Source organism: Rhinolophus sinicus, chromosome 1, assembly GCF_057876585.1.
Source record: "Rhinolophus sinicus isolate RSI-liver-muscle chromosome 1, RSI-T2T, whole genome shotgun sequence".
NCBI classification, from domain to species: Eukaryota; Metazoa; Chordata; class Mammalia; order Chiroptera; family Rhinolophidae; genus Rhinolophus; species Rhinolophus sinicus.
This window is the reverse complement of record NC_142501.1, coordinates 125,847,248-126,315,333: the sequence shown is the minus strand read 5'-3', so window position 1 is coordinate 126,315,333 and position 468,086 is coordinate 125,847,248. Positions and strand designations below refer to the sequence as shown.

General features: G+C 38.1%; 2 protein-coding genes, 2 long non-coding RNA genes and 1 pseudogene across 9 annotated transcripts; 3 read left to right on the top strand and 2 right to left on the bottom strand.

Moving 5' to 3' along the window:
• The first annotated feature begins 26,790 nt into the window (after nt 1-26,790).
• LOC141570035 (uncharacterized) lies at nt 26,791-76,539 on the top strand. Of its 2 annotated transcripts, XR_012493776.2 has the most exons (5): nt 26,791-26,993; nt 70,373-70,570; nt 70,663-70,819; nt 72,592-72,742; nt 75,077-76,539. It is a non-coding gene; the product is annotated as an uncharacterized LOC141570035 (long non-coding RNA). The 2 variants fall into 2 exon arrangements; XR_012493777.2 differs by lacking the exon at nt 70,373-70,570.
• LOC109456691 (nucleosome assembly protein 1-like 1 pseudogene) lies at nt 68,258-69,944 on the top strand (annotated as a pseudogene).
• Nucleotides 76,540-76,838: 299 nt separating the features above from the next.
• Nucleotides 76,839-148,195, bottom strand: GAD2 (glutamate decarboxylase 2). Of its 2 annotated transcripts, XM_019749131.3 has the most exons (17): nt 147,876-148,195; nt 147,167-147,363; nt 146,497-146,556; nt 146,157-146,306; nt 144,953-145,186; nt 140,195-140,285; nt 139,531-139,643; nt 135,346-135,461; nt 123,834-123,913; nt 105,924-105,978; nt 104,368-104,484; nt 102,088-102,152; nt 96,002-96,080; nt 93,132-93,281; nt 87,004-87,111; nt 86,579-86,668; nt 76,839-79,864 (listed from the first exon to the last, which is right to left on the bottom strand). In XM_019749131.3, exons 2-17 carry the CDS (start codon nt 147,240-147,242, stop codon nt 79,691-79,693), a joined length of 1,758 nt encoding a protein of 585 aa, XP_019604690.1. In that variant the 5' UTR covers nt 147,243-147,363; nt 147,876-148,195; the 3' UTR covers nt 76,839-79,690. The 2 variants fall into 2 exon arrangements, with proteins under 2 accessions (XP_019604690.1, XP_074181057.1); XM_074324956.2 differs by lacking the exon at nt 147,876-148,195 and having other exon boundaries at nt 147,167-147,835.
• LOC148759253 (uncharacterized) lies at nt 90,140-101,081 on the top strand. 2 transcript variants are annotated; one of them, XR_016018234.1, is made up of 4 exons: nt 90,140-90,875; nt 95,480-95,587; nt 96,258-96,349; nt 100,794-101,081. It is a non-coding gene; the product is annotated as an uncharacterized LOC148759253 (long non-coding RNA). The 2 variants fall into 2 exon arrangements; XR_016018233.1 differs by having other exon boundaries at nt 96,258-96,353.
• Nucleotides 148,196-151,495: 3,300 nt separating the features above from the next.
• MYO3A (myosin IIIA) lies at nt 151,496-370,808 on the bottom strand. 3 transcript variants are annotated; one of them, XM_074324949.2, is made up of 35 exons: nt 370,316-370,808; nt 369,606-369,687; nt 352,229-352,413; nt 349,569-349,703; nt 335,638-335,742; nt 334,981-335,080; nt 323,058-323,134; nt 318,070-318,215; nt 315,386-315,451; nt 312,951-313,106; nt 280,779-280,878; nt 278,670-278,786; nt 269,003-269,107; nt 268,815-268,898; nt 265,061-265,263; nt 258,647-258,745; nt 258,443-258,557; nt 236,537-236,663; nt 232,225-232,435; nt 229,894-230,041; nt 218,550-218,703; nt 216,957-217,045; nt 214,949-215,078; nt 208,573-208,652; nt 208,044-208,121; nt 205,260-205,465; nt 198,011-198,122; nt 195,507-195,669; nt 193,793-193,916; nt 189,222-190,128; nt 187,346-187,490; nt 168,583-168,689; nt 163,195-163,235; nt 161,484-161,627; nt 151,496-152,191 (listed from the first exon to the last, which is right to left on the bottom strand). In XM_074324949.2, exons 3-35 carry the CDS (start codon nt 352,394-352,396, stop codon nt 152,074-152,076), a joined length of 4,860 nt encoding a protein of 1,619 aa, XP_074181050.1. In that variant the 5' UTR covers nt 352,397-352,413; nt 369,606-369,687; nt 370,316-370,808; the 3' UTR covers nt 151,496-152,073. The 3 variants fall into 3 exon arrangements, with proteins under 3 accessions (XP_074181050.1, XP_074181051.1, XP_074181052.1); XM_074324950.2 differs by having other exon boundaries at nt 370,335-370,808; XM_074324951.2 differs by lacking the exon at nt 278,670-278,786.
• Nucleotides 370,809-468,086: the final 97,278 nt, after the last annotated feature.

Sequence of the window (468,086 nt, the reverse complement as noted above, 5' to 3'; positions counted from 1 at the left end):
GGAAAAGCTTTCCAAGAGAAGGAAGAGCAAGAAACGGTCTTGAGATGGAAAGGTAGAAGGTTAGAAAGAAGGCCAGTGTTATTGGAATGTAGTGCAAGAGTAGGGCAGAGAGGTAGGCAGGGGTCAGATCAAGTAGGGCCTTACAGTGAGCTTTGAGGACACTGGGTTTTATTTTAATTGCAATGGGGAACTATTGGAAGGTTTTCAGCATCATTGAAAACATGATTTAACTTCTGCTATATACCATCATGCTGGTTGGTGACTGGAAAATCGATTGAATGGGGCAAGAGAAAATGCACTGAGAGATCACTCAGACTGAGACAATAGTACAGGTGAAAGACGATGGTAGCTTTCATCAGGATTTTTACAGTACAGATGGGTGAGAAGAGTTTGGTTTCAAAATATAGTTTCAAAGAAGAACCAACACCATTTGCTGATGGGCTGGCACAGGGTTGGGGGAATGGCGGAAGGGATTAGAATTGAATGGAAACCAGTGTGACTGGAGTCCTGGGTACCCTCCTGTGAGACAAAGCCAGTTAAAGGTCAGTAGGGACAAACTGTGTAGACCATTTGCACCGTGTCAAGGTGTGGGGGCAGAGCCCCAGAAAGTAGTTTCCAGGCTCTCGGCCTCACATAGACAGGTGCCTGGCTCAGGTAGTAAATGGCCATCAACTGTGATTGCATGGCCATCAGCTGTGGCTAGTTGGCCGTCAGCTGTAACCAGTGAGCCATTGGCCACTAATATAACTGCTGTGGCTACGCTAGCAGAGAGAGAAAGAATGGGGGCTAGCAAGAAGATGGTGGCTGGGCTGGCAAGTGTGGATGGCGGTTTGCGGACAGTGTGAATCCAGCTCCATTGAGAGTATAGTGCCGCCAGAGAGAATATAGTGGTATGACTCCCCTACCTATGGCTCCGTGGGTGTTCCTTTTTGGCCTCACCATATCCTGCGTTCTTGTGTGGGGAGCGGGAGCAGAGACCCCGCAGGCCTCCCTGCACGACAAATGGCGCAGCGAGCAGGGTCTCCCGCATGACACAAGGATTGTTTTCTCATCCTAGATGCAAAGAGATTGTGTTAAATAATATTTTAGGCTGGCAGTTGGTGGTATTTGTGTTTTGGAAACGTCACTCTGGCTATAGTTTGGGGAATTGATCGGGTGAGGAAAAGAATGGGTATAGGAAGATTTCGGAGCTAGGCTGGGAAAAAGATTATGTTGGGTGGGGCTAGGTTGCTGGCAGTGGAAATGGAAAGAAGCGGATGGACCTGAGAGATATTTAGAAGGTGGTGACAGGAGATTGTGATGACTGGATATGGGTAGAGTGAGAAAGAGGGAGGAGCCCAGGATAACTCCCAAATCAGACTTGGATAATTGTGGATGACACTGTCTTTCATTGAGATGAGGAACCTTGGAAGAGGACTATTTGGGGAGGGGAAGATAATGAGTTTTCTTTTGAGCAAGTTGAGTTTGATAAGCCGCTGAGACATCCAGTTGGAGACTTCAAGGAGAGGGCTGTTGTGGGGACAGAGCCAGGAGTGCAGTTTGCAGGCTTTTGGCCTCACGTGGAAAGGTGCTGGCTCAGGAAGTAAATGGCCATCAACTGTGATTGGATGGCCATCAGCTGGGGCTAGTTGGCCGTCAACTGTAACCAGTGAGCCATTGGCCACTAATATAACTGCCGTGGCTACGCTAGCAAGAAAAATGGGTGCTAGCAAGAAGATGGTGGCTGAGTTGGCAAGCACGGATTACAATTAGGGTGGTGGGTGGCAGACAGTGTGGATCCAGCCTCCAGTGAGACTATAGTGCCACCAGCAAGAATATACTAGTATGACTCCCCTATCTATGGCTCCGTGGGTGTTCCTTTTTGGCCTCACCATACCCTGCATTCTTATGTGGTGAGTGGGATCAGAGACCCTACAGGCCGCTCTGTGGCGCAGCGAGCAGGGTCCACCGCATGACAGCTGTGTATGAGAGTCTGATGCTCAGAGGAGAGTGCGTTTAGAGTTAGAGATACATAGTTTGAGTAATCTACCTATAGGTGACCATTGAAGAGATTGCTTGGAGAGAAATGAGTGGGATGAGAAAACAGCTTAAGGTTAAGTGTTAAGAAATGCCCTCAGTCAAAGCAGAGGAAGCTGACCCTGCAAAGGAATTAGAGGTAGAGCTCTAAAGGGGTAGGAGGCAAACCCAGAGAAGATAATGTTGTGGAAGTCACAAGAATGGGAAAGAGTAATCAGTTATGTCCATGTCTGGAGATGTTGAAAGGAATGTAAGATGAAGACTGAGCCCTGCCCACTGGCTTTAGCAAAGTTAGTGACCTCAGAGACCTTTTTTCAATAGCATGATGTGGCTGGAGTCCAGACTGGGTTGAGGAGTGAATAGGGTGTAAAGAAATGAAGGCTTTATTTCTTGGCTTCTATTCTGTTCCACGGATATATGTGTCTGTGTTTATGCCAATACCACACTATTTTGATTACTATAGCTTTGTAATATAGTTTAAAACCAGGAAGTGTGATGTCTCACAAGAAAACGTTTTTCTTTTTTCTTTTTCTTTTTTTAAATAAAAAGATGAGCCACTAATGGTCTGCAAGTAACAACAAGGACCATGGAGAACAGCAAACTTCTTCTGAATGCTACTTCATGGAGTATGAAAGAATAAAACTACTCTCTGTTTGAGAGAGCTGCTGTGGAAATGGTGTCCTTGGTTAAAGCTCCAGGATACAAGACACTCCAGAGATAGCTTCAAGATTCAGGAGTGACAGTGAAAGAGTTTGGGAGGTGGTGAAGGCAATGGTAGAATGACTCACAGGCAAGGAAGAACACAATATCATGGAATGATGGTGTGGGAGAAAATTCCCCAGTGGCTTCCTCTTTGCGGAGGGACTTCATGAAGCAGACTTCCTGGAACTTATCTACAGAGGATGGTTTGTGGCTAGAGAATGTGGGTTATGGGACTGTAGAGGAACTCGGTTTAAATTGAGTTTGATTTTAACTGTCTTACTACTTCACTCTTTTGGCATGTCCACCAAATCCAACATGTGTTTTGGTCCATCTCTTCCTGGCAAGAGATCTGGGTTAACCTGTTTCAAGAATCCTGCTACCATCTCTATATTTATTAAGAAATACTATACATGTAATAAAATTGTAATAAAGACAAAAAAAAAGAATCCTGCTACCTTTTTTTGGGGGGGAGGAGGGGTATTTTTTTCTTTCATTTAGCATTTTTATAAAGTTTTGCCAGTGTATTTGATTTGGCTTATGCTTAATTGTAGGGACTATTTGTTTCTGATTTAAATATATTGCTTTAATGCCATCTGTCATCTGTAGCAGACTGCTTTCCAAAGATGGTAGCAACCATCTCTCCCTTTCCCATCAAGAAGTGGAGTCCATTTCTCTCCTTCCCCCATGAATCTGGGCAGACTCTGTGACTACTCTGACCGAATGAAGACAGCGAATGTGGTGGTGGACTTAGCACTTAGCTGGCTCTTTTAGCCTCAGACAGTCATCAAGCAGAGTACTCCTGCACACGGAAAGACCATATGGAGCACTGAGGCATCAGACATGAGATGAAGATGCCATCTTGGACACGCAGCCCTGCTAAGGCTCCAAAGGACTCTAGCCCCAGCTCTTATCTCAATAAAACTGCAGGAGTGGCTGGGGAGAACCACCCAGCCAAGCCGAATCTACCCAAGAGCCCTGAGAGATAATGATAAATAGCTGTATTAAGCCTCTACATTTTGGTTTGTTCACAGCAACAGATACTCAAAACACCATCTTAGGTACCTCTGCTTCTCATTTTTCTGTTCTGGTAAAGCTTCTGTGCTTTCATTTTTAAAACATAAACTGTGAATAAAAAATAACTCTGCTCATGAATGTCCCATTGAATCATAACACACATATGTAATTAGTGTACTATTAATTATATGTTTTATATCTAGTGTATATAGTTCCTCTTGCCTGCTAACAAAATTCTCCCTGGCCTTTGTTCTCAGCCATCTCCTTCCTGCTCCACACCCCAGTGATAGTCAGCAGGTGGAGTTCTAGAAAGGCAGGGATGGAAGAATAGCGGCAGGAGAAGGGAGGGAATAAAGAGAGCTCAACAAGACTTGCAAGAGGATTTTTGGTGGGCAATTGAGAGCAAATAAAGGGGAAAGATGATTTGGAGACACTGCAGAATATAAGAGAGGTAGACAGTGAGAAGAAAGGGAGGAAGAGGGTTTTAAGAAATTTCGACTTGGTTTAAAATTGAACTAGGCTGATGGTTTCTTTGCACTGAGACTGAGCAGAAGCTATGCCCATGGGAGCCCAGTGTTAGGTTACTTAATTAGCATTAACATCTATGAAATACTAGGATACATACGTTGTGATTGCTACCTATTATCATTGGCTAAAAGAACAAAACAAACAGGGAGTGTTTGATTTGCAAGAAACAAAATCCACTCAAACTGACTCAAGCCAAAAGAAGTTCTTGGGAGTGAAGCTCTGACAGTTCACTGAACTCACACAAGAAGTATAGCTGGGCCTCTTAAGGGATTACGCTAAGAACTACAGGACCACCGGAAGTCTGTCCATTTGTTTTCCTTTTCTTTTTTCAAAATTTTTTATTCTGGTAAAATACACATGACATAAAATTGATCATCTTAACCATTTTTATGTGTACAGTGCAGTAGTAATAAATACATCTATAATGTATAACTATCATCACCACCCATCTCCATCGCTCTTTTCATCTTGTAAAACTGACACTCTATACCCATTGAAAACTAACTCCCTATTCTTCCTTTCCCCAGGCCCTGGTAACCACCATTCTGTTTTCTGTCTCTATGATTTTGACTGAGTAGCTCATATAAGTGGAATCATACAATGTTTGCCTTTTAAACCGGCTTTTAAAATTTTTTTCACTTAGCACAATGTCTTTAAGTTTCATTCAGGTTGTAGCTTAAGTCAGAATTTCCTTTCTTTTTAAAGCTGAATAATATTGCATTGTATGTATAGACACATTTTGCTTATCCATTCTTTCGTTAATGGACACTTGGATTGCTTCCCTGTTTTAGCTATTGTGAATAATGCTATAAACATGGGTGTAAAATATCTCTTTGCATTCCTGCTTTCAATTCTTTTGGGTGTATATCCAGAAATGGAATTGCTGGATCATATGGTAATGCTATTTTTAATTTTTTGAGGACCTGCCATACTGTTTTCCACAGTGTCTATACCATTTTACATTCCTATCAACAGTGCACAAGAGGTTCAATTTCTCCACACCCTCACCCATACTTGTTTTCTGTCTTTGTTTTATGATAGTAGCCACCTTAATGGGTGTGAGGTGGTATCTCACTGTGGTTTTGATTTATAGTTCTCTGATGATAAATATAATGTGCTTATTGGCCATCTATATATCTTCTTTGGAGAAATGTCTATTGAAGTTCTTTGCCCACTTTTAAAATTGGTTTGTTTGGTTTTCTTATTGTTGAATTTTAGGAGTTAGTTCTCTATATGCTGAAAATCAATCCCTTATCTGATATATCATTTGAAAATGTTTTGTGCGTTGTCTTTTCACTCCGTGGATGTTATCTTTTGATGCACAGCATTTGAAATTTTTCATGAAGTCCAATGTATCTATTTTTTCTTTGATTGCCTGTGCCTTTGGTGTCATAGCTAAGAAATCATTGCCAAATCCAATGTCGTGAAGCTTCTGCTCTATGCTTTCTTCTAAAAATTTATAATTTAGGTCTTACATTTACATCTTTAATCCATCTTAAGTTAATTTTTGTTGAAAAGAGTGTCCTTTCCCTATTGAATGGTCTTGGCACCCTTGTCCAAAATCATTTGACCATATACCTGAGGGCTGTCTAGTCTATTCCATTGGTCTATATGTTTGTCTTTATGCCAGTACGATACTGTTTTGATTACTGTAGCTTGGTAGTATGTTTTGAAGTCAGGAAGTGAGGGCCCTCCAACATTGTTCTTCTTTTTCAAGATTGTTTTGGCTATTCAGAGTCCCTTGGGGTTCCATATGAATTTTAGGATGGGGTTTTCTATTTCTGTAGAAAACAACATTGGAATTTTGATAGGGATTGCATTGTCTGTAGATTGCTTTGGATAGTATTGACATCTTAACAATATTAAGTCTTCCAAGCCATGAACATGGGATGTGTTTTCATTTATTTATCTCTTTTTTAATTCCTTTCAGCAGTGTTTTGTAGTTTTCACTGTACAAGCCTTTAACCTCCTTGGTTAAATTAATTCCTAAATGCTTTATTCTTTTTGTTGCTATTGTAAATGGAATTGTTTTCATAATTTCCTTTGCAGATTGCTCATTGTTAGTGTATAGAAATGCAACTTATTTTTTCATGTTGACTTTGTATCCTGCTACTTTGCTGAATTTATTAATTCTAACCATTTCTTTTTTGTGATGAATCTTCAGGGTTTTCTACATATAAGATTGTATCATTTGCAAACAGAGATAATTTTACTTCTTCATTTCCAATTTGGATGCCTTATATTTCTGCTCTTTGCCTAATTGTTTTGACCAGAACTTCCAGTATTATGTTGAATTAAAGTGGTGAGAGTGCCCATCTTGTCTTATTCTTGATCTTAGACGAAAAGCTTTCAGCCTTTCATCATTGAGCATTATGTTTGCTGTGGATTTTTCATATATGGCTTTTACTATGATGAGTTAATTTCCTTTTATTCCTAATTTCTTGAGAGTTTTTATCATGATAGGATATTGAATTTTGTCAAATGCCATTTCTGCATCAATTGAGGTGATCATGTGATATTTTTCCTTCATTCTGTTAATATAATATATTTCTTTGACTGATTTTCGTGTGTTGAATCACCCTTGCATTCCAGGAATAAATCCCACTTGGTCATGGTGTTTAATCCTTTTAATATGCTGCTGAATTTGGTTTGCCAGTATTTTGATGACAATTTCATCTCTCTTTTTGTGCCAGTATGATTTTTATCCAATATTCTCTGCCCAACTGCTTCTTTCTTTTTCTTCAAATCAGCTTTCTTTGCTCTACTTCCAACACAGCCACTTCCTTGGATTAGCTCTCCTGGAATCTGTATTTTGAGATGGAGATTTCCATGCACAAAGTTCATTGGGAATGACCTCAGGAACAATGCCTGTAAAGGAGTGAAGGACGAAGGATCGGGAGGAAGAAGTTTAACTATGGTGTATTGACAACAGAGGCCTTAGCCAATTCTACAGAAAGCTCTAGGCAAGACCCCTGAATTCCTCATATTGAGCAGTTATTGGATGCTCATGTCCCTGGGGAGGAAGGCAAACTCTTAGACAAAGTGGTTCCCTTTAGTCAAGGAAAACTCTTGAAGAGGGACTCAGCTACTGAGCAGTTAGCAGCTGCCATTCCTGCAGAGGGGACATTGAGCTTTGGGCATCTACTTTAGGTACCCAGTTCAGATTGACCTCATGTCCCATCTGAAACACCAACTGAGTTCCTATGTTCCACTTCCAAATTCCTAGGAGTGAGAATCTGGCAGGCCATATTTGATGAGGTATATTTCTCCTGTTTTGATCAATTCTGGCTCTGGAAGTGAGGTCCTGGGGCATATTATCTCCTGGATATTAACTCATATGTTTGCTAATATCCAATTATCAAAAAGTTATAATTTATCTTTGATTGTAAGTGCAAATCAGTAAAGATTTGGTAATCAGTCTCTAAGGTAGACATTACTTAACTAACATTTTTTGTTGAAGAGTAGTTATGTTTTGTTGAAATAGTAGCAAACATTCAGATAAATATGATTCCAAAAGTCAAAATGTTTATGCATGTAGGGATGTTTCAGTGTGTAGAAGGGTTATGTAAAAATGAAAAATCAAGCCCACATTTATAGAAGACAGAATGAATAGTTACCTTTTAACAGCATTTTTGTTTATCATCTCTACAGTTTTGCCTTTTCCTGCATGTCATATAAATGGAATCACACAGTAGGTAGCCTTTTTGGATTGGCTTTATTCACTTACCAACATACATTGAAGATTTATTCATGTCTTTGTGTAGCTTCATAGCTCTTCCCTTTTTATTAATGAATAGTATTCTATTGGGTAAATGCACTGCAGTTGGTTATCCATTCACCAAAGAAATCTTTATTGCTCCCAGTTTTCAATGATTATGAGTAAAGCTGCTATAAACATTCACAGGCAGGATTTTATGTGGACATAAATTTTCAAATTAGTTGGGTAAATTCCTAGGAGCATGATTGTTGGATTATGTAAGATTGTGTTTAGTTTAGTATGAAATTGCCAAACTGCCCTCCAAAGCAACCATACCATTTTGTGTACCAACGAACAATAAATGCTCCTGTTGCTCTGCATCCTCACCAGCGATTGGCATTGTCAATTTTTGGGACTTTAGCCATTTTAATAGGTATGTAGTTACATCTCATTGTAATTTTGATTTGCATTTCCCAAATAACAAATGATGTTGAGCATCTCTTAATATGCTTATTTATGATCTGTAGATCTTCTTTTGTGAGATAGACACTCAGATCTTTCCCCCATTTTTGTTTGGTTTTATTGGTATTATTGTTGAGCTGTAAGAGTTCTTTATTTATTTTGAGAATACTAAATTTTTAATATCCAATTTCTGTTCACTCAGTATTAACCTTACCAAGGCCTGAAAAACCTCTTCTTTCATCCCCATTTTCTTTCACACAGTGGTGGCCAATGGCAGCTACCACCAGTCAGCTTTTGTATGAAAGACCAAATTTGGTGAAAGGTGATATAGAGCTGTCGATGTAAAATGCGTGAAAATGCAGTCTATAAAATCTATATTTAAAATATTTTCTCTATTAAAAAAGGTCATGTGTTTCATCCAGTGTGACTTTCAAGGTGCACAATAGAACCACAGAGGGGGCCATAAAAATACTGCTGTCTTAGCCAAAATCTTTTTTTAAAATTAATTAATTATTTAAAAATATTTTTATTAAAATATAGCTAACATACAATATTATATTAGTTTCAGTTGTACACCATAGTTATTAAACATTTATATACCTAAAGAATTGATCACCATGATAAGTCCAGCACCCATCTGACTCCATACAATGCTGTCACAATATTATTGACTATATTCCTTATGCTGTGCATTACATCCCTATAACATTTGTTTTATACCTGGAAATTTGAACCTTTTATTCCGCTTCACCTTCATCCCTTTTAAATTTTTCAATTACAGTTGACATTCAATATTATTTTCTATTAATTTCATGTGTACAGCAGAGTGGTTAGACATTTGTATAATTTAAGAAGTGATCCCCCATGACGGGTCTAGTACACATCCGGTACTATGCATAGTTATTAGCATATTATTGACTCTATTCCCTAAGTTGCTTTACATCCCCATGACTATTTTGTAACTACCAATTTGTACTTCATAATCCCTTCACCTTTTTCACTTTGCCCCCAGCACCCTCCACAAATCTAGTACCCATCTGACACCTTACATAGTTATTACAATATTATTGACGATATTCCTTATGGTATACCCTACATGTTCATGATTACTTGTAACAACCGATTTGTATTTCTTAATTCTTTTCCGTTTTCTACCCACCCCTAACTCCCCTCACATCTGACAACCATCAAAATGTTCTCTGTATCTATGAGTTTGTTTCTATTTTGTTTGTTTGTTTACTCTGTTCTTTAGGTTCCACATATAAGTGAAATCACATTGCATCTGTTTTTCTCTGTCTGATATACTCCATTCAGCACAGTACCTTTCAGGTCTATCCATGCTGTCGCAGATAGCGAGAACCCATTCTCTTCCATAGCCAAGCAATATTCTGTTTTATATATGTATGTACCACCTACTCTTTATCCATTCATCCATTGACAGACACCCAGGCTCCCTCCACATCTGGGCCATTGTAAACAATGCTGCAATGAACATATGGATGTATATGTCCCCTCGAAGTAGTGTTTTGGGTTTCTTCAGATAAATACCCAGAAGTGGGATTACTGGGTCCTTCTTTGTCTCTTGTTATAGTTTTGGTTTTAAAGTCAATTTTGTCTGTTATAGGTATTGCTACTTCAGCTTTGTTTTGTTTTGTTTTGTTTTTCCATTTTCATGAAATATCTTTTTCCTATCTCTTTACTTTCAATCTGTGTGTGTCTTTTGGTCTGATATGAGTCTCTTGTAGGCAGTTTAGGCAAGAGTCTTGTTTTATTATAGATTCAGCCACTCTATTTTTTGATTGGAATATTTCATCTATTTACGTTGAAAGTGTTTGTTGATAGATATGCAACTATTGTCTTTTATTATTTATATTTTTGATTTTTTTTTTTTTTTGGCTTAAAGAATTCCCTCTAATATTTCTTGTAATACTGGTTTGATGATGACGAAGTCCTTTAGCTTTTTCTTGACTGGGAAACTCTTTATCTGTCCTTCGATTCTAAATGTTAACTTTGCTGGGTAGAGTAATCTTGGTTGTTGCTTCTCGATTTTCATCGCTTTGAATATTTCATGTCAATCCCTTCTGGCCTGCAAAGTTCAGAAATCAATTGACAATGTTATGGGAGCTCCCTTGTAGGTAATAAACTGCCTTTGTCTTGCCGCTTTTAAGATTTTCTCTGTCTTTAACCTTTGGCGTTTTGTTATGATGTGTCTTGGTGTGGGCCTGTTTGGATTCATCTTGTTTGGGACTCTGCACTTCCTGGGCTTATATGTCTATTTTCTTCACCAGGTTAGGAAAGTTTTCAGTCATTATTCCTTCCAACAGGTTCTCAATTCCTTGGTTTCTCTCTTCTTCTGGTACCCCTATGATGTCAATGTTGTTACACTTGGTGTTTTTCCAGAGGTCTTTTAAATTATCCTAACTTTTTTGGATTCCTTTTTCTTTTTGCTGTTCTGACTGGGTGTTTTCTGCTACCTTGTCTTCCAAATCGCTGATTCAGTCCTCTGCTTCATCTAATCTGCTGGTGATTCCTTCTAATGTATTCTTCATTTCAGTTATTGTATTCTTTGTTTCTGACTGGTTAATTTTTATGTTTTCTATCTCATTTTTATGTTTCCTATATCTTTGTTGAAGTTCTTTCTGATATAATTGAGCATCCTTGTACCCAGTATTTTGTACTCTGTATGTCGTAGATTGCTTGCCTCCATTTTGTTTAGTTCTTTTTCTGGAGCTTTGGTCTGTTCTTTCATTTATGACATGTTTCTTTGTCTACCCATTTTGGTTGCCTCCCTGTGTTTGTTTCTATGTATTAGGTAGGTGCTATGTCTCTCAGTCTTAGTGGAGTGGCCTTATGTAGTGGGTGCCCTGTGGGGCCCAGTGCACAGTCTTCCTGGTCACCTGAGCTGGGTGCTTCAGCTGTGTTTCTTGTGTGGGTTGTGTGTGCCCTCCTGTTGTAGTTGAGCCTTGGTTGCTGTTTGCATGTTAATGGGAGGGATTGACCTTCAGACTGATTGATTGTGAGAACTGACCATGAATCCAGTGGAGGAGTTGTTGTGCAGGGGTTGACTCTATGGAACAAGGTTCACTTTAGCAGTGCTTCCTCAGACTTTCCTTTGGGTGTGTCATTCATAGTGATGGTTGAGTGGTGCTCTGGTGTGATCTGATGCTGGCCATTGGGTGTGTTGGTTCTGTGGTCTCTTGGGAGAGACTCTGTTTCAGGCCAAGTTCAGCTGCTGCCTGTGCCTTGACCAGACCCTCTTGGTATGAGCTACAAAGTGATCTGCAGATGGTTGCCACTTGTGCTGGGCTTGGAGGTGCCTCAGAGAGGTTAAACTGTGAACCAAGGCTGGCTGCCACTAGTGCCAGGCTTGGGGGTGCTTAGCAAGATTTGCTGGGCATCTCAAGGCCAGATGCTGCTAGTTTGGTGTTTGTGGAACTTTGAGAGATTTAGGAAAGTTCTCAGCATGAACCAAGATAGGTCATTTGTATGGAAAAGCCACTGGAAGTGGCTTGGGTAGGTCTGCAAGTTGGGTGAGGTGGGGTCTCAGGGAATCACCAGGGAGGTGAGAATGAATGGTGTTAAGTCAGGTTGATGGAGACTCAGATATGGCACCTGTCTGCATTTGCATGCTGGGTGGGGCAAGGGTTCAACAAAGGAACAGTGGCTTCTGCCAGCACTTTGGTCTGGGAGGAAGCTGTACCTTCAGTCCTTGCCCATAAGCCAGACAATTCAATCCCTCACCATAAGTCCCTGGCACCTTTTGAGCTGCTGCCCCAGAGCTGGAGCTCAGAGCAAGTGAGTCCATCAGCAAGTAAGTCCATGTGTGGGCCCTATAAGAGCCTGGGACTGCAGCTGCTCTCTGTCTAATTCAGCCACAATCTCCCCTGGTTTTCACAGTCAGAAGTTGTGGGGACTTCTCTCCCTGGCACAGCAACCCTGGACCAAAGAGCTTGCTGTGGGGCTGGGGCCCTTGACTCCTTAGGGGGTAACTCCACAGCTGATATATCCTACCAAATTTTTAACCACCACACTTGGGTGTGAGACCAGCCTGTTCTGATTCTCTGTTCACTCTATCAATCTCGATGTGGCTTCTGTATGTCCATGTGGCTTCTGTATGTCCTTAGTTATAGCGCTTCTGTTAAGGTAGACTTCAAGCAGTTCTTAACGATGGTTGTTCTGTAGTTTAGTTGTAATTTTTATGTGGTCATGAGAGGAGGTCATGAGTGTTTATCTACTCTGCCATCTTGATCAGAAGCCCCTAGTTAAAATCTTATTCATCAACAATAAGGGAAATTTTAAAGATCTGTAATATTAATAATTATAACAAATATTGAAAATAGGGAAGAATCACTGCTTAGATTTTTCATAACTGAACATTTTGTTATTGGAAGCCTGGATCTAAAATAAAAATGAGAGAGAGAGAAAATGCAAAATTGTATGGGAAGAAATATGAAATCAAATACTACAAATTTCCCAGAAGCTCTTTCTAATGTCATAGGCCACAATTAGCTATTGGATGTTGCAGAGCCTTACTGTACTGTAGGAAAGTAATGAATTAATAGCTGTGTTTCTACACTACAGAGGGTTTTGTACCAGGACTGAACACACTGAACAAAAGCATAGGATTTAAGAATGCTAATGGTACATATTTTAAAAATTTAAAACACAGATTTTACTATAGGTTTTTTTTTAATCCAAATTAAGTTCTTTTATCTTCCTTTTTGCTCAAGCCATATGAGTACTGGCAGTAGAGGCCAAACCATAAACTCTTCAGCCTATCTACTCCATTTAGAGGAATGGAAGAATTCTGACTGCTTACAATTTAAATAGTTAATTTTTTGTTTGTGTGTCTTCATGGAAAGATGATAATAGCTGGATTGATTAAAGTGAGAAAAAAATGTGCATGAGAATTTATTGTAATAGACCTTGTTCAGTGTTTTAGAACCTCAAATTAAGATTTGGCAGATTTTATTGGGCACAGAGTCATATTTAAATGCTGGCCATAAACATTGCCCAGCTGGATACAAGATCAATACAAATGATTTCCCTAAGGCATTTGGATTGCAAAAAAAGTCTTATTCAATAGAAGCATTTAAATTATGGTTTGCATTACATTAAACAATTTTATTTATCCTTTTTAGAAATGAAAGAAAGTTATTTTGACAGAATTCCTGCACTTTAAAATAAACCTCAATTTCAATGACAGATAGTATTGGAAACTCGTGATATGATAGTTTGGGCTCTGCATATAATAGTAGTAACTACTGTTTAGTTTTAGTCTTCTGTGAACATTAGCTGATATGCTCTATGATTACTTTTTTCACTTTTAAACAAGATGAACAAACAAAGAAAAGCGAAACAGATTCATAAATACAGAGAATGAACTTGTTACCAGATGGGAGGGGAGTTGGAGGGCTGGGTGGAAAAGATAAATAGATGAAGAAGTACAAATTAGCAGTTACGAAATAGTCATAGGGATGTAAAGTAGAGCATAAGGAATATAGTCAATAATTTTGTAATAACTATGTATGGTGACAGGTGGGTACTAGACTTATTGAGGGGGAATCACTTCATAAATTATATAAATGTCTAACAACTTTGCTGAAATTAATATAATATTGAATGTCAATTGTAATAGAAAAATTTTTTTTCACTTTTACAACAAATCTCTTTCTTAATTGAGGTATAATTTACATACAGAGAAATGCACAGATTTTAAGTGTACAACTTAATGAGGTTTTCTTCCCCTTGATGATGTTAGTTTTGATGGTTTAAAGTATCATTATTTTCTTTCATGATGTCATTTTTTGTGTCCTATCTAAAAATCTTTGCCTACCCCATGATCATAAATATTTTCTTTCACGTTTTCTTCTCAAAGTTTTATAGTTTTAGCTTATTCATATGATCAATCTTGAATTAATTTTTATGAGTGGTGTGAGGTAAGGGTTGAGAGTCATTTTATTTCCATGCATTTATCCAAGCATCATTTGTTGAAAAGATTTTCCCGGTTCAGCTGTGCCATGACTTGGGTGATTGACCTAATTCTTGGGTTTGGTGAAAGAAAGTCCATTTGGCTCTCATACTAAGTTACATCCCCTAATCTATTCTATATCATTATGAAATGACATTTTGCTCTCCAGTAATTATTCACTTGTGTCATGTTCAATATTTTCAGAACTCAGGGGTTGAAGAGAGCTGTTATTTATAAGCTCTTTCCACTGGGAGCACCTTCCAAGCTCTCAAGGAAGGGATCCAGGTTCAAAGCCAGGGAGTGGCTTGTCTCAGGTCTGGGCTGCATGAATATTTCTACTTCCTTTTTCTTTTATAGATATTGATTTACATGTAGGCCATAGCCATAGGCAGTGGTTGGTTGAGGCATATTTTCCCCCCTCATTTTCTTTTTATTGGACAGTGTCATGGCTCCTCTTATAGGATAATATTTTTTAAAAGATAAAAACCATGATTCTCATACAAATATAAAATCAACACTTGTCAAGGATTTTATTTAATTCATTAATTAGGGACACTGTAAGATGTTACAATTGTTTCCAAGGAGAATTTAAAGAAGCACATGTTTATATGCAATAGAGGAAAGCTGAAATGAATTTACAAGTAGATAAAAAAGACTAGTCTATCCCCAAAGAAATTGTCAACTACATTTCACCAGATACAAGTAATTTGCATTTCTGTGGCCAAGAATTATTTGTATTAATACTGGTAGTCTACAGTTTCAAAGAGTTGCAGAACAACTCACTGATAATGAAAGATGGCGGTAACCAAGATTACTAAACTAGATAGGACACCTGCTAATCTTTTTGCCCATTTCAAAGTCCTTCACAGTTTTCCTGACACTTTCCACTTTCTCCCTGTTTCATGAGGTGAGCCTGGTTCTGTTGTCTGCCACAAGATTCTAACCAGCTTTAGCGACACTTCCTGGTTTTATGTAACTATCTTCTTGACCTTTCCACTTCGGTATCCAACAGGTACCTTAAACTTAATATGAATAAAACAGAATTTTCGATTTTTCCCTTAATCCAATTCTCCTCCCAGTCTTTCTCATCTCCGTAAAGGGGATCTCTTCTTTCTAATACCTCAATACAAAACCCAGGAGCCATGATTAATTCTATTTTTTATTTCTTCCCTCGTCTAATACATTATCATGCCCTTTTGGCTCTACTTCCCAAATATATACCCTTATCTTTATCTCTATCTTCACCTACTTAGTTCAAGCCCCATGAACTATTCCTTGGGTCACTTCAGCAACTTCCTAACTGGACTTGTTGCCTATCCCCTTGCACTCAATCAATTATCCACACGGAAGTAAGAATTATTTTTTAAATAAAACAGCAACATTTACCGATGCTTACTATACAGCAGGGGCCATTCTGTGTTTTACAATGAATTATTTCAATACAGCCCTATGTTGTGCTATCGTTATCTTTCTTTTATAAATAAGGAAATTAACATATATGGGTATTAAATAACATATCTTCATTTATACATTTAATAAATGGTAGAAATGCTATTTGAATCTAGGTGGACTGATTCTGGAGTTTAAACTATTAACCACCATATGATAAGTCTCCCTGAACTATCAGATTTGTCATTTTTTGTTTACATACAATTTGAATTTGCCTTTGTACTTAGGCTAAAATCTGAACTTTTTGCCGTGACCTCCAAGGCTTTACAAGATCTAATGTCAACCCCACCTCTTCAACCTCATCTCATAGCTGTCTCTCCCCACAGCAAACTAAGTTCAAGACATACTGGTGTCTTCCTCTTTCTTCCTTTACTGGGGAGCTCTTTACTGCCTAGAATGCACTTCTCCTTGCTCTTTGCTTGAATGGCATCTTCTCATCCTTTCAGTCTCATGTTAAAGATGACCTCTTGACCTTGTTAGGTAAGCTCCATGAAGACATGGAGACGTAGCTACAGTAGGAGCATAAAGGCAGGTGGGAGTTAGGGGATTGAGGGAACTCAGATAGTCTTCATTTTTCTCCAAGCACAATGTCCTAAATTATACCTTTTCTAAGAGAAGTTGTGTGAAATATTCAGTGTAAACGGCCATCATAAGACTGTGAAACATTGGAGTTCAGAAGGTGGCATTTTTTATGTTCTCACCCCACCCTGAACTGTAAAATGAGGCCAATAATAATGTCTTCCTGCCCAAACCACAGGGTTGTGGTGCAAATAACAGATGCAGGATCAATTTGAAAACTGCAAACAGAAACAGATGTTAGTAACTTAAGGCTAATGTGGTCTTTACACTAGAGAGCTGCCTTCCCTTGCGAATTCTGCCAACGATGAAATGAGCTCAGCGTGCTCAGGGGAGAACCTTGGTAGGCATTTCAGTGTCTGCTCTGGGGACGCCAAGTGTTTCCACACTCCACTGCTGCTCACGCAGCAATCTTCAGAAACTCAGTTAGTAATAGTAATTGTATTTTATTCTTTCAATGAACACAGCGAAGAAATACATTTTAAGTGGGAAACTTTTCTCTAGCTTATTTTCATCCAGAATTCCCTCCTTCCTTCCCTTTCTCTCTCCTTTACCTTCTTTTTCCCTTATCCTTCCTTCCTTTTTTCCTTCCTTTCTTCCTTCCTTCCTTCCTTCCTTCCTTCCTTCCTTCCTTCCTTCCTTCCTTCCTTCCTTCCTCAATTCTTTCCTTCCTTCCCCTCTTGGCCAAAGTTGAAGAAGGAATCTGGTCAACGTGGAAAACTCCATATGAACCAATGAATTTCAAGCATAATAAAATATGTTGGCAGTAGATATTTTCAGCGTTAACCATTAATATTATAATATTAGAGGAGGCTGGTGTAATCACATGACCAAGCAGAGTTCCTAAGACACCACAAAAGCTACCTCAACTCCTTTACTTTTCTTTCCTTTATTCAGTTTAATATCCTGTAATCTGAGGTAAAAATATAAAATAATTCATTGCTGGAAATTTAAATTTCTAATTAGAGTCATGTGTGTGTGTGTGTGTGTGTGTGTGTGTGTATGTGTGTGTGTGTATCACATTTTCTTTATCCATTCATCCATCAGTGAACACTTAGGTTGTTTCCATGTCTTGACTATTATGAATAATATAGCCATGAGTATGGGAGTGTAGATGTGTAGATATCTCTTCGAGGTAGTGATTTTATTTCGTTCAAATATATACTCAGAAGTGGAATTGCTGGATAATAAAGTAGTTCTATTTTTAATTTTTTGAGAGACCTCCATACTGGTTTTCCATAGTGGCTGCACCAATTTATAATCCCACCCGCAGTGCACAAGGGTTCCCTTTTCTCCACATCCTCACCAGCACTTGTTATCTCTTGTCTTTTTAATAGTAGCCATTATAATAGATGTGAGGTAATATCTCATTGTGGTTTTGATTTGCATTTCCCTGATGATTAGTGATGCTGACCTTTTCATGTACTTGTTGGCCACTTGTATGTCTTCTTGCAAAAAAATGTCTATTCAAGGTCTCTGTCCATTTTTAAATTGGATTGTTTGTTATTTTGCTGTTGAGTTTTCTAAGTTCCTTATATATTTTTTATATTAACCCACATCAGATATGTGGTTTGCAAACATTTTCTCCAATTTCTTAGGTTGCCTTTTCATTTTGTTGATGGTTTCTTTTGCTGTGAGGAAGCTTTTCAGTTTGATGTAGTCCCTCTTGTTGATTTTTGTTTTTGTTGCTTGTGCTTTTTGTGTTCATATCCAAAAATGTATTGCCAACACTGATGCCAAGGAGCTTTCCCCCTACGTTTTCTTCTAGGAGTTTTATGGTTTAAGCTCTTACATTTAAGTGCTTAATGCATTAATTTTTGTGAGTGGTGTAACAGAGAGGTCCAATTTCATTCTTTTGCATGTAAATATCCAGTTTTCCCAACACTGTTTATTAAAAAGACTGTCCTTTTCCCATTGAGTATTCTTGGCTCCCTTGTCATATATTAGTTGATCATGTATGCAGGGGTTTATTTCTGGGTTTTCTATTCTGTTCCTTGATCTATGTGTCTGTTTTTATGCTAGTGTCATATTGTTTTGAATACTATAGCTTTGTCATATAGTTTGCAAGCAGGTAGTGTGACGCCTCCAGCTTTATTCTGTCTCAGAATTGCTTTGGCTACTCAGGATCTTTTGTGGTTACATAGGATTGTTCATTTCTGTATCTGGAAAAAAGTCATTGGAATTTCTATAGGGATTGCACTGAATCTATAGATGTCATTGTGTAGTACAGCTATTTAAACAATATTAATTCTTCCTATCCATTAATACATGATATCTTTCTATTTATTTGTGTCTTCAGTTTCTTTCATCAAAGTCTTATAGTTTTCACAGAACAAATCTTTCATTTCCTTGGTTAAATTTATTCCTACATTTTTTATTGTTTTTGATACTATTGTATAGCATCAATACAAATACAATATCAAAAAATTATATTTTATTGCCTTTGATGTATTGTTTTGTATGCATTGAATCTGTAACTTAATTTAGGGAGTATGGACATTTTATTTTATTTTATTAATTCTTCCAATCCATGAGCATAGACTATCTTTCCATTTATTTGTGTCTTCCTCAATTATTTTCATTAATGTCTATAGATATTTTGTATATAGATATTTAACTCCCTTGGTTAAATTTTTTTCTTAGTATTTTATTGGTCTTGATACTATTATAAATGGGGATTGTTTTTCTTATTTCTTTTTCAGATAGTTTTCAGATAGTTGTTGTATAACAATGTAACTGATTTTAATATGTTGATTTTGTATTCTAAAACTGTAGTGAATTCTCTAATTATATCTAACAGTTTTTGTTTTTCTTGGAGTTATTAGGATTTTCTATATACAATACCATATCATCAGCAGAGACAATTTTACTGATTTGGATGCCTTTTACTTCTTTTCTTGGACTTCCAGTACTACGTTGAATAGGAGTGGTGAGAGTGGACACATTTGTCTTGTCCCTGATATTAAAGGGAAAGCTTTCAACCTTTCACTATTGAGTATGATGTTAGCTGCAGACTTGTCTTTTATGGCCTTTATTATATTGAGATATTTTCCTTCTGTACCCAATTTGTTGAGAGTTTTTATCATGAAAGGATATGTTGAATTTTGTTAAATGCTTTCTCTGCATCTTTTGAGATGATCATATGACTTTTGTCTTTCATTCTATTACTGTGATGTATCACATTGATTGACTTCATATGTTAAAAAATCCTTGCATCCCAGGAATAAATTCCACTTGATCATGGTGTATGATCTATTTAGTATGCTGTTGAATTTAGTTTGCTAATATTTTGTTGAGAATTTTTGCATCTATGTTCATCAGGAATATTAACCTGTAATTTTTTTTCTCTCGTAGTGTCTATATCTGACTTTGGTATGACAGTAATTCTGGTCTCATAAAATGAGTTTGGGAGTGTTGCCTCATTTTCAATTTTTTGTAGAGCTTGAGAAGAATTAGCATTAATTTTTTTCAATGTTTGGTGGAATTTGTTTATGAAGCCATCTGACTGTGGGTTTTTCTTTCTTAAGATATTTTTAATTACTGTTTAATCTCCTTCCTTGTTATTAGTCTGTTCAACTTTTTTATTTCTTTATGATTCAGTCTTGCTGAATTGTATATTTCCAGGAATTTATCCATTTTATTCTTGGTTGTCCAATTTGTGGGCATATAATTGTTCATTGTAGTCTCTTATGATCCTTTGTATTTCTGTGGTATCAGTTGCAATGTCTCCTTTTTCATTTACAATTTTAATTATTTGAGTTCTCTCTCTGTCTCTGTCTCTCTCTCTCTCTTTCTCTCGTAAATCTAGCTAAAGGTTTGTCAATTTTGTTTATCTTTTCAAAAACCTAAGTCTTAGTTTCACTGATCTTTTTATTGTTTTTCTATTTCCTATTTAATTTATTTTTGTTCTGATCTTTGTTATCTCTTCCCTTCTGCTAACTTTGGACTTAGTTTGTCTTGTTTTTCTAATGCCTTGAGGTGTAAAGTTAGATATTTTATTTGAGATATTTCTTTTTTCTTAATGTAGACATTTATTGCTATAAACTTCCCTCTGAGAACTGCTTTTTCTGCATCCCATAAGTTTTGATATGTTATATTAATATTTCCATTTTCATTGTCTCAATAAATATTTTGGTTTCCCTTTTGATTTCTTCTTTTACCTATTGGTTGTTCATGAGCATGTTGCTTAATTTCCACACGTTTGTGAATTTTCCAGTTTTCTTCCTGTTACTGATTTTCAGTTCCATACCATTGTAGTCAGAAAAGATACTTGGTATAATTACAATCTCTTTAGTAAGGGAATACTTTCACTTGTGGTTGAGGGGACACTGGAACATGCTGTGACCCTAGGTCTAGTGGTGCAGGTCACCAATTGCAGGGTTGTGTGGTGGCACTGGATCTAGGGCTGTGTGGCAGCCTGTTGCAGCAGGCTGTTGGGTTGCACAGCATTGACAACTGTGTAGTGCTTGGTGGGCACTGTGGAGGGAGCAAGAGGAGGCTCACAAAAACTTCGAGGGCTGTTGGGGTCCTTAGCAGAGCCTCCAGGTCCAGTGGCTAGGGACCAGGGCAAGTAATAGTAATAGGTGGAGTGGTAGTATGCATATGCTTGGCTGCAGAGGCCAACTGCTGGTGCCTATGGGGTGACATCTGTAAGAGGTCTGTGGTGTATGTGCAAGCTCTTGGTTTCTTCAGTGATGAAAGCTGCTGGGTTTGTCTCAGTGCAGGTCACTGGGAAACCGTGATCACTCCTGCTGTGTGGCAACCCTGTTTTGCTTTCTTTTTCCTGGCCACATCTATACATCTCAGCTGTGCTGGTCTCTAGGTGGGGTGAAACTGAAGTGGGACCTTTGTGCAGTGCCTCAAAAGGCTGGGGAAGCTGGTCACCACCCCCTTCTTCTCCCTTCAAGGGAAACTCTTTCTAACTGGGGAGTTTCCTCTTGGTGCTCAGCAGTGCCAGCTTGGGGGATGGGATGATGCATGCAAATGAAGCTGCATTCCTTCCCTTTTTGTGTGGTTAGTCTGAAGATTTTTCTTCCACTGTGTTACTAACGTTTCTGAAGTGGACTCCAGAGCTCTCCCAGAGCTGTTTTTACTTCTGGATAGCTATATAATCATTGATCTTTGTTGGGGAACAGGCTAGAGTCCCCTACTCTGTCATATTGGTTATATCACTGTCTCTGATAGACATTAAAATATATGTAATATACTGTGGGTGCCAAAAAAAATGTATAAAGTGGACACTTCTGTCAATGTTGCTCAAGCAGCAGTTCTCCATAATCAGAAGTGTCTGGATGCTGATGGTAACCACTTTGAGAAGCTCTTGTAATTGCGGAAGTCAACCGTGACTTGTATTTATCTTTCATTATCGGTATACAAGTATATTGAATATTACAATTTTAATACAGTTTTTTCCTTTCTTAAAATGTGTATACATTTTTTGGCACCCTCTGTATACAGTCATGTGCCACTTAACTACAGGGATACGTTCTGATAAATGCATAGTTAGGCAATTTCATCTTTGTGTGAAATTGTAGCGTGCACTTACACAAACCTAGATGGTCTAGCCTACTATACATCTACGCTATACGGTATAGTCTATTGCTCCTAGACTACAAGTCTATACAGTATGTTATTGTATAAAACAACATGAAATTAAATCAAGTACAAGAGAAAGTGATGCGATCAAGAGACGCGGTTAACACAAAATATATGCGGCTGCTGCTGGTGTAACACAGCATAACTGTTTTTAATAAATAGAAAAGCACACTAAAATAATGATAAAAAGTATAGCATAGTAAATACATAAATCACTAGCGTAGTCATTTATTACCATTATCAGGTGTTATGTACTATACCTAATTGCATGTGCTATACTTTTATATGACAGGCAGCCCAGTGGGTTGGTTTACACCAGCGTCACCACAAAAATGTAAGTAATGCATTGCACTACAGTGTTACAATGGCTATGATGTCCCTGGGTGATAAGAATTTTCGGCTCCATTATAATCTTATGAAACCACCATTGTATGTGTGATTCATAGTTGACTAAAACGTTGTTATGCAGTGCGTGACCGTATGCACACGCACACATTATATATACATTATATATATAATATATATATAATATATATTATATATATATATATATATGGAAATAACAATAAGAGGAACAAAAAACACAAAGCTAGGCCCCTTTCTCGTACTATATACAGAAATAGTAAAGATTTAATATTAGAAAACAATAAACAACTAAAATAAAATTTTGGAGAGCAAATTTTGGAATAGGGGAATCCTCCAAACAGTCCAAGAAGAAACCTAGTATTTAGAAAGAGAGGCCTGTCTTTCTACATACAAGTATATATTTTATAAGTTCATGGCAAAAATAATTATACATTAACTAAAAAGGTAGACTGGAAAATATATTTCCAATGGATATGACAGACAAAACTATTAAAATTCATAATAATAGTTTCTCTGAATTAATAAGAAATAAAAAACACATAAGGAAATAAAGGGCAAAGGTGATTCATAGAACATAAAATTTAAATGACCAGTAAATATACGAAAAGATACCCAAACTTGCTAGAAGTCAAGTTGCTGAAAGTTAAGCAGGGAGTTTAACTTTGGTATGAGGACAGTGCTTGTATTATTTGAGTGCACGCCATGCTTTTGGCATGCTATCAAAATGGAAGATTTAAAGATGGAGATTTGTTATCCCAAGTGTTACTACATAATTTCTCTGAACATCTCAGTGTTGGCTAAGTGCTTTCGAACATCTCAGTGTTTGCTTTCATAAAATGATTTGTAGAAAACTTATGTACTCCTCAAGTGGACTTTATTTTTAAAAAAATTTGTGTGGGATAATGAGACTTTTATTAGGAAAATATTTAGCAGGAACCCATATCACTTTTTCTCCTCCCCTAAAAAAACCATTTAAAACTATAAAATTACTTCAGTTGTTAGGCCCACTTAGTTACTGATTTTTCTGTAGAATTGGATAGTAATTGTAATTAAGTTTTTTTACATCTCTAATCATTAGATAAAATCTCTCCTTTCTGAAATTGTGTGATTTCTTTCGGCTTGAACTGTCTGAATGTTAGGAGTCAACTGTCCAACCATGTAGTTACACAAACAAATTTTGTGACTGTGAGTAGAAAAAGGGTAGGAATGTTAGTATATTATGGTTATCATATTAAATTAGTCTTCCTAATGTATCTTCCTAACTCCTTTCTAAGTTGTTTTTGGCATCCACTAGCTGTGTGTCTCCCTCCCTCCCTCTCTCCCTCCCTCTCTCCCTTCTTCTCACTCTCTCTCTTCTTGATTCCATGAACAAACCATTCATTTATGAATAAAAAACACACAGAGCCTGTATCTCAACAGATTGGTCATTCTCTGTCATTCACTTAGTAGAAGACACTAAGTGAAAACACACACACACACACTTCACACACCCTCACAGGCACACAAATAAACACATAAAAACGTTATGATCCCATTATCCTTCTCCTCTAAACGCCATGATTAACCACCAAGTTAGCATTGTCTGTGTAATGATATTCTCTCTTATGGTTAATTCACTTTTGTGGATTGAGTTGCATAACCACAGGCCAAGTGGTGTTGTGTTTTGAGCTACACTTATATGTGGAAGTGAAAAAAACACAGTTTTTATATCAAGGTCTAGTATTTTTAATTCCAGAAGCATCTTTTAAATTTTGGTGTTCTAAATTCGTAAGTGATTTAAGATTTTTGTACATGCAAATAAGTGAAGAGCCTAAGATGTCACGGTGGTGTATAGGTAGAATGTTTGGGAGACTTAGCATTTCTTTAAGCTTCTGAAATAAGAAGTCATATCATTAAAATTGCCGTTTTAAATTCAACATATAACCTTTTCGTAGTGCTTAAGCTGGAGTGAAAAAGGCAAGCGGTTATGCAGGAGACATCATTGTTGTTCCTACTGTTATAGGAAAAAACGAAGTCCCATCTATGGATGCACTAGTGTTACAACTAGAGCTCGCAAAGAGACAAAAAAATGTGTTGAGATGCTAAAAGCCAGCACACGGCAGCAGAAATTCACAGAACCACAGCAAATATTGATTAGCCAGTAATGAGCTGCTCTAGACCAGCCAAAGAATATGGAGGAGCAAACGAGTCTGGTCAGTGTAGTGTAGTGTTTAATACTGGGAAGCAGATGTCATTCTATAGCTTGCAGGAGGACATCCAGCATTATTTTGAAACTCATCTTCAAGGACTACAGAATCAAGGCAGAAATCATCTCCAGAAGTCAGAATCTCTGCAGAAAGTTGATGCAAAAGTGATTAATGTTGAGGAAAGCTCCCTTGACTGCGGCCTTTGTGAAAGTGATAAATTTTGCAATTTTTCAAGAGATCATCACAGTGTGAAAAATGCACTCTCTGCCCTGCTGATTTTTCCCCAATGCCTGAATGTTCCACAAATATGGATCAGATTTGTTAGGTGAAATATTATAATGAGTGATTTTAAAAAAAACACTATAAGGCAGTGTGATGAATTCCCTAAAGTTATTGAAGTAATTATGACTTTTAAGTTCAGTTTTACTTGGGTAAATGTAAACATGTTACTGTAAAATATTTTAAATTAAATTTTTAAGGGGGGAGGGGGTGGTATAAGAGGGTAAAGGGGGTCAAATGAATATAAAAAATCAAATTTATTCTTAAATGGTACATAATGAGCAACCTGAGAATTTTTATTTGTCAAAATTATACTGGTAAAAATAGTGTAACCTAAATAACCTCTTATGTGAAGATTTGCAAACAATGTATCTAAACTCAGTATTAACAGTTCCAAGTTTCTTTATCCTTCTATAATTTAATGAGAAAGGTACATAATTTCTGCAAAGTAAGATGACCAAATCAACACTACAGTGCCCTTATATTATTTCTGTTTTTGTAGTTCACAATGTGATTATTATACTTTTTAGGATAGAGATGAATGCATTGATTTTATAGATATACGAGGTTGGACAATTAAATTTGCAAACTCGTTGCTAACATTTTTTTATATCAGAGGGATCATTCATTACGAATTTGTACCCACTGGACAAACAGTTAGGCAAGTTTACAATTTGGAAGTGCTGAAAAGGCTTAGTGAAAAAGTTAGACGACCTGAACTTTTTGCCAACAATTGCATCATGACAATGCACCAGCTCACATGGCACTGTCTGTGAGGAGTTTTGAGCCAGTAAATAAATAACGGTATTGGAACACCCTCCCTACTCACCCGATCTGGCCCCCAGTGACTTCTTTCTTTCCCCGAAGATAAAGGAAATATGAAACGAAGACATTGTGATGACATTCAGGGCATCAAAGTTAATACAATGACAGCTCTGATAGCCATTCTAGAAAAAGAGTTCCAAAATTGCTTTGAAGGGTGGACTAGGTGCATGCGTCAGTGCATAGCTTCCCAAGGGGAGTACTTTGAAGGTGACCCTAGTGATATTCAGCAATGAGGTATATAGCACTTTCTCTGGGATGAGTTCGTGAACTTAATTGTCCGACCTAGTATGTGGCGGAATGATAAAGTATCTGAATACTCCAGATAATCTATTTATGAAGTGTCTGTTTTTCATAACAGTGTAAGAAGGATAACGGCAGGCCCAGATTTGATTACTTGAGGCTTTTCCAAACATGTACATGTTCTCACAAACTCAAACACGCAGGCTGTTAATTCTCGCTCACCTGCATATGAAGTAGTAAATTTCTGGACTTTTTGGGTGGTGGGAAATTCTGGATCTAAATCGCTTCTTTTTACCTTTCAGCATTCTTTTGGGAATTCTTCAATAGCTGCCTGTGAGGCTTAGGACACACAAAGGTATTCTAATAGTTACCAAGGCAGGATGTACTTTCGAAGGTAAATTGGATGTAAAAGAATTGAACAATGCATTTGAAAGCCAGATTGACTTGAGTTAGATTGTTGGGGTTTCCTGAATGTTTCTTTAATTAATACAAATAACTGACCTTGTTTTAAAAAGGTAGGACTAGTTCTCTGATTAAACGGGAACTCCCTTATGGGAGATGGTAAGAATTCATTATTCGGGTTAAATTCGATTTCATTTTCTCCCTGGGGCAGAGTCCATTTTTTCAGCGACAGAAAAGAGGAGTGAAAGAGTGTGGTCTGAGAGCACGTCCCTTTGTGCGATGAGCTCACTGAGCTGATGGAAGAGAGCCCGGGAGCTTCTGCTTTCTCCTTCTACTATATGGTCAAGAGCAAGGACCTCTGATTTTTCATCATTCTTTTCTATCATTAGTTGCTAGGAAGAAAGAAGATGTTTCAGGGTGGAAAACTGCAAATGAGAGGGAGGAGTGTGTTTTGATTAGAGATGAGAAAGCTGAGAGGGGACTTGATTACCGTCTTTAAGTTTATGAGAATTTTTATCGAGCTATGTATTGGAAAAGCTATTGATTAAAGATAGAAGCCTGAGAACTTGAGTCTAGACTGATTGATGTCCTGAGGTTCCTGTGGTACGTGTCCCATTTATCAACAAATGACCTGGAAGTTACCTGACTGTACAAGTCCTTTCTGAAAGTGGGCAGCTATTACTGGGTAAGCCTGTTGCCTGATTAGGTTAGGTTGTCCTGTGGGCCATGTCTACAATTTTTGGAGTTCTGCCTGAACTTGGAAATGTACTTAGTTTGAATTATGATATATTTAGGGGAGTTCATTGGAATTTATACTATGGTTAGCTCACAAAAAATTTTTTGCATTAAAAAGATCGGTGTTTGTGGTTCAGCAAGTTTGTTGGTTTTGATTTTGCTTTTGGTTGTGTGTGTGTGTGTGTGTGTGTGTGTGTGTGTGTGTGTGTGTATGTGTTCCCTCCCCTTGGGCTAGTTATATTTTGGATTAGTTAATAGTTTTAGAATATTTTGGTAAAAAAAAACTATAAAAGCAAATGAAAAAGAGTGAAGATGGTTTAAGGGACTTCTGAGACACCAATCAAGGACAAAAGAGAGAGAAAGAGACAAAAAGCTTATTCAAAGAAATAAGGGCTAAAAACTTCCCTAACCTTGCAAAAGAAACAGATATCAGATCCTGGAAACCCGATGTGTACCAAATAAGATAAATCTAAAGAGACCCATATTGAGACACATAATTAAATTGTCAGAAGTTAAAGACAAGGAGGTAATCTGAAAGCAGCAAGAGAAAAATCAACCTGTTATATACAAGGGATCCCCAGAAGAATATTAGGGGATTTTTCAAACAGACACCTTGCAGGCCAGAAGGGCGTAGGATGACATATACTAAATGTGGAAAGAATAAAACTGCCAATCAAAAATACTCTATTCATTAAGTTGTCCTTCAGAATTGGAGAGATGAAGAGTTTTCCAGAGAAACAAAAGTTGAAGATGTTCGTCACCAGTAGAGCAGCCTTACAAGAAATGTTAAAGGGACTTCTTTATGCTGAAACCAAATGGAATATTATTTGTTTAATTGAAACTCATTTAAAAGTATAGATGCTATGCAGACTATTTTATTTCTAAAACAGTGGGTTCAGGTTTCTGGGCATTGCTGAGAAAGACACTATTCTGGATTGCGTGGTGGCAGTTATTTCTTCAATCAAGAAGTGCAAGAATGTCAGTCTTGTTGGACACGTGAGGGGGTTCCTCCTGCTCTGCTGTCAGTGACATGGCTTGTTCAGAACCTGGTGGAAACCAGCTTGCCATGATCTGGCCTGCAGACATTGAGTTACCCTCAGCCAAGTCTTGTGTTGGAGTCTACCCTGGGCTGAACCTCAAGAATAAAGGAAAGGCACCTCATCCCATAGCATCGCCTGAGGCAGCAGACTGGTATTTTGGCAAAACGGGTTACGATGAATTGACTTCAATTTTGCTGTGCAAGGACTGCAGAGATGTTCTGCAGCTCTCTGTGAAGTTAAATAACAGTGAGGAGGAGTCTGAGCTTAGTGGAGTTGGGATGGAGCAGCCTGATAAGAACCATTTCTGGAGTATGGATGTCAGGAGGTGGGACCCAAAAGGAGCTGGCCAGGTGCTTGAATTGTGCTTCCAGGGTACTAATCAGTTTCTAAGCCTAAACAAAGGACATCCACGGGTATGATCTTCACACACCGCTCAGCTTGTTTTAATTCATGGCTGTGGCCATGAATGCACAGGTGTTGACAGTGATACACTTCCAAAGTAACTATTGTCCTATGTTGAAAGGGAACTCTGTGTCTGACCCACATGACATCAGCTTATTCCAGGATGGGAGGCTGGAGAATTTACCAAAACTGGTATCATCACGTTTGTTCTCCACAAGGCCTTGCGTTCCATGGGTCCCATTGGTGTCCATGAAGGCTTTTCCTTGATCTCTTATATCAGCAAGAGTGGTACTAATGTGAGACTGATGAACATACGCAAATCTGATGTAAGTTACCCAGACGCACTGTCTCTGGAGCAGCCAGGGTCAAGGCTGGAGCGCTGATCAACTTTGAGATTTTCTCCCCTGCTCAGTGCCATGAGTGGTATTTTTGGAGACAGCTCTCATGCAGTGTGTTTAGCTTCATCTTGACGGCATCAGCAATTCCTATGGCTCTTTCAGCCTCCTTTTCTAAGACAAGATTGCCTACTGGAGCTGTCGGGAACAAATTGTTGTTTCAACTCTCTTAAATCTGATGGGAAACAGGTACAGATGGTTTCTTCTGGACGGTTTATTCAGAAGTGTTTTAGATTTACTACTAAGGGCATTGCTAACTGTACCTTTAATCTAAAGCTGTTCCACTCACGTAATATAATTTAAATTACTTTAAATCAGCTGGTTCGTGATGATAAGCAACCCGCCACAATTGCTTGGCAAATTGGTAGTCATATGCCTGAGTGAAGCCGTGTGGGCCGGTGTAAATTTCTGTTCTTCTTTGGGGTTTACAAGGGCGCCACGATCTCTGTTTCTCCTGAAATGTGTGTGGAAGGACCAATCAGATGGCTCAGGAACATGGTACCAATGTATTTCTTTTATGGATCACCTCCTAACTTGCTTGGAGAACGGAAAAGCCTGATTGACAGCTCTTGGATTGTTTACATGTTGTGAAACATGTAGAAGAACTGTTCAACATGTAGAAGAACTGCTCTGTAAGAGTATCTGAGACTTGAGCTGGCTCAGTACCATAACAAGGAGAACCAGTCTCTTTAATCTGTGCAGAAGTTAGTCTTATTTATCGTCGCGTCCAGCATGACAAGAGCAGTGGGAAGCGAGGAGGGCGGCACAAGGCTAAGAAAGACAATAGACAAGAGTAGAGTGCAAGCAAGGCCAAGGGACTGCAGCCTCAAGGACTGAGATCGGCCAACGCATGGCTTTTATTAGTTAGGTGTGGAAGTGCAAGAAGTAAAGCATGTCAATCTCAAGATCTGTGAATTAAATACATTACAATAGGAAATGGATTTAAGATAATCACCCTTGCCTGCAGGCAGCAGGACCTTAAGTCTCAGGATAAGTACTTCCCCAAGGGACAAAACCTGTATGCATATGAATAGATGGAGAGCACATCACTGAGTCACTTCCCCTGCAGGTTGTGGGAAGGAATGCAGCCACAGAGGCTCTCCTTAGCCGGGGGGAAGGTGGGGGGTGCCCACCTCTATCGACCCCGTGAGTTCCCCAGATGGTCCCCACATGGCTGTGTCTGGCTTGGGTTGCCCCTTCCCACCCCCCCATGGGGAGTCATACCCATCTTTGACTAGCCAGCCATCTTTATGGGGCCAAACAGGGAGACATAAGGTGTAAGCACAAAGGTGAAGCAAAGTCTCTGAAAGGATCCGTCTCACAGACTCTTCTTTCTTTAGGGGCAGGTACGAGGAGACAGATGGGTAGGCTGCTGCCTGGCAAAAATTTATAGTCTTATTTCTTGTGGGTTGGAGTTAGCATTGGATTAAACATAAACTCAAATTTTAGCTAGTTACTGTAGTAAATTCAGGACTTTCTTATATTTGTTGGACAACAAAGCACATTACTGAATCAATGCCACAGAAATTTTGTAGATCTAACTTCAGCTTCAGTGAACATGTGCCTGTTTTGATTTACACAAAGCTCCTAAGAACACATTAAGACACTGTGAGGCAAATGGTTTGATACTTCTCGCTTATGTTGACTAAGTAACAATAAGAAGGCTTTTCATGAATTAAATTTGGATTTAACGATGATGTTCAACATCTAAACGGTGAAACTATCGATCATATTAGTTATGTTGAGTTTTACTGATTTTTTTCATCACATTTATACTTTTGCTCTTTATATTTTGCTTTTTAAGACTAATTTGGGCTTTCTTTCACACATTTGGTTACACTTTACTTACTTACTTGTTCTTAGAACCTTCACAAATTCTTGCCATTTGTCAGTTGCATTTATCTCTACTTTGTTCCTTTGCATTTTGTCCTTCTTACAAGGCACCCTTCAGCAGCTAGAGTATAAAGATGATCATAATTGCCATGCTTTTTACTTTCTATTGACTCTGCCCTGTGAAATTGCACTGCTTCTTTTAAAAAATTGTAAATTCGTCATAAGGGAAGGACTGGGGAGAAAATGCATATCCAGCTTAGCCATGTACAGGATCAGATGGTGGTGACTGTTACTGATGTCTTCTGTAGTTGCCAGGGAGCTTTCTTATTGGCACCTACATAATCTGATGTGTTTACTGTTGTCTTGATACTTAGGAGATCAGCAAAGTGCCTTGTTTCTAGCCTCTCACTCAGCTCATGAACAAAGAAAGGCAGACTTCATGTCCAGAGAATAATCAAAGAAGCTTTATGTGACGGATTGAAATGTTCAGTACCAAAGCCAAGTTAGAAAATTCTTCATTGTTTCAGCTTGAATAACCAAAATCTCAATCTACTCAGTGACACTGGGTTGAATAACTGGGACGTATAAGAGGGAGCCTTGTGTCTTCCATGTGGCTATGAAATAAAGCCTTGAGACTGAGTTGAAGGGCTGATAAATAAAAGTTTCTAATCTATGAGCCTGTGATTCTTAAACCTGAGGCAGACGTGCGCTTGGCTCTGTGTGGCTTATCTTCCCCACATTAAGTGGCAATGTGCCTTCCAGTCACAGTTGACATCAGCTAGGAACACATTCAATGCGTGAACATGAAAGCCACCAAAACTATAATTTATTAAAAATATTATTAAAGATAGTAATCTAGGATATGTCTGAGTTCGCCTACCCTCAGGGAATTTTTATTCAAAAGACATGCTCATTACTTTATACTGGTTATTTAAATTCTGACATGCGGAAATTCTTAGTCCTTTACTGCAATATTTCCTATTCATATATTTAATCCTGTAAAAGCTAGATTGAGATCAAGTGGTTTCTGATTGAATATATTTCAATATCCCTAGCCTTTTAGTATTGGCAGGCATTTATTAGGGGTACAAACTATAACTACTTATACAGTAAATTATTTGTTGAAACATCAGGGATGCTAAGTTACGCATGTTACACATTTAAGTGAGCTCAACTGCGACATAAGAATTAAGATTACTCAAGGAATAAGTCATTTTTTTTCTGAGGCTTATCGTTCTTTCAGGTACATTTTGGTAGTTGATTGGTGTCTTAGCTTAGGCTGCCATAACGAAGTATCACAGACTGTGTGACTTAAACAACATGAGTTTGTTTTCTCATATTTCTAGAGGATGGAAGTCTGAGATCAAGGTCTCAGCTGATCTGGTTTCTGGTGAGAGCTCTTTTCCCAGCCTTGTTTCTATGTCCTTGTTTCTTTGGTGTCTGTAATTAGCGGGTGGGGTGTGGGACAGTGGGAGGTTGGTAGCGGGGAGCCAGAGAGTTCTCTGGTATCTCTACTTCTAAGGACACTAATCCTATCAGATCAGGGCCCCACCCTTATGACTTCATTTAACCTTAATTATTTCCTTAAACGCCCCATCTCCAAATACAGCCTCACTGAAGGTTAGGGTTTCAGCATATGAATTGGGGGGTGGGTGGGGACATAGACAGAAGGCAAGCTACTCTTACTTTATGGCAGCTGGATGAAACTTTCACATATCTTTGGGAGAAGTAGCTTATGAGATACTGTTGTAATTGATATTTCAATGATAAACATAAACATATCACAGATTAATATGAAGTTGCTTTCATGATTTTTAGCCATTTACACCTAATGGAGTAATATTAATATGATTCTTTCATTGTATGTGAGCTAATCAACTTTAAAAAACATTACTGTGTGATTTATTCCCACCACACTCCTAATAACCATTTGTTAAGCACTTAGCATGTGCCATGTGCTGGTTAAAAATTTTATATTTATTAATCTGGACTGTATTGGGTAGGTAGTATTTTACCCTTTATAGTGTGTTGTGCGGGAGACCCTGCTCGCTGTGCCATTTGTTGTGCGGGGCGGCCTGCGGGGTCTCTGCTCCCGCTCCCCACATAACGCAGGATATGGTGAGGCCAAAAAGGAACACCCACGGAGCCATAGGTAGGGGAGTCATACCACTATATTCTCTCTGGCGGCACTATACTCTCACTGGAGGCTGGATCCACACTGTCCGCAAACCGCCATCCACACTTGCCAGCCCAGCCGCCACCTTCTTGCTAGCCCCCATTCTTCCTCTCCTCTCTCTCTCCCTCTCTCTGCTAGCGTAGCCACAGCAGTTATATTAGTGGCCAATGGCTCACTGGTTACAGCTGACGGCCAACTAGCCACAGCTGATGGCCATGCAATCACAGTTGGCCATTTACTACCTGAGCCAGCACCTGTCTATGTGAGGCTGAGAGCCTGGAAATTGCTTTTTGGGGTTCTATCCCCACATAGTGATCTAGAGAAGTGAATGACTCACCAAGTTCATGAGGTTTGTTCTGGCAGAGGCCTCATTTTATCTCTCTTTGGCTATCTCAGAGGTTGTGCCCTTTTCTTACATCACCTCATCTCATAATATAGTGTTATATGTCCACGGATGTAACGGAACCAAAAGAGGTACTGCCTTGGGTTTCCTCTATCTTGGGATTCTGGCTTATATCATCTTGTTATTAACTTATAAAAATAAGAACATTCTATTCAACACATGACCAATACTGAAACCCCTACCTATTGAAATTCAAGAATAATGAAAAAAAAAACCCATATAAATATATATTTCAAGGAACCACCTTGAGAGCAGTAGCCTGCATGCAACTTAAATGATAACGTGTCAAAGTAACTCAGGTCAGGCTTATTTTTGCAGGGCAAGCTGGAGCTTGGCCTGAATGCCTTGACAGTCCTATTCAAGTAGACCTGATCGTAAAATTTCAGTGCTTTATGTTTTACTTGCGTTAGTGTGGACTAATGACTTCTTAAAATTTAAGTCAGTTCCCTCTGGTATCTGGTGATGTTTCAGGGCCAAAACGCTGTATGTAGTAGGGGAATTCACATCAGGATTTACCAGCAGTTATGTGTCAAGCAAGAAGTGTCAAATGAACTTCATAAAAGCATGGAGTCAGCAGATGCCAGAGCAAATGCTGGCCCCTGGGCATGAATGTGGACTTCTGAAATGTAGGGCAGCTTTAAGGAAGTGGGAAGATAAAAATAAATTAGAGAAGGACTGGCTCCCATGCCTGCCCCAGGCTGGCTCTCTGTAGCCTTGGCTGTATTAACTGATGACAGTGCAGTGCCACCTCCTTGGTTTCCATTAATATCAACTTGGTCAAGATCTTATTAGTCCATTTTCTTTTGTTTCATAATCTAGTACTTTCTACAGAAAAGCTTGATCTTGTGCCAGCTGACAAAGAAAAATGTTTACAAGGTCTATCTCCATTATTACAAAGAACTGCAAAGGAAGGGTGAATTCCACAGTAAGATATCACTTCACACACATTAGGACGGCTACAAGTGTAAAAAAAGATGTAAAAAAGACAAATTATAACAAGTGTTGGCAAAGGTGTAGAGCAATTGGAACTCTCATAGACTCTTGGTAGGAATGGAAAATGGTGCAGCTGCTTTGGAACAGTCTGGAAGTTCCTTAAATGGTTAAACATGGACTTACCATATGATCCAGCAGTTCTACTTGGAGGTGTATACCCCAGAGAAATGGAATCACATGTCCTCACAAACATGTGTACATAAATATTCTAGCAGCATTATTTCTTTTTTTTCAAGTTTATTGGGGTGACAATTGTGAGTAAAATTACATAGATTTCAGATGTACAATTCTGTATTACATCATCTATAAATCCCATTGTGTGTTCACCACCCAGAGTCAGTTCTCCTTCCATCACCATATATTTGATCCCCTTTACCCTCATCTCCCACCCCTTTCCCCCTTTACCCTCTGGTAACCACTACACTATTGTCTGTGTCTATGAGTTTCTGTTTCTCATTTGTTTGTCTTGTTCTTTTGTTCTTTTTGGTTTATATACCACATATCAGTGAAATCACATGGTTCTCTGTTTTTTCTGTCTGACTTATTTCGCTCAGCATCATACTCTTAAGATCCATCCATGTTGTCACAAATGTTCCTATATCATCTTTTCTTACCGCCGAATAGTATTCCATTGTGTACATATACCACAACTTCTTTATCCATTCATTTATCGAAGGACACTTTGGTTGTTTCCATGTCTTGGCCACCGTAAACAAAGCTGCAATGAACATTGGAACACACGTGTCTTTATGTATAAATGTTTTCAGATTTTTTGGGTAGATACCCAGGAGAGGGATTGCTGGGTCATATGGTAATTCTATTGGTAATTTTTTGAGGAACCTCCACACTGCCTTCCATAACGGCTGCACCAGTCTGCATTCCCACCAACAGTGTATGAGGGTTCCTTTTTCTCCACAGCCTCTCCAACACTTGTTACTATTTGTCTTGTTGATGATAGCCATTCTGACTGGGGTGAGGTGATATCTCATTGTGGTTTTTATTTGCATTTCTCTGATGATTAGTGATGTTGAGCATTTTTTCATATGTCTATTTGCCGTTTGTAAGTCCTCTTTGGAGAAATGTCTCTTCAGGTCCTCTGCCCATTTTTCAATTGGGTTGTTTGTTTTTTTGTTGTTGAGTTTCATGAGTTCCTTGTATATTTTGGATATTAGCCCCTTATCGGAGGCACTGTTTGCAAAAACCTTCTCCCATTCAGATGGTTGCCTCTTTATTTTGTCGATTGTTTCTTTTGCTGTGCAGAAGCTTTTAAGTTTCATATAGTCCCATTCATTTATTTTAGCTTTTACTTCCCTTGCCTTTGGAGTCAAATTCATATTTTCATTGTCATTTGTTTCTATGTATCTTTTGATCACTCCTCTAATTTCTTCTTTGACCCGGTCATTCTTTAAAAGTATGTTGTTTAATCTCCATGTATTTGTGTTTTCTCCTGCTTTCTTTTTGCAGTTGATATCCAATTTCAAAGCCTTGTGATCAGAGAATATGCTTGGTATGATTTCAATCTTAAATTTGCTGAGGCTGATTTTATGTCCCAATATATGGTCTATCCTTGAGAATGTTCTATGCACACTAGAAAAAAATGTGTAGTCTGATGTCTTAGGATGAAGTGCTCTATATATATCAATTATGTCCATTTCATCTAATGTGTCATTTAGGGCTGCTATTTCGTTTATTTTCTGTTTGGATGATCTATCCATAAATGTCAATGATGTATTTCACTCCCCTAGTATAATTGTGTTTTGGTCAATTTCTCCCTTAAGTCTGTTAGTAGTTGTTTGGTATATTTCAGTGCTCCCTGATTGGGGGCATAAATATTGACGACTGTTATGTCTTCTTGTTGTATAGTCCCCTTTACCATTATGAAATGTCCATCTTTGTCTCTTGTTACCTTTTTCACACTGAAGTCTGTTTCATCTGATATCATTATGGCTACGCCTGATTTTCCCTGGATACCATTTGCTTGGAGTGTCAATTTCCACCCTTTCACTTTGAGTCTGTGCTTGTCCTTGTAGCTGAGATGTGTCTCTTGGAGACAGCGTATGGTTGGGTTTAGTTTTTTGATCCAATCTGCTACTCTGTGCCTTTTTATTGGTGAGTTCAGTTCATTTACATTTAGGGTGATTATTTATATGTGAAGATTTCCTGTCATTCTATCTTTAGTTTTCTGGTAAGGCTGTGTCTCCATTGTTTCTTTGCCTTTTTGTTGTTGTCTATTATTTCTGTGTGGTGGTATTCTCTGATATTTCCCTCTGTTTCTTCTTTTATTACAGTATATATTTCAATTCTGGATTTTTTTTGAGTGGTTACCCTTAAGTTTATGTAAAAGAAAGTTTGATATTTATAGTATTCCATTTTCTTCAGCACGCTTACTTTCTCCATTCCTATATTCTGGTTCAGGCCTTTACTCTCCCCCTTCTTATGTTTTGGTTGCCACAAATTGTCCCTGTTGATGGTGGTTTCAGAACAGCAAATATTCTGTTCTTTTGATCTGACACCGCTACTGTTCCGCTTCTAGCACTAGGCAGGTGGGGGCGGGGCGAGCTCTGGGAGGGGAGGGAGGGGGCGGCTAGTCTCAGTGCCTCAGGATTCCATTCTCTGCTCAGCAGTGAGGGCTTAAACCACCATTTTCAGCCTTCTTCCCTCAGTCTTTTCTCCGAGGTCTTTGCCGTGAGCATTGGGTTCAGCGGTGTTATATGCTGTCCCCTCAGCCCTGTGGGCCATAAATGGAGCCCTAGCAGTCCGAGTTCCTTCCTCTCCCGCAGCTGCGGTAGTTCCGGGAAGCAGCGAGCTCGGAGCACTGAGCTAGGTCTGCGTCCTGCGCCCGCGCGGCTCCGTCTCCACACTTCTCCCTTCCCTCCTCCTTCGCTCTCGCGATTCACCCACCTTTAGGTGAGTTCATTAGTGGGCCTCTTCATCTTGCCTGTCTGCTGTGCAGGGAGTCTTTGTGGAATTATAGTTGTTAGAGTTGTTGTAAATTCCAGGGGAGCTTTACAGAGGCTCACCTCACGCTGCCATTTTGATGATGTCTCAGCAGCATTATTTATAATAGCCAAATAGGGGAAACAACTGAAATGCCCAACTGATAAAAGGATAAATAAAATGTGGTCCATCCATACAATGGAATGTTGTTCTGTATTTAAAAAGAACGAAGTGCTGATACATACCACAACATGGATAAAAGCTGAAAAAAATTATGCTAAGTGAAAGAATCCAGTTTGAAAAGATGACATATTACATGATTCCATTTATATGAAACATCCAGAATAGGCACAATGTAGAGACAGAAAGTAGATTAGCTGTTGCCAAGGGCAGGTGGGATGGAGGAGTGGGAGGTGGTGGCTAAAATGTATGAGGTTTTTTTTAGGAGGCGAAAATATTCTGAAATTGATTATGATGATGGTTGTCAAACTGTGAATATTCTAAAAACTATTGAATTGCACACATTGAATTGCACATTAAGTAGGTGAATTGTATGGTATGTGAATTATATCTCAATAAAACATTATATTTTTTTTAATTAAAAAGGTGGATTTGGAACTGACAGTCAATAAATTGATAATTGACACAAATCTCAAAACACTTTGGATGAAAATGTAGCCATTTTACTATGTTAAATTTGACAGGTTTTTTTTTTTTTTTTTTTTTTTTTTTGCAAGAAGCTGGTAAAAATATCTGAAGGCCAGAGAGGTTAGGTGAGTTGTTCAGAACATGGTTTTCGTGAATCCCAATTTATTGTTTGTTGTACAAGACAACATTATTTCAAGAGAGTCTTTAGGAAAGGATTCTAACAACTCCTGTCTTTCTAGAGAGAGGTGCTCTCTGAGAAGTGTGTAGCAGAACTTATTTATCTCTGACTTGGAGGTGTCAGAGGGGCAATGTATCAAACAGTTTATTAAGGTGAAAAACGCAGGTCTGAGAGTGAACGTGGCTTCAAGTCCAGCTATGAAAAACAGCTGGTTGGAAAATACATTACCAGTCTGAAGATGAGAGGACTGTTGATGGAACGTAGGTAGCATTTTGAATGAAATTACCAAGTTGTTGAGTTTTGATAAATATAGACTCCTTTCTTAATACAAGAGAAAAATCATTTCTTAGACGCACTACTATTGTAGTGCCTTACGTTTTAAACTTCTAAGACATAAATCAGTACAGACACAGTCTGGATCATGCTTCAAATAGCTTTTCTCTGTGATAATTCAAATCCAAGCGTGTTTAGTTGTAAAGTTTATGTTCATCTGTAGATGATTTGTAATGTTTTTCTCATTTCCATTGTATTTTAACACAGTCTCTTTCTTCTATCACTTCTATTTTGATAAACCATATGGCATATACTGTAGTAATGTTGTTCTAAATACATTGATTGTAGTTGTATTTAAAGAGAGCACTTCTTTTCTTGAACAACAGAAATATCATAACTAACAAAGTTTTTATTATATTTTGGAGGTTAACTTTTCTGAAAAGATCAGGAATGTAGAAATTTTATTTTTACCTTCAAAGGAAGAAAATATATACATTTCATATTAATGGAAAGAGATATCTATTTTAAAACAATTTTTACATTTTTAAATGGTTTCAAATATACTGAAGGTTTCAGTGTATCCTCTAATGTTATCTTTTTAACTGATTATAATTTTTAGAGTTTGAATATTCCTCTGCAATGGAACAAGTCTTATGCCCTATTAATAAAAGATTCAGAAATATTAAAATAAAAATTTTGGGTTCTATCATAGCTAATACACCAAAAAATTTTAAAATTCAATAAAAATATTAGGCTGCCTTGTACTCTTGTCATGTGAGCTGTTGTTTGATCAGGAGAGTAATGTTATAAAAGGTGGGAGCTCCTAGGTCTGTCAGAAGAGTGATGGAGAGGCTAGCCAGGGTTTTCATTCCCATTATTTGAGGCCAGCTCTGCCTCCTTTATCCAGCCCATAGGCTCCTGAATAAGGACTGCGTCAACTGCTAGACTGGTGACTGTACTGAGAGACCAAGGAATGATTTTTCTGAATCAAATTGAATAACAAAGTCCAGTTAATAAATGCTTCCAGATCTTTGGAAAGCTGGCAGAAAGCCCTCTACATAGGTGTTTAAAATTTAAATTACCTGTTTCTGAACAAAAGGGGGGGGGGACCATGAAATCACATCAATGTATGTGCCTGGCAGTTCAAGTTACTTATAAATGTAGGAGCTTTCAAGTTTTAATGAAACACACTTAGTGCGTATGCTTTGATGAGAAAATTTTGCAGCTAGTTCTACAAAGATAACCTGAAAGGTGAAGTTTGCTAAAAGAAAGGACATCAAAAGCTGAAACAGATTTTCTCTCGTGTCCACTTTGCTGTTATTGGCATTTTCTTGCTCTCCTAGCTGAAGCAGAGTGGATTTGTCCTGTGCTGGTGGCACCACCTGGGAAGTGAAATGGCTCTGAGGACACTTTGCTTGTAGGCTGCAGACAGGAAGGGGAGCACATGAAAGAATAAGTTCACCTGCACTATTACCCCAGCAATGGGAGACCAGCAGATGTCAGCATAAAGATACAGTGCCTGCTGATTTCCATCTCACCTTGCTGAAAAGACTGGGTCCTGTTGCTCATAGAAAGCAGAGCAACTGGAGCTTCCTCCCCCTCCCAAAGGCCTAATTCCCCCCCTAGGGACGTAGCAGCACTTACAGCTACTGATGGAGGAATTATTTCATGCCCTTGGAAACCCCGTGTCCCCACTCCCATATATAGGCCACATCCCCACTCTCAGGATTCTATTCTACACTTCTGGAGTAGCATCTTGGATTTTGCACTTTCATTATAATAACATCTTTGAATCATTCTCATGAGCAGCCAGGGTTGAGAACTGATGTCTGAAAGGAGTAATAACAAATATATGACTTTTGCTTCCTTGCATACTTGTTTTATCTAAGTGTGTCCTTAGATTCTACTCTTTTTCCTGAAATCTATTTGTTCATTTATTGAGTCAGTGATTCGTCTATTAATTCACCTATAATTTACTGAGTCTACTATGCCCCAGGAATTGTGCTAAGGAGGGTACCCTTAGCTGGTAGGGAAGATAAATAAGAAACAAGTATTTCGTAAAAGGTGGCAGCTGTGATAGAGATAAACTCAGCAATGAGGAGGAGCTCTTAAGCTAAGGAACACAGTTATGGCGTGACTGAAACATCGATGGGGAGAAGAGGGCAGGGAGAGAAAGCTTGGACCCGCACGGATGCTCCTGTCTTTGGTGCTGAACCATCTCTCCACCTGTGAGGGTCAGGAGTTTTTCCCAACACCTAGCTTCTGATGTTTTCTCTACCACGTCTGCCACTAATTCTGAACCAGATGAGGAGAGAGGGTAGATAAATTGGAGGAACACAGATATAAGCAGATTAAAGAGTTTGTTGAAGGGCCAGCCACTGAGTTGCTGACTCAGTGATGTGGCAATTTGGGGAAGTAGGGAGTAGAAATTTCAAATAATTAATTCCCAAGAAGAAAGTTTCTCTTTTGGAAAAGTAAGCTCTCCAATACTTTCTGCAATACTATACTTATGAAAGCAGAGGCTTTCCAGAAGTGTTAACAATCTGAAATTAGTCCTGAAATACACCTCTAGGGGTAGAGGGTGTGAGAGGCATTCAGGGAGAGAAAGCATTATTAATTTTTTTTTAAATGAACTTGTTCACCGACCTACATATGAAGGTCCGACAATTAAGTTCGTGAACCCATCCTAGAAAAAGTGCTACAGTGATCTCTGCTGAATATCACTAGTCACCTTCAAAGTACTCCCCTTGGGAAGCTATGCACCAATGCCAGTGCCTAGTCCACCCTTCAAAGCAATTTTGGAACTCTTTTTCTGGAATGGCCATCAGAGCTGTCGTCGTATTACCCTTGATGTCCTAAATGTCATCAAAATGTCTTCCTTTCAATAGTTCCTTTATCTTCAGGTAAAGAATGAAGTCATTGGGGGCCAGATCGGGTGAGTAGGGAGGGTGTTCCAATACAGTTATTTGTTTACTGGCTCAAAACTCCCTCACAGACAGTGCCATGTGAGCTGGTGCATTGTCATGATGCAAGAGCCATGAATTGTTGGTGAAAAGTTCAGGTTGTCTAACTTTTTCATGCAGCCTTTTCAGCACTTCCAAATAGTAAACTTGGTTAACAGTTTGTCCAGTTAGTTGGTACAAATTAATAATGAATAATCCCTCTGATATCAAAACAGGTTAGCAACATCATTGCAACAAGTTCACAAACTTAATTGTCAGACCTCATATAATTTAATATAGTGGAAACATACAGTGTGATGATACACTATAATGGTGAAGGTGTAGCTAGGAGTTATATCATTATATAAATGTCCCAAAGGTGACGGTTGTAGTAATCACTTAGATACAGGCTGATCAGAAGCCGGACCTTCAGGTAGCAGCTGAGAAAGTGTATAGTTAAGACCCTCGCAGGAAGAAACTGGGAGTTGGGCATTTTTCTCTTCTCCATCTGTGTCTGGAAACATAGCTGCAAGGGGGTGCTCCTGCACCCATGAAGGGCAGTTTCTTTGTTTGCTACAGTCCTATGGGACTCATAAATGCAGCCTTATTGATCTACATTTATTTAGGTGATCTGGGGGCTTGTCCCAACTTGGGTGGCCACTGAAAACACTGAGGTTCCAGTTATAGAAACTTCTTCTAAGTGGATACTGGTGACTTGGAGTGGGTTAGAGGGAGAAGGTGAGAGAAGTATCCCCTGGCTTTCCTGGTCCCTAGGGGCTGCTGAATTAAAAGCCTGATCCTCAGCAGCAGCTTTGAAAGTATGCAAACACACGTTTTTCAGAGAAGGCCCTGGGAGATGGGTGACTCACCTGTTCCTTCCGGGTGAGGCTGGGGGTAGCTTCAGTCAATGAGTGCTCCTGCAACATTAAGAATTGCTGTATGCTTGTGGGTCTCATGGACATGCACCTCATTGGCTTTCAAGCATAGATGTTTGGGGGCTCATCTCTCAGGTGCAGGTTTTAAAAGCTAGGGTGCCAAATACAGGGTCCAAACCCTTCACTCCTCAGGGTGAAGCTAGGAGTTGGGAGTTTCTTCCCAATTGTATGGTGCTGTGCTGGAGGTAGGGTTTATGGTGAGACAGCATGTCAGCTTTTCCTCTCTGTTTCGATGTGCGTATTTTCTCATTTGTCTCGTGTAGGAGTCACTCAGTTTCTGGATTTCTTATAGAGGGAGTTGCTCCCTTGTACCTCCCACAGTGCTTTGTGGGAGGAAGGGAGCCCAGGAGCCTCCTATGTCACATTTTGGGTGACTCTTCAGTCCCAATTGTCTCTCAAATGTTTTGTTAAGTTCACTTGTTAGTTTAGGTTGGTTATTTTAGTATCATGAATAAATGGGTTTTTAATGTGGTTTATATGTTATTATTTTTATTGTTGCTCATATTGCCCCATATTTGGACAGTGGGAGCCTCTTCAAGTTGACTTGATGTGTTGTCAAATTACTGCATTTTAAAATCATTTAAAGTAATTTGTGTGGTTAAGTCACCAATTTGATACACAGATGACTTCATTTGTTTCACTTTGCTTTTGATATTTAGGGATTGCTTTATTTTTACTTTGATTTGTTTTAAAATTATGTAAAATATTTATGTGAGTCCAAAGTCAAGTTTATAACACATGTTATATTCAAGAAAATTTAGTTCCTATCTCTGGCCCTTCCCTCACCCTACAGATAATCCTTTAATGTATTTTATAGCTTATTCTGTAACAGTGTGTATATGAATGAGAGTATATATATATATATATATATATATATATATGTATTTATTTTTATATTGTCCCTTTTTTAGATAGATACTATATTGTACTCTTCCCTGTCTTGCTTTTAGTCAGTTAAGATTATATTTTGATGATCACTTCATAGTTGTGTAATGAAGTAATTCACATTCTTTTTTTTATAGCTGTGTGAGCTGTAATAGGACATTTAACTTATAATCTGTTTCATAGTTTGTAACAAATACTTTTACATTTATATAGAATAGATTCTGTTCTCTGCAACTGTACCCAAACCAATAAAATACCCTTGAAAAATCTCTCAAATGTACACTAAGAGACATAAAAAAAAATGTTCATAGAAGCATTGTTTGTAATGGCAAAACCTGGAAACAACCAAAATATCCATCAGTGGTAGAAAGGATAAATGTAGGCTGGTATAGTCATATAATAGAATACTGCAATAGTGAAAATTAGTGAACCTTAGTAGTGTGCATTTAGCATGGATGAATCTCACAAATATAATATCAAGCCAAAAAAGCAAGTTGCAAAACATGTATGATATAATTTATAAAGAGATAAAAATATGCAAAATTAAACCATATATTGCACAGAGATACAGTGCTAAAGCCCTAACTAAAAGGAAGGGAATGTAAACAGAGTCTTTAAAATGGTGAAATACCAAAGGAAATGGAATGGGTAAGCGGGGGGGGGTGGGGGGGTGGGTGGGGGGGGTGGGGGGTGGGTGGGGGGGGGGGTGAGTGAGGTTAGGGAGGAGCCCACAGAGCGCTCCAAAAGGCAGGCAATGTTCATTTCTTAAGACAAATGTGGGATGCATCAGTTTTTTTCTTTTGGCTTATGAGTCCTTTTAACTCATACCCGTGTTATAACTATTTTGTATTTATTCAATATTTATTATATTTTCTAAAGAATTATACATCTAGTGGGAGTGTATAGAGACCAAGAATAAGCATCTGTAAGATGAATGAAAAAGTTAACTGACAGGATTCTGTGAATGGTTATTCATGGCTTGGGATAAAGATTTCAGAGCCAGAATCATGCATATAAAATGGTAGCAACAATGTGCTCTGGAAAACTGTACTCGATGACGGTAAAAGTGACTCAAGTATTGGAGAAGATGATGATGTCAAAGGTACAGATGAATAATTTGAATACATTTTCAATGGAATGTGAGAGTGGAAAATATCAATATTGCTAAATTAGAAGACATTTCAATAATATGTGACTTAAGTATATACATATGCATATGTATATATGCAGTTAGGTTAGAAATGAAATATTATCAGCAGGTAGACATTTGACGATTTCCTATACATCTGTCATGTTTGTGTATCCAAGTTGACCAAAAATCTCAGTAGGGTACCTCCTTCCCCTGATGTAAGCGTAGAGTGGTGTTGCGTTCATGAGAGGAATCAGTCCTTCTCTCATCCCTCTTCCCCTCCTCTTACAATCAGCCAAAGCTTACTTTCGTGGTAGTTGTCATTATTTTTAAATGATGCGTCTTGTTTTGTCACTTAACTGTTTGTCCTCTGAAGCTAACTGAAGAACATAGGCGCCTGGAACTGGCTGAACCCAAGGGCCAGGATATGGATTTGAGTAGTGGAAAAGGAACCTCAAAGTCCACATGCTTTTGGGGGGCTGCGGAGGCTCTTGGAGGTCCTGCATGCACGGCTTTTGAAAGGGCTACTTTTACTTCCACAATGTGAGAAGGCACTGGAAGGTCTTCTGAGCGCTGCTCAAAATCATCTAGGTCACTCTAGTCCTTAGTTTTGTGTTCCCAAACTCTTGGCTGCCTTCCCGTCCTAGTGCTATGCATTTTCACAGGATATATTTTTAGACTACTAATTTTCTTTGCTCATTTTTTATTTACGCTTTATTTCAGCATTTCTATTTTTTACTCTTGTTAAAATTTATTGGGGTGACAATGGTTAGTAAAATTTGGGACCAAAATGGGTGGATCTTGAGATTATTATACTAAGGGAAATACGGTTATTTCAATATTTCTATGTTTACTTCTTTTTCTTTGTCTCTTATCCACTTTACAGATTTATCAACTTCCTTTTTCTTTCTATCATTTTCTGTGGGGCTCAACTGATTTTTTTTTTACCTTCTCAGATATTATTGTGAAGCCTCTGGATTACTTAGACAGGTCCTCATGGAGTGTCATAGATTCTTGATAAATATCTGGTGACAAAAAAGATATGTTACTAAAACCACCATCCTAACTACATATTATAACTGTGTTATTCAGACACTGTATTACTAGGCACCTCCTGCTAAGTAGGAAACTCTTGTTTGGTCATTTAACTTACAATTTTAAATTGTACAATTCTAATTTTTTAAGTTTGAGAAGCAAGACTCTCCCAATTTCCACTTGCCCAAAAGGAAATTGGGAGAGCCTTGCTTCTTAATGTGAGAAAAAGGCATGTTAAAAATACATGCAATACAAAATATTGATGTAGCTAAGCTCTTGGATTCATTGTTCCATGGATTTCTAAAACTAGAGCTGATAGTAGTAGTAGGTGTGTACCAATGGGACATCTGTTCTGGTTGGTTGGGCTTCTAGTCTAAGTGATCAGGACCCACTCCCTACCAAATGTTAAAGATTTTGATTTCATATCTGCCAAAGATGCTATAAACTCGTGACACACAGGGTTTGATATAGAAACTGGAATAGAATATAAAACAGTTTAAACAAATTTCAGTGGCAGGTAATTTCCAGGATGAAACACCAATCCTTCTAAAGAGCTAAAGCTACCCCAACAGAAGGAAGGGTCATGACCACTTACTGCTTCTTGAGTTTTTCCTCTCAGGTCACTTCTCATGACTGGCCAAATTTAAAGCACTCATAAATACAGAAAACAGATGGGAGTTTGCCAGGGGGAAAGAGGACTGAAGGGTGGGTGAGAGAGGTGAAGAGGGTCAATTGTACGGTGATAGATAGTAACTAGGCTTTTGGGGGTGATCACTCTGCAATGTATACAGATGGTGAATTATAATGTGGTATACCTGGCATTATCTATATATTAAAAAAATATTCAGAATGTGATGCAATAAGTACAGAATCATTTCTGCATATTTAAGGACACTCATGTATACATTATATACCTTAGACTAGCCCTGCTGCATTGCAAATACAACTTTCCAACAGAAAAATTATATACTGAGTTATATACCTTAAAATGTTTCCATTTTAGAATGCTACCTTTTTTTTTTCTGATTAAGCTTGGACCTTTCATTTAAAAAAACTCTACAATGTTTGGAAATATAGACTTTCTAAGGGTAGCACTCTTACAAATAATAAATGTATAAAGAGCAAATTGTCTGCATAACAGAGGAGGTGCAATTCCTCTGGCTGGTAGATGTTACTACTGTGAATTCAGAACTCTGAGGCAGGATCTCCCGACCAGCCTCGAGGGTTAGTGAGGTTCTCAGGGAGAATGAGAGCAGAGGTGTGTAGAGGCCCAGAGGGTGACTTAGGACACCAGTGCAATCTCATTTCATGATAGGGTGACTTAATGTAAAACCATTGTGAATATCTGATATTTTCTCAATTGGTTTCCTGGACAGAAAGCTCACATTTGGAGGCCATCTGATTCAGAACCACATATTTGGCAATGCTTGCTGCTTGGCAAGTATTGTAGTTAAAACTTAGATTGTGGCAGAAAGGTAAATGAAGAGAAAAGAGGAAGAAAAACTGGAAAAGAAATATGAACATAAAATGAAAAGAGGAGACATAGAAACTGACAAGGTAAGAGGAAGAAGGATCAGAAGATTGAGATGGTAGAGAAGTGCTGAGAGAAGGGAACAACCACCAAGGACGTTATTTTTAAGAAATAATATGAAAGACTAATGGGTTAGTGTGGGGACAGAGCCAGGAGTGCAGTTTCCAGGCTCTCGGCCTCACGTGCAAAGGTGCTGGCTCAGGTAGTAAATGGCCATAAACTGTGATTGGATGGCCATCAGCTGTAACCCTTGAGCCACTGGTCACTAATATAACTGCCACAGCTGCGTTGGGGAGTCGAGTCGAGGAGAGTCATCGGTCGGTTGGCAGAAAAGTGGACAGCAGGTCGCAGCCTCCAGGGAGACTATAGTGGTATGACTCCCCTACCTATGGCTTCGCGGGTGTTCCTTTTTGGCCTCACCACATCCTGCGTTCTTGTATGGGGAGCGGGAGCTGACACTCCACAGGCTGCCCCATGTGACAGTTGGAAAGAAAACAAGGGACTAAACAGTGATAGGTGCACTGTGAGGTCAGTGGAGCATTTGGGCAGATGTGAGGTACAGGGAATGAAGAATATGGATGGGATTTCCCAAGGATGATGTTCCTAATATTTACTGTCTTAGCAGGGAGGCTGATTCTGAGATTCCACAGAAGCAGAAACAGAAGCTGGGTCCAAGGAGAGCCAAGTCAAAGTTGAAAGGACAGAGGCCACATAGGAAATGGGTTAGTCTCAGAAAACGACTTAGAGGCAGTGAGTAAAGGAGGGTCCTGGAACAAGATGCACAGTTGGATGGTGAGAAAAGACACACAGAGAGCCTGCCCCAGCTAGAGAGCCTCTTGTGTACTCCCATGGGGTCAGAAATGAAATTCAAGCGTAGAGCTGAGCCTGCATTTGAAAGCAGCTAACTAGGTGGGAAATGTGGGGCCTGATGTCAGAGTATTGTCAGATGGTCTTCCATCATTGCTGTTCTTCCTGGAAATTGGGTGTTGATCCCAACTGAAATAAGTCCACTGGAAACGTCTCAACACTAAAATGAAATTTAAAAATCGTTGGCTTGACCATGTAAGTGTAGTATTAGTTAAGAGTAAATGACTCTAGTGATTTAATTATATAATTAAGAATCTGTATTTTAAGAAATTTAGGACCAACTAAGGCAGTAAATGAACATGAACCTTTAAAATTGTGTGAAATTCTGAGCAACTCTACACTCTACCGAACTCTTGTCTTAAGGAAAAACGGGTAATATTTAGAGTGCAGGCTGAAGGTACAAATTTCAATGAGCAAGTTTTAAATCAGACCAACAGCCATGTGTCAGGGGAGGCTATGCTAGTGTAATTTGGAGTTTTAAAGGACGCAGAAACTGATGACTATCTTCAAAGATGTTGGATACACATTGAACCAGCGGTTCATCTCTTATAAATGTTTACAGGTGTTTCAAAAGGCAAGATAGATGGTGGAGGATTTTTTATGACCCTTTTATCTCAGAAGTTCTCTGAGAAATATTGTTCACGGATAGGTCTGTCACAGAGAGCTCAGAAAAAATATAGACTGGTAAAGAACATTTATTGTTTTTATGATTTTCAACATTGATTGGGGTGAGATTAACCATTTTTTGTTCATTTTTAGAAAATTTCTTGCTTCCTCATACAAAATCGTTTTGTCTTATACATAGTAGATACTTGTTATTAACCAAGGTCTTCCAAAAAGAGAGAATTGATGTTTGTTGCTTTTGAGCAACTCCCATATAAAGACAGGTTAAATTTTTGGGAGAAGATTTTGTGAACCAGAAAAGTAGAGATAAGAAAAGCATTCCTTACTGTTTCTTAAAATTTCTTAAGAAATTTTTCTTGAAAATTCCTCATCACAGAACACTTTCCCCAAAGCCACCTTGCCTAAGGACACTTAGCACTTCCTCTCTCAAAGCTGTTGACTCAAACTTGTTCTCCAGTCACTTGAAAATCTCTCATTTTCCCCATCTTCCATTATCCTAAGCATAGACCTCTAGATGTTCTCCCTCCTGAACCCCATCCCTTGAAAGAGACATTTACACATAACAGAGCTCTTGATTTAGGGCATCCCCCTTCCCTCCAAAAAATAGAACAATATATCCAAGAGAAACCAATGATGATATGATTAGGTTTTTGTTTTTGCTTGAGAGAAAGGACCCCTTTTCTTTCCCAGTTAGACATCTGCTCAGTCTCTGGATGCCTTAGACTCATCTGTAGGATTCTAACACTCATTTATCACTCCACAAATATTCACCTGGGGATACTGTGCTTCTTTCTAAATATGTATAGACTCCTGTTAAAGCTGAGAGAAATCATAGAATCACTCTATATAAGAATGCTCCAAATAGATTTTTCTCTGAAGAAAATTAAGTCTTAAGTCAACGAAATATACTTTCTTCAAATGAGAAGAATGGGGATGTGGTATCCATACAACCCAATCGCTGACAAATCACTGTGTCCCCACATGCCCATTTTCTGCCCCTTCCTCACCTTCCTGTTAGCCCACTCTCTGTACAACTATTTGGTAAACCCTCTCGGGTGAAAATGTTATTGGTGTTCTATATTACCTCTCTCAGGAACATCTGCAGTCTTAAAGAGGATACTTGAAAAGAGCAATGGTTAACCAAAAGGAATAGCAAGCAGGTAACAGTAAATTTACCTCCTCTGTCAAAGGACAAGCAGAGACCAAAATAGTTTGGAGTGAGGTAAGCAGCAAAGTCCATCCTAGTTTTTCCCCCCTAAATTTTCCAAATTTCTTGAAGAAGACTATGTACGGGCATTCCAATGGTTATAGGAGAATTTCTATATATCTAACTAGAAATTAGAAGATATCCTTTCAAGGTGAAGCTTAGGTTTGGCAAAGTTTCAAGTTCAGGTTCTCTGTACTGTCCACATTCAATTTGAGGAACTATTTACATACTTTCCACCTCACACTCTTTTAATGTTATATTTTATTTTAAATTTTCAGCTGTATCTTTCACCAAACTGGCATGGGTGGAAGGAGCTACTTACCTTCAAACTATTTTGAAAATCTCATATACACTAAAGGAGCCCGTGAATCAGGGAGTGAGTTCTGGAGTCTTCTCAAATTGTGAGAAATTTTCTTCTTAAGTTGCAGAACTTTTTCATCATGCTGACTTGCAATGAAAGTTTGATAGTCAAGTCTCTGAATATTACTGGAAGCAGAATACTCATTATATTGAAATGAATAGAAATAGCATATCATTCACATGCAAATATACAACTGAATTTCCAGTGAGTTTTTCTAAGTTGTGATATTTTTTGATACGTTCTAAAAATGTTTCTCCTTAAGAAAGGGTCACATTCTTTCCAAAAAAAGGAAGATACGTTTTATTAAGAGAGTCACATAATTTGCAGAACTCATTTGGTGAGTGTAGAAAGGGAATATCAAAAATCTGTGTGTGTCTACTTTTATACTTTACCCTTGAGAAAATTAAAACGATATGCAACTTCTGAACAACAGTGAGTATTACCATCTGTTATTACAGACAGATGTAGTCAATAAACTTGTGCTTTTGGCTGACTGATTTTTAAAAACATTTGTCTTCTAAACCCACATTGTTTTTTGAAGAGCCTTCTGTGGTATTACACTAGAAAGCCAAATTTCTATTTAAAATATTTTCATATGTGATCTGGATAAAGGAAAACAAGAACATGTGTATCAGAATTGCATATAATACTGAACTGGTTGAGTGTGAAAAACTATGTTAATTGTACTGATACTTTGTGATATTAGAACAAAATTTAAATAAAAATTGAGAAATTAGAAAAGTAGTCACACACAAAAAAGGATAGAATTTGACACAAGAAGTTCATCACTTCTTTGATGCCCACACCTTGTTCTTTATGAGCCCAACTGTCCCCACAGCCCCGAGAGGGCTTCTTACTCTTATGTGACAGTGACCCTTGTCCACAGCTGATTGGAATGAAAGTTGAACACTTTCCAGGACTGCCTAGAAGGGGAGCAGTTGGACTTCTGGTACCATCAGCAGCTGAGCATCCCCTGGGGAGGACTTTTGGAGTCCAAAGACTTGCACTTTTGGCTGTTCTGGATGATGTTGCTAATCTCTTTGCTGTGTGTCTTGGCTGTGCTCTGTGTCCTGCCTATGGATAACATTTTTATTTTCTTTTTTTTTTTTAGAGAGATCATTTCATAATTATTTGAGACAACTGAATTGGAATAACTGTGAGGATAACTTAATAATGGGTCATCCAGATGGGGGCCTGGAACATAACACATTTAAGTCAGTTGTTCAGCAATGAGGAAACACTGATAGCTTCTAATCATGGTGTTATGTCACTGAATTTGAATGTTTAGCAAAATAATACAAGATATTTCCTGGTAAGGGCACTATTTTCAAAGTTGGACTGTGGTAACTTCTCTATTGTGAAATTCATTATTTCTTTTTAATCTAATATTTTTTATTAGTTTCCAGTGGACAAAACAATGTAATAGTTAGACATTTATCATTTATTATGAATAACTTCTTTGATATACTTAAATCCAGTCTGTTCCTAAACTACGGAAATCTGAGACAACTATTGACATTTGTCAAAATGGTATCAATTTTATTCATATTTTTATTTCTGTTCTGTTCAGGTTTTCTGAAAGCTATGCCATAAAGTAGTACGGGGATTCAATATTTTCAAATTGTCTTTCGAATATTCAAGAAATAGATAATTCTTTTTTTAGGTTTTATTATTATTATTATTATTATCATTATTATTATTATTTAACTAAATTTATGGGATGATATTTGTTAATAAAATTACATAGGTTTCAATTGTACAATTCTATAATATATCGTCTATATATTGTATTGTGTGTTCACCACCCAAAGTCAAATCTCCTTTCATCACCAGATATTTGACTCCCTTTACCCTCTTCTACCTCTTCCTCTTCCCCCTTCCCTCTGGTAACCACTAAACTGTTATCTGTGTCTATGAGTTCTTGTTTGTTTGTTTATTGCTTTGCATTTTATATCCCACATATGAGTAAAATCATATGGTTCTCAACTTTTTCTGTCTGACTTATTTTTCTTAGCCTAATAATCTCAAGATCCATTATGTTGTTGAAAATGGCATAATTTCATTTTTTCTTATGACTAATATTCCATTGTATACATGTACCACATCTTCTTTATCCAATCATCTATTGAAGAAATAGGTAATTTTGATGCCTTTATAGCTGTACCAGAACATAGAAAAAAAAAGTTTTTATAAAATCAGCATATAAATTTTGATAAAAATAGCACAAAAAAGAAAATTATAGGCCAATCTCACATGTGAATATCTATGCAAAAATCCTAAATAACAAGGCAAATAAAATCTAGCAATAAACTAAAAAATCTAGTAGAATTTATTCTAGAAGTTTAAGGAAGGGCTATTATTAGGATATTTATTAACACAATTCACCAGATTACTAGGTTGAAAGATAAAAAGATATAATTATGTTGATAGGTATAGAAGAAGCATTTGATAAAAAGCCAATGTCTGTATCTGACATTAAAGAAATCATAGTAAAATAGAATAGAGGAGTACTTCTTTAATATGAAAAAAATACATCTGTCAAACCAAAATGTAGGAATATACTTATGGCAAAATACTGGAAGCATTCATATTAAAATCACAAATAAGACTCGGATGCCATTATTCCTATTATTACCTGACATTAATATTAAAAAGTTAATAGTTTTCTTACATAAGCAATAATCAGTTAGGAAATAGAATGGACACACCAAGTCTTGTCACCAAAAAGATGTTTTCAGACATCTCTAAAGAGGGGTTTGAAAGAAAACAAATAAATAGAGACACATACCCTACTCATGGATAGGAAGGCACCTTACACTTATCAATTCTTTCTAAATCGATGTTTAGATCCCCATGCAAAAGACCAAGATTTTGGGGAAAATTGTCAAAAATAATTTTGAAGTTCACCTAGAAAAATAAACATGAAAGTATATTCAGGAAAATTGAGAAAGAGAAGAGTCAAAGAGTAGAATAGCTTTATGATATCAAGTTGTGTTATGAAGCAGTTGAGAGTAATAGCTAAGAGATTATCTCTAGAGCCAATCTAAGATGAAATCTTGGCTCTTCCACTTAATATCCTTGTGAACTTGGTAAGTTACTGAACTTCTCTATGCCTTATGTTAGGCTTGTAAAACACTTATAATAGTACCAGCACATAATATATATTTAATAAATCTTTGCTGTTGTCATTATGAAGTCACCTTAATTAATACAGTAGGGTACTCATACTGGAATAGATGGGCTAATCAGTGGAAAGGAACAGACAATTCAGAAATAAATGCAAAAACTAATAGGATTTAACTTATAAATAAAAAAGGCATTTCAAATCAGTGAATAGGGTAAATTAATAAAGAATGTTGGAAAAACTGGTTAGCCATTAAAAAGTAGATTCCTACATTATTTCCTAAATACACGTATAATCCAGAAAAAAATTCAGATAAAGATTTAAATGTAAGAAATAAAATCACAGAAGTTTTAAAAGAAAACAAGAAAAATTGTTTTTATAATCTTGGGGATTAGGGAAGGCCTTTATGAATAGGCATAAGCCAGAATCCATAAAGAAAATGTTAATAAATTTGTTTCTGTGAAAAATTAAAACTTCATAATCAAAAGAAAACCAACAATCAATACAAAAATAAGAGCCAAACCAAAGTTTTCTATCCACCCATAAAAAAATACATTGACAAAAGTCAACACAAAGATTTACTAAGTTTCCATACCTGAAAAAAATTAGCAGAATTTGTTTCTGCTCTGGAGAAGGAGGTGTAGAAAAAAGAGATGTGGAACAGATAAAAATGGGGCTCACTACATGGGGCCTCCACATTGTCTTTGCACCTTAGTATTCAGTTGGGCAGTCTCCCTCTCCCCACCATTTTCTGCCACTCTCTCTCCTCTCCTCCCCCCATCTGTGTGGTAAAAGCAAATTTTGCTGATGTACTTCTGTGGAATTATTTAGTCATCTTAAAATAGCACCTGAGGTTTTTTTCCCAGTCAAGATGGGGGAGTAGGTAAATGCTGTGCTTACATCGTCTCAAGACCACATCAAAATTACAACTAAACTACAGAACAACCATCATTGAAAATCGCCTGAACTCTAGCTGAACTGAAGCCCTACAACTAAGGACATACAGAAGAAGCCACCTCAAGACTGCTAGGAGGAGCAGAGACATGGAACGGGCTGGTCCCACACCCATGTGTGACCATTAAAAATAGGGAGGGATATCTTGGTTGTGGAAGTCCGCCTGGAGGAGCAACGGGTCCCAGCCCCACACCAGGCTCCCCAGCCCAGGGTTTGAGTGCTGAGGGAGAAGTCCCCATAACTTCTGGAGATTGTGGAGATTCTGGAAATTCAGTGGAGATTGGGGCTGAGTGAGACAAGGGTGGCTGGAGTCCTTGGCTCTTCTCTTAAAGGGCCTGCAAATGGACTTACTTGCTGATGAACTCACTTGCTCTGAGCTCCAATGCTGGGGCTGTAGCTCAAAAGGCAACAGGGACATAAAAGGAGGACTGAATTGTTTGACTTCAGTGCAAGGGCTGGAGGGGCAGCTTTTTCCATGATGGAGGAGCTGCCAGAAGCCACTGTTTCTTTGTTGAAACCTCCCCTGTCCTGGTGTGCAGACCCAGACAGGCACCATATTTGAGTCTTCATCAACCTGGATAGCATTATTAGTTTTCCCTGCCCTGGTGATTCCCTGAGACCCTGGCCCACCCAACTTTCGGGCACACTCAGGCTGCTTCTAGTGGCTTTTCTGTGCAAATGGCCTGTCTTTTTTTTCACATTTATCATTATTGTTATTCTTATTATTACTAATTTCAGGGGTACAAAATGACATAATGGTTAGACATTTACACACCTCACAGAGTGACAACCCCAACAAATTCACTACCCATCTGACACCATACATAGCTATTACAGTATCATTGACTATATTCCCTCAGCTGTACTTTACATCCCATGACTATATACTTTTTAAATTATAGTTGGCAATCAATATTATTTAATATTAGTTGAAGGTGTATAGTGCAGTGGTTAGGCATTTATATAATATATGATGTGATCCTCCTAATAAGTCTAGTGCCCATCTGACAACATACATAGTTTTTACATTATTGATTATATTCCCCATACTGTATTTCACATCCCTATGACTATTTTCTAACCAATTTACACTTCCTAATCTCTTCACCTTTCTCACCCATCTCTCCAACCCTCCTCCCATCTAGCAACCATCAATTTGTTCTCTGTTGTCTATAAGTCTATTTCTGTTTTGTTTGTTCATTTATTCTGTTCTTTAGATTCCCCATATAAGTGAGATCATATAGTATTTGTCTTTCTTAGTCTCACTTATTTTACTTATGTCCATCCATATGGTTGCAAATGGTGAGATTTCTGCTGTTCATTCCTTCTAGTATATTTTTCATTTATTGTATTCTTTATTTCTGACGGGTTCTTTTTTATGGTTTCTATGTCCTTCTTTATGCTTACTATCTCTTTGTTGACATTCTCACTAAGTTCCTTAAGCATTCTTATAGCCAGTGTTTTAAACTCTGTCTCTGGTAGGTTGGTTGACTCCATTTCATTTAGTTCTATTTCTGGAGGTTTCTCCTGTTATTTTATTTGAGACTTTTGTTTGTTTGTTTCCTCATTCTGGCTTCCTCTCTGTGTTTATTTCTATGTATTAAGTAGACATCTTATGTCTCTCAGACTTGCCAATGATCAAGTAGATCTCTTATGTAACATGTGTCCTGTGTGGTCAAATGGTGCAATCTCCCTGATCTGTGTATGTTCCAGGAGTGTCACTTGAGTGTGTTGTATGTGTTCTTCTGTTGTAGTTTGACCCTTGATTGCTTTTGTTGTGTCAGTGGGTTGGATTGACTCCCAAGTTGACTGACTGTGAGAATTGGCTACATACACAGTGTGTGAGCTGCTGTGTGGGGGCTGACCCCTCTGAGTGGGTTTTGCCCCTATAGGCTCTGGTGCCTGTGGAGTCCACCTTTTGGGTGTGCCACTTGTGAGGCTAACTAGTTAGTGCTCTGGTGGGGTCTGGAGCTGGCCTCTGGGTGAGTTGTTTCTGGTGTCTCTTGGGAGGGGCTCCCGTGCAGGTCAATCTCAGCCTTGTCGGTGACTGGCCCATAGATACCGGATAGGAACTAAAAAGTGTTATGTGGTTGACTGCTGCCTGTGCTGGACCTTGAGGCACATGGAGATGGCTTTGCTGTGAACCGAGGCCAGCTACTACGAGCAGTGGGCCCGAGGCAGCTTAGCACAAAGCCCAGGGCTTCCTAGGCCTATTGCCATCTGCCAGCTGTTCATAAGGCTCAGCCATTGAAAGAGTCTCCTTAGGTACTTGGGTTGGGCTGGTTGACCTGGTGCTGAGAGTGTCTTCAGCAGTGCAGCATTACCTGGGTGGGGCAGGGTCCCACGGAGTCATGAGGTATGGCCAGTGCTTTTTACAAGGTTAATGCTGATTCAATTCTTGCGACAGTGTCTGGCCTGTGACCACTTCACAAAAACGCCCTGAGAACACTGCAGCCAGACACTGCTCACTTTAGGTCCTCAGGTCCCCAAGAGCTACATAAGAGAGGCTGTGGCACAGGTTGTGGCTCAATGCCCAACACCCAAAGTTCTCCCGGCCACTGTGGGCCTCCTGCTACTGTAAATGGCTTCTGCACCTTGTGGGGCAGGGCCAGCCATGCAATAGCTGAGAGTGCCCTGGTCGATGCAGTATTAGCTATGTGGGGTAGGGACCCAGGGCATCACCAAGATAGTGTGCATATGTGGATTTTACCAGACCAATGCAGATTTGGTCCTTTGGAGGAGGGTTCAACATAGAAAAGATGGCGCCTTCCTGTAGGCTACACGTAAGGCAGGCTCCACACAAGGGTAATGGCTGCTGTCCCTCCAGCACTTACCTCGGAGCCATACAACTCAGTCTTGCCCTTTATAACTCTGGTACCTCTTGAGTTGCTACCCCTCCAACAGACACCAAGAGAGTTAGCAAGTGAGTGACTCTGTGTGAGGGTCCTTTAAGAGGGCATCTGTGTTTCCAGCTGTCTTCCATCTCACCAGATGGACAGACAGAGTCCTCACTGATTTCACTGCCAGATGTTGTGGGAAATCCTCTTTTTGGTACAGGATCTTTGGGCTGTGGAGCCCAGTGTGGGGCTGGGACCCCTCCCTTTTCTGGGTGGACCCCCACCACTAAGGTGTGCCTCATGGTGTTCAACCATTATCTGGGGGTTTGGGGTCAGCCTGTTTCATGTCTCTGCCCCTTCTACCAGTCTCGATGCAGCCTCTTCTTTAGATCCTTAGTTTTATGAGTTCTGTTCAGCTAGTCTTCAGATGACTCTGGAAGTTGATTGTTCTATAATTTATTTGCAATTTTGGTGCGATCCTGGGATGCAGTTGACATAGCATTTACCTAATCCACGATCCACAAATGGCTTGTCTTAGCTCATGCTACAGACTTTCCGAAAATCTCTCAAAGGTTCACAAAACTCAAACAAGCAGCATCTGGCTTTGAGTGTGCCATACCTCTTGTTGAGTCCTAAGCTCGGCACTAGTGACAGCTGTCCTTGGTTTGTAGCTTGACCCATCAAGGCACCTCCAAGTCCAGTGCAGGTGGTGACTATCTGTGGCTTGCTTTGTTGCTCATACCAGGTGGTCCCAGGGATGGCATGCTTGGTGGCTAGCTTTGAACTGAACCAGAGCATCATCCAGCTGCCTCCAAGGATGACACACCCAAAGGGCAAACTGGGCAGGCACCAGAGCTTCTCTAAAGCAAATCTTGGTCTGTAGGGTCAGCTCCTGCACTACAGCTCCTCCACTGTAATCACAGCCAGTCTTCACAACCAATTAGCCCAAGGGTCAATCCCTTCCACTGATTTGCAAACAGCAACAAAGGCTGGCACACACAACCCACACAAGCAGCACCCCATTCAGGTGACGAGGGAGACTGCATGATTGGGCCCCACAGGGCACCTATTACATAATGCCACTCTATTAAGACCAGCAGTCATAGCAGCCTTACCTAATACATAGAAACAAACACATGGAGACAGCCAAAATGGGGAGGCAAAGAAACATATCCCAAACAAAAGAACAGAACAAAGCTCCAGAAAGAGAACTAAACATAGTGGAGACAAGTAATCTACCAGATACAGAGTTCCAACCACTGGTTATAAGCATGCTCAGTGATGTCAGGGAGAACTTCAACAAAGAGATAAGAAACATAAAAGTGGAGGTAGAAAACATGAAAAAGAAGCAGTCAGGAATGAAGAATACAATAACTGAAATAAAGAATACATTAGAGGGAATCAACAGTAGATTTGATGAAGCAGAGAATTGAATCAGTGATTTAGAAGATTACAGCAGAAAACACCCAATCAAAACAGAAAAAAAAAGAATCCAGAAAATGAGGATAGTTTAAGAGGCTTCTGGGACAACATCAAGCATACCAATATTTGTATCATAGGACTACCAGAAGGAGAAGAGAGATAACAAGGAACTGAAAACCTATTTGAAGAAATAATGACCAACAACTTCCCTAACCTAATGAAGGAAATAGATATACAAGCCCAGGAAGAGCAGAGAGTCCCAAACAAGATGAACCCAAAGAGGCCCTGTGGCGACAGAGCCAGGAGTGCAATTTCCAGGCTCTCAGCCTCCCGTGGAAAGGACCTGGCTCAGGTAGTAAATGGCCATCAACTGTGATTGGATGGTCATCAGCTGTGGCTAGTTGGCTGTCAGCTATAACCAGTGAGCCATTGGCCATTAATACAACTGCTGTGGCTACGCTAGTAGCAAATGGGAGCTAACAAGAAGATGGTGGTTGAGCTAGCAAGAGCGGATTGCAGTTAGCACAGCAGATTACAGCTATCAAATGAGGTTGGATTCCAGAGAGAAGTGGACGGCAGGTTGCAGATCGTGTGGCTCCTGCTTCCTGTGTCTCCAACCCAGCCGCCAGCGAGAATATAGTGGTATGACTCCCCTATCTATGGCTCCATGGGTGTTCCTTTTTGGCCTCACCATGTCCTGTGTTCTTATGTGGGGAGCGGGACCAGAGACCCCACCTGACATTCTGCATGACAGGCCCACGCCAAGACACATCATAATTAAAATGCCAAAGTTAAAGTCAAATAGAGAATCGTAAAAGCAGCAAGAAAAAAGCAGTTAGTTACCTACAAGGGAGCTCCCATAAAACTATCAGCTGATATCTCAACAGAAAATTTGCAGGCTAGAAGAGATTGGCAGGAAATATTCAAAGTGATGAAAAACATGGACCTACAACCAAGATTACCCAGCAAAGCTATCATTTAGAATCGAGGACAGATAAAGATCTTCCCAGAGAAGAAAAAGCTAAAGGAATTTCTTACCACCAAACCAGTATTACAAGGAATGTTAGAGGGAATTCTTTAAGACGAAAAAAATAAAAGTAAAAAATATGAATAATAAAATGTAAATAACTGCATGTCAACAATTATTTCAATGTAAATGGATTAAATGCTTCAATCAAAAAATAGTGTGGCTGAATTGATAAGAAAACAAGACCTTTACATATGTTACCTACAAGAGACTCACTTCATATCAAAAGACACACACAGACTGATAGTAAAGGGATGGAAAAAGATATTTCTTGCTACCTGTGGTTCATCTGGAAAAGTTATGAAAAATCAGTTTGAGGTATTGGTTTTGTTTATCTGAAGGTTAAATATTTCAAATTTGAATATAAAAACAGAACATACCTGTTGTAGCTTTATGAAATTATAACCCAATGCCTAATATTTTCTTCAGATTATTTTATTAAAAATAAACAATTTTGAATCATTATTGATTAAAAAATAACACCTAAAATGTAGTAGATATTCAATAATAATGATTTTTAAAATTAATTCATTTCTTGTGTTACTTTATCTCCTGCAGATATACATATCTTCAATGTCTCACCTCCTATGTCAACTGACTTTGCAAAAGATTTTTCTTAAACAAATGCAGCTGTAATTCTCAGAGAAATTATGATGCTAGAGATGACAAATAAATATGTAAAAAATTATACAAATATTATACATTATGTATACACACACACATTCACACAAGCACAAATATGCCTACAAATATAGCCTCACACATCTATGTGTTTCCCAAATTTTGCCCTGTATATATTTTTTTCTATGTTCAGTATAAATACAGAAAAACACCCATAGACCTATTCTGTTTATATATGTGTATGTATATACATATGTATATATGTATATACATATATATTTGATTCTATATCTCTATAAATCTATACATTGCAAATGTATAAAAAATCTTGTATGATACAGACAAATCTCACCACAAATATATTCTCTAGTGTTTGTGAAAGGGCTTTTAGCTTCCATTTTTTAAATTTTGTGTATTTGTTGGATTTTCCATGTTTTATTATTTTGATGAAAAACTAAACTTAAAAATTAAACAGAGTGTTTGGAAGGACTGAAAAAGGTAAAACAAAGATAGAAAATATTCCCAGATTTCAAATTTTCAAATTTTCAACAAAATACTTGAAGTCATTTTATCACCATCATATTCTAAGTGACTACAGGATAGCTTGTTGAATCTTGAACTCTCTACTAAAAAACAAACAAACAAACAAACAAAACTAAAAAAAATGTTTATAGTAAATTTGAAAACAACAAAAAGGTAACAATGAACCAACAACTGAGAAGGGGCCAGTAACACTCTCTGCTCAGCAACCTGAGCCCTGCAATGGGGTTTTGTGCCATATGGAGAAGCATGCAGCCAATTAATTCTTCCATCCCTCAGAAGCTCATTCTGGTTTATCCAGTATTATGACCACTCCCCTGTTCTTACTATTTCTTATCATCATTTGGAGGGCAGGAAAGAAAAATGTAAGAAGAAAAAATATAGAGCCCAATATATTAATTCATTCTCTCCCCACCCATTGTATGTGTGTGTGATTGTGTGTGTATGTGTGTGAGTGTGTGTATGTACTTTTTCCTAATTGTTAGCTACTGTTAAGTGTTTTTATAGTAGACTCTCACAGAAGCAATGGGTTGCCCATTGCAGACTTGAACACAGGGAGTAATATAATGACTCGTATGCAGCATTTAGAGATTACAGACTATTTTGCTTTTTAAAGGAACTATTAATTATGATTTGCTAACCTCAGTGATAGCACTCATCAGTATGCTGGAAATGTAACTCAGAATACAGTTTCTCTTGATTTAAATGCACTCAGTTCCACTCTCTGCTTGTGAAAGGAAATTGAGGGGTCTAATTATATATGAAGAATAGATAAATGGCAAAAGAAAAGATTTGGCTTCCAAGAACCACAATAGAGAATTAGAAATGGAAGATGAGGAACTGTCAAGAATACCAAATAATGTTTTCTGCATGTCCTTAGAAAACGAGGTGAAAGATGTGTACAAGCCAGAAATTTAAAAAGATGTGAGAGCTCACAGAAACTGCTGGTTATTGAGGGAAGACTCCCTGCTCTCAAAACAATGATTTCTGAAACAGCTGAGTCCGTTCTTTTTAAGTGAACACTGGAAGGAAATAGTACAAATATAGCTGCTGTCTGAATTAAAATGTACATGCAAAACAGGGGACAAAACAATAAGAATTCCTTGAGGAAGAGTCTACTACTGCGTGGCACTGCCATTTTAACAGGTTGTGACTATAGAAGTGATAGTAGGAAACTAGATTCCAGAACGTGCTCCCTGAAATAGTAATAATATTAGTACCAGTTTCTAAGCATCAACTTGGTGCCAGACATGAGCCATAAAGATGCTGATGAAAGAGTCAGTTTCAGGTGTCTTCATCACACAGTGAAGGGTGAATGCTTGGGGGAAATACTGGGACCACTGCATGTGGATGTGGAATTTCTATAGGCTGATTATGGGGGTGGAGGAAAGGATAAGGGTGAAAAGAATTGAGAAGACATTTAGGCGTCAAGTTCAATGTGAATAATATGAATAATATCATGCATCTCCTGCAGATTTCTACTGGTTGTATGTGCAGTCCAAATATTTGATAGTTTTTCACTTTGTGTTACACTGTTCACTAAGGGAAAGTAGTAAGTTCACTGGGAGGGTTGAGTGATTAAAGTCCAACTCTGTCAATGTATTTGTATCTTCCCTCTTTAATTTCTAAGAAAATATAGTTATGTATTCCAAGAGCAGCATTATTATATGAAGTCTTGGTAGCACATAAGAGGCTCTAGGGAATAATTGAGTTATAGTTGAGAACTTCAAAGCCCTGGTGAGAAGTTTTCTGTGAGAAAAAGATGGTGTTTTTCTTAAATACTGTATTCTGGAAAAAGTTAATAGGGCTATTTGAAAGTTTCTTATAGGATTTCAGGAAGATGTCATAGAATTTTCTGCATGAGATCAGAGGCTTCAATACAATTTTAGATGATGCAAATCTCAAGTTATTAATGATAATTAAAATGTTTCAGGAACATCTCTAATACTTGAGGTTTGCTTCACATACAGTAATCATGTTTTCCCAATGTTAAGTCTCTTGGTGTCACTCTTAGACACATAAACTTGGGAAAAATCAGGTGGCAATTCTTGCTTCGGTCAATACGCACTATAGTTTCTTCATGGTTCTGAATCCATCTAGTGTATAACAAGCCAGATTTAGCAAAACTAGGGTCACAACAGGGCAGAGTTAGGCAGGGATGAAAGAGATGACAGGGAGGGGTCAGAAAGGAAACGAGTCGCCATTACTGCAAATTGCTTTATACATTGGTAGAGCTAATTGTTCATTGTCATAAACTGAGGCATTTTTGGAGATACAGATTCCTGGCTGAGATTACCTTGGAAGCCAGAAAAGAATTCTAAGTGGCATCAGAAAATTTGTGAAGAATTCACACTGAACAAGTGAGGCTTGGAATAGGGGTCCTGGGTTCTCTTTTCCTTTTCTTGAAAGTTACTTCTCATTCCTGTGTCAGGTGATCCAACCTTAGAGCTATACATCCTCTATTCCTTTTTCCTTTGTGCTTGTTTGGAATTCGATGAGCTACATTGTAGCAGTAAAGGCAGCTGGTAACTGTTGGCCATAGTTTGGTAATATGCATTAATCAGGTAAGACAGCAATTAGAGGGGAAAAAAATCATGTGAATAATATTTCAGAATCCATTAAAATTCAGAATGTCTCAAGCTTGCTTAAGTAAACAATTGAAGCTATTTAGGGCAAAATAATATGCTTTAAGAATAAAAAAAGTCTTTTCAAAGAAGGAAGTGGCTAACTTGAGAGAATGCTTGCTGAACGGTGCCAAATATATTTTTGTGCGAGGACACCTGGGCCACCAGTTCTCTGAGACAGTAACTGCAAGGAAAGGAAATTTAGGGAGACTGCTAAGGTATTCAGTATTCCCAGCATTTCCCACACGAGAGCATTGTAGATATAGGGCTATATCCTCCACCCGGGGAGTTTTTCGTCTGGTTTTTCTACCACAGGGATACTGTTGTCCAAGTTCTTTCTCCAAGTGTTTGATCCTAAAATAGGAGTGCTATGCTTAGTTTCATCCCTAATTTTGACAGGTTCTAAAATAAATTTTTTCAGGTAAGAGTGACCTGTGAGATGAAATATATTTTAGTATAGATTTTGAGTGTAACCAAACCCCTTTTAACCCAGAAGTTTTGAGAAATGGCATGACCAGTAGGATATTTCAGTTAACTGGGTTCCTATAAAGGCAGAATAAGTATCAACACATTTTTTTAGTCAGTAAAATGGATTTGCCACTAATGCTTTATTTTGTTTAAGATGTGGCTTAAAGACGGATTCACCTTTTTTGGATTATTCATAAGCATCTGAAAAACCAATTGTGCTGTGTTGTCTTTGTTATCAATAATGTACAGCAGCAAATAAAATCCCTGGCCCTTGTGACTTTCTGAACGATTCTATTCTGTGTAACTAGTTCGTACACATTGGTTGGTTATTCTCATTGCTTTCAATTATTTATAAAATATTTATTGAGTACCTACCACATGTCAGCCACAATGTTGAGTGTTGGTACACAGATATGAACAGAACAGAATCACTGGCTTCAGAGAGGTCACAGTCTGGGGAGGAAAACAGCTAAGTAAACAAGTAAATTGCTCACAAGTTTAGGTGATGGCAGCCATCCACAGCTAGGCAGGAACAGAGCTAGCAAAAGGGGAAGACAGACATTTCATCTCCTTCCTCCCGTGAAGTCATGAAACCAAAGTTCAAATTCACAAAGTTTGACAAGTATACTCAAAGGGAAATGGTTTAGCGTTATGCTTACCTCTCTGGATTTCTACCTCTGCTAAGCTCCTGACCTGAGTATTTTTTTATTTATTGCCAGATTATTGATATTTTTAAGATGTTTTAAATATAGTATCCAATAATTTTAGCTGTGTTCATTTAGAAAGTAGGTAGGGGAATCTAACCCCATCCTTCTCCCCCCCCCATACTACTGTAAAGGTTTCATTATATCCTTGATTATTTTCCTACCTCCAGTTTTCTCTGTTCTATTTTCCTGGACTCTTGGCTTGAGTATAATTCTCTTGCTCGTCTCTTGCATTTTCCATCTATTTTTCTATTGTTTCCTACTCTTAGAGATCTCAAATTTATAATGTCTACTGATTTTTTGTTTTAAATATATATTTGTTTTTATTTATTTTAAAACTTATTTATTTATTTTAAGATTTTTATTTAAAAATATAGCTAACATACATTATACCAGTTTCAGGAGTACACTATAGTTGTTCAACATTTATATACCTAAAGAAGTGATCACCATGATAAGTTCAGCAACCATCTGACACCGTACCACGCTATCACCATATTAATGACTATATTCCTCATGCTGTACGTTACATCCTCATGACTTATTTGTTTATACATGGAAATTTGAACCTCTTATTCCCCTTCACCTTTTTAAAATTTTCAGTTACAATTGACCTTCAATATTATATTAATTTCAGGTGTATAGCATACTGGTTAGACATTTATATAATTTAAGAAGTGATCCCCCTGACTAGTGTAGTACTCACCTGACACTATACATAGTTATTACCATATTATTGACTATATTCCCTATGGTTTACTTTACATCCCTATGACTAATTTATAACTACCAATTTGTACTTCTTAACCCCTTCACCTTTTTTACCCTGTCCCCCAACTCCCTTCACATCTATCACCGTGATAAATCTAGTACTCATCTGACACCATACATAGTTATTACAGTATTATTGACTATATTCCTTATGCTACAACCTACATCCCCATGACCACTGTGTAAACCAATTTGTACTTCCTAATCCCTTCCCATTTTTACCCACCCCCTCAATTCCCTTCCCATCTGGCAACCATCAAAATGTTCTCTGTATCTGTGTGTTTCTGTTCATTTGTTTATTTTGTTCTTTAGATTCCACATATAAGTGAAATTACATTGCATCTGTCTTTCTCTGTCTGACATACTCCACTCAGCACAATACCATCCAGGCTACTGAGGATGGAAAGAACCCATTCCTTTCCATGGCTGAGCAATACTCCATTATATATATGTACAACTTCCTCTTTATCCATTCATCCATCAATGGACACCCAGTTTGCCTCCATATCTTGGCCGTTATAAACAATGCTGCAATGAACATATGGATGCAAATGTCCCTTGAAGTAGCGTTTTGGGTTTCTTTGGATAAATATTCAGAAGTAGCACTACTGGGTCCTTCTTTGTTTCTTGTTATAGCCTTTGTTTTAAAATCTTTTTTTTTTTTTTTTTTTCTGGTATAAGTATTGCTGCCACACCTTCCCCCCCATTGTCATGAAATTACATTTGCCATCCCTTTACTTTCTATCTGTGTATGTCTTTGAAATCTGAAAGTCTCTTGTAGGCAGCATATGTAAGGTTCTTGTTTTCTTATCCATTCAGTCACCCTATGCTTTTGATTGTACCATTTAACCCATTTACATTTAAAGTAATTATTGATAAGATACATAGTTATTGCCATTTTATTACACAAATTTTTGATCTTTTTTTTTTTTTTTTCATCTTAAAGAAGTCCCTCTAACATTCCTTGTAATACTGGTTTGGTGATGATGAACTCCTTTAGTTTTTCTTGTCTGGGAAGCTCTTTATCTGTCCTTTGATTCTAAATGACAACTTTGCTGAGTAATCTTGGTTGTAGATCCTTGCCTTTCATCACTTTGAATATTTTGTGCCAATTCCTTCTGGCCTGTAGAGTTTTTGTTGAGAAATCAGCTCACAATTTTGTGGGAGCTCCCTTATAAGTTACTAGTTGCCTTTCTCTTGTTCCTTTTAGGATTCTTTCTTTGTCTTTAACCTTTGCAATTCTAATTGTAATGTGTTTTTGTGTGGGCTCGTTTGGGTTTATTTTGTTTGGGACTCTCTGCAATTCCTGGGCTTGTATGTCAATTTCCTTCACTAGGTTAAGAAAGTTTTCAGTCATTATTTTTTCAAATATATTCTCAATCTCTTGTTTCTTCTCTTCTCTTTCTGGTACCCTTATGATGTGAGTGTTGTTACACTTGACGTTGTCCCCCAAATCTTCACTTTTTGGATTTTTTCTTTTTGCTGTTCCAATTGGGTATTTTATGCTACTGGGTCTTCCAATTTGCTGATTCTATCTTCTGCTTTATCTAATCTGCTGGTAATTCCTTCTAGTGCATTCTTCATTTTAGTTATTATATTTTTCACTTCTGACTGGTTCTTTTTTAAGGTTTCTATGTCTTTTTATTTTTTATGATTGCTATCTCTTTGTTGAAGTTCTAAGTTCCTTGAGCATCCTAGTAACCAGTATTTTGAACACTGCATGTGGTGGATTTCTTGCCTTCATTTCACTTAGTTCTTTTTTTGGAGTTTTCTCCTGATTCTTCGTTTGGGACGTCTTTCTTTGTCTCCTCATTTTGGCTGCCTCTCTGTGTTTGTTTCTATGTGTTAGGTAGATTTGTTACATTTCTCAGTTTTGCCAGGTGGTCTTATGTAGTAGGTGCCCTATGGGGCCCAGTAGCACAGTCTCCCTGGTCACCTGCGCTAGGTGCTTCAGGAGTTTTCCTTGTGTGGGTTGTGTGTACCCTCCTGTTATAGTTGAGCCTTTATTGCTATTGGCATGTCAGTAGGTGGAATTGACCTTCAGGCTGACTGGCTGTGGGGTTTGGCCACATCCGCTGCTTATGGGCTACTGTACAGGGTGCTTACCACACAGATTGGGATTTTCCTCAGTAGGCTCTGGTGCCTATTGAGACCTCCCTTTGGATGTGTGTCTTGTAGGACTAATTGGGTGGTGCTGTGCTGTGGTCTAAAGCCAACCTCCAAGTATGTTGGTTCTGGGGCCTTTTGGGAAGGGCTTTGGCACACGTCTAGGTAAACCACTGTCTGTGACCAGCCAGGGGCTACTTGTTAGGAGCTATAAAGCGACCCACCATTTGTCACAACCTGTGCTGGACCTGGAAGCAAGTGGGAGAGGCCATGCTGTGAACTAAGGACAGCTGCCACCAGTACCAGGTCTGGGGCAGCTCCACAAAAAGCCAGGACACTCCAAGGCCTACTGCCACCTGCTTGCTCCTGTAAGGTTTGGATGCTGATAAAGCTTCTGCAGTACAGAGTTGGGTGCGATGGGGTCTCAGTGAGTCACCAAGGTGGAGCATGCAGAACTCACCAGACCAATCCAGATTCAGATTTGGCCATGGGCATGGAGGAGAGCTAAACACGGGTAAGATGGCACTTGCCTACCAGTTGCACAGGAAAAAGACCCCACACAGGGAAACTGGCAGCTGTCCCTCCAGTCCTCACTATGAAGCCATACAATTCAGTATTTTCCTGTATGTCTCTGATGCCCCCCAAGTCCCTGTCTCTCCATTGGAGGGCAGGATGAGTGCCTGTTGGCTTTTTAAGAGGATGTCTGGGTTTTGCAGTCTTTCATCCCACCCAGACGGTTGGAATCACCACTGTTTTTCACAGCCAGATGTTGTGGGGGCTCCGCTTCCTTGTACCAGTATTATGGCTGGGGAGCCTGGTGTGAAGCTGGGATCCCTGACCATGGCTGAGATATCCCTCCCAATTTTCATCCTCCACATGGAGGTTTGGGGCTAGCCCATTTCATGTCTCTGCCACTCCTACCAGTCTCAATGTGGCTTCTTTATATCCTTAGTTATGAAATTTCTGTTCAGCTAGACTTCAGATGATTCTTCAGGTTGATTGTTCTATAAGTTAGTTGTAATTTTGATGTGTTCACAGGATAAGGAAAGCACAGCGTTTAGCTGCTCCACCATCTTGGACCCCTTCTCTATTGATTTATTTTTCAGCACACATAATTATTTTCATATTGGTTAGTTTTTATTTTATAAATGAGATAGAGCCTTGGCTCTTTCTGGCCCAGGGGTGATCATAGATTATTTAATTTCATTAAAGGCCAGACTATCAACTTTAGTTAACTTACTAGGAAGGTATATGTGGGCCAATGAGTGTAAAGGTTACCTGTATAGCTGTTTTGATGACATGCCCTCTTTAATCATCCTGATTACTGACCCCTCACTTCTGCTGTCCATATACCCACTAAGGTGGAGTTTAGACCTTGATGGTATTCTGCTAGCTCCCTCCTTTGTTGTAGTTTCTCCAAGGCCATTTTGGGACTGCTGCTTTCTCTTCACTGTTTCAGTCCCTCTGCTCTTTTTTCAGAAATATATAAATTCTGGTCCATTAATGATATCCTTCTCCTGTTAAAACTATTGTGGATTAGTTTTTTTAGTGCCATCTGCTCGCCGCGCCACCTCCTGTTCCTCCCACCGCTTCCCTGAGTCACTGCCTGCACAGCTCTGGCTGCCTGGTTCCCAGTGCTGGCCACCAATATTTGGTGTTCTTAAAACATGGCAAACATTGACAACAAAGAACAGTCTGAACTTGATCAAGATTTGGATGATGTTGAAAAAGTAGAAGAAGAAGAAACTGGTGAAGAAACAAAAATCAAAGCACGTCAGCTGACTGTTCAGATGATGCAAAATCCTCAGATTCTTGCAGCCCTCTAAGAAAGACTGGATGGTCTGGTAGAAACACCAACAGGGTACATTGAAAGCTTGCTTAGGGTAGTTAAAAGACAAGTGAGTGCTCTCAAACCCTTCAAGTTAGATGTGCACACACAGAAGCCAAGCTGTATGAGGAAGTTCACGCTCTTGAAAGAAAGTGCGCTGTTCTCTATCAGCCTTTGTTTTATTTGATAAGCAATTTGAGATCATTCATGCAGTTTATGAACCTACAGGATAAGAATGTCAATGGAAACTAGATGAGGAAGATGAAATTTCAGAGCTGAAAGAAAAGGCCAAGATTGAAGATGAGAAAAAAGATGAAGAAAAAAGAAGACCCCAAAGGAATTCCTGAATTTTGGTTGCCTGTGTTTAAGAATGTTGACTTGCTCAGTGATATGGTTCAGGAACATCACAAACCTATTCTGAAGCACTTGGAAGATATTAAAGTGAAGTTCTCAAACACTGGCTAGCCTATGAGTTTTGTCTTAGAATTTCACTTTGAACCCAATGAGTATTTCACACATGAAGTGTAGATGAAGACATACAGGATGAGGTCAGAACCAGATGTTTCTGATCCCTTTTCTTTTGCTGGACCAGAAATTATGGCTTGTACAGGGTGCCAGATAGATTGGAAAAAAGGGAAAAATGTCACTTTGAAAATTATTAAAAAGAAGCAGAAACACAAGGGATATGGGACAGTTTCCGTTGATTCTTTCTCTGATTTTTTTGCCCCTCATGAAGTTCCTGAGAGTGGAGATCTGGATGACACTGTTGAAGCTATTCTTGCTGCAGACTTTGAAATGGGTCACTTTTTACGTGAGCGTATAATCCCAAGATCAGTGTTATACTTACTGGAGAAGCTATTGAGGAGGATGATGATGATTATGATGAAGAAGGTGAAGAGGTGGATGAGGAAGGGAAAGAAGATGAGGAAAATGATCCAGACTATGAGTCAAAGAAGGATCAAACCCCAGCAGAGTGCAAGCAGCAGTGAAGCAGGATGTATGTGTCCTTGAGAATAACCTTCACTGTAATATGAGTTTAAAAACAACTATTATATACTTACAGCCTTATGTTTTTGTATTTTCTTGGTAGACTCAGTAATTAATTTTTTTAAAGGAAAGGAACTGATATTTTAAAGACCAATTTGTTCTACCTAGCATTTTAACTTTAGTTTTTCTGCCAGATAGGTTGAATGTAGAAATTTGCACATTTTCATTAATTGCTACATAGTTTGGTTCTTCTGGAGTATTTTTATCCTGTAACTATTAGATTACAGCTATGAAAATGAACAGAACTGTTAAATGAAAAAAATAAAACTATTGTGGATTAATTCCTCTTTCCCCTCCTTTTTTCTTTCAATGGAAGTGGGCTTAAATAAAGTAAGAAATGCATGTGTTCAGTCTACTATCTCATACAAGAATTTGAATAAGAAAGCCTTTTTCCATTTTAGAAAAAGACTTACATTATTTTTTCCCCTGTCTTCTTCATATCTTTCCCCTAATTGATAAAAGTGTGTGGGTGGTGGTTAAATGTATAGGCCATAGACCACAAAATTGTGAGCGGGGAGCATGAGGCCTAGAGAAGAAAGGTCATTCCATGGAGATCAAAGCCTCTAGGAACAGAGGACCCAGCCCGTCCATGTCTGCCATCACCACCCTAGTCTGAGATACTGCCATTCTCTTCTGGACATTGGAATAGCTTCCCATCAGGTATAGCTTCTACTCTCCTATCATCACTCTCCACACTTTACACAGTTCTCCTTTCAAATGCAAATCTTCCAACCTACTCTTCTTTCTTTTAGGACAAAGATACAACTGCTTGAGGCTCTACAGGGCCTGGCCCCTGCTTCTCTCTCCAGCCTCACCTCGACACAAGCTCCTCCTTGCTCTCTACTCCTTTAAGAGCCCAGGTGCTGGTTTTTCTTCTTGATGTTGGGGCGACAGCAGTAGACAATACAGGTAAGACTGCTGCTCTCGAGTTGATAGCGATCAACAAAAACCAAACATTTGAAAAATCTCTTTTGTTAGCCATGCTCCTGCCCCCCACAGGTTGCTCTCGCGTGCAGTTCCCTTTTCCTGGAACACCAGTCTTTCCATTTTAGTCAGGTTACTCTCATTCATCTTTCAGCTCTCAGCTTATAAATTAATTTCTCAGGAAAGTGATGGCTTCATCATAGGTTCTCATTATATCAGGTACCACTCCTTTCTGAAGTTGTAATTTTATATTTGTTTGTTTTATTGTCTTCTTTCCACCTAGATGTATCCCCATGGCAACAGGAACCATGCCTGTTTTTTATTCCCATTGTATTTCCAGGGCCAGACCTCATGGGCACTGAATAGATATTTGTTGGCTGATTGAATGATTGAATGAGTGGACAACATTTCCTGTGGATAGAGACACTGAGTGTGTGTGTGTGTGTGTGTGTGTGTGTGTGTGTGTGTGTATACATGTGTGTATGCACATTAAGTAACCAACAGTGTCTATCAGGATGACTGCCATGACTGCAAAGCCCTTGACCTACCCTCCTTCCCCTGACCTCAGTCCCTGACCCGTAGGGGTGGGCCCTGAGAGCCATATTTGTGCTAATGATTCCATCATCTTAGACCTGACCACTTTGATCAAAGTGAACATTTGACCCAAAGCTCACCCAGTCAGAATCTTCCTTAATAATAAGAACAAAAGACAGACACTGGGAATTCTGAGCTAACTCAGGTCATCAATGGCAGGTCTCTAGAGGGAGCAGGCATAAATTCATGCAGCTAAGGTCTTGGAGTACTTTGATTGTTACCCTTCCCAAATCCTAAGTGTTCCTGGGATTTCTTGGACTCTGAGCTTTTCCAGTATTATACCATTTTTTTTTTCTAAGCTAGTTCAAGTTGGTTTTCATTACTGGCAACCAAAAGAGTAACATAGAAGGTAATCAGTTTTATAACACTCCAAGTTAGAAATTAAGGCCAGAACTGAGAAGAGTATAGTAATAGAGAAGAAGTGATGGATTTGAAGAAGTAGAACTAATATCAATAGAGCTTAATGACAATTAGGTATAATTCAGGATAGTTCTGTCTGAAGTGGAAATGGATGATTTTTAATATGCTCTGTGGGAGAGGGACCCCGGAGGTAGTTCTTGTGCTTAAACATTTCATTGCCTCTAAATTTAATAGATTTAACCAGATGAAAACCATTTCACTGGACTTTTACTTCCTTGGAGCACAGTAAATTGGTAAGGTTTTCTTCTCCTCTATTAAACATGGCTGAACATCTCTTAGGTTTATGGCACTGAAGGATTACTGAGCCCATGGCTGCTTCTAAAACTGTATTTGTTCTAATATCATCTGTCGGTAGGAAAACATAGTTTCTAAAGAAGCAAAATTTTCCACTGAAAACTTCTCTTTATGAAGTATTCTGCAAAGGACCAGTGTTCCAGCCTTCAAAGCAGGGATTGGAGTGGACGTGCTGGAAATGTCTCTCACAGGACTGGCCTGGGGACTCTGCTCTGGTCCCAGGAGCTTCACTCAGGAAGCTACCACCCTAAATAAATGCATATTTGTCTCCCACCCTCCAGACCACTCCCATTTCTCATAGATGTTTCCAGAACATTGATTATTTTAGGTTTAATTTTTCATGCCTGTTAGCCAACAACGTGCATTTAGTTCTCTTTATGAGCAGAGCACCTTAGTAGGCAGAGCTCTCCTAAATGATGTGCTGGATTGTCAGCTGCACTCTCCCTTAGAGTGCTGCTCCTGGGGATGGCCTCCCATGCCTTTCTCATGCTGTCCATGAGACAGACTCAGAGTGCCTCGCTCCCTCCTGACCTTTGGGAAAGCGTCCTTCAAGATCGAGCCTTCTCTGCGCCCCCACGGAGTCATCCTCGCTGAATTCAGGTAATTATGACAACGTCATGTATTGACTTACCTCTTTATCTCTCCTGCCACACTGTAAGCTCCTTGAAGCCTGGGACTATGATATTTCATCCCTCTCTCCTAGCAGCTAACACATCACGGATATTTATTGTTTACACTGACTTCCTCTTGACTTACTCTTTCGGTAGCTTTACCATGACTCCTGGAAGGCATGTGGCTGGAGAAGAAAAGTGGAGCTGTGGGCATAGGAAGTTTAGATATATGCAGAGCTTGTAGATATATCTTTAACATGGCAGTTTTATATATGTGTGTATATATATGTATATATATGCATATACACATATATACATATACACACACACATATATATACACACATATATATATATATACTCTCACACAGACATATATACGTTATCTCTTATAATATATTTACAAGCATAGTGGGAAAGCACAATGGTCCCTAAATATAAATATATTCCTGAAGCAAACTGTGTGTTATGCAACCTCAGAAGGGGCACAGGGAGGATGAGGTAATTATGGTTCCCATATCAGAAGAACCTAGGGTGTTCTTAGTTGACAGGGATTCTTGTGTATGTGCCTGTTAAGGGTCCTGGGGTGAGTGGCTTCCTCTAGCCTGTATGTGTGGCAAATGAAAGCAGAATGAGAATCTTCCTCAGCACCAGTGTCATCATGGTGTAGAATGTGGGACACGCAGCCTAGTTGATCCTGTTCCTTGCTTGCTGAGGCTTTGCATGGCTCCCATGAGTCATCTCTGTAACAAAGGCTGCTGCAGTAGCATTTGTCAACCTGGGGTCCTCTGTCTCAGGTGGCTGCTGCTCAGCAGCTAATAGGTGATTATCTCCTCTGCCCCTTGTGGGGCCCTGTCTAAACAGAATCCAATAAAGTCCTTATAAATGAGCTGACCAAATACAGCCTGCTCCCAGTGTGTTCAAGCCCATGGCTCTTTGCAGAAGTGCATGGTCGCCATTGATGTTTTGTTTAAGCAAACAAGCAAACAAACAAAACCCTTTTAATTTCTATGAAAAGCTACCCAGGGAAGCAATCAGATTCCTAGTAAATGTTGATCCAGTGGACTCCCCAGCAGCCATTCCGTCAGGAGGCCATTCTAATACCAGAAGGCAGGGCAGGTACAGGATGGAGCTGGGGACAGAAGGGAACAGTCACTGGCAGGTGATTATTGCCAAGGGCCTTACAGATGTTTTTTCATTGAATCCTTACAACCCTCTGCAATAAGTATCACTAACCTAATTTTACAGATGAAGAAAAGACATTCAGAATTTATAAAAAGAAGGGACAGTATATTACTGAGGATTAGCAGATTTTGCCATTAGTCCAGGAAGTATTGAAGGGGCTTCTGGAATTTTAGAATAGCTGCCTCAGATTGAGGTAGAGTAAGGCAGAAGAATTAGGTCAGGCCTTCGCCCGTTCTTCCATTTCTCGTTTCCTTCATTAAATATTGCTATAATTATTAGATTAATGATGTCAGTTGTCTGGGATCCTTCATGCATTGAATTTACTCCTAGATTACATTATCTCTTATAATAAATTATTATGGCTCATTATGACAGCAGCAGAGAGAATCACTCAATGTCAGAATTTAATTTCCCACCCAGGCCTAACTATCAATGGTTAATTCTTGATACATATTTTACCTGAAATTCCATCCACCCTTTCAAAAAAGGGAAGTGAGTGGATGTTTTGCATTTGCCACGTTAACAAGTGCATATAGAGAAAGAAGGAAACTCATTTTTTATCTCTTGGCTGCTAAGTAAGAATTGGAACCATATGCTCTTTCCTACGTATAGTTCAGCCTGGGCCCAGCCAGCTGTGGAGACGCATAGCGAGAAATGGCTTCTCCCTCTAGAGTATGTCTCAATAGGACAGAGGAAATGTATGCAATCTTAGGCAACAATTTAAATAAAAATAAACACTAAAGAAAATTCCTATGCCTTACTTTCTTGATCTCCACAATCCCAAAACAGACATAAAAGGAAATAAAGAGAAGGCAAAAGATTTCACAGCAAGATTTCCTTTTGACTGACTAAAATCTGAATTGGAAGAAAACTCTTTGAATCTTTCCTTTCTCAAGTTTGTATAATTGAATTTCCCTGGAATTTACAATGTTACCATGTTTAAATAAATTGAAATTTCCCTGGCAAGTCCTTTTCTTGCGAGCTGTAATAAGCTTTTTATTACTTTTCTTCAACCAGACGCCTCAGTTCTGACACTTTCATAGAGACCACAAACATTTTTTCCAAAAGTGGGAAGCAGGGTTTCAAGTAGAGAAGTGTCTGTGCATCTGCTTGAGTGTGTACTTTGTGTGTTTATCCAGGTGCACGCTCCAAGGCCAGGGCCAATGACCGCAGGTCCTGGGCAGTGACGACCTTCAATTCAGAACTTTTAGTGTTTCTTTGCTACTCGTTTTTCGAGGCGTTGGAAACTCTTTAATGGCTTGAGGAAGACTAAGTTACTCTTCTTTCTGGTATGCCCCCAACGATGCCCCCAACGATTGAGCCTCACTATAAATGAAAGCTGGAAGCCTTAGTTGGGTAAGTGACCATATTGGCAATTCCAATGAAGCTGAACCTGATGTCCTATGTCATTTCGCTCTAACTCTGATGGCCGCCTGTCTGAGGCAAGGATGTGCCCTGGGGAAAGGGGTTCGGAACACATACTGGATAATTTGTCCCAACTAAAGTAGCTTACTTCCTCTTGCTCTTCCTTTTTGCTCAGCTTTCCTGCCCAGGCTTTCTGGGTCTCTTCCCATACTCTATTAAAGCTAGGGCTAAGGCTGTGACGGAGGCTGCCTCAGCCACCAGCCTGCTGCCCTTAGGGAGAATTCCTAACATGGCTTTCTACAGGGAGATGCTGCTGTAGCCTCCTCTATGTGTTTAGGACGATCTCCTCTAGATGAGTTAAGGAGCTCGAAGGGCTTGTGTCTGAAGCCTGGTTCTTATAGGCAGCAACTCAGAATAAAAATAAAATGAACACATACCGTAAACATTCATCATGTTGCAAGCATTGAGTTTTCTTCTCATTTGAATCTTGATTATCACCCTTGAGAAAACTGCTATTTTTGTCCTCACTTAACAGATGAGCGAACTGAGAGTTGGAGAGGTTAAGTGATTTGCGCAGGGTCACAGAGCTAATGAACAGCAGAGCTGGCATCTGAGGCCTAGCAGTCTGAGGCCAGCAGCTGCTCCAGGAGATGCCTCATTGAAGGAATGAAAACGTGAGCGCATGGATCCAACCTCTCCTAGCAGGATCCTAGGTTTCCAGGCCACCCTAACCCAGTCCTTTAGGATGATACCTCCTCCCATGACATTATAGCACTCATAAACATTCGTAGCATATACTAACTCTGATTTGTATTTATTTGGCCACAGAATACCCTGGCAAGGCATATCAGGATATAGTCCACTGATTAAATTCCCCTGGCTTTTCATCTGCCCGCGCTGCAATAGCTCACGTGCATACAGTGTCGTTTTGTGCACCTGAATTGCATGTGCCCCAGCTGTCCTGAAAGGTGTGTGGGGCCTTCCTGGGTTTCTTGCTATAGAATTGAGAATCAAAGGAATGAGAACTCTAACTGGGTATTTCATATCATTATCGCAGTATCACTGTTACAGTTTTAGTTGGGATAATTGCATTGAGGACTTATTTTTTTAGGAGTCCTTCTTTTTCACAGATTCATATAAAAATAATTTGGTGTTGGGGAGGATATGGAGTGGGGCATGGATGAAACGAGACTTAGGCTCTGAATCAGCAAATGTTGAAGCCGGATGAAGCCTTCATGGGACTTTATTGTACTATTTTGTCTACTTGTGTATGTACATGCAATTTTACATAATAAAAAATATACATATTTTTTAAAAAGCTTCCATCTGATTAAAGGAGAAAACAGGGTGGTAAACAATATTCTTCAGAAACTACAGTAGGGGGCGACTGCAGATGTAAGGGCCTTTTTTCCCCAACAGAGACCCAAAGGCCCATGATGCGCTCTGTGGCAAATGAAGGGCCTTTTACTCAGGCAGTTCATCAAAAATTAGCTCCACAACATGGCAAGGTCAGAAATAAGCATTCTAAGCCTGAGATGTGTCCACACTTACACATTTATTTGGGTTTAGAGAGGTGACACAGATAAAATACTTTGATCACACACAAGTTTATATTTGGTAAGAAGAACAGGTTGCCACATGTTTGTATTTTTTTTTTCTGTCTTTAGTCATGGAATAATGTTGGGGAGAGGGTGACGTCTTTCAGAAACATCAATTGGGAACAGTATTTTGGCACAGGTAACTAATAAATACACAGTGCTTGAACTTAGCATTTGAAAACAGGAGAGCACGTGCAAGATGATCTCCACTGTTAGGTTCCTTTCTTCCTTGTCCTGCACTATATTTACACTTGTGCTTTCTTTGTCCATATTTCAAGGAGTGGCACCTACTCCAAACCCCAGCAGGGACAATACCTGCAATTTTAGCAGTCCGTGACATTCCATAATGGGTTTCTTCCGTCTTCAGAGACGAAGTAGCGTTCACCTTGCGTTTTGTGAAACTACACAAGTCTCAAAGGAGATTTCTCAGTGGGAAGCTTAGCCGAGGGCATATTCTGTATTAGAGCTGATGTGGAGGGCATACAGTTTAGCAGAGAGAGGGAGGGAGAGAGCACAGGAACAGATGCGAATGCAGTTCTCAGAATATCAATACAGCTACCACACAGAAAAAGACATATCAATAATATATTGTACAAGCTTTTACAGCAACACATGTTGATTTGCAACACTGTACAGTTCAGATCTAAAGTGCACAACCCCAATCTGAGGTGACAAGATGGTACTATCAATATAATAAAGGCAATATAGTTACACACACGATTGGTTTCCTTTTCTTTCCTCACAGCCTCGTGACAGTACATGAAGTCCATACCATTTCGGTGTCTCAGATTAAGACATACCACACTTTTCTTCAAGTATTTTAAAATAATAAACACAATATTGCTGTATAAATGAAAATGATCATGTCACTCCTGATTAAAGCTAAAACCAAACTTATCTAAAACTTGTAAGGAATGGTCCCACACAAAGGCCTTTTGCATTGGGAATTTTGGCTAATGTTCAAAACAATCTTCCTCCCTCACTCCTTCCCTCCTGGGTCGATTACAGACTACTTTAAAGAGTATTTGTTAAAATACTGGGACCTATTTGGCTTTATTTACCTTCTTCCCTGGGCTATAATTGGTAGGGATTTCACAGCATACGGTTTTGCACAAGTCTCCCAGCAAACTTGGGGAAGGGCCTGGAAGAAGCAGGGATGGGGAAAGTAACCTATTGGTAAAAACTATTTCTGGTCCATACAGAAAGGACGAATGTTTTTAAATTTGTGTCTGCAATCTGATACATGAATCCACAGTCTCCTCTACTAGCAGTCAGCATCTGAGAATCTGTGGCTCCACAAATATCTGTGGGAGTGCTTGTTAGCTCCTGTCTTTCCATCAGGTTTGCAGGGGCAGAGGATGCTTTTAAAATACTATTTTGAATTCTAAGTATCTTATTATTTGTATATTCTGGTCACTTTGGATCTTGATGGGAGATAGAGAAAAGGTTTTAAGATGCTGTCTTAACATCCTGGGTGAGGAGATCATTTCTCCAGGGCATAAAAAAACCACCCATGGAGTAGAAATTAAGTATTTGGGATTCCAGTGATAGGGAAGCTAGTGGGAAAGACTTTTGTTGGTAGGAATGGGGAGGGAATGGGACCAAGCAATTACCCGGGAGATAAATGACTCCTTGGACAGTGTCAATATGGCGTCCAGGATGACGTCATTATTCTCACACAGAGCTCTCTTCTCCCAAAGTTGACTTTAATTTTCAGGGCTTACCACATGGAATGTGCTTGGTTCCTCTTTGCTCAGGCTGATTAGATTTTATTTTTACTTCCCCTAATTAATTCAAATGACCGAATAAAAGAATACTGTTTGGGAAGATGCCTCAGGAACCAGCATCCACATTCTGTTCAAAACAGATTGAAGTGGAAAGCAAAAGAGAAACGATTCCCTTAATTTAGTCTAAGATGAGCCTTGGCTTGTCATGCTTATTTAGCGTGTCTGCAAGGGGTCCACTGGGTGGAAAACTGATATGGGAAGAGAATCTTATTGTCGATCTGATCAATCATATTAAGGAACTTTTTGTGTTTGTTTTATAATACTGATTTTAAAGATGTGGTAAGCCATAACATGAACAGAAAGAAAGCATCCTACCTTTTAAGAATTTTGTGGGCCTATGTTTCAATATAACTTTGCTAAGTGTTTTATTGTGCCTCCATTAAAAGAAAGAGAAAAAAAAATCTGGCTTATTTTTTATATCTGCCCCTGCAGTTTGTATAACCCATATAAAATAAAAATCTATATGTTACAAAATAGGATTTCTTTTAATATATATATTTTCCTTTTGTAAAATTATATGTATTTAAATACATTTGACATGTTGCTATAGGTAAATTAGAAACTTTTTCTAATACTATGAAAAAGGCAAGAGTTTTTATTGTCAACATATATTTTATATTTACTTTATCCTTTTCACTGCACCCCAAAGAACCTTTTATGATTCAGGGGCAATTTGGCACTATTCAATCCTACTATTCTGAAGTGAAAAGAAAATTTGATTTGCACACTATATTAAAAGTAAGAGAAGAATTTATAACAATTTTAAGCTTTTCCTTAGTGATTAGAACACAGCCTCTTGTCGCTAATTATTAGAGAGGTATTCTAAACTTAAGAAAGGAATTTTAAAAGGAGCAATGTTTTTTTGATTTTTAAACTGTACTCTACTTTGACACCACAATATAGAAATAGATTTACTTTGGAACGAACTACAAATACATTCACACAGTTTGTGACAACTTAATTGTCTACCTAGAGAACTGAAACAGCTTAGTGAGCTAGGTTATTATAAATCTTGTCCAAGGCGTTCTATTTCTTCAATCAGGAAGTCAATGTCTTGGTGAGTTGCTGCGGGATTTGAGATGACCATGCGGAAGAAATTGACCTTATCTCCCAAGGGCTGGTAGCTGACCATTGTGGTCCCGTACTCCATCATTCTGGCTTTAATCACTGGAGCCACCTGTGGGAGAGAACAGTTCAAAACGGCAACTGTTTCTCCTGGGGACTCTTTCCTTAGAACAAGAACCTGTTATCAAGCAGCATTTTTCATTTTTAACTAAACAATTAGAATCACATTTGTTTTTCCTCGAAAGAATTGCTTCCAAGTTTTCCTGGGATTGGAGGACTGGAGCAATTCAATACCAAGATCTTAAATGTGACACGAGGAATAGTAAATGGTAGGCTATCAGGTGCTTGCCACTTTTTTGTTGACTTTCTAGTTAATATTTTGGGAGAATGGGAAGAATCTGATGTTGGTCCAAGGCTAAAAGAGTTTAGCAGTACAACATTTAAGGCAGAGTATTCTTTTTCCCTCAGTAAATGTGAAAACATTGGAAATAAAACATAGTTCAGAAAATGGCTACCAACAGGTAAGCCTCAATATCAAGTGAAGTATAAAAATAAGCAGACTTTTGAGACCCTAAAGCAATTTTTTGAGACCCTAAAGCTTTCTAGTTTCTTTTCATTCTCCTTTTGCATTACCTCAATTTATAAGGTATTTTGAAATATGTTTCTTAATAATGGTGAAGACTCAGCTGAGAAAAATGCTGAACCCACTGGACTTACATACGTGGATCACAGACAAGATTTTACCACATGTATGCCAGACTGAATGACTACAGCACTAGCCATCCTCTGTTGTCTATGAAATCAAGGTCAAACTCTTTCACTCAACTCTTTGTCACCCAGCTCTGAGGACTCATCTTTCAGTGTTTACTGAAATAAACCTTCCAGTCGGACAAGACCAATTTATTTAATATCCCTTGAATGTACCACCCATACTTTTATCCCTTCACACTTGCCTTCCATCTTACCACATCACACTTGTTCTCTTTGCTTACAATCCCTTTTCTCTTCCAGTTCACATCCAACACACACACTCCAAACCTCTACCACAGTTCTACAGCTGCTACGCAGCCCTTCCTGATTTCTCTAGTCCACTAGCCTCTTTTTTCTCTTTTAAGTTGTAAATAGATGATACTTACCTCTTACTTATGACAAAATACAGTTTATCTCTGTATTTCAACCCTAAGCTCTTGGAGAGCAGGCACAGAGTCTTTCACTTCTTTCGTTTGCCGGTGGTGCTGGGTGCCTATTGAGGGGTCCCTGCATCCTTATTAACTATAAAGGCATACATTTAAATTATGTCTAGCTGTATGTATGAGCTGTCCATATATTTTACCATTGGAATTTGTAAATATAACGCTTGACCTTTTAAGTTCATTGTTGCAAATATGTGATGAGGAATGGTAGACATCAGGAATGTTTCAGACTCAGTTTGGACATACATAGTCAGCAACTCAGTTCAAAATGGGGACCAGGCCTTACATCACAGTTGGATCCATCTTAAATGAAGGATAGTTAGATTCCAACAGAATGCTGTTATGAACATGTCACTGTTTAACACCAACACTTAAATAATCATTGGTTTACAATGAGGTTTTCATCTTCAAAGTACTCACACAGCATCAACACAGTTTCCATCAGGCTCAGTGATTTGTTAGAAACTATGGGGGCACAAAAAATAATTTTCCTCCCACCTTCTAAGTTCTTCTAGCTGGGCTAATAATCAAATTTAACAGAGACAGGTTAACAGGAGGAAATGTCCAAAGTTTATTTTACAGATGCACATTCGGGGGTGCTATAGTGAGATCCAAGGAGGTATCGGGCAGCTGAGGTTTATATGCCATTCAGGAGCTGAGGAGAAGGGAAGGTTGCGGTTTGGGACTTCACAGGGCAGGAAGGTAATTCACATAGAGATGGAAAAGCAAATGTTTGGTAAATAAATGTTCTTGGGCCTTCTTTAACAATGGGACACAGAGAGGACTTAGAACAGATACGCCTTGCTTGGTTTCTCTCTGTTTATCACACCTCGTTCATATCAAACTATCGCCATCTGTGATGGTAACTGCCTTCCTGTAGCAGGTCCTCTATCTAAAGTTCATTTAAACAGATAAAGGGGAAGGGTCAGAGATTGTTTCTGAGTCTTTTGTTCCTTAACAACTAGCTTAAAATAATCTATATCCCAAAAAGCCTATTTTGGGGTGGCAGACTCTGCTATCCTTCATTACCAAAGCCAAAGCCAAGGACAGACTTTGCCTTCACCTTCATTTCACCTTGGCTTCACATCCTGAGCCTAATTTCTTTGTCTGAAAATGTGGACAGTGGTTCCAGCACTGAGATTTTCTGATTCTAGATTAACAAATTCTCCAGTCCCTTCTCTATTCCATGGAGAGATAATATAGAGGGATGTTTCTGCTAGGCTGGCCCTTCTTTCACCCAAAGGATTAAGGATGTAGGCAGAACATCAGACTCATCCCAGGGAATAAATATGAAAAAGAAGTTAAAGATCTCACGTCTGGGATTAAGTTCTGAAATGGATCTACTAGAATATTCTATCCTAAGGACATGAAATTTATCACTTTGAGGTGGGAGCCATGGCAAGTCAATGTGTTCCTGGGAAGACAAATTTCAAGTTAGAAAATGAATTCAAAATTCATGTGTCTGCAGGAATTTAAGGGGGAAAAAATCATATAACAGTTCCTTAGTTTTATTTGTGCAATAAATCATGGTTCCTCTTTAGAACCGATAAAACAATGATATGTTTTTATGCAGTGAATTAAACTCTGATTTAGTTTTCATGGGTAATAGGAGCAAAAACACATATGAATGTCCCTAATTATTAAGGACTACTCCCTCTAACTTTCCAGATAAATGCAAAACAAATGTCAAGAGATTAATGGTAATAACCATTGTCCCAAACAGATTTTGGTAGAAAGCAAGATTGAATCCCCACAGTTTCTGAAACTGACTGGGTCAGCAGAAATCATAGCTGTCTAAATACATATGACCTTTGGCTTCCAGAAAATGCTGATGAACTAAAATTAGCAGGAACGTGGAACATCTACTTTATTACATAATCGCTAATGGCAAGTTAAGAAGGAAAATAAAATTCTGACTAGTCTGATGAATATATAGAGTTTTCACTTATTTCTAGACTTTTTTTTTGATGTTGTTGTCACATTCTTGGTTTTGCTGAATAAACAAAGTCAAGGAACAGAGAGAAAAGCTCCATGATGAAGAATTCACCAAGGGCCTAATCAGTAAGAGCTCTTTGGGGCGGCCTTAGGAGTTCTAGGGTATCATTTTCTCCCTTGTGCCATCAGTTTCTTTTCAGTCCTTAAGAAAACAATAACCAGGGAACTCTTTCATAATTTGAATCCACATTTATTTCCCCTCCAAAGAGAGCTCAGATTGAAGCATCATGAAATAATCTTATAAGCTATCGCAGAAATGTATTTTTCACTATGTATTACACAAACTTTTTGTTTTTAAATCTTGGAGGCATAAGTTAAATCTTAAAAAATAAATAAGAATAACCATAAATAAGACATTTTATAATGTTAAAATCTTACCTATTAAATTTCCCATTACATGTAACAAAATGAATCACCTTAAATATAAGGCCAAGCTACTTCCTTACCAACTTACTTTTAAATCTGTAGTTGACCTTTTGAAAGTCCATCCATCACTATAGGACTACAAAAGCTGATAGAAGAGATGCAGATAATGATCAAATATAATGAAAATTAAAATATAAGGAGATGATGATAAAGGAGAATCAAAAACACAAGAGGTGCTCAATATACTGCCTGTGGATTCTTGTCTGATAAACACCTGTCTTGAGTCTGCCTGCTGTCCCTTGCTTGTATCTAAGGCACGTGCTCATGTCCCCACAGCATGCCAGGCCCTCAGGTCCACTTTGCCTCAGTGACAATGTGCCATCAGCACACTCACAGCCCTCACTGGGCAGCAGGGAATGCACAAAGCAGATTCTCATCTTTACCTTCCTCATGAAGCTGTGACTATGCTTGTTTTAGTAAAAACCAGTTATTACCTAGATATCCATCACCAAGCCAGCATGTGCACTGGGGAAAAAGCCTAAATTCACTAGTAGTTTTCCTGAATGTTGTTTTCTTTCCCTATTCTGGAAGATGCAAAAGTCACTTTAGCTCAACAAACACTTTTGAGAGCCTATTGTATGCTAAGCCAAGTAATTTAACTCAATTCTCTTGTTTGCCACACACCACACAGAAGACTCCACATTTCCCGGAATTTGGGGTCTATATCAGCACTGCCTAAGAGAACTTTATGTAACGATGGAGATACTCTCTATCTGCTCTATCTAAGATATTAATAATAACCACTAGTCACAAGTTGAGCACCTTGACATGTGGCTAGTGTGACTGAAGAAGTGAATTTCTAGTTGAAGTTATTTTAATTGATTTAAATTTAAATAGCCACATGTGGCTATTACTACCATATTTGACAGTATAGATGATTTATTTCACCTCAGTTCTTTTCTCTTCAAGATTGTGTGTGTGTGTATGTGTGTGTGTGTGTGTGTGTGTATGTGTGTGTGTGTAGATTTTACTGGTCCCTGGACATATATTCCAAGGGCTTCATACTTAATAAGAAACTTTCCTGAAACTCTAAAAAATTATTGACATAAATAAACAAAAGTTAACCGTGATATTTTATGTGGTTCTATTTTGATTTCCAATTCTGAATCAATGAATTCTCTCTATTACAGTCAGGAAAATGGAGTCACAGGAGGGGGAAAAATTAAGAGAATTCATTTTGCAATCCCCAGAGACTTTCAAATTTTAACTACCAAAAGTATAAAAACAGTTTACTAACATTCTAATGGCTGTCCCCAAGAAATAACCTCCATCCCCATCACAATATATGTGATGTGCTAAAACCTAAGACATTTGAGACAGTTGTATTCGAATGGGGAAAACTCAGAGATAACTTTTGCTCAGAAAATGATGAAAAACGAAAACGTTTCTGTTCTGTGTTCATATCTTGCTCCATCTCTCAGTCCAGCTATAATGAATCAATTCAACAAATGAAAACAGCCAAAGTACTCTATGTATTCTTTGTGTGGTCAGTGGGTTCATTAAAGAAGTGAAAGCCAGTAAGAATGGAAACATCTAATTTCCAACTAACTTGTTAAATCAGATTAGTCACCGTTAAGGTAATATACACCATGGAGAAGCCACCGTAAAACTTCCAGGAAAAAAAAAAGAATTCTTTCCTCTCAAATGACAGCAGGCCCTTTTTGTGCCTACACCTATCAAGTTCTCCAATGTGACTCCCATCTTTACCCCCTTTCCGTCCATGGGCTCGATTTCCTGGAATGAACCAACTTTCCTAAAATTGCAAACATGACCGTGATCTCTCCATCCCAGCCCCATTCACCCATGGATACCTGTTCTAGAAGCTTTTTTCCATTGTTCCTCTGGGTCACTGGCTCTCAAACTGGGTGACACATTGGAATCACCTGGAGAACTTTTAGAACCATTCCCAAACCCATCCAAAAACAATTGGCTCAGAATCTTGGGATAAGATCTGGTCACCAGTATTTTTTATAAAGCTTTGGGACAATTTTGATGGGTAGCCAGGAATGTGCATCAATTCTCTAATTAGAAGACTTGATTTAAATATCTGAACTACGTAGAAATTTGATTCTGAGTCTTTAAGGGCAGGTTAAAATTTATAAGCTTTTTTGGAGGTTTTAAACCCACACAAACTCCTATTCTTCATTTATCCTTGAAGGAAATAAAGTATTCCGGAAGGTCAGTGAGGCCACCGAGGCTCCTTAGCAGTGGAGGAGAGGGCCTTCCCTACTTCGGGCAGTGACTGGAGGTGGTCCCCTCCTTTGTGGAAAATAGAAAACCAGCCAGCCAATCAACCAACCAGCCAACCAGCCAACCAACCAGTCCTCTGAGATCCAATACACACGATCATCCCTAGTTTCCCGTTCCTCCAACACTGTACTGTGGGAAATGGGCCCCTGCATTTACCTCCCTACAAGGCTCTCTTTGGTGTGCATTGTAAACCAAATTTCACTTGTGTGTAAGAATGGGAGCAGGAGAGAATAAAAGAAAGGGGGTCTTACTGGCCATGGTAGAATTTACTGTGCATGATCTCGGGCTCTGGGGTCAGACTTTAAGTGTGATTTTGAGGTGACTTTTTTTTTTTTCTGTGCTTCAGTTTTCTTATCAGCAGAATGGAGACAACAGGGCTTCCCACAGTAGGTGGCTGTGAGAGTTCAGCGATGTAATGCTACATCAAAGTTGAGCCTGGGACACAACACACTCTAAACAGTGGCTGTTATTACTACTGCTCCCGGCCCTGTTTCCTTCTGGGAGTCACCACAGCTCTAAAGACCCCATAGGGCAGCCTTGACCTTGACCCCTCAAGAGGGTCAGCAGCAGCTTTATTTTCTACTCATTCCTGGTGCCCAAAGTCGCTTCCGTGCATGTAACTGAGCATCAGTTTGCTTGGCAGTTCAGTCAATGCCAGCAAGGGTTCTTGCTGTGTTGTGAATGACAGTACAGGTTATCACCTAATTGTTTATTGTAAGACATCATAAACTCACTCTCAGAAAACAGGAGCAAGTACAGTTGTTAAAAGTCTGGCTATACCAATTTTCTATGTCCTGTCTTTGCAGGAGTCCACAGAGGGGAGTGTGTTCATGCACCAAGGTCTATGACAAACTTCTCCTAAAAATCTACAAATCTCCTAAAAATACATTATAAAGATGATATGCCTGTAAAGGCCCAATGTACTCACCAACATTCATATCAGAGGAGCTCGTGTCACTTACCTTTGAGAGGCGGCTCATTCTCTCTTCATTGTCCTCCAGGACACGCAAACTCGGAGGAACGTACCAGAAGCAGACATTTGTGTGCTGAGGCTACAAAGAGGAAAAGTAAGATTCACAGTCAGCCCAAACTAGCAAGTTTGAAAATTTCAAGGACATTTCGAATCCATTTATTCTGCAGCTTCTGAATGCAATTCGTATTTTAAAATCCATAATCACCTTTGGAGGGCCTGACTTTCACAACATTATATAGTCGTTTTTTGTTTTTCTGATTTTTACTTTGGCTCAGAATAACTACCCGGGCATCCCTGCTTCTCCTTTGTAATGGTCCCACTTACAAGGACAGTATGTTATTGACATCAAAAATATCAGGGATAAGAATTGCAATTGACTAAACATTTTGGGATCATAGAAATCAGAAAACATACCTTTCCATCAAACACCATTTCATAGCCTTCTCGGTTTTTTATGATATTGTATAAATACTCTGCCAGTTCCAAACACTTGTCAATATGTGCTTCAAACCCAGTAGTCCCCTACGTAAGAGAAAAAGAAAGACTATCAGGCAAGCTGAGAAAGGTGGGTGAGCACTGAGGCTGAGACATGAGAGCCCTCCGGACAAATGGTTTTTCTGCCACTTCTCAGTTCTGCTCCAGCACTTTCCATACATAAGACAGTGTTTCTAGAGGCTTTTCTGGCAATTATTTCTCCTTTGATGCTCTCGCCCTCAGGTGTTTTTGTCCCCTTTCAAGTCTGTCATTACTGCCCTCCACAGTGACTTCTTTTCTTCTGAGCCGCCATTCTCCAGGCAATTATTTTGATTACTCCCGGGGAAAATTGAAAATTGGTGTCTGCCATTTATAGGGGCTAATTATGGAAGTCATTAATGACAAGAAGCCTGGGCTATTCTCTTCCTGTGTATAAGCAGCAGCATCAGGGACCCGCCAGGATGCCTGCTTAGCCCCTGCCCATCATATACATTTGCCATTTCCAGACTCGACTTTTGTTCACCAATGTATCCGCATTATAGAATATACAGGGTAGGTGCTCAGTGAGTATTTGTTGAACACCTGGATAAATGAATGACTCTTAAGGGGCACACAAATGTTTTGTTAGCCTGTAGTTCTACAAAGCTCATTAGATTTCTCCTCTGGGGAATAAATGACTCATGTGTGTGTACTGGGCAAATCATCACAGAGGTCTTTTAGCTTCCAGCTCTGGAAGCCCAGGGTCTGGACTTAGGAAAAACAACACAAGAGACTTGGACTGGAGCTCTTTAACTGACATCAGGACACATCAGAGATTTACTTTTCAAAATTGCTTTCCTCCTAACTCCTTCAGTGTTTGTGAAATGCTAACGGAAAACTTGGGAAAATAGCTAATGCTCATCCCAGGAGCTCTTAGAACTGGACTGCCACTGACTAATCCAACTTGGAAACTAGAGGGAGCCATTGTAATGGAGATAAGATGGGCCCACTTTCCTGTTTATACACAGTCTGGTCATCTCAGCTAAAAGAAGGATCCAGTTTGGCCAGTGATATTTAACACCTGATGCATGCTTAAGGACACGCAGCATTACAGAAATCTGATGGGTCCAGAAACCTATTTCTTTGGAGAGTACTGCCCTATCTGATTGGTTCAAGGAGGCTGGCTTGTTCCTGATGAAACTAAGGAAGGACTTAAGCTGAGGCCTAAATGCTCAGGCCAGCACCTACGCCATGTGCTCCATGAGTCTGTGTGTGCCCAGGAAATTAGCATTGGTTTGGACTGATTTGGAAGTTTAGGTCCACTTGGGATGGATGCTAGGTAGGAGGCAGGGAGGTCAACTGCTCTCCAAACTGGATTCTTTGGGCCAGTCTACAGCTGGATTTAAGCTTGCACATATCTGATGCGGGATATGGCCTGGATCAGCATGAGTCTGACCCTATCCAGTGTAAGACCTTGGCGAATCTCTCTGGTCACATGGGAATAATGGCACGTATTTGATTTCCCATACAGAGAAATCGTAAAGTAAAATGAATGCTCTGAAAACGAGTTTGAGTGTATTGCAAAGGGAGTGGGATTGCCAGAGACAAAAGTGGCAGTCGACTGGCCTTTGCTCGTCCAGGACTTCACTCTGAAGATGACTGGGGGGAATCTGACCACCCGTGAGGCTAAAGAGGTATGAGGGGAGTGACTTCGGAAAATCCAGTGTGCCCTTTGAAGCCTGGGGCCCTTCCGTTCATGTTGGATATCGATGGAAATAAGATCTATATTTTATTTTCAAGATTTTGAAGCCTTTCAGGAGATTGTCTAAAACTCATTTATTCACCAAATTCTTGTTGAGTAACTATAAAATGTCAAACTGCTCTTATTGTGAGAATGACTAAGGCACGTGTCATTCTTTCTTAGACGTCCCATCACTGTGACTCAAGTTGCTGGGAAGGACGCTGAAGGCTCAGATGGGTGTTTCTAAGGCAAAGACTGGACCCCAGCATCAGGGTTATGCTGAAGGAACTTGGGGTGGCGGGGGTGGCAAAATATGGCTTTATTTCTCTGGCATCACCCACACACTTAGGGTTTGGGTGAACTGACTGAAATGACTATTCCACAAGGGAGTTCACTGTTATTTCTTTTATTCACAGCTGTATCACTCATACCTGCAGTGCCAGGCACATATTAGGTGCTCATGAATGGATGAATGAATGGAAGTACAACTTTTAATCACTGGGGCAGTGTTTTGACAAAGAATGTTCTGAGGGGCCATCTGTATCAGACCCCGATTACTTGTGTTAAAAAACGTCGATTCTCAGGCCCACCCCAGACTCCTAAATCAGAGTTTCAGGAAGATGAACACTGTTTGTGTTATCTTCTTCAGTGATCTCACGGTTTCCCATTGTTCAGCTATGGCCTCTGTGTTTTCTCAGGGCCTGATATCTTAAATGCTGCCCATGGTTCTTCTCTGCTTCTTAAAACCCTCATCTAGTGCTGTCAGGTCTCAGAGATGCCACTTCTGAAATAATGACTGAACCCTTGGCTGCTAGCTCCATTTTTGACTGCCGTCATCTGGACAATAGCTCCCTGATTACCCTCCTGTCAACTTAAACTCTTCACTAGACTCAGAACATGCACGTTAGCCTCTGCTAAACCTTCTTTCTGGGATGTCCTTCTCCCAGCTCTGCTGGGTCATATCCTACTATTCTACCTGTCTTGTCCAAGATCCATCTTGAAGGTCACCTCTCGATAAATCATTCCTGACTCTCACACTGGGAATGAACTCTCCTTCCTTTAACTTCTCGAGGTATGTCTGTGTTTCTCTTATGACCATTCATATTCTGTCTCATGTGATGGTTATCTGTGCATTTAGCTTATCCTGTCTGGAAAATTATAGACTCTTTATCTCATTCAGCTGCTCCATATCTACTTATTAAAATTAGTATTTTAGAGAGAAAGTGAACATTTAGTCACTCAGCAAAGGGTTCCAGACGTCAATTTATCTTTAATAGTTTTCTCCTATTATTTTTTTCCCCTCTCCCAGTCCCTCTGTTATCTATGTTTAAAGTAGGGAAGCTAATCACAGAAAACTAAAAGGAACGCTGCCAGTTTGTAAGATAAAAACACAGAGATTTACTGTGAAAATTCCTTAGGTACATATTAAGCCATCCCTGCAGTCCTGAAGAAGGGGGACTACTTTTAAGGTTTTTTTTCTTTCTACCACCAAGTTTTTACCATTGAGGAAACCTGTCAAGATGGAAAATAATCATCAAGCTCTAGGATGCGCTAATAAAATGCAGACAAAATGAAAGTTCTACCCAATAAGAATGGAGCTGAGGGCAGACACAGTCAGTACTGGTGCCGAGGACAGGATTGCATATTGTAAAACCATCTAGAACGCCTCCCATCAGGAGGCTCATTTTTTTGTTTTTTTTTTGTGTTTGTTTTTGCATAAATTTGCTATAATGAAGCTATCCTGGATTTAATATGATGGTCATCATCAGTGCATTTAGTTCCATTAGTCATTACAGACTAAGGAATAGTAACTCATATTTAGGTTACTGTTTTATATGTGGTTTATCTTACTAAGGAGAAAATGTGGATTCCCTCGAACATTGTATTCTCCAGGCAGGTGAGGGAACAGAGGGTTTACTGATTAATGCTAGGCTCTTCCTCCTCCTCATTACCAATTTTTCACCTGGTTTGTTCATTCCTGAGGGCATGAGGACATGCAAGAGCGCACGCACATCACGGCCAACTCTTTCATGGTTCTTCTTGGACAGGTGACTTCTCCTTCCCTGGCTGGCATTACTAGAGAGCTTTTGAGGTGAGAAGTTAATTATCCTCACTTCTGATCCAGAGTGTAGGACAGAGCTTATTGCTTTAACAATTATTATCATCTCATTTTGCAAAAAATGCAGCTTTAAGTTGAAAGCCATATGGGAGTTTTTGCTGTGTAGAGGTCTAGCTACTTAAGGTTTTGCATAAAGAATTAAGAGAACATGTGTCCACAGGTCATGCAGCTGTTGTGATGGTTCTTTTTTCTCTTTTTATCCCCTCTCCTGGTGCTTTTATTTCAAATATTTTAGAAACCGGATCCTTTGCCTTTATTTCAGACCTCATTTGGTCCTGCTGTTTAATTCACACCTGATATCCTCTAAGTTATTTCTCTAAGAACCAACCAGCTGCACCATGCTGGTGAGGAGCCTGCAGACAGAGAAGGAGCAGCAGGAACTGATAAAACATGAGAGGAACATTTTTGTGTAAACATAGCTAAAGGAACATCACCTTAATAAAAACACCACAGGAAAAAGAGACAAAAAGGATGATACTGAACAGTATTTAGAGATCAAGTTTTCCGCAACTTACTAGCTGACATTTTGTAATTCTTACCAAGTAATGAAATAAAAATCTACTTCTTTTAAAACTGCTTGAGAGTACACCAATAATTCATATTCTTGATTTATTTATTTTTTTCCAAATGAAAGTATCACTGCCAACAGAATGAGTCTCATCTTGGATGGTGGGGACCAGGTATGTGTCCTTGTCATGCTTTCAACTTTTAAAGGAGGAAGAGGTCCCTTGCCCAGCTCAAGGGATGGGAGCCCACACACCACACCACTTTTAAGGGGAACAACTTACCTGAGGCCTCACTCCAGGTAGCTGTTCAATACTTAGCAACACTTAGAGAAAATTCAGCTAGGGTAAATAATAGTATGGAGGCTTGCCATCCCCAGAGATCATCTGAGATTTATTTCTGCATGAAGCAAGATCATCTTTTCTATTTAGCCTGCCTGTTTTCCAGGATGGATTTAAAGAAGATTCCATAAAATCATTGTGGACGGCATGGGTCACTCCCAAGGCCCCTTCTTTTCTTGTTAGCCAATCCCCTCTCTAAACTGCTTACGGCAATTCTGCTTACTTTGAAAAATTTTATAAACAACAACAGCATCTGGAGCTTGTGGCTGTGGATGTGGTCCATACCTCTTTACACAGACGTAAGAAAGAACCCATTCTGTGGTCTCATCCTGGCATGTCTCACTCTTGCTGATTAAGTTATTTGCTTGTTCCTATGGGATTGAATCTGTCACCTCTTTGTGTAAGATACTTAGAAAGCTTGGAGCCAAATTTGGGGGACACTCCCCCCCCCCACAGGACGTTGGGGCATGACAACTTCCTTCTAAACTCTCCCTTTCTCATTTCCTGTGCTTTTAGCAGTTGGGTTTTTTTCTGGCAGTTGGGTTTTTCTAGCATGTCCAGCTGGCTCTGGCCATTGCCTCCTACGGAAGATAAATGAAACCTGGTGGGGATTTGTGACATTTAAGTTAGCAATCTGGTCAAAATTAAAAATAAAATCTTCAACCTTTCCAGCCTGTTTACATTGAAATATACACTTATGCTCTTTGAAGGCTACAGATAGGTCCAGCCAGTACTGCACACCATTACTTACAGAGTTTTCATTTCTGAGAGAGGAATGTCATCTATAGTTCAATCCTGAGGCCCGTAGAGAAACTGTACAAAAGAAGGTCACTAGGTACTGATGGAGTTTTTTTTGTTTTTGTTTTTTGTTTTTAAGCTTTAGAACTACAGGTTACCCCTTTAAAATGTCAAAAAAGCTATCCTGAGGAGTTCTCCACTTTTTATTTTTGTTCTCCAAACATATGCTTTTAGATTGCATTAACCTGCCCAAGTTATCAATCACTGGGTAAAAACAATACAACACCATGGAAACACCAGATGTTCTGCCGTATAAAGCAACGTGAATTTGTTTGCTAGATGAGTGAGCATTCAGAGCCGCTTGGCTTAAAAGGCAAAAAACAAAACAAAACATGGGTTTTATTATATAAGTAAATCAATCAAAAATACGAATTATTGTTGTGCTCTCAAACGGTTTTAAAAATATACCATGAGTTTGATTATATTCTTATCATGGGTAGAATGCAGGTATCTAGATATAGGATTAAAGAAACTTAACTTGGGGGGAATTTTCAATTTGGAAATCAATTTTTCACATGTCACACTAAGGTTCACCAGATACAGTTTGTGTTTTTAGTTGACAGTCAGCTGATATACATGTGCTCACCTTTGCTCTCCACATTAGCCATAACTTGAAAACATCAACATGGCGTCCACACTGTAAGGCCTTGTCTCCAGTGTCATAGGACAAGTCGTAGTGTTTATCTTGCTGGAAGAGGTAGGAGGCATGCATCTGGTTGCAACTCTGCATCAATCCCTAGAAGAGAAGAGAAAACTTAGGAAATCACTGACTTTCTCAGATGTCCTATTAGAGTTACATTGTGATAGAAATTATTAAGAAATAATAAGAGAAAGAGACATTGAATATTCTGGAGAAAGAAAACAGTAAGAATCAAATGAAAAAAAATGGGGCCAACATCTGGACAGGATGGGCTGCTATGATAGGTCAACTCTGTGGGATAAACGAATCAGAGAAGGCATTTATTTTAAAAAACACACACAATCAGAGTGTAATGTTCATTCTTTGGGAAAACATCCTGATGTTCTGGCTTTTGTTGCAATTAAAATATTTTGGAAACTTTTCGTTCTGTAAAATATTATTAGTATGATTCTTATAGTGCTTCATTGATATTTAGTCCAAGTACTTTGTCACTTAGCTGCTAAGATTTGAGTTCTCTTTGGAACTCATAGCTTTTAAGACAGTTCATTACTATCATTTTTATATGCTGACATCTAAAAAAATAAAGACATTGTTACTCTGAGATATCTTAAATAAACAATCTTTCAAATGTCATGTTCCTCTCTCAAGAGCGGTTAGAGTGTCAGTACCATGTTATGTTTTCACACTCAGTAGTTTATGGTAGTTACAGTGGATAGTTTTATTGTCAATGACCATTAATTTTCCGGGGCACCGTAAGCTTGCTATGGAAAATGGGTGGCAAAGTGATTGAACTATTCTCAAGGACAGTGAATGAATCATGCTCTCTGACTAAAACAGCACTGCCAGTCTCCTCCCTGGAAACCCCACCATGTTTCAATTTGTCACGAACCACAGGGATCCTTTGACTCTTTCATTATCTACAGTGTAATTGTGATTTGACAGAAGCTTTGCCATTTTTTTCTCTTGTGACTCACGACAAGAAAAGACTCACATGTGATCATTTAGTTAAAGTTAGCAGTAATAACCTTTAAAAAAAAAGTATCCAAACCAAAACAAAATTCAATGCCACTAAAATTTTCACTAGGTCCTGAAAGATGGAGTACCCAGATGGGTAAACAACAGAACTGGGCTCAACTTTGTAGTTTAGGCTTCACAGTCAGTGGAATTCATTAAGTTATTTTTTGAGAGCAAGAGAAATTATACAATATAATTGTAATAGGGCAATAGAAAGACATAGAATTTGAAAAAGAAAATTTACTTGAAGACCAATAAAGTTGAACATTGTAATAGGTGCTTTTATATTGTTTCATGGTCACAGAAACTTGGCGCCAGTCTTCCCCCAGACATGCCAGCTTGCAAACAGGTGCCATCAATCCTAAGGGTGGCCACCCCAGAGAGTGTGGAATAGTGACAGATTGGACCAGTTCCTATTGGGATAGGAAAAACCACTCAAAGCACATGACCTCTAAAAGGTTGGCTGTACCAGTCTCAATGTACAAAAGGATAAGAAAAAGTGATAATGTTTTCCACATAAAGGGCCTGGATGAGATAATATTTTGGTTCTGAGTCATAAAAAAGTTATAAACCATTATGTCCCAAACTATTTTAAACACATGAATAGTTGCTGTGCTGTAAAATAGTTGCTGTGAAAGAGATTTCAATGGTCAAATAAATTTACCAAATTCTGTGTTATAAATCCCTTCTTTTTAGATATTTGCAATATGTATTAGCATATTAAAGGCTCTGATATGTTCTACAATAATGAAACTTGTTTTTAACTCTTTAATTCAATGTATCCAAAGCTTTTTATAAACTGAATACTCTTTTATCATAAAATACATAGTACAATCTTATAGAATAGCATTATTCCTTGGATCCCACTCAGGGAAATGCTGTCAGCGCATCATACACTCTAGGATTTCGAAGAGATCCTAGAACTATTAATCTATTCCTTCCCAATGAAGGAATCCTTTCTATCCTCTTACTAACAAGTTATTGTGCAATCTCCATCCAATCACCTCCCCTGGTGATAAACGTATCCCCACAAAAAGCATGCATTACCTGTTGGGCAGCTTAATTTTTAGAAAAGTGTTCCTTTTATTGACCTCAAGTCAGACCTAAAACCATGGGGTATTCTAATTTTGCCATCAAATCTGTACCACCCAGTGTTACTAACCCAGTTTCCTGAAGCCTCAAGAAAAAAATGAATCTCTTCCACTTGAGAATTATTTAAACTGTGAAGGCTGCTATCCTCTCAGCCCTTTGTTTCTTTGTTTATTTTGTTTTTCTTTTAGATTAAACATCCTTTGTTCTTTCAACCACCTGTCTTAACATGTTTTTCAAGTGCTCTCAACTGCTGGAGCTCTAGCTCAATGGAGTCTCGTACACCATTTGGTGCCAAGGTAAGCAAACCACTCCAGGTGTGGTTTAACCAGAGGACAGTGGAGAAAGAACCACCATCTCCATCATCATGAAACTCCGCTCTTTTATCTCATTAATGTTTCGTGAACGGTAATTTTCTCCTCACCCATTGCTGACCCCACAGTGTCTGACCTAACATCCTATGCTTTTGCTCACATGTACAACAACTGAGCCATGTGTGAAGCACGCCGGTCTCATCTAGTCCAACGAGAGCGATCCTCTCCCAGTACGTAAGAGCAGGACCTTACAATTATCTTCATTAACATTTTCTCCTTGTCGGATGTGGCCCACTGGTCCAGCCTGTAAAATCACCTCGTATTCTGATTCTGTCACTACACACATTCACTCTATCTAATCCCACGGATGGACTGGGCCACCAGCCAGGAAAGACGTACCTCTTCCCTAACCAGGAGAGCAGAGCACTGCAAAGGGACGCCCATCATCTTGTGTGGATTCCATGTCACAGAGTTGGCCCTAAAGGAAACAAATCGTGTTAAGGGTGGCACCAATGACAGACTCAGACTACAGAGGCCCTGTGCATGGGTGACAGAGCTCCAGGCTTCTCGGTGCTGCTTTTCAGACTGCGGGAGGACACACATTTGCAAAACGATAAGTGGACTCTTAAGTCTACAACCTTTTCTTTGTCTACAGAAACAGCAGGTGAAACTCAGCTTCCAAGGTGGCGACAGCCCCTTCGAGTGACTGGGATCATCCAGGCCAGAGTCCGAGGCACAGAGCACCAAGTAGGTGAAGGAGCTGCCCTGGCGTGTGTCCCCACCGTCCCTGCTGCTGACACTACCGTAGTGGCCCAGAGCTCAGAGCTCATTCCACTGATGTATTCTGTTCTTTTCCTGACCCAGTTGCTTCTTCTTCCAATTCAACTGATTACCAGACTTTTCAAATATGTCCCTTTCATAATGGCTTCTAGCTTGTCCATCTCCTTTAATCCAGAGTTATCCTTCTAGACTGCAGGTGAGATACCTATGGCTCCTATCGATTGGGGTTTAACACACTTGAGAAATATAATGCTCTCCCAAAAATATTAGTGATTCTTAACTCAGGGTTTCATTGTATTTGAAAAGTTTAAACCATAGTTTTGATTCGGATTCCTTTAACAATAATAACTATTACTTTAATCTGGATACAGCAATCGTGTCTTAACTGACTCTTGGTTGCCATTTCATCCTCCACGCAGCACCATAGCTACCTTCTGTTCTATTTATGGCCCTCTCCTCTTTATGAATTGTTACCAATTTCCTTTTGCCTCCAGTCAAAATTCCAAACTGTAGGGCATGATACCCACAGGGGTGGACCACAGGCTATGTCTTCAGTCCTGTGTCCTTTCACTTTCTTGTACCCATTTCCATCACACCAGACTATTTTGCTCTCAGAAAATTCTATTTTCACACTCCTGGGTCTCTTAATGTGATTTCCTTGATCTGGGATGTCACCTCCCTTTTCTTCACTTGGCTAAATCTTACTTATTCATTAAGACCCAAATCGAGTCTTTTCCTGTAGTTTTCTTGGACTTCATTTGTCTCTCCCTCACTCCGGATATACTGCTCCAACTCTGTCCGCCTCCAGTTCCCAGGGAAAGCAGCTGTCCCTCTGTGAGTCCCACTGTTCACTTTCCGTGCATATCAGGCAGGTGAGACTCTGTTCATGCTTCTCAGAGACCGAGGGATGAGAATCAGCAATGTGACCTTGGTATAAACAGACCCCCAGGAGGAGGAGGGTAGGAGTGCCGTCCATGGCAGCTGCTGTGGACTGCTGCCTCTTCTCTGGCTGAACAACACACTTGGGTTCACCCTGCTCCCAGCACCTGAGGTGTGAGAACCTCGGCAAGAAATGAAAAGCTGGTAAAGATCCCGTTCATCTGCTTGATAAATAGTGGGCTCAGGCGCCAGTCAGAGGACACTTACTGGCCTGGGGATCTTATCTGAATCAATGAATATTCTGGCTCTTCTTCTGGTCTTTCTTTGGCTCTGACATTGGCTGTCAGATACCTTAGGACTGGAATTGAGGAAAGAAGCAAAGGCACTTTATGGCCAGATGGCTACTACCCTGCAAAAAGGACGAAATGACTTTACGAATAATAGTAGAACTGTGGTACTGAAACGCTCCTTCCAAGAAAATATCTCCTTGCTCTGTAGAATGACTCTGTAGAATGACCAGAATCAAGAAATTTGGGCTCTTAGCAGTACGTAATGGTGGTTAAGGGAAGAGAGCGCAATAGCTAGACAGTCTGTGCTTACACCCAGGTTCTATCACTTCCCAGCGGTGTGACCTTGAATAAGTTACTTAACCTCTCTGTGCCTAGATTTCCTTGTCTGCAAACAGAATAATGGTAAATAGTTTGGGTAAAGTGCTTATAAGTATATCTGACAGACCATAAGATTGGCTCTAGCCATTGATTTCAACTATGTCATTTATGAGCTTTGTGACATTGGGCACACAGACACTGCCATGCTATAATATTCTACAGCTATATACCTAATCCTGACAAAACTGAGCTTTGCCAGTAACGACACGGATGGAGAAGAAAACAGCTGTTCTCCATTTCTCTGACTGGATGTGTTTATTTCTATGCAGTGGCCATTGTGTCTTTTTAGACCAGAAAGTGCCAGGGCCCACAACTACCTGTCACTGTCTCACCTCTCTGTCTCAGAAGGGCTGTCTCACAAAGATGGCAAAATGCTGTGCAGAGTGATTCAGTGACATGGCCTTAATTTATTTGAGAAATGTCGGCAGTTTATGCAACACAGCTTCGGGTTCATTTCAAAATGTTTTGCTCTGGTGTTCGGTCATGTGGCGTCTGTGATTTTCCTGAAGTCAGAGAGAACTGAGTCCCCTAGGGCTGTTTTCAGACACAGCCTTGTGCCTTCATTTGCACCTTAGCCTTAGCAGACCCCACATGAACTCATTCACTTGCCCCTCCTCATCCTTCCAGATCTGTTCTTTCTCCTCTGTCTTCTGTGCCTCAATTCCCTGCCCCATTTTCTCCCCACGCGTCAAGTTCCCAAACGTGTGTTGCTTTGGTTTCATTCTCTTATTCTCCCTCTCCTGACGGTGCCTGCCCTTGTAGTTCTGTATCCTCACCTCCATGGGTTCACCCACTCCCCTCTCTCCCAGCTCACCCCAGCCTCTCTCACCTCTGCTGCCTCCCACACCTGGACCTTTGCCCAACAGCTTCTGCTCAGTCCGGGCTTCTACCTCCTCTTGAACCCTGACTTATCTTTCCAAAGCGGTGGTGGGATAACACGTATCACTCCTCTCCTCAAACCCCTTGCTTGGCTGCTATACAAGGGCCTTTCTAGCTTGTTCCCCACCCCAAGAAACACAATGCTCTCTGTGCATGCGTAACAATGGCTCAAATGGCAGTGATGGTCCGCTCAGGGGTGACGCTAATCCTGACCCCGCTCTGCGGGCAGGCCCTCCACTGACACCCACTGGGCAGGACTGTGAATACTCCACTGGCTTCCTAGTCCCTGACGTGACTCCATCTCTGCCTCCAAGCTAACTCATCTAGACTTTCTCCAAGGACCGTGTCAAACCTCTGCATCCCTGCTCATCACCTGATGTCTTCCACTTCCTCCTGCGAAAGCTGCAATGCCCACCCCCGTGAAGGCCTCCGTGAGCAGCCCTACCAAGGAAGAAGCACTCCTGCCCCGTGTCCTCCAGTCAGCCTGCTTGCCTGTCTCTTGGGCCTCTACTTCCTCTGCCTTGAATTTTAACCCAGTGTTGATCATCAGTCTTCCCTGCTAGATTCTAAGCCCCTTGAAGACAGGTTTCGTATTACATTTGTCTTTGAGCCCTCGCGGTGCCTTGTGCTGCGGCTTGCATATGGCAGAGGTTTAGTAACTACTGGCTTGGATTTCTGAACCTCTGGCTCTCAGGGTGGGAGTGAGGGCAGTAACTGGTCATGTGGCAGAGGCTTCAGTGGGCCAGGAAGCCTTGCGAGTGGACTGCAGCAAAGGATTACTGTAGGTGAGCAGCAGCCTGCCGCAGGCAGGGTTAAAGAGTCAGCTTGGCAAAACGGGAAGGGATTAAGAAGTACAAATCGGCAGTTATAAAACAGCCGCGGGGATGTAAAGGGAATATGGTCGATAATGTTGTAAAAACTATGTATGGTGCTGGGGATAATAAGTTATGGGGGGCGGGGATTACTTCAAAAGTTATATAAATGTCTAACCACTATGCTGTACACCTGAAACTAATATAATATTGAATGTCAACGGTAATTGAAAAAATAAATAAATAAAAAAGAAGAGTCAGTTTACAACGCACAGAAACAGGCTTTGCAGCATCACGGCTCGTGGCATGCTCTGTCAGCAACACCATATCTAGACACTTTGACTGTTTTTGCAAGGCACTTTCTGAGAATTTGGTTGGTTCTCGAAGAAGATGCCAGGCAGGGCTCTGGCTACTTATGCCATTTTGTTATGAGGATGTGACACTGGGATCCCTGGGATCCCTGGGGAATCTCTGGATTTGGAGACAAGAATCAACTATGGATTTCTTCCACTTTAGTGTGAGTCCTAATGCTTGGGGAAAACAGGATACCCCAAATAAGACAATTTCTTTCCTAAACTTGTGCCCGAGCACATTGTGCCCAGGGGTTTCCACTGGCCCTAAAACCATATTCACCAATGAAAGTGTGCCTTTGGCTGATAAGTCAGCAAGAGGGATGGATACTCTCAGGTAAGTGGGTAGCTATGGGGGTTCTGCTCCACGCAGAACACCAGCAGTCCCTGGATTTTAGGACTTTGTATCTGGCTATTCCAGTTAGTAGATTTAATTACAGTACAGTTGCAAGGATTGTGGCAATTACAGAGGACTCTATGTTCCATGGTGAATGTTCTAAGCTGTGCTCTCAAATAATAGTCTTTAGCACAAAGGCATGTGGGTGTGTATTTCTCCAAGGCTCTGGGGAGGTAATTTAGGGAGCTTTCACATAATCATCAGTATAGGATGCTGCATGGCTTTCAGCACTTGGAGTCCCAGGTGGCATTAAAGGTAGAATAACAGGCGCTCACTTTTGTGTCAGTCAAAAAGCAACTCAAAGAAGAGAAGGTACTGTGTACAGGACACCTCTCTCAAAACGACGTGAATTAAATTCCTGTTCTGATCACCTGAATAGGCACCTTCTAAATTGTTCTCTTTTGTTCATTGTCTCTCCCTGTTTAGCTCATCGGCTCCTCCTTAAGCTTCTGGTTGCATGTATATTGTCATGACAAAAAGGAATTCAGCCTGTGAGAAGCCCGAAGGACCAGAAGCAGAGACTCCAACTGGCTCAGTCTGGGAAGGGGATAGACTTGTCCTCATCTCCTCACACCTGCATGGGTACCTGCAATTAGAGCAATGGGCAGCTGACTCTGGGACAGCAATCCTGCCGGCAGGGCCCTCAGCTGGTCTGTCTCCAGCCTCCTTTTCACTAATTAGGCAAGGCGCCCCTGACGGCCTCAGTAACCCTGCACCCTCTCTCTACCCTCACAGGTTCTCTGTGTGTGAGTGGGCCTGGGCATCACAGGGCACACCCTGTGCGTTCCTTCTGGCCTGGCTGCTCCGCATGACCAGTGCTGACAGATGCTCCCCAGCGCCATCAGCCTCTATCCTCATCCTGAAATTGTGCCAAGCTGTCCAGGGGCAGAGTCAGTGGGAAGCTTTTCCTGGGCAGCAGCTGGCTGCTTGGCAGGGCATGGTGGGCATTTGTCAGCCTCGGATGAATTCCGGCTTTCTCAGCTGCCTGGGGTGTCAGAGCTCACAACAGCAGTTGACCTGCCATGTTGTGATGGGAGAACGGGGAACCCTGAGCTCCCTCTGCACATGGTCCAGAACCAAATCCGGAGGCTAATTCTGCATTCTGTAATTCTTTTTTCCTTTGGACTTGAATATGCTTTATGCTAATCAGATGTTACCTCCTTTGTGGTTTGCAGCTTTTCTCAATGATGGACTGCTTAGTCTCTGAATAAAGGGTGCTTTGCAGCATCCGTCAGAGCTATGGTAGAAAAAAGTCATGGGAATGAAAGCATGTTTCACTTTATGTAAACTGGTCACATTAAACCCCAAACCTAAACTTTCAACACTGATAAATTACAAGTGCTTATTTGATTTGTCAAATTATTTATTGGTTTCTTTAAAGCACTGGATATTATCCTTTATGGACCATGAAAGCTATAGATCTTCTCCCTACAAAACTGTGGACTGCCTGCAATTTTAAACAATTTGGGTGGTTGGGTCAGAATCCCCAGTTAGGAATCTCTGCTTGAGAGACAGTCCACTTGGGTCACTTGATATGGGCTTTGATTTCTTTTTGTTGTTTACACACAATAGTCACACATGTATGACCACACAAAGCAAGGCACACAGCACCGCACAGAATGGTTCACCCATGCACCAATAGTTCTTGGAAATTGGGTGTAATTTGCTTTTCACATTTAGCTTTCACACTTTATGTTGTGAACAAGAAAAATGTGTGTACCTCTCCACGCCGCTCAGTTTCCACTTGTGTTTCCGGGACATCAGCAATCCTCCTCCCCAAGCTGCCTGAAAAAGGAAGATCATACAAGGAAAAAGGTAGCCATGGTTCATTGCCTAGATGTCTACAGTTTGGTGTTTTTCAGAACAGTCAGAGTCTCCTAGAGCCCAGACAATTTAGGGTGTTGGCCACCTTCTTTTGGCACTAGATTTTCAAAGTTTAAATTGGGGGACTATTCAAGGTCTCAGGCTCCCTCCCATATTTATATGGTGTAAGGAGCCAAACTGGATACATATTTCCTTAGTCTGCATGAGAAGGAGACAAATTCTCCCTGCAACCCATCACCAGCTCTCAGTCGTAGTGAAACTCATCATCTCACAATGAGAAACCCTATTATCTCCACAGTTTACAGTTGAAAAGATGGGTTAGGGACCCTTTAAACAGCTGCTGAGTTGTGAGGATAACTCTTTTGACAAATCTGGATGGTTCCAGAAGGAGAAATCAGCTTCATAAGCCTATATTACTGCTGTGTAATTTTGGATAAGATAATTTCTCTGTCCAAAAAAAAAAAAAAAAAAAAGGCAGGAAAGATTTGTACCAGTCCATTAGTTGAACAATGAGAACATGTCCTTTAAAAATTTGTTCTCAAGTTTGCAAATTTGAATTGATGTAGTAATCTTTAAAAACAGGATGTCAAGAAGATGGAGATTCATTGTAAAATGTTAACATTCTTTGTGGGTAAAAGTAATCCTGGGATAATTTTAAAGGAAAAAAAAAAACTATTACGGTATAATTACATTTTACCCCCCTTTGTTGTAATTCCACTTCTTTCATATTTTGAAAAATTATCCAATTTTCCAAATGTGTAGTATTTTAAGATTTTTTTCTAGTTTAATTATAGAATGTATAAACATGAAAAATAATAAGAGTAAGTGGTAAATTTGATATGGTTCAAAGAAAGGTAACACAATTAGTTAAAAGATCTCCCAGCTCCACTTTCAGTAGTAATCTTGAAGGAGAGACCACAGCCTCTACTGGCTGAAGACACACACACACATTGTTATTTTAAAGTTGGGGTAATCCTCTTCCTGAATCAGCTAGCAAGGTTCATTAGGCTGCCCAGTTCTGAGACCCAGGTCACTGATGGTACTTGAGTTGTTCGACCTTTTCTCAGTGTCTTCAGGTGTAAAATGAAGGGATGGATCTCAGGTAGCCTCATGAATAATTCACATTGTGAATTAGACAAGGAAAAGAAAATTGGTGATTGCTATGCAGGACACCTCTGAAATAATAGATATTTAGTTAGCTTAGTCTGTGGACATATTCTGCTCCTAAAGAAAGGGGAATTAATTTGGTTTGAATACTTATGAAGCCAACATGATATAAAGCCAGTGCTACTCAACAACATTCTTGTATCAGAATGTAAATCGACATATACTTCCTTCACTGAGAAAGTCTCACAATCAAAAAACATGTCAGCTGTACCAAACATTGAGCTTGGAGATAATTTGGCACCAACTCCTTATCTCATCATGGATCATTAACAGTTTGCAGATAGCAGCTAATCTTTGAGTCATGCTTTGAATAATACTGGCTTAAATTTAAATCTCTTCAATTTCTCCTTCTAAAAATTGATATTTTTTCATTTGAAAATGTTTTGGTGGGCACATCTCCATTATTTATTAGTGTGACTGAGCCTGGCGTCAAAACATCTCACGTATAATTTATCTTCTTAGCTGACCAAGCTAAGAAATTGGAAATTTGGTGGTAGATATTTCTTAGCAAGTTGTCAAGTCTGCTTTCCTCTCCATATATACAAATACCTGACTTGAGTTTTTTTTCACTCTCTGGGTTTCCTATATAAATTCAAATCCTATTTGCCTTTTTGATCATGTTTACAGGGAAGTAAGCTCTGCATGTGTGTGACTATGTGTGTATGTACATGGGACATTGGTTCAATGAATTGAGAACTAAGTGCTCAGCTCAGGAAAATAAGAATATTGTCATGTTGGGAACTAATGCACTAAGACATAATCAGCCTCAGACTGCTTGCAGCGAATGTTGTATACTATGTGAGTTCTGTGCTATTTTGTCTTTGCAGTCCTTAAAAGCTGAAGAGAAATACCACCATTTACAAATAAGCTTCCAGAGAGAGAGAGAGATAGAGAGAGAGAGAGAGAGAGAGAGAGAGAGAGAGAGAGAGAGAGAGAGAGAATCATTCTACAATCCCCAGATGGAAAATGTGCAAGAACATTTTGGTGGCAGGCCCTATGGGATACTTACATCCACGTGCATCCAGATCTTATACTTTTTGCAAATGTCAGCGACAGCTATGAGAGGATCAAATGCTCCGTACACGGTGGTCCCAGCTGTGGCACTCACAAGGAAAGGAACAAATCCCTGTACAAACAAGAAAGCCCCAAATAATGTAAAACAGGGGTTCAAGGATTCTTTTAAAAAGCTGACAAAGACAGTGGAAATTGACTCCGTCACACACATCTGCATTTTTGGAGCTTTCAGAAGGGCTGTTGACACCTTGGAACCTGGCAGGAACGATGATCACACTCCAGGCCTTTCTGTTGGAACTGCCAGTTTCATTATGAGGACAGACCTTCAGGTTCTCAGAAGAGGCTGCCCTCGACCCAGAGGTGAGTAAGCTTTGTGGTGCCCATAAACCATTTATATATTCCAGGGAGAATTTTCTGGCCTTTCCCCCTCCTTTGCTGACTTTCTAGTCTTCATTTTTCATAACAGGGACTCTGAACTTAATAAATCCCCTGAGAGTGAGCAGAAAAGGGAATGCAGAGAAGGAACTCCGATCAGCCCATTGCTCCTATTTGGAAAATCCTCAGATAATGTACTTGGCGTCTTAGAGAAGAGGATTCGCATAAACAATAAGCTATGGCTTTTACCTGTCTTAGTAGTTCTCAGTCTGTCTGGCCCTGGTTAAACCAAAATTGACCGAAATAATAGGTGCTGCTGAAAGTAGGCAGAAGGATGCCTCAAATAGGACGACCATAGCTTTTCATGAAGTTACAGAGTCAGCCTGCAGGTGGCAGCAAAGGTTTAATCCGTGGCTTACGTTACAAGACGTAGTTCTGGCACAAGAAGGAGGGGAACCTCGGGCCAATTTGTGTGTGTGTGTATGGGGGGGCGGTGCGAGGGGTGGGGGGGGCGATGAAAATAAATAATTATTCCTGAGTTCATAATAACCAAATGCATGTGTTATATCGTTGAACTAAGAACTGTAGGTTACATGTAGTGAAAGTTAAACAGAGATTTCTAAAGACAAGCTTTCCGGCTTGTGAATGTAAATGACTTTCCAGAGCTTTGTGGGACTCTTGAGCAGGTCTTCAGAACTGGTTACTTCTACAAAGAGTTCTAAATTGTTTCCTGAAAAACAAGATGTTTGGAGGGCCAGTCATACCAGTGTGTGTCCAGGCAGGAAAAACTGGCTGCTGTCAAATAAGGGTACAGCGGGAACTTCCGGGCTGCATTAGCATTCTGATGTTTTCCACTTGGGAAAATGATCTTTTGAATGTGCATTTGCTTAATGCCAATCTTTGTCACGTAGGAAGACAGAAGCTTTGGAAACTCTATACAATATCACTGTGTTTATTATTTATTCAGCAAGTTAGACCTTTCCAAGGCAGAGCCCGCAACTCATAGAAATAAATATTGACTGGATGCGAAATTTTCATATTCTCATTAAAGCTGCGAGGTTGCGGCTTGGGTCCTCTGTTTAAAAGAAAACCAAAGTGTGTTCTCCACTGGATAGAAATAGAAATATGTAACCTTAGCTTGTTACGGGCTGGACAAAGCTCCCTACAAAAACTTACTTTCTGTTTGGCTTCAAGGATCCTTCTTTCAAGATCAGATGGGATCATTTTTCCCCTGAAAGGAAAAATAAATATATTATAGTTTTACTTTGAATAATTTACTTTGTTGTCTGTCACAAGTGGTTAAAGTCCAGCTGTAAACCATTGATAATAATGATCAGTTTAAACAACTCTTTAGCTCTTTTCAGGAAGAAATGCATTTACTCCCCGAATGAGGCATGAGTATAATTTCTGGCGACTTCAGCAGATTCCCGACCACACCGTGCTGGTGTTTCAACAGCCTTGTGTCCCTCCAATCTGAGCAGAGCCTGCTTTTTAGGCCATCCTCTTAATTCAGTTAAAACAAACCTACTTTGGAGCAAGACATTTGGCAATGCAAGGAGAGTGCAGAAAAAGGTTTGTGTTCTAAATTTTCTAGTGACTGGACCTGCAATTTCACATAGAGATGAAATGCCAAGAAGAGAAAAATCCACTCTGAAGCGTTTGAATGAAATATTAAGCCAACACATTACCTAACTACATTCTAAGTGCTAAAGGCACAAAAGCAGGCAAAGAACTCCTGGGCTCAAATTTCAAAAAGCTAGATAAATAGGAATTGGAGAAAGAAACATCTTTTCCATCCCCAAAATGTTTCTTTCCTAAAATAAAAACACAGATAGTGCTTTGCTTACTATAAAACCCCATTATTATAATAACCAGAGGAGCTGATTTCTTCAAGAAGCTAGATGTGGCTAGATGTGTGATCTTAGTCAAGTTTCTTACTTTCCCTGTGCCTATTATTATTATTATTATTATCCCTAGAACATAGTGATAAAAATATTACGTATGGAGTTATAAGGATTAAATGAGTTAATGCAAAATTATTTTAAAAGTGCTTGCCATATGGGAAGCGTTCAATAAATGCTACCTTTTATTGTTGAGATTGTTATTTTGTATTGTGACATTCCTATCCTAAGACTTTGGGAAAAAGACAAAGGACAGAGTAGGTCCATGGTACTGGAGGTTGTTACAATAAATGGTTGAGAGATGCTACTGACATTTAGTGAGCAGCGAGTGGGGTTTTGGTATTTCTTGCTAACTCAATCATCCATCTGTGGCGTCTTTGAGATTCTAGATACAGAGCAAGCACTGGGCTACTTCCTTACACCATACCATCTCGTGTGGTCTTACTTAAGCTTTTGCATATCGAAATGTTAGTGTATTATAAATTACTTTGCTAACTGTTCTCCATTTAAAAACAAAATTTGGGCATTATATAGTGAGTAGGCAAGTTATGTTTTCTACAGTTTCAACTCAGGCTAATAAAGACGGTGTTACAAACTCATTGGAATATAAAGCAGATATTGGGCCCGAAGGCACTGAGAACTGCTGATTTATGTGAAGCTGTTTTCCAAAGAAAGGCAGTGAAAAATGCAATTACCTGGTGATGGTAATGGACACGGTAGCCGTGATTAGTCAGTGAGGCTGGACTGGAACAAAGGGCATTAACTATACATTTGGTGCAAAGGGTACCCGCTAATTCTGAGAAGCCCACCTTTGGGGAACTTCTGTGAGATAGGGACAGGAGGAGGGAGAGAGGGAACACAGAGGGACAGTGGTGAGGGCATTTCACTCCCTACATCTCTCCCTTCACATCACAGCTTGGCCTGGGAGCAACCCTAAAGCAGTGATTTTTTCACTTCTCTAGATCAGGCTCTGAGAAACCCTTTTCTTCAGTCCTGACATAAATAAAATGTTCCAATTTCAGAGGAAATTCAGATATTTATCGTTTACCTAAAGTTTTAATTAAGCACATTAAAATTGCCATAGTATTTGTATAGGTAAACATGGAAATTGAGAAAGAGAATTCCCAGGCATTGCTTGCAAATTCCAAATTTTTACCTAGTCTACCACAGGCTGACCACCTCTGCCTTGGAGAGTTTGGGATGGAGTAGTTTGCTCATCTAATCACATCTGGATGTTTTGTTCAGCATAAGGCAGGAAGGTGCCACTGGAAGTCACAGATTAGGATACATTAGAATTGGAAGGGGCTCAAGACCTACTTCTAGTCTAACGGTCTCATTTTTGAAATGAGGAAACAGGCCAAGAGAGATGAAGTGATTACTCAAGATCAAAGGCTGGTGAAAGGCTGGTTGTCTCTAAAATGCCAAGCGTCCAGCACAAACGCAAAAGGCCAAACATATAGAAAACCTGTTTGGAAAGATTGGAGTCTTTTAGGATAAGATAAGTCCTTTAAGATAATATCTGGCTTTCATGGAGCAGAAGTGTCATTCAAGCCTTCCAGGAAAGTAGCAATGAACACATAGTCTGTTCCATTTCCATATTGGGCAGCAGGAAGGGGCAGGTTTGTCAAATAGAGTATACTGTGTATACTGTTTTTACCTATATATACATACCTATGATAAAGTTTAATTTATAAGTTAGGCACAGTAAGAGATGAACAACAATAACTAATAATAAAATAGAACACTTATAGCAATATACTGTCATAAAAGTTACGTGAATGTGGTTTCTCTCTCCCACAAGATCTTATTGTCCTGTCCTCACCTTTTCATTGTACGGCTTCTCTTTGGCATCCATATTGTCAGCCTCCCTACTCTTGCTCTTTGGGGCTGGATTAAGTAAAATAAGGGTGACTGGAACATAAACACTGTGATGCTGTGACAGTTGATCTCATAACTGAGGTAGCTACTAAGTGACTAGTGGGAGGGAAGCCTCTATGGTGTGGATACCCTGGTCAAGGGACGATCCATCTTCTGGGCAGGATGGAGCAGAACATCACAAGATTTTATCATATGATGCAGCATGGCGCGCAATTTAAAACTTAGGAATTACTTCTGGAATTTTCCATTTAATATTTTGGGGCCATGGGTGACCATGGAAAGCGAAACCGTGGGTAAGGGGAGACTACTGTAATGAAGCCCACGTGTTTGCTTCTTGCAGAGTGGAAAGTGGTGGGTGTGGCTCCTGACAGAGGGCAGGCTCCAGTCTCCCCTGGGCAATCTTCTTCCATGCCCATGTTTGTTTTGTCCACTTAGGAACCCGGAGCCTGGCACTGCACTGCAGGGGTCAGATCAACATCTGTTGGAGGTATGTGACTAGAAGGCAAAATCTTCACCCAAGGATGATATTAATATGTTTACTGTACCTTACCATCTGACCAAACAGCTAGTGTGGGGGCCTTTGGAGACAAAACTTTTCATCTTTCCATTTATTTTAGAGTTGGCTGAATTACTTTAGAACAATGGTTCTTAAAATTTAGTGTGAATAAAAATCACCTGTGTATGTCTTTAACATGCCAATTCCTTGGTTCTGCTCTTAGGGATTTTGATTCAGCAGGTCAGTTATAGGGCCCAGGAATTAATTCATCCCACTAATACGTATTGAGCACTTAATACGTGCCAAACACTGTTAGGGGTGCTGGGGTACCAGGGTAAACAGACCAGTTTCTACTCCCCAGGGCCGACATGCCAAAAAGGGAGACAAATAATAAATAATAACATGGTAAACAGACAAACATGCACAGGAATTTGCATTCTAAGAAGCACCCCAGGTGATTCTGAAGTGGGTGGACCTATGTCCATATGTTGAAAACCACTACTTTAGAAATGGAAGTTTTAGCCTGGTAGGCATTTAAGTAATTATGTAACATACTAGCTAAGCACTTGACATGTGACACATAGTTCTAAGCCCTCACAGTTGTAGAGCAGTGAGCAGGAGGAGCTCCAGATGTGGCACTGTGTGTCTCCTGCCTGCCCATGTGCTGTGGGGTGACAGAGCATTGGCGACAACTAGTGGGCTCCTTTGAGGATTAGGAGCTGTCTGGCTTTTCCAGACAAGCGTCTCGGGGCACAGGGTAGTTTTGGATGGCAGCTGTTGCATCCTGTATGTCTGGTCTAAAAGTATTTCCATAGCAAGAAGTGTATGGTTAATGTTTACACATGCAGCCTTTAGGCTCACCATGAAGTCGTGACTGATGCATTGTAACGCTGCTCTGTTAGCTGTTCATCTTTAAGACAGGAATGCCATGAAAGTGATGACTGTCGAGATTTTAATAAAATATATTATCAGTATTAAAAAGAAATACAGTGATGACTGTTGAACCAGACTGCTGCTTTGAGTGTGGCTGTTTTGCATTAAAACTCCCGATTAGCAATAGCCTTTCAAAATTCATAGGATGCTATAGGGTCAGATAACTTCATAATGTTGCCTGGGGAAAATCCTACAGTAGCAGATAGCGCTGACAGCAGGAAAAAAAATCTTCTCTTTGTGGGAAGAAGCAGAAGACACCGATTTCACCGTGTGTGGACTTTTGACCCAGATTCCTGGCTATCTTCCATGGCTCTGAAAGAGAAAACTATCTATCTCACCAAAAGGAGCACATTACTGTTACTGGAGTGTATACCTCTAGGCAGGCATCCAAATGGTCACGTATGGGGTGTTTGAGTCATCGGTGACCCTGCTCATTGACCCTGCTGAACTGTAGTAATTCTACCAGCCTTTCGTAAATGAGTAGAGGTTGGCTCTGTTCAAATGGATATGTGTGCAAAGAAGAAAGGATGCGTGAATCCTTCCTGTTAGAAATTGACTAATGTTACCATCACTGTTAATAGCAACTATTGGCAGCAATACTGAATGGAGGGTTTTAAAAGCAGTCACTGCACTAGTCCAGCATCTGTGCTCCTCATGCCAATCCTACATAGAGCTATTATTGTTCTTACTTTGTAAATAAGAAAACTGAGGCTCAGAGAGAGACACCGGAATGTGGCTGAAAGAGCTGCCTGTGTCTCCACATGGCCACTGTTGATCTGGGTAACCTACCCTAGGAAAGGCCCATAAGTTAAACTAACAAAAGTTAAAAACAGACCATTCAGGAAGCACTTGTATTATAAAATCAAGCCCTGTGCAAAACATTTTACCATAATTATAAACAGTGAACTTCCTTTAATATATAGTTTGATTTGGATAAATAATGTTAACTGTAACAATTAATCATATTTTTCTCTTTTAAGATTTGTTTTCCAATATGCACACTGGGATACCTTAGCTGGTCAGGATATCGGAACAGGTTATTTGAGTGATTTTTGTGTATAATTCTAGTAATCTATGTATATATTTTATTTTTTATCTTCTCCGAAAGCATTTACTTAACACACACACACACACACACTCACTACACAGCAATCCAAGTGATATGCAACTGGGGACTCGAACTATGATGTGGTGAGGAGTTATTTTCTTTTTCATATGAAACCTTCTTATTGCTGCAATGGGGGCTAGTTTAACACAGACAGGGAAGTATGGAGTGAAGGAAAGTGTTTGTGTGGGCAAGAAGGTGTGCTGGCAATCTCTCATCACTCCTCCTACTCTCCAAACTACCATCCTTCTTCCCTAAACTTGTTAGAAAGAAGAAAAGGATTATGACAAGAAGTTCAATTTATCATGTGAGAAACCCTGCTTGACTATTGTAAATAACTTTTGTGACAAGGAGGATATCAAAACTGCCATTATAGAATGTTTTTATAAATAAAATTAAAAAGCAAATAATACATTTTGGAAAACATTGACAACATGCATATTTTTCAACTATGAATAACTGATAAGCATAAAATGTTTGACTTTGCTAATAATAAAAAATGAAAACATCAATAACAAAAAAAAGGTTTCATTTGTCAAATTGACATAGGTCACTTAAAATTTTAATTCCTAGGATTAGAGAGGAAATGGTGAGCAGTCACCCCTGTATATAGCTTGGGGATAGTTAGTGTAAATTGCCTGGTTCCTTTCTGAAGGACAACATGCCAGCAGGTATCATAACTGTTAGTGTAGGCACAATCCTGGGCTTAGAAGTTCTATTTCTAGGAATATATCCTAGGAAAACAATATAAGTATGCTTGTAAATATTTAGTCACAATGTTTATATTAGCATTTTTTAAATAATGAAATTTCCAGTAACTTAAAGGCCTAGCAACAGGAGATTTGTTAAGTAATATAAATTCTAAACAAGAGATCATTAGTGATCGAGTATTATGTTGGAGAATTTCTAATGATGTAAAAGTTGCCCATAGTACTTTATTATATAAAGAACACATTTCTAATCAGTAAGTTTTATTTAAATATAAAAATATATTTGGAATTATATGCACCAAAGTGTTATGCAGATTATGTCTAGGTCTTATGTTTTGATTTTTCTACAATGAATATGTGCTGCTTCTGGAATAAAAAAAAATAATAATGTTTGTTTGTTTGTTTAAAAAAGGAGCTATACCTTACCTAACATCATATATAAAAATTAACTCAAAGTGGATCAGAGACTGGAATGTAAGAGCTAAAACTATAAAACTCTTAGAAGAAAGCATAAGGCAAAAGTTCCATCACATTGGATTTTGCAATGGATATTTTCATGGTTATGACACCAAAGGCACCAACCACAAAAGGAAAAATAGAAAAACTGGAGCTCATGAAAATTAAGAACTTTTGTGCATCAAAAGACACCATCAATAGAATAAAAAGGCAACCCAAAGAATGGGAGAAAATATTTGCTAATCAAATATCTGATAAGAGATTAATATCCAGAACATATAGAGAACTCCTTAAACTTAACAACTATAAAAACAACAAACAACCCAATTAAAAAAATGATCAAATGGACCTAAGAGACAGATATATAACATTCCATCCAATAGCAGTAGAATGCACATTCTTCTGTGCATATGGACATTCTCCAGAATAGATAATATGTTAGGCCACAAAATATGTCAACGAATTTAAGAAGACTGAAATTATATCAAGTATGTTTTCTGACCACAATGGTATAAAACTAGAAATCAATAACAGGAGAAAAATTGGAAAAATCATAAATATGTGGAACTTGAACAACACACTCCTGAACAATCAATGGGTCAAAGGATAAATCAAATGAGAAGTAAAAAAATATCTTCAGACAGAGGAAAATGGAAATGCTACACACCAAAATTTAAGGTATGAAGCAAAGCAGTTCTAAGAGGAAAGTTTATTGTGATAAATGTCTACAGTAAGAAAAAAGATCTAAAATAAAGAATCCAACTTTACATCTCAAGAAATGAAGAAAAAAACAAATGAAGCCCAAAGTTAGCATAAGGAAAGAAATAATAAAGAATAGAACAGAAATAAATGAAATAGAGACTAGAGAGACAATAGAAAAGACCTACAAAACTAAGAGATGGTTTTTAAAAAGATAAATAAAATAGACAAACTTTTAGCTAGAATCACCAAAGGAAAAAAAGAGAGAACTCATAAATAAAATTATAAATGAAAAAGGAGACATTACAATTGACACCACACAAAAGCTAATGGTCATCAGAGACTACTGTGAAAACTTATACATCAAAAAAATTGGATAATTTAAAAAAATTGGATGAGTCCTAGAAACATACAACTTACCAGGACTGACTCATAAAAAAAAAAAAGAAAAAAAAAAAAAGAGAATTTCTGAACAGACCAATAATGAATAAAGAGATTTAAACGTAATCAACAAACTCCAACAAAGAAAAGCCCAGATGGCTTCACAGGTAAATTCTAGCAAACATTTAAAGAAGAATTAATGCCAATCCTTCTCAAACTCTTTCAGAAAATTGAAGAGGGAACACTTCCTAACTCACTTCCTGAGGCCAGCATTACCCTTATACCAAAGCCAGATAAACACATCACAAGAAAAGGAAATGACAGGCCAATATACCTGATGAACATAGATGCAAAAATCCTTGACAAAATATTAGCAAACCAAATTCAACAATACATTGAAAGGATCATATACATGATCAAGTGGGATTTATCTCTGGGATGCAAGGATGGTTCAACATCTGCAAATCAAAAGTGTGATACACCACAATAACACAATGAAGGATTAAAATCATATGATCATCTCAATAAAAACAGGAAAACAAGGATATTTGACCAATTTCAATATCCTTTCATGATAAAAACTCTCAGAAAACTGGGTATAGAGGGAACATACCTCAACATAATAAAGACCATATATTACAAGCCCAAACTAACATCATATTTACTAGTGAAAAGCTGAAAAATCAGAAACAAGGCAAGAGTGCTACTCTCACCACTTCTATCACATAGTACTGGAAGTCCTAGCCAGAGCAATTAGGCAAGGAAAAGGAAAAACAAGACTTCCAAATTGGAAAGGAAGAAGTTTAATTGTCTATGGTTACAGATGGCATTATTGAATATATAGAAAATCCTAAAGACTCTACCAGAAAACCTTTAGAATAAATGGATTCAGTAAAGTTGCAGGACAAAAAGAAATCAGCATACAAAAATTAATCCCATTTACAATAGCATCAAAAAGAATAAAATATTTAGGAATAAATTTAACCAAGGAGATGAAAGGTCTGCACACAGAAACTGTAAGATATCAATGAAAGAGGAGACAAATAAATGGAAAGATGTCCCATGTTCATGGATTTGAAGAATTAATATTGTTACAATGTCCATACTACTTAAAGCAATCTACAGATTCAATGCAATCCCTTTCAAAATTCCAACGACATTTTTCACAGAAATAGAAAAAACTATCCTAGAATTTGTATGGAACCACAAAAGAATGCAAATAGCCAAAGCAATCTTGAAAAAGAACAAAACCAGAGGCACTGCATTTCCTAATTTCAAACTATATTACAAAGCTATAGTAATCAAAACAGTATGGTACTGGCATAAAAACAGACACTTAGACCAATAGAACAGAATAGAGAGCCCAGAAATAAACCCATGCATGTACAGTCAACTAATTTTTGACAAAGTTGCCAAGAATACACAATGGAGGGAAAGAGAGTCTCTTTGATAAATGATGTTGGGAGAACTGGACAGCCATATGCATAAGAATAAAACTGGACCACTCTCTTATAGCATGTACAAAAATAAACACAAAATGGACAAAAGACTTGAAACTATAAAACTCCTAGAAGAAAACATAGGGATATTGGTTTTGGTCTAGGGGGTAAACTACTTGACATGTGTCTTGATGTCAAGGATTCTTTTGATTTGACACAAAAAAAAAAAAAAAAAAAAAAAGGCATCAAATGCACATTAAACAAGTGGGACTACATCAAACTAAAAAGCTTCTTCACAGCAAAAGAAACAGTCAAAAAAATGAAAAGGCAGCCTATGGCATTGGGAGAAATGTTTTTATTCGTATCTGATAATGGTTTAATCTTCAAAGTATATAAAAAACTTCTACAGCTTAATAGCAAAAACCAAATAATCCAATTGAAAAATGGGCAAAGGACCTAAACAGATATTTTCCCAAAGAAGATATACAAATGACTAACAGGTATATGAAAATGCGCTCAACATCGCTAATTATCAGGGAAATGAAAACAAAACCATAATGAGATATTACCTCACACCTGTTAGGATGGCTGTTATCAAAAATAGAAGAAATAAGTGTTGGTAAGGGTGTTGAGAAAAGGGAACCCTCATACATTATTGGTAAGAATGTAATTTGGTACAGCTATTGTGGAAAACAGTATAGCAGTTCCTTAAAAATTAAATATAGAACTAGGAGATGATCCATGAATCTCACTCCTTGATATATATCCAAAGGAAATGAATCAGTATTTTGAAGAGATATCTGCATACCCATGATCACTGCAGCATTATTCACAATAGCCAAGACATGGAAACAACCTAAGTGTCCATCAACGGATGATGAAGAAAATGTGAATATTTATATCTATATCCATATATAATCTATCTATAGTATATACATATATATGTATATATATATACATATATATATAAAAAGAACATATATCTAAATCTGTATACATACATACATATGTACATACATACATACAATGGAATATTATTCGGCCACGAGAGAGAAGGGAATCCTCCCATTTGTGACAACGTGAATGAACCTGGAGGACATCATACTAAGTGAAATAAGCCAGACACAGAAAGACAAATACTGTATGATTTCACTTATATGTGGAATCTAAACAACCTGAACTCATAGAAACAGAGTAGAATGGTGATTGCCCGGAGCTAGTGGGTAAGGGAAATGGAAAGATGTTGGTCAAAGAGTACAAACTTTCTGTTATAACATGAATAAGTTCTAGAGATCTAATGTATAGCATGCATGGTGACTAGTTAATACTACTGTTTTGTATACTTGAAATTTGCTAAGAGAGTAGATCTTAAGTGTTCTGTATACACACACACACACACACACACACACACACACACAATGGTAACTATGAGGTGATAGATATGTTAATTACTCAGTTGTGATAATCATACGAGGTCCGACAATTAAGTTCGCGAACTTGTTGCACCGATGTTGCTAACCTTTTTTGATATCAGAGGGATTATTCATTATGAATTTGTACCAACCAACCAAACAGTTAGCCAAGTTTACTATTTGGAAGTGCTGAAAAGGCTGCATGAAAAAGTTAGATGACCTGAACTTTTCACCAACAATTCATGGCGCTTGCATCATGACAATGCACCAGCTCACACAGCACTCTCTGTGACAGAGTTTTGAGCCAGTAAACAAATAACTGTATTGCAACACTCTCCCTACTCACCTAATTTGGCCCCCAACGACTTCTTTCTTTACCCAAACATAAAGAAAATATTGAAAGGAAGACATTTTGATGACATTCAGGACATCAAGGGCAATACGGCAACAGCTCTGATGGCCATTCCAGAAAAAAAGTTCCAAAAATTGTTTTAAAGGGTAGACTAGGCACTGGCATCAGTGCATAGCTTCCCAAGGGGAGTACTTTGAAGGTGACCTTAGTGATATTCAGCAATGAGGTATGTAGCAGTTTTTCACAAACTTAATTGTCTGACCTCATATTCAATGTATACATATATCAAATCATCACATTTTACACTTTAAATATATACAATTTTTATTTGTCAATTATACCTCAATAAATCTGGAAAACTATTTCTTAAAAAAAGTAAAAATAAATAGGTTATTTTAATTTTAAAAATGGGCAAAGGACATAAACAGACATCGGGGAAGGGACTGACATAAATAGCTCTAAAGTACATTATTGGGACCAATTAATGAAATTTGAATAAAGTACGTAGATTAAATAATACTCTTGTGTCAATGTCAAATTTCCTGATTTTGATAATTGTACTGTGATTATATAAGTGAATATCCTTGTTCTGAGAAAATACACATTGAAGTATTAAGGGGTAAAGAGATATTATGTACATCTTTCAGAGAAGATATACGAATGGCCAATCAGCATATGAGATGTTGCTCAACATCACTAAGCATTCGGGATTGCAAATCAAAACCACAGTCAACACAATCTCACATGAATTAAGATGGCTACTATAAAAAGAAATAAAACAGAAAATATGTAACAACTGTTGGTAAAAATGTGGAGAAATTGGCACCCTTGTGCACTGTTGGTGGGATTGCCAGTTGGTACAGCTACTATGGAAAACAGTATGGCAGGTCCTCAAAAAATCAAAAATAGAATTACCATATTGTCCAGTAATTCCACTTCTGAGTCTACACCCAAAAACCTTAATAGCAGGGCTCAACAAGATATTTATATGCCCATGTTCAAAGCAGCATTATTCACAGTAGCTAAAATGTGGAAGCAACCCAAGTGGTATATACATACAATGAAATATCAGTCAGCCTTAAAAAGGAAGAAAATTCTGACATACGGTATGCTACGACATGGGTGAACCTTGAAAACATTAGGCCAAATGAAATAAATCAATCATGAAAAGACAAAAAACAATGAGGTACCCAGAGTAGTGAAATTCATAGACAGAAAGCAGGATGGTAGTCACAGGGCTGGAAGGGAAGGGAAATGGGGACTTGTTTAATGGGGACAGAGTTCCATTTTGTAAGATGAAAAGAGTTTTGGAGATGGATAGTGATGATGATTGCACTACAAGTTGAATGTACTGCCTACCACAGAACTGTACACTTACAAATGGTTAGGATGGTAAATTGTATGTGTATTTTACCGCAATCAGATAATTGGAAAAAAATAAAGAAGGGACAGTTAACTGTTGAACACTAGGAGTTTTCTTCTGAGTCAAAGCCCTGATTCTTCACTTACCAGCTATGGGACCTTGGACATGTTGCACCTCTCCAGGGTTGATTCAAATGGATAAAGGAGAATTTACCATACTGTAGGGTTGTCGTGTATACAGAAACACTTCACAAACTATGTCAGCACCAGGTAAATGTGAGGCGATGTACTCTTTTGTGTCTCCATCGAAATGAATTAACTAGATTGATTTTGTAAAGTGCTTAAGACTGTGCCTGACACATAATAAACACTAAATAAGTGTCACCTATTATTACTTTACAATTCTTCCCAATATAGGACATAATGAAGCAGATACACCCTGAGCACCTTTGAGTTCTCTGAACCCAAACTCATAGGAAATGGGACACTCAGAGGTCCACAGCACTGCTCAGTAATAATTGATTTGGGGTCTCTTGGAGTCTATCTTATTACAGTGCACTCAACAGTTCCCCAAGGACTGGAAAGAGTTAATTAGCTTCCCTGGCCACAATTCAGCTAATTTAATAAAAGAGTATAATGACCTCAGATTATTTATACTTTCAGCTATTTATATCAATTGGATAATAAAGTGCAGTACTTAAGCACAGGGGAATGCACTCTAACTGCAATTTATAAAGCTAAGTAATATGTTAAAAGAAAAAACTAAAATATATACTAAAGCATAATTAGTTAATTTTGTGGTATGAAAGTATTAATCAATATACCTAACAGAATTCCTGTGTTACATGGGAGCTAAGAAGGCCAGTGACTTTTCTACTACTGTGCCAACCGGGAATCGTCTATCTTGGTCAGATTTATTTTCTATAAGGTTTTACAGCAATGTAATAATAATTTAAAGGAAAGTCCAAAGGGAGGAATAAGAAATGGAGAAATGGAAGGGTGGGGGAGTGCTAGAGAGAATGAATTTCAAAAAGTACATGTGAGTTCGTACTGATAATAGATGACAGAGAGAGAGGGAAAGAGAGAGAGAGAGAGAGAGAGAGAGAGAGAGAGAGAGAGAGAGAGAGAGAGAGAGAGAGAGAGAGAGAGAGAACTATCTTATAGTAGAATGAAAGAAACTAATAAATGTAAAAAGAATGGTGGAATTAGAAAATCACTATTTTGCAACCATCATAATAAAAATTCAGGCAAGAACTGTCAGTGGATGCTAAACTAGTGAATGAACATTTCAGAAGGAACAGAATATTTATACCATCTCAAAGCATCCCCTACAAGACACTTATTAACTACTAAGGAGAGAATAGTCATTTTTAGAGTGAAAAAGCCTGCCAGACACCGCCTTTACCAAATGGTCAAAGTTGACATTACTGGTAATGTGACAAACCTCCTGATGAAGTGCACTTGAAAAAAACAAGCATCACCTCCTTGGAATTCTTGCCCAAAATGCATTGCCTGAATCTAATCATGAAGAAATACCAGACAAACCCAAATTAAGAAATGTTCTACAAAGCAAATGGTCTATAGTCTTCAAAAAACATCAACATCATGAAAGACAAAGGAAGGCTGAGGAAATGTTCCAGATTAAAGGAGAATAAAGAGATATGATGACTAAATGCAATGTGTGATCTTGGAGTGGGAAAAACTAGTCTAAAAAACATTATGGGGACAATGAGTAAAATTTGAATAAAGTGTATAGATTTGTATCCGTGTCAAATTTCCCAATTTTGCTCATTGTATTGTGATCACGTAAGTGAATATCCTTGTTTTTAGGAAATACACATTGAAGTATCAAGGGGTAGAGCTGCATGATGTCTGCAAGGAATTCTCAAATAGTTCAGAAAAATTATATTGATAATATACATATAATTTACATATGTAATATCGTAATATTCATTAATATTGAATTATATGAAGAGAAAATGATAAAGCAAATGTGTCAGAAGGTTAACAATTGGTGAATTTGGGCGTAGGAAATATGGGAATTATTGTTACTATTCTTGTAATTTTTCTTTACGTTTGAAATTATTCACAAAAATATAAAGTTAAAAAAAAAAAGATTAGATGAGTTAATATCCAAGAACCTTTCCAAACCTAAGGGTTTCTGAATTGAAATCCATTAGCAGCTGGTCAACACAGTGCAAGCCCAGGGCTTTCCTCCTCCCCGCTTCCAGTACTCGCTAAACCTTTACCCCTATTCTTCCATCACCACTCCTGTTGTGTTCTCCTCCTTTTCCTCGAATTTTATAATGTAAGATAATTTCAGAGTTCTTGGGTGCTCCTCAGAGAAAGATCCTACATAAGTTTAACCAAAAAGAAGAAGGAACTCACAAGAGCAATGAAACTTCTGCTATAGATTTCATCCCTTCTTTTTTTCATGTAATTCACATTTCCTTTCTGGCTGGTCCTTCACTTCACAGTTAAATAGGCCTTAAGCCCCTCTGCTAACACCCCCCCCCCCACCTTCTGCCCTACCTCCTCCCCTTCTTGCTCAAGCTCTGGAAATGCTGCCTTGTATTTGCTTTCCCTTTCCCCCTCTCCCACTCACCCTTCAACCCACTGCAAACTGCCTTCTGTCCTTGCCCCTCCATTGAAGCTGCTTTTGTCAAACTCACCAGCCACCTCCTTACAAGCAAAGCCAATGGGCAGTTGTTGATCCCCATTTCATCTGTTGGTAACCGCCGATACTATTAACCACTCTTCCTAGAAGCAATCTCATGGCCCTCGTGGCCCCAGTTCCTGATTCTCCTCCAACAACTCTGGCTGGTCTCTCTCCATCTCCGTGGTAGGCTCCTCTGACTCTGCCTGTTTCTGCAACGTGGATGCTCCTCAGAGTTCTTTCCTAGGCCCACTCTACATGGCTTCCATTGTATATCTTCATATTTCTAGTTGCCTCCCTGACACCCTCCCTAGAAGTCTCATAAGCTCTTCAAACTCAGCATCTCCAAATCTGAACTTTCCACTTCGCCCAGAGTGCCTTATCTCAGAATAGCACCACATGGACTTAGCTGGCAAGCCAGAAGGCTGGCATTCATCCTTGACTTCTCTCTCAACCTGCACACCAGTCAGTCAATAATTCCTATTAATTCCAGCACTCCATCTCCTCTGCTCTACATCGGGTCAGCCCACAATGCATCATCTCCTATTCCAATCACTACCACAGCCATCAACTGCCAGCTTCTAACCCACACTTCATTTTGCATTTAAAACGATCTTTCTAACAGAAATATGTGATCTCACTCCCCGGCTCAGAATCCTTCAGTGATGTTCCATGTCTTCAGCTCACAGGACTCCCACTTCCACCATACGGGAACTTCATATTCTTTCAAATTATCAACCATAGAATAGAAGTTTTCTTTCATCCTCCCCCGTCTGAACCTCTGGGCAATATCTTTTTGGTCAATAGCTTAATCCAGTTCTGAAATATCACACAGTTTTCTTTCACAAATATTTATTTTCCTCTACATAGTAACTCACACTTTTCTTCTCTATCCTTAGACACATCAACACATCATTAATTTAGATTCCACTAATTCAAATTTTGCAAATATTAGACCCAATGGCACTTGAGTAAAAATTCATTAATCCCATCACTGTGAATACTCTTCCCTTCCCCATCGCACAAGGCTTGTGAGCAGGAGACAAAGCCCCCCTCACCATGCTGCCTGATAGCCCCCTTATGTCTGTATCCTCCCAATAGGTGCATGTGGAGGGGAGAGGGGACAGCAGATAGTGAGGTCTTTTCTGAAACAACAATAATTTTTAGCATTGTGTTTTAGTTTTTCTAATGAATGGCTTCTAAAATGGTTGAAATAAAATCCTGTGACCTTAAAATCTGAGGCCACCTAGTCAGTCACTTATTCTAGACCCCACTGGTTTTCTAGCATTCCCTGCTTTCTGCTCCTTTCTCTGATGTTGGTGAATGAAGGACAAGTTTGGGGCTCTATCCTGGCAGTCCTGTCTGTGGTTCCTTTCCCAGCAACACTTTTGTGTTTCCTTCTTGCTCCTCCTTCTTCCAGGACTGCACTTCCCTTTGGGGCATGACACTGCCTCCAGACTGTCAGACGCCCTCAGGCCAGCCTTTTGCTTCCACGCGTACCTGGCCGCTAGGCTAGGTGGACTCGGCCCAAGGCCATTTCATTGTCACAACTTGCTTTTCACAGGAATAGAAGCAGCGTTACAGATGCCATAAGGAGTGGAGTTGAGAGCCTCCTCTGTTCTCCAAGGTCATTGCTCAGCCCTTGAGATTCCACTCAAGAACAATTACTAATTAAACTAATAAGGAAGACTGACTAGATTGGAAACCCAGGCAATCCTCTGAATTCTAGGCTCATACTTACAACTGTTTATAACTGGCTATAGATTAAGAAAAATTTGAAGTCATTTAAACCTTTATCCCCAGTTAGCATTGTGTGTGTATGCCAGTTTTCTCCCTGAATCTTAATTCTTAAGTACCTGATAGTGAGGGGCACTGGGAGCCTTAAAAATATAACGCAATTCATTTGTCAAAATGTGTTTGCTTTGCTCCAGTCTGTTATCATTCACGCCCATTTTACTGCTAGAGCCTCTCGCCTGGCCTCACTGACTGAAGTCTCTCTAATTCCTGGCTTCTTGCTCTTCTTGGATAAAAATGTTTGCAAGTTACTTTATTTCTAGACCCATCAAGCTCAATTGCTGAGCTTCCCTCCACCTCCCACAAAAGAAAGAATGAAACATCACGATGTTTTCCTACATTGCTAATGGGTGTTCATTGCAAACAATGGAATAAAACCAGACAATACATAAAGGTGTGAAAAAGAAAGTGGCAATCTCTTGTAACATTATCTCTCAGAAGGAGATATGGTTATTAATCAGTGTGGCTTTTGGAACTTTCAAAATCCCACATGGTCCAGCATATCTTCCATGGCTGTCCCCTGCCCCTCACCCCCAGTCAGGCTCAGCTCCTTGAGTCGCACAAGCTCATTCATTTACTATTTCTGAGGCTTTGCTCATGGTACTCAGTCTTCTGCAATTGCCCCCACCTTCCCCTCCACCCATCCAACTTAGCTCCAGTTTTGAAAATCCAGCTCAAGTCCTTCCTGTTGCATGAAGCCTTCCAAGCTTCAGTAACGTATAAAACTTGAACTCGGGGCCACACAGTACAACCATATAAATATCTCCTTCTGGCGCTACTCCATCTCCCCACCTAGATCACATACTGCCAGGAAACTGGATTATATGCCTTATGCTTTCTAGAGCTTAGTGACACAGTAAGCAGTCATAAATATCTGTCCAATAAATTCATATGAATAGGTCTCCCTTTTAATTTAGTGAAACCTCTTAGTCAATACATTTCATTTTTTATAGGTTCCAGGCCTATAGGCCAGTGATAATTTACAAGGATATCCTCAAAATGCATTTAAATCTCCCCTACGCCTATTCCCAGAGTACATATGCGGGCTGGGTGTCAATGAAGACAGGGATTCCCCCTCAGTTCCAACACAAAGTTGATGAGTGGCAGGGGCATTATTTACTTCCCGCCCACTAGACTGTCCCCCTTCTGTAATCACTCCATCAAGTTCACCCATTCTATGGTGCCTAGAATGATGACATCGCCATAAATTAGTGCTTAGATGCTTAAGTGTCCAGCTCTTGAATGACCTGGTGCACTGTCTTGGTGCAGAATATTTTGATTGATTTAACAAAGGTCCTGATTCAGTCAAGGGCCGTGGAAGGTTCCATGACATTGAGGAACAACGTCCTAAGACTCCACACCAGAGCCCATGTGAAAAGGGAAGTGAACTGCAGTGGCCCGGAGGGAGGCAGGTTTGCAGCCCCCCACAGTCATTGCCTGGTTCCGGACTAAGAGGTGTATGTGTGGAATTTGCAAATTTCTAACCAACAAGGGTTGCATATTTATGCTCACCTCTCATCACATTTAATCAGGATCACGCTGTCTGTTCCAATGCCCAAAGCTGCAGCTCCCTTCTTGAGAGAAAAATGACTCTGTGAAAAAAGCATATTTATAATTAGTTGCATATAATGTCAAGATCCACTCCCTCAGCAGATATTTTTTTCTTTTCTTTTCTCATTTTTTTGGCTAATTTTTTTATTAGTTTCAGGTGTACAAAACAATGTACTAGTTAGACACCCCTCACAATGTGATAATCCCAATCTACTACCCCTCTGACACCGTATATAGCTGTTACAATTCCATTGACTCTATTCCCTATGCTGTACTCCACATCCCGTGACTATATATATATATTTATATATATATATATATATTTTTATATAAATATATATATAAATATATATATATATTAAATTATAGTTGACATTCAATATTATTCAGCTTCAGCTTCAAGTGTACAGCACAGTGAGGAGGAGGGAGAAGGTGAGGGGATTAGAAAGCACAAATTGGTATTCACAATATTGCCACAGGGACATGAAAGACAGTTTTGGAAATATAATCTCCTTTTATTTCTAATCTGTCCCTCTAAAGCCTGGAATGCTGAGAGGAAATGGCATCCTTCACTGAAGCTTTTTTTATTTTTAAAGAAATTGTGCTGAAATACACATAGTATAGAATTTACCATCTTAACCATTTTTAAGTGTACAGGTCAGTGGTCTTAATTTAAGTACATTCACATTGTTCTGCAACCATCACCACCATCCATCTCCAGAACGCTTTTCATCTTGCAGAACTAAAACTCTGTACCCATTAAACAACAACTCCGAATTCCTCCTTTCCCCCAGCCTCTGGGGACCACAACTTTCTATCTCTCTGAATTTGACTACTCTAGCTTACCTCATATAAATGGAATTATATGGTGTTTGTCCTTTTGTGACTGGCTTTTACACTTTGCATAATGTCTTCAAGGTTCATCTATGTTGTAGCATGTATCCGAATGTCTTTTCTTTTTAATGTTGAATCATATTCATTATATGTACACACCTCATTTTGTTTTTCCATTCATCCATCAAAGCGTACTCGGGTTGCTTCTGCCTTTTGGCCATTGTGGATAATAGTGCTATGAACATGGGTGTACAAGTATCTTTTTGAGCTCCACTTTTAATCCTTTTGGGTATATACCCAGAAATGGAATTGCTGAATCACATGGTAATTTTATTTTTGAGGAACTAACATACTGTTTTCCACAGTAGCTGCACCATTTTACATTTCTACCACCAATGCACAGTGGTTCCAGTTTCTCCACATCCTATCAACAGTTGTTATTCTCTGTTTAGTTTTGTTTTGTTTGGTAAGTCATTCTAACGGTTATGAGGTGATACCTGTCCATGGTTTTGCTTTGTATTTCCCTAATGATCACTGATGTTAAGAATCTTGTCATGTGCTTATTGGTCAGTTGTAAATGTTTTTTATTTTTTTTTGAGAAATGTCTATTCAAGTCCTTTGTCAATGTTTGAATGGTGTTTTGTTTTTGGTTTTTGTTGTTGAATTTATTTGGGTTTTTGAATGAAGATAATAAGACCCTGGAAACTGTAAAAGGACCTGCTATCCCAACACACAGTAATTCAAGCCAATTTTATATACAAGGAGTAAGAATATATCTATTGCCTCCAGCAGCTGTGTATGGTACCATGTTTCCCCGAACATAAGACCTAGCTGGACCATCAGCTCTAATGTGTCTTTTGGAGCAACAATTAATATAAGACCCGGTATTATATTATATTAGACTGGGTCTTATATTAAAATAAGACCAAGTCTTATATTAATGTTTGCTCCAAAAGACACATTAGAGCTGATGGTCCAGCTAGGTCTTATTTTCGGGGAAACACAGTATATGGCTTCCAGACTTATATTTTGCTACCAAGAGAATACACTCAGTTTCTCTCAAGTTGAATCAAATTGTGTGCACTCAAGTAAGAGGAGAAATTGGCCTTAAACCCAGCACTCTTCATCCCAGACTTACTAGTGGGCTATTTGTAGTGCAGGTGACAGCCCAGCCTGGGGTGGGCTCAGGAAGGCGCATGGGGACAAAGGCCACACTGACACATCCTTGAGCTCTGGGTTACTGATTCCGGGTAGGAATCTGAATCTCAATGGCTGTAATCACGGTGCAATTTGGAGAGCTGAGCGAGGCTAACCTAAGCCCAGCTGTACTGCATCTGCCCAGCAGCCTCTTACTATTAACTACAGATCATTAAGCTGTCCAAACGGAGAGCTGCTGCCTCAATTTACATCTCCAAAGGGCTGCTGACTGGAATTTTAAGTAACGGTTCCAGAGTGTACTCTCTCTTCCAATAACCACTTTTGACTCATCTGAATTCTTAAATATGCTGTATAGGAACTGCTAACACACATATTTTGGGGGGAGGAGGGGTGTGCCTCATAAGCAAGAAGAAATCACATTTATACCAGCAGCAAATAATGTGAACCAATAAACGAGCCATTGAATAGAGGTTTTTTTAAAAAGCCCCATGCAGCTAAGAAGTGATGAGAAAGGGCCATTAACCTCATTTTACAACTTCAGAAAGACAAAGTGGACATTTGTTACCAACATACCTGGGAACTAGGAAAGAAAGCTTTTATAAAATGCATGTCTCCCCCACCAAAAAAAAAGAAAAAAAAAAGTGCTCTTTCTTGCCCATTTAGCAGATCCCTGGGCGACCTCAAAGGGAAGCTCAGGAGAAACAGCGCTAAGTCTTTCACTGCCAGGAGGGCACGGAACGCAGGAGCCAGCTGCCCCACTGAGCCAGCACAAGCTATTCACATTAGGTCCCTCAGTGAATGAGCTTGTAAGCACTCAACTGCCAAATGGCAAATTGGGGATAAGTAAGAGATCTGGTGCACCTGGTCAATGAGAGGACGTTGTCTTGTGTGGTCTTTAATGAGAAAGAATAGGGATCTCAAATGAGGGGCAATTAACCAGGATAATTGATCACCATACCAAATGCCACACACTTAAGGAAAAACACAGGCCCAAATAGGAAGCTTAAAGATGGAGAACAAAGGTGATATGAGGCATGAAAAAAGAAAATTAGCTACCCAACACTATTTATAGTTTCAGGAAAGGGAGCAGGGAAGTAGCTAAATGTTATCCACTTAAAAGCAAGGGACCCATAAAGAAGGAGCTTGAGAGAAAGAAAAAAGACACTGCCTAATGAGGAAGAAACAGTCACAGTGGCAGCTTAAATGGCCCGTCTTCCAGTGCTGATGACAGAAGACATGGAGAATCATTTTTAATCCCTGGCCCCACGTTTCATGGACTCACTTGTTGATGACCCAGAGCACAGCAACATCCTGGATGCTGAGGAGCCGGGAAAGCAGGTGTCTAGAGAGAGCTCAGAGGATGCTTTGTCATGAATAGAGGGTATGAGGGACACATTGCATGGGTGACTTTCATATCTGAAGGGTTGTGCCAAGGCAGGAGGAGAGGGACAGACTACTCTGTGGGGCTTCAGAAGGCAAAAATAGAAACAAAAACTGGAAACCACAAGGATTCAAATGTGGACTCAAGACAGTTGTGATAATCAGTTCATCAATGGAATAGCTGGGGAATGAGCTAACGAATGCCTCTCTTCCCCCACCCTGATTCTGGAAAAATAACAGTGGACACCCCCTCCCCCCATAGAATCTAGTGTTTATTTAGAAGAAAATTGTCTTTCTATTCAAGGGTCGTAGATGTTAAAACCCATCCGGTTTTTATTTTATACTAAATGAAAAATTCAAAGTTGAGGGAAGATTAATTTCTTTGTCTTTAAAAAATATCATAAGTAATCTAGATACAGGCTACATGATTCAGCTGACATTTAAAATATGTACCAATAAGTATGGGATTTTATAGTTATAAAATAATTGTAAGTAAAACATTAAGCAGGCTGTCTGGACTTGGGTGGGATGAGTGAGAATGCACGAGAATGAGGGCCCACAGGCATGAGCTCTGCCATTTTATTTAGCCCTTTGACTGGAGGGTGCAAATCAGTTCCTTACTTCTTTAATGGAGTCAGTAAATCTTACCTGTCTCTAAGGATGATGGGAGAGTAAGGGGGATGGTAGAAAGCTCTGAGACAAACCACCTCAGTCTCTTGACGTGCCAGTTTCTCTTCCTCTATTACAATTGAGATAAGCAGTTTGGAAAGCTGCATTAATTCTTTCAAGCCATTGTTAGTCACATCCAGGTATTGAACTGAGACAGATTCAACTGCCTAGTGGACCACAGGGCTTCAGGGAAAGCCTCTGCTAGGCTCAGGGGACACAAGGATTATTAAGACTGCCCTCAGTGCTCAGCTACCTCCCTGTGCCAACGTTATCACCTACCTTGCCTCCCCTCCCTCTTGCTCGCTCTACCTGGGGATACTGGTCTTCCTAGTCTTCTATGAACTTGCTAAACTTGTTCTTGCCTCTGGGCCTCTGTATTTGCTGTTCCATTTCTTGGAAAACCCTTCCTCAGATATGTACATGGCTCCCACCCTCATTCAATGTAGGTCTCTGCTATATATCATGTCGACTGAGATCTTTTATGACCATCTTATAAAATAGCTCACTACCACCCCACTCTCTTGTCACTTCGTGACATTAGAGTAACTATTTATTAGTTTACCGTCTGTCTCCTACTAGAACATAGGCTACATGAGGGCAAAGACTTTGTTGTGGTATATAGTTAACAAATATTTGTTGAGTTTGACCATATGCTCAGAGAACAAATCCAGGGAAATATCCGTCCATTATTTATTGCCATAAATCTCTGGCCACAAGTCCCAATGTTGAGGGGGTGTCTTTGGTGATTTGGGGCAGATGATGGTGGGCTAAATGGATCCCAATGCTTCTAATCTAAGGCCTATTCTAAAACAAGTTCAGAGGTGTTCTTGGCACTCACCCCAAAAAGCCTAAGATGGGGTCCTTCCCAAAATGTAGACCCTTTTATCCAGACCAGCTGTTTGGGAGAAGAAAGAAGCAACCCAGAGACTTCAAATAAAGAAAGCAACAGAACACACTAGGTTGGAAATATCAGCTCTTCGCTCTCTGACATTCTTAGAGTTAAAAGCCTTACCTTCTAACTCTAAGGTCTGTCAATTGTCCTTGGAGTTGACCCTTTTGTGCCCTTTTTGTGGGCGGACTGAATGGAGCATGTGTGGCGGAATCCTGAATGAGGGGAATGGATTATACATCATCACATATCAGGGATCCCCAACACGTAAAGCATGATGCCCGACCTATGAATGAGCTGGGATCTACGACTTCGACCCCTCCCCCTGTCTCGGACCTCCACCCTCAGCGACTGCAGGACCAACATTCTTCCCTTGTCCGTCCCCCTCCTTCTCCATCACCCTTCCACACATCCATTGGTTTGCTCCAGTACCACCTGACATTTGAGGGAAATGATAGCTCCATCTGTCAGAGAGACTGGTAGCCCTTGTTCTTGCTTCTGCTCATCAAATGGCCTCAAAGAGCATTCTGCTTTCTTTCTAAAGCATCTGATTTACAAAGAAGCTTGTACTCTGTGAGACTACCTCATTGATTTCTAATTACTACGATTTGGAGGGGAGGGGATTACCTAGCCATTCTTAGAGACGCCATGTGAGTCAGAGGTGACATGGATGTGCACACAGGCACTTATTACTCACACTTATTACTCATGAGTTTATAGGTAAACTTATCCCATGTAAACTCGTGCCCAAAGTATGTGTTAAAAGATCCTGGTGTGTGCCAGGCTTAAGTCGACATGAAAAGAGATCCGAGGATATTTGGTAACAAATATATGAACACCAGCACTGAGCATTGCACAGGAATCACTCAGTGGCAGTGATCACTTAATGGAAAGCAATTATGTTCTTGATTTTAGAACCCTGAGAAAAGTGAAATAAAAATAAGTACAGAAAGAGGTCATAGGAGACAAAATGACCTGAGCTGGACACGTGGCTTTGTTTAGGCAAGGTCCTTTCTCATTCTGAGCCACTGTTTGCTCAGCTGCAGTGATACATTCCTCTCGGCAGAGTTGGTGTGAGAAGTTTAGCTACCGAATGTGAAGTGTCTGTGGATCACCCAGCATCCACAGGTGCTCCCAAAGTTGAGGACCTTCACATTCTCCCACCCTCCTACCTGATGCGATACCATCCTCAGGTCTCCCTAGTTACCTCAAGCAGAATTTTGAAATCCTCAAGCAAAATTAATGTAATTCATTTTATGCCTGAAAATAAACATATGCCATAAAGGGTATGTAGGGAAATCTTAAAATCATACACGTAACAATAGAGGATCCAAACTCTCACAAGGCTGTGAATCTTTGAGTATTGCTCTGGTTTTTGGGGAGAGAGGCTATATCCATCTTACGGCGATAATTTGCCCCCAGATATGTCCCGAGGCATGTCACTGCTCTCCCTGCTGTCTCCTCTTGCCTCCTGGATGGCTCAGGTCTTTTCCATGTGGGACACCGGTGCAGGGCTGGTTATAACAGCAATGTCAGAGGCCATTTGTGGAGTGGTTGCTGATGGCCAGGCACTGTGCTCCACCCTAGGCACGTATTATCTCACTTCATCCTCCCAACAACTAAGTGAGTTGGGTATCATCATTCCCATCTCACAGACCAAGTAGAAATAAAGTGGCTAATCCGAGGTCATATCGTAGGAGGTGGCAGAGCAGGGCTTGCCATCATTTCCTTCCAAAACTATAGGCTTTATCCACTATCCTGAAGAAAAATAAGTCTATCCAGTTACTCTGGACCTGGCACTCAGAGCAAGGGAGGGTCAGTCACCCAATTTGGAGTGTGATCTCAGGGGCATGGGGAAGGGGGACCATTGCCCATCTCTTCCTTGTCTTCCCCTCCCCCCCAGCTCCTTGAAAGTGGGCACTGGATCTGTTTCTGTTCACTGCCATCTCCCCACTGCCCAAGGCAGTGCCTGGCACACAGCAGTACCGAGAAAATGAAGGAAGGAATAAAGAAAACATCTCACCATCCAGTGGCTGGACTTGTGCCTTATTGCCTCATTTCTTTGTCTCCTATTGCAGTGAAAATACCCCCAGGAAAGGCTTACAATCAGTTTCTTGGCTCTCACATTCTTTCGTGAGAGTAGGTTTTGAGGGGTTGGGTAGAAGAGAAAATAACAGGGGTGATGAAGGCCCTGAAGGGGAAAGGAGGTAAGAAAGTGGGGGCAGAGCAGATGGTGCTAAAGGCAGACTGAATTTGGCCCACAATTTCACTTACTGAAAGTTCCATCAGGCTGAGTTTCTGTCTAATGGGAATAGTTACATGGGAGTTGTCTTTTCCCAAGCTATTATACCTAGGCTGCCGTTAGGTTTTTCTGTTTTTATTCTGTTTTTCTTTTTTTTTTTTTTACATCAGAGACATCTATTTGTGCAATTGAAACCCTCTCAAGTAGTGTTGTTAATGTGGAAAACATCTTTCCAAAGCACTTATGAGAATGACTTCTGCAAAGAAGTGGGCTGAAGCCATGAGGGGCCTTGGCAGGACATTGGTGACTGGCCCCAGGTCACATGGACATGAGCTAGGATGGGCTGGTGAAGTGAGTTAGTTATGTAATTTGCCTGTAAGATCCCACTATCTGTTATGATTATGAAGAACATTTTTCCTAGACGCAATTATGCTGTTTCAGTAAAGTTATTTCTGGAAGATCTTGTGTCACATGAAGAAATAAGAGGAATTTGGAATTAAGTTCATGGTTCGGGATTTAGAGAGAGAGACGTGAACTATTGAGCTGGGATCTTAGTTTCCCTTTAAACCTACTTTCAATAAAGGACATAAAATGTACCACATTAATTTTTGCCAAGCTTTTCTATTACTGAAGATCTGTAAAGGTGATGATATTCTAACAAAGAATGATACGGAACCAGATGATATTTAAGATCCTTTCCAAATCTGAGATTTTGTGATTCTATATTTTGGAGGAAAATAATCTTGGAACTCTTCACACAGAGCTTACATGCTATCTCTTGTTTCAAATCAGTGATTTACTTACTTCTAATGTTCTTCATATCAATGCTATGTGTTTAATTTAATCCTATCCAAAATTTCAAGAAAACAGTTTGATTTGAACAAACAGAAAAATTAAATATCTTGCCCTACTTATCAGCAGGAGAAAGTTTTAGTCCGTTTTTGTGGCCAGAAAAGAGATAGGCAGCTTTGTGGGGGAGGGGGGGGCGGGGAGAGGAAGAGAGAGAGAGAGAGAGAGAGAGAGAGAGAGAGAGAGAGAGAGAGAGAGAGAGGTCATTTAGAAAACAGAAGATGACCCTTCCCTTCCTGAATGTGTGAAGGTTCTGGTTGGATGCTAGAAGATGACAAAATTTCTCAATGCCATTTCCATCTCTATGGCTCTAACTACTGTGTTTCCCCGAAAATAAGACCTACCTGGACCATTAGCTCTAATGTGTCTTTTGGAGCAAAAATTAATATAAGACCCTGTCTTATTTTAATATAATATAGGACTGGGTATGATATGGTATGATATGATATATGATATAATATGTAATGTAATATAATACCACGCCTTACGTTAATTTTTGCTCCAAAAGATGCATTAGAACTGATGGTCCAGCTAGGGCTTATTTTTGGGGAAACACGGTATGTCAAGTTACTAACTCAGCTGCATATAGAAGAAAGGACAGTAAGTGGACCTGCTTCCATAGATTAGGAAGTTACATTAGCCCTAGAATGAGCAACATAGGGAAAATAGGACTTGAGAAAAGGTGCCACAAGTGAATGCAGAGCAGCCAGCTAGAGGGCAGTGTTCAGGTCACCTGATCCAGTAGCTGAAAGAGCATTGTTGGGACTGTTGGGAAACTAAGGCTCTAGATCTGACTCTGCCAGTGAATGGCTGTGAAACCTTCGGCAAAGCATCTCCCACCTCAGGGGCTTGGTTTCTTCATCTATAAAACAAGGATTTTTGTGTTGTTTTAAGTTACCTCATATATGTAGATTTTCCTATGTCCCAGGCACTGAGGTTAAGTGTTTAATGAAGCTCTCATTTGATTCTCCAGAAGTCGTGGGCCTTTGGAGCTCTCAAAGAGCAGGAGGAGACACAACTCCTGGAGCAGTTTCTCCCGCTTCTCATTGAGTCCACACACAAGCTCCCCCACCACTCTGTCTCCCTGCAGGTCAAGAGACTCAGGAAAGGAACCTCCATGCAAAAATGGAAATTGTTTGGCCTGGAGAAAAGGCATTTGAGACATGACTTGGTAATTTTCTTGCTTCAGCCTGTGGAGATCTATCACTGGGGCTGGAAGAGCCAAAGGGATTGTAAAATCTGAAAAGATTAGGGGAATATATGGCTTGGCCTAAAGCTCAAAGGACCTACACCAAATGATGAATGGAATGGAATGGCACTGAGGTACGGAGCCAAGAAGGAACTAGACACGAGGCTTGTCTTACCTCTTAACCTGGAGCTTTAAGGGCAGGACTTACTTTTAAGGGCCCATCCATCCAGAATGATTTGGATCAAGTATTCAAGGAGACATAGGAGAGCTTTCAATGAACTCTGAAAACCCCCTCCAGCCCAACTCTATGAGATAATGAGGAGGGTTTTTTTTTTTTTCTTTTTGGTTTTTGGTTGGGAAAGGGAGTAACAATTTAACATCACCTTCACATTAAGAAAAAGCTCTTGGTGGAAATTTGATTTGAGAATGTATAAAATAAATCAGCTGATGAGGTGTGGTGTACAGAACTTTGTTGCTACATCTTTTAATCTGGTTTCTACATTGGTAGTTGGGGCAGGGACCTCACTGATCTGGGAGTCAGGAAACCTGTTCAATCCTGGCTCTATTTACCTAGGTAACTGTAGCTTCTTCATTTTTAAAATACTGATAATAATCTCTGTTCTGCCTGTCCTACAAGATTGTTGTGAGACTCAATATGTGTTGGAAATGTGTTGAAAATGGTCAAATAGTTATCTGATATAAGTTATTATACATTAAAAAAACAGTTCATTTGTCAAAAATAAGCCTAGAGTTAAAACCAGTTGGTATTTTAGGGACGGAATATAATGAAATGTTCTTTCATAATTATGTATGTGGATAGAGATATAAGAAAGAGAAGGGAGAATCAAATAGTTGTATAGCTGAATTACCTTTCTTTCCCATAGAGATGAAGAATTAGATTCAAGTTTGCAATATTAAGAAAAGAAGGCATAGCAAAATTATTCCCAGACCACATGACCTGAGCTTTCTGAGAAAGGTTAAGTGAATTTACATGAAGCTTGAGCCCAAGAAATTCATGCACAACTCAGCACAAGGAAGCTTGCTGGTCGACCAACCTCATTTCAGGCTGTACAAAGAATATGGAAACAAAAAGAAAAAGATGCCCCATATAAGATCATCTAGGCTTTTTGAGACTGAGAATATAGTAACATTTAACTATTTAGGGGTCCAAATCCATTTCAGGGAAATAATAATTGGAAAAAAACTATATCATGTTTTTCTACCCTTGGAGAAGCTGAGAAATAAAAATTATGTCATGGTGGGGTACTAGGGTTAGTAGGCTGAATAATGCATGCCCCCCCCACACACACACAAAGTCCACATCCTAAACCTGGGACCATGTTACCTTACATGGCAAAAGGGACTTCACAGATATGATTAAATTAAGGGTCTTGAAATGGGAAATTATCCTGGGTTATCTGGGTAGGCCCAATGTAATTACAAGGGAAAGAAAGGAGAGGAGGGTTAGAGCCAGAAAACGAGATATGGTGACAGAAACAGAAGAGAGAGAGAGAGAGAGAGAGAGAGAGAGAGAGAGAAAGATTGGAAGATATTCTGCTAGCTTTGAGGATGGAAGAACTGGCCACGAACTAAGGAAGGCAGGTGGCCTCCAGAAGCTGGAAAAGGTGAGGAAAAGGATTCTCCCTACAGTCTTCAGAAGGAACACAGCCCTGCCTGACCCCTTATAGATTTCTGATCTCCATGTTGCCAGGTCATGAATTCATGTTGTTTTAATCCACTAAGTTTGTAGTAAACATGACTAAAAACAAGATGCTAAAGATAATTTGTTAACATAAATCATTAGTTTCCTTTTATTCCTTGGCTACTGCTGTGGTTGTGAGTTTTATTGACTGGTTTCCAATCTGTACTTGCCCTTTGTTTCCTTGTTATGAGGACACACACACAAACACACACACACACACCACTTAAAACATCCAGGTACAGCCTGGGATGGTCCAAATGAGTTCACCAGCACTCTGCTTTCTCTCCTCTTCCCCTTCCCCCAACACACAACATTATCACTGAAAAGTAAGTGTAGGAACTAGAGGTAAAAACATCCTGCTTTCTCTTTGAGGGTTTTCCTGAATTTCAAAGAGAAAGAGTTCATCCCTTGGACCACTCAGCCATTCTCTCCCCTCCTTCTCTCTCAAGAAGTTTCTTCTGGAAAGAGAACCTCGGGGGATAAAGCATTTCCAAGTATCATTCCTTCAACTCGGGCTTTATGGACTATAATCTTAAACATGGGAAGAACAGAAACACGTACATGCTCAGATGTGAAGGCAATGAGCCTGGGAACGGCGGCCATTCCTTTCTCCTTGACTTCCGGAAACATCTTAAAGCGTGCAATCAGCATGGCGTACATGTTAGATATGGCGCCACCTAAAGTGCATAGCAACACACAGTTACCTCTTCTAGCCATTATCAGCATTGTTTCGCATGCAAGCCACATTCCTATTGCCAGTGACCTAGAGTCCTCCTTGGACATAGGAGAAGACATTCTTATTGGTTGTCCTTTGAAATGAACCCTCAGACTCAGGCACTTAGCTAAGAGGGTCCAGAGAAAGGAGTATTGGGCGCAGGGGATGGATGAGCCTCCTCCATCCTCATCTCTGTCACTAAAATGAACTGCAGTTGATTCTGCTTTTGCTGGGAGGTCTTTGAAGAGGCTTTTAAGAACTGAGAAATTGTTGCCTTCCTTCCCAGCTTGCAAGTGTGGTCATTCTGCGTGAAGCCTAGGAAAATCCTACTTATATGCTGATGGAGAAGACTTATATTCTGATAGAGAAGACTTGTTATCATTTCAGCTCATGCAATGTGTTTCACTTAAACTGAGACAAATCAGTTGCTGTTAATGATGTGAACTATAAATCAACAATTTTCACAGAATGAGGATAAACATCCAAGCCCATCTCATCATATTCATCTCTTAATTTGCCCCAAACAGTTCTTCCCTCTCAAAGACATCATTGAAATATAATTGTAATGGTTAACAAAATCTTATTTCATAATTATAGGAAAACACACAACTTAGGGAATTTTAAGTTCATATTGAATCGCTTTTCCTGAGTCCTCTTAAGATTGTCAAAGATATCATACCATCAAATTTATATCTCATAAGTAGAGTCTTGTTTGACAAGCAAAGAAAAGTGAGTTTTCCCCAGGATTGTTGGAAAGATTAGGATTTTTGCTATTTAGGAATAAGACTGATTGTTGTGCATACAAATGAATATGCAAATGAATATGGAAGTTGTGAGATCATGAGATACAGTGAAGGTACTGTCTCCCCTTCTCACCCAAAGGGGGACATGCCATCCTGTGAGTGCTTGACTTCCCGCTTCCCTCTGGAAGCTGAGAAGTAAAAGGGCTCTCTATACCTAGTTGAATGGTCCACATAGGGCCATGAATTTTGCCTCATGAGTCCTGGGCTCTGATGCAAGCAGGCAGCCTGACATAGAGCAGTCGTCACCCAGATCCTGGCTCTGTCAACAGTCAAAATGAGGACAATTTCTACCTCTTCTGGACCCCAGAGACATGGGACAAGCAGAATCCAGGTCAGACCCACTCTGAGCAGACACCCTGTTTAAAGTCTGACTGTCTAAAAGCTTATGGTTTCTCAGTCCCGGCACTTAATAATATTTTGGGCTGGAAAGTTCCTTGTTGCGGGGAGGGGAGGCTGTCCTGTGCATTGTAGGGTGTTTAGCAGCATCTTTGGCCTCTACCTACCAGATGCCAGTAACACTATGCTCCCCCTGTGTGACAACTAAATGCCTCCAGACATGGCCAAATGTCCTCTGGGGGTCAAAATCAGGGGCAAAATTCTCCTGTTGAGCACTACTGCTCTCATTCTTCTCAGAGAGGCTGGGGGGAAAGGAAGGCAGAGGAAAAGGGGGAGGTGTACACAGAGGAAGCGCATTTCTTCACAGGACCCTTATCCAAGAAGCTTCCAGTTCTGCCTTCCCACTCTTCACTTTGCTCCTCAGTCATTCTCTGTCTAAGGGTTCAGCAGCCCCGAGAGGGATGAAGAGGCTTCTGGGCCTCTGGAGTGAGAAGACTGCTTTGTGCAGCACAGGCAGGAGGGCAGAGGCATGAGGCCTGCATGCCCTTATTTCTCATGAATCTTCCACAGAAGGGATGCAAAAGCCAGCCCTGTATCATTCTAAAAATCCTGGTAGGAAAAGGTTTGTGACTAAGCTAAGCCTTTCCTCTTTTCCCCCCAGTACTTCATGACTTGCTGAGCAGTGAGGAGTGCTTGGTTCTCTCTTAAGGCATAGGTGACATCACCTAAACAGATTTCTTCTAGAAGTCCCAGAGGACTTTCCATGAAGCACAAAGCCTCTGGATGTTATAGATGGTGGAGTAAGGCAAACTGAGCTGAGCTATATTTTCAAGCCACAGACCTATCTCTTCATGCTTAATTCCAGGCAGTGGGACTTCCAGATCTCAGGCACATAAGATGTGTGATTTCCCCTATCGCCACCCTTAAAACATAAGGCCCTTTACCCCAGGAATAAGGCTGGCTGCTACCCAGAAAGGCATCCATTAGCAAATAATGATGCTATGGTCCATCTCTTATCTGTAATGCCTGTAGAGAGCAGAGAAGAAACAGGTTGTCAATGGCCTTTTCTTCTGTCCCCTCCCCACTTTGCAATGTCTACATTACACCGCAGCATGACATCTATGGCTTCCCTCTTGGGGTGAGAGCATATGATTCTTTAGTATCCAAGGAAGGAGTCCCATGATCAAGCTTAAGTCTTGCCTACCCCCTTCTCTTGATCATTTCCTGTTATTGATCAGGGTGGCAGGGCAAGCCCTAAGACCATACCTGGCTTAGCAGAACTACCAAAGAGGATACTTTCTCTGGGTGTTTATTTTCTGGGGCAGATGACTTCCAAGACCAGCCCGGTAAATTAGTCCTGGCATAAGATCCCTCAGTCAAATTTTCAGGGTCAACAGGAGCAGCTATTCTCTCCCCATACCTGGGAACCATTAAAAGAGAGCCCAGGATGGTCCTGGCTCCCTGAGGGACAGCTCAGTCATACAACCAACCTGATAAGAGGAGGAAGAATAAAGGTAGGAATGATGTTGATCCCTGAACCCTACCCAATTCCTCATGAAAAAAATACCTTAAGAGCTTTAGTTCCAGGCAATGATGACAACGTTCCCTCAACAGGAGATGGATTTCCAGAGGAGAGCTAAGGACTAAGTTCCCTACAAAACAAAACCTAGCTTAAAATTCATCACAGCTGGTGTTCAATGACTTAAAAAGAAAAGGCTAATTTTCCTTTCCATTTAACTAACACGTTTTCCTTCAGCACCTGAGAAAAAATGTGCTATATCTTTGAAAACATAACATAAAATAGCAGATCTGAGCTTGTAAGTAAAGTTGCTCGATTTAAGCCTTGGCCTTGAGGCCTCTGTCACTCGTTTATCATTTGTTCTTTCCACCTTTCCTTTATTTTCTCTCTCCCTCATCATCTGCTTGTCTTTGTAGATTTGCTGACAGGAGATCACAGTGTGGCCTTTGTCTGTCCAGACAATGGCAGGTGTGGCACTGGCTCTGTGTACTGAGCCCTAGGGGGGCACCCATCCTAGGGAGGCACCCACCCTGTTATGACGACCTTCCACCTGCCAGTGATTAGCTGGTGATCTGCACACTAGGTTTCTTTTCCGTGGGTCAGTGACTCTCTCTTTCCACTGTCCTCCTAATTTCTATTTCTTGTCTGCGTCAAACCAAGGTCACACACAAGCCTGGGAACCAAGGGCAGGGCTTTTTCTTTCTGTTTGATTCTCCTGTCTGGAAGAGGTGTAAACAATGGAGTTTAGAATGCAATGGCTCGTGATAACAGGCAGGATGGAAAAGATTGAATGGCATGATAAAGAAGAGAAGAAATGAGGAAATTCTTGAAGAAATCATCATTCTGTCTTCTTCGGCTCTAAGAAATTATCTCCCAAGGCAATCTCTGTCCTCCTTGATCAGCTTCTCTGCTTGTTTGAAAGGGACAAGGTACACACGTAGGCTCTATTAAGTAGGTCTGCCTTGTTATGCACCCTCAAGCAGAGAATGCTTTATTAAATGTGGCTACCCTTTTTCTTTCTCTAATTCTGGGAAGAGTATAAGGGAGTGAATGTTCTTATTAGCAATCTTCATTCCTTTGTTCCACACGATCCATACACCCTGTGCATAGGATTCCAGTAGAAGCACTAGGTAAATATCGTCTCTGATTATGCTCTTTCTGAACACAAATAACTAATGTACAAGCATGGTGTAGTTGGCTCAGAGGCATGGTCAATGGTCACGTGAACTTAATCAAACTGGTTCTTTTGGTCAACATACAGCCTATTTAACCCAAGCAGAAATCCAGAGTAGATATGTAATCTTTCCTAGGTTCATAATAGGGCATTGCATATCAGGAGTAAAAACACAAAGAAAAGTTGAAATATCATATACCAGGAGAAAATATCCCATCGCCAGAGCCCCCTGGCCAGCCAATGATTTCTCTCATTTTCTTTAGCGTGACATATTCCAAAAGCACAAATACTGGAGCAATTTCATAGGTGAACCTGAAATGTAGTAATGGCCACAATTTATGTATGTAACTCAAAGATATAATTCACCATTACAGTATCTACAGAACTATTTCCTTTTTCAAACCCTATAGTCACAACTGTTATGATTATAGCATTCAGCAGAGAGAAAATTATGTCTTCTAAAAGGTTTGCTCATTTTTCTGTATTTGTAAGTCAAGCGCTTCAATTACTGGCTTAGTGCACAAGGATCATTTATTATATTAAGTAAATAAAGAACATTTCTGAATAACACCATTTAAAAGACAACATCTGGTCTTATTTCTCTTTTACACTATGCATAATTATAAATCCAAAATGCAAAAAAGTCCCTTTTGTGTTTAAAAAAATATTGTATAGCTTTGCATGAAAGTTATATCAGAACTATTTTCTATTAAGTTAGAGTGAACACACATATACTTCTGAAGTCTGTATCACTACTTTATGGGCTACTTAATAAGAGATTTTCACATGAGAGGTAGACTAAAGACTATGGAATCTCAGTAATAATTTTCCTGGGTGACACAAAAACATAGTTAGCTACTTACATGTTAGTGTTTGCTGTTGATGTCAGCCAGTCTGCCGCTAATCCCACCATATCCAGCCCAGTAGAGAGTTGATTGAAATACCTGGGATGCCCTGAATAAAATGAAATACCAGAATCAGGACTGCATCCAATGGAAATAAATGCCTCTCAAACACACCATTTCTCTAGCTAAAGAACCTTGAAAGATCCTTCAGTAATAGGAAATCCATATTCAGAAATTCAATACACACACACACACATGCACACACAAACACACACACACACACAAACACACGCACACGCACACACACACCCCCAAAGGAACATTTCCTTTAACAAAAGAGACTATTTTAGATTTTGGTGTTTCTTAAAACACTCTCTAAAAATATTCCTTCGAATATTTCCTATCAAAATAACAAACGTGGTTTGCAATGCAGACATCAGTTAATTTCCTAGCATTCATTCAATACATTTGCAAACTAAAATGCTAGTGCAATCCAAAGCTATTCAAAGTCAGGCTATCCTTGTTTATACTTGTGCTGCTAAAAATCCTTTTTTTGTTGTTTTTTTGTTGAAGCTGTTGTGGAGATCAGTCATTCCATGATATCCACCAGGCATGCCAACATTCATAATAATATCAGTGACAAATGGCTGATGATTACAAAAGACAAGGCAAAAATGAGAAAATAGGACACTGTTGAATAATTTGCCCTGGATTCAAAAGGTGATGATTGTCTAAAGATGGCATGGGCAAACCTAATTCTTTTCAATTCTTTTTTGTCCAAATATGTAATTATAAACAACTGAACGCCTTCATAGTTGTGATTTCAAACAAAGCTGAATACAATCAACATCATTGTCTTGTCAACACGATACAGGAAGATATAGTCAGTGGCCTGATGAGTCCATTAGCAAAGCTTAGCTAATTAATTTCTGGATTTCTCTAAGACTCTCTAAAAGGGTGACATCCAAATACTCCTGAGGCTATTGTTCAAAATACGGGTAAGTATCTCATTTGAATTCGTTTCCTTGCCTTGCCCCATAAAAACCTATCTATAAATCTGGGATTTGCTTAGCAGCAAAAATTTTGGAAGATGAACAATTATGGAAATAGCATCTGATAAAAAGGCATCTGCCACTTACTGGACACCTGTCTGAAGCTTGGGGATGTGATAGTCTCTCATGCCAGCATGGGCAAAACAAGATAAAGGGAGGCAATGGGGAAAGCAGGGACAAAAGTCAACACGTAGCTTATCTCTAAGACTGGAGTGCTCTCTTATCAGCTTCCGGCCTGTGGCTAGACAATTAGACGCTGAGAAAAGATAGGAGCTGGGAAAGAAAAGAGCACATTTGAAAGAGCTTGGGTTTTGTGCAGCTCTCTCCCAGTTCTCCGCCATTGTTTTACCTCCCTATGGCCTTGCACGGTGCCCTTTTGTCTTTTTCACTCTTTTCCAGGCCCTCTGATGCTGACCCTGTCCGTTTGTGCATCCCTGAAAAGTGAAAAAACCTTCTTTGCTGCCCCTGTCGTCTGGAACAACCCTCCACTCCTCTCTGCCTCATTGACTCCCCATTTCATTAGAGCTCACAGCTGAAATGATAGCTGTCTTCTCCCTCCTGGTGCCCCTGCATTTCTCTTTCCCTAAGCCATTTCTTTAAAGGAGGAAATTAATAAGGATTAGCAAATCTAACCGTTAATCTACTCTCCCAATTCGTATGCATTTCAGGAGGAATCTGGTGTCTGTTATCATGTCCTATTTAACTCTATGGACACTTGGGCATGAAAACCTCTGCATAAAATTGAGAGGGATCCCCAGGTGTGTGTCATGGCCCAGGAGATCAGAAAGCCAATCCCACCCCCACTATGACTGACTTTGGGAAGCTGGAAATAAGTTTGACGCTTCAATGGCCTGGCTCCCTTCTTTTATATATTTTTTACCTTAGTTTCCCATTTCACATGAATCTCTCCTGCCTCCTGAAAAAATTGAAAATACAGAGGGAGATAGTTTGACAGGTCAGAAGACCTGACAAGCACGACCTCTTGATTTCTGCAGAAATATTATATTTGCTCCCTTCACATGACCCCTACAGGCTGCAGGTGAATCCAGGCAGGGCTTTCTGAGGGAAACGGTGTGGGACCTGCCTTGGAGCCTGCCACCTGTCCCAGCGGCCCTGGCATCCAGCTGTTGCTGCTGCCAACCCCACCAGGCCCTGTGCTGCGAGGATCCGCGCCAGGTATCCAGTGGCCCGGCGTAGCCTGCGCAGCCAGGGAGACGGCGAGTTTGAGACGCGAGATTAGAGCCGCTCCTGCCTCTGGAACGCTCCCTGCAGATTATCAAACAAACCTGGAAGGATGTGCGACTGCAAACAGTCAGCCCCGGGCACCTCTGACCCGGGTGTCCACAGTCATTTGGGGAGGGGCACAAAGTCGTCCAAACTGCTCTCCATATACTGGCAACACAAACCCAAGGACGCCTCATTTATAGACGCTTCAATTCCTTTGTCTGATGGTCGGGTTAAAAGATACAAGACAACACCACCCTCCGCCCCTCAACCACCACCACCACCACCATCACCACCAATTCTAATGACTACAACCCCCACCTCCGCAAACACTAAAGATTCCAGAATCCTATCACTCTCTGCGGTTTTTTGTTCCAAGATTTCTTATAGAGTTAATTTTTCACAATACATGAAGACTTCATTTTAAATATCTCCCTACTACTGCCCCTCACTCCTCTGCAAGCTTGGAGCCCAAGTGGAAATTAGGTTAAAGACTTCCAGTAGAAAGCAGGTGATAACATGCATTTTATATATAAAAAAAGTATCTCCTGCGAAGCATTAAATGCCTAATGGTAGCAAGATGGTAACTACTTTGCAGACCCCAAATAGTACTACTTGTCAAATACAAGTTATAGCATAAAAAGCTATAAACTTGCCAGTTGAAAAGAGAAGATGACTGCTGTTAATTTTCTGAAATGCTATTTGAGGGTAGGGGGGAAGACCAGAAGACCATGTATGCTATGAATAACATTGATACTGAAATTAATATTGATATGTCTTGCTTAGAAACCCAGTTTAATCAATCATATTTTTTCCTGAACTTTAAGTAGCATGCATCAGAGCTACACTTGACCAACACTTGTACAAGCATTATGCCAAAAATCTAAGTATCGAGTTGGCCCATTTTTTTTCCTGACACTAAATGGAACATTGATAGAATTACTTTCATTGACTTGCAATTCCCAATATCTTAACTCTTTAAATTGTATTTCAGACACCATTAGCTTTTAAAGGTGAAGATATAAAACATTTGTATAGATCCTTTTTGGTTTGGTAGCAATAAAATTAATAGGTGGTAATTTACTATTAACATTTAAATATTAGGTTGGGGTAAAGGGTCAAACAAAAATAAATTAAAAACATTGTTCAAGTGTGTACCCACAGACATCCATGAAAAGCTGGGAGGAAAAACATCCCTAATGCCTGTATATACATCAAGTGGATTCTCCATGAACATAATTGAAATGATATCTAATAAGCCTTCAAAAATCATACTGCACAAACTGAGTTTGATAGAAATAAAATTAAATTCCTTTCCCTATGTATGTAGTTCTAACTCTACAGTCTCACAAAAGTGGCTACAAATAATTCAGTATATCAATTTCCCAAAGTTTCTTCGATGCATACCTTTTCTCTCTGCTGTTGTAAAGAATGTGCAAATACAAAACACAAAAACAAAACAGAAAAAAGCTAAAATCACACAGCAAACATTCTTAAAATGTTTGTTGTTGATTAGAACGATAATGATCAAATTTAAATCCAAATCAATTAGCCACAAATCAATTTAGATCCACAAGGTCTCTCCCTTTCCCCTGAAAAGTCAGTCATACTTATTTTTATTGCTTTAATGAAGTGTAGTGTCTCCATGTATCAGGATGATTAGAGACAATGTAGAAAATGAAGGGGGTAATCATGACCTGGGAGATGAATAGCTGACTTTGTGTAGATAAAATGAAAACTTAGAATGCACCTAAATAAATAGTACACCTGGGATTATAAAATGGATAGAATATAAAGAATATTGTTAAAAAGCAATAAATACAAAATACATTTAAAAATTTTCCCCTGAGGATATCTGATTCCCCTCACCCCATTTTTTCTTTATCTTATATACAGAGTGGTTATGAAGCACACATCCTTGCACAACATGGCTGAATTGTTAAGGTTGTTTGTATTGTGTTTTCTTTTGTGTTCATTTCTTTTAAAACAGAGACAATCTGGAGTTCAAATCTGAAGTCTTGGCATTTGAGACAATGCCGAAATATTATCCCTCTGGTTCAATAATTACATAGAATGGTTTGTTGTCCAATTTCTGACCATTTCTATGCCAAGGAAATTACCAGGACTATAATAGTATTTGGGCTTTTGTTTGTATCAGTTTTTTTTGAGCGTTCATTTCTGTATCCATTTTGGGTCGCTTCTACTGGCCTCTGCTGACAAATGGTTGCTTCTACATCAGTGGTTAATCTCTATGGCCAAATACACGCAGTGTAAAATCTGACAATTTATAATTAGATAATGTTTCTGATAGTATCAACTCAGAAGCATTAACACAAATAACAAAGGGTCCTTTTGATTTGAATCATTCTATTATTTTTAAATGATGGAAATAACTGTAAATTTGAAAATACCAGTAACTTATAAAACAGAAAATATTTTATAGAAAAAAATAAAGATTGTGAAAGAAAAAAGAGCTTTATTATTTTTGATGGGACAATACCTGTTTTAATTGCATATTTTAGAGTTGTTTGGCAATGCATCAAAATTTCCTCCAAATTTTGTGGTTGGTCTGCCAATTCCCAATTATACTCTTGAAGAAGCTCATTAGGGTAATGGAAATCAATCACTTTGGTTGATCTATCGAAACTTTTCACCACATACTGAAGCAAAATATCCATGACATCCTGCAGAAACGCCAAGGTAGGCCTTTCTCCATCACACGCTGGCAGCAGGTCTAAGGAATGGAATCAAAATGCCATATTTTAATTTTACTATGAATATATCTAGGCAAGATCTTGATCTGGCGATTTCTCTTTGAACTGAGAGACTGTTAAGTTTAAAACAATCTTCTGGAAACACAGAACATTTTGTTTAAAAGAGAGGCATTTTTCAAAGACAAAAGAATGAAAGTATGATTTCTCCCTCCTACCCTAAATGAATTCTCGTATTTCAATTCATTACTTATTGTTTGCTTTTTTTTGTTTTAAAGAGAGTGTGCCTCCATTTAATTATTTCACAGGTGTTCGTCCTAAGTGTTATTTTTCAGCAAACCATTTTAAATTATTCTGGAGCTACTTCACGTCAGAAATGTTTGAGGAACGCCTTTGGGCAAGCAAGGCAAATCTCTCTCTCTCTCTCTCTCTCTCTCTCTCTCTCTCTCTCTCTCTCTCTCTGTCTCCCTCTGTGTGTATGTGTGTGTCGCGCGTGTTTGGATGACTGGGTGTGTAAGCGCAAGGGTGCAAAACCGCACGCAGGTCTCACATGAATAGAATCGTTCTTCTGTAAAATCGCAGCTACAAATTACTCTTGCGATCTAAAGACCTAGAAAGTCTTAGTAATTCTGACCTGGACGCCGCGTTCCACCTGAGGTCTCAGCGGCACCAAGAAGCCGACCTCGAGCTCCGTGCGCGCGGGCGCCGCGGCCACCAGCAGCCCCGACGGCGGTGCTGGCGAAAAAAGGCCGCGGCCGCAAGAGCCCCTTTGGAACGTGGGCACCCAGCACCACGCAGAGCCCAGGGTCGGTGCTTGGACCCAGGGAACAGGCCCAGCACGTTTCCCTTTCAGCTGAAGATTCTCGTAAGGTCCACCTCAGCCTTTCACCTTCACACCTGGGGTCCCGCTCGCGGCGCGGATCCCTCTAGGCCGCGGTGGGAGGGGCAGAGCGAGGGGCAGTGGCTCCCGGGGGCCCCGCGAGGCGCCTTTACCTGTTGCGTGTAGAAATGCATAGTTGACATCGGTTTTGGGGCAGCTGCACGGCTTCTGGTTGCAGGCACAGGCGGCCTTGCGGGAGGTGGCCTGTGGGGGCTCGCTCCCGCCGCTCTCCGCGGGCTTCTCGGCGTCTCCGTAGAGCAGAGCTGGGCAAGGACACGAAGTGCGGACCTCGGTCAGCCGCCCGCCCCGCGGGGCTCCCAAGGCTCCGCCCACCCCTGGATAAGTAACCCCAACTCCGCTGCTGGGGAAGCAGAGCTGAGAAGGTCGCTTTGCCCCGCAGACCCCGAGGCGCCAGGCCCTGTCCGTCTCCCTCCCCTGGCCACCCGCACTCACCGCACAGCTTGTTTCCGATGCCGCCGGTGAACTTCTGGGCCACCTGACACCAGGCTCTAGCTGTAAGGAAGCACAGGCAGGAGGACAGCGAGGAAGAAAGAGAACAGCAAAAGGACGTGTGAAATTTCGTTCTATATGAACAACGTTAATAAACCCAGGGTCCGGGAAGGGGCCGCTTGGGGCTCGGCGCCGCGGGCAGCTGCGGGACGTGCGCGGGAGCCTGGCAGCCCGGCCCGGCTCTCGGTTCACTGCTTCTTTCCCCAAGGAGAAGCTCACACCTCTCACGACCCCCTTGCGCTTGCCTTCCAGGTGCCAGTCGGTTCAGGCAAATTCACCTTCCTGCCTCGCTCGAGCGAGTTTTCCTAGACACCGAGTCTGTCCCTTTCCTCGCACGCTCAAGATGGTGGCAGTGTCCCAGGCCCGCGGAATTCAGGGTCGAGGAGACCCTCTGATGTGATGGCGCTCCCAGACTTCGGCGAAAGGGCCCGGGATTCTTTGGGAGTGTTCCCAGGGGATAATGGTCCCTTGGACCATCAGGGATATACCCCGCGAGCAGGGCGAACCCGCGGAAGTTTCCTGTTGCTGGTGGAAAACCTCCTTCGTCTTTCCGAGCCCCGCAAACCCCAGTACACCCGCAAAGCTCGCCTGCTGCAGGTCCCGCTTCTCCTACCTGTGCCGGGGTTCTCCGGATCCCCGGAACCATCTTCAGACCCGAAGGACCAAAAGCCGGAGCCGGGAGAGGCCATCAGCGTAGCAAGACTGGAGCAGGTCGCTTCCGAGTGCGAAGTGTCTGCGAGCTGCCTTGGTTCGGCTCGGTCCTGCGCGCGCGTGCGTGTGTGTGGCGGGAGGAGAGCACCGCGCGGGGACCTGCGCGACCGCGAAGCAGAGGGTGGGTGTCACACAGGGACAGGAAACGTGCGTGTCTGCGTGTGTGTGTGTGCGCGCGTTTGTGTTGGAGTTAGGGCTTTGAGATGTGGCAACGCTCTGAAAGCTGTGGAGGTTAACTAGGAAAGTGGACCGAAGGATCCTTACAGCCAGGAGATGGGAAAGCGCGGAGCGCCCGAGTGATTTTGAAGGCGAGGGAGCCCAATAGGGATGGATGAGGGGGCGGCAGAGGGAAAAATGGGAGAGGGAGGGAGCTGAATCGTGAGGGGTGCGAGGCAGGCAGTGAGCTCAAGCTGGAGTCAGAGTGAGTGGGTGGGAGGCGTGCAGGCAAGCCCCGGCAAAAGCGAGAGGCGGGAGGGTGCGGCTGCCCCCGCGGGTTCGGGTGCGCTGTCCAGGGTGCTAACGCGGCTGACTGCGCGCTGGCCTCAGCGAGGGGCGGACCAGAGACTTAGGGGAGGCAGGAAGGGTGGCCGAGAGGAGTCTTATATACGTACCGATTTGCGTGTTGTTTGCGGTCTGGCTCCCGTTGCAGGGAAAGAGGCGCTGTCCCTGCGCCGGCCTCCTTTAAAGAGAATGCTGAGGTCGCTGTGACCTCGAAAGCCGGAGCGCCAGTGCCGGAATCAGGAGCAGTTCGCGAGCTTGGGGAGGGGACGCGGGGGAAGGGATGGCAGGGGAAGAGCGCCCACACGCTGATGGGCTCATTTCAGCTCCTTAGTAGCGCCTAACGCCTGCCTACTGAGCTGCGCGATCCCGGGGGCCGTAACAGTCCTGCGCTTCGGAGGGCGCGGTCGCCGGACCCACCGTCCAGGTTGTGACTGACGGCTAGGGAGAAAGACTGGTAATTGATACAATCAAAATCCATGCTGGAGTCTATCACGAGGACCTCAGGCTAGGGGAAAATAAAATGAATGGACACTTCTTGGAGGGGGGCGAGGGAGAGCAGCTAGAGTCTGCAGGTTTGACGGCTTATGGGAACGGGTCATTTGGTGACCTTGGCCCGTGGAGGCATGGAAGGGCCGCTTCTTAAGTGTGCTGGGAATTAGTATGTGCGTGGGAGGAGTGCACAGTTCCCAACTAAGCAATCTTAGCTTTCCAAATCGGAGGCGGAATGAACGCATCGCTTGATGGTCCTCAATTTACGTGGCCTCAAATCAATGACCACCCCCCACCTCCAGCCGCCGAATAGCTCTGGGGATGGGGGGAGATTGGTTACTTCTGTGGCTCGGTGAAAAAGGGGTTTCTCATTTCCTGAGTAAGTTAAGAGTCTTGCCTCTCTTACAATTTCCTTTCTCTAAAGGCTGTTAAACAAAGGGAGGGCGCCATGAGAATTCGGGGCCCTCTGAATTCGCGCTGCTTTCACCTGGCAGTCAAGAGCCGCGCACCTGGCGGCTGCTGGGCAGGTGGAAGGAGGGCGAGGAGGACCGTGTGAGAAAGGGCTGTGTCCTGTCTCCCGCGGCGAGCATTCCTGGTGTACTGCACCCCTTGGGCGAGCGCTTTTCATTTCCATTGTGTTCCAGACACTGTTTCTCTGACCTCTTGAACCAAGTCATCCGAAGATGCTGTGAAAGCAGAGACCCACAGATCTTCAGTCGTGGCTACCACCCTTCGACCCTGGCTTAGAAAAGGCGTCGTGGGGCCCAGGGTGGCCGCGTGCAAGCCCAAGTCCTCTGTCCCCAGGCACGTGGGGGCCTGTTCAATTCTCTCCACAAAGCTTTGTCCCCTTCCCACGTGCCCGAGCCAGGAGAAGCCGTTGGATTGCCCGGCGGCTGCCGGGCGAAGGCTGGGGGTGGAGGCAGGGAAGGGCGCAGAGCCAGCTGTGTCGAGAAGCCTGCACGAAACTGCGGGTGCGCGGTGGGCACCAAACCAGGTCTCAGTACGGCCCCTCTTTCCGGCGCTCCTGGCTCCAAAGCTCCAGTGGAGCCCAGTAGCAACTCCCGTAGTGTAAAGACGTGATTATTTCCCCATCTGCGCCGCGGGCTCCTCAACTCTTGCTCCAGCCTCGCAAATACGCATCGGAGAGACCGGTTCTTTGTGTAAATCCACACCAAATCTTACAAATGTTTTGCTTCAAGCCAGCTGGCTGCAGTGGCAGAACTTTTCTACTATGGATGAATGGTCGAAAACATAAAGGTTCTCTAAGGCAAGCGTTTAAAACACACACAAGCCCCGAAGAAAGAAACGGATTAAAACACGAGGAACGTAGAAACCACTATTCCTGGATTTAAAGGATTTTTAAAAACGCGATTTAAAATGCTGTTTAAACTCCATTCAATCCCGCAGCTCCGGAATACGTTGACTGTAAAGGTGGCTTTTACGTTTTTAATTTACCACCCCCTACTTCAGAGGCACAAGGGATCTGATTTGTCCTTCCTTAACGCCGTCCTCCTTAGACGGCAATTTGCTTTTATAGAGACTTTTATTTCGCAAAAGAGCCCCCTCCTCCCCCTCCCCTTTGTCGCGCGTGTGGTTGGAGATAACAAAAGAGCTCAGGGAGGTAATAATTACAGTCATTAGTTCACAAAGGAGTCAGCCACCGAATGGGAAGGGGAGGCAGGCGGGCGCTGGGGAAATGTTTTCCAAGGCCTTTCGTCGAAAAGAGGAGAGAGAACCACGGCCCGGGCCACCCGCTGGGCCAGCTTCTTTAGTTGACCTATTTCTTGTCCGTCTGTGGTTTACACAGAGAACTCGTTGCAGGCCTGCCAAAGAACAATATCTGATACGTTTTCCCTTATGTCCTCCCAAGTGCTTAAATGTGAAGGACAGAGAAAGAAAGAGAAAGAAAAAGAGAAAAGAAATACAAAAGAAAAAAAGGAAAACAAAAACATTGCATCCTTTCACCAAATGTTGGCCATTCTCTTTCCCGGTCCCACTTTAGAAAGGGGAAGAGGGAGGTTAGGGAGGGGGCCACTTGCTTCCAGCACCGGAGGCACCGGGCTGCCCGGGCTCTGGTCTGTGGGGGCCACTCTGGAAGCCTGGATTGAAGAAGGGGACTGGTAGGAAGCTCGGCTTTAACCAACTCGCCCACCCCTCACCCCAGGGCCTCCGGGTGGTGGTTGGACTGGTGGGTAGGGCTGGAGGGGGACCGGCCACATCAGGCTACAGATATCCCTTCCTCCCCAAACCACCAGTGAAGTGTGCCCTGCGGTGCTGGTTTTGTGGGTGCCTGGGCCAGGCCCAGACCTGCTGCCGGCTACAGCTGCGCCATCGGTCCCCACAGCCAGGGGTGGCTCCTCCATCCGGGTACCACACAGGGAAAGAGCAGGGCCTAGGACGCACTTGGCCTTGGAGCTCAGCCCTGCCACAGTGGGAGGTTCCCCTCAGGCGGATATCATTTGTAAAATGAAGAGTTTGTACGAGTCATCTCTGGGGACCTTTCAGTGTCAACTCTCGGTTGTAAAGAACCTGACGTCAGGTTGGCCACAGCACAGCAAACATTAGTGGCCGGCTGCACGCTCGTCACCTTCTCCTCCAATATTTCCCCAAAGTCTCCTGGGCCTGGGTCTTGGGGGTAGGAGCCGGGGACACTGGCAGAGCAGAGAAGTGACATCCCAGCCCGAATCCTTCTTCCAATTCAGTCATCGATGAAACACCGCGTCTCCCCTCCTCACCCGCTCCAGGCCAGGTAGATAGGAAGGGTGTCAGTTTCCTAGCAGAGCTCAACCTGGCTTCTTAAAATAAGGCGCACCAACTGAGGAATGCAAACCTCTGCCCACTCACTGCCCTCCCTTGCACCTTTAATCCACCAAAATTCAGAGCAGCAGAGACTGCCTCAAATCTGTAAACTAGGAGAACCTAAAAAATCTTGCAGTTCCCTCAGTAGTGGATCAAAATTTTTATAGGTGGGCTAAAGGAAGCCCACTGGGAAGGCTGCGTGTGTGTGTGTGTGTGTGTGTGTGTGTGTGTGTGTGTTTGTTGAGGGATTTGGAGATTTGTCTGGAGGCCACGTGTGTGTGGCAAGTAAGGGGTTTTAACACCGTATGTGAGTTTGGGATGGTTGTGTACGGGGGTGTTATTCACTAATGGAGACAAAAGGCACCTCACCCCCTCCGTGGTCGCCCTCCCTGCACAGCAGGAGCTGGGACCCAAAGAGGAACACAGCGGACGAGCTCTGAAAGCCATGGACTTTCCAAGGCACTTCCTTTATTTAGTAACATTAATAACGAAGGAAAGGGAAAGCGCGAATTTGAGGTGAAGTTCATCTTCAAAGCTCCCGGTCCACACCCCCGCGCTTTTCCTCCCACCCGGGCTTTATTCCGTTCTCACAGACTCAACCCATCCCCAAGTGTCCCGCGAGCTTGAGGGAGGCATTTTCATGAAAGAAATCTTTGAAGTCTCCCAAAAGGAGAGAGGAGGGGTCAGCGAGAGCTCAGGCGCAGTTGGGTCCGCAGGAATCGCAAACAAATAAACAAAAGAGATACATTGGGGGCCAGGTACAGGGGTGGCCCAACTGGTGGGCTGCGGAGGGTGCGGAGCGCAGCGAGGCGGCGTCCGACGGGCTTCCAGGTCTCCGCTTCCCAAGCTCCAAAAACTGGCTGGGGCACTCGAGGGGGAAGCGCTGCGAGCGGCCCCTGCCAAGGTCAGGGCTGCAGCTTCAGCGCCTGGTGCTGCCAGCGCCTGAGGGCCCCCCCGCTTTGCCCCTGCACCCCGCAGTCTCAGGCACGAGCCAGTGGCCGTGGCCGCCGTGAAGCGGGGCTACACCTGCTGGACCAGGCGCCGGCGCTGAGAGGTTTTGCGCAGGAGCCTTCTGTAGTCGTAGGGGTTGGCTGTGGTCCCATTCTCCTCCTCCTCGGGGTTCTCCGCCGCCCAGCACCTGCGAGCGAGACCCAGGGCCCTGGTGTCAGCGGTGCCACCGTGCGCCACCGCATCCCCGCCCACCCAGAGTTAGGCGGCTTGTCTTCCCCACACCTCCCACCGTCTGCGAGCATATCAGAACGGCACATTCAAAACACCTTGACAGTGGCCGAACGGATCTGTGACAGTTTTCTCAGCAGGTTTTCAAAACTCCTCTGAGCTGAGTAGCAGAAGGGCGGGTGGAATCAGGTGTTTTTGTGGTTCAATGACAGCTAAGTAACGCTTCAGGTTTTAATTTAGAAAAGTGAGCTTCGTTTGGTTTGAAATAACTCACGACCAATAAACAAATACTTTAGTTGTCTAATAGACAGCCATTATTTTGCATTTTTAAACTGCTCAAATGTTTCTGAACAATGTTCCCAATCACTCCGTTATTGACACAGTTGCTGTGTGGGCCCTGTCAGCTTTTTCAGTGAAGTTGTTGGGCTAAATTCCCTAAACTCATTGTTGGGAAATCCTGCCAATGTTTACCTTTGGATTCTGCAGCCTGCCTGGGGAAGTGGCATACTACCTAAAATGCAGCTACACAGATTCATCCAATTATTCATGGAACACCCACTAAGTAACAGCCGCCAGTGTAGGTGATGGGTGAACAAAAGTCCCTGCTCTCATGGAGTTTATCATCTAGTATGGGAGAGGACCATAGACAGCTTTTAATACACCAGATGTGGTGTTAGACAGACAGATAAAGCAGCCTAATGGGGAAAGAGTGATGGCGTGTGTATGTCTGTGTGTACAAGCAATTTCCTAGAGGCTGATCAGGAAAAGCCTCCCTGATAAAGTGACATGGGAGGAAAGACCTGTAGGAAGGGGAGGCGTGAGCCAGGAGATCTCTCAGGGAAGGGCAGTCATTCCTGGATGACGGTCAAACAGTGTAAAGGTCCCAAGATTACAGTGTGTGTATTTTATTCAGGGAACAATGAGGAGGCCACTGTGGCACAAATGGGTTAAGTGAGGGGGGAAAATGTCAAAGGATGAGACAGGAGGAATGAGGGGATAGTGTGGCAGATCATTTGGTGCTTTGAGACCATCGCAAGGACTGGAATTTTATTTATTTACAGTGAGAGAGACATTGGAGAGTTCTGAGCAGAGGACTAATTCATAAAAGGATCTGGCTGCCAGAGTGAAAGTAGGGAGGCCCCTTAAGAGATACTGTAACAGTTCAAGCAACACTGATAATGGCTTGTTCTAAGCTTATAGAGGAGGTAAGAATTGATCAGATTCTGGTCATAACTTGGCAGGTAAAACTGAAAGTTTGCTGATGGATTCGATGTGGGCTGTAAAGGAAAGGAATCAAGAATATCTCCAAGATCTTTGGCTTAAACAACTGGAAGAATGGAGCTGCCATTTGAGTTGAGGATTTCTGTAGGAGGAGCATATTTTCTTTGTGGTGGGGAGGGGGATAGGATTCTGGTTTTGGCTATGCTGAGTTTACTTATTAGATACCCAAGAGGAGATACTGAATAAACAGTTGGATATGTAAATCCTGATCTAGATTAGAGATTTCATTTCAGGAATTTTAAGTAAATAGATGACACTGAAGGTCATGAGAGTATGTGCTGATAAAACAGAGGACCGGATACTCCAGTGGTGAGAGGTCAGTGAAATGAGGAAGAAGTAGCAAAGAAGAATGAGAAGGTAGGTGAGGTAGGAGGCAAACCAAGAGAAGTCTTATCCTGGAGATACATGTTTAAATAAAAAATGAGAAATTATAAAGAAAAAATGTCAAATGCTGCTGATAGGGTGAGATAAGGATTGAGAATAGCTAATGGGATATGGCAAAATGGAGGTGACTGGTGGCGTTGGCAGGGGCAGTTTCAGTGGAATTGTGGGAATGGAAACGTGAGTGAAGTGGCTCAACCGAGATGGGAAGAGCGGTTGTGGAAAAGGTTGAATCCCATTCATGAATAATTACTCTTTTAATAATGAAGAGCAGGAACATGGGTGGTTGGAAGGAGGACTGAGCCAAGGGCGTTTTTTATGATGGGTCCAAGCATCATGTTCACAGATTGTCAGAAATGATGCTGTAAAGAGAACAAATGTTCAAGATGCATGGAGAGAGAAGATAATTGTTCTTGAGCAGATGGAAGGAGCTGGATTCAGTGCACAACAGGAAGGCTTGGCCTTAGCTAGGAGGACAGTAGTCCACAGTAAACTGAGGGAAGTATATGGGTAAGTGGTAGATGTGGTGGTGGGAGCCCATGTTCTCTGCTGTTGTTTTCTCAGTAAAACAAGAAAAAGGTTGTCAGGTCAGAGAGAGGAGGAAGTCTGAAAGAGTGGACTGGGAAAGTGGGATAATGGATTTTTTAGAGAAATGTAGTATTATAAAATAAGTCCAAGGGCCTGCCTAAAGTTTGTGGTCATAAATTTTAAAGGAGAATAGACTATGTTTGTCTCTAGCCATGTTCAGCTATATGCGTGCAGGTATGGATTGGGTAGGAAGTTGGGTTTACCCAGCACTGGGGTTTACCAGTTGAATATAACTGAGGGACAAAGGGGCAAGGTCATTGAAGGTATATGCAAATGAGTGAAAATAATGAGAGGCGAGAATGGAAAGGCTAGATTTTGTGTGCAGATGGAATATGCTTTATTCTAGCCCATTCTGAATAGAAAATTAAAAAAAAAAGAAACCTTTGGGAAGGTCTTTCAGGGCATCCTGAGCTCAGTGGGTACTTTACAGGGAAGATATTTGTGTGGCCTCCTGATGGGCCTCTTTGCGGAGGATCTTGGGTAACAGACTTGAATTCTCATACCTGTTCACTCATTTCTGGTGTAAGAATATTGAGAATCAGCCATCTGCCAGATACATCACACACATTACCTTTAATTCTAAGGACAACATGGCAAGTCTCTACTTCTTATCCTCAATATGCAGATGAGGAAATTCTAGTTGATACAAGCAGTGAAGAATAGAGAGGGGGTTCACATCCAGGTCTAGAGCACTCAGATCTCATGTTTTCCCCACTGCATCCCTTTGCCTTTTTTCTGTTGATACTTCTTTTATGATTCTCCTACCCCTTAACTGAGGTGCTCTTGTTCTGTTTTGTTCGCCCTTTCCCTTCCATCCTCCCTATATCTTCTTACCATAATTAAAATCTGGCTCTGCCTTAAATACCCCACATCACTCTTTAGAGCTCAACACAGACCTCATCAAGTCCCATCTTAGGAGGAGGCGAGGAGACATCAGTTCTGTTGCTCTCTAATGCCATTCTCTAATCACTGACTACCTGCCGCCACTTGTATTCATTTAAAATGCACAAGACACTTAACTCATTATTGATTCTCACATCCTTTGTGGGTGATATCAGGACTTGTGTGTTTGGGTATAAGTAGTACATACAATATATTGTCAGAATAATATATTGTACTTGTTTATAATAATATAAACATATATTATATAAAATATATTTATTTATATACTATAAATATATATAATACAAATATATTTATTATAGAATACATAATTTAATATATAATAAGATATATATTCTTTCTGCAGTAATGTGATCCAACACAGTTTAGCCTCAAGTTTCTCCAATTGTTTTTCTGTGTTGTTTTTGTTTTCTATTTTAAATTTAGGATCTTATCAAGGTTTACCTAGTGCATTTGAGTGTTTTGTCTCTTTAATCTCCCTTAGTTTAGAAAAATCCCTTCTTGGTGTCACCTTGTTCAGCTTTATAAGATCAATATACTTTCTCTCCAGAGTCAAGTCCTTTGGATATGATTACATCTCATGCACCGATGTATCTACCCCTTCCCCAAACACTCAGCACGGTGCTTTGCTTAGGGAGGGGATATATAGTGGTTAAGGTCATCCACTTTAGACTCAAGAAGGCCTGTATTCAAATTCTGGCTCCATCACTTACTCGTATTATCTAGGTGAGTATCTGCTAAACTTTGTAGACTTAGCGTCCTCATCTATAAAATGGAACAATAATAGTAACTGCCTCACAAGGTTGCTGTAAAGTTAATGAGATCATAGTCATAGCACAAGGTAAGCACACAACCAATGCCAGCTAGCTTGTAGCATTCTTATTCTAGTGAACACTAATAAACACCACTGAATACCAGGCAGTACATCAGGGATATAACACGTGTGTCTGCCGGTGGGGAAAGGATGAGAATATACTGGAGAGAAGGCAGACTAGGTTGTTAAAATAAGAAGCAGGTAAGTCAGTGAAATGCAATTTGAGCAGGGAGTGGAAAAGCTTAGATTTTGATTTACTAACTCAACGTGTGACTTTGGACAAATCACTTGGTATTCTCCTGTACAGAATTCTGTGGTTAGACTGGAACATCTCTAAGTTCCAACATGTTACAGTTTTTGATACCAAGATTAAAGAATGCATTTTCTGCTGGAGAGCCACGATAGTGGAATAAACACTTTGCCTGCTTCCTTCCATGAACACATTAAAATTACAACTAAATTATAGAAAAACAAACCTGGAGAACCATCTGAAGTCTAGCTGAACAGAAGCTTTATAACTAAAGATATAAAGAAGAATCCATGGCAAAACTGGTAGGAGGGGTCGAGATGTGAAATGGGCTGACCCCAAACCTCCGTGTGGTGCTTGAGAATGAGGAGGGATATCTCAGCCACAGAAGTTACCCCCCAGAGAATCGAGAGACCCCAGTTCTATACCAGGCTTCCCCGGCTGGAGTACTGGTACCAGGAAGAGGAGCCCCTACAAAATCTGGTTGTGAAAAACACTGGAGTTCTCACCATCTGGGTGGGATGGAAGGCTGCGGTAAACCCAGATGTCCTCTTAAACAACCTGCACACAGACTGTCTGAATCCCAGGGATGCACCCTGGGCTCCAGCAGAGGGACAGTGACTCAGAGGGTGTCAGAGACATACGTAGTATAGACTGAGGTGTGTTACTTCATCGAGAGGGCTGGAGGACAGTTGCCATTTTCCCTGTGAGGGGATATTTTCCTGTGTAGCTGGCAGGGAGGCACCATCTTTCCTGTGTTAAGCCCTCCTCCACACCCATGGCCAAATCTGAATCTGAATTAGCTTGATGAACTTCATTGGGTCCCTGCCCCACCCAAATCCCCCAACACCTGAGGCACTCTCTACCTAGTAGCCATCCCCACCCACACTGCACTCTTTCTTGGAAAATTATTGGAGTCTGTGGGCCATAGGCAGTGGTGACTGTCCTCGGTGTGCTCTGAGAGTTTGCTGAGTAGCTCTAGGCTCAGCACTAGCACCAAAACAGAATCTACATTAACCTGATGACCACAATTCTTCACACTCTAGTGACTCCCTGAGACCCTGTCTCACCCAACTTGCATACCAAAGAAGGCTTTTTCAGTTGCTGAAACATAAAGGAGCCGGCAGGTGGCAGGAAACTGCTGGTGTCCTATAGGCCCAGTACTGGTGGCAGCTATCCTTAGTTTGAAGTGTGGCCTCTCCCATGTGCCTCCAGGTTTGGCACAGGCAGCGAACAACCATGAATCGCTTTGTAGCTCCTACCAGGTAGTCCCTGGCCATTGACAGGCTGTGGGTGACCTGGGCCTGCACCGGAGCAACCTCCAAATCAACATACTTGGAGGTTGGCTTCAGACCATAGCAGAGCACCACCCAATTAGCTCCACAGTGGCACACTGAAAGGGGTGACTCAACAGCACCAGTGCCCATTGGGGCCAATTGCACTCAGTGGGGTCAGCCCTCTGCACAGCAGCCCATAAGCTGTGGATGTGGCCAAACCCCACAGCCAATCACCCTGAGGGTCAATCCCACTCACTGGCATGTCAACAGCAATCAAGGCTCAGTTATAACAGAAGGGCACAAACAACCCACACAATGGACACTCCTGGTGCACCCAGTGCAGATGACCAGGGAGACTGTGCCACTGGTCCCACAGGGCACCTACTACATAAGGCCACCTGGCCAAGACTGGGAGAAACAGCAGACCTATCTAATACATAGAAACAAACACAGAGAGGCAGCCAAAATGGGGAAACAAAGAAATACATCCCTAATGAAGGCACAGGAGAAAACTCCAGAAAAAGAACTAAACAAAATGGAGGCAAGCAACCTACCAGAGACAGAGTTCAAAACAATGGTTATAAGGATGCTCAAGGAACTTAGTGAGAACTTCAACAGAGAGTTAACAAGCATAAAAAAGGACATAGAAACCATAAAAAACAACAAATCAGTAGTGAAGTATACAATAACTGAAATGAAGAATGCACTAGAAGGAATCACCAGAAGATTAGATGAAGCAGAGGATCGAATCAGTGATTTTTAAGGTAAGGTAGCAGAAAACACCCAATCAGAACAGACAAAAGAAAACAAAAGTACAAAAAAGATAGTTTAAGAGATCTCTAGGACAACATCAACTGTAACAACATTTGCATCATAGGGGTACCACAGGAAGAGACAAAGCAAGGGATTGAGAATGTATTTGAAGAAATAATGACTGAAAACTTTCCTAATCTAGTGAGGAAATAGAAACAGAAGTCCAGGAAGCCCAGAGTCCCAAACAAGATGAACCCAAACAGGCCCACACCAAGACACATTATAATTAGAACGGCAAAGGTTAAAGACAAAGAGTATCTTAAAAGTGGCAAGAGAAAGGCAACTAGTAACTTATAAGGGAGCCCCCATAAGATTGTTAGATGATTTCTCAACAGAAACTTTGCAGACCTGAAGGGATTGGCACAAAATATTCAATGTGAAAAAAAGCAAGACCTACAACCAAGATTACCCAGCAAGGCTATCATTTAAAATCGAAGGACAGATAAAGAGCTTCCTCAACAAGAAAAAGATAAAGGACTTCATCACCACCAAACCAGTATTACAAGGAATCTTAGAGGGGCTTCTTTAAGACAGAAAAAAAGATCAAAATTATGAATAATCAAATGGCAATAGCTACATATCTATCAACAATTAATTTAAATATACATGGATTAAATGTTCCAATCAAAAGACACAGAAGGGCTGAATAGATAAGAAAATAAAATCCTTATATACTCGGATGCTGCCTGTGTGAGACTCACTTCAGATTGAAAGACACACACAGATAGAAAAAGTTATTTCATGAAAATGGAAATAAAAAAACCCAAAAAAGCTGAGGTAGCAATACTTGTATCAGACAAAACAGACTTTAAAACAGAGACTATAACAAGAGACAAAGAAAGACCCAGGTCCCCACTTCTGGGTATTTATTTGAAGAAACCCAAAATGCTACTTTGAAGGGACATGTGTATCCATTTAGTTATTGCAGCTTTATTTACAATGGCCAAGATGTGGAGGCAGATTGGCGTCAATGGAAGAATGAATAAAGAGGAGGTTGTACATATATAAAATAGACTATTGCTTGGCCATGGAAGGGAATTGTTTCTCTCCATCTGTGGCAGCATGGATGGACCTGGAGGGTATTGTGCTAAGTGAAGTATGTCAGACAGTGAAAGATAGATGCAAAATAATTTCGTTTATATATGTAATCTAAAGAACAAAATAAACAAAAAATAACCAGAAACAAACTCATAGATGCAGAAAACATTTTGATAGTTGCCAGATGGGAGGGGGGTTGGGTGTGTGGATGTAAAAAGTGTAAGGGATTAAGAAGTAGAAATTAGTGATGGGGATGTAGGGTATAGCATAAGGAATATCGTCAATAATATTGTAGTAACTCTATATGGTGTCATATTGGTACTAGACTTGTTGGGGAGATAGACAGGAGGGGGTTGGGGGCAGGGTGAAAAAGGTGAAGGGATTAAGAAACACAAATTGGTAGTTACAAAATCGTCATGGGGATATAAAGTAAAGCATAGGGAATATAGTCAATAATATGGTAATAACTATGTATAGTGCTAGGTGTACTAGACTAGTCGGGGTGATCACTTCTTAAATTATATAAATATCTAACCACTATGCTGTACACCTGAAATTAATGTGAAATAATATTGAATGTCAATTGTAATTGAAAAATTAAAGAAGGGGGAAAGGTGAAGGGGAATAAGAGGTCCAAATTTTCAGGTATAAAACAAGTAAGTCATGGGGATGTAATGTACAGCATAGAGAATATAGTCAATAATATTGTGATAGCACAGTACGGTGTCAGATGGTGGTTGGACTTATCATGGTGATCACTTCTTTAGATATATAAAAGTTGAATAACTATGGTATACCCCTGAAATTAACATAATGTTGTATGTTAGCTACATTTTTAATAAAAATCTTTTAAAAAATCCTGTACTCTCAAAAAAAAAAAAAAAAAAAGAATGCATCTTCTTTTGGGTACATGAGGAGGAAATCTTAGTTCAGGTAGATTCTGAAAAAGCAAATAAAAGATGGTAATAGCCACCTTTATGGACCCCTTGCCCTAGGCCACCTCTGGTGTTAAGCACCTCACATACATCATTTCATTTAATCGCTAGACAACATGCTTAGGCAATTATTAGTAAATCATTTTGCAGACGTGGAAACGGAAGCTTAGAGAGGTCTAATAACATGAGCAAGGTCGCTCAACTACTAAGTGGCAGCATCAGGATCCAAATCTGACTCTAAAACCTCTTCTCTTAGCCATCATGTCACACGGTAGAAGACATGGGTGTGAGGTCCTGAGTGCCCTGGGCTGATAGGATATTTGCTTAGGATTCTGGAAAAAGAGCTTTTCATGGATTGTCATTGATTCCATTTCTCATAGACCACATTTTCAAACTTGCAATTTCAAATCTTCATGAAGAACATTTGGGGAAAGAAAAAAAATATTCCCAAAGTAGTAAGTAAGCTAGAAACGGTTAAGTTCCTTTAGGTCAAAGTCTGTAGCAAAGTGAGAAATCAAATAAAAAATACATATTTCTAAATGAATCTTTCTCCCAAATATTTCTATTTGGTCTGACATCACTAGTTCTAAGAAATTACACAGTATAATTGAGAAACCAATAAGTGATTAAAATTACATTGGTTAGAGCTTAACCAAAGATTTTGGATACGGTTTGTTGTTTATAATTAGTATGGCCATACATTTATCATCCGAACTGAGATACTTTTAAAGAGGAGTGTTATTAATGATTACACCAGGAAAACAGGTATAAACTGGGACTGTGCTAAAAAAACTGGGACGTGTGATTACGCTGCCATGATACCTATGATTTTACTTTTAAACGACATGTCAATCAAAGATGTAATATTGAGTTAGAATGCTTTGTCATTAGACATACATGAAATGACAATGCTTCAGAAATGGAATTGTGAGTATAAGATTGAAAATGCTGTACTTCAACGTGTAGTTTATTACCTTTCATCGGCCTTGAAACACTGACTCTGGAGTTCTTGCTCTTGTCTTCGCTCTCTTAAACTAGGGTTGTGTTCCTTTGGTCCAGAACGACTGGGCAAAAATTCCTTGTAATAGAAATCTTCCAAATCTAATAATTTTCCCTGACTGTAAAAAAACACATAAACACACCATTGTATGAATCGAATTTTCTATTCACTTAAACTTATAGGATACTTGCCTCCTTATTTTAATGTTATTTACTATAATTTAGGAGTAACACATACACGTATGTATCAAAGGAAACAGGAGAAGTCTTGAAATGTGCAAAAACTGTACAAGTATATACCACAAATTAAAAAACACCCCCCCCCAAAACCCTTATCTCTTACCTTTAAGAGAGCACTAACTGCTAAAGCGGCTTTCCCTGATTCTGTCGCATTCAACTTGGCACAATGGTAGTCGTTACTAGGTAGTCAGTGATTACAGTGTTCCAGTTTGGCTAGTCCAGCTCAGGGTTCACCGCAGACCCTCAGATCACTACAAGCAAAGCTGATCTTTATGTACTAACACACAGCCCTTCCAATTTTATCAGTACAATGATGTACACAAACTTTCATGATCTTCCTTTACTTCCTTTACAGGTAATCTTCCATCCTCCCCCTACCTGTTGGTCTTCTGGTAATTAATTTTTGTGCTAGATTTTAATTCCTGTACATGGAACACACACAGTGTGTTCCCTCAACCATTTTAATTCTTGGATCTACTCTGCCTATGGTTTTGGTACCTGTGGTACTCAGTACCTGTAGTCTGATGGGGCTTCATATGAGGTAAACAGCTATAGGTCTGGAAAACCACCAGGTGTTACAGTGCTTCTGGGGCAATGTGCTTTTCAAGTTAGATACCAATTTATAAATGAACTTTCAGAATGCTACTGATTCATAAATTAGGGACTCTGTGTCCACTCACGCTTAACAGAACCCTTAATTGCTGTTAGCACAGTGGAAATTAGATGATTTGAAACAGTGGTAAAATATTAAAATAGTAAAGTATTGGTGGGCTGAAATATTGGAAAAGGAAGGGGAACAGTGTGAATTTAAGTGTACCCCACTTGCAGGTAACACAAATCTTTAAAAAAAAATTTTTTTTTTTAAAAATTGGGGAAGAGTGTGTTTTTCTAGGACCCATCAGCTCCAAGTCAAGTCGTGGTTTTCAATCTACTGGGGAGGGTGCAGCTCACTGGCCCATGTGGGAACCGGCAACCTCGGTGTTATGAGCACTGTACTCTAACCAACTGAGCCAACCGAGCGCCCCAAGTGAAAGAAATCTTATCTACCGAACAAATCCATAAAAGTGAGATTTAACATGTCTTGAAGACTAAAAATCAAAAAGGAGTTTGGGGAAAGAAAGATCATGAACATGGGTATGTTCAAATTGCCCAATCAAAACCACATCAATGAATCCAGAAAAGCAAGTTCTGTGTTGGGACAGTACAATTCATTCAAAACTATGAGTTTTTAATGTACACTTTGCACTGTACTAGCTCAGTATATTTCCAATAGACAAGATCTTATAAATTACATGTAAACCACATACAGATATTTATAATATAATTGTATTGAGAGCACACTACTTTCCAAATCTATCCACATAAAATTGGTGATTATTAATTGATTTTGAACATAGATTGATATTTTGGTGTGATAACTTATTGAAATCTAGAAATAATAATTACCTATCTTTCCTTGGTCTTCGTTTTTCTTCTTGGATTGACTTCTAAAGGGAATAGAACAGTTTTAAAAATCTATGTAATATTATGATTTCAATATAATGTAATTGATATATTACTATAATCTTAATATATAAATACATTTGTTCCCATAAAGCTAACTTAGATGTAAACAAGTGGATACAATATTTTTAAAATCTAAAGACATACAATTTACTCAAAGGTTACTAATTACAAATTTGTGATTAATCTTTGCATTTCATATGAAGAAAGAGTTTACCACACAGTGACCAGTATACACAAGATTAACTAAGGTCTATCTATCTACAAATGGGGGAAAAACATGTCAGAATTTCTGGAAAATCCATCTCTCTTCACAAATGCAGTTGTGACTAAGGCAGATTAATTAGGCTGCTCTGATGCCTTGCTTATATGTCATCCTTGCCTGCAGGGAAAGCAGATGCGTAGACAGCGAGGGCAGCTGCAACAGTTTACAAAAGAATGAAATGTGACATCACCCTATAGGAGCCCATTTATGACATCAAAGTGCAGCACAGACGATACATATGTTCATTTCCAAAATGTTTTTATAGTTGAGAACTTTATGCATCAAGGCACAAGTTATTTACGTATAGATATAATTAGATATATTTTAATCAATGCTTCCATTTGAACACTAACAAAATGGTACTTCATTTTACCTTACATACAAAGCAATATTAACTTTTGTACTTTAACATTAGTAATGTGTTTCACGGTTCACTAGCTCAATATATTTGAGCTCATGTATATACCTGTTGCAAGAGCACGTATGTCTTTTACGTTGAGAAAACAAATATCCCATTCACCGCGAACAAGCTGAAGATACTATAATTATGGCAACCCTCATGCAGATATTAAGTGGGCCGGCACCATAAAAGGGCATGATAATAAAAATGACAATTAATAATGGTTTGGAAGTATTGAAGGCTTTCCTAGTACTTTCAGACACACTAAATCATTTTATCCTCATGATTTGTAATATACTAAAATGTTGGATGAGTCAAACAGTTCATAGTTTCTTTCTTTCTTTCTTTTTTTTAACTGTGAAGCACGTGCATTTATTCATTCTGAAATAAAGTGAAACTGGAATGTTTTCTCTTTCATTTCCCCAAATCCCGCCCCTCCCCTTTTTTTTCGTTTCTGCTATGGTGGAGGCTGTCAATTGTAGTCGGGCATCCTAGTTTCAGTCTCATAATTTCAGTCTAGAGCTGTGAGCCCAGTACTCTGGGTGTCCGTAGTTTCTTTAATTCTTATTTGTTGGTATTTTAGTGGGTGGATGGGGTAGAAGTGAATGCTTATATGCATCAAGTCTAGGAGTGGACCATTGAGGAAAAGACAATGTAAGGGGCAGGACACCAATTACATTTCTGTCCTCCTTCTCATTTCCTATTACTTCACGTTCTTGACCTAATGCCCTAGGCTAGGAGGTGCTTATAAATAATTGTATTACCAGCTTAGGTACAATGGCCCCTAGCAATCCAGTTAATGATACCTGGGACCAGGGTGGTGTTTGCTGTGCGGGTTGTGGTTGTTTTAATATGACAGAGGTCCTGCCACCTTGATCCATTATCTGAAAAAAAAAGTCTGTCTTGTTCGTGGTAACAATTTTCTATGATCCAAAGTTAAGCTTAAATGATATAGCATGATGTTGAGTGACAGAGATTCCCTTTATACAACCAAGAATCAAATAACGTTCTGCTCTTGAATTCTCAAGTTGCAAGGACCCCTTTTTATTCTGGATCTGCATTTCCTTCTGGGAGGTGGTGTATATAAGTTGCTTCTCAGTTACAGGAATTCTTAGAAGAGAAAAATACTGTTCAGGCTTATTTCACTCTTGCCTGTGCTAGGATATTCTAATAAAATGTTAATAATATATTTTCCAAAAATTACTTAAGATGGCTTATACTAGAAGCAAAGATATAATCAAAGTAATAAATTAGAAGTTGTAAACAAGAAACAAAGAGGACAAAAATGTGTTAAGATGGGGTCTTACATTTGTCTCCTAGTTTCCTATCTGCTAGGGTCAAAAAAGAAGTGTGAATCTGTGAAGAAGGAAGCATATTTTATGCCAAGGAAGAGGATTTAACATAAATTTTATTACATGGGACTGTATATTGGGGACATTTATTGCAAAAACAAGCAATGTTTTCAATTAAAGTTTTGAAATTACAAATTAGCAACTTGAAATTTGAAATGGAAAAAAAGAAGCAGCTTCTTATGGAACTAGAGTAAAGAAGAGAGAAAGACAAGGAGACAAACATGACTCAAGGAGGAGATATTCCTGTGAGGGTGTTTCTTGAGGAGGCTTTTAAAAGAACCGAGCTCTTAGCTCAGAGGAGTTTGAAGACTCAGCCGCGTTACACTACCTCCCCTCTCACCTGACATAAAGAAGCATGTTTTAGAAACAGACTCATAGATACAGAGAACAAACTGATGGTTGCTAGTTGGGAAGGGGTTTGGGAGGATGGGTGAGAAAGGTGAAGGGATTAGAAGTACAAATTCGTAGTCACAAAACAGTCATGGGGATGTGAACTACAGCATGGAGAATATAGTCAATAATGTAAAAACTATGTATGGTGTCAGATGGGTACGAGACTCATTGGGGGATCACATCATAAAATATATAAATGCTTAACCACTATGTTGTATAGCTGAAACTAATATAAAATAATATTGAATGTCAACTATAATTAAAAAAATATATAGTCATGGGATATAAAGTACAGCTTAGGAAATACAGTCAACGGTATTACAATGGCTATGTACGGTGTCAGGAGGATAGACGTGTTAGGATTATCACTTTGTGAGGGGTGTAAATGTCTAATCACTATGTTGCTTTGTACACCTGAAACTAAAAAAAAGAAGAAATATGTTTTATGACAAAACTTTAAAATTCACATTAATTCTATCATGGTGGACACAGTCTTACATTCCTTTTGGAAATACACTATTTATTTAGAGGCCTTTACAAGGATAAGGAAAGTCGCCAAAACATAGGAAAAAAATATCTTGGAATAACCAAACTACCCATTGCCGTAGTTCAGGGAAGGTACTGGAGAAAATAATCAAACCAGAAGGGACCTCTGTTATGACTGTGTTCAGTTACTCATTTTTTTGAGGAAACTTTTGGCGCTGAGTCGTTCTGCGGGTGGCCGCCCAGCTTCTGAGTGTTAGAGCAGCCCACACACCATTGCAGCACGGTGCACATATCCAGACAACGCTCTCTCCTCCACAGGCAGGCTTCTTAGGCTCAGCTTACTACTATTTGTTACATAATAGCAACATTTCCCAGCCGTAAGAGATTAAGAGCATCAAATCACAGAAGAGAGCTGGTGTTGACGTTCGGGCAATCAGAATGACCACATGAAGAAGTGACATCCGAGGCGAAAGAAAAGCTATAAAAATAAGTAACACAACTTGACAGCACAGCTGTTGGTGACGGGCAGGTTCAGGGAAATCATTTCCACAGCTCGGCAGCCCCCAGAGCCCTGTCCTACAGCGGTGTGTTATTCAGCAAGTAGTCTTTTATTTATGAGCAACACACGTGTTCCGGCAACAGCAGGCGAAGTCCCTGACTTCACAGAGCTTATAGTCAGACAGGAGACAGGTAGAGAAATAAATATTTATAAATGCTCTGAAACAAATGAAGCAGGCCGGGGGGCACAGAGAGATGAGATGCTGTCTTGGACATCACGGTCAGGGAGCCTCCCTGCTAAATACAGAACTGAATAAAGTACAAACACTTTTGCGCACGACAGTGACCTGGGGTCATCAAGGAAAGGTTTAGAATGTGCAGTATAATGTATTTAGACCATTTAAAATTACAGAAAGTGTTTTGAAAGGTAAAGGGAGTGGGGCCCCATCATAGCTGTAAATTTCACGTCTGTGTAGTACCCCGAATCCTGGTAAGGGCCGATAAATACAAGCACATGATGTGTATTCACTTATAACAATAGACTAGTTTTCTGTGTTTTATTTTTCAGTGAGCCACAGATTTCAAGACTCAGGGCTATAAAAAGGATTCCAGATACTAATAACTTAAGATGTATTAAAACACTACATTTGTTTAAAAAATAATGGTTCAATGACCAAGTAAACTTTTGGGGGGAAGGGACTCATTTGTGAGGCTTAGAATCTGCTTCATAATTCTCACTGACTGGTTGGTTTTTAGTCATAAACCTTCCTCCTTTTTTCAAAGTCTCTTATCATTTCTCATACTGAGAATGGTATCTCTTTGAAGCCACGATACTCGTCATTTCAGTTGCATTTAATGAAGATCACTGAGCATCATTTACTACTTATATTCAGGGTTAACAGGAAATGTTTGGTACTTTCTAATCTTGTTCTCTGCTGTTCGGCCTCAGAAGGAGTCTGGACTTTATGCTGAGGGAGTTGCTGAGCTATTCAAGGGTCTATCAAGGGAGGAACATGATCAAATTTATGGTTTAAGGAAATTTTCTGGGACAGGCTGGAGAGGCTGAGATGAGAAGCACGTAGATAGGGCCTGAGACATTCCAGGTGGGAAATGATGATGGTCTGAAACAGGGCAGCCGCTGTGAGATCAGAGGAGGGAGGTGACTGGGAGCAAGCCACACTTTAGAGCGACTGATTAGATGTCAGGTATGAGACAGCGAGGGCCAGGACACCCAGGCTCTTGGCTTGGGTAACCAAGTGGATGATGGTGGCATTCGCAGAGAACAGGGCCATGAGAGGAAGGGCAGGCTGTCAGGGTGATGCCAACAAGCGCCCATGCTGCACCCAGTGAGTGACAGGAGCGGTGGAGTCAGAAGACTTCAGTACAATAATGGGCCTGACAAGTAAGAAGTGTCATGTCTGTGTCTCAGAGTCCTGATCTGTGAGATGGGATGTCCGCTTAAGGGCTGTTTCTAGGATTAGGTATCACAGTGGATATGAAAACGGCTCTCATCCCAGGCCTGGGATTTAAAAGGTGCTCAGTAAATGTCTCGTTCTTCCCCTCCTTCCCTTTCTTCTACTTTCACTGTAACTCACCCATTCACCTTAAGGTCCCTCTCTGGAAAACTCCTGTTGTGACGTGCTTCTCTTTCTGGGTTCCTATTTGCATATCAGCTCAGATTAATGGACCAGCAGAGAAAACTGCTGGGAGGACATGGGGGTTACGGGACCCTGGGAGAGGCCTGGACACTGAGGAATCGGAGCTGGAGGAGAGTCGAGTGCCCAGATCCTCAGCCAGGCACAGGGCACGGAAGCTGAAGCGGAAGCTGAGGGGCATCTCCCTTTTGCATAGCTCTCCCTTTTGACAGGCCTAGTGTGGTCACACTGGTGGTGCTGGATGTTATGGCTCCCATCTGATAATAAGAGTGAGCCACTTACATGCAGTAGGTAATAGTATGTGCAGTCTTCAGGGTTATTTAATGTTTTGGGTTTCCGGGGCCGTCTTGGGGGTCTCAATATTTTTGGCTCTTCTCCTTTAGAGATACCTACAAGAAAGGTGATCATAAACAAGTATTCAATTACAGACTATCATCAAACAGTGTTTTCCTTTTGGGGTAAGTAAAAAAAATTATATACATACCACTGGGGCTAAAGCTAGGAGAAAGAGGAAATACCTTTGTTCCCCCAACCCACCCTCATCATATTCCTCACCAAGTGCTTCCTTCCAATTGTCTGGTGGTCTAGGACTTAGAGAGGTAATGGGGAGCGGAGAAAGGGAAGAAAAGAAATGCACAGACATAGACAATAATTTAGTGGTTACCAGAGGGTAAAGGGGGGATGGTAGAAGAGGGTCAAATACATGGTGATGGAAGGAGAACTGACTCTGGGTGGTAAGCACGCAATGTGATATATAGATGATGTATTATACAGAATCGTACACTTGAAATGTACATAATTTTACTAACCATTGTCACCCTAAAAAATTAAGTTATATGTGTATATAACTTATATGTGTATATATATATATATTCAGAGGGTGCCAAAAAGGTATACAAATTTTAAGAAAGGAAAAAACTATTAAAATTGTAATATTCAATATGTACTGATAACAAAAGAGGAATACAAATCACATCTGACTTCTGCAGGTACAAGAAGTGCTCGAAGTGGTTACCATCAGTGTCCAGACACTTCTGATTACGGCACTCTCCTGCTTGAGCAATGGTGACCAAAGTGTCCACTTGTATACATTTTTTTGGCACCCCTAGTATATAAAAGAAATGCAGTTTGGTAATGTGGAACAGGGTACTGTAGTTCAGAGGGTGGATAGGAAGAGGAGACAAAGTTGCTAGAAATCTTTAAACCGGGTATAATGCTCATAGACTCTTGCTGGCCCCCTTTCCTCATATCACCAGCCTCACTGGGCGACCAGCCTCACCCAGTGCCTGCCCAAGCACTCCCTGCCTGGTGTTCACTTAAAGTACCACCTCGGGTTACGGCTGAAACAAGGAGACTGCTCATTTGCAGGCTTCACTCTTTTCCTAAAAGCCTAATCTAACCTTTTGCCAAAATTTAGAATCTCACACTATTAGAATTTTCAGATCTGACTTTAAAAACCTTAACCAAGAAAGAATAAAGTTGGTCATCTTTTTCTGCCTTTTCTGTCAATATAGCCAAGTTCTCCAAGCTGAAGCCACATCATCAGAGCTCGATGATCTGCGTGCTTGGTTGTTAGTGTTCATTACAAGTAGCTTTATGCTTACAGAGCTGACAGGCTTCTCATGAAGTATTTCTGTCTATTTTTCATGTCTGACAACCCACCCCCTGACTGCATTTTGCAGGAATGTCTGCTTGATGAATAAAACAGGATCAAGGTGGGGGAGGGTTATCAGTGCTTACTGGAGAACGGCCTACGGTTAACAGGTATTTGAGTATACATTTTTTTTTTTTTAGCTGAACTTTAAGGGTACTAACAGATCATTATTGCCTATAATAAAGGGACAGTAATGATCCCTAATTCTTAGATGTACAGAGAAACTGAATTGTTTCGAACCACACTAATCACACAGAGTCAAAGAGAATCAAATCAATGAATATTTAATACTACGTGTATGAGGTTTGACAATTATAATAAGCTCGTGAACTTGTTGCAACAATGTTGCTAACCTTTGTTTACTATCAGAGGGATTATTCATTATGAATTTGTACCAACTGGACAAAGAGTTAACCAAGTTTATTATTTGGAAGTGCTGAAAAGACTGCGTGAAAAAGTTAGATGATCTGAACTTTTCACCAACAATTCATGGCTCTTGCATCACGACAATGCACCAGCTCACACGGCACTGTCTGTGAGGGAATGTTGAGCTAGTAAACAAATAACTATATTGGAACACCCTCAGTGACTTCTTTCTTTACCTGAAGATAAAGGAAATATTGAAAAGAAGACATTTTGATGACATTCAGGACATCAAGGGTAATACAACCACAGCTCTGATGGCCTTTCCAGAAAGAGTTCAAAAATTGCTTTGAAGGGTGGACTAGGCGCTGGCATCGGTGCATAGTGTCCCAAGGGGAGTACTTCGAAGGTCACCGTAGTGATATTCAGCAATGAGGTATGTAGCACTTTTTCTAGGATGAGTTCACGAACTTAATTGTCTGACCTCGTAAACAGCCATGACTGGCAGTGTAAATCAGCTTCAATCAGAACAGAGACTCATCTATAGCTAACTTTAAATTCTGTCCGATGCCCGCCCCACTAGGTAAACATACTGATCACAATAGCATTTATAGTCTAACATTATCCAGCTCATTCATTTAAAAACTTATGGGAATTTGCTGGATGACAGAGTTCAGCTAGTTAGGAGTACTGCATACAGGTGTAATGCATGAAACAACGCTAATAATAGAAAACCATGACAATCATACAGTACCATACAGTACCATCTTTTTTGAATATAACAAAAGAAAATGAGGTCTTTGTTAATGAGACCTGGTTAATAGGGATTAGTAATAGACAGAAGTAAAAGCACTTTTCCATCCAGTCCTTGGAAGTTCATCTTCCATTCTCTCTCTCCCTTCTCCACAGGAGCAGAGAGAGGAGGTGAAGGGAATTTAAATATCACAGCCCTATCTGCCTCCTTTCTTGGACTGTCACAGGCACAAGGAGAGACGCTAAAGCCAGCATAGTTTTTTATTTTCCTTCTGTCCCAGTGCTGATTATTAAACAGCTTCTATTAGCTCTTGCAAACTTTTATCATTTTAGAATGTATTGGTCATATCCATTTATATTGCTCATTTGAATCTGAATGGAAAGATAAAAATATAGTATCAAGTTATTATGTTTTTAGAAACATGAAAGTAACCTGTGACTAAATTTTAACCTGACTTTTAATATCATATAAAGTCTGAATTAAAATATCAGAACAATACTATTGTAACAAAAATTAATTAAGTTGAAGGTGGCAAACAATCTGAGTAAATGCCAAGAGAGTGAAAACAAATCAGATTCTGGAAATAAAGGAAGTCTTGCTCTTATCTTCATTTTCTCATCAAATTTTCCCCATTCAATCTGACTTCTACTACCAAGACGCTATTTAACTTGCCTCCTAGAAGGTCAAGGATGACCACTTTATCGACAAATCCAAAGGCCCTTTATCTGTCTTGATTATCTCTGACGTCTTCATCATTTAACACTGACCACTCCTTGCTTTTATGACTGAGGATGAGGTACCGGTGGGCAGACACCTCATCTTATTTATCTTTGTAAGCCTAGCACTTAAAGAAACGCTTGACACATAGTAAATGCTTATTAAAAATTTGCTGGATGAGTAAATAATCCCTTTGCCTGCTCTGAGCTCCTTGCAATTTCCATAGTCACTCCACACTGACGACTTCCTAATGTATACCTCAGGTTTGACCCTCTCACCTCAGCACCCCCAGAGTTTCTGCCCGAATTTCTTATTGAAAACTTTCATCTCAGACTCTCAGACTCAGAAGAACCAGTGGTCACCTTTCTTCTCCATCTAGGATTCTGTATACCATTCCCTCAATGGCATCATTATTTCTGTCCCCCTGCTTGAAAACATTGATGTTGCCCTGTCTTATCCTTCTTCTTAATTTCCTATAAACACACATTCATCAACTTCTGTCAATATTAAATGGTATTTCAAGAAGGAAAATCCAGTTTTCATTTGTGAGAAATTTCATTAAAAAAAATTACGACACTTCTTTTTTCCTTCTTCATTAAGCCTAAACTTCTAAATCCAGATTACTTACAATGTCAGCAGTTTCAATTTTACCTTTCACTCCCCCCTCCCCAAATTAACTATCTCCTCTGGTCAGCCTAGTACCCTTATTGGAACCCCCAACACACCACGTTTATAGCTATAACTTTGTTTATTCTCATCTTCTCACAGAGAGGCTTTCATAGTCTCACTTAAGTCTTAAGCATCTTTCAATGCCTGTCTCCACTCCTATCTCTTCCAAGAAACTTGCACTGACTGTCCAGTGGTCTTTCTCATGTGAACACCAATGGTACTTACAGTTGTACGCATTATTTGAAATGTGTTATGGGCTGAATTATGTTTCCTCGAAGTTCATATGTTGAAGTCCCAGCCCCTAGTACCTCAGAATATGACTGTATTTAGAGAAAGGGGCCTTAAAGTGAGGTCATTAGGGTGGGTCCTAATCCAACAGGACTGGTGTCCTTATAAGAAGAGATTAGGACACAGGCAAATATAGAAGGAAGATGATGTAAAGACATAAGGAGAAGATGGCTATTTATAAGCCAAGGAGAACCCTCAGAAGAAACCAACCTTGCCAACACCTGGATCTTGAACTTCTAGCCTCCAGAACTATGAGGAAATAAATTTCTGTTGTTTAAGCCAGCTGGTCTGTGGAACTTTATTATGGTAGCCCTAGCAAAATAATATAGAACTTTATTGTTTTTGCCTGTGATTTGTTTTTGTAAGTAATGGGACCTTATGTTTTTGGATGGCACAGATCATGACTTAGGTTTTGATGCCCTCTTGTCTTGTCACTGGTGATCTGTATTTGCGGCTAAGAGGTTTGACTGATTCCATTTTAGCTTAGAGACGCAGTGCTAAGTGAATAGTATATACTCAATATACTTTGTTAACTGGATCACTATTGTCACTAGATATAAAAAATAAATTCCTGACGCTTAAAAAAATATATAAATAAAAGAACCAACAAAACTCCTGAAAGAGAACCCAGACAACTTCATGAACAATCTAGGGGTACAAATGTCTTTACCCAAACTCAGAAGTCATAAAAAAAATAGACATATTTGCATATTAAAAAATAGATGAAAACCTTATTATGGCAATGACGTCAAAAGACACATAATAGATTTGGAAAATTATATTTATAATACAGATGACAAATAATGGGTTGGTATTTTTAATAAATACAAGTGCTAGCAAATGACTGAGAAAATACAGACCAACTGAAAAATGGGCAAAAAATATAAACAGAAAGTTTAAGATAAGCAAATCCTAAAAGCCAATTACCATGGAAGACAACTAATCTTACTAGCAGACAAGAAAATATATAAAATAATAATGAAATAATTTTATTTCAGACACCTTAACAAAGATTAAAAAGAAGTTTAACTGCTAGACAGGATGTCAGAAAAAGTATATTCTCACAAATTGTTGAAGGAAATGTCAATTGTCAGGGCCTTTTAAGAAAGCAATCTATCACAAAAAAAATATCTTTCAATTCAATAACACCACCTCTGGGGACTTATTCCATAAATTAAAACCCTAATATACAAAGATATTTTCAAAGATGTTTACCGCAACATTTTTCATAGTGTCAAAAAATTTAAAAAGTGAGTATCTAACAACAGGAAAAAGGTTATGCGGTGATTCACACATGGACTATTACACAGCCAGTAAAAACAATAAATTATAGCTATTCCCGTTGATGTGCAGGGATTCCTGCTAAAGTACTGAGGGAGAAAAGCAAGACACATAAGTTTATATTATGATCCTATTTATATAAGAGAATGAGAAAAATCTCTACGTCTGTATGTATGTATAAGTACACATATGCATACCTGCAAAAAATATTAAAGAATAAATGTTTTATAATAAGGGTTCCTTTAAGGGAGAGTAATGTGGGTTGCGGAGGGAGAACAGGAGTGTATGAAGGGGAAGGAAACAGGAAAAAAGAGAAAATGAAAAACGACTGCATTAAAAAGAATCCTGTAATGTATGGTATAGTCACATTTATGTATAATTATAAATATGCATGCGGGTATGTGTTGACATATTTGCCTATTAAAAATAGATGAAACCTTATTATGGCAACAAAGTTAAAAGACACGTGATAGATTTGGGGTTGCCATTATTTGATATAAAAAATGTCAAAATGCGAAAGGAGCCAAAAACATAGAATGGAGAAAAGAAAGTCTGTTCAATAATGGTGCTGGGAGAATTGGAAAACCACGTGCAAAAGACTGAAACTAGACTGCTGTCTGTCACCATGGTCCAAAATTAACTCAAAATGGATCAAAGACCTAAACATAAGACCTGAAACAATAAACTTCAGAGAAGAAAACATAGGACCTTGGGTCCAAAGAGCACTTTATGAATTTGACCTCAAAAGCAAGGGAAATAAAAGCTAAAATAAATGAATGGAACTATATCAAACTAAAAAGCTTCTGCATAGCAAAAGAAATCATTGACAAAATAAAGAGACAACCAACTGAATGGGAGAAGATATTTGCAAACGCCTCTGATAAGGGACTAATATCCAAGTATAAAAGGAACTCACACAGCTCAACAACAAAAAAGCAAACAATCCAATTAAAAAATGGGCAGAGGACCTGAATAGACATTTCTCCAAAGAGGACATACAAATGGCCAATAGACATATGAAAAGATGCTCAACATCACTAACCATCAGAGAAATGCAAATAAAAACCACAATGAGATATCACCTCACTTCAGTTAGAATAGCTATCATCAACAAATAATAAGTCTTGGAGAGGCTATGGAGAAAAAGGAACCCACATACACTATTGGTGGGAATGCAGATTGGTGCAGACGATATAGAAGGCAGTGTGGATGTTCCTCAAAAAATTAAGAATAGAATTACCATATTACCCAGCAATCCCTCTCCTGGGTATCTACCCCCAAAATCTGAAAACATTTATACATAAAGATACGTGTGCTCCAACGTTCATTGCAGCTTTATTTACGGTGGCCAAGACATGGGAACAATCAAAGTGTACTTCAATAGATGATTGGATAAAAATGTGGTATACAGAGGGTGCCAAAAAATGTATACACATTTTAAATAAAGAAAAAACTGTATATCAAAATTACACTGATGGTAACCACTTTAAGCACCTCTTGTAATTGCAGAAGTCAAATGTGACTAGTATTCATCTTTTGTTATCGGTATATACTGAGCATTAGAATTGTAATAGTTTTTTCCTTTCTTAAAATGTATATACATTTTTCTGGCACCTTCTGTATATATGCAATGGAATACGACTCTGCCATAAGAAAAGATGAAATAATGCCATTTGCGACAACATGGATGGATCTTGAGATTATTATGCTAAGTGAAATAAGTCAGACAGAAAAAGTCAAGAACCATTTGACTTCACTGATATGTGGGATATAAAACTAAAAGCAACAAAGGAACAAGATAAATAAAGAAACAAAAACTCATAGACACAGACAACAGTTTAGTTATTACCAGAGGGAAAGGGGGGTTGGGGGGTTGTAGAAGACGGTAAAGGGGTCAAATATATATATGGTGATGGAAGGAGAACTGACTCTGGGTGGTGAACACACAATGTGATATATAAATGATGTATTACAGAATTGTACACTTGAAACCTATGTAATTGGTTTCAAAACTAACCATTGTCACCCAATAAATTTTAATTAAAAAAATGCCAAAATGCATTGAATTTTCAGAATTTCTATTTAATTCATTTATCTTGCAGAATCTGCTTTAGTGTTATTTCACTGATGTTAGGACAATCGAAGCAGAGGGCTGAATATACTTAAAGAGTGTCTCATTTCAGATACTGCCATGCAAAACGGGAGGTCAGCAAGTGAAAATTATTGATGAATATATTCACTGGGTTCTGACTGCTCAGATTACATTTCCCCATACTATTTTGTATTTTTTAAAAGCAAACTTCCCATGCGTTTATCAGCATACAAATATTTCAGAAAGGCGTAAGTTTGTTTTTTGTTCCTCTAAAGTTTTGTTTCTCTGAGGGAGTATAATCACTCTCTCTAACATCATTCTAACCCCTTAATTACAAAAGTGACATAAACATTTACAATCACAAATGATCAGCAGCATATCAATGTTGGCAGTAGCGAAATTAGGTTTGTGACTATTCTGTGTGATGTGCATGATAAATATTAGCTGGTAAAGGTTATTGTTATACTAAATAGCCAGAAGGTAAAGTATTTATTTATATTGTAGTTCCGGTAATGATTTCATTAAGTGTCTTAGTTTACCAGGAATGAACATTTCCTTTTTAATACCAAATGGACAAACATCTCAACATTTTGCATCCAGAAGAAGATAGATTTAAAACTCATTGTCAATATTATTTGCTTTAGAAAACTAAATTTCAGTATTATTCTCATTTTAATGATAATTATACTCTTTTATTTACTTAAGTATATACACTGAGTATACTTTACTTAAGTATCACATGTAAATCAGATATTAGCAGATCAGAAAGGCACTTACGTTATTGTGATTTCTTCTGTAAGAAATCAGTTTTGTAGTTTTTGTGCATTTCCATTTACTCCTGACAGTCTGTGAACTTTAAGTATTATCGTGGCGTACAGGAAATCTTAGAAGGAATATTTCTTGCTGCATATCCAAGGCAGCATTTGCCCTAGTCAAGGTTGCAAGCTGCCTTCTAGAGCTGCTGTTTCTGCCTTTCACCTCCTCTGCCCTTCAGCTGGGGCAGCCCCTCTGGAAGAGAACTGTATACAGGCTCTGAGCCTACCCATGGTGAGCTGTTCAGTTTGCATCACTCCTCTCTGCCTCATGCTCTGAGCTCCTGGAGATACCTTCTCATCATTGCCCCAGATTTGACCACTAGCTTCCCTCTCCTCTCTGGTCTATCTTTATTCTTTTGAGTCCACCTGAGGTGAAGAGTTGTAAGGGCAGGTGCTTCTCCAGCTCTGAGTGTCCTTAACACTCACGGGCTTCTGCTGACCTTCTCAATAGGCAGCTACCAGCTTCCACTCACCTGGAGAACTGCTCAAGCAATTCCTTTGGCTCCTTCTTTTCTACAAACTGAACACTGATGCCCTCGAGCCAGCTTACCCCTGTACTCACCCAAAAGGTCATTGGCTTTAAGCTTTTTGCTACTCTCCGATTTGGGTACATTAACACTCTATCCAGAATTTTGAAAATGGAGCATTTCATTTTTTAATTACATTCTTAGGTTTAGGTAAGTTACTTTCCCCAGCCTGCCTCTGCCCATGTCTCTTCTAGTTACATCACAGAAGAAACAGAGGACAATAAAGCAGCTCTGTGTGGGGCGTGAGACCACTAGACGTAGCCTCTGGACCATCACTTGTCTCTTGGATATGATCAGTACATACCGTGTCATCTCGGTTGGGCTGAGGTCATGGATTACAGTTCTCAAAGGTGAGTTAGTTTTGTTTTAGAGCATGGGGTTAGGTTACACCCTTACTTGCAGCCATCTTGCATTCATGTTCACAGTCATCAAAGGAGGACACCCTAGCAGAGGCGTATGAGAATGCATGATGATGTGACGATGACATTGACTCGCGGGCACCATTTTTGTTGGGTGTGATGCTGAAGTGTGTATGAACATCCATGATGTTATGGATACAGTCAAACATCAAAAATACCTACTCACTTGCCTGGAGAATAAGGAAACTCAGGTGGCATAAATATCACTTGTCTAAGGCCCCCTAATTACCCGTTGGTTATTTTTTGAGATTATATTGAGTTTATCTGAAAAATATTTGGGTATATAGCCTGAGGTGAATACCTATGTTAACTGTTCCCAAAGAACCAAATTTTAGAAAATTATTTATTGACTGTTCATAGTCATTTTCTCAGATTGGCCTTTAAAAAACACAGACTAGAAAAACATTACCTAATTTTTAAAAAGCAGCATTTAGTCTTTTCTTGTCCTCTGCTCATACTGTGTGTCACACAGATAGGTGGTTCCTATCGAGCGGAAGTGAAATATATCATTTTAAAGAAGCCATTATTCCATATTAGAGCTTGTCTGGTCAGAAGCATGGCTAGAGGAGATGCCAAGAAAACTTTCCATGGTCAAGATAGCTTGGCAGCAAAGATGACATATCTGGAGATGACACTAGTCTCATCATACATGGCTGTGGCGCTCTGTACGAGGCTGCAGTAGTATTATTCAGATTCTTAACTTTATACAGACGTGGACGCTGACGGTCCAAGTCAGCAAGGGATGGAGAGTGTCTACGCTACTGGCAAGTGGGCACCTTGTTCTCATTCAACCAGTCCCTGCACTTTTGTAGAGCTCTCTGCACAGGTGCTCTTGTTAATGAACCACCTCATGAGGGAAGATGAAGCTGATTTATTTACAGTATTCCAACTCCAATTCTGCAATATTTTATCCTGTAGTTAGAGTAGCTAGCAGTTTGCAAAGGTTATTCTTTGAAAAGTATATATTAAGGGCTGTTACTAGTCCACATACGAATGTGTCATTATTTATTAATCATTTTATTATTGTCTCATTTTATTTTTTGCTACGTACATAAAGTTTTATTTTTCAGCTCTGATTATTTCCTTGGGCTATGTTCTCATATGTAGGTTTATTGGGTCAAAGATATCAACTATTACGATGCTTTTTTTTACATATTGTTAAATCACTTTTCAAAATGTTGACTCTTTACAGTCTCACCATTACTGTTTGAGAACAATTAAATTAGCACACACACATCGCTAAAAATATTTGTTATCCTTGCCATTTTGATAAGTAAAAAATAGCAACTTATTATAATTGTTTTTTTTTTAATTTCTATGGTGGTCATATGAGTATATATGCTTATTTCCATTTGCATTTATTCTTCTATAAATAAGTACATGTTTTGTGCCCACCTTTCCACTGGGGGTGTTAATGCTTTTCCTAATGATTTAAAAGAATTCTTTCTACATTACATATGTTAATCCTTTTTCCATTTGTTCTAAATATATTATCCAGTTAGTCTTTAGCTCTTTGAATTTTAATGATATTTTCTAATCTCTAGAAAGTTTTAATGTTTATGTAGTCCAAATCTATCACAATTTTTCTTTGCAATTCATTTATTAGTTCTTATACTTTATTCTTTCCTAAGCAGAGATTGCGAAATATTCAGTTGATATTATCTGGTTTCTTTCTTAACATTTAAATCATTAATATATCTGTGAAATATTTTAGCATTTAGCATAAGGTAAGACTATCATGTCTTCTCTCCAAATCAGAAAAATTTTAAGCATTATCCATCCATTTCTTACTGCTTTGCACAACATCTTTTTGTGACAGGTTTTCAGAAATACTAGGGTCAATTTTGGAGTTAGCTACTCTGTTCCATTAATCTGTGGTTGATTTTTACAACAGTCATGTGGTTTTAATTATTATTTTACTATCTAATAAGAAAAAGTTCTCACTTATAATTATTTTTTTCTGAAATTTACAAATAATTTGTTGGAAGCATTTTCTTAAGTTCTAAAGAAAATCTCACAGAGATTGAATGCAATTTTTTAAAACCTAGAAATTAATTTTATAATAGGGCATTTTAGAATATTACCTTCCAACCCAGAAACACAGTGTGTCATTCCATTATCCACCTTTTCTTTTTGTCTCCTTTTGGTTTTCTTGCTAGCTTTATTTCAATGTATTAAAACATTTTTTTTTTTGCTGTTATTTACAATGAGCTCTTTTTCCATTATAAATTTTTATAGGAAAGAATATCTGTGTATCTATATATCTTGGCTGAATTCTATTGCTAGTGCCAATTATTATTTTGGCTCATTCTTTGCATTTTTAAGGTCATAATTAAGGTTGTTTACTAATATCCCTACAATTCTATCTTCTCCTTTTCAATAGTTATGATTTTTAGAAATCTGTAATGAAAAAAACTCAGTCTCCAGTGTTGCTGATGTTATTGGTCCTTTTCGTGCATTTCAAACAAAAATTTAATGGGAAGTTGGGGGGAAGTGTGTTGTTCATTACTCTCCTCTTTTCATGTTAGCTCCATGTCCTCTGTAGTTCAGAGTACATAAAAAGTAAGGAATAAGGAGAAATAATTTAGCTCTTTCCGTCTAAGATTTCTAGCTCAAGTGTTTTGTCTGAACTACTTCAATGAACTCATCAGAAACCACACTTCAGAGTGTGAACTTTTGTCAGGCAAATTGTTTTATATGATTAGTGTTTTAATATACTTAAAATGTTAAAAATAAATGATTCTCACTGAATTGTAAGGTTGTAAATAAAATTATTTCTTTTTGGATACTGAGGATTGTTGTTTGCAAGAGTTTGGGGAATTAGTGTTACTTATTATGAAGAAAGAGGAATAGCAAATAAGCTCAGGAAGGTAAGTGTCCCCCAGAGGTAAGTTGGGTGGGAAGCAATATAACTTCTGAATTCTCTTTACTTTCTAGTCTTAGTGAAATATCATTCCTATAAAATATATAACCCAACCTTACTTAAGCTACCCGGCTTTCACAAGAACGTAAGTGTATTTATAGATACATTTGGAGATATCTTAGACAGTTTGTAATACACATTTCCAGGTGCCAGCACTACATCGGTAAAATGATAAGCATTCCTAAAAAATGAAGTGGATCAAATCAGCACCATCATAACTGAAAATACTAGAGTTATTGCATAAATCTAAATGCCATAAACATTTAGAAATAAATTGAAAATTTCTATGTTTTTTCCCGACATTTAACTCTGAGAGCAACATAAAAGCATTTTTATCATATCTACCATATGTGTGCACAGAAAGGACTGCTCTGATTTAGTGTTGAATTTACTGATGATATTATGTAAATGAAGCATGGGAATTACAATAGCTTCCTTATTTGTTAACCTTGCAACCCATTTAAAAATTGCAGCCTGTTGGATAGTTAACTTCTTTGTAAAAGGAGACAGGAGAACATGCTTTCGTGTTAGCAGGGTTTGTTTGTCCTACAATTCATCATTTTCTTCTTGTTATAATGATTAACACAAATCACCAGGTGTACCATAATTAAGAAGAAAAACATCCCCCAAAAGGAGCACTGTGCACACCATTCAGGGAGATATAATACAATGTCATTGTATACTTATGAATATAACAGCATTTATTGGGATCTATCTAGTTACATATCGCCTGTATTCTTTCTCTCAACGAAAATGCAAGTGCATTTAGTTTATATCAGTTTCAATTTATAACAATTATTATCAAAACAAAGATATAAAATAAGTTGTTGATCTTATTTTATTTTTAAATTTCATAATTAGCTCCTCAGTTTTCATTTGGACACTACGTATTTTACTCTTGGCACCTTTGTACATTTAAGCATGTCTCACAGAAAGAGAAATCTTATAAGGTTACAGCTTGTTAAAATTTGCAGAATTTAATTACCCTAATTTATTATCCATGTTTCTAGGGCTTTCTTCTGAGTCGGTAAGAAGCTTTTACAGGTCACTTAACATAAACCTAGCTAAGGCTTACTGAGTTCTTATAACAGTGTTGGGTGTAGCAATCATTTGAAGATGCCCGTAGATTTTTGAGAAGCATGAGATAATTAACATTTCAGGTGAATCTTAGGCTTATTTTAATGAAAGAGTTATTTGTAAGTGAGCTTGATTTTCATTTCCCAAGTGAAATTTTTCATGGGGAAGGAGGGTGGCCTGTTGAACCCATGCTAACAGGTATCACCTAAACCTGCCTCTGAGGTGAGGGCAGCTGCTTGCATTGCAAGTTTCCAAATCCTGTGGTTAGCAATTCTGACAAGCTAAGGAGACAGGACTTCTATATATTACAAGAATTTATTCTCTGACCACAGGAGTTTTAAAGCAGACAACATACGGAAATAAGTGAACATTTAAAAAATGTGATGCTACATTTTTTTGTTTTAATAAAAACCAAACTTTCCGATCTTCATTCCTCTGGCCACTACACTTCGCTCCAGTATAAGTCTTGAGGAGATTAAGCATCTTTCTAGTCAATTAATAAGCAGTTATTGAATGTCTACTGTGTGATGAATAAATGTGTTAGGATTATGAAAAATGAATATAGAGTATACAACATGGTCCTGCTTGCAAAGAGTTGAAAATCTATTTGAGGAGGACAAAACTAATATCTATATCTATATCTATATCATGAAATAAATCTGAGGATAAGTAAATACAACTGTCGTACTGATAATCTACTCCCTTCAACAAGTGTGCATCTGTGTGAAGTTTGGGATGTCTGGGAAAATCACTAGAACTAGAGGAATAGGAAATGGGGTGGTGGGAATTCTTGGTTTAAATGTGTTCAGGAGATTGGCAAACCTAAGATGTTTTATAAAGAAAACCAGAATCTGAAAATTTAGGATGGTGTTTGCCTATCTCGAGATAAAAACAAGCACATCCAAAGGTACAATAACGGACACAGAACCACTTTAGGGATTGAATATTGACCAAACCATATCTGGCTCAATTTGCAACCTCAATTTGAATTATTTGCACTATATTTTACCAAAAACTTTCAAGAAATTTAAAAACCAGTTGCATAGGTCATTAAAATATATGAATATAGACTATATCCAATGATAAAGCCTAGTAGATATTGAGGGTGACTCTCCCCCAACATAGCACAATAATTATTTGTACCCTCCCCTTTTCAATTTGTACCTATTCTAACACTTAAAGACCTCTGGGGGAATTCAGTAAGTAATTGTTAATGCATAGGAATGTCAATGGATATTTCATAGCTCTCTTCTAACTTGCTCTGTCAGCATCATTCTTTACAACATCTTAAAAACGCTCTTCCTGTGGTTTCTGAGGTACTAGGCTCCCCAGTGTTCTTCCCAAATTTCCAGTTGTTGTTCTTTGCTGGTTCCTTTCTACCTGACCTGTACATGTCCGAACTCTTGCTCTAGGTTCTCTTCTATTCTCACTTCCTGAATGACCTCAGCTATTATATGGCTTCAGTTGCCATGCACGTGTCCACCTACCTACTTAGCAGGTCGTCTACTAACTGCTGCCTGATACTGTTTACCTTCTCAGCTACCAGGTTTGTCCAAACCACCACCATCACTTGCTGGCCTTCCACGTTTCCCCTCATGCCGTCCAATTCTATTCACACAATGCAACCGGAATGATCTTTCAAAAATACAGCTGTCAATAGTAGAGCTACACTTTCACACTGTTCAACAATTCAGATGTACAAAAATGTCACTGGATTTTCCTAAAACTAGACTTAATTCCTACCTTGCAGCACTCATTTCTATTTTATAGCGTTAATGTAAGTCTAGTTAAACTCAGTTGCTTTCGATTTACTCAGCCTTCTGAGTAAACTTGGTCATTTTAGGTTTTTAACCCTCCTCTGTTTCTCCCCAGCTACCTCTTAGTTGGGCTTGGGGGTAGAGGGACTTTTGCAGCTTCATTCATGAAGATAGGCCATCTTCCCTGTGGCTATTCTTGGCTTTCATCACCGTCTGCTGAGAGTAACTATCCTGTCTGGTGTCTGGTACTGGCATATGCTACTTTCCCAATGTCCTCCCTTACTTCTTGCTTCTAGGTTGGCAAGTCCACCAGATCCCTCAGTGTCTTCAGGCTACTTCGGGCCCTCTCTCAGGCACTTTCTCTGCTATTCTTGGGGACATGGGACAATTTAGATATTTGCCAGTTTAGCCTTAAGGAAGTATAGTAGAATATGTAACCTTCTTACATGTGCACAGAACAAAAAGTTTTCCCTCTAAACCTGAAGAGTTAAAGAAATGTCACTGAATTACAATCCTCTCCATATAAGCTAAACATTGATTTCTGATACTCTTTTAGGTCCACTAAAAAATTGGCAGATTGAAGAATAAAGTGAACTATTTTGACTTTCTAGTAAAATTCTGCTGCTTTTAGGCATACTGAAAGTCCCTAACAAGCAATCTTGAGACAGAAGAACAGAGCTGGAGGCATCACGCTTCCTGATTTCAAACTATGTTATAAAGCTATAGTATTCAAAACAGCATGGTAATGGCATAAAAAAGACACATAGACCAACAGAATAGAACAAAGAGCCCAGAAATAAACCTAAGACTATATAATAAACTACTTTTTGACAAGGGCACCAAGAATACACAATGGGGAAAGGACAGTCTCTTCAATAGACAGTGTTGGGAAAACTGGACAGACACATGCAAAAGAATGAAACTGGACTCTCATCATACACTACACAAAAAATTAACTCACAATGGATTAAAGACTAAATATAAGATCTGAAACCATAAAAATCATAGAAGAAAACACAGGGAAAAACTACTTGACATTGGTCTTGGCAATGATTTTTGGACATGACACCAAAAAGCTCAGGCAACAAAAGCAAAAATTAACAAGTGGGACTATATGAAACTAGAAAGCTTCTACACAGCAAAGGAAACCATTAACAAAATGAGAAGGCAACCTATGGAATGGGAGAAAATATTTGCAAACGATTGGATATAAAGGTTTAATACCCAAAAAACGTAGGAACTCATATAATTCAATAGCAAAAGAACCAACGTGATTAAAAAATTGGCAAATTATCAACATATTTGCAAAGGAAACATACAAATGGCCAACACTGGATGAAAAGGTGCTCATCAGGGAAATGCCAATCAAAATCACAATAAGATAGCACTTCCCATCTGTTAGAATGTATATTATCAAAAAGGTGCGAGAAAAAAGTGCTGGAGAGGATGTGGAGAAAAAGGAAATCTTTTGCACTGTTTGTGGGAATGTAAATTGGTGCAGCCACTATGGAAAACAATGTGTAGGGGCCTCAAAAAACTAAAAATAGAACTGCCACATAATCCAGCAATCCCTCTTCTAGGTGTATATCTAAAGGAAAAAAAATCAGGACCTTAAAGAGATATCGGTGTTCCCAGGTTCATTGCAGCATTATTTATAGTAGCCAAGATAAGGAAACAACCTAAGTGTCTGTCAATAGATGAATGGATAAAGAAGAGGTTGTGTGTGTGTGTGTGTGTGTGTGTGTGTGTGTGTGTGTGTATATAATTAAGCCATGAGAACAAAGGAAATCCTGTCATTTGTGACAACATGGATGAACCTGGAAGACATTATAGTAAGTGAAATAAGCCAGACACAGAAAGAAAAAAAACTGCATGCTCTCACTTATATGTAGAATCTAAAAATTCAAATACACAGAAGCAGAGAGCAGAACAGTGGTGGCGGGGAGGGGGGGGAAGGTAGAGAAAATGAGGGGATGCTGGTCAAAGGGTACAAAGTTGCAGTTAGAAGATGACTAAGTTTAGAGATGTAATGTACAGCATGATGACTCTGGTTAATAATCCTCTACCGAATACTGGAAATTTGCTGACAGAGTACTTATCAGTGCTCTCATGACATACACACGAAGGGGTAACTATGTGAGAAGATACATTAATCAGCTTGACTGTAGTAATCATTTCACTGTGTGTATTTAAATCAAATTATCACGTTGTATACCTTATACATATAGATATTTTTGTTACACACACACACAAGTCCCTGAGATCTTCAAAAGTGCAAGTCATAGCAAACCAGCAGTAGGCTCCACTCCCTCTCTAGGAAGCTGCCATTTACCACACTCCCGTTTCCCACGGAGGACTGGGCTGAGCTGCTGCACAGGGAATGCCGCCTGGCTGCCCATCTTTTCCTTAGAAGACCAGCACCTCACTGCCCACATCCGTCGTGGCTGCCACACACATGACCAAGAAGGAAGCTGAAGATCCTGCTTTCCCCCTGCTCCCAAATGGGCATGCGTCATTGGTGGCAGTTGAATTAATCTGGGCTCTGGCTTGTTAAACTACTTCTTTAAGGGAAGAGGCTCTGGGACCGGGCCTGAGAGCAGCAGGAGTGGAAAAGGGCCAAAGAGCCATTCTGTGGGCAGCTTTTTTTTTTCTTCTTTTTAAAAGCTTCACAATTCTTGACTTGAAAACAGTGGGGCAGGAGAATTGATTGAAACATTAAAATATTGCTTTTCCTCCCATATCAGGCAACTAGTCAGGCTCCCTGCAGTCTATTCCTGCCTAAGGCATTTTTGCAGAAGCTGCTGGAGGTTAGCAGCTCTTCCTGTCTTTGGTAAGAGCCAAATTCACTGCAGAGGTGGTGCCAGGAGTCCTGGCAGGAGCAGTGAGAAAGCGAGGGAGAATAAGCAAGATAAAATGCACACTGATTCTCCCAGAGAGAGGTCAGCAGAGCAGTCAGTGACCCCCCAACCCCGGGGGGAGGTGATAAGGCTGCAGAGAGGGTGGCTACCTGGGGCATGTGTGGCCCAGGTGACACTCCTGACTTGCCAGTTTCTGGGGGCCTCCTGTGGGTGTGGAAGCAGCAGAGCCCCCTGATTTGAAGGAGTTGTAAGGACAGCTAGGAGGTGGGTGTCCCAACGGTAACTGTGTAGACAAATGACTAATCACCATGGCTCTACCTGACCGTTTGCATGGCCTTGGGGAGGGGGAGGCTGGATAATTACTGAGCCTGAATTCCCCACCAGTTTAATGAAATGGGGGCAGAGTGTGACATAAGTTGATTAGAAGAAAACTTAATAATGCATCTGGGTTTGTACATCTGAATGAAGACTGACACTTTCCACATTCTATTCAAGGTGGCAGACGTTGACAAAAGGAATATATTTTCCTTGTTTGCACTATGCCTCACTCTGCAACTCCATCCCTTTCCATTCCCTTCTGGTCATATGCCACATTCTAGTTAAAGTGCATATAAAGGGGAAAAAAAAGAAAAGAGGAGGACAATGAAGTCAGAGAAGGTTGGAGGTGCGTGGAACATTCTGGAAAAGTGTATACCTGCTTATAAGAAATGGAATGAAATGAAGGTTCTCCCCAAGACAGTTAGAACATAGTCACCTTAAATCTGCCATAGAATAAAGGGGGGAAACTGATAAGCAAATAAAAGAAAGTATCATTGCCTTTCCGTCAGGAAGTTCTAACTCTTGATTTTTACCTGAGAGGTACTGCTGAGAAGGAACTCGTCTATTAATTGGCTTACGAGGATAGACACCCAGATAAAGAGGCTTCAGTTGCTGTGACAAAATCATTTCATTCAGTTTTTTCTGCAGAATGAAATATTCTTCAGATAACTTTGATATCTAAAAAGAAGGTCATGTGTCAGATTAAATCAAGGAAAATAATTCAGAGAGCTAAGTGGGGTCTAAGAAATGCCTGATCAATGGTCCCTGGGACTCTCCGAAACTTCTTCTCCAGGATCCACCCTGACCCTGGTCTGATAAAGTCCTCCCTTAATAAACCCCTGTCCCTATGCTACTCACCCATCTCACATTTTCCACTTAAAACTGCCAACCATGTCACACTACACAAAGTGTTCTTTCCTGATGAACTCCTGGGGTTCCAGATATCTGGTTCATGTCGGTGTTGCTGCGATTGCCTTTCTGCTTTTATCCCAAGGAACCCCTCTGCTGACTTACTTCTTCCTTTCCTTTCCAGTCTTCTCAGCCTGACTTCAGGGCTACTCTCCTCTGGTTCCTCTCTTTCCTGCCTGGTCCCTCTGCCTCCATCTTGTCTGTTAACAGGCTGTCCTGCTAGGTTGATTGTGTCCTGCTTTTCTGCCTGTAGCTTTGTTCTGTGGAGGATCATGGCATTATCGCCAGCTCTCCGTAGCTGACTTGATAATCTCACATCTCCTCAGTGTCTCAGGTGCAGAGCAGGTCAGGATTCTAAACTCCGATTTGGTCGTTAGAGTGAGCAAATGTATGCACCAAGGGAAGAAAGGACTACGTGCACATTAAACTATTTCCATGTGCTTAAAAAAAAAAAAAGAACAGGAAGGGGCTAGGGAAATTCATCAACGGCACCTCTCTCTCTCTCTCTACTAACAGCTAGAAATTGGAGATTGGGGGACCATACCTCTAACACTCAGGGGGTGTCCAAGGACAGTTTTCTCATGGGCTCACCCACCGTCAGACAAAAAAGCAGAGTTTAGGGACTCAGGAGTATTAGGTGATCCTCCTCTGAAGTCACCATTATGATACTTCTTCTATGATTCCACACACTATCTACTCCCCTGGTAGTTCATACTAAGTTATAATATTTTAAAGGTCATCTAGTTACAATCCTTCGTTTTACGCAAGCGGTGAGAAAATAAAGGTGCTGACACCTAAAGTGACTTTCTTAAGGTCAAACACCTAGAGAGAGAACAAGAACTGGAACCGACCTTTGTACGGGAGTCAGGCCCTGTACAAATTCCATAGTACAAATTTGTCAGAGTTCCTTATGCACCCACGAGCAGGCCTAAGGCTGACTGCCCCCTTCTAGAAATAGCTGAGACATGGCCACTAATGGAACAAGATATACTCTAGGAGGGAGTTTTTCTTTGTGGTTCCTCATCGTCGTGATGTAACATGTAGACTTTCATTTTCACTGCATTTGTGCCTCAGTATGGCTGCACATCTAATTTTGTTTTAAAAACACATCTAATTTTGATACCTAATTATGTCCTCAAAATCTGGGGCAAAGAAAGCTTAAACTTTAAAAGATTTAGAAAAGTATTTTTTTTTTTTTTGCTATAAGGAAAGTTCTCAGATACATGGAAATTTGCATTGTCAAATGGCAGCATTTTAGTAAGTTGTCTTACTACGTAAGATTTCTCTCATAGTTTATACTATTTTTATCATAGCAAATTGTTTTAAAAATCTATGGCTATTTGTATAGCACAGCCCTTGAGACACTTTATTAAAAGGGTTTGAAGTTTCATAAAAACAGATGGAACAATAGAGCAGTTATTAATGAACTATTTGTTTGACTCAGTTATTGTGTAGTTCCCAGAGATCTGTACTAGTAAATAAATCTGTTTATTTACATACCTGTTTTGAAAAAATTGCCAAATCACAGGCTTCTTTTTCTGAAATCGTTTTTGAGTCTCTATCATTCTTCATCATGATAGTACAGGATCCCTCACGTTTTGTAGAATAAGAATACAAATTGGGAGCATTTCTTGCTACTTCTGTTGGTGTTGCAACAATCTTCTGATTTTTAAAAGAAGATGCCCTCCGGTCCCTCCGTAACTGCTGCCTTCTCTTGTAGCCTCGGTATTTGCTCTGGATGAACACTGCTGCCTTATCTTCATCCTGGGCTTGTGATGTTGGTTCAACTTGCCTGTCTTTGGCCATCCCATGCCTCAGGTGGCTTCTCTGCTGGCTGCATAGGGATGCATTCTGGGTGACCACAGATGTCTTCTTTTCTTTTTCCTTGCTATTTACATTTTGATACACTGACCTTTGGCTAAGACTAGGTTGCAAAGTTTTTTTAAAAGAAGGCTGCTTAGTCTCATTCTCAGCTAGCCAAAGTCCTGGGTAGTTTGGCCTTTCTGCTATGGCCTTCCTTTCTAGATATGCTGCTTTTGAGTCTTCAAAATTCCTTTCCTCTGTATAGCTCTGATAGTAACTCTGCATCACAGTGTCCTCCTTCTCCGCTTTTCTTACTTTACTGTTCTCTTCTAGGTGTCCCATGTACTTCTGTCTGGAGGTGACTTCTGCCCAAGGGTCCCCTACCAGGTACAATTCTTGCTTAGCATCTTCCCCATACACATTATTCATTTTTTTCTGAGTTTGGTATCCTCTGTTGTTACTTTCACCAGCATTAGAGGCTTCCTCTTCAGCTCTGAAAGTAGAAGTCTTCACTACAGAGGTACTCCCCTTATTATTTGGAGCTGGAATGACTGTTTCATTCGTCGAGACTGCATTTTCTGTCTGTTTCTTCACAAAAGATTCCCTGTGTAAAACATACTGTATCTGAATATATGATACTAAACTAGAGCATATTACCTCTTTTGGCAATAGCTACATGTTACATAATGTTGGGAGGAAAACAAAAGGGATAATAAAGCTCAAAACAAAAACTTATCAAGTCACATTAATCAAGTGGTTGTCAAAATGTTCTCTCTGGCGACAACTATGACGGCTACTCACATAATGATAAAACCAGTTTCGACTTAGAGTGAGAAATATTCTAGCACGTTTTCATTTTATGAGGGAGGTATCAAAATCTTAGGAATTTAATCATTTCAAATATCTCCTCTTCAAAACAAAGTACCTGCAGTGAGGAGATGCTGTGGAAAATATATCTTGACTTGAGACAAGTAAGCAAGGTATGTTCACTAGACTGACATGCACTTTTATAAGCTCTAAGTCTACTGATCACAGGAAACATCTTACAGAATTAAAGGAAAAGCAGTGTCTCTGCTATAGTTCATCATCATATAATATGTTGGCCAAAATTTCACACTTATTACTTTACCAATATCCTTCCAAAATAATTTTCCCTTAACCCGAAGATAAGACCCTCTCTACATACAGTTTTTTGTTTTTTGATTTTTTGGTGAGGGCAAAACCCTCACAAGATCAATTTGGCCATGAAAAGCGTGGTAAGGTGGAATAAAAAAGTCATAACCTGACACCCTGACATATTATTTGGGGACTTCTGCCAAAAACTTTTCATTTTGGCCCAGGAAAGCCATGGGAGAGTTTTGGCTTTTTGCAACTATTTATAAAGAAAGGCTTTTCTCTCAGTTGAACTTGGAAAAGCTATTGGGACTGAATTTTCCTAATTCCACTGGCCACATCCTAGACCTACTATGGCATCCTCAGTCTTATACAGGAGGCATAATATAATCCCCACTATTCTGCCAGGATCAGAGTTGGCAGGGAACCAAGAACCTCATAATTTTGATGAGTGGCTATGCTAGTATTTTGAATACCTCCATAATAACTCCCACAGAATGCTCACATTAGTCAAAATACAATCAATGAGAGAAGATAAACTATATCACAAAGCTATAGCAATCAAAACAGTATGGTATTGGTATAAAAAGAAGCCCATAGATCAATGGAACAGAATAGAGAGACCAGAAATAAACATACTCATTTATGGTTAATGAATTTATGACAAAGAAGCCAAGAATGTATACAATGGGGATAGGATAGTCTCTTCAAAAATGGTGTTGGGAAAACTGAACAGCCATATGCACAACAATGAAACTGGACTCCCATCTTACATGACACACAAAAATAAACTCGAAACGGGTTAAAGACTTGAATGGAAAATCTGAAACCATAAAACTCCTAGAAGAAAACATAGAGGGTAAGCTCCTTGACATCAGTCTTGGCAATGATTTTTTGGATTTGACACGAAAAACAAAAATCTAATAGTGAGACTACATCAAATGAAAAAGGTTCTGTACAGCAAAGGAAACCATCAACAAAATAAAAAGGCAACCTGCCAAATGGGAGAAAATATTTGCAAATCATATATCTGATAAGGGGCTAATATTCCAAATATATAAAGAATTCAATATTTTTTTAAAAAATAAAACAACCCAATTTAAAAATGGGCAGATCTGAATAGACATTTTTCAAAGAAGACATACAAATGGCTGACGGGTACATGAAAAGGTGCTCAACATCACTAATCATCAGGGAAATGCAAATCATAATCACAATAAGGTATCACCTCACACCTGTTAGAATGGCTATTATCAAAAAGACAACAGATAAATGTTGATGAGGATATGGAAAAAAGGAAATCCTTGTGCACAGTTGGTGGTAATGTAAATTGGTATAGCCACTATGGAAAACAGTATGGAGGTTCCTTAAAAATAGAACTACCGTGTTATCCAGCAATTCCATTTCTGGGTATTTATCCAAAGGAAATGAAACCATTATCTTGAAGAGATATCTGCACTCCCATGTTCACTGCAGTATTATTCAGAATAGCCAAGACATGGAAACAACCTACGTGTCCATCAATGGATGAATGGTATGTGTGTACAATGGAGTATTGTTCTGCCATCAGAAAGAAGGGCATCCTGTCATCTGAGACAACATGACGGACCTTGATGGAATTATGCTAAGTGAAATAAACCAAACAGACATAGACAGATACTGCATGGTATCACTTATATGTGGAATCTAAGAAAAGAAAAAGTCAAACTCACAGAAGCAGAGGTAGAAAAATGGTTGCCAAGGGTATGGGGATGGGGGAAATAGGGACAGGTTGGTAAAAGGATACAGACTTTCAGCTATAAGATGAATAAGGTCTAGTGATCTAATGTATACCATGGTGACTGTAGTTGATAATGCTGTAAGGTATAATTAAATATTGCTAAGAGAGTAGAACTTAAGCATTCTCACCAAATAATGAAAAAAATAGAAAACTATGTGAGGTGATGAATGTGTTATATAACGAGAGGGGGTAATCCTTTCACAATGTATACATATATATATAATCATCATGATATGTACTTTAAATATCTTATAATTTTATATGTCAATTACACCTCAATAAAACTTAAAATTTTAAACAAGATAAATAAGTTTTGGGGATCTAATACATACTATGGTGACTGCTAATATTATATACTTGAAAGTTGCTAAGAGAGTCCTTAAATGTTCTCAACACACACACACACACACACACACACACAAAATGACTGAGATGATGGAAATATTAACTGACCTTATTGCATCATTCCACAATATACATGTGTATTGAATCATCATGCTGTACACCTTAAATGTACACAATGCTGTATATCAATTAAATCTCCATCAATTTAAAAAAAAGATAAGAGGACTGGGGTTGGGGCTGGAATAATCTATCTTCCTAAAACATGACTTATTCATCTTTCAAACAATTCAAGCAAAATTGAGATATTTTCCCCTTTCACTAACCCCCCCCCCGCCCCGCAACCAAGGCAGAATTCCCTTCTCCATGTCCCCACTGCACTCTTTACACATTTTAATAGCAGAGTTAACTCATGTTACTAGAATCATGTATTTATTCATTATATTTCTTTTCCATGATTCTGTGAGCAATTTGAATATAAGGATTTTGTCGTATTTATCTATATGTTCCCACTGCTTAGCATAAAGTCTACTATATAAATGAATTCAGGTGGATCTGCTAATACACATTTAGAAACATCGATATGGGAGCTCAAGAGGAAAAAGGACAAAGGAGCTATGCTTTAAAGATTAGATTACGATTTAAGATCCAATGGTATGCTGGTTACTAAGGCCACAGGAATGAATGAGAGCCCAGGGACAATATTTAGATGTAGAGAAGGATTTAAATACGGGAAGAGGAGAAGGAATTAGCAAAGGACACTCAGAATTAGGAGCAGAAATGTAGAGAGCAGTGTGGCAGAAGCCTAGGAAGAAAAACCTTTGAGATGGAAAGTGTGGTCATCAGTGTGAAATGCCAATGAACTCCTAAAAAGGGTAAAATATCTGAAAGTGGGCACTGGTGTTCGCTGACATTTAATGTGTCAGTAGTAGGAACTTAGTTGGGTATGAGAAAGACTGTGAACTTTATTTTGTGACTTTACAGATTTGAAAAATCTATAGTGTCAAAATGGTATATGATGACATTATTATACCTTTTATTTTCAAAGTTTTTCTTGTAGTCAAATTCCTGATGATGGGTCTGAATGGTTGTTACTGCTGTGTTTTTCATGTTAAGGATTTCTTTTCTTTGTTTCCTGACTAGATGTCCTCTTGCAGCTGGAACATATAAGGCCCACAATAGTGTTAATCATAATAAATAAAAGAACATTACTTAAATGAGTAGAAACAAATGTTTTTTTGTCCATCAATGTCAAAGAAGAAAATGAAATGAAAGACTCCAAATAGAAGAGGTTCATAAAAACTATGCGGTTCATTAATGAGACTCTTTTAGATGACAAGGTATAGCAAGAAAATAATTAAAGTACCTTTTGTATTAAGGAGGGTACTAAGATGAAACTGAAATGACAGAAATGAGTGAAGTTGATGAAAAAGACAAAATGTGCTAATTTGCTTAAAATCTGCTAATAATTATTTTATTTTTGCCATGTTAAGCTATTGATGGGAGAAAGCCCCTATTATCTAAGTATATTTTTGGACCTTTTGGCCAATTATCCCCGGAGTCAGATATATTTCAGAATTCAGATTAAAACTTTTTTATTTATTTTTTATTTTTAGAGTTTACAGAGGTAATTCAGAGCAAATGACATATAGTCTGTAACACTCTCCAGGTCAGGGCAACATTCCATAATCAACACGAATATTTCTGCAGAAAACACAATATTTTCACTAAGTGAGATAAATAAAGAACTATAAATATTAGGCCATGTTTCACTACCCAGTTATGAAAAACCATTTTGTCGCAGTGTTTTATAAATTTGGGAAGTGTGGATAAAAAGAGTTAGACCCTAAACTATAGAGTTGCCTTTTGATGTTCCTGTGAGAAGTTAAGGGCTTAAAATTCCAAAAGAGATGATAATGTGTATCATAGATCTACAGAACAGGGACGGGGCATGAATCTCTTGAATGTTAGTCAGCTATTCTGCCCACCACGTCAGTATTCTTCAGAACACAGGTTGCAAATCAATAGTGGATTATAAAATTGATTTAGAGGGCTAAATCTAGCATCCAAAAATGAAATGGAATAAACCAGAATAGAAAATATCAAAGTGCACTGTTTGCAGTATGTGTGTACAGAGTAAAATATATTTTTTACTATAGATGTTCAGTCAAAATTTTTTTGAAAGATACTGTACTAAGCCATATTAGGTTCTAAATTTAGTTTCTTATGGAAGAATAGAAAGCAAAATCCAGTCTATGAGTACAATTTAATACAAATTTTTGAAATAGGATTATAAATATTATTTCCCTCCAGTTAATATGAAGAAATGAATGCCCTTTAAAATGAGATTTAATTAAGATGTCAAAAATTATGGCAAATGGAACCTCTGAAATAAAGTAGGAAAATTCTTATTGTCTAATGTATTATAGTAATATGATTCTTGAGATCTATAATTCAATCACTTACTGCATCTTGCACAATAGGTCAATTGTGATTCATTAACACTTGACAGAAAATTTAAAAATTAAATTATTTTACTTAAAACAAAACATTTATTCAAATATTAAAAGTGTCAATCACTAAAACAATCTAATTTACATTTAGTATAGACAAAGTAGCAAGGCAACAGAGTCTGGAATTAAACACAAAAGCTACATAAGAATTGGAGGTTTGAATATAAGCTTTGATTTTATGCCCTTATCTAAACATTATATTTTGCTATACTGTGAGATGGTCTGAGTAGTTACCTGACTGCAGTATTATAGCGCTCTCTTTCCTTTTCTCCTGTATTTTTTGGTACCTTCTTGAACCCAAGAATCCTCTGACACAGGCTTGAATCAGAATAAGCTTATCAATGGCTTCCTTTCGCATTAAATTTAACTGCTCCACATGATAATATTTAAGGAACACCTTGAAAGAATTAAAATAAAATACAAATAAAATTAAGAAACAAAGATGTGAAACAGTCATGTGTTATGCTTTGAAGAATAGGTTATATTCTAAATATTTTTAGATTTTGGAAAAGTACTATCCTTATTTTTTGCTTTTTTGGCTAGATATTGTTGTAACATTATAGATTTTTATGCTTGAAGAAGAAATAGAGTTTGATAATCACAGTAGTTTTGCAACAGGTAACTAGGTTTTGTTGGATGGACCAAGAAGAGTGGAGGAGGTTGAGCTCTTGTATCAGTTTTAGCATCATGTACTCTGAGCAAAGCTAAGTTTTATGCTTTTATTATTTTTTTAAAAAGATAATTTTATTTCCTAAATTTAAAAATCTCATGAACCTATTTGTAAGACAGAAAGCAATTCTAGCTATAGTAGTTCATTGATTAAATGTTTATTGAGATGTGTTATATATACTCACCTGCTGGGATACAAAGGTGAATGAAGTGGGGGCCCTGTCCTTCAGGGGCCCGAATGCTGTCAGTGGAGGAAAAAAGTCAGAGAGAGGATCCCAGGCAGAATGAACAACTTTCTCACTAGACCCAGTGGCCACCCAGGAGAAAGGAGGGCTGACTTTTGATCATTTTAAAATCAAAATTAATTGGAGCAACAGGGGAGCCTGAAGGCCCGGAGATATTCTCATCTAAGAGTTTTCAACTTCTCCGAGGAAATAGGAAGGTTTTTTATTTTCTTCTTTTAATGGCTACATTTACTAAGGAAATTCACCTCAAAGAGAGTTTATTGAATCCACTAAGAAAGTCACTTAAATTCAAATTGAACAGCTGAGTCACGAGACCTGGTAATCCTGACTGTAGAATTCTCTCAGCATTCCATTACTTAAAAGCTTGGCACCATAGGCAAACAGTTTAACATTACAGGTTTTGATTGAATTTAATTTTAATTTCTACAGGACTCTAGATGTTAATATGTTTAGTCCATTCCACTGTTGACAATTCATTTAAAATTCAATCTGTTTAAAAAGGTCATCATTGTTTTTTTGTACAGCATTAGAAATGTTCCTATATTGAATACTTTTATCCATCTTAATGAGTTGGAAAAGGTGAAGTGGAAAAATACAAATAGCTTTAAAATGCTACTCAAATATCATGCAGAACTGGACCTGCAAAGGGCCTTTTTACAAATTAAAACTCCATTTGAAGTTACGCATGTGTTTCCGACCGTGAATCGTGAGATTTCAGCCTGACAAAACTCATCTTTGTGAGCATCTAAAAGAAAGGGTGTGAATAAAACACCCATCATTTTAGTGCTCAGAATTTCCCCTTACTAAATCTAAAGTAAATATAGATTAGTGAATATGTAGGACTCAGTGTAAGATAAACAATAAAACAAACTCCTTAAATTGTTACAGGACTAACTTCTCATCTGAACATTATGAAAATTCTCTCCCACACTTCCTACCTGCAACACACATCTAATATAAATTTCTTTGCAAATGTGGAAGTTTGTTTCAGTCTGTGTCTATGGTATGGCTGACCGGTTATTCTTGAGTGGTCAATTTATGAGTCCTTCTCTTTAGCTTTGCTCTTTTCTCCATCCTCCCCCAGTGATACACTTACTGCCCTAAGACCTGGTATGCTGTTTGTCTCCTTATCCCAATCTTGTAATGCTCTGAGGGTATCTGAGCAGCCCAATGCATCCTTTCTCCAATTAGCCACCTGTCTTTCTTCCATATTCAAAATTGGTTATGATTTTTTACTTTAATTCTCTAAGGGACTAAATAAACTAAGATCTCACATTTCTCAAATCTAACACATAAACATACTAATATCCAAATACATATAGAGAGTCTAGTAATACTTGTGAATTTCACTCCAGATAAATATCACATTTACTATATATATATATATATATATATATATATATATATATATATATATATGCAGCTTTGAGAATTAGGAAATAAAAGAAAAACAATCCTACTTAAATCACTAAGATTCTCTACAGCTTTTGACTATATTCGGTGATAATAAAATAGAGAAAATATATCAGCCTATTTTCAATAGTATTTGAAGTATACTCACTTTAAATTTCATCCATTTTTAGGATAAATCTTCAAGATAAATTTTTCTTGAATTTCTTAAAAGAAACCTTTATGAGAGCCAAGTGTTTAATTTTACTGAAGAAAACCTTTATGAATTTCTCAATTTACTTCCCCTATTTTAAGCTAAGATTCTGTAACATAAAAAGCCATAACATTTTTAACCATTGTAAAATGTTATAATTCTCAGTAAATCCAACATACTTATTAACTTTTTTTTTCTTGAAAATTACATGAAAACCTTACTTTTGTTTTTCCAAGAGCCCAGTTATCCAGACCAGCTTTTTCCAAAATGGCGGCACAGGTGTCAGGACTCACTGGCGGCTCCTCGCTCCACTTGTAGCAGAGAACATGGTACCTTCAAATGGACAAAAGGGCTGCTTAGTATTTCACAAAGGTCTAACATCTCACAGCCTGCTGGACTACTGATAGCTCCGTGCAGAGAGGGGAAGAGACTCCCCAGATTTAACATAGGGGATCCTGTAGGCACTGTCTGAACAACTCTGGCATAGGCTGTATTCCAGATGGACACAAATCCAGACCAGTCTATTTGTGTAAACTTGAGCATTGTTTTTTCAGTTTAGTGACTACTTTTCAACACTTAACACTGAACCCCCCCCCACCCCCCCCACAAAAGCTCTGTCTCTCAAAACAAAAGAAAAATTAACTGGCTATTTTAAAAAAAGTAACCTCTCTCTGGGCACTAAAAACAGTACTGCAGTGGCAGGAAGCAGAGGGAACAATTTTATTCTTTTTTTTTCTTTTACCTTCACAAAAACATTAGAAGCTGATCTTAAAATTGGAATGAAGGAGTTTAATTCTACACAAACTTCCCACTACTATATACACACCTTCTATCATTGTTTTTCCTTGAGTTACACTATGTCTCTTCCTGGAGCTTTTCTCTATTGGTTTAATACATCAATAATTGAAGAGAGCAAGTTATTAAGGGGTGAATGAAGGAGAGAAGTGAAAGAGGTCACAAGCTATTCAGGCTGAGTACAAAGTCTAAAGGGGAAAAGGGGTGAATTAAAGGAAGAAAAACCAGTTTACACCGGTCAACAATCTTGCACAAAAAGTCAGATTTCTAGAGTTTTCAAACATTCTTATTTTTATTTAATTTCTTGATGCAAGATTAACCTGAGAGTCCAGAGGAGACAAAGCAGCACGTTTTGGTAGGTTCTGCATTTCAAAACAGAGGCCATGCTGTGTAGGAGACTGAGATAGTGAAGTAAATTGTGCCATAATGAGAGTCATCTTTGGACACATCATGGAACCTCTTTAAGTATCAACTTCCTCATCTAAAAATGAGCTCGTAGATAAATCTCTGAAAAATAACATAGCCCAGCTCCACCAAGTTTCATTCCATTAAATCTGCAGATGAACCAGTTTCTCTTAGGCTCTTGGAGAATCCTGGCCTAGAATAGTCTAGAAAGAAGTGGATGCTCATAGCTTTTACTGTTTGTGCAAATAGCCTCAGGGAATGCCCATTAGCCTCCCTCCACCTACCAGGCCTGCCTGCTTCAGGACTCAACTTGCTCAAGGAGAGACACACTGTGACCTGAGTAGGTACTCTGGCCTGTTAGCCTACCAACCATCTCCTGGTTTGACTCCTTTGTAGATTCAGCCAGGATCTCACAGTTCATCACGTGAGTCACTCTTAGTGAGCTCCCTCTCATTCTCTGTTGCCCATGCTCTGCAAACATGTGAACAGCGACTGTCCAATCACCTGGTTCTCTGCTGTCGGGAAGGCTTCAGGGCACTGCCAGAGAAGACCACATTCCTGACAGTGTGCACACTACGAATGTGCAGTTTCCTCACTTAGCTAGGTTCACACAATGCTCAGCATCCGTACTGGGCCGTGGTCATGTCCTCACTCCATCCCCACAAGAGCAATTTAATCCCTCCTGCCCCCTTCCAGCCTCCCAGCAGCCCTGCCCTCTGAACGCTTCTCAGCAGATAAGTTGTCTACTATTTTACTAGAGACCATTATTCATCTGCCCATTATCAATTCTTCCCTCTTTCAGAGGAGGAGATAGCCACTCTCCATGTGCATGGGTTCTAGATGCCACCTCTTCCTCCTCTTCCCTTCTGCATATTTTCAATCCCTTTTCTCTCTTCTGGCTCCTCCCATTTAGTACAAAACAAACCCCCTAAGTCTCTGTCATCTGAAATGATTCTGTATCTCCTACTGGCTTTATAGATAAGTTGAAAGATTGTTTCAAAAAACTGTCTATTTCTCTACTTCCCATCACTCTTCAACTCCTGGAATCTTATTTAATCACATAGTAATAATGACTCTTTATTTAATCTCATATGGTCTTTTAGTGATGAAATCCAGTTGTTTCCCATCCCAATCAAAAGTGTTCTTTCTGCAGTATTTGATATTGTTGACCACTCTGTCTTCTGTCTTGAGAGTGTCCCCAAGGATCCCATCTTACTTTGTATCCCTGCTTCTCCTCCCCCGCTGTCTCCCTGACATGCTCCATAGTTAGACTTGCTGCTTAAATGCTAGTGTTCTACAATGTTCCATCTCTTTCTAAGCTCTCTCCACAGGTGTCTTGTTTACATGCATGGTTCTGACTATTCCCTGGTCGTGAGGATACTTAAATCTACACTCTCAGCCCTGTTTACATAAACTCTAAACACATTACTTCTGACCGCCTACTCTACATCCCACCTGGTTATCTCACAGACATTCCAAACACAGCAAAATGCATCATCTTTTCTTTCCTCTGCTAGTTCCTGTCTCTGTGAGTGATATCATCACTCTTTAAAAGGTAGTGAACCTAGAAATCTGGGTGTCATTCTAGAGTCTTCCCTAGTCTTCAGTGTACCCAACAGGCTTAAAAGTCTCTCTTGAACCCACTTCTTTCTCTCCATTCCTATTGCTGTTACCTTAAACTTACTGACCACTTCTCACCTTGACTTCTATAATTTCCTCCCCACTTGTCGTGTCCATTCTTACTCCCTCCCACCCTCCCTAAGACAACTTGCACAGCTCCATCTGAATTATCTTAGAATGAAAACCTGATCACGTTCTTTTCTGACTACGAAGTCTCCGACTATGTCCCAGGTTCCAAGCTGGGATGGCAAAATCGGGTGTTTTCAAAATCTGGGTAGGTAACATAAACATGTTAGCCGGGAAGCAGTGGAAATGCAGGAAATGGAGAAGTCACACCTGCTGAAAAGCAGTCATTTAAAATTGGTTGCCACATATGATGACTAATCTGAATGCTCCTTCCTGCTCTGCATCCCTGCCTGCCTTTCCAGCCTCATGTCCTGCAATTTTCCATGGACATCTTGAGCTCCAGTCATAAGAGTTATTTAAAATTATGCCAAAGGGCCATGCTTGCTCATGCCTCCCTGCCTTTGTGTGTTATTCTCTATGCCTGCATGTCCTCCCTTCCTCACTCCTTGTGCTGTGTGCTCTCCTGCCAAACCTGTTCATACCAGTCGCACTTGAGGAGACATTATTTAAATAAATATCAGGTAAATTGGTGAAATATGAGTGAGGGGAGCCAGAGAATTGTTTCTACAAAACTGTATCAAATGTGTTGGTGAGACTTCATAAAGACGTGTTCTAAACAACTATGGAATTGAACATGGATGAAGCTATAACGGGGTTGAGGTGATTGTTTCTCAAGTATCTTTAGCTTCTTGTTTCACTTCAAGAAGTATTAACTAGAAATCCTATACGAGGGATTATGGGTAGATTAGGTAAGAAAGAGTCAATAAACTCTGATTAGTAGACTTTTATTCAAAGAAAAAAAATGAAGCCTATATCAAAAGATTGAAAAATGAACAGATGCTCATGTTCTAAGTTAAAATACATTTATAGTATGGGTTTCTATATTATTTTTATGATTCTCTGCTTTATCTGAATTTCTGCTATAATCTAAGAAGTCTTCCCCTTTCCTCCTCCACCATCCCTACTTCATGCTCTGTGCATACTTTTATTAAAAATATCCACTGTTCTTTCAACAAATATTTATTGAGCACCTACTACACATCAGATACCCTTGCAAGTGCCGGGGACAGGGCAGTGAACACTGCAGACCAACACCCTTGCCTCCCGGAGTTTACATTACATTGTAGGATAATGTGGATAATTAGATCCCTATTACCACAACTAGTTTGAGTTTCTAAAGGTCAGAGGCTCTTTTATTAATCTTTGGATTAAGATTTGGGATAATCTTTTCTCAAGGACTGGAACATAGTGGGTGCTCAATTAAATGCTTATTGAATGACTAGTGAACTGTCTCTGGGACTTTGCTCTGGAAATCAACATCTAAGTGAATCAGATGTGTTTACAGAGAAAGGCCCCGACTCATGCTTTGTTGTACCCCTTGGTTTAAAGACTTGTTTTAAAGCCAACATGCTGACTTTTGGTTTGTTGTTTATGGGTTAGCTTCATGGTTTAAATTGTGGGAGTCAAGACTACAGCACTGAACATAATAAGTAATTTTGGGATCTTGGCGCTGAGACAAAAATTATAATGAAAATAATTATAGCTGATATGTGTTGTTGACATTTGGTTCTATCAATAAACTTCATATATATTATTATGTTTAATGCGCATAGCCACATAATAAAGTATATGCTATTATCATAATTTCTATTTGCAAATGAGAGAATGAAGTTTGAATATTTCAGAACGCAAGTAACTTTGAACAGGTCACATATTTGGTAAGTGGTGGAATTGGGATTCCAACCAGGGTTTTCTGACTTCGAAACACATGTAGTCCTCTATACTACTGCTTTTCGTAAGTTCTGGTTGTATTAAAGCTCTGGTAACTAAATCACTCTATCTAGGTGCCTTGTGGGAAAATGGAGCTAATTTCAGACGTTTCTTAGTACAAGGGTTCTTCTGAAATAAGTACTGTAAAACCCAGTGTCATGTGCAAAGTAAGTTCATGTTGTGTCTCTTCCGTTAAGATCATGTCTTCGTTCCAAAGCGTTTCTCTACAACAGAACAAAGGGGCTGATGAATTTTGCATCATATATACAAGGAGGGTTGGTCAAAGGCAGGACACAGGAGGCTCACTTCGTCCTATTTACACCTCCACGGAGCCTTTGCAATTGTTCTGCCTCCTGAAGAGTCTATGCCAATTTGATGGCAGCTTTCAAATTAGTGACAGAGCAAAGGTTTAGCCTTTTATTTCTGGACTTTCCTATGTGCAGAACCACTAGCTATTCCCATGTTCTCTATAAACTCAGTTTTTTCCCCTCCTCATGTATCATGTAGTAATTTGCTATTCTTTAACAGCATGGGACTTTGAAATACATTTAAAAATTTATTCTCACTTCTGACCCTCTAAATAAGTGACTTTCAACTACAACATCATCAAGGAAATATGCTCAGCTCTCCTTATGGTCCATAATATAAAACCATGCATAATTTTGAAGTTATAAAAAATTAGTCTGGCATTCAAGGCCATATTTTTAACCTGATCTGTTTTCCCATCTTATCTTCTGTTACTTCTGTCACTCTACTAATACATACTCTACCACTCCAGTCTAATCCAAGTCTCTCTGGCTTTTGGCACACCAACCTGTACACTGAGAAAGCCCCTTCCTGTGTTTCCATAAACCTTGCCCTCCATCTGATCCCAGTTTGGCTTCCTTTCTTGATACCCTCTTAGCAGCCCCGCTGGAGATAATCCTTCTCTCCCGATTTCTTATACTGTGGGCCCCGTTCCCTTGGATCTTGGTGTTTATTACCTTGCACTGCTTATTAACTTTCCATGTCTATGGCTCTGATTATTTTAACCGGATTGTTCATTCTTGAGGATCGAGCCTGCATTTGCAAGTTTTAAAATTCAGTGTTTCCTACAGTGATTAGCATGGTGCCTTATACATAAAACAGTCACTAAAATATAAGGATACTTCTATTAATATTATGTTAATGTTACTTATATTAATATTTAAGCAAGTTAAAAATCTATTCTTCTCCTAAAAAATGTAAAGTATAATGAAGTCAAATTTTAACTTGAAATTTGAAACTCCTTTGTATCTAGTACTTTTGGGTTACCCGCTTTCATGTACAGAATGGAGAATTTACCTATTGGCCAATAAGAAATTATAATATTTTTTATTTCTTAGCTTTGGTTATAAAATTGGGTCTGTTGTGTGAGAAGTGACGTCAGTGATTCGATGCTGGCTATATTTCTGCACTCTAAAAGTTGAAGTTTTAAAGTCTGCCAAAGTACTATAAAGGATTTTCCAATACGAACGTCACCACTTTTATGTAATTTTGCTCTCCATCATGAAAAAGCAGCATGGTTTTCCTTATTTCAAGGCACTCAAATGAATACCTTTCTTTTCTTTCCTAGATCTCTAAAGAAAAAAATAATTAGGAAGTACCAAGAATCGCTGAAAGTATAAAAATTTACAAAAAGAGTTAGAATTCTTATTTCATTTACTAAAGGTCTTGGTTACACACAGTAAAAGAATGCTTGAGATAAGACATGACAATGTTTTTTGTTATTGTTGTTGTCTTGGTGGGGGGAGGGAGCTAAGAGATCACAGTTCCTTGCGCAATCACTAAACTTTGTTTTGTTCTAAATACTAATTTATGTATTATGAAAAAAGCCAGAGGATGTTACATATGGAGAATCCCTCAATTGCTAGGTTTCACCTGAAAATCGTAATAGACTTCTCTTTTGAAAGTTGAAACTTCAACTTTAATGGCTGTAGAAATCATAGAATTGACAAACATCAGAAATATGAGCATTTCAAATATTGAATATGTAAGATATTGAACCTCTATATCACTACTGTGTTACTTAATGTTTAATATATAGCTTAATTCATTTAACATCAATCTCAAATATCAGAAAGGACTCCTTATTCCCAATTGATTCTTACACGTTCTAAATCATCTTTAGAAACAACATCTCATTTGATTCTTGTAACAATTCTATCAGGTAGTCATGGCAGTTTCATTAGACGAGGAAAATGAGGTTCTGTATAGGCCAGGCTTTCTCAGCCTCAGCACTGTTAACATTTTACGCTAGATAATTATTTGTTGCAGTGGGTTGTCCTGTGCATTTTCAGATGTTCTCTGCCCACACCTCCTCCACCCACATCCTACCAGTTGTGACAACCCAAAATGTCTCCAGACATTAACATATGTCCTTTGAGGAGCAAAATACCCCCTCACTGAGAATCAGTGGTCTAGGCCGTGGTCACATAGGAAGTGGCAGAACTTGGACAAGAAACAGATTTGTCAGTACAGAATCTCAGGCCTCTCAGTCACGCTGCCTGTGACATGTATCCTATGCTGCCACTCACTGGATCTCCCAGTTGACAAGAGAAACTTCCAGCCCAGTTCATAGTTACCGTTTCTTTCAATACATAATCCTTTGTGTGGACAAAATGCCTCCTTCCTTGAACACCTAAGTTATTCTCTTCCCTGTTTGGGTTTCTATAATTCTCCTGAAGAATTTTTTATATAAACTGCACATGGAAATTTAAAAAGAAATCCACATACCGCTTTATAAAGTTAGCAAAGAGTATCCGATGTGAGTATCCTAGCCTTCGAATTCTTGCTGTTTCCAGAATTCCTGTGTAGCGAAGCTGTAGCAGAACTTTTTCTTTGTCGTATTTTCTGGCCTGACGTTCATTATTTGGTTTGATGCAACGGACAAAATGAGGTTGGCCCATCACCATTTTAGATAACAAATCCATCAGGGAATACTATGAGGTGCAACAAAAATAAATTTCCCAGTGTAACATACAAAAACTTATGAGCTTGTAGGTCTTTTTATTATGAGAAAAAAAAAATCTGAAAACTGAACGTTACACATGTTCACATTAATTCACAGTAAATGGAGGAAAACCTGTATTAGTAAAAATTTTATTTATAATATATTTTTAAAAATACAGATTTACTCATAAAAATGTAGAGGCAATAACTAGGAACTTAACTAGTCAAAGGTTGCCTGTAAATTCTAAAGGCAACTTTAATAGACAGATAAAATTATTTTTGATATAGATTGTAAAGAATTATATCCTCTCAGGGAAAATTGCCAACTTACAATAATTAAGTATACAATCTAGCTTCCTGCTTATACTAATGATTTCCTTCTCCAACTCTTTCTTCATAGAAAGAATGAAGAGTAAACACTCTAACCCGTCAGTATCATCTCCTAGTTTAAAATAATGACTGAGAAGTTAATGCAGTTTAATATATAGGACATAGTTATAGAAATAAGCAAATCTGTTAAGTACTCTAATCTGCTCTGGTTTAACAATTTTCTTATTTATTTTAGAGTTTTTAATATCACACAGATGTGAAAATGGTTGTGCAGCAACACCTAATTAAAACAGTGGCTGATTTGCTAAGTATAATTAACTAGTAGCCAATTAACTAAGTATAATATATTAGGATAATCATAATTCAGCTAAAAGTGGAATCCCAGAAAACTAGTATGTCAGAGACATACCAGGATTACAATTTGTTGGCCAGGTAATAAATGTCTGGACACTGACAGCTGCTGGAGGCTGGGTCTCTTTCTTTTTCTTTTCTGAGGTGATATCTCATTGTGGTTTTAATATGCATTACTTTTCTTTTTTTTCATTTAAAATTTATTGGGGTGACAATGGGTAGTAAAATTACATAGGTTTCAAGTGTACAATTCTGTAATACATCACATAGATGAGGGTAAATGGGGTCAAATATATGGTGATGGAAAGAGAACTGGCTCTGGTTGGGTCTCTTTTAGTGTTGTAAATACAAAAGACCACAGTTACAAGCGCATGCAAACCAAAGGCTGGAATTGGGTAACTGACACAGCACTGGATTTGCATGGCTTCCTCTTGGGCACTGTGTCTCAGATGTGATCTTCTTCAAACAGCTGGGTCTGTCACTTTGGAGCCCTTTTTCATTACTTTTATCAGTGAATCATCATTCCTTTAGTCATGCAAACATCTGCCAGGCACTGCGATTCTGAGGTGCATACACATCTGTTGGCAAGCTGAGCAAGAGCTTACTGCAATTTAGGCATTTGGTTTTTCTCAGGGGCCAATGCAGAGCGTTACACTATGTTCACTGTTCTCTGCAGAGTGAAAATATTTTTAAAAATACATTACATACTACATGGAATTATCTTCTATCTTTTCACTTCAGCCTGAGGAGTAAAACAATTTTATGAACTCACAGTTTAAATGTACACACAGTATTTGATGTTAACAACAACAGTACGATAATGGTTTGGGTGGCTCACTTAAAGAAAAGAAAAGAATCTGGCTGTAAATATTCTCGGTGATTCAGCTGTGCTGCAGTCCTGATGGAATGGGAACATGTTTAGCAGCAAATGTGAGATAGTAAGCATATAAATAAATATACTAGGTGCTACTCAAAGATGATTTAATACACATTGTCTGCTATGAGATTAGGACTTGAAAAACATTTTGATAAACTACCCAGCTATTTTTAAAAGGATTTCATGATTCTGTTAAGGAACAGGGTTTAGTCACTGAGCACTCATAGGAAATTTAACCCAATTTCCTCCACTTCCCCACATTAAATTAACTATTAATAATTTCCAAGTTTTTGGTGGCATTTTCTCCATTTTCACTGGCTGGTTAATAGGATTTTATCAGAAGAGATAAATAAGAACTGGGACCAATAATGAGGGCAGAGTTCTCCAGAGCAAAGAGACAATAAAGCTTTTCTTTCCTTTCTCCATATGAGGGTAAACGGGGTCAAGGAGGAAAGATCACCTTGATCCAATGCTAAGGACAGAGTAACTCACTTCCTTGGCATGTTACTGTGTTTCCCTGGTTCCTTCTCCTTGCTCCATTCCTACACCAGTTCTATTTTTCTTTTGAGGTTTTCAGCTTGTCTATGTGCAGGAAGATATGGAATGTAGATGGATGCTCAATCTGGTCCCATTTATCTATCCAAAAGTTATTCAGGAGTGGGAAGGAGCGTTGTTAATTATAATAGCATCAAATCAAAAACCTTTTTAAGTTCTATTTTTGTGGAAATGCATTTAGTTCTAAGGACAAATTTTAATGCAGGTATAGACCTCCATTAACAACAACTTAGTACACAATAATTTTACAGGTGAAATATACCCAGTAAACCAATGCACAGATTTCTGTCAGTATCGTCCAATATAGCCTGTATCTAACAAATGGTAAATTAAACACAATAAAAATTTTCTTTTGCTTATAGCACTCTGATATTTGTTACTAGCTTTTGATCTATCACTCCCATTTAGGACAAATAACATCCACAAACACAACACATCATAATGTAATATCTTACTCTAAAATATGATGCAACTGTTTGTGTTTTCATGTTGGTTGTCTCTCTGGCATGACGTGTGGCTTCTCCAGTTTCACCCTAAGACCAAGGAAGGACAGTGATGTTTCAGTACTGATTGTACTTTATGATCTACAGGGAGCAGGTAGAATTTTCCTTCAGGTTATCATAGTCCATGCATTCAAATACATAAAACAACAAAATGTTATTGGTATTGTTACTTCAAGGTAATTGTTTTGTCAACTCCTTGGAATTTGAATTGGTCTTACATAGAATGTGAATACTTCTGACCTTAGCTAATATATTTTCAGTTGGTCTTACTGTAACATAAATGGTTAGGAATATATAAGAAATGCATGATTATTTTAATGACTAGCAGTAATATGAATATAACATAAATAGCTGTTTAAGCAGAAAAAAGATCAAAGGAAAAAAAACTAAGGAAAAGGCTATTTACTTTAGGAGCTCACAAATATTGCCATTGTAAAGGTAGATTTTTAGAGTCACTGCCATGAAAAATGCATTTTCTTACCTTTGTCAGGTTGATTGACTTTTCTGACATTCTCATTTGATAGTTTATTATATTTTTAGTTTTAGAATGTGGCAGATTTCCTATGGGAATTTAGACACAAAATTAATATACCTTTTTAGAATCCTTAATGACTAAAAGATTTTCCCAATTTACTAAAATGTTAAAATAAACATTGTGAATTCCACAATATTCAAACTTACATGCTTGGCTAACTACTTACTGAGAAACTTAGGATAAAATGATATTATGTGAAAATTTACAACAAAACTTTAATTCAGACAAAAATCCAGCTTGGAGAATGGAAAAGATAGAGGTAAGTGTTGGGTTTCCTTTTAATTATTTCAAGATATGGGGTGATGAGAGTCCTGCTGACACAGATCCTGCTCTGTAGGATCAGCTCCTGCACAACAGATCGTCCACAGTAGTCACTGCCAGTCCTCACATCCAATCAGACTGAGGGTCAATCCCTCCCACTGATGTGCAAACAGCAACTACTGGCTCATCTACAACAGGAGGGCACACAAAACCCACACAAGGGACACACCTGGAGAACCCAGCTCTGGTGACCAGGGAGACTGCTCCACTGAGCCCCACAGCACATCTACTACATAAGGCCACTCTACTAAAACTGGGAGACATAGGAGCCCTACTTAATACATAGAAACAAACACAGGAAGGCAGCCAAAGAGGGGAGACAAAGAAACATGTCCCAAATAAAAGAACAGAACAAAGCTCCAGAAAAAGAACTAAATAGAACAGGGACAAGTAATCTACCAGACACAGAGTTCCAAACACTGGTTATAAAGATGCTCAATGATCTCAGGGAGAACTTCAACAGACAGAGAAAAACCATAAAAATGGAGACAGAAAACAAAAAAGAACCAGTCAGAAATAAAGAATACAATAATGGAAATGAAGAATACATTACAGGGAATCAGTAGTAGATGCAATGAAGCAGAGGATCAAATCAGCGATTTAGAAGATGAGGTAGCATAAAACAACCAATCACAACAGAAAAAAGGAAAAAGAATCCAAAAAACTGAGGAGAGTTTAAAGTGGCCTCTGGGACAACATCAAGCATACCAACATTAGCATTATAGAGGTGCCAGAGGAGAAGAGAGAGAGAGAAAGGAATTGAAAACCTATTTGAAGAAATAATGACAGAAAACTTCCCTAACCTGGTGAAGAAAATAGATATACAAGCCCAGGAAATGCAGACAGTCCCAAATAAGACGAACCCAAAGAGGCCCACACCAAGATACATAATTAAAATGCCAAAGTTTAAATACAAAGAGAGAATCTTAAAAGCAGCAAAAGATAAGTTAGTTATCTACAAGGGAGTTCCCTAAGACAATCAGCTGATTTTTCAACAGAAACTTTGCAAGCCAGAAGGGATTGGCACAAAATATTCAAAGTTATGAAAAGTAAGGAACTACAACTAAGATTACTCTACACAGAAGAGCTATCATTAGATTCGAAAGACAGATAAAGAACTTCCCAGACAAGAATAAGCTAAAGGAGTTCATCACCACCAAACCAGTATTAGAAGGAATCTGAGAGGCTTCTTTAAGATGAAAAAAATAAAAAATATGAATAATAAATGACAATAACTATATACCTATGAACAATTACTTCAATGTAAGTGGATTAAATGCTCCAATCAAAAGATAGGATGGCTGAATGGATACAAAAACAAGACCCTTATATATGCTGCCTACACTTACTTCAGATTGGACACATACAGAATGAAAGCAAAGGGATGAAAAAAGATATTTCACGAAAATGGAAACAAAAAGCTGGAGTAGGAATACTTATACCATACAAAATAGACTTGAAAATAAAGACTATAATAAGAGACAAAGAAGAACCTAGTAATCCCAATTCAGGGTATTTATCTGAAGAAACCCAAAATGCTACTTTGAGGGGACATGCTCACCCATATGTTCACTGAAGCATTATTTACGAGGTGTGATCAAACAATATGGTGAATGTTTAAATTAAAAAAAATTATTACAGTAAAAGATATATTGCCATTAATCCCCCTCAAAATACTCCCCTCACTTCGAACACACTTATCGCATCGTTCTTGCCGCTTTCGGAAGCATTCCTGGAAGTCCTTTTTCTTGAGTGTCTTTAATTGCACTGTCGTGGCTGTCTTGATGTCCTGAATCATTTTGACTTTGGGGAAGAGCCAGAAGTCACAGGGTACCAGATCCGGTGAATAAGGTGGATGAGGGCACACTGTAATGTTTCTATTTGACAGAAATTGCTGTATACCAGAAGTGATGTGTGACACAGACTGTTGTCATGATGGAGGATGATTTATGGCACACTTTAAAACACACCTTCTGTCAACTGTAGCTCATACCTGACTGATTGCACCGAACAAGCTGAAACTTATCACATACTGTTACTAACGTTTGATACGCCACTTCCGGTATTGAAGATCCCTGCCTTTCTGTTGAATGGCACTGGGCAGCAGCATTCACCGAATTTTGTGATCACAATGGAAAGGTTCCATGTCACACATTGCTTCCGGTACGGCAAGTTCTATCAAATAAAAACATTACAATGTGTTCTCATCTATCTTATTCACTGGATCTGGCACCGGGGACTTCTGGCTTTTCCCCAAAGTCAAATGACCATGAAAGTTAAATGTTTTGAATCGATTCAGGACTTTGAGGCAGCCATGACAGCGCAACTAAAGACACTCATGGAAGAGGACTTCCAGAATTGCTTCAGAAAGTGGCAAGAATGATGAAATAAGTGGTTTGAAGAAAGGCGGAGTATTTTGAGGGGGATTAATGGCAATGTGTCTTTTACTGTAATACATTTTTTTTAAACATTCACTGTATTTGTTGGTCACACTTGTACAATAGCCAAGATATGAAAGAAACCTGGGTGTTCCCGAATGGATGAATGGATAAAGAAGAGGTGGTACATATATGCAAGGGAATATTAGTCAGCCATAAAAACAAATAAAATCTTGGCATCTGCAATAACATGGGTGGACCTAGAGGGTATTGTGCTAAGTGTAGTAAATCAGACAGCGAAAGACAAATGTCATACGATTTCACTTATAAGTGGAATCTAAAGGACATAAGTGGAATCTAAAGGACAAAATAAACAAACAAATGAAATAGAAACAAACTCATAGATACAGAGAATGTTTTGAGGGTTGCCAGATGGGAGGGGGCTTGGGGTAGGTGAAAAAGGGGAAGGGATTAAGAAGTACAAATTGGTTGTTACACAGTAGTCATGGGGATGTAGGGTATAGCATAAGGAATATAGTCAATAATATTGTAATAACTAGGTATGGAGTCAGATGGTAACTAAATTTATTGGTGTGATAGATGGGAGGAGGGTTGGGGGCAGGGTGGAAAAGGTGAAGGGATAAGAAATACAAATTCATGGGTATGTGAAGTAAAGCATAGGGAATATAGCCAATAATATGATCATAGCTAGGTGTAGTGACAAGTGGGTACTAGTCGGGGGGGGGGGTGTCACTTCATAAATTACGTAATGTCTAACACAATGCTGTACACCTTAAATTAATATTAAATAATATTGAATGTCAACTGTAATTGAAAAATTAAAAAAGGGGGGAAGACAAAGTGGAATAAGAGGTTCAAAGTTCCAGGTATAAAACAAATTAAGTCTTGGGGATGTAATATACAGCACAGGAAATATAGTCAATAATATTGTGATAGCGTGGTACAGTGTCAGATGGTTGCTGGAGTCGTCATGTGATCACTTCTTTAGCATAGGGAATATAATCAAAATATGGTAATAACTATGTATAGTGCCAAATGGGTACTGTTGAGTAACTATGATATACACCTGAAATGAATATAATATTGTATATTAGCCATATTTTAAGAAAAATCTTTAAAAAAAAGACTTGTAAATAATCCGTATGAGTGTCTATATTAGAAAAGAAGAAATGTTTTTCTTAACTCATTGACTTAAAGTTTTTACTTTAGAAATCAGAAAAATGACAGAATACCCAAAGTAAACAGGAGAAAGGAGGCAATAAAGATAAAAGCAAAAAACAAAACAAAACAAAATCTACAAAATAGAAAATAAAACCAATAGAGAAAATCAATGAAAGCATAAGTTGGTTCTTTGAGAATATATATATATTCTCAAAGAAGTTATGAGACAGTTACATAACTTCAAGATGTACAGATATTAAAAGGATAATAAGGAAATATTACAACTTTATGTCAATAAATTTGTTTACATAGATGAGTAGACAAATTCTTAAAAGACACAACCTACTAAAACTTATTCAAAAAAATTAGATAGCTTAAATAACTTTATATTTATTAAAGTAATTGAACTTGTAGTCGGAAATGTTCTCACTAAAAGCCCTTCAGGCCCAGGTGACTTCACTGGTAAATTCTACAAAGCAATTTAAAAAGAAATAATACTTATTTTACTTTTACTGAAAATTGAAGAGCAGGCAATACATCTCAGTTCATTCTATGAGGCCAGTATTACTCTGATTCCAAAATCAGAAAAAAAATTAGAAGAAAAGAAAACTATAGTTCAATGTCTCTCATGAACATAGATACAAAAATTCTTAACAAAATGTTAGTGAACTGAATCAGGCAATACATAAAATGTCCAATGCATCATGACCATGTCACGTTTTTCCAAGGGATGAGAAGTTAGTATAATATTAAAAAAATCTATCAATGTAACTCACCATATTTATAGAAAGAAAAACAAACATGCATACCTGATAAAAACTCAGCAAACTAGGACTACAGAGTCCTTCCTCCATCTATGCAAAACCTACAGCTAACATCATAGTTAATGGGGAAAAACTGAATGCTTTTTCTCCAAGATCAGGTATATGGCAAGAAAGTTCAGTCTTGCAACTTGTATCCAACACTGCATTGGTGACTCTAGCCAGTGCAACCAGGCAAGATGAAGAAATCAAATCTGAACAGAATGGAAAAGTAAGGGCAAATTGTTCACAGGTGACCTGACCATCTATGTAGGACATCTTATAGAATTTACCGAAAAACCTACCCTAATAAATGAGTATAGCAACATTGCAGGGCAAAAGAGCAATATACAAAAATCAGTTGGATTTCTGTATGCTAGCAACACACAGAACTTGAATTAAAAATTATCATTTGTAATAGCTTAAAAATGTGATATACTAGCAGATAATTTGAAAAAAAATGTGCAAGACTTGGGCACTGAAAACTACAAAATATTGCTGAGAGAAATTAAGGAAGACCTAACTAAATGGAAAGCTATATTGTGCTTTCTGATTGGAAGACACAATATTGGAAAGATACCATTTCTTCTAAAACTAATCTAATAGCTTCAGCATATCCCACTCAAATTCTCAGCAGGATTTCTGGTAGAAGTTGACAAGCTCATTCTAAAAGTTATGCGGAAAATCAAAGGAATTATAATTACCTAAACAACTCTGAAGAAGAAGAACTAAGTTGGGTAACTTACACTATCTGATTTCAAGATTTTTTATAAAGCTACTGTAATCAAGAAGTGTGGTATTGGCATAAAGATAGACAAATACCAGTGATACAAGTACACAGTAGAGAGACTAGAAATAGACCTATACATATATAATCAATTGATTTTCAATGCCAAAGAAATTCAATGTGGAAAAGAACAATCTTTTCAATGAACTGTCATAGAACAATTGGATAGAGGTAGGGAGGAGTGTAGGGAAGGATTACAAAGGATCACGAGGAAACATCATTTGGGGGTGATGAATAGGTTCATTATTGATTGCGGTGATGGGTTTATAGGTGTTTAGGTATGCCAAAAATTCATCATATTTTACTGTCTAAAATAGGTGCTATTTATTTATTGTATATAATTCCATCTCAATAAAACTATAAAAAAAGAAATGCAGAGAACAATTTGAAATTCCAATAAAGAAAAACAACCTAAACTACATTTTTTTTTTTTTTACTTAAAAGAAAATGCAAGAATGTATACGGTTGGGTGGAACAAAGGCATGTGAGTTTTTAATTAATAATGCAGAGCTCACTAAACCTGTAGAACCCCAAAGAACCATCCAAAAGCTGCCCACTCCTGAAACAGCAGGCAATTCTGAACTCTTTGGAGGTAAGCATATTCTTCTAATGAGTAGCTAGGATACTACCATATTTTCTGGTGAGTGCTTCACACTTTAATGAAAACCTAGCTTCTTTATATTTTACTATTTTCTTCACATGATCTAGGCAGAGCATATTAATAATTGCATATTAAGTGAGCTGAAAAAAAAAAAAGCATGAAAAACAGAATTATACTCATGAAAATCACTGTCAGAAACTACTTGGTTGGGCCTGAAAATCCTTCTCATTTAAAGGAAAATGTCTGAGCTTACCAGTTTTTGTCAGAGGGTGGTTGACTAGTTGCCGAATGACACTGTTTTCTGATGACCTCAAAAGTAGCACAATATCAGTTGGAAGAGTGTCTCTATTTTTAGCTAAGAATCCACTTGCATTATAGAGGACCTGTTGATAGAGTATGCTGTAAGCATGATCACAATTAATATCATGGTCAACTGTCATTATCATCATCATCAATAAATTTATGGAGAGCTCACCCTGTGCTGAGTGACAGATTTATAAAGGTAGTCCCTTACAACTTTGTTGGAAAAGCAAACCTCTCCAGGTTTACAGTAAATCTTGTCAGAGAAAAATTTGTGTGTCACTGATTTTACTTGGTTGAAATGATAAAAGAAGTTTGATTTATCCCATTATGTTGGAAATTTAGTGTGTTTCCTGTCTCTATTTGGAGGGTTGGAGGTGGTATAAAGGAAGCACACTGGGGCCACCCAGGCTACTCATTTCTATGATAATTGATTCACCGCAGAGAACTGGCCATTATAGGTTTTTGTCTCGCTAGGAGTGTGGGCCAAGTGCACTGTGGGTGCTTATGTTTCTGGCACTTCTAAATAATTTTAGGATTTTCTAAAGCTCAATGTAACCCAAAGACTTCTGATGATCCAATATGGGTGTTGTTATGAACTGAACTGTGTCCCTACAAAATTAATATGTTGAATCCTTACCCTCCAATGTGACTGTATTTGGAGATAAGCCCCTTAAGGAGGTATTTAAGGTTAAATGAGGTCATAAGGGTGGGACCCTAATCCCACAGGACTGATATCTTCACGAGAAGAGGAAGATGGGAGATGCACCAGGGATCGATCTGTCTCTACACCCATTCGTACACAGAGAAAAGGGGATACGAGGACACAGGGAGAAGGCGGCCATCTGCAAGCCAGGAAGAGAGGCCTCACCAGACACCAACCCCGCTGGCACCTTGGTCTTGGACTTCTACTCTCCAGAACTCTGAATAACTTTCTGCTGTTTAAGTCACCCTGCCTGTGGTATTTTTGTTATGGCAGCCCAAGCAGACTAATACAATTATTAAAAACTGGATAAAATGATCATAGGCAATTATTAATAGATGTTTTACGGGAGGCTTATTTGGAAAATCATGTGCTGAAAATCATGAGAGATGCTGTAACTATAATATTTAAGGCAGATTTTTTTTTCAATGACAAAAGTCTGTGGAATATTGAAGTTTGTGGAATATAGTTTTAATAAATTAGAATGCTCAGGGTTCTGTGTTATTTGATGTATTTCTAATTCATTGCATTCTTTCTTGATTTTATCCTCCAATATTTATAACATCATTGTGAGGGAATGACATGTTATTCTCTTCAGAAGAGAAGGAAGGCGTCCTCTGGGTGTTAAGGTTTGCTCTGGTGTGGAAATGTGTATCTGTCAATGCATAAACATTTCTTTCTCTAACTACGTAACAGTCCATTAGCCAATTCCATCCAACTAGGTTAGCTCTGTTATCTGACCATACCTCCAGCCTGTCACCTCCTCTTGTTGGGAGGGAGGAGAGACAAAGGCTGCAGTGGAGAGGGAAGCACCTGAAGTCTGAAAAAGGCAGTTTATATTAAAGGTGCTCAGCCACCATAAAAAGAAGGAAAAAGTAGGTACCCATTGCCAGCCAATCTGACCGAAAGCCAGATGTCAGGATCAGAGGCTTATTTCTTTCTTTTCCTTCATTTTCTTAATAAAAATTCCTCTAGAAAAACTATAACTCTGTTGAACTAAGAGAAGGATTTTTTTCCCCACCTTTTCAGGATAGATGCTCAAAGTGGATGCCCTGGAGGGGGAGTGGTTGGCAAAGGACAGGACAGGTTGTAGGAAGCTGAAGAACAGAGTTAGGGCCAGATAGTGGCAGAAACAGATGGCTATCGCATTACAACCATCTATAAATACTCTGGGAAATAATTTTCATGTCTACCCTTATTTTTATTATTCAATGAAACGCTAAAGAGAAACTCAGTCATACTTTTTCAAAGTTCTTACCTTTCCTGCAAAATGATGAATTCCAAAACTAAGTTCCATTCTTTTGGGCCTCCAGAAGTACTGTGATTTCAGGTTACCTTCAAATTTTTCTAAGAAAAAAGATTGAAGTCCAATATCAAGCATGTGGAGACCCTCAAAAAAATATTGACAGAATCATCTCTTTCACCATAAAATGGACAATGTGCAGTGAAAATTTTTTCACATAGTTAATATACACAGATTTGACATATAATTATATATGGTAAGGAAAAACTCAAAGATCATGAATTTTACCATTCAATTATGATTGAGAGCTGCAGTTCTCAAACCTTAGCAAGCATCAGGGCCCCCTGGAAGGCCTATTAAAACACCTGTTGCAGGGTCCCACCCCCAGAGTTTGTGACGCAGTAGGGCTGGAATGGGACCCAAGAAGTCACATTTCTAGCAAGTTCCCAGTTGATGGTGATGTTCCTGGTCTGGGGACCACATTTTGAGAACCACTGGTACAGAGGAAGGGAACTGCTGGAGACTGATTGATCAAAGAGGTTTGTGACACAGTTTGCAGTGAAGCCATGTACCTAGCAATTGGGTCTTTTGGCTCTCTTTTCTACTAGAAGACCTATAAGATATTGATTATATAGGGAACACAATAGGATAATAAAGGCAGTTACATTTCTATATAATTTTACCATCCTCAGAGAACTTTTTACTCCATGTTCTCGAGGAAACATTTTAACATCAAAGTCAAATGACTGCTGTGAAATGACTTTTCCCACAATCTTGCCATTATTTTCTTTTCCATTATATTGTCCAATTAGAGGAGAAAATACACCAGTGAGTCAGAAGGAAACAACATCATTGACCTAATGGTGAGAAACAGACTCTATATCACCAGAAGTAAATGACAGAAAACGTGAATCTAAATTTTTTGCGAGTATTGACTATCTCATACCACCAAGGAATATGGTGTTCTACCACATTTTTCAAATAGCTAAAAAATCTACAGTTTTTTGTTTTTAATTTAAGGAATAGGACATTTATTTTAGCCATTTTAGATGATAACCTTTTAAATATAGTATACACATCTCTGCATTCTCAAGCAGAAAAAAAATCACGTTTAATATTTCTTTGATGATTCAGGATTATTATAATGAACATTTACTAATGTACTGTAACTGAGGGATTATTAAGGTATTTGAGGCTATTTGCCTCTAGTAGATAAATGACTGGATCATCGCAGATGAATTTGTTTCCTCCCCATTAGCTAACTCTTTTCAAATACTAGAGCTACCTTTTTGCCCTGCCCTCCAATTTCTAATTTTGGGCTGGTCAACTTATAAGGTCGTTTCTAACACAAGATCCTATGGTTGAGGCTTTACCATGAAGTAAGGAGAAGTCCAGTCTCTAAACTTGCTTAATTTGTCATTAAATATTTCACTCTATTATAAACATTCACTGGTCTAGTTATCAGATCCAAAGCCACTTCTTTAAAGTTAGATACGCAGGCTTTGTGACAGCTGTGTTCTCCCAAATAATTAAAAATATTTTTTAATCATTCAGAATTAGATGGCTATCAGAACATGGCCATCAGAACACGATGGATTTAAGACTCACCTATAAGAGTCTGGTCAGTGGCCTTGGGAAATCGACTTTCTTCATCGAGTAGGGATAGTAAACCCATTGGCTTCTGTAGAAACAGATCTAGGAGGGGCCGGTTATCTTCATATTCAACAACTCTGGCATCAACGTCTTCATTTACGTATTCATTCTATAACAGAACATGATATGTACAGAAAATTCGGTTTAAAAATTCATTTAATTAAAATTAATTAATGACAACTATGTGAATAAACTATTGTTAAAAAAGTATCTACTCCTAAAATCTGAAAACATTTATCCATAAAGATTTATGTACCCCTATGTTCATTACAGCATTATTCATGGTGGCCAAGACATGGAAACAACCAAAGTGTCCTTCAATGGATGATTGGATAAAGAAGAGGTGGTACATATACACAATGGAATGTTACTTGGCCATAAGAAAAGATGAAATAGTGCCATTTGCGACAACATGGATGGATCTTGAGATTATCATGCTAAGCGAAATAAGTCAGACAGAAAAAGTTGAGAACCATGATTTCACTGATATGTGGGATATAAAACTGAAAACAACAAAGGAACAAGACAAACAAATAAAGAAACAAAAACTCAGACACAGACAATAGTTTACCAGACAATAGGTTACCAGAGGGTAAGGCGGGAGGGAGGTAGTAGATGACCCTCATCTACTACCCCTCTTCCGCCTTACCCTCTGGTAACCTATTGTCTGGTAAACTATTGGGATCAAATATATGGTGATGGAAGGAGAACTGATTCTGGGTGGTGAACACACAATGCAATATATAGATGATGTGTGATAGAAATGTACACTTGAAACCTGTGTAATTTTACTAACCAATGTCATCCCAATAAATTTAATTTAAAAAGTTCACTTAAAAATTTGTGAATAACATGTAGCTTGACAGTAAATGACCTAAAATCCTACTTTCCATGTATAATAATAAATTGCTCCTTCTGACCTTGACCTTAAACTGAGAATGTCATAGTATTTTTCTTTCTCCAGAACTGCTAATTCATTAAAGTCAGCACTGTTTCTACACTCTGGCAGTCATGAAAAGTTTCTAGTGCCTACACTAGAATTACAAATATCTTAAGATTTCAAAGATTTCAAAAAGCAAGGGAATATGTTGCTAATGAGCAGTAATAAAATTGTGTCCCAGAATTTATAGAATATTAATTAGGTATAGCTTAGGGTGACACGTCCCCTAATTTAAGCCTTTTATATAGTTCCAGAAACAAACCTCTCATAAGCATTTACATAACTTTTCAGTCATGATAATATTTACATTGTTAGTAGTGTGGAAAGCTGTGGGTCACAGGAAACACCACTGGATTTGGAACCGAGAACACACAGGTTCATATCTGTGCTCTGCCACTTAACTAGCTGTATAATCCTTTGGAATTTTCATACGCTATAAGCTTCCATTTTTCTATCTACTCAGTGGAGGTCACCATCTTCACCTAACAAAGAAAAAATATCTGGCATATTAATAATCATTTGCTTTTGAGTATCAAATGCATAAGATAAAAATAATGAGCAATTACTGTATGATCATGGTGCCAATGCAACATAGATGCTGTTGATCTAACTTACAAAAGGGACAGGAAGAACTGCGCTGTACATTTCTTTCTATAACTCTACCTTCATACTGTGCTCCTACTCCTGTGCCACAGTCTATAAAAGAAAGGACACACATGACTCTGAACGATGACTCGTAGCGAGGCTCGCAGGCAGGGTACTCACTGGTTCTCACGTGAGAAAGCAACTGTGACTAGGGAAGTGTATTGGATAACCACTGACTCGGGCAGAATGGCCTGCTCCATTCACAAATTAAAATGACAGGCTATTTTCATTTATGTATTTTATTTAAATATATTTTATTATATTTTTTAACTCATTAAATGTGTTTATTAAACACCTTGTGGTAAAGCACTGTGACGGGTGATAAAGAGACGTCTAAAAGAAACTCCCTGTCCTCAGTGGATTTAAAGTATTGTTGGAGTGGTATTTTAGTAAATGAATATTCAAAATGCAAGGTAAGATGTGACAGATACATGTACCGCATCGTGTACTACATGAGTTCAGAGAAAGAGAACTTACTCTGGCAACCTCATGGAGGAATCTGTCCAATGGCAGGTGGGGAATTTGATAAGCAAATGCTTTAATCACTACTTTTGGAGCCTTATGAAATTGAAATCTCATTTCAAGGGTGTCAGCCGAAAATATATATGTGTTATTTGTATGTGTGTTTTAAAATAAAACACAATCTAATACATAAAAATGAGACAGAACCCCGTTGGTCTAAAAGGTAGACCACCTGAAAGACATTCAGTTTATCCAGTATCAGAAAAAAAAAAAGGAAACAATGTCTTATAGTTTCACAGCTTGTTCATTTGAAGGTAACCTTGGGAGAAGTATGCAGACCTAGAATTACTTCACTATTAGACACATTATTCTGACAGCATGTTATAGCTTAAATGGCAACTGCAGAGTTCAAAGGAGGTTTTGTACTTTTTATATAGAAAGTACATGAGGTTAGAGTCTAAATCAATGCATTTGTCATTTCTATTTGCCTGTGTCAAAATCCACTGAATGCTTTTGTGGCAGGTCATACAGAGCAGCGATGAGTAACTTGGAAAACAATGGGCTTTCCCCCTTTAAGATACTTGTTAGGATTATGGACTCCAGGCGATGGAGAAAAAATGCTATTCCTCAGGATTTATAAAGCACTTTTAGTAAAATGATCACGACTAAAACAATATATCATATATTTTTATAGCAGTTATAATCTCAAAATGCTTAGCTGTTTTGAAGCATATGTGCAGAAACGAAGCTCACATAACTCTTCAGAAAGTCCTCTGCTATGCCCTGTACATTAAAAAATACATTTATAAAGCAATAATGTTACATACTAAAGATTAAGATCTAGTGCAAAAAAACAACAACATTTAAAGCAGATCGGTGGAGTTATTAAACTGCAGTAAAGCTGAGCTGTTTAGCATAGGTAAACCCTACTCTGTTCAGATGAGCTGAATTCCCTTTTGAAAAAGGGTAGATGAATGATCATTTAAAGCCCATACCAAGGAGGCAAGGGAAAACGTAAGACTTGGACATTAGAAACCTCAGGCCCGAGTCAAATTCTCCCTTGTTTTTCACTGAATTTTGAGTGTGGGCTGTGATAGGACACGGTGGCAAGAAAACCTATGGAAGGTGCACCTCCACATGTGTGGCTTAGACAACAAGCTTAAATATTTACAACCAACGTGTCACCGCAGGAGAGACTCGAGATTACTCAATTGAGTCCTCAGACTCACACAGTAGCATGGAAGGGTAGTCACTACAGGCTGAGAGAGGCTTCATGCTTCCTTGGAAGGGAAAAATTAAACTTAGATTACTTAACACAAATTAGTAACACTAAAAAGGCTTGATTCTCATCAGTCAGGTCTCACGTCCTCAGAGAGACCTTCCCTCATCTCCCAGACTAATTCAGAAATGCCCCCTCCTTCCTCAATTTATCACTTCTGCCCCCCCCCCCCCGAAAAACCCATGTGTATCTCTTTTACTTTTAAACTTTAGCCCACTTTTTAAATGCTTCTAACCATTTCAAGTCATGGAGGAAGAATGAATGGGATTTTATATTAAGAGATGGGATTTGAAATTCACGTCGGTGTGTGGCACTGTCTCTGTATAGGTCATTGTACAGATGCCACATCCTAAAATTCTTAAAATATTTGAGGAGCACCTACTATGTGTATGTTTAGGGGTAGGTGGGGCAGGGGAAGGTAGAAATAAAGATGAAAAAAGTAGAGTCCCTGTTCTTTATGACACAGCAAAGTTGCTCTCTGCCTTTCCATTTCAACCCGTAACAAATGTCCTAGGATTTCTTTGCTTTTGCTGTATTCTCTTTTTCACCTGTTCATACATAGTCTAGTACTCTATCCTTCCTGGTAGGTGGTCTTCACTCCCTCCAGTTGCCACAGTCTGTTACCACAGACACCTGCCTCTGTTTCCTTCTTTCCTGCCTTAATATTGATTCTCCTTGGTTTTTCATGTGAAAAGACTGTTTCTTTCTTTTCCTCCCTCCCTTCCTCTCTTATTCCTTCCTTCCTTCCTTCCTTCCTTTCTTTTAAATGGATGGAGCACCCTTTTCTTCTGCATGAGAGGTTACCTTGCTGGGTCCCTGGTTCTTCTCAATTTGGTTTATTTGTTTGTTCCTGGGAAGAACTGGGACAGGTATGACAGGACCTGATTCTGGTTCTGGCTTTGTTTCACCAGCCTGTAACCTTGGGCAAGTTACAAGGAGTCATTTTAATCTGTGAAATATAAGTGATCTATTTAGGTTTTTTCTGGTTCTAACATTTCAAAATGCCAAAACTGCCTGAAGGTGTTGTGAAACTTAATGAATAAATAAATGTTCTACTGACAGAACTTTTGCAGAAGGAAAGAAGCCACATAAACACATTTATTCCCCAAACCTGTCTTTCCATAAAAGAATTCCTACTAACCAACTGCTCATATGAGTATACATTTTATAAAAAACATTGCCACAGTGGAAGGAAACCACTGAGAAGTTATTCATTCTAACCATTGACAAAACCGCTCCTTATTCTAAAAGGAAGATTTTAAAGGTTGAGAATCTAGGATTTAGAGTGCTATTACCGTGTTTCCCCGAAAATAAGACCTAGCTGGACCATCAGCTCTAATGCATCTTTTGGAGCAAAAAATTAATATAAGACTCAGTCTTACATTATATTATATTATATAAGACCGGGTCTTATATTGAAATAAGACCGGGTCTTACATTAATTTTTGCTTCAAAAGATGCATTAGAGCTGATGGTCCGGCTAGGTCTTATTTTCGGGGAAACACGGTAGTACTCAAGGTGAATTGAATATGTGTACTATAGCGAAAAAAATAAACTTTTGCCACTTTTTATTTTGAAATAATTTCAAAATTAAAGACAAACTGCAAGAATAATACAAAGAATTGCCATGTAGCCTTTACTCAAATTCCCCAACTGCTAACATTTTACCACATTCTCGTTATCATTCTCTATTTCTATATATACATATTATTTTTAGTAATGACATTTTACATAATTAATTATTTTAAGAAGCTAAAAATGAAGAAAACAGTAGTAATATGCATGTTGTAAAAATACAAACTTTTGATGTAAAATAAAATTAATGATTTGAAATCTCTTGTTTTCTGTATTTCCTATTCAAAGCTGGTATCAATGATCCTGTTGATTTTTACGTTAATATTAATGAAAAGCCACAGGGAATGCTGATCGTCATTAATTTGAGACGACAAGGCCATTAATTCAGAATCTGACAAGTAACCTAATGAGAAAGTATTCTGGATAATACATAATAAAATAGACATGTTTTATTTCACATATATTTAATGAACTTTGGGGGAAGGAATTTTAAATGGTGCTGCCTAGAGCAGCTTCTTTTTCTCAGGAAAAGTTATATAATGCATGTTAGATGAAAATTCTAACTTACTAATTTTTTTGTGTATATACCTATTGAAAACTCTTTAAAAGCCATAAAGGAGTTAACAAATGTATATTCTATTGATAGGTATTGGCTTAGGAAAAGGAGGCATTTTAGTTAGGAATTCAGAAATGTAATTCTCCATCTACCGGTATCTGTTTCACCTTCAACTATTTCTCCTTTACCGTCATGTTTAAATCTTTATCAAAAAATTTTATTTCAGTTTGGTCAATAATATGCTTTTAACCTCACATGTAGAAAACTACAGTAATTGTACAGCTTTATGGTTCTAATTGTGTATATCATTGACAGTTATTTGTTATCATAACTGAAAGATTTTAAAAAAATGTTATCAAATTATCAAAATAAGTAGCACAAATCCCCACATCACATTAAAGGTGTTGATCTAACTTCATTGATGAAAGAGAAACAGACTGCATGCAGCAAGGGTCTTGAGCGAGGGATGAGGGGAATATAGGAGCCCAAGAGGTCGCCTGCAAGAGCCAAGGGACAGGATGACACATGCACAGCCACGAGCTGCTGCAGGGCTGGGCCACACAAATCTCACCATGTGGATACCAACTTCCATAGTTCTTAGTATGTGAGAAGCTTAAAGAACATTTGTATGTGATCTCAAGCAGTAACCCAAGTCCTGGCCAAGTAGTTAAAAAAATTTATTATATCAAGGGTTTCTTAAATGTATGGTTATTTTATTTCTTAAAGAAAATGCCTATAAAAGGGCCTTTATCACTTGGAAAGCTAAAATAAGACAAATGCTATCACCATCACACACATATGGCTTAATAGGGAAGAAAGTTGGATATAAAATAAAAATTCATACTTTGTAAGCCAAACCATTTGAAGACACATATAAGGTGTTTATTTTGAATTACCCACACGTTTTTTTTCTATCCAATGAGTAATTCTTTTTACTTTGTAATGTAAAAAAGTTGAAAATGTAGACATTGTGTATTTGAATGAATTTTTGTTCTTTGCAATTGCCACAAATTATGTGTGGGAGCCCACATTCAAACATGTCAAAAGCTTTAATCTTTCGGATATGAACAGCTGGAAATGAAAGTCTTACACATCACTTTCGGGCAGAGAAGCCAGAGCCATAATTGCAGTTATTGTTTCCACTATGCACTGAAAATAGTTCCCTGCCTCTAAAATGACTTCTGACTTTTAATTCTAAACCCGTGGGGACATACAGAAATGATATGTGTAACAGCCTATCCTTATACAGAAACAAATATTAACAGCTCACTTTAAAAACGAACTTCAGTTAATAGCCAGAAAGATGAACTGCACTAATGGTTAAGAAAGCTTATCCTAGGTAAAAATAAGCACATAAGGAAGTAGAGAATCTTCAGGTTTCAAGAACAATGCTCTGCAGTATCACAATGGCCCTAAAGAACAATGGCATTTGTTCAAGTTCAAATCATGCTCATGGTTGGTGCGCATTCCTTTTGATTTAAAACATAAACTTATAGGTAACAAGGTTCATTTCTTTCTCCATGTTCTATACCATGATTATACCAAAATTAAATCAAAGGACAAAAGCCATCACTACAACACCAGCGTGACTCTAACTTGAAGAGAATTTCAAGCTTTCTATCACACTTGATTACTGTTGCGCTCTCTTTTATGTGAAGAAAACCAGAAAATGAAAAAACAAAAGCAGAACAACCCCCACCCCAAATCTTGGCTATACAATTACCGTGGAGCTTCGGTGTGGGGGTTCTTGCAGAAAGATGCCTCCCTTATAAGAAATGGGATAACTTGTCTGCTGCCCTTTAAGCAGCTAACTAAAAGCTTTTTGAAAAAGACGAAAGTAAATAGTGTGTATCAAAATAACCCTATACAAATGTAACACTGAAGGTTGAACTATGAATACTCTATTTGTGGAATGAATAACATAGAGAGAAAAATTATATACTTTTCAGCTGCAACTCATTTAGAAGCGTTGGAGTCCGGAATTGTAAAAGATTATAACTATACTCCTACTCCTCATCTTCTCTTTGTAGGGGTGGGGACCTGGATTATCATTTAACATTTAAACTATTGTTTCAGATACAAATTGTCCCTTTATATCTTATGAAGGTCTATATATATATATATATATATATATATATATATATATATATATATATATATGAAATGGTTCTTCTAGTGTTGGAAAAGTAAGGAAGCTTCAAATATTATGAAATACCAAACTCCAGAAAATTTTCAGGAAGTATATAATATACACAGTAGGAAAATAATGCTACCATAGACCAGCTGTCTTAGACATTCTAAATATCTAGACAATAAGGGGAAAAAGGATACTCTCAGTTGGGTGTTGAAATTCCAAGGCATACAATTTATGTCCATAGAAAAGAAGGTTATGAGGAGAAAGGAGGCACAGATGCTGGTGAGGTGAAAATGGGTTCCCAGATTTAAGAACACGTTCAAAGTAATACAAATGCTCAGCTGGAGGCAACCATTCCAAGAAACATGAAACTATCCACCCAAGAAGCTATGGATTAGGTCACGGCCATAAACTCTTTCACTAAAAATGTTTTTCTGTGGTCTATTGATTATTGTTTTAATGGAAAGTAATGGGGAAATGATATTCAAAATACCTTCGTAACACCAACTGTGCTGGAGTGTCCAGGTGTATATTATATGTAAACTGAACTTGGGCTAAATAAGGAAACGTTTTCAGCAAACCTGTATTTAGGTTTCAATGTTGTTGGTCTGTCAATAAAGATAATGTTTGTTGGTTTAAGTGGGACCAGAAGTTGTTTCATCTGACAAGGTGCTGCCTGAGGCTTGTGTCTTGCTTATATTGGCCAGATCATTTGTAGGTCCATGAAATCAAGACCAGTATGTCTTACTGATAAGCAACGAAGACTTTATTAAACGTAGGAGCTCTGAGTTAGGTCAAATCTGTGGTCATATTCGACTAAAAAAAGTGTGACCATGACTTTAGTTAATGACTTGGCTTACTAGCTGTTTCTTATTTACAGAAATCAGTGTAAGTGCTCTTTATCTGCGACAGCTAATACATATAGCTAGTTAGCATTGCTCGGTTACATTTTTTTGCCTTCACAGGGAAGTGACAGTGAAAGAAAAAAACCAAACATACACCCACAAGTTAAAATCAAGAGTATCACTGACTAATCCTGTATCCACCAGATCACACATTTCATCCCTGATCACCAGCTGCCAATGTCTGGTCCTTAAGATTATGAAGCAGAGGTTCCTGGATAGTTACCCTAGGAAGACACTTGGAAGGATTGGGAATGACCTTAATTTCTCAAAGAGCTTTGTATAATCCTGGATCCTCGTTAAATTTTTAATTTGGGGGTGCAATTTTGAGTTGTTTTGTCTTGAAATCCTCTCGAGGATATTTTTTAAAGGGCTTATAGAACAATTTTATTTGTAGCAAGCCCAAAGATAAAAGGATTAGGATCATGGATGAAATTCAAGACTGTCAACCAAAGTGAATTATAAAATGTAACATTCTATAAAAAGTGAAAATCAAGTAATTACTGAAAGGTTTAAACACTAATTCCAATAAAACCAGATTATAACCTCAGTTCCCAAAAGAGAAGAAAAGCAGAGATCTACCAACACAAGATATTAAATAATCAGATAGGAAATACAGGAAAATGCACCTGGAATCTATATAATCCTAATAGATTCCTATAAAAAAGTCCAACCCCCCAAAATGTGCTTGTTTCAGTCTCTGGCTAGAATGGATTATGTGAACACTGTGAGGCATTAAAGCAAGATGACCTTAATTTAATAAATATTTACTGAGCACTTGCTATGTCAGGCTCTGAAGATACAAAAAGAATTACGACACAATCCTTGACCTGAGGGTATTTACATCCTACTGAGAAAGGCAAAAATGTAAACCAGAGAATGTATTGTCAAGTATTTTTACTGCAGCATAGAGGAGAGAAGATGAACAAATATCGGTGATTTTATGGATTTCAGTAATAAGAAATGAAATATAACATAACATTTTTTTGGCTTGAGAAAGTGGGTAGAGATGTCATTCACTGGGTATAAATACAAGTGAGAGGGAAAAATGATGAGTTCAGCTCTGGACAAAGTCCTGGAAACTGTCCTAAAAGAAGGCCCGGAGGTTGGAGAGATAGATGGGTTGAAGATAGGGTTTGAGCATCGCTTGCTTGTAGGGGGTAGTTGAAATAATGGAAATAGATCATTTCTCCTAGTGCGTATGAAAAGAGGGTCAAGAAGAGAACTCTGGGGGAGCTAGCATTTAGGGCAGTACCTTTCAACATGGGCTGCACATTGGAATACACCGGGAACCTTAAGAAATATTGGTGCCTGGGTCTCATCCCAAGAGATTTGATTTAATTGGTCTGGGACAAGGTCTGGGCACTGGAATTTTACAAAGATCACCAAGAGATTCTAAAACGCATCCAGGGTTGAGAACCATTAGTTTAGGGGATGATGCAGGAAGAATAAAGGAAGAAACCTCAAAGAGGAAGATAAACTGAAAGACGGTATTGAGGATGACAAAGGAGGGGTTTTCCATAAACAGGACTGTGTCAACAGGGTTGAAAACTACAGGAAAGGATAATAATGGTGCAACTACAATGTGTCTGATACTAATGACTGATGAGATTAGGAAGGGCCATTCCCATGGAATGGGGAAAGTCAGAGCCAGATGTTGTGAACACAAAGTACCAAGTGGGGAAGAAAGTAATACAGTGCAATGAATACTGCCAAGATTCTTTCAAGGTGATTGGCTGTGAAGGGAGGAGACAGGAAAGACCACAGCTACAGAGATAAGCAGCATGGAGCAGCATTTTTGTTTTTAAAGACTTTAAAGAGATTTTATCATATATGGAGGCTAAGGGAGGGCACTGATGAAAGGAGTAGAGGAATAGACAAGAAAGGGTGGGGAAAGAAAGACACACAATAGATATTAGATGGAATAAGATCCTGGGGTAGATGAGAGCTGGGCAAACACAGATAAAATCTTAAATTTATGTCCTTTGTCTTTTGGCCTAAGAAATGTAAAGAGGTTAACATTTTCTTTTGTGATTTCTATTTTCAAAATGCAATTTCAAAGTTAATTCTTAATAAGCCTAAATATTTTGAATCAAAACAGGCTCTAATTAATCTCAAATTTAAATTAAAAACTTCTGTTGTAATTAGTAAGCACAAAACAATTTAATATATTTAAAGGAGACAAATGACATATTGAATATGACTATTTCTTTTAGACTTGATAAAAATTTTAAATAGTCTTAATACTACAGATTTTTCCAAATTCAATTTAAGTAAGTCTCTGATTTATCTCTAAGAAAGAATATTTTTGAAGCTGAATCATAAATTACTCATTGTATCCTGACAAAATTACCGTTTCATGGCATTTGCATCAAACCCATTATCTTGTGTTCTGTTGCCTAGTTACCAGAATTCTGAAGTTTAATACATTTTAGATGGATATTGAAATTTCAAACAGAATTTCAGCAATGCAGTAGACAGAAAGAGGAATAATTGGACATATCTGCTTACTTAAATTTCCAAAGGAAACTTCTTTGTTTGTAAGGGCTCAGGTTTGCTGAGTTTTGGAGAAGGGTGCATTGATTTTTGATGGAGGACATCCAACATCACATATTAAGACACTTAATTCGTACTAGTTTTTTTTTTTTTTTTTTACTATGAAAATGGAGGAAAACATCTCGGTTTTTTTGGTCTTTATTAAATGTTTAAGGCTTTAAATCTACCAGTCAACTTCAGGTCCTGCTTCATTAGTATAATTCTGCATAGAACCTACACATGCATGCATCTTTATAGCACACAGACTTACCTGTTCCCACGCAAACACGTGCTGATTGAAATAATACTGAATTTGTTCATTTGCAATGTTAATGCACAGCTGCTCAAAGGAATTTTTTTTGAAATTTTCAAAGCCAAATATATCCAAAATGCCAATGCTCAGCTCATCACCATTCCCACTGGAAAATTAGAGACATTATTTTGAGGTCTTATTTATTTTCTTAAGGGGTAATGGAAAGCAGAGTATCTCAGAGTATGCTTTTGTGATTTAGCTAAGAAGCTACTATCAGCATACACAGTTACAGTGAAAGTTTTAATTGCAAAAGTTTCCTTCCATAGGCTATAAAGATAAATTAGGTAGCATCAATTTTAATATGTAAATGGTCAATAGTTTCCTTATACTACACAAACCCCTTCTATACTATCTTATATACTTAAACAAAAGAAACTTTTTTCCTATGGGTTTATGAGCACAAGATCACAGCCCTGAGTGAGTCAAGATTCACAGGGAAAACCTGGCTAGCACTCAGAATGTAGCAAAAATATGCCCAATAAAAACATACCAGAAAAGCACAAATTCTGTGAAAGAGTATAATTAGTCTTTAATTTTAGGACAACAATTAAACGGTTTGCTAAAAATATTTTAATTATTTTAAAGAATCCTTATTTATTGTTGGGTTATTCACTCACAATTTTTTAATATAGAACAAATGGCAACCTGAAGATATAAATATATGTGGATTTATTTCATAATTAAATACTTTAACATACAATTAAATACTATAGTATAATTACCTATTCCAAATGCACATTCTCATGCTCCTTCAGAATGGTTACCTCTGTTCCCTAAAGGTTACTTTGTCAAAAAGTCTTCCAATCCCCCAATAAATATATACATTGCCAAGTTATTTTCATGTGCATTTAAAAAGGAAAGTACAAATACTTCTCTTTGCGTTCACCATTCACATAATCTGTGTTAATCTTAGTGTTGTGTGAGGCAGCGATTTGGAAATGACAGCTAGCGACTGCATGCTGTGGGCTGAAGAAGGATGCTCGCTAATGGGCGGCATGGACTGAACTTAGAACGTGGAGTTTACAGAACATTTTGAATATATGATGGATTGACAAAAGGAAAGCTATCCTACTGAAAGTTCCTATTTTGAATAGTAAGTGTAATTTTATGTGATGATATGAGGCAAAATGACTAAGTTCAATTTATGCTGGTCCACTCAAAACGATTATTCTTTTACCATCTTTTTGTCCCAAAGGGTCTCACTGAGATAAATGTTTAACTTGCATAACAATATGTTAGAAAGCATGCAAGCTTACATTCTGTGGAATATACAGATATTAAAAAATTCTCAAAAGTTTCTGTTTTCATCTGAAAGCTTGGCATCATACAGACGGCCACAAATGAACATACAAACTGTCTGACAATTATAATTGGATTGTGATTGGCAGATCCAGTCATACAGGGTACAGTTGAGCAGGGAGGTAAAGCAGCAATTTTGAGTGGATAATTTTGACTGGATAATATTACAATGCGGTATATATTTTAGTGGAAAAATAACAATGAATAGCATGCCTAAAATGTGTATCAGGGGTCTTTTATGTTTAAGAAAGTGCGCACGAGGTCATCGTAGGTAGGCATTCATATTCTTTTCATATACTCATTTCTAAAGATTGTGTAATTTATGGCAGAACAAACTTTAGGTATAAATGTAAAGACATATCTATGCACAATCCCTGGCACATAGAGAACACTCAGGTAATGGTGGCTGCAATTGTCTTTATTTCTATGATGAGGTATTAGGCAGAGCAGAGAGTTATGGTCAGATAACATTATTGCTCAGATCTACCATTTACTAGTTATTTAGTGCATTTCTCACCCAAATTTCAGTGGAAGCCATAATACCTACCTTTAAGAGATTATAATGAGCGCTAAAATATGAAAAGTTCTCCTTTGCTTTCAAGATTTAATTCAAACCCTCAAAACAAAAACAAAAATTGCTAAACTGACATTTTATGCAATTATAAAATGGCATATATTTCACAGGAAACCTTTTAATTAAAAGACACACAAATTGATAGTAAGATGTCACTTTAAAAATTCACTTTCTATCATGTTTATTCATGTTGCTACAGTTTTTATGTGCCAGCAATTAAAAAAAATTATAGCTACATGACACAATGAAGTGATACTATTAGGAAATAAAGCAGGTCTACTGAACTATAGCTTTGATAAATTAAATGATATGAATTAGAAACATCTTCCAAGGGACTCAGATATAAATCAATAAATTACAAAATAGATTTACATCACCTGACCGTTGGGAAAAAATATTTCTATAAAAATGTTTACCTTGGTGATGTGTCATGCTTCAACAAGCTATTAATGCGATTGACTATCCAACTGAAGAGACGGCCATATAGAGTTTTAGCCATAGCATCTCTGACATCAGTAGCTTTTTCCACAGTGTTGCGCCGTATAATGGTTTCTCCTCTAGTGACCACACAGTGGGAGGTGAGAGCTTCTTGTAGCTCATCTGCCTGAATGCAAAGCAAAGAAGCAGCTAAAAAATAAACAGATGTGTTGTTAGAAGACATTACGGCAATGAAGTAACTTCCCGGAGAATAAAAATGTCTTAATTGACCTTCTTCAAATAACGTGAAATAAATATAAGAAGATTTTATAATGTAAAAATAAGTTACTGTTCAACAGTATCCCTATGTCTCTTCGTGATCATCTTTCTCTATTTATCTCGACTGGTCAAATGTGGGCTGCTGTAAAATATAGCACAGCCCAAACCAAACTGGCTGGCGGAGTGAAACATCTGTACACATGAGTAGTTGTTTATATGATACCAACATGATCGCACTGAATTATGTTAAATAATTTAAAAGATCATGAATAGACTTGGTATAATTTGGATTCTATTATTAATATACACATTTTTGAAATGCAGAAATTAATTGTAAGGTTACCTAGACTTCAGGGATATACCCAAACGAATGTATTTTATGTACCTTCTGCAATGTAAAAGAACATAAAAAGACATTCATATACAACCCAAAGAACATAAACCTATTCTGACATTCAAATACCTTTTATCATACTACCTTTCAGTTTCATATGTCAATTACTAAATTTTGTTAGAACTTGATGTCCAAACAAACATTTATTTAATAGTTAATGATAATTAAACATCATGGGGAATTTAAAATTAATACTTAACCTTGGTGAATAAAACTCATTTTTTAATATAATAAACATCTTTAACTCAAACTACTACATGACAGAGAGGCTAAGTTTTCAAATCAACTTTCTTTTAAAGTATTTTGAACATATTGAATTTACTTTGAGCATTAGGGACAAGGTATTTCTTCATATGTGGCTAAGATTGTTGGGCCTTATTTAAACAAAATATTTTATTCATATTCTAGAAGTAATACAGTCTCAGCAGAAATCTCACCTTCTAAGTTAACATTCTGCATTTCTTTCTTTCTCGGCATTTTATTGCCATTATTCTGCACATACATTTTTATCTTTTTCCCCCCTCCCCCCACCCCCACCCCCACCCCCACCCCCACCCCCACCCCACAAACTCCAGTTCAAGCAGTTGTTTCTCAGTCTAGTTGTAGAGGACACAGCTGCCTGGTCTATGTTGGTATTATGAGCATTGCACTCCCCCAGCTGAGGCAGTCGGTCGCCGACCTTTGGTCAGCACCCAGCCATTGTTCTTAGCTGTAGAGGGCGCAGCTCACTGGCACAGGTGGGAATCAAACCAGTGACCTTGGCGTTAGGAGCACAGCGTTCCAACCGCCTGAGCCACCCGGCCACCTCACATTTTATCTAAATATAACATCTTAAGCATTTCCGATTTTGTTGAGTATTGTTTGTAAATATAATTTTAAGCTACATATTCTGACATATATCAATAATTTTTAAATTGTTGGATGTTTAGTTATCTCCATGTGTTCATAATTGTAAAGAATGCTGATATAAATATTTTGGACATGAGATTGTGTTCTTGTTTTGAATTATTTTTTTAGCATAGATTTCCTAAATTCAGCAATTAGTTCAAAGTATACAAATATATTCAAGCCTTTGATACATACTATTTAGCTGCTCTTTAAGCCTTTGATATTTACTATTTAGCTACTCCTCAAAAACTTTGAAGCAATTACACTCCTACAGCTAAATGAAAGACCAATAATTTCAACACAATTAAATGGACACCAGGGATTAATATTTTTTTAAATGGCCAATTCGATAGGAAAAAATGCCTGTTTCTTTCAGTTTGTTTTTAGTTGATTCCTAATCAAGCTGAATACTTTCTTCAGTTCATATTTTTATTGGTGATTCTTATTTTGTAAACTGCCTTGTTTCTTTGATGTGTTCATCTTTTCCTAATCAATTTATCAGAGATTTTTATTACTAAAAGAAAATAATGCTTTGATAAATGAGGTCTGACAATTAAGTTTGCAAACTTGTTGCAATGATGTTGCTAACTTTTTGATATCAGAGGGATTATTCATTATGAATTTGTACCAACTGGACAAACAGCTAATCAAGTTTAATATTTAAAAGTGCTAAAAAGGCTGTGTGAAAAAGTTACATGACCTGAACTTTCTGCCAACAATTCATGGCTCTTGCATCATGACAATGCACCAGCTCACACAGCACTGTTTGGGAGGGAGTGTGTAGCCAGTAAACGAGTAACTGTATTAGAATACCCTCCCTACTCACCTGACCTGATCCCCAATGACTGCTTTCTTTACTAGAAGACAAAGGAAATATTGTAAGGAAGATATTTTGATGACATTCAGGACATCAAGGGTAATACAATGACAGCTCTGATGGCCATTCCAGAAGAAGTCCCAAAATTGCTTTGAAGGGTGGACTAGGCACTGGTGTCAATGCATAGCTTCCCAAGGGGACTACTTCAAAGGTGACCGTAGTGATTTTCAGCAATGAGGTATGTACCAGTTTTTCTACGATGAGTTCGTGAACTTAATTGTCAGACCTCGTATATATTGCAAATATTTTCCCTGTTTTTTCATTTGCATTGCAATTTCCTTTTTCCTTTTTTTTTTTTTTTTAGTATAAAAGAGTTCTAATTTTTATGAAGTCAAATATCCATTTAAAAAATCATTTCTGTTTTTGGTTTTCTGCACATAAAGTTCTTGAAGTCTTTTCTCAGCTCAGGATTATATAAATGCATTTTTCTTGTACTTTTATGATTTTTGCCCTTACATTGATACATGTTTGGCATTCATTTTGTATAATGGCATATAAGTATTCATAAGCCCCTCCCCCACATGGTTAGCCAGTTGGTGGTCCCTACAACGTTGATTCCCTAGTGATTTGTAATGCCACTTCTGGAAATTCTACTTGGATCTGTTTTTGAAGTGTCTTCCATTGATTGGTATGTCTATTTCTACCCTACCTTGTTCATTCATTTCACATATATATACTGTCTACTACATGCCAGACATTTCACTTGGGGCTATATTGCTAAGTATAATACTTTGTAAAACAAAGTTCTAGTCTTTACAGTCTTCATTCAGAAGGAATTGGAAGCTAATAAGAAATTTAAGTGGGAAGATAGTGGGAGGAGGCCAGGGACAGGGAGATATTAGAGGAAAGGAAAGAGGAGGAAGAGAGGGGAAAAAAAGGGAATGGTGGGGACAGGGGAAAGAGACAGGGACAGAGAGGGGGAGAAGGTGATTGGGAGAACCCACTGATACATGTGTTAAATGATTTCTAAATGAACTGTGGAAAATGGTCTGGAAAAGTTCAAGAATTGATGTGGGATGAATAATTGGGGGACAACTGAGAGATGATATTGGATGAGAATGGTGACAGAGATAAGGAGAAGTGGTCATATTTGAAAGACATTTATGGGATAGAATGAACAGAACTGGTTTCTGATTGAAACAATGCACCTATAAAATGCTCTTGATTTGGAAATAATTCCTTGTAACTTTAATTATATGTAACTTTAATGCAAATTAGTGTAATTTCTATTTCCTATGACTGGCTATTCCAGAAAATGCTTTAATTAATTTTAAATATATTCTCATTAACATTAACCTTTTGTGATCTATAGGACTATCTCTTGCTATACAGAAATAGGTTCTCAATCATCAAAATCCTTTTTCAGTTTGGTTGTTTCTAAGTATATCCATATCTACAACATACCTCTATTGCTATTCATTCTGATGATTGTTGATCTCTTCTAACTGCAATCAGATGGTGAGATTTGAATCTTATCATTTGCGTTTTCTCATTATTCCTTCCACTGCTGATCATCTGATACCTTATGTGCCAACTAAATTTTTTTTTACTATATGAAAAATCAGAACAGGTTTCCAGGTACATGCCCACAATGACGTGCCAACCTCAGACATTTGCTCCATTGCATTACCAAGCTGGTTCCAGAGACACAGTGGGACGGAAATAATAGGGATCTGGGGACAGGTCCAGACTAGAATGGTTTAGCATTTGGCCCTATGAAATTACCCTAAAATATCTCATTCTGTTCCTGAGAAACTATAAATTAGAAAACATATACAAATAAAAATTTATATCATGATATTATCCTTATGTGACACAGTACATCATTAGACTTTTAAGAGTCGAGTTTTGAATGGAAGATAACAGAACTCACAATTCTCCAGAGCAGCATGATTAGAAATGTGGCTCTTGTCAATCTGGTGTTCAGTTGCCACAGAAGAAAACTCAATGTTTCCAACATTCAAGATGGCAGCGAGTATACTGTATACACTTCCAAGTTGCTGAAACACACCATAGCAATGTTAGCATCCTTCTCCTGCTGAGTATAGCAAGGCAGTGATTATGACTTGGGACAGACTGGGGAGGAATCCTTCGGCTTCAGAAGTAGAAGGTCATCCTGCAAACTACGGTGTCAGACTAAGGACCCAAGTAGGCAAGGATCCAAGGAAGCATGGCATCATTATTTTAATCTTAGACGTAAACATGGTGTCTGTTACCCTGTGAGTGACTGAAAATATTTTATGAATGCAAATATGAATAAAAAATAGAAATGAGGAGCTCCCCTCAGAGCACGTAGAAATAGCTAAATTCATTAGGCCACAGAGAAATCTCTCCACGTGAAACTTAACTTCAGAACTTAATGTGATTGTTTCCATATGTTCATTTTCCTTGAGGCCATCTTCAAAGTGAGGTGTATGTGTGGATAAAGTCTAGTTAAGGAAGAAAACTCAAAAGATCCTAGCAATAAAATCAAAGGATATGTGTAGTTTAAGAACAGGCATAAGAACTTTGGACTATAGCTTAGAGATTATAGTAATTACTTCTTTAACATAAAATCCCTAATCAGGGATACTGAAATATACTCAGAAACACACCACACACACACACACACACACACACACACACACACACACACGATTCTTCTTGGAGTCACAGAGGCATTTTGTCAAGGAGTCTGTGGTAATTTTATGTGTCATTCCGACTATGTTCATGGTGCAGTGAGGAACATGAAAGCGAGAAAATCCTTTGTTATTTTTTTTTCTACAGTTATTTTATTCCAGCTCCTACACTTATCAAAGAATGATAATTTTATCCACTCCAACATTCTAAGTCAAGATAAAACCTGGAGTTGAAATACATCTTCAGCGATATTTATTCATTCATATATAAGATATACTGTGTTTCCCCGAAAATAAGACCTAGCAGGACAATGAGCTCTAACGCATCTTTTGGAGCAAAAATTAATATAAGACCCAGTATATTATATTATATTATATTATATTATATTATATTATATTATATTATACTATATTGTATTATATTATATTATACTAATTATATTATATTACAGAACATAATATGTTATATTATATTAATTATATTATATCATATTTAACAAGACCTAGTCTTATATAGTAAAATAAGACTGGGTCTTATATTACATTACAGCTGATTGTCCGGCTAGGTCTTATTTTTGGGGAAACACGGTATGTTGAATGAACATATAAATATATTGGTTGAATGAATCCTCACCAGCATTGGATGCCAGCGTGTTGGATTTGGCCATTCTAATAGGTGTGCAGTGGTATCTCATTGTTGTTATAGTTTTTTAAAATGTAAAACATTCACATTTCTGCTGCTGGACTTAGAGATCCTGGAGATGAGGAGCTGTGGCTGGTCTACTGACCCTATTTAATATCCAGCCCACTGGCTTCCACATGGTCGGCAATGACTAAAGATTTGTGTAATCAATGAGTAAGTGTGCTTTTTATGGTAGATTACAAATGTCCTGGTGGTGAGAAGTCCAGGGAAAGCAGGACCATCCTGTGGCTCTTTATAAAATACAGGAAGTATCTGATTTATAAAACATACTATTCCAAAAGTGTCTTTGTCAGTGACTTTGGGACATGGAGCATCGTGCTATCGTACACAGCACCTTTCTCTCTGATGGCTTTGTCAGCCTCAGTGTGTAACCAGCTCAGAAGGTAAAATGGAACATTTCTCTAACTGCGCCCATCAGAACTCACAAACTAACTGAAATAGTGCACCTTTGTAATAAAAAGATAGAAAAATAACAGTCGAATTATATTTTTTAAATGATTAAAGATAACATATCCTCAAGTAAAAATGATATACAATGCAAGACTAATAATTTTATTTGAACATGTGATAATATCAGCCCAAGAACAACCCTGAAAATAAGAATAATCCCACTGGGCTTGAATTCTGACACTCGAGGAAAAGCATGTTTTTAAGGAGAAAATGAGATAAGTGGAGACGTTTGCATAATTTCTAAAGAAGATTCTGTGAACTTTCAAGTGCAATAGCGATTGATGACTTTGATTCTATTTCATAACTAATTTTTCAAAACTACATTTTTTTCTTGATATGGGTATTACCAATATAATGAGTTTAAAACCATGGCCTTTGAGCCCAGAAGTATAAAAAGAATGCAGAATTCAATCATAAGATAAAGGGATTAGTTGAATCCAATAAAATAGTGAAGGTATGGCTTGTGGTTCCCCACTAAAAACAATGGAGAGAGCACAGCTCTGAGAACAGATTCAGATTTGTGGTTTGAATTAATCATCCTGGAACAGTGGTTCTCAGCCAGGGACAACTTTGTCCTGAGGGGACCTTTGGCAATGTCTGGAGACATTTTTTTTGGTTGTCACAAATGGGGCTGGGGCATTACTGGCATCTAGTGGGTTGAGGCCAGAAATTGTGCTAAACATCCCACAATTTACAGGACAGCCCCCTGCCCCCTCCCCCAAAAAGAATTATCCAGCCCCAAATATAAATAGTGCCAAGATTGACAGACTCTGTCCTAGAAATGTGCAGGACCTAGGTCCCAGACAGACTTAAATTCTCTGTCCTGAAGAATGGCTCTGAACTTTCAGCCTCAGCTCACAACTTTAGTATATAGGATATAATATGTAGCGGTGTTAAAGTAAATCAAATCTACAGTATCTGTTATGGGTTGAACTGTGTCCCTCCCCAAATTCTTATGTTAAAGTCCTAACTCCCAGTACCTCAGAATGTGACCTTATTTGGACATAGGGTCATTGCAAATATAATTAGTTAAGATGAGGTTATACTGGAGTAGGGTAGGCCGCTAATCTAATCATGACTGGTGTCCTTTTAAAAGAACATCATGTGAAGACACACACACACGGAAAACACCATGTCAAGAAGAAGACAGAAATTGGGGTGATACAATCCAAGTAACTCCAATGAGTGCCAGGGAACTACCAGAAGCTAGGAGGGAAGCACCGAACAGATTCTCCCTCACAGCCCTCGGAAGGATTGGACCTTGTCTCCAGCCTGAAGAACTGTGAAGAAATAAATTCTGTTGTTTAAGCCTGTGGTACTTTGTTATTGCAGTCCTAGTAAACGAATACAGTGTACCGATGTTTTTTTTGTTAAATTTATGAATAAGATGTGTAACTTGTGATAATCAGTGTTTATTCTTAAATGTTTAAAATCTTAGAGATAATATTAGACATGAAGTAGAAAATCTGACAGTCTTGTGACTTGAATTTAAATGCGTATCTGGTAATACACATGATTTTAATTGGAAAAGTCGCAGAATTTGATTGCAAATCATATTGACATGTATAAAATAACTTGATCTACTACATTAATAATTTTGAATTATTAGATTTTTCCTAGTTAATAATCTTCTTAAGCGCTTAAGAAGATTCAGTTAAATGATTAGAAAGTTTAGAAAGTGCCCACCAATCTTTGCAAGCCTGCTGAGTGAGTCATTTCGAGTGTTTGAAAGACAGAGATGTACTAAATTTTTACATTTGTTCAGGAGTTCAAAATAATTTAATTAATTATGTCTGTTTAAGGTTATGAGTTCAGTGAATAAAGGTGACTGAAAGTTGTTTCTATTCTTACACAAAGATTGTTAGATTAACAAATTGAAGGAAAAGATGTGTAAAGAGGATAAGACAAGCCACAGACTGGGAGAAAATGTTTGCAAAAGACACTTCTGATAAAGGACTGTTATCCAAAATATATAATAAACTTTTAAAGCTCAACTATAAAAAAAAAAAAAAAGAGTAAAAAATGGGCCAAACATTTTGACACCTCACCAAAGCAGATATACAGAAGGCAAATAAGCACATGAAAAGATGCTCCGTAAATGTCATCAGGAAGATGCAAATTAAAACCACAATGAGATATCATTACACACTTAAATATCAGAATGGCCAAATCCCAACTCCAACTGACAACACCAAATGTTGACTGAGTATGTGGAGCAACAGGAACTCGCATTCATTGGTGGTAGGAATCCAAACTAGGACAGCCATATTGAAGACAGTTTGGTAGTTTCTTACGAAACTAAACATATTCTTATCATATGAGTCAGAAATCAAGGTCCTTGGTATTTACCCAAAGGAGATGAAAACTTATAGCCACACAAACACCTGCGCACAGATGTTTGTAGCAGCTTTATTCATAATTGTCAAAATTTGAAGTAACCAAGATGTCTCTTCGTAGGTCACTGAATAAACAAAGCGGTCCATCCAGACAACGGAATATCATTTCACATTAAAAGGAAATGAGTTGTCAAGCTAGGAAAAGACATGAAGGAACCTGAAATGCATAGAACTAAGTGAAATAAGCCATTATGAAAAGGCTGCCTACTATATGATTCCAATTACATGACATGCTGGAAAAGACGAAATATAGAGACAGTAAAAGATCAGTGGTTGCCCGGAGTTAGAGGGGAGGGAGGGAGGAATAGGTGGTACAGAGACGAATTTCAGGGCAGTGAAACTACTCCGTATGATATTATACCAATGGGTACACGACTCTACAAATCTGTCCAAAGACAAACAAAGTGCAACCCCTGATGTGAACTCTGAACTTGCAGAGATAATAACGTGTCAATGTGTGCTCATCAACTTAACACATGTACCGCTCTGGGGCAAAAATAGTGATAGTGGGGAGGCCGTGTATGTGCGGAGACAGGGCGTATATGGGATCTCTGTACTTTCCACTCAGTTTCGCTGTGAACCTAAAACTGCCAAAAAACAAAATATTACAGGAAAAAGGATGTATAGGCGGAACTTAAAAGCTGAAAGAAAACACTAGGTACTTGGTTCCAAAATCATTATTATATTGAATTAATTACCAAAACATGCCTTCTCGGAACATTAAAAACGGGATTTGCCCGTCCTTAGGCTCAAGGTCACACCCAGACTCACAGACCTGGTCAATGCACAGGCCCAGCCTCTGGTAATGGGCTCCTTCTAACCAGTCTCTGTGTCCCTGGTCTCGCCCCTCGCCAACCCATCGTCCACTCAGCTGGCACAGTGATCCTTCCGGTGGTCAGTCACATCATCTTATGTCCCCAGTTAACATCCTTCAATGGCCCCTACACCCTTGAAGACAAAGTTCCAGCTCCTTACCACGGCATGAAAAGAAGAAGGTCCTGAATCTTCTGGTGCTTCTGCACCTTCATTTCCAGCTATTTTTCTCTCACACATTTTCCGGCCAACCCAAAGTCCACATTAGGTGCCTCTCATTCCACGTTATTGTCATACTTTAATTCCAGTTCACTGTTCTTTCCCCCACTCTTGACACGCAATCTCTTCATGGAATCTTCCAGTAGACCAACCACCATGACTTCACGTTTCTGTAACATTCTCTGTTTCTTATCATGAAATTGACTACATTTTACTGAAATTATGCTAAGTGTATGCTTCTTCTATCAGCTTATAAACTTGTTGAAGATAGAGACTGTGACTAATCCATAGCTCTGACTCTTAGCACAGAGCCCGGTACACAGCTGGAACTCAATAAAAGCTTGTCAAACTGTTTTCTTTTGTGTCAGTCAAGTGACAGTGAAAATCTCCTTCACTTTCAAAGCAATCTGTCTTATTTGTCTTGAAGTTTTTACTTACGCTGTGCCTCACAATTTCTGCTCTTCTTCCTCAGAATTTTTTTTTGAATTCTGATTGTCCCGTTTTTTCAGTTTCAGGCTTGCATCCTGAGTTAGCAGTCAGATTTTATGAGAACAAGACTACTAAGCCAAGTTATTTTCTACCCAAAGCCCGTTAACTCCTCTAAACTGTCAAGCCTTGCCATTGGAAAATGTATAATCCCCTTTCTCTGACTTGTTTTGGGAATGGAAGCTACAGCCCTGGCTGGGTGGACTGAGTCTGGTGCACAGTCCTTTCGGTGACATGTACCATGTCCTTTCTTAGAGCCTCGACCCATACTTGTTGCTTAATTGAAGTCCATTCAGGAGAGGAGTGAGAAAGGTGAAAACGCCTGGGCCTCAACGTAGGTGGGGGTCACCATGGACAACGACAAAGTGACACCAGCCCAGGCTGGGGGATGTGGCACTATCCAGTCTAGTCCAGGGACAGCCAAGACGCTGATGCTGCCACTGATAAAGGACAGAGAAGGCAGGATAGGGAGGAGCAGGCTGGGGCAAGTACCACGAGACCAGATGCTATCGGAGACCATGTACCAGGCGAAAAGGAGCTGATAGGTGAAAGGAGGAGCTCTGTAGCCAGCATTTGCAGTCGTTTCTATATAAGGATATTAATATGTTCTCTACGCTTAGGTTGATTTTGCAATAAGCTGACATGAGCAGTTTGCAAAGATTAGAATAAAGTTAGGTAGGACTCAGTTTGAGTCATAGATAGTGGGAGAAGAAAGTGACTCAGAAATAAACCTTCTCTCTGCCCTCCTTTTACTGATAAAGAAACACAGACCAGAGAGGGTTAGTTATTGGTCTAAAGACACACAGCTAGAGACAAGCAGTGCCAAGGACTTTAACTCACAGATCCTGTCTCACTAGTACAGAATTATTTTTATTTTAAACAACTGGCTTCCTTGGTCCTCTCATTCTGCTCAAGTCATCAATGTTGGCTGAATTATGACATTCTAGAACTGTAACTTATTTTATGTATTTTGAATGAAGACAACTAGATTTCAAATTATTATTTTTAAATTATCAAATGAACAAAAGGGACTTATATGCACCACCCACCCTGACCAGAAACAATTTTTAAAAATGAAGTGTATCACAGAGATTCAACACTTTGTGTGATGCTTTAAAATAATTATAAATTTCTTTAAAAATATTATTTGATCATAACTAAAGTCATAGCTATAATCCACAGAAAATGAACCCGATTGGGATTTTAGACTATTGTAAGAAATGTAAGCAAAATTAAAGCAGAAAAAAAACCCCAACATTTTCATCTTGGAAGTAAGACGTATGACCTTGTGCAGACAAACAAACAAAAATTCCTGTGATGACATGGTAAAAATTGCCTCTAAATGAGTTGAATTATAAAATTACTAATCATTTATTTTAAAACTATGGCGGGAAAATGTCTTAGGCAATCATGTTTTTAAAAATTTTAGCATTTCCCAGTTTGTGTTATTTTTAGAGAATATCTGATTTTGATTTGCCTGTCAATTTGCCTGGATTGTGCTAAATCAGAAATGTACAAGTGAATAATAGTAAACTCTAGAACTATTTAAAGGGACACATATACGGTGGGTGCTGCCAACACCAATCAGAGAAAAATCAGGGGATAAAAAGAGAGAGACTCTATAGTGGAGAGTCATCAAAAACTGTGCTGCAGTAAATTGTGACGGCAGGAAGCTATGCTTGGAGAATGTGAGAATCATGCTACTTCACTTGATATGGAAAGTTGCCTCTTTTCAAAATGGAACTGAAGCAGCTGCTGAAAAAGGACATGTCTAAGAAAGCCAGTGGGATAGTATAAAAAAATTCAGGAGTGGGATAAAAAGGAAGTAAACATCCACTTGGCTTAATTCTACTGCCTCCAAACTGGTTCAGTCTGCCCTGTGAACTGTGAGTCTCTGCTTTTAGAAGGGAGACCACCATATCCCAGGACAGTCACCTCAAACCAGACTAAAAGTCTTCACAAAATATTTAGAAGTGATTGTGCTTCAGCTCCAGAAACAGATGCTGTATTTTCCTTTACTTTAATCTATATATTTGGAGGTTTGATAAACAGAGTATGTTTATGTTCGGAATATACAGTTTTAAATAAATGAATTCTCTTTGTCCGTGGATGCTGACTGCGAGATTAGTTTCATTTAAGGTTACTAAGTGTTGGTGTACCAAGCAAGAGAAAGGAGTTGAGCCAAATACAAGTGAAAGATTGCCTCTGAGGAGTGGGGCTCAGAGGTAAACAAATCAATTAAAAATGATTCCCTGCTTCTAAGATAGCAATGTTTGGAGGAGGGAATTGGTAAGAAGATCAGCTCTTCTGATGACAAAAAGCAGGGAAAAGCACAGAGAGGCTGCCCCCGTCAGCAGGAGCTGCTTGCTTGGTGTACAGGATGCTTCAGCTCAAGGATGACACACTGAGATGCAATTACTCTCTCCTGCTTTCCCCAGACCAGGCAACCAACAGAGCCAGATCACATTCCAAAGGAGCACCTACCACTGGCAACATCCATCTTATAACCAAGGATTGGAGAAAAGGGTGGATGCTGCTTTTTGCTTTATTCATTTCACCTCTAAGTAAATTGGATACCCCCAGTACTTACATCAACTTGTCTCCACAGGTGCAAGCTGTGGGTGAGGGCAGGGCTAGGGAGAGGCTCCGGAGGGACAGGGACACAGCAGAAGGGGAGGAGCCAGATTTGAGTTTGAATTCTGGCAGGGGGAAGTGAGGAAGATATGCCCCGGGGAAGTTGCCACACCCACGAAAGGGTTGGGGTTGGGGCAGAGTTAGGGTTGAACTAATTGGTATCGCACCAGCCAGCTGGAGCAGCAAATATTCTGTTTTTCACTCCTGGTGCAGTTAACCTGGGATTAATGTGCTGAAACACTCAGGGGAGGACAAGATCTTGGTCCTTTGAGCCATAATGAAAGCAAATGGCCCAAGCGGTCACCTATGATGCTTAGCACATCAGAATTAGAGCATAAGGACAAGAATATGTCTGGAACAGGGTGACATGTGGAATCTCCTGGAGTGTCTCCCACAGCTTGCCTGAAATCTCTGGGCAGTGGTCATATGTCACCTGGAATATGGCTGAAACTCATGTCTTTTGAGTCAGTGACTTCCTCTCCTAGACCTGAACCAACTACAAACACATTTATTTCACTAGAAATAAAAACATCTGTTTTATTAGGAAATGTATTAGGGTAATCTCTGACTCCAGATGTTATAGTTCAGACCTCGCTCCCAAAAAGTAGTAGGGTAAGGTTAACAACATGTTTTCATCACAATACGATGTCCACTACCCAGATCTCATGGCATATACAAGGGTGTACACCACTCTACTCTGCATGAGCAATCCATGATAAAGTCTACAAGATTAGTAATCTTCCAATTGTCCAGCTCCTCTTCAGTCCTCATCATTTTTTACTCAATTCTTCAGCAAAAGCTGCTACTGGTTATTTCTCCTGTCCTCATATATCAATCCAGTCACCCTGCCACCCTTTGCTGCTTCCCCCCCCCCCCTTTTGTTCGGGTGGAATAAGGGAATGAGATTCACATACTGGCATCTCTCTTGCCAGGAAAAAGTTCTTCACAGTAATACATTACAGCTAAGAGCAGAGTCTACAAGTTTTCCCCCAAACCTTTATAAATCTTATCAAGCAATGAATTATTTGTTCCATTTGACAGTCTAAAAGCTGTTTAAAGCATCAACAGAGAGAAGGGCCCCCATCATCTCCTTTCTGCCTAGAGATCAGAGAACCACAGAGTTTCCTGATTTGAACTGCATTTTAGTAAATACGGTATGGACAGTGGAGTCGTAAACCCAAAGTTCCAGGTCGGGTCCGTGAATCTATGGAGAGAATGCATCATTTAGAAATGAAAATGCTCAAGTTGGAGCCTCCACTTCTAAACCAAACAAGTTATTCAAATTCAGCTCAAGACTTCCTGTGAGTAGAATATTTGACTAGGATGCATTTAAACTTGGCTTGTCATTGAGTTTCCCCATCAAGTCTGAATTCCTCTTGGCTATAGAGAAAGGCCACACTAGAAAAATTAACTCTACTAGGTGAATGCTTCCTGATGAACAAAGATTACCTTGATTTGCCTAACCATTCCTTGCATCTAGAGCCCTCATTTCAAGTCAAAAGAAAAGCCATTTACGAGGTGTGATCAAACAATATGGTGAATGTTTAAATTAAAAAAAATTATTACAAAAAAAGACACATTATCATTAATCCCCCTCAAAGTGCTCCCCTCACTTCAAACACACTTATCCCATCGTTCTTGCCACTTTCTGAAGCAGTTCTGGAAGTCCTCTTTCGTGAGTCTCTAGTTGTGCTGTCGTGGCTGCCTCAATTTCCTGAATCAACTCAAAATGTTGACCTTTTGTGGTCATTTTGACTTTGGGGAAGAGCCAGAAGTCACAGGGTGCCAGATTCAGTGAATAAGGTGGATGAGGACACACCATAATGTTTTTATTTGATAGAAATTGTGGTACCAGAAGCAACGTGTGACACAGAGCCTTTCTGTTGTGATTACAAAATATGGTGAATACTGCTGCTGAGTGCCATCCAATGGAAAGGCAGGGACCTTCAATATGGGAAGCAGCACATCGAACCTTAGTAACAGTGTGTGACAAGTTTCAACTTGTTTGGTACAGTTAGTCAGGTGTGAACTACGGTTGAGAGAAGGTGTGTATTAAAGTGTGCCGTAAATCAACCTCCACTATGACAACACTCCATGACACATATCGCTTTTGGAATACGGCAATTTCTGTCAAATAAAAACATCACGGTGTGTCCTCGTTACTTTAGTCACTGGATCTAGCACCATGAGACTTCTGGCTCTTCCCCAAAATCAAAATGATTTAGGACATTGAGGCAGCCACAATAGTGCAACTAAAGACGCTCACAGAAGAGGACTTCCAGAACTGCTTCAGAAAGTGCCAAGAACGATGGGATAAGTGTGTTTGAAGCAAAGGGGAGTATTTTGAGGGGGATGAATGGTAATGTGTCTTTTACTGTAATACATTTTTTTTATTTAAACATTCACCATCATATCTGTCCTCCTTCTCCAACCTCACCCAGTTGGCAGAGATCATACTTCATTCACTAGGGTCAAGGTCTTGAGAATATCCTCCCCACAGGCCTGCAGCAAGAGCACCCACAGTAGAGCCAAAAGGTTTCAAAGAGAAGAACTGTAGAAGTTAGTAGTAAGGTCTTATAGTTCCATATTTAGAGACAATTCACTTAGCTGCAAACTTTTCTCTATGTGAAGAACATGTACACTTTTAGAAATATTACTTTCTGGTAAAAAATAGATCAATGGACTAAAGGTTATTGTTCACAGCTTTCCATTTTAGAAGGGCGTCAACTTTGCCTTAAAAGCATGCTGCAAAATGATTAGATTCAATACCTTCACTGCACATAATTTAAATGATTTTTGGAAGGTTGCATTTATATCAGCATCTCTACATTTTATATCCTGCGGATAAATTTTCCAAATTTCCGGACAAGAATGAGGTGTTATTTTTAGCTCAAGCTCTTGGATCTGATAACCCAAGGAATCTCAGTAAACTTGCACAGACACATTAACTGCTTAAAGCTGCAGGAGTGTCAATTATGAAAATGAATTAAAATTCAACAAACTGCACATTACTTCCCTGAAAGAGTTCATCTAAAAGCCTGATTCACATTCAGAGTGAAGTATTCTTTATCACTGGATCCAATCAACACAGCGAACAGTAAACTGCTAAGAGCAGTCTGAAAGCTTTTTTTTTTAAAGCCTTCAGGAGTCCTATTAAACAAGATACTTTGTTATAAAAATGCACAGAATGAAATCTTTATGACTCATGGGTAAATTTACAGCCTTAAATTCCTTCATTATTAAATAAGAAAAATGAAGAAATAGAGGAACCCAGTATTCTCTTTAAGAAAAAGAACAACAAAAGAAACCAAATGACCAAATTAATAAAACATATGAAAATAAAAATGAAATGAATAATACAGATAACAAAAAAAAATATTATAGGACAGGTAAATATATCCAACAGCTGTTGTTTTGTTTTTGTTTTGAAGATTGAAAATCCCTTGTAAGATCAAGTAAAGATAAAAGAGCAAGGCCAAATAATACATAAGATTAAAATGTGAAAGGAAACACAGCCAGAGATAGAGAATAAATTAAAAGGCTTATAAGAAAATTTATGAATCGAATCTATGGCATCAGATTTGATGATGACTTCTTAACAAAATACAGACAACCCAAAAAGAAAAGAAAAATTTGAATAGGTAATTATTATAGAAGAATCAGAAAGGTGATTAACGACTCAATATCAAAAAGGCCCCAGGACCAGTGGGACAGATGGCTAAGTTTTATCTCATCTTAATTCAAAGTTTTAAAAACCAGTGTTCCCAGTCTTCTATAATGATAAGAATCAGGTGAGATGCTTATAAAAGGCACAGATGACTAGGTCTCTTCCCTGGAAAGTAGGTCTGATTAGGACCTAGTTACATTTGTCTAGGTCCTTTCTATCTTCAGAGACATTGGGAACTGATTTTAACTCTGATTTAAACTTTTACAGGCCAAAGAAAAAAGATTATAAAGCTCATTGACGTAACTTTGATACTCAAATCTAATTAAGATAGAAAACTAATACAATAGATAAATCTCACTAATGAATATAGGTGCAAAAATTCTAAATAAAACACTTGAACATAGAATCCAGAAATTTATCAAAAGAGAAATGCAATTCGACTACGCTGGGTTTATTCCAGAAAAATAAGGATACTTACATATTAAGAAGTCTATCAACATAAGAAGAGATATGGACAAATGGCTACAGAAAAGTATGATTATATCATTAGTAATGAAAAGACATTTGATACAATTCAGCAGGATGCCTAATAAAAACTCTAAGCAAAATAACAATAAAAGGATATTATTTGTAATAAATGCTCTTTATCAGAAATAAGAGCAAAACACTAAAACCATTTCTCTTAAAATCAGAAGCTAGATAGGAAAGCAAGCTATCTATAATCGTTATTGCTTACTGACTTAGACTCTAAGTCTTAGATGCTCTAAGAACACAAAAGAAAAAGAAATGACTGACATAACATAAAAAAGGGTAAAACTATTCTTTTTGCTGATGACATCATTACATATTTAGGAAAGTCTACCAATGGAAGAAATATTTCATTTAGAGTAACACCGAAAACCATAACATAGAAATAAACTTAAAAAATAAAACTTAAGTGCTAGATGAATAAAACTATAAATGATTAAACACTCAGGCAACATGTAAAGAAATGGAAAGGCGTATCATGATTTGGATGAGAAGATAAAACATAAAAATGACAATGCCCTCAAACTGATACATATATTTAATACGATTCTAATTAGAATTCCAGTTGGGGTTCTGAGAGTTGAATAAATAGATCTTAAAGTTTATATGGACAAACAAATGCCAGACAATAGCTAAGAAAACCATGGAAAAGCAGTAAGTGAGTACAGGACTTGCCTTATTAAGTAGGATGCCTTACTAGAAAAACAGAATATCAAACCACTCTAATCAAGTCAACAGAATATTGGTATAGAAATAGAAACATAAATTAGTAGATAAAATAGAGATTCCATGTTATGTAAGGCCACGTTATATAGATTCCAATATATGATAAGCCAATCCAGTGGGGAAAAAGGTATAGTATTTTGTAATAATAATAATGAAGCACAACTGGCTCTCTGTCTGGAAGAAAATAATAGTGGGACCCACCTGGTACTATATAAAAAATAAATTTCAAATAGAATAAAGACAAATATATTTTTTAAAAACTTTCACAAAAATGTAGACTACATGTACAATCTAGAGATAGGGAAAAATTCTAAACCAAGGTTAGAAACGCAGATGTTATAAACAAAAAGATAATCCTGTTTGAATATACAAAAATTAAAAGTATGTTTCTGTATTGTAAAAGATATGATAAAAAGTAAGTCATGAACAAGCCATACAACTGGAAACATATTTGTAATACAAATTATAGAAAAATATAATGTCTACAATATTCAATGAGAACTTAGAAATCAATGTAAAGCATCGAAATAACTCAATAAAAAGGGCAATGCACATAAACCTACAATTCATAAAAAAACAAACCCAAGCAGCCAAAAACCAATGGAAAGATGCTCATATTCTCTATTTTTTAGTCAAGGGCATACAAATTTGAAATGAGATGTTACTTTCACCCATCAGACTAACAAATATTTAAAAAGCTACAACACATTGCTGGCAGAGATGGGGGTGGGGAGGGCACTCTCATAAATTACTGCTGGAAATGTGCAGTGTTTCAGAATTGTTGGAAGGCAGTCTTGCAATTCATATTCAAATTATATATATCAAATTATATATATCAAATTATATATATATATATATATATATATATATATATCTTTTACCCAGCTATCCCACTACTAGAGAACTATCCCACCAAAATAAAAGCACTAGTAAATAAAGACAAATTTGGCTTTGCTCATGGTGACAAAGATCTGGAAGCATTACTAGCTATACTCCCAGCCAAAGCTCGATGGCTACATATATGGTGTTGCCTTAGGCTGCCACTGTTGAACAGGTATGGACTCTGGTAGCCCTTAAATTGATAAACAATAAGCCTCTATGGATAGAACAGTGGCCCCTCTCTAAGGAAAAATTAGAGGCGTTAACAGAATTAATACAGACTCAATCAGAATGAGATCATATAGAATCTTCTACCAGCTCTTGGAATTCTCCTGTATTTGTTATTAAGAAAAAATCAGGAAAATGGCGAATGCTCACAGATCTGCGAGCTATCAATGCTATAATTGAGGCCATGGGTGCTTTACAGCCTGGGCTCCCACAACCTTCAATGATTCCAAAAAATTGGCCTTTAATAGTTATAGGTTTACAGGATTGTTTCTATACAATCCCTTTGCATCCTCAAGATTGTCCTCGATTTGCATTTTCTGTTCCTTCAATTAATAATAAGGAACCTATGAAGAGATTTCAGTGGAAAGTCCTCCCACAAGGAATGCTTAATAGCCCTACAATTTGTCAGCTTTTTGTAGCCAGAACATTACAACCCGAAAGAACTAACTTCCCAGATTGTTATATTATTCATTATATGGTTGATATTCTGTGTGCTGTGCCCTCTATAGAGCTTTTAGCGACATGCTTTGAATTCTTAAAATCAACTTGATTAGGCGGGACTTTGCATTGCTCCAAATAAAATTCAAACTACAACACCGGTCCAATATTTAGGAACAGTTGTAGACCGCCAGTCTATCAAACCCCAGAACGTCCAAATTAGAAGGGATCAAATTTCTACTTTAAATGATTTACAAAAATTATTGGGAGATATTAATTAGCTACGTCCAACTTTAGGTGTTCCCAATTATGCTCTCAGTAATTTATTTGGTCTTTTGTGGGGGCCCCCGTCAACTGGATAGCCTCTGCACCCTAACTCCTCAGGCCAACCAAGAGTTAGAATTAGTTGAAAAGAAAATTCAGGACGCTCAAGTTCAACGCATTGATCCCTCTTTGCCTTTACAAATGCTAATTTTCCCTACTCCACATTCACCTATGGCGGTAACTGTTCAACAAAATGACCTCGTAGAGTTGCTTTTTCTGCCTAACAACTTTGTTAAGCTATGTAGAGTTGACCTCAGAACTCATATCATGAGCCCACACCAGGGTGCTTCATTTAAATGGACAGGATCCCAATAAAATAGTGGTTCCCTTTAAACAACAACAAATAACACTTTTAAACATTCATTCTGAATCTTGGCAAATTGCTATTAGTGACTTTTTTTGGAATAATTGGCAATCATTATCCAAAAAATAAATTATTTCAGTTTCTCCTGAAAACTAACTGGATTTTACCTAAAAAACTCAGACAGGCTCCTATTCCTCAAGTCTTTACAGTTTTTACAGATGGATCTAATAATGGTAAAGCAGTAATTGTCAGCAAAAAAGGTCATCAACTTATTCACACTAATTGTACTTCAGCACAAAAGGCCAAACTGGTAGCAGTTTTAACCGCATTACAAACTTTCTGAGACCCTTTAAACCAGGGGTGTCCAAACTTTTTTCAACGTTTTTCACCAGGGGCCATATGCGGTAAAATACACAAACAGTCGGGCCACTCACTCAGGGTGAAGTACGTATTGCCTCACCTGGTTTATTTAAGTAAACTAAATATATTTTTGGAATTTTCTGCAGGCCAATAAAAAATGGATTGTGGGCTGCAGTTGGCCCGTGGGCCGCAGTTTGGACACCCCTGCTTTAAACATTGTTTCTGATTCTGCTTACGTTGTTCATACAGTACAAAGTATTGAAACAGCATCTCTCTCCAATAATTCTAATCAACCTCTTCAGCTTTTGTTTACCCATCTCCAACAGATTGTGAGAAACAGTCAACACCCTTTCTTTATCACCCATATTCAGGCTCACACTACATTACCTGGCCCTATGACTCAAGGTAATGCTATTGCAGACACATCAGTAGGGAGTGCCCATGTTACCGAGGCAACACATTTTCATTCTCTGACCCATACCAATGCTGGTGGTCTTTGCTCGGTTTCCTATCACTAACAAACAAGCTTGACAGATTTTCAAGCCTGTCCGACTTGTCGGATTCTTAATGCTCCGCAAGAATGCCCTGAAGGAGTAAACCCTAGAGGTCTTGTAGCCAATGCTCTTTGGCAAATGGATGTAGCTTATATTCCTTCCTTTGGACATTTGTCCTTTGTGCATGTCACCATTGATACTGCCTCTGGCTTTCTAGTTGTTACTGCTCAAAGTGGTGAGACTACTGCCCACGCAGTACACCACTTGTTTGTCTGTTTTTCAATTATGGGGCTTCCTCTAGTGATCAAAACAGACCCTGCATACACCAGTGCCAAGTTTGCATAATTCTGTGCTGAATGGCACATTACTCACACCACTGGTATTCCTTACAACCCACAGGGTCAAGCCATTGTTGAACGTGCCATGTTGAAAAAACAATTACAAAAACAAAAAGAGGGAGAAATAGGGGACCCCCCCACAGATACAATTAGCAAGAGCTATGTTTACTTTAAATTTTTGAATTCATCTGGCTCAGATACCAAGGCTTACCTTGGATGCACTGCAGCTGAGAGACGTTTCAATAGTCTCCAGAGTCCAAAACCTTTGGAAAATGTGCCTATTTGGTGGAAGGACATTCAAACTAATCAATGGCATCTAGGAACTTTATGGACATGGGGACGAGGTTTTGCTTGTATTTCTCCAGGTCCTGAAGAATGACCTTTGTGGATACCTGGTTGGTGTGTTAAACTATATCATGAGCAGCAGCCAGCAAAAGAGAAACCACACTTGGCTGAAACCTTTCACAGGGTACACAGAGATGGTGGAGCCTCCAACAATCGAGATGTCCAACCTCTGCTTCCAACCTGCTCGCCCGATCACTCACCCAGAGCCCTCAACCCCCATTTGAACCGTGATTCGACGGATGACAGCACAGACAACCAGTGTCCAACCTCCCACTTGGGGACAACTGAAAAAGTTGGCTCTAATGGCAGAAAAAAGGTTGATTGAAAAGGGAGTTCTCAAAACTGGCGTCAATATGTTTTTGTCCACGTTGGCGGTTGTCTCTGTTGTAAGTTGCCTCCCACTTGGTATTGCCGCCGAGAATTTTACTTATTGGGCTTATTTACCCAATCCTGCATTATTGACACCTATAACTTAAAATAATGATCCTCTTCTCATTTATATTAATGATAGTTCTTGGTTTCCTGGACCAAAGGATCAAAGAGGTCCGGAATTTCCTGAAGAGCAAGGTCGAAATTTCACTCTTTCTGTCCATACAGCTCTAGGCTATTTATATACACCCGCTTGCATTGGTCCCATCCCTCCGTGTCTTTCTCTCTCCGGTCAAGCTTGGGTAATTACCAAGGGAGAAGGAAATGACACAAGGATTTGTTTATGATCTCTGGTAAAGGATTTCATACACAGGAGTGAAACACTCATAGTTTTCCTCCTCCACTTCATCCATGTTCTCAAAATAATAATTGGATTGATACACATTCCTACATTCATTGGGAGGAATGTTGGGGAAGCCTAGATTGGGTGTTATTTAATATTTCCCATGGCACTGTGGTTGATTGGGGCCCTTATGGAATCACAATCCATGTATGTTCTCGCTTAAGATGCTCTGATCCTCAGTCATTAAGAGAACAGTTGCTCGGTCAAGGCTTTCCACGAATAATTAAATCACCACTTAATATCTCTATCTTTTGGAAGGAGAAGGTTCTGGCTCCATCTCAATTAAGAATGATCAAACCCATCCGAGGCCCATTGCAAACAACTTTATGGAAAGTGGCCTTAAGCCTAGGACAAGAAAAGATATGGGAAGGAAATTATACTAAAGATGAAAACAAAAAATATGCCTTTAGATTTGAAAAAACACGAAATGTTCAATTTACAAGTTTGTCTTAAAATTCCTTCTGTCTTTTTATTAGGGAAGTTTACAATTGATCCAATTTTAAAAGTGGTTGAATGCCCTCAATGTCGTTTGTTCACATGCCTTAATTCTTCAATTTATAATCCCTCCCATGACCAAATTATGATCTTAAAAAGAAGATGGGGTTTATGGATACCCGTCCAAGCCCCTAGGGCGTGGGAAGGCTCCCCAACTGTTCATGTTGTTTTACAATTTCTTCATAAGACTTTACATAGGACTAAAAGAGTTATTGGAATCTTGATTGCAGCAGTTATGGGAATTATAGCAACAGCCACCGTGGCTGCAGTCTCTGGAGTAGCATTACATCAGACTGTATAGACAACTCAATTTGTACGAGAATGGCATGAAAATGCTAGTAAGACTTGGAATTGACAAAAAAAAAAAAAAAATTAGTGTTAGATTAGCTGATTTAGAGACAACTGTCGTTTCTCTTGGAGATCAATTAGAAAATCTTCATACCTTGATTACTTTGAAATGTGATTGGAATGTTTCTACTTACTGTGTGACTCCTTTCTCTTATAACCAAACTAGCTCATACCCCGTAGTCGGAGGTACGAGCTCACCTCCGGGGACATGCTCCCAACCTTACTGTGGATGTTCTACAGTTACAACAAGAAATGGGTCAGATGTCTCATGCCACGCTCCCACTCCTCCCAGGAGAGGAGACGCTTTCCATGGCTGCGGAAGAACTATCTCATTTGAATCCACTCACTTGGGTGAAAACCCTAGGTGGAGGATTTGTGGGTGCAATTGCATTTCGGTTAATTATTCTTATTCTATTTTGTTTAGTCCCCAGGTGTGGACAACAAGCCCTCCAACGGGCCATAAATGAGGAAACTGCCAAGTCTGTGTTTCTCCTACTACAAAAACAAATAGGGGGAGATGTTGCCTTACAGCTGCCTAACCATTTGTTCTCCTGCGCTCTTCCCAGGATTTCACAAGGGAGTGCTTCAGTAAACTGAGGCCTGATGGAGAGATCGGAAAAACTTCCTTGAGGGGATGTCTCAGCAAACTGAGACCTGATGGAATAATATTGGTCCCTCCCCTTTAATGGATCCCCTGGAGTTATGCGTGTGTGAAGGCACAGTACGTGCTGGAGCACAATGGGGACTTTTGGAAAGACAGACAGCAGGCACGTAATTCACAGATCTTGAGATTAACAAGCTTTTCTTCCTCATTTGTTAACCAATAAAATGTGTTGGCCCGAATAGGGACTCAGTCCTTGAGGCTTGAGTCCCTTGGCCCCGCTTGCACTCTATTCTTGGTTACTGTCTTTCTTAACCCTGCGCTGCCCTCCTCACTTCCCACAGCTCTTGTCATGCAGGACGCAACAATATGGGACACTGTGTTGCCTTTAAGAAAACTTATTTAGTACTATACTAGGTGATTTGAAGGCATTTTCAGAAGATATTGCGGAGTGAGAAAAACTAGATATTGAAGAGTGTGTGTAATATAATCCCATATTAATAAAACAATGGCCACTCATCCAGACATATGTACATGTACATATTTGTGCTTGTGCATGTGGTATATGGTGTGTGTGTGAGAGAGAGAGAGAGAGAGAGAGAGAGAGAGAGAGAAAGAGAGAGAGAGAGAGAGGTGTCTACAAGCAGGATTTTATGAGCAGGGAGCTAAACATGGAGTGCTGGACTATGTGTGATGGGCTTTAACATCCATTAGCTGGGGGAAGGGAAGGGGAGCAGGTATGGATGGAAGAGGGTAGGATGGGGATGAGAGAACTGAAAAAAAAAAACTTTTTAAAAAGACTCCACTAGAAATTGATAAGCTGATCCTCAAATTCATATAGAAATTCAAGGGACCCAAAACAATCTTGAAAAAAAATGATGTTGGAAGACTCATACTTCACAATTTCATAACTTATTACAAAGCTACAGTAATCAAAACTTTGTGGTACTGGCATGAAGACAAACACATAGATAAATATAATAGAATTGAGAGTTCAGAAATAAATCTATACATTTGTGTCAATTGATTTTTGACAAGGATGCCAACACCAACCAATGGGGAAGAACAGTCTCTTCAACAAATCGTTGTGATACAACTGAATAACCTCATGCAAAAGAAGCTGGACTCCTACCTCACACCAGACACAAGAATTAGCTCAAAGTGGAACAAAGATCTGAATGTAAGAGCTAAAACAATACAACTCTTAAAAGAAAACTTAGGCATGAATCTTCGTGACTTTGGGTTTCTTATGTATGACACCAAAATCATACGCAACAAAAGAAAAAAAAAATAAACTGGACATCACAAAAATTAAAATCTTGTGTGCTTCAAAGGACAAAAATCAAGAAAGTAAAAAGACAACAAATGGGAGAAAATTTTTGCAAATCATATATCTGATAAGGGACTTGTATCTATAATATAAAGACTTCTTACAACTCAATAATAAAGACAACCCAATAAAAAAATAGGCAAAAGATCTGAATAGACGTTTTTCAAAGAAGATCTATAAATGACCAATAAGTACATGAAAATAAGTTCAGCTCATAAGCCATTAGAGAAATGCAAATCAAAACCACAATAAGATGCCACTTCCGACACCCTAGGGTGGCTATAATCAAAAGACAGGTAATCACAAGTGTTGGCAAGAATGTGGAAAACTGGAACCCTCATACGCTGCAGAGGAAAATGTAAAATGATGCCTCCACTTTGGGAAACAGTCTGGCAATTCCTCAAATGGTAAAGAGATGATCCAGTAATTCCATTCATCAGTATATTCCCAAGACAATAAAACATGTTCACAGAAAAACTTGGACATGAATATTCATAGAAGCATTATTCATAATAGCCCCCAAATGGAAACAACCTAAATGTCCATGAGCTGAGGAATAGAAATAACATCAGGTATATCTATAAAATGAAATACTATTCAACAATAAATGAAGTACTGATACATGTTACCACATGGTTGAACCTTGAGAACATCACGTTAAATGAGAGAAGCCGGTCAAAGGAAGAAATATGGCATCACTCTATTTATGTGAAATGTCTGGAATAAACAGACCTAGGATGATAGAAAGCAGAGGTTGGGTAGGAATGAGGACTGTTTGCTAGCATGTTCCTTTTTGGGGTAAAAAATTTAGAACATCCAAATATTCTAAAAATGATGGTGATAGATGCACACTTCTGCAAATATACTAAAAGTCATAAAAATGTACACTTTTAAGTAGCTGACTTGTATGGTACATGAATTACATCTTAATAAAGGTGTTATGAAAAAAGACTGCACTAGAAAAGAACATGTAATACGATCATGTTTACGCATTTATATAAAATTTTATATATACGCAGGAGATGCAAATAAAAGTAAAATAAAAGACTAAGAACTAAACCAAATTCAATTGTATCTCAAGGCCACTGATTTCCTCATTTAGAAAGTAAATATTATACTTCTAGTTGTTTCATAAGGTTGCTTCAGTAATTAAAAGGATGATCCATGCAAAGCACTTAGCACAATGCTTGGTATATATTAATCACCCAATAAATGCTAACTCTTACCATTAGTGATGACGAAAAGGTACTTCCTAAAGCAGTTCAAATGTCTTTCACACTTACCTCCATTGTAAAACCTATGACTTTGAAACACTGCTCAATTAATTCATACTGGGATTTATAGACACTATTATTCGTCATGTCGTGTACTGTTCTGAGGTTGTCATTTTGTAGGTATCTGAAAATAAATATGAAAGGAAGGGTAAAAATATAAAATTAGGTGTAAAGTAAAAGTATTATTTATGAAAGTACAACCTGCTGGGTTACCTGGGAGGTTTATTTTCAGGCAATTTGTAATGGGCTAGTTTCTTCTTTTCTGATAAACCAGCATAGATGTAGTAAAACACATGAAAATTTTTTTCTCCACTGAAAAGATAAGACATTTTCAGTAAGGTGGTTAGTAAGAATATTTATTATTGTTCAAACTACTTGGCAATATAATTATCTGAACAACTGTGAGTGCCAACGTGGGCTTCCCCTGGGATACTGGATTTTGGCTTTCTCTGGTTGTTATCATTGTTGTTTCAACAACTACTGTCATTAAATCCCAGCCACCACTAAGCACTTTATATGAATCACTCAACGCTTACTTGTGAGTGACTACTAGGCATTGCTATAGGCACTGGAGATATAGCAGGGGCAAAGCAGTCAAAATCCCCTAACTTCTTGGAGTTCATGTGCCAGTGGAGCAGATAGAAAAAGAAACAAATTGATAATATACAGATAAGCACGCCAGATGACTGTATGTGCTCTCTTGTCTCATTTACCTGCCATAAGCCCCTAGTTACTCAGGCGGTTCCCTCATTTCACATACAAGCAAACTGAGGCTTAGAGGGCTACTGATCGCCCCCTCAGGCCACAGAACTGATGGCTAAACTGGATTCAGATCAAGGCTGGTTGACTCCAAAGGCCACGTCTTTAACCACCCTTGTACACTGCTTTCTGGGGCTCCATTTTCTCAGTGGTCTGAGGAGTTGGCCTCACAGGAGTCTCAAGTTCCATGACTCTGGTGCTGTGTATAAACAGCATTTCCCAGATTCAGGTATAATACAGTTAGGGTACAGGGGTCACAACAAGGAGAGTCTCTGGCTCAGGATGGTCCCTAACATAACTGCTGAGACCTCAGGGTCCCCCTTCTCCTCCTTTCCTCATCTTCCTTTTGCTCTGGAGAGTTCCTGGGATGGATCACACTGCCTCTCCAAGATCAGGCACGTTCTCTTCAGAAACAGGGAAGGATGGTCTTCCGGCTTCACAGGTTCACAGTCTCAGTTTTCCCTCTTTGCTTCTGCTTTCTTCTACTCTGACGACCATGACGGTCATTTGGGAGGCCATGGGGTTTGCATCTGTCTTGTGGCATTGCCCTTCCAATCCAAACACTGCACCTTCCTCTCCTTTGGGGTGGTCCTACACCCTCCCTTGATCATTCACTCCATGATCACCAGGTTCATGAGACTGGGGCTGGGGCAGAGAAGGGTTCCTCCTACAGGGACTAAATTAACGATACCCCTCAAAAGCGAAGGTCTTGCTGTCTTTATATCTTTTCATATTACTCCTCTTTCAGTTAGTATAAGACTCCCACCCCATCACAAAGCTTTGGATGTTACCAGAGGGACTGGGTCAGGAGATAGTAAATTGTTGCTGCACAAGGGCTCCTCTCTGCCCATGGGATTAGTTAGGGTTCTCCAGAGAAGTGGAACCAAAAAGGTTTGTTTATACACACACACACACACACACACACACACACACACACACACACACACGATGACTAAGGTGAGAAAAGGGAAATACTCCAAGGATAAATCTTTCGCAAATACACATTTTGGGAATGGATGGATGAATGTAAGTCAGAGAAGAAAAATTCAGAGAGGTGTGAGAGGAATCAGGGGAATCAGCTATGGAAGCAAAAGCAGGTGAGCTTTTCGAGTCAAAAGGGGTGTCCATTGGCTCAGATGCTGAAGTAAGGACTGCCACAAGCTTTAGATGGCTGTATTCATACTCTCCGCACCCCCAGCCATGACTTGTTGTACTCACCAGCAACATTTCAATGAACACTAACACTGGAAATGAGCAAGGTTAGGGCAAAATTGAAAGTTTAGTTCTTGTCTTTTTTACCACAAAATAACAAAACTTCTCCAAGACTGGCACAGCCTATAATTCAGTTTGCTTTATTCTGATGAAATTACATTGATTGCTCTGTGTGCCACACCTTTAACGCATAAAAGAGGCAGTGTACAATTAGAGAACTGACTCACAAACATAGACACACAAAATTGATGGTTTTCTCTTTAACTATAAGTTTACATTTACTGAGAATTGTAATTTGATAGGACCTGGAGATGCTATAGGAAATACACTGACCTTTAGTGGATAAACATTAGGAGAGTTAAAGAAACAGGAAAACAAGATACCGCCAAAATTACCCATTCCATGTCTTGCCATAACTACACCAAAGCTGTAGCTAAGACAGAGGACCTTAGCATCCCACACATGGGAATATGACTAGTGATTCCCAGGTCAGCATGGCCTGGGACAAACACTGGGTCTCAGTAAGTTACCAAATAGCATTTCTCTGCCTCTGGCCCCAACCCTCATAGTGTAGCCTGTAACACTTCTTCAGAGTCCCACTCAGCCATTTGCAGGAAGACGGTCTCGTGTGTTCACCTCCCCTGGACCCTATGCAGCCAAGCCCTCAAACACCCTCGAAACTGTGGCAAAGTCCTCACAAGGGTGCAGCTTACCCCATCTGTGAAATGTTTGCATCTTCAGCAAGGCTTAGAAAGCCAACAATGCTGCTTTGCATTCATCAGACCCCACAGAATATTCATGAAACAGTGCTTTTAATTTTTCATTTTTAATTATGGCTCTTCCACTAAGAGTCACACCTCTAAGACATGCAGTCTCCTCAATCCCTCTGTCTGCCACCCCGCTGCTCACATTTAGCAGATGAACCCATTGCCTACTTTCCTGAGAGATTAGAAACCAACAGGAATCAGCAGGCTTTGTGACAAAGCACACATGGTTCTCTAAAGGAGACTGAGCTGCTTTACTGCAGGAATCACATCTTATTTAGCTTTGTATCTTCTGTGCCTACTAAGTTCCCGGCACAGAACAGGCACTCAATAAATATTTGTCAGGTGGATGAATGGATGGATGGATAGATGAATGAATGAATGAATGATGAACTTTGTAGTCAGACAGAGAGACACACGTTCAAATCTCAACTCAGTCATGTATTAGCTTCTTGATATTAGGCAATTTATCACAATTCTCTTAGTTTCTGTTTCCTCATGTATAAGATAGACAATAATTTCCTGTCACATCACTGTAAAAATTAAAAGAGATAACAGATATAAAGTGCTTAGCACAGTGCCGACAGAGTAATTGCTCCATAAATAACACTGTCCCTTCCTCCACAGTAGAGAGCAGCACATCTGTCACTTTGTTGATGTCGTCTGTAGCGTCTGGTAAAATGCTGGGCATTTGAGGGGAATGCAATCAATGCTTGCTGAAGTTAGCTGTAGTAATGGGAGAAAAGTACAGTGTGACAGTTCTAATTTATTTTTATAAGAATTATCTAGCATTGACTTCTTTAATATGCTCATTTTCTTCTGGAAATTAAGCAGCTTCTTTTAAAGATTTCTTTTTTAAAATCGTCTACATTCAGAAGAAGATTTAAGCCACGAATTTTGTAATGGTACCATTACTAAAAATACAAAATAAACATAGTCAGAGATTGGAGTGGGATAGCATGGGCAGAGGCAAAAAAAGAAAAGCACTTATTCCCTTAAAAGAAAGGGTAAATTCGTTTTTAAAAAATAATAGTCTGCTCTGGTTCTCTGCCACCTCAGATCTAGTCTCCACATTTCGTTGCTCTACACACTAACACCCGGGCTCCATACTCTCTGGCTTCCAGCTGAGATTGGCCAATCAGAAGCACAGGAAGGAGATGGGAGGGAGGGAGAAGAGAGAGGCCATGGTATCTGTCCCCTTGCTCTCCCTCACAATGGCTGTACTCCCCATGGCAACAGCTCCTGACAGACAGCCAGTCCTCCAGAGCCCTGGCTTTCACCTGATTCTGTAGTGCTGTGCCCTCCTTCTGTCCCGCAGTCCTCGGTGGCAATGGTTTCTTGCTGCCATGCGTCAGTGGGAATCTCACCATTTATTCTTGGTTCTTCGCTGCCCTCTATACCTCTGTAAATAGTCCTCTCAGTTAAACCCTTTGAACTAGTTCTTTCCTTTCAGTACCCTGACTGATACAGTACATTTACATTTGTAATAAAAAATGGACCTACTAAGAATTCTTCTGCTACATTTCTAATATTTCATTTCCAAAGAACACAAATTCTCCAGAATTTAAAAATGCAATCGAAATTAAGTTTAAAAAGGTAGAAAAGAAAAATGGAAAAATTATAGGGCAGCTGTGCTCCAATTATACCTGAGTTGTATTCCAACCTGAATGTAAATTTGGAACCTGGAGGGCTTTCCCCCAATAAACGATGTTAGAAAACTAGAATAGTTCTTTAAGACAGCTGGAAAAAGCTTAATTAATACAGAATATCCCTAAAATATAACCCTAATTGTACAATTTCCTAGACGATATCCTACAGTATTTCAATAAGCATTCACGAGATTATTTCTATGGTTACAAACCGACGGCATCATTGTGCAGCTACAGACGTTACTGTCCACAGTTTATTCTATGAGAATGATGCTCCAGCACTAACTCCACAGAAGCCACTGTGAATGGCGTCCCCAGACATTGTGCAACATGGTAGCCCCATCTAAATCTCAATGATTTAGCCTCTTAGGTAGACCTTCCCCAAAGGCCTGAAGGAGAGACTTACAGTTATGAGGGCAGGATGAATTGTTCTGAGAACCAGTTAAGTCTCCACATCTGTGTAAGACCCTGAGGTTCTCTGCCAGGTATAGGTGGCAAAGGCCACCACGCATGTCTACTAACTTCTGGGCACAGGGCACATGTTGGTGACAGTAGGACAGTAGCTGCTGTTTACTGAACATCTCCAGTGTGCCATGTACTGTACTAGATGTTATTTCTAATCGTCACACAACTATCAACACTACTGCTACTGATACTAGCTTAAACTTACAGGTTCTTACTGTGTGCTATTCACTGTGCTAAATACTTGACAGGCATGACCTTAATCTATAGGTAGGACTATTGCTATTTCCATTTTAAAGATGAAAAACTGAAGAGAAGTTAAATATTCCAAATCATGCACATAGTAAACTGCAGAACCAAGATCCTAGAAGGGTCCTTAAAATTTAAATATCTTAACCCAAAGTAGACCTCCATGTCACAGAGCCACAGTTAAAAACTACATTTGTCTAATATTTTTCCTTATATATTTTGAATTGAGGACCAAAGGATAATTTTCCACATTGAGGGCTGAACTCAGGAGCTGGACTCCAGGCAACTTATACTCGCAATTTACTCATAATTGAATGATAGTAAGTTTGAAAGCACTTATATTAATAGTAATATACTAATACATAACAAGAGCTTGTGTTCCCATAAATTTAACATATGATATATTACTACAATAATATTTTATGTTTAGCATAAAAACAATATAAACAAATGGAAGACTCTAGCTCCCCATACTTCTTACAAAAATAATATAACCACCAGGGTAGAAATCTAATGTTGTGACTATAGTTTCCTTATAAGAATAACAAACAAAGACATTTTGGAAGCATCAGGAGAGAAACGTGGCTATTCAGCTACAAACTGCCAAAATGAACTCATTCAACCTAATACCAAAACATCATATTAGCTTAAATCAGCCGGCAATAAGCCGGGCAATACAATAAAGCCCTTTCTTGAATCTTTATTTAGTCCCTTGCGTATAACCATAGGAATAACAGAATTAACAGAAAGATCCCTTTATATACATCAGCACTTAAAACAACAAAATGACTGTTATTTCTAATTAAATTGCACACTAGTTTTGTGCAAAGAAATATATTCTCTCCTATCACAGAAATCACTCTAATTTATCCTGTTAGTATCTGTGATAGGCGTATGCTTTCTATTTGGTTATCACAAACATTATTTTTTAATTCCTCTACTGGATGTGAGAAAGTAAGACTGCACTGAGGGAATCTTTGTTTCTAAGAGTAAGTACCTTGCACATAGTAGATGATAAATAAAATTTTGTCAAATTTTTGTTGAAACGTCAGTTATGACACATATCACTTATGACATGTATGCTGTTTATGACATGCATACTGCTATGACACACATGTCACTTGTGACACAGGTTGCTTGTTTAGGACACACATGTCACTTAGGACACAATACCACCATTGCCACACGTGTCAACTATGACACACATGTCACTAATGACAAATATGTTGCTGAGGGGACACATGCCGCTTATGACATTTTGCAACATGATGGCATGTCATTTAGGATATGCATGTCGTTTAGGACACATGTTGTCAACACACCAATTATGACACGTGTGTCAATTATGACTCGTGCGTCAATCATGACATGTCACTGACACATGTCATTCATAACACATATCACAGGGCACATGCCACTTGTGACACATATGCCACTTAATGCCACATGCATCACTGATGACACGTATGTCACTTATGACACGTAGCTTTGCTTGTTTCCCAGAAAACAGAAGATATTTGATGTGAACTTACAGGGCTTGGTGGATAACTCGGGATTTCTCCAGAAGGTATTCATACATCTGTGCTCCCACTACAGCTCCAGAAGAGGTAAATTTCATTTCTAAGTATTTTCCAAATCGGCTGGAATTGTCATTTATAATAGTGCAGGCATTGCCAAAGGCTTCCACCAGATTGTTCACTTGTAAAATCTTTTCCTGAAGGGTTATGTTATTAGCCTAGAGAAATTGTCAAGATATATTGTAAGATGTAAAAAATTAATTTGGTATATAATAAAATGTCTCTTCTTTGACAAGTTCTTTATGTAGCTATAAACTTACGAGAGCATATTCTTGGAGTACAGCCAGACATGACAACCTAGTCCATTTCTCCCTTCCCATATGTGTATCCACCCACTTGTTTTCTTAGAGAGGCAAAAAGACGTTCTATGCTTTTTCTATTCAAATACAGTCCCACTCGGTGTGGATTTACAAACACAATTTATGCATACAGAGAGACACGTCTCCTTTTGTTATTCCTCCTCTGCCTGCCTGGCTCCCCATCCAATGTTCCCTGAAGTCAGAACCATTCCCCTGCTTCCATGGAAGCTGCTAAACCTGAAACTGAGGGAGTAAAGATAACTGGTCGTTTCAAAAGCAGAGGAAAGGGAGTAATTGTGAAAATCGGGACAGCTTAGAAGTGTGGAAGGGGAAGGGGAGGCCCAGTCACCGCCAATAGGCCTACTTGCCTGTCCCTCTAGCTTTTCCCACCCTGTCTCAGATTCTCCTCTCAAACAGGTGTTACTTTTGCTTTTTTTATCACTTCACTTGAAATTCCATCAAGTAGAAATTTATTTGGATTAAAAGGCAACCTCTTTTAGAAAAGCATCCTCCCCTCTGAGAAGTTGGAGGAGACAGTATGAGTCATTCACATCTTGGTGGAAACTGTATCAAATAGATTATCTGCAATGTAATACCTTGCTGAGCTCAGCTTTGTTAAAGGTATGGAAATTTTATAAGTTAGGCAGAGGAGCAGTAGGTATTTCTGGAATGCAGGCTACAGTAGAATGCAGATGGGCTGGAGGGGGCATTCACAGTGAGGTTTCAAGGGCGTATAAGGACTTTGGGTATTTTCTAAAAGAGGCATTAAGGGTTGAGAGCAAAGAGTAATAAGAACTGGGACAAACTTGGCTCTTTTAAAATGTTGTTTGGGGCTGGCCTGCACCTATGGAAAAGGTGAGAAAATATCTTTATTCACTGTATGAAACATCAGTGCCCCAAGCAATGTTTTGAAACTGAATATTACAAATGTAACTTCAATCCACCAAACATCCCATGTTTGTATCTGGTAAATCTTCATCAGAAAGATAAGTAAAAAAAACATGATAACCTCTGATAAGGGTAGGATTCCGAGGTTGTGTGTGTGTGTGTGTGTGTGTGTGTGTGTGTGTGTGTGTGTGACCATTCCCAATTAATATTAAATCACAGTTTCAGATCTAGAACAAGATAAAGAGATGAGATAAACAAGTTTGCTGACATCTACAAAACAACATTCACACTCAAGCTAATCCATTACTGATAAGTACCTCTATCAGCCCACAAATCAGGAAAGAGTGGCAAAGGCTTGAGTAAATGAATTCGGGTGAACACTTCTATGCCAGAATAGTGTGCTGCGCCTCACCCCCTTCCCCCTCAAAAATTACATCTTATTTCACTGGACTTAAAACCTTTTCGAATGATACTTATCCTAGTTGTAAGGAGAGTGAAGTTGATGGGCAAAGGAATGGGGAAGGGATTGAGATGCCAGCCCTAAGGTGGCTCTACCTTCCTGGCTGCTTCAGGCTCTTCCAGTCCTTTGGGGTCACAGGTCTGGTTAGTAGAGGTCATAGTAATCCATTGAGAAAAGTATATTTCTATTCCATACCAATATACATGATTGAAAATATTAAACCTGTCAATTGATTTTTAATAGGAACATTATTTTGAAAATGAATTAGACTCAATTAAACAGTTGTTTTGACATTATGAGATTTCACCCTTTTATAGAGAGGTTAGGTCTGGCCTTGTACCCACAGTACTTTGTAACACAAGATTCCTATAATCACAATGATGGCAAAAATTTTAACATGACTCTAATTATAAGTATGTGGATCATAATAAAATTTTTCACGGAGATAAGGTACATACAATGAATTTTTTAAAAAAAGTAATTAGCCTAGTAAGAACACATAATTCTTGACCTATCTCATTTCAAGGATTCTACCTAGAAAGTTCAAACCTAGTCTCTATCATCTTCTCCTTTTCAAAAATTAACTGAAAGCAACAAACAAACAAAAACTCAGAGACACAAACAACAGTTTAGTGGTTATCAGAGCATAAGATGGGAGGGAAAGTAGTAGAAGAGGGTAAAGAGGGTGAAATATATGGTGATGGAAGGACAATTGACTCTGCGTGGTGAACACACAATGAAATATATAGATGATGTACTATAGATAATGTACTATAGAGTTGAACACTTGAAAACTATATAATTTAACTAACCAATGTCACCCCAATAAATTTAATAGAAATTAAAAGATATTAAAAGATATTAAAATGTAATTTACACACAGTAAGATTAATCCTTTATTAGTGTAAAGTTCTGAAAGTTTTTACAAACATATACAATCATATAACCCCCACTACAATCCACACATACAATTCCATCACCCCTCAAATTGTATCATTATCCTGTATAGTCAACACGTCCCTCCATCCCAGGCCTGTGATAGTCACTGATCTGTTTATGTTACTATAATTTTAAATTTGCAAGCGTGACATATAAATTGAATCATACAATATGTAGTCTTTTGAATCTGGCTTTGAGCTAGCATAATGCATTTGAGATTTAGCGAAATCTCATCTAATGAGATTCATTCATTGCTTTTATCAGTTTCTTCTGTTCATTTTTAAATTATTTGATTTCTTATTGAGTTTTTAAGTTTATATATTAAAGATGCAATGTTTTATCAGCTATTTAACATTCAAAAAGTTTGTTTGAATCTGTAGCTTGTGGTTTCATTTTCTTCACAGTGTCATTCAGAGAACAGAAGTTCTTAATTTTGGTGAAATCCAATTTTTTTCCTTTATGGATTATGCTTTTTATGTTGTATCTAACAACTATTGTAGCTATGTAGTTAAATCGCAAAATCAGGTAATGTTGTTCTTTTTCACAAACCAATTTGTGGACAATTAACATGTTAATAACATTAAGCCTTTTAATCCATGAACATGGTCTACCTCTGCATTTATTTAGGTCTTTTAAAATGTCTTTTAACAACTTTCCTTACTTTTCAGCATACAACTCTTGCATACATTTTATAAGATTCAGATTTAAACAGATCATGGTTTTTGTTGCTATTTAAGTGATACTTTTAAATTTCAATTTCCAAATGATCATTGCTGGTATATGTGTATAATATATAAATAAAATTTATTTTTGTAATATTAACTCCTCTTTAACCTACTAATAACAAAAGGAGAGAAAGTAAAAAAAGTATTCACTGAATGTGCTGGGGCTATAAAAGAGAGAAAGTGAGATTTATAAAACTTTGCTGACTAAGAGTGAGAAAGGTAAAATATCCTCAAAACAGAGTGTATGTTTTTACATTGCTTGTCATATTTTAAACAAATGTGTTTTATCATTTCTGTGCATTACTAAATGTGAAAATTAGCGAATATTAATCTAATCAGGTATATTAGGTTCTGAAATATAACAAATACCTGTTAGGTCAGAGAAAAATACACTGTACCTTTCCAAGAACCGTCAGCTGCTGAACTAAAAGATGAGCACTTTCAGTCTTTCCAGCACCACTTTCTCCAGAAATAACAATGCACTGCACAGTGAGAAAAGAAAATCGTAAGAAGACTTTATCCTCACAAAATTCAGCTGCCATTAAGAAACTAAGAGAGGAGTTTCTAAGAGTGTGAGACTCCTTACCTGATCTGAATTATATGTTATCATAGACTGGTAGCTGAAGTCAGCCATTGCAAAAATGTGAGGTGGATTGGCAGTTCTCTTTGCTCCAATATATAGCTTGGAATGCTAAGGGTTTAAAAAATACACATTCTGTAGTAGCACTTTTGTTTTTGTTTAAACCCAAGATTATTTAGAGGTACAGCTCCAATTTTTAAAGCAAAACGTAAATCAAAATAAAGTTTCATACCACCTCACATATATACACAATTATGTAAAATAAAAGCGTGACATATAGCAGCTCAGAAATATGATATGACAATGATCTGATATCACTCAGGAAGCAGTATTTAAAAGAAGACTCTTTTGGATGTGCATACCACATCCAAAAGAGAACTTAAGGTTTGAAAATACTATTATTTCTTTAAATGATATGACACTTTATAAACAAGACAATCAGGTATTATTTTGTTTACTGTTCCTTGGATAAAATAATGTCTGACATACAATCACTACTTTTTTCCTTTCACATCATTTAACATATAATCTCTCATTTTATTTTTCCAAGATTATATAGTTAATTGATAGCAGAATTTGCACTAAACCCCAAATCTTCTGACACTTAAGTCAAGGTTCATAAACATGTCATTGTTCTTGTAAATTTTAAGGTGGTAGAGGATGACAGAATTATACCTTTTTCACATGCAAAAAATAACTTACATGCAGTATTAAATAATTTTCTAGAGTACTCAAATAACTTGCAGAGAATCAGTCCAGTTAAAAATAAAAAAACAGTGACGTCAGAAACATGGTGGCGTGAGGGGTCCCCCTTGATCTCTCCCTTTGAAGTTACAACAAGTTGAACGGCTATAATTCAACAAAGGATTCCCTATGCAACACACAAACACATCTGAGAGATCCATGCATTGAAACATCTGAAGGTGGGTGAATCAGGGTGAACAGGGGAGGAGGGAAGGGAGAAGAGCTGAGACGGGGCCATGGATGCAGCCCAGAGCTCACTGCGGTCCCAGGAGAGGGGAGGGGTGAGACCTCAGGTGTGCTCTCTGTGGCTCTGAGCAATCCTGCCTGAGTGATCAGCATATGAGGGGTGATCGAAAAAAAGGTGAATGTTTAAATTAAAAAAAAAAAGTATTACAGTAAAAGACACATTGCCATTAACCCCCCTCAAAATATTCCCCCTCGCTTTGAACACACTTATCCTATTGTTCTTGCCACCTTCTGAGGCACTTCTGGAAGTCCTCTTTTGTGAATATCTTTATTTCATCCTCCATCATGACAATGCTCCATGTCACACATCATTTCTGGTATAGCAATTTCTGTCAAATAAAAGCATTACGGTGTGTCCTCGTCTACCTTATTCATGGGATCTGGCACCATGCAACTTCTGGTTCTTCCCCAAAGTCAAAATGATTCAGGACATCGAGGCAGCCACAACAGCACAACTAAAGACACTCAAGAAAGGACTTCTAGAACTGCTTCAGAAAGTGGCAGTAATGATGGAATAAGTGAGTTCAAAGTGAGGGGGAGTATTTTAAGGGGGATTAATGGCAATGTGTCTTTTACTATAATTAATTTTTAAAAAATTTAAATATGCACCATATTTTATTTTTATCATACCTCGCATAATACGGCTGAACCCAGATGATCATGGCAGAGACCTCGGGGCAAAGACCAAATACAGAAGTGTGACAGCTGTGATCTAGCAGTCCTCATTGCAGGGCAGAAAACAAAGCCACAGAGCCTGGCCAACTCTCCCAATCCCCCCAGAACTAGGCTCCCCAACACCCTCCCAGTGTTAGCAGTGGGCTCCAGAAGAAACTGCAGCAGTGCCAGATGAAAGAACAGAATATCTACAGCCCTGAGAACTGGAGAGATATTTCCTGGGTGGCAGACACACACTGCAGCTAATTCTAGTGCCAAGGGAGGAAATATAGGGGCGAGGAAGCTGTGGACTGGCAGTTGCCATTACACAGAGGAGAACAAAGACATAAACACACCAGCAGCCTCTCCCAGCCCACTCCGCCCCCACCTTTGATAGCTGATCACAGCGGGGCACCCAGGGCACTGGGATTTCAGGGTTTCAGAAAGCTATCGCTTACCACATCCTCCCACAGAGATGGTGCTCAGAAACCGAGGTGACCTGATCACAGAAGAGAAGCCCACCTCCCCAGGATATCATCTACTGCGAGAAGCCAAAACAGGGCAAAATAAATAAAATGCTCCAGTGCTACCCACTGGAAAACAAAAGAAATACCTCTTCATTTCAATCTGCTGCAGAATTCATTCTGGTAGATGCCCAGAAAGAGAAATAATCCATCAATTATGGTGAACAACAAAAGTAACAAGGCAGCTCAGAAAGAAAATGAAAAAATCTCCAGAAAATAAACTTAAAGACATGGAAATATGTGACTTAAATGACAGAGAATTCAAGATAGCAGTTCTGAAAAAACTCAGTGAGATGTAAGAAAACTCTGATAGGCAGTTGAATGAACTCAGAAGTAAAATTAACGAACAAAACGGATACTTTACCAAAGAGGTTGAAATTTTATAAAAGAACCAAATAGAAATTCTGAAGCTGAAGAACTCAATAAAAACAATAGAAGAATAAAATAGCGAGCTTAGGAAATATAGCTGACCAGATAGAAGAATTAGTGATATTGAAGACAGAAATCTAGAAATGACGCAGATGGAAGAAGAGACTTGAAGGTTAAAAGAAAAGAAAAGACTCTACAAGAATTATATGACTCCATCAGAAAGAACAATGTAAGAATAATGGGTATACCAGAAGGAGAAGAGAGCGAGAAGGGAACATAGAGCCTATACAAACATGTCCGCTGGTTGTAGCGTGAACCGTCCCGACATCCTCCTGCGCTGCCCTGCTGGCCGGCACTGACCCAGCTGGAGTTCTGCCTCCCTCCTCTGGATACTCTCTGGGGGCTGGCAGCTTCCACCCATGTGGGCCAGCTTCTCCACTAGGGACCAGTCCCATGCCTCCCCAGGAGGACCCCAACCTCCCGGGCTGGGCTTCTGCGGTCAGCTTTGGGCTTACTGCCCACCAGATTGGGGAGGTGCCTGTCTTTGCACTCAGCTTCCTGGGAAGCTCATTTCACTTCAGGAAAGCTGCTGCTGGAGGCCTTGCTCCAGGTTTAAGCAGATACCAAAGTGTTCCCACCAGCCACTGCCTGCCTCCACCAAGCAAGGGGCCACCCTCCTTTATTCCAGGGAGATGCTGGGAAGGCCCTGGACTTGCATACCCTTGGCAGCACCTGGCATCCGAACTGCCCTTAGAAATGGAAATCAGCCTGGCTGGGGCCAGGTAGGCCCACACTCTGCTCTGGAGTTGACTGGCTGTGTAATTTTTTGGATGAATCACTTGGCGTCTCTGGGCTTCACCATCTCCCTCTGGGGAAGTGGAGAGAATCCAAGTGTCCTCCCTATGCTGGTGTGGGGAAGGTCACAAGTGCTAGAAACACTCAGCAGGCTCTAAGGATTAGTTAGAAGCCTCAGGGCAGCGCCTGATAGCGAGAATTTAAAGACGTGCAGAGAAACCAAGGTAGGCTCTCTTCCTACCCACTTGCTTCCCAAACTTGGCTTTCTGGGTTCACTGTGAGAAGTTGGCGATGTGGAGACATATGGGCCCAAGGACCCCACACACTGCCTCCCCTACTTGGACCTCACCAGCTCAGGCCCTTGTGACAGTTGGGGGAACCTAGAAATGACCCCAAGTCTTTAAAAAGTGCCCCAGGAAAGCAGCAGGCAGAGCTTAACACCAGAGCCAATTCTAGCTTCCCCTTCACTGCAGTTAATATTTAAATCCCTCTCCCTCACATCACTTTGTTTTGTTGTCTTTATAGCATTTTGTCGCTGCCTGAAATTTTAATAGTAATTTGTTTGCTTGTTTATTGTCAATTCTCCTTGCCCAGCATGCACATGCGTGTGCACATGCGTATGTATACACACACACACACACACACACCTTCTTTAGGACAGAGGCTCCCACCTCAGCACCTGGCTTGGTAATCAGGTGCCTGCTGAGTATGTGAACCAATAAATAAAATCACTTTGCCTCCCCTGTGAAATGGGCTTCCCTTGAGGGGATCTTGGAAGGGTAAAAGTTAAAACAAACAAACAACAAGAACACCCGCCCCCAAACCCAACCATATGCTGCCTTCAAGAAACATCTCAGCTGCAAGGACAAATATAGACTCAAAATGAAAGGGTGGAAAATGATACTCCAAGCAAATGGCATCCAGAGAAAATCAGGTGTATCCATATTTATATCTGACACAGATTTCAAGATAAAACAGGTAACGAGACAAAGAAGGACATTTCATAATGGTAAAGGGGACTATACAACAAGAAGACATAACAGTCATCAATATTTATGCCCCTAATCAGGGAGCACCGAAATATACCAAGCAACTACTAACAGAACTAAAGGGAGAAATTGACCAAAACACAATTATAGCAGGGAACCTAAATACATCATTAACAGCTATGGATAGATCATCCAAACAGAAAATAAGTAAGGAAATATCAGCCCTAAATAACACATTAGACCAAATGGACATGATTAACATTCAGAATCTTTCATCCTAGAACACCAGGCTACACATTCTTTTCTAGTGCGCGTGGAACATTCTCAAGGATAAACCACATGTTGGGACACAAAACTAGCAAATTTAAGGAGACTGAAATCATATCAAGCATATTCTCCAACCACAATTCTTTGAAATTGGAGATCAACTGCGAAAAGAAAGCAGGAAAAAATGTAAAGATTAAACAGCATGCTCCTAAAGAACAAGTGGGTCAAAGAAGAAATAAAAGGAGAGATCAAAAGATACATAGAAACAAATGCAAATAAAAATACATTGTATCAAAATGATTGGGATACTGCAAAAGCAGTATCAAGAGGAAAATTTATATCATTACATGCCTATTTCAAGAAACAAGAAAAATCTCAAATAAACAACCTAAAAGTACATCTTTAAAAAACTACTAAAAGAAGAACGAATGAAACCCAAAGACAGCAGAAGGAAGGAAATAATAAAATTTAGAGCAGAATTAAATGAAATAGAGAACAAAAAGACCATAGGAAAGATTAACGCAACAAAGACATGGTTCTTTGAAAAGATTAATAATATTGACAAACCCTTGGCTAGACTCACTAAGGAACAAAGAAAAAAGACACAAATAAACAAAGTCAGAAAAGACAAAGGAGAAGTTATAATGGACACCACAGAAATACAAAGGATCTTCCAAAAATACTATGAAGGACTATATGCCACCAAATTCAATAACCTAGTAGAAATGGACAAGTTCTTAGAAACATATAACCTTCCTAGACTGAATCACAAAGAACTGGAAAATCTAAATAGACTGGTCAACAGTAAGGAAATTGAAACAATCATCCAAAACCTCCCCTAAAGCAAAAGTCCAGATTACTTCACTAGTGAATTCTATCAAACATTCACAAATGATTTAATACCTGTCCTCCTCAAACTCTTCCAAAAATTTAAAGAAGAGGTAATACTTCCCAACTCATTTTATGAGACTAATGTTACCCCAATACCAAAACCTGATACCACAGACCAATATCTCTGATGAATACAGATGCAAAAATCCTAAACAAAATACTAACAAATCGAATACAACAATACATTAAAAAGATTATACAACACAATAAGTGGGGTTCATTCCAGGGGCATGAGGATGGTTCAACATACACAAATCAATGTGATACACCACACAAACAAAATAAAGGCTAAAAATCATATGATCATATCAACAGATTCAGAAAGAGCATTGGACAAGATATGACATCCATTTATGATTAAAATACCAAATAAAATGGGTATAAAAGGAAAGTGCATCAACATAATAATGGTCATATATGACAAACCCTCAGCAAATATTGTAAGTAGGGGTGAAAAAATAAAAAACGTGAAAGCTTTTCCTCTCAGTTCAGGAACAGGACCGCGATGCCCCCTCTCACCACTGTTATTCAACATCGTATTGGAAGTCCTCGCCAGAGCAATCAGGCAAGAGAAATAAATAAAAAGCATCCAAATTGGAAATGAGGAAGTTAAACTGTCACTTTTTACAGATGACATGATTCTTTATATAGAAAGCCCTAAAAACTTTACCAAAAACTATTAGAAACAACAAAAAAAATACAGTAAAGTTGCAAGATACAAAATCAATGTACAAAAATCCATTGCATTCCTATTCACTAACAATGAAATTTCTGAAAATGAAAAATAAACAATTCCTTTCGCAATTGCAACAAAAAGAATAAAATACCTAGGAATAAACTTAACAAAGGATGTGAAGGACCTATATGCTGAAAACTATGAGGCATTATTAAAAGAAACTGAAGAAGACACAATGACATGGAAAGACATTCGTGTTCATGAACTAGAAGAATCAACATAGTTAAAATGGCCGTATTACCCAAAGCAATACACAGATTTAATGCAATACCCATCAAAATTCCAATGGCTTTTTTCCAAAAGTAATAGAACAAAAACAGCAGATTTGTATGGAATGACAAAAGTCTTGAATAGCAATCCTTTTTTGTTAACAAAAAAGAACAAAGCTGGAAGTATCACACTTCCTGACTTCAATTCATACTACAAAGCAACAATACTCAAAACAGCATAGTATTGGCAGAAAAACAGACACACAGACCAATGCAGTAGAACTGAGAACCCAGAAATAAACCCACATATGTATGGGCAGGTAATTTTCAACAAAGGAGTCAAAAACATACAACAGAGAAAAGAAAGCCTCTTTCTTCAATAAATGGTTGCTGGGAAAATTGGACAGCCATGTGAAAAAGAATGAAATTAGACTGTCACCATATACCAAAATTATAGAGTCAAAATGGACAAAAGACCTAAACGTAAGACCTGAAACAATAAATTGCATAGAAGAAAGCACAGGTACTAAACTTATGGACCTTGGTCTTAGAGAGTATTTTATGAATTTGACCTCAAAGGCAAGGGAAGTAAGAGCAAAAATAAATGAATAAGAGTATATCAAGCTAAAAAGCTTCTGCACAGCAAAAGAAATCATCAACAAAACAAACAGGCAACCAACTGAATGGGAGAAGATATTTGTAAAGAACATCTCCAATAAGAGATTAATATCCAAAAAATACAAGAACTCATACAACTCAACAACAAAAAACAAACACAATGCAGTTAAAAAATGGGCAGAAGACCTGAACAGACACTTCTCCCAAGAAGACAAACAAACGGCCAACTGATACATGAAAAAATATTCAACTTCACTAGCTATTAGGGAAATGCAAATCAAAATCACAATGAGATACTACCTCGCACCTGTTAGAATGGCTATTATCAACAAGAAAAGTAATAACTAGTGTTAGAGAGGTTGTGGAACCCTCATACACGGCTGGTGGAAATATAAACGGATCCAACCACTAGGGAAAAGAGTATGGAGTTCCTCAAAAAATTAAGAATAGAATTATCATACAATCCAGCAATTACTCTTCTGTGTATCTACTCAAAAAAAATCTGAAAAAATTTATCCATAAAAATATACCATATTTTGCTGTGTATAATGTGCACCCACATTTTTGGCCCAAACTTTCAGGGAAAAAAACATTTTGTTTTAATTTTTTAATTCAAAATTTTATTTGTTTACATTTAGGTACTTGTTTTTTATATTATAAAGGAATTTTAGCATTTATTTTTTAAACATATTATGGTACAAGAATTTTATGTAACAAATAATTATAAAACACAAGAACAGATGCAAGGTACAAGAAATTTTATGTACCGGTATCAAGTTTACGATATTTACACATCATAGAAGGTCAAGAAATCTTTGTTGTTGCAGGTTTGTTGTAAGTTCAACAAAACCGATTATCATATTCCAGGGTATTATTTGCATATGGATATTGTTATTGATTTCTAGAGTTACATTTTTAACTCATAAGCATAAATAAAAGAATTAAAAACATTTATATAGATATGGAATTAGTACTACCTGTGTATAATGTGCAACCTTATTTTTCCCTCACAGCTTTGGGCAAAAATATGCACATTATACAAGGCAAAATACCGTATATACCCTGATGTTCATTGCAGCATTATTCACGGTGGCTAATACATGGAAACAGCCACAATGTCATTTGATAGATGACTGGATAAAGAAGATGTGATATATATATATATATATATAGTTGAAAATGGCAGTATATATGCTATATATATATATAGTATTGCACCCTCTGTATATATAGTAATACACACAATGGAGTATTACTCAGCCATAAGATGAAATACTGTCATTTTCAACAATATGGATGGATCTTGAGATTATCATGCTAAGCGAAATAAGTCAGACAGAAAAAGTTGAGAACCATATGACTTTATGCTTATGTGGCATATAAAACTGAAAGCAACAAATGAACAAGACAAACAAACAAACACACAAATCATAGACAAAGGCAATCATTTAGTGGTTACCAGAGGGTAAAGGGGGTCAAATATATGGTGATAGAAGGAGAACTTATTTTGGGTGGTGAACACAAAACGCAATATATAGATGCTGTATTATAGAAATGTCCACTTAAAACCTATATAATTTTACTAACCAATGTCACCCCAATAAATTTAATAAAAATTTAAAAAAATCTGACTTTGACAAGTTAAAAAATGTATCTTGACAAGAACCAAGAGATATAAACCAATTATATTATGAGATCAACTTTATTGCTCGTAAAATTGTTTTAGATATAATATTATTCATCATATTGTCTCATAGCTTTATAAGGTTAATGAAAGCATTATTTTTTGATAAAGTCTATATATACGCGCGCACACTCACACACACACACACACACACACACACACACACACACACACACAAAGGGTGCCAGAAAAATGTATACACATTTTAAGAAAGGAAAAAACTGTATTAAAATTATGCGGATGGTAACCACTTTGAGCACCTCTTGTAATTGCAGAATTCAAACGTGATGTGTATTCAACTTTTGTTATCGGTATATATTGAATATTACAATTTTAATACAGTTTTTTTCTTTCTTAAAATGTGTATACATTTTTTTGCCACCCTCTGTATATATTAACAAAAATGAAAAACAGCATAGTTTAATTACAGAAACCTATTCTATATTTAAACCATTAGGGGTTGAATAATCTATTATTACATACTTACATTAATAAAACACACATTGTCTAATATTAAAAACAAATCACTATGTCAATAGGAATATTTAAATTCATAATGACAATATTTATAGCCATTAAGTATATATTACCAATAGAAACAGTGTAATTATACTTTTGACTCTCCCTTACTTGGTTCAGAGATAGACATTATGTATACATCTTTTTAGGCATCTGTTTATTGATATGATACCTAGTATAGACTAATTACGAATAACTGGACGCAATTAAAACTGTGTCACATACTATTGGAAAAACGAAGAGCACATACTACAATCAGATTGATTCTTTTTCTCTTTTTTTCCCTATCTCTATGTTTTAACAATAATTATTTAACTGTTTATTCAAGGCTCTGAATAAAACTTACTTTGGCACCATTTAAATTAATTTAAATATCTGAATAGTGTAATTATTAGTACAAAGTAAGAAATGCAAGACACACCACATACCTCTGTGGAATAAAGACCCAGACTCTGGAAAGGGTTAAGAGCAATGAGTATATCTCCCACATACATATAAACCTGATCTCTGGAATAACATTTCTCCAGCTGCTCTGAGACTGTATTCTATAATAAAACAAAAAATAATTTCTTTTTCTTAAAAATCATTTATGGTCAATTACAATTTAAAAAGTAAACAATAATAAATAAAACATCTGGAATCTGGACCAAGGCTCAGAAAGAAATAGATGTATTGCTTGTAAGAAGTATAACATTGGGTCAGCAACTCCCTTTTCACTGAGCAGGCATTTTCTTTAGTTTTGAGAGCCATAGAGAGATGTCATTGTTACCTGTGTTTTCCAAAGGACACATTTGATATTACAGTAACATTTTATACACATACAGAGGGCGACAAAAAATGTATACACTTTTAAAAGGAAAAAACTGTATTAAAATTGTAATACTCAATATATACCGATAACAAAAGATGAATACAGGTCACGTTTGACTTTTGCAATTACAAGAGGTGCTCAAAGTGGTTACCATCAGCATAACTTTAATACAGTTTTTCCTTTCTTAAAATGTGTACACAGTTTTTTGCACCCTCTGTATATATAGTATTAGGTTGATGCAAAAGTAATTGCGATTTTTGCAATATTTTTAACTTTTTATACTGCAATTACTTTTGCACCAACCTAATATTACATGTATTATATAGTATAATAATAAAACACATATATACATATATATGTAATGCTTTCAAGGAAGTAAATAAATGCAGAAGATGAAATAAAAAGAAAGAAAACTAGAAAAGGAAAGGGAAGATACAGTGAACATGATTCTATTGCAAATCGAGGTTATTCGGTGGCTGTGGAATGTCCTAGCCCTTTGCTTAGACATTTGATTTTATGAGGCAGAAGGAAAGTTCAGAAAAGTAACTGTCATAGTTGCTAAATCATGAGTACGTGGAATCAATGTTAATAGCATCAGAAATCATCATTTATAGTACACGACACAAGAGAGGAACAAAAGATCTTAAGTAAAAAAAGAGACAAAACAGAAAGCTCAGACAATACAAACAGACAAACTCAGTGTTTAACACAATATGTCAGCAATATAGATCAGCAAAGCCTTCTTTATGATCCACAAGCCTAGAAATTCACATCATTGGAAAATTTGATACATAAGGATTCAGAAAGGTTTTGGCAATCTCTGACTTGCAAACACGATTTGATTAAAAGATGTTCGATGTTCACAAGAGAGGTTATTTTGAGGAAGTACTTGAGTTTTTATACAACCCTAAATTTACCAAATGACTACTTCTGTTCAGAAAATATCTCCTAATGTGTTACATTTCTGAGCAAAATGCTCAGGCATGTATCAGAAGTATTAAAAAAAACCAAAAATCTGCTGATCAAGCAGGATAGAGATCCCAACCTTTCACTGAAAAGAACTATTCATTTCTCTAATGATTTGATTATCTGGAATAAAAGGGGGTGAGGGGAAAGGAGGCTGAAACTATAATTTACTGGCTTGGATTTGTGCCTTCACAAGTGATGTCAGAACTATTTCTGAGGTCATGGGAATAAGGAGTTTCAAGCAGAATTCAGTGCCCTGGAAGGTTAGCACCGTGAGAGCAGGGCTTTGTGATTCCACGAAGGGGACCACTGGCTGTGGTAACAGACAGGCTCTCGAGGGGTCTTGGAGGCCTCTAGCTACTGTCACTGAGAGGAACAGAAAAGGAGTAAGAGGAAGGATGCCACATGGAGGTTGTAGGAGGCTAGTTTTTGACCTCAGTAAATCATCCCTTTGAAACGCCTAGAAAGAATTCAGGGGAATAAGGGTCTGTGACCAATAAGCAATTCATGCTAGTGGGAATACAAACCTTTGTAATTTGAGTATCAAAAAAAGAAAAGAATTGACACCAGGATGGAGTGATCTGCAGATTTGAGTTATTAATATATGTATTAAAACTGAAGATAAGAGAGAGAATCAGGAAGCAAAGAGACAAAGAAAGCATGAGACGTACAGAGTCGTTCAAACAACCTCCTGCTCACATCACTTCTATACATTAAAAAAATCTAGAATGTTTAAGTTCAATTAAACTGAGTTTCTTACCTCATCCAAAACTTCTAGGGTTGCCAAATCATCTACATCCTTTAGACCAGATATTAGAGATCTGCTGAAGTTACTTTTCTTGGTATGAATACGCTCATGTCTGTGAAGCAATACAAAGAGAAAAACCGTTCTGATTTGAGAACTTATTACTGATCATAATGGAAGTAAGTTTTAGATTCATATAAGACTGAAAAACTTCTACGAAGCTGATTTACTAAAATTCAACGGTAACTATTTACCAGAAAGTAATCTAATGCATTTTGATCTGTTTGTTTTCTCCATTGGAAAAATGTACAATGTCGAACTTACTTCATGGATGATCAAAAGAGTTCATTATTTCTATCAAGGACTATCCTATATATAAATTTTTAAAGCTTCCTCTAAATTCCTATGCGTGATTTAATCTGCTACAAAGTAGTGAGTCAAAGAGATTTGAATTCATTAGATTTCCAGTTTTGTCAGAGGTGTGCGAGGCCATTGGTGGTCAAGAACATAATTGAAAAAAATTATTGTTCAACAAAATTTAAGAGGAATACAAAATAAACCACACTGGATTTTCAAAAGATTAAGTGTATTCAGAAAATTGATTTCAGACCCTAAGAAGTTTATTTTCAAATTAAAACATTTCAGCAACTTTCACGAACAGCATCAGGCTCTTGATTTGATATGAAGACCAGAGAAATTGCTGAGATAAACACAGGGGTTTGTTTCAACTTTTCTGGAACGAAAATTATCATCCACTTTATTTTGACCAAAATTTTATTTTCCATGTATATTTTTGGACGTACTTTTAAGCATTTGATTTTGTCTATTAGTAAAAGGGGAAAAAGTAAATAGTGAGGAATAATAAGAATCACACCATTCACTTAGTAAACTTTAATGCTTTCTCATTGCTTAGAGAATTAAGTCACCGCCTCTATCTACAGCCAACCCTCCTTTTGTGCACTAGATTCTGTCCCCTCTCACTTATTCAAGGACATCACTCCTTCCTCTGTCACTCCTACATCACTAATTTTCCCTTCTCAGCTGTTATAGCACCCATCTCAAAAAAAAAAAAAACAAACAAAATGAACAAAAACACCTTTCCCTGAATTTCCTCCATCTACTATTCCATTTCCTTGCTTTATAGAGAAAATTCTCAAAAGAATTATTTATACTTAATCTCTTCAATTTCTCTCCATCCATTAAGAAAATGCATTTCAGCTGGACTGTCATTGCTACACCCAGGGAAACAGCTTCTGTTAAGCACATTAATGACCTTCACATTGCTAAATCCAGTGGTCATTCTAATCCTCATTTTACTTAACTTATCGGCAGCATATAATAGACTCCTTCTTGAATACATCCATCTTCGCTTCCTGTACGTCTCTCTTGATTCTGTTCCTCAACTGGCCAGCATCTCCATCTGAGTATCTTTTTCTGGTTCGTCCACGTCTTTCTGTGACATTTTAGAGTCTCCCAAGCTTCGGTTGTTGGAGCTATTTCCTTCTCTATCTACATGCACTTCCTGATTTCATAGCTTTTAATACCAGTCATGTACTGACAACTCTACTGATCTCAAGACTTCAGGATCCAACTGCTTACTCGTCACTTCACTTGGAAGTCTAATAGGCAGACTTAAAGCATTCCAAACCATGCTCCTGAACACCCCAGCCCCTCAATTCTCATCCCAGTAAGTGGTGACTCCATTCTTCTTATTCTTCAGGCAGAAAACCCTGAGAGTTATCCTTCTCTTTTTCTCATCCCCCTTATGTAATCTATACACAAATCCATTCAGCCCTATCATTAAATTATATTTAGAACCAAACATTTCTCACCACCATCTCCTCCACCATACTGATTCTCAATAGTCTCTCAAGTGGTTTCCCTCCTGTCAACTTTGCCTTTTTATACTCTTCTAAACACTGCAGGCAGAGTGATCTTTTAAAACATATGTAAAGTTTGTCCTTTGTTTTTGTTATTTCCTCCTTGACCAATTTATGTGATGAAACTTTATTCACTTTTCACTGTCCATTTCAAATTAAACCCCTTAGTATAATTCCATACACATCTTTCAGTACAAAAACATCTCAGTTAAGTCATTTTAGTCAATCGTTTGTGTATAGATCTTATTCCCTTTCCCAGATTGTAAACTTCCTCAGGATAAAGACATCTCGTCAATATATGGTGCTGGAATCCACATGCAAAAAGAAATGTATCTAGACATTAACTTTACACCTTCATAAAAATGAAGTCAAAATGAATCATAGTCTTAAAACATAAAATTCAAAACTCTAAAACTCCTAGAAGATAACATAGGCAAAAAAAATCTAGATAACCTTGAGTTTGGAGGTAAGTTTTCAGATTCAACGCCAAAAACACCATCCATGAAAGAAAGAAATTGGTAAGTTGGATGTCATTAAAATTTAAAACTCTGATCTATGAAAGGCATTGTTAAATGAACAAAAAGCGGAGCTACAGACTGGGAGTAAATATTTGCAAATCATATATCTAAGACTTGTATCTAATAGTAAGAATAGTTTTACTCCTATTTGCAGTTATTAGATTCCTGCATAATAATGTTTGCAGCATTTACAAAAATGTATAATTATGCATTCATTTGTATGGATAATTTAGTTTATATTTAAATCCTTTACTACAATGTAAGCTGCAAGATGCACAAGATTATATGTCTTAGTTCCGCATTGTATCCCAGGAATAAGCAGATCATTTAGAACATACTAGGTCCTCAAAAAAAGTTTGTTGAATGAATAAATACCTATCTCCCATGATTTCTGGCACAGGATTGACACATAGTTAGTCTCCACTTTGTTGCACTCAACAAGTATCATTTTATTTATCCCCCTATTTCCAAAGATACTCATACATTATTTTTAAGAAAATAGAAAAAGAAATCCAACTATCCACTGATTTAAGTGAAGGGCCCTGAATTTTTCATCTGTTTTTATGGGCCCATTTGGCAGCTAAAGACTGTTCCTGGACAATGACAAGGAGATAGTGAAGAATAAAAGGATCAATATTTGGCTGGCTCGTACTCTCACTCTTCCACTCCTGTGAATTCTTCTTCCACGTTACTTTTGGTATTAGCTTCCAAAAACGTATCAAAGATTGTACAGTGATGATTAAAAACCTCAGATGGTTCCCCATTATCTACAGTACGACTTAAAAATTTTCTGGCATGGAATTCATGGACCTTCACAATCTGGCCTCAAACAACCTTTCCAGCATCATCAGCCATCATCTCTGTACAGAACATTCCCCAATATGTCAAGTATTTTCAAGATTTTGTGCTTTGCTCATTCTGTATTCTCTGCCTGGAATTATTTTTCCTTCCAGTGTGGCAAAATTCTACTTATGCAAAATCAGACTCAAATATCGCTTTTTCTGTGAAGTAGTTGCACAGAAATTCCTTCTGTGAAAGAATTTCCAGAGAGAATATACTGCTAGTAGAGCTGCGTTCAATTAGGTAATGTATGTTCATCATTCCTGCTGGACGGGGAGAAATTGTGGGAGAAAGCAAGGTTTGTTCATCTTTCTATGCCTGGCATTAAGGATACGAAGATGTAAAATACAATTTTACAACTGAATTGAATAGGACTGAATTGCAATAGTGAGCTCTGCCCAAGAAGCCGGTGTGCAAAGAATAGTGTCTCCTAGAGTGAGCAATCCTATGCACTGCCCTTTTAGTTCATATCTCACCATTTCTGACAAGCCTCTTAATGATAAGGCAGCTCAGGTGCCAAAACCTGTCCAACCCACCATCCTCTTTGATAAAAAGTGTAACCACAATACACTTTTAATATTCACAGAATTTAATGGAAAAAATTAAATCTAGCCTTTTTTATTTACCCAAGCCTGGCGGCTGTCAGACTATGTGATGGGGAAAAAGGATACGTGGAGGGAGGGGAGAGTATGCCATGTTCCTCAGACTCAGGGACGGCCCTGCACTTGGAACAGCAAGAGGCATGGTGGTCAATGGTGAGGTTGGACTCCGGGCACAATGAGAAGCCAATGAAATATTTTAATCCAAGGGTAGAGTGTGGAAACGATAGAATGGAGTAGCATATTCCAGTGGAAAATAAATCATTTTACCACACTGTAAAAACAAACATCATCGCTAAGTAAAGATACCTAAGAACAGTTAAAATTCTAGTAGTGAATACTTCATAACTTAGGATCATATATCTTAAGAATATATTATATGGTTAATGTGGCAGTTTAAATTAGTAGAGAAGGAAAAAATTCAAGACATTGTGCTGGATCAGCTAATTAAAAATGTAGGAATTGTATACTCTATGTAAGAATAAATTCCAGGTGGATTAAAAAATGTATACAATTAAAAATGGAGTCATAAACGTTCTAGAAGAAGATGCAAAAAAAACTTGTGTAATAAAAGGGTAGGGATGGAAAATGTAAGCATGATAAGATAGAAAAGAGAATGAATAAAATGAAATTGATTTGACATGATAACAATTTTAATATAATAAAATATAATAAAATATAATAAAAACAGAAGTTAAAAGAGAAAATGGGAAAAATATTTGCAATATGTATGATGGACAAAAGATTAATATGTTTAATATATAAAGAACTCCTGAAACTCAATAAAAAGTACACTGCAAATAAGATACCACGGGATATTACGATGGTAATCTTATAACACAAAGATTGTAGGCTTGTCTATTTCAATTTGGGTAGATGAGTTTTTTTATTGGGAAAAAACCCTTCACTTCTATTACTATCATCATTTCCTAAAAAACATGTTATCATCAAAAAATGTTGAAAGCTAATAACCACCTTATCTAGATCAAGGATATCCAAGTTGCTAATCATATAATCTCTGTTGCATCTTCCAATCCTGGAATTTAAAAATTTGTCGACCTAAAGGGTTTGATAAATTTGTGTACTGAAAAATATTACCTAGGGAATGGTTGAGTGCTTCATTCCGAAGAGAAATTGTAGAGTCATTTTCTATGACTTTGAAAAACTAGCTTTTACTACTGAGACTGAATTTACTGGGGTAATTGTGAAGATATGTTGGCCCTATTCTAGAGTATGGTTCCATTATTAATATTTCGTTCTAATTAAAGGATGGAGGGGCTGAAGGAATGGGGCATGGCCAACAAGGTGGCAATGATGAACATAAAGTCAGGGAGGATTAGGGATTGACTGATAAATTATTAGACCTTAAATTCCAAGACAGTAACATGGAAAATCAAAAGTTACTTCTGAAGCTGTGTAAATCCTTTCCTCTGTTTAGGTTGTGGTATTAATGACACCAAAGTAATAGTTAACAGCAGGGGCTCTAGATTCACAATGCTCAGCTCAAAAAACAAAAAATTTGTGAGGATAAATAAAATGGATTATTTCATGTAAAATGCTGAATTAGAATGGGCATATGGAAATGCTTAACATAACAGCTATTATTATTCCAATTAAATGGTTCTGCCACTTCCTTGCCCTTGGGCAAGTAACTGACTCTGCTTCCTCAGATATAAATAGAAAGGATAATAGCCTTTTTCATAAGGCTGTTGTGAAATTAAATTATATAATATATGTAAAGTAATCCATTCAATGCCTCCTACGTTTACTAATTTGAACTATTATTATCATTATTACTTCTATGGGCATGGGTTCAGTCCTCATTTACTTCATGTTTATATTTAACATTATTATACTTATATTTAACATTTACTTTTCATTTATATTTAATTACATTTTAAATTTATATTTACTTTATATTTAGTTGTCTTCACTCTCTTCTTGTTCCATAGATATCCCCTCTGTTCTCAACAAACATGAACTGTAAATGCATGACGCTGGTCTCAGCATCAACTGAGCAGACAGTGAGAAGAATCTGTACCCAGGCCTTGCTGATGAAGGATTCGTGAACATCGTTTTTGGAGTATTTCATTATATTTATTAAATCCTGTACACGCCCTGATGGTAGTATCTCAGCAGAAATTGTGCATTATATCAGACATAGGGAAATGATGCAAACCATTCTTTCTTTTTTTCTCCTCACTCTTCTCACTGCAGTGTTCAAGGCTGATTTTACAGGCCACAGTATGGAAGCCTCGTCAGGTGCTGGAGGAACGTGGTGAAAAGGTACCTTGGCTCCAGCAAACTTTCCTCCCATCTGTTGCTGGTTTATGGTTGAGGTCAGTTTAACTGGAGAAGCCTCCTGGGACTGGAATTCCCTATTTGTATTTCTCTCATAACTGTATTTCTGCATCACCAATTACTGCTAGACAAAGGGAGGCTCTGGAAAGCATGGTCAGTGTTGCTGTCACTTGCTTGGGCCTTAAACATTATGGAAAAGAGGCCCCCCCCAAAAAAAAAAAGAAAAAAAGATAGTGATAGCTACCATGACAAAGTAGCACTAGTGAGTGACTCACATTGACTCACATTTTTCCTCTTTCAAGTGGCATGATTAGTTGCATCAATAGTATTATTGTTCAGGTTTAAAATTAGCCTTTAAAAATCTACACAATTAACACTATCGAAGATCATAGGATGTAAGAGTGAGAAGAAAAGTTAAATATAATGCAGTCCAATTTCCTTTAATTTTAAGGATTGTGAAAAGTGAGGTCAGCAAGTATGTGATGGGTCCAGCCTGTGGCAAAATTCAGTGAGCCAGGTGATTAATATGACATTTCCATTCTTGTTCTGATCTGTTAGACTTCTCCTCCTCCACCACCACTACCACCACCAGCAGCAGCAGTAGCACCACCACCACCACCATCACCACAAGCACCACCAGCACCACCACCTCCAACCCCCCCCTACACACACATGGTAGAAACTTAAATTGTATATGCTTCAATATCCACTACTACATTCATTCATTTAACAACATTTAAATTTCTGGAGCATCTAATTTGTTTCACGCACTGTTTAGGAGCTGGGGTAAAACTCTTAAGACAACAGATAAGGCCCCGCTGACATGGGGCACACAATCTGATGGAAGATTTAATGATAAACATATTAAAAGTTAAGATAATCTCAGCTAGGACTGCTATGTCTGGACAGATCCATTTCTGAAGAAGAATATGTTAAAACCAAGGCGGTACAACCAGCTATTGCTTCAAATACTACTCGACTAATTAACATAGCTATATTTGTTCATGTGGGTTTTGAAAATACATAAAATGTGCATAGTTAATTCAGGTACATAAAATTGGTTTATAAGAGTTTTTTTCCATGAGTTAAACACTTTAAAAGCTATTAAAATTGTATTGACAATAGTCTAGTGGTTACCAGAAGGTAAGGGGGGTGAGGGGTGATAGATGAGGGTAAAAGGGATCAAAATATGGTGATGGAAGGAGAACTGATTCTGGGTGGTGAACACACAATGTGATATATAGATGATGTATTACAGAATTGTACACCTGAAACCTATGTAACTTTACTAACAATTATCTCCCCAATAAACTTTAATTAAAAAAAAATTGTAATGAATAATTAAGAAAAACTAAAGCATAGTCTGTGAATTAAAATGAAACAAGAATCAGCAATTGTAGAAATACTTTACATCTTCTTACATGTCTTTTTTGGTCACTAATGTTTCCTAAGCACCTACAACAGTAGCTGGGACATAGTAGGTACTCAATAAATACGTGTAAGATGAATACATGATTATTTTTGAAGAAAGATGTCTAGTCCAATCTTCATCATTATGTTAATATGATATCCACGTTTATCTGAAACAAACTGAATTCTGTGGAGTTTATTTGGGTAAGTAATAGCTTTAAATGATTTTTCTGAGTGTAATATTGGGTATTTCTTAAAATGAGTAAGTATATTTTCACAAGAACATCTAAAATGTTTCTAAAATTTTATACACTCGTGAATATCTAATCAATTATGACTGATTATTGTTCTGGTTAACTTTCACTTTTCCAGCATCAAATAATTTTTTTAAAATATGTATACATTATTTGTTAGATTTAACTATATACCAAGTACCAGACAGAACTGTAATGCAGAATTTTTTTATAGTTTAAAAAACACACATTTATAGGAAGTGACAGCTACAGATTTTGGAAGGGCATTTTCTTTAGAATATTCTGGTGTGATTTTAATAAAAACTTAGGTGTGCAATTCAATCCAACAATATTTATTGAGACCCTGCTATGTGCAAGGCACTTCCCTAAGTGCTGAGGGATTACTGTATGTGAAATAATATCCAGACCCTGCATTCGACTGAGTTTTAATCTAATGAGAGATTAGATTTCAAACAATACAAGGCATATGGCAAGTGATGACACGGAAGTAAAAATTGTTGTGGAAACAGCAAGGAGGAAATAATTCCATTCTGGTGAACTAAGAAGGGTTCTTGGTAGTTTAGCATTTAATCTTGGTGGTTAAGTAAAGAGGAGGGTTCTATCAGCTGAGGAAGAGTATTCATATCTGGGGTGGCGACTGGTGCGAGGTCAGATTTGAAAGAATAGCCTGTGTAAAGCGATCACTGCAGTGCATGTGCCCCAGGACAGTGATGACGTGCCATGGCCAGAAGGTAGAGTGCTAAAGTGCATGAGGTTGGGGGCTGAGGAAACTAGGTCGGGGGAAGGAGTGATTACTGAGAAATACAGATGTCTTAAATGCGAGTAAATCCCAACTGTCCAAAAAGCAAAGCATGATCTTCCACAGTAAAGCCTGGAACCCCTCCAGCATTTCTCATCTCGTTGACCGACACCACATCTAATTAGTGGCACACACCAGAAATCTCCAGAAATCTCTATCTCCCTCGCCTGCTATATCCAATCCCTCACCAAATTATGTTGTTTGCAACTCCTTAAAACTTCTTAAATGTCCATTTCTTTCCATCTCTCCATCTCTACTGAGGAGATAATGGTGCCACTGGTTGAGATGGAGGTGACTGGGGTTAGGAACCGTGAAACAGACAGGAGAAAAAAAATCAGATGTCATAAAAGCTACAGAACATATGTAAGAACAGTACAGAAAGTTTGCCATGGACTGCTGACTTGATACTTGGGTAAAAAAGAGGATTTCTTACAACTGAACAATATTCTGATCTCCTACATCCTAAACAGAAAGAATATTTAATAAAACCTTCAATGTTTATTTCTGAGATAAAACCTCTACTGCTTATCACCCTGATTTTTAAGCCCCCATTATTTTTGACTCAGGTTATTGCAAATAGTGAGTATGATCTTTTTATAACATAAATCAGCTATGTCACTCTCTGATCAGTACCCTCCAATGTATGCCATTCAGAAAAAGGTCCCATGTAATCTGATCCCACCCCTACCCCACTGTTTCAGACCTTATCTCCCAACACTGTCCCCTGACTCACTCCTGGCAGTGCCCCTGTCCCTGGCACATGTCTGCTTCAGAGGCCCACCTCGACTCTTTCCTCTGCCTGGAGAGCCGAATATACATACCTCCCTCTGCGGTGAGGTCTGAGCTGACCCCTCCTTTTAACATTACAATTCCATTCCACCCACCAACCCAGGACTCCCCATCCAATTTACCTTGCTCTATATTTTTTCTGTAGCATGCATGACCATCTATTATACGACATCATTTACCAGTTTATCATATTTATTGGCTGGGTTTTCCCACTGGTATGGAAGCGCCATGGTACGGAACAGGGTTTTTATTTTTTATTACATCAATTGACTGATACATCCCAAACTCCTAGACTAGATTCTCACAAATGGTAGGAGCTCAAACTATATTTCTTGGGTAACGAAGTGAATATTTTGCTTTTACTAAACATTCATCTACTGTGGGATCAAAGATGTTTTATTTTTTTAACTCTAGTTATAAACAATTGAAATGCTGAAAGAAAAATAAATATATATTATATATAATGTATAATATATATAATATAATATATATATGTTTCAAGATAATTTTATACTTCTAACATTTTCCTTTTGCCTTGATTTTATAGAATTGGTTTCTATTCTTGTTACTTTATTCAATATTAAATTTCTGTAAGACTTGGAGAAAGCAAAGTCAGAATACTTTTATAAGACTTTTGTCTTCTTGTGAAAAGTACAGCTTGTTAGCCAGATTATATTTTTCATTTACTCTACAATACTGGAGAGACATAGTTTCAGACTATAAATATTTTCTTTCTGTGTTGTCAAAGGTCACGAATACCCTCAGGCATGGTTATTACAGCTTCAGTTGTATTGCAGTTCTACACACTGAAAAAAGAAACAACTATTGCTGTTCGATGTTAAATTTTTATCGTTAGTATTCAGTTGCACCACTGTAATGCAACAGCTTTATTTGCTTTTACATTGGTTAAATATACCCTTGTAAATATCAAGCTCTATCTTCTAACGCAATCCAGGAGCCACTGGGGCAGTCTTGCAATCCTTTGTTAAACATAAATCTAATCAATGGTTTTATTTTAGTTTCATTCTCCATCTTTAAATTCTAGTAACAAAGTCACAACTGGTACTACCAATGGGAGTACAGGCTGTCATTGATGTGCCTTGGGAAAATAATTTTTATTTATCTGCAGTTTGACCCCTTCGGTCAAGTGTGCAGTTTTGAAATGATGGTGGGGAAGGAAGTTAGGTCAGTAGACCAACTCGGGCAATGACTGTAGTGACAGATGCGATAATCATCCAGCCCCCAATACACTTTTAATTGCCCTTTTCATTCACAGAGCCCTTCCTCTTTCATACATAAATCCTCAGACATATGCATTAATCTGAACTGTACAGATGTTTATAAAATTTGTAGCAATGTTAGAAGGATGAAATTGGAAAAGTAATATAGTTGACCCTTGAACAACATGGGGGTTAGGGGTGCTGAACTCCCTGCCCACCATGAAGTTAAAAACCCCTTTCCCCCTTACCCTCTGGTAATCACTAAACTGTTGTCTGTGTCTATGAGTTTCTGTTTCTTTATTTATCTTGTTCCTTTGTTGCTTTCAGTTCTATATCCCACATATCAGTGAAGTCATATGGTTCTTGACTTTTTCTGTCTGACTTATTTCGCCCAGCATAATAATCTCAAAATCCATCCATGTTGTTGCAAATGGCACTATTTCATCTTTTCTTATGGCAGAGTAATATTCCATTGTGTATACAGAAGAAGGTAAAGGGGGTCAAATATATGGTGATGGAAGGAGAACTGACTCTGGGTGGTGAACACACAATGTGATACATACATGATGTATTACAGAATTGTACACATGAAACCTATGTAATTTTACTAACAATTGTCACCCCAATAAATTTTAATTTAAAAAAAAGATAGGATACTTAGAAACTCAAACAAAACAAAACAAAACAAAAACAGAAACCCTGCATATAACTTTTGACTCCCCAAAACTTAACTACTAATAGCCTACTGTTGACTGGAAGCCTTACCAATAATATAAATAGTCGATTAACAAATATTTTGTATGTTATATGTATTATACACTATATTCTTACAATAAAGTAAGCTAGAGAAAAGAAAATGTTATTTAAAAAATCATAAGGAAGATAAAATACATTTACAGTACTTTATGTATTTATTGAAAACAATCCATGTATAACGAGCCCACACAGTTCAAACCTGTGTTATTCAAGAGTCATCTGTATATGGAAGCAGGTGAAAATCTGTACTTATGTTAGCATCTTCCTTAAGTTATTCTAAATCTCTATACTAGTTGTTTCCCTACTATTTTCTCCATGTGAGTACTAAAGCATATGAAATAAATGAACACCAAGGGGTTTTGTACAAAATTAGCACGTTCCTACAGGATACTCTCTATCATTATAATTTTGTTATTGCCGCATTTAAAATCACTTCTTGATTTTTCTTGTCTCTAATGCTTTTGCCCATTTATTAATATGACCAAGATTCCATGCTCTAGGATAGGGATTGGCAAACTTTTTTGTAAAGAGTCAGATAAATAAGAATTTTCAGCTTTGTGGCCATATGACCTTTGTCACCACTACTCAACCTGTCATTATGATGCGAAAGCAGCCATAGATAATACATAAACAAACAGGCATGACTGAGTTCTAATAAAACTTCATTTACAAAAATAGGCGGCAGGACAACGTTAGCCTGTAAGCCATAGTTTGCTGACTCTCTGACATGCAAGCAAACTGGGGGAAAGAGAAGGGTCTGGAGGCGAGGGAGACCAGGCACTATTGATGGTTGGTGGTTCACCCCGTAGAGAGTACTTTTTAAAAAATAAGTGTATTAAAGGTTAATGTATGCATTATGACTAGGAGAGTGAAATTGTTTTAAAAAAACAAACCATGCAATGCTAAGTACTACATTTAAAAAATTACAACCTAGTTGCAGAACAGGTTAGATCTCGATTAATATAAATTGATATGCTGAAGGAAGAGATATAGAAATCAATTTTTTTGAATACTGAATCTCTAACCCGATCTCTTACACTCTTATTTCAGAAAAATATTAAATTCCCTTTGACCTCTAATTTTCAGTGGTTTTTAACAGTTACCGGCCTCTCTGACTATCCTTGATGTTTTTGGTAAAGTGATAAAGAGTATTAAATGATTGAATTAAACACTAAAAGAGGCTTTTACGTTTTCCATGAATGTTCTAGTTATTTGTTTGTACATAAATAGAATACATTTAGAAATATACACGAGACTACATACATTGGTTGCCTTTGGGAAGGGACATAGGTGAGAAGGAGACTATTTTTCACTGACTATTTTTGCACTATTTCACTATGCATGGGTTACCTACTCAAGAAACAGAATAAAAGAAATGTTATTCTATAGCATAGAAGTTGATTTATAACTAAGAAGCAGCCTGCATCAAGAAGTAGTATATGGTCCTTTGTTAATGATTTGGATAATAGGCACAATATCACCTACTAAAAAGAATGATTTTATTATGGTTATTAGTGAATTTTAAGAAAGATATACCATCTGGTAATCACCTTTTAGGTGGTTCCAGACAGTGTCAAAGTGTGCCTGTGGGCTCTTAAAAAGGAATTAGTTATGTAGAGACTGAAAAAAAATGTTCCCACTGGGAAATTTTGTCTATTTCTGCTGTGAATGTGACTTCTCTGTTTATTATTTTACATAGTGACTTGGTTTTAGATGTTGAAATAAAATTGGCATCCGTGTTTGCAAGAATATTTGATGGTTATTCTCCATTTGTCAAGAGTTCCTAACATCTTTCTTCTCCCCACTCTTAGCTGAGAGAAAAGTAAGAGAGCAGAGAAGACAATTTCTGTAAGTAGAATTTTGTTGCAGAGAGGAAATGGGACAGTTCCTTCAGTAGGTATTGCTACGTTACCAGGGCCGCCGTGAGAATCTGTAGCACAAGCATCATTACAGAAAATCAATCTGGTTCAGAACAAACATGTCTGGGGAGTTTTGTAGAGTTTGCCTTTTCAAGGAATGAAGGGTCACTAGAGAGTGTGTGTGATTGTCTTGACTACATTCACTTTATTCCAAGTATAAAAATAATATCCATTCCTTGTTAAAAAAAATTGAAAAATGCCAAAAAAAATGTAAGATGAAAATCACCTATAACTCCATCACCAAGAGATGATCACTATTAACATTTTGATGTTTCCTTGTATGCTTTTTTTTGTTTGCACATATTTTTTATACAAGTCGGTAGAATCTTATCTTTGTGTCACTTTATTCTTTCTGGTTATATGGATAAACTATCCCTGCTGTGAGCAGAAGCCAACTCTTCTGTTGAACTCTTGCTTTCTCCAGAACTCACTGCTATAAGGATGCTCTCTCACGTGCATCACCGACTTCTCCCTCTACCAGCATTCAAATGGACTCTAGCATCTCCCATCTTTGAACAATCTCTCCTTTGACCCTCCATCCCTTCACTACTGGCCTCATTTCTCCTCCTTTTACACAGCTGTAGGTCATATTCCCTCTTTCTCCTTCCTCTCCTCACCTCTCTCCTTAATCCCTCCAGGGTGGGGCTTCCCTCTATCCCACCTTGCTGAGATGGCTCTTGTTAAGTTCATTGAAGAACTTCATGTGTCCAAATTCAGCGTTACTGTATTCTTCCTGAATTTTCAGCACTATCTGGCAGAGATGACTATTCTGTCCTTCTTGAAACACTTTGTTCACGTGGCTTGCAACAGACCACATTCCCCTGTTCTTCCTCCATAGAGAGCCACACTCCCTCTGACTCCTCTCTGTCTGCTGGGTTCCCAAATGTTGGTATCTCCCAGAGCTCTGCCCTAGACCCCCTCACTTCTTTTTGTAAACACTCACTTTCAGTGGCCTCATTAGTGCCATGGCATCAAATATGAGGTTGGTGCAAAAGTAATTGCGGTTTAAAAGGTTAAAAATAATCGCAAAAACCGCAATTACTTTTGCACTACCCTAATACCTCCATAAGCAAATGACTTATAAAACTATCTCTACATGGATGTCCCCCCTGAAGTCCAGACTCCTATATTCAACTGCCTACTTGTAACTACTTTCATATTTAATTGGCGTATCAAATTTAATATTGCTCCAAAAGAATTCAAGACCTCCTTCTACCTTTTTGAATACATACAGGGGAATTACACTATCATCCATGAACAAAGAACAACACCCACAGTTTAGGTTGGGTTGCCTAGGTAGTATTTTACACACACACACACACGTAATTTTTTGAGGGGAACTTGTGGTATAGTCAAATCTATATAAGAATCAACCATAAAATAATAATATTCTACTTTAAATTCCCAAGACTGGAATAGCCAGAGTTACATATTTATTTCCCTTCCCTTCTTTTTGATAAAACATAGCATTTTGACTTTATTTTCACTTAAAAACACACACACACACAAACAACCCAGCTGTATTTATATAAATGTATAAAAATCTAACTTCAAAGTGAATCATAATCTTCCAAAACTAAAAATTCTGTTCTATACAGCACTTTTTTTTTTTTTTTTTTTGCAGAGATTACAAAACTAAATGGAGAAGCAAACAAGATTAGGACAGCTGAGCAGCCAGAGATAAGGCTATACGTGCCTGGCGGTAAGGAATGAGAGGACTGTCATTCTGAATTCTACTCAAAGACTGAAAAATTCTGCTCTAAACCTTGACTACTATATTAAGAATATTTCTCTCCTCCTCTCCATCAGAAAGCTGGTTAAAAGTTTCACCTAATTTAAAGGATAAAATTTGCTAGTAAGTAACTCTCCATAGACTTATTACTCAGGCCTTTGATGTGATGACAAAATGTATTTAGAGGACTGAAAATGTGAAGGCCCTCAGGGAAAATGGTTGCTCAGCCTTCCATTCAACCTATGCATCTTGTGCATCTTACTTTGCTGCAAAAAATTAGTATCATCCATGCTCAGTGTCCTGCTTCCTGTGAGGCACTGCAGAATTCAACAGTAAATGTAATTCTGTGCAACTGTGTCTTTTCTTATGTCAACAATACTAAAAATGGATGCAGTCAAATCCTAGACTATTGCTAATTTGAAAGAAAAGAAACAAATAGGCCAAACTGCATTATTTCTTGCAACTTTTATAATGTAGGTTAAGGGTCTTGATAATCCTTTAGATTATTATTTTTTCTCTCTAGAACACACATTTTTAAAAGACTAATGTCTTTAAGAGAAAGGCCCAAAGATGTACATGCAGAATTTTTCAGAAAATTTTGTTTTTAGAAAATGTGTTACATTCTGCTCTATTTAAGAACATATACTTGTTGGATTGATAACATCCAGGAAAATAAAAGGCTTCTGCTCACCTTTGTTTTTTTTTTTGAAGGTGACTATTGAACCAATTCTTTATTCAGGAAATTAGTAATTAAAAACAAAGAATTAAGCATTTACCCTGACTTTTTAGGAGGAGTTGTAGTAATTCCTGTTGATGAGAAAAATCCCTTCTTTGTAAAGAACATTAGTCAATGAATATGGAAAGAATGACAGAATTTTTAAAATCATCATTTTGAAATATTCAAATAAATAACTGACTCACACACTAAGAGCATCAAAAAATGTTCAGTCTATCAGGAGATAGGTTGTCAATGAACAAGATATTCCAGGGGATCAAAGTTGCCCCCACAGATTACTTGCTGATTATAAAAAGGGACAATGAACCTTTTCAATGGCCAGATCTGGCAGGGGCCACCTTCCTCAAGTGATGAAAATTAATGGCACACTCCAGAACTGTGAGAAATCAATTTCTATTGTTTATAAACTATCCAGTCTGTAGTATTTTGTTATGGCAGCCTGAACATACTAATACATGCATCAATAGATAACTAATAAAATATCATAGGTTATGCTACCAACTTTATATTTCATCACATAAGGATTCATAGCATTTTATCCCATAAAATCAAATGTGATCATTTTCAGGAATCTCTTTAAGTAAAACATTATAAAATCACAAGAAAAAGTACAAATATTTTTAAAACAAGCAAGGATTTGAGTCAGTTTCATATAGCTAAAAATGGGTAATGCCATCTTTAAAATAATGACTTCTAGAACATCACTGGAAAACACTAATTATAGGAATTTGAGAGTCTGATATAAGCCTTCAGAATTTTTAAAGTGGTCCTAATATCTGATAAAATTAAAATTTCCCTACAAGTAATTAGTATATTTTAGTACTAAATTCTAATGAAAAACAATCTTCTATTGAGTGATGCTGAAGACACCAACAAAGTGACTAATAAATTATTAATAGATGCAAATAACTACACTTAAGTATTTTCTAAAATAAAAATTCTTAAATATTAGGGTTAGAAAAAGTTGACTAAAAGTTACTAAAAGTGATATCAGTTAAACTAAATAGTCCACATAAACCTTAGGGAAACCTTATAGGATTTAGTCCCTGTATAGAAATCCTTATATAGGATTTCATTCTTGAAAGCATTTTTATGTGAAAGTACTTCAGAGGACAAACATTTGCAGGCTAAGTTAGGATGCAGATAATAAACCATGAACCAGGGACAGCCTTTTACTCTATCCAGTTTGCTAATTGCACTAAAATCATGTGCAGGTAGCTAACATGCAGATGGTAGCCTATTTTGGGTTGTGCTCCTGGTCCACGGTCCACACTGCACAACTCCAGAGGGCACCATTAATGTGGTGTCTCTGCTCAGGGGTGAAAGCGTTCGTGTGGAATAGGACATGACTGGTGTCTGCTGGTCGTGTACAGTATGGGCCATCCCATCCCACTTGCAGGTACAACAGGGGTCTTCATATTAGCAGTCTTATTTCATGGGCTCGTTGTCATCACAGGCTAATGCAGGACTCCTGTCGCCTTAGCAAATCCCCAGAGGTATGTCTCACCAGTGCTCGTGGACAAGTCTGCTGCAACTAGATACCGTGTTCCTCAGCTCTTGTTTAGTGGGGTACTGGTCTCCTTCCCACTTTGCTGGGATGATGGCAGTTGGCACAAAGTGGGTCTAGTGCCCCTCAGCATACGGAGTCCTGGCAGGATAGGCTGGGCATTGCTCAGCATGGCTCAGCAGGCAAAGCAGTGTCTCCAGGTTTCCTGCCGGTAGTTTATTCCTCTGCTGATGGCCCTCTGGGTGGGTACATCACTGCTGTGTGGATACGTGGCCCACTTGGGGTGCTTGGGCATGGCCACTGCCCTTCTGCTGCTCCCATCACCCAGGAGTCCTTTCGGAAGTGAAAATGATGGATCTTTTCCCTTTGTGTTACATGCTGACTGAGATGGGGCAAATGGTGTTGCTTGCACCCCATTTAAAAGTTGAGTGAAGCAGCCCTTTCAGTTTTCGCTTATAACCTCACCCTTCCTTGCGACACAGATACGTAGCCAAGTGGCTGTGCTGGGCTTGGGATGGCTTTAATTAACAACCAGTACTTGTTTCCAGAGTTCCAACTCCCTCCAACTACTCAGACTTTGTTACTGGGTCAAATCTGTGCTCTTTCCCTTGGTATCAGTCATCTCCCAGAACATTACATGGTCCTTGGCAAAAAGACTCCTGCTGAACCAACTCACTACCCACCAGAGATGCCTGGCTCCCTGAAGAAGGCACAGTTGTGACTTTCACCTACGTGAATAGATTCACCTCACTGGTTGCCCAGACATGTCTACATCTCTCTTGGACTCAAGGTGGGACTCTTGTGACATAAGTGACCTAAAGGTTTTAAGCCATAGCGATACTATGAATATTGGTGATTTCAATAAGATTCATATCCTCCTGTTCCGTTTATTCATCACTATGTAACAAATTACCCTAAAACTTTGTAGCTGAAAGCAACCATTTTATTATATTTCATGGTTTTGTGGGTCAGGAATTCAAGCAGGACAACAGGTAGGCAATTCTTCTGCTCTAAGTGGTATCAACTAAGGTCACTCAGTGGTATTCAGCTGGCAGAGAGGCTGGTCTGGAGGGGCCAAGATAGCTTCTTCACTCACACAGCTGGACATTGTGGGGACAGCTGGGAGGCTGAGCTCAACTAGGACTGTTGATCAGAGAGCCTGTAGGTGGTCTCCCCAGCATGGTGGTCTCACAGTTAGTCTCATTTCCTTCACGGCAGTTCACGGCTCTCATAGAAAGTATTCCAAGAGACATCAAATGGATACTGACAGCTTTTTAAGGCTTGGGCTCAAATACACCATAGCATTAATTTTGCTATCTTCTATCAACTGAGGAGGTCACAGAAAATGCCAGGACTCAAGGGCAGGCAAGAAAGACCCCAACTCTTAACAAAAGATGTGTCAAAAAACTGTGATCATCTGTCATCCACCACACCCTGCCCTATTTTATCAAGAAAAGCTGGGGAAGAGTTACTTCAAGTTGAAGATCACAGAGTAATTGTTTCCTTTCCTTAAAGCTCACTAAACAACAAAAAGAATGGAGGGTAGAGAGGAGTCTCCTTCTTTCATGCAAAACAGAAATGGCCATAGTCCCAAACCACAATCCATAAAGCCTCACTGTCAAATACTGTGAAATGTGTGTTAAAATGAGAGAAGCTGAGAACCTACACATAAGTCCTGAGACCTCAATTGATAATGAAAGAGACTTTGCTAAAAGAAAGTGCACAGCCCTGAGAGGTCTATGCAATGAGCTTTGCTTGGAGCTATGCATTACAAGAGCATGGGTAGGCTGAGAGGGAAGTGGGAAAGGGTCCTGATGAGACCCAGGTCAACATGCAGGAGAGCAAGGGGTGAGGAGTTGAAGAAGACCATGGGACAGTGACCTATCACCTACTTAGCCAGCAGAGGGATGGCCAGTGGCCATTGAGAGGCAGGACAAAGGGAAGGGCAGAAGCAGTAGCAGAGGCCACATCACAACACAGAAAGACTACCATTAAGGGATTTTGCCGTGACCCACAGAAAATCAAAGTGAATGATGCTACCGGGGCTTCTACCACCCAATGAGCCTATACACTGAGTTCTTCAAGTTTCAAAACTGAAGAGAGCTGTGCCAAGGCAAAGCCTATAAGAGATTTAGTGAGAGGGTGTTCAAGAGAATCAACCTAATCCAAACTAAAGACTTAATCATCCTTCTACCATTCCCACTTTTTTGTTTTGCTAGAACACAGTTGTTCCCAGTCCCACCTGAGAGGGGGTTCATCAAAAGTTTGGTTACAAACTTTTAACCAAAAAAAAAAATAAAAAAAGAAAGAAAGAAAGAAAATCAGAGAAAGAAAGAAAAAGGGGAGGAGGAGTTAAGGATTAGAAGCAAAAGGCAGATGAAGAGCATATACCACAGGAAAGAATCATGGTGAAGGTTGAGAACAAAAGTTCTCCACCCTTCAAAGACATTTCTTACATGGTCTCTCATTAAAGGAGAAAATCCTCAAGAGAAGGTACAGAGCTTTAATGAAGAGGTAAGAAGACAACAAGAATAGATAGAAAAACTCAGTCAGTTGAATTCAGAAAAGAAATGGAGGAAAATCATGACAGAAAAGCAATGAGATGCAGAACAAATATGACTGAATTCAAAGATAGGTAGGGTAGGGTACCTGGTTTAAGCACACAACATGAAAGAGATAAGAACAAAGATTCAATTGGTTCTCATGAGCCAGTGTGAGCCTGCTCCAGCAAATTACAGGGTACGAGCAAAACTGATGTAGAAGGGTTGACACTAAGACACAGATTGGAGAAAACATTGAAAACCTTATGGGCAATCTTGCAGAAAAAGCCAGTCATGAACAAAGAGGAATCTCATTGCCTTGGATCTTTCAACAGCAACACACATGGCCAAAGAGATGGTGGAACAATGTTTGTAACATTTTGAGGAAAAGAAATGTTAACCTATGTACATTTTACCTAACTAAACTGAGTTTCAAGCTCAAGCAGGAAAGAATTCAGGGTTTGAGACTTTCTGGAAATAACCATAAAATGACACAATTTAGCTATCCAAGAGAATAAGAACTCAGAAAAAGAGAAGGTATAATAAAAAAAAAAAGACTTGTTGTGAGCACTGAGTCAATTTAAATACAAAAAGAAAGATTATACAACCCTAAAAAATATGGTTATTGACAGACTACAAATGTTAAACTTTGACAATGTAAAAGACTAATGTAACAATACAAGGAAGTGAAGAGAGAGGAGATGGGAAGAAGTATAACTGCTAACTTCATACATCAGAGCAAGGAGATAATGTCTAGAATTGGATCAAAATGAATCTAACCTTTTAAACTTTAGCAAAAGCCAGAAACTCTTGAGGGGAAGAAAGATAAAGATTTATCTTAAGTCCAACAATTTCTTCATTTTCTTTTCAGTTTGTTTTTCTTCTGTTAAATTTGACTAAAATGTTCATTTAAAATAGCATTTACTATAGTCCCCGCTCCCCATCAGTGATTTTGCTTTCTGCAGTTTCAGTTACTAGCAGTTAAACAAGGTCTGAAAATACTAAATGGGAAATTCCAGAAAGAAACAATTCAAAAGTTTTAAATTATATGTCATTCTGAGTATTGTGATGAAACTTCATGCTGTCCTGCCTGGGACATGAATTATCCCTTTTTCCAGTGTGTCCACGTGTATGTACATGCTCCCCTCCCGTAAGTCATTTAGCACTAGTTACCTCAGTTATCAGATCAACTGTCGCGGTATCAGATTGCTTGTGTTCAAGTCAGCCTTATTTTACTTAATAATGTAACATTCACATACCTTTTATTACAGTATATTGTTATAATTGTTCTATTTTATTATTATTGTTGTTAGTCTCTTACTGTGCCTAATTTATAAACTTTATCATAGGTATGTACCTATAAGAAAAAACATAGCATATATAGGACTACTATCTAAGGTTTCAGGCATCCACTAGGGGGTCTTGGAACGTATCTCCTGCAGATACTATATATAATTTTGCAAACTGTAACCACTGAGGAAAATTGAGTTGAGGGTACGTGGGGTTTCTTTGTATTATTTCTTACAAATACATGTAAAATTTTAATTATATCAACACAATTTTCAATTAAAATACTATGTATAAAATAAATCCTTGAGGCAGACAGATGGCATAGTTGGTTACAGCGTGAGCTCTCAACAATAAGGTTGCCAGTTCAGTTCCCACATGAGATGGTGGGCTGTGCTCTCTGCAACTAATATTGAAAACGGTGACTGGACTTGGAGCTGAGCTGCGTCCTCCACAACTAGATTGAAGGACAACGACTTGGAGCTGATGGGCCCTGGAGAAACACACTGTTCCCCAATAAAAATTAAAAAAAATAATAAATAAATAAATAAATCCTTCTTTGTAAAATCTTTCTATCTCCCTTGCTATCCACGCACACACACAGAGTGGGGAGTATCTGGAATTGTGTTCACCAAATGTTTATGCTGTTTTTTTAATTTTCCCTTGGTGCAGTGGTTTTGAATGATTTTTCCTAAAGCTTCTTTCGATGTTTATGTGTTAATTGGGTTTATAAATAATAAGTGCGGGTCAATTTTACAAATAAACTAATATTTATTATTCTTTTAAAAGAATTAAGAAACAGAGATGATCAAAGCATGTTTTAAAGCTCAATCCACTACTATCTGAGAAAACTGATGGACGGAAGCAGGCAAAGATAAAGTTGAAGTGGAGCATATGAGTAATTGTATTAGCTCATCTGGTAAAACTAGAGTGATAATGATAGTTTGAGCCCCATAAGAGGGGGCTTCACACAAAAAGTAATACAATGTTCTATTGCAAGAGCCAGCATTGTTCTCTAAGCTGGAGAACCATGTGTGTTGGTTCTCAGGGTCATGACCAAATCCATTCATTTTATAACTTCCACTAGCAAAACACCTCTAAAATATATGATTTACCTCCAGGGTATCAGTTGGCTTACCTTACTATTGAATAACTAAATTTCAAGAAACAGCACAGAAATGAAATGGAGAGACCTGGCAGACTAGTTCTACAGTAGCTCCCTGTGCCTCAGTGGTGTTATCCTAAAAGAAGGACCATGTCCCATTATCACGCAACTTCATAGAGGTGGTTTTAGGAACTAATGAAATGTTAATGTAATTTTTATCATTTTACCCCAAGTTCTCTTTTTGCCTTTGTCACTATCCCAGCAGGAGAGCTATAAAAAAGAGGAACTACCAAAAGTTTTCTCCAGAAAAAAATTTTTTTAAACCCTTCTATCAAGAAAAATATTTCATGTTAACTGCTTTTCCAATTATTTTCAGTTAAGTAATAAATATCTAAATGCGCTATTAACTATGTCTATTGAACATATAAAGCCAGATGGGGGCTTTCTGTCTCAGATCTCAACCCAGACTCTTCAAGATAATATATATTTATTGAGACTTCCTACAGACCAAGTACTGGACTTGGCACAGGAGATAGAGAGATGGTTAAGATGCATATAAATATAGATGCATATAACTATCCATAAAATGATGGTGATAGCTCATTAACCCTGTGCTAGGTACTGGGCTTCATGCTTTTTAGGTTATTTCATTTATCCTCACAACTTTATGGGGCGGGTAATATTAGTGCTCCCACTGCATAAACAAGGCTTAACTGGGTCTGAGAGAGATTCGGTCACTTGGCCAGAGTCACAAAACTAGTCCGAGTCAGGGCTAGTACATGGGACGATGAAGACTTGATTCTAGGTCTGTCTGACTTTGAAGTGTGAACAAAGTGCTGTATGACTACAGGGGAAAGAAAATACAAACATCCTTGGAGCTTTGGGGAAAGGTTTCTCAAAGGTGCTGACCTTCAGAAATATAGTTCTGAAGTTCATTTTCAAGGACAGAATGAAAAGGGGAGGTTTCATAAACAGAACACTGCATGAGCCCAAATGAAGGACAATGAAAATGGATGGTAGTAAGTTCAGCAACCAGCAAGTGGCTCCAGTGTGGGCCCGTGGGGTAGAGATGGACAGGTCATCACAGGCCCTTTTATTAGGCCCGAAGTATTATTCTACTTCGGCTTCAGGTGTACAGTGCATTGGTTGTGCAGCTACACAGCCTTTGAAGTGATCCCCCTGATAAGTCCAGTGCCCATCTGGAAGATTACATAACCTATGCAACATTAGTGCAGTTTTGTTGGCCCCTGCTAATAACTTGGTTACTAATAACATATGCAAACTCTTAAATGCAAAGCAGAGATGAAGGATCTTTACAAAAGAAATGAAAAAATCATGATATTGATGATCATTAATTCATGTCAAGAAGTCAGTAAAACCTAGTTCCCAAATGGTTATATCCCAAATAGTTCAAGGATGTAAATTAGATTGCCATTTAAACTAGCTGTTTCTACACTCCATCCTCTTAATTAAAAAAACAATAAACCCTTGGGGAAACATGAGCAAACATTTCTTGACCCTTGAATATACTACTCAAGTAGTGCAAATCCTGATTGCAAATTGGTTAAAATTTAAGTTTAAATGACCATTATGAGTAAATCATACAAAGCAGCCTTACAAGTCTAACAAAAACTCTTCATATCACCAGTTTTGTGAATGCTAACTTCTACTACTAGTGAGGAACACAGAGAAACTAGTAAAATTACTGGTCTGAAAATTATGGGTTTTGAGTTATGGCCCTGAGCTGGCCATTAACTGGTTTTAAAAATGTCAATTTATCAGGCTTTAGTTTTCTGATCTCTAAAATAAGAAACTAGAAGAAAAAGTTCTCTTCCAACAGTAGCAGTCTATGATCCTATGATTAGTCTTTAAAGAAAAAAAGACAGCATGATACAGATTCAGACAGGAACTGAATTAGGTATTAGGACAAATGTGTTCTGCCCCCCCCCCCACCCCCCCCGTTGTCTGCATAATGTGACATGACTCTGGCCAAGTCTTTTTCCCCTTGGTCTCAGTTTCCTCTAGTTATGTGAGTCAACATAGATGGCAGATTGTATGAACATGATAACTCTTTACTCTGGTTTTCATTTTGTTTTAAAGCACCAGTGTAACCTTACTCCTAGGAATTATTCATAGCTTTTTAGGACATTTTAGCAACGGCTCTTCCTGTTTATTTGAATCCCTTTATTTATTGTTACTCAGGAGCACAGATACTCATTAATGGTCTTCCCCGGGGAGTGCTTATTCAATCACCTACTCCTTATTAAATTCCTCCACAGTTTGAAAACTATTTAGCTCTTATTTGGGAGCTTTTCCGGAAGGGGAAGTAGTCAAGAAAGGCATAAGGTAATATTTCAGGAAGGGAAAGATAAGTTATCATTTCTTAATGCCCTGGTCCTTTATTGACCCTTTTTATAGTCCCCCAGCTTCATCGGTCTCTCTCTGAGTTCTCTATCTTGGACAGATACTGCCATCAGCTCGTGCCTTGATGAGACCTTCTCTCCTAGATTTCATATGGACAATTTCCTTTATCTCCTTGTTTTGGCCAAGATAAGATTGGAATTTACCAAAATAAAATTTACTTAGAATACAAGCATGCACATACGTGCGTGCATGCACACACACACACACACACACACAAACAAATAAAACCATACCACAAAACACAGAAATAAATATATATCAGTAGATTCCTCATCTCAAAACATCTAAACACTAGCCACTAACTGCCTTGATAATTAAACATGATGGGGACCAACTTCTCACACCAATTTGAAAATATCGTATTGAAAAATACAATATCTTCAAGTTAGGAAGTAATATTGGCAACTGCATTCTAAATTATTGCTGTAGTGTGTCTTGGTGTATCCATAGTTTACCTTCCAGAACCCACGAAAAGGTGGTGCACAGGATACAGGCGTCTCAGGTGTACTCAGGGATGTCAGAACACAGGTCAAACCTCTCAGCCTGACTTCCACTGCTCTGTGGGGTCTGGTCTCTGCATATCACTTCAATCCTATTTCTAAGATTTCCCCTTAAAATTCTAATTAAATCCTAGCTTGTCTGTGAGCATATCTCCTCCCTTTCATGATTTTGCTCTGGCTGTTCTTTCCAGCAATGACATTCATTTAGTGGGTACCCTGTTTCCACATGGTGAAAGCCTGTTTATCCCTTGCAGTGCCAATTTAATGGCCGCCTCTTGGGTAAGTCTGCCTGTCCTGTACCTGCTGGCGGAAATACTCTCTGCATCTACTGAACTCTCACAGGACATTGTCTGTATTCCTTTTGTGGGACTGAGACTTCTTACTGTGTATAATAGTTATTTACATGCTTGTCTTACCCCTTTTACTAAAACATAAGCCCCTAGAGCACAGATTCTACAGCTGCTTCAGCTGTCAGCCCCCTGTGCAGCACCTCACCCAGAGCTTTACAGAATGGCCTCAATAAGTATTGAGAGAACATGGATGCTATCTCAACCCATGATTTCTATGATAGCAAGGATTACATCACAACTGGTACTGGGTTGAGCCAGGGTGTAAGAAATTTAGTCTTGCTAGGGACTAAAAACAGAAAGTAAAAGAGGAGAATACGTCAAGATACTATGTAGCCTAGATTTCTGACTGGCATAATGGGAATAAGAAAGGGAACAAAGAACTAATTTTGGGTGGGACAACATAAGTTCAGTTTTGGACATGTTGAGTTTGAAGTGTCTTTGAAATATTCATGTGGAGATGACAATCAGTAGGATGATTATTGTAAGAGCAGCCAGGATAGGATTTTAAAAGTCCCACGTATTAAGAGAAAAAAGTAAATGTTCCAAAGGGCGAATAATTCTCACCATGACATGGTCACAATCATTAGAGAAAAATTATCTTGCTCAGAAAATAGAAAGTAAAACGGAGCCATGCATTGTATCACATTGAAAGAACCTTATTATTACTTCCTATTGATTTTTCTGCCTTTTTTTTCTTTTCTGTAAAATCAAAATCCCATTTAAGTAAATTTCCATTACATAAAGTCCTATGCCTAAATAAAGGACTAACAGCTTGAACCAGGCACTTTTGGCACTGAAGGGTTGGACAATTTTTTATTTGTTAACAACCCTTTGAGATATGTCTCAAAGTTGCCTTATATCCTTATTTGGAAACCATACCATGTTTGCCTAAAAATAAAACCTAGCAGGACAATCAGCTTTAATGTGTCTTTTGGAGCAAAAATTAATATAAGTCCTTGTCTTATATTACATAAAACCTGATCTTATATTATAGTAAAATAAGACTGGGTTTTATATTAATTTTTGCTCCAAAAGACGCATTAAAGCTGATTGTCTGGCTAGGTTTTATTTTCGGGGAAACACGATCTATGCTGATTGCAACAGTGCCACAAACACAGCCAGCATTTCTGGCCTAAGAAATAACTATGTTTGAGTGACTAAACTTTTACATAAATATAATTTTGATTCTGTAAAATTATATGCAGAACATAATTTATATAAATCAAAGTTAATCACCACCAGCTTATTGAGCATAGCAAATAGAATACTAAAGTTATTTTGATTTATATGTAAAACAAAAGAAATATAAAAAGATAACATTAATATTATAAATACCACAGAGAGAAATTTTAATTTGAAATTTGTTATTCAAATAGATGCTGGGCTAGGTTGTTCTTTTATTTATAAGGAATGCCAATCATAGCTTAAATAATGTTCTTAGGTATATGTTCAAGATATATAAAAGAAAGAACTATAGGAATTTGTTTACATATTCCACACAATGGTTATTCATTGTTTCCGCAGCTCAAAATACCCTTCCTCTTTGGGGGAAGTTCCGGATGGGTAAGAGGAAGGACTCTTGCTTCTCACATAGAAACTGGAAGTGAGGCAGGACCAAGTGAGGGAGGAATCAGGTGGTCCTGTATGGAACTTGGAATGTCAAGGGAGTGACACAAAGCTTAAGGTCAGTTTACCGATATTTTGAGGTGGCTGCGGCATTCAAGAAACCAGTGTTGTTGCAGGAAATGATGCTGGGCGGAGGGTGAGTTATTACTGGAAGCCTTTTAACGGGAAGTTCTTTTTTTGTTTTTTAAGTTTATATAGGCATACGCGTACCTCGCTTTATTGCACTTAGCAGATACTGTGTTTGTTACAAATTGAAGGTTTGTGACAACGCTGTGTCGAGCATGTCTGTTGGTTTCAGTTTTCCAACAGCATTTGCTCACTTCGCGTCTGTGGCTGTTCTTGAGGAGGGATATTTGAGGCACCCTGCTTCCTTTGCTTCATGCGTAAGCTGACTCTCTGCCTTCCTCTCAATTCTCTCAGCCACCCACTATTTTTCACTAAATTGCTTTTCTTCTCAAATTGGCTAGCATTGTGGTTAGTCAAGAATGCTGAACAGGGCACTTCGATTACAAATTACTTTTATCTAGTTCCATTAAATTTGAATAGTTTTAAATACTGAACAGAGAAATTCAACTTTTCTTTTAAAATATCTTGTAACTCAAATTTCTCACTGATTCAGTCTGCATTCTAACGTTGTCACTTTTAACTCCTGTGAAAAATGCGTTCCCATCGTTGAGGAGGGTGTCACAGAAGCAGATGATGAATGTGTATACATCTTGATTCCTCAGAATAATTGACTAAGTTATACAAGTGACTTTTTGTACTCAGGCCTTGACTTAAAACAGAAAGTTCTTGGGGCAGCCGGATGGCTAAGTTGGTTAGAGCGCGAGCTCTCAACCACAAGGTTGCCCGTTCAATTCCCGCAGGGGATGATGGGCTGCGCCCTCTGCAACTAAGATTGAAAACAGACACTGGGCTTGGAGCTGAGCTGCGCCCTCCACAACTAGATTGAAGGACAACGACTGATGGGTCCTGGAAAAACACACTATTCCCTAATATTCCCCAATAAAAAAAAATAAAAAAAAATTCTTGTATCCATTCCACAGTGCCTTCTGACACCACCCCTCCCCATGATCAGGACATTTAAAGTACGCAGTTTGTATTGAACTTGTAGAATCGTTTTCTTTAAAACTGAATTGTGATTTTTAAAATTATCCTGCCAAGCACATATATCAATCCAATTCCTAAAGTTAGTATCAGGCACAATAAAATATCAGCTTTGGGTTAGTTATGTTGATTTAGCAGTCATATTTTACATCAATTTTATCAATGTTGGAAACTATGAGAAATCAGATAATTTTGCATGATCCTGAAGAGGACTACTTTTGCCTAACATGTTGCCAGTGGTATGCCCGAGCCTCTGCTCTTTGGCCTGAGTATATCTCACACTTTGGAACTAGTATAAACATGCTAAGAACAGTAAAATCTTCCCTCTTCCTATGACTTGGGACTATGGTCTGTGGTCAGAAGGGTGCTGTGGATTAATGATTCAAGCTCCAGTCCCAGCCCCTCCAAACATACACTTGTACAAGATAAAATATTTAAAAACATATTTTTAAGTAGAATTAAAAATACAAAGACCTTCTCTAAAACAAGGTGAGCATTACAGTGGACCTAACAGATCAGATACACACTGGGTAAGAGAGCAGACACTACAGGCTGATTCGAAGTCCAGGGCTAGAAATAGGCAGAAGAGGACCGGGAGGTAAAAGAACTAAAACGCCCCACTCACAATGAAGGCCCTGTACCTTGGCTCAGTAGAGAGAATGGAGCTGAATGTGAGTTTGAGTGCGTGTGAGGATATTGCTTGCCTGGCAGAGAAGATTGAAGAAATGCTGCCCCCTCTCCCTTTAATGGAGCCAGGTGCCTGAGATTGCAGGACAGAGCAGAGACATGTGGTCTACTTCATATTGTCCCAGTGACTAGGTCTGTGATATCCTCACAGTCACGATAGGCAGAAAGGCTTTGGACTAGGGAGATCCTGACACCACATACGGCAAAGGCAAAACCTTCATAACAGGAGAAAAGAATGCAGAAAGAAAGAAAAAGCAAAACGAAACACACCCTATTCAACACAAGAGAAGAAACTAAAATTCTAAACCATAGAAGGAAACCAAATATTAAGGAAACAAGTAAACTCACTAACCAGGACAATTCACCCCTATTGAAATTCAAATAGAAAATGACTGTGAAATAGTCTAAGAAAAAGGAAAGAATTACATCCACAAAAAAAAGGAAAAAATAGCCATATATGAATAATCAGATATAAAAAGCCAGGTATGAATAAAGAATAAATGGTTAAAAAACAAAACAGTGAGAGAGTCTAAAAATGAAAAATACAGATGTTGATAGAAACATCAGCATGAAAAATCAGTATGCAGAGCAACTTTAGACTAGCCCTAGCCTAAGAGAGAATTAGTGAATTGGAAAACAATTCTGAAGGAATCATCCAGAATGCAGCAGAGATTGATAAATGGATGACAAATATGAAAGAGAAATTGTAAGACGTATAAGGTAAAGTAGGGCATTCCAATATTTATCTCTTAGAAATAAAAAATAAAAAGAATGAGAGAAGATCAATACTTAAAGAAATAATGACTGAAAATTTTCCATAGCTGTGTAAAACAAGAGTTCTCATATTCCAAGCATATTCTGAATTCTTAAGTGGATAAACAAGAATAAATTTTGTGACTCAGAACCAGAAGTATTGAGCCTAATACAGTGCCCAACATATAGCAGTTTTCTACTAGAGGGTAAGGGGGGAAGGCAGAAGGTGAAGGGGGTCAAATACATGGTGATGGAAGGAGAACTGACTCTGGGTGGTGAACACACAACGTGATATATAGATGATGTATTACAGAATTGTACACTTGAGACCTATGTAATTATACTAACCATTGTCACCCCAATAAATTTTAATTGAAAAACTCAACATATAGCAGTTTTCAATATACATATTTTTATCACTAGAATTCAGAGCATTGGGTTTACAATCTAAATGTTGTGTTAGTTCAACCATTAAATGTTGGGAGACAATTCTCCATGGTTCTCTTACATTTCTGCATGTCTTATACTACCTTTTGTTCCAGATTATATTTTCGAGGATGTCTGTATAGCAAATAGTCTTAGAAGTTAAAGATAAGGTCTCCTTTCAGGACAGATAGAAGTTTTGCTTCCCTTCCAGGATAATAAACATTATGTCTGCTCCAGGGAAATATTTAGACAGGTTTGCTAGCAGTCATTTTAAATGATTAGAGTTCCCAAACTGTGAAGCAAACCCACTGTGTATATAGCACCGACACAGGCCGTTACACATCACCCCTCGGACTTGTGGGGTAAGGACAGCCAACATGAACATAAAGCTCATGCTGCTGACTTAACTATGAGTAATAAAGTCCTTTGTCTCTGATCCAGGAGTCTCGCATCTCCTGCCAGTCTTCATGCAACTGGCAGGTCAACTTATTAGCTTGTGGGGTAAAATCTCAGATCCTTCATGGTTCTTCACATTGAACACCCTGTACAATATGGGTACACCTCAATTTCTGTTTGTTTGTTTGCTTGTCTGTTTGCTTTGGAAAGGATGGGATAGTGCCAGACTATGGAACTGTATTCACACAAAGATACAAAGATGGGTATGTTTGAGCCCCTGACCACCTCCTCACTATACACTCCATGCCTGCTTCCTTCTTTTTGGAACTCTATTTAATTTTTTCTCATTATAGGTGTATTAGTTCTGTCTCTCTAGCAAGGCTGTGAACTCACATAGGCAAGGACTATTATCTCCCAGGATAGTCCACAATCTTTAGGCTGTTTACACTCACGAGAATAAAGCTTGGGCTTTCAGATCAGGATTTGAATCCCTGCTTACTCATTCATTACCTTCTTGCAGGCTTCTACAAGTCAATTAGCCTCTGCATACCTCAGCTCTTTTCAGCTGTGAAAATGGGGTATCATAAAACATTTCTCTCACGGTTGTTGTAAAGTCACACAAGATAATACAAATAAAGTCCTAATAGAATGTCTGGCACATAGTGAGCATTAAAGAAATAGGAACTTATTATGCAAAACCCCAACAGGTATTCAAAGATAGTTGCCTTTAAGTCATGTCCTTTTTTCCTACTCACTTCTCCCAACTTCCTAAATAGTGATTTGCTCCTGAGATGAAACTAATAGAATGAATTTAAATTACCACTCTGTGACTTGACAGTACCATGTATAGGAATTTACCTTAATATATAGTAAGAGATTCATGTATAGCTCTGTTCATTACAATGGTAGTTATTAGATAGAAATAGTAACAACCTAAATGTCTAATAATAGGGGATTATTTAAATCAATCATTGAATAGTCACGCAAGAGAATGTTGTGTGAAAATTAAAAAATTTGTGATAAAAGGAATAATGACATGAATATTCACTATTCAGTGAAAGAAGGCAGGCTCCAGAACATATATAAATATTACTCCAATTCTGTTTTAAAATGTATTTCCATTCATAAGACACTGGACAGCTATAGATTAAAATGTTATACTTGATTGATTTTATGTTGTATACTCTCTGTAGCTTCCAAATTTCCTAAAATAAACACTTATACTATCTATAGTAAGTAATAAAAAAACATAGTCAATATTATAAAAACTACACACAGTAGATTCTTTAAAGTTCAAATAGGAGGAATAAAGATACTAAAAATGATTTTTGAATATAACCCGAACAAAGAAAATGATATCAACAAATAAGAGTATCAAAAAGTCTTTCAAATTTTATGTTCATTTTTAAAATCTTAACTCTAAGGTATCTCACTTTACAGAGAAGGAGAAAATACAATAAATATACGACAACACTAATCATCTATTGAAGTTTATATTCTTTGTTCTGATGAACTTGTTTAAAAAATGCTGGTGATAATTTCACCAATATCAGGATGCAACTCAACATGTAACATTCACTTTTCATGTAAGTGCCCCCTTATCTCCAAACCCCAACTAGGAAATTTAAATGAGTCCCTTTCTCACCTTAACAGCTATTGCATTATAAAATTGTTCAGAGTTTTAGATGATCTTTGGACTTTTGGAGTCAAGATATTATTTGATTACCTGGCCTTCTCTGTGCCTCCCATGCACTGATGAATATTAATAAATTCGGTGAGTTGTTTTTGCAACATCACATCTTTGCCCTCAATTTGAGTGATGAATTTATGCTGTAGAAGATCTGACACTGTTGGACGCTTTTCATAATCTTTAGTCAAGCACCTGCACTGGCAGAAAAGAAATTGCAATTATTAGATAAGTGAGATAAGTTATGATTCATATTCCTAAAAACGACACTAACATGAGAGAACAATGCTCCTCATACTGTCTCAGCCCAGGAAACATGTCTCAAAAAATGTTAAACTGCAATATGATAAAACGAATATGTGTGGAAGTGCACACATCTGTGAGCGATTATGCTGTAGTGATACCAACTTCCATCTAAATACCACTTCTGGAGTCTCTCAGCAAGCATTATTGCATAGTGATAATTAAACTCGGTCTTTACTATTGCCGCCTCCTTTACAAGTCAGTAGCTAAAGATAAACAACAATGAAGTCATTGCAGTTTTAACGCTTATCTAAAATTAAAACAAACTTGGTAGTTTCCCTTCACTAACGCTTTTAAAGTCTTCTCAATTCATCTGTTTCTTTCTACGTGATAAAATTGCTAAGCCATGTGAGAAGGCTAATGCACTGAGGATGTTTAAATTCCACATCAGTAGATGTTTTCCGAGGTCATACAGCAGATGTACTAGCGACGGTCACACTACTACAGAGGTTCAACCAGAGCAGAGTCCCAAGAAAGGAGGTGGGAGCAAGAACACCTGGAACAGCATCACAGGAGAAGCTTTTGGACCAAGTTAGGATGTTCAATCAATTGTGACAGCTGTCTTCAAATATTTGGAAGAGGAATTAGACAGTTTTCCATGGTCACAAGGGACAAAAAAACAAATTGGATCAATTGGTGGAATTAAGACAGACACAGATTTAGGGTCAGTATGAGGAAGACATTTTCAACAGTGAAATTTACCAAACATGGGATAGGCTGAGCTGAGAAGTATTATTATTTTTATTAGGCGTGTTTACTGATTGAATGGCTGCTCAGTGCACACTCTGGATATGAGTTTGGGCAAGATAAACTACCAATATCCTTCCAACCCTGACATTCTGTGGATCTATGATTATGAGAAAACTGGTCAGAGTTGGGGCTGTCATCGGGGGATATAGAAAAAGAAAGAAAGAAGAAGAAACCTATACCTTGACTTGAGCAGTGCCATTTCTAATCTGTATCATTAATCCTTCTGGGATGGTAACTTGGCAATTTATTTTATTGGTCTTTCCCAAAAAGCTATTTCCCAGGGATGCTAAAATATGCTAAGGAATAAGGACGATGATGCCTGAAAAGAAAAACAAGAGCTCTTAGTTTTCATTTAGTTTAACAGAATGTGTTGAGTTCTGACATCTGCCAACAGTTTAGTCACATATGAAATTATTCTAGTCTAGTAAAACTTTATCAGATATCTGATGTGTCCCAAGTACTCTGCTAAGACACTGGAGTTATAGTGACAAGTAAGGCACAGCTGCTTGCTGTCTAGTGAGGGAGAAAGACCTCTAAGAACATAACTAAGTGAAAGTGGCCAGAGGAAGATAAACAAGTGAAAGTGACCAAAGGAAGACAAACAAAACACAACGGTAACACACAGGATAGCACACTACTGACATGGAATTGAAACACTTCCTCAGCGGATTAGCCTTCTCACATGGGTTAGCAGCTTTCTCACGTAGAAAGAAATAGATGAATTGAGAAGGCTTTAAAAGCGTTAGTGAAGGGAAACTACCAAGTTTGTTTTAATTTTAGATAAGCGTTAAAACTATAATGACTTCATTGTTGTTTATCTTGATAGTACTAACTGACTGGGGGAGATCAGTAAATGTTTCTCAGAGGTGAAGTTAGTTGTGTGAAATATGTCAAAGTCAGCAAGTTTCACTGAGGATATGCAGAGAAGGTTCTGCAGACACTGGGCACAATTATGAATTGTGGAGAGTCCTTTAAAGTTACCGATGATTCTCCTAAGGGATTTGTGAAATTCGATTGCAATTTATTAAATATTCTCTAGTGTATGGTACATACTCAGTAATGGCTGGTTAAGTGAAAACTAAGAACAAAAAGATTATTAATCTTTCTAGGGTTTTCACAACCCTTAAATCTAAGTCTCTTGTCTTTATAAGAATAAGCAGATGTTCTCGGTAGGAAAACCATGATATCAGTTATGTATGAGTATGATTGGTTTCTCTACTTTCTTTGCCTTTTCTAGAATTTCTGAGTGGAGTTTGACACACTCCACTTAACGATGACCCTTCTCTCCCATTTATAACCTGGGGTCATCCTTTACCTTAAGGAGGTTCAGAGGTATGAAGGAATTGTAAAACGCCCATTTCAAAGTTGATTTTTATCAAAGGTTATCTTTGGTTTTTAAAAAAGACTCTGTTGTTACTCACTTGCTAATGAAGTCATTGAATTCTGCTGACCATATCTCAGGCTGCCTTAGTTTTGGGGGTGGATTCCTAAAAAAATAAGAATCAAAGTTGGATTGTGTACGTTGGTCAGTCAGTACAAAATTAGGGGCAGAACCAGAGAGACTAATCCATTACTGCCTTCACAGGTCCTGCCAGGTATAATCAAGCATTACCATTATATTCCAATTCAAAGGCAGATAATGAGTTATTGATCATTCTTTATATAAAATGACAGGTTCCTTTTTCTCTGAAAGTACTTAATAGACGACCCAATTTTTCTACCTGATAATTTTTTTCTTTTAAAGAATCTTCTTGCTTTTACCTGAGAGCCATAGGGGAAAACATCAATACTTCGCAGAACAGAAACAATGAATACTATGGAAAAGATTTTTGCTTTGAGTCCTACTGAAGTCTCTGAGGAATATCCACGGTACACAGAGGGAACCTGGAAGGAGTTGTTGAGAAGATGGAAGAAACTGCAGCAGACAGGGGAATCGGAAAATGCCTTCACGAGACGTTCAGTTGTTATCGGATACATGGCCGGAAATAAGGTTACAAAATTAAGGAACGGGAAAATACGATTAGCTATAGAGCTCTGAATGCCACTTAAAAGATTCTGCTATTAATTCCTTTCATTTTAAGCTGAACCAATCTTTTCTTTTTCGGTATGTTCATGAATACAAAGGAATATCACTTGAAAATGAGGCCCAGCTAACTATAATCAAACGACATTGACCAACCATGAGAGTTGAATTTGCGGAAGGACTGCTTCATGTTAATTCTAACAACTCTTTGTTTTCATTAGTGGACTGAAAACACTTTGTCTTCAGTTCTGCATTACTCCTTAAATAGCTTATAATGAAATTAATGTAGTTTGTACAGGCTCATTAAAGCAAAGTGCAGCTACTCATCTACCCTAGATCATGCCTAAAGCTCATTTGACAATCCTTAGGACTATCTGAAGACTGCTGATTTGTACATTAAAAGAAGTAATTCTTTGCTCCAACAATCTTGCTTTGTTTCTTGTCCTCCTGAAAATTTCCTTTCTAAGAGATTTATAGGCTTCTTTTAAGGGTAACAAAGATTTGATGATTTTAGAGCACTTAGAACTGGGTGGCTTTTCAGATCCCTTTTTTATTATCGTTTCTACAGTAAGTTGGAATACTCAGAATTTCATTTTTGAGACATACTGGTGGTCAAAGTCATGAGAAATGACTGAGACAATGCCATTTCCAGAAGTGCCGTGCTCATAGGTACAAATACATTAAAGGTGTCATTATTCCTCCATGTGATATCATCGCCAAGAGTTATAATGCTGGACTAGGGTCATTTAAACCATAATGAAAATGGTTCAGGAAGTATAGTGCTTCATGTTACATACTGAATGATGGTAGGAGTTAGAAAACACAGACTTTTTTTTCTGTTTTCCTCCAATTAATGAAATGTCTTAGACATGGTATAGAGCAGGTTTTCTGTTGTTTTTTGTAATCTTGTTTCCCTAATTACCAAATAAGTAGTATATTTTACAAACAGTAAGTCTTGAAAGATACATTGGCATTCTATGTAAAGCATGATATATATCTAAGGTGTTATAATTCAGAACCTAGAAATTCAAAGGTAGGAAATTCAAGACAGGAAATTCAAAGGTAAAATTACAAAGTCAAATGCTTTGATCTTATACTAATTTAATTACATGCCAAATATTCCAAGTGGATCCATTTGGAAGTGAATATAAAATATTGACATTATTTCTTTAGGACTGGAAAACTGCCCCTCCCCCCCCCGACTTTGTATATATGATTCTATGTTCTATAGGTGTTGAGACCATAAAATTTAATGGAAAATGTGGTGACAAACTGTAACATACCACCCACCATTCTGCCCTGGACTCCTATCGCCACAGGCCATCTCTGTGTATTCTATTAGAATTAAGGTACTAGGCAAAATCCTTAAGAAAGTCTTCAGAAGATAACACATCTATTCTGTCTTTTCATGTCAGGTTTCTGAAATATCTAGGAACTAACCAAAACATATAAAATAGAGTTTAATTAGCGATAGAAAAATCAGGGGAAAGTTTGTTGATATATACACTGAAGGGTAGAGGTGTAAATAGATAGAAAAAAGCATTTTCATGGCTCCAAAGAAACTATTCTTCTAAGTTCACTGTTTTATGTTCATATATTCAAAACATTAACATACTCTAAATCATTATTATTTTATCAATACGTTCTATTATAATTTTCTTAATAATAGTATTTTAAAGTTCTAAACAAAGAGCAGTCTTAGCAAGTAGTAAAAACTACTAGACTGATAGACTGAAGCAAAGCAAATCTCTGTTGCATTGACTGTGGACCAGGCTGCCTCACTGACTAATTGGAGATTGGATAAAGTCTGGGAAGAACTGTTGTTTTTTGAGACCAAATTCTTGTGAAAGAAAAAAGACACACAGAGTACTAAAAAAAAAAAAGAGTCTTCTACTTAGACCAGGGAAATGAAACTACTAAACAAATACAATGACTTGGAAGAAGCAGAATGATATTCCAGGCCACTCTGCTCCCAATTTGCTAAAATATTTCTGAATGTTTCCATGAGCATGGTGAGCACTCAATGGCTGGAGGAAGAAAATGGGATTGCAGATACTGGGCCGAGGGTTAGAATCCTCTGACCTTGGTATTTTGAAGAGTGCTCGCATGGGATGCAGGTCAGCTAGTGGTGGGTCTCCATCCCCTAGCTCGATGGCTGTGATGCCCAGGGACCACGTGTCACATCTGGCATCATAAGTTGTGTCCAATTGCTGTTCACACGCAATCACCTAGTAGAAAATGAAAAAAGAAAAAAAAAAAAAGAAATGAAATTTGTGATTTTAACAAGCATGTAGCAAAATGTTCAGAACAAAGTGTATGTGTTGAAACTGACGAAGTTAGATAGCTAGCAGTAAAGGCAGTAACTTGAGAGAGTAAAAGCTCAAATTATTAGTAGTAGTGTTTTTATTCTGAGAACAGAATATACCTTAGCAGGTTTGCAAATATTAAGGGAAGAAGCCTATGAAAAGGAATATTTTTGAAAATGCCTAACAGAAAGGAGAAAGAAAAGGCATCCCAAATGGAAAAGGATGGGGTCAAATGCACAGCTAAAGATTGTGCAATGACAGTCACTCGATAAACACCTGTCTGATGAGTAATATATCATCTTGGCAAAGATAAAGAACATATCTTTAATGAATTAAAAGTGAAGGAGGTAAAGAAAAATAAGCTTGAGAGCAGTCTAGTTAAATGGCCTTGATCTTTTCTGGCAACTAGAAGGCAAGGGTACCTAAGGGAGCAATGAGACAAGTTTGGAGGATGGCAAAAAGGATCAATTAATAAAAGGAAACTATACTAAATATAAATAGACATTAATAAAGATTTATGAACCCTTATCTATGAGCACTCTAAACTCTAAAACTACAACAAGGTTTTTAAAAATTTCACTAATCAAAGGATGTAATTGAGAGACAAGAAAAAAGTGGGATTTTGTTTTACAATATTATAAAATAGTATTACATAGACTATTGAATAATTACTTAATTTATTTCTAAATAATGTAAATATAAATATAGTTCGTTTGCAAGTAATTGTAACATCAGTGATCACAAAAAGAAAATTCAACTTCACATTTTAAAACAAGTTTTTACACTTTAAAAAAAGTTTACATTTTGTGAATTCCAATCCACAAGACAAATAAGAAATGATTTGGGGATGCTGGCAGGTTACAGTTTTATGATTTCACTGCCGTACTATGAAATTATATATAAAACGAAAGAAATGTAAGGCCCTATATGGAATAATATTTCATCTTTCTGACTCCACTTAACATTAAAATACCCCCATGTTGTTACACTGGAGTTTCTTTGGTAACATTACATACATGTCATCCAGAAAGGGTGACTCCTTCATCAATAATCTTTATTCATACCTGACACTAATAGCATCGAAAAAAACAGTTTTAAGTACAAACATATGGATGTGACTAAAAAATAAAAGGCACAACAAAAGAACAAGACAAACAAATGAGAAACAGAAACTCATAGACACAGACAATAGTTTAGTGGTTACCAGAGGGTAAGGGGGGTGGGGGGTGGGAGATGAGGGTAAGGGGGATCAAATATATGGTGATGGAAGGAGAACTGACTCTGGGTGGTGAACACACAATGGGATTTATAGATGATGTAATACAGAATTGTACATCTGAAGTCCATGTAATTTTACTAACAATTGTCACCCCAATAAATTAAAAAATAAATAAATAAAATAAAAGGCAATGATAAACATATCACGTAGGACAAGAATTACTCCAGGGAGGAGGCAAGAAGATGAGATAGAGAAAGAACACAGAGGCAAATGTATGCTACTGGCAACATTCTGGTTCTGGGGTGCATGGTAAGTTTATGGGCAAATAAACATAAAGGCCATAAAACAATCCAATTCTAAGCACCCGAAGGCCAATAATACATACATACATACATACATACATACATACATACATACATACATACATACATAACGTGTGTGTCTGTGTGTGTGTGTGTGTGTGTGTGTGTGTGTGTAGAGAGCACGAGCGAGAAAGAGAGAGAGAGAGAGAGAGAAGAGAAAGAATACATATAGCTTCCCAACTTAGAGTCCGTATGATAACGGTGACATCATCTTACACAGCACTTGTCAACTTCTCCTATCAAAGTATTTTTAATATTACAAGAGAGTAATATTGCTGGAATCAGACAGCATAGCCTAAAATACCAGGACCAAGCATAAGAGTCCCAAGTTTTATATTAAAAATTCATCTGGCAACTAGTCATAGACATAGTATTCAATAGCCAAAAAATGTAAACAACCCAAATGTGCATCAAATGGCAAACAAAATGTGGTACGTATATATCTATAATGCAGTATTATTCAGCCATCAAAAGGAGTGAAGTATTGATACATGCTACAACATGGATGAACACTAAGAGAAAGAAGCCAGACACAAAGGCCATGTATTGCATGATTGCATTTATATGGAACGTCCAGAACTGGCAAATCCATAGACAGAAAACAGATTAATGGTTGCCTAGTATAGAAGAGTTTGGGAGGAGATGGGAAATAACTCTCAATGAGTATGGAGTTTCTTTTCGGGGGAATAAAAATGTTATGAAATTAGATTGTGATGATGGTTGCACATCCTGCAACTATACATTACAAATCATTAATTTGTAATGCTAAATGAGTGAATTATATAGTATGTGAATTATATCTCAATAGATTTGTTAAAAATAAAAATACTTTCATATGAATTTTTCATTCTGTTGTATAATGTACCTTTCTCTGCCTTTGCGTAAAAATCTTTTTGTCCCACCAGTTGTTTATTTCCTAGCAAAATTGTTGCATTAGGATAATTCATTGTTTTATGGCTTCACGCATGTGAAATATCATCTCACAGGCTTGGATAAATTTATGCCCTAATTGGCCAGAGACATTCTTGGTTTATGCTCGCTTTCCGGAGTCATTATAAATACTGTCCCCTTTCACTCTTCAAAGTGTCCTGGTTTGTACAATACGTCATACAATCACCCACCACAATCATTATTTCCCTTACCCCCTTTATCTTAATACACATATTCCAGTTTGAGAAGGATGGCTTTATGTAACCAACAAATGCTACCTTTGATCTAGAATTTTAAAATGTCAAATAAAGAATTTTACTTTTCAACTGATAATTAATTTAAACAAGCCTGACTGTCTAGAAATTGCATACTAAGGAGTATAAATTTTAATCATTAATTCATTTAATACTTTGATAATTAATTTTTAGATAGATCAAAAGATTTCCTTTTACTCATAGAATGGTTCCAACATCCATTAATCAAAATTGTTTTTACTAAATGGCAAACTTAAACATATAATAATGGCTTTGTTACTATAAATTAGCATATAAAATATAAAGCTATTTATATAATTATTATATATTATAGTATTTATTATACTAACTATTAATATTTGTGAATAAGATAAAATTTTTGGTATTTGGTATACTTTAGTAATTTCTCATTTTCAAATTTTTTCCCTAAGCTTTACAGCTAGAAACATATCAGAACAAACTCTGAAAAAACTCATTTGAGACTGTCTTTTTCAATTTTGTTTTTGCTTATATGACTGTACTTTTTATTTTTATTCTAAGATGTGCTCACTGTTAAAAAGTTTTTGAATTCACTGGAGTTTTTCAAAGTTTTTAGGATACTTTATCTTTTCCCCATATTTTATATTATATTTACATTTTAACTAGTAATTGAATTAGTATTAAAATAGAAACAGTACACCAGAATTTAATCCTCAAATTTAATTCTAAGATTTTGCAATATTAATGTAGTATTTGAATTATTTTCCCTCCTTCACTCCCTAGAAAATTGTAGCTAAATAGCAGAGCTTTTCCCAAAGGTCGCACAGAGAGTTTTCAAACATAAATTGTTGTTTTCTGATAAACATGATTAAAAAGACTAAAGGCATTAACAGTGACTGTGGAGAGATATGAATCTAGAGAACTTATTTCCTCAACTATTTTGGCAGTTTATTTACAACTTCGCAAAGATAATAATGAAAATAATCTACTAAAGTTGAACATAGCCTCAAGCAGAATGACCCTGTATGGAAATCTGTTACATGGGTTAATAGACCTGAATCTGATGTTAAACAAAAATTAGGGGTTTTCATAATATTTCTATTATAATTTAAAAACAGAATCTATTTACCATATGACCTAGCAATCCCTCTCCTAGGTATTTACCCCCAAAATTTGAAAACATTTATCCATAAAGATACATGTGCTCCTATGTTCATTGCAGCTTTATTTATGGTGGCCAAGACATGGAAACAATCTAAGTGCTCTTCAATAGATGACTAGATAAAGAAGTTGTGGTACATACACACAATGGAATACTATTCTGCCATAAGAAAAGATGAAATAGTACCATTTGCGACAACATGGAGATTATTATGCTAAGTCAGATAGAAAAAAATCGAGAACAATATGACTTCACTGATATGTGGGATATAAAACTGAAAACAACAAAAGAACAAGACAAACAAATAAGCAAAAACTCGTAGACACAGACATTAGTGTAGTGGTTACCTGAGGGGAAGGGGGGAGGGAGATGGTAGATGAGGGTAAAGAGGATCAAATATATGGTGATGGAAGGGGAATTGACTCTGGGTGGTGAACACAGAATGTGATATATAGATGATGTATTACAGAATTGTACACTTGAAACCTGTGTAACTTTACTAACCATTGTCACCTCCAATAAGCTTTAATTTAAAAAAACAACAACAGAATTTAAATGTCATTCATTTGCTAACAAATTAAAAGTAAATTTAAGGAAAAATTAAGGTTGTAAGTAGTTTCTCTTTATCTTCTCTGACTCACTCATTCATTCAATCCTTCATTTACTCATATATTCATTCACAGCCCATTTATTATTACCTGCCATGTTCCTCCTTATACATGCAAAAATCTGCACAAAAACAACACAACTGACATTTTCTTCTAGCACTATTCCAAAACACATATGGAGATAGAGTACTCTTAAAAAGGAAAGTCAGAGAGGATCAAATATTACATTTGTTTCCCTCAGAACTCTGACCTCAGGAGCCATCCAAAATGGTGTTCCGACAGATGTATTCCGACGGTGCCAGGTGCTGGTGAGCTGTGCAGACACACCTGGAAGGAAGAGAAGAGACTTCTTACATTAATTCCTCACATAAAGAGATTGCAATTGCAATAAATTTGCTTACAAACTAATATTAAAATTCTGTTCCCTTAAAGCTGCCACTGGACTTGAACTTCAGATGAAAGTATCCTAAGTTAGGATTTTTGCACAGTCAAAACATAGCAGGGTCCTACTATTTTCTGTTTCTCATAACCAAACCTATCCATCCTTAAAGTCCCACTTCCAGTTTTAGGCCCCTATGCTGACTTTTAATTTACCGTACTTTGCCATGTATAATGTGCACCGTTTTCCCCAAATTTATGAGGGAAAAATAAGGATGCACATTATACATGGGTAGTACTAATTCCATATCTATAACATGTTTCCCCGAAACTAAGACCTAGCTGGACAATCAGCTCTAATGCGTCTTTTGGAGCAAAAATTAATATAAGACCAGGTCTTATTTTACTATAACATAAGACCCGGACTATAATATAATATAATATAATATAATATAATATAATATAATATAATATAATATAATATAATATAATATAATATAATACTGGGTCTTATATTAATTTTTGCTCCAAAAGACGCATTAGAGCTGATTGTCCGGCTAGGTCTTATTTTCGGGGAAACATGGTATTAATGTTTTTAATTCTTTTATTTATGCTTATGAGTTAAAAGTGTAACTTGAGAAATCAATAATGCTATCCATATGCAAAATAATACCCTGGAATACAATAATCAGTTTTGTTTATGACGAACTTGCAACAACGAAGAGTTCTTGGCCTTCTATGATGCAAAATTTCATAAATTTGTTATCAGTACATAAAATTTCTTGCACCTTGTATCAGTTCTTATGTTTTGTAATTATTTGTTACACAAAATTTCCTGTGCCATAATATGTTAAAAAAATAAATGCTAAAATCCCTTTATAATAGAAAAAACAAGTACCTAAATGTAAACAAATGCAAATTTGAATAAAAAAATTAAAACGAAAGATTTTTTTCCCTGATGTTTGGGCCAAAAACGTGGGTGCATATTATACATGGCAAACACGGTATTCCTGATCATACTAACCTCTATTTCTTTTGACTTTGTACATTTTTAACTATTTGTCTGTATTACGTATTTTGACATGTAATGTTTTTTGAATGGTATGCTTCCTCCCCTCCATCCCCTCTGACCACTACCAAAATTCTGGTGAACTTGAGAATGCTTTATACGACGGTATGCACGTAGTAAGGTGAATTATGAGTGTGAATAAAATCATTTTCCATCTATCAACTTTGGTCAAATCACATGTGACTAGAAGTTGCAAATTAACTACATCTGTTCAAACCAACACCATTAATAGAATCTGTTCTTGTCCTTTAGAGAGATTACAGACCAATGGGCTACAATACAGAGGTTTAACCAAATATTTCAATCATATCATTCCATTAATTCTACCTGGTTAAATATAATCATAACTGATCCTTAAGAAAATCAGGAGGAAAGTCTCTCTCCTCGAATTTCATACTCTTGCTCCTCACATGGGGCATGGTTACCTCTGGATGTTCAGAGCCGCTTCTCTTGGCCTACTCTACAGTTGATGGGTTATACCCAAATCATGGGCTTTCACTACCTGATTGCCCTGTTTTGAAAAGTACCTCCCAGGTATCACATTTGTTTTAGGTTCTGGCTGTTTGTTTATGTTATAAGCCAAGCAAAACAAAGACACTAAGAGAAATTTAAAATTAGATCTATTTGATTCATCTAAGATAGCATTTGACATTTATCAGACAATTCAGCCAAATGAATATTTCACTGGTGGAAATATACCTAAGCAGAGGGGTAGGCTGTATGTTTTGGTTCCACAATAACTGCATCCCTTACAAAAAAATCCACCTACAAAATAATCCTGTTCTTTAAATTTTGTCTTTAAATATGTTTATTTGACAGAAAAAATATCTTCACTAAATCATTTTTCAAATTCAAACGACATTTTCTAGCTACTGATACATCCAATAAGGGGCTAATATCCAAAATTTACAAAGAACTCGTATAACTTAACATGAAAAAAGCAAACAACCAATTAAAAAAATGGACAGAGGACCTGAATAGATATTTCTCTAAAGCGGACATACACATGGCCAATAGACACATGAGATGAAGTTCAATGTTACTAATCATCAGAGAAACACAAATTAAAACCACAATGATTTATCACCTAACACTTGTCAGACTGACTATCATTAATAAGTCAACAAACAACAAGTGTTGACGAGAATGTGAAGAAAAGGAACCCTAGTTTATTATTGGGATTATAAAAGGGAACGTTAGTTTATTATTAGGATTGCAAATTGGTGCAGTCACTATGGAAAACAGTATGGAGTTTAGAACTACTTTATGACTCAGCAATTCCACTCCTGGGTATTTAACCAAAGATATCCAAAACACACATTCAAAAAGATATATGCAGCCCTATGTTCATTGCAGCATTATTTACAATGGCCAAGATATGAAAGTAACCTAAGTGACCATCTATAGACAATTGGATAAAGAAGAGGTGGTACATATACACAATGGAATATTACTTGGCCATAAAAAGAATAAAATCTTACCTTTTGTGACAACATGAATGGACCTAGGGGATATTATGCGAAGTGAAGTAAGTCAGACAGAAAGACAAATACCATATGATCTCACTTATATGTGGAATGTAAGGAACAAAAGAAATAAAACAGAAACAGACTTATAGATACAGAGAATGAACTGATGGTTTCCAGATGGGAGGGGATTTGGGGGACAGAGGGAAAATGGTGAAGGGATTAAGAAGTACCAATTGGTATTTACAAAATAGTCATGGGGATGTAAAGTAGAGCATAGGGAATATAGTCAATAATATTATAATGACTCTGTATGGTGCCATATAGACTTATCAGGGGGATCACTTCATAAATTATATAAATGTATAACCATTATGCTGTACATGTGAAACTAATATAAATAGTACTGAATGTCAATGGTAATTGAAAAAATTTTCAGACAAAAAAAAAAAAAATCACCCCAAAGATTTTCTAATCTGTTTTTCTCTTAAATATTTTCTAACAGACTACATGAAGAAAGGGAATCAACACTTAATATCACACTTCTCCAAAATACAACCTCTTCCTCTACTCCAGGTATTCTACCTTTCAGAAAAATTAAATCTCAACATTTTATCTTGTCTTTTTCTATGAATTAAAGGCAGAAGTGATTAAGCTTTTATTTTTCAATAGTATCAGCATGTAGTAATTTATATAAGTGGAAAAAGCAAATGGATTTTAGCAGCAATTTAATTTATAATTGATTTTAAATTTACTAAAATTTATTCTGAGTGTTTCTAATTATTTATGAAAACATGTAAAATGATATTTAAATCTTGGACATTTTTACTTCAATTTCATAAAGATAATTTAAGAATTCAAAGGTCATTTAACTGAAAAGTAAAGAACAAGGGGGAGAAAACCACAACCAAGTTAAAAATCAAAAGTTTTGCTCCGGCAGGAAAGTGACATTTTAGACTAATCATGTGATACTGTTTTTACTCTCGCTGGATATGAAGAAAAGACTATGTCACTAGAATTTGCATTTGTCAGCAAGTAGTCATGTTGATATTTAAACTTATTGACATGGATGGGAAGAAAGAATCTTCCCTCCATATTCTACAGGAAATACATATTTAAGATACTAAAAGAGGTTTTAGGGGTGTGATATGCGACCCAAAGTAGACCATTCAGACTCTTTTACTTGGAAATCTTGAGTGGAGATACTCAAAGAGGGAAGTAACTAGAGTCAAGTCAACCAATGGCAGAGCTCTAAGGATTAGTCCCGGCAATGCCTCTCCTGCGGTCTGGGGCTGTCACAGTGCTGTTCTCAGGAGGCCAGATGGCCCAGCTTCAACTTCAACCTTGATTTTGTAAGCCAGCCAGTGTTGTTTTCAGTTCTTGCCTAAGTTTGTCAAAATTTGTTTCTGTTGCTTACAAGCAAGGAACCCGGGCTAATACAAGACCCTAATGACTTTACATATAAAGGAGCAAATTAACAAGGGTAATAGTGAATAATGAGTTTATAAAGTCTCAGTCATTAGGTTTTTACAGTAATATGAGATTATATTACTTTTACATATTTATACTAATATCAGGTTAAGAATTTCCTAAGGGAAACCTTTGGCCTCCAAACGCCTTAATCACACAACCCAAACAATAAAAACCTTCTGAGTAAGGATACTATACATAGATATATAGACTAGTCTCTAACTTTTTACTAGTATATTAATATACACATTATGACACATATAAATGAAGGTAATTTTAAAGGACGAAGTTAAAATAATAACTATAGTAGAGGTATTAATACTTCTTTCTGCACTTCAATGATGTTTGCAAACACCCTGGTATTGATTGACACCCGCTTACAATGCTCTTGGAGACACATATATCTTTTAGTAACTATTGGGATCCTGAAGAAAGAATGTTTTACACTTGGTTCCTGTAAACTCTATGAAAACAAGAAAAATTGAGCCCAGAATGTGAAGAAGGAAAAACAAAGCCTCAAAAAAAGTGAAAAAGGAAAAATGTGACTATGTAGAATGAAAAACCCATAAATCTGAGAATACTGGCTGATTATCACATTGAAACAATAAAAATATTAAAAACAGGATACAGACCCAACTATGAAAATGACAGAGGAAGACATTCACCAAATTTTATGTTTGTTGACTGCTTCTGCAATGACTGTTAAACCTGAAGGTCATTTTACCAACACAACCAAATAGCTTCAGAGCTAGAAGGCAACTCAATGGTCAGATAGTCTAACATGTTTCTTGTCAGGTTAGTAAACTTCCACTGGAGACAAAAAAGAGTTTCCTGAGAACAAATGATATTTTTACTTAATATAAATTCTCACAAGAAAAGTAGCTAAGAAGGTAGAAAAATACCACGTTCTATTAAAAATGAGTGACACAAATGACTTTAAAAGGCAACAGGAATTCAAATCACGCCTATGAGTGCAGGAGTCCTAGGAAGTAAAGAAGATTAGGAAAATCATCTTGTCCAGAGAGGAACTAATGGAATAAGATAGCAAAGCAAACAGTTACATAAGCATCTCAAGGGAGAAGATGCCAAAGGGTGGAAAATTCCAGGCAGAAAGTTTGAATAGTGAGAGGATATTGAAAAAAAAACCAAAAAACCCAAGAGGCCAAAAAGAGATGTGGGCTGAAGAGAAAACAGGCTAGAAGAGAGGGCAATAATCTACTGAAAGTCAAAACCACAGGAACATGAAGGAGATTTATCTATATTAATGATTCTTTAGTCCTTTGCTCTGATTACACTGATGGGGACTTTTTATGCTATTTCAGGCCCCTCCAACAAGACTTCCTGGGCTGCTGATGGCGGTACAACAACTCTGTTCCTTATGGTACAAGTCCCATATCTAGGGGAAAAAAATAGGCTTTATACCTCACCTCCGGTCAAGAGAGTCTTAGTGAATCAGAAGAAACACCATATATGTGGTTTCCAACATGGTTCTAACACACCAGACCATTCCAGAGAACTTGATTTGTTACAACTATAAAGCAACACCCTTTATATCTCAAGAAACCAAAAGGAAGAGCATGGATTTTTGTTGTTAACAAAATATTACAGGAATGAGCATTTAAATTATAAAAATACTAATTTTTTCTCAACAAGAAGGGGCCATAAAATTTATTATACCACTTAATATCCTCATTTTGTTCATGAGGTTGACAGTGTGATGAGTCATTTTATGTGTCAACTTGGCTGGGCCACAGTGCCCAGATATGTGGTCAAACATTAGTCTGGATGTTTCTGTGAAACTGTTTTTTGAATAAGGTCAACATGTAAATCAGTGGACTTTGAGTAAAGCAGATTATCTTCCATAATGTGGGTGAACCTCATTTAATGAGTGAAAGGCCTTAACAGCAGAGACTGAGCTCCACTGGGCAAGGAGTTTGGTGAGCAGGTGACCTGTGGACTCATACTGCAGCTCTCCTGTGGGTCTCCAGCCTGCTAGCCTACCTTCAGATTTTGGGGTTCCCAAGTCTCCACAGTTATATGAGCCATTTCCTTGAAATCTCTCTCTATATATAATATAATATATATATTATACACATATATATTACATACATGAAATATATATAATATATATTATACACACACACATACACACACACACATGAGGTCGGATAATTAAGTTCGCAAACTCATCCTAGAAAAAGGGCTACGTACTTCACTGCTGAATATCACTACAGTCACCTTCGAAGTGCTCCCCAAGGGAAGCTATGCACTGACGCCAGCACCTAGCCCATCCTTCAAAGCAATTTTGGAACTCTTTTTCTGGAATGGACATCAGAGTTGTCATCGTATTACCCTTGATGTCCTGAATGTCATGAAAATGTCTTTCTTCCAATATTTCCTTTATCTTTGGGTAAAGAAAGAAGTCTTTGGGGGCCAGATCAGGTGAATAGGGAGGGTGTTCCAATACAGTTATTTGTTTACTGGCTAAAAACTCCCTCACAGACAGTGCCGTGTGAGCTGGTGCATTGTCGTGATGCAAGATCCATGAATTGTTGGCGAAAAGTTCTAGTCATTTTCGTAAAAAGTTCAGGTCATTTTTATGTAACTTTTTCATGCAGCGTTTTCAGCACTTCCAAATAATAAACCTGGTTAACTGTTTGTCCAGTTGGTGCAAATTCATAATGAATAATCCCTTTGATATCAAAAAAGGTTAGCAACATCAGTGCAACAAGTTCGCGAACTTAATTGTAAGATCTTGTGTACTGAAAACCATGAGTTCACGTTGATATCACCAATTCCAATCAACCTCATTAGGTTCAGTTTTCTCCTTTTCCATATTTGTCATTCTTTTCTCTAACAGTAAGAAATGTGGCTCCCATTGTTCTCATCATTTTTTTTCCTGATTGTATGAAGCCCCCTTTATGTAACCGATCTCTTGTCTCCATCTTGTCCCCTATGCAGATGCCTTCTTACCCAGCTCAGTCTCTGACATCCTGACAGGGGTCACCGTCATTCTCCTAGATGGATGCTCTCCTTGTCCCACTTGGGGACTCTATACACCATGCCCAGCTACCATTCCTACTACCGTCCCCTCATGGGCACCTTCCTCACCAGTTTCAGGCTTAAGCCATGTGCTGCACGCCACACACTTAAAGGCCTTTGTTCTGAATGATTCAGGAAGAAAGGAAGGAATGAAGGGAAGTTCCCAGTTTTTAAGTTCAGGTGTAACTGCCTCACTTGATGTTCAAAAGTGGGTTTTAATAAATAAATCACAATTTTTCTTTGACCTACATTACTCATTGGGGATTTGGTCTAAAATTGGGATGTGGGTAATAAGATATTTAAAGCCATAAAATATTCTGTCAAAAGAACGATGTCTAAATAAATCACAAGGAGTACATTCTGTACTTTCGTATTAAAATGTTAACTATCCCATTAGAAATGAAGTTTCCCAGAGAGAAATTCACAGAACTGAGAACGGCCCTTCAAATTTCGTCTCTTTCATTTTTCTAATCCAGATAGGACTGCTTTTTCAGACATTAGGTGACTTGCCTAAAGGGGTTTATCTCCTAGGAGGTCATATTATTTATTGATTGATCATACACCAGTGACTGCTAATGTATTTAATAACGTTTACAAGCTCCCTTGTTTTTTCACTCTCTGAGGTGTTTGGTAGTATTCTGTAAAAGTATATCCCATTTAGCAAAAAAAAAAAAAAAAAAAAGAAAAAAAAAGATTTTCTTAACTAGTATTACCAAACTGAATCTTACTTTTAGTGTAAGTAAGTAGCTTGATATTTAAAGTAATACTGAATTTACTCTAGCAAAGGGCTATTTATTTTTGAAACAGAAATTGGCATCAAATTTAGGAACTCAGATTTTCATCATTTAGCAACTATTTAATAAAGTATTGATTTACTATTTATTGAGTATGTACTATGTGTGCAACACTGAGCTACAGGCTATATAAAAATATCATTTCATGTTAATGGTAATAGCTCAAATTTTTTAAAATTAGAAAACATCAATAATTTTACTAAGTAGTTTACCTGTATCATCCCATTTACTCTCCACAACAATAAACTGTATTAGGTAGAGACTGTTCTTTTTTATACTTATAGATGAGCAGATTAATGTCCTTGGCGATTTTAAGTGACTTTCTTAAGGTCACAAAATTGTATGGAAAATCCATTACATTGTATGGAATGAATGCCTCCCATTCATTCATTCATTCGAGAGTATTTATTGAGTACTTTCAATGTACCAGTACCATGCAAAGTGATAGTCTAGACTGTCATCATGAAAGTTATTGTAATCACTTGTAAACATATGATTACAATCAAGTGTGACAACTGGTTGGCTAAACAAAGTATAGGGTGTAGAGGAAGCACTCAGCCAGGCAAAAAGAAGCTGGCTGAGTGCAAGGGTGAGGGGGGCGTTCTATGTAGGGAAAACATCATGTTTGTAACTGGTCACAAAACTTACTGACATTACATTTAGATATACAGAGAAACTGTAATTCTTCATTTTATGGCCTATCCCTATGCCCCTTACCCACTGGCTGGAAGGGAAGCAAAGCTTAGTCAGATCCATGAATCCTGTAAGTCCTCTTAAATAGTGTTCAGTCTCTCTTGGACAAAAGTGCTTGCTCCACCTCTCAGAGGGCATTCCTCCTCCTCCTTTTCTCCTGAAGATGGTACTGTCTGTACAGGATAAGGGATGGCTTACCAGACCCTGTGGCAGGAAGAAGAGAGGGGTGGGTCCCTAGTCTCTGGGGCCATGTGCCTTTGTGTGCCTGGCTATTAGGGGCGCCGCTGGCCTCCCGTGCTAGTAGCACGTGCATCCCATGAGCTTGGGGCCTGTTCTCCTCATGTAGGAAGGGTTTCCTGTAGTCCTCCTGGCACATGAAGGCTCAGGGTGGCATCAGCTGGAGCTGTGAACACTCTTCGGTGTGGCTCTGGCTCCTACTCAGACCTGGCCCAGGTGATCTGTTCTGTGTGTCACTTCCCTTCCTGAGCAACCTCCTCTTGAAGCTCCCCAGCTAGATTCTCAGGTACTTTTGGGTTTCTGGAAACTAGGGGTAAGGGTTTGGGGAAGCTCAGCTTGAGTACTTTCTCTACCTAATCCCCCCACACCTCAGGCACAGCGATGTGGCTCACCCTGTGGGGACCGCAGCACACTGGGCAGTGGCCTCCTCTGGGACCCTGAGTGACTATGGTGGGAAATGTGAGCGCAGGAGCTCTGTTCTGCTCTCGCTGTTATCTCCACTGTTTATAAGCTCACCTCACTCTCCTGCCTCTTTCTCTGTTTCATGTTTCCACAATTAGCCTAGAATTGGAAAGCATTTCCCTCTTGTATCTGTTCTCTCTTACGTGAAACTCTATAGTATGCCCCTGGATACGCTCTCTCCATATGCTAAAGGGATAGAGCAATTGAGGCAGACTCTCTCAAGAGATAGCCTGGGTCTTGCTACAAATTCCTGTTTTTGAATGTTAATACTCAGCCAATGTCTTGCATTCCTTCTGGAACAAATCTTAATCTCCCCCAGACAGAGAGATGCCTCAGGCAGACGGGGGTGAAGATCATGTCCTTGGGACAGGCAAAAGAGAAAAGCACGCTAATAAATTTTGAAGTACTTCCAGAAGTAGGTTGAAGTACTCAGTTTTCCAAGTATTTTGCAGTACTCGATTACATGTGCCAGAGCCCTGCCTCAGAAAGAGTGTGGAATGTTTAAGGAACTGAAAGATGACCTGGCTCTTAGATGACAGGAGAGAGGGTACGTGATGGGCACCAAGGGGTAGAAAAAGGGTATCAGTCATTTGGTGCTTACTCTGCGCCAGCACAGAGGATCATAAAGAAAGCCTTTCCCAAGGGCTAGTGGCAGCCATTGAACACAATATTGAGCCAGACAGTGGCAGGATCAAATGTGCTTTCTTTTGTTTTTTAAATTCAAGTTTATTGCGGTGACAATGGTTAGTAAAGTTACATAGGTTTGAAGTGTACAATTCTGTAATACATCATGTATATCACATTGAGTGTTCACCGCCCAGAGTCAGTTCTCCTTCCATCACTATATTTGACCCGTTTACCCTCACCTGCTACCCCCCACCCCCTTACCCTCTGGTAACCACTAAACTATTGTCTGTGTCTATGAGTTTTTGTGTCTTTATCTGTTTGTCTTGTTCCTTTGTTGCTTTCAGTTTTATATCCCACTTATCAGTGTGCTTTCTGAAAGGGTCCCTCTGGCTGCGGTATGGAGAAAGGACTGGAAAGAAGGGAATGAGATTAGATGTGGGGAGTTGAATAAAGTGTAACTACAGGAGCCCAGGTCAGAGATGATGGCTAGGACTGGGGAAGAGCAATAAATATGGAATCTGAGGATATATAATAGAGAAACAGAGCTTTTTGACTAATTGTAGATGTGGGAGATGAAAACAAGGGAAGACTCCAGGACGAGCCTACGATTTCTGGCTTGAGCAACAAAACAGACTTTTTCTAAGACAAGAGACTCTTGCTAAGAAGCAGGTTCTGGGGATGGATGAGGTGGTAAAGTTCCATGCTGGACATCTTGAGGACTGGCAGGTATCCCAGGACAGATCTTCAGTACTCAATAATGAGTTTACTGTATATTTCAGGAGGTGAGAAATTCAAATTACATGGATTCTAACACTTTTACTCCCAGCCGGAGCCTTCTCTGAAAATTTGATTTAAACATAAAATGAGGACATTGATTTTCAGTTTGTTTCTGCACTTTGTGGCTTACTCCATCTTATTCCTTCTGCCCTTGAGAAGTTTCACTATGCATGCACCTCCATCCTCAGGTTTCAATTCATATGAAAACCTACAAATCATTTTAGGTGAACTGAATCCATGTCCTCTTACCATGGAAAATGGAAATACAAGCACGATCTTACGTGCAAAAAACAGCAGTTTTGTATCAGACACTAGGAACACATTTAATAGGCAGCTGGACCTCTTTCTAATTGTTGCTGAAAGTTAAGTCTTTCAGTTGATTAATCTAAAGCCAAAGCTCTCATTTTAGCAGGTTTCTGACTTATGACTACTTTATAAAGATGTCATATAAAAGGTCACCTTATGTATTATCTGGGTTTATGTTTTTAATCTAGATTAATCTATGACACAGAAGCTCCTTATTAGTAATATAGGGATTTATTAATATTATCTCCCATGCAAAAGGTCCAGAGATAGGGCAGGCTCCAAAGTTGGTTGAATCAGTGGCTCGATTACATCATCAAGGACCCTCCTTCTTCTTGTGCTCAGCTCTGCCTTTCTCATGGTGGGCTTTCCACTTGGGATAAAACACCTCAGGACAGAACAAGGTGGCTGCCGCAGGATCAGGTATTGCAAGAAGACACAGAGGGTCCCAAGGAAGAAAGAGACCATCTTTCCGTGTGCCTCCTTCTTAAGAAGGAAGAAGTTTTCCCAGAGACTTTTGAAGATTTCCCCTCATATGTCAAAATCCTGGATTTGGGTACATGTGCATTCATAAAGAAATCACCAGTAAGGGCCAAGGGATTTTTGACTGAGGGTAATCTTTTGAGGTGCCATCTATTTTAGAGGGTCAGCCACTACAGTGGTGTTATGGACACAAGCTTAAAAGAAGAGAGATTTTGAGAATCTCTCATTTGCCAAATTTTAAAAAATTTCTACACTTTCTAACCTCAAGTTTTTCTCTATTTTCAATGTCTAGAAAGAAAGACTGATGGAAAGCGATCAAGTCATCTCATACTACTTATTTTGCATTTCAAATGTATTTCAAACAAAACTTACCAAAATCTACGAGTTTAACTCCGCCTTCAGTAGTCAACAAAATGTTATTTCCTTTTATATCACGATGGATAGTTTTGTTGTTATGCAAATGTTGAAGTCCCTAGAAGGGGGAAATATATAATGACTTTTAAAAAGATCAAACAAACAAAAATTTTTTTTTCAGATGGATACATTTGTACAGTATCAATACGAAACATGTGTTAAAATTAACATTCAAACATTCATAAATGTTTCATACTGAATAGTCAAATCAAAGTACATCATCTCCACTTTGGACTATATAAACATTTCTAAATCTAGAGCATATCCCTAGCTCTTACCAAATATTTTGTTAAAGATGTATTGATCTCAACAGAAAACATTCTATATACTTATTCTAAATAATGGCAAATAAAAACCTAACTATTATTAAAAAATGCACATTATCTACACAATCTCAGAAATACATTTAGGAGACCAGAACTCAGGGTTCTGACGACACGAGGAGGTTAGATTTCTAATGGAAGAAAGGAATTAGCTATCCTAAACATTTCAAATTTTGCATATAGTCTTGCATCAATAAATATTAATGTAGTGGTATTTTTCTAAAAATAAGATCCATATTTTTTAACTAGAACTGACTCATAATTAATGTACAAATAATTTAAATTGCCTTACCATTAGGGCTTCACGTAAAATATAGGCAATTATGGGCTCATTCATTCTTTTACCCTTTTTCAGAAATCCTTTCACAAGATCTGTCACTGATCCTCCATTGCACAGCTATAAAAGAATATTTCAAGGCTGATATTAAAACATATATGACATTTTAAGCACTTGCTATAAAAGGTTTCCCCAAAACATTTTTAAAAATGGTTTCATTATTTTGTTTCAAAGGATTAGTCCCACCATCCTTCTGGTTTCATAAAAGAAATGAACATATAAACTTGTACTAGTGTACAATTATTTTGGAACACAGTTTTCATGTGAATTAATTTTTAGAAAATAATTTGGAGAAGAATTGGGCTTGATTTTTAAATGCAAAGATAAGAATCATGATTCTACAAACTAGACCCAAATTTTAGGAACTAGGGCTTATTGACATCTGACAGTTTAATTAATAGTGTAATAGATTCTATGATTTGAATACATGACTATATGCTATTTTATATGTGCCTTAATTTAGAAACATGCATCCTTTCTGGCAAAATTTCAGAACGCATTAAAGTAAGGATTAAAAATAACATTTTGAAAAACTGTTTTAAATATCATGTTTTTTAGGCTCTTTAAGCCTCTCCCCTCCCCAATACCCCAAAAGTAGGGGATCTAAATGGAAAAGCAGGGAGGAGGAACACTATAGAGGAATTTTTCAAGTCCAGGTTCTCCAAAGTTAGATAGCATGAAATCCCACAGAAAACTCTCGAAGGGGCTGCAAATTTGCAGAACATAGAAATACTGATATTGGCAATTGGAGATGTGTCAGCAAATGGCCCAGTGAGGTTCTGACCGCGGGAGCACTGGATCCCCTCCTCCTGACCAGTTAGCCTTCGCCTTCAGCTGGCCTCTCCTCCGAGGCCCTTGTCACTGCTCTCCTTACGCCCACCCTTGGGGCTTCCTCTCCCACCTGCCTTTGGTATCTACCAGCTCCTGGGAATTGAAAGTCATCATTTCTCCGACTCTACCAGCCTAAATGCAGGCAAAGAAAGGAGGGGAGAGGCAGTACATTCCTAGCATCTAAGTTGGAAATACTGAACACATTTTCTCACAAACTTTTCTATCATGGTACTTAGGTTGTATTGGATACCTGAACACTTCCCTCCCATCCATTATGGATTAGATTATAATAGCTGAGGTGTGTTGAGCAGGTACTTTGCTCCAGGTACATTTCCAATCCATTTATATGTATTATTTCTATAGCTCACCCCTCTCTGAGGTAGGGATTATTATCACCTCTGTATTAAAGATTGGGAAACTGAGGCACAACAACATGGTGAAATAACTTGCAAGAGATCACACAGTGGTGACAGAGCGAGGATATGAACTCAGACAGTCTGATTCTAGAGTCAAGCTTCTGGCTTAACCATGACACTTCATGATCCCCCAATACAATAATACTTTATGATCACACTTAACCATGATATTTCATGATCACTCAATAAGCCTAATGGGCTGGCTGTTGCATCATGTAAGGTATTGTTACTAGAAGAGCATATTTTAAAATCTAAACCTGAACTTACAAATGAACATTTAGATGCAGTCCCATTAATAACTGGTATGCTTTCTCCATTCAAAGAAATTTTCTTTCAGCTTATACAAGAGTACATGCAGCCCTAACATTCCAAAACCTGCATTTTCTTCTGTATGAAGAATGAAGATAGCCTTTAACAGAATAAACAGAAGAGTGTTCTGCCCTGGCAGCAGAAAACAGTGTCACACTCCCTTTCCTGTGGCCTAGCATAACCAATTTACAAAATTACTCAAAATTGAGTAAAAAGAAATTAATCCTTTCAATTGCAAGTTCCTTGTTTAAAAGAAACAGTTTTAGGACCAGTTTTAAGTTTTTTAAAAATCATTGCAGGGAGACTAAACATCTTTTCCGATTTCTCCAAACTGTGGCCTATCTTTGGCTGCACTGTCTGAGGTTGACTATTGTGTTAATGCAAGAGTAAACAGCTAGAATGTCACAGGGGAAATAAGGAACCCGAAAGAATGTGCAGTAAATAAAATTAATAAGTGGAATATAAGAAGGACTAATGCAATCACACACTTTGCACTAAGCAGTTTATATTTTACTTTCTGGAATCATATTACTTAAAATAGTTATTTTTCCCATCTAAGGTCGATACAAAAGTAGTTGTAGTTTTTGCAATTATTTTCAACCTTTTAAACCACAATTACTTTTGCACCAACTTAATAGTAAAGTTTAGAATACAAGATTCTTTATAATATGCACTTTACTTTTGTAAAAGTAAGGTATATTGAAGTACAATTAACATATAATAAAATTCACCCTATTTAGCATAGAATTTTGAGTTTTGACAAATGTAATAGTCATGTAACCACTACCACAGTCAAGATAAAGAATGAATCCATCACACAAAAATCTTCCCTCATGTCTCTTATACGTAGTCAAACCCCTTCCCTAGGCCCTGACAACCACTAATCCATTCTCTGTCCCTACAGTTTTTTTTTTGTCAAAGAAATGAATCATAAGGTGTAGCCATTAAGTCTGGCTTTTTTGACTTAGCACAATGAATCTGAGATTCACCTACATTGTTGCACATTCCTTTTTTAATGCTGTTTATGCCTTTAATGTTGTTTATGACTTTTTAAATGCTGAGTATTCCACTGAATAGATAAATCACTGTTTGCTTATTCATTCACTAATTGAAAGACATTGAGTTTCCAGTTTGGGGCAACTGTGAGTAAAACCACTAAACATTCACATATAGGTTTTTATGAAAATATAGTTTTCATTTCTCTTGGGTAAAACCTAAGAGAGGGAATTGCTAGGTCTGATGGGGCAAACGTTTGACTTTCTAAGCAACTTCCATATCAAGTGAATATTTGCCTAATCCAAGGTCACAAAATTTTTCTTGCATATTTTCTTCAGGAAGTGTTATTATAGTTTTAGGTTTTACATATAGGTAGGTCTATGATCCATTTTGAGTTAATCTTTGTACGTGGTGTTAGGTATGGATTGTATGTGGATGTTCAATTATTATAGTACACTTTTCCATTAGTCAAATGTGTCCAAGAAACAGAAGATATAACTTTGAATTGAGTTTAAAATCTAGCTGCCAACACCGCGAATAGGGGAGCCTTATGTATCTATTACTAAGTGAAAGAAGGCAATCTGAAAAGACTATGTACAGTATGATTCCAACTATATGACAGTCTAGAAAAGGAAAAACTATAGAGACAGTGAAAGATCAATCACTGACACCCCAGGGAAAAGGAAAAGAGGGATGAATAGATGGAACACAGAGGATTTTTAGGGCAGTGAAAGAAGTCTGTGATGCTGTAAAGGTGGACACAGGTCATTATGTATTTGTCAAAATCTATAAAATGTACACCACCAAGAGTAAACTTTAATGTAAACCATGGACTTTGGGTGATAATGATGTACTGTTATTGGCTCATCCACTATAACAAATGTACTATACTAATGCAAGATGTTAATTACAGGAAAAATGGGAGGGAGGGAGACTTAATGGGCTCTCTCTGTACTTCCTGCTCAATTTTTCTGCAAATCTAAAACTGTTCAAAAAATAAACTACTAATTTTTAAAAATCTGGCTTCCCACATCAAGAATATATGAAAAGATCTTAATAATAAAGGAACATACAAAATTCATTCAAGTTATGACAGACTCCTACTGTGTCTTCTCAGTAACTATCTAAATTATTCTACTCATGGTTGCATTTTATATCCAGTACAGTTTAACCTAAGTGAGGTACAAACACAGAAAAGATTCTTGATAGACATAAATTTTCATTGTAATAGTATTTTGGGGTAAGAAAAGATTTTTAGAAGAATCATTATTTATTCCTTTGTATCGGACAAGTATTTATTGAATTGTTACTATGCGCAAAGCACTGAGATAGGTACTGAAGTGGATCAAAGATGACTAGGATAGCTTCTGTTCTTAAGAGGCTTTCAAACAGTCAGACATTGGTTTTCAAACAGGGATGATTTTGCTCCAAGACAATAACTAGCAATGTTTGGAGCTATCTTTGATTGTCCAGACTGGGGAGCTGCTACTGACATTTGGGGTCAGGGGTGCTGCTAAATATCCAACATGGCACTGGACAATCCCCTACAACAAAGACTCATCCAGGCCCAAATGTCAACAATGTCATGGTTGAGAAAACCCTGAATTAGAAAGATCAAAAAACCACCACCTAGATTACATGTTAAGTCTTGAAGTATAATCATGTGGATAATAATTCTGAGTAAATACTGTAGAACTTCACTGATAACATCACTAGACTGATGACAGCAAGTTGGAAGGGAAAACAGGAAAGGATTTAAAGGCAGGATAGAGGCTGCCATCACTATGTTGACAATAGTTTTCTCAAGGTTGTTCTGCTGTATTCACTTTGGTCATGGTGTCTCATACAATAAAATAGAAGTATTTTTTTTTTACTTTAGTACCTATCTCAATGCTTTGCACAGAGTAACAATTCAATAAATATTTATCCAATATAAAGGAATAAATAATGATTCTTCTAAAAATATTTTCTTAACCAAAAATGCTATTACAATAAAAATAGTAAAATAGTAGTTTAGAAGGGAGAGAGGGTGGAGAATTCAAATTTATCAACTTTTTTCTTAAAGTTCACTGTTATTTCTTTTCTGGTCATGCTCAGAAGGCTTTTCTCTAAACTAAGAAAATTAAAATATGACTCCGTGTTTTTATGATTTTATCATTTTGATATATTTTGATCTTTAATTCACTACCAGTTTTTTGTCGGTGTAATACTTATTTTGTTCTAAGTAGATAGTCTGCTACCATCGGAGATGTCACCAATGTTATATACTAAATGGCAGTGAATATTTGGGCCTTTCTATAGATTATTCAATTCCTCTGATCTATCTATTCTTGTTAAGTATTGAATTGTTTTAAATACTGTAGCTTTAGAGTTGGTTTATCAGATAAAAAAGCTATCTCCCATTATCTTCCCCAAATGTCTAAGCTCTTCTTGAAATTTACTCTCCTAGATGAAATTCAGATTCAGCTTCCCCAAGGGGAGAGCTATAAACAATTTGAATAATACAATAAATAAATTGATTCAGTAATTTAGTTATTTCAAAAAACATTTGAAGAAAGTGACCATTTATTGATTAAAGCTCTTTTAACAATATGAAATGAACCTAAAAATATCAGTGACCAATAGTTAAAAAGAAATCTTTCAAAGTGGGAAAGATTTTAAAACCTTTCTCAAATTCTGAAATAATAGGTCAAAAAGAAAAATCAAGACTCATTTCTTAATATTTAGGAAATATTAAGAATGCAATACAAGCACTTCATTTATAAATGTGGTGCTAGCCAAAATTTGGGAAGTTCTTTTTCAACTCATAAAGGGCTCAAAAGGGCCCGACAGAAGGTGCTAGTCGAGTATTATGCAGGTTACTGTGTACTTGGAAAAAGATGGGGAGACTTGGGGGAAGAGAGAATAAGACATGATGATAGGAAAAGAATGTTCCCAAGGAGCTATTATTTATAAAGCATTACCAGGCCATGTGGGAAGTAGCCAATAAAGATCTGTCCAATGCATAAATGAACAAGCAAAGGAATGAATTTATGAAAGTTGATGTTTGGCAAGTAATTGGAGGAAGAGCTATGTAAGCACAACTTGAATAATGGAGGAATTTACAGAAGCAGCAGCCCCAAAGTGCTGGCTGATAATGGCAATAGCTTGACAGAGGTTGTCTGGTTTCTTTCCTCCCTTGGTGTCCAGCTTTCAATAATGACTGAGGGAGAATACTGAAGTGACTTTAAGTAGAGAAGCAACTAGATTTGGTAAGGTAATCAGAGCAGATTTTGCTCTGAAAAATTATATTTTCTCTCCCCTCCCCGGCTTTTGAACATATACTTGTTGTGCTTGAGTATGGGTGGAAGCACTCAGGGAAAATCGTTGAGTGAGGCTTCATGTGAACCTTGTCTGGCAGGAATCAAAGATCTGTACAATTTCCTCTTCTTGGACCCTACCCAATCCTTCCTGTACCCGTTCCCTGCAGGGAATAGCAAAGTTTATTTCCCTGGCTGCTGTCTAAGCAGAAACAGTGTTTTAATTTACAGAATAGAAAGAATTTTCTGAATGAAATTTCAAGAAAAATTAGGTTAAAATAAAAAAGAAATGGGGGAGAGGGCAAATACAGTAGATAAGAAAATTATTAAACAGACCAAAGGTACCAAATGTCAATGAGCCACAAAGTAATTTGTGGTTGACCTCTTCCTAAAGATGCTCAAAATGAGATCACATCATGAATTTTCCAAGTCCTCGTTTAGAATTAGTGGTATTTCAAATATGCTCTTGGGTGATCAAATTTGCTTTTTGCTCAAATAGCATAAAATGATCTTCCTATGTAAAGTTTAAAAAAAGGGTTTTTATCTGAAGTATGTTTGTTTTTAAGTGAATTAAAGGATTAAAATATATAAAATGAAAGGCAAATGTTCTTGAATTAGACAATATATTGTAAAAAATGAAAAAGACCTCATGTTTCCCTTTAAAAAGAATTTCATCCATGGGAATGAGTCATGTCATTTTTACCCTATGCAATTTTTCAATCACCACGGTAGACTACAGGGGGGATATGTAATAAGGGACTGAAAAACCCTTAAGTTTAGCTTTGTAACATGATGTTCTTTAATCGAACAAAATTGAAGTATAATTTTCTTGAAACAGCTACACTAATTAAATAACAGAACAGCACTGAAAATGAACTCTCTACTCAGACTGTAGTCAAACATTAAAAAAACAACAATCACCTAAATCAAAAGGGATGATATTCTATAAACAGATACTCACTTCCAAAGATAGCCTTTATAATTTTTCTAAATGCATTCTGTATTTGCCATGTTAGGAGAAGATATGAGAATTTTGCTCAAATTTCTGCAATTGGCCTTTCTGTCTTTTGCCGTTTTCAACTGGGTTTTTCTTGTTGTTTATTCTAAAAATGTTCAAAGGCCATTTGCTAGTCTGATCATATTCCACGTAAGGCTACAAAAGCAGAAATTCTTTGTAATGCTCATTCTAGTTTTCACTTTGCTCATTTTATACAAATGCTCTCAATATTCATGTTTAAGTCTTTTTGTAGAAATTAATCTTTAGCAAATGCCTACAAGTAAAAATTTTGTATTATATTGTAAGTGTATGTGTAATAAGACACTGCTGAATTGTTTCCAAAGTAATTATATCATTTATACTGCCTAAGCCATGTGCAAAAGTTTACTTTGCTCCACAATTTCACCAATACTTGGTATTAATAGTCTTTTTAATTTTAGCCATTTTAGTTGGTGTGTACTAATAGTCTCATTGTGGTCTTAATTTGAATTTCCCTAAAGACTAAAGATATTGTACATATTTTATATATATGCTTTTGTGAAGAGTCCAAACTTTTTGCTCACTTTTTAAAAAACTGAGCAAACAACTACTTTATTAGGGGAAATTTCCATTTATTGCTAGTGTGCTGAGAAAGTGTTTATCACAAATGTTGAATTTTAAAAAACTGAGCAAACAACTACTTTATTAGGGGAAATTTCCATTTATTGCTAGTGTGCTGAGAAAGTGTTTATCACAAATGTTGAATTTTGGCACGTTTTTCATGATCTTTTCTCTTTGATTCTCTTGATGCAGTATATTTTAATGTTTAACAAACTTATTTTAATGTTTTAATAAACGTGCATTCCTGGGATAAATCCCATTCAGTCAAGATGTATTAACATTTTTATGTATTACTGGATTTGAGTTGTTAATGTTTTGTGAAGGATATTTCCATCTATGTTCATGTGGAATGTTAGAATATAGTTTTCTTTTCTTGCAGTATCTGTATTTTTTGTCAGTATAATTCTGGCCTCATAAATGAATCAACAAGACACATTTGTTTCTTAAAGATTTCATTTAAGTATGCAGTGTGATGTATTTTGGTAATTGTATACAGTCATGTAACCAGTAAATCAATAGATAAAACAGTTCCTTTACCCTAAAACGTTTCAAAATTCTTGGAAAAACATCAGCAAATATTGGTGATGTCAGCAATAAGGAACCAATGGTAAAAATCTATGATAAAAATAGAAATCTAACCTATGATTTAAAAAAGAACTTAGTAGAAATATTTTAATGTGCATAGTAAGAATATATTGATGTACCGAATGACAAAACATGTCAGGTCACCTCCTATTTTTCCCAGGAAGTTATACCATAAACTGTCACTTATTCAGAGAGCAGATGCTTTTGCAAGCTCTGAATTACTATTAGGAAAGAAAGATGTACAAGTCTTACGTATATTATTTATGTATTTCCTGGTTTAGAAGAGTATAAAGAAATACATTTAGACTGTTTTCCATCGAGCCCTTTAATAAAAAACGAAATGAAATGAAACGACTATAGGTAATTAGCTGTCTATTCTGTTGTAAGTACACCAAATAACAGCCTTTTACATGAGAGCTGGGAATGGTTGTTCTAGCTCTAAGAACATGAAAGGAATCATCCTGTCAGTGTGCTTCTCCACTGCAATTGTGCACAGCTAGAGAAAGAAGGAACAATGCTGTGCGATTAGAGCAACTCAGAAGCCCAGATTCCCACTCCCGCCTGCTTCTCCTGACCCCTCTCACATATAAAGCCTGCAATGGCTTCATGGCCCCTCTGTGTACCTGTTATCTCCAGGGCAGTTAACACTGAAGGGTTAGTAGCTCAACAAATAGAAACCACTAGTTCATTTTCTATCATCCTCTTTCTTTTCTTCATGACAGGGTTACTAGCTGCAAGTATAAAAACAGAATAACCAATAATGCGTGACATGTGAAAGTAGTATTTGTCTACAAAAACCACTTCAATTACCTCAAATGTGTATTTGAGAGGCTTTATGACTATTTACTGAATTTTTGTGCTTCCAAATACCACCTATAATTCCCAGTTTTTGATCTCTTGAAAGGGATATAATTTCAAAGAGAAAAAATGCTATAATTGGAAAGCAATGAGAGAAAGCGATGTCACTATTAATACTAAAATGAACAAATCGGGGCCAATTCAGATAAATGACAGAATACACTCTATAGCACCACATGAAAGGAGCAATTGTACCTCAGATTGGCTTATGAGGGAAAGGGTCTTTTAACAAAAAGATGTCCTAACTCTGAAATTTGGCTTCCTTATGGCTGAGGGCACACTAAGCAAATAGGCCCTGCCAGAGAAAACTGGGTTCCTTGCAGATATAAAATGTAGCTGTTCATCCAAACAAGGAGAAAATTACAGATAAATCTCTATTTTTTCCCCCTTTGTCTTCATCAGTAGCAAATGCTTAGTAACAGACATTTAACTCAATTTTGACTCTGTTTTTTAGTCTGCTGGTTCAGTGATGAGCATATGCAGAAACCTACCAACTCCCTCTTTCCCATGTGCCCCTCTGTCCTCGCCACTAACCTTAACAGTAGACATTAGGAGTTAAAGGAAGCACAACACCAAAAGAGGTACAGTGCTCCACCCCCATCAGCTGTTGTGCTTTCTATGGCTTCAGTTACCTGCAGTCAACCACAGTATGAAAATATTAAATGGAAAATTCCAGAAATAAACAATTCATAAGTTTTAATTTGCACACTATTCTGAGTAAAGTGATGAACTCTCTTGCTGTCCCACTCCATCTGGCTGGGACATAAATCATCCTCTGTCCAGCTTACCCATGTTGTACATACAGTATAATAAAATATTTTGAGAGAGATAGACCACATTCACATAAATTTTATTAAAACATATTGTTATAGTTGTTCTATTTTTTATTAGTTATTTCTGTTAATCTTTTACGGTGCCTAATTTATAAATTAAACTTTATCATAGGCATATATGTGTAGGAAAAAAACATAGTATACATAGGGTTCGGTACTATCCATGGTTTTAGGCATCCACTGGGGGTCTTGGAATGTATCTCTGTGGATAGGGGGTACTACAGCATCTACTTGACTAAGCAGATCAGTCAAGAAGTGTGATAGCAATAGGCAGAACTTAATATAAGTATGGTATTTTAAAATGAAAAGTAAACAAAAAATTAGTTCTCCCTTTATACTTCCATCATTTAAAAAAAACCTAAAATATTAAGTGAATATAAAAATCCCCACAGACCTTCTGTTAAAACAACAACAACAACAAAACAAATTAGATCCCACAGCAGAAAACATTTTACCTTTTCTCTTATTAGGTAGTTCTTATTACAAGTGCCTAATTAGAATTTCAGAGAGCTAGCAACTTTTACTAAACTGGGCAACATTTATAGTCTGAAAATAAACATACAGAGAATTTAGAAGGGAAGAATTCCCAAATAAAGCCTTGTATACCATTCATGCTCAAAAATTTATAATATAAAAATGAAGGAAAAATACAAGAAAGAGAAAAACTGTATTAAAGTAAAAGAAATAACTCAAAAATCACAACTAAATAAGAGAGAAAATAGACTGCCCAGCAAGATCCAAGTAAATATTAGTCTTCTTAGGATTTCTATTCTAGATTGAAATATAAAATAATGTTTCATGGCGAAAAGTCACTGGGCAGCAGTTTGTCTATGCTGATACAGTGCTCCCCACACATCAGCCTGATAGTGAGGGGAGTCACTGATCGCTCAGGCCCTAGACCTGATTGCTCAGGCCCATACCTTCTTTATGTAGATGCACGTTAGAAGCCAAGCATTGTTAGCAGGACTCTGTGGGTAACATCACAGCCTCTCTTTGGCCACTCTCTTGGTATCCTCATGCAAAATAACTCATGTGGGCTTTATTATGATAAGAGGTATAATTAGTAGTCATTTTGTAGAATAAAGTATTGGTGCCAAGGCCAATTCTGAAAGCGCCTCTAAAGCAGCACCTGCACCATTTATGTTTCTAAATCAGGTAATTGTATATCTAGCCACTCATGTGTATATGTAATCAGTTTGATTTACATATGCAAATCAATTATCTTATATACAGTTGGCCAACTTCTTCCTTTCTTTACACTCTCTTGCCCTACTCTGTAAGTTCATAGAACAGATTTCTGAAATGTTATTTTAATAAACTATCATTTATTCTTTTTTCTCAACTCCTTTAGGGATAGTTCCAATACCTCCACCTGATCATAAAATATAAGGACAAAGCTCAAAGAAGCTGTTAACTTTCTACTGATTCATTGTATCAGGAAGCTGCTTCACTTGTACTGGATGTTCCAAAACCACTTTAATCAATCTCTTCTGCTCTCTCAAAGGAACATTTAACTGTAATCAGGAGTCTCCGACTCTCACCTAATTCCAGGTGGTAATACTGAGAAATGACAATATAATTAGAATAGGAATTTGGCTGTCATAAAAGACAATGATTGATCTCATTCAATATTTTTAAACTCTGGGCAAAGATTTACACCTTGTGTCAATGTCCATTTAGGCCTACATTAGGCAGAATACCTGAATCTTTCAAATGCTAACCAGCCAATGACTCTACATGGAAAAAAGTAAAGATGCAATTACTGAAAATGTTTTGAAAGATATAAAGATACGAAATTTTATTCAAGACTGCATTAAAGATTTTGCACAGCAGTATATCTCAAAGATATAAACACAAACATGAAGTAAACTCATTCAAATTCTCCATTAATTTAAGTCTAAATGGCTTAGAGTCAATAATTTATATTCTATTATTAGGTAATTAAGTTTAGATGAGTAAAAATTTTGCTTTGTTTTAATGTGTGATTTAAAGAAAATATAAAGCTATTTAAAACTTAATTGAGAAATACAAAATAATTTTAAAATCATAATTTGCCTATTTTTAAAGAACACAAGTGGTTATCTAAAAAATTTTATACCTCTATAAAAATAATACAGTTTCAGATTTTGAAAAGGTTCTTGAAAATACTATTTTACAATTTTGAAAGGTTCTGTGGTTCGATTAATGGTGGCAGAACAAACAAAAATTTACTTCGTCTCACTCATGAATCTCCATTAAAATGCTAGTAAAGGAATAAAAAAGTACAAATCACAAGAAAAATGAAAACAGAAAAAGGGAGAGCAGTGGACAAGAGATTTCAACAAACGTTCTCAATATAGAAAGCAGATGACGAAGGGTAACTGACTTAGGATACAGAAGAAGCCACAAACTAAAGTGCTAGGTGAGCAGACTGACCCAGACAGGCGGGGTAATAGTGAAAGAGGAGGTGGAGTTGGGAGGGCAGGGACAGGAAACAAGGAATCCTTTGGAAGTCTCCAATCAAAAGACTTGTCACCCTCTTACCCCATATTCTGACTATCAACACCCTGCCTGAGCACTCATCACACACACACCTAGGCAAGAGCACAGAGGTTTGTTCCCTAAAGCTGAAACAAAGGGACTCAAGATGTGATGACATCAGCACAGTGGGTAATGAGAGTAAGGCACATACCACTACATGATACGCAAAATAGAGAGGTAAACTTGGAAAGAGGAGACCAAGGGATCCAGGAAATGGTGGATCCTACCCACGTGAGCAGCAGAGAGATATCAGAGGTCAGGTGCATGGCAAACCTCCAGAATGGAATAGGAGGACGTAGGGTTCCTGAAGTGCCAGCAACAGCCTTGCCAAAATTCAGAATACGGATTACTACACGGAAGAGAAGAGACACGCAGCCATACATTTCCAGGTACAGCAATCAACACATTAAAAGCACAGACCTGCTCAGGAGAAGGTGGCACCACTGAACTGGATCTACATTATTATTGCTCTACATTACAGGCCCTGGGGTTGTACTTGCTGTTTATTAACCAAGTGAATGTATTTATTTTGAAAAAGATAAAAATGATTAAGTCTATCTGAGATTATATTAAGTGAAAAAATAGGATAATTTCATAAGTGATATTGTCAATCATTTTAAACACACAAAAGAAGATGGCTATATGTTAAGTGTTAAGAATGGTTCCTTTTACAGTTTCAAGTATTTTCTACAATGATCATCCATTATCTCTAGTATCATTTAAAAACCATAATAAAAAATAGTGTTAAGTAAGGAAACAATATAATTTATAAATGATTATTGTGCTACTGTAGGAAAACCAACAGAACATTCCGAAAGAAATAGAATCAAATGCTAATAAAATCTTAATGAACACAATAAATACTCATATAAGCTGTTACAGTGATCGAATAAAGGTTTTACTAGCTCTGATAACAACTTCTAAAAATTCTTTAAAATTTCATTAGAATTAATGATTACCCCACTTGAATGATAATTTTCAGTGAAAATTAGAAAACCCACATCCTTCTAGTATTGGCAGTTACCTTAGTGGGGCACCTTCGAGTGCTCCTGCATTAGAGAGAATTGTCCAAACCTACTTCCGGGACTTGCAAAGGCAGAATGTACAGCTTCTCTTTGACAACTTCAGTATTCAACACCATTTCTAGTAAGGTTTTTTGCCCCCGCATAAATGTAAATACCTGGTTCTGTAATTTACGTCATTAGTATTCAATGAGAACAGAAAAAAAAAAATCACAGTTCATCATTTTTGTCTAACGAAGCCTCACTGACATTAATTTTCTCTTCTATCCTAGCACTTGGCACAGAGCCTCAGTCACATGTTAGTTGAACAAAATATGGATGCATAAATAAATATTATAATGAAGTCCCTTTTAAGCTTGTTCTTCTTTAAGGAAAATAATCCTAGTTTCTTTAGTCCTTTACTATGGAAGTGTTTCCTTTTAATCTTTAAGAATCTTTGTGGCTTTTTTAAAATTTCCAATGCATCTTAAGATGACAAGGGCAGAACCAGTCACAATATTCTACTGAGGAAGTGACCAGTCAGGAACATACTGCTTTATGGTATCCATGTAACATAAACATTAAGTCATTCCAAGACCACATCGCACATGTCTACCATAAAACAATGTTGAAACACTTACCTCAAGAACCAACCAGAGCTTATCTCCATTTATTTTATCCTTCTTGAAGTACATCCCATAGAATTTGACCACATTAGGGTGGTCAGAAAGTGCTTTTAAGATATTATACTCTGCTTCAATCTCTTCATCAATATCCTAGTTTCAAAAAGTCATAGGAAGAGAACTGTGAGAAGAACATGAATAATGTCAAAGAAACATATTACAGGCTACCAAATGGAGAATTTTGTCCAAGCAAGGTCATAATAGTTTTATTGTGCTTAGTAAGTACTATGTATTGAAATTTCTCATTATGTTGCTCAAAAGGAGCGATTGGGATTCTCCTGCTAATCAAATAGAGCTCTAATTATGTTAATTGCATTGAATTAAAAAGGGGTAAATAAAAGGCTATTTTTGTATGCAATTAGAAAGAAACATATATGGAGAACTATTGCAGATGACTTTCTTTTCTTTGCAGTGTTAACTTCGTTTCAGTGGCAAAATCACTGATTCTAAATAAAAGCTTTTAGCTGGTTCATTTTGTTCCTTTGAAAAACAGGATATTGAGAAGCCATCAAAAAATAGTCATATAAGCAATAAATTCCAACCTCTCAAAAAATTAAATACAATTGAATTATAGAAGATGGCATATAGCCCTGAGTTAGCTAAAAGCCTGTTCACTAGAACTGGTTGCTATCCTGTCAATAAAAATGCAAGACCACCACTTTGTCATGTTTCTACAAAATCACATACACATGAAACAAGTCACAGAGTAATAAATCAGAGAAAACCTTCTAATATTGCTTTTACAGTAACATTTAATGTCCATGTTGCTTTAAGACAGAACCACGGAATCATAGAGCTGGAAAGAATTTTAAACCAGAGCTCTAATTTGAGAGGAAGAAACTGACGCTCAGAGAAGAGTCTCAGAAATGGTTAGTGTGAAGACCAGACTGCAAGTCTCCTAACTACCGACCTTTTGCTCCTGCTCATTTCATCCTTTTCTTGAAGAGGAAATTACTAGTTCAAAATCCATAATAGTAAGAACATTTTAATAAAAAAGCCACTCTGTAAAATGCTTGGATGCATTTATATTTATTTTATTTAGATTATAATCTCTCGGTTATAAATCTTTTTTGTTTGACTTGTGATATGAAGAGTAAATAAATAATTCTTAGAAAACCATATATGTACTATGACAAGAATAAAAGCAGCAAAAGGACAAATTTCATACTATAGCTATGAAATCAGTATGCTCCATTAAAGCAATCCAACAAAGCATGATTTACAAACTTAGAAGTACATCAAACATGAGTATATTATGAAAGAGTGGTCACATGTATTCATAACCCACTTGTTCTTCTCCATTAAGAAGCAGGGGAATTGGAGAGAGATACTGATTATGGAATCAGATAGTGGGATCCGTCTGGACAACGTTGTCTTGCCGCCACGAACCCCAACCCCTAACTGCAAAGACTACAGGAGGGAGGAACCATCACTCTGGCACAGCGCGTTTCTTTACCTTTTAAATGGTGAGAACTTCCTGGGAGGGGAACGCGAAGACATTCAGCACAAGTTACAACTGAGCATAGTACATGCTTCTCATTATTTTCCCTCATTGTTTTCTAATTTATTACTTTTTTAAAAACTCCACTCGCTTCTTCCTTTACTCATAGTATGAAACACTGTAGTTATCATGGGTTTAGGAGAAATAAACCATCAAAAAAGAGCCACCCTAAGATGAACAGAGGCCCAGAGACCTTTTGCAGTGTCCTCCCATCTGTTAGTGGAAGAGCTGTGACGAGGACTGGGCCTCCAAAGTCCTCCCCACACAAACCACATCGTGTTATCACGCCACGCTCGCATCAGGTGTGCAAGAGTGGAGTAACTGGAGAAGTTGCTCTCAACAGAAGTTTGGGGATTATGTGATCACTGAGCTCCTTCTGCCTCATCCATGTGCTGTGGGAGAGCCACACATCTCCCAGTAACTGAAAACGCTCCAAAACGGCCAGCTCTCTTTCCCAGAAAGCAGAATCTCCTCAGTCTCCTCACGCTCTTCAAGGCAAACCAAAGGTTTGCTATTCCAGAAAAAGCAAAGGGGGATTCTACTGGGGCACTGCTTCAACGAGGCCATAGGACTGAACATGAAATTCAGTTCTTCACAAGGACCCTCAGCCTGATTCTAAATGAACACCATTTCTGCTTGGAAAACACTGAAGCAAACCTGAAAATTAATTTTCCTGTTCTGAACAAAATTTAATTTTTAAAAAGCATTTCTGACTTGCCTTATCAGAAATTCTGCCTGAAGCCTAAATAAATACAAAAAAGAAAAGGAGATCTGGTCAAGATGACATTTTAGGATTATTTCTACACCCATGAGTCTATTCTTACAATTTTTTGAAATCTAAAATAATATTAAATCAACTGTTTAGCTGTTGTGCTGTTTATTTACATATTTATTTGTATTATATATTTGTTCACTTACCAAGTATTTATTGGACCCTATTTTATGTGTTAAGCGTATAAACAAAGAAAATTTAACAGGTAGACTTTTTAAAAACATTTTCTTCAAATTGTAACTGACACTGTGACAGATAAGTCGAGATAAAGAACTTACAGACTTTTAAACTGTTTAATTCAGATAGAAACACATTTAATTACATGATAAAAACAGTGTGACTTACATGAATTGGATCCAGAATTTTGACTGCTGCTTTTTGGCCATTTTTCTTATTCAACACTTTAAATACTTTCCCATAAGTTCCTTTGCCAATTGTTTCAGTGATTTCCCAGGTATCAGAAGGATCCGGAAAGTTATCAAAGATGATTGTTTTTCCAATTAGTGGAAGCATCTCAAAAGTTTAAATCACTAGAGAGAAAAAGTACAGTTTCATCATCTACATTTGATTGGAAATATTAAATGGCACACATAAACACATGGGAAATTATCTAATATTTTCACTGATATGATGGAAAGTATACATCCATAACCAAATGTACTCAGGTCATAGAAAATTTTAGTTTTAATTCTTTTTGCAAACAGATTAATATGAGTTTAATAAGGCTTTGTAAGCAGGGCTTCATTTCTATGTTTAATATAGTCCCACATTAATTACTATTAATTCTTTTCAGATTAAAATAAGAGGTACATATTTAAATCATTTTGATTTACTGCTTTATACACAAGTATGAAAGAATTTTATTTTATTTTTTGAAAGAATTTTAGAATGAAGCTTAGAGATGATAAATTTAACTTCTTCATCAAAGCAAATTACACACTTTAAGTGATCATATCTTATATCACTTCACTATGTAAACCCCAATAATAGGTCCTTCCCCATTGCTTTCAGGGTGAAATTTCTCTAACATAACCTACCAAGTCCTTTAAAACATGGCTCTTGCTTAATTTCCCAGACTCCTACCTTCACACTTCTCTTATACACTATAATCCAGCCACTAGGGATCCTTCGGGACATTTTTTCTTGCTTGAAATCTTAATATACACTATTCCTTCCCACCTGCACCCATGGTTCCTTTGCTAAATTCTAACTGCATCTTGTCTTCGAGGTCTTAGCTTAGATGTCACTTCCTCAAAATGTGATCCCTCTCCACTCCATTTGGGTTGCATGACTCACCTCTGTTCTCCAACAGCACTCTGTACCTACCTTTATCTGATAATGCTATATGCCCAGCACCTGGCACAGGGCTGAAATAATTAGAGAATATGGCCCACGAGGTCAAGTGACTTTAAAAAGGAGGGAGATTTTATACACAATCTGAGATGAGATCCCAGGTTTCTGATTTCTATGTAATGTGTTTAACCTTCCATGCTCTCCCTTTATTACACTCAGTCATTTATAGGAAATTACAAAAAAAAAAAAAGTGGAAAGAGCTCTTAACACTTTAGCCCATGAAATTCACCTTCAACCTCATCCAAATCATCAACCCATTGATTCCTCATTTTCTTTATCACCCCTCTGCAGCCTTCATTCCCTCTTCATTTTCTTCTCCCTCAGCATAAATTCTACAGCTTGAATAACTATGACTTCCTTGCAAACAACCTCAACACTGTTCCTCTCTTTCTTCACCATAATCTCCAGGGGTGAAAAAAACAAAACACTAAAAACAAAAAAACCAACTCTGGTTAAACACTATATCTTCTTACTTTTGCCTATATTTGGAGAAAACCAAACAACCATGTTGACTAGTTTCACTTTAAATTTAGGATTTAAAAACCCTACAATTAGACCATCAAAAAACTGTACTTCCATAGTTTGTATATTCCCTTCTCTCTGGAGTAACTATTTCACAGTGACCTCTCTCAATATTTTTCCTCCTCAAATTGTTCCCTTTTGTTGTTCATCCCCTCCCACAAAACTTCCCAACTGATGCCCTCAGATGAATTTTAAACAAATGAAAGCAATAATACACTCGTTAATCTTCTCATCTTGAAAACTACAAACCAATGTGCTTCAAGCACAGTAAGTTCATTCCTATCACCGGTAATTGCTGTTTGGCCTCAATTATTCTTTTTCTTCAGTTTATTCTCAGCCTTCAGATCTCCGCTCAAACATCAGTTTCACGGAACAGGCCTCACCTGACCACCCCATGTAAGGTTAGCTCTCCTCACATCTTAGGATGTAAGCTACAAAGGATACAGATTGTTGTGCGGGACGGCCTGCGGGGTCTCTGGTCCCGCTCCCCATACAAGAACACAGGATATGGTGAGGCCAAAAAGGAACACCCACGGAGCCATAGGTAGGGGAGTCATACAACTATATTCTCTCTGGCGGCACTATACTCTCACTGGAGGCTGGATCCACACTGTCCGCAAACCGCCATCCACACTTGCCAGCCCAGCCGCCATCTTCTTGCTAGCCCCCATTCTTTCTCTCTCTTCCTCTCCTCTCAAACCGCCATCTTTCTTCTCACTTCTCCTAGCGTAGCCACAGCAGTTATATTAGTGGCCAATGGCTCACTGGTTACAGCTGACGGCCAACTAGCCACAGCTGATGGCCATGCAATCACAGTTGGCCATTTACTACCTGAGCCAGCACCTGTCTATGTGAGGCCGAGAGCCTGGAAACTACTTTCTGGGGCTCCGCCCCCACACTCCACCCCTACAGGCTCTCGCCTCACAATCTACGCGACAAGCGTCTTCCGCGAGGGGACCTGTGCGAGGAGCCTGGGGGTGAATGCAATATCCTGGACACAGCCAGGCTCTCTGGGCACAGCCAGGGTTTCTCAGGGCACCACCAGTTCTTCTGGGCACGGCCAGACTTCCTGGACTTCTTAGGGTACCACCTGTCTTCCCGGACACAGCCAGGGTTTCTTAGGGCACCACCAGTACTCCTGGGCACAGCCAGACTTCCTGGACTTCTTAGGGTACCACTAGTTTCCCCGGGCACAGCTAGGATTTCTCAGGGCACTGCCACTTTCTCTGGGAACAGCCACACTTCCTGGACACAGCCAGGGCTTTCAGGGCACTGCCACTCTCTCTGGGAACAGCCCGACTTCCTGGGCACAGCCAGGGTACCTTCAGGGCTCAGCCAAACTTCCTGGACACAGCCAGGTCTCTCAGGGCACTGCCACTCTCTCTGGGAACAGCCCGACTTCCTGGGCACAGCCAGGGTATCTCAGGGCTCAGCCAGACTTCCTGGACTCAGCCAGGGCTCTCAGGGCACTGCCACTCTCTCTGTGCCTCTCGGGGTACCCTGCTGGAACAACAGCGACTCACAATCAAGGTGCTTACATATTCTCAATGGCGGCCAGTCAAGAAACAAAAGCAAATATCCCCCAGTTCCACTAACAACAATTCCCAAACAAACAGTCAAGCGGTCCATTAAATTAGGGATGGAAGGCAATTCCCCATAGTCCATAGTCATTCACCAGGGCTGTCCTGGGGGTGAGGGACGACCTTGACCTCACCCTCATCTCCCATGGAGGACTCAGCAAGCGTTACCTCCTGGGACTACAAGTCCTGCATCCGGGCTGCCTGAGCAGGAACTTCCCCGGCCCACAGGGCTGCAATGACCTTCGCTTTCTCCAGCCTGTGCTGGTTGGGGAACCGTCCACATCTTTCCACCTCTCCACGGGGCTCCATCTCTCCAGCAGCTGCATGGCTTTTCCTGTGCTGGTGGGAGAACTGTCCACGTCCTCCCACCCCTCCACGGGGGTCCAGCTCTCCGGCAGCTGCTCCTCCTGGTCTTCCTGAGACTGAGTGTCCATACACACAAACTGCTCCACCGTCCTTCGGGGAGCTTTGGCCGGCACCATACCCTGCTCGCTGCGCCATTTGTCGTGCGGGGGATCCTGCCGACTACGCCATGTGTCGTGCGGGACGGCCTGCGGGGTCTCTGGTCCCGCTCCCCATACAAGAACACAGGATATGGTGAGGCCAAAAAGGAACACCCACGGAGCCATAGGTAGGGGAGTCATACCACTATATTCTCTCTGGCGGCACTATACTCTCACTGGAGGCTGGATCCACACTGTCCGCAAACCGCCATCCACACTTGCCAGCCCAGCCGCCATCTTCTTGCTAGCCCCCATTCTTTCTCTCTCTTCCTCTCCTCTCAAACCGCCATCTTTCTTCTCACTTCTCCTAGCGTAGCCACAGCAGTTATATTAGTGGCCAATGGCTCACTGGTTACAGCTGACGGCCAACTAGCCACAGCTGATGGCCATGCAATCACAGTTGGCCATTTACTACCTGAGCCAGCACCTGTCTATGTGAGGCCGAGAGCCTGGAAACTACTCTCTGGGGCTCCGCCCCCACACAGATTATGTTACTTTTACTACTGTATCTACAATTCTCAAAACAATGTTGTCAATCAGTAAATGTCGACCAAGTGGGCAAATGTTAATTTGTTTATTTGTTAATTCTGACAGCAGAGACCTTATCTATCTTGTTCACTTCCAAATCTAATAATGCCTAATTCTCTGCCTGGCTCGTAGATGTTAACTATATAGCTGCTGAATAAATGAATCAATATGCTTCTTCAAAAAAAGTGTTTTAAAAAATGTGAGAGAAGTACGCATTAGAGAGAGCTGAAAAGAATTGAAAAATCTAAATAAAATAAGGATCATATTCTGATTCATTATATATAAGGGCACATCATCTAGTAAACGGCTATGAATGCCTGCTAAAACTTACATCACTACATAAAACAAACTTATGAATAGTTCTTAATCTTTATGAAATTTGTGCCTTTGATCTGAAATGCAAAGGAATAAGTAGGAGATAATCAGTAATAATTATCCACTTTAGTGATTTCATAATCAGTGACAAGATAACTACTTCTTACATCTACTTCAGTCATGCGAGTAAGCATTTATGCCACCCATAGAACATAAAAGTTAGACCAAAAGACCAACTTAAATCTTGTTAAATGCCTGAAATAGCAGTTTTCAACCATGAAAAATATTCATTATATAGAATGCTGCCTTTCAAGCAGTAATGTTATTAAACACAATTTTAATTTCTATATTAACTATTAGGAATTAACTATTTGTCTTTACATACAGGCATAAAAATTCAGTTAAAAAATAACTGAATACCAAATGTGTGCAAACCATTTTAGAGTTTTAAGGACACAAAATTAGGCAACTCATGGACAGCTAAGTAAATATGAAACTAATATTTACTAATAATATTATATGAAAAGTAATAGATATTAGAAATATGCATAAAATGCTACGGTAACCCAGCTGAAGACACAATTAATTCTGAAGTGATCATGAAAAGATACAGAATATAAGCAATATCACAGCTGGACATTAACCTTGAGCAGGAGTTTGTTTAAAATACAATTTCTACCTTAACAGTTCTCAATCACACCAATATGACAGTGCAGTTAGATTATAAAACAATAATCAAAGAATGACAAAAGCATAGGCATTTTGGAAAGAGTTACCTGGTCATATCCCATTAAAAACAAACAAACCTCCCATCAACTAGGTAAAATGAAACCTAAAATGACTTCCTCAAAATCAAACATTAAAGAATTTCAAGAATTAAAACAGAAGCAAGTCTCCTGACTCCTAAACTATACTTTCTCCACTACACAGATGTTTATTCTTTAAAAATAAACTGTCACAGTTAATAAAAAAACTAATTATTTAATGACTACATTAAACTGCATTCTACATGTTAATAAATACTCATATTTTTTCTAGCCCTTTAACACTCAGAATAAAAAATAGTTCTCAAGTTCATAAAACTAAAACACATAATTGAGTTCTTATATAATCATGTAAGCTAAAAAATTATTTTTGACATATATTTACTGTATTTTGATATATGTATTTACCATAATTCTCAAAAGGTACTTACAAAGCTACATTTAAAAAATGAAGAATCATATTTTTAATTGATTTATTATTTTTGCTGTTTTTTTTTTTAATGACAGAAAAAAGACAATAGAATGAAAAAAGTATCTTACTTCAGGATCTTAACATTCATCTCAACAATTATGTTGACTGCTTTTGTAAACCTGCACTTAATTCTTCTTTAATAAAATAACCAAACTGCATTAAAGTTCATTCTAAAACACAGCAGGGGATGTGTATCTCCCATTGGGCTGTCTCTTCCCTCTGCCAGATATCAACACGACCTAATGCCCCACTTCCTTCAAGTCTTACATCAGCCATCACCTTCTTAGTAAGTCCTATCCTGACCATCTTATTTAAAATTTCATTCTGCCCTCCACCCTGTCCTGCCTTCCAACTCCTGGTCAACCTTAACCTGCTCTATTTTCATAGCACTTGTTACTTATTACCACATCACTTCCTGTTTATTATATTTTATTATTTTTCTATGCTACTAGAATGTAAACTCCATGAGGACTGAAATTTTTATCCAGATTGTTCACTGATATATCCCAAAGACTGGCACAGAAGAGGAACTCTATAAGTATTTGTTGAATATTGGCTATAAATGAATATAACAGTAAACAAAAAATTTTCAGATGGTTTTACCAATGAATTCTATCAAATATTTAAGAAATAATGCCATCTTATGTATACATTTCCTTTCAGAGAATAGAGATAGAGGAACAATTGAGGGAATCTACACAGAGATAGAAATTATAAACAATAACCAAACAGAAATTCTGGATATAAAAAATAAAATAACTGAATTGAGAAATTCCCTAGTGGGGTTCAAAAGCAGATTTAGCTAGGTAGAAGAAAATCAATGAAATTGAAGACGAATCATTTAAAATTATCCAGACTGAGGAGCAAAAAGAAGAAAGAATGAAGAAAAGTAAATGGAGCCTGAGGTAAGGGGATACCATAAAGAGGACCAATATAAGCATTATAAGAGTCCTAGAAGAAGAAGAAAGCTGTCAAAAGACAAAGACAAAGAAGAAACCTTGAAAGTAACAAGAAAAGCGACTTGTCATTTACAAGAGATCTTCAATAAGATTTCTCAGCAGAAACATGTAAGCCAGAAGGCAGTGTGATAATATATTTAATATGCAGGAAAAAAAATTGTCACCTGAAATTTTGTATCTGGCAAAACTATCCTTCAAAAATGAGGGAGAAATTAATACATTCCCAAATAAGCAAAAGTTGAGGGAGTTAATTACCACTAGATTTGTCTTACAAGAAGTGCTAAAGAGAATCCTTTAGGTTGAAATGAAAGGATGCTAGACATTGTATAATGATAAAAGGATCAATTCACCAAGACAATATAACAATTATAAATATATGCACAAAACATCAGAGCTCCAAAAAGATGAATCCAACATTGACAGAATTGAAGGGAGAAACAAACAGTTCTGTAACAATAGTAGGAGACTTCAACACCCCACCTTCAATAATGGATAGAACAATGAGACAGAGATCAATAAGGAAATATAGGACTTAAACAACACTGTAGAGCAAATTGATCTAATAGACATACACAGAACACTCCACCCAATAGCAGCAGAATACACAATTTTTCTCAACTTTACATGAAACATTCTCCAGGATAGGCCACATGTTAGGCCACAGAACAAGTCTAAATAAATTTTAAAAGACTGAAAACTTATAAAGTTTAATTTCCAATAAAAGTGGAATGAAGCTAAAAATCAACAGCAGAAGGAATAAACAACGAATGAGCCTATAAGAAATTATAAGGAAAATTAGAAAATATCTTAAAACAAATGGAAATGAAAATGCAACATAGCAACACTTATGGGATGCAGCAAAGGCAGTGCTCAGAGGCAAATTTATAACTGTGAAAGCATACGTTAAAAAAGAAGAAAAATCTCAAATCAACGACCTAACTTCACACCTTAACTAGAATTAGAATGAGAGGAACAAATTATATCTGAAGGTAGTACAAGAAAATGTATAATAAAGATTAGAGCAGAGATAAATAAAATACAGAACAGAGAAACGATAGAAAAAAATCAACAAAACCAATAGTTGGTTCTTCAAAGAGATAAACAAAATTGAGAAACCTTTGATAGGCTGACTAAGGAAAAAAGGGAGAAGACACAAATAACTAAAACCAGAAGTGAAAGAAGGGACATTACCAGTGATTTAGCAGAAATAAAAATGATTATAAAAAAATACTATGAACAACTGTTTGCCAACATAATGAATAAGCTAGATGAAATGGACAAATTCTTAGAAACACACAACTTAACAAGACTGAATCATATAGAAATAAAAAAATCCAAATAAATCTATATCTAGTAAGGAAATTGAATCAATAATCAAAAACCTCTCAACAACAATAAAAGTAGCCCAGGACAGATGGCTTCACTGGTGAGGCTACCAAACATTTAAAGAAAAATTAACACCAATCCTTCTCAAACTCTTCCAAAATATTTAAGAGAAGGGAACACTTTCTAACTAATTCTATGAGGCCAGAAAAAGACACTGCAAGAAAAGAAAACAGCAGACCAATATCTCTATAAACATTGATATGAAAATCCTCAAAAAAATACCAGGACACCGAATTGAACAGCGTATTACAATTTTAAAAGACACAAATAAATCGAAGACATCCCATGTATTGCAAAGGGTGATATTGTTAAGATGTTAAAACCATGCAAAGTGGTCTATAGATTCAATGTAATCCCTATCAAAATCCCAATGAGATCTTTTGCAGAAACAGGAATTTTTTTAAATAGGACAGCTGCTGTGATAACTGGGACAGCAGGTCCTCAAAACAAACAAACAAACAAACAAAAACACAAAACAAACAAACAAAAAAAACCCATAGAATTACCATATGATCCAGCAATTTTACTTCTGGGTATATATCCAAAAGAACTGAAAGCAGGGTCTCAAGAGGTATTTTCACATTGATGTCCATATCAGTATTATTCACAATAGCTAAAATGTGGAAGAACCCAACATATCCATCAATGGATGAATGGATAAATAAATGGTTCCTTAAAAAATTAAGAATAGAATTACCATATGACCCAGCAATTCCTCTTCTGGGTATCTACCCCCAAATTTTGAAAACATTTATCCACAATGATATATGTACCCCCTCTGTTCACTGCAGCATTATTCATGGTGGTCAAGAAGTGTCCTTCGATAGATGATTGGATAAAGAAGAGGTGGTACATATACACAATGGAATATTTCTCAGCCATAAGAAAAGATGAAAATTTGCGATGACATGGATGGATCTTGAGAACATAATGCTAAGTGAAATAAGTCAGAAAAAGTTGAGAACCATATGACTTCACTCATACGTGTTGTATAAAACTGAAAGCAACAAACCCAACAAAACAAACAAACAAATAAAAACTCATAGGCACAAACAACAGTTTAGCAGTTACCAGAGGGGAAGGGGTGAGGTAGAAAAGGGTAAAGAGGGTTGAATATATGATTACGGAAGATTTGACTTTGAGTGGTGAAAGCACAATGCAAGATACAGATGATGTATTACAGAAGTGTACACTTGAAACCTATATATTTTTATTAACCAATGTCACCTCAATACATTTAATAAAAAATAAAAATAAATTTAAAGAAGAAAAATATGTATACATACAATGGAATATTATTCAGTCTTAAAAGGGAAGAAAATTCTAACATACTACAACATGGATGAGTCTAGAAGAAATTATGCTAAGTGAAGTAAGTCAATCACAAAAGGGCAGGCACTGTATGATTCCACTTTATATATACCGGTAGTACCTACAATAGTCAAACTCAGAGTCAGAAAGTAGAATCATGGTTGAAAGAGGAATGGGAATAATTGCTAAATGAGTAGTTTCAATTTGGGAAGATAAAGTTCTGGAGATGGATGATAATATTCATTGTACAACAATATGTATGTACTTAATGCACTAAACTGCACATTTAAAAATGGTTAAAAGGGTAAATTGTATGTAATGTATATTTTGCCACAATAAAAATATTACTCAGAAAGCAGGACAGGAACACAAAGTCACAAAAAATCTGAAAGCCAAGTTGAAAGACATAGAAAGAAGATTGGAATGATCTGCTTGCTCTCAGATCCATGAATGACCTTCCACGTCCTGAATCTCAATGGCTGAGATTTCAAAACTGTGTTTCCCACACTCCTTGTCCACTGGCTTCCTGCCCTGCTAGATTCTGTCAAGGAGAGTCCCAGGCAGGAGACTGGATAGGAGGAAGGAGAGACCAGGATGTGTCTTCTCTGCTTTCTCTGGATTTTGTGGTGCGTCCATCAGTAGCTATATATCTTCCATGTTCCCTATTCCTATAGGGAAGGGCCTGCCCTGGTTCTAGATAGTCTCAGCTTCTGTGTTCTGGTAAGATTATCTCCTTACTGTATTCCTATAGCCCAAGAAGGAATAATGGTTTTCTGTTTTTTGTGTTTTTGTTTTGTTTTCTTTTGTTTTTTTTGTATTTCTTTTAGATTGTCCCACTACCCTGTTTGGCTTTCAGATATCCTAAAATATTTGTAACTTATTCCCTGTATGTTTTAGTCTCTTTGGGCTACTATAACAAAAATATCATAAGCTGGGTGGCTTATAAACAACAAACATTTATTTCTCATAGTTATAGAGGCTGAGAAATCCAAGATCATGGTGCTGGCAGATTTGACATATTCTGGAGGGCCCACTTTCTAGGGCCCACTATCTTTTTACTGTAATTTCACTTGATGGAAGGGATAAACCAGCTCTCTGAGGTCTCTTTAATATGGGTACTAATCCTTATGATCTAATCACTTTTGTAAGGATAGAGTACTCATGACCTAAGCACTTTTCAAAGGCCCCACCTTCCAACATTATCACTGAAAGTTAGGATTTCAACATGTGAATTTGGAGGGGAGACACAACCCACAACCCTTCAGACCATAGCACTGTATTAAATCCCCGCTGTTGAATTACCTGGCATTAACTCTATTTTCATGACTGATTCAGTCTAACAGACATCTAATCAGAGTTTGAGAAGGAGAGAATAGAGAAAAAGCAATTCAATATTGCTGGGAGTTTTCCCAAATAGGTGAAAGGTATGAGCACACAAACTTAGAAAGTTCAAGTATGGTAACTAAAAAGAAATCCAGTTAGATGCACCACAATGAAACTATAGAACACCAAGGACAATGATAAGTATCCCAGTGTATAAGTTTTTAAAAATTTATCTTTTAGTTGTTGATTTCTAAATTTTAAAAACTTGTACAATGAGATACTTTAAAAGGAACTATTAAACAATGTAAGAGTCAAAGAGAAATCATAACAACAATTTAAAAATAAACTTAAAAAATAATAATTTCAACATCCACAAATCAATCAATGTGATATACCACACTAACAAAGGAAAAATAAAAATTATCTGATTATCTACATAGATGCAGAAAACACATTTGACAAAATTAAACATCCATTTATGAGAAAAGCTCTCAACAAAATGGGTACAGAGGAAACATAAAAACATAATAAAGCCCATATATTATAATTCTACATCTAACATCATGCTCAACAGTGAAAAGCTGAGTTTTTCCTCAAAAATCAGGAAGATAGGGATACCCACTCTCACCACTTTTATTCAGCACAGTATTAGAATTCCTAGAACATTACATGAGAAAACCCTAAAGAGTCCACCAAAAACTATTAAAACTAATAAATGAATTCAGTAAAGTTGCAGGATACACAATCAATACACAGAAATCTGTTGCATTTCTATTCACTAATAACAAACTATCAAAAAGACAAATTAAGAAAATAATCACATATAAAATTGTATAAAAAATACCTAGAAATAAATTTAACAATAAAGGTGAAAGACCTATACACTGAAAACTATAAGACATTGATAAAAGAAATTGAAGAAGACACAAATAAATGGAAAGACATTCTGTGCTCATGGATTGGAAGAACTAATATTGTTCCATTCTACCCAAAGCAATCTACAGATTTAATGCAATCCCTATAATATTCCAATGCCCGTCTTCACAGAAATAGAATAAACAGCCCTAAAATTTGTATGGAACCACAAAAGACCCCAAATAAACCAAAACAACCTTGAGAAAGAAGAATAAACCTGGAGGCCTCACATTCCCTTATTTCAATTATATTACAAAGCTATAATAATCAAAACAGTGTGGTATTGGCTTAAAAACAGGCACACAGATCAATGAAGCAGAATAGAGCCCAGAAGTAAACCCACACATATATGGTCAATTGAATTACAACAAAGGAGCCAAGAAAATACAATGGGAAAAGGACAGGCTCTTCAATAAATGGTGTTGGGCAAACTGGACAGCCACAGGCAAAGGTATGAAACTGGACCACTTTTACATAATACATAAAAATTAACTCAAAATGTATTAAAGACTTGAATATAAGACCTGAAACCATAAAACTCCTAGAAGAAAACACAGTTAGTAAGCTCCTTGACATTGGTCTTGACAAAGAATTATTGGTTATGACACCAAAAACATATGCAACAAAAGAAAAGTAAACAAAAGGAACTACATCAAACTAAAAACCTTCTGCACAGCAAAGGAAACCACCAATAAAAAGAAAAGGCAACCTACTGAGTGGGTGACAATATTTGCAAAATCATATATCTTATAAGGGGTTAATATCCAAAATATATAAAGAACTCACACAATTCAATAGCAACAAACAAACAAACAAACTTCAAACAATTTGATTAAAAAATGGGCAGGGGTTCTGAATAGACATTTTTCCAAAGAAGATATACAGATGGCCAATGAATACATGAAAAAATGCCCAACATCACTAATCATCAGGGTGATGATGCAAATCAAAACCACAGTGAGATATCACCTCACACCTATTAGAATGGTTATTATCAAGAAGATAAGAAATAACAAGTGTTGGAGAGATGTGGAGAAAAGGGAACCTTTGTGCACTATTGGTGGGAATGTATATTCGTGCAGCCACTACAGAAAACAATATGGAGGTTTCTCAAAACATTAAAAATTGAACTACCATAAGATCCAACATTTCCATTTCTGGGTATTTATTCAAAGAAAATAAAAACACTAACTCAAATAGATATATGTACCCCCATGTTCATTGCAGCATTATTTACAATAGCCAAGATATGGAAAAAAATCCAAGTGTTCATCAAAGGATGAGTGGATAAAGAAAATGTAAGATATAGATATACATATTAAAATTATATAGACATATACATATAATAGAATATTATTTGACCATGAAAAAGAATAAAATCTTGCTACCTGTGACAACCTGGATGAATCTTGAGGGCATTATACTAAGTGAAATACGTCAGACAGAAAAAGACAAATGCCACATGATCTCACTTATATGTAGAATCTAAAACAAAACAAAAGGAACAAGCTCATTGATACACAGAACAGATTAAGGAAAACGGCAGGGGAGAGGGTGCAAAATGGGTGAAGGGTGTCAAAAGAGATACAAACTTCCAGTTATCAAATAAATAAGTCACGGGGATGTAATGTACAGCATGGCAACTATACTTAATAAATACTGTATTACATATTTTAAAGTTGCTAAGAGAGTAGATCTTAAAAGTTCTCATCACAAAAACTAGAAATTCTGTAACTATGTATGCTGATGGATGTGAGTTAGACTTACTGTGGTGATCATTTCACAATAAATACAAATATCAAATCATTATGTTGTACACCTAAATGTATGTTAATTATACCTCAATTTAGAAATTAATAATGAAAATACTATTTATCAAAATGTGTGGGATGCAGTTAAAGTAGTATATAGAGGAAAACATATAGCCTCCAATTTTATATTAGAAAGAAAGAAAGGCTCAAAATTATATAATTACAGAATAAAACAGAAGTGTGTAGAAAAAGATACTACCCAAAGCAATCTACAGATTCAATGCAATCTCTATTAAAATTCCAATGCTAGTTTTCACAGAAATAGGACATGCAACCCTAAAATTTAAAAAGAAGACATTATAAAATATAAGACAGATTAAGAGAATTGATAAATATAATAGTTTTTTAATGATAATTTTTTAAAATAGACAAACTCCTGTCAAGATTGATCAAGAAAAAAGCAGAGAAGTTAAAGGTGAGCAACGTTAAGCATGAAGAGACTTACAAATTATAGCCAAAACTAAAATGATCGTTAAAGATATAATCTTATATCAATCAATATAAAAACTGAGATTAAATGGGCAACTTCTTAGAAATAATAACAGAAGGAAAAATTTAAAAGAAAAGTGATTTTCTCAGAATGTTTGCATTAATGGGCTTTCATATTCCTAAAACTTATTTCTTAACTCATATAATTTCTAAGGAGAGTACATAAATTACTACCAGAAAATCACTCTCTCCAAGTATCTCACAATACTATAGATGTAATGACCAAATTTATCAGTGGAAGAGACTAGAAACCCAATTTAGGGATAACCACTTCATAAATGAACATGAGCACATTTTCTAATATAACACAATTGTTAATCAGCTTAATTGTTAACTTTTCCAAAATATATTCAGAGATCACTATTTCAATAAAAATTCAATTTCCCCAGGATACAGTACACAGTAAAAAAGCAGCAGATGGCTTTACTCAAAACCAAGCAATATTTGAATATAGTGATTCTCACTTTTAAAAACATTCATCATATATTTTTTGTAGAATATTATTCGAAGATCCTTCCCTTTACACACCCACAGACGTGCCAAGCTGCTTAAACTGCATCACGTAAGGTTTACATTAGATTCAAAAGGAGATCCTGCCTATGATGGAAGAGAGATACTGTAATGTCAGCAGGTTGGCTATAGAACTTGTCTCATTCCACGGAGCAACCAGAATAATCTCAAAACAGAAATCAGATCACGTTATTTTCCGGATAAAAATCCTTCAAAATCCACATTCTTACCGTGTCCTCCAAACTTGGAACGATCTGGCCCTGTCTGACCTCCCTAAACTCATCCTATGTTCTTCACCACTCATGTGACTTCAGCCTCAACCCCCTTCTGATTGGTCTTAGAACACTGTAACTTCTTTTCTGCTGCAGGACTTCCTGATGTCCTTGCCTACGTTTTCCCCAATCCTCTGCTCGTCTTGAACTTCACTCATAGTACATAGTCACACAGCATCAGGATCACATACAGTTACTACACCCACCAATGAACTACCCCCAATTTTAATTTATTATATAGATCATTCTTCTGGTGTGATTATGAAAGTAGTAAAATAAAGCCTTCCTGGTTAAAAGAAGCCTATAAAAAGTGAGTCTGCCATATAAAACAATCTTCCAGAGACACAGGCTGAATTACTAAACAAGTTTTGGCTATCTCCACAGAACTTTAAAACACAGACTCACAGAAATCTCTGGTCTAGTTTAATTATAGACTAGATGAACTGGACACATGTACCTTCCAGCTTTTCAATAACAGACAATAACACATGATTTAAAACAGACCTTGACAAGTTATATGTACAGTCTGTTTTGAAAAAGCCATAGCCAATCTTTTGTTCCCTTCAATTTACTTAAAAATGTTTTATAAAAGGAGGAAAAAAGTCAACTTCTGTATTTCTACACATGTATTCTTTCTACAACTCATTTTTTCATTTTGTAATTATAGGGATAAAAGTACTCGCTTAAAATAAATGCTAGAACTGAAAGAAAGGCTATCATTTCCTAGAAATTTTCTCCATATTTAAAAAGTGGCATTAGTGAGAACCCAAAAATCTTGAAGTCTTCAGAACACTATAAGCTTCAATGTCCACAACTGTAAAATTTAGTAATAGTGCATATCTGAACTAATTCCAAGTTGATATAAGTATCAAATGAGTTTTAGGAGGAAATGCTTTGTAAATTGTAATATAGGATTACTCTCCTTTTTTTAAAGATGAAAGTTGGGTTATAATTTTGGCCACAGAATTACCTGTATCCCTTACTAATTTGGTTATACAAATTAGTAAGGCTATTTCTGAGTCAGAAACCACAAACTGAAATGTCTACAAGGGCAAGGAAAGTAAAATACACAAGTGAAGCAGGTCTGGATGAAATAAAAGCAGGGAATGGAAGCACTGTGACACAGCGGAGAGTGGATGTCCCACCCAAAGTGGGCGATCACATCTGGGTTTCAGTGCTGGCAGTCAAAGCCCTGCTTTCCCTGGTCCTCTTGTTTTTCAGGAGAAGACAGGACTTTGGGAATTCATGTAAAATTTACTCATTTTAAAACATAGGTAAATAATTTAAAAGTATTTAATTAAAGTACTGAGCTGACCCAAATAAATATATATGAAAGCCAAATTCAGCCTTTATGCTATCTGCCTATGACTTCTACATGAGGTTTTGTGTTCTTTGTCAAGAAATGGCCAACAAACTAGACTTACCAGGGTGATCACTTGGTAAGCCATATAAATGTCTAATTTCTATGTTGTACACCTGAAACTAATATAATATTGTATGTCAACTATAATTGAAACTTTTTAAAATAAACAAGAACAACAAAAAAAACTATCCACATGGTACAATGACCTCAGATATCAAGAAAAATGATTAACAGTTGATATGTAGCATTTTCTATTTGCTACATGCCAGGAATCTACTGTGGTTATAGTTTTACATGCATTGTTATTTAATACTCATAAGAAACCTTTCAGCAAGATATTACTGTAACCCCCATTTTCAGAAAAAAAAAATGAGGCTTAGAGAGAGTGTTTAAAGTCATAATTCTGGTAAATGGTAGAGTCAAGAAACAAACCAGGTCAAAGTTCATGGTAGAAATTTGGTGTTCAATGATCTGTGATTTCAGTTAAAGGAGTAATACTTCCCAACTTGAGGTTCCTGACTCCCCACGCATCTCCAAAGTGATAAGGGGGTCTTCTGTGAATTAGTTTGAAAGCCTAATGGAAATCTCCTATTTACGCTCTAATTGAATAACTGAGTTTGTTCCCTATTACCAAGGAAAGGGAATTCATTTGTTAGACACAATCTCTCAAATTAATCAACCCAGGAAAAAAAACTTGTTTAAAAAAAAGGGGATCCTTGTTTTTTAAAAAAAGTTGGAAATGTCTAGTTTCAAGTACTGACATTGCAGAAATTATTAAAATGATAAAATATTTTACATTAAACTTCATATAATTTACACTTATATAGCCTAAAGTATATTTGCACTTTCAAATATTTGTTTATCAAACTATTAGTAGTAACAAATGGATCTTCACACATTTTTAATTTGACAGACAAAAGTTATTTTTCAAAGAATATTTGCACACAAAAAAACTTAGGCTCATAAAGATACAGTTGAAAAAGGAAGTGCAGGATGATGCTATCCCATTATATGATGTGACCAAAATCTCTGCTACTAGGTATACTAAGCTGATCATCAAATTAAATGTTTTACTTTCCATTATTTTTTGTTACCAACAATAATAAAAAAAGGACTAAGACGAATGAGAGTAATTTTTCACATGCTAGACATCACATCAATATATTCATAAAGAACAAGTTATCTTTGAAAGCTAATACATCTCAATTTTCCCATTTTAAAACAATTATCTTTGATAATGTAATAAAAATCAATATGGCATGAATAACACACACCCTCATTTATCTGTCAAAACTTGGCACTTAGGCTCTGGCAAATCCAGAAAACGTGTCAACTTTATCACTTACCTTTAGCAAAGCTTGAAAGTAATGTATAGTAATGCTCAGATAGCAAGACAGTAAGTGTCCAGGCGGCAGCTGTAATCTGGGCCTGTAACACACAACAAAAAAGTCATGGTGTTACAGGGATAAGCATTCAGGATCTGGGGAAAGTAATTAGAAGTTGAACTTAGAAATATTAAGGCAGTATGGCTAGACTATAATGTATTCCTCAGTTTCAGCATTTTTACACAACAGGGAACACAAAGCACCTTATTTCCTGTGCCTGTATAAAACAACTCTAAAGATGTGATAGTTATACTATATCAATGTGAATTACAAACATGTTTAACAGGCATTAAGAGCACCCATGCAATCACCAAGAAAACTGGAGACAACAACAAAACCCATGAGGATTTTTAGGGTTTTCAAAAGTTTTTTTATTTTATTTTAGTGCCATTCAAAAGGCTTAAGTTCAATTTCCATCCTAATAATAACAGAAGTTTTAAATTTATGACTTAAATTTTAAAAAAATTATCGTAGGAAAATTATAGCAAGGTGCAAATAGAAACTACTGGGGCACAGAACAGGGCTGTTGGAAAGCAAATTGAAATGACATCCTTTCTGGAAGGATTTCTCTATCCCACAATTATGATCACAATGATCTTGTTAGCTCTTTCTCCTTAAAAATAAAACTTTACAGATGTCTTTGGAGTTGCAGGTACCCCAGCTCCACCAACCTGCTCCTAGAGAAATTACCCCTGAACAGTTCCCTTGGGTGGAATCGGCGAGGCGCGGGCCACAGTTTCTCCCTGATGCGCGACGCGGCGGAGACGAGGTGCGCTCTCCCCTCACTTTTTTCACGTCCCCTTCACGTTCCCACTCTAGTTGTCCGGGGGGCCCGGGGCGGGCGCAGTGGCCTCGGGCTCTGGGAGACCCGCGCGCGCCCCTCTCCCCCTAGGGCCGGGGAAGCGGCGCCGCCTCCCGCGCCGCGTAGGCCGGGCTCCCTCCCACCGCCTTCCTTGGGACCCCGGCGCGGCCCTGACCGGTACTTGGGCCGGCAGCCGTGCGCCTCCCGATTCCTTTCCGGGGGCGCTGTTGGCCGGCGCTCCCTGGCGGGGCGGGACAGAGCGCCCGAGGGGGCGGCAGCCGGCCCGGGGGTGGGACGGGACTCCTGCCAGGGGCGAGCCGCAGGTTGGCAGGAGGAGTAGACCGGGGCCACCTGTCCGGGCTCTGGGGAGTATTCTGCCTTCCGCCCGGGCGCGCCGCCGCCCCGGAGGCGAGGGGCTTCCCCCGGCTCAGGCCGCGCCTCCCTGGTCTGGCGCCCCGGGGATGGCGAGCACGGCGCCCTGTTTGGAGTGCCCCCAGATCCCTGACATCGACAGGCCCAGTGTCCTAGAGCAAATTCACCTCCTTTTAATGCGCCGTGTCTACCCTCCAAGAACTTCTCAAGCTACGTGGGGCTCGTGCCACGGAAATACCATCTTGTAGCGGGCAGGCTCTGAGGCTGGAAATAAATATCGGTTTTAGACCCAAGAGGGAGAGTGACTAATGAGATAGCCCCCAAATACCTGTTCACGTTAGCAGTTTAAGGAAGTTGGAACTCAGGCTGAAGTCAAGGCAGAAACTTCTGCCTTCAGGAGCACGCCTGCTAATTATTAACCCCCTGCCTGGTCCCCTGGAGTGGGTGGGAGTCCTGTCCTCTGTCTCCTGACAAACAGGGCTCACTGGATGGGTGCATCCTGGCCAGATTCCCCTAAACAGCCTCAAGGGACATTTTGGGCATAGATCTGCCTTCCTCCCCTTCAAAAGGTGACGACCACAATCAAAATGTTGTTTGAGTCTGCTAATAATCTAAATGGTTCTGTCACTCATGATGTCTAAATAAGAATTCTAGAAGAGACCAGAGGTCTAGTCTTAATCAATTTATCTGTCTTAAGAAAAAACATGATTCGAATAAATATCAAAAAGGAGTTCAAGCGTATTCTAGATGCTTCCTCATAGAATACCTTCGAAATCTAGAAATTGAACAGTGGATTTTTTTCAGAATACTGTTTATATCATCTGGTATACGCTATCTCAGAGTATTAAGACTATCATATCAATACTAACATTTTATAAATAGATTCAAATTTCAACTTATTTCTTTAAAAAAACAAAAATCAATATATCAAATATGTAACAGAAGAATTAATAAAGAGTAATCAAGTGGCCACACAAAAAATAAAGTACGGTAACAATACCAATTAAAATACAATGAAAAAAATGATTTCATTCACAACAGCAACAAAGAACACGAAATAACTAGGAATAATAAAAAATGAGAAATGTGGGAAGATCTGAAAAAGGAAAAGGCAGGAATATTGAGAAAATGTTTATAAAATATTTTAATTAAAAAAAATTTAAATACAGAATTACTAACTCCCAAATTAAGAGACAAAAGTATTCTAGCATTCACCTGAGAAACTATACAAGCTAGAATAGCTTAGATCAGTGGTTCTCAGACTGTGGTCTGGGGGCATCTGGGGTCCCAGAAACGCTTTCAAGAGATTCATAGGATCAAAATTGTTTTCATAATAATGTTGACTTTTTTTCACTCCAATTCTTTCACAATAATATGTGATATCACAACAGACTGAATGCACAAGCAGATGTGTCTTCTGTTATGCCAGACATTCAGGATATTTGCAAAAATATAAAACAATGCCATTTGTCCCCCTAGATTTCTTTTGAAATCTATAGTTATTTTTTCATTTTAAAACGTTATTTGTGTAATGAATTTTCTAGTGTTTTAAAATTAATTTTAAAATAAATTTTAATTTCTCAGTTTTAATTTCTAATATGGTAAATATTAAATATAAATACATATAACACATAAACAAAAGCTCTTTTGTGTCCTCAATGATTTTTAAAAGTGTCTAATGAACAAAACATTTGAGAACCTTTTGATTACATGAAAATAAAAATCATATTAAACTGTAACAATTAAGAATATGGCCTAACACATGAATATATTAGTACGTCCAATCCAATCAGCCTAAAACCATCAAGGACAAAACCTCTAATCCCACAGTCAGATTTACCCACTCATTGCAACGTGAAGACGGCCGCCAAGAAGAACCATGAGGTTGTGTTTTGATAGGCTCAAAGCAGAACAGAGCTGGTAGTAAATGCGTCAACATGAGGCTAGGACCCAGAAATGACACTAGAGTCCTGTTTCCTTGGATAAATGTGGAATGTTGTGTTCAGAAATACCTTATCTGAAGCTCTGCACCTGAGTTATAAATCAAAACCACTTCTCCATAGCAAAGTGAGTTAGAACCTCCATGAAGAATGGGATGTTTTGTTCTTACTGATATGATTTCAAAAATCAAATTTTCTGATAGTCTATGATATTAGACAACAAAATTTTCTAATGAGTAAGAAAGCGGTAGTCACTCAAAGAAGATGGCGGTTGTGATGGATTTACAGCTGCAGAGTGCCCTTGGAAGAAATATGGTTCCCTATTCATCTTGCAGCTGGCTCTACCAGCCTGATGAATAGCCAGGTGAGTTTTACTTTATTGATATGAGCTATTTTTTTTTTTTCTTTCTCAAAACCCTCCCCCAAAACAACAACAAAAAGAACTGATTAAGTAGTCCAAAAGCACTTGCTAACATATATAAGAAGTTAACATATGATACAAAGCCATAAAATGCAATATAGGAAGATAAAATTTGTTCAGTAAATAATTTTAGGACTATTGGTTAACTTTTAGAAAATATGTAATTAGATCCTTGTGTCATATTATTCACAAGATAAATATCACAAGGATTAAAAAGTTGTTTAGAAAATCAAACCAAAAGTTTAGATCAAATTGAAATTAATATCTATCAGATATCTGGATGGGAAAATATTTTATGTTTAAAAGCAATTATGTAGGAAAATAATTGCTAAATTTAAGTCAAAAATTTGGTATGTTCCTTAAAAACATCAGCCCAAACAAACAAAAAACAACAAACATGGAAAGGGAAACAGTACTCTGAGAGAAATAGGTATAACAAGTCAAATATGATTCATAACTTTAATCCATAAAAAAAGCATTGAAATTGATAAGAAAAATATCAGAACATTAATGGACAAAGGACAACATATAGAGATGATATATGCTACAAAAGAGTTGTCTATGGGAGCAGAAAGGAGAAAGCAGATAATTCTATGTAGGCCTGGGTTAAAGGGTTGAATAAGGACAACGAGAAGAGGGTGTTCATCAGGGAAGACTTCTCAGAGGAGATGTTTGGTTTGAGGCATAAGGATGCAGAGGAGTTCACTAGGTAGATGGGAAAGAAAGTCAGATCAGACAGACAGAGCAGTATGTGCAGAAATAGATGCTGTAATATGGCTGGAGAGGTATGGGAAATAAAGCTACAAGATGGGTGAGCTTGGTCAACAAGCTCCACATACCAGATGGAAGAGTATAGATGTATTTGATCATGGGAAGTTATTTTAGAATATTTGGTAGTGAATACCACAATCTGATAGCAGAAACAAAGAGAAAAAGGTGACTTTGAGAGCTACTAAGGATTTTTGATGGTCAGATTTGCAAACTGAATGTGGAAAAGAGGCAAAGGAATTGAGAATGCCTGAGATTTTTGCCTTGGGTGTAATGACACAGAAAAGGAACCTTATTGTTGTTAGTGGTAGACTCCACTTTATCTTGCCTCCTCTAGAGATCTATTTTTGATGAAGGAATACCTTTATAAGCATGCTTGGACACACAAACTATCACCACCGCCATCACCGCCACCACCACTCCAAGGCGTGTGCTTGAATGATAACAAATGGTTGGGACGCAGACTTGGGAAAGTTGGATTTGGCCATTTGAGGGCTTTGTTTTGCTGAGTAGAATTGAAAAGTTTGGGGATGAAGACTCTGGGGATGGAACTGAGAGGCCCAGGAGCCATTTGATTATGTTTTGCTAGAGAAGGAGGGTATGGAACCATCTTCCCTATCTCTCCATGAAGCCATCAGTAGACACTACCAGAGGGATGGTGTGGGATGGAGATAAGATGAAGTGTTAGTCTGACCTCAGTGTGACTCAAATAGACCCAATCCTATTCTGGTTAAACGAACAACTTAGAGAACTGTGGTCCCAGAGACTGAACAGAAATACAGTGAGAGATGTGGGTTTTGGACAGAAACAATGAATTGTAAATTTTACATATTGAGTTTGAAGTGCAAATGATTTGGCAAGAGATACAGCTTTTCAAGAATGTTCAAAGTCTCTCTGTTAGAATAGGTTCATATCTGCTGATAGCCCAAGAAAGGGCAGAGTTTGCTTTTCCTTTGTCTTCTATATCACGTTGTTCTGCTCATAAGCTCTTTATATTGGTTTAATTCTCTGCCTTCTCACAACGTATTTTTTTCTACAGTTATTTTTTCCTGTATTTTCCCCCATCTTATCAGGAGATGCTCATCTTCTCTGTCAGAGGTTTGGGGGAGTTAATCACACACACATTTTCAATTCACTTTTAACAAATTGGAAATGACACACAAGGAACTAAGGCTCAAAGTAGAATGTGATCTGTTAAATCAAAACTGAAGGATAAGCCCAGGTTTCTTAACCTCTCACTCTGGTTTTAAACCATCTATCCAGTGCTGAGCAAAGAGGTTCAGAGAAAGCAGAGAACTGAAAAGACCTGCCAGAAGCAGACCCACCTTGTAAGCTAACACCACCTTGTAAATGAGCCCAGCGGTACTGCTGCAAAGACCCAGCAAAGCAAGCAAGGGGAGTAACAGTGCTCAGTCCTGCTTTCTGAGCCTCAAAAGCCCCAACTGTCAATATTTGTATGTGAACTGCAGCCCAACAAAATCACTTCTCAAATGTATCCTTATCCCTGTTTTACTTGTTTTGCTATTTAGACTTTCACCTTCCTAGAATGATCCAATGTTTTCCTTAGTTTTGCCTCTACTTGCCCTCTCAACTTTATAAGTTAAATCATTGGATATATCACTCAAGCCCTTTGTGGGAAGACTCCTTGCATTGATAGGACACATACATGGTGACTCTCAGGCAAGAAAATGTAGTAAAAAACGAAATACAGTAAATGCACTTTTTCAAGAGCATGATCTCATTTTATATGTACAACACTCCTCTTTAATGACATACCTGTAAAATGGGTGTCTATTTACGACTAAGCAAATTGAAGCACAGACTCAATAATGACTTCTCAAAGGCCACAATCTTATTAATCATCTCTTTAAGACAAATTTCAAAAGCTACCACCTCTGTAAATGCTCAGAGTTTGATCCTCACAGATGTGGTAAGATTAATTAAAGTCATGCTGTTTTGAATGATCTTTACCAGCTTCCCAGTGATGGTCCAGGAATGGTCTTAGGTAGATCTCAGTGTCTTGAGACTTTCTTGGGACATCTCTTTTGCTCTTCTATCCAAACTGAAAAGCCACTCTCCTCTATACTTACTAAATTGTTAAAATCTTAGTGGTGATAAACTTGATTGTTCCTTTTCTCCGGAAGAACCTTTACCAAAATGAGTCTGAGGGATACAGTAGGCACCTTTTAAGACTACCATTCCTCCACTCTTTATTCATTACTCAGTAATATTTACTGAGTGCTTTTGCATACATATTCAAAGCATTGAATTTGAAATCCATCTCTGCCATATATGCCTGCAAAATGTTTGCAGAATTGCCTTCTATATGAGCTGACCCTCCATAGCTAACTGGAAGATAATTAATATATGACTAATATAAATGACACTCAGATAGTTGAGATGCACACGTTCTTTCACTACTAACCTTATTTAAATCCTCTAACATTGTTTGAATTTTTTACTTATTAGAAACAGTGGCCCATGTGTTTTCTTGATCATTGTTTTAGGCACTTTTGTCTGGTTGCTGCTTTCACTGTCAATTTCCCAGCTTTGAGGACTTGTAAACATGCACACCAACATGCTTCTAGTTCAAGTACATCAAAACTGTCATTTTAATTGCATCTATTCAGGCAAAAGGAGTCCAAGATTTGACTTACATAGTTGTTCATAAAATATTCCACATTTTAAGATCTCACTAGTGTCACCTACTTCACTTTCCTCTACGAATTTTGAACTTTCTCCATTGCTTTGCATTATGGTGTATGGGAGGGAGGAGCTATATAATATCACTATGTAAAAAAAAATAGATACAAATTGTCATAGTCTTTACTGTTAAGATTATACTAATGGACCTCCAATGCAGTGTCTATGGCAAATAATTAGACATCCTTATGCTAATGGTATGAAATCCTACTTGTAAAGGATCAGTACATAGAAAGATAATTAAGAAAATAAGTTATTTTTTTATTTCATTCATTCAGAAATATGAATCAAAAGCTTCCTGCATGCCAGTTGTATTCTATGCTAGGTGGAGTATATACGTGAGTCAAAAAAAGGTCAAAAATCACTGCCCTTATGGAGATTGTGTTCTAGTTCTGGAGACAAAATAAATCAATAAATAAAATGAATTTCATTTTAGATAGTGATAAACATGAAAAGAAAAAGAGCAGGTAAGGTAGATAAACTGTGTGTGTGTGGTGGGGGTCGGTGGAGGCTGTAATCTTAAGTAGCGTGGGGAGGGCAGGGCCAACTGAGAAGGTGGCACTTGGTCCTGTGAGTGAGACTCCGAGACTTAAGCTGGTGGCTGGAGCATATGGAGCACTGAAGTTCTTTTGACACCATTGAGAAAGGCTGTCTTCTCTGAAGCATCCTGATTTCCAGGGGTTCCACCCTTACTCTTCACTCCTGTCAGAAGAGGTGTGGCCATCGTGTGTTTACCTTCAGTCGAAGACTGTCCCAAGCATTTAGTAATTTAAAATGTTGTGAGCACTTGTAATGAATGAAAGAAGCACCAGAAGAAAGAGCTAAGAGCTGGAAGTTCACTGACAGCAATTCTGAGATCATGCCAAATCATTTACGTCAATTTCCAACCCGCTGCTTTTGATGACTGCTTCCCACCACACGCCTCTGTGACTCTCTCAGGCAATTTGACATTTGCCCTGAGGACTACTTCTGTTGCGAAGCTGTGATTCCTAGTGTTTGTTTCTTGAGTTCCACACATCAAAGTTTCTCTTACTGTTCATTTTAACCAGTTTTCATTCATATACACGCAGGCACAAAGTTGGTAGAGGAGAGACGAAAAACACAGTATAGCTTCCTCTTGTGGCTAACTGGAATGACTCCTCCTAGGCTGAAAAATGTAAGAGGTCATTTGGGAATTAACCCTATATTTGAAGTCCTTTCTTTCCTGGCGTTGGTTGGGAAGGAAGAGAGAACATCAACCAGGCACTGAACTGCTCTGATACAATAACTATGTGTGTGTATGTAATATAAAATATGATATTATATAAATATAAATATAGTTATAAATATAAATATACACACATACAGAGGGTACCAAAAAATGTATACACATTTTAAGAAAGGAAAACACTGTATTAATATATACCGATAACAAAAGTTAAGTCACGTTTGACGTCTGCAATTACAAGAGGTGCTCAAAGCGGTTACCATCAGTGTCCAGACACTTCTGATTACAGCGAACTCCTGCTTGAGCAACATTAACCAAAGGGTTAACATCTCTTAAAATTTGTATACTTTTTTTGACAACAATTTCATAAACTTAAATATATATATATATATTTCACGAACTTGTTGCAATACTGTTGCTAACCTTTTCTGATATCAGAGGGATTGTTCATTATGAATTTGTACCAACTGGACAAACAGTTAACCGAGTTCACTGTTTGGAAGTGCTGAAAAGACTGTGTAAAGACAAAAACTATCTGAACTTTTCACCAACAATTCATGGCTCTTGCATCATGACAATGCACCAGCTCACACGACACTGTCTGTGAGGGAGTTTTGAGCCAGTAAACAAATAACTGTATTGGAACACCCTCCCTACTCACCTGATCTGGCCCCAATGACTTCTTTACCCAAAGATAAAAGAAATATTGGAAGGAAGACATTTTGATGACATTCAGGACATCAAGGGTAATACAACCACAGCTCTGATGGCCATTCCAGAAAAAGAGTTCCAAAATTGCTTTGAAGGGTGGACTAGGCACTGGTGTTGGTGCATAGTACTCCCAAGGGGAGTACTTCAAAGGTGACCTTAGTGATATTCAACAATGAGGTATTATTAGCACTTTTTCTAGAATGAGTTCACGAACCTAATTGTCTGGCCTCATATTATGTAGTATTTCATGCGTACTCAACTTTTGGATATTTTGAGTATTAGAGACAAAAGGGGGAAGAGAAAGAAAGGAGAGATAGAAAAATCAACGAAAAAAATATGTTTTTGTCTATCCTACTCCAGAGCAGCCTCCTTTAACACAATGGGAAGGGGTTGGAGGGACTGCATAATTGTCATTTAATGACCGTGAAATAGAGTTTTTAGGCAAACATGGTTCAGGGTGAACTTCTCCTGGTTAGCGACATAATTAGGCTTCCCTATGATTGCAATAGTTAATTAATAGACCAAGAGTTCAGAACATGTACATCTGTGGAAGAATTTTGTTCCCTTTGATATAAGCAACTCCAATAAAAATCTCAATATACATTCTTTTCTGAGAGTTCATGAAGCTGAAATGAGGGCATGGCCTTGTCTTCTACATTACAAATTAATTTCTGATTTCAAAACCTCAAAATTCCTTGTCGTCATGTAATTAATCCAAGGCTGAGAAGCATCATATGATGGGGTGATACAAGTTGGCTTGGTGGTGTTAAATTATACATTTGCCTAAAGATGAGGTAAAGTAATCCCTCGGAGTTTGTTAAAATATTTACATTGCCAATTAGTGTAATGGGGGCAGTAGATTCTGTACAAGATAGCTTTAAAAAGCAGGAAGACCAAGAAAGTAAACGTAAAAAGCAAGAGGGAAAGAATAAAATTCACCTCTGTAAATCAGTTTAAAAATGTTTTCAGGTCCACCGGCATATTTTCCCCCCTGGTCCACCAACTATGTGGTTTTTACACCTTTGAGTATTTGGTGCTTAAAAACATGTGCTGGGACATCTTTCAGGCAGAGCAAATAAGTTTAGCCCCTCACTTGGGCGGCTCTCCCAGCGTTGGTGGAAGCAGAGTACAGCCTAGATGAGTAGGTAGGCAGGAGGAGTGAGCACTGAGAACCGTTGCTTCATGTGGTGCCACAAAGTTGATGGCTCAATGTACATTCATATGCTGCCAAGCCACACAGAACTTATAATCTTCAAGAAAAAGAGTGGAGTCACCCTACTTTCTTCCATATCTGTTCTTCTCTTTTTTGCCTGTGACCCTCATAGTACAATTAATTCTCACTTCCATGGATTTATCTATAAAAGGAAACAAACATATTGACCACTGACTGGGCCACAGGCCTACTAGGCCCCTTGCATAACAACATTTAATCCTAGCAAGAACCTGAACAGAAAGAACTTAGCTTTTCCATTTTACAGATAAGTAAACTAAGGCTAAGAGAGGTTAAGTCATGTGAGAAGGATTTTTATGGGCAGCTGAGCTTAATCGAGCATGGGACGTGTAGCAGATGTGCCTTCATTTAAAAGTTGCCTAAGATAATAAATTTTAATGGCATTTCTTTGTTTTTTGCATACTTTGTTTACAGACAATTGTTCAGATAAGAAATAGAAGACTTTGAGGTGCCAGACTGGTTAATTGCCTTTTAAAAAATTGTGGTAAAATACAAATAGCATAGCATTTACCATCTTAACGATATTTAAGTGTACAGTTCAGTGGCATTAAGTACAGTCACATTGTTGTGCTACTATCACCACTGTCATCCACAGAGCACTGATCGTCTTGTAAAACGACTGTACCCATTAAACTGCTGTTCTTCATTCCCCGAACCCCTACCAACTACTATTCTACTTTCCATCTGTATGAATTGACCACTCTAGATACCTAATATAAGTAGTATCATCTAGTATTTGTCCTTTTGAGACTGGCTTATTTCACTCAGCATGTCCTCAAGTTTCATTCATGTTGTAGCATGCGGCAAAATTATCTTCCTTTTCAAGACTGAATAATAGTCCATTATGTGTTTATACTGCATTTTATTTATGCATTCATCCATCAATGGACACTTGGGTTGCTTTCATCTTTTGGTTATTGTGAATAATGCTGCTATGAACATATATGGGTGTACAAACATCTCTTCAAGTCTCTGCTTTCATTTCTTTTGGGTGTGTACTCAAGAGTGAAATTGCTGAATCAAATGGTAATTCTATGTTTAATTTTTTGAGGAACTGCCATACCATTTTCAACAGAGGCTGTATCATTTTACATTTCAACAGTACACAAGTGTTCAAAATTTGAATGGGAGGTGAAGTCGATTGCCATTTAATGCATAGGTTTTCTTCTGCATAGAAAGGCAGGAAACTTCATAGATATCCCAAAATATCTTCCCCATTTACTTGTAACTGAATCTGACAGTCTCTGCAATGTGCCCTCAATAGAATGCATATTAGTTGGTAATAATAAGTAGCATTTGTCTAATAGCATATGTTTAATCCTTACAGCATTTCTGTGAGGTCAATATTATAATCCCCATGTTACACATGAGGAAACTGAGGTCTGGATTATTCAAGAGCTAGGAGATTCAAAGTCAAATCCTCTGGCTCCAAAGCCCAGAGAGTCTCACACTGCTGGAGGCAATTGGGAAGGCTGTTCAAAGAGGAAGTTATTATCATTGATATAAAAATGATTGAATTGATTAGCGAGAGCAGGACCTGAGGGAGAGTGGGGTATGGCACTGCTTAGTTTCGATGGCGGTTTGGGACTAAAAAAGGGTTCAAAACGTGGATGTTTGCAATAAAACTAAATTCAAGTGAAGGATCCTGGGATCCAGAAGTGGGGAAGCTTTAACAGAGAAGAATTTTGAAGTGGAAATTGAGGAAAACTGAATACAATAGCATTTTGCTGCGAGTCGGCTTTGCCTTTTTGGGGGATTTGCTGCTGACCCACCTAGATACACGGGGGAAAACTGTTTCTCTTCCTCTCAATTTTATACCTGAAAAATAGAGATCACTATCTTCTTTACAGGAAAAACCGAAGTATTTGAATCTGTAATATTTTCTTAGGTTCTCAGAGAAAAATTCTTACTATATTTTACTTACTTGATCTAACTGAAAATGTCAACGCTAATCAAATATTCTTTCTGTGTCCAACACAGAACTTGAATATTTAAAATGAAATACTGTATGTGAAAGTGTTAAACTCCCTTTCAGATATTGTTACATTACAGCTTTAGAATTACTATGAACACCATTCCCCTAAAAAATAAACCTTTAATAATGTTTGACATTCTAATAATGCAATTTTATATTAAATTTATTGGAGTAACATTAATGAATAACTACATAATCGAATAATGCAATTTTAAAAATCACTTCAAGACCTGTGTTTTGAAATAAGCTAGACAGTAAGAAATGAAAAGATCAGACATTATGACCTCATTCATTTGTTCACTATCTGATCGATTGATCACCATTTAGTAACCCACTGATTTTATTGATTAAATAATTTGGAAGAATGGAATAGTAATGTGTTGAAGTAAGAAATGAGACAAAATTAGAAACATGAATAAACAGGAAAACACGAGGAAGGATGTGGAAATAAGCTTTCGAATGATCTAGTGCAATTAGGTGTCCCTAATAAAAATTGTTTCCTAGTATACCTCACCCATTTCAAAGTATTAACTTACATCGAAGTGTGCAAGTGGTGATTATAATTCACACATTCAACATGACTACTAAATAAAAGCTTAACATTAACCAATCTAGCAGTCATGTTCTACCCTCAGGAACAGCACATCACCAGTGAGATTATATATGTTTGTTCCAAAAAAGATCATAAATTAAGTGATAGAAAATATCAAGAGTGCTGCCTAACTTAAAAGACTTTAAATAAGAAAAGAGATAGTCTATCTTTTGGTAAGTGTGATATGAAAGATTATTTCCGTGGCTCATTATACTCACCTGGACTAGTGCCTCAGCAAATGTTACTCGATTCTCTGGCTCACGGAGGGAGATCCAATTCTATTTCAGTCCTGGAAATTAAGATATAAACTCTGATCATCCCCAAAGGATTGATTGTGGTTAATGGAGACTCTGGAGAATTTGACGTCTCTAAAAGTTATCCTTGATCAGGACAGTCCTAAAAAGGCCAGGTTGGATTCAAATACTTCTACAAAGCAGGTCAGAAAAAGCCCTAACCAAAATAGAAATGCTTTGCCACTCTCCTCACCAAATATTTCTAAAATTACACACACAAACACACAAACGTGGGTGATGCAAAAGATTTTGTTCATAAAATAAATTTCATAGTGTGTGTGTATGATATATGTATACATATGCTTGGATGATTTCTGTTTTACTCAAGGTCACAAATGTTTTTAGAATAAATGGGTAGTGAAGAAGAAAATTTGGCCAGGGGAGACTCTTTTAAGAAGTCTGATGAAAAATGAAAAAAAGAGGGAGTAATGTAGAAAAGGCTTTTAATTATTATTATTATTATTATTGTTATTATTATTATTAGTGGAGATCAGAGCAAGAGAAAGGAGCCAATAAAAGAGGTGCAACTGAAGGTCATGTACCAATCTATCTTGGGAAAAAATGCATAGCATATGTTAAGCGCATAGGTCATGCTCTGTGCTGCTGGCTTTCCATAAGTTTTCTCAGAACACCTCTGACTATCTCCTTGAAGGCAGAGAACATCATTTATTCATTTGTATGTCCTCAAGACCTTTGCACAGGGTGGAAGTTCTGTTTGGCAATTAGATAAATGACTGGATGAAAAGATAGGGAGAAGAAGAAACAATGGAGTGAAGCAAGGAGAAGGCAAACAGGACAGTCTCATGAACACACAGGCACTGCTCGTCCTCGAAGGGTAATGCTAGTCTCCAGAAACATAGGTCAAAGAAGCCCTAGAGAGGAAATACGTAAGGATTTTGAAATGGAGAGGTGAACATCAGGTGAAAGTGGGCCAGCAGCATGCAGTGCTGTTCAGTACAATACATGGTGTACCGTGAGAGAGTGTGTGTGTGTGGATGTTAGCATCTGTGTGGGCAGAGGCCGGCTCTCCCGGAGAAGAGAAGAATTTCATAACAGGAAGCTACAGGGTGAGAGTAAAGACATTGCTGGGACCATGAGGTAGTGTGAGGGGGGAGGAGCTGAAGTAAACTCAGTCACCAGAATTCAAATCTTTTCTGCCACAACATCTGGCAATTCAAGAATGGGAATTGGAAAGGCGAAAGACACAAGGAAAAAGCAATTATAGGGGGGTGACAGGTGTATTGGGGGCCACCACGCTGTGGAGTCCAGTCTGGGGAGATGGGAGGCCAGGAAATCAATCAAAATGGCCCTAGATTCCCTTCCACTCCCTCTGATTGGTTCTGTTTTTCCTGGTAAGCCAAAGCTAGAACCACCCAGTCTTTTCTAAATGCAGCCAGAGCCTCCTCTAACACTATGCTGATTACTTCTCTGTATAGAACATATAAAATATACTATAAACAAGGTTATTGTTGGAATGAGGTTTACAAAACAAGTTGTTTCCTAGTAGGTGTGAGACAGGTAAGAGTGAAGTGAAAGTAAACATGTTTATGTGTAGAGCACATACAGGAAAGTAGACATGTTTGTATTTATGTGTGAAACAGCATATCAAAATTGAGTGATAAACACATTCACCAAAACAACTTCTGGTTATCACCTAAGTATTAAACAAGTCCAAGAAAAGAGGATAAAAGCAAAGCTCGAGAGCAGTGCCATGAGTGGTCTGACTTGGCGCTCTGGCTAAGACCCTCTGCGGGGTGCAAGCCACCATACTCCAGGACTCGCTGAAGTTCTTCCTTGCAAGACAGCTTGCCTCAGACTCATCGGGGGCCGAATCTCTCCTAGACCAGGAACCTTCTCCATCCCGATTGACTCTGAACTTGGTTCGTTATTAAATTCTATTTTAACTTGTATGGCTTATGGTGCTTACCAGAGCATTGGCCTCTGGAGGGACATTGGTTCCCAAATAAAGCTGTGTTACTGTCTGAACCTGTGTGTCGGGACTTTGTTCCCCACTTGTATCACGAGTACCATGCAGGGACATAAGGCCGAAGGATTAATGTCCCCTTGACTTTCAGGAAGACACTGAAGTGTGGTGACTGCCCTTCCAGGCGCTCACAACACTTCTCAGAGGGTGTTTTATATAAGGAGTCCACTTTGATCGCAGAGACTGCTATCCTTTGCCCAAACCACAGGCTCATCAGAGGCAGGACAGCTCTAGCAGCAAGAGGGAGGGGGCTGAGTCACAGAATGTGTGTGACCAAGCTACCTCCATCATCAAATCATTTTCACCTTGCTCTCATGATTGATCTGGGATCCCCAGGTTTCCTTTTGTGTGAATTAGGAAAAGCCACAGTGAGGAAATTTCTGGCCACTCCTGTGGGGTGAACTACACAGAAAAATAGAGCAAACATTAAAGTTCAAATTAGACTTCTCAGCTAAATTTATTATTGTTCCCACTAGAGAATGTCAGTTGCCCATTTACCTAATTGATTCATCCACAGAGAAGGCTTTGCAGACCAGGACGATCCAACATGAGTCCCTGACATATACTAACATTCATAGGCACTATATGGATATCTGGGTGACTTATTTCTTCCTCTGTGATTGTGAACTATCTTCCTGATTCTTAAACGCTTTGCACATTTAGTATCTGATCTTCTGAGTCTTTCTGAAAGGAAATGTAAGAAACAACTACACTTGACAATTTGATCCAGGATGCCACAGCCCACTTTTTTCAAAGTCCGTTTAGTGCCAGCAGCTGCCTGACTCCAGGAAGCTTGATACCATGACTGGTAGTGAATGAGCATCCAAGAAAGGCAAAATGAATCTGATCAGAGGCCAGACATTTTCCATCAGCAATCCACACTGCAGAGCCCTCAGTGTCTCACCACTTTGTCTTTTTAAATTTGTATTCATATTTTTCTTTAAAATGTTTCAGCATCTTAATAATACCATGACTGTTTTCAGTGAGCAAATGTTTATCCCCTATTTATAAAATTACCCGTGTGTTTTTAGCACTGCGTTAGGTTCCCTGATGAACAGAAAAGAAGTAGGAGAAATGGTTCCTACCTTCAAGTTGTTAATATGTATCCGTCACATTGAACAGCATGATAGAAAAAGTTGGTAGACACTGCCATTTAGGGCAATTTACAGTTAAGTGCTTTCTCACAGTCTCATTTCTTTCTAACAATTCTATGGGGAGCTATTGATGGAACCAGAGCTTAAACTCAATTGTTTGCGTTCTAAATCCTTTTAATCTTTTCAGTACACCATAAGTCTGTCTGTATGTGTATGTATATAATATTTATATATAAAATACATTTTAATATATATTATATATGCATATATGTATATATTTACATATATTTAAGTTGATGCAATTTCAAGACCCAGATTCTGCTGGATTTATCACTTTCTGGCTACTAAACATGGACACATGGATCCAGTTTCTTTATCTGTAAAATGAGACCAGTAAGCCCCGCCATAACATTTTTTTTTTTTCAAAATATTTATGAAACTATTCTCAAAGTCCCATTAAAAATGTGAAAACTTGTTATGCTCCATGGTTTTCCTGTTTTGGTAAGAGGGGAAACTGAATATTTCTTTAGAACCAAGGTATTAAATGGCAACTTGACAAATACTCTCTCTAGGAAGCCTCTGCACCATTTTCTTGGTCTTTGATCCTGGAATCGGAGGTGATCAAATTTTCTTCTCTGAGACTGCATGCTTATACCGGAATCAGAACAGTTGTTCGGTGGCAGGTATGGTTGCTTCCCGCTAAAATAACACTGGCACAAAACACATTGCATACGATATATATACACATCCCAGACATACAGGGTCAAGGAATGTTCAGGAAGAAAGGTGTATTTAAGTGTTGCATGCTAATTATTGAATTCAGAATAGACTTTTAGCTCACTTCTAAATTTTTTTGAGTGATAGATTTATAAGTCACAAGCTTACCAAATTGAAAAAGAGAGAGATTTTAGAAGTATAACAATAGGATGTTCTGAAGTAGCTGAAGGGCTCTAATTCTCACAAAATGTTTCATTTTTTAATTTTCTTCCAATAGGTTGTATTTTCTTAAAATATAATTACTCCAAGTAACTTGTTTCTGTGAAGAGTCTACTTTTAAAACAAATATTTGGTTTCATCTACAGTGTGGATAACTCAAATACGTCTAGCTGTGATTGTTATTACATTTTATTTGTACTAATACATAACTACCTTTTCTCACTCAATTTGTCACAGTGAATTAGAAGTCATATTTTTAAGGGATTGTCCTAAGCCTCAGAATGATGGATTCTGCCACTGGTGTGACATTGTGAAGAAATAGCACACAGCTAAATAAAATAAAAAACACATAAAATTTTCGGAGAAATCATAAAATACAAAAGAATATTAGTTAATATGGGGAAAATTGTATATTCTGAGACCTACATCCATCTTAGAATATATACTATAAAGGTAAACCACCTTAGATTAAATCTGATACATATAGTAGATACTCAAAAAATTTAACTACTTTTCTTCTATAAGAATGAACTCATGGCAGTAGTCAATTATCTTTTTTTTTTTTTAAAAAAAGCTATTTCATTGAAATTTTTCCTAATTTACATCTTAGCAATGTTTATGTAGTTATTGTTGTTTTAGGCTCACCAGTGCATTTGCTCAAATGTCTGTCTGAGTCATAGCTTTCAAGCCTGTATTATTTCATAAGGAATTTAAGAGTAAGTAAGTTGTTTAAGTGATAAGTAGGTGTCTAACTTTTATGGTGGAACAATTTAGAGTTTCTTATTCATAGTTTACATTTCAAAGACCTGTCCATTTATTCTTTCTTTCCTTTGAATAAAACATATACTATAATATATATAGTATATTATATATATTATTTATAAATATATATAATATTTATATTATATATACTGTGTTTCCCCTAAAACAAGGCCAGGTCTAATATTAAGTTGTGCTCCAAAAGATGCATTAGGGCTTATGTTCGGGGGGTGTCATCCTGAAAAATCATGCTAGGGCTTATTTTCCAGTTAGGTCTTATTTTCGGGAAAACACGGTACATACACACACACACACACACATGTGAGAGAGAGAAAGCATAAATGAACACTTACAGTTCATGAAGCCTAAAAACATTAGAAATACCTTGAAACCTGATGGTATCCCAATTTTAGTCCTCTCTACTCGCCTCAAACCATGGTAACCATTATCCTGAATAAGGATTTATCAAGGCCTTATTAGTTTACTGGATTTATATGGAGCCCACTTTTCCAAGTTTTTAAATTTTTTTTGACTTGGTAAAGAAATCTTATAGAATGCGTTTTAAGATTATGTATCACAACAATATGTTTGTGAAATTCATCCATGTTGATGTTTGTAGCTGCAGTTTATCAGTGTTCACTGCTGTGTAGTATTTCCTTTTATCATTATGCCATATTGCAAGTAATGCTCTACAAACATTCTTTTATACATCTCCTGATGTGGACAGGCCTAGGAATAAAACTTCTGGGTCTTTAACCATATGTTTCTTCAATGTTACAAGAAAATACCAAATTGTTTTCCAAAATAGTTGTGCCAATTTACAATCTACCAGAAGGATAGAAGAATTCTCTTGTTCTTTCTCTCTCTCTCTCTCCCACCCTACCCCCTTTCTCTGTCTCTCTCATATCCTCACAAATACCTCATCAGATTTTAAAAATATTTGCCAAATTAATAATATGAAATATCTCGTAGTCTTAATATGCACCGCTATGATTGCTAGTAAGGTTGAACACATTTTCATGTTTTTCAAAAATTGTGATGCAATTCTGTCAAATGTCTGTTTATTTATATTGTGCTTTTTTCTATAATGTTATTTTCTTATGGATTTTGAGCAATTTTTTATGTTCTGGATATAATACACATTGTGACACAATTCTGTCAAAATTCTGTTCATGTCCTTTCCCATTTTTCTATGTATTTCTTTTCTGTCTTACTGATTTAAAACATTTCTTTATATATTTTAGATATAAATTTTATGTCAGTTAAATGTGTTGAAACATGTTCTTATAGATCGTGCATTTTTTTCCTATTTCCTTTGTAAAATCTTTAGGTAACTGGGAAATTATAATTTAAATTTGCCAATAATGGGTTACTTTTGTATCTTGTTTAAGAAGTCCTTCCCCACATCAGTCATAAAGGTAGTCTCCTACATGTTCTAAAAGTTTTATACATTTATAATTCACATTTTACAATTGATTATTATGTATGACTTGGAAAGAGTCCAGTTTCATTTTTTCTTCCATATTGATGAAAATTTTCCCAGGTCAACTTTGTAAAATAGTCCATTCTTTGCATACTGAATTGAAATGTCATAAATAAAGTTTCTAAATATACAGATGTGTTTCTTGGTTAGCTACTCTGTTCCATGGTTTATTCTTAGCTCATGTGCTAATGTCATTGTATTACTTTGAAGAAGCCAAATGGGTGTGAGTCCTGGATCCTGTTTGCTGGTTGTATGGCCTTGGCTACTCAACCTCAGTTGATGTTTTAATTGTTAATCTATAAAATTGTAATACCTCACTTCACCTGACAAGTTGTTCATTGCCAAGTTGCTCCCCATTTCTGCCTTTAAGGTTTCAGCTCTTTCTTGTGCTTTGAACTAACTTCTGTGCCTTTCTTGGGTTCTGTTTGATTTTACTACCACTCCTGACTGTGGGGCATAGGGGAATTCTGAGAAGTTGCCAAGTAGCCATTGCTATTCTGGAATCCCACTGCCTTCTCAACATCTATCCAAGATAGGGATATAAATCTGCCTGAATCCCCAAATCTATGTGAAATTTTTGTTATCCATCCTCATTTGACCAGGCCTCTCATTTTTTCTTTAATGTCAGTGAGCATTGGACACCTTATTTAGGGAAATGTCAACAAGTAAAAGAAATTTTAGGAATAAATCTATTTTGAAATATAATTTCAAGTCTATTATGCTGCTAAATAATTAATAACAAGTGTTCAGAAAGATCCTATTACAATTTTAAAGTCATTATTTTACCATATCAGTCTACATTTATATACAAATAGCTAACACAATTTATTTTCCAACTATTTTGAAGAAACAGGAATCTTTATACTTCTCAATTTGGTGATCTACTAAGTAAAAACAGTTTCCAAAATATCCTATGAAAGTCCTGTCCACATATTAATTTTCCAACATTGACTTGAACGTTTACATGAGGGGAGCCTTGTTATTACTAACCAAATGTTATTCATCTGATAACTCGAGTCCTGATTAATTATTCTGTCTAAATTATTCATTGGTATAGCTACATAATGAGCTGGTCGTACACTTAGATACTTCCTTCGTTAGAGATCGTAACTTAATGTGATATACATTAATTCCTGAGGAGAAGTTCTTATCCATTAAGGCTTATTAAATTGTACATAACCAAAGATATACTCCGAGAAGAGATGAGTCTGTTTCTTCCATACCTTTAAGGAAAAACTGTCTTTTTCCCCCTCTAGTTCCTTTGCCGTCTTTTAGTTCTGGGGTATAATAGATACTCATTCATACCTTTCTGCATTTTGTGAAATTGTTGTTAGTCTCAGGTTGATTTTTACACAGCAGACACTTCCTTTGCTAACTGTAAAGTAGCTGTGTAATAATTTAAAACTTGAAATGCTTGAAAACTTGAAAAATTATTTCTTTCCAAGAATCTCAGCTATTTGAAAAAAAGTACCCATTTATCTATTAACCAGTCTTAACTGTGGTCAGAACACATGCCCTGTGGGCAGGTAGAACTTTCTATTAATAGGAAGTGGGACTCCCTGGAATGTTGATGTTGTAGACCAAGATAATCATATAGATGTACGCATTTGCGGGCATTACTGTGGTTGGCTCAGACCATAAGTTCTGTTCCTCCTTTTCTGGATGGTGGTTCTAATATCAGTTTAGTTCTCACCTTTGCTTTGCTGGTTAGGTCTGCCTGGTGCATGTGTCACTTGAGAGTTAGTTGAGGATTTGGGAAGTGATTTATAGCATAGTTGAGTTCTTGGAGCATTTGCTATGCTTCTTTGGATGTGTTGAGCACATGTTCAGCTCAAGAGTAAGTCTAGGACTTACTGAGTCTATACAAGAAATAGATCACCTTCTCTCGTGCTGTTCTCTCCAGCATTACCCACCCACTCTCTGCCTCCTAAGGGCCCTTTCCCCTCTTCCTTCCTCTAGACAGAGTGAGGCTTTCTCTCTTCTCTCTGGATTTTAAGAGTCGGAGTTGCTGCCACAGCAAAGAATTTCCCAGCTGGTGCTGTCCTCAGGACAGGGCTGGAAGGGAGAGAGAGAGAGAGAGAGAGAGAGAGAGAGAGAGAGATCCGGGATTCCTGTTGTCTCTCAGGGGCTCCATCTCCCAGTCCTCTGGATAGAATGAAGGATTTCTCTCCGAGTTTTTGCTGCACAGTTCTGCCATTTGGCCCACTCATGAAGTTGGAATACAAAGGAGGGAAAAATAAACAGGGAAACTCACCCCGGTTACAAATCATTATTCATGTTTTACCTGCAGTCCCCAGTAAGTTGCTCTACTCTATCAGGGCTGACACCAGAAGTTCAGGATCTTTTTTTTTTTCTTTTCTGATTAGTTTGTTCATTTATTCTATTCTTTAGATTTCACATATATGTGAGATCATATGGTATTTGTCTTTCTCCATCTGACTTATTTCACTTAGCATAATGTTCTCTAGGTCCACCCATATCGTTGCAGGTGGTAAGATTTCATTCTTCTTTATGGCCGAGTAATACTCCATTGTATATTCAAGATCTTTACGAATACATGTGGAGATTGACCAACTGAAGGAGGAGGTTGACCCAAAGCTCAGCTTTGTGCACCCAGCACAGCTGCTCTGGCAATTGGGCCCCTTTGATGCTAATTATGTTAAAATGGGAAAGCCACATGAGAGGAAGTAACCGGAGGCAGAGCTGTGTGGCTCTGCATAGTCTGTTTAGTTCCATCTTAGGGGAAGCTCTGAGGAGGAATTTGAGACAGATTTGTAACACAGACAAAGACTGAGGTCCTGGGGGAAAGAATGTGAGGGAGTTTCTAGGAACCACACAAGTGTCTCCTGTCCCGGTGGCCTGTGTAAGTAACAAATCAGTAGTATGCATAGTCCTATCCTACTTTATTTTCAGCAGTGCTGCTAGAAGGAACGCTGGGCTGGGGGAAGGTAGTCGTCTGCCTGCTGCCCTGGGTGAGCTTGTCTTGGATCCAAGTTCCAGGCAGTCTGCTACCTACACCTGCTTCCTGCCTCTGGGATGGGGTCATGCACATGGGGGAGGGGAGAATTTTGCTAGCAATTACAGTCTAAGTTTGATGATAAAATAAACCTATTTTTAAATTTTTATTTTTATATTTCAAGATAAAGTCTCAATTATAGTTTTGTTTATTGATTGATACCTTGTTTTTATCATTTACTATGAAGTTTTGGTCCTAATTTTAAGTGAATTAAACCTGAAAGTTTTTTTTTTGAATACCAATTCTCCTCAATGAGGGTCTTCCATAATTACCATATACCAAGCCCCATTCTAGGTATTCTTCATGAATTAGCTCCTTTATGTCTAACAATATTTAAAGCTCAGAGAAATTATGCAATTTGCAAACAGCTGAGCTGAGATCCAAACCCAGAACTACTTGTCTAACGATTGCACCAGGCCTCCTTTCAGTGTCATGAGTCATAGATCATTGTTCCCTTATACTTTGGTATCTTCTGCAACCTCTGGTGTTTAAACACACTTACATCTTACTGCAACTTTAGCTTTTGTCATAGAAAGAAAATTGAACAACCAGTTTTTGGAAACATTCTACCACCATTTGGAAAGTCTGGGAACTTGACTACACTGCCAGACTTAAATTCCTTTGGTACCCAGAAGGATTAGATTTTACAAAACCCCCGCTGCCAATCTGTGTCATATATTACGTTGGTGCTAAAGTAATTGTGGTTTTTACAATTATTTTTAACATTTTAAGCCCTAATTGCTTTTGCACCAACCTAATATCAAAAGGTCACGATGACCTTTGACATCTATCTAATAGCCTGGATATCTAGCTCATCACCAAGCTAGACATCTAGCTTTAGCTGTGCAGCCTTCCCAGGAAAAGTGAGTGGGTCCCCTCTCCCATTGTGGCCAGCAACTCTGCTGGGAAAAATCTCCTGGGTGGTACCACACCAGTGACTCTCCTTTGGAACTGCGCAGCAGCCAAGGCACAGCGGCCTGTAATGGAAAGACATTGTAGTTGAAATGATGTGATCTTTGCCCCATCTAAGATGAGAGGGGAGATTATGCCGACAGTATACAGGATATATTAAATCTAAATGAATCAATAATCGACATAGACTACTGAAAAATCCAATGTATTTGCCCAATTTACTTTTTGTGGAATCTGTGGGAATTGCACTGATACACACCCTCACACAGTAATTTCTTTCTAAAGTGCCCCAGCTGTAAGCATTCTAAACCTAAAACAGAGAATTAAAAACAAGGCAGGTAAGCTTAGAATAATAGCAGAAAATTCAGTTGAATTATTTAGGAGTTTTTTCCCTGTTGATTTTATTATCATCAGGCATAAGTTTGTTATTTGCACTCATGTGTGAAGACCCACTCGTGTTATTTCTTGGGTGTAGATTTTAAAGTCACGGAGTTGATGTGCTGCAGGGTGCATGAAAAGGGAGCCTCTTCTCCCAGTGTTTCCTCACCTTGGCATTCTTCCAGGTCCTCTGGCTCTGTCTTTGGCACCAGTGCTTAACTCCAATGACATGCCCGGCTTCATGCTCAGAGTCTCTATTAGTAGAATGCAGAGTGAACAGCCCCAAAGAAACCCAGGTCATAACATACCCTGGGCAGCTGCCCCTGAGCCCCTCCCCTTAGTACCAGGTCACAGGCACCTCTCAGTGGGATAAAGGCTCAGTGAAGATGTCAAGGGTCATTGCTCCTACATCAATAAAAGAATTAACCCTTTCCTACCTATCCTCTTGCCTTCCATTTTCCTAAGTAGGAAAGCTGAATCCACATAGCCTTTCCACCACCACCACCATCTCACACACACTGCACCTTAGCTTTAACCTCTTGTCTTAATAACAGCAGCACCTAACATTTACATACAGGTAAAAAAGGGGAACTATTTCAACGGAGATTTTATTTGACAAAGTCGTTTCTGGCCAGCAGATAATCCAAGTAACATATGTGAAGCACACCGTAATGGCAAACTCTTAATCTATACAAGATTATTCTTTCTCTAGTCCAAAATGTAATGTCATCTTACACATCGTATTTTTATTCAATCAATTTCCACATCAAATCAGACATGAAGTTTTTAAACTAAAACATTCAGGAGTGTTCACTTTTCACTTGGGCTTTAAGCAAGAAAGACTATCACTAAAAAAAAAAAAAAAAAAAAAAAAAGCTCTCAAACTCCTCGCATGATTAAGCTGAACTGAGGGGATTCAGGAGCCAACCAGAACAGAACGACATTGATTGTTGTTTTTTTTAAAGGAAGACTCAGTTGACAGGAGATCTACAGGCACAGGCACTTAGGTGACAGAGCGAGAAAGTATCGTGGCCATTCTTTCTAAACAAGAAGAGACAATTGAATCATCTGTAATAATAACAGTGCAAATGTTGGATGCGCTATCTCAGATCAGACCACAGGGACAAGAGCAATACAGACTATCCAGGGAACATACAGTCAGCAGATCAGCTTCTCCCTGAGAGAGCAACCGAGTTTTTCACTTTTTGTTCATTGGATTCCCTCTCTAGAGACATATGTGATGGGAGCTGTAGGTAGATGCTGCAGACAGGAAGCCCGTGGCCGGTCCTGAAGCTACCTTTCAGCGCTCTCAGGCATGCTTGGAGAGCTACAAGGACAGCCTATCAGAAGTCTCTCTGCACGAGGGACTGAGTGAGGGAACTAGGAGAGAGCTTTCCCTTGTGGGAGTAAGGAGTCGTGACGAGCTTGACACAGAAACAAAGCCTTAGTCATCAGAGGGTAGCACAGAGCAGAAGCTGTCACTCAATTACATCCCTGGACCTTGACTGAGTCCAAGGGCGAGGATGGAAGCTGTAAGTTAAGTAACTAATAGTTGTCACACTGGAAGCAGAGAGTTTCCGTATGGGCAGCGCAGATTTGATGCTCTTTAAGTATGATCCCTGCAAGGAGACTGAGGTGCCGTCTGCTATAGAGCACCACACAGTCCAGGCCTCTCGGGGGCTCCTAGGCATCTGTGCTGGTCCAGGTGTGGGCAACAGAAGCATGATAGTGCCAGCAGACCATCATCTGAGATAATTTGATCATCAGAATGCCTAGAGAAGACTGAATAGAGGCCCGAAAGTGTCACCTAAAGGGCTCTCAGGGACAATGGGAATTGTCACTTACAATGATATTCTGTTCTGGAATATAATTTTATTAATGTTTCTTCCTTAATTAAATATTTTTGATACATTATAGTCAAATGCCTTCCATCTAGGAAGCATCAGGCTGTCCACAGATCATTTCCAAAATTTCTAGGTGGGGAGTCAGGATAAAATCAATGTGATTAACTCCCAGCTGGTAACTCAGGCCCTCTGAGCTATGAGCAGCTCTTTGAGGAGAGGCTAAATTAGTAGAAGGCTGGTCAGGATAGCTTCTTGGAGCCTGGGGTTCAGGGTACTGGATAAGGAATTAGCTAAACAACAGCATCAAAACAAAGGAAGCTATATATAGGAGTGCAAGTTTCGTGCTGGAAGAAACACTCTAAAATCATGGTTATCCACATCAAATAGAAATAAAGATATGGAAACAAAAATGGGGCAGAGAAACAAAAATAGGACAGGGCAGGGCATGAAGAATCCACATAGCCTAGATTCATTCTGAGCCTTCCTGAAGATGCCCCTCTCCGGGCTTCTTAGATATGCCCAGTTTACTTAAAGGGCATGGAACAAAATCCACACGTTTTACATACTATATTAATTTGCAAGGGCTACCATAACATAATACCACACACTGGGTTTAAACAACAGAAATTAATTTTCTTACAATTCTGGCGGTTAGAACTTGAGATCAAAGTGTCAGCAGGATTGGTTTCTCTCGAGACCTCTCTCCTTGGCTTGCAGACGGCTGTCTTCTCCCTGTGTCTTCACGTGGTCTTCCTGCTATATGTGCCTGTGTCCTAACAGAATCTTCTTATATGGACACCAGTCAGATTGTATTAGGCTATATCTGAGTGACCTCATTTAACCTTAGTTGTCTCTTTAAAGACTCTATCTCCAAATACAGTTACATTCTGAGGTTCTGGGAGGTTAGGACTTCAACATACGAATTGTATGTAGCAGGGCACAATTCAGCCCATAACACATGTTTTTAAAATAATTATATCTCGGTACATACTCAGTATTTACTCAGATATAATTATTGATTATTAATTATATTAATATATAATTATATGAATTACATGGTTAAGTCCTTATTCATTAATTAGTAAAGAAATGGTTTCTATTCCATTTTTTCTCTGCACTGAGAAGACACCATGGAGTAGGGAAAGGAGATAGATGGTGGTTTAGGCTTGGGAATGAGTCAGCAGGAGACTACCATCATTTCTGATTCTGCCATCAGATACTATCTATTGTTTAGAGAAAACTGGACAGCAGAGTCTACCTGCTCACCTTTACCGGAGAGGAGTTCTTTCCAGCCAAGGAAAGGGGGAATGGTGGGAAAAGAGTGGCACCAAATCAGCTAGGTCAGTGTCTTAAGAAGGAAACACTATCTCCATCTGGAGATGGAGATTTGGGTGCAGGAAGTTTATTCTCAGGATTCATATTTGCAGTGTAAAGGACATATGGTTGGGCAGAAGGAGAAGCTGGTCTCGGTGCAGTCAGCATAATTGCAGCAAAGGCCTCAGCTGATCCCACAGAGCTTTGCAGCTGGGATGGCACCTCCGAGTTGTGCCCCTAGTAGACATGAGGGGTGAATTTCCTCTACACACACACACATATACAGGACAAGTTATTAGATAAGGACCATCCCCTGGGATGAGGTGTCACCTTAGACAAGGACGTTCTCTTCAACCACACTCCCAACAGCTGAAGGATGAAGACCTCAGTGCCAAAGGAGGGATGCAGGTGACGTATCACAACACCCACTTCAGTCTACTTTATATATGTTAACTAAATTATTCAGAAAACAACCAGTTGGGGGCCCAAGAGAAGATGATAAGTTCCTGAATGGCAAATACCCACTTGAAATGAAATTTGTCTTTGGTCATCCCTGATCAAAACAGGGTGGATCTTATGAAACATGTGGATGTAACATTGGTGTCCTCTAAAATCAAGGTGTCCTCTAAAATTGGAGAAAGACTTTTAAAAAATGGAATCATGTGAGTCAGTGGCCCTGAAAATGTCAATCAAGTAAGTGCAATGAGTAAAATTATTGAATTTACATTTGCCTCTTTAACATGACCTCTTTGTAGACAACAGAGAATTCTCAACCGCTCTGCATAAAGTGAGATATTTCTAATCTTTTTAGGATCCAAATAAACATAAAAATGTGTTATCTCGCCTTTTCCCTTCTCTGACTTTTCAATAAAGTGTAATAACTTATCTAAGGTATTTTAACCATGCAAATTTACAAGATTGAATTCTTTAATTCATCATGTTTTTCAATAAATATTCACCGAACATTTCCTCTATGCCTATCACAATATCTAAGCAGAGTCCTGGGAGCGATTTATAAAAGAAAATGACAGATATGACCCCAGCTTTCAAGTTATTTATAGTCTTTGGGAGACACAGAACAGAAAAAAAGTAAAAAAGAAAACTAAATAGTTACAAATTGTTTTATGGGCTATTAGGAAGACAGCATGCCAATCTAGCAAATAACTGAGGTGAAGGGGTCGGCTGCTTTAAGTAAAATATTGGGAAGGGCTCTCTGAAGAGGTGACCTTGAAAGTATCGTGGCCAGGAAAGGAGCAGCCATTTGTGTGGATAAAACAAGTGTCCCAGGCAGAGAGACCAATATGTGCATAGGCTGTGAGGTGGGAAGGAGGAAGGAGGTTGGCTTTTCAGGGGACGGAAGTGTGGAGAGGGAGGGAGTGACAGGAGATGGCACTGAGGGGTTATTAGGATACAGATCATGTGGGACCTTGGAGCTGTTTGGATTCTATTCAAAGCACAGTGGGTAGTCAGTGAAGGGTTTCCAGCTGAGAAGAGAGATTTAATTTGTATTTTAAGAAGATGGCTCTGGTTTTATGTGGAGAATAGACTGGCGGGGTCTGGGAGGAAATCAAGAAGAGTTAGGAAACTGTTACCAAAAAGCAGGGAGATGATGATGGGATTAAAATAATTGGGATTGCGTGGAGGGTGGGTGGGGCCAGGCACTACGAGAAAGGGGCACACTAAGGGTGATGCAAAGCACTTGGCTTGAACAACTGGGTGGATGATAATTCCATTTACTGAGATGGGGAGGACAAGGAACAGAAAAAGATTTGAGTATTAGGGGTTGAGGTGTGAATTAGCATTTATTTTCTGATTTTTTTTCTTCCTTCTTTCTTTCACCTTCTCCATCAGCATGCTTACATGTACATTCACAGCATGTAGACATTTATTATATGTAATACAACAGATGTATTAATATAAAAACAATAATGATGGTAACTTTTATTATGTTTTCCATATAGACCAGGTAAGACAGGTTAGTTAGTATGATTGCTAGGTAGACAGGGCGGGTCCTTGGTGAAATAAACAAAAAAGCAGCCATATCCTGAAACTCTAGGTTCTGGAATGTCTCCTTCACTCCAGGACAGAGATATGAGAATATGCCTTGAGGCTAATAAATAATATCAAATCCCTTTTGGCCGGACAAAAGAGCAGATCTGATAGACACGAGAGGGTTGGTTACTTAATCACTTCAGGATGAGCAAACAGGACAAACCTGATAGATGAATTCCATTAGAAGGCTCCAGCCCCCTTCCCCAAGCAGGCAGGGGAAGGTATAAAAGCAAGAACTTTTGCCTCAGTTACTGGGCACCCCCATTCGGGACCCCTCCCACTCAGGAGCGGCAACCTCTTCTCCTGCCTCTAATAAACTATCTTCCTTTACAACTCTTTGCCTCTCCCTGGTCCGTGTGTCCATCCTTTGGTCTCGCGAGACATGATCCCGGCCCACACCCAGAAACTGTCGATAGATCCACATCATTTACATCATCAACTCACAGAAAAATATCCCTGCTTCACAGGGACTATGCTAAGTGCTGTTTATACACACCTCATTTAATCTTCTCTATAATCCCAAGGGGCTGTTCCTTACTATACGAGCATGAGCAAACCAAAACTTACAGAGTTTAAGTCATTTAGTCAACCTCACATGACATATCTATCTGGCTATTATCTATCTGCTGGGATTTGAGCCCAAGTAGCCTGACCCCAAAGCTGATGCAGTTTTTCTACAGACTGAATTTAAGCCTTCTGAGATGTTAATTTTTTTTTTTTACTGTTTTTATGACACATTCAAATATTTCTCTGCAGAGAAACTTATTTCCTTCATATTGTCATGTGGTAGTTTTGGTTAATACTTTGTCACCATCTGTCATATGACCAGTTTAGCATCAGTAGTCTGCAAACATTTTGTATCAACAGAAGCCTCCTAGTTAATTTCAAATACACTAAGCCAAGCCTAGAATAGAGAGCATAATGAATTCTCAAATCCGTAATGTCTGCTGTTTTTCTAGATGATTTCTGCCTGTAGTTTCTCTTAATGTTAAAGGCAGTGAGATGCATTCGTTTTCTCTAACAGAGAAACAAACTCATTTGATTGAAGAATAAGAATGAGGAGACTGAATATTTGGAATTTGTAGATTACTGATGGCTATTGTCCCTTCTTTATTGCAGGCTAAGCCCTGCCATCCACGCCTGGTGGGTAGAGCAGGGGGTCTCTCGAGTGCATGAGTGCAGGCGGCAGAGACCAGCTTCCAGCAGAGCTGTTCTGTGTACCTGGGGATGCCTAAGTTTCCCTGCACCAAGGCAGGTATGGCCCCAGCAGACCACAACTCAGTAAGTGTGGTGACCAGGTGGGTGCCAGCCACAGTGCTGGGGGCTTCAAATACAGCGTCTCCAACATTCATACCAAACTAATGAGGAAGAAATGCAGGCCAATAGCCAGACTCTACCCTGACCATCCTCATCATTCTTCTGGTGCTCACCTTTGGGTCACTCAAGCATTAAAAGCTGTATTTTAGCAAAGACATGGAGATCAGTGCAGAAGCCTAACTGAAGGTCTCTTCTTTGGGCAAAATGGTTGGTCTCTGGCTTTACTCTAATTCCTTCTTTACCACTATAATTTCTATACCCAGCAGGCTTTCACATTCTCAGAGACCTCCTCCTTAATCCGCTACTCTTATTCCTCTCCACATCACTTTATATATGAATTGCTATAATACTTTCAATTTTCTTATTATTAAAAATGAATGGTCATTGTAGGAAATTGAGATACTATATTAAAGTAAAAATAAATCACCTATATTCACACTACCCAGATATAACCATGGTGACAATGTTTTAATGTCTTGAAGTCATAAATGTATACACAGAATCAGATTAATTTCATGTGTACTACTATAATCTTATTTTAAAACAATATAACACCATGAGAATTTTCCCATGTTTATACCTACTTGTCAAAACGAAAGCATTTAAAAATATTTATAATGTTCTAGGATATTCTATATCCTAATAATTCCACTGACGTTTGACAATTAAATTTGTACAAGGGAAAATTAAACTGCTGTAACTGATACACCAAAAATATATACTGATACAGTATTTAGATGTACTCAACTGGCAGAAGGCAAAAGAGAATTTGGAAGAGATACACTTTATGTTTTGATAATATTGTTGTTATTTTTAAACCATCTCAAACTTATAAAAATGTTGCAAGAATATTTTTTTATTCATCAGCCATTTGAGACTCAGTTGCTTACATGATTCCTCATCGCTCCTATAGACTTTAGTGTGTATTTCCTACAAGTAAGGATATTCTGCTACATCATTACAATACTACAGTTAAATTCAGGAAATTAACACTGATACATGACTATCATGTGATTTTCAGACTCCATTCCAGTTTCAACAATTGTCCCAATAATGTCGTTAATATAAAAGGATCTAATCCAGAACCACATTGCATTTAGTTGTCATGTCACTGTAGTTTCCTTGAATCTAAAACAGTACCTCTGTATTTCCTGGATTTTAACAACTTTGTCACTTTCAAAGATTGCAGGTCAGTTATTTAGTAGAATGTCCCTGGTGAGTTTGATGATTCCTCATGATTAGGTTTGGGTTATGCAGCTTTGTCAGGAATATCACAGAGGTAATGCTGCGTTCTTACTACCATATTCTATCAGGTCAAGCACTACTTGGATTTTCCCCATTATTGGTGAAGTTTACCTTAAACATTTAATGAAGGTGTCCGCCATGATCCTTCAGTGAAGTTACTCTTTTCTCCTTTGTCATTAATATTTTGAGGGAAAGGATTGTTTGCCTCAAAATTTCAATTAATTCATTATTAATTTAAATCACCATAGACTCATGGATTCCTATTTTATTCAAAGGGCTATAATTACTTACTATGATTTATTTGACGCTCAAATCACCCTAGATTTGGCCAAAGGGAGCTCCTGTGTCCTTTTGCCTGATCTCCAATATTCTTTGAGTACTTCCTTATTTCTGGCACACTGAGATGTTCTAGGCCCGTCTTGCACTTTCCTACCCAAGCCCTGCAATCAGCCGTTTCTCCAGAAATTGTCTTTTAGTGGAGGTTGGTATTTAGAAACAGGTTTAGGTACTAGGTGTGCTCATTGCTTTCGTGGTGTCATTTCTTCCAGGCCCTTTCAGTAAACAGAGCTTGGGGGGAGTGGTATATACGAAGGTCTGACAATGAAGTTTGCCAACTTCTTGCACCAATGTTGCTAACCTTTTGTGGTATCAGAGGGATTATTCATTATGAATTTGTACCAACTGGACAAACAATTAACCAAGTTTGCTATTTGGAAGTACTGAAAAGGCTGCGTGAAGAAGTTAGACGACCTGAACTTTTCGCCAACAATTCATGGCTCTTGCATCACGACAAAGTACCAGCTCATATGGCACTATCTGTGAGGGAGTTTTTAGCCAGTAAACAAATAACTGTATTGGAACACCCTCCCTACTCACCTGATCTGGCCCCCAATGACTTCTTTCTTTCCCCAAAAATAAAGGAAATGTTGAAAGAAAGACATTTTGATGACATTCAGGACATTAAGTGTAATAGGACGACAGCTCTGATGGTCATTCCAGAAAAAGAGTTCCAAAATTGCTTTGAAGGGTGGACTAGGCACTGGTGTTGGTGCATAGTTTCCCAAGGGGAGTCCTTTGAAGGTAACTGTAGTGATATTCAACAATGAGGTATGTAGCACTCTTTCTAGGATGAGTTCGCGAACTTAATTGTCAGAACTCATATATACATATACATCACATGAATATTTATTTTTGTAAGTATTTATATTGAAAGCATCTGAGTTTTTATATATTTATATAATCTGTAATTGTTTCAAAATTTATAGTGTCTTCCATTATTTGTATGTCACAAAGACCTTGCCCATAAAGCTAATTATGCATTTATAATATAGCTTCTTCTAGCTTTCCAGTGGGTTTCTTTATTATGTTTAGTAACTCATCTGGAATTTTTTTGAGTATGTTATAAGCTGAACTCTTGCTTATTTACTGTTTCAAGTAATTAGTCAATCTCCAATATAATTTAGAAATAATACATCCCTTGCTCATTTATAATCTCCTGTTTCTAAATATATTGTCATATACTATATATTAGGGTTTCGGTGATGTCCATTCTGTCTGTTGGTTCATTTGCCTCAAACATTCAGTTTTCGTTATTGTAGCATTATATTTTGATGTCTGTTAGGGTAATTTCCCTACACCAAGAAACTCGCATGCCAATGGACTAATATTTTGCTGCTCCAAGAACATTTGGGAGCACTCTCAAATGACTGAGGAAACTATTTGGAGTTTGAGGACTTGGTGTCATTTTCCAAATTTTGTTACATGCGTAGCTGTTTCCTTTGCTTGCCCTAAGTTCTTGGGAGGGGACAACAGGTGCCATCTGTGACATACTGGCAGAATACAGGCACACTGGTAGCTCTTTCCTAACCGGATGGTTCATCAGAGCATTTGCAGAGATGTGACTAACAGGAAAGATGGATTTTGATCCTTCCACACAAAAAGAAAAACTAAGCTCACTCAGCTGCAACATTATTCAAAAACATCTACCCTCCTCTTTCCTAATTATTAGGTATCAGTTGGGCAGAACAGCATGCACCTGAAAGCAAACCTACAGAACAACCACAGGTAGCATGGGAGTTAAAATCTAAATTCACATAAGAATTAAAACAAAAACATGAAAAATGCATTAAAAACAGGTCTTCATTTTTGTATTATAAAATCCAGGAAATTTATTTCATCATATCCTAATCTGATCATTACTGTGCTTTGTTTATTCCTCTTTGTGATTAAGATAATTATGCTTATTTGGAGGAGCAGTGTTTTAGTTGAATGTACAGTAGGCAGCAGAGAGGCAGCAGGGCGGGCAACCCTGTACCTTTATTGTTATTGGCATTCCACAGCCAGCGCTGCCAGTGTGTCCTTAATTTCTTGCTCCACTGATTTACAAATGGTAACTGTATAGCTGGGAATCAACACAGTGGTAGACTAAGAAAAAAAAAAAAAAAGCCCCTAATCTCTTAAATGTCCAGCAGGCAAGTGTCCAGAAAGCATTGTTATCTGAAACAGCCATGTGACAATGGAAACATTGATGTTGGAAGATAACAAGTCGCAAAGCTAGATGAGAATACGAGGTCATTGGTGCTTAAATGTTTCATATTGTTTTCAATGGTGCAACTTTTATTATTCAGTTCCACAATGGTATACCTGTACAGAGAATACTGAGTGGCGTTTAGATAATATGCTAAGCATGACAAATACGAAGACCCCCTAAAGAGAAACAGTAAGGTCAATATTTCAGCTTGAAATGCATCTTCGTATGTGGCTACATATTCCCAATACACTACTGAATCAATTTTCTCTTTTTTGTATCTTTTATATAGTATGTTGGGCTTATAAAATGTTTTCATATATATCATTTCATCTTTTTGAATGCAAGCATTTATTGAGGCCTGTTCAGCCTCATACACTGTGCAGAGAGCATATAAGCATTGTCTCATTAAATCCTCATAATGACAACACAGGGTGACTTTCTGATTAGCCCTATCAAATAGATGAGGGAATGAAGTTTGAAGAGATCAGCAAATTTTCTCATGGTCGTGCTGCATTTCTAGCAAGTGCTAAGAAAAGAGACTTGCTTGTGGTTTTTGTATTTGGTTATCCTGGCCCAAATTCCCCTAGACTTCACAGGCTACTTTGGAGGTTTCTGGATAAGCCAATTTTTCCAGTATTAGATATCCTCCAATGTCTCTTTTGGTCTCCTAACCTCTTTCCTCTCAATCATCTGAGGTTTCATGGGAGCAGCCAGAAAGAGGAGTTTAGTATGAACCTGTGGATGGAGGACCCATTATCCTCATCAGCTGGAAACATCAGGTATGAGAAGATGAGACAAAATTTAGAATACCAGGGACTCACAAAATGTATTTAAAATAGGACTCAGAGATGCGGATTAAAACCAGTTCCCTTCTAATAGCATTGGGGTATAAATGAAATTTTGTCTTTGCAAGATAAAAATCAGGAATTTCATTCTCTTCCCTTTACACCAGGATTTGAAGGAAGAAAAAAAACCATTTTGTTCCTTCTCTCCTTGATCTGTAGTTGTGGTTAAAGCCTGGCCTGAGTTTGAATCTTGGACAGAACCTTCATAGAGATGGGAATTAGGGGTGTTACTTACCCTTGTTGGGCCTCTATTCTCTTGGGATTACAGAAGAGATAATAATAGTGTTTTGTTCATGGTGTTGGTAGGAGGACTAAACTAGGTAGCATCCAAGCACAGAATACGCACAAACTGGTGTCAGTTATTATTATTAGTGTTATTATTATTATTACTATTATTATTATTATTATTTAAAGAATGGGACTGTGGTTTTTTAAAGGGATCCTTCAAAAGTTTCAGATATCTGCTGCTACCAGTTTTGTTTGTTTACCCCTCTTGAGCCCTCTCGCCCTTCCCCTCCCCTACCATAGGGATGACTGTGGACACTGATATGAATTGGAGATCATGCCCTGGAGAGCCCTCAGACCCTTCCTTCACTATGTCCAGCTTGGTTGTGTACACAGTGTTTCCCCAGGTCTCACGACAGGGTCTCTTTCCCTTCCTACTGGCACCTCACCTTACCTCCAACTGTTTAGTCGACAATTCTTTTTGGATGTCTTAAACTCACCCTAAATTCAACATGTGGTAAACCCACCTCAGTATGTTTCCTCCCACAAAATGGTTCTTCTTCCTGATTTTCCTATCTCCATTCTCTCTCATCTTCAGAATCATTTTTCATTCCTTCCTTTTGCTTAAATATGAGTTATCAAAACAGGAGTGCCACTTCTGCTGATGGCAGCCTCCCCGGTACCTCTATTTTCAACTCTCTATAATGCCAATACTTATTTGCAGTGATTTCCCATTATTGGTTGAATGTCTTTTCCCTGCCAGGCTATCAGCTCCATGAAGTCTGAGTCGTGTCTAGGTTTTAATGACAACATCCCTCGTACCTGGCCTAATCTCTGGTCTGACTGGCATGACACAAATAGCAGTTTACTATTGACCTGCTCTCTCTGATATGTACTTATTTTTCGCCCCATTCCCATCCTGCCATTCCCAATGACATCTCCCCTAGTGAAATCATTAATGCTTTCCACTTGGACCTTTGAGTGCACCTTCTGTAAGAATATTTGGGTCATCAGACATAGATGGGTTCAAATCCAGCTATGTAATCTTGGGGAATTTTTTGAACTTCAGTTTTCCTATTTTTAAAATGGAAATGATAAAACATACCCACAAGGTTGGAAGATTAAATGAAATAATATATTTCAATATATTTCAAAGGACCTTTGATGTGCTTGGCACAAAGTGAATTCTCAGTATGTTGCTTAGTGGGAAATGCAAAATGAGGGACAAAAAGACAAATTTCCCCAAAATTTGCAATATGTGTGAGATTATCTGCTCTGGAATTATATTTCCCTCAAATATCCTTTAAATTAAATGTCTGAATTTCATTCCCTCATGATCTATCTCTTCCTGTTTGAAATTAGTAGTTAATCTGATAGACTAATATATGCTAATACCTAGTCTCTTAGGAGCTTAAAGTGTTTCCTTTGGAGCAATATTTTAAATCTTTACACATCTTCTAAAAGACCTCCAAAAACAATTCTGATGAGACATTTAAGCACATGGCAGGCAGGCTGGTGGTACCAGGCCCTGCCAGCATTCCCACCCAGTGTCATTCCTCCCCCCCATAGCTTTTTACTCCCTCCATTGGACTCAGCTTCATAAAAAGCTGCAAAGATTAATCTATACACAAGACCAAATGGATTGGAGTCTTGCAAGACATTTGGTTCTATCCAAAATGTCCACAGAGATATTTGGCCCCGGTCCAAAGGTCCTTGCTATTTGGTCCTGCCCAAAACATCAATGGTTAAGAAGCAAGTGTTCAGATAGCCAAGATGGTGACGTAGATAAACACTGTGCCTGCTTCCTTCTGTGAACACATTAAAATTACAAATAATTTACAGAACAATCAACCTGGAGAACAATCTGAAGTTTAGCTGAACAGAAGCTTTATAACTACGCATATAAAGAAGAAGCCAAGCCAAGACTGGTAAGAGGGCTAGAGATGCGGAATGGGCCCCAAACCTCTGTGTGGTGGTTGAGAATCAGGAGGGATATCGCCCACAGAGTTTCCCCCCAGAGGAGAGAGAGGAGAGAGAAACCCTAGCCTCACACCAGGCTCTCCAGCCCAGAGTACTGGTGCTGGCAAGAGGAGCCTCCACAACATCTGGCTGTGAAAAACAGTGGGGATTCTAACCATATGTGTGGGGCAGAAGCAGGAAACCCAGACATCTTCTTAAAGGGCCTGCACACAGACTCACTCACAGGCACTCACCCTGGCTCTGGCAGAGCGATGGTGACTTCGGGGGTGTTGGAGGCATATGTGGGGCAGACTTCGTGGCAAGGGCTGGAGGACAGTCACCATTTTTTCCCGTGTGGGGTCTTATTCCTGTGCAGCTGGCAGACAGGCACCATCTTTCCTGTGTTGAGCCCTCCCTGACAGGTGACAGGCCAAATCTGAATCTGAATTGATCTGGTGAGCTTCTCTGGTACCACAGCCATCCCAACTCCTCCAAAGCTGGAGGCACTTTATCAGCCAGCAGCCTGCCCCAGCCATATTGCACTCTTTATTGGAAAACTATCAGAGTCCATGGGCCCCAAACAGATGATGACTAGCCTGGGTGTGCTCTGAGACTTTTACTGAGTAGCTCCAGGCTCAGCATTGGCACCAAACCAGAGTCTACATTAACCTGGTGATCACCTTTTCCCACTCTAGTGACTCCCTGAGATCCTGTCTCACCCAACTAGTTTACTGCACGAGGCTTTATCAGTGGCTGAACTTTAAGGGAGCTGGCAGGAGGCAGCAGGCCTCAGGGTGTCCTGGATTTTGGGGAGCTACCTCAGGCCTGGTACTGGTGACAGACATCCTTGGTTCATAACATGGCCTCTTCCAAATGCCTCCAGGTTTAACACAGGCAGCAAGTAACTTTGGATCACTTTGTAGCTCCCACCAGGTAGTCCCCAGTCAGCCATAGGCAGTGGGTGACTTGGGACTGCACCAGAGCCCCTCACAGTAGGACCCAGAACCAACATACCTGGAGGCTGCCTTCAGACCATAACCGAACACTACCCAATTAACTCCACAAGTGACACACACAAAGGGAGGTCTCAACAGACACCAGAAACTGCTGGGGTGAATCCCACTCAGTGGGCTAAGCCCCTCGCACAACAGCTTGTAAGCTGTGCACACTGCCAAACCCCACAGCCAAACAGCCTGAGAGTCAATCCCACCTGGTGACTTTACAATAACAAGGCTCAACTATAACTGGACAGCACACACAAGGGACACTCCTAAAGCACTGGAGCAGGTGACCAGGGATACTGTGCCACTGGGCCCCACAGAGCACCTACTACATAAAGCCACTCAGCCAAGACTGGGAGACATAGCAGATCTACCTAATACATAGAAACAAACACAGAGAGGAAGACAAAATGAGGAAACAAAGAAATATGCTCTAAATGAAAGAACAAGGGAAAGCTCCAGAAAAAGAAGTAAACGAAATGGAGACAAGCACCCTACCAGATACAGAATTAAAAACACTGGTTATAAGGATGCTCAAGGGACTTAGTGAGAACTTCAACAAAGAGATAGCAAGCACAAAAAAGGATATAGAGGCTATACAAAAGAACCAGTCAAAAATGAAGAATACAATAACTGAAATGAAGAATGCACTAGAAGGAATCACTAGTAGACTAGATGAAGTAGAGGATTGAATCAGTGATTTGGAAGATAAGGTAGCAGAAAATACCCAATTGAAAGAGCAAACAGAAAAAAGAATCCAAAAATGAAAATGAGGATAGTTTAAGAGACCTCTGACAACATCAAGCATTACAACATTTGCTCACGGGATTGCCAGTAGGAGAAGAGAGAAAGCAAGGGATTGAGTACCTATTTGAAGAAATAATGACTGAAAACTTTCCTAACCTGGTGAAGGAAATAGACATACAAGCCCAGAAAGTGGGGAGAGTCCCAAACAAGATGAACCCAAGTAAACCCACCCCAAGACACATTATCATTAGAATGGCAAAAGTTAAGACAAAGAGAACCCTAAAAGCAGAGAGAAAAGCAACTAGTAACTTATGAGGGAGCCCCCCCATAAGATTGTCAGATGATTTCTCAACAGAAACTTTGCAGGCCAGAAGTGATTGACAGGAAATATTCAATGTGATAACGAGTAAGGACCTACAACCAAGGTTACTCTACCCAGCAAGGCTATCATTTAAAATTGAAGGACCGATAAAGAGCTTCCCAGAGAAGATAAAGCTAAGGAATTTATCACCACCAAGCCAGTATTACAAAGAATGTTTGAGGGACTTCTTTAAGACAGGAAAAAAAGAAAAGAAAAGATCAAAAGTGTGAATAATAAAATGGCAATAGCTACATATCTATCAACAATTACTTTATATGTAAATGGATTAAATGTTCCACTCAAAACACATGGGGTGGCTGAATGGATAAGAAAATGAGACCCTTACATATGCTGCCTACAAGAAACTCACTTCAGTTTGAAAGACACACAGATGGAAAGTAAAGGAATAGAAAAAGGTATTTAATGAAAATGGAAAAAAAGATTGTTGGCGTAGCAATACTGATACCAGACAAAATAGACTTTAAAACAAAGGCTATAATGAGAGACAAAGAAAGACTCAGTAATCCCACTTTAGAGTATTTATCTGACAAAATGCAAAACGATACGTATATGTGCTTCTATATGTTCACTACAGCATTGTTTACAATGGCCAAGATGTGGAGGCAGACTGGGTGTTCGTCGATGGAAGAATGAATAAAGAATAAGTGGTACATATATACAATGGAATATTGCTTGGCCATGGAAGGAAATGGGTTCTTGCCATTTTGGGCAGGATGGATAGTCCTGGAGGGTATTTGTGCTGAGTGAAGCGTGTAAGAGAGAGATAAACAGGTCAATGTGATTTAGCTTATATGTGGACTCTAAAGGACGATATAAACAACAACAACAAAAAAAACCCCAGAAACAAACTCATAGATACAGAAAACATTTCGATTGTTTGCCAGATGGGAGGGGAGGATTGGGTGAAGAAAGGGGAAGGAATTAGGAAGTATAAATTGGTTGTTACAAAGTAGTTATGAAGACGTAGGTTAGCATAAGGAATATAGTCAATAATATTGTAATAACTATTTATGGTGTCAGATGGGTACTAGATTTTTTGGGGTGATAGATGGGAGGGGTTTGGGGGGCAGAGTGGAAAAGGTGAAGGGATTAAGAAGTACAAATTGGTAGTTACAAAATAATCACGAGATGTACAGTAAAGCATAGGGAATATAGTCAATGATATGGTAATAACTGTGTATTGTGCCACGTGGGTGCTAGACTAGTCAGGGGGATTACTTCTTAAATTATATAAATGTCTAACCACTATGCTGTACACCTGAAATCAATATAAAATTATATTGAAGGTCAACTTTAATTGAAAAATTTTAAAAAGGGGGGGAAGGTGAAGGAGAATAAGAGGTCCTAATTTCCAGGTATAAAACAAATAACTAATGGAGATGTAATGCACAGCATGGGGAATGTAGTCAATAATATTATTATAGCATAGTATAGTGTCAGACGATTGCTGGATTTATCATGGTGATCACTTCTCTAGATATATAGATGTTGAATAGCTATGATGCATTCCTGAAACTAATATGATATTGTATGTTAACTACATTTTTATTAAAAATCTTTAAAAAATAATTTTACAAAATTAATAAGAAAAATGTCCACACTTAAGAAAACATCCTTGGATTCAAATAGCTCCTAATGTTTATTAATATTTATAATTTTGGTTTACAGGATTAATTCATAAAAAATATTATCATGCTTTATTGGGCCAATAACTGTATTGGCAATAAATTTCCTTCTTGCCTCAGTAGCCTAGCTGCTAATAGCATATGGGGTTAGGTAGATGGGTTGGCGTGCACCATATATCTCCATGGACCTTTTAGATAGGACCAAATGCCCGCTAATAGATTAGAGACTTATTGCCTGACACTCTTGAGACTGAATGGGTCCTTTTACAGCCAGTTCAACTCAGACCTTATTTTTTTGCCTTGCTTCTGTCCTAGTACCACTGTTCTTCTAGAAAAAGGCCTACATTTCTCTTTCTAGTCTTGCTTTAAAAGACTAGCACCATTGCCCCAAATTCTAGATACTGGTATTCTGCTGGGTTTCCGCTATGCTTTGATAGATTTCCATCAATGCTAATTCTCTCTGTTTGCCTGATTCTAGATGCCTTGCATTTTGGAATCACTTGGGCTTCTTTTTTATTTGCTGGGTAGAATCCCCCCTCCTGTGCCACCATGTCAACTTCACAGAGTACCTCGCTTCTGGTCCCATAGGCTCTGGGTACTGAATTCTCTCTACTTGAATAAACTCCCTTCTAGAACCTGTTTTTATAGTGCTTGGCCAATCTAAGAAATTATGTCTAGAAACAGCACCTTCCAGCCTACCTTCATCCAATGGAGGTAACTCCATCCTTCTTAGCTGTGAGCCCAAGACAAGAGAAATGGAGGAGAGATGTACAGGCCAGCCTTTTTACTACCCATCTAATGCTTATATGCAGAGTTATTTCTCCTATATGAGAGTTAATAACTTCAATTCCTTAAGTTAGGCATAGCTAGAAAGATGTTTAAAGCACTTCGAATAGTAAACAAAACACAAATAAAAACAAAACACAACAGTAAAAAGTACACATTGAATTATAATTTACCCCACGTTCCCATAATTATGTATCATTATGTTAATGTATTATATTATATCTTTACAAAATTATAAAAGTTACTAGTTTTCTTTATGACAGGATTTGTGTATTCTAGTCACATGGATTCCATCTTAAGGCCTATTTTAAAATTATCTATAAGGGTATCAAAAATGGTAACCTAAACTTTCCTTAATGCTGAAAACAATAGCATACTTATCATGAGATGTGACAAATTTATGTAATTATGACTTCAAAGTGATAAACAATCATAATTTCCAAAATATTTGGAATGATTGGGGTCTGCCTTTGGAAGCATGGATTAATGGCATATAGATCATCTGTCAAATTTAGGAGTTATTTGGAATTCTGCAGGCATTTTTCTACCAACTCCGTATTATAAATTGTGGTTAAATCTTAGGGCATCAAACCCATATCTTTGGTAAATTTACAATTGTTTAATGAGCTTTATATGAGAAATTTATCTCACGTTCCAAGAAATTGATTAATAAAGGAAAAGTTACATACAACTCACAAGGGAAAAATTGCTTCGTTTTCAGTGTCACATGTAACTCAAACAATGAAAAGGACAATCAGAGAGGACTCTTGCTTCTTCTGCAATAGAGTAACCAGAAGTAGACATGCCCTTTCTTGAAAACAACTGGAAAACTGGAGAAACTGTTTTTAGACATTGGTTGATAGACAGCACAGGACTGTGATACCTGAGACAAAAGAAACAAGTTATATGAGCCCTCAACTGCCCCAGATTTCTGTCAGGAAGCACTTCGGAACTATGTCATAAGAAAGGGGAAACCAAGCAGAATTTGACCATCTCCCTGAGTTTGAGTTGCCAGAGACTGGAGTACATGAAGGCTGAGAGGAGGGAGCTACACGAAGAAATGTCTCTTTAGGGCAAAACTCCGTGAAGCAGAGCCAAAAACTACCAGAGAGTTGTAAACTAAACACTTCCAAATAGTTGAGTCCTGACTAGCCAGAGTGAGAAAGCTCATTGTACACCCAGGAGCTACTAAGCCTTAGTATGAAGGCTAAACTAGCTCTGGAATAAAGGCTATTCTAGACCTACCACAACATTGCTTCTTTACTGTTAGAATCCTGATTTTGATCATGGTGGCAATGTGTCCAGTGAAAGACTTACTCTTTTTTAAAATTTTATTTTATTAGTTTCAGGTTTATAAAACAACATAATAATTAGACATTTACACCCCTCACAAAGTGACAACACCAACAAGTCTACTACCCCTCTGACACCATACAAAGCTATTGCAATACCATTGACTATATTCCCTATGCTATACTTTACATCCCATGACTATATGTGTATTATATATAATGTATATTATATATTATGTATACTCTTTAATTATAGCTGGCATTCAATATTACGTTATATTCGTTTGAAGTGTACAGTGTTGTGGTTAGGCACTTATATAATTTATGAAGTGATTTCCCAGATAAGTCTAGTACCCATTTGAAACCATACCATATATAGTTTTTACAACATTATTGACTATATTCCCCATACTGTATTTCACATCCCCATTACTATTTTGTGACTATCAATTTGTACTTCCTAATTCCTTCACCTTTCTCACCTACCCCCCAAACCCCCTCCCATCTAGCAACCATCAGTTTATTCTCTGTATATATGAGTCTATTTTTTTGTTGTTGTTCTTTCATTCTGTTTTTTAGATTCCACATATAAGTAAGATCATATGGTATTTGTCTTTCTCAGCCTGACTTACTTCACTTAGCATAATATTCTCTAGGTCCATCCATGTTGTTGCAATTGTTAAGATTTTATTCTTTTTTTATGGCAGAGTAATACTCCATTGTATAAATGTACCACAATTTCTTTATCCAGTCATCTATTGATGGGCATTTTAGTTGTTTCCATATCTTGGCTATTGTTAATAGCACTACAGTAACGTATATTTTTTTGAATTAATGTTTTGGATTTCTTCAGATAAATACCCAGGAATGGAATTGCTAGGTCATCAGGTAGTTCTATTTTTAATTTTTTGAGGAGACTCCATAGTGTTTTCCATAGTGGCTGCACTAATCTGCAATCCCACCTACAGTTAATAAGGGTTCTCTTTTCTCCACATCCTCACCAACACTTGTTGTTTGTTGATTTATTGATGATGGCCATTCTAACAGGTGTGAGGTGATATCTCATTGTCATTTTTATTTGCATTTTCTGATGGTTATTGACGTTGAGCATCTTTTCATATGTTTATGGGCCATCAGGATATCTTCTTTGGAGAAATGTCTGTTCAGGTCCTCTGCTCATTTTTTAATTGGATTGTTTGTTTATTTGATGTTGAGTTGTATGAGTTTAAATTTTAGCTATTATCTCCTTATCAGGTGCATCCTTGGCAAATATCTTCTCCCATGAAGTAGGATGTATTTTCATTTTGTTGATAGTTTCCTGAGCTGTAAAAAAACTTTTTTAGTTTGATGTAGTCCCATTTGTTTATTTATTTATTTGTTTGTTTCTTTCTTTCCCTTGCCTGAGGAGATATGTTAGTAAAAGTATTACTAAAGGTAATGTCTGAGAGTTTACTTCCTATGTTTTCTTCTAGGCGTTTTATGGTTTTGGGTCTTACATTTAAGTCTTTAATCCATTTTGAGTTTATTCTTGTATATGGTATGAAGGTGGTCCAATTCATTTTCTTGCATGTACCTGTCCAGTTGTCCCAGCACCAGTTATTGCATATATTATATTTACCCTGATGTAAATTCTTGTTTCCTTTGTCGTAGATTGAGTGATGATATAGGCATGGATTTATTTCTGGGCTCTCTATTCTGTTCCATTGATCTATGAGTTCGTGTTTATGCTAATACCATGCTGTTTGATTCCAGTGGCCTTGTAGTATAATTCGATATCAAGTAACGTTATACCTCCTGCTTTGTTCTCCTGTCTCAGGATTTCCATGGCTATTCGGGATCTTTATGGGAACTCAGTAGTCAAGAGTGTTTTAGGTGATGCAGTACTGGCTGTGTGAGGCAAGAACCCAGGGCGTCACTAATGTGATACACAACCACGGATTTTATCAGACCAATGCAGTCTGAGATGTGGCCCTTTGGGGTAGTGTTCAACATAGAAAAGATGGTGTCCTCCTCTAGGCTACACCTGAGGCAGGCTCCACAAAGGGACAATGACAGCTGTCCCTCTATCCCTCACCCTGAACTCACACAACTCAGTTTTTCCCTATATGTCTCTGGCAGCTCTCAAGTTGTTGCCCCTCCACCAGACACCAGGGAGTGTTTGCAAGTGAGCGAGTCTCTGGGCGGGCTCTCGAAGAGGGCACCTGGGTTTCCAGCCACCTTTCATCTCACCAGGACAGGAAGACAGAGTCCTTGCTGGTTTTCACTGCCAGATGTTGTGGGAACTCCCCTTCCCAGCACAAGGCCCTGGGCTGGGGAGCCCAGCATGGGGCTGGAACCTCTGTTTTGGGGGGACCTCTACCACTGAGGTGTCTCTCTTGGTATTCAACCATTATCTAGATATTTGGGGTCAGCCCATCTTGTATTTCTGCCTCTCCTACCTGTCTCAACGTGGCCTCTTCTTTATATCCGTAGTTATAGGGGTTCAGCTCAGCTTGTCTTCAGATATTCCTGAAGGTGATTGTTCTATAATTTATTTGTAATTTTGGTGTGATCCTGGGATGTTGCAGGCATAGCGTTTACCTAATCCGCCATCTTGGACCCTCTTCTCTCTCTTTTTTCTTTTTTTTAAAATCAGCCTTCCTTGCAACTAGATTTGGTTGTGTAATAGATCTAGGTAATTGGAAGTGAAAATCATTGTGAGAGGTTTTTGAAAAAATTCTTTAAAAGGGACCAACTCATCTGACTGATGTCTTTTTCTCTCTTGCTTATCCTTTTCTTGCTCAGTGGAATCCAAAAGTGATATAGGATGGGGAGCAGCCATCTTGCAACCATAAAGGAACAAGTTTGAGAATTAAGGTACTCACTAACCATGGCTAAGAGGCGACTTCCAGGGAGCGTGTTTTCTCTTGAAGGTATTGTGGAAACACTTTGCTGGTCCTCGAGATTTCTGGTTAAGAATATATATACACAACGGAATACTATTCAGACATGAGAAAATATGAAATAGTACCATTTACGACAACACGGATGGATCTTGAAATTATTATGCTAAGTGAAATAAGTCAGACAGGAGAAGTAGAGAACCATATGATATCACTGATATGTGGTACATAAAACTGAAAACAACAAAAGGACAAGACAAACAAATAAAGAAACAAAAACTCATAGACACGGACAATAGTTTAGTGGTTACCAGGGGGATGGTAGATGAGGGTAAACGGGGTCAAATATATGGTGATGGAAGAAAAACTGACTCTGGATGGTGAACACACAATGTGAGATACAGATGATGTATTACAGAATTGCACACCTGAAATCTATGTAACTTTGCTAATAATTGTCACCCCAATAAACTTTACATAAAAACAAAAAAAGAAAGAAAAAAAAGAGAAAAATAAAACCCATGCTTTCTCAAACTACTGTTTAAACTAGTTTTTGGTATTTTTAATATTTAAATATCTTGTAAGTAATTATTCATTTTTCAGACTTTTTATAAGTATTCTCAGGTGCATTTTTATTCAGATAAAATCTACATTTAAAAAAGTTCCAAAGAAATCATCTTATTTGGATTTTGATTATAATCTCCTTAATTTAGAAAGCTGGAGACAGTCTAACTTAGGCTGTGAAACCAGACTGCCTAGGTTTGAATTCTGATTATACCACTTAGTAGCTGTATAAACTTGGGCAAATTAATTTCTCTGGATATAAATTTCTCATTGGCAAATGGAAGATATAGCATTGGCTTCTTAAAATAGCTGTGAGTATTAAATGAGTTAACGTGTCTAAAGTTTTTAGAACAGAATCAAACATATAGGAAGTACTTAGTGTTTGCTATTATTATGCTACATAGATATATTTGGAAAGTATTGATTCTGTGATATTGAGTCATATTATCCAGAAATAACTATGCTCTTTATTATATCCAAATTTCCTTTTTGAAAGACTCTAGAATTTTAAACATTTTATTAATGACTTAAGCATTTCTTTTTTAGACAATCTCCAATTTAGATGCAAATGATTATATTTCAATGAAACACATTTCTTCTTTCATTGTCAAATCAAATACTTTTTGGATATAAAAAAGGTAAAGTGCGTGGACGATTTAAATAATTCTGTTATCCCATTTCAATAAAAATTCAAGATGTAATTATAGTTTGAGGAAAAAGAGAACATTATAAAATAATAATTAGTTTTTCAGTTTTGTTAGTTTGAAATACTTTTAACAATCTCAGTGATTTACATTTTACAATGATTTTGTTATATAACATGCTTTTAAAGCACAAAGTATTATTTTCTGGAAAGAAATGTAATGAAGAAACAAAAATAAATCTCATTAAAAATTGGTTACATTGGCTGCTTTTATTTCCAATAAACATTATAATTCCAAATTGAAAAGTATATATACAAAAAGAAAAATACTATTAATAAAGAGTGTATTCAAATGTCAAAAACATGCAGAATGTGTAGTTTTGGAAATACACTCCAAAATCCAAATGTCATAAACATTGAAGTGACCTTTGCGTTCCAAACAGAGACCAAATGGCCAATCTGGCTTGTGTTACCATGGAGACACACTTTGATGGAAAGACCTTTGATGAGGTTGAGCGGTGTGAATGATTAGGGGCAGTGTTGTGATAAATAATAATAATGTGTGGCACCCTCTGCAAGATAGTAAGGGTGTATGTGCTGAGTAGATAGCATTGTTTAAGAAAATATATTAGCTAATGTCTTAAAGTGATGAGCAAATCAGAAAATTTTTTAATATTCCCTTCACAGTTTTTAATATACAAACATGGCATGTGAGAAAGACATCAATTCAATTTTAAGGACAAAAGTTAATCACAAGCATAATTTATTTTATTGTGCTTCTCAACAAATGCTATTTGACGTTCTAAGAAACACTCCATAATAAGGTAAAAAAAAAATCAGTTATCATAGAACTGAGAGTCCCATCACAATATAAAGATAAATTTTCTCTTATTGATGGGAACTGACCCCAATTTCAAATTAATTCAACTTTAGTCACAGATGTTTGTCTGTACTATGTGGATGGCGCTATTATGTTCAATGGGAATACTAAGATAAGAAAGACACAATGCTTGGTTGTGAAGGAGTAATAAGTTCAGAGATAATAAATTCTGCTTTGTTATAACTTAGTCATAATAGAGATTCAAATTAAAGACCATAAGGATTCACTGGAGGAGAATATTAACATTTGCACAAGGGGATCTGGGGAGTCTTCAAGGAATAGAAAGTCCTCAAGGTGGGCAAAGAAATGTGTAGTGAGAGTCTCACTAGAAAAGGCAATGTTTGAAGGAAGAGAGGCAAAAGATATGTACCCATAAGGGTTATTAGATGAATGTGGTTGGTACATAGGGTCTAAAAGAGGACACAGAGAGAAATGAGATTACGTCAAAATGGCAGATTGAGACTGTATGCTTTCCCTCAGTCCCCATAATTATCCTATGAAAATATTATCTTAAAAAGAAAAAAAAAAATCCATAATAGCATGGGAAAACAATAAGAGTCTAATCAGGGCACCAGAAAACTTGAAGAATCTTTGATATAAATCAGTCAAGATTAGGCTTATGGAAAAATGTAAGTGAGAGAAATCTCAGCTTATCAAATATACTGTCCACGTAGAATAGGTCCAGAGGGGCTCCAACACTAGAGGCAAAAAGCCAAGGAACAAGAAGGGGCTTAGGGAAGTCTTCAGTGTAATTATTGGAGGAATGCATCTTGAGCAGTAAGACAAATGGATCTTCTCTTGTCCTACAAAACTATGGACAACAGAGCCATTTGCCTACAACTGAAAGCATCAGGGTGGGTGCTGAGCTCAAGGTATAGGCGGGAACTCAGAAAGCCATTAACACGTAGAAGTGACAGGGAGCCTTCACTCTCAGAAAACAAGCTACACTTGTTGGAGGGAGGTAAAAGTGCACAAATGTTCTTGCCTTATACATGGATATTACATGTACATGACGAGACTATTCTAAATTGAGAAAATAAAATGTATGTTAGAAAAATATGTATGTTAGAAATGAAAGGATTTAGGGGAATCCTTTGGAACAAGTAGTGATCCATCAATCTCACAAAAGACAAAAGGAAATAAAAATGAAAAAAAAAAAAAAAACACCCAGAAAATATTAAAAAAGGAAACCTACAATAAAATGTCATTAATAAGTCCAAGCATATCACTAATAACAATGTTGATTGATTAAGTTTTCCTAGTAAAAGACAGAGAGGTTCAGGTATATAACCAGAGTTTAGTTAAAGGTTGTTTTAAAGAAATACACCTGAAAATATGATAAAAAATATAAAACAAAGGGATAGATAATATTATATATCAGATAAGTATTAACAAAAATAAAAGATAAGAGTAGCAATATAACACCACACAAGATAGAATTCAATGGAAAATATATGGGATAAAAATTTATTCTTTAATGGAAAAAAATAAATCAAGCATATAGCCACTATAAATATGTAACTAACAGTACATCTTTACAATTAATAAAGAAAAAAATAATAGAGATAAAAAACGATACATCCACAATTACGGTGGGAAACAATTCTGCTCATGAAATAACAGATCAAAGAGAAGAAAAATTAAGTAAGGATATAGAGAATTTGAATAGCACAATTAACAAACTTGATCTTTTAGATTTAAATAGAATTTTGACCTAATGTATAAGAATTATTATTTTCAAACATATATAGAACATTAAAAAATAGACTAAATTTAAGGCCACAAGCAAATTTGGAATAAATTCCTAAAAACACAGATCCTACAGACCAGTCATTGATGAGAATGCAATGTTATTAATAACAAAAAGATAACTGGGCTCAAGAGGAAAACAAAATGAAAATTATAAACTACTGAGAAATGAAGATGAATGAGAACACTGTGGCAACTGCTGGTTGTGTTCTGTTTCTCGTTCTGGTGGCAGTTACATAGTTCTTTCCAAACTTTGGGAAAATTCATTGAGCTCTACACTTATGTTCTGTGCATTTTTATGTACATATTCTATACATCAATAAAAAGTTACTTTTAAAAAAATGAGTGGGTATTAAAGAAGTGAAATCATAGCTTAGCTCTTAGTGATTTATCAAGCACTTAAGCAGCAACAGAAAGGAGAAAAAGATGAATAGATTGAGGCGTTAAAAAGGGAGAAGGCAACTTAGGTGATATCAGTAAAAATGATGGGTAGACTCTATATCAAAAAGTATCCTCCAGATGAAGCTTGAAAACTCAGTGAACACTTGGGAGTTTCACCCCTCTAGAAGCCAAATTGCTGAGGAGTTGAGAGGCCTGTTAGAAGTCGGAGTGTCCGGCCAGCTAGGTTTCTCAGATGAGAGCAGTCCTCAGGCCAGCACCAGCAGCTCAGCCACAAGTTGTGGCCCCACTGTCTGCAGTGGCTTCACCTAGCGCTGTGCCCCAGCACCCACTTGTGATGGCTGTGATGGCAACCACTGCTACGGACTCTGCTATTGCACATATGCTGGGCAGTGTCATGCTGGGAGCTTCAGTGGAGGAGGAAATGCTGACACCACAAGGCCTGACATCCTGACCAGACGGCAGAGGGAGTCTGGTCCTGGCCTCTGTGAAATGAAAGAGTTTGGAGTGGGCCCAGACCCAGAGTGAACTTGAGCTTTGTGAGGGTTTCAGTGGGTGCTGAAACAGGGCAGGTTTGCAAATAGATTAACATCATCGAGAAGTTTACATTGAAGAAATGGAAAATGGGTTTTTAGCATAAAACTGTAATTGATAGTTGTGGGGACAGAGTCCCAGAGAGCAGTTTCCAGGCTCTTGGCCTCATGTGGAAAGATGCTGGCTCGGTTATTAGAAGGCCATTAGCTGTAATCAGATGGCCATCCGCTGTGGCTGGGTGGCCATCAGCTGTTACCGGTTAACTATTAGCCACTAATATAACTGCTGTGGCTACGTTTGCAAGTTGGTTGGCTGGCAGAGAAGTGGACTGTGGATTGCAGCTGGTAAGTGGGGTTAGCCAGCGTGGATGGAGGATTGCAGATCATGTTGATCCTACTTCCTGTGTCTCGCCCAGCCGCCAGCAAGACTGGGGTGCCGGAAGACCCCTCCTTGGGGTACTGGTGGATGTTTGCTTTTGTGTCTCAACCAGCTGCCATTGAGAATATAGTGGTATGACTCCCCTGTCCATGGCTCCGTGGGTGTTCCTTTTTGGCCTCACCATATCCTGCGTTCTTCTGTGGGGAGCAGGACCAGAGACCCTGCATGACACATGGTGCAGTGAGCAGGGTATGGTGACTGCTCCTTTTCAGCCTCCATGTCTCCTGCATTCACCTGCCAGGAGTGGCACCAGAGTCCTCGCATGACAATAGTGAAAGGATAAAGTGTAAAACCACCAATTAAACCTCTCTTCCTATTGGTAACTCCCTTGCTTCCGAATAACAATGGCAAGGCTGTTAACACTGTAGAGGAGTTAATTGAGATGGTGTGGAGTTTGGGGCTGGGAAAATGTTTATATGCCTCCTTACATGAGCTGTTGTGATGTAAATTATGAATTAATGAGAATAAAGCAATTTTCTTCTGAAATAATTAAATAAAATACATACTCTATGGAATATAGATTATTACCAAAAAAATAAGTTGTATGCAGTTGACTAGAACAGAATCTCCTATCCAAGGTGAGTGACCATATATTTTGCCACTTGAAGTAAAAAGAGAAGTAGAAACTCCTATAGAAACCGCTAGACCCCATAGGAACCCATATTTTAGTTGACGTTACTTAACCCCAAAGCTTTTGGCTTCTCTTCTAGAGCCTTCTTAATACTGTTCTTAGTTAATATTGTCTTTGTTTTCTTCTTAATATTGTTCTTTGTTCTCTTAGACCTCAAATCCTAACCTCCCCACTGTGTCCATGTTCTCAGTTTGGTGCCTGGGCATGTGGGCTGTCTGCTAGGCCCTCTCTCTCTTCAGACATAATTGAAGTTTGCTTTCCGTCTTCTGTGGCCGCAGTGCACTTATCTCTTGAACTGGTTCTTCTTCTGGACTGTTTAAGATTTAACCCCCTTCTCCCAACCTTATGAATGTATCTTCTTTCTCCAAGGTTCTTCCGCCTTTTCTGTGTATTGTACAGCTTCTCTATTTCCATTGCTGGAAATAACTAAGGTTTTCATGAAATTCTGCTATCTTCCAGGGTTAAAAGAACAAAGAAACAAAATATCCAGGAGTTGAGAGGGAGAGAAGATGGAAAGGGGAAAGAGAGAGCAGCGAGCACTCAGAACAAGGTCCAAGACTTCTGTCCTCAGAGAGGGTGATTCAGTCTTCTAGTTCCCTGGCAAAATTAAGAAGGTTGCAAACTAGAGAAAGAGAATAGATTCCTCTTGAAATAGCTTCCCTTAACCTTATTTAATGTATCTACACTTTAGAAAAAATAAAGGCTCAGAAAATTTAGCTATAAAAACTTAACTAACGAAATTTGAAATGCATGAAATTATATTTTACAGTGAAACCCAAGAGAGTGCACAGTAATTGTTGTAATCAGTTTTGACCATTATCCCTGGTTCAAACAGTAGGATGGTAATGGAAATTAATACTTTGACTAGAACTGCTTGGCCCTTTAAAGAAAGGGTGATGAAAGTGAGTCTTCTTCCCTCAAAATGATTTTGGGACCCAGGACAGAGAATACAGAGAGATGTGTCATCTATTCCTGAATACAATCAGTGCAGGCTCCAGGAAATGAATGATAATATAAAAGATTTGTAACATGGAATGTCAAGGATCAAGCCACGACTCAAAAATTCGGTGTAGGGCCGGCTCGGTGGCTTGGGCGGTTGGGGCTCCATGCTCCTAACTCCGAGGGCTACCGGTTCGATTCCCACATGGGCCAGTGGACTCTCAACCACAAAGTTGCCGGTTGAACTCCTCGAGTCCCGCAAGGGATGGTGGGCAGCGCCCCCTGCAACTAAAATTGAACACGGCACCTTGAGCTGAGCTGCCGCTGAGCTCCCAGATGACTCAGTTGATTGGAATGCGTCTTCTCAACCACAAGGTTGCCGGTTCGACTCCCACAGGGGCTGGTGGGCTGTGCCCCCTGCAACTAGAAAAATGGCAACTGGACCTGGAGCTGAGCTGCGCCCTCCACAACTGAGACAACAACTTGAAGCTGAACGGCACCCTCCACAAATAAGATTGAAAGGACAACCGCTTGATTTTGGGGAAAAAAAAAAAAAAGGCCTGGAAGTGCACACTATTCCTCAATAGAGTCCTGTTCCCCTTCCCCAATAAAATCTTTTAAAAAAAGTGAAAAAAACCAAATTCGGTGTAGATCATCAGGGATTTCATAGAATTTTGTATTTCCTTATGTATTCACTCTGCAGATAACAATGGTCTAGATTGTTATTAGAGTTGCTGACATTTCAGTAATCATTTTCTAGAATAATGTTTTTAAAGGCACATTCTATAGCAAGCACTTGTAATAAGAACTTTTCTTTATATACCAGGGGAGCCAAAAAATGTACACAAGTGGACACTTTGGTTAACATTGTTCAAGCAGTAGTTCGCCATAATCACAAGTGTCTGGATGCTGATGGTAACCACTTTGAACACCCCGTGTAATTGCAGAAGTCAACTGTGACTTATATTCAGATTTTGTTATCAGTATATATTGAGTATTACTATTTTAATAGTTTTTTCCTTTCTTAAAATGTGTATACATTTTTTTGGCACCCTCTGTATATACATATGTACTATGTATGTGTGTGTGTGTATGTATTTTTTATTGGTTCCGGCTACATATTCTAATCGGTTAAGTAGAATGTGTTGTACACAACTATTTTGAAAATGACAGTTTATAATAATTGAATTTAATGAGGCATATAGTTTTTTTGGCAGAAACTGAAATAATATATGACCTGGAAAATGTCCCTAAAATTGAATATTTCTTTAGTTTTTTTCATTCTGTCGAAAATGTTAACTTATTTTTAAAAGTGAACCTTAGTGCATGTCCAAGCAACATGTGGATTTTAACTAGATTTTCTATTCTAGTCTAAATTCTCACTTCCTTTTTATGTAGAATCATATGGGCAATAAAATGTAATTGAGATAGAAGTGAAAGCTTATGTGAGAGGTTGGAGGCTGCTGCCAAAATATTGTCTACTGATCCATTCCCACTGGGGGCCAGAATGCCAGGACATTACACAGTGGACAGATGTCACAAATGGTGGTTGTTCACTGGGTGCTAACACCAAACCCAGATCCACTCTGCCAGCTTTGGGCATCTCACCATTAGTACTTTCCATCAGCTATGTCACTTTACCAGTATTAACTAGAAATGCCACTTCAACTTTCCTATATTAGAAATGGCATTTAAATAAATTAATTTTGTTCATGATTCTCACACTTGACAAAAGGTTTGATGGAAAAGATAAAGTTAACATTTTCTTGAGATATTCCAGGTATTTTCATAAGACATAAAACTTTCCTCAAGTATTTGAGAAGTGTATTGATATCCCCACCTTTCATTTGAAGAATATAAAACTCAGGATAATGTGATAGTTTGGGTCTAAATCTAGATTTATTTATTCCAAAATCTGTTCTTTCATGAATTGTACATTTTTCCCCAAGAGAGAAAATTGAAGCTACTGACGGAAAGACTGTTTGGAGATCATCTAAAGCATATCAAGCCTGCATCCAATTCCTGTTACTATTATCAAAGAATTAAACAACCACAAAAACAACTCAAAACATACCAAAACTTCAGATGCATTATCTTCACATTGGCGATCTGAATAACAAAATTCTTCTATAACATATTTAATGGTATCCAACTTGCTCTATGAGTAGAAGTTCTATTGAGAGCAGAACTGTTGTCTTGGGTGATGGATAAATAACTATGAATTTAGACTCATGGGTACATATGGGAAGTTGGTTATAATATACCTGGGAGCTCCTCTACCCTAAAGCAACTCCCATACTTATTTTGTAGCTCTCTTTTGATTTTGGAGTTAGAGCCAATTAAAACCATAATTCTGTCTGGACAGGTAGATGTGGTTAATTATAAGCTATTGCCCCCCATTAGCACTCTATCTCAAATTAGATTGCCAGATTGACACACTTGCCACTTACCAGCCCTCTCCCAGGAAGTGGGAGCCAGAACTTGTTGTTTTGAGGGAAGAGGTGAAAAAAACTAAAGAATATTGAACAAGTTTGGGGAGAACTCTGCATTGAAAGAAAATTTCTGTGAGAACAGAGACTCCATAAAACTTCAAGTAAGATGCCCTTCAATTCTGAATTTTAAAATAAAATAGTGTTACATACAGGCAAGCTTCAGTTTTGTTTTGTTTTTATCATTTTGCCTAGGGCCAACTTTGCATAAAAGAAAAGACAATCAATAAAGATTTCTTAAATTTCAAATATGGAAAAATCAACAAAGACTGCCACTAAAATCCTTGGACAATACCCCTTCTTAGTGCACCCGTACTTGCCAATGGTGTCGTTACTGTACCTAAACTCCACACACCCTCTAGTGCATCCCTCTGGAAATACAGCTGCTGGTTCTGTGCTTATGTAAGTATTTTCTCTTGTGAGAGAATTTCCAGAGCAATTTGTACTTAGAACTACAGTTTATCTTGCATAGCCAGCTCATACTGATGTCTTTTTCCAGGACTCATGCAAATCCATTATTTTACCTTATTCCCCATCTATTCTCAAAAAAGATGCATAAAGTATGACAAGACTGGATATGTTAAACTGTGTTGAATGAATAAAAAAAAAGGTGAGGCAAAATGATCAAGAAATTAGATTAAAATACATAGAATAACAACTGATATTTCCATCTATGCATTGTATAATTAACTGTATATATTTTTATTAATCAGGATAGAGTAGGTTACACTATGGTAAAAACAATTCTAAAATCTCAAAACTCATAACAACTATGCTTTAATTTCTCTTTCAGGTTGCATGCCTGCTGCAGGTGAGTTGGAGGCCTGCTCTTCATTCTTCTCTCTTATTTCTCTGCTAGTGGAGCAGCCACTAGCACTCATGCTGCCTGGTACTGTGGCAGAGGGAAAGAGAGAGCTTTGAAGGATCTTGCACTGGTAATTAAATGCTTTGGTCATGTTGATTCTGCTCACTCTCATTGGTCAGAACTAGTCTCATGGCTCCACCCACAAAAGAGCTGGATAGTCTAGTCTTCCATGTGGAAAGGGAAGAGCCAGATATCGGTTGGCTCTCCAAAGCCCACTACAGTGTTCTAGCAGTCAGTGTGAAAAAGGAAATCAGGACAGATCTGATTCACAGTGTTAGTGAGATCAGAATGAATACAAGTACTCAGGAAAATTATGACTATTTTTGATTCTTGGATCAGACAGGAATTTCTCCAGGATTCCTCATGAAAAGGACAATGTATAACATAGATTACATCATCGTGACATGCATTCAGGGTCTTTTCTTATAAGGCCTTTGTGTGGGTATATGACATCACAACAACCCACAATTTGTGTAAAGAAGCTCGAGAGGTCCAGTTATTGGGGTTTAGGTATCTACAGTTCTGCCAAACTCTTGATTCAGGGATATGTCTAAGCATTCCACTTGCAGGTTGTTTGTAATCAATCGATGGGCAGTGAGCACTAGGATGGATTCTCCAGGAAGCTTCTGAAAAAAAACACACAAAAAAAACAACAACAACAAAAAACAACTATCCTTTGCTGTCAAGGGAGAACCAATCCACCTTCATTAACAACTATCAACAATGGGTCAGTTAACATCCAAATATGGAAACCAAGGAGCCAACAAGGGCTGTTGCCTAACCAACATTTCCTGCTACTGTTCTGAAGTGAGCTGAGGGAGAACCTGATATGTGGGCAAACATCCTTCTGAATTTTTCCCCATAATGTATACCAGTGGTCAATTAATCTCCCAAAGTTCTATATTTTTGCCAGGAGGAAACAGTTTTAGTCTGGATTTTTTTTTTCTTTTTATTGAGGTATACATTGTATGCAGACTTTTGTTTTCAGCCTATAAACAAAGTTTGGCCCATATATGGATTACGGACCTCTTATAATAATTCCAAGACATCTGGGGGTTTATTACAAATGAGTTAAATATAACTATACTTTCTTAAGCTCTCTAAGGCTATTAACCTTCCTATTCACACCCCCAATCTCCCCTTCATCCCAGTAGAACACTGTGAGATTGGCCTAAAAAAAAAATCTGAAGTAGATAGAACTTATTTTGAAACTACATATACATGCTGAAATGCTTAGGAGTGACATGTACTGATGTCTGCTTCAAAAAGGTAATATGGAGAGAAAAACAGATGAAAATGTGATAAAACAAATACAGAAAAATGTTAACAATTGTGGAATCTAGGTGGTAGATATATGGGTGTTTATTATACAGTTGTTTCCATTTTTCTGTCTATTTGAACACACATGTAATAAAATGTTGAGACAAACACATGCACGATTCTTACAATTATTTCACATGTAAATATACTGTATAAAACACACATATATACGTATTTAACATCATTATCATAAAAAATTGACAAAATAAAATTCTGCTTAATCTTCAATACAAAAATAATCAGCTCCTTTCAGTCTAGGAGAAGTTCTTCTCATGGCATTTTCTCTTTCCCTCAACTAACCCTTCCCCCTACTTGGAAAAACCTGCAGAACTTCTGCCATAGGCTAAGACTTCAAAGATTGGAAAGAGGAGAGGGGTTGCCAAAGCTGGTATCTGAGAAGAACTGCAGGGCTGGCCTCCAAGAAGGTAGCCTTAATTCCAAATTACAGTTGTAAAGGGAGGATGCCATCCAGGTCTGAGCCAGGCTGCAGCTGCCATTCCAGTACATACAAGTAGGTACTGGGCTTTAGGCAGAGAAAGCAAGTCTGGATCTCATGTGCTGGGGTGACTGATACTTCCAGCATCCTATTAAACTTGTTTGCCATTGGCTTAAAGACTGAGAGGGGCTGATCCCTATGCTGAAGGCCCTCAGTCTCTGGAGCTGAGCAGGGAGGACATGTAGGGTCAGGGGGTATCCTGGCAATCCAGGCAGGAAACGCCTGGGACCACCTGAGGCCCAGAAAGGGAGCCATGTGGTGACCGCCTCCTTGGTCCACCAGCCCTCTCTTAGAACAATCTCTTGGGGTTTGTACCACTTCTTATTAGAACCACTCTAGTTTGTACATAGTGATATTTAATTGTTTTAATTTGCGTTTTCCTAGTGACTACTGACATTGAATATTTATTATGTGCTTTATTGCCATTTGTGTATCTTTTGTTGTGAAATGCCTGTTAATACCTGTGTATTTTGTCTCCTCCTTTGTAAAATCAAGTTGTTTCCTTATTATTTGAATTGTAAGAGTTCTTTATATATTCTTGTAATATGATTTTTTTTAACCTTTTAAGGTTTTCTCTTTTCTTTGGCTTTCGACAGTTTGACAATGATGTTATTTAGGTGTAATTTTCTTCTGCTTGTGTTTATCATGTTTCAGCTTCTCTGAGCTTCCTTAATCTGTGAGTTGGTTTTTTTTTTTAAATCAGTTTTGGAAAATGTTTGGCCATTTTCTCTTAGAAAATTTCTTCTTTTTCACTTTCTCCTCTCCTGGAACTCCAAATGTATGTATGTAGAAATTTTATATGTGTCCCACATATGTCTTATTTCAAATGTTCTTTTCCTTTGTGCTCCATTTTGGATGTTTTCAACTAAATTGTCCTCTTGTTCACAAATTTTAGTTGTGTTTTTCTAAACCACTTTATCCATTCGGTTTTCTTTTTCTTTTTTTAGTGATTCTGATATTCTACTGTAATGCTCCATTCTTTCCTGTGTTTTCACAAATTTTTTAATCATAGCATTTAAAAAATAAACTTCTAAATTTTATAATAGTTTTAGATTTACAAACAAGAGGACAAGATATTAGAGAGTTCTCATGTACTCCACCCCTTGCTCCTTTGACTGTTAACATCTTACATTACTATGATACTTTGGTCACCAGCTCCTAGCCCTTCCTCTTTTCACTACATCATTATCACAGTTTCCACCCATCTCTGATTCCATTCTACTCTTACCAAGATAGTGAACCCTCATGGATTCCTCAGAATATATTATGAATGCCACCGTGGAAATTCTACATCCCCCATATATTACAGATGAAAATTCTACATCCCCCATAAATTACAGACTTGCTTAAGAATTAAGAGCCAGCCAGTGGCATCAAATGGACAAAACCCAATCAGCACTTATTACCAACTCTATAGTCATTTTAATAAACAACCAGAAAAAGATTACCAGTTCCACATAAACTTCCACTAACACTAAAATTTAACTGGGAGGAACTCGAAATTCCTGCTTAATTCCAGCTACTAATTTTCTTACCTGTCAGACCTACTATCATAATTATTACTATGTAAGTCAAAGCCACATCTATGTATTTAGTTTTTTAGATCCTGGAGGAGGGAGAATGATTTTAAAACTTTTTATTAAAAATTTGCAAAAATTAGCTAGTGTTGAGAAAATAGAAGAGGAGAACAAAGGTATAAATACATTGTAGAGAAAATATATATTTACACATGTAATTTCAATTGTGATTTTCAAATGCTGTTACAATTACCCTTACCACTTAGACTTCCAATATTTTGTGTAATATAAAACAAAGCAAAATGAGACAAGACAAAACAGTGTATGTAAAATACCACAACTAGTAAAAATTGTTACCTCTCTAATTCAGATGACTACAAAATCATGTTTAAAACTGAATATCATTGATCAGTAAAAATTTGGAATTAGGATAAAGACTGAGGGAAAAAATGAAATCATTTTATTTAGAATAGACAAAGATGACATTAGAAATAAATGCATTTATATTTAGGATTAATATATCAACAATAATCTCTTGTTCATTTTAGTGTAGACTGCCTCAAATTCTCTGTGGAACGAAGCAGGGCATAAAGCATTCAATCAATTCATCACATGCTAAATATAAAACAAAAGTTAAAACTTCAACTGTGTCCTGTGTCATCTATGCTACTACTATTTCTGAAATCTTCTGTTCCATTTTTCTTTTCTTCTCGATAGTGACCCAATATTTCTTTCTTTTTTTAAATTAACTTTTATTGGGTGACAATTGTCAGTAAAGTTACATAGGTTTCAGGTGTGCAATTCTGTAACACATCATCTATATATCACACTGTGTGCTCACCACCCAGAGTCAGCTCTCCTTCCATCACCATATATGTGATCCCCTTTACCCTCATCTACCACCCTCCTTCCCGCTTACCCTCTGATAACCACTAAACTATTGTCTGTGTCTATGAGTTTTTGTTTCTTCATTCATTTCTCTTGTTTCTTTATTGTTTTCAGTTTGATATACCACATATCAGTGAAATCATATGTTAGAATGGCTATCATCAACAACTGTTGGAGAGGCTGTGGAGAAAAAGGAACCCTCATACACTGTTGGTGGGAATGCAGATTGGTGCAGCTGCTATGAAAAGCAGTGTGGAGGTTCCTCAAAAAATTATGAATAGAATTACCATATGACCCAGCAATCCCTCTCCTGGGTATCTACCCAAAATATCTGAAAACATTTATCTGTGAAGATATATGTGCTCTAATGTTCATTGCAGCTGTATTTACAGTGGCCTAGACATGAAAACAGCCAAAGTATCCTTCGATAGACAATTGGATACAAAAGACGTGAGATATATATATATATATATCTCACATATATATATGCACAATAGCACAATAGAATAGAATTCTGCCATAAGAAAAGATGAAATAGTGCCATTTGTAACAATATGGATGGATTTTGAGATTATTATGTGAAGCGAAATATGTCCCAATATTTCTAAATGCTCATTGTTACCTTCTTCTTGGTTATGAAAGCTAAGTTCACCATCACCTTCTGTCCACAAATCCACCCACTCATTCATTTCCCATTCTCTGGCAGTGGCACCACAATTTTCTGCATTACTAAAGCTTAATTTTTTGAGTCATTTTTGACTCATTCTTCTGATTTTATTTAGCCACCATGAAATTCTATATAATTGTTTTGCAAAATATTTCTGGATTCCATTCATTTTCTCCTATTTTCATAACCTTTTCACCTTGTCCTTGTGTAGCTCAAATACTCCTGTTACTTGAGCCTCTGTGCTATGTCAATTTAGGGGAACAGCAATCTGACTGAAAAATAAAACTGATGACAATTCAAGTCTTTACTTAGTCTCTCAAGAAATACACAGTGCAGTAAAGAGTGAGAGTCTGAAGCCAGACAGCCTGGGTTAAAAACTGGCTCTGTAAATGCCTACCAGTTACTTCATCTGAAAAGTGATAGAGGAGGGTAACGATAAACGTAAAGCGGGAATAACAATGGCACCTATATCAGAGGATCATTGTGAGAATAAGATGACTCAACACATGTAAAGCATTTACAACAATGTCTGGTACATAGTACATTATTATTTTTTATTATTGATTTTACCTTTATTGAAAATCCTTATTAGTCTTTGTACTATCGAAGAGGGTAGTAGTTATTTTCCCCAAATTACCTGTTATCTCCACTCTTAACTTTCCACCCAAATCCTCCCCAGAAGCCAGTCCACCCTACTCTTCATATCATTGGCCATTTTTTCAACTTTCTGGAAACGTTTCTTGTTCCAAAGTAAGGTCCCCTAACGCATCGCCAATCTTTTCAGATTTTTCAAACTTTCTACCAAGGAAAGGATGGTAAGAGTCCCCCAGGGGGAAATAAGAAAGGGTGTGTCCACTGCACAGACCCTAAAATCAATAACCAAACTGAGGTTAAGTCAGCTTGATTTTTATTTTTGCCATGTGCTTGTGATTCTTAAAATATCATTGATAAACTACTTCCCCCTCTTCCACAATCTTTTTTGATCTAGTTGCAATAGTTATTGTTGAGTTTTAATAATATATACACTGTACATATATATATATATATATATACATATAGACACACAATATATATGCATATATGTATGTATGTATCAGCTTTATATTATTGTGTTTTTATTACATATCCTTTAGTCAATATTGGATTCTACCTACAAATTAATTCTGAGAACTTCCAGTTACATAGTCAACACCCAACTCATGTGGACTAAAATACATGTGTTAATTTTGAGAATAACTTTATGAGAGTTCAGTCATCCCAGCCTCTTCAGACATAATTTCAGTCTCCAATTAGTGTGGTATTGCATATTCCTGCACTTAAACAACAGAGTCAAAAGAAACAAAGATAGCACAGTGACTGCAAAGACAAAGAAATTGAACTTGAGTTCCTTCAATTCTAACATTCTATGTAACTACTTGAAGTTTTAATTTGTGTTTAAAGTTTAAAACAGTGAAACAAAGAGAACTGCAATGTGTATTTTACTGAATTTGAATAACATCGTTAAAATAGAAATTTATTCATCTTTAACTGTTCATTGTTTTGAATCTAAAGAATGTATCAAGAAAATACTGGTTAATACTGATTATTACATGGTTATTACTGAAAACAATTCTGTCATATGGAGCAGGAGCTGCTAAAACTGATTTTGCTTTGGTGTCAAATATTCTCACATTACTTTCCTCCCATATCTCCAATCTCATGCACCCTAAGGAGGATGCTGGCTTGGCATCCTTCTTGGAGCAGGGGTTGCGAAGGCTGGGAAAATCCATTTGCATGAATTACTCCTGTCCCATTCATGGGTTACTGCCTTGGCTTCTGAGATAACTTGCTATGTCACACTCTGGCCCTCTCTGTAAAACCTTACTTTCAATTTCTAACTCTTTTGCTCAAGCCCATTTCAATGCATCAAATCTAAATTTCTCTGCTTAGGCCTCAAAGTCTTTCACAGTTTCTTTGTCCCCATCTCACTGTTCTAGTGCACCTCTTTCTATTCCCCAGTTGGCGCTTCTTATTCTCCCTCAGGTCGGTCTCCTGTCTGTTTATGGAGTCACTTCAAATGTTACTTCTCTCCTAGAACACCTTCCCTCTCCATTTCTTAATTTTATAGGGCTTCCAAAGTTTAACTTAAGACTTAGCCTCCTTTCAATGTCTTTCTGACTGTCTCCACCTTCTCAGATCTGTCAGTCCTCTCAGGTCCTGTAGCAACACAGAGTCCACACTACACAATTTAGGACATCCCGATCATGTCATATTAGGTTATTGGGCAATTTTTTTCTTTATTTAACTCCTTGTCATTTCATGTGAAAGGAAAGGAATCATAACTTACCATCTATACAACCTACATGGTGAGCACACAAGCAATAGTAATTATATTGTAGCACTTATTGAACATGGTGACCACCCACTATTATCAACTGTTGATATTGGCTCAAAAGAAGAATGTAAAATTGTACTGGATGAAGAGGAGATTATAGAAAAGTCATGTATTCACCACAATGCTTAACCTGGGGCCAAGGACAGGGTGTTCTACTGGTCTCTTCTTCAGTCGTAAGAAACTGGGCTCTGGAGGTAAGCCACCCAATTCAAATTTTGGCTCCAACATTTTCTAGCTATGTGGCTGTGAGCACATTACTTTACAACTCTATGCCTTCATTTTCTTATCTGTAAAATTGAGCCAATAATATTACCTATCTCATAGGTTGCTATGGGGACTAAAAACATTTATTTAAAAAGAATTTAGAACAGTGGTTGGCATATGGTAGTATCATTTTAATTATACTATTGCAAGTCCCCACTTCATCTCTCCGCTCCCCTTCGAGTAAAATTCCCTTATGGGGGTCTATCCTGCTTTAATCTGGACTTGTTGCTCCCCAGGCCTTATGCAGCTCTGTCATCTTGAATCTTCTCTTGCCTGCTGTTCTGGGCTGGATTTACTGTTCATGTTCTTCTAGCTTGTAGGGCTGTGGCTGAAATGTCTGAAGCTTCTCATTCTATCTCTCTCTTTCTCTCTCACAACCCCTCCCTTTAGCCACTGTCTCCACCTCTCTCTCTCCCTCTCTTTTTCCTTCTGAAAGGTTTTAACATCATTCCTTTATCCCCAGTACAGTGAAATTTTGTAACTGGATATCTAGGCTGGACATTCTTTCATTACTTGTACTCCATACTCTTTCGATCTAGAAGCTTATGTCCTTCACTTTGGAAGATTTTCTTCTGTTGTTCTTTGATGATTTTCTCTTATTTATTTTTCCTTCACCCTCTTTGGAACACTTATTAGAGAGATGTTAGGCTTCCTATATTGAGTCTCTCTTTTTTCCCTCTTATATTATCCATCTTGTCTTTTTTGTCTTGGCTTGACTTCGTCTCTCTTTCATTGCAAAATTTATATAACATTCTGATGTTGTTGTGTAGTTAAAATATTGTCTTAGAAATATATGAGCATCATCAAATAGAGACTTTTTTTAAAGTTCTACTCCTTTTCTCGGTTTCCTCACTGGTCATTTCTTTTCTCTTTCTCCTTCTTCTTTAACATTCATCTTATCCTTTATGTTGAAAGATCTTTTCAAATATCTGACATTAAAGAACAAGGCATTGAAAACCTGAATGAGAATTCTGCATGCTATCGATGGTGAAGCATTCTGTTGACTGATGAAGATCATTTCAGGTGAATAGTCACCTGAGCTAAAGGACCGCAGAAGCCTCTGATCTTCTGCCTCATGGCAGACACTTAGTTGTCTAAATTTTGTTCACAGGAATAATTGTGGGATAAACTTTTCCATCTGCAGATTTTCAGTTGTCCCCTTGTTTCACTCTCCTCCTTCACTGCACTGGAATTCTTTAATGCCCTACCATCTTCAGGGAGGGCAGAATGATTTGGCTTCATTATTCTCTATGTGTCCCATATATACTCAGTGTAATATTCAAATATAAGTAGATCAAAGAGTTCAAGGAAGATTAACATTAATTCTTCTCTAAGTTTTTGGTAGAATTCACCAGTGAAGCCGTCTGGTCCTGGACTTTTCTTTGTTTGAAGGTTTTTGATTACTGATTCAATCTCTTTGCTAGTTATAGTCTTTCAGTTCTACTTCTTCATGATTTGACTTAGGAGGCTGTGTGTTTCTAGAAACTTATCCATTTTATCGAAGTTATCTTCATGCAAGAATTTTAAACCTTATAATCATAGAATACAAAATAAATTAATCATGAAAAAGCAATTTTTTAAAATAGAGAAGTGAAATAACTTTCTTAAAAAATAATATCCATGCTGACAAGGAAATAGAACATAGGAACTGTCTTCCATTATTTTAGTGGTGTTGGTACAACAACTGAAAGAAAATTGCCTGTAAACTATAAAATGCCCATAATCATTGATTGTCCCATTAGAATCTAGTCTACAAAATATACTAAGAGAACGTGTATTGTTACATGTACAGGAATGCAAATTGCGGCTTGGTTTGTAAAAGGTAAACATTTTTAAAAATCTAAATGTCATTGTCAAGGAAAAGGCAGCGATTCTGTATTTTTTGCTATTAGAGTTGATATACAATATTATATTATTATAGTTTAAGGTGTGTAACACTGTGATTCCACATTTATATTCCTTATGAATGTGGTGTGATCACCACATTAAGCCTAGTAACCATCTGTCACCATACAAAGTTATTGCGATAATATTGACTATTTTTCCTATGCTGTACATTATATCCCCATGGCATTATTATTTTATAAGTGGAGGTTTGTATTTCTTATTCCCCTTTACCCTTTCCACCCATCCTCCTGCCCCTTTCTCCTATGACAACCATCAGTCTGTTCTCTGTATCTCTGAGTCTGTTTTGTTTTGTTTGTTTGTTTTTTATAATCCACATGTAAGTGAAATTATATGGTATTTGTCTTTCTCTGGCATTTCACTTAGCATAATACCCTCTAGGTCTATCTATGTTGTCACAAATGGCAAGATTGTGCATTGTTTTAAAAGTATTATGCTCCAGTCACCATATATCTTAATTGCACTATAGTTGATTGCAGACTTCATGACATTTTCAGTATGTATCTTCCAAACACTTCTAAATACTTCAATATGTATCTTCCAAAACAAACTCATTCTCTAATATAATGACAATACCATTAGTATAGTAAAATATTTAGTCACCTAGATACAATAATATTATCCAACATACAGTCCCCAGTCAAATTTACCCAGTATATTACTTTATATAAAGTATAAAGTAATATACTTTATAGCTGTTTTTAAATCCAGGATCTAATCAAGAATCAGGTATTGCATTTAGTTGTCATTTTTCTTTAGTCTCTTTTAATCTAAAACAGTTACCTTGTTTTTGTATTACAAATCCAGATACCAATGCAGTTGTAGATAGGATTATGTTTTTAGTCTTACCTAAAATTTAAATTTCTCTGATTTGGAAAAGTGATAAAATGATTTGTTTGAATCAATTATGTTCCCATAAAAAATTATTCCCTAGTAAATCTGAGAAGAATCTCTTAATGGCTAACATTACATCTTATCTTATTCTACTAACATAAGTTGAACAAATTACATTCATTATAAACATTTACAGCTTACAAATTGTTGTTCAAATTAGAAATACTTTAAGACATTAAGCTCATTTCACCCATCACTAAGATGCATAAATATAATGTTTTTTAATCACCAACCATTTCCTCCTTCTACCAATATTTGACACTCATTTTATTACTTCTTCTCATTTCCCGCTAATTGTATCATTTCCTCATCATTTTCAGTATCTGTTACTATTTCCCATTATTTTCTCTATTCCTCATCCCTCCCCACTCCTCTTCATGGAATCCCTGTTAGGAACATTTTTGTAGCATAGAATAAATACCCAAACACTGAGGTAAAAGAACTGAGATTACTTCTTGGTTCTAGTAAATGTTGGGTGACTTTTTAAGGATAATCTCATTTAGCCTCAGTATAAAAGGAATTAAGAAAATGGAATAAAAGTGGCCGAAGAAAGTGAACACTATGTGAGGCACAGAGAAGTCAAGTATCTTGCCCAAGTCATGCAGCTGATTAGTGGTGAAACTGGGATATAAACCCAAGTTGTTGAGTCCAGAGTTCCTGATCTTAACCACTCTACTCTAACACCTCCCCAAGGCCAGAAATCCAAAAACATTTGAGTCTGAGATCCCAAGTTTTGTCTTTCAGGACAGCCCCTGTGGCAATTTCTCTCCCATTTGGTAGAGAGCTTTCCAATCAATAGCTTTCCTTAGACCCTCTCTCTTTTGTCTTTTTGTTTCTTTGCTCATCTTGGCTGCCTCCCAGAACCTGCCTCTCCTGTTCCTCTGCAACATGGGTAGTAGCCATTTAGTTCTATTCAGTCCAGCTTTTTTTCGGAACCAGGGGAAAGGAGGCTTCTCCTCACGAAAATTCAAGATGGCGAAGAAAAGTAGTCCTCTTCTCTGCAGGGATATCCATCCGCCTTCTGTGACAATCCTGTTTTTCTGCTTTCAGTTCTGTTTCCAATTATCTCCTACCTGGTACCTGTCAGACTAAAGGGATGAGGATGGGAAAGAAAACATTATGACACACTGGAACTCACTATAGTTGGGTGAGTTCCTCTACTGCTCTAGGTGTGAGGCGAGACAGCTCTAAAAAAAAAAAGTCTACTAATGCCTACCTTGCAGAGCACTTGTATTAGACAAAATAAATCACATCAAACACTGAGGACAGAAACTAGTAAAAAACAAGCACTTAGAAAGTGGTAGCTATTCTTATTTATCCTAACAAAGAGTCTTATGTGTGTGGAAGCAATTTTATCTGAGACCTTGACAGTATTTCAGTGTGGTTATTAGTATTCCTGGAATCCTGAAATATATTTATTGCACCAGGATCTGACATGTATCCAAGATTATAAGAAATCCTCCTGAATATGTGGATATTATGTTTTTGATGTGTTTTGCTGTGTTGTTTTCTTACATTGCAGAGGGGTCAGACACTTAATTTCGCAAACTCATCCTAGAAAAAGTGCTACATACATCTTTGCTGAATATCACTATGGTCACCTTTGAAGTACTCCCCTTGGGAAGCTATGCACCAACTCCAGCGCCTAGTCCACCCTTCAAAGCAATTTTGGAACTCTTTCTGGAATGGCCATCAGAGCGGTCGTTGTATTACCCTTGATGTCCTAAATGTCATCAAAATGTCTTCCTTTCAATATTTGCTTTATCTTTGGATAAAGAAAGAAGTCATTGGGGGCCAGATCAGGTGAGTAGGGAGGGTGTTCCAATACAGTTATTTGTTTACTGGCTAAAAACTCCCTCACAGACATTGCGTGTGAGCTGGTGCATTGTCTTGATGTAAGAGCCATTAATTACAGGCGAAAAATTCAGGTAGTCTAACTTTTTCTCGCAGCGTTTTCAGCACTTCCAAATAGTAAACTGTTTGTACAAATTCATAATGAATAATCCCTTTGATATTAAAACAGGTTAGCAACATTGCTACAACAAGTCTGTGAACTTAATTGTCAGACATTGTATGGTAACTTATCATGATTTTATTTCAATATAATCACATAATTTCTCATAAAATTACATGTCACAAATGGCAAGAACAGTGTTGTGTATTCCTAGTTTAGGGGAGAGACAATATTTTTCATAAATTTGCAAGAAATTTGTCAGTCTCTGACAAAAATTCTTGGTCTCTGACAATCTGACTGCCTCTGAAGGGGCCAAGATGCAATATCTAAACTCTACACACTCTCATCTTTCCAGATCTGGCTCAGATGTCCTCTTTTCAGGCAACTTCCCATGTCCCCCCACTTAAAGTAATTAAACATAGTCCACAGCCCCTTCTATGGACACCTAGGGTTCTAACCCTTTTACACAGGTATAGGCTACTTAAATGTAGAGGCTTCCATTTTGGTCTCGGGAGTCATTACAAATATGACTCACCTGGATACTTAAAAAAAAAAAAAAAAATGACCTTAAACCAGGGTTGCTCAACCTCAGTGTTTTTGTCCTTTGGGGCCTGATAATTTTTTTTCGGGGGGTGGGGACAGTCCTGTGTATGGTAGGATGTTTAGCAGTAATTTGACCTCTATCCCCTAGATGCTCATAGCACTCTCTCACTTGTGACAACCAAAAATGTCCCCAGACATTGTCAGATGGCCCCTGGTGGGGAGTGGTGGTGATGATGTAAAAAACAGCCTGGCTGAGGATCATAGCCTTACTCTCCCACAATATTTAATTTACCCGAAGCAGACGATCAAAGTATTGAGAAAATAGTTCTCTGTAAGAAAAAGAGATGAAAAGAAGAAAGAGGCTTAGAATGATCCATTCCTATTGATTTTTGCATTCAGGACATTCTTTTGGTCAAGATATTTACCTAAAAGTGAAAGAAATCCATCCACTATTCTCGCAAATACACTTACAGCATTTTTCTGCTTGACAGATCATTCCCAGGCATGGCAGAGAACTCCTGAAGGCTGCAACTTATTTCAGAATCCAGCACATCAATTTCTTCCTCACATCTTCTGCTATTATTCTTATCTCAGTATCACTTGGCAGCATTTACCCCCCACCAGGTCACAGAGACTACCTTCTTTCAGACACTATAAAGTTAAGGACGCTGTATGACCCAATTTAATGGTCCATTTTAAGACTTTGCAAAACACCACGGATTCATTTAAATAGTGACTCATCACATTATCCTTCTTAAAAGCAAAACTCACTTCCATTCCCCCATTTATCGCTTTCCTACATGGTGTGCTTGAGGTCTAAAATCTTAGGAGCCTGATCAAACACAAAAATCAACGTAACTTTAATCTAGGATAGTGTGAAATTCACAGAGTCATGAAGATACCAGAACTTCTAGATCTTTCATAGTGACAAATTGACTTTGTTGTACAAAGCAATTTCTTGCATCTCCTTTTTATATTAGCTCAATAACCCTTAGCACTGTGAATCAAATTGCAAGCCCTTTTTGGAGAACGTCCCTGTCAATCGGGTGAGTAACTAAAAGACAGACTTTTTCAGGTCAAAAGGAAGCAATAGACTCAATTTCATAAAATATTGTCTGCGATATTGTAATAAATTGGTCTTCCTGTCTTGTGTGCCTCTTCCCACCCCAGGCTTTGATGTTTGCTCTCAAATCAAGACCGAGGGGACGGTGGGGTTTGGGGATGATTTATTTTTGAAGGAGTAAAATGTTGATGAAAATTCAAGAATTTGATGAGCATTTCTGACTCTGTTGGGGAACAGAGAGAAACTCAGGCAGGCAGGAGTATTGAGATGGTTTCTGTTACTCTCTGCCTATCCCCTGATTTCAATTATTCACCTGGGTGGGAGAAAGATGAGGTCAGTCTCTCTGACAATCTGATGACCTCTGAAGGGACCAAGACGCAGTTTCTAAACTCTACACACTCTACAGGTCTGGTTCAAATGTCCCCTTTTCAGGCAACTTCCCATGTTCCCCCACTTAACGTAATAAACATAGTCCACAGCCCCTTCTATGGACATCTGGGGTTCTAACCCCTTTACACCTTTCTTGCTACTGCCTACCTTATGGACAAGCTTTAGATATCTGACTAGTCTGTGAAATCCTAGCAGGCTCTATGTGATTGTCCGGCTTCAAGGACCCAGCTCTGAGCTACAGCCTTTGTTCTCCCTGAACAAAAAGAGTAGAGGAGACTTATGTCTGATATTGGCTCAGCATGGCTTTCGCTTCAGACCATCCCTAAAGTTTAAACAGACAGCAGTGTGAAATACCCTCTTAGCTTCCCTTTATGTACATCAACAAAAGTTATTCAAGCAATACTCATAATTATACTCGTCAACCCAAGCAATCTGAATCTACTGATAGCATTTTTGCTTCTCCCTCCCATTATTAAGTATTTTAGTGTCTATGTTGTGCCAGGTACTCTTGAGACACTAGAATTCAGTGGTGAATATGACAAAGTTCTTATCCTCATTGACTTTATACCTCAGCGTAAATCTTGGACTTATCCTAAAGATCTCAAAAGTGATTTGGAGACCTTCCACCCACGTGGCATTTGCTGGCATCCTGACAAGTGGAGAGGAGCGCTGGCCATCATATTCCCTTAGAATGTCCATTGCACTCAGGTACCTTCCAAAACTGCACTCAGACCTTCTGCTCGGGCTGGTATCCTTGTTCCTCATGGCATCAAGGAAGTGGGGACAAGGAAACAGCCTCTCAGAAATATGGGTCCACCTGGAATAGCTTACTTTGTTTTACAAAGCAGTTTCTCATATTTCTTCTTTCATCGTCTCAGTAACCCTTGGGACTGTGAGTTAAATTGCTAGTCGTGTTTGGAGAAAGTCACTGTCAATCTGATGAGTGACTAAAACATAGAATTTTTTAAATCATAAGGAAACAATTGACTTGATCCCACAAGACACTGGCTGATTTATCATCCAATAAACACCATTATTATTATTGTGAAAAACATTCCCTTTAAGAAAAGATGCAGGGAAGTTAGTTATAGCCAATATAGTAATAAGGGCTCTGGACTTTTTCTGTCTGACTTATTTCGCTTAACATAATAATCTCAAGATCCATCCATGTTGCTCAATAAACTTTAATTAAAAAGAAGAAAGGAAGGAAGGAAGGAAGGAAGGAAGGAAGGAAGGAAGGAAGGAAGGAAGGAAGGAAGGAAGAAGAGTCTGTAGAACCTTGCGTGATGAATGACATGGAGGGTTGTATTTTTTTTAATTAATTAATTTATTTTAATTACAATTGACATTCAATATTATTTTAGATTAGTTTCAGGTATACAGCATAGTGGTTAGACATATGTAATTTATGATGTGACCCACCTCTATTAGTCTAGTACCCACCTGGCACTGTACATACTTATTAAAATATTATTGACTATATTCCCTATGCTGTACATTCCCTTTACATCCCCCTGACTATTTTGTAAATATCAATTTGGGTGTTTGTTTGTTTTTTAAAGTATGTCCTAATAGATATTTTCTAGTCTATCAATAAAACTGTAAATTATTGCATATGTAATGGCAGATTAGGACTTTGCACCAGGAGAAAAATTATTTCTATTTTTCAAGCTGCAGAAACAATAGACATTTTAAAACTGGCATTGGGGAAACCTGTGGAAGAGAAACTTGGCAAAATAAAGGCAGAATGATTACATGTCAGGAAAGAAAATAGGTTCCCGCAAAGGCACATTTGATTTTCTGTCCTAGAAATAAATTCTCCCAAATAAGAGGGTATTTTTTGAGATATGCAGAAATGTATTTCAATGGGACACATGTTGTTTCCTGGTAACCTCATGCATGCTCTTTATACGATAAGGCCCTAATGACACAATTGGTTTTCTGTACCCCATTTGAACTTAATTTTTCCTGCCTCACACAAAGAACCGGTATCATAAATCAACATGCTGAACACAATCACATCACTCATCACATTTCCTTAATGTTGTTCCATGCTATTTAACCTATTTCCTTTCTGGGAAAATTATTCAGTTTCAGTTAGTGTGCGTTTCTTTTTGTTTTAGGTCCCAGGAGAGCATTTCTAAGGTCACCAAATCAGGAACAACTCTCGCCAATGAATCAAATGAAATCACTGTTCAAATCTACTAAGTTTGTGCTGTCAAAACAGTGCATTTAACTCTTTGGTTTGCACCAGCCTTATCTATCTGACTGTGGGAACAACCTGGACCCCAATCATCCCTTTTCTGAAAGTCAGTTTGGTGCTAGACGAGGAGTGACATCCGGTCATATCCACAACTGGACACTAAGTGTTTTATAAAATTGGAGTCAACATGACAACAATGTATCTTTAATTGAAATTATGCTAAATAACTGATATAGTGGGTTTTGTCCCCAATGACAGCTAGAAGTCAGCAACATCGCTCATACTGGAGTAGTTACAACTGAGAAATAACAGCCCTTCTAGATAAAGCCATACCTGGCGGTCCAGGTCACTGTGCATTCTCAAAGGCACTTTCCTAATTTTCTTTTATTCTTGGGCCTGAAGTTCTTTGTGGACCATTGGCCTCATTTTCTCCTCTCAGTAAATATGCTCCTGGCACCAAGAGTAGGGTTCTCCATGCATGTTTCCTTGTCATGGAGTTGCACCGCTGCATGAAATTAAGTAACACATTCCTTTGGGGAGCCAACCCTTGATCATCTAGTCTTATCTACAGTAACAAGAACACCTCACTTGGTACATACTGTAGAGCACTGATGGGTGAGAGGACTACAGTGAGGCAGAACGGTACAGGGAAGAGGAAGGACTTTGGAGCCAGACAGCCCTGGGTCCTGGGCTCAGAGCCGTCATCCAGCAGCTCCAGGTCCTCAGTCAAATCATTTCTCTCCTAGACTCATTTTCCTCAACTGTGAAAAAGTAGGCACGATACCTTCTGGGTGGTTGTGAAAACTAGATAAATTATGAGTATCTATAACATTCTTATTGTACCTCACCCACATCTTGTGACACCCTATCTCTTTCCTCTAGCAACACAGCTCCTTCAGGTTGAACATACGACTTCTCACGGAGTCTTCATACATGCTTTTCCCTCTTCCAAGAACCACTGTCCTTTCAGTCTTTAGAGCATTGGTGGTTCTTATTCTTTAGATCTCAGCTTAAGTGTCACCTCCTCAGTCAGACCCTCCCTAGCCAATCTCCCTGTGTAGCTCTAGGCTCTTCCCTCTCACCTTGCCCCGGAACCACCCAGCTTAGTTATTCTCCCTAGTAGCATCCTGCTTATTTCCTTTGTAGCCTTTACCATATATGTCAACATGTTATTCTTGAGATAGCCGTTTATTTTTATTATTATTACTACACTAGACTGAGAGTTCCAACCATGTCCATTTTGTTCATGAATGACTATTCTGCATGGTGCACAGTGTTTGGCACACACCGGTATTTAATAGGTATTATTGAATGAGTGAAGGCATAAATGTTTCTCACAACCACCCCATGAGTTAAAATAAATAGGCATGTTTATCCCCACTTTAAGGGGAAGAAACAAAGACTTGGATAGTTGAAGCGACAGCCAATTTTACTGTTATGTATCTGCCTCCAGGCTCTGTATGCTTCCTTTCCACCAGCAATCCTTAGCAAGGCAGAGAGAGAGCATCACAATGACAGAAGGCACATTATTCCATACATTTTTAATAAGTCTGGTGGGTCTTGTGATGCAATCTTATATTTGACAAACGGAAAAATATTGTTTTCATGATGTATATTGCAGAATATAAAGCTCTACATTGTCTGTGCTACGTTGGGTGGGCATATGTGACCAATATTGTTTACAAAACCCACACTGTACTACTGCTGAGTGTGTCTCAGCCGTGTAGTCCCCAACTCCTGTCAATCAGTGGGTCCTGTTCACTTAGTTTCTAAGTAGGTCTCCATACCCACTGTTGTTATTACCCTAGTTTAGGCAACCATTATCTTTTGCTGCCTTTGTTTCTCTTCTTATACCTTCAGGCCATGCTCTAACTATACGTGCTGGACAAACAGACCATTTTCAGTCCCCCAAAACAAGCCATTTTCTCTGTTCACTCCACACTTCTGCAAACCCTCTATGACTACGCAGGGCCATGTATCCAAAGTATAAGAAAGGGCAGGATTATACATACACTTGCCAATACGGGGTGTTATCATTCTGTATCAAATTTGCATATGGTCTATCAGACCATCTGAAGGATCATCTCAAACCATCTGAAGAGCATTAAAAACAAAATGCCAATCCATCATAGGTCGATGCTTTTAAAAATAGAATAAATCATGAATTACTAGAAAAAGAATTTTAAAAATCAAAAATGAAATGCAAATCAAAACCACAATAATTTTGTAGGGTATCCAGTGGACACTTGTCTTATTAGGGAGACCACTTCAGGGATGCTGTAGATGCCTGATCACTGCACTGTACACCTGAAGGTGAAGCTGAACAATAATGAATGTCAACTATAATTTTATATACATATATATATATTCATAAGAAGTGGAGTACAGCATAAGGAATAGTGACAGTGGAAATGTAATGGCTGTATGTATGCAAAGTCAGAGGGGTAGTAGATTGAGGGAGGGGGTTATCACTTAAATGATAAATGGCTAACAATTACAGAGTTTTGTACACATGAAACTAATAAAAAAAAATTTAAAAAACACAATGAGCTATCACCTCACATCTGTTAGAATGGTTACCATCAATAAGACTAATAATAACAAGTGTTGGAGAGGCTGTGGAGAAAAAGGAACCATCAGACACTGCTGGCAAGAATGTAGATTGGTGCAGCCACTATGGAAGGCAGTGTGGAGATTCCTCAAAAAATTAAGAATAGAATTACCATATGACCCAGCAGTCCCTCTCCTGGGTATGTACCAAAAAAAATCTGAAAACATTTATCCATAAAGATATATGTATTCCAATGTTCATTGCAGCATTATTTACGGTGGCCAAGACATGGAAACAACCAAAATGTCCTTCGACAGATGATTGGGTAAAGAAAATGTGGTATATATACATAATGGAATACTATTCTGCCATAAAAAAAGATGAAACACTGCCATTTGCAACAACATGGGTGGATCTTGAGATTATTATGCTAAGTGAAATAAGTCAGACAGAAAAAGTGAAGAGCCATATGATTTCACTGATATGTGGGATATAAAACTGACAGCAACAAAGGAACAAGACAAACAAATAAAGAAACAAAAACTCATAGACACAGACCATAGTTTAGTGGTTACTAGAGGGTGGTAACCCTCTGATAGAAGAGGGTAAAGGAGGTCAAATACTTGATGATAGAAGGAGAACTGACTCTAGGTGGTGAGCACACAATGTGATATATAGATGATGTATTCCAGAATTGTACACTTGAAACGTGTGTAATTTTGCTAACCATTGTCACCCAAAAAAGTTCAATAAAAAAAAAAAAGCAATATAAAATGTTCTTGTTATTAGATTCAGTAGTCATAAAATTGCTTTGAAGTTTCTAAATGCTTATATTCAATTTTTGATCTTACCTCATAAAGGGTCGTATGCTGAGTGGCACCGTGTGAGAAAATACCTAGCTGGAGGTAAGAAGGTCAAACCAAAACACATCAACAAGAGGGAGACGTAGCAAGTCTTGAGGGCTCAGCTCTATTCAACCAAAAGAAATACTATTAATGGAACAGGCTTCATGGGATCTGCACCGGGCTGCGATGGCAAAGAAAGGTTATTCTGGAACTGTTCACAAGCCTATAATTTCACCATTTAGTTGTTGCTATTTATATTTATATTCATATTCATAAGTATATTTATACTTATATTTATCTACTTATTTATACTTTCTTTTAGCACAATGTGATGGATCTGAAATCAAAGCACTACTTTGTTCCTTTGGAGAGATTCCCCAGGTTTCTGGATAAGAGCTAGAACTACTAAAATGCCTCATTGCTAACATATTTCACAAGTTTTCATGCCACCACTATCTCTGACAGAAAGAGTTCCAAAGAAAGAATACGTCCATGCTTAGCCTTAGTTGTATGCGACCAACAGGAATGATTCTCTGGCCAAAGCACTTTTTTTTTTTTTTTTTAACCATGTGTTGTGTTAGGTCCTGAATACATCTCCAGGAGAGCTGAGATGCATAAAAGTTGCTCAGCTGAGGTTTGGCCAGTAAACCAAAGGCTGGAGTGGGGGTGAAGTGGAGTGAGGAGTATTTGTCAGAAAGAGAGCAGAAAGCACCTTCAGGGGTAAACAAAAAGGCAGCTGGGAAGATGAAGATGAGTTATAGATGGCCAGGAGATAAATGGCCAATTTTTTTCCTTGGATAAGCCTGTATTACTCAAAGCCATGTGCGTTATAAAATATGAGGAACCAAAAACTAAGAAAAGCCAAAGGCTAGCTCATGCAGGTCATTATTCATAGATAAAGAAGAAAGACAAGACCTATCTGAAGGCTCAGAGTAATGACTTTGAGGATTTTTATCACAAAAGCCTGGGTAGATTGTAAATATGAGGTGGAAAAAGAGCATGAGTGTCACTGGGGTCTGTTTGAGGAAATCTGAACACTGTACCCACAATCCTGCTTCCAGGGAACATGGATTGAGGTCAGGAAGAGATATTCAAGAGAAGCATAATTTGTGCCAGGTTCAGAATGAATTAAATGAATTCAGAAGATCAGACTGCTGAGGGTTCCACAAACCATAATTATGGATGCTTGGGCTTTTCCAATGACTTTTTCATGTAGTAGGGCTATAGCCTTAAAATTGCATAGCCTGTGGTTAAAGTCCTGAAACAGCTTGGTGAGTGAGAAAGGCCACTGGCCTTGATTTTAGGAGACGCAGGTGCAGACTCCGTCCTTCAGGAACTGTTTATCTGACCTCCAGTGATCAGCGAACCTTGTCTTTCTCATGTTATAACCTGAAATACAGGAAGAAAAGTCATCCTTGTGTTATCTGATTCCCTACATTGCCATAAGTTTCAAATCAGATCATAGGTAAGACATGAGAATGAGTCAAGTGACTGAGATGTGTAAGACCTGAGTCATGTAAGCATACACTTAACTATAGCTTAAGTTGGCCTTGATCCACTAACGAGAGAGGAAATAAATTGAAGGCATTATTGTATTTATATCTTTAACTTATTCCAGATAGTTTTTAAAGTACCTGTGTGGGCTCCATTAATGAAGTCCATGGGACAGCCTATTAGTGACTTATGGGACAGAATTTTCATTCTCATGGGGTAAAACTGAAGAACTGAAAACTAAAATACGTTGGATTTTCATTTGTATTGTTTTTGTTGTTGATGTTATTTTATAAGCTTTATGTTCCTCCTCATCATCAAATATTTCTTATTTGAAGTGGACTAGAATCAGATGACTGATCTGGATGTTAGTTCTTTATCATTTATTATGTGGTGTTCTCAAGTCAGCTCGGTGGCTCAGGGCAGAAAACCAATGCAATATCAGCATGGTTCTCCTGCTTTGGGTGTACCTGGAGTTTTTGATGGGGGAGAAAGTGAGTGATGACATCAGACTGTGGGGTCCAGAGCTCCACTTTTATTCCTTGCAGCACTCTTCCAACTCAGGCTGACGCTCGAGGGAGCTATAAAAATAAGCCCAGCCCCTGGGGGGCCCATGTCTCTGGGTCCAGTTTGCTGGCTGACAGCCAGTCTCATTTTTCCAAGTCCTGCGATATATGTAAATACCCACGGCGAGCTGCAGAGGAGCAGCTGCTAACCTCAAAGAACTTTAATTGTTGGAGCCCCATTTCCATTAATGTGCTTTTCTTTGTCTCTATCTCTCCATTAATGGCAAACAAATTAGCCCAATTTATTACATGAGAAATCTTGTAATGGTGTCCAGTACATTTTAGGACCGAGGATTTCCCATGATACCATTGTCCACATGCTAGAAAGAGGCAATAGTCTCTAGGGAACATTTCTCATTTCCCAAAGAAACATTTGATCTGATTTTAAATGGATTTATATTGCTTTTCAATATTTAAAAGGAGGTGGGGGAGTAAAATTTAAGCGTCTGAATTCTAAGCAGTTTCTGGTGAAAAAGCTAGGCTCTAAACTTCGCTACTTAATCTCTATATTATGATTGTAGGAGGTCAGCAGACTCAAAGGCATCAATTGAACTCAATCTCTGGACTCTGAGAACACACTGTCAAGGAGAGCTGCAGCCTTTTGACGTTCCTATCTAGATGCCTATCAGCTTGGGTGTGAGGGTCCTTAAGATGTCCAAAGGAAATGGAAACTAAGAGTATTGTACAAATGGGTTTTTAATTCACTGCAATAGTTCCTATGATTATAAAAGGCCTGGATACCTAATTATCCACCTAAAACTTTGAAAAAGCAAAGGTAGGTGATGTTTACAGCTGACAGTTTTTGTTTTAAGGTCACTGTTTTCATCATTAATTGCTTTTACTGTGAAATACAAGATTCAATGCAAGAGTAAATGCTTAGCTGGAAAGTATATATATATATATATAACAGATAATTTCAGAAATATGACTATCGACAGAGATTTGTATATAACACATAAACATTAAACAAAATATAATAATTCCATGAAAAGTACCAAAGAGATACAGGATGTTATGCTTAAAGATAAATTGAGTTAAAACACTGAGAGTAAATAGCATATAACAAAACAAACCCTAGTGAATAATGAGTATCATAGATCGATAATGTTGAGAGCATTACACTCTGCTACTTGCAAACTATGTGACCCTGCATATGGTACTTAAGTTTTAAGTCCCTTAGAAAAATGGTGCTCATTACAGTACACACTTCACGGGGCTGCTGTGGGGATCACATGAGATAATATATAAAGTGTTTTCAACAGAGCATGCCCAGTGCAGGTTTAATTGTCCTACTGCTGATGCTGCTGTTACTGCTATTCTTACTGCTATCACTAGTACTCCCTTTACTAGTTTTCATACATTTTTCCAGAGAAAAATATACATGTATTCCAAACTCCTAGATCCTCATTCTGAGAAATGCTGTTGAGAATCTCTGAAGACAGAATTTCCAGTTATAGGGCCATGGATTTAGTGGCGGACTGTTCACAAAAACTGTGAAATTTAGAAAAAGTCAGGGGCACCTCTGAGATTGTTTAGAAATACTCTTCCTGTGCAGTAGCTTTTGAAGAAGCATTTAAAATTAAGGGGTAGCAAAATTCTACCCCCACTTGGGGTGAGAGTCAGAAACAGATACAATGGCCAAGAAATGGTGGCTGATACCCTAGTGATTATTAATAGACCACAAACCAATCACAGAAGGAAGAGCTTTCCTAACTAAATCTTTACTCAGTTTCTTGTTACTGCTATTTGGAAGATTCAGTTTCTTCAGTTTCCTTCATATTCTTCCTCCCCCAATTTTTGGATTTAAGAGACTTAACTAGAAATGTGGTTAGCTTACAAGTTTTAACATAATGCGTGGGCAAAATTTGAGCATCATTCCTGAGTTAAGAAAATACGCAGGACCGATCATGTAACTTGGATAACTTATTAATTTGATTTAGAGGAAATGGAAAGCAACTATTGCCCAGTATTTAAAAAAAAATTATTTCCTTAGTACCTTTGTATTTTCTGAAGAGAGGCATGCCTGTAAGGAAGACTACAAATAATTTAAAAAATTCTACTATCCATTTCATGGCTCTTTGACAGAATTAATAAGATGAAATGGCATAATCATGGATAAATTTATAATTGAATAAATTTACTTCTCATTCCAGATCATAATTTGCACAGATGAAGTGCTTTGACTTCAGAACATGTGCATACATAAAAATCCTCAAAATGAAATGTTAATTTAGCATTCCTGGTGATGGTAGAAATACACCATACCATTTTTTAAAATGCCTCGTCTTACAACTGCCAGTGAGGAAACACTGGGCCAAATTCATCTCCTCACCTGTAGGGGCAGATGATGGTTAACAGAGCAATTTGGCTGTAGCCTCAAGTTTCAGAGGCCTCACATTTTGGCCATTCTTCTGTTGCCTGGTTGCGGCAAGGGGAGCAAGAGAAACTTCACCAAGGTTTTTGATCTAAATTGAAATCTATCAATCCCTGACACTAGATCGGTCTAAGAATGGGGGACAAACCTGTTTGTGGAAGGTTTTGGAGCACCTGATACCTCTCTGTCCACCTCAACATTCAGTACTTACATAAACGGATGAAACATGTGAGTCCAGACGCTAAAATCATGAATGTGAATAGAGATTTAGTAGTCCAGACTTTCCTCTCCTCAATTTATTCCACTGTATTTTATACCTCCAGGATTATATGTAAGTGGACAAGGTTCTGAATTAGTAAGAATGGCTAAATAGAAACTATTGTCCCAATGACTTATTGCACTTGTTTAAATCTCAATTTATTTGAAAAGGAAAGATTTTATGATATTGGCATCAACCTATTTCTCATTTATGAATAAATGTTTATGTCCTCATGTCCTGCATTCTGGATTGAACTCTGTGGAGATAAATTTCAAGTATAATCCTTGGTCTTTACTCAGCTACGTATAACAAATCAAAGTATAGTTTTTCATGCAAAGACAGGAGAAAGTCTGCCTGTATGAGCATATAAGCCCATGTATCCTGTATGAACGTCAGTAGGATTTGATCATTTGAACCACTTCCTTCTTCACTGATTTGAAATCTTACCTTCAACCATCTTCATACTTGCTCTACACTGAATTAAAAGAATTTTGTCCAAGACAAAGATCAGAAAAAGACGAAGTAGAGACTTTCAACCCCAAATATGTTGATCAAATCTTTAGTGTGATATGCACCAACATAATCAGAGACTACATAAAATAACATTCAAAATTCAGACCAAATGGCTCTCTCCTTGGCGCTATAGTAACTAACTGGTGCCTCCCCCACACCTGCACCTCTGCTTTGGGCCCAGAGGGCTGAGTATGGGGTAGGCAGTTTCTTTCTGTTTTGCACCAGTGGGGCAATCAAAGAGTTAAGCAGTTGTCCTTCCAATCTTTGCTGTTATCACCCATTGTGAGAAGTCCTCCTCCCTACCCCCAACAACTGCAGGTATTTTGTTGTGGCATGAGAAATTAAACTGATTAAGGGCCAAAGCACAAACAGCACACTTTTCACCCCCCAACTCCATTCTACTTGGTACTTGTACTACTAATCCCTTGTCATTGTTACATAATCTATTTATTACACTTACCTTCTTCTGCACCCAATGAACCCTCAAAGTCCTTCTGCCTCTGCCTGTAGGATTTTTCTTCTATCCACTGTCTTCTCTTCATTCCTGACAATTTAACTCTGGTGTAAGCCGTTGTTATACAGATAATTTCCTTTTCTGGATTGTACTGTCTTTGGAAGCACTGATATTATTTTGTGCCTCTTTACATCCTCTAGTTCGATGGTATCTGCTCATGGAAGGCTTGCAAAATGTTTGTTAGAGGGTTTTTATTTTGCATCATGAAACTGCTGCACAGAAATGGTTTGACTTTCCCTCAAATTCAAATGTCCTTATCTGCCTTTTAAACTATCTATTTAAAATTCCTGAATTTATTCTTGCAGTTAGCTTGAAGGTAGAGATACATGACAAATGACTTGTTTATGAGTTATTTGGTTATGAATCCACTGGCAACTGATATTGAAATGCACATGCTAGATTACTAAAATGACTACATTTTAGAAAAACAGAAGTTGTTATTTTTTAAGTCAGTGAAATAGAGTGGCCTGTTTTGGTCTTGGTTAATAATGTCCCTAAATTTATTCTTCAGCTGTTCATATGCCACAAGCTAGCACCAGTCAAGCATAACAGTGCCAGATGTATGTACTTTTCAATCTGAAATGAGGACATAAATGACTCGTGAGAGCCCTTTGGCTAGTTGACGTAGCATATCTGTGGGGAAGCCAGTGTCCCAGATTCGTGCGTGAGTGAACTCGTTTTATGTGTTGGTGGGGAAGTCACAGCTGACAAGTTACCGTGACGCACCACTCTTTCTTTGAGGGTATTCTCTTTGGTTTCATGTGATCTTTGAACATTTCAAACTGGTGATTGACAGGATTCGTTTTAATGTTTTCCCCATTGATACTGCTCACGTAAATCAAGGAAGAGTGCTCATTGGAAACGACACCCTGAATGTTTGCTAGCCAGAAGAGTTTTCACAGAAATAGGAAAACAGACTTCATATCATAGAAATAGCTAACATTGAAAATTAAAGGAAATGAAAAAAGCAAAGTGATTTTAATCTCTCTTCTTCTGTGAATCTTGACATTACTTTATAGACTCTAATGAGATTATTTTCATATATGTATATAAAATGTTCATTTATAATAAACATTACACACACACAGACGGATGCACATACACACACATGCACATTCTCTCCACAAGCCTTCTGGCCCAGCTTTTAATGAGATAACCAGATTCTATTGAAAGGAGTCCAAAGTTAAATAGCCGTATAATGATTTCTGCTGCATGGAGAATGGTATTATACAAGGGACAGGAGAGAGGTGTTGGGTAATGTTCACAAATGTGATAATACCTAATGTTTTCTAAGGCACTGGCTGATTTTAAATATTCAGTGTAAAGTAAATCAGGAGAAAAAAAAAAAAGCCCTCTCCATTTTTGTTACTTGTTTCTCTTCAATTAAGAGTAGTTGAGTTTATAGTCCTTTATGAAGTATTTTCTAATAAAATTAAACTTGATTTATTCACATGATTCACAAAATTTGGCTTGTATTTCTGTTTAGTCATTGCTTTCAGTTCATGTTTTACATAAATCCGATGAGGAACTGTTATTTTTATCACACCTGTATCTTTTTCTTTAAAGCTGGTGAGTCTTACCTCTGTGGGTGGATGTGGCTGTGATCTGATAACCAGCAATTTAACAGCCCCTTTTTCAAATGTTTATGCTTCCTTCCTTGGACTATCATTTTTCTTGAGCTCTTGCAGAGAAACTGCTAGGGCATTTGTGAAAGTGAAGTGCACTTATTAGGAGAATTCTATCCAATAAATGAGATTTTAGTACCGTTAGCATCTACTACATTTTGAGATGGGCCTGATAGTTCTAGTTTAGAAGATAGTTCTAAAGACTCTGTTTAAGCAGCAAGAGGTGATATTTGTGATTCTTCAAGACTGGAGAATATGAGTTTGACAAAGCTTAGTGCCAGAGTGATACAGAACAGTCAAGTTGACTTGCTTGATGTGATTTACTATATTGTTGTTAACCGATTATTTTTGTGATGAAAATTTGATGAGCTATAGTCTTACTGAATTTCTCAGGGTAGCTGCCATTGCAAAGTATCTGCAGGAGGACTTAAATCTATTCATGTCACGGAAAACGTTTCTCTTCCTTTAAAATCCAAAACTATGAAGTAATTCACAAATACAAAAAAAATATGGATCTTTTATTTAAGTTATAAAGATTAAAAATAAATGAACAATTATAAAGCTTCCACGCAGCTAAGGAAACAAAACAGTACTAAGATCTTTGTAACCCCCGTCTGCCCCTTCTTTATTCCTTTTTCCTCCCCTCTCCAAAATTTTTCTGAGTTTTGTCTTCCAGACTCCCTTTCAATTCACTATAGTTTTACCACATATGTATAAATCCTGAGGAATATATTGTTTTGTTTTGAATATTTTACATTTAAAATACTGAATATATTCTTCTGCCACTTGTTTCTGGGACTCATACATGTTGGTGTATATAACTGTATATCATTCATTTCCACAGCTGTGTACTAGTCATTCTTATTGTTTTCATTTTCCTAACAATGGACATTTGGTTGTTTCCAGTTGTTTGCTATTACAAACAATAATCTCTCAGATAACACATATATGAGTTTCTCTTTGGCATATACTAGATAATGCCAGGTGGTTTTACAAAATAGTTGTACTAATTTACTTTCTCCCTAGGAGTATATTAACATTCCTTGTACATGCTGTCTGTTATTTTTATTGTATGATCTTTAATCCTATCAATATGTCATTGTGGCTTTAATTTGCAATGTCTTGAATTGATAAGGTTTGGAATCTTTTTTTGTTGATTGGTCAGCCTTACTTCCTCTTTTGGGAATTATCTGTTCTCCATTTCTTTCTCTCTCTCTCTCTCTCTCTCTCTCTCTCTCTCTCTCTCTCTCTCTCTCAGGTTATTGAACCATAGGAGTTCTTTAATAATCTGAAGATGAGTCCCTTATTGGATACTTATACATGTGTTTAACATTCTCTCAATTTGTGGCTTTTCAAATTCTCAGGTGTCATTTAAGGAGAAGAAATTAAAAATTTTAGTATCATCATATTTATCCTTTTTTTCTTTTACAGTGTGTGTTTTTCTGTCTTATTTAAATCATTCCCTACCCCAAATTTTATTTATATGAGTGTGAGTGTGTATGTGCATACATTCTTCATTTTAAGTGTTTTGATTTTACATTTAAGTCTTAACATGGAATTCTGTTGAGCGCATGGTGTGAGGCAAGGGATTAATTTCATTTTTTTTATGGACAAACAATTGTCCTAACATATCCTAAATGTTTTTTTTTTCTCCATTGATCAATGCCACCTCTGTCATATACATGTTCATATATTTCTGGTTGTAGTATGGGCTTGTTGCTGTTAGTTGTTCTTAAGACATTCTTGTTAGTTTTATTACTCTTTTTAAAGAACTGATATTTGGTTTTGTTGATTCTTTTTATTGTATCTCTGTCTTCTCTGTTATTAATTCCTGCTCCAATATCTCTCATTTCCATCCTTCTACTTTCTTTTGGTTTATTCTATTGTTTAAAATTGGTATCAGGCTAAATAATTTTCAGTCATTTTGCTTATCTATATATGCATTTTAAGGCTATACGTTTCCCTGTAATTATCACTTAGCTACCTCCCACAAATAATTATTTTTATTAACATTTAATTTAAAATGTTTCTCTGTATTTGTTATGATTTCTTTTTTAACTCGTTAATTTTTTAGAAGTACATAGGTTTTCAAATTCCCAAATGTAGCTTTTTTTAGTTATGTTTTGTTACTGAATTGTAACTTAATTCCTTTTTGTTGATAAAACAAGTTTGTACAGTATCAATTCTTTAATTATTGAAATTTGTTTAATGGCCTATACATAAGAAATTTTAGCAGGTGAGCACTCCAAATGATGCATGCAAAATTCTATATATGTTCATTGGTTCAAACTTGTTAATGATATAGTCAAATATTTTATATATTTACTAAGTTGTAGATTGCTTAATTTATCAATTACTGAAAGAGATGTGTTAACCTCTATTGTGTGGATACTTGTTGCTTTATAGATGTTGAAGGTATGTTAATAAGTGATTACATGTCTAGAACTGTTATTTTTCCTGGTGAATTTAACCATTTATCATTATTAGTGAGCCTCTTATCTGTTATAAAACTTTCACCTCAAAGTCTGTTTTAAGTGATTAAAAAAAATGACAATCCCAGGATTTTTTATAGTGTTTTCAAGTTGTATCTTTTTTTTTTTGTCTTTTGTTTTAGAGGTGTCTCTTGTATATAGCCAATAGTTTCATTATTTTTATCCAGCCTGGCAATTTTTATTTTTTAATAGCAGAATTTGGTCTATTTGCGTTAATGTTACTTATTGATATATTTGAAATTATTTATTCACTTCATTTTATTTTTTTATTTCTTCTGATTTTCTGTTTACTTCTTTTTATTTTGGTCTTGACACCTGCCTCATCTGCTTTTTTAAAAACTGATTTTATTATTATTTTGTTTGCTCCATTTTTTCCCTTATTTTGAACATTATGATACCCCTGTCTTCTCTCCTAGTGATTACCCTAGAAATTTGAGCATGCATTCTAACTCTAAAAGTAACCAATGTCTTTTTCTTTAACCTCCTCCAAGCCATACAAAGACTTTATAATGCTTTAACATCTATTATAATAGTTCACATGCAACTTATATACTGTTATTCTTAAGTATCTTAATTTTATAATTTTATAAAACAAATTAGACATTATTGTTGCTTTATAGTCAATATTTATCCACTTGTTTATCCTTTTCTTCTATTATTTCAGACCTTCACCCTAGAATCTTTCTTCTTTTTCCTGAGGTACATCGTGAATTTTCCTGAAGCCATCTACTATTACTTCTCAAGCCAGGAGCAAAATAGCTTCTCTTTTACTCCTATCTTCCAATCTCCCACCAGCACCTTCTTTTGCTAGAACCCAATCATAAATTAACTGGCAGGAGAATTTGGGAAATGTAATTTTCAGGATTATAGCTCCAGGTAAGGTGAAGGAAAACACAGTAAGTTGAGAATAGAGCTGAGTTACATCAGACAATAAGAGTCTCAGGGAGTGTGAAGTTAGGCCATAAACCTATGTGAAAGGTTTATGGGAGATTTTACCTGTTTCCTCCACCACAGTAACTATAAGACACATTAGTTTCCTTCTTGACTTCCTTGATGAGTGTTTTTCCCCTGAATTCATGTTCTTTCTGACGGCCTTTAGTACCCTAGATTTATTTTGTGAATTGCTGTGGCAATGGCCTTTACTCTTGTTCTTCTATGTGGTCACTCAGTTATCAGAAGTGAAGTCATAGGTCTCGATATAATATTGCTAACTATATTAATCAGTATAGGTTAGGTTATGCTGCAATAACGTATGAGTCTTAAATCTCACTGGCTTAAAGCTGAGCTTTGTTTCTCATTTACAGTATGTATTAATAGTACAGGCTGGAACTATGCTCCATGCTAACAGATGCTAGGGGGTGGAGACTCCATCCTCTGTTGCGTCTATGGTTTGATACAGAGCAAAAAATATCATGGTGAATCATCAGCCTAGCTCCTTAAAGGCTTTTGTCTTGAAATGACACATTTTGTTTTGGCTCAAATTTCATTAACCAAAGAAAAATCACAGATCTACACCTAACCTCAAAGGGCAGGAGTGTAACTACCTCATTTCAGAAAGAGAAAAACTAAAATATCACTCAACAGCATTAATGACAACTATATTTACATTAACGTTTAAAAAATTCTAGGTGTCTATATGGCATGTTAGTTTGGCCATTTTATATGTGGGTTTGGAGCTCAGAAGAAATGTCTATGCTTAAGACATAGACTTGGGAGTCTACAGTAATAGATGTGGTCACCTAGAATGAGGTTATAAGTCTGCACTGTCCAATACAGAAGCCATAATCCCCATGTGGCTATGCGGCACTGGAAGTAAGAATAGTCTAAATTGAGATGTACTCTAAGTATAAACTACATACAAGAGTTTGAAGACTTAGTATAAAAATAAAAGTAAAATATCTTAACAATTTTATATTGATTAAATGTTGAAATGATTACATTTTTGGATATATTGGTTACAAAAGTATATTATTAAAATTAATTGTATCTGATACTTTCTGCTTCTTTTTAACATGGCTACTAGGAAACAAAATTGCATATGCAGCTTGCATTGTATTTGTACTGGACAGTACTGTTAAGAATGAGGAGAGATGAGGTCTAAGATAAGGCAAATAGAAACAAAGGAGCTCAAAGGTTAATAAAAGAGACTTATCATGGAAGGCAGGGAAGCGAATGCTTCAAGGAGAAGTAATCAGTATTGAAAACTACTAGTTTAGTGGCTTTGATGTTATTTCCTGTCAGAGCTACAGGAACTATTTTAATGTGGTATCGCCTGAAACTATTCTAGGATGTCAGGAGTATTCCACTGACAATATAGAAATTGATTTTTCATGCATAGAAAGTAGAGAAATGTCATGAGTTTTAAAAGATTAAAAATTTGTTTTGATTTACTACATAATCATAAATTGTATTACTTATAACTCCTTTTAGTTAACATGTTTCCTGTGTAAGATCAATCTGCTAGGTGTAGAAACCAAATTAAACTTCCAAATCCAGAAACACTTTAAATAACATTCATCTTTGTGATAGTGCTTGTGAGAAGTAGACACAAAAGGATAATGCAGCTTATCCGGAAAGTTACAACTAGTACTACATTCAATGAGCTTGAAAAAACTATTTGGAAAGTAATTTAGCAAACTTAACAATTCTTTAAAAAAAATTGTCATTAACCCATATATTTATTGCAAGTATTGTGGCTATAAATATTTTTATATGAACTAATTAGCAATATTTTATTGCCCTTAGTCAAACCATGATAAAACATTGCGTTTTTTGTAGACAGGGGCCTATCTGATGGGCTAAAGACAGTTTATAGTCCTTTAACAACTTCCACTACTGAAGGACTCGTGGTGGTAGAAGAAATTGTTCTTGGTGGTCCAATAGCCCAAGTGTTCTTATTGGGAATTTGGTAATCACAGTGCCTCATGTCCCTAAGGGTCTTGACGAGAGGGTCAGATGAAATACATTACCTTTCCTTGTCAGATTTTTCATCCATTGCTCCAGCTGGAGAAAAGGGAAAGATACTACACTTATTTTTGTTCTTTTCTAGGAGAAGGTTTGAACATTATCTTCTCTTACCTTTTAGAAGTTGAAGGTGATAGATAATGCTTCTTTATATATATAAAAAAGGGCAGCTGTGAAACTGCCAAACTAAAGGGGTTTTAAAAATACCACAAAGGCAAACAGCAGGACAAAATGGCTGAGAGATGTTGTAGAGGTGAGATAATCAACCAGATCTACAAATTAGAAAACCAGGAATGGTTTCCAGTAGAGTCCACATGAATGTAAATGATGCCAAGTGCAGTGCTGCATTGAATGGAAGAGTGTCACCAGGGCACAGAGAGTCACAGATCTGAAATCCCAAGGGCTTTCTTTAGCTTGATAAGATGGAATTCCTAATGCTTTCTGCCAGAAGAATGACCATTTTGATGTGAGAAAATAAGAGAGAGTCATCATGAGTCATGCTCAGGAGGACTGAAAAATGCTAAAGGGCCACATGAGGGTGCTGACCTCCCATGAAGGGCAGTGAGGAACTGCAGGGGAGTATATGGAGGGTCTGGCACAACCTGGGTCCCTACAGATTCCAGTCCAGTCAGACTAGCCTCCTGGTATCCTTGCATGCTCTAGGCATGCTCCTGCTTTAGGGCCTTAGCACTTCTTTCTTATTAGCATGCTCACTGCAAGATCTCGTCAGGCTGCCTCCTGTGACACAGTGCAATTCTGAGGCTAACCACTCAGGATTAGTGCATGCTCTACAGGTTTAAGGGTGTGGTCCCCAGCAGGACTGCCCTCACTTCAGATGCCAGCTGCAAGTTCAGAGGTATCCAGACTACCCACTCTTCTGACCAGTTGAGTACAAATTCAGGGGTTCCCATGACCACCCACTTCAGGTCTGATAATTTGCTAGAACGACTCATAGAATTCAGGAAAGTGCTAGACTTACAGTTTTATTATGAGGATACAAATCAAGACAAGGACTGAGAAGTTCCCAAACACAGAGCTTTCATTCTCTCATCCTGGAGAATCAGGATGTATCACCCTCCTTGCACATCAATATTTTCACCAGCCAGGAAACCTCCCTGAGCCTCAGTGTCCAGAGTTTTATTGGGGTTTCATTATGTTGCTATGATTGCATTATCTGGCCTCATGATTGAATTCAATTTCCAGCCCCTTCTCCTCTCTGAAGGTCAAGAAGTTGGGCTGATAGATGGGTCAAAGTCTCAAAACCTCTAAACACATAATTGTTTTTTTCAGCTTGGCCAAGCCCCATCAGAGTCGGCTTATTAGCATAAACTCAGGTATGGGCCAAGGGATTCATGAATAGCAAATAAACACTGATAACTCAGGAAATTCCAAGGATATTGAGGTTAGCTCTCAGGAACCGAGACAAAACCCAGATAAATTCTTTATTATATAACAGACTATCCCCTAGTCTTTAGCCATGGCTCCCTTGTAGCAAAATGATCATCTTTTTCTGAGCATCTACATTTGGTGTTGTGTTTATATAACAAAACGGCAATAATAGCAACATGAATATGCCTAACATTTGGAGGATCCAGTGTGGGTATGGATAGGCTTTTAACTCAATTTCCCAGTAGAAGTCAAAAGATACAGGTACATTACTAGAATCCCAGTCAGTCATTAATAATTAGTTCAGTCTATCATCATATTATATGACTAAAATGTCTCCCAGGATAAGTCCAATCAGATTTGCAGGCTTCTATTCAATCTTGTCAGGTTCCAAAAGCAGGACTGGTCTCAGCAATATACGGCTTTACCCTTCCAGGTAGCTAGTAAATTGAGCTAAGAGACAATACCATCTCTTGGTCTGAGCCTCTTCTGAAACGTTATGTAATGTCCAGGTTGCAGACAGCCAACTTCTCATTGTATCCTCACATGGCAGAAAAAGAGGGCAAGAGAGCTCTCTGGGGTCCCTTTCATAAGGGCACTAATCCCAATCACGAGAGCTCTATCCTCATGACTGAATTACCTCCCAAAGCTCCTACCTCCTAAATCCATCTTATTGGGGGTTAAGATTTCAACATGAATTTGGTAGGAACACAAATATTCAGGCCATTGCATCAACCCATGTCTGCATTACTGCAGCCCCTCAATGTGCACTCATTTCATGGAACCAGGGGGCCACCTCAAGTGAGCACACCAGTATATCCACTTGCTAGCTCCAATTACTTCTAATTCTGGAAGAGGGTTCTTCTGATGGGCATCTATATGTCCTACTTTAATACACTCCTCAAATTCCCAGGATGGTTTCCATAGGGTTGTTTATCACATGAGCACCAGTTTTATGTTGCCCTTCTACCTAATCATATGGACAGGTCACTGGCCACTGCCATGAGTTGGTAAAAACCCAAACATAGGAGAAAATACGAGGAATTTAGTCTGCTGAGCTGACTTATTTTTACCTTTGTTGATCAGCATGGCAGCCTTTCAAATAGGATGCCATCTGATCACCTTGGAACTGCCATCCATAAACCAAGCAGCTTGTTATTAGTCTATCAAGAGCTGTTTGTAGGATGCTGTCCAAGTGATAATAAAATTCAACAGCTCCTGAGGAGTTTCCATAGTGAGTCCTAAGGGAGAAGATTCTTCCTGCTTCTAAATATGCTGGGTAACTTTTTAGAACCAATGACATAAAATGTAAAATCATGTATATCAATACTCTTAAAAACTAAACGGTTAATGGGAAATAAGAATAAAATAATTGCAATAACTATAACAGACAAAGGATTAATATTCTTACCATAAAATGCCTTTCAGTAAGAATACATAAATAGCAATAAATGAACAGTTATGACCACACAATTCACAAAGGAATTATAAATATTAATAAGATTGCAAAGACAACTCAACTATGCCAATAATCCAAAAAATGGGCATTTAAATGCCAGTTACATATCACTTTTCAAAAGTCAAACTGTAAATATGTTTATATAATACTATTCATTGCTAATGGAGATGGATTGAGCAGGGTACTCGCAAACTGTTGGTGGAAGTGACAATTATAATATCACTCAAAATTAAGATTATGCATCAAAAGTGCTAAGATTATACAAATGAATATAAAGAGAGTCTCCAAAATATTCTTTATTTTGATCCTTTAATGTCACTTCTTATATTTTTTTATTAAGGAATGAATTAGAGATGTCACTAGATATTTATATATAAGGATGTTCACTAAAGCATTTGTTTATAATAATTGAAAATGTTAAAATGCTAAAAAAATGGCATGATTAAATTATGACACAACTGCATGGTGGAATATTATGTAGCCATTAAAAACACATCTTAGGGGCCGGCCCAGTGGCTCAGGTGGTTAGAGCTCCATGCTCCTAACTCCAAAGGCTGCTGGTTCCATTCCCACATGGGCCAGTGGGCTCTCAATCACAAGGTTTGTCAGTTCAATTCCTCGAGTCCCGCAAGGGATGGTGGGCAGTGCCCCCTGCAACTAAGATTGAACAGGGCACCTTGAGCTGAGCTGCCGCTGAGCTCCCGGATGGCTCAGTTGGTTGGAATGCATCCTCTCAACCACAAGGTTGCCAGTTCGACTTCCACAAGGGATGGTGGGCTGTGCCCCCTGCAACTAGCAACGGCAACTGGACCTGGAGCTGAGCTGCACCCTCCACAACTAAGACTGAAAGGACAACAACTTGAAGCTGAACGGCACCCTCCACAACTAAGATTGAAAGGACAACAACTTGACTTGGAAAAAAGTCCTGGAAGTACACAGTTCCCCAATAAAGTCCTATTCCCCTTCCTTAATAAAATCTTAAAAAAAACACCACATCTTAGAAAAATACTTAATAATATGGGTAAATGTTCACACTATTAAATAAGTGAGAAAAGGGGGTATACAGTCATATACATATTATATATTTCATTATATTTGTATGTGTATTTGGATATATGTATATGTGTGAATATATAAAATTTTAAAGAAAATATATCATATGATAAGAGTAATGGTTACTGAGTGGTGTGATTGCAGGTAACTTTTAATGTACATTTTTTAACTTTTCTATATTTTACAAATATTCTATAACAATTATTGTTATAAGTAGACAAAAAAGTAAATATCAAAGAAAATAGTCTCAAAGATATTGCAAGATATGCCATCAGAAGTGTGAACAATATTTACCATCTTATATTACTTTGGGGAAATTTGCTTGAGTGCACAGTCGTTTTGAGATGATGCATTTGAAAGGAACACAAACTAGTTGACTTTTATCACAGAAAAAGTTCTTAAATGTGGATTTCACAAGTGAACTTGGACTTACGGTGCATTCTATGTTTTTTCATCAAAAGTGCTAAAAAGAGTGCAGACCTCCAAATGAATAGGTTCCATGTTTTATGAAAGTACTCTCCACACTTCAAAGGGAATCTCAGTTGGAAGAGTTGTGCGACTTTAATGATCAAAGGAAGTCAGTCTTTATAAACAGAAACTCACTTCTGCAAACCCCAATGAGTTTTCAGCCTGCCTGATAAGCCAAGAGGGAGAAAATCCCATTTTCTCATATAAACCAGAGATACACACTATATTGTCAAATCTAAGTATAACAGTGTTGTAGGCTTATGGATATAATAGCAACAACTAAACCCAAGGGCAGCCTCTATTCCTAACAGATTAATCTACTTTCCTGAAGTAATAAAATTTTCAATGATCTCTATTTCAGTCATAAAATAAGAGAAATTAAAGGAAAAACTAATATTCACACTAAATCCACATTGTCTTTTGCAACTGTAAGTCCATTATTTCTCTCATATATCTGGTGGTGTACATTAAGTCTCTGAATTTCTCTTCACATAGGCAAGGAACACAGCCCTCTTGTAGAAAGCTATCTATCTGCAAATGGGCCTCTTTTCAGGTATGAACTAAAATCATGCAGATTGAATCAAACATATCCTTTCAAATCAGAACACTTGGAAGTGACATGACTTGTTTTTACAAGACCATGGAACTCGGGCCTTGATACTTCTTACAACATTTAGAAAGGAAATTGACTGAATTTTATGATTCTATGTTTTCGCAAACAGAAAGATTTTCTAAATCATTCAAGGGCTCATATATTCTACACACAAAAGCAAAGTTCCTCAAAACATGAACCTTGCTTCCTTTGCAATTTCCACCACTCATCTCCTTTGATGTTTCAACTCAGAAGTCCTGAACCACATCCGGGCTTCCCTGTGACTTTCACATGCTGCTCCCTCCTCCAAGGTAAGAGGGAATGGAATGGACTCTGTATGAAGGTGGCCAGAGTGTGTCTCTTGTTGGCCCTCATGCCAATGTCTGCCCCCAAATTTAAATTTATTAAACACACCAGCAATCTAATCAATGTGATATGCTTAGATTATACCCAATCAACTCTTGGGATTAGAAAGGAAAACTGGTACCAGTTCTTGAATATTCAGTTATCTGAATGATCTCCTAAGCCTCTTTTGTGTTTTTACTGTGATGATTCTCTATTTCTCTGCTTCACTTAATAAGATTCTTTTCCATATTTAATCTGTGCTTATACTATGTGGAGTAGTGGTTTTTCCTCTTAATAATATCCAGTAAACAAACTGTAAAAACCTGAAGCAGTGATTGCCTTTACGTAGGACAATGGTGAGCTCTCACTATGGATTCTCGATGCCCAGACATCTTGCAGAGGTAATGAGACAATTCCAAGAATCTTTGTGAGCAGGGACTATTTCTCCCTCACGTCCTCCTGGGTGAGCATCTTAATAAAAAATATTCTAAGAAGACAATTTGGGAGAACAGCTTTTCTGGTGCTTCTCAAGAAGCTAGCCTGGTTTAGACAGTGATTTCAATTTTCTCCCAACTTTCCTTTTCTGCTCTTCATTTAGAATAAGAACATGTCTTTCTTTTGTAGTCAAAAAACAACTGTCAGCAGTGACATTGTGCAAAAGACTCCAGGCTTGTTCTTTTTCCTTGTGTTCTCTGAAGAGAAAATGATTATGCTGTGGCTTGCCATTGATTAACTAAAATCATCCAACCATTGAGAGAGCAGAAAGTGTAGCACAGAAACCATAGCAACCTCCACGATAATGGTTCCTGCCTGTAATGACATGCTTTCAGAATGTCCAGGCTTCCAGGTGGCAATTGCTTGTAATTTTTGCCTGTGGTACTGGATCATCCATAGTGGAGTTAGCTGGGGTTCACTTGTGAGGGCCTTTCTGATTATGGAAGGGGGAACTCATAGTGACTGCTAAGATGTAGCAATAGAAAAATTAGCTTTTAGGTATTATGTGATCAAGGAGGGATTTCTACACTTACCCGACTGCATTAGGGATCTACATGTATCTTCACTTAGTCTGTCCAGGCTGCTATAACAAAATACCATGGACTGGGTGGCTTAAGCAACAAATATTTATTTCTCACAGTTGCTGAGACTGAAAAGTCCAAGATCAAGGCACCAGCAGTCGGTATCTGGTGAGAACCATCTTCTCACTGTGTCCTCACATGGCAGAAGGGTCAAGGGAGCTCTCTGGGGTCTCTTTTCAGGGGACACTGATCCCATTCATAAGGACTCCACCCTCATAATCTAATCACCCCCCAAAGGCCTCACTTCCAAATATATCACATTTGGGATTAACTTTCATCAGATGAATTTTGGGGAAAGAAGACAAACATTTAGTTTATGGCATCTTTGCAACCATTAATTGCTCTTTTACTTTCACTTCATCAACTAGAAGTTAGTCTCATTTTACATTCTGAAGAGTCACTTCCATCTTGTGGGCCACAGAAAGCTCTCTCGTCAGGTACTACTCCTGTCATTCAAGAGTGAGAATATTAAAATTTACTAGTAGTATTTCAACAATATATTTTATGAGGATATCTATTTCATTGCCAACCATAAAATCAAAAGACGAGAGACTACAACTCTGGAAATGAAAACTTCAATAGCAGTGATATCACCTGGAAATCCAGGGGAAAGCCAGAAGTAATAACATTTCTTTACTTAAACCAGAAGTTTTTTTTGGATCATCTGCCTCACTACATTTACAAAAAAAGTTTAATCTCCATATTATACTTTCAAAGTCAAAAGAATACAGCAATATTTCAGCAATGTTGCTCTGGTATTGAATGCTCTGTTGATGTATGCTGCAGCCAACTATCAAAGGCAAGCATTGGAAATAACTTAATGATCATTTTAAATACAGGCTTAGTTTATTTAGAAGATACCTTATCCAAACTTAAATTGTGCTAATTAATCTTGCATTTTAGCACTGTTCTAAAAAAGACATTCATTCATTCATTCATTCATTCATTCATTTTTTTAAAAAACCAAACAAGCAGAAAATATTGAATGTCTACTGTATGCTAACTACTTTGGTGGGCACTGGGACAGCCAAAATAAAAATTATCTTCCATTAAGTGGTCAATAATCTAGAAATCCTCAAGTTCTTACTAGAAGAGATCAATAGAAACCTAAAGATTTTAGGGTATTTTTCAGAAGGAGATTTGCTATCAATGAAATGGTTCCAGATACCTTATTCATTTTTCCTGAAGCTCTTCTTTTAATAGGCTACTTAAGGCTTATGTGCTAATCTTTCATTAAAACTACTCTCAAACCCAGGATAATGGAAGGTAATCTCCCATTAGGTAAAGAAAACATGCCCCAATCTAAGGTTTCCGTAAACTGCAGTTAGATTGGAAAGAGCTAGTCTTCAGGCTATGACCAGGCTATGATCAAACAATAACTGATAGATTGCAAGAGCATATCATAATTTTTGGAAACCATGAATTTTGAATCATCTCCATATACTTTTATTTATCTATGACTGTGTCTATGTGTCTCAGTCTCTGTTGCTCAGCAAGATTTTACTCCTTGGGTAGACAAAGTGTGTCTTATACTCCTTTCCTATACCTATAGTATATACAGGTGTTTAATAAGTATTTATTGATTTGACTCAATATCACTCCCATAATACAAATTATAATGTAAATGTATAAAACAGTTGGCAACATATTGAATGCAACCTATATGACTACAGAAAATTATGACAGCATATACTTTTAAGAGATTTTGTAGCAGCTTCAAACCTGAAGTTGGGTTTTAGTCATCATTGAAATCCACTTTGGGGTTATGTAAGGCTATTTCTTGAAGCTAAATATAATAATGAATACATAAGTTTGCACTGCACATTCTCCTTTTAAAGAACCAATTTAGCTTATCTCTCAGAAACAGGTTTGATTAATTTAAAATATGCCCTTGGATACTGACTTTTCATACTGAAAATCTGCAATAGGCGTGGGGCACACAGAAGCTGTGTACTGATCAAGGAAAATAAAAAAGAAACTGTGGAGTCAGTAGAATCTGTGCTCTTTCCAAGGGCTTGACCTCTAGTATCTATTTATCATCATTGATTATTGTTTTTAACATAAATGGTAAAATGTGCAGGATGCTACTTATTCGCCCTGCCTTATAAATAGGTCAAAAGAGGTTATCTCTGATAATCTTACTATGGGCAAGCCCTCTAATTCAAATTCTTCTTGGTGGTTAAATGGGGTGGGGGAAGGGAGCAGAAGTTTCTCTTGAGCCCACAGGGGCTCAGCTGCTTTTAGCTCAAAATAGTCCACATACGTCTTCTTCAGCCTGGCATCCGTGGCCCTCTCCCTCTCCTTACTGAAGGTTTTGGAGCTCGGTTTAGTTTCCTCCTCCACCCCAATTCCCTCACACCACATGCACATTCCCTCCACGGGTCCCTCCTCAAAGTTGCCTGAACTACTTCTCGCCAACAGCCTGTTATAAATGATCTGTAGCCACATCTTCTCCCACCTTCTGACTAGTCTCAAAGAGTTGTATTGTCTCCTGTTCAATAATCCCACCCCCCCAAAAATAAAAAATAAAAAAGAATAAGCCTCCCCAATTCCTTCATGATTAGACTCCTATTGTCAATTAATTTCAACCCCCTCATCTTCACCTCCTCCCATATACACATACTGTATTTTTAATCTTTTCTACTATATCTTTCTCTTAAACCTGTAAAAATTCTCAGATTTTTCCATTTCAAAGTCCTCTGCTTTATATCTTTCTCCCGATGGTCAAAGATTTCAAAAGAGTTGAACACATTTACTGTCTCCACTTACTTCCCTGTTTCACTCTTCTGCCTACTGCCAGCTGGATCTTGCCATCACCACTCTGAAAATTATCTTCTCAAAAACCACAAAGATCTAATTTTCTTGACTCTTCTTTTGACTTTCTGGAAAGTGCAAATTGTTAGGTGAAAACTTTTTCTGCAAAACAAATGTATCACAAAGCAAGAACTCTTATAGCAAGTCTTTTGAGGCAAGCAGTATTTTGGAGAGGATACAGGGATAAAGTGTTTACTTAATATTCACTGGCTGGCACATTATTACAGTTGAAGTAACAATAGAGAGGATTTTGCTTGCCTAAGTAAAATTTGTATTCTCTGTTTTAGTAGAGGCAAAAAAGCTTGGAAAATGGCAACTTCATACTGAAATGCAACTAGATATATAGAGAGGAATTTGAAAGAGATGATAAGTCAGAAAATTCTTTAAAAGCCTTTTGTATGCATCCATGTTCACCATTATGAAGAATACATTTTTTTTCCCTCTACCCTATCCTACCTATTGGGCAAATAGCTGATTTGGTATTTGCCCTGCCCTGGACCTGTGGGTGTTACAGAAGCCTGAATGACAGGTCCAATCCAGTTACAGCAGGTCCTTGAATAACATCATTTCATTCAAAATCATTTTGTTATAATGTTGATGAGGAAAAAAAAATTGATTCTGGCCGGGACCACTATCTGTGTGGAGTTTGCACGTTGTCCCCATGTCTGTGTGGGCACTTTGGTTGTCTCCCACATCCCAAAGATGTGCAGTTACTTTACTTGGCTTGTCTCCATGGTCCCAGTCTGAGTGAGTGTGGGGTGTGTGAGCGGCCCTGTGATGGAAGGGTGTCCTGCTCAGGATGGGGTTCCATCTGCACCCTGAG

Coding starts and splice junctions, on each gene's coding strand:
- GAD2 (XM_019749131.3), bottom strand. CDS start 147,242: ATGGCCTCTCCCGGCTCCGGCTTTTGGTCCTTCGGGTCTGAAGATGGT. Junction 123,914..135,345: donor TTGCCTTCACATCTGAGCAT/GTACGTGTTTCT, acceptor CTTTTTTCACAG/AGTCATTTTTCTCTCAAGAA. Junction 105,979..123,833: donor CTGATTAAATGTGATGAGAG/GTGAGCATAAAT, acceptor TTTTCCTTTCAG/GGGAAAAATGATCCCATCTG.
- MYO3A (XM_074324949.2), bottom strand. CDS start 352,396: ATGCTTCCACTAATTGGAAAAACAATCATCTTTGATAACTTTCCGGAT. Junction 313,107..315,385: donor TTCAATGACTTCATTAGCAA/GTGAGTAACAAC, acceptor CTGCCAGTGCAG/GTGCTTGACTAAAGATTATG. Junction 268,899..269,002: donor TAACATATAATTCAGATCAG/GTAAGGAGTCTC, acceptor CTCACTGTGCAG/TGCATTGTTATTTCTGGAGA.